A 514716-nucleotide genomic window follows, 5' to 3' on the forward strand; every position below is an offset into this window, starting at 1 on the left:
TGTGCAAGTCAGAAACAGAGATTTACCATCCCACAGCAGTGATATAGCTGGAGCTGGGAAAATCTGAAGTGATCTGCTAAAGTTTAAATTATAATTGGCCACAAACACTTCGTTAGACTCACAGCTTCTGTCAAACACAGCCTACTTCTGCACAGCAGCCACAGGGAGAGGGATTTCATCTGCCTCCTCCCTAGCAGCAAGCCTGAACTGAGTCCTCAGTGAAGGCAGTATGAGCCAGAGACTGCCCACCACATATGCAAATTTATTTTGAAATACACTTTTCTGCTTGGTTTAGTTGCAGGTCCCGCTGTAACTTAATTTCTGCATCCAAACAGGTTCATGCCCTTAAGGAATTAGCTACGTGACATGGGATCTGTCTATCATGGGCACTGCAGAGAGGAAATACTTGCTTTTGGGGAGGGGAAACCCCAAAATGACCAGAATTTCTAATGGTCTGACATTACAATCAAAGAAAGTAGCATGCTCCATGTGCAGTGGGCAAGAAGAGGAGCTGCCACAGGAGCTCCCAGCACTGCCCAGTATGCATCCCTTCAGGGGACTGAGACACTGGAGCAGAGGGAAGGCAAAAAGAGTGAAAAAGGGGAAGGAAACATTTCAGCTGAGGCCAGACCCAGCTATCTAAAATATGATTATCTGATACAAGCTTCATCAGCACAGAGAGGAGGCAGCCCCGCTTGTCTCCATGCCTGGAGTGCATTGCATGCCTGCAGCCTGGTGATGAAGGAGACAGATCCTGCCCAGTGCCACACATCCTTTTTAATTGGGGAAAAACTGGAACTGAACCTGGCGTGAGACACGGCAGTGGGTCTGCAGGAGGAGGTTGCCAGGGAGCCTGGGCCAGCTGGAGCTGCTGCTGGCAAGCACTGTCAGCAGCTGCTCTCCCTGTGCTGGCTCTGTGATGGTCACAGGGGTGGGCATGGGTGAGCTAGACACCCTGTTTTCTCCAGCATACCACCAAACTTCCAGTTCTGGTCCTACTTGAGGAAAATCCTTAAACCTGTGTTTTCATCTTCTTTTGCTCAGCCAAGAGTTTATGTTTCTTTTCTAGTCTGGGGCTACTTCAGGAGCTGCACTCTGTGCTCAGTAGGTAGGATGCTGGAGGAGCTCAAGGAGCTGCTGCTGACCCCAAGGAACAGGGAAAATTTGGGAATTCAACACTGGGCTCTGTCTCAGAGCTGCTTGTGGAGGCTTGTGAAGGTCATTCAGAAACTTCCTCTGGCCCACAAGAGGAGGATGTGTCTGAGTCACCATGTGGATTTGATAGGCTTCTGAGAGGGAAAGAGCAAGATCAGAAAACACAGAGAGATCACTGGTTTAAATTACCAAAACAATTGATTAAGAACTTGAAATTCTCCTTTACATAGGGTATTTCCTGTGCATAAGGATTACTGGGGCTTTGCTTGTCAGCCCTGCTATATTTTGAGTGCACAAAGAAATTGTGTGTAGAAAATCCATTCTTTGAGAAATCAAGGCAGAAACTTGCTGAACACTTTAGATTATCATCTAATGCCAACCCATTTCAAAACAGTGTCTATAATTACTCTGGATACATATCTCTGCAACTAATTTTGCGCTTGTGAAACTTGTTTTTTTTTTCCTCCCACACACATTACATGGTACAGTGTAGTGAGTAGCACCATCATCCTTGAGCAATCACTAGGGACTTTTGCACCATGGATATCTTGCTGGGTACTACAACACACTTACAGATGCTTGTGTGAGAAACCATCTGCTTTTAAACTTGTGAGAGGTGTTGGAAAAGAATACAAAACTAGAAATATGGGTTATTTTGTTGTCTCGGTGTTTTTTTTAAATTTAAAGCTGGTATGTATCTAAATAGTTGACTTAAAAGGTAATGACATAGCTCTTCACCAAAAAAAAATGACTAAGGAGACAGAGAAATGCTATTGAATAGGGTTATTTCTCTTGGTCTTGCTTGAACAAAGGCAGCACCATCTGTTGCTCTCTGTGCTGTCAATCACAGGAGCATTTCTCCCTGTCCAGAAGATGATTAGGAGAAATAAACCATATGCCAGAGAAATTAAACAAGAAGGAAAATGTTTATTTTCAATGGGGGCTTAGACTGGGATAATTTAACCCAATCCATTGGACACAGAGGGCTGAATCACAACTGTTTTTTCATTTCACAGAAACACTGCCCTATCTATGAGGCTTTTTTAAAAAAACTTGGTAAAAGCAGTGCTGATTTCACATTTCTCCAGCAGTCTTGCAGTGTAGGAATGACCCTCCAGAAGTTAAAACCACTGAGAATGGAAAACACATTCAAGGCTTATTCTGATCCCTCAACATCGGGTTGAGCATATTCCTCAGGATGCCTCTTATCCAAGCAGCACCACCCATCGTTGTGTGGTTTGTTGAGGATCTGCATTTCTCGGGACTGCTTTCCTGTCACTTGCTCACAGAAGGGTTAGATGACACTGTGCTGAAAGCCCTGCTTCCAGCTGGAAGCTGTCTGGCAGCCAGGCTCTCACATTGCTGTGGCTAACCCCTGATAGCAACGGTGGAAAATTCCTCTCTGTTTTCCTCAGAGCAGCGTGAGCCAATATATGAAAGAGTGTCTGGGCTATGGAGCAGACGTGGGCAAACCATGGAATGTGAACAGGGATCTCCTGGGCTATTAGGCTTGTGCTGTTCATCATCCTGTAGCTCACACTCATAGGAGGAGATCCTTGTCCATGGCTTAGGAGAGGAATGCTGCTGTTTATCGAGGTTTTGCCGCTCTCCCTTAGTGAGAGCTTCCTCTGGGGAGTCCAGACAGCACAGATGGCTGGAGCCAAGGCAAGCTGGGCAAACTCCATGTGCTCACAGACCCAGACTTGGGAGAGGGGATGTTTTATTTCAACTAGTCTGCTGTAAGGAGTGTCTTACAGTCTAAGTTACTCAGAAAAACATCTGGCAAATATGATCTTCAGGTCCGATTGTAACTTGCACAGCACGGAATGTGCTTTTTGCAGGCACTGGAGTAACCAGTTATTGCAATCCACATGTCTGCAGCAGCGGCACTCAGGAGGACACTCAGGGCAGAAGTATTACAACAGTGCTGTGTTCTTCAGGGCACAGTGCCTGGTGACGTGTATAGCCACAGGACCTCCAGGATCCATCCCAGAGCAGAGAAGAGCTACCAGGAGCTGCACACCTCCACCCCCCTGAGTCCCTGCCTATTGCTTAGTCCAGGACGAGTGCCAAAAGTTTCCTTTGTCTGAATTCTGAATATGAGGTGAAGAAAACAAATTACACTGTTCTGAGGAACTGAAGGAGGGTGCTGAAAGAGTCAGAGGAGACTGGCAGCTGCTGTTCTCCTTTATTTCAAAGTTGTCTTTGGAAAATTGGATATCAGTGTTACGGTTGAGATACCTTAAGGGTGCCTGATGGAAAATGTGATTCCTTCCAATCCGCTCCTCTTTCCCCACACTCAAGTGTTTGGTTTCCTAACATAAAATATCAGAATAAAACTGACATTTGTTTCACATCAAGTCTCAGTTTTCACTTGAAGTTTTAACATGTAAAGAGAAATTAAAAAAAAAATAATAATAATAAAGCTGGTTTTCTTCCAGCTATTTTGGAATGGTTCTCTCCTTTTGTCACCCCACTGTAAAGTTGTGACGATATTAAAAAAGGGGATAAGTGAAGATTTTAAAAGGCAGAAACCGAGTAAGCTAAAGTGCACAAATTAAACTTTCTTTCTTTGCTATCTGCTTTTCAGAACTACATTAGGTTACTTATTTACACTTTTTGGTCCAAAATCAAGGCTGTTTCACAGAAGTTTTCAATTTCAATGACATTACAGACTTTGATGGGAAAATACTCATCAAAATTGTTTGGACATTCCTTTCTATGCAGACAGAACATGTGAGGGCTTGAACTGGCAATACCCATTCAAGATGTCCTTGCCACTTGATGAGCACCAGCTAGCACAAGAAGTTGCCACATTTTGTAGCCGCACAGGAAACAGCCACAGCTGATTATCACACTCCTTATGCACCCCCATCTAGCTCAGGGAAGCAACTGCTGCTGGAGAAAGAAATAGTAAAATCAAAGTTAGGATATCACTGCCCTCCAGCCAGAAGTGCTTTATGTGGGAGCACTGATGTGTCCTCTGTGAAATCTGGGAAACTGCAGAAAGTAAATATATACATCAGTGCTTGACTTTTGTCTGCTCTGGTTTTTATGTTATGAGAAAAAAAAGGTAATATCTCAGAGGAAAAAAAAAGTTTAAAACAAATATTCCAGCCTCCAGTGGTGGGGTCTCAGCTCCACAGCATGGGAGGCTACAGCTGAAGATGCTCTGTCATGGAAACATTTCCCAGAGAGCAAGTTCAAAGGAGACTGACACACAGAAAAAGGCACCAGGCAGGGAAAGAGTACAGGAAGCTTCATGTTAGAGTCCTGGACACAGGAGTGTAGTGTTAAAACCAGAGTAATTTCTCATCAGAAAGGCCACCAAGGTTGGATTTTACCCACAGAATAGTCAGAGATCACATCACTGTTGGGGAGAGCAATTCTGAGAGTATACACTGGTGAAGATGCCCAGGGAGTATTGTGTGTGCAAGAGACAGAAATTCACTGAAATCTGAGTGCAACACCCCTGTCACACAGGCACCTTTCAGCTTTGGGCCTCAGACACCATGTGATACTTCACAACCCCAAATAAACATGTCATTTTAATCAAGTGTGGGCTTGTCCTTTTTTCAGTGTTAACACAGAAACCTGAATGTTGGCTTCAACAACTGCACTCTGCCTCAACACAGCCAGGGCTTTCACCTCAGGGAGCAGCCTCCATGTCCTCCTGACCTTCTGGGCCCAAGGGGAGGAGTGAGAGAAAGAGTCCAAGAGGGGTTTCCAATCTTGCCTCTTTGGTTTCTTTCTTGGGCACTCTCTGCCCAAGTGGGATGGTGATGCTCAGGCCAGCTTCACTCCACCATTTACCTTCCCCTTTCCCCAGCCCTGTGGAAAATGTTGGGTAGATCGCACAGAAGAAATCTGTCATCTCAAAATTACCTTCAATGCAAAGAAAGACAGGTAGACAGAGAGTTGTTTGCTTGTAGCTGCCAGGACACTTCCCAGCATTGTCTGCATGTTTCCAAGTCTTTTTCTGTATTGTATGAGCCAACAGCCCTTACTCTCCAGTCCCCCAGCACTATTCACCTCCACATCAGTACAACTTCCAGCAAGGAAAACCATAACCTGGCTCAGGGAGTGCACAGAGATCAGCCACAGCTGCAGGTTATCCACAGCCAGCATTGCTCCTCCAGCCAGCAAGAGGAGCAGCTTCAACCATGCTGGCCAGACACTGAAATCTCAAGATCCAGCACATTCTCTGAAGCACATGTACCTGTGAAAATAGCTAGGATTGCTGCTGTGGAGAGACACCTGCCATGCACATCCAAGTCCTTTTCAGTACATGCAAATTTGGGTGCATGCACTTTGCCCAGGGTTAACGTATTCTCTATGTCCAGAAAATTAATATGAAAATTATTCTAAAAAGCCACAAAAACATGTTCATAAGAGCAAAGGAAATATTGTCTTGAGTTTCACATTCAAGTGATTTTTTGTAGTGTTCAAACCTTGATATTTGCTTCTTACGTCTATGTTCAATGTCCTGGCGTGGTGAGGCCCACAGGCTGATACCAAAGTCTAAGGCCTTCATTCAAATAAACAGAAAGGAATAATACACTTCAGACACTGCAGTGCCTGAAGCAGTGTAGGAAGGAACTGAGACCAAAACGTGTCTGAAAGAGAAGCTTACAGCAAGTTTGTGTCAGCTGTATTTTTGATACTTTGGCTTTGCATCCATTTTAGGCTACAACAGTCTTTCATCCACATTCCTGAGGGGAAAGTTAGTTGTTAGAACTCTCCTTCCCCTTGCATGTGCCTATGATGGTACAGAGGCACTCCCCTGCAGCTTTCACACACATTCATAGCAGAAAATCAAAGGGATTTTATGAAATAGGCTTGAGAGGTTTGAGTAGCCTGGAGACTGACTGGTGGAAAATACATCTCTCTCCCTGTAGCAGTCTGGGCACTGAGGTGGTTACACCTCTCCTGATAGTTCAATCTTACCTTCAGAACCCTGCAACACTCACTCCCACCAGCTGTCAAACAGTAGCTCTGAATTCAGAGCTCTTTCTACAGCAGAGACAAGTTCGGGAGGAGCTACAAGCCTATGGAACAGGCACGTGAGAGTGCTAAACTTTCCAGTGCTAGAGTCAAAAACCAAAGTGCTGCAGAGAAGACTTCAGTGTTAACCTATCTTAAAATACAGACAGGGAGTGGGATTCCTGCTAATTGAACTGTCTGAGAACAGTATCAATGTCTGTTCTCCACATCTGTATGGACAAAAACTTCAGATGAAGTTGTTACTTCCAGGCTCGTCTCTGACCTTCTGTTTTGAGAAAATAGCCCCTCACAGCTGTGAAGAGAAGCTGGAAAACAGGACCCCAATGTAAGCAAGAATAGATGTCCTTCTTTGTAGGGCTGTCCTGGTTGCTCTGGGATATATCTGACACAGACTGACCTTGCCAGAGGTGCACCCACCTGAGCCAGGGGCACAGTGGGGCGATGATCTTGCATAACTGTGAGCATTGCAATTTATCGTTATTAATTTCAAGTGTTTCTCCTGCATGCATTTTCATCTCTGCAATGCATGGAGGGGGCCCTGTTCCTACATCTGCTTGTGTTGAAGGAGAGGGATCTTTCTTCACCTCCCTCTTCCCCCAGTCTGGGAAAACCACAGGGATGCTCCATGTTGCTGAGGCCATGGCATTGGCTGAGAATGACACCAGCACCCATCCTGAATCCCGGGATTCACTTCTGCAGCATAAATAAAATCAGCATAACCCCTTCACGTGGCCGACCTGTGTGTTTTGAGAGGTTTCTGGGGAAGCACATGAATGCTGGGAGTAGGTTTGCATGGGAAGGGTGAACTTTTGGGGAACAAGTCATAGGACTGGTTTGTCAGCCCTTTATATGGTGCTGTATCAGCTAAGTATCAGCAAAGTAATTAGCGTTGTATAAAATTAAGTATAATTTATACAAGGATTCTAGATCTGCTATGAAAACAACTGTGATGTAAGACAAGGATTTTCTTGTAAAAATTGAAGGAACAACTTTGCAAATAAAACAGGAATTTGACTGTCCTCAGCATCACCTACCCTGTGCCATCGTGAATTGCAGATGTGCTCCTCCATCACCACACACTCACACAACAAGGGGTGAATACTCAGCAGACATTGTGACCTCCTGTTCCCAAAAGGTCATGTGGGAATATGGAGACACACAGCCAGAAATTCCAATGTGCAGGAGAATAAACAGGAGGAGAGGCTGGGGAGGGGGAGTGGGGAAGGAACTGTGTCAAAAAGGTCAGAGGAGAGGAGTGCATAATCTAGGTGAGTATGCAGATAATTTATGAATTTGGGACAACACACACTTGATAAATCTCAACAGATTCCTTGCAGTCATGGGAGGCTGTGTATAAATATCTGCATTTCAGATGAGATGAGAGTCTCATGTGAGGAAAGGAGGTTTCACTACTTTGAAGCTGGTACCAATGGGGAATTTGTAGCTAGTGTTTAAAAGCACTCCTCCATGTTCCAGTTGGTACTTGGAAAAGAATTAGGTTATGAAAATACTGTAAAATAATATGCTGTTCTTACACAATAACGTTGAACAATGCTGTGCAGTGTTTCTCCCTTGCTATGGCAAAGGCTCTGAAAAATAATGACTTCCTAGATCAGAGATCTGTAGATAAAATACAACTATTTTATTATCAATAATGAGTTATGTTGGTTTAGAAACCTTTTCCTGTAGCCAATTTGTGCATCACAAGATGCAGTGTTCAAGATCAGTGTCTTTTTAAAATGGCAAGAATGCAGCAGAAGCCCAGTTCTGAATGAAGGCGATGAAAGAGCTTTTGTGCCCTGGAATCCTGATATTTTAAAGTTTATTCACAGTCATTACTAAACGTAATGACTGTGAATCCTAAAGCCTCCCTAATTAGAAGATATGGAGACAAGAGTGGATATTTGCATGTGTGTTGGAACTAACAGAAGCAAATGCAAGTATGGGGTACATGATATTCTCCCTGCAAGTTAACTGCTACCAGATTTCACTTTCACAAGCACAATTTATTCTCAGTGCTTGTCAGTATCTTGTCTTATTCACTGTTAGCCCATGGGTTAATCTGGGTGGGCAGGCCATGAGGGCTGCTACACTGGGGCATGGCTTGGATTTCTTCTGGGAGAAAAAAGCAGAAGCTGCTGTGGTCCATGAAAGCATCTAAAACATTGTGTGGTGGGGCACAGGAGTGCAGGAGACACAGCAGATAAAGGGTCATCCTGGCTGGGAGAACTGTGGGTGTCAGCAAGGATGGAAGAGACATCCCAGGGCTTTTGGAGAGCACTGGGAATCCATATGGATGACTCATTGCTCAAAGTGCAACAGGGAGGCTCACATGAAGCCTGGCCATTGCACAGTGTGAGACAGGTCCTGCTTCAGAGAAGACATCTGGAGAGGAGCCTTGACTGGGGCTTGGGATGGCCTGAGGAAAACCAGCTGCAGCTCTCTCATGTAATGGCAACATATCCACTGATGCTCCACATCCTCTGGCAAGTACTGGAATTTGCTCAGCCAGGTATTGCCAAAGAGAAGGTTTGTAAAGAAGTGCAATGACCTGCAGTCAAAGTCCCTCCATTTTGATTTTCAGGCTGAGCAGAGGTCATCTCCAGGCACTACAGATACCTCCAGACACTGTGACAGACACAAACTGGCTGCCGCTATGTGTAATGTATTGATCACGAGGATTGGGGCATTTACCTTTTTTTTTTTTTTTAATTTTGATGTAGATTTTTCTGCTTTGATTTTCTTTTTCTTCTTATTATTTTTCTTCTCGTATTCCTTTTTTTTTTTTTTTATTTTACTTTTTCTTTTCTTTCCCCCCCACTGCCTAGTGACCACTCTGTCAATTCCATAGCTGATCATTTGCTCGAGGTTGGAGACAGCACACAGAGCAACACCAGCTATGGAGGCTGTGGCACTGATGCAGCACTCTCACTCACCAGGGAAGGACAGCAGGCTCTGTTTAGCCAGGAGCTGGAATAAGGGAGACCTGTAGCACCTCAGCCTTTTGGATGGTCTGTGAGAAAGATGTGGAGTGGCTCCTCAGGTCACCGAGAGATTACTTCCAGTGATGAGAAGTTTGGTTTGAGAGCAGGAAGGACAGCCAGTCACACTGAGAGCTGGCACAGCCAGGCAGGGCAGGCAGACAAGCCATGCTGAGGGGCAGGTTGTGAGAAATCTGGTGGACCCACAGGGGCAGAAGTGACAGAGTTGTAGAAGAGCAGAGGGGCTTCTCTGGCCAGGCTAGACACCCCTGCAGCTAAAGGGAGACCACTCCATCACACTGGAGCCAGGCTGGAGCATCCTGGGTTGGTGCAATCCCTGGAGCAGAGGCAGCTGCCAGGCAATAGCACTCTTCATCCACTGCTGCTTCTTTGCAAAAAGACACTTTTTGCAAGTTGTTTTTTTAACCAGGACTGTGATGGTATCATGAGGACAATTGCATGCATTTTGCCTTGCCTTTTAATGCACATTTACAGCTGCAATTTGCAACACTGCAACTTGTTCCTTTCTAATCATAAGTCCCTGCTTATAAATGCACTTCCTGTCCATAGGTCTCAAATAATTTTACAAGTTATGGCACTATGGCACTGCAGTTGCCATTATTTAACAAGTGGATAAATCGAATAGAAGTAGGAAAATTGATTTCCCCACTGCTAAAATACAGTCACACAAAGTCCCCCAGTTCCCAGGCATTTCCTGCCTCCAGTCCTGGGACTGGTATATTCTTACAATCTTCAGTACAGAGTTTGAAGGAAATACCAGAATATCTCAAATAGAATTTGCAGCAATTTTTATGCATAAGATAGCATTACACCAGCAGTTGCATAAATTTAAAAATATAATGTGCCAGAGAAAAATAACTGCTGAGAACAGCATGATAGCTGGATTACATGCTGTTTGCTAACAATCTTATTGTGTAATGTGCCATACATATTTCAAAATACAAGCACTCCAACTTGCTTAAGTTTTGAATTGGGAATAGAATCCACATGACAAAGACTAGGAAACAAATGGTTGAGATATGCAGATGCATTTATATCTACACATCTCTCCTAAAAAAAGCAGGAGGAGAAGCAAATAAATTGCAGAAGAGAGGCAAATAAAATGCAGAAATAAAGGAGACATAGAAAGTGAAATAGGACACAAAATTAAAGTTTCTCAAAACTCCTTATTTCATGCAATAGGAAAAAATCTGGGGTAAAACTTTCAATACGACAGTATTTCTCTTAGGGGTGTCACATAAAAATGTATTTCTAACATAACCAAAAGAAATTTACACAGCTGTAGACAAAAATATGAGACATATGCTGTGAAGTCTGTCCAGGGAACCTCAGCAGTAAAACAACACAACAGTCACAGTGGTTCAACAGCTCAGCAAAAGCTCCCAGCGTGATGCGATAAAACTGAATTTGCACCCAAGGAAAAAACACATGTGATCAGGGAGGTAATCTCAATCCTGGGAGTAGTGCTGATGAGTCCAGCTCTGGAATCAGGCAGATTGTTCTGACGGCAATGTTGTTTTCACAGGGGAAGGTAGGAAGACTGAAAATACTCCAAACTCTTTCAAAATGTAAATTGAGAGTGCATTTGAATACAGTGATAAACTCATGTGGAGAAAACCCTAGGAGAGAAACATACTGCGAGGACTTGTTAATAGAACCTACACCCAGGCGGATTCAAACGAGAAACTAAAAAATCTGTGCAAGTAGGGCACTGCCCAGTCTTTGGTGTGCCTGGCAGGTGCCCTGCTGGAAAATGTGCTTGTTGATACTTGGTGGAGGTTGGTGTAGAGGTTGGGCAAAGATACAAGACAGATCCAATTAGAATCTTCGCTCAGCCTGTCCAGCACAAGGCAGCTCTTCTCGGGGAGGTGTGTAGGCTCCTTCTGCAGCCAAAGCAGACAGTAAACCGAGAGTGAATCACACCATCTGTGGGTGACAGACATCGGCCCCAAGAGACAGTGAGTTGCCTTATGTGGTGTCTTTCTCTGCTGTTTGGACTGGGAAATGAGACAGCTTCTAGCAACTTCATCTTCAGACAAAGTTCTGTGAAGTAAGCCCCGGTTCTGCCTGACGGTCCCCTCTGATCTGCTGTGACCAGGCAGGAGTGGCTGCCACCACCTGCTGTCCTCCCTCTGCTCCCCTCAGCTCCCAGCCACTGCTCTAACCAGGGCGTCTGGTGTGTGCGGGAAAAGTGGCTGGGCTGCATCTACGTGAACACTGTTCAACAAGAACAGATTTTGGTCTCCAAATCTGTTTTCTCCCCGCAATTCAGCCATGCTCAGCTCTTCACGTCCCCCACTCCCACTGTCACTTAACCCTTCTGCTCGGCGGCACCTCTTTCTGCTTTACCAGAGCCGGGCGTGTTCGTGCCCCAGCCCAGCGGGTCCCAGCAGAACCTGCCCGCAGTGCTCCGCCATGTCGCATGTCCCGCGAATAACCTCAAAGAGAAGGACAAGGTACGGGAAATGGTGCTGGAGGAGCTTGCTCCGGGCCGTGCCTCCAGACAGTGCTCCGTCTCCCTCTAGCGCTGTCTGGGAGCAGGGAGCAGTGCCCCAGCCCTGCTCGCACTGGCTTTTGCCTCTTCCTTCACAGGAAGCTTTCCTGACCTCTCTGCCTGCAGGACAGAGCTCTGGTTCAGGGTCTGAATTGTTAATTTCTGTGAGCACTCCTCCTGTGGAAGCGCTGCTGTCGCTGCGGTCTAGCGGAGGCCCTGTGAGCGCTCACACCAGCCTGCTGCTCCCAGACGGCCCTCTGTGTGCCTGGAGAAATCCATCCACATCAGCAGCTCGCAAACTGGGAACGCAGGAGCTCACAAAGTCGTCTTTGCCCTGTGGAGTGTATTCAGTCTCCTCGATGTATCCATTGGTCCTGTGTGCTGGCTTTGGCTAGGGTAGACTTTCATTGTCTCCACAGCAGCAGGTATGAAGATGTGGTTTGGATTTGTGCTGGAAACAGTGCTGATAACACAGGGATGATTTTATTATCGCTAAGCAGCACTTGCACAGAGACAAGGTCTTTTCTGCTCCTCACCCCACCCACCTGCAAAGGGGCTGTGTACCAGGAAGTTGGGAGGGGACACGGACAGGAGAACTGACCCCAGGTGACCAAAGGGACATTCCATACCATATGGCACCATGCTCAGTGTATAAAGCAGAGGGAGAAGAAGAAAGCAGGGGGGACACTGGAGTGGTTGTGTTTGTCTTCCCAAGTCACCACTGTGTGTGACTGAACCCAGCTCCTGGGGATGGCCAAACACCTGGCTGTCCATGGGGAGTGCTGGATGGATTCCTTGTTTGCTTTGCTTCTGTGCACAGATTTTGCTTTGCCTGTTGAACTGTTTTAACCTCAGCCCATGAGTTTTCTCATTTTTACAGTTCTTTCCCCTATCCCACTGGTGGGAGAAGGCTGGGTGGGCCAAGTTAATGGCTGGGGGTTAAATCACATGCCTGCTCAGAAAATGCCCTGGATTACTCTCTTTAAGGGGGAAAAAAAGCCCGAACCTGCTTTCTTTGGGTAGCCTCATGTAACAGGGATTAAACGCAGTGTCTTCGGTCACTGGCGATGAAAAGACACATTGGTCACCGGATCTGGCACAGGGCTCTGCTGGGCGGTGTCCTGGTGGTGCGGGTCTGCAAAGGGCGGTGGGACAGAGCGCAGCAGGGACACACAGGCAGGACAGGAGGCAGGGAAGGACACAGGACACTTCCAGCAGAGCCCGCTGGATGGCAGTGACAGGTCTGGATGGAGACGATCCCACACAGCTACCCTGGGTTAGCTCCTTGCAAAACGGAGTGAAACCCCTTCTAGCGCCTGTACCGTGAGCGCACAGGTACGTAGCGATCCTAAAACCTGCCGTGAGTTCTTCAGGCATAATTACCCAGCAAATGAGGAGCTGCATCTCCGCAAGAGGATGCTCCCATGTCTGCAAGGACTGCGCTTTTTGCTTTGTGAATGGCCCCCAGGCTGGATGCATCCTCTTGAGCTAAAAGCAAACAGGTCATCATCGCTGAAAGGAAGGGGAGTCCTCTGCCGCATCCCGGCCACTCCAAACACCGTGACCATCCTCAGCTGGCAGACCTGACCATTCTCAGCTGGCAGACCTGACCATCCTCAGCTGGCAGACCTGACGTGCCCTGAGCCTGCACCACCTACTGACAGCGCTCTGGGGCTGGGGGCCAAGGCAGCCCCAGGGAAGGGGCTGCCGCCAATGAACATGATGCAGAAGGCAACACATATCTAGGAGCAGAGATGCAAGCAAGAAGGGCAGGACTGCTGCTACTTTTCTTGTTAGGAAATTTTTTTGTTTGTTTTTGAGCAACATACGTGGGTTTCATCTAATCACATTCGTAGTATGATTAAAAATAATAGTTTTGGGATGGATACCCAAGGGGAGCTTGTGCAGTTCAATGCCGTGTCCCAGGTAGATGAGACCAGGCTGCTCAGACACTTTTCTGGCTGAGTATTGAAATTCTCAGAGTGGGGAGATTCCCTGCATCTCTGAGGCCTTCTTCAAGATTTGTTTATGCACATGATGAAAGAGGTTTTTTTTGCTCATTGTAATGCTCCAGGTGTGTCTGTTCCTCTTGTTCTACCACCATAACACTTCAGGTGACTTGCACTTGCCTGATTAGCTACATTTTCCCATGAGATAATTCTAGTGTTAACATTCCCTTCACCTTCTAAAGAACCCACTCGCAGTATTACACCTAGAGTTTTGCTATCACAAATTACTGCGTTTTGTTTCAAAATGGTATTTCTCTAACAAAAGACATTTTGCAAAGCACTGGGCAGGTACATACACAAACCCAGCCGAGACGAGTGTCCTGAAGCAAAGCTTTTCCTGCTGCCTCCCGAGCACTGGTGCCCGTGTGGCTCATGGAGGTGCAGGGAGGATTTTGCGGGGCTGGGGGCTGACATCCCCACTGGAGACACGCCAGGCTTTAGTGACTTCAGGGCTGTGACTCACTGATGGGAGAGCTGACCTGACCTCCTGCCCTTCTCTCTATCCCATCCTGTTTTGGAGGCTCCCTCCCCAGCTCAGGGGTGGCTGAAAGTCTCAAGCACTCCCGAGCTGCCCTAAACCCGGCATGCTAAGGTAAACCAGCGCCGATCTCGGCTCTCTTTCAAACCGCAGGACTGCAACTTGTAATTTAACTGCTTCTCCCTTTGATTATCGGGAACTTGACGGGCATGGGATGCTTCATTTCCAAATCCAGGGAGCTCTGGTATTCAGAGAGCTGAATCCTACAGGCTATATATATTGTGCTCACCAAGGATTTGAGCTACAAGGAAAAGGAGAGCTTATCTCTGCACTCGCAGGCAATGAATCAACAAAAAGACACCATTAAAGAGCTAAAGCTGAGGGAGGAGAGCAGCGTGAGTTCAAAGTCACATGAACTCACTGGCCATGTTTGAGCTAAGCAACCTGGGAGGTGGCAAATTCCCCACCACTTTGAATTAACCTTGGCAGCATAATATTCCTTGAAAAAACAGAACAAGAAGAACAGTATCATTCTAAAAGCCGTCGTGCCAAGTATCCCATGCAGGTATCTAAATATTCAAATCTCTATACGTAAGTGGAGCAGATCTGCAGAGACATCAGTCTGACTTTTAAACACTTTATTCCTGACTAATCAGATCACCCATTGAAATGTAAAGGTTTTACTGTCTGTAACCTGTGTTTAAATATTTCCACAGCCAGTTTGCAAAATAAATATGCTCCACACCAGGAAACAGACACAAAGGTCTCCCTTGACTCTGATGATTTTCTATAATTTATGTGATGACATCATGATTCCAGGCACTAACCCTTGCTCTCACTATCACATGCTGGATGAATGCTACACCGTCTCACCACCCCTTCCTGATCCCTTTGATCCAGGCAGACACACCAGCTGCAGCAGCTGCTGACATATGTCTGGAGGAAGAAAGTTCTGTTCCATTAAAGATTTAAAGATTTTCCTGGTTGATTCATTTGAAGCTAGAACAAACCTTCTGAATTTATTTTATTAAGAGAAACCTTGTCTCAAGCCTATGGTGATTTCATTTTGACAAAATGGGAGTGTTTGTATTTTGTGTTGTAATACAGAATTGAAAAATGTTTGAATATTAAAGAGCATCAAAGGGAAAGCAGTTTAGTATACAAACTAGAAACATGTGTTGAAATAGACTTTTTTTCCATCTCATGAGCTGAAACATCAGCAAATTCAATTCTGCTTCTCAGAGCATGTCAAATTCCTCAGATTTCCATATCCTAGCAGACTTTTCCACCACTGCTTGTTTCATTGCTTTCAATGCTTGTATCTACACTAGTTTCAGAGCTACTTGGCATTGATACTGGAGTTACAAGAGTCCTATCACAGTATTTTTACATGTGGGGCCACATTTTGGGGGGTTGTTTTGAGTACAGCTGTGCAAATTTGCTTGAAAAGGCAACCTAGCACAGGTCTGCTCGGGACACCAGCCAGCTCTGCCTGGCATGCAGTGGAACACAAATGGAGGTTTTTCTAGCTCTAATAATCACAGCCAGACCTGGTGCTGCTTAATTTAACAGCATAGCTCAGAGGCCAAGATTTTCTGTTTGCAGAATCACATGGGAATTGTAAAAGGCTCAGAATGTCTGAAAATCAGACAGCTTATCCAGATGGCTGAACAGTGGGCTTGGGGACACAACTTCAGGCAGACAGTCTCAAAAGTCTTGGCTGTATCAGCTGTAGGAAGGAAGGTGATATCCCATTTTTCTTTCATACTGTGCAGAGATGTAGGATTCAAAGAATTGAGTCATACTGCTTAGTTAAGAAATCTTGCCTCTAATCTAGAGCACGCTACCTTGTCCCCCTTTCACTGGGCGCTTGTAACTTAATTATGCAAAAGTTCGTGCTTGCTATGAATGGATGAGAAATCACATTTACCCTCATTATTTGTTATTTGTTTTGAAATGGGGAAACCATTTTTGCTGCTGTATTTTTCCACAGCAGAAACTAGATAGGACATCATGGAAAATTGTCCACATGGGAGAACCGGTGCTAAGAGAGGCCAGGACAGAGCAGCCAGCAGCCTCGAGGCAGACACAGGGAAGCAGATGCTGACATAAGCAGCAAGGGTAACCTCCTCTGGCCACTCAGAGATCACCTTTCCAGCTCTTTCACCAAGGACCCATTTGAACTGTACACCTCAGTCTCCCAGGTGTGCAACCCCTTTTCCTGAGATTGGCTGTCACATTGCTGATTTGACATTCAGCCCTGTGACTCAGCCTGGATACGATGGACACGCATCTATCTGTCCAAGGGGGCACACAACAGCCTGTGGTCATAGATGAGGCATCTTTGGCTTGTGAAAGTGCATCTTTTATGGACCACATCTGATGAGATGCTGCAGGAGAGGATATTGCGCGTATCCATCAGACACCTGCAGTGGCTATGTGTGGCTCATCGTAGCTCAGACACTGGCTGTTGCATCTTCTGAATCCCAGTCGATCCTCATTTCCTTCAGGGAGGGAATGTTGGTGTCCTGAGAGCAAAAAGCACAGAAAAGCTTGTGTTCAGTTACCGCCCACATTTTTGGCCTAGCAGAAACTGTCCCTGGTTCATGTTACCCGCTGGCCTTGCTGGTGCCCTTGAGTGTGTGAGATGCACTGGTGATCAAACAGCAGGGGGAGGTGAGCTTCTGCCCTGGCCCTTGTAGCTGGCACAGACAGATGTGTCCTGGATGCACAGTCCCCCCTGCAGATCTCTCCTGCCCGAAGCTGAGCAACAAATCCCTGGGGACTGCTTGTGGTGGCACTCTTTGTACCCTTAGACATGGTGAGAATGGGTACTCTGGGGTTGCTCCAAGCTGCCCTTGCTATAGGTTTCTTCTTCCTGGCCAGGCACTTTTTTCCCTTAAACAGTATCTAGGTTTCCTTATCAGTACTCATCCACCCCTCACCAGACATCAAACACCTGTCCAAGCACTAAAACAACATGGCCTTGCAGAGTTTCACTTAGTTAGCAAGCAGGTTGAAATTGCTGGTTACATGGCCAACACTGCTATGCAGTGACCGAGGAGCTTTAATGTTTCACTTGTGGCTAACAAAAGTTGGCTGCAAGCTTGCCTCTTGCCCCTCTGCCACATGAAATCGCTGCAGCCCTTTGAGCCTGATGGGCAGTACTGCCAATTAATCACAGCACAGCTGTGACCCAGCAGGCACCTGCGGGGAGAATGCAGCTGCAGAGGGGACAGGGAGCAGGGTGGTGCTGCTGAAGAGGGACTGTACCTCCTGGGTGAGGAGATGAGGGTGCCAGGAGATGTCTTCAAGCAACACATTTATCCCTACTGCAAATGGATACCTCTCAAGTTCACAGTCAGACCCAGAGTTGCTCAGGACACAAACTTCCTTTTCAGTAGAATATTGTAATTCAGTTTTCCCTGGAGAAAAAAAAGACAGCTTTTCACTGTTGCAGAGGTTGAACCTTGAAATACCTTCCTTAAAAAACAGAAGTTGAATTTCAGTTGTGTCCTAAATAGAAGCTTATCAAACTGCAAATATCACTGTCATCCATCATGATAAGCAGACAGTTATACTGCAGGAATCATATCACAGGAGATGTAGATCAGCTGAAAAGCTTCAGTACAGAAAAGTTCAGAGGTATAAAGAAACAAGATTGCACCATTTCCCTGAAAGATCAAATGTAATGTCCAAACTAGATCATTTCAGTGCATGAATTAAAGAGAAATTTTAAGAAACACCTTTTTTTTTTTCCTCAAAAAGAGCACATGCAGTGAAAACACATATTTTTCAGTGGTAAAACAATTTAAATAAAGCAGTCCAACAAATTTTATAAATTAACTTTGTTTCAGATAGTACCAAGAGGAAAAAACCAGTTAAGACAGCGTGAGAAGATGCACCACTCCCAGCAAACACATTCCAACAGGAAACAAAACAGCCTGTGGACTCCAGGTGGTTCAACTTTCCCCAGCACAACCTAATCAATAATCTCACACACAAACCTTGCCAACAGCCCTGCTCACAGGCAAACATGGGGCACAAACACTGATTTCCCAGAGGGAAGGTGTCACCTCTGAGTGCATGGGAACATCCACCCTGGACCTGTTGCTCCACACACACCTGGGGCTTCAGGCAGTGAACTCTGAACCCATACATAAGGACGTGGTGTTTGTCCCAGCTACAAACATTTCAGTACAAACCTGAATTTCACCATCATTCCTGCTGTTCTAAGTAGTCTGCTATGGAAGGTCTCCAGAGCTGTGGAAAGGGAAGGCCCACTTGGTAATATGCTATTAGAACTGAACAATGTATTCACACTCCATTCGCTCTCCTCTGAAGAAGGAACATGTGCTCTGGGAGTTTAGGCAGTCACTGCCATGTGCCAGCAGTGTCATACTGATGCAAAAATATAAACAGCACATTGATATGTGATAAATAAGATGCAGAAAGTAATAATTCACCTCAGATTGCCACTACTAGAGCTTCACCTGCAGAATCTGACTCTGTCTGGGGCAAATGTTCTTCAGAAATGTTGTAGACCCAAGAGGACTAAGGATGCTAAAATTAGCAGTCTAGAAAGCTTTTTAGAAAAATTGAACTAATGGAGCAGGTTGTCTTGGGAAGCTGAGGGGGTTTCTAAGAATAGGTTATAGAACATCTGTCAGAAACGGTTAAATTATATTTGATCTTATCTTGTAGGAGAGGAAGAGACTAGCTGGCCCTCTAACATCCCTTCCAGAGCTATTTTTATGTTTCCATGACAACTCTTTTGCAGATAGATTTTTCTTTGTATCAAGGCACTGGGATACTCTAAGGTGACTCATGAAAGCGGATTTTGGGAGTTGACACTTAACACCTACATGTGAATTGCTAATAACAGTTTTTCCACACACTGATCCTCTTAATAATTATCTGAGGAAACTTTTTAAAATAAATCTATTGTCGTGCCATTTTTATCCTATCCCCATCCTCCTATTGAAATTCAGCCAAGGATGGGATGACAACAGAGAGATTGCACCCAGTTTTGGGAGGATGGAGAGGGAAGAACAACATTTCCTGCAGTCATTACCAAAGGAAGTTCTTCTAAGTAAGATTTTCCAACTGGAATTTGCCCAGGTATACCAGAGTTCACATCACTGCTCTTTAAAAAGCAGTGTTAGAGCAAGTGGCTGGTGAGAATCTGTATTTGCATGGCTTGGCTGAGATGGGACTGTGCAGCTGCAGCCCGGGGAAGGCCCTGAGGAGGAACTGAACACTGTGCAGCACCAGTGCAGAAGTTGCTGCCAGTCTGGACATACTGAAAAGGAAGCCAAAGAAGACGCTGCAAACCAAGGGACCACAAATCAGCCGGGACTGATAAAGAAATACTTAATAAAAAAGTCTTCTTGGCCAGGGAATGTGCTCTTGCAAGAGGTCGCTCCGACAGCACAAGGACAGAAGATGGAAACAGCTGCTGAGTGTCTGTAGCTGTTCAGATACAACAGGTGAGACGTGGGAAATTCACTTTGCCTTTTAGAGACAAGCTTGAATTTTCCTCCCTAAGTGGTATTCTACACCGTCCCTATGTAGCTGTAGGAAAATGTTAGCTAAACAGTCTCTGGTCTGCTACCCTGAGCAAGCCCTTAACCAGCCTGGCAGGCAGCTTGGCAATTGCCTAGGATTCAAAAGCCCGGATGGAAAATTCTGAAACAGAAGCCCTTGCCACGTAGCACACTGGCATCCTGAGGAAAAGACCTTGGCCTGGAACCAGGTCCTTCTGAGTAACAAAATCAACCCCTGGGACAAGCTAGCGTGGATACTTTTGAATTGTAATTTACACACTGCTCAAACAATTTTAGACAGTGACAGAAGCATGAGAATAATAAGACCACCCAAGCACCTACTAAGACATAAAGACAGCAATTATGAACTGATGTTATACGGTGTTAAATAAACAACCACTTGCCTTTCCCTACCTCCTATCTGTTTTTCTTGAATTTTTTCCCTTTGCCGCACCCCACTTCAGCTTCGTGTGACATTCCCACAGGGCCAGCCCAGGCCACATGCCTATGGGGGATCTGCTGATCCCCCAGCTTATATCCAATCCCCCTTTACAGCCCTTCTTGTCTGGAGCTGCAGCCAGCCAGCCAGGTGAAAGCTGGGCTACCTGGGCTGGGGAAGGTGTCTCGCTCTGTGGCTGCTCTTGCTGAGCAAGACGGCAGCAGAAACACAGCGGGGAGCTGGGCCAGATTCACATCTCACTTGGGCTAGTATTTAACTTGTGATTGCACTGGTGTGCAGCTGTGGAGAGCGAGATCAAAGTGAGCTATTGTGCTCAAAAGGGAATACGAAGCGGAGGGAGCTCCAGGTCAAAGTCATAGGAAAGATGCTGTGATGCTTGGTTGCATTTATAGTTATTCCATACATTGTATCATGCATTGTGTTCTTCCTACCTCTGCAGTCAGCCAGCAATCCAGAACTGGAAGTTCCTGAGGAAATGGCCTTTAACTCTTCCACCTGTCCCTGGTGTGGCTTGTGGAGAGAATGCAGGACATGGGCTGGGACAGCTGGAACTGCTGCATTCAGACAACTTATTTAACTACCGAAAAACTTCCCTAGCATCCAAGGAAGGTACAGAGGTGAAAATGTAATAGGCTGAAAGGAATAATTGTGTCCTTCACAAGCAACGTGAGATGAAGTTGCGTTATTTTATTTGGGGTATCATTCAATCCTTTCTCCACACAGGAGAACATCCAGGCAGCAGAAAGGGCTCCTTCTGTGCTTCTCAGTACTACCAAGAGTGGGTGATTTCAGCTGTAACTCTGGCTACTTCAGATTAAGTATCTCTGGTCTAAGGGATTTGTTTTTATTCCTTCTGTAGTCAACAGATAGAGCAAGGCAGCTGCAAAGGGGTGAATCACCCCACCCTAAAATAGATGGAATGAGTCATGACCAGACAGGCTTATCTCCTTTCACTGATTATAGAGAGAGACCAGACAAATAGTTTAGGTGAGATGCCATGACTTATAGATGGCTAAAATTAAATGTGTGGTATTGGTATCCCACTCTGCAATCACAGAGGTCTGTAGGTTTCCTGGCCACAATTACTTTTTTTTTTTTTTTTGAGAAGTTTTTCCATCTTTCACTGCTGATAAAATGGTATCAAGTGTTCTTGTGTATTTCAAGAACTGTAACCCAAAGAGAAGTCTCAGCTCTCAGTACAATAACAGAAATTCCAGAGGAAGATAAATAGGGCTCTAGGCAGCGGGACATGAAGAAAATCCAGTCTAAGTTATATGTGCTCCATAGTGACTTAACAGAATGGAAAGTGTGTATTATTAGTAAAATGCATTTGTGGTCCCCCAGCACCACTTGCTCTTGCAGTTAAACAAACACACCATGGGACACTTTCTACAGACACTGAATAAGGAACAAACTGAATACTGCTAGAAAATTACAAGATGCCTAAATCCCAGCCTTTTACTGCAGGCATTTTATGTAAAATCTGCAGTCTCTATTCCTCTGTGTACGCTTTAAGAAATCTCTTTCCTCTTGACAAGAAGATGTGGAAGATTTTCCACAACAGAGTAGAAATATAAAGCCCTGTAGCTTCTCAAAGTTTCAGCATGTTTTACAGAAAAATAAATAATGGCCTGTGGCATAGCTCAGGTCAAAGCTGCTAAAAACAAGCAAAGTCAGTTTTGCTGCGTAAGGTATTGAGCAGGATGATTATGAGGGTGAAATATCCGAGCCCAGAAAAGACTGGGGCAGTGGGATGGAGATGGAGAGCAGAGCTTCTGGCAGAGAGCAGAGCGATGCCTTTGCACTGCCAAGCACATTTCCTGCAGTGTCAGTATTTGCTTTGATTGCATTTTCCACATGACATTTGCCAAGGTGGCAGGGTTGCAGAAGAATAAAGCCTATGGACAGTGGCAGTTTCTTTGGAACTTGTGATGCAGATTGAAACACCCCAGCATAAACAAAAGGCCCATGACTCATGCTGCAAGGGACACTGTGTGGGTATAGACTAAGACTTAAAGAAGCAAGGGTGAGCTGCTGCTTGGGAGTGTCTGGAACACAAACCAAAGCAAACATATTTCAGCACAGCTGTATTGAAATTGGGGTGACCGTTTAGCTGAAATCTCTAACAGCTGCTTGGGTCCAACCACTTCTAGAACACTTGAAGCAATTGGCAGTGTTGGCTCCTGCGTTGAGGGAGGTCTCCACCACTCCCAAGCTGAAGAAGAATTAAGTAACAGCATCCCAGGATCCCAGGGCTACCTGACCTGTAGACTCAGACTGCCTGGTAGATAGCTACATAAGGGAGAAATCCACTGGCCAGTTGCAGTAGTGTGGAGTTAAAATCCTTGCTTCCCCTTTCTTTAGACAAATAAATCTTTCTGTGGTTGCCTGGAAGGAAAAGTAGGCTGTGGTATGTGGACATCTGGGAGAGATTCAGGCCACCCTTTGTGGTGTGGGGGGAGACCAGAGTGGTGAGGCTGCTGTAGGCCACCTCCTGCCCCAGGCTTCTTGATGGTTTGGCAGCAGCCTTACAGCTCCTGCTTCTCCTGCAGCTGCACTGGGATGCTATGACCCCCAGCAGCCCACATCTGAAGGAGATGGGCTTGTCCACACCAGGTTGTTCTGCATGTACCTTCCTGTCCCTGGAGTATGTGGCTTGCCAAGAAAACAAGTATCTGAAAAACCTCACAGAACAATAATATAGGACCTGTCAAAGGAAAAGCAGAATAATGAAATGAGTGAGTTAATAGCTCTTGGAACTCCCTTTCCAGCAGTGCTGGGTGTGTCTTCCTATTTACCTTTGACAGTGTTTTTCTCACACCATGAGGACAAATGGCACAGAATTTGCTTTTCTGCATGGAGGCACAGAGGGCCTGGCAGAGTCAGACAGCATTGAACTTCTCAGAGAAGACTGTGCTTTCTGCTGAGATGTCCCCATCTGAACAGTCTTCTTGAATGTCTCCTACCGAGAGTCCAGAGGCACAGCAGCAGAAAAACACTCTGTGCTAACACTTCCATGCAGAGCTGTTTTGGAAACAGTCAAACATGCCAAGTGTAAAAAAAAAAAAAAAGGCATTTTACCTAAAGGAAATTACTTCTGCCAGACAATGAGCTATCAGATCCCTTCCAGATGGAATTTGTGTTTTGAATCAACAGTGTGCCCCCAGGAACCATGCTGCAGAGCAGGAGGCACTGACCTTGGAGGAAGGGGAAAGGTTTGCATGACTCCTCTGTGCCTGCTGCAGATCAGAGCTGATACTCCTTTTAATGGACATGCAAAGTTCAAGGCAATACAACGCTAGGTCTGAAAATAGACACGTAATGAAGGCACTGAAGGCCTCAGTGCTTTTGGGGGTGGTTTGGTTTCTCTCAAATTGAAACAGGAGCACTTAAATAGGTTATGAGCATGGGAAGGAGTCCCAGCTGCAGGAAGAACATATAATGGGGCAGTAATTGTGATCCCAAATGCGATGAAATCCGGTAACATCAGAGTGATGCTGATACCAGCTTTATGCACCCTGCTGTGGCATTACGGCCTGACACAGCTGTTTTCTGCATTGCCTCATTGCGCGGCCGCTCCCTCCGAGCTGGAGTCACGCCTGGCCAATGTGCTCCTCGGGCTGGCAGCCCTCACTCCTCCTCCCTGGAGCAAAGCAAGGGCTGCCTGCATATTATGGAGCCTCAAAGTGGGTTTATGCCCTGTTTTCAAGAGGCATATAGGAAGAAAGCCATCAAATGTGGTAAGCTGTGCTATGGAGTGATAGTCACAGGGATATTTCTTCATTTCCTAGGTAATCATATGACAGAGGGAGCAAAGGCTTGTGGCTGTCCAAGAGACTGATGCATAGCCAGCCCTGACCCTCACTGCCTCTTTGTCCAAAGACTGGTGGTGTCATGCTATGAGGTGAATCATAGTGCTGGTTTCCCCTGTTTTTATGAAAGATGCAAGTGGTATTGCCCATGGCTGTTACATGATCTGCTTCCTCTTCAGAATGTTCTTCCAAAAACAACATTCCTTTGGTATTATCTTCTCTTTTCTCTCCTTTCCCCTTCTTCCTAATCCCTTCTCAACAGACTGGTCATTTGTCACTGTCTTCTCAGACTAAATTCTCCATCAAACCCTCCGCCAGAAGTGGAGAAAAGGGGCTGCAAACACCTTGCTTACCTGTCCTCAAGGCTTCACAATGCCTTGCACAAACAAGCCGTCTTCTGAAGAAAATCTTCTCCAAAACTTTCCATAGTCACTCCTGTCCCAAAACAGATTATCTTTGTGGATGAGGTGAGCAGTAGAGTGACTTGTACATGCCAAGAAAGCTTATTGTCGGGTGTTTGAGGAGCAGCAAAGGATCTTGTTCTGCTCTCCTCCATCCATCACTTAATCAGGCTTGCCACTCAGTGAGCAGCTGGTAGATTTTTACTTAAAGCATCCACCTTACCACTTCTATTTGGTTCCAGTTTTACAGCATCAAAATTACCAGCAGAATGCTGTAAATAAACTCGTAATTTTTACAGGAGGTCAGGCACTAATTTCAACAATCTCAGCTCAAGCACTTTACTGCAGGTTTTTATATAGATGTTTTCAAACAGCAGGGGACCAGATCAGAGCTCAGAGTAGAGCAGCTTGTCAAAAGAAAGAGGGCCAGGGTGAGGAGAAAACCAGATTGTATACAGTCTAGCACTGCTGTGGTTTTAGTCTCTTAGGATTAAATAACTCGCTGAGAGCAGCCAGAAAACAGCTCCAAGTGTACACTGCAGCTGCAAGCAGCGTCGGCACAGCCAGGGGAGCAAGGCGGTGCCACAACGCCCAGGTAGTCGCATACCTGAAACCAGTTGCCATTGCTCACGGCTAATGTCTCAACTGCGCTTTCACTCATCTCCCTCTGAACAACCCCCACCAGCGGCTAAGAAATGTCCTCAGGCGGGTGTGGAGGAAAAAAGCCAAAGGCTCTTGCTTAAACCAGTCCTGTCCTTGCATTCGCTCCAGAGCAATCACCCCAGCCACGGCGCACAAACCAGAGAACAGAGTTTTAGACCCTCAGGACTGGATCTCGCTTTCTGGGAAGGCGGTGACTAATCCCCGAGGAATGGTTGCGGGTGGGAGATGGCTGCTGCACGGTGCCGCTGCCTCGCAGCTCGGCTCGCCCTCGGTGGGCTGAGCGCGGCTCCCAGGAGCTCCACAAGAAGCGCACACACTTCCCCGGGTTGCCCGGTAACTGCGGAAACATCGCTGTTTCTCACGCCGATCCTTCCCACCCCTGCCAGCCCGAGCGCTTCACCTCTGGCTGAACTGGTTATCACAGAGATGCTGGATGAAGAGTGATCAGACAGGCAACAGGGAAGGGGGTGGACTGAATTCTCCTGCTGATGAAGTACAAAATTCCCTCTCCAGGAGAACCCCATCTGTCTCTGTACTGGGGGAGAAGTGGCCATCAGGAGCTGCACACTTTCACTGATGGGGAGAGCTGGAAGGAGAAAAATGGGAAGACAAAACTTGCTTCATACTTGCTTTCATACCCTTCAAATCTGAAGACTAATCTAAGCCAGGGGATTTAAAGCTCGTATTTCACCTCTTGGGGCAGAGTCAGACTCAAAAATCCACTCCCTTTGGCCTTCCTTCTGAGTCTGTGTCAGAAGTAAGAGTCTGTTCGTCGGAAAGCCCCTTGTGCTCCAGCAGTGACAGCAAAAGCTGGGAAATCAACCCATTCCTGGAAATCCCCTGCAACTCCAGCAGCTCCAGGTAGAAGAGAGAAGCTAGAAATGATCGGTGTTGTGCTCCAAGAAAGCCCAACCAGCCTGGAAGGCCAGACGGTCTGCACAGAGCACCACAGTCACAGGGACATGCTGCCAAAGAGCAGCACTGGGAGCTGCAGCGTGGTGAAGGACAGGGGGAGAGGGTGGTGGAAAGGATCCTGGGCTTTTCCAGCAGGGAATAACCCAGGAGACTGAAAATGGCTGCGGGGATTTTCCTTCCCTCCCCCAGCCTCCTCTGTGGGACAGAAGTTACCAGGGGCCATCTGAGACTGAGCGGGACCAGCATCTGCTTCCTCTGCATTTTCATTTTGTTTATATGTGTGTATTACTGTCTGGAAAAAATGTCTTCTGCATTCCAGACAGGGATAATGAAATCCATTCAGGGCCAGCAGGATGGGGATGATGGGTAAGGCGTCCCAGACAGCCAAAGTCAAGGCCTTGGCTGTGCACAGGCAGCAGCCCAGCAGCTCCACATCATTGCCATCCACCCTCACACACAGGACCCGGCTTCCTTCAGCCTGCTCCCCCTTCCTTCCTGATCCCTTCCCCTCCAGCCAGTTCCCGAGGGAACCAAAGTGCACTTAAGAAGATGCAACTCATCATCCTGGGACTTGCTTAGAGTACTCAAAACCCCTTTCTCATCAGGGTTTTTCACATCAAATTGGTTTGATAAACGTTTTGACCTCTGCATACCACTGATAAACTCTGGGGGCAGCTCCCCTCCTCCCTCTGCCCTTACTGTAAATATCTTGCAGATGCTCTGCTCATTTTTGTTCTTTTGCAGCCAGCTGGCAAGTTTGTTGGCATGCCAAATAATTTCAGACCTTGGAGCAAAGCAACCTTTTAGTCTTCAGCTCTGAATCTTTTCTCACCAATATGAGAATCAGTTGATATTTTTAAGACTTCTATTTAATTTTGCCATTAGACCATTGGGCAAAAAGTGTAGTCTAGAAAATGCTGTTCATTAGAATTAGAATATTAAATGTATGCAGCTGAGAAATGTTATGGAAAGGGCCAAGTAAATTTCACAGAAGGTTAATGCCTTCAGACAAAATATTTAAACCAGTCTATAACATTTTATAATATGGATATAATTTTCTATTAAATTCCTTAGGTGAGGCTAAAAGTTCACCTGGAAGGATCTACTTCAGTATTGAATTTTCATTTGCAGAGTGCATCTCAGACATTTCCAATTCTGTTCCCATATAATGGCATTATTTTCATCCTTATGACATGCTACAGATTTTCCATAGAAGAAGCAGCAATGCAGCTGACAGGGTCTGCTAGGTATTACCACTGTAGGCATCAGCATGCACAAACTGCATTAAGACCATGAGGCTGACATCTGAGGAATGTGCACAAAATCACGGGAAAAATGTGCTGGACACAGTTGATTTGGAGCCCCTGTGGTGCTGTGTGCTGTGCAAGGAAGAAAGCCAGAGAGAGAGGAATTCAGTTCTGTCTCTGTCAGTGGTGAGAAGAACAGATGAAGCTCAGGGAAGGGTGGCTTGAGGCTGGTTCAGCATAACCTGTCTTTAATGGAGCTCATCTGTTTGGACTCTGGGCCACACAAGCCCAGTCACACAGCTCCAGGCAGCCTCGGGCACAGGCAGGGCGAGGCTGTCCTTCTCACCATGCACCACACAGGCAGATGCCCGGAGCAATGGGCTTGTCTGCAGGAAGCCAAGTTAAGCCTGTGGTTCCCAAGTGTTCCCAGCACTCGCTCCTCTCCCATCACCACCCCCATGTTCCTCCCAGGCAGCAGCTGGAGGGGCTCTGAAGGGAATTGCAAATGGGCACTGCCTTTTCCTCCTTCTCCACGCAGAGGGTTGGTGCAGTGACCCGCTCCAGCATGTAATATCACATGTGGCACCATAAACATGAGTAACTGGGAGGCGTGAGGGTGACGTAACCAGAAGCGTGGGTACAAACTGGTTAGGCAGGTGTGGCTGGGGGTAAAATATCTACAGATTTTGGCTCTGAAATTGAGGGGTTAATCTGTGAGTAAGTGGGGGGAAGTGTAATAACATGAGGATCAGCTGAATGTGGAGGGGTGGACAAAGACAGGAACAGGAGCAGAAAATCAGGGAGGTCTGAGAAGCACCAGGAGAAGACAGAGCAGTGAAACTGAGGGAGAGCAGCATTTTGAGGAGAGAGTTAGGCTGTCGAGTAGAGTGAAGGAACAGAAGCTGATTGAAGGAACATGCCAGATGACATATCAGACAGTTCTGGAAGAGGCAAATCTAAAATGAAGTTACAGGTTCTGTTTCTGAGGCAGAAGTGATTGATTTGTGTATCACTGTTACTTTTATCCAGCCTACCAAATGAATGGTTGTTTGCTGTCACAGCATGACTCTCTTTTCAAGAACCATTGCTGGAGGACACAGCTGAATACATCAAGCAGTTGTGTCTAACTGGAGTGAGTGCACCAGTAAAGAAGACACAGTTTAAAAATCTTTATGGATGGTCAAGCAAAAGTTCCTGTTCCCTGCACACACAGTATTTCCACTTTCCCCTTTCTTGTCCAAATGCCGTTCTTTCCTCTGCTTGTGAGAGGTAGTGGTGGATAAAGAGGCAATCACAGCCAGTCAGGAGACCAAGAGAGTTAGGAAGCCTGCCTGAACAGCTACTTTTGACTCCTGACAACCGAGAAGGTTACAGGAATGGATTCACAGGTCGTGTGTGCAGAGTCAGACAGAGACAAGAGACACAGCTGAATTACTTGCTTCCCCTGGCTCAGCATCACCTCTGAACCACAACCAAATTCATCAGCTCCTGACAACCGAAACACTGTCTCTGAGTGCCCCTGGGATGAATCCCTGCCTTGCTGCAATGTCAGCACACAGCCACCCTGCCAGTCCCCACTAATATCAGCCCTAACCCTTTGCAGTCCTTTGGAATTGTCCCATCCCAGCCTAATCAGCACGATCAGACTTTCCTCTTCCTGTCACAACTAGTGTCAAATCGAATCAAGGTCTGAGAACCTGAATTTCCCAGACTGTCATTACACCTTTATTTATTATCCCATCCAGACCTCAGTCTGGATGCCTTCCCCCCAGCTTATTCACACATCTTCTGACGTAGTCTTTTCCTGTTTTTTCCTTCCAGACCCAGTGCTAACTGGGTTATGAAGTCAACCAGCTTGAACCCAGGTCTTAGCAGTGACCTCTTCACCTGTGACGTGGGGAAGTCCTGCAGCTCACAGCAAGCTGGGGCAGAGGTGCCCAGTGGTCTGACCTGCCTTATGCCTGTGAGATTTCCAGCAGCAAACCAAAACCGCTAAACAAAATAAAAGTGTTTTGCAGAAAATGCATGGCATGGTATGAGCACAGTGGAACTGAGAAGGATTTTCCCATATATGTTATGCTGCCCAAAGAAGGAAGAGTTCAAGAAAAATGTGAGACAAAGAGCGTGGCCTTTCAAATGGAGGGACAGGCAAGATGGCAATCAGGATCACTACAGGACTTGAATATCACAGTCGGATTAAATTGTGCCACTTTTTCATGTGTGTGAAAATGCCAGTTTAGCTAAGAGGTTTGTGACTGAGGGGACAGAAGGAGTCTGGGTTACCTGGTTGCTGAGGCAGGGAATGCCAGGCACATCCTGGCATCTGCAGTACAGAGCAGGCCAGAGGAGCTACGGGTACTGGACAGGCCAGTGAAGCAGTAAAGATTTTCTATTCTGTTTACTTATTGTAACCTTGCTTCCAGCCTTGTAATACAAAGCCAGATTCTATTTCTTCCTGAGTAAACTCTTCTCTGTCTTTATCCTTACATTCCTCTGCAGCTGGATGGAGCCCAAGTGGGACTCAGTGTTGGGTTTTTTTTGTTGGGTTTTTTTTTTTTTTTGGTTGTTGTTGTTTTTGTTTCTGAAAACCATTGTAAATAAAGTGCTGTGTACCCTTCCCATCCTGGGTGTCCCTTGTCTCTTTCTAGCTGAATGAAATGGGAAGCAGACAACATGGAAAAGAAGTTAAAGTAAAGCAGGATATTGTATATACAGACATACTCTGTTAGAGGCCTTATACATTGGAGCTGGTTCTTATCAGCCCGTGGGCACAAAACCAGGCTGCCTGCAAAGTTGCTAGGACACAGGCACACAACTGCAGCACCTGCAAAAGCTATTTTGTGATTACATGATTATGTAATACAATGTGATGTAATGTGAAACTACACCTGAAAACCTGGCCAGTAAATGTGAGGTTCAGTTTGGCATAGATCTACAATGCCTGTGTAAAAAAGCCAACAACCTCCCTCATGCATGTGTAACTCAGGCTCTCAGGCCATGTATTTGAGTCTAACACAGTAATACAGGTTTTACTGTAGATGGCTTTCAGCTTTGGACACTGTGTTCCACTTGGTTATAGGTTTTACTCTAGATGGCTTCAGCTTTGGACACTGTGCTCCAGTTGGACCCAACAGTAATTTTATTCCCAAGAGAAGCAGCTTCGTGCAGACTAAAAGGGAAATGAATCACTTCAGTGAGTAAGGGTTTACACCTCTCTCTGTTTACCCTGCCTCCTACCCCATCAGGTCCTCAGAAGCCATCGCTGGCTTTAACCCATACTGGCCCCCAAGGATCTCCAGGCTGAGATATTTGTGTCCTGCTGATGCAGCTACCATCCAGATGTGCCCATTTCTTCCCAGTAAGGCGAAGTGTAACAGAAGTCCTGTGAAAGTTATTCTGTTCTCATTTAGACAACAATCTTCATAAAGAAATCTGTCTCTCTTCTAAATCCCTATAACTTACAAAAGGAAAAAGGAAGCATAAATCAAACCTAAGTTTAAATGACTTGGACATGGGCCTCACCAGGAAAATCTAAAACGGTTCTGTGGTCTCAGAACAATTTTCACTCCATGTTTCTGGACTTTGTAACACACCACCAAAAGCACTCGACATAGGGAAAATAAGATCTCTTAATGGAAATATTATAGAGTTGTAATTTGCTTAGGCAGCAGTTTCTGTAAAAAGATTTCTTACTATTCTAAGGAAATGAAAAACGTGTGCTTTGGGTTCATGTAAAAAGCACAGCCATTAGCAGAGAGAGGCCAGTAAACAGCAAGTGTGTTTCAGCAAAAGCCTTGGTGTAGTGCTATTTTAAGGACAGTTGGATGCAAGTATAGACTGCTGTGCTGAAAGACTTTAGCAGACTTGTATGTGCAAGATGATGGTTTGAAATGTAATGGATTATCAATATTAAACATACTGAAACTGACTTAGGATGGAATTCACACCAGGCTTGAGTTTCGTTGCCATTTACTCCTTGTCTTTGCCTGTGTTTAAATGTCATGATACCATTTGGCCAGCAAGCTCTGCAGAGGGACATTACCTTCACCTTAGCCTTTTTCCAGATGCTCTTGCAGGCTAAAGGAACATTTTACGCAAAATGGTGGATGGTTTGTTTTTCTCAGGGGGCCCTCTGGATTACAATCTGGAGGCTCAGGATGTATCTACTTGTGGTGGCAAAGTGCAGGGAAAGTTTCATGCTTATTTACGGGGTTTACTTAGTACATATTGAAGTGTGAAACCTCGGTGGACCTCTCTGAGTTATATGGATTGCATTGCTGGCACAGTGGTAAAGCAGAAGCATAGAACTGTACACATGGAATTACACTTCCAAATACTTTGAAGTGTGCCAGATGAGTCAATATATACAAAATCATCATTTTTCTGTTATTAAATCCATTAGTTATCTGTCAAACAAATAATTTTGAGTTGGTCTTGGCTGCCATTAAACAGTTCTATGGAGGAAGAAATACTTAAACAGAGTAAGTGACTTCAGATGTAAGCCTTTGTAAAATACCTGAATGTTCAAAATATTTCGAACATTCACATTAAAAAAAAATCAGATCTTAATGTGTTGGGGCATATCCAATGCCCCAAAAAGGAGTCACCTGATGCTACCATTTTGTAATGTCAAATTGGTGTCACATCTTTGCAAAATCTAGCTCTGATGTTCAATCTGAAACTGAATCCCTTGCATTTTCAGCATATCCAGATTAAGCACTTAGGTCTGGTTTGTTTTTTTAAGAGAGAGCATCCCAGCTGAAATACTTTGACAATAATTGAAACATGCCCAAGGTTAGAGTGTTGGTGAGGATCCAGGTTTCTAATTCTGGCTCCTCTCTAATTTAAACCCCCTATCTGATGAATTCACTTCGAATAATGAAGGCTGAAGGCTAAATGGGCTTGTGGTCCTTCCTGGAAAACAAGTTGGTTTGTTTGTTTTTTTTAACTCAGAAGAATTTATATTCACCATGCTAGGAATTTAGACTGACTTGTAGAATTTTTGAACGCTATTGTGTCAAGGAAATGGGAGGAACCAAGAATTGCACAGGATGTCTAATAAAGGAGATATGACAACTGAAAATCAGCTTAAAGGGGGATTGTCTAACTGCAATATTCCTGGTTAATAGTGAGCACATTCATGTCAGACAGCTAATGGTTTTCAATAGCAGCTCACTTGCACACCCACACAGCCCTAAGCAGTGTGCAGACACCCTTTCTGGCATGTCTGCAGTCCTGCCAGGGCCGCACTCACAATGGGTTTCCCAGTTATAAACCCATCGTGCCTGGCTGAAGCAATGCAGGACGAGCTGACCTGCCGTGTGAACTTTTCGCGGTTGTTTTTGTGATGTCTGGACCCTGTGGAATGTGTAAGTTTCCTGTTTCACCAGTGTACCATGACTTGCATTTTGGGCAGGGAAACATGCAGGCATAATTAGATGGCTGGCAACTACAGCTCCCTTTGAAAATGCTGTCAAGATTTGTGCCTTTCTATTTTATTGGGGTGGATTAATTTGATACTGCTCGAGGCTAACTTGTCTATTGAGTTAAGAATTTGGGAGTTTCCCAGCACACTGTTTATGGGTTGCATGTGAGTGTCTGTCCAGAATAAAGGTGATGCAGAAATTGTATGATTTTCACAAGTCAAGCACTCTTAATTTTAAACTAGTAAAAGATATGATGTGTCCTCTGGCTTCTTTCTAGTTTTCCTCCCAAGTATCAAGATACAGAACTTTCAAATACCCACTAGCAGCAGAGTCTAGTCTTTCATAACTCAAAAAACATGTGTGTTTTCCTGCTGAGCATGATGGGCTGAAAACAGTGATTCTGCTTCCAAAGCAGCCTCCTCCTCTGACGATGCTGCTGCTCTCCATGCCGAGGCTGAACTGAATCAATGTACGGCCAATACATCATCGATCACCCTCTGGGCAGGCATAACAAGAGTCAAAGCCTCAGGGGCTGTAGGAGAAGGACAAAGGGACTGACAAAGGGCAAGGTCTGCTGCTGGAGGGCAGCAGTTCCCTCCTCTAATTAGACTCACAAATACCTGATTTTTGTAGAAACTGCAAACTGGGAACACCCTTTTCACCCCCTCTCCACTGCATGGGCAGGAGATGCAGACCCCTGGTGTCATTGCCCTTTACATTTCTCAAAATAAGAGGATACCAGAACTTGTAAGGACTCTAACAGCAGGTCTTCACAGGAGTTTTCTGGAACCAGATAAGAATTTACTGCCCTGTCTGTGCTGGGGGAGACATATCACAGGCAGATTTATTTCAGTGCATCAAGATTTGTTCTCTATGCTGACTCTGACTGTACTGAATAGGTAGAGAAGCTTTGCTAAATTGCTTTTCCAGAATATCAAGGAAGAAATCTAGAAACTAATAGACACAATGAGGATATACTACTAACTTATCTCCAGTCTCTTGCAAAGTACTCATAGATTACCTCCTAAAGCCAGCCTATGAGAACTGCTCGATTGCTGGTGACAGGGACGTGCACTGACATCCACAAAGCTCAGGATGACTTTTCCTTATTTTTCTCTTTTCATGTCATGATACTGCTGTGTTCCATAGAGATGCTTATTTTATTTAATCTTTAAAATGTGTTTTCTCTTTTCCATTGGTCAGTTCTGGACACGTATTATCATAAAACGTCATAACAGTTTGAGTTGGAAGGGATGTTAAAGATCATTGTGTTCCAGCCACACTGCCATGGGCAAGATGCCTTTCAGTAGACCAGGTTGTGAAGACTTGTGAAAAATCCCCATCCAGATTTCTTGCAGGCTCCTTATAGGTACTGGAAGGTGCTTCAAGGCCTCCCCAGTGACTCCTCTTTCTCAAGGCTGTACAGCCCCATCTTAGATTTTCTTCACAGCAGAGGTGCTCCAGCCCTCTGATCACCTTTGTGGCACTTCTCAGGATTCACTCTATGCTGTTCCTGTGCAGGGAGCCCAGCTCTGCATACAGGGCTCCAGGTGGTCTCAGCAGAGCAGAGCAGAGCAGAGCAGAGCAGAGCAGAGCAGAGGGGCAGAATCCCATCCCTGCCCTGCTGCCCACAGGGCTCTGGATGCAGCCCAGGATGAGATTGGCTTTTTGGGCTGTGAGTGCACATGTTGCTGTTGTCATGTGATCCAACAGCCCCAAGTCCTTCCTCCCACATCTGCCCTGAATGAAGTCATGTTGGCTGCTGCCAATCATCTCCTTATTTTCCATACGACTTAGCATAATTTCCAGGAGGGTCTGCTCCATGATCTTGCCAAGCACCAAGGTGAGACTGAGCAATGTTTAGTTCCCTGGTTCTTCCTTATTTCCCATTTTAAAGTATGTGGGTTACCTTTCCTCTTTTCCAGTCAGTGGGAATTTCACAGGACTGCCATAACTTCCCAAAAATAATGGACAGTGACTTAGTCACTTAATCTGACTCTCAGGACCCATGGATGCATCTCAGCAGGCCCTATGGATTTGTGCATTTTCACATTCCTGAGATGTTCTTGAACCTCCTCTTGTCTTGATTCCCCCAGTCACTGTTTTTGCCTTCTGTGGCTCAGGCAGAGTGGCTGGAGCACTTGCTGGTGAAGATTGAGGCCAAAGTCGTTTGAGTACCTCAGCCTTCTCTGTATCTTGGGTAACCAGGTCTCCTGTCTTCTCCTGGAGAGGCCTCACACTTGCCCTGGTCTTCATCACTCATGTACCTGTTGAAGCTTCTCTTGTTGCACTTGATAACCCTGGCAAGATTTACAGTAATTTCACGACCATAAGGCGCACTGGACTATAAGGCGCACGCCCCCAGAGTTGGCAAAATTTGCAACTTTGTAGATCAGATAAGGCTCACCGGACTATAGGGCGCACTTTTTTTTTTGTAGTGAGGTTCCGCCCCCAGCTCTCCCCGCGCAGTTGCTGGCCAAGGCCCCGCCTCAACCCGGCAGCCATGGGCCCCCAGGCCCGCCTCCACCTGGCAGGGGCGGTGCCGCGAGCCACCGAGCCACCCTGGACCCGGCAGCCATGGGCCCCCGGGACTGCCGAGACCCGGGAACGGGGGTGCCGTGGGCCCCCTGGCCCGCCTTCATCTGGCAGCCATGGGCCCCCAGGACTGCCTGGATCCAGGAAGGGTGGTGCCGCCGGCCCCCTAGCCCGCATTAACCCAGCAGCCATGGGCTCCCAGGACTGCCTGGACCCGAGAGGGGCGGTGCCGCGGGCCCCCTGGCCCGCCTTCATCCAGCAGCCATGGGCTCCCGGGACTGCCTGGACCCGGGAAGGGGGGTGCCGCGGGCCCCCTGGCCCCCCTGGACCCGGCAGCCATGGGTTCCCGGGACTGCCTGGACCCAATAGGGGCGGTGCCGCGGGCCCCCTGGCCCGCCTCCACCCAGCAGGGGCGCTGCCGTGGGCCTCCGGGCCCACCCCGAGCCGGCTGCCGTGGCACTTCCGGCTCCCCTCATGGCTCACAGCTCACACTTCCGGTTTGGCAAATTCCGCAACTTTGTCCATCAGATAAGGCGCACCGGACTACAAGGCGCACTTCTGGGTTCGAGGGAAAATTTTAGTCAAAAGGGTGCGCCTTATAGTCGTGAAATTACTGTAATTCTGTCTGGGCTTTGGTTTCCCTAATCCAATCCCTGGCTGCTCAGGCCATCTCTCTTTATTACTGCCAGGGCTAAGGGAGTTTTCATTTCAGGTTCAGGTTATTCATGTTTACATAAACCAAATATATCCACAGCTCAAAAATGTACACACAGCACAACTTTTAGGGCAGAGTACAGATACTTCCTACTTTCCTGGTGGCAAGGCCAGCATGAGGAGTCCCTAAAACACTCTCTTCCAGGATGTGAGCTCACAGCTTCCCAGCTGAGCTGGTAGAATTATTTTTGCAGTATTGGAAGTTCAAGAAAAGTATTGGAGAGTATAGGAAAATACCTAATTATCTGGAAAATACTTAATTATATTTGGAAATTATCTAGGTAAAATCTTTCCCACTTTTCAAAGTCAGAACACTTCTTCATTCCAGTGTGGAAGTTTTGCTGGAAAATGATCTTTGTATTTTTATAGCTGATCCAGATCAGGGTTATCATTAGCTTAAGAGTTTCCAAACGTGCTCTCCCAACCCCTTCTCCTCCTCCCAGGCTACCAGCAGTCTGCAAAAACTTGTAACAGCCACAGAAGGATCTTTTACTTGAGGCTGTGCAGGAGAATATTCTGATGCAGTCTCTAGCTAGTAATCATGCCCATTCTGCTTATCTACCCAGATTGAATACTACAGGAAATCCCAGTCTAGATCTAAATTCCTAAGCAACTTCTTTTTGTTGACTTTAAAAAAGAAACTACATTTGAGGGACATCTTTGGAGCAATTAGAGAGGTTCTCCAGTGTTATCTGTTGTTACTTGCACATTTTTATTATTGCTTTAAAAACCATTTTCAGAACACTTGGACCTAATCACAGCCATCAAGTATTTGTCTCTCCCAGAGGCAGAGGATGGACTGATGGAGGCAGATCTCAGCCTGTGGAACGGACCAGGAATTATGCTTTACAGATCTAAGTTAATCACAGGACCCAAAATGCAATGATTTTTATCGGCAACTGGGTATGAACATGAGGTTTCCATCAAAAATCTTCTTTGGAAACATCAGGGTTTATAAACAGAAGACAAGTATATCATGATCAGATAGGCATTTCCTGATGTGATTTTTCCTCCTATTAAAAAGTTTATTTATAATTTTGTCAGTAAATTCTGTTCAAAGGTAAGAAGCAAACCAAGCAAAGAATGTTACTGTATTTTTATTCTCCTACCATTGCAAAAATGTTATAACTTCTGCAGCTGTTGGCAGATAAACAAACAAAAAGATAAAGATCTACAGGGAAAATAAAACCTGGGTGCATTTTTATAATTATAAGTGACCACTGTGAACATTCAACCTCATCACAGGTGTAGCCTGTATTTCAGAATTTTTTCTCAGTTAACCATTTACCCAGTCCAATAACTTGGAAGAACACACACTCGTGTTCTGGAATGATATCTGTCAGTCTTGAAAATTTCTTTCTGGAATTTATGGGAATTTATCTTCAGTTTTAACATTTTGTTCATATTCCTTTCACCTTCAGGGCTTCCTCAAATGCCCTTCTGCTTTCCAAGGGGGAAGTGAGGAGATCTGTGCTTCAGAAAAGTAGTATGCTCAGGGAAGGGAATATATTTTGAGGAGTGATAGACTGGAAAATTAGTCAGAAAGACATAAGCTTTCTTTTTTTCTGGTTGTCAGCTCTACAGTATAAAGGTTGAGGTACTCATACTCGTGTGTAACTCTAGATGTATTAATTAAAACATAGTCTTCAACAAGATCAGTTCATGATCAGCAGCCTAGAAAAGCTCATCATGAAGGCTGCCCTCTCTGCCACAGCTCCTGGGAAGAAACAACGGATGGAAGGACAGAGAGGGGAGGAGGAGAGAGAGGCAGTATCAAAACAAGAATGGGAGAAACAGAGGCAAACAGAAAGGAATAAACCCCACAGAGAAAACACAGATCATGGAAGAAGGCAAAGAGATGAAGAGGAGGTGTAAAGGAAAAAATTCAGACAAACAGAGAGCAAATGGGCTGGAAACGGAAAGACAAAAGGTGTGGGGGAGGGTGGTGGAGAGGAGGAACTAGAGTATCTTATTTAATCAATTATTGTCATTATTAATGGAAATCTTTTTAAAAACCCCTGATAGATGCGAGGTCATCTTAAAAATTTACACATGTAGCCTGGGAGGGCTTTGAATGTATTTAGATGCATGGCTATTGCACTCTGATCAGGGAAGCGTCAGCATAAATGCTGATTAATGGCTGGTCCTGAAACTAGTTAGAATATCCTGCATACCTGAGTTATAGCTCTGAGGAAACAGACCATGAAAGAGTTTTATACACTGAAATTCCAGTTTAATAGACACAGCCTATATATCCAACAGAAACACGGAATCTTCTTCTTATATTCTTTTGTCATGGATTTCAACTCATCTCACAGCAACAAAATCGTAAGATGTGTTTCTTTGGATGAAAATTTAAATTAAACATAAATTGGTCCTATTGATTAGCTATCTGTAGAGTCTCAACCTGCCACTACTTGGAGGTATGACGAGAAGCACTCTTAAGCACATCTTCAGAGAACTTCTGTAGCAGGGAAAGGAAAACCTTAGAATGTTGCATTTATATGAAATAAAAAGACTGAAGAATATGACTATGTGTTGGAGTGCTTTTGACTAGACATAATACACACCACCGCAAGTTTTAGGTATTTTTCTGTCATTTATGCATCACATTCTTATATTCATAATCTGTTCTATTTTAATATAACTATTTTCTTGAGATGAAACTACCTAAGTAAATGTTTCCAGGACTGGTCCTTCACTGATTTTAGTACCATTATCAGTTCTGGCCATCTGTTTTTTTCCATTCTAATTCTGTAAATGAATGTCTGTCCTTTGAGTATTTCAAGAACCAGGAAGTAACAATGAACCTCTTCTGCAGTTCCACACTGAATACTCTAACAATTATTAGTTGATGGAATATACAGTAAAAAGAATTCTTATTGACAGTATAATTTATAAGGATAATATACTTTTCCTAAAAAATATTGTAACATTTCAGTGCAAAGATGTGGCTGGCTTTGCTGCTTAGCCAGTTTTGAGCTGGTCTTTGGTGATGCAACCTAACCCAAAGAACAAGTACATAATCAGATAAGTAGCTCTGTGTTAATGGTACATCAAGATTTTGGATTATTAGGGTTTCCACTTAATTTATTTTGTTTTGAAAACCATAGATTCCAAGTTTGAAAGTAAAGAGAATTAAAAAACCACAACTAGTGAAAAGAAGCTTTCAAACCTGCCATCCATAGTGGTACAGCTGGAATGCTGGTGAAGGATATAGTCAGGAATTTAGGATTCAGTGCTTACTCAGCTTTTGTTAGCACTCCCTTAATTAGCTTTAATGATGAGATAATACCTAAGAATCCAGCCTTTACTGTTACTGGGAGCTGTAACCATGTAAATGGAAGCAGAGCTGGCTCCTCAACCAGAGACCTATGAAATATTAGCTAAAGGAAAGAACGGAGCACGTGGATAGATTCTTATTTACACCCAGGCCAGAAAAGCAGTGAAAATGTAATTGGACCAACTTTGAAGGAATTAAAATGTAGCAGACAATACAAGTCATGCCTATAAATGAGAAGATAATCTATTGTGTTAGATTAAGTTGGTACTAAATTAAGATTTTGTAATTTTTAAAAAATTTTTTCATGGCGTTCTTGATGAATAAATATCCTTAGAAAATAAAAGTGTTGAGGTTAAATGCAATTCCATATACAGCAAGAGGCCCACAAAGCAGAACTCTCTGCTAATCTCCTTACCCTGAGACTCATCACAAATGGACAGCGAATTGAAGGGAAGAGACTGGAAGAAGTGGGAAAAAAAAAAAAACCAAAACAGAATACAAAATACAAACACAAACAAACCAAAACCACAAAAAACCATCCCAAACCAAAACAAAAAAGACCCAAAAACAAACAAACAACAAAAAACCCCAAACCAAACAAAAGCATAAACAGTTATAAATTGTATAATATTTTTTACTGAGGTCAGGTAAAAATTGCAACATAATTTAGGATTGTTTTTAAACAAATTTTCTTAGTTCAGTTATGCCTTTCAAGAGAAACATCACATTGCTCACTAACCTGCTGGCCTAGTGAAGCACAAAACCATTCCCGATGGATAAATGCTTCTTTGGATACCAGGTGTATACAGAATTTTGTGCTACTCTGTGGATTACATTCCTCTAAATAGCGATGGCAATCTCACTCCATCATGAACTGAACTGGGACCTGAATGCCTATTGGCGTGGTATGGATACAATTTACTTTGGTACAGCTCCCATGAATGTGTACTGTGCAATCTTCCCTCCTCAGGCGCAGAGAGAGAATTTGGACAAGTATTTGCTGTAGTGTACAAGATAAAGGGAAGGTCCTAGTTCTGGTTCCTAAACTGAGTTAAAGTAAATCACATTTAGAATAAGTCAGGAAGCTTGTAATGTGTCTGCATTAACATTGTGGCTTAGTGTGACAACAGAGTTAATCTCCCATCATTTTGGTTTGACTTGAGTAACTTCAGTGCATATGAATCACAGAATCACAGAATCACAGAATCACAGAATCAGCTGAACTGGAAGGGTCCCTCAAGGATCACTGAGTCCAACTCCTGGCCCTGAACAGCACATCCCAAGAGTCACACCATGGGTCTGAAAGCATTGTCTAACTCCGTCAGGCTGGTACAGTAATTTCACGATTACAAGCTGCATCTGATTATAAACCCCACTTTCCGGGTGTCGGCAACTTTTCATTCTTCATCCATATATAAGCCGCACCGGATTATTAGCTGCACTTCCATTCACAGTGAGGATCCCTGTGCAACTTTCACAAAGTTGCCAATTAGTAACAGAATCGCGGGATCATGGGGTTTACTGGCTCGGCTCGGGGCCATGCGGGCTCGGCTCAGCGCTGGCCTGCCGCTGCCAGCCGAGATCCCCCTGGCACTGCTGCCCTTCCAGCTGGCGCCCCCGGCCCAGCTCCCCCGCTGCCACCAGCGGCGGCCCCAGCCCGGCTCAGGGCTGCTGCCGGCTCACACTTCTAGGTTGGCAAATTTCTGAACTTTGTTCATATATTGGCCGCTCCGGAGTATAAGCCACACTTCTGGGTTCGGACCAAAATTTTAGTCAAAAGGGTGCGGCTTACACTAGTGAAATTACTTGACCACTGCCCTGGGGAGCCTGTTCCAGTGCCCAAACACCCTCTGGGTGAAAACACTCTTTCCTGATATCCAACCTAAACCTCCCCTGACACAACTTCACATGCTGTCACTGGTCACCTCAGAGAAGAGATCAATTAGATTCAGAAGTTCCATCCCAAATGCCTTTTAAACATTCCAACTCATTGGAGGAATGGAAGGAGGAGACTGTAGGGGTCTAAACAAGCAATTTGTTCTTTGGATGTCTTTGAACCACCTGCTTTGGGGGCAGCAATGTTGTCTGAAGGAAAAACTCCCAACTGGTGTAGCAAAACTATGGCGGCCTAAGCCTAAAATGTCTTGCTAAAGCAGGCAATGGCAGTAATTGTCCTAGCTGGGAAAGCGTATCTCACTGGGCCCTGATATGCAGTGTATAATATTCATTCCTCATTGATGGAAAAAAGGTCTGATTTGACATAGTTTGAAGGACAGCATGTGGGACACTCAGACTCTTGAAACCAACAGCAAGTTAGGAAGGTGTGGTGCTGAGAAAGAGAGGTGAAGGGAAGTTCAAAAGCTGCATGAAAGCTCTGGCAGAAATAAAAGTGAACATAAAATTTAAAGGCAAGACTGCCATTCCAAAGGGAATTTCTCATTCCATGAATTAGATTAATAAAAACTCTCAGGGCAAAGGGACCTATTTGCTTTCTCCAGAAAAGACAGTACTTCAAACAAATCTCTCAAAGCACTGGCTGTGTTGAAGGTACCAGAGACCAAATCCTCACCAGTCTGCCTCTCATTCCAACCAGGTACTATCTCACTGCAGCCTTTGAATAATGCATCCTCCAGATATAATAATGGTGAATGTGATTCCAGTCTCATTCTGCATACTACTACATATACAAACTGACCTTAGAACATCAGATGCAGGATTCTGGAATAGCAAGGCTGAACTTAAGAATGATTTAATGTAATTGTGATGTTTTGACCCAAATTGAAACTTGTTGGATATCTAATGAGAGGAGAAGCTTATGAAACTTGATCCAAAAGACAGAACAGCAGAGGCACAGACTTTTGCCCAGCAGGAAATCAGTTCTAGGCAGAGATCAACTATGGGCCCAGCTAATGACAGAAAATACTAATATATCCAGAAACAGAGATTTTAGCATCTTAATTTAAAATACTTGCAAGTAATAACTTCAGTATACCATTTAGCAATCTAGCTTAAATATGGTTCCTCAGGGATAGCTGCCTAGAGAAAATTAAGTTTAATTAAGTGGAGTTTGGAAGGATCATTTGATAAAAGGGGGAAGGTAACCCAGACTTCTTTTAAAATAAAATGACAGAAAATAATGAGAAAAAGAACCATTTTGCAAGCTTCCATGTGGGCAAATATCCTCAAGACTCTTCCTTTCTTTGAATTTTCTGTAGAAAAAACTCTTGGTTTTGCATATAATTGCAAAATCAAATACTGAGGAAAGGCAATAAAATTATGTTAAGGTACAGTAATTTCACGATTACAAGTCACATCTGATTATAAGCCTCAGCTCCGGGTGTTGGCAACGTTTAGGTCTTTGTCCATATATAAGCCGCACCGGATTGTAAACCACACTTTTGCTTGCAGCGAGGATCTGTGTGCAACTTTCACAAAGTTGCCAATTAGTAACAGAATTGCGGAATCATGGGGTTTATTGGCTTGGCCCCGCTCCGGGCAACCGCCAGGGAGCAGCCCCAGCCTCGCTCCCCCGCTGCCGCTGGGAAGCAGGAGAGCGGCATGCTCAGCCGCTGCTACCGGGAAGCAGGGGTGTGGCGCCCCTGGCCAGGGAGCACCACCACGATGCCTGGGCCAGGCAGCGCTGCTGCGATTGCTGGGGCTGGGCAGTGCCGCTGCTGCCGTGGTCCCCGGTGCCAGGCAGCACCGCCATGATCCCCGAGGCTGGGCAGTGCCGCCATCATCCCCGGGGCCGGGCATCACGCTGCTGCCGCCACGCTCCCCAAGGCCGGGCAACGCCACTACTGCGCCGCCACTGCCCTGCCGCCTGGGGCCGGGCGGGCTCCAGCTCCGCTCGGGGCTGCTGCGGGCTCGGACTTCTGGGTTGGGAAATTTCTGAAATTTTTTCATATATCGGCCACTCCTCAGTGTAAGCTGCACTTCAGGGTTGGGAGCAAAATTTTAGTCAAAAATGGTGCGGCTTATAATAGTGAAATTACTGTACTTGTTTTTTATTTCATTCCAACAGTCACCAACTATTTAATGTTCATAGAAAAAAAAGTGTACTGTATCCATCAGTGTCCACTCTTCAGCATCCAATTGCAGCTATAATTTTGTTACTCAGCTACTTAAAATGCAATTTACAACATCCTTAATCCTAATGTGTATGCACTGTTTATCTGCTAAGATACACGTTTTCAAATTGCAGAGTAAAATAAAATTACAAGCAAGTACCCAAGCAAGCAATTATTTCTTAATTATTTTTGTGCTTTATTATTACATTTTATTGTAAATGGTTCAATTCCTTCCAGTAATAATTTCAACCTGAGGCTATGATTTCTTGTCTTTTATTTTTAAATGTACATAAAATTTGATTAATAAACTGTATCCATATCTCTCAGTAATCGTATTCTTACTTTCAGGGCATCAGAAGTAGGGCAGCTGATTAGCAACAAATGTTCCAAATGTCTTTAATGTATTTAATGACTCTTATTAATCCTGAATACTAAAGGAATTGAAAGCAGCACCAGACTGTCAGCTGGGCTCTCACTGTCACAACCTGCAAGAACAGACTTTGGTGACCAGGGCAAAAGCTAACAGGTTCCAGAGTCAGGCTCTGTATTTCCTTAGAGGCCAGGACCACCAGAACCTTCTGTAAAATCAGATTTCTCTGCATAAGTGGTACTCATGAAAAAAGGAAAAAATCAGCTTTTTTTCTCACTTCTTTGGCAGCAGTTCCAACTCAAAAAAAGTTCTTTCCTATAAAGAACTGGTAAGAGCAAATTGAAATCTGTACAGTTTGTTTCTTGAAAGACAACAGTAAGACACTCAAAGATTTTGCTGATCCCAGTTAGGAGATGAAGGTAAGAACCTTAACTTCTAGGAACTCTGCATACCATCCCAACTGCATAAATCCCATGGTTTCAAGGTAATTATAATGGATTTGAGCATAGCTAGGCATCTCTCAGCACAAGCAGGATCTGCCTTAAATTGCAGCGCTTCTAACCTGGCATCAGATCAGCACATCTACCACATGGTGTTTACACTGAAGCACACAAGGGACCTAATGATTCTTAGAAAATAAAGGTTTGTGGTATGTTTGGTGTGACTGGAAAGCAGCAGATGGGTTTGTGTTTCTCTGACTGGGAGACAAGGGTAATATTTGGCCTAGACTCAGTCACAGACCCTTGAATCTCCAACTGGTCATGAAGGGCAGCTGAGTGTATGGGAAGGAGAAGGGCAGAGCAGCTGGGCAATGACCACTGACAATTTGACTCAACCTTCACAGAGGATGTTGTGATCCTGTGGATTATTCCTTGGCAGGCAAGTTATTTCTTCCCTCAAGGCCAGAAGAGCCTACTGAACAGATGAACTGAAACTAGTAAACTAGTTTGGCATTAGGCAGTGAAGTGCCTGAGACTGACTGTTCAAGGAAAAGATTAGGCACACAGCGTAAAACTGAGAATTGAGGACATTTCAGCAATGCATTGTACAGATACATAATATTGCATGTGAGAAAAATTCTACTAGACAGAAGAAATCCCTTTGAAGAAATTATCTCAAGAAAGCATGAATGATTTCTATTGAGTAGAGTGAACTTATACTGGATAACCTGGTTTGGCATTTTTTTACTTTGATAATGCCCAAGCCACACCTTATCACTTCATGAAACTCTGTTTTCAGGTCCATATTTATAAACTTCTATGTACAATTGTATTCCTCTGTGATGTTATGGTTTGTCACAATATTTAAGAATTGCTACGCTATATTCATGATTTATTCTCACTCCTTTGTTTGCCATGTATTTGGTGGTAATTAGATGCTTCATTTGTAGAAGTCCTTAAGAAAAGCCTCTCTGCTGGAGCAGGATTACCTAAGATTTATATCTGTCCTTGTGCAAAGTGCAGAAATCTCCTATGTCTCCACACTAAATCACAGTCTTAAACTTGGATCCCATCCCACTTTCCAACCCTTTGATATTTTTTCTTGTAATCCAGGATAAATGCTGTGGCCATCACTGAGAAGTAAAAAGGAATGTCTGACATTCATTTACACCAACCCCAGCAGAGGCAGGGGCCTTTGCATGCAAATATGAATGACACTTAAAGTTTGATTATCATGATGTAGTAGAAAGAATACTTGATTTTTCTTTTCTCTTTTTATGCAAGTTTTAATATGGCCTGAAATCCTCTGCATTGGAGAAACGTTTTAAAAAACAAAACAGATGACAAAGTGAGATTCAGTTCCCCTGGAGATGTAAGGCATCTTCTTTCCCAAACTCTGGAAGAATGTCAACAAAGATAGAACACATATGGGATTTTGAACCTCCACAACAAAATCAGCACCAGAAATTTTGTCATGGGAATGCAGCACGGGACAGAACTGGAGTTTAGCTTGCTGATGCCAAGCGCATTAAGAAATCCTGTGAAGAGCAAAGACAAAAAATAGGCAGTTTGAAATGCCATTTGCAAGGTGCTTGGCTTCTCTGTAATGCAAATAGTCATATAAAATATGCAGGAATGTGGTTTTTTCAGGTTTGAATGGGAAGAGGAAATTGATTTACAAATTCTGACTGGAATAGGAACCTCAGAGCAAGACTAAAGACAAAGCAACTCCCTGCACTCCTGTGTGGAGTGTATACAGCATGTAGCCACCTCTCTCTGTGGGAACTGCTTTGACTTTTGTGCTATTACAACATAATCAAGGTCCTCAACGGTGTAATTAAATACTAAGAATTTTGCTCTTTAGTGATCCTCAGATTAGTATAATCTTCTTGGTTGTTCTTGGGCAACTGGCCTTTCAGGACTTTCTGTGGTGTGCCTTCAATGGGCCTTTGATATTCGTGGAGGGGTGGAAGTCGGCTCTGCTCAAGGTGAGCTCTCCCCGTTTGTGATAATCTGTGCTTCACACAGGTGTTCCCTTCTGTTTTTTGAGAAATCTCAGCCCTCAAGCTTTCAGGAAAGCCTCTAGGTGCAGGGTCTCACAATTTATCCTGGTTCCCATCTGCATCTGTGGGGCCAAGCAGAGAGAAAAATCTTCCTCTCACTTGTGGTAGGAAGGACAAAACTTGAGCCATATTCACAGAATTTCCATGGTGCTGAGCAAGAGAGGATGAACAGTCCTAACTCAAGGACAAAGCAGTAGATGCTACACATAAACAGTATTAAGGGTACCGAGATCTGAAATACACCCTGTTGATTCTGGGATAGGCTTTTAACAAAGCTTTGTTCTTAATCTTCACAAGTCTTGATGTTTGTTTGGTCAGTTGTTTTTCTACTTTTTCTACTTCCTATGAGAAGAAATTAAACACTTTTTCCTTTATAAATTGAAAAAAACATAGATACTCTGCCGTTTCAGGCATGTCTATTTGAGTAAGGAGTGTGCAATTTTCTTCTGTTGTTTCCATGAGCTTGTACTTTTAAAATACTTTCAGAATTAAATATGTTATGGAGTAATTCTGAGGCTCTGTGGGAAAGCCACATTAGATCATCAAACCTACTTCCAGGCAACAAAGCTGAGTTTGCCCCTACAGGGAAGATATACAAAATAAACTTGTTTTACACTGGATGTTGGTGAAAAGGCCAAAAATATTTTTTTCCTAGTTAAACCTATATAAATCACTTTCATATCAAAGACTCTAACATGCAAGCACACATTTTCATAATAATGTGAGAAAGAGAAGAGAAAAAGAAGACAATGTTTACTCTTTGTACTTAAGAAGGATTGCATTAATTCCTTTTGTATATTCCAGTAGCTACAAACTAGATGAAAAGTATAACCAGAGGCAGATAATGTCCTTTCTCTCACAGGGAAAGAACAGTAAACTATATTTCTGCTTTCTCCTAACTGGAACATCTATTTAGTCCCACTCAGGTAAGGCTGCTGTTTAGGGCTGACTCTCCAGGGCTCACGGCATCTCTGCTGCAAAGCTGCTGAAGGATTTAGCAACAGTAACACAGAAAGCGTGGCCTCCTCCCTTGGCTCGTGATTTCTGTTCCTATGGCAGAGAAGGAATATTCAGATTTAAGGGGCAGTGCAGCCTCACGGTGTCACTTGATGCCATGGCAAAGCAGGCTCTGTAGTACAGGAAGAATCAAAAAGACAAAATTTCACTGGAGCCTTCCAAGAAATGTCACCTGGGACTGTGAAGAGGTCAAGTTATAAAATGGGGCTCCTCGCAGAAAGGTGTACAAAGGTAAGTGCAGATGTAAAAACCATGAGAAAGAAGAATGGTTGTTGGAGGTGGAGGAAATAAATCTTGAAAGAGAAAGCTGAAATAATCTAGGTAATTCCCTGCAACCATTACTGGATTTTTCCTTCACTCTTTGAAAGTTCAGTTCAAAGTAAAAGAAGTCCCTAGGTAAACCTTCCTCTCTCTGAAGATTCTGTCTCATTTAAGAGCTGGTTTCAGCAGCTGCAGTTGTGAGTTTCTTCAATTTTTAGTGTTTTCCTGTGTTCACCCTGTGAGGCTCATTGCTGTTGCTATACAAAGAGCATGGAAACAGTAAAGGCAAAAAATTCCCAACCAAGTTTTCTAAACATACCATGTTCTGAAGAGGCATCAATCACCTCCTTTCTGTGCTAACAAGTTATTAAAAAAAGAAAGTGATCTGCTGGAAGCAGATAAAAATGACACTTTTTAACTGTCTCACTTGTTACCACAGTGATTTTTGCATTTATGGGGGACATCTGCTACAAAGAATGAAAAAAACATTTTACTGTAGGCGAAGAAGAGTCTGGAAACAAAATCATGTCTTAAAATCTAAACCTAAACTTCCTTTAAATTGTACTTCAGTGAAAAATAACAGCCAGGATTAGTAAATCAAACTGTATTCCAATTGAAAATAGTCAAACCAGAACAAGTCCAACAAGGGAACTGAAAATGCAGCACTTAGAGTTTATAGAGCAGGTTTAGGCTGATTGAAGGGATAGCAAGAAGTGATCAGCCAGCTCAGAAGTGTGATTTCCTTTGCAAATAATTTCTAGGTGGAGATGTGGCCCATGCTTTGTGTTCTCCTGAAGGGAGTAGCCAGAAGAAGGGGGAAAAAAATTAACTAGCCAGGAGCAGCATTAAAAAATTAACTATGACAAGGTCAGCTAATTAGCAGATGCTATCAAGACAGAATGATAAGATGTGATTAAAGACATCTTCAAGCCACTTCCAGGCCTCTGCCTTCTGGAGAAGTGGCTAGGAATGCATAGGTGGTTTCATTACATCCTTGCTGTGGGCAGCCAATTCCAAGTCAAAACTGAGTGCAACTTCTCCCATTTTCCAGGAGACTGAGCAGAGGAGGGTATTTTCTTGTTCCCCCATCCTCACATCATGCCTGCTGCACAAAGGAATGGAGGGGCACGGGAAGGGTGTCACACCACCAACCCGCTAATATTTAGGTTTTGAGAGAAGCTGCTTGTGTAGGAGGTACTTTACCTCACAGATTTAATCCTCTCTGTCTCGCTAACAATTGATGTTAGCTTATGCTGAGCATTTAATGAAACTTTCAAAGAGTTGTGTTTGCCCCAGAGTAGAAGCAAAGGTGTTAAAAACGTGACTATGGCAGAGTACTGTAGCAAAACGTGGGCAAAACTTGGAACAGAGCTGAGCTCATCCAGCTCCCAGCTTTGTCCTCTGCCTGCAGAGGCTCCAGCCACAAAATTACATAGGAGTGTTTTGAGCATAAGGCAATGCCCGACCCTTAGAAGGGGACCCAAAAGGGGGCTGAGGAAAGAAGAGATGAAAGGAATGAAAGGACAGCCTTCCACTCAAAGAGACTTACCTAGAGGGCAGTCAGGTTCTGAGACACAGATCAGTTTGGTTTAGTGCATTTAAGCTTCCTGCCGCAGAACACCCCAAAGCCTTTATCTTGATCCACAGCTTATATGATGAACCACACTTCTCTGGGAAGTAGTAAATATGGTAATTTCCACTTCTCAAGAACTGAACATTTTATGATACTTCAGGCAGAATGTACTATCACTTATTACTTGTTTTATATGTGAACATCCCATGCAAATATATACAAACTCCATATTTATTTTATACTGGCATTGAGAAGGGAAATAAAAATCATACTGGTCAAACTATGCAAATGCAAGAGATAATGACTAACATTTTCAGGTTAGTCACATGTGATTACATAGATTTTTGCTGGTTTTGACGTAGAGACTTTCCAACAATGCTGTACACATGTATTTGGCTTTAAAAAATAACAGAAATTAAAGATAACTCAATAGTAAATTGAAAATGTTTTGCATCTAATGAGCTAACATTGCAGGGAAATGTTGACTTTCCTGTTTTTATTGGTTTTGTGCAAATTAAGTTTTTACCATTAACTATATTTTAAATTAAAAAAAAGAAAAAAGGAAAAAAGAAAAAAAAAGAAAAAATAAAACTGTGCTGGCAGAATGATGGCTGTTCTAAGACATAAAACACATACAGAACAAATTGACCAAGGTAAGGAGTGCAGATTAGCAGAGGGAAGTATACTTCTGATGATAATCAAGTGTATTTGTTTAGTAACAATACTTGCCGCTATTACAATAATGACCTAAAGTTTTGAAGTACTCATTTCCTCCCTGTACTGTTTGCCACTTCAGAAGTTGTGGATACTGTTGAGAACAGAGAAGATAAGAGCGATCACAGAGATTCAAGGAGAACTTCTCAGTCAGGGAGCCCTGCTGTGGTCAGTGGGACCAGTAAATGGGAAGCAGCTCTGGCAGGACATGATGGGAAGCAGCTCTGGTAGGACTCTCGTGGTGGGATGGTGGGCAGATGCTCACTTAACAGATTAACTCGTAGACCAAGTGTGCAAGGTCTTGCATAGGTGATCTTTTTGGTGAGATATCACGGTGGTTTGCCGATGGCTTGACAGAAGACTAAAGGAAGGGTGCTCCAGAGGTTCAACTTTGAGCGGAAGGGTTTGGCCTACACGAGAAACAGAGTCCTAGTGCACATCCAGTGAATCAGAACCTTGGTACTGGGATAAAGTCCACTTGATTCTCCGACCTCTAAGCTCCTGTGTAGCCAAACACTACATTGGTCATTAATTCAGATACTGAACAAGAAGTGACCCACTTCTCTTTCTTCTCAAGCGATCCTTTCTACCTAGAGGTCTGACAAAGGGGCGTTTGACATACAGGGAAGCTTTGGGGAGAACCAAAATGCAGGACTTCTCTCATGTGCTGAAGCACTTGCGTTTCTTTAAGAACTTGACAAGGGTTTGGCCCCTGCCCCCTCTCTGCAGCTTTATCCTAAGGAGATCCGAGAGCATGCAGAGATGGCAGTGGACTGGCACCCACCTTCAGTCTGGTGGAGACTGAGGGGAGACCTCACTGCAGCTACGACTCCCGCAGGAGGGAGGGATCAGGGGCAGACACTGATCTCTGCTCTACGGTAACAGGGTCTGAGGGAACGGCCTGAAGTTGTGTCAAGAGAGGTTTAGGTTGGACATCAAGAAAACGTTCTTCACCCAGAGGACGTTTGGGCACTGGAACAGGCTCCCCAGGGCAGTGGTCGCAGCACCAGCCTGACAGAGCTCGAGAAGTTTCGGACAATGCTCTCAGGCCATGGTGTGGCTCTTGGGGTGTCCTGTGCAGGACCACGAGTTGGGCTCTGATGATCCTTGCGGGGCACTTCCAAGTCAGCATATTCAGTGATTCCGTGGCTCCCCGCACCCCTTCAGCGACACACACCCGGCCCTGAGCCAGCAGGGTGGTCTGGTCCCGCGTCCTCCCCCGCTGCCCTCAGCCGCGCCGAGCGGGGGGCGGGCCCGAGCCCCCTCCCCGCGGGCCGCAGCCCCCGCCATCACGTGCTCGCCGTGTCCCGCCCCCGAGTGTCCCGGGGCGCTCGGCGCCGCCGCTCCGCCCTTCGGCAGCACGGCGGATCGCTGGGTGCGCGGCTCCCCACAGCCGCACCGGCGTAGCGGGACGCGGGCACTGCGTGAGGTGAGGGCGCGGCGCGGGCGGCGGGCGCGGGTCCGTGCGCGCTCGGCGGCGGCGGGCGCTGTGAATGGGGCTTTGTGTGCGGCGCCCACCTGCTCCCGCCTCCGCCGCCCGGCGCGGGGGGCTCCGGGCGCTTTCCTGGAGCGGGGAAAACCTCTGAGGGGCGCAACAGGAGGCAACTTCTCCCTTCTCTTCGCCGGGCGCTGCCGGAGTGCCCCGTTTTCCCGGTGTGGGGGAGCGAGAAGCAGCGGGGGGACGCAGCCCGTGGGTCACCGCCGCTTGACTGTTTATTTTAATTCACTCAGTGTTTGGTTTGCTTTGTTTTGTTTTTCTCTCGAGATGCGTGGCGGGCAGTGACAGCTGCCCTTGGGGGTGAGGGCTGGCACCGCCGGCTCACTGCCGCGCACCTCTGCCCCGGGCTGTCCGCGGGTCCCTCGGGCCCGAGCGGAGCCGCCCCGGGCTCGGCGCTCGGGGGTCCCCGGGCGCGGGTCCGGCTGAGCCCCGGCAGCCGCGCTGCCGGTCGCGGGGCGCCCTGATGGAGTTAAATCCTCCCCCGGCGGACCCTCAGACTCGTCCTTCCGAGCAGAAGGGTGGCCCCGGCTGTCCCGGTGCTCGCCCCGGGGTTTGGTGGAGGGCACGGTCGCTGCCGGGCCCCGCGGGTCCCCCCGCCCCGCTGCCGGCCGCGGATCCCCGTACCCCGCGGGCGCTCGGGGAGCTGTGCTTTCTGTGACAGCGCAGGCTTAAAAGATCCACGTTTTCTGTTGCTGTTAAAAAAAATAAAAAAATTAAGTAGTCTGCTTTAGGAATAGCATCGAGTTTAGTCGGGAACCTGTGCTTCTAACTTCTCACAGGGCATGAGAAAGATTTATCTTTCTCTTGCACAGCGTTTGGTAGCACAAGCCTTTTGCAGTCTGCTGTTGCCACTTGTGACATTAACTTTCTCCTTGTGAAAAGAGTAGGCTTTAACAGTGTTGCAGGATCTCTAACGAATTCTCCTGCTTGCTTCTACAATGAGTATGAATGTGCTTACTACAGCACTGATATAAAGCACTTCCAGTCTACTGCTACTTTCATAGAAGCTGTAGTCTCCTTTTTCCTCTTTCTTTTCTTCTCATCCACCCTAGCAGGTTGTAGATTAGCTGTGTTATTAAAAAAAAAATCAAATGCAAAAACTTACGCATACATCATGTTAGAAAGGTTTTCTGGTGTCAAGGATTAACTAGGAGTAACTGAATTTAGTAAATATCTGTCAATGACCTGCTTGGCTCTTGTCTTGGGACACTCACAGAAAGCTGTCAATGAGATTTTATTTACTAATAGAAGAATTGAATAACAGCTATATGAACCAGAGTGAAAGAGCATTTTGAGTAAAACAACACATCATATGAGCTCAGGGTTCCCTTGATTTGAAGCCAAACTCAGTGCCAATAAGTCACTGTGCAGTAGCAGACACCCATCCTTCCAATCTCTAAAAATATTGGCCCTCTGCTATTCTCTTTCCCTTCCAAGAATGCATCTGCTAGCAAGACAATAAAATGCTACCTCCTCCCCTCTATTTCCCTGAACCAAGAGATGGATAACATCAAGTGAAGAGGAGACTAGATGGAAGGTTGCTCATCTCATGAAGTGATGTAAGCATTTCATCACTTGCTTGCCTCATCTCTTCCTTTTTTTTTTCTTTCTGTATGTTCAGTCTTCCTTCCCCTCTCTGAAGATTTCATGCCTTTTTTGAGGGAGAAGCAGTGATTGGAGAAACATGAAAGCTAGTTCTTGTGTAAGATATTAGTAATTTCTAAATCCTGCTGCAACAATACTCTAATCACATTCCTTTTGGGAGCTGATTGTGGTCTAGCTCTTTTTGCACAGGGACAATGCTTGAAATAAGTATGGAGAAAAAAACCAAGGGAAACTAGAACAAATAGATTCAATGCTTCAGTGCCTTGCTTAATGGCAGATTAGACTTACTAATTTTTAGTAGAGTACTAAAAATTCCAAGGTAGAAACAAGCAATCCATATCTTCTGGGTTTATAGATTTGAGCAGCTGGCTCCTGCTGTATGTGTACCTCTTGCATGTCTGAGAAACCTGCCTACTTGGCAGCATTTTTCAGAGCTGCTGTCTAGGTGCCTGTGGATGTATGCAGGTGATAGCTCTGTTTTTGAGGTAGCTTGGGCATTGCCTGCAGAATTGTCAATCCTGGCTGCTTCTTATGTTTAGAGTCATCTGATCATGGGCTTTAGGGTTCAGAGGAAGTAATGCAAACAAGTATAATTCTGGCACTATGTTAGACTAGAGCTTGTCACTGTCCAGCTGCCAGAAATAGTCCAGTCTGCTGAATTCTGGGAGCAGCTGAAGCTCTCGCTGGCACTTTGGAGTAGCTGACAGTCCAGGTACTTGCCAAGGACTACAGGAGTGGAAGCACACAGCAGTGAAAGACTGCATCCTTCCCTGGTGTTGAGTTCCTGAAGAAGATGGCCAGTAACACCCAGAGATGATGGTGGTGGTCAAATGTGCTGAACTTGAGATGGTCACATCTTAGGGAGAGCCTCATGGTTAGTGCATTTCCCTGAGAAGTTTTAGGTCTTGACAAGTTCTTCCTCTGCAGGCAGAACTTGCATTTTAGATGAATTCTAGTAACTTATGTACATTTTCTAAAGCTGTCATAGTCTTCTTTTGGTTTTCTGCCTGGAAGCCATTGCCAGTACTGAGAATACTGTAAAACAAGATGGATATTTTTTTTTCCCTCCCACACAAATCTGTTGGAGAATGGGTAGAGGAGAGAGAAAGCCAAATTTGTTCAGCATTACAACACGAAAAGAATTTGTATTCTGGTCTGCCTGTGGCTCTGTAACTTTAGTAGTTGAGGATGTTCCATTTCTTTGCTCATAACTTTTGAGAGTCAGGGCAGTGCTGTTAGTTCTTGCAGATGTCTGACTTCCAAAAGGTATGTTGGGACACCCTGAAATATCTCTGCACATTTTTGGCACTTGAGTACTTTCTAAGGACTTTGTTTACAGCTACCAACCTGAGACACCAGCATGTTTGCTCTAAGGGATAGGTGAAGATTCATAAGTCTTTGAAGGCTGGGAGGAGTATCTTAAACACTGTTCCAATATTTATACAGCACCTTGTGTTACTGCTATTGAATATGAATTTTAAAAACTGGAGCAAAAAAAAAAAAAATCACTATCATTAAAATCAAAGAATCACAGAATGGCTGAGGTTTGAAGGAACCTCTGGAGATCATCTAATCCAACCCCTCTGCCAAAGCAGGTTCAGCGAGAGCAGGTTGTACAAGTTGATGATCAGGAAAGTTTTGAATATTTCCAGAAAAGGAGATTCCACAACTGGAATCCCTGGGTAGCCTGTTCCAGTGCTGTCTCCCTCAAAGTAAAGAAGCTTTTCCTCAGATTCAGATGGAATTTCCCGTGTTTCAGTTAATGTTTGTTTCCCCTTGTCCTGTCTCTGGGCATGCCTGAAAAATGTCTGACCCCATCCTCCTGACACACATCTATCTTTAAGATATTTGTAAACATTGATAAGATCCCCCTCAATCATCTCTTCTCCAGGCCAAACAAACTGAGTTCCCTAACCATCTGTGTCCCTCCACTGAACCCTCTCCAGAAGTTCCTTGCCTTTCTTGAGCTAGGGAACCTGGAACTGGACACAGGACTCCAGATATGGCCTCACCAGGGCAGAATAAAAGAGCCTCCCTCCTTCAGCGTGCTGTCCACACTATTTCCAAAGCACCCCAAGATACTATTGGACTTCTTGGCCACAAGGACATACTGCTGGCTCATGTTTAACTTGTCCACCAGGACACCAGGACCTTCTGGACACAGCTGGATTTCAGCAGACTAACCCCTAACCTGTGCTGGTCCCCTGCAGCACCTCACACTTGCCTGTTTTAATGTCATGAGGTTCCTCTCTGCCCAGATCTCTAGCTGGTCCAGATCTCATTGAATGGCAGCATAGATACCATTCCAGAAATGTCATTTACCAAATGTAAGTGTTAATCTTGCTGATGTCCTGCTAGTTTATAGCATTGAAAGTCTTCCAGAATAGAAAAATATCTGAATTTTTAGTGTTTTTTCTTGAAGGTTAGAAACACATGAAACTCTCAATTTTTGAATAATGTTAACAAAGATGTTCGGTTTTCAACAGCTAAAGCAAAAACTTGATAGCTGAGTAGGGGAGCTGTGTTATCAGCACAGTCTCCAAAGATATTTCTAGATTAAAGTAGTTTCCAGTTGGATACCCTTCCAAGGTGTTTGTAGAGTGGGGCTTGTCAAGTGTCTTAGGTAAGTTGCTTTGATGTTCCTATCTTTCTAATTCCACCCCTAATAAGTGACTGCTCTGCCTTAGGCTGTTTGAGAATATTAATCCATAAAGTCATGGATTAGTATTCTGAAATCTCTTCATGGATTTAATGTTGCAACTGTACAGTTTGTTGTGTTTGATGATCCTGAATCAAATTGAATGGTTAATAGCAGAATACTAGGAAGGAAGTATAAACAAGTATTAGCTGTTATTATCTCTGTGGGTTTCTCATTTAAGAACTGACATTTCAGACATGGAACTCTAAGGCATTTTGCTCTGTTGCTAATTGCAGCGTGATGCTTTATTTCCAATAAAGCACTCAACTCATCCAGTTGAACTAAATATTGAATGTAGAAAAGTCTTCAGGACTGCAATGTGTCCTATGCATGATCAAACTAAAGAAGATTGTCTCAAAATTAACGGCTGTGCAAGGGTGGGTGTGCGCATTTGTTTTAGAGACAGGAAAATTGAAGGCAGAGAAAGAACGAAGTAAGAGAAAGAGAAAATATGTCCCAGTTCATGCAACAAGTCTTGTCTCTTTTGTTGTGCCTGGGTGGGGTGTGTGTTGATAAACGCTTCCAGACAAAAGAATGGGAGTGGGACTGAAATAAAATTGTATGTAAGGAGTGAACAACAAATTTACCTGGACTTAATTGGAGTTAGAATTCTGCCCAGAGTCTTGTCTAATATGCCAAGTAAACAAATCAGTGCAGTGTCACATTTTGATTTTTCTGTAATCTGCTTTTGTTTAATTGTGCTTAAGGCCTTCTTGGTGCTAGCTTTCCTCTGGCTGTCTAGAACTGCATTTTAATACACTGTTTAAACAAACTGCACGTATCCCTACATCAACCATCTTGCCTGGGTTTATACTGGCTGTATGGCATTCTGAGAGGCTGGTACTGCTTCAGCTGAATCCATTAAAATAAAGTTCAACATTTGCAAATTCTGAATATCAAAGAAGTGTAAGAGTAAAGAGTTGATACAAAGTGTCCTGGAGAGAGGAGCAATAACTGTAGATTTGTTAGAGTTGCAACATCTATGGTGCTCTAACTTCTGGGCTCAGGCGCTTAAATTTGTACAGTTCAGCACATCCTTGCCAGTGATTAGTGAGCAGATAGAGGGAATACGCTAGGTTACCCAAGGCCCCTGCTATCTCTGATGTCTGATTCTGTTTAGAGTGGGATTAACTGTATATAAATCACTCCCACTCTTGTAGCGCTTGGGCTTCTCAGTGCATTTTTCAGTGCGTTTTCATTAGTAAGTAATAGTAGATTAACCAAGCCAAGAATTATTTGTCTTTATAGGTAACACTGAGTTTATAAAATTCTGTTCCATTTGACTTTTCCTGTGATAGGAGGATGGGTTACTCAAGATGGAAAAACTGAGTTGTGCTGATAAAGAGTGGGGAAATGTTCCTGTAGCTTTTGGTCTCATCATACATGCTTCTCTGATTTGGCCTGAAAAATGGAAGAATATGCTCAGCTGGATGGAAATAGGAAGTAGTTAGGGGAGGCGGAGTGTTGGGTGGATTTCTTTTTTAGGACAGAGTGGGTTTGCTGCTTTAATGTGGGAGCAGCCAAAGAGGCTGAGCAATGGCTAATGTCTCCAGGCGTTATTGTGACTTTGGCAACATTAAAGAGCAGCTTGGGTTGGAGTACATTCTTGGTGTTGGAGGGCAGGTCAGCGAAGCAAAGCATTTATGAAGTTGGATACTGAAGGTGATCAGCAGAAGGGATGCATTAATTTTGATGCCTCTGGCTGCTTTGCAGTGCTGGCTGCTGTTAGGCTGTACTTCTGGGTCAGAGCTGGGCTTGTGGTTTAGAAAGTGATCATCCAGAGGGTAAATGATGGTGTGCTTTGGGGGAAGATGCTTCTGGGGCCCCTTATTTTCCCCGTGAGAGTAGATGTAGTCACACAAAGGAGATCATAAGTGTACAGCATCAGTACTCTTTCATACTCAGACCGTTTTTTCATTTCCCCCACACCTCCGTGTGTGTTGCCAGATCTTTCCTAGAGTCTGTAAATCTTTCCTGTAACCTTTCAAGGTTATAAATGTTTTCTTGAAGTGTTTTTGTGAGGGGAAGGGGAAATTGAAACATTAGTCATGCTTTGCTGCGAAAGAGCTCTGTGTGAGATGGAGACTTCTCAGGGTATTCTGAAAGAGGTGTAAGATTTTTGGCACTTAAATTAATTGAATTCAGCACTTATCAGTGAGGAGTGGCTCATTAGCATGAACACTGTGCATAATGTACGGTTTTACTGTAAACTTCCAGTTTTGTTTAGGGAAACGAAGTCTTTTTCTTGTATCACAGGATTTTGGTCCCTTCAAGGAGTTAATCATAACATTGTTTGAAAGGCCTTGCTCAGATTTTAATGCAATTTAATGAAAGGGAAAAAATATCAGTATTGTTGTTTACTGTGGTTTGCACAAATCTCACTATAAATCAGCAGGGAAGATTATCCTAATCTGTTCCCTACATTTAGACCTAAAGATTGTGTTGTGTATTAAAACACAGTTGCAATGAAATTATTGAGGCCAAAGATTACCACCACTTCAATGACTGTTGTTTTAGCTAGATAGGTTTACCACCTAGCTAAAGATGTGTTTTGTGGCTTGTATTCCTCAGGGCTGTTTCTTGACATTAAGCTAAAGATGAAATAGAGAACTAGATATTTAATTTTGGAGCTAATGGTTAAAAGCATGTGATCAGCATTAGCTGTTGAGAATCCCTGGAGTTTAGCACTTATCTGCTGCTAACTTGCTGCAGCTATAAAATGCAGCGCTCAGTGTTTATTACCACATTCGTTCTGAAAAAATGCTACTATTAGTAAAAATTGCTTCTTGTTACTACCTGTGATTCATTGCAGAAATATTGTTTTGAAGTGTCTTGATGTTCCCTGGTGAATTTCTAGTAGTCACTTCCTATCTTGTAAAACAGGAGAGTAATTTTAATGGAACTTCCTTTATCCCCCCTCTGGCAAATGAGCAGTTGTCATAAAGCTCTGCCGAATCAGGATGCTGACCTCTTTTTGCATCAATTCCAATAATTACACCCTCTGAGAAGGGACTTTCTCCTTTAAACAGTGACAAGGAAAGGCAGTCCTCACCTCTTCATGTGGTTTTATCTCTACAGTTGAAGGATTTTGGGTATTATGATGCACAGACTGTAATCTTAATGTCTGTGTTTTAACTACATCGTATGGAAAAAATACAGATGTGGAAAACACACTAAGCTTAGGAATGCTGGTTTTGTGTGCTTGAGCATGCTTTTTTAATTATGCTGAGGATCCGAGTTTCACATTCGGTGTATAAAATGTGCTTCCTCCTTTCTCACAAGAGAGAGAGTCATGTATTAGGAGTGCTTGCAAAATTTGCTAACTAGACTCTCCTACAGGTTCCTCAGAGAAGAGGGTCCAGCTCTGCGGCTGCTCCGTGTACCTACAAGGAGTTTTCATGTCCCCAACAGCCTTGTAGTTGAGCACTTTTTCTTTCTTGGGAGCTATAATAAATCTTTTGTCCATAGGAGCCAAAAATGCTGAGGGAGTGGGAAGGGGAAAGAGCCTACAGCAGACAATTCTTTGGCAATCTGTATGTGAGGAAAGATTTCTTGTTTTTAATTCCCTGTGCACGGGATTTATTTATACTTCATTAACCAGTCCAATTAAACAGTTTACTTTTTTTAGTCAAAATATATTTAAGTTATAAAATACAAAGTCCAGTTAAGTTTTGGGTTTTGTGGGATATTGTACAATGTTTCACAGCTTCAAAGTTTCTATATTGTTGTTTTTTTTCATGCAAGTTTGGGGGTTGTTTGGTTTGGTTTGATTTGGGTTTTTTTTGCTTGTGTGGTATGCAAAGAAAAGCAGGTGAGTAATGGTATTTGTCTTGTCTGTATCCTGGTATTTGCAGTTCTCATCATCCTTGATGTTACAAGAGGATAATTTAGGAGATTATTGGGCTCTTGCTGAGTTCAGGCTCCTTTCCAGTCCAGGTTATGACAGCTGATGTGCAGTTTAAACATTTCCTCAAAAGTTTGGGTAGATGTAGCAGAAATGAAGTGGTATCCTTCTCTCATAGTAATCAGAAATAATTTCTTCTTTTTGATTGTTCAGTTATTATTTTTTAACTTTTTTTTTTTTTTTACTGTTTTACAAATATTCCATTCCACCCAGGAAAAAGTGAGGATATTTTCACCCAGATCAGGGAGTGAAAAGGTTCTGCAAAATCTATTTTCCTTTTTATTTTTCTTTTGCATACTAAAGAATGAAGTAAAATGCCACAAACCCATTCTCCTTGTGATTAAACTCAAGAATTTTGAATGAGACCCCTGTTCATATACCTGGATGCAGTCAGGGATCTGACATGACTTGAAAATGACTGCTTAATTAGATTTAGAGTAATTTAATTCAATTTGATGATTTTTAACAACTTACAGAATTACCCCATCCAGATTACCTACTGTTACCTACTGGAGAGGTGTAGCCTGTGGAAAATGTGTTTGTGTGGGATTTTTTTGTTTGTTTTTTTTTTTAAGACATGTACTTGAGTTTGTCTTAAATGACTGTTGGATAAATATGGGGTTGAACTAAATAACATGTTTACTGCAGTGATTGCTATTCCTGAATGGTAGTTAGGGTTGTATTTTGTGGAAGCATTCATATACATATATATTCTACTAACAGTGTGCTGTGTAGTTGGGTTTTTGAACCTCATAGGAGAGGCATCATGTAGAACATAGCAACTTGCCTTTAATAATGAGATGTACTTTTATGAAGCAACTGAATCCCATTTTAATTATCAAATTGTAACTTACTGTTTCTGAAGAGTGATGTGAAATACAGTGACCCTGAATGACCTATTTGAATTTATGCTTCAGTCCCTATTTCAGTAATTTATTTATCTGACTAGACTTGTAAAACTTCTACTTTTTTTCCTAGGGTGGAGAGAGGAAGTTTATACAGCTGAACATCCTTAACTTTAAACTATTCCTTCAGAAAGAATTTGTATAGCAGCTAAAACTTTAGATGAAAGCAACTATTTTAGTAAGCATACTGTAAAACTAGAAACATGGACATTTTTACCTTGGAGCATTTGCCAATCCAGATGTTGCTCTCTCATTAAGATTTTCTGCTGTGCTCTTAGAAAAAGCACATTGCACTGCTACTTTAATGTGCTGCTCACCATTATGTTGTATGGCAAGGTGTGGTATCATTGAAGCTTTCTGTAGAAAACTTTGCTCTAGACACTCACTCTCCTCTGTGAGAGTTTGCAGCGTGTCTCTTAGGTTAGTTTTATGTGTTTGTTCAACTGCTGCTTTCCTTCATATGAAAGGGAGGAAGGGAGAACACGACTGTGATAGTGCACTGCCAAATTACCAGCAACTATGGATCTTAAAAACCCACATTCAGTTCCTTTTGGGGAAGAATCCAAAACAATTCTTCCAGCAATGACCTCTGTCTTGCTCAGGTGATTCTGTCTGCAGTGTTGTGTTGAGCTGTGTGTCCTGCACGGCTGAAGTACAATTTGGAGTTTGGTTAGGGGTTAGATTTTATATAGAATAATGGTGATACTTCTGCTACGCAGTGCAGACCCATAGTGATAGGATGGTGGAGTTTTAATGAATGACTGCATACTTAATTATGATTTTACCACCTTACAAATGGCTGTCCTGATGATAATATTAAAATAGGCAGTGGTTAGAGGAATCTCATGTGTGAATATGTTGGTGGTCTAGATATGTGGAGATGTAGCAAGCATAACATGATACACAGCTTAGTTTTTGGTAAACGTTCTGTTGTTCAGCGGTCAGATTTAGGCTTACTTCTAAGTTTAGAGAAACAATTAGAAAGTTTCCCTTAAGTGGCTGTTAATAATTTTTTAGAGCTTGAGGGCTAAATCCTTGAAGAGTGATAGAGGCATGCAAATTCCATTGTGACTTGCCTGCCAGTGAATTGAATGGTATCAAGCTGGAATCTTTCTTTCTTTTTTATTTAGATATTGAAGAAGAATAAAAAGCTCCTCAAAACTTTGGAAGGTTGAATGTGATCAGCATGAAGAGCTTAAAAGCAAAGTTCAGGAAGAGTGACGTAAGTACTTCTGCTCAGTTTGACTGCTGGTTTTCATGCTGGAAACAAGTTCTTCACTCCCACCTTGATAAGCTTGTAGGTTAATGAATTACAGAGAAGAAACACAAAGGCAACAGCTTGAGTACAGTATGGAGTAGGCTGTTTCTATTTGCAGAGCCATTATCTGTTATGCAAATTAACACTGTTTTACTACCTTGGTCCCCCTAGCTGAATCATACACATCTGTGGGGTCTGCAGAATTTCTGTTAGATTTTGCTGGTGTACAGATTGGAACTTTGTTCCAGGTTTAGGATTAAGTCCTCGTAAGGACTTTACTACGCAATCATATTTCTGTCTAAGCCTAGTACCGTTCTTATCAGTGTGGTGTTTGAACACTTAATGTAATGTCTCCTCAGTCTGTGGCAGGGTTTCTTTGTCAGCAAGAATACAGGAACCAGCTGAGCAATTAGGCAGCTGTGGTTTATCAGTTCTAGTACGACAGAAGGGGTGGATATGAGGCTTGAGCAGTGGGGAAGGGAGGTTCTCAGGAGAATCTCCAGAACAGCATTAAGAGACATTAGGCTGCACATAATCTTGCTTGTTGTAGAAGTATTGATGGAAACCCAAACTTTGACATGTGTAGTAAGCAATACTGCCTTTGAAGCAGTGGAACTGCTGTAGTCTAGTCCTGTTTTTGTCCTTCTGTTCCTACTACTACTCATTCCAGGTTTTTGTGTTGCTAGTAAGAAGTCTGTAAAATGGGTGAGTTTGTGTTTAGTTGACTTTCTAGATACCGTAAGAATTTGTGACAAATCTTCATCATCTATGAAGCATATAGTGTTTCATTCTTCATCCTAAATTTCTGTACCCTTTTGAGAGAAGTGATGTATTGTTTGTCATTGCCAAGTTTGCGTGGTGTCCTGGGGCAGCATGTTGGATGAAGATGCTTAGGTTTGAAAATGGAGTGTCTTAAGAAGTTTTGATGTTCATGAGTAAAGTTACACAGTGCACTCAGTGGCTATCTTGATGGAAAGATGGTTTCACAGCACGTTAGAGTAACTTGTCTTTAGCCAGCCTGTAGTGCACATCAGCTGCAGAAGGTAGAGTCACTGTGGTGGTGTAACCTGCAGATGTGCTGGCTGCTGCTCAGAAGGTCTTTTGAGCTGTAGGTTACCATTTTGTTAGCATTAGGTGCAGCTGCTGAATTGGCATCCTTGCAGCAGCGCTGGTGGATGCTTTGCTCCTTCAGTTCAGCAAGAGGTATTTCTTAAAAGACTGCCTCTATAAACAAGCTAAGTAAACCAACCTTTTCTTTCTAGAATATCTAGAATATTCCAGAAATGTTCTCATTTTAGGTGCAGAGGGAAACACTTTTCAGTATTTAGGCAGTATTTGGTTTTGTTGGTCACCAGACTGAATCAGCCAGTGGCACAGTGTCTTGTACCACTGCACAACTAATGAAAATAGTATCGCAGGTCTCTGGTGTCCTGTCTCACTGAACTTGGCTTTCAGTTTAGAACTGCTTGAGTTCCGTGGCCAAGCATTGCTCCTGTTGCAACAAGCAGCAGCAATTGCTATTTTGAGTTCACCCACACCACTCAAACTTCTAATAGGCATCTGTTTGGGTAATGAGATCGGTCCGTTGGCTAATACATGAACACACTTGGAAGTTAGGTGTGCCCATGTGTTAGGATGACTTCATTTGCGCTTTAATCCTGCTTGGCTGGGCTGCTGCTCTAGAGCAAAGGCTAAGTGACGTGTGTGATGAAACCAGACCTTGCTGTAGGAGTTCAGCCACTGTCATAAATCGCACTGTTTCTCTTATTCCTTACTTATCTAGCCCTGATAACTTGTGTGCGCCTCTCCCCAAAATCAAGGGCAGTCTGAACGTAATTGCTGTTTTGATACTGCTGCTGTCTACTGGCTGGAGACAAGGTTGACCGCAGAGGATTTTTCAGATACCTAAAATTTAGATGTGCGGCTCTAAGAGCACAGCAGTCTAAATCCATGACAGTCTGGTTTCCTCTGTTTTGAAGCCAAGCCTTAAGGGCATAATTCAAGGCAACCAAGAGGAGCTGTCCTATATTTTGTGCAAGATAAGCAAGGAAAATTATCCTTCTCTTGAGTTTCCAGAAGCTGCTCTTAATTACAGTTTTTGAAAGGATGTCTTTTTAATGGGAATTAGTTGGTTGTATTTATATCTCAATTCATCAGATGTGGTAACTTCTCTTGAATTAGAGATTAAGGTAAAATCAAAAGGGATGGACTGAGTATTTTGCTCATTCCTCCCTAAAAGAAAATTTTAATGTATTGTATTTTAGAACTGAAGATGTCTTGGGGTAAGGAAGACTACCCTTGTCTGTAATCTCATTGTTAGCATTAAAAAATAAGGAGTGGGAAGAGTAGGAGGTAAGTCTTCAAGATATGCATGAGAAACACTTCTCCAGCAGTAGGGCTGATAACATAAAACTCTGTGCTGGAATGAAGACCATGAAGGAAATTCCACTGATGTATTGAAGCTCTCTAGCTTTCCTGCAGTAGCTGAATTGAAAATGAATATAACTGCTGATATTCAAGTATATTTCTTGGTGTCCCTGCCGGAGGGTATTACATAGCCTTGATGCTTGTGAAAGACATGGCCCTGCTCCCTTTTTTTTCACATCTACTCTTTTAATTTTGAGGGTATCTGACCCTGCAATGAGACAGGTCAAGGACACAAAATGATGGAAAAATACTTTGTGGAGGGTGTCAGATGGGTAACTCTGCTCTGTGTTATTGTAGGGTCAGCCCTGGGAGGAATGGTGGAAGTAGGAGGAACATCAGGACATCCCTTTCTCCAGTTGCTACTTAGTTTAGTTCCACTGTCAGACCACACCCTGAGAATATTGGCACAAAAAGCACAAGTGTGGGCATGCCAGCAAAGGAACACAAAAGTAAATATTTAGCAGGATTGATACAGTCTACAGTAAGACTCTTAGATAGAGGAGAGATTCCTCACTTCATGCTTTTGCTGTATCCCTGTATTTCACCTGATTTACTGTGTGTGAAGCTAGCCCCATTAACTGGAGAATCCTTTGTCCTTGACACACTTAATCACTGTGAAATCCTTCCTGGGGGTGACTGTTGCCATGTGAACACGTGTATTTGGAGAGAAGGAATGAGATTTATCGCTCTGTCACAAATGACTATTGTCAAAGCATGATGTGTAGTCACAGGGGGATGCTTGTAGGCTGGGAATCTGTGAGCAGGGTGCCTGGGTGAGAGCAAATGCCAAGACTGGAAGCTAAGCAGTGGATGTGCATGCTTAAAGAATGTGTAGACAACAGAAACTGCAATCATGTCTTGACAAAGCAACAAGTCTCTTCTGTCTGAGAAGTCTCTACTCTCCTCATCTCTTGCTTCTTATTATCGACTCAAAACCTACCATTAAACACATAAAAGCTGACCACCTAAAAGGCTGACCATTTTAATTGTTACTAGAGGCTATTGCATGTAACAGTTGAAAATGCTGCTATGGTAATACCAGGAGTTATCACTTCAGAGCTGAATTTGTTTATATGCAGTCCACAGTTTATTCACACTATGGAGAATGAATGTCTCTACCCTGTAAGACTGAAGTTCTTCAGAGTTTTTGCTTAGAAAAGCAGATTTTGAAAAATTACAATTAAAAATATGGCTTATTATTATTAGGCCTCTAGTATTTGTGATTGGAGTGTTTTCTGGAGTAATGAGTCAGTTTGTGGCCTGACTTCAAAAGAGTCTAGAATCTTAAATGAAGTGGATTTTCAAATGTGTGAAGATTAGGCCTGTGTAAACACATTTTACTTGTTTCTTACATATGACAAGATGCTCATCAACATTTTCAGGCATCTACACATACTTAAGTATCTAGCTCTTTGATATTGGGATGATGTAAGTGGCTAAGTGGTTTGTTCAGGTAGATTGGCTTTAAACTGTGTTCTTGGTTACTCTAGAAAAAGAATATTGTGTGAAGGCTCTGATGGTTTGGATTGTTTTTATTGTCTTAAGTCTATAGGCAGAAGCTGGAAAGTTTTAGGACCCCTTTTGGTAAGTATTGAAGATCATCTGAAAAACGTGTACTGTTTTTCAGACCAGTTTTCTTCTAATTGGTATCTTGTGGAATGGACAAGAAGATTAGAATTGTTTTTTTTTTTCCAAATATCCTCAATATTGAATAATTAAAATAATAAAGCATCTTTTTAAATTGAAAATTGACTGTGCAGTTCAGCAGAAAAGGTACAGTAATTTCACGATTATAAGCTGCACCATTTTGACTAAAGTTTTGGTCCGAACCCAGAAGTGTGGCTTGCAATCCAGAGCAGCTAATGCATGAACAATGTTCTAAAAGTTGCCAACCCAGAAGTGAGAGCCCGCAGCAGCCCCAAGCTGAGCTGGAGCTCTGGGACCGGTGGCGCGGCAGGGGGCCAGTGGTGCGGGGAAGCCCGGTGGCGCAGGGCAGCGTGAGGAAGCCCAGCAGAGTCGGGGAAGCCCGGCGCTGCGGGGAAGCTGGGCAGAGCTGGAGCTGGCAGCACTGGGCCAGGGCGAGCAAATGCAGCGGCGGCAGTGCAGGCAGCGGGCGGGGACGAACGAGCCTGACCCCGTCGGCAGCCCCGAGCGGGCCGAGCCTACCCGACCCCAAGCCGAGCCAGTAAACCCCGTGATCCTTCAATTCTGTTACTAATTGGCAACTTTGTGAAAATTCCACATGGATCCTCGCTGTGAATGAAAGTGCGGCTTATAATCTGGTGCAGCTTATATATGGAGGAAGAACGAAACGTTGCCGACACCCCGTAAGTGCGGCTTATAATTGTGAAATTACTGTACCTATTGTCAGAAGCAGAGATGGACTGGGATTCCCCAATGCTACTTACCAGCTTTAACTTCTGTTGTTTCTGGAAATGCCTGTTTGTTGTACTGTCACATGGGCATTGAGAAGTTTGGAGTTCTAATGAAAATTTCTGCTTTTTTGTCTTCTCTGTAGTCATTGTTCCATAAATCTCAAAATGGTGAGGCAGTTAGGTATGTTGCAGTGTAAAATCTCAGTCTTAATCTAGACACTATACTAATTAAGGCTTGGCTTTTCTTTTTAATGCCAAATGTTTGAAGTAGTGGTTTTAGCAGTTTTTAAAGTCTAAAAAGCTGAGATACTTGAGGGTTTGGAATGGAATGATTGTTGGGATACATTAAATTAAAATCTGTATTCTTTTGTGTTCTGGGCTGAATGTGTGGGAGAGCAAAACTTGGGTGGGGCAATTTGAATGCTAATAAAGCAGGATCTCCTGCAAACAGCCCTTAAATTGCTCTGTCCACTGAAAGCTACAATTAACCTAAAAGGAGCATGAGATTGAAATTTGCAGTATCTGCTTTGTACATAGATACTTTCTTTCAGGGCAATTGTGACAAAAAACGACCACATAAAAATTCTCTCTGGCAAAAAAAGCAAAATGGCAGTGTTGTTTGACCATTGTACGCAATTATTTAAAAAAATGAGCTACTGAAGCTTACTTTTATTTCAGTATCCTACTTTTATTGTTGTATTGAATCAGCCTGAAATACATCATCATGACTGTAGCTTTTCCTCAGTTTACTGTGTTCTTCAGTAGTAATTACTACTGGAGTGTATAGATTGCCCTCAACCAGTTTTTCTTGGGAATGGAAAACTGAACCTTCTTTCCCTTTTGAAACAGTTGCTGTGGTTCCTGATTCTCCTTCCCTCTGTTAGGAGTCAAGGGTTTTGCCTTCCCCCCGTGTTCTGCTATTTGGCTTCATGCCCCCAGTTCTGGACAGCATAAGGCTCTGCTCTACTCACCTTGCTCTGCTTTGTCCAGGAAAGAAATTAAACACGTTCTGAGTATATTAGAATAAGGCCTGCCAGTGGTTCCAGTCAGTTCAGGGTGACCCTCTTGCCATCAGGTAGTGTATTTTCTTTTTTATTGACAATAGGCATGTCCTCAGAGTACATATAAAATTATTTTATTCAGGTGAACTGTAATTCTGGTGTGCAGGAGCCCTCTATGAGAGGGCCCAATATCAGCCGAAAAGTTATGTAGCATCTCTTTTAATGGTGAAAAGAAAATGTAATGGAGAAGACAAGCGAAGACTGACAAATAGGGGTATGGGAAAGCAGAAGGGAAGCAAGAGGGTTTGAAAGGGAGAAAAAAGAAGGGACAGTTGAAGGGTCAGAGTTACTATTTTGGTAACTGTTCTGTGAGAAGAAGCAACTGGGCTGCTGTGGGTTGCCTGTTCATCATCTGTCTCTGGATGGGAAAATATGGAAAGTGTTTAGGCAAAATAACTTTCAGATATTCTGTAAACAACCTGCAGAGACAATGTTTGAGACAGAAAGGAGAGGGAATTGGTTAAATGAGAGCTGTGCTGTGATGTTTGCAATTACAGTAGACAAACCTGAGTTGAAGTTAGTTTACTTTGAATAAACACATGGTTATTTCCTTAAACAGGATTATGAAATGGGAGTGAGTAGGAAAAAGAAAGGCAAATTGGTATATACAAGCCGGAGAAAACCAGTATTTTTGAATCTACTGGCAACAAGAAAGGAATCTTTTTGTGTAGAAACATTTCTTTTGTGTCCCTTTAAAGAAAGCACAAAAGTTCAAAGGCCTTCCAACTTTGGAAGCATTGAAAAAGAGCATTTGTAATTTTTTCATTTATTTGTTTGTCTTTACTAAGATTTAAATGTAAAGTAAAATCAATTAAAAATTATAAATGAGCAGTCTGTGGGTCCTTACTGTGGTACACTATATCCCCTCTTCCTTTTTGGCATGGCTTATGCTTGATCTGATCTGGTATGAAGTTGCCTGTTAAAACTCTGTGGAGGAGAGGATTTTAAGGAATGGACCAGTTTTTGTTTGAAGGCTTTTGTCTTTTGTTGCTAGTAAAGACAGTTTGCTGTGAATATCTGCTGTAATATTGTCTAGTGAATATAAAACCCATACACTTTATTTTAGTGGAGATTTGAGCCTTTTCATTCTGTGCTTATATTTCGGTAGGCTATGAATGATACAAGCAGACAACAAATGCTAAGGAATGAGTCGGAGTGAAAGAGGTATTAGGTATTAAATACCTTATTCCAGCAATGTGTTCTAGTGCTATTCTTCAAGAAGCTGTTCTGATTGCGTGTAGTCCAGGCAAATATCCAGCATTAGGGACGTGTCAAACCCTTTTTTGCTTCTGTGCACATTGGGACACTTGAGGTGTGCTGAATATATGTCTCATACATGTTCTGAATATCTGTGAAGCTAAAGCATAGAGTAGCATCACAATAGTGTGCCAATAGCCATTCTTCCCAGGAAATGGGAAGTGTGGATTTGTGTAGTTGTTCTGACACCTGAATACCTGTTTAATGAGCTATTTTGCCTGCTTCAAGACCTAAATGATCTGGACAAAGCTGCAGCCTGAAAGCTTTTAAAAGTACTGTTAACATTGAGCTAGCAAAAACCATCACAGTGGTGGTTTAACTGCAGCTTCAAAACGTCTTAATTTCTTAGACTCATAGTTTATGTCCGCATTTATTGTTACCACAGGTACTATCTTTTCCTGTATTTAGATTATGTGTACTTCATATTTATCTTGAAGTATTTTAAGGTAGAAGACTCTTTAAATAGTGCTCTTATTCTGCATGACACTAGTGCTGCCTTCTACTATTTGGATTTTGAGAGGTGGCATAGTATAATTAGCAAAACATAATCTGAAACCAGCATAATTTACTCCTGTATAGCTGTCTCAGGACTCTCATTCCCCAGATGAAATACACAGCTAACTGTCCAGAACACTTGCATTGACTTGATTGCAACGATAGGAGCAAAGGTATTTTAATAACTTTGCAAATGATGTGGTTGCCAATGCATATATATGTGCCTGACATACCTGTGTGGCTCAGTTCATGGGTGCATACCTCTTCTCTTTCATCTTTGCTTCTTTGCTGTGTGTGGTGGAAACTTCTTAGGAATCCTGCCAACTTGGGTAAACTGTCTGCTTATCCAGAGTCTGAAACAGGGCCCTTTGAAGTCAGAAGAAAGACTTTGGTCTGCTTGGATGAGCATTGAATCAAGAACAAAAACTAAAATGCTGGCTCCATGGGGGCATATGGTGGGCTCCAGTGAGGGATGGATTTCCCCTCAGTAGCATTGAAATACACTTGGATATTGAAGATGCTAATATTGACAGGTTTTCCAACAGTGGCTTCTTTTTGGGGTCTAGCGGAGGTTGAGTTTTTGTTCTGTTCTTCCATCGTTTTTTTCTTTGGGGGATGATGGCTTGTGAGGCACGATGTGATTCTGTTTGACAGGAGCAATGGCAACCCATTACATCAAGTTTCAGTCTACTGTCTTTTAGTTTAAAACCATTACCCTTTGTCTTATTGCCACAGGTCTGAAGAACAAGTCCCTCTCCATTGTTGTTTACTAGCTCCCTGAAAGTATGAAAAGGCCACAGTAAGCTATTCTGGAGCCCTCTCTTCTCCAGGCTGAGCAACCCCATCTCTCTCAGCTTGTCCTCAAAGGAGAGGTTCTCCCTTTGATCTCCAATGGGTCCCTGTGCAAGACCCCAGCTCTGGGTGCAGTGCTCCAGGTGGTCTCAGGAGGGCACAGAGGGGCAGAATCCCCTCCCTGCCCTGCTGCCCACGGGGCTCTGGATGCAGCCCAGGACACATTTGGCTCTCTGGGCTGTGAGTGCCATGGCTGGGGCATGTCCAGCCTCTCACCCACAGACTGCTCTGGGTCAGTTCATGCCCAGCCTGCGCTGATACCAGGAGCTGATCTGACCAGGTGCAGCATCAGCACTTGGCCTTGCTAAACCTCATAATGTTCCCAGTGGCCTTCTTTTTGAGCTTGTCCGGGTCCCTCTGAATGACATCAGGTCAAACACACCCCTTGGCGTGATGTCATCCATAAATTTGCTGAGAGTGCACTGGATGGCCCTGGCTGTGTCATACATGGAAACTTTGAGCAGTACTGGTCCCAGTGCAGACTTCTGAGGGACACCACTTGTCACTGGTCTCCATCTGGACATTGAGACGATGTCTGCCTCCTGGATGTGGCCATCCAGCCAATTCACTAGTTGACAAATAGTCCATCAGAGCCATGTATCTCCAGTTTAGAGAGGAGGAATTTGAGAGAAGCTATGTGTTGATGACATTATTTCTATGTGCTTATCAGGGGAAGAAGCAGGACACTTTTCTTTAATTCCTTAACTGTAGCTACAGAAACCTGAGCAGTATACCACGTCCTTATGCCTTACATTGTTCAGAAAGACTACAAGTTCAAACTGTCTTGGAGTGTATTACTGGCACAGTAACAGCACACTTAAGGATGGGATTCTTGTGGATTTCATTTTGACCACCCAGTTGTATTCCTGTCCCACTTGGTACAGACAGCCTGTTGCTGTCTAATTTTGCTGGATTTACCTTACAGCTGTCTCCAGTCCTGTGTCAAAGTGTGATAAATGCAGCAGGCAGCAGGTGTGCATCCCTGCAGCCCTGGTGTGGCAAATAGAGCTGTGCCTGTGAAGTGCAAGAGCACAGCAAGAGGTTGCTCTAGACTTCATGTTGGGCAGCAGTTTTTTTCCAGTAGTGAATACCACTTCTTAATGCATATGTTGTTTGCTTGTAAACTTGGAGTTGCTCAGTGTGTTTTGGTTTTGTTTCTCATAGTGTAGGTTCCTTGTGTGCAAGCCAGGTCTCGCTTCGGCTGGATTGCTGTGCTGGTTATTTAGCATGTTGTGCATTCAAGAGGAAGGTTGTGTTTCCATGTGTTTGTGAGGAACATTAGCTCAGATTAATGTCACAGCAAAAAGTTCTTGCAAGTTTCCAGCGGTGATGCACTGCAGCTATCTCCGTTTGCTCAGATAATGGTAAGATGCATGAGGTCAGATGTAGGCTGTTGGTTTTTTATGTTTGTGAGTATTTTTGCTTTCCTTAAAGGAAAAAAATACTATTTATGTTAATTTATATTTTTTTTCTAAACTGTGATATAGCTAATGGGACGGGACAAACATGAGCCGTGTGGGGGGAAAATGGCTGTAGGTAGGTTTCGTCTGTTAAAGGGTGACCACCAGTTTCTGTTAAATTACTTGGGGTTTTGGGATAATGTATAGTAGACTTTTTTCTCATTTTTATGTGTGGTGCTTGTTCAGTCATTACACATGATGTGGTAAACACCAAAGTTTCTTTATTATTTTCTTCTTTTAATTTAGTCTGACTGGAGGAGCATGGGACGCTCCTCTGACCATAGAACTTTGTGTCCAGACTCTTCTAATTCACTGTATTTTTGCATAGTTTTGGGCAAATGAGCAACTATGGCTGCTGTTTCTCCCTGTAAAATACATAGTATCTGTGTCATTTAGCTGTGCAGTGTTGCAGGGAAGACATCCAGTCCAATTTGAGAATTTCTGATGCAAAATGGAAGAACATGAATAAGTGTTCTTCGGAGACCAGGAAGGCAGGTTTAGCAAATTAACTTCTAGCTGAAATGTACTTGTCATTTTTAGTGTGTTTCATCTGCTAGCATAAGAATGTAATTATTATGCCTTGGAACTCCAATACAAGGGAGTTTCCATGCTTGGAATTTAGATTTATAATCTGCTTCCTCCCACTTCCAAACCCAAAGCATCATGATACTTTTAGATGAAGATCAAGTAATTTTTGATTTATTCTTAAAATGCTAAGTTAACTGTTTGCTGCAGTGGTGGCTGTGGTCATGCCTGCCTATAGGGGAACAAGAAAAAAGCCTGCTATCTAGAAATTGTACATAAATATTACTTAATAAAAAAATATTGTCTTGCTCTCTGCCACTAGCAATTCTTCTACTCATTTTATTCTCCTGTCTCCTGGGTAACTCCCATAGGTTTGATAACTGTGGCTGGGGCAGAATTTTGATTTTTCTAAATTTATGTTTCTGTTCGAAACACTAATAGTTTTCTGATGTTTGGTTCCCTTCCTCCTACCTTCCACTGGCCTGTAAATTACCTCAGCAGTGCTCAGTATCTTCAGTTTTATGAATGTAGGATTGCTTCGGCTCTGTACACCCGGCAAACACAATTAGAAAATTACATCCTTCAACATAAGAAAAACAATCTTGTATGTGGTACATGTACTGAAGGGTGCCTGTAAACAAACTTAGTACAATCTCATGGGGGGGAAGAAATGGATCATGAGGACTGCCAATGCAGTGCACTAAAAGAAGGAAAAGTCAGGAAATTGGAAAAAAGGGCTCGTTCCCTCATCTTTCAATCCAATTTTTTTGCAGCCTTGTGCAGGCGCTTATTATCCCACTTTCACACCTGAAAAATAAGGGAGAGGTGTGGAAAAATATTTAAATAGGGTAATTGTTGTGGATAGAGTAGAATTCTGCAGTGCTCAAATACTGTGGAAACATGGGGACTGTGTAAATTCTCTTTAAGGGGAGACAAGCAGCTTCTACCATACCCAGACTAACAACCTTCTGAGTTCTACTTGGGTACAACTTGGGTGTCGTCAGACTGTTCTGACTTTGGTATGTCAGCTGGCTATGGTGACCAAGAAAAAACAAACTCTGCCTCTTGAGACTCCCCCTGTTTAAATGTTAGTTAGTGTTGCACACTGCTGGAGATCCGACCTGCTTTTCAGTGCGCTTGAGGGTGTCCCAAATGTGTGTAATAGGACTGAATGAGGGTTCCATCAGTAAGATTCAGAGGGGTGACCTTAAGTATAGAAGCTGTAAATGTCCCTGATGATAGTTTCCTTTAATGATCTTTTCTTAGAAGTTGAGACCTATGTTTGTGGTGACAAGGTGCTAAGGACTTTGTAGGATCACATATTTTACATTTTAGTAGTTCAGCTGTAGGATTACTGAGTTTTTGTCAATGCATGATCGTGCTCTGACCTGACCTTCTACTTTCAGTGTGTGTGTGTGTGATTTTGGATGAATTGTCAGTTTTCACACACAGCTGAAATGCATCTTCTTTTCGAGTATGTTTGAGTAATCCGTAGTGATTAAGCAAAACAAGTAGGAAAGAATGCGGTCTTGCTATATGCCATGGTTGTAATGATCCCCTCTTTGAAATAAATCAGTTGTTTGTCAGAAGACTCATGTCTGCATAAGCACACGACATTGCTGCAGACAGGAAGTGCCCTAGTCTGTTGACCTCGTCTCCAAGGGAAAATCAAAAGTTCTCATTAAATTTAAAAAAAATAACAAAACCAAGAAAAACTCCCCCAACTTGTCTTAGTGGAAGATGAAGGCAATAATATGTATAACCTCTTTCTTTTCTGTTGTTTATGAATGTGCAATCTGATATTTTAATTGCTTTTAAAATCTTTTTAATGCAGCTGAAAGGAGTGAGGTCAGATATATTTTCTTAGGGTTATATTACACTCCACAAGGGTGAACAGGAAATGGTTTAAAGGAATGCCAAGAAGCCCCTATTCCCTAACCAATTCCCTTGTCTTTTCTTAACCAGCTTTATTTCACATTGCATGCTTCAGCTGCTATGAGCATTTCTGGGTTGAGTATAGGGGCAGGTTTAGTGTGTTCTTAAGTTACATCACCCAAGTTCCTTTGCCTGCATTTTAAAGAAGAAAACTGTCTGGATTCTAAATACAGCTGAATACAGACCAAGTGTGGTGAAACAGAGATCTTGCTATGTACACTTGTGATCTGTTAGAAGTGGTAGGTGTGCTATGTTATTGACACTGTTAATGTGAAAAGAATATTCATCACAATTTCCAATTATTATCACTGTTTTCAGCAATTTGCATGTGAATTTATGCAGTACTATCCCCATTTATTGGCTTTATTTCTTGATTTCTAATTCTTCTGTTTCTACATAGGTTTTCTTCAAAGCAGCCTTTTTTTTGTCTTCAAGTCTAAGTCTAGAAATTTGAAGAAACTGACATATTGCCAAATCCATCCTCTTACAAACTATTAACCTCCCATCTCCAAAAAAACCCAAAACAAAAAAACAAACAAACAAAAAAACCTAAAAAAACCCCCCAAAAATTCAAAACCCCAAATCCATATTTAAGTATTTCTATATCATACACTAACTGAAATATTTAAAGACTGTTTATATCTCCTCACTGATTTTGCTTGTTACCTGGAATATCCAGTTAAATAACACAAAGGAGGACCTTCTAGTAAAGAAATTTTGTAAGCAGGTCTTTTCAAGAGCTTTGAGGGTAGTTGCTTGTTTTGTGGAGATGCATTGATCTGTACACAGCATGAGCTTGGGCTTCCTGATATTCATAGGTGAGGTAAGTCCCTTCCTCTGTGTGGAGGGTTACTTGCTCTAGACTAAGTCACCACTTTCTGAGGCTTTGAACAGAATAAGTGAAGGCTCTCCTAACACCTCTTTTCTGGTCGAAAAGCTCACAGATCTTTTCACACCTGATCTGTCTGATTCTAGGGGTGCATTTGGTGGTTGGTTAATAGTGCAAATCTTGAAAACATTCACAATGTTTACCAGACTGCTGCTACAATGAACATGCAATGCTAGACCAGGAATGTACTGAATTCCTTCATAGAGTGTAATGTGGATTTTTTGAAGTATTGTCTCCTCACAAGTAATTTCAAACACATGTGTGTTAAGTGTAAGTTTCAAAACTTACCTGCTACTGATCTTAAAATGTCCTTAAATAGTCAAATTAGGCATTACCCTGAGCTCTTTCAAACATGGATATCAACCCAGGATGTCTAAAGTATGACAGAACTAGATAAGCTGACCAATAGGGTTGGTACATGGCCAGGAGTTTAAATTTAGTAATCTTCAGCTCCTGTCCTGTTAGGACTATGCGGTTGTAGCTTCTGGACACAGTGATTTGGCTTTTCAGGGTTCAACAGCTTTGCTGACCACCAGGATTAGGTGATCTCTTGTAACAGTCTTTACAGAAGTCAGAAATATTTGCACAACAGTAATTATTAAAAAAGGACTAGGAGCTGTGGTTGTGAAATCCATCACCCATAACAATAATTAACACTGAATCGTTGTGAAGAAGGCATGTAGTATGCTAAGAAACTAACTTGGACTGAGTGCCTGCTACATGAGATCAAAACCGTGGTTGTTGAGTACTGTAACCTATCAAACATGGGGACAGGACCTTATAATGTAATTAGAGGGTCTTCTCTAGCCTTTCTGACATTTGTAATTCTAGACTTAATTGGTTTTTCCATGCAATTAATCCTTATCAAATGTGTGATTTGTTGCAGCTTGGGGTTGTAAGGCAAGACTCAAAATTATAGATTTTTGGGTGTTACACCCCTTTCTCACCCTGCATTTCTGTTTTTTCCTGGGCTCCTTTGCTAGGGAGAGCACCAACAGAGGAGACAGCCTACCATTTTTCTTTCTACTTCAGGAGTACTCTGACAAAGCCAGCCTGAGACCTTGGTGGATCTTTAACACTGCTTGCTTCCTTCATGGGTGAAGAGGTCACTTCAGTCTCCCTTTTTGGGAAATGGGTCAAGAGGTTTGAGATTGCCTGCCATTGCTAAGCCCTGAAGAAAAGTTCTTGGTTGGAAGCAAAACAACCAGAAAAACTAGAGGGAAAGAGAATATGTCTATTGACATGGAGTGTTCTTTTCCTTTTCTCTTCAGCTGATAGTGGGTGGAGTTCAAAAGTATTTCAAGCTAAACTAACTTCAGAAGACACCAACTTGGGAGCGAGTTACCATTGGCCTGGGCCTCCATTGTCCTCCTGCAGCTTTGAGGATCTTTTTGGTGTTTCTTCATGTGGCTTTTTCACACTGCCCTTGAGGCACTGGGCTTACCAACAGATCTTAGTTGTTATTATTGCTATAATGAAAAGCACTGCTGCTAAGCCGTGCCTTTTTCCCTCTTTCCATATCCCTTTGCTGTTCCTTGCAAGCTTATTGTGTGTACCACTGAAAACTTGTACTGGGCCAGGATCTTGCTGTTATTTTTATCTTCCGTTCTTGCCTTTCCAGTCTGAGAGGTTCTTCTTTTATGAGGTTTCATTCTAAAATGAAAGCCGCATTTCCCACTTATTAAGTACCAAATGCAGATGATCATACCTTAAAAGAGACATTGTACTTGTTTGTGGATTAGTGGGTAAAACGTGATTTGTGCTATGCAGACATGCTGAACGTTAATAAATTCCAATCACCCAAGTTGATGAAAGACACACATTATGTGTTTCTGGCAAGAATTATATTGCATCTAATTAGGCCCAACTTTAGAACATAGCATTTCATGAGGAAAGTTAATTGCAAAGCCTTTAGTCTTTGTTACAAGAAAGCAGTGGTGGGGAAAATCAGCAGTTGACATTAATTTGTGTTCTCTTACTTAATGCTTAACTGTCTCAGTCTTTTAGTATGTAAGCTTGTCAGGGCTGCCATGCACAGCAGTTTTTGGGGAGCATGTAATTTCAGCTGACGAGAATAACAGAGAATCGTATTTCCAGCAATGGAAATCAGTGTAGTGTTGATGCAGTTCTCCCTCCTCAATGACTCAATACAGAGAGTACTTTTAAGGGAATTTATTAACTACTTTCTTTTGTATGCGAAATGAGGGTTGGAGCTGCTGCCATTGGTGTTAAAAAGTACAAAACATATTCTATTTGTGATCTCTCTTACCTTCCTTCTTGACTTCTTGACCCCTCAGTTTAAGCCTCCTTTCTGCGCAAAACAAGTCTGCCTGATCTATGTTGCAACTATGACACATACCCTGCAGAAGCTGTAAGAAAGTAAAGTAATCTATTTAGGAAATATCTTAAGAACGTTTACAGTTTTTCTTGGGCAGAATCAGTCTTAGATTCCTTAGATTTCACAAGGTCCTTTGTGAGAAGCGGGACTAGTGAAGTGTGGCCTCCCTGCATGGTTTTTTGTACACCTCCACTTTATCACAGTACTGGTGGTTTTCCCACTCTGGCCTTTCATGTCTGCCTTTTCTGCTCTTTCTCTGACACCTGTGTAGAGGCCACTCTCTCCCATCACTCTCTCCAGGGTCCCCCATGTACCTGCCAGGCGTCACACAATGTCTGCTGGGGCAGTTCCAAATTACTAAAGCAAGTAGTGCAATGATTGCATAAATCTCTGGGGGGTTGGGGAGGGGGAGGAAATTGCACCAAAATAATCTTTATTTCTAGCGGAGCAATTCTGGAACAAGAACAGGACCCTCAAACCTGTATTGCTGAGTTTGCTAAAACCAGCTTTATCAAGGGATGAAGGTTTCTCTTGGTCACAAAATAGTGCTAACAGAAAGCTTCCAGCTGGGATCTGTTTCTAAAGCTGACAATTTATATTCAAGTATAGGAATGTGATTTCTTCCTGTGCTAAATAAACTTGTTAGGTGATCTGTTTCAACTCGGTAAAATAGTTGGAATTATCAAAGTAGTCTTGTATTGAACTTGTTTAATTAAAGCTACCTAACATGGCTCTTCTGAAGGCTGTCTTTATTTCATCAAGCTTCTGGTTGTCCTTGCAATTTGAGAATAATTAAGATCTTTTTCTCTAGTGTTTTGTGCAATGGCATTTTCAACCCTGATGAAATGTTAGGATAAACTAAACTCTGACACTCATCTGCCTGCACTGTTTCTAACAAAATAAGTAGACGTCTGCCTCTTGCAACATTACAACGTTTTTTTCCTACCTGATATCATGTGTGTTATGTTGATAGGATCATATATGTTAAGCTGATAGGTGTAACCTCTTGTCAAAGAAGTCACGTTTTGTCACTATCAATATTTTGTTAACTTTAATGATAGAAATTGCATCCTGTTTCTTGCTACTTTTATACTGTTTATTCAGACAAGAAATGAAAGAGAATAAGGTATTTTGTCATTATCGTAATTGTGCTTTATTGTATAGTACAAATTTTCCATCTTCACCCTTCAGAGGCTGTTGGCTGTTCAGGAACACTGTCTGCCTGGTGCCTGCTCTGTCCAGGTTGCTGCCTCCTCCATTCTGTCAGGGTAACAGAGGTTTTAGCAGAGGAAGCTGTTGAGATGCCTTGTTTCAGGAGATGTTGCTTAAAAACTGACAGTCATTAAATGATTTTCATGCAAAATCTGCATCTTCTGTATGGGAGATACATAGGAGCTCCTCCCATGACCTGTTACCTGGGTAAGGTCCTGTAGCCTAGTGAACAGTCCAAATGTGTTGCTGTGATAGCAAATCTGATAGGTTTTTGCATCTCAGACAAAACACAAGTGAGGGGTGGACAAATTCTGCAACACAAGTTCTGTGGGCTTGGGAGCTGCTCCAGTGATGCTCTTTCTGTGAGAATGAGCTCTCTGTGGTCTTATTTGGCTTTTCTTGGCTTCCCCTCTGTCTTCTGAAACCAGCAAGCAAGATGGTCCACTGTAGGGTATTGACTCTGATAACACACCCGACATGACTTCCATAATCTTTCTCTCTTAAGCACACACGTGAATCTAAGTGCAAAAAAGGATTGTTTGGAGTAGATGTACTGAAACAGTGGGATAAGTTTATTGAGGCACTGAGATTTTGCCCTCTTCTGTGGGGAGTTGTTGGGACTTGTAACAAAATCCATCAAACCACAGTCTTCATAGTTTGAGGAATATAATGCATAGTTGTGATACCATCTTGTTTGAGCTGTGCTGTTTCTGCTTGTGGTGTTTCAACAGTGCAGTTGTTTTGTGAGCTTGGGATGCTCTCTGGAAGAATACAGAGCAAGTGATTGCCCATTGAGTCATCTGTGGTAAAGACTGCAGCAGGAAAGTATGTTCAAAAAAGCAGGTCTTGAAAACTTGCATTCAGTGGTAAAACAGGACTTTGCAATGCTGCGCTTTGTAAAACACAAGCAGTCAGTGGCCTCATGCAGGACCTTGCCAAGACCTGACTGCACAGATTTAGTTTGCCTTCAATGCTTGCAAGCTGGGTTGGGATTGTAAGAAAAAGCTCTGGTTCCCATTGTCATCTGAAATATGAACTCGGCTTTACATTCCTGACCTGTAACAGAGCTATTTCAAAATCATGTTTTTTCTCCTCCAAAACAGCATGTGTTGAATTATAATGGCCCATCCTGCATTGCAGACATTTTAATTGTCAACAGGCATGAACGTCTGCAAGGAGGTGAAAGTTCAGGGTAAGGGGGGGAAGGCTAACTCAGAAAATATGAACAGAAATATGTTCCATTCCCAACCCTCTGTTCTTTAGAGCATTCTCACCAAAAGAAATTAAAACCAGAAAGAACTTTAAAATGATTTTTATCTTGAGAAGAACTTACGCCTGTTTGAGGTTTGGAATGTAAGTCATGAATAAAAAGCCATCTCATTTTTGTATACAGCTTCAGAGTGTTTAGATGATGGAGGGAAAATACACCTTTCGAGTCTAAAAATAGGTCTGTAATTATATGTAATATCCAAAGATAGCTGACTGTCTTGCTTAGTCTTGATAGTTTGGCCTATGGGAAGGGGAACCTTCTGCAACCAGTGTTTTCCTTTGTAAACACTTGACATTCTTCATGCCTTGCAAAGCATGTTGTCTGCAAGTTGTGTGTGCTGTTAGATTGGTTAGCTTTGGCTCCTGATGCTGCTCCCTGCTCCCCTGGCTTTTCTTTGAGCAGACAAGGAGCACTTCCCTAGTGAGAGATAAGGTTTTTTTTGTGTGGTGTGGTTGCAGATTTTTTGTAACTCAGAGGCTGAGCAGCATGAGAAGTAGCTGTAGTGGTAAGTAAGGTATCAATTCTGCTGTACTTCTGATAAAACATAAGGGTTGAGAGTTGGAGAGTGAAACTGGGAGCAAGTAGCTAAAAAGCTTAAACTGTGGTGGTGGATTGACTTTTGTAGAGTTCTGGAAATGTCTGCTTGAATTCCTTAGAGAAGAGAAACGTCGAGTCAGTTTTTTGCAAAAGCATATCCACTGCCTGAATGCTGTGTGTCAGTAGGGCAGCAGAGATGGAGACAGCACAGATCACTCATAGCTCCTCAGGCAGTCTTAACGGAGCAGGAGGGTGTTACAAGTGCTAACATAATAGGGAACATACCTCTGCTGAAAGGATCTGAGGTCCTGTTTGACAACACTGTGTACAAAATTAAAGTGAGGCAGTGGAGCTGTCTGTTTTTGTAGAGCCTGATTTATGCAGGAATTCACTTCTGACAATTTGGTGATAAACATGCCTTTTCTAAAAAAAGGAAAAAAGTGCAAGTATCGCATTTTGATGTGAGTAGGGGAGCTGCATAGATGCAGTAAGAAAAGGCAGAAACTTAAGTGTGGGTGCATGTGTGTGTTCTGAAGAAATGCTAAAATAGGAGAAAATTGTAAAATCAATGCAATGAATTCTAAACATATATTTTCCTTGTTGTGACCAGCCTGTAGCTTTTGTTGACCATGTTATGTTAGCTTATGGATTATCCCTGAGATGTACGTGTGCATGAATAATGGGGCGAAATTGGGTTCAGATTCTCTGTGGCAGTTTCAAAACACAAACATGGAAGTGTATGCTTTTTTCTTTTTAATTGGGTGGTTATAAACTTTCACTTTCCCCCATCTGTGTTCATAGATTGACTGTGAAGTGAATAGTTTGCAGAGAGTTAATCTTTTTGCCATGTTGAACACCAGCTAACCCAGCTGTGTGGAACACAGGTAAATGCAGAGCTTACACCTCAGTCTAGCTTACTGTGGAAAAGGTCGCTGGATAATGCTCCCCATCCTCCCACCTAAACAGTTAAGGAAACCGGAATGTTTAACCATGCAAATCAGATACAACTGTACTATTTGAATGGATTCTTTGGCTTTTTTTTTTTCCCCCCCAGCTGTTGGTACAAGAAATGCCCTTTTATGCTGTCTTCAGAAACTGGACAAAAGTATTCTTGAATACTGCGCATCATCACAGATGTGTTAGTGTTGAGCTCTTGTTTTCATAGATCCTTCCAGTTCTCCTGTGACTGTTTATTGCAGTGCTCTAGAGTTTATTTCCCAGATACAAATGATTTTAGGCTCAGTTTAGAAGGGGCAACTTCAAGATGGGTCTGCTGTTTTGTTATTTTAAAAGTAAACACGAGTATTTGTTCCAGCATGTGTCCCAAAACACCAGTGCTTCATCCCAGAGATTATATTAAACCAATGAAATAATTGGTGTATTTTCTACATTTGGTGGGAAGAAAGCCTACTTAAATGAATAATTTTGGTATTATGCCTACTTGTTGTCTGTACAATCCCTGGCAAAAGCAAACAAACCTACAAAAGCCCCTGTGTGTACAGAAGCCTTCTAGCACACCGTGATGTTAATACTCACCTACAGAGTAGGATGGGGACACAATTATTTTCTCCTTGACTTCATGTTGAAATTCTAGCTATACTGGGAGAGTAGCTGAAGTATGAACTAATTTGGTGGTTCTTTTATTAAATGCCCTTTGTTTTGCTCAAACACATAGAAATTGACTGACTGTATGCAAAAGAGAGAAAAATTTTTCTACCATACATTTTGTGAGTTCTGCCAGAGCTGTCTAGGAGTGATCTCCAAGGTAACCAGGCTTTTTCTGACATAATTCAATAGCTGTATCTAAAATAAGTGCTGGTAGTGGTTGTTGTGGTAGCAAGAAACACCAGTTTTTAATGAGCTCAAGTAATTAGCTCTCTGTTTTTGGTCCAGTGTTTTCTGTAGAGATCATCTCTACGTCTATGGTGAGAGAGGCTCTGCCACCTCTCTGAACGTGTTCAGAATTCAGTCCCAAGCTGCCAAGGTCAGAAGAGACCATGTCTTGAAATGTGGTTAACTTCTTGGGTTGAGAATAAATATTTTTGGTGCTTGTCTCCACAGTGGTTGCTCTTTCAGCCTACTGGAGAGCAGTATCAACTTGGTTTGGTGAGAGGTGCACATGCAGACAGAGGCATACATAATGAAGCCTGGAGCTTTGCAGGCTAATAATATACTTCTTAAACATAATAATTTTTGGTGGCTTAAAAGTAATAAATATGTTGCACTACAGCACCTAAGTTTCTAGTTCTACTTACATGCAAGGATTATTTTTATTTCCTTTTTTATTGTGTGTTCCAATCTCAGGCAAACAGCATATGGATCGTAAACAACATTGTATGTTATTTTTAACTTTTCACTGAAATTCCATCATTTCTGTTTGCAAAATTGTGACGTCTCTTCAAATAGCAGTGCCATGACTGGCTATAGTGCTTGAGTTTACTTACAGTATGTATAGTGTGTCAGGATGTATGGACTGTGTTGATAAAGCTCAGTTAGACTGGCTGTCATCCACTTTCCACTTCAGTTTTCCTGTCTGACATTAAATGTTTGGAAAACTTTTTGCATAGGCATAGAAATAAAAGAATGACGCATTCTAAAATAAAACAAAGCTAAGGAAGTGGCTAGCTACCCATGAATCCCAATATTAATTTAAAACCTCTATTTCCAAATAATGTAATATTCTCAGAATGCTTCTCATTTGCCAGAATGTTTGCTGCTTTCATTAAAAAACAAAGCAAAACAAAGATCCCCCAAAATAACTCAAAAAACCCCGCACCAAAACAAACAAAAAAAATATACCAAAACAAAACTAAATTTATACCTGATGTTGATTCTTTCTTTTAATTTACAATGTGAAAAGCTATTGTGTAAAAGCTGTTTTTAATATTCCATAGAGGCTGCAGGTAACCATCAAGCAATCACGAAGGTCTGGCCCAAGGTTTGATGTCATGTTCAATCATGAGCATTTGCCTAAACGAAAGTGGCGCTGGAGATGGCCAGGCTTTAGTGAGCGTAAGGTTTTACAAGGGGGAGCACAATAAAACCAGTTCAGTGGCTGGGCAGGCATTCAGCAAGCAGCCTGAGGCAACGTGTTGTGTCAGGGACTGAGTACAAAGCCTTGGACAGCTGCAGCACAGAGGTTTAATTTATAGTGACGTTGCAGAGTGCGTGCCAAAACTTTCCTCATTCCTAAGGAAACACTTTCCAGTGCATAATCGTTCAGTCTTGTAGAGTTCTTTAGAGATGCTGAAGAGCGTTTTGAGCCTTTTTTTCTCAAGCAGATAGCAATGTTCTGTGGTGAGATTATGGAGGAATTGTCTGTTCACACTTTACTGTAATTTCCCTCGTCACTACAATAATATTACTCACAGATTTTGCTAATAGCAATATCTTCACTGCAACTTCTTCTGGAAGAGTAACAGGAGGTTAATTTCACTTTCTTAGCTTTGTCAGCCTCTTCCCATTCAAATAACATAGCAGGCCAAAATCTTTAAAATTTGATTTCTCAGAAGTAATTGCAGGCTGTTGTGGAATATTATGTGAAGCTTTCCAAATATAAGTCCTTGATTTTTTAATTTTTTTCCCCTTAGTGCAGTGAAGATTTTTAGAAGATGAAACAAAACTGGAATGTGGAGATAATTCCACAGTTACAAAAAAAACATTTTTACTAGTATGAAAGTTCTTGAGAGCTTCCTTTTCAAATCCATATTTGTAAATGGATTGGTACATAAATATTTAGCTTTCAGAATGGCTGGTTCAACAAATAAATTCAATGGGATGTGCATAGCATAAAATATATTTAACATAAGAGATGGTAGTCTAGTGAAGTTGTATCCTTCCATAGTAAAGATCCATGTCCTCGGCCCATGTCAGAATGACCTTTATTATCCACTCTGAGGCTTTTTATTCAAACCATGAATTACAGTGTGGCTGTAGCCTGTCCTTGGTTTAGGCTTCATCCCTTGACGCAAGTTACTATTAAAATCGCTTGCCAGAAGATTATCAGAATTGGTGGTTAGGATCTGAGGATACCATACAATCAAGAATATTCCAGCTTTTTGCCTGAGTGGTTAAGGCAACATAGCCAAATCTGGTGGCTTAAAACTATTTTTGCTCTGTTATCTTTTAAAAAATGTTGGTCTTGTGATACAGAGCTGACATGTGGAATTCAAGATTGCTGTCTCATTTTCCTTCATTATCTTGGGACACTCAAAAAAGAGGGGAGAGATCTGTACAGCCCTATTTTGTGGAGGTTGCTTCAGCACAGGGGTTCCTTGCTTAGGCCTGTGTTTGTTGATGAGGTGAAGCACACATGAATGGTAGCAATTCTGAGTTTTTTTCTTTCTACTTTCCATCTCTCACTACTGAAGAACAGCAGTTGTCATGTGTGCTTAGCACGGGTTTAGGGCAGCGCTTGTAGCCTGACTTGGTCCTGATGCTGATCAAGTTGTGCAGACCCCAATGTGTTGTTGGTTTTTGTTCTGCAGAGCAGGAGAGGGAATAGGAGCTGCAGCACAAAAAAAACAATGGAGCTGAACAAATTTCTGTTCTGTTACGAACAGAATACTCAGTTTGAGGGTCTCTAGTCTTTTGTTTCAGTAGTGCCTGTTGGGGCACACTTAGGAAAGAGCAAGCACTGAGCAAGTACAGTAATTTCACAAATACAAGCCGCACTGACTATAACCCGCGTCTCCGGGTGCTGGTAAACATTTCGTTCTTTGTCCATAAATAAGCCGCACCCAATTATAAGCTGCTCTGTCATTCGCAGCAAGGACCTGCGTGCAATAAAGTTGCCAAATAGTAACAGAATTGCGGCATGGCAGGGTTTACTGGCTCGGCTCAGGCTGTGCGGGCACGGGGCTGCTGACGGGGCCAGGTGGCCCAGCTCGGCGCTGCCGCTCGGCGGGGCCGCTCGGGGCCGGCCGCCACCACCGCTGGGCTCGCTCACCCCGGCCCGGCGCTGCAGCGCGGTGGCAGGGGGACATGGAGCCCACCAGCACCCACGGCGGGGGTGGGAGGCGGGGATGGAGTCTGCTGGCACCCACGGCAGCGGCGGCAGGAGGGGACGGGAGCCCCCTGCCTCCCCCCGAACAGCGGGGCCAGCAGGAGAGAGTCCCTGCCTCCCCTGGGCTGCGCTGACTGAAGGAGGGAGCTCCCCCACCTTCCCCCCCCACCACCCCCACACTGCCAGCATGGAGCCGGGCTCCACCCGCAGCGCAACAGAGTAACCAATGTGTAACAATCATGTAATGCCGGCTTTTACTGGCAGCTGCTCGACTCAGCACCTCGGTTTGCACTTCCGGGGTTGTAAATGTCAGAAAATTATTCACATATTAGCTGCTTCTGAGTGTAAGCCGCATTTCCAGTGTGGGAGCAAAATTTTAGTCAAAACAGTGCGGCTTGTAATAGTGAAATTACTGTATGTATGACACTTCACAGAATTCTCCTTAATATTCTCCTAGCTGCTGAGTAGTTTCCGCTCGGGCAGTTTCCCCACGCATTTGGAAACACTTCCAAACCTGTATTGAACGTTTCTGCCTAATGTTCGATCGGTCCCTCCCTGAACCCACATAAACCTCTTATCTGCAACATCCATGGAAAGGACTTCCACAAGTCTGGTATTGTCTATCTGTTGTTTTACTTTGACCTGGTTCCACTGTCATGTGGTGGTCCCTCATCTGTGCTGTAACAGTTGATCCCTGCCCATCTCCCCTATTTCAGTGGTTTTTGTCACCTTTGTGTCCCCCTTAGTTTAATGAGGCTGAGGCACCTTAGCCTGTTTGATCTCCATACAAGTGTTGTTTTGGATCATCTTTGCCCTGCTGAAACCTTTCCAGCTCTAATGTAATTTTAAAGAAAGGGACCAATGCTGCATGTTAGTGAATACTGTCCGTAGGTGTTCTGTTTTCTTTTTTATGCCTTTCATGATGATTTCTAGCATTTTGATTTCATAAGAATTGGACCGGGGCTCGGGAAGCATAGGTATATTTCCTGGTTCTCTAATGCATTCTCTTGACTTCTTAGTTTCTGCTGAAACTCAGTTTCTTTCTAAACTTCTTTGTTGTTGGGGTTACTTGTGAGCACTATTAGAAGAAAAAGGATACTCTGGCTGACAGGCTCCTGTCTGTTGCTGAGCAAGGTGTAATCACATGGGGTAATGGTAACGTGGTGTTTTCCAGAAAGGCTTGGGAGTAGTTACACCTGAGTCAGTCTCAAGAAAATTTTCCTTGCTAATTTTGTCTCTACAAGAAACAAAACTGGTCCTGCTTGTCATTTTTCTTTAGTTTTCATGCAAGAATAATTTTATTTTTCTGGGAGCCTGGCTTGAGTTGTGGGTGTATTTAAACCACCTATTAAAAAAAGTGGAGGGTTTTTAATGTAACACTTAGTCATTACATGCTTAATTGAGGCATCTCTGCATACCTTCTTAAATGGCACCCTGAACACAGTCAGGGCCAGAGTGATAACAATGTTCCGAATAGTTGCCATTAATTCCAAGGGACTGTGTGAAATATTTGAGTAACTGAGGTATTGATGGCTCCTGTAGCACAGGTTTCAGTAGTGAATTTGAAGAGTATGTCTTACATTTGATTACTCTGATTTCTTTCGCAACACCTTTTTTCAGTTCAGCATTTACATAATGCAGAAAATTACATCCTTTGCCACTTAGTGAGGTATATTCTGAATTAATGTGTATTCTTTTCTCCTTCCCAGATATTTTAAAAGGTAATCTTCTTTTGGTTTCCAAATAGTGTTTTAAACTCTTTTTTCCAAGAAGTTTCATGCTATGAAGTGTGAAGCAGTGATAAATCACATGTTGCTCTCAAAGTTTATAAAGGCAATTTTTTTAAAGCTACATTGCTGCAGAAAAGTGTAACAACTTGTTCATTATACCTATTTAGTTTGTAATGACAATGGCTGGTGCATTAATGTAGCTTTTAAGAGCAGTACCCATTTCTTTTCCAAGAGAAGGCTTAAGAATATTTATCTTGGAGTCTTCTAGAAAACCCTGCTCATTTGTGTAATACCTTTTTTAAATAGCTAGCCAGATGGATCCAGGCAACGCTTGTGCATGTCACATATGTCTAACGCCTTTCCTTCTCCTGGGACCAAACTGCATTACATCATATTTTATGATTACAAGACAGAATTTTGGTGGAACTTAGCCATATGGTTGAGTCATCTGTTCTCTTCAGTTTTGGAAGGATTATACTAGCATCTTCAAACGACTGTTGAATTTATTGGCTTTTTTAACCCATAAAATTTGGAAACCTTCTGCTGTCTCTGGCAATGAAAACTATCTCATTTTCAGCTTATTTATATAATCCTTTGCAGTTATTAACTGACTCTGTTAAGGATGCTGTTACAGAATGAAAAAAAAAGATACTTGTATGTTATTCTGGGTTTCCTATCTCATGAGATGGAAGGGAACCCCTAAGATATGTGACGTGGATTCCTAAAAGATACCAAAAAATCAACAAATGCACATTCTTTGCATTTTTGTCATGACTCATAAAGCTCTTCGGCTTTATCTCTTCTTCTGTGAAGACTTAAAACCTGTTACAAATCCTTGCTCTCCCTCTGCTCCTCCACCCCTTCACATGAATTATTGAAAAGCATGTTTGGCAAAAAGATGAGAATTACTTTGCCACTGACTAGCCGTTTGCTCCTGAGAACATCTGAATTCAGCAGTTACTCGAAGTTGTTGTGTTAGATGCACTCCTCCACAAAATCCAACATAGCCCTCATGTGCAGTCTCAGTCTTTGAAATGTGTTTAGAGTAAACTGATCCTGATGGGGAGCATGGCTAGGGATATTGGTCAGGTCAGTCTTGCTTGTAAGCATCAAAGGGAAAATGTTTTATAAGATTTATGATACTATTAGGGATTTCTCTCTCATGTCAGCCCCTGCAAGAACTGTGATGAAATGGTTATAGCTGTAGCAAGGATGTTTTTAATGATGGGGAAAAGGGCTGGTAGCACAGCCAGCCCACTCATTTTTCTTGGGGTTGTGTGCTCTTTCTCCAGAGATGCAGGAGTGGACTGCCCTTCAGAATATTGTGCTTCATACATAATTTTATTATCGGTTTTTAATTTGCAGTAGCTTTGTATTAGGGAAGTTGAAAATCTCTATATTGTTGAGCTTCTTGTGAAGAAATTTAAACTAGACAACCTGCAGTAGGGTAGGGTGTCTTGATATAGCAGCAACAGCATTCCTGAGAGGGGAGGAACAGACAAACCGCTGGCAGCACTTCTCTTGATAACAGGAGAGTATCTCAATGATTGTGACATGCAAATATAGTCCAGTCTGGGACTAATTAGTAGGAGCCAAGTGAATCTTTAATTAAAACAAAAACGCAGAGGCTTGTTTGTGGCTTTTGTCTTGTGTGAGCCATCCTAGTGCGTTTGGTGAGTTGCAGGGTGTCCAAATTAGCAAAAGCATTGTAGTGAAAGGACTGAGTGTTCTAGTAAATCACACACTATTGATAAGAATTGTCAAATGAAGACAGGTTATTGATGTGCAGATCAGTCCATTAATACTGAGCTGTGGTGGTTGTGCCAGGCAGCAGATAGCTCAATCACTGATCCAATAGACAAGGGTTAAACTCCCCAGCACTGACTTGGGGCAGCCAAAACTGGGTTTCCAGGGACTGCCTGGAGAAAGGTATGCAAACTGTGGCCCTGATCAGATGGAAGGCAAGGCCATCTATGCCTGCTGAACACAAAACTTGTGCATGTTGTTATTCATGCCTGTAGAGAAATGGATCTCCTTCTTCAGATTGAGTTTCTAAGGAAAGGAACCATGGTGAGTGCCTGCTTGTTCTTTCTCTTCTTTTGCTTCAGGCCTGCCATGTGTGGGCAGTTGATGTTCTGCATACAGAGAGTCTGACGCATAAAAGACTTGTCTGATTCTCAGTGCATGTGATGTGGAGGATAAACAACGTGGGAAGATGTGGTGGTGTGCAATCTCACATGTTCTTCACTGGCATCTGAAGTGGATTTTATTTTCATGCAGAACAATTGCTTGCTTTTCCCCATGACTCTTGGATTTATCCCTCATTGCAGTCATGGAAGTAAAAGTAGCTAAGCTTAGCTTGCTTCTTTAATATTTGGTTTTGGAAACTGACAAATATTAGGTCTAGAGGTCAATTCACAGTGCTAACAACTGTTAGTGGCCTCAGGAAGATCAGACAGATAGTGAAACTTTTTTACCTTCTTATATAGTCGTGGAGTACTTTTGGAGATTGAGTTGAGCCCTTGAAGACTCCAAGCAAAATAATTTCTCGGAATAGGGATTTGTCTCTATGCTTGCACTGTGTTTTGTTTGGCTTTGTCATGGGTTTCAGAATAGAAGGGTATAATCCCATAACAGTGGTTATGTCTTTTACAAGAATGACAAATTCAACTATAAATATACTATTTTTTTACTCTGAATAGTTTTGAAATGTTAATACATATTTTGTTATGAATTTGGGAATTGTATTGCTTCCTACAATGTCATTCTAGTAGGTATAAAAATATTGTGAAGTGTTTTTAAAAACATCTAAGATATTTTCTGGCACTTGTGGAGAATATTAAGATGGTGAAGTTTAGTCAAGTAATGTACTTTGCCTTGCTAACAGAGGGGAAAAAGGGTAGCAACTTTCACTGTGAGCTGAAATTTCACATAAGCATTTGTAATACAAACACAAAGTGCCATGGTGGCTTGTACCTTATGAACAGAGCTTACAGCATGTCCTTCTTACATCAGCTCTGGAGAGTATGCTGTTCTGTTGTTTAATTTTTTTCCCTTGTCTGCAGCCTTTGTGTCTGTATTCCCTTTTGCAGAAAAATGGCGAGGAAAAATGGGTAGCAGTTTTAAACATCATGAAAATCCGCTTACTGTGCAGAAGTGGCAATATAAGCAATGTTTTGAAATTTAGCAACAGACAGGAGGAAAACATGATGGATTTGTACATTTGGCATTGGAAATCAAGAAGATCCATCGAGTACCTGTATTATCTAAGTTTACTAGTCAACAGAAACTGGAGCATGCTGTTAAAAATCTAGGTAGACATAGACAGCTCAGATACCCAAACCAAGTTGTAGAATCACAGAATGTGCTGATTTGGCATGGACCCATCAGAATCATTGAGTTCAGCTCCAGCCCTTCACAGCACACCTCAAGAGTCATTCCATGGGCCTGAGAGCGTTGTCCAAAAGCTTCTTGAGCTCTGTCAGTCTGGTGCTGTGAACACTGCCCTGGGGAGCCCCTACCACCCTCTGGATGAGGAACCTTTTTCTGATATTCTAAACCCTGAAACACCTTCAGGCCATTCCCTCGAGTCCTGTCAGTGTCACCACAGAGCAGACATCAGTCTCTGCCCCTCCTCTTCCCATCATGAGGGAGCTGTAACTGCAATGAGGTGTCCCCTCAGTCTCCCCCATGCTGAGCAGACCCAGTGACCTCAGCCATTTCTCACACGGCTTCTCCTCCAGACCCTTCAGCTCCTTGGGAGCCCTCTAATGGCTTAATGTGCTGAGTTTACAAACCTTCCACTAAGGAAGTAATATGTCTGTGGCATTAAATATTGAAATCTAAGGCACTGTTCCTGTCCCTATCTAGAACCAAGGAGTTCAGATGTGTGCCCTGGTCCTTGGGCACACTCTGGTCTTCACAGACCACTGTGTCCAACATAGTATTGAGGATTGTCAAGATCATCAACACAATAGCTGAATGTTTAAACAAACTTTGTTTGCAGAGTTAGCATTCTCCCTTTATCTTACATCCTACTTACCACTGGAATATACTTACCAGATAAAAAGTCACGTTAGTTTATCCAGACAGTTTTATTTTGAACTTCTTGAAGATTTTCCCATTTTCCTAAGTGGCTATGAGGCAGTTGTGCAGCGGTAGTCCCAAAATTTGAAAAGCTTAATGTGAGTTGCTATCTGACATTTGTAAGTAACTAAATTCTGTTGATTAAGTAGTTCTTCAGTCTTAAAACTTTGTTAGAACCATTCTTTTTCATATGTCTTATGCCGATTATCCGTTTCTTGTTTATATATGTTTTTATATTTAAGGGTAAGGATAACTTGAGGATCCTTGGATAACCATTTGAGAAGTGTGGTCATTTTTAAGTCTGTGTTTTGACACCCCATGGATTTTTTGAAGGGAAGAGCCTTCCTACTGCTGGATTACTGTCCAGCAGTAATCAGTACTTTGTTAGATATATTTTAGTTTTAGTACAATTACTGAGTAATTTCAAGATGAGAACAGTCATCTGAGTTCTCTGTAGTTCAGATCTTTAGAACTTTGAGAAAAGACAGAACAATGGGAGATGATCACTTCAAAGAGAATAGATTGAACATCTTTATTTTTAGAAAGTCCCTTGTGTTTTTTCCTGCGTTAAGATAAACATTGTTTCATTTATACAAATATACACAATTAATTCTTGGCTTCACTTTCTTCTGTCTTACTGAGAGTGATTGTTTGCATGTGGTGTGGTTACTGCTGCGTCCTTTGCTATCTGAAAATAAAGATAAATCTTCAGTTGCTTTACTGATGATGTGTGAGATGATAAACAATGGACAGTAGCTGGACTTATTGCCAGTGCTCTGGCTGTATGTTACTAATGATTTAGATGTACTTTTTCTTGTTTTGTTCTGAGGCCTCGCATGTTGTGAGCTTTTTGCTCATTGCTTTTCCTTTATACTCAATGGAATTAAAATAACATATGTGGAAACATCACTACCTGCTTAAAAGAAAACAACTGATGCACCTAGATACAGTGTTAGCAGGGAATGCCACTGCTCCTCAAATGCAAAGATTGAATTATCTTTTCAAAAAAGGCTAAGCAGTAGTATCTGAATGAAAACAAAAAGCCATTGTGGTCTTCAGTATGAAGTGAAACAAGCAGCATGTGTGAGCTGTGTGCCTCCCAACCCACACAAAGGCACCATGTGCCTCTAAACTTGCTAGTGTGGGCCAGCTGTGATCCTTGGTCTGAGCGAACTGAGTGAACTGTGTCACACACTCTCGGCCACCCTTGCTGACTTTGGCTCTCAGGCTCTTTCTTGCTGTTACAGAAATGAAGTCTTGCAGTTGAATTACAAAGTGGCTGCTTTTCCACGCTTTAACTGTATATGTTCCCTTCCTGACCTTATGGCTACTCTGTGTTCAAAGCCTGACTGAAACTGTGAAATTAACCACAGGGGCTTTTCAGAATAACCCAAACAAACAACAAAGCAAACAAAAAAAAAACCCCACTCACAAAACCCAACCAAACCACCACCAAAACAGACAAAAAACACCCAAGAAACGTGCATGCAAGAAATAAAAATATCTCAGCAAAAGAGCAAATTTATTTCCACTTTCATTTCCCTTTTGAGCACTCTTGGATCACAGCTCTCAACCTGCTGCAAATTCCAGTCATCATTTAAGCAAAGACCATGCTTTTTTCTACAACTTCCCTCCCCCCACACCCTCAGTCCCCAGACTTGCAGTCTCAGATGACCATTTTAGTCAGGTCATCTTTCTCTCTTGGTGAAAGACCCTTTCTTTTCACAGCTTATGGTCCCCTTCTGCCAGGAAAGTTTCCGGGCAGTCTTGCTGGCTGATAGAAGTGCCCTGCTGAGTGACTTGCTGTTCAGTTGCATTATTCTGGGGTTCAGCATTAAAAAAATGGCTTGCTTGGATAATAATCGCTTCTTTATCTACAGAAGCTACCCAGTGAATGGGCAATTATCAAGGTTTACTGACAATTTGCCGTTGGTGTTTTGTTACCATTCCTTGTCCTGTTCTCTCCAACTGCTTCCTGCCTTCCCTGTCGTGCTTTTTATCTCCGATTCGAATGGAATTCATGGTCTGACACAAATATAGTCTTCAGTATCAAACAGACTTCATGCAATTCGCATGGCCAGTTACTCCAGCTAAGCACCATAGCTCAAGAGGCAGGAGAGGGCAATGTACTGATGATTCCGGTTGTAAAATGTGCCCAGGTTACTTGCATTGTTGCCATTTCCACTTTTAAAGAATGGCATGTGTAATCTTGTGAGCTGCAAATGTTTCATCTTCCTATGTAAATATAATTAATGTTATTAGCCATCACTCACCTAAAATAGGCAGCATGGATGGTCAAGTGAAGCTGGAAAAGACTGGGTTGTAGCAATTAGTGACATTTAGATAGTATCACTATGAATACTTTGAAAGCCATTGTCACGCTTTGCTTTTCTGACAATTTAATTAGAGGTCTAGACCTTACTTGTGATGGAGTTAATGACCACAGCATCTTTTGGCATGGCCTTTCAGGGCGCTGCCTCGGTCGATGCGGTGCAGCAGGGGTCAGCTTGCAGTGTCACTGAGCTGTATCTGTGCCGAGGGCAGGCTTTAGGAGTCACAGCGAGGACTGGAGCTACAGGAACGGGAAGGAGCCTGGGAGGCAGCAGCTGCTGGCATCTGCTGAGCTCTGAGTGTCCTGGGAGAAGCTGCTGCAGACTGGAATAAGCTGTTGCTGATAAGGTCAACAACATCCTGCCATTCTACAAGTGAGATTTCCACTCCCACCACCCAAGCTTGCTGCCGGCATACAATCCCTAAATTACACATGGGAAGGCTGGGAAAGGTGTAAGCTCCTTACCTACATACCCACTGTCTCCTAGGTTATCAGATAAGCTGTTCTTTTGAGAAAAAAGTGTCATCTGTTGTTTTAACTTCAAGGATGTTTTGTTTTATTTTGTTTAGGGAATGCATTCAGTACAATAAGGTTGTTCTTGTTTTTAAAACTCTCTTGGGAAGTCCAGCACATATGGACTTTTGTGGATGACCTTGTGATGCAGTGGTGTTCAGTGTCTTTGCCATGCATTTGTTTGTGACGCCAATCTTTAAGTATTCCTTTCCTCTTCAGACACTGAGTTGCTGAGTTTGAAATTATCAGGAATTTCAATTTGCTACTCAGCTTCCCTGCAGTTCTGATTTCGGTGGAGATAACATAACTCCGTCTCCAGTAGGTTTGCAACAATGCAAGGTCACTTAAATCATCTCCTGTAGGCTGCATGCCAAAGATAAAGAAACAAAGTTGTTGCCAGTTAATGTTTGCTCAGGTATTTGCTCATGGAAAACGTTGTACAAGTGCTAAGTAGAACTATCACCTCTTGTTATATGTTATTTCTTGCATGATATGTGCTGGTAATCTCAGACAATTGAGGCTTAATATCCTGATATGGTGGTGATGAAAAAAAGAATAGGTACCTTTTTTGAACATGTTTTGATTCCTCAGCTTCTCTTCTGGAAAGGAAATAGTTCACTTTGTGACAGAGAAAACAATTCATAAAAACAGCTGGTGCAAGCTTTAACTGGAAAGCTGGAAAATGGGCTTTGATATGAAGGTTTGTCTTTGGACTCAAAATCTGTCAGCTTGTCAGCATGCTACATGTGATCCCAAATATGAAGGATTTTTACTGGATGGTTTCAGCCCCACGAGTATGATAAGTACTTTATTCGTATCTTGCAATGATAAAATTGGAAATAAATTGTGCACAGAGGGCTTACAGGAGACTCACAGCAGCCAGTGCAGCTGCTGTTGGTAACTACTGCCGAAGTTAGTGACGGAGCCGTGGTGTTGAGAGGTCGTCCTGACGGTGGTCACTGACTGGAGGTGTGAGCACTCTGCATTGTCTTGAGCACTGCCTTGTTTAATCGCTAGTCACACACTGGTGGTGTAGATTCAAGTCAATCAAGTTCTCAGCCGTACTTCATTGACATCGACCAGTAGGAGTGGCTTTCCATCCTAAGCGTGGCTACCTCTGTGCTGCCAGCTGCTTTCTCAGTTTCGTAAGTGTTTCAGTATTAAAAACACTGAATTGTTACCAGGGAGGTGCTTCCGAGTAAGGCCCTTTTCCAACACACTTTTATATCTGAAAACTAAAGATCAAGAACAAAAAAACGTGCTTGAGAGGGATGTTCAATGCCACCTGATGTTTGAATTTTAGCATGCCATCGTTTCAGCTGTCAGTGTTGTATCTTAGAATTTATTGGGGATGACATATTATCTAATCCTCTGCAAATTAACAGGAAAATGTTTACTATTTTTAAGCATGGCTGAAAAACACCTGTTTTATTCAAAAACTTGCACGTCTTGAGCTTTGATCAGATTACTTTGTCTCTGCATATGTAATACTCATTATGGCTACCTATAGTGAACATTGTACCCGTTTAAAAAACCCAAACAAACAACAAACTAACTCTTCCCCTCCCCCAAACCTGAAGAAGTACTGAGTGGAGCACTGGCTGTGGTCTGTGAAGCTGAAATATGTGTTTCATCAATTTTGCATGTGTTCACAAGCCATTGTTATTGCAAAATGTTAATTGTTGGAAGGAAGGCTGTTGATAACTGTTTGGCATTTGGCCTACAGGGGTGGGGGTGTGTGTGTAGGGTGAGGGTGAAGGTGAAGAGAACTCATATGTGCAGTCTTTTCTAGTATCAGATTCTTCCAAGTTCATTACACTTATGTGTTTATGCTGAGATGCTCAGGTTTGGAGTATTTTTACTAGAATGCTACATACTCAGTTTACTAACTTGTGTGTTTACAGCAGTCTTAACGTAAAACAAGCAAAAAACATCTCCAAACAAAACCAAAGACCCCCCAGCTTTATTGGTGATGAAAAGTACCTGCTAGCTGTTGGGTTTGTTGTTCTTGTGCTATATTAAAGATTTTCCTGAAGACTGTGCTGCTATTTTGTGCTAACCTTGATTTTGAAGTGCTCTGCATGGGTTGGCTCACAATTCTACACGTGGAGATCTCTCTGACACAAAAGAAAACACTCCCCTATGTTCTCTGAACGGGTGGTATAACAGAACTGAAGCTTGCAAGGGCTATGTGGTGGATGGTGCCATGCTAGTTGGGTGAGCTGAAAGCAAGGCAAGTGAGGAATCTTTAGATAAAGCAGGGACCTTACAGAAATGTCTGGGCAGCTTGGAGAAGTGGAATGGGGTAGTTTGGGGACTGTGGTGGAGGAAGCTTGACGCAGTGGGTTTATGGAGTTAAGGTCTCCAGTTCTGCTGGCATCCTGTACTCCTGGCAGAAGAGAGCATCTCCCGTGTGTGTTTTCGAGGATAGGCAAATACTGGTGCTGCATGATGGTGTCAGTTCAAGGTGGCTTTTACAATGAGCAGTAACAGGGAGTACCCATGTTTTGCATCATCACAGCAGAAGTTACCCGAAGTCTTTGGTGTATACTTAATGATGTGTGACTTGTGGGGTCAAAACAAGGCTAATATTGCAAGAGATTGCAAAAATGTAACATAAAACAACAGTCACTGCCTCTGTTCAGAAATCTGGGCTTTCTGATCTGCTATGGGCAGCAGTGCCTGTGCAATATTTGATTGCATGAGGCACTTTAAGGGCCCTACTGACTTAAATACCTCCTACTTTCTTGCCAAATTCTGGGTAGAGTGTCTTTCTGGGTGTCATACGTATTCTCTGTCCTTCGAGATTTTTCTTCCCCTAAGAAGCATGGACAGTGGGGTTACAATGCCATATTGAGGTAGGTTTTTGAGAGTCTGTTGTGTGCCATTTATTTTATTGGCTGTACCTTTAACTTTTGGAATGTATTGTACAGTGCTGGTCTTTGAGCACAATGGGGAAGAAAGTTTGATCCTATCAGAGGAATAGTTGAACAACAGTTGATACCTGCATACTTGTTTCTTCAATGTGAGCACAGTTATGCATAATTTCATTTCAAAAATAAAACAAGGTAAATAAATTTTTGTATCTCACATAAAATCAATATTTCATCTACAATTACAATGATGACACATTGTTGATGCCTTAGAATGGAATCTTTATTGCTTTAATGAAAAAATTAATGACTTTATGTGAGCAATAGAGTGTGATGGCTTTTGAACATCTTGGGCAGGACACATGTATTTTAGTTTATAAATAAGCATAACTCTGTGCGCAATGATGAAGAGAAGCTGCATATATTCTTTTGTTTTCCCGGAGCAAAACAAAGTTTCAGGTACAGTAGTGTAATAGATGTTAAACATGCAATTGCAAGAACTAATATAAGTGGATTTAGTATGTGACAATCTCTAAAATTACTCATTCCTTTAGCATCTCTGAGTCACAATGCTTGAAAGAAGAAATACTAATTAGATATAGAGCAGAAAACAGGAATGTAAAATGACTGCCAAACACAGATCTTGTCTAGCCACCAGCCTCTACCATATTCCTCTAAGCAGGAAAAGGAATTATTTCTCCAACTGTGCATGAAAAATAAAGAAATGCACCCTGATAGCCTTTCCGTGGCACTGAGATACATCTGAGACTACTGGGTGTTTTCATGGTCACTTAATGGTTTGTCCAAGTTCAGTTCTATTTATTTCTCAGGTATGAGGGAATCTTTTTAGCTGCACAGATAAGTAGGCAGCAGTTCTTAGTGAGGCGTCATTAAGTCTTTCCTTAATTGTGTTTGTGTGTAAGTGTTCATTTTAGGATACCTGAAAGGATGAGGCTGAAAACTATAGTAAAGAGGACTTAAAGAATCTGTCCTTGTAAAAGAGTGATTCCATATGTCATAAAAAGTTTTAGTGTTAGCAGGAACATTGCTCTGCATCATCAGAATCACTTTCAGAATACTCTAGGGTTCTCCATTCAGTATTTGTTTATCTCCTCAGTGCAGCTTCCACACTCCATAAATACTGAGGAGTAGTTTGGGACACAACTGTATTCGTTCCTATTTAGTCTGGGATTTTAATGGCAGTGTAATTATAGGTGAATAGAGTTCCCACAGCAGCTTCTCAAAGGGGAATTTGACACTTTATGTCAGATATTTCTTAAATATGGGAGTCAGTATTTGTGTGCTTGCTTGCTTGCTTGTACCAGAACACTGAATATTGGATTACGTGTCAATAACAGTTCAATTTAATAACTGACTGTTGAAGGAATATTCATGAAAGTGCTTCTTGAAGATATCACCATTTTTATACTCTAAAGCTGAATGTTCTGAAAGCTGTTCTGCCAAGGATTTTCAGCAGGCCTTAATCTTAACATTTTCCTGTATTCTATTTCATGTTTCAAAAGTAATTGGTGATTTCAGGTCAAAATCTTCAATAGATTTCAGGAAAAAATATTGAATTAGGTGTTGTGTTTTTTTCTTCAAAGTATTGGATTGGATTGGATGTTTTGTGTTTGGTGAATGTAGATTAAGGCTGATTCATCAAATAATCTGTATTTAAATATCTTATATGACTGAATAAAAAAAAAAAAAAAGCTCAGAAGCAGGTCAAACTCCAAAACAAAATACATACTGTCAAGTAAAGAGTGTTAACTTTAAAGCTTTTTGTTTACAAGTAAGATACATTCTTTTAACATCTGCTTTTAATAATTGGCTGCCTTTAAAGCATTAAATTCCCCAAATGCAGAATAGGCAATGAGTCTCATTTTGGGTGGAGCCTGCTGCTTGGCTGGCACTCATTGTCATGTAGTCTAAATATTGCTCAGAGAAACTTTTTTTTTTGCTGATGTAATTAGAGTATATAGAGTCTATAAAAATTTATTGCAGTGCCGTAAGAATGAAGACTATATTCTGCTGGATGTGCACTGACCCACCAGTCATTCCACTGCTGTAACAGACTACATTGCTCTGTCTGCATGCTACTTCCTTTGATTGAGCTCCCCTTCATACTCTTGGTTCCAGGTGGTGTTATTTCAATTCTTGTCTGCTCTCCTGCCCATACTGTGCTCTCCCTAATGGTTCTTTTAATTTGTTTGTTAAGTAACTTTTAACCTGGAACACTTTCCTCCGGTTCCTCCTGTTTTTCAGGGTGTGAACAGCCTGTGGGGTTAGTTTGTATCGGTGTGCACATCACACGCTTTTCCTCACAAGCCCGGACAGAGAAATGTCCGAGTTTTTACATATCTGTATAGAGCATCAGGACAAGGTGTTGGGAGGTGGGTAGGATGTGTGTGGGGAGGTTTTTTTATTGTTTTTTATTGAGTATTTCTCAAGGTGTGTATTAACGTGGTTTTGGTAATTCCAGAAGTTGTGTACAATTCAAGTGCTCATGAATAGACAGTCATGCTGGAGATGAGCTGACTGATGTCAAAGAGAAAGCCATAGCTGTTGAAGTTACTTCTCCTGAGTGTAGCAGGGTGCTAACACTGGTTCTGATACAGCTTTTAACAGCACCAGATTGTTTTTCCTGGAGACTGAAACTGTTGCTGGTCCAGACTAGAATGCGTGTGTGCAGCTTTCAACTCCTTTTCCAGAGGTACTTTTGCTGTGATCACATGGAATACAGAAGGTTAACTGTCCTCTGTTTTCTTAGGATCTTGCTAGATTAAACTTGGAAGTCTTTTAGAGGAAATAGGCCATTGTCCTGATCGTTCAGAGGAGGAGGGAGAAGTTAGGAAGTCATGTCCTATTCCTGATTCAGCTGCTGAGAGGGATCAAAAAGATTTAGTGGATTAGATTGGAAAGATCTGAAAGTAGGGTGGTTTTCTTTTCTTTCAGTAGCACCGTGTGAGTGGTTTGTTAGTTTTAAAGACCAACACAGGGGATAAAAAACTCAATAAGGCTAGCTGCAGTCTGCAAAGAGCCGTCACTTAACCCATTAACCCCTACAAAATGTGAGCTGGGAAAAGCCTTTAATATGGAAAGTTTTGGCTGGTTTGGGTTGTTAGGGTGGGGTCTGGATAAGATGAGGCACCTCATTGCTTATCCATGTGATGTATATTGTGAAGGTCCAGTGGGGCCAGTGCAGCTCTGAAGTGGAAACCAGGACTAGAGAAATAAAGGAGACTTTTTGAAATACAGTAAGAAAATATGATATTTTTTTCCTGCACTACTCATCTACACAGTTTCCAAGTTACAGATCATCTTCAGTCATCACTGAGGCCCTTGGCTTAAACCATCAAATCCTTGGGAACCTCTGTTGCACAGCTTGCAGTTTACTTTTATGCGGCTTTGTCTCTGCCATTTCTTTGGGTTGGGCTTTTGTTTAAGCTTTCAGTGGTGATAAAAATGTATGCAGGATCATTCTGGAGAGCCTGTACACAGAACTGGTACTGATAATATTTCTCCTTTCTTTTCCTTAGACCAACGAGTGGAATAAGAATGACGATCGGCTGCTGCAGGCAGTGGAGAATGGAGACCCTGAGAAAGTGGCTTCATTGCTGGGCAAAAAGGGAACCAGTGCCACCAAACAAGATAGTGAGGGCAAAACTGCGTAAGTCCAACCAAAACCTGTGATTTAACTCATGGAAAACCCTAGCCCTAGATGCATGTGTCATTTCTGTGAATTAAAAATCCTGAAAATGAAAGTTTCTTTTTCTTCTGAAGCACAACATGTCATGCAAGTCTTGATTTGTAATTCTATGTTTGAAATGCCATTTCAAAATCATAAACACATTGAGGTAACTTGAAAGTTAACAAACTACTGGATGGACTGGGACCATTTTAAGGACAAGGTATCTTTGAATTTCACGGCACACTGCAGATTGCACACTCCTAAAGTTATTAATCTTCATGGATATTTTTTCCTGGGGACATTACTTTAATAAGACAGAAATTAAGATATATTTTCATCCTAGTGGGTTTGACTGTACTGAAACTATGGTGACAGAGTTTTAAAATCCTGTGGGTGTTAAGGATTCACTAAGTGTTTCTTGTTGTGATTGAAGTGGGCTAATTAATGTTTTATAAACGAGATTCCTTTTGCTGTATATTTCATATGTAGCATTTTCATCTTCTGTTCCTCCTCTTGTTCTCCTACAAACATTCTGAACTGTGGAAGATAAAAGATTCCACTAACAAAACTACAGCCAAAAGATTGCTATCCTTACACTTTCTTCCGTATGACACAGAAAGATGATTCAGTGGGTAAGTGAGAAATAGGCATCCTGTGACAAGGCCAAAACCTTGAGAAAATTCTGGGTAGATGTGGGCAAAGGAGGACTTGGAAGGGCACCACAAGGCAGTTTAGTCTTGGGAAGGGCACCACAGAGCAGTTTATACCAAACTCTAAGTTCTAATAAATTACCTCTGGGTTACATTTATTGAGTCATACTCTCCTTCTTTCTTGGTCTGGTTCAATTTCCTACATCTGCTCTATTTCTGCTCTGCATCTGAGGAAACTGAGTGATGGATTGACTCATAATGACCTACAATTTCTTACTGCAGACGTCCAAGTCATCAGTTACGTCAAGCAGGCTTTCTCCTCCATACTTTAATAGTTTTTTAATTTTCAAAAGTTGCATACATATGTTTTTCTTTTGGGCATTGAATCTTCATAATTACAGCTATATTTAGCATTTCATGTTTTTACAATCAACCTAACTTCAAACCTCAATTCTTAAGGTCTTCTTAAGCTGCACTCTGGATACAGTGTATCCAGTGTAACACCTACTTTGCAAGTTTCATGTATAAATTGATACTATGGATTTTTCTAGGGAGCCACCCTAGACTGAATTTATCAGTATCTCCTAACTCTAAGAATGTAGCTAGATATTGGTGCAACGATTTTTCAGCTTTACATACTTACAGTAAATAATCCTGTTTTCATTCTTTTTTTGCAGCTACTAAGAAGTCAGTAAGCATTTATTTATATTAATGATGCTGTTAGTAATGATACAGTTGCAAATGCTTCTTTCAATTGCTTGGAACAAATGTGAGTTAGTGCTGTGATGATCTCTGCTCCTTCTTGTTCTGTATGCTCATTTAACTGTCATTTGCTTTTAAAATTTTTTCTGTGTCATGGTTTAAGAGGCAGCTTAAGAGAGAAGAAAGAAAAGCAGTGTTACTGTGATGCAGAAATGCAGCATGTCAGGTCTCATTCTGTTTCCAGTGCTTTGGGAAATTTAGTAGACCTGCTCATGTTATTTCTGTCTATGTTTTGAAAGATAGAGACTGACAGGTGTAGAAGCAATGACACTAACCTGGAGAGACATAGCTACCAAAGGTGGCCCAGAAATGTCTCCAGCATGTCTTATTAATATTGGGCTGTGTCTTGTTTGTGTTTTTATCACTCCAGAGTATTTTTTTTGTGTGTACACAATGGAGTACAGCCATCATTTCTGTATAGACTTGTTTCTGCTACGTTTGCAATGTGATGCCAAACACTTCATTCCTGCTGTGTGTCTGGGTGCCTGACACAGCTGCTTTTGCCTGACCTCATAAGCTCTGCTTAGAGAAGTAGACCCTTCTGCAGCCAACACTGATGTCTGTTGCTGTGCTGCAAGAGCATGGTGCTGGTTTGCTAGCTACCCCATCTGTAACATCTGCAACTCCTGTGCTGGGAAATCACAGTCTGCACAGGGCTTTTTGGGAGTGCTCTCCACCCTTGTGCACAGATTTCACAAAATCATAGAGTGGTTTGGATTCAAAGAAATCTTAAAGATCATCTCAGTCTACAGGCAGTGACACTCACGCTGGGCCACATTGCTGAAAGCCCAATCCAGCCTTGAACACTTCAGGAATGGTTCTTTCACAGCCTCTCTGGATAGCCCTTTCCAGTGCCTCACATCTTTCACAGTAAAGGATTTCTTATTACTACCTCATTGAAATCCACCCCTTTTCAGTTTGACACCATTAGCTTTGCCCTGTCTCTATATACCCTTGTAAAAGGTCTCCCTCCAGCTTTCTCCCTCCAGCTTCTTGTAGTTTCCCTCTTAGTTACTGGAAGGTGCTGCAAGGTCTCTGCAGAGCCTCCTTCCATGAGCCTTGCACATGGAAAATAAGGCAGTGATTGGTGATAGCCAACATGGCTTCAATAAAGGCAAATAATGCCTGACAAATTCATTGTTGAGTCACAGCTGTGGTGCATGAGAGAAGAGCAACATCTGCCTGGACTAGTGGAACACTTGTCGTTGTCCCGCACAGCACTCCTGTCTGCACTCTGGAGAGACATGGATTTGTGGGATGAACCAGTGCTCCCTCTTATGAGAGCAGGGTAGAGAGGCAGAATCACCTTCCTTGACCTGCTGCCAGCAGAATTATTTGGATGCAGAGCAGGATATGACTTCTGGGCTGTGAGCTGACATGGTCAGCTCATGTCCAGCCTCTTGTCCGCTAGCACCCCCCAGTCCTTCTTGGCAGGGCTGCTTCTTGTTCTCTGCCCAGCCTGTGTTTGTGCTTGTGTTTGCCCTGACCCAGGTGCAGGACCATCACTTGGCCCTGTTAAACCTCAGGAGGCTCATGTGGTTTCACTGGGTACGTTTTAGGAAGTTTTCTGCAGTGCCATGTGGGAAGGGAGGGGAGCTCTTTGGATGAGTGTTCTATTGATCCCTGTGAGTATATATTGATGGATTTGTTTACTCAGTTAGAATGAAGCTGCCTAACCAGAAGAATGTGGTGGATTCAATTATGTAGCAGAGTGCATAATGTGATTAAAGACTTTGGAATGTTCTTGAAAGCAAAAAGGAGAAACAATTACACATTGCAGATACAAACACAGGTTTGTTAGCTCCATCATTGTCTGTACCCTTAAGGTGTGACACATTTCTTTTAAGACTTTTCTTTCTCAATTTTTTTGTTAGCAGCCCTACTAACAAAATTTTCAATACTGTCCAGATTTTGTGAGATGTAGTAATATCGTGCATTATTTTAAATAGAAGGTGGAGAGGATAATTTTTCATGCTTAGGTACTTTAATTTATAATTAGATGGCTTCCTATTATAAAACACTTGAACTGAAATGAACAGAGACCAGAACCAACAATATTATTTACAGTAATTTCACGACCATAAGGCGCACTGGACTATAAAGCGCACTTTTTTTTTTTGCAGCGAGGAGCAGCGCGGCGCGCAACAAAGTAATGAATTACTGGCAGGTGCTCAATTTGCAAACATTTTTCAAAGATCGGTGTAGCCTTTAAACGCAGCCCCAGACGCCCTCCCTGTGCAGCGTGACCCGGCACTCCCATCCGCCCCTGGCGCCGGCTGGCATGGCTCACGGCTCCCAACTCCCAGCTCCCACCGCACAGCCGTGCTGTGTCCCGGCTTCCCCCCGGCCGGTGGCGGTGGCGCTTCTCACTGCTTTCCCACAGCGGCCGTACCACTTCTCCCTGCTTCCCCCCGCGACTGAGCTGCTTGTCGCCGCTTCCCCGTGGCTGCACCACTTGTTGCCACTTCCCCACGGTCGGTGCCGCCGCTGCTTCCCCCCGCTTCTCCCGACGGCAACCGCGGCTCCCATGGTTCCCGACTCAGCTCGCAGCTCACACTTCCAGGTTTGCAAATTTCACAACTTTGTACATTATATAAGGCACACCGGACTATAAGGCGCACTTCCGGGTTCTGACCAAAATTTTAGTCAAAAGGGTGCACCTTATAGTTGTGAAATTACTGTATTGGTCCTGTTGAATACTGTATGTATCATGCCACTGAGTCCTGCTATGATGGGCTCTTGCTTTGGCTCAGTTTTGGGCATTACCACCTAAATTTCCTCTTTGTGTCCTCTTTGGTCCCTGTTGTTTAGGTCCTTTATTTTGTGACTTGTTAGCATGCAATAAAATGGAGGTGCTTAAAATAATGAAGTCTAGGTACTTCATTGATTTAAAGTATCAGTATTAAGGTAGGTATTTCTTAGAGATAATATTTATCAATTTTCACTTGGAGCTGTAACTCCTCAGCAGTATCTCTTTAAAAAAAGGTATTTTAAAAATACCTTGTCAGAGTAATGAAATTATAGTTTTTTAAGACTTGCTTGACTTTCCACACCGTCACCCTGCCTTTGACTAAGTTGTTTCTATAAGCAATAAATCACTTTTAAGGCCATGGAGCAAATCCACCTTTGGCATAAGTTGACACAGTCCCATTGTTACTCCCACTTACATAGTACAGACTATTGCCAAGCATAGTTGTAATAGAACCTGTCTGGAAATCTGACTCTGTCATTGTAGTCTTACTTTGCCAGATAGGTTGGTTGTTTTTTTCTTTTGGTCCAGCTTCCTTAAACAACAAAACGGGGCTTTCCAGCTTGGAATTTGATCATTTAAATCCACTTAAACTAACAAAAAACACTTTTCAAAAAGATCCCTTTTGGGAACTGATAGGATTGGATTCATTCACGTGCTGCACTTTCCACAAGATCAAATGTTCAAATGGGCTGTTATTTTAAGAAGCTACTGCCATTATTGAGGAGAAGCGGAGGGATGGGGGTGGGGGAATGATTTTGGAAAGGTTTTACAGAGTATAAATGGTAGCACTTCCTTGTCCCGAAGTTATTTTGTCAGTGTGCCAGTCCATTACTGCCATGTTTGCATGTTTCTGCAAGATACTAAACTAGAATTAAATGCTTTTGGCTATTAAGTGAAACAATAGATCTCTGTACATTTTTTTGAACTGCAATTGAATCAGCTGTTGTTTAATAAAATTACTCTTAACAATAGTACAAAAAAACTTTAGAAACCCCTGCAAATTTATTCTTTAAGGACTCTTTCACAAAACTACTGCCAATAGCCGTTAATAGAAAAGATATATTTTCATTTGAAAGAGACTGTTCATGCCTTGAAGGCTGAACTAAAAATAAATTTAAGAGCATATTCCAACTGCAAATGCTTGATATTTATTATGTACATAGTATTCTTTTTTTTTTCTCCTTTTGGATCTTACTGTATAAGGAGGTGGGGGTGAGTGGCGTGAAGAGCATCACTTTTCAAAATGCAGATGAAGTTTTAATTACCTTTGAGACAGAATGTTTCCTTGTATGTAATAATATTTATCTTAAAAGAAGCTATTGGAACAATACATAGAATGACAGAATAATCTAGGCTGTGTGGGAGCCACAAGGATCATCAAAGTCCAAGTCCTGGCCCTGCACCAGACACTCCAAGACCTTGTGCCATGTGTCTCACACCATGTACCTGACAGCACTGTCCAAACATTTTGAATTCTGTCAGGCTGGTACTGTGACCACTGCCCTGGGGAGCCTGTTCCAGTGCCCATCCACCCTTGGGTGAAAATACTTTTGCCTGATACCCAACCTAAGCCTCCCCTGGCCCAGCTTCAGGCCATTTCCTCAGATCCTGTCAGTGTCACCACAGAGAAGAGATCAGTGTCTGCCCCTTTACTTCCACTTGTGAGGAAACTGTAACTGCAATGAGGTGTCCCCTCAGTCTCACCCTCTCCTCACACAGCTTCTCCTCCAGACCCTTCACCATCCTCATTGCCCTCCTTTGGACACTCTCTAAGGGTTTAATGCCTTTCTTACACTGTGGCACCCAAAGCTGCCCCAGCCCTGGGGGTGAGGCTGCCCCAGCTCAGAGCAGAGCAGGACAATTCCCTCCCTTGCCCAGCTGGTGATGCTGTGCCTGATGCCCCAGGACAGGGTTGGCCCTGCTGGCTGCCAGGGCACTGCTGGCTCGTGTTCAACTTGCCATGGACCAGAACCCCAGGGCCCTTTCCATGGCACTGCTCTCCAGCATCTCCTTCCACAGTCTGTACACACAACCAGGGTTGCTCTGGCCCAGGTTCAGAATCCTACACTTCCCCTTTTTAAAGTTCATATGGTTGGTGATTCCCCAGCCCTCTGATTTGTCACTCTCTATCTGCAGGGCTTCTCTCGCTTTTAGGGAGTCAACAGCTCATCTCAGTGATCCCATACGTATTTACTATCCCTTTAAGTCTTGTATCCAAGTCATTTGGGAAGGTATTGAAGAGCAAAAGGCCAAGGATGGAGCCCTGCAGAACTCCAATAGTGGCAGGTCACCAGTCTGATGTCACCCCAGTCACTGTAACCCTTTGTGCCCCACCCATGAGCCAGCTGCTCATCCATCACATGGTGTGTTTGTCCAGCTGTGATCAGGGCCTTTTGTCCAGAAGGATCCTGTGAGAGAGAGCATCAAAAGCTTTACTGAAATGCAAAAAGGTAAAAATAACATCCAGTGGCTTCTCTTGATCAGTTAGGTGTGTTACCTTGTCATAAAAGGAGGTTTGACAAGAAGGACTTCCCTACATGAAGCTGGTTGTGATTGGCTGCATTGTCCTCCTGGTGTTTTTCAGTATCTCCTAGAGGCATCTTCTTCATAACCTTACCAGGCACTGTAGTGAGACTGACAGGCTCGTTTTCTAGGGCCCTTTTTGAAAGCTTTTAAAAGACAGCATTGGCCAACTTCCAGTCAGCTGGAACCTCTCTGGATTCCCAGGACTGTTCAAAAGTCTTTGAGAGAGGCCTTGTGTTGGTATCAGTCATATCTTTGGATATTCTCAAATGAATCCCATCAGGCCCCATAGATTTCTAGGGATCCAAGTGGAGCAGCTGATCCCACACCAGTTTATGGTCAACTGAGCATTGATCATTCTTGCAGCTGTGGTCCTTCAGCTTGGGCCACTGGGACCTCCTTAGTCTGTTGTCAGTGTTGAAGACAGGCCTTGCACATCTCTGCCTTGTCCCTGTCTCTGTTTGCAAGGTGTCCATCTTCATCCTGTAACAGGCTGATCTTTTTTCTGCCCTGTCTTTTGTTGTTAACATATTTAAAAATAACTCCTCCTGTTGTCCTGCATGGTACTGGGCAGCTTCAACTCTAGCTGAGCTTTGGCCCTGTGAATTTTGTCTGTACGCTGACAGTAGCATCTCTATATTCTTTCCATAGCACCTGACCTACACCACAAAGTGGACACAAACCTTCTTTTTTCGCCTTATTTCCCAGACAAGATCACTGCTTAGCCAAGCTGGCTCTCTGCCTTGTCTGCTTGACTTCCAGCAGTTAGGTATTACCTGCTCTTGTTCCCTTAGGAGGTCACTTAGAAAGTGACCAGCACTGATGGGGTGCATTCAGAAGCACTGTCTAAGGGGGGCCTACTCACTCGCTCCCTGAGCAACCTGAGCTCTGCTCTCCCCATGTCCAAGGCTGAAGGTTTCCTGGCACTTCTCCTCCTGTCAACAGAGATTCTAAACTTGATCACCGAGGCCCAAGACAGCCACCAGTCTCCACTTCACTCATGAGACTCACTCTCTGTTAACAAGCCACAAACCACCATTTAATAACCATATTAAATAGCACCATAAACCAGGCCATAAATCCAGTACAGATTGGACACTGGCAATGGACTGTCAAGGCCTGACCAAAGTCACACCATCACTGGGTGCTGCTGTATCCAACATACTGGCACTTCAGTATAAACTAGAGTACAAGGCACTGAACTGTCAGTGTCCACCACTGTCATTGCCAGGGCATTTTTTTCCATTGCACTGCAGCAGAGTGCAGGCCACAATTTGCTTTCAGCTGGAGAAGCATCCAATACATGTGGAACCAGCTGTGCCAGGATGGAAGCACAGTCCCACCATCTGCTATGGACTGATCCAGGCTGCATTGGAAAAGGACAGGGCTGCAGAACACTTACGGTATGGTCTGATGGCATCATCATATGGGCAAACACAGCAGGGAAGCCTTTTTGAATGGGGAGATTTTCCAGGTTCTCCTGAAGGCTGGTTTTGCCGTAAAGCTAAGTGAGGTCAAGGGATCTGTTCACAAAATCCAGTTTTAGAAGTAAAGACGGAGGATAGAAGATGTCAGATTCCACTGGGCATGGCTAACAAAATAGTGGCTGTGTCCCTGCCAACCAGGTAGAAGGAAGCACAGGCTTTCCCAGGCGCTGTGGGCTTTGGAGAATGCATGTTCCAGAGCACAGTCAGATTGTCAGCCCTCTCTATCCAGTGACATGGGAGAAGAATGATCTCAAATGGGACCCTGAACAACAAGAAGCTTTTGAACAAGTTAAGCAGGAGATTGCCCACGCAGGAGTCCTCAGGTCAGTCAGAATGGGGCAGGGTGTGAGGAATGTGCTGTACAGAACAGCCTGGGAAAATGGTCCTTCTGGAGTCTGTGGCAGAAGGGAACTGGAGAGACTCAAGGATGTTCTTTTGGGTTCTGGAGTCTGGGATACAGAGGATTTGAGGCCAGCTACACCCCAACTGAGAAAGAGATTCGGGCAGTTTATGAAGGGGTTTAAGCTGCCTCAGAAATGATGAGCACTGAAGCACTGGTTGCAGAGCTGAAAGCCATCCTGTTGGCTTTACGTATCACTGAATGAGAGAAATGGACAGTGCTCTACCTCTGCAGTGTCTTGTGGATGTTGGCAAACACTCTGTGACTGTGTCTAGACTGATAGAAAAGGACCAGTGCATAGGGAAACCCATCTGGGCTACTGAGCTGTGACAAGACGTTGCTGCCCAGGTAGAGAAGTTGCTGCAAAAGTGCATCATGTAAATGCACATGAATGCAAGAGTCAGGCTACTGAAGAGCTATACATAAATTTGATCTCTGAGAAAAAAAAAAAATAATTTTTATTACAGTATCTAATTACTGATGGTCCAGATGGTCACAATAATGTCTAGGTTTCTGAACATGGACAAAGTAAGAAAGACCACAGGGATCTCAAACTTTGTTTTATCTCTAGCCAACAGATGGATGAAATCTGGTTCTTATTCCAAAATTTCTTGTCAAGTTTATTTCCATGGGAGATCTGGGTGTAAAAGCTTTTGTCTCTATAAATCTTTTCTAAAGTTCGTTTTAGGTTCAAATAGTGATTGTTCATTTTTTGTCCCCTCCCCTGCCCTGCAGCATTGTTAGGGATATAATTTAATTAAGATGTTGATATTAAATTTCCTGAAAAATTGCTTTCCACTTTAGACAAATGCTCAGAAATGCTAATGAAACTCTAGGCCATGGTTGGATGAATATGTCCACTGCCAGGATACTAAATTGGGCTAATTAACTTTCTATTATGTTCAGTATGCACTGATTGTTAATGTATGGTGAGAGGGAATGCTTTTATCTCCACAACAGAGGAGCAATACTTAACTTTGATTTTATAATTTGGCGATACATGAAAAAATCCACACTGCCTACAAACACCGCTGTATTGACAATCATGCAGGCTTTTAAATGAGATCCATGCAGTGGAATTCATGATACTGGTTTGTTCCTGGATCTTTACAGAGACTATGTAGACCATTTCTGACTGTTTTGACCCCTCACTTGACCCTTCCAACTAGAGTTGGAAAATTTCATGATCCAGTTTTTAGTTCTTGCCTGCACTTCTAACAGGATTTGAAATCAATAGTATCCAGGCTCTACTATACACATTTTAAAAGCAATTTTTAGAAGACATTTTATTCATGTTATTAGGGGGAAAAAAGAAGAGAAGATGCCATCTTCTGAAGAGGCAGAAATTAATCATCTTCAGTTGTATTTCTGTTACAAAGAGCCTAAACTTTTTACTTTATCTATTAGTGATTTCCTGTATTGTAAATCAAACAAATTCTGTGTATTTAAAGAACAAACTCCCTATTCCATACAAAGTTCTCTGAGCTTTGAGAGGTCTCCCAATGAGTTGTGCATCTTACGTGCATGGGCTTCATGCAGATGATACTAAAAGTTCAAAGACGAAACAATCAGTCTGCAATTTCATGTAGGAGCCAGCTTGTGCCTTCTGCTCTGTATTTGTTTTTCACACAGCTGATGGGTATTCTTAAGAACTTTTGTATTTCATTGTCTTTAAGTGGGGCTGTCATCTCAGAGGAAGCAGATGCTCTTCTGAAGGGCCCTTGTGCTCATGTTTGGGTAGCCTGTGAACCTCCTGCCCACAGGCAGGATCAGCCAAACCTGTAATGCAGCATCAGCCACTGAAATTCCCTATTAACACAGCTCCATTTGCAGAGATGCCAAATACCCAGGTTTTGCCAGACCTGGCCAGCTTTCAACAAGTTTGTCAGTTGCTTGGATCAGAGTATCGCCTGGATGATTGGGAGTTTTTGTATGCCTGGATTGAAACAGCTGCAGTTTGGCTCATACGGAGGCAAAACCCAGCACCTCACTTTCCCGTGGGGAATGCTGTGGCTGCTCCCTGCACTTGTCCCATCTGAGCTGGCAGGAGAGCCATGAGGGAAGCGTGCCTCTCATGGATTGGGCCAGAATCAACCTCTTCAAGGCTGGAGGAGGCAGGGTTAAGGCTGCAGTTGTTTTTCAGATTTATATCTACATAATGGGCTGCAGTTGTTTTACATATTTTTCAAAGACTTATGCAACTAAATGAGCTGTATGTGTAGATTTTAATTATACTCACTGGCTGTTACTGGCTTAAAAATGTACTCTAATTTAGGAAGGGGAAGAGACGGCCAAAACAAAGCAATGTGCAAATGTTGAATTTATTTAGGATTTTTTTAAACTTCAAACTGAGGTCTCAGGCAGTAGATTGTGCTGGTGGCTGCTTATTTACTGGACATATGGTTCACTCTGTTTTCTGCTACCTTTTTTACAGTTGCATTCTGTGTTAGGAAGCTGCTGAAAAATAGCTGGAAAGTAACTGAAAAAATCAGAAAAGCTCTGAAATTGCATCTGCCTGTGGTGCAGCACCTAGTCCTCTTCCAAAATATGGAACCTTAAGTAGTATAGTTATTCTGAAATACAAAATAAAAATTATATAGCCATAATAATCCAAAGAGTTTCTTTAAAAAAATATATTAAGTGGTCATATCAATCAGTGGTCTTTGAAGAATATGTTGCAAGTAGATTTATTACTATGAATATATATTATTGCTTTTGGTTTGTATTTACCCCATGAGCTAAGAGAAGTTCACTTTGTACAGCTTAATAAAAAAATAAGTAAATCCAAACAGTTGCTTCAAAGAGATAAGAAGTATTATGAGCAAGAAAAGTACAGAAACATCAAGGATAACATGTACTGAGCTATCCCTTGTCAATATCTGTCAGGTTCATAAGGATATTTCTGTTCAGTGGTTCTTGCAGCACTAGGTGCAGTTCGTAAGTCTTGCTAGATTTTCATGCTACAAAAATTTGGTTTAGATTAACATTTACTCAATTGCTCTAACTCTTTCAAGCCTTTTCCTGGCCTCTTGTTATGCCAACATGGTTCGGGATTACATTACTCTAATGTTCATGGCTTTCCATATACTAAGGTGATTGTTAGCAATTGCTGACCCACAGGCAATATGCAAGTGAGTTGTGTTGGAGGATGTAGTCATTGCTCTCATTTTTGGGCTTAATTTATATTTTGAACTCTATTGGGCGTTGGAAGGCCTGAAGATAGGTGGTTTTACCCAGCTTCAGGAAAAAGTCATCTTTGCCTAGGCACATCTTCAGGGATTTCACCCTGTGCTAAAAAGATGATGTGCCAGAGGGCATGTATATCAAAAAGGTAACTGAGCACTTGTTTGGACTTTATACATGGGATGTGGTCCTAAAGAAACTATCAGAAGTACAGTAATATCATGAATATAAGCCGCACCCTTTTGACTAAAATTTTGGTCCCAACCCGGAAGTGCGGCTTATATTTCGGAGCGGCCGATATATGAACAATGTTCGGAAATTTCCCAGCCCGGAAGTGCAAGCCGCGGGCCGAGCCGAGCTTGGGAATTGAGCACATGCCAATAAAACCTGCGATCGTGCGATTGTTACAAATTGGTTACTCTGTTATGCGGCGAGGGAGTGGACTCTCGCTGGCACCGCGGGGCAGTGCGGGGCTGGGGCAAGCACGGCGGGGCGGTGCAGGTGACGGGCCAGGGCAAGTGAACCCGGTGGCTGTGGCAGGACCAGGCAGCTCTGCCGAGCCGCAGTGGCGGCGGCAGCACCGGGTGCCTCTGTGCCAAGCGGCCCCAGCCACAGCAACACAGGGCGCCTCCATGCCAAGCAGCCACGGCAGAACCAGGCACCTCTGTGCCGAGTGGTCATGGCAGTGCCAGACGCCCCTGTGCCGAGCAGCCCTGGCCGCAGCAGTGCCTCCCAGCCAGCCCCAAGCGACCCCACCGAGCAGCAACACCCAGCTGTGTCACCCAGCCCTGTCAGCAACCCCAAGCAGACCGAGCCCACCTGGCCCCAAGCCGAGCCAGTAAACCCCACGATCCCAGGATTCCATTACTAATTCATTACTTTGCTGCACACGAGTCCTCACTGCGAACGAAAGTACAGCTTATAGTAAGGTGCAGCTTATATATGGACAAAGAACGAAACGTTGCCGAAACCCGGACGTGCAGCTTACAATCAGGTGCAGCTTATAATAGTGAAATTACTGTAATCTTCCCTACTTGTCTGCCTGCCTTGTCCCTCAGTACTTGGCTTCGGAGGCCCAGGCCACACTGTGCAGATTTCTGGGCTCTTTAAGCATCTTGAGACTTCGTTGTTTGTCACACTTGGTTTATTTTTCTACCCTACAGCTCCAAATATAAAAAGGTACAGTAATTTCATGATTATAAGCTGCACCTGATTATAAGCCGCATGTCCGGATGTTGGCAACTGTCTTGGGTTACAATACAGGGTGTGATAAAAGGTATCTATTCTATCACCATCCGTTGAGGGTGGGGGCAGTGATCCTTATCTCAATGGCAGATATTCTGCTAATGGGCGATCCATTGAAACCAGGCAGGGCATTGTTCTTTATCTTTTCACAACCCATCCTTCCTCCAGCGAGTCATTTTCTGCTAATGGCCCATTGAGTCCCACTGTGGGACTGATAAAATTACTGCATCCCATTGGAAGTTGCTCCAGCCAGGGGGAAGAGCCCAACATTTCTTACCAAGATAAAACAGAGGTTTTGGGACACTAAGGAAGCCCCTTTCTCCACCAGACTCCAGAGGAAAAACCGGATTTCTCCACATCACCACTGGACCTCCAGAGGGAAACTGCACCTTCTACAGGAGCACTGCTCCAACTGAATCACATCTGTCACTGCAGGAGGATGCAGCCACCATTTAATGGGACTGCTACCAACACCCTGCCTGACGGGGTGTCAGGTTGTACTCTGACTTTGTCAGGGTTTGGAGTTTGTTTCGTTGTAGTACTGTATTTCTATTTTAATTTCCCTAGTAAAGGACTGCTATTCCTAATTCCCATATCTTTGCCTGAAAGCCCCTTGATTTCAAAATTGCAATAATTTGGAGGGAGGGGGTTTACATTCTCCATTTCAAAGAGAAACTCCTGCCTTTCTCAGCAGACACCTGTCCTCCAAACTAAAACAGCAACTTTTCATTCTTTGTCCATATATAAGCCGCACCTGATTATAAGGCATACTTTGGGTTCAGACCAAAATTTTAGTCAAAATGGTGTGGCTTATAATCGTGAAATTAGGAATATCTAAATTACAGACTTTTTGTCAACACGTACAAATGCCCTGAAGCTTCTCCTTGCAGAATCTCTCTTGCATTTCACTGACATTAGTTCCTGAGGAATTTCAAAATAGACACCGTGCAAGAAACTTTATGTGATAAATCTAAATTGTGAGCACTTGTGTTTACAATTAATGGTATATGGAAGGAAAGTCCATACATTTCAGACTTGAAGTGGGAGTCTGTGTTAATGTGATAATAGAGTTTGCCAAAGAAAACTGTATGGGAAAATGGAACTGCTGGAGCACAACCTGAGAATGAAAATATAAAGCTGCTGGGGATCCCAGAAATCTCTCTGAAGAGCAGCTGGGTGGATATTTTGCTGAGTTTGAAGGCTAAAACCTGTAGCTTGCCAGCTCCTGTGTTGCATGATGCAATTGCTTCTTTTCTGTAAGAAAACAGCCATTAAAGAGGCTTGCCTTCTATTAATGTCCTGTAGTTCAAGGTGTGTATGATTGAAACAAGACTTTTCATGCTATAATGCAAAGCTGGAAACTTTATGTGAAAACTGCATTTGTTTTCGTTTCTGTGGTGGGTTGTTTATTTATTTATTTATTTATTTGTTTGTTATTTATTTAGTATTTTTGAAAAGCGTCCCTGAATACATGCTAACACCAAAGGGGCATGCAGCTTTTTTATAAGAGGGTTCTGTGTGTATTGGGACAGGGCAGATGCCATCTCCTGTTAAAACAGGAAGACACAGGACTATGGCTGGTGCTAAAGGGAAGAGCTCCTGGTAAATCCATACCTGCCTCTGTCAGCTTAAAATCTTACACTGCAGTCTAGAAGTCGATTTTGCAGCTCATTGGTTGAATGTTTTAAAACTCTGTAAACATAATTTTCCCAGTTTGTACTGGTGCCAGCTCTGATTTGAAAACAAATTGTATTTCTTCTCTTTCTCCTAAGAGTATTTTTGATCTCTTTTGGCTGCATGTATGCAATTGACAGGATAATGATATGGAATGCCACATTAAAAAGCCACATTTTTTACAGTTACTCTTATAAGTAGGTAAAATGGGTGCAGTGTGAAGCTGTAATTTTTATTTGTTTAATAAAAATACAGTAATTTCATGATTATAAGCCACACCTGATTATAAGCCGCACGTCCAGGTGTTGGCAACATTTTGTTCTTTGTCCATAAATAAGCCACACTGGATTATAAGCTGCACTCTCGTTTGCAGCGAGGACTCGCGTGCGACTTTCACAAAGTTGCCAATTAGTAACAGAATCACGGGATTGCGGGGCTTACTGACTCAGCTCGGGGCCGCCCCACCCCACTGCCGCCGGGGCCGGCCCGCCACCGCTCAGCGCCACCCCACTGCCGCCAGGGCCGGGCGGGCTCCAACTCGGCTCAGGGCCGCTGTGGGCTCGCACTTCCGGGTTGGCAAATTTCTGAACTTCGTTCATATATTGGCCGCACTTCTGGGTTGGGACCAAAATTTTAGTCAAAATGATGCGGCTTATCGTCGTGAAATTACTGTAATAAAAAACCCCCCAAAGAACTGATAAGTATTGACAGTGTTATAAATAATAAAAAGGTCAAGTCAAATTCAGAATGATTAAAAGAGGCGTTAAAGATAATAAATGAATCAAGCTGAATTAAAAAGATTTAAGAAGCAATTTTTATTTTTGCGGCTGAAACACGGTCCTCAACAGCCACAATCAAAAAGGACAGCACTGGATGAACACACACGTTGATCTGACCTCTACTGCATCAGATCCTCCTGTGTTCACAAATGCTGTCCTGGGCAGTCTGTTTTTATACAGTTTTTCTGGCCTGGGGCAAAAGTCCGTTTGTTCCTGCTGTGGATTCCCAAGTTCATGTAGTTTCCTTTCTCCACCTTGGACTGGACAAAAACAGTTTCGGTGCAGTGATGAATTTTGATGTGTGCAGATTTTGGTTTACTGGAACTGGGTAGTGAAATGTAGGTTTTCCTGAGGACCTTGGTTGTCTTGATTGTTGGTAATTATCAAGTTCTCATGGCCGGGAAGTTTCCAGGACTGTCCCATAATGAGTTACCTCCATTTGGGCTGGTTCTATTAACTCATTAATAGCAGCACTGGGATCCAGTGAAGCAACCTTTCTCCTCTCTGTGACTCAGCGTACCTAAAGTTCCTTTATTAAATTCTTTATTTCTACAAACATGATTTACCTTTCACATAACACAAATTACTTTATAACATATATCACAGAGGCGATTTTTATTTCACGACTGAAATATGGTCCTTGATAGCCACAATCAAAAAGGACAGTGCCAAGCCTGGGATCGGCGCTGAGTGAACACACACTGATCTGAACTCTATCGCTTCACATCCCCCTATGTTCATAAATGTCATCTCAGTCGGTCCTGGTTTTATACAGTTTTTCCAGCCTGGAGCAGAGGTCCTCCTTTCTTTTTGCGGTTTCACATATTCATCTAGCCTTCTTTTTCTGCATTGGGCTGGACAAAACCATTTCTGAGAAGTGATAAATTTCAACAAATGCAGATTTTGGCTTAGGGGAACCAGGTATTGAGATGACTCTGGTTATCTTGATTAGTGATACTTACCAAGTGTTCATCGCTTGCGTGTGCCCTGGACTGTCTCCGAAAGCGCCATCTCCGCTGGAGCAAATTCTATTAACTTGCTAATTTAGGTTCTTCGGCTTTGTCGATACCTGCAGTGTTGCAATCCTCGTGAGGCAATTCTTTTTCTTCCCACTGCAGCTAATGTTCTAAAGTTTCCTTATTATTTTCTTTATTTATACAAACATGATGTATTTCACATAAATTTCAAATCAACACAAATTATTTTATAACATATATTACAATCTGGGAATGCTGTTTGGCTAACAGTTCGAGGGCATCTGAAGTGTGACACAATCTCCACTACTGCCTGTAGTCTTATTAGTCTATTCAATAGGTAAATTGGAGTTCTGTACCCCCAGCTTCCATCCTGGGCCCATGTAGCAGGGCTATAATATTCTGTTATCCTGTCGGCAGACCATTCTTCTCCCTCCTAAGTCTGGCTACCACCTACATTGGGGAGTTTCCTTTTTATTTCCCTTTTTTCTCTATTCAAAGTTTTGTATAGAGGTACTCCTAATAAACGACTTTCAGATCTAGGTAGGGTAAAGAAAACAGGTTGAATCATCCCCAGAGTGCATGACCCTTTCCATTTTTGTGGCAACTCACTGTATGCTTTCTTCACACACACACAGTATATTCCATCAGGGGCTTTCCATGTAATTTCTGTGTTTTCTGGTTCAGCCCTATAAGTACTCAGTTCTCCCAAAGATTGGTAAGGATTAGCTCCAGAATCTTTGTTCCAGCAAAGTCCAATTTTATCACTCCCTTCACAGTTGTCTTTCCTTTCGAGACTCCAATAACCAACGGGGGGTTCTGGTTGCCAGATCTTGCTTTTGTTGTTTGAATTTACCACTAGAGTGGATACACATGGAGTGTATCCCACTATCTCTATGTATTCTTTTCCCTCTCGACTGTAACAAATTGTTTCAATTGCCCTCTTATCCAGGACCCAACCCTCAGGTCTTCGGATTTTTCTTGAAATTTGGGTATCATCCCATTTTAGGAGCTACTCTGGAGTTAAACTCTCACTTTTCCAGCTGGCTTAAGTCCTCCACAAATCCAACAATTAGACAGTCCTAACTCAGTGAAAATCTTCTACATCAGATCTATAAACAAATTCTTGTCTGAAGCAGGCAATCCCCAATCATCATATTGCTTTTCTAGTTGATCATACTGTTCACTCAGGGTTTTTAATCTCTCCTATTCTAATCTCCTTTTCCTCATTTCTGATTCCTGTCTTCTTAATTCTTGAGCTACTTGTTTCATCTTACTTTCTGGATCCGTGCCCTCTCTGTCCCTTGAAAAACAGTGTTATTGAATTGTAAGGAGGTCCTGTCATCATCTTCCTCAAGGAGGTCAATGATAACAGATGCATTATTAGAGGGTAATCCATTCTCATATTTCAGATTTTTGCCCACCCAGTAAGTTTTTCCCCCCATAAGGTTAACTTGAAAGTAACTACGAAAACTGACTTCTTTTTCCCTCCCTATCCACACTGTGTGGTTACATTGATTGCATGTGGGAATCAGTACCTGTTTTGCATCTCTCTTCTGTATTTTGTGTACGAGTGTTTCTGGCTGCCCATACTTAGATCTCACCTTGAGGTCATAACATACTGTTTTCCTATCCAATTCACACATTGCATATCAAGTGCCATTAAAGGTACAATACCTATTTTCCTCACCATTGGTGCAGTCAGCTGGGGCAGGGTATGCTGGAGCGCTCGTTTTCCTTTGTTCTGTTGGGATGATTTGTAAGCATTCCCCACACTCATCACCGAGGCTCTGTTTCACAGGGCTTGGTGAATTCTTTGGGTGCATACTAATTGTTTGGCACACCGCTAGGCTCAGGCTCATTAGGATTCCCCACAGATATACTCCTCTGCCTTTGCCTATGCCCACTGGGTTGCCACCAGCAGCGAGGTAAGCCATCTTCTCGGCAGCAGGAGTATTCTTCTGGGGACCCATACCTGCATATCGCCTCTTAAAGGCGCCCCACCTTGATAATTTGACTGCATCTGCTCCGCAGGGTACTGTATTCGACCTTCAGCACTTGATTGCTAAAATTTCAGCCTTGGAAGCTAATTTTCCCCTTACCCCATTCTTGTACAAGAAATACCACTCCAGAGAGTCTAATTTGATTAGATTTAAGTTAGTGGTGAGTACTAAGATCTGGTTAGTCAGAGACTGCTCGTCTTCTAAACACCTTGTGCACAGACCTGTAGATCTATATTCCCTTCTACAATGCGTGACCCAAACCCCATGACAATATTCACATTTGAAATGGATAAATGGATAGCATTCACAACCAGATATCATACACCTTATTTGATCCCTGTCAGTCATTTGCTTGATCAGCACAACTTTATCCTTCGGTCTCCAGGGGGGGGAAGCAACTTTCCACTAAGATGTCTCTTCCCTCAGTTTGATCCTTTTTGCCCGGGAAGTATGTGTCCAGCCTTTTTCTGCTGTTCGAACTGCTGTGTCTGTGGTTAAAAGGACAAGAAAAGGATGACCTTCCCAATGAGGAGAGAGGGGGACCTCTCTCCAGGTTTATAAGAACTTTATCTCCTGGATGAATTTTATGTATGGCAAACCCTAAAAGAGTATTCTGCATTACAATTCCCTGTTTTCACAATTTGTGTAGGTTTTTATTTATTGATATCAGGTAGGGCTGTATTTGTCCATCTTCTATCCTAGGATGTCCCACTGGCATCCCATGATCATAAGGCATCCCATATAGCATCTCAAAAGATGATCATACTGTCTCAGAGTGAGGCATGGTTCTGATATTTAGTAAAGCCAGAGGGAGACATTTTGGCCAGGACATTTTAGTCTCTATCATTAACTTTGATAGCTGGGCTTTTAATGTCTGGTTCATTCTCTCAACTTGTCCTAAGCTTTGGGGATGCCATGGGGTATGGTATTCCCACTGAATTCCTAAGGCTTCTGCCAATTGTTTAATGATCTTTGAGGTGAAATGCATTCCTTGATCTGAGTCTATATAATTGATTATTCCATATCGGGGAATAATTTCTTCCAGAAGAAATTTTGATGCTGTCTGGACTGTAGCCCTAGCCAATGGCTTAGTTTGTCAACCAGTACCAAAAAAAATTTGTATCTTCCAACTCTGGGTAATTCGGTGAAGTCCACCTGGATCCTTTTGAATGGATGGATGCTATAGGGCGACTTCCCCAGACTGTCGTGTTCTGGCCCTATTAACCCTTTGGCAGACCAGGCATCCTTGCACCTCCTGTTTAATCAATTCGTAAATCCCTTTACACCCGAAAAATTTCAGAAATTGTTCTACCAGGACCTGGGCTCCTCAGTGAGTTTGCTGGTGTAGTATCCTTAAAATTTTTCTGGTATATCCTTTAGATATTAGTTCCCTCCCATCTGGTAATTTCCGTTTACCTTCTTCCAATCTTCCCCCCATCTTTTCATATCCTTCAATTTCCTTTTGGGAGAGACACGGGGGATATCCCTGGGTCTTGACCTCTCCATCTTCTGGGGTACTTACCGTTAATAACACTGCACTCTTAGCTTCTTTGTCTGCCAGATTGTTTCCTTGAGTCCAAAACTGTATTCCTGCTCGGTGTCCTTTTACGTGTGCGATTGTAATCGCCTCTGGCTCCCTGATAGCCTCTAAGATTTGTTCCACCTCCTCAGCACACTCATGAGTCAGTCCCTCTGAGGCTTCCCCCAACAGAAATTGAGCTGGATTTAGTGCAGTGGTTGTTCACGATCCCAGATCATGTGAGTGGATTAGTATGGTCTCATACTTCAAAAGCCTTGCATCCGTGAGCCATTTGTCTGCTTTTTGTTGTAGTATACTCCTCACGTTATGAAGGTTATACTACCAATGAGGCCCCAAACGTTATTTTCTTTGCTTCTTCTACCAATAATGCTACTGCCACAATTGCTTGTAGGCAAGTGGGCCACCCCCTGCTCATTGGGTCCAAAAGTTTTGACACATACCCCACTGGTTTCTTAGCTCCGGCCCAATCCTGTGTCAATACTCCATGGGCAGTGTGACTACTAACATCCACAAATAACTGGAATGACCTTTTTATATCAGGAAGACTCAACACTGGGACTGTCATAAGTGTTTCTTTTATCTCCTTGAATTCTTCCTCATCTTGTTCTGTCCATTTTAATCTATGAGTAGTGAGTTTTTCATTTAGGAATTCTACCTTTTCACTATATCCTTCAATCCACTGTCTGCAATATCCCAAAAGTCCCAGTAGCTGCCTTATTTCCCTTTTTGTTCGTGGGGAGGGTAGAGCAACAATCCCTGCTATTCTTTCAGGGTCTAACTTCTTTTTCCCCTTTGTTAGCCAATGTCCCAGATATTTAACTCAGGTTCAGTGAACTGTAGTTTGGACTTGGAAACCTTTAATCCTTTGTCTCCTAAGAAATTTAGTAATGCTATGGAACTTGTTCTTATGTCTTCCTCTTTTGGGCCTGCTACCAGTAGATAATCCACATATTTTAATAATTTGGTCCCTTCTACTGGCACAAATTGACTCAGCAACTGTTCAAGTGCTTGGCCGAACAGGTTTGGTGAGTCTACAAACCCCTGCGGCAAAGAAGTCCACCTGTATTGTTACTTTCTATTTGTATCTGGATCTTCCCATTGAAAGGCAAAGTAGACCCTACTGTCTTCAGCTAGGGGGCAGGCCCAAAACACATCTTTCAAATCTATCACACTATACCAGGTATCTTCAGGAGAAACATAATTTAATAAAGTGTATGAGTTTGAGACAGTAGGAAATAATGTTCTAGTTCTCTTGTTCACAGCTCTCAGGTCTTGTACTAACTTGTAGCTACCATCAGCCTTCCATACTGCCAAGATAGGAGTGTTATGTCTAGACGTGCAAGCTTCCAAGGTCCCCTTTCTCAATAGGTCTTCTATTACAGGTTTCAATCCTTTCCTTCCTTCCATAGGAATGGGGTATTGTTTAATTCTAATGGGATCCTCTGGCCTATCAGTTTCAATGTGAATCAGCTCCATCTCTAGTTTCCCAGCTTCCCTTTGGGTGAGCCAGACTTCGGGATCTATTCTTTTCTCATCCTCTATTGTTAATCTATATAGACTCACCATGAGCCGGGAATCCTTGTTCAATCAGACTTATTTCCGAAGCTATCATCAAATCTCTCCATAGCAAGTTGACTAATAGTAGATTTCCTAAACAAAACCTAGTCTCTGATTCTATTTCTACATCTTTAATTACCGGAACTTTGAAGGGTTCCCGTTTTGCCCCAATAACCACCATAGTATCCTTGCTTTTAGTACATCCTGGGGGCAACTGCTGAACAGTACTTCGCTCAGCTCCTGAATCCACTCAGAATAGTAATTCGAGTTTTTGGAGTCCTATTCTCAGCTTTACCAGGGGCTCTCTGGATGTTCTGGACCCTAAAAGAAAAAACCCCTGACACCTCTAATCATTCTGGAAAATCTTCTCATCTCTCATCTTCTTCTTATACTCTCTCTTGAAGTGGCCTTTTTTCTTACAATAGAAGCACTCTGGTGCATCCCTTTGATTGTCTGTCTGCTTCTTCTGAGAGGGGTTTAGTTTCTTCTGAGGTTGATGGTTTGGCATTGGTTTCACATTATCTTGGACCCGCTCCTGCCTTTGTGCTTCCCTCACAGCTGCTGCCAGCACCTTTGCCTGTGCTTTCTGCTGCTCTTCTTCCCTCTTCATATAAACCCGTTGCGCTTCTCTAAGCAGGTCCTGCAACCCTTTCTCCTGCCATCCTATTTTCTCCATATATCTAATTTCCTCCATATATCTTCCCATGATTTTGCAACAAACTGAGAGGACCTGCCCGACTGGGGAGTCAGGGTCTGTTCCTGAATACATTCGGAGACTTTTTCTCAATCTCTCCAACCGTTTGGTGGACGTTTCCTCTTTCCTCTGACATTCCCTGAGTGCCTTGCTCATGTTCTGCCCTTTTGGTACTGCCTTCCGCACGCCTTGTATCACCATACTCCTTAGCTCTATCATTCTCAGCCTGCCATCTTCTGTCTGTACGTCCCACGATGGTCTCTGGCTGGGCCACCTCTGGTCACCTCGCACTCCCTGGGGGTTTCTATGTTCCCAATCCCAAATTGTGGCTTGCCTTATGATTTCTCGTTCCTTGATGTTGAACAGTGACCTCAATATGGCATTGATATCATCATATGTATATATGCTAGTTCCTAGGATTTAGTCCAGTCTGTCTGCTACCCCTAATGGATCATCCATCAAGCTGCCCATTTCTTTGCTAAAAGCTCTTACATCCCCAGTGTTAATTGGTATATTTACAAATCCGATGGTTCCAGGGGTGGCTGGTACTTCTCTTAAAGGGAGGAGATTATGCTTATCTCCTCATCCTCACTTCGTCATTGTTTACCCTCCTCATTTTGTGCCATGTCCTACTAGCTGGGGAAGAACCAGTTTCCCTGCTGGGAAGGGTTTTTTCTTTGTGTCCTGCTGGTTTTGGAGGGTGTTGAGGTTGGGGTACCGCTGAAGCCTGCCCTTGTAAGAGTGGGGCGACTGGAGGCTGTATAAGCAGCAGGGGTGCCTGGGCTTGCGTGCATTGGTGTGGGAGACCTACGGATATGGGCAAAAGGACCTGAGATTGCATGGGTTGAGGTATGGGATTGAGGTACAGGGGCAGGAGGCTGTCTAATGGTTTCCATGTTTCACCCGGGGTTGCAGCACCCTTGCAAGTTTTGATTGGGAATAACCCTGTACTAGCTTATTTCCATAATTTGGCATAGTCTCTTTCCTCTTTATCTTGTGGGTACCTACTATTCACCCATTTCTCAAATGTAACAAAGATGGGCCAAACTAGATGTTCCCTTAGGTGCCTCCTGAGTGGAGGGGGGCCTTTCCCAGACCCCCAAATAAGAATCACGTCGGGGTCACCAAGATTGTTATAAATAACAAAAAGATCAAGCTGAATTAAGAATGATTAAAAGAGGCATTTTTATTTCATGACCGAAATACGGTCCTTGATAGCCACAATCCAAAAGGACAACGCCAAACCCGGGATCGGTGCCGGGTGAACACACGCTGATCCGAACTCTATTGCTTCGGATCCTCCTCCATTCACAAATGTCGTCTCAGTTGGTCCAGGTTTTATACAGTTTTTCTACCCTGGAGCAGAGGTCCTCCTTTCTTTTTGTGGTTTTGCATATTCATGTAACCTCCTTTCTCTGCATTGGGCTGGACAAAACCATTTCTGGGAAGTGATGAATTTTGACAAATGCAGATTTTGGCTTAGGGAACCAGGTATTGAGATGTAGTTCTCCCTGACAACTCTGGTTATCTTGATTAGCAATACTTATCAAGTGTTCATTGCATGTTCCCTGGACTGTCTCCGAAAGGGCCATCTCCGAAAGGGCCATCTCCACTGGAACCAATTCCATTAACTTGCTAATTTAGTTTCTTCGATAGCTGCGGTGTTGCAATCCTCGTGAGGCAATTCTTTTTCTTCCCACTGCAGCTAATGTTCTAAAATTTCCTTATTATTTTCTTTATTTATACAAACATGATGTATTTCACATAAATTTCAAACCAACACAAATTATTTTATAACATATATTACGATAGCGATTACCTGTAGATGTCTGATTTTCTTTTAAGACATTCTGATCTGCCAAACATCAGTACGGCTCCTCCATAACAAAATGACTGGCTCTCCCTACAACTTATATTGTCTCAAATGAATGACAGTATCTTGCTGATGCAGTCAGGAAAAGATTAAGATCTTTTTGACTTCCATAGCAAAACATTCATGGTTAAATTTTAGGTTTGAGGTGTAATTCTACATGCTGCTCCTTATTTTCCACTGACAGATTGTGTCTGTGCTGTGTGATGAAACAGTGGAAGGCAGCTTTGGTTTTCAACTGATTTTGTTTCCTGTGCCATCTCACCAGCCACACAGTAACCTACCTGCCTGTGCTGGTTCAAGGTGGAAACAGAACCCCGAGAGGATTTACAGAGGAAGGCAGTAGGCACCTCCAGTTACAGGACTGTTCTGGGGCTTTCCCAATCATTTAATCTGAGGGTGGTATTTTTTCTATTATTAGGTTTGGGGTGTGTCAAAAAGGGCTTACTTTCAAAATTGTTTTACATGCTGATAAAATCTCAAGTCTTTCACAGATCAGTAAACTGTATTCTTCTGCAGTGACTGGTCATGGTGCTGCATGTGAGAGGAGACCACACTGGACTTCCTCCTGTGTGTCACCAGATATTTTCTTCATGCATAGAATGTGCTGCTCTAGTGGTAAATCATGGCCCTTTCTCCTTCAGGTCAGGTTCTCAGGATCTTTGGTGCTTCTGCCACTCAGCCTGTGGTGGAGAGCAACCAAAAGCCAGCTATCATCTACTGTGTTTATTTTAGCTGTTGTTCTTGAAGGAGGAGTTGAGGCTTGAGGGATAGCACCGTAAGCTAGGTGCTGCTTCTAAAACACATTAACGCTCCAGTTAGTTCAGAAAGTCATCCAGATTATCAGTAAGTCACTTTGTGTCTGAAATAGCTGGTGAATTACTTGCCCATCTGATCTGGTAGTAGCAAAACTTAAATGTCTTCCACTTCTATTTATTTTTCTTTTATTTAATCAGCAATACAAGGTCTCTAGGCAGCTCTCTATCTTTATAATTCTTGTTTGTTTGTGTGAAGGTATTGGTTGGTGGGGAAACTATAAATGATCAAATTGTTGGAAAGCAAGTTAGACTTTTTAAAAGTCAACAAAGGGTTGACATCCATTAGAAAATGAAGAAGAATGATCTGCCTTAGGGAGGGATGTTTTTACTCAAAATAAACCTTGACAATGAGTATATATGAGTTCATAGTGTTTTTCAAACATTCTTGCACTTAAAATATTTTCAGAGCACTCAGATTGAAATTACAGAGAACAATAGTATTATATTCTTGCATATGAGTTTGACTGGGTTCCATGTTTGTCATAATAGGAAATAGCAAATACAATATTCACTTAGAATCCATAATTCAACCATATTCCTTATTGGCTTTGGATTTAGGTAAGTAGTATGTTGAACTACTTTCAGGCCGTGGAGAAAAATCTGTGTTACAGAGAATGCAAATTCTGCCCAGAACAAACTCTGGAGCATGACCTTGCCAAACAGAGATTGAACCCTCTGATTTGGATGTAATTCTTCTACTTTTTCCCCGTTTTTCTTTTCACAGATGAAAATTTCCTTGTTAGATGGTTAGTGTCTTAAATTAAGACTTGATTTTTTTTTCTGATTTTATCATGTTCCTCTTTACTATTATGGCACTTCCCCTAGATATATGGACCACCCAGTTGTTTTAAGCCAGCTGTCAAAATACCATTCTGTAAGAGGATTTGCAGGAAGTAGCTCTGCAAATGGTTAAGAGCGCCTGAATATAGCAGAGCTGTGTCTTACTGCTAATACCACCTTAGCAACTGCCATGAGCTACAGTTTTACAAGTCTAACCCCTAAATATGTGTTATTTCTGTTCTTCTACTTATGGTGTAATGATTTATAAAGAAGAATTATGTGAGCTGAGTAGCAAAAATTAAAATCCTTTTTTGTTTAAGTTAGACTGACATTTAAATAATTTCTGAAAACACTCGGTCTTCTGGCAAAGACTGACTCTATCTGAACTCTTGTGCTTTGTCTGTCAGATGCTGGTTAAAGAAATCTTCATTCCCTTTCTAGTTTAATGTTGTAACCAGAATGTGGAAAAGGTCATTTGTCCAGAATAAGGCAAGGGCTTGTTTAGGACAGATGTAAATGCTTCACCCATTGACATCTCGTACCTGTAAAAAATCTGCTACAGGGATGTCATACACAGCTGTACTTTCTGTTCAGGCAGCAACCATCATAGAAAGCATCTATCACTGTGGGGTTTTTATTTGAGTACCGTTTCAGGTCAGGAAATTTGGGGTCCTGACAAGTTTTTGAGGTGATAGCTTTTTAGCTGTTCTCCAGTTGAACCTGAACCTAATTAAATTATTTAACTCTTTCTCTAAAAGTGTGTTTATTCCAACTGGGCTTAGCATTCCTCACAACGAACATAATTTTCACCTTTTCTTGTTAAGTACTGAGTAATTATGAGCCCTGTACATTCCCATAGAAAAAGTAATGTCAACCTACTGATCTTTCGTCTGCTGCAGAGGTGGATCTTGAGCCACTGGGAATGGTAGTTGCTCCTCTGCTCACTGAAACGTCTGGATACAATAGAAAGAGACCATCCCACTCCTCAGGAAGAACAGAAATGTTTTACAGCAATAAAAGAAATCTATCTCAAACAGTTAAGTCTGGGCTATCAAGATGTGGCTCTAAGTGGCACTAACAGGCTTATCTATTGCGAAGGGAAAACGAGCTGTGTTGTAGTGGGATTTTCAGCTGAAGGGGAATCCAACCCTTAGTGTGACCCTTGGTCTAAATCAAGTCTTACATGTTTGTTTTTGTTTACCTAAGTCATTGCACAACCAGGAAATGGGAGGAAAAGTTGTTTGCTTTCATGTCAAGGAAAGTTTATTCACAGAAGATGCAAGTAAAATGCACCACTCCTTAAGGCGTCCAGATGGTGAGAACTCCAGTGTTTGGAAACCTGCAGTTTTTGCCTCAAATATTTTAGGAGATTATGTAGCTGTAAAGAATTACTCTGTACTGAAATGAATGGCTACCATCATCTTTGTTTCAATAGCCTGCCTTGCTATATAGGACTCCTCAGTATCTACTACCCAAGTGTTTGGGTTTGGGGTTTTTCTTTGTTTGTTTTGGATCAGCTGTTATGTTTGTTTGAGTTTTTTAACCAAAAAACCCCAAAAACACATACAAAAAAACCAAAACCAAAGCAGGGGCTACTAACTTTAAAATCAGAATTGCTTCTTAAGGGGGAGGATTTGTCCAACCTCTGTGAATAGTTTAGCTTAAATATGACTGTAATAGGTTCATCCTATTCTGGAGTTGTTCTCTCTATACAGCATGATTTCTGTTTACTAAACCAGCAGTTAAGTAACCATATCCCCCATTCCCCTCTAATTGCTTTGGGACTGTTAAGAAAAAATATCTCACAACAGGTTTATGTAAGAGATAGTGCCAGACAAAGGATGCAGAGAGGAGACACACAGCAAGCCATTCTTTGTGAAATAAAACATCTGTGTGTGTGATGACTTGTTGAGAACTGCCACGGGAATTGTTTTTGTTGGTGGGATTCATGTGTTCATAGGAGCATAGCCTGAAAAGAGTTATTTTTAATTTTCTCTGATACTTTTTTGCAGTCAGATTTTACCTAAATAAAACTTCTTTAGCACTTGCGTGTTCATGTTGCATTTGGCACCATCCTACAAAGTCTGTCCATAAAACCTCAGTGCCTCAGATTTAGCCAAGTTATTATTATTCAAGTATTTATTATTACTGTGAATATTGTCAAATGTAAGTTAGCCAAGTGTGTGCTTCACAATCTTCCTAATACAAAAGTGAATTTGATTGTATTTTGTGTTTACATAAATGTATCTGAAGATGTTTTGGTATTTTGCTGGTATGTTGTGCTGGCTAAATTAGAGGTGTTGGAATTTGTCAGACTCCTCTTGTGTCCCTCCCCCAGTCATTTTCCCAGAGCTTGAGAAACCACTTCTTCCAAAGAATGTTTACACAACTTTGCATTGGTCACCAAGTATATGAAGTTTTGATTTCAAATGACTGGAGAACAGACAGCAGCAGTGCTGCCTGTGCTCTTGGGAGTGTTAACTCTTCAGTTTGTTTATGGCAGTAGAACTCACAGGATGAACACAGAGAATGCTTTTATATTTGCAGATAAAGGTTTAAGGCTTAAGCACTGCCTGTCTGCCATTTGCAATCAGCAGCAGCCAGTGTAGAAAAAAGGACTCCTAGGAAGTGGGGTGGTTGCTGTACTTGATAGACAGCTCTGTTCCAGGATTTCTCCTGTTTTGATTAATTCTCCTCTCTTTGCCAGATGTTATCTGTAGGTCTCTTTCTGTGCTAAGTTTTCAATAAAGCTGCAAAGAAGGCTATGATTTAGAGAAACGTGGTGTTGCAATTCACAGACTCTGTGTCTGAAATGCCCATTTCATTCCTGCCTGTTGTTCCAAGTTTCCCTGGTTAGCAGGCTGAACTTTCAGTGTTAGCTTTAACACTTAAAGGAAGCAGTTGTTCAAAAAATAAACTCCTAAATACAGTAGCTGATGCATCTCCATAATTTATGGTGTTTCTTTTACATTCCAGGAGAAAATCCCTTTTACACAGAGGTGCATAATGTTAAAAATTAATACCTCCTTCAAAAGATATTAGAACCATCCCAGGAATACTGGCTCTTTCACTTTGGTGCATGTTTGATGATGGTCCTAACTTTCCACACACAAAGAAATAATAATTAGAAGTGTTTGGACTTGAATTTTTGTTTTACATTACTCCCGCTGAGAAACTGCTCTGTGCGTGTCAGGCTGATATTGGTAGGACTCACATGGTAGCAGGATGTCTGCCCATATCTTAAGACTTGACGACATTGGCATGCTATGCATCAGGAGAATATAAACTTTTCTGTTTTCAGAAGCTTTTCCTTCAGGGCAAAATGAGGTCAGCAACATCTCTGTGGCACTGCTTCTGTGAATCTTGGTGTGCCCAGCCTGAGGGTGTCACACATAAAATTTCAGCTGTAAAACGGTTTGAGTTGAGTATAATTTCTTTGGTTTGTTCTGTAATTACATCTTAGGTAATTGATGCTTGGAAGTGCCGTGGTGTGGCTGCAGTTTCACACTGTTTAAACAAGCAGGTGCTTGGGGTGAACAGCAAAACCACAAGTGGAAAAAATATATCTCTGACATAGTCTCTTAAATATTCAATAGCTTTGATTTTTCCAGGTACTCACAGTAAACTATTTTCCCCCCACCCATACACAACGGATAGATGTCCTCTATAAAGGACAGTGCAGAAGTACAATTTGATGTAGTTCAATTAAGGAAATAAAGAATCATGTTTTAGAGGAGCTAAATTTTGTTCACTGAAAGGGGAAAATCTAACTAAATCTGACTAAATCTAAGTAAATCTGACTACTCTGACTAAAATGTCTACAACAAAGTCAGTTATTGTGACTGTTTTCTTTATTAATTCCCCAAGCCCAGGCATTCTTTGGGGATATATTACATCACTAGGGACATAAGTTTAGAAATCGTGTGGGACTAGATGTACATAATGCATATGATATGAGTTGATGGGACAGCAGCCCATGTAAAATCAGAGTCATGGGATTGTTCAGGCTGGAAAAGACCTCTAAGATCATTGAATCCAACCATTAACCCAGCAACCCACATCTACCAGTTGCACATCTACCTGTCTCTTAAATATGTCCAAGAGCCTTCCGGGGATGGTAACACTACCAGGTCCCTGGGCAGCTTTTTCCAGTGCTTGACAGCCCTTTTGGTCAAGAAATTTTTTCCTCATGTCCAATCTAAACCTCCCCTGGTGCAGCTTGGGGCCATTTCCTCTCATCCTGTCCCTGGGAGTTCCCTGGGAGGAGAGACCAACCCCCACCTGGCTACACGCTCCTGTCAGGGAGTCGTAGAGAGTCATAAGGTCCCTCCTGAGCCTCCTTTTCTCCAGACTGAGCATCCCCAGCTCCTTCAGCTGCTCCTCATGGAACTTGTTCTCTGAACCTTTGCCGGCCTCGTTACCCTTCTCTGGATATGTTCCAGCGCATCAACATCTTTCTTGTAATGAAGGTCTCAAAATGAACACATTATTTGAGCTGTAGTATGAAAGTATGACTACAAAGTCTTTTTGATGTGCCGTCTCACTTCCAGAGTTGTTACCTTCCAGGGAGGCAATTACCTGGAAGAATGCCAAAAGATCTAAGGACAGGGAGGAAAGAACTTGCCAGTATGCAGTTAGTGAATGAAAGAGAAAAGATACTTTAATAATAATAAAATACATGTAAATGTTCTCTTCCAGTTTTCACCTGGCAGCCACGAAAGGGCATGCAGAATGCCTCAGGATCATGGTGACCCATGGTGCAGATGTAACAGCCCAAGATGGTGCAGGTATGCCTCTCTGAAGCTATACAAGTAGCATGATACACTCAATTTGCTTGTGTAGTTATTGATGTGCAGAGTGAAAATACAGATTTGACAACTTTGCCTTTCCCCACACACCCTGTAGGAAAAGCAGTTGTAACACTTGCAGGTTTGGGCATACTTTCCTGCACAGAAAATTCAGAATCTAAAGTCCTTAAAAACCGTTTTTTCTAATATTATAAATTTCAGCATTTGTAGTGGGTTCCAGATGTAAAATAGTTGCTCGATTTTTAAATTGTTATTTTTAAGTAAAGAAATTCTCCTCCCCCTCCTCTTTTTATTGTTACAGGTTGCGTCAAGATCTTCGGTTTTGCTTTCATGTTTATCCAAGCTATTAATCCCATTAACTTTAGAGGAGTTACAGTAAGACATTTCCTTAGGATTATGACATAGTGAAAACAGCTGATACAGGCCAAAACAGAGCTGAGAGCTATTAAGTATGATGTTTTGGTTCTCAGAAGTCCTGTGCTTAATTATTACTCCACTAGGAGAATGATGGGAGCTGAATTTGAAACTGGCAAGCTATTCTAAATAGAGTTTGGTTGACACATCTGTGGAATCTGTGCCCAGCATTTTCTCTGGCTGGCTGAGCCACCTGGTTGACCTGTCAGCATTCTGTCTCTCCAGTAGTGATCTGTAATTGCTGGGCTCATGGGTTGTGTTTTGCCACTTACTGCAGCCTGAGGGAATCTCTCTCATGTGTGGGAATGATTTGCCTCTATAAAGAAGTGTCTCTGATACTGGAAGAAGCGTTCATATTTTACATAATGATAAGGGATTATATGTACCTGATGCAGACTATAATTCCGAATTCATGTTTCACCTTGCCTGATGATTTATTCGTTGCTTGGGTAGTAAGGGGTTGCCCACCTACTTCCACCTGAGAGTGCCGGCCCAGTGCTCTTTAGGGAAATCTTTCTATGTGAAAGTCACATCACTTGCAACAAGACTTTCCTGTCACAAGTATCCTTGTCTCTTTTGAGTACTAAATCCTGGGTCCTTCTTGTCTTAGTTGCATGGATAATTTCTTCTTTTGCTGTCTTGTCATCTGTAATTTTTCAGATGCTCTCTAAGATAAAGCTGGAGGAAAGACTTCAGTGTTTCATCATAAATCCATAGTCACTAAATCATGGCATTGGATAGCTAAATATGAATTCTAAGGTGCTAAATAAATTAATTGAAATGCAAACCAATGTAGGTCTGTGTTTAATAGGGAATAGGGAATCTGGGAGGTGCAAACTAAAGCAGGTCTGTGTTTGAGTCTTTTATGTGCACTTCATGGGTGACATAAGTTTAATATAGTTGTAGGTGGTGAATTTGGCAGGTTTTACTCTTAATGCTGGTTACCTTTTCATTGTCAAATGCCAAAAATTGTGAAGACCAACAGAAATCTGTGTGTAAGGGAAACTGTAATATTGGAAAATTGTTTTCTGAGAAACAAGACATAATGTACAATCTTTGACTTCTGCCCATGTGCAGTCTGACATAACGTTTGTGTGATTCCTTTGTACAAGTTAAGACTAAGATTATTCTGTTACTTGTCTGAATAACAGGTAGTAAAGACATTCTGCTTGATGTAGGTTTTTACTTTATTTTCTCTACCCTTACTTTTTATGTGTCGTGATATGAACAAGACAGATAATTCAAGATTTTGCCTTTGTCATGGAAGGTTCTATTCCTGTACTTTGGCATGACTGAATAATTAATTTGCTTTGCTTTTATTCATTTAGGGCACAGTGCTTTACATCTTGCAGCAAAGAACAGCCACCCTGATTGCATTAAGAGGTTACTTCAGGTAAAAGAAAAATCAAATTAATTTTGTTTTTTGCCATTTTCGTTTGGTTCCATTAGATGTGAACTCATTTTGTACTTATAATCTGCACCAAACTTCTATATTGTTCTATCTCCTTGGCATCAAGAGAGTCACATCAAGAGTTTAAACATAAAGAGTTTAAGGATCTTTCAGGCACTGCGACTGAATGATGGAAAACAGTGTGTCTTCCATCAGTGGTCTGCAAATACAGTTTTCCATGTCCAGCTGCTCTGACACAGCTTGGTTGGGTTTCAAGTAGGTTGTAGCTTCAGTTTAACTTCCTGTGTTTTGTCTGTGTGGTTGGATGACTTGGAATTAGGTGGATTAAGAGTTACAGGGGGAAAGGTTTTTCACTTCTGGGGGGATTCTGATCATGTTCCACTGGAATGCTTTCTGTGGATTCTGTGTTTCACCATAGAAATGTTCTCAAGTTTAAAGCCAAAGGAGATGAAAGAAAAGTAGTTTAGATCCAGAAATAATATGGAAATAATCAAATCTTCAATGAAATGAGGTAAAGGACAGTGAGGGGTTAAAAAGGGAGTTGAAAGAATGCGGAGAGAAAATAAGAAAAACAAAAGTGAAGAAGCAGAAGAGTCTCACTGTACATCTCAGCTCTATTTCAGAAATACAGGTAAGTTTTCATGGTGGTGGTCAGAGAAACAGAACAGGTTTTTCTAAGTGCACTTATCAGTTAGTCTCAGAAAAATAATGAATACAGACTGAAAATACAGATGAAATAATGATTAACAACCCCCATTTGAACATGGTGCTGCAGAAAGAGAATGGATCCTATATCCCAACCTCCAGACTATTTTCTCCAATCTATTTTTCCCTGTTTGCCTCAGGGCTCTCCAGCTGTCCTGTGACTGACCTCTGTCAGTGTCTCTGGCAGCACAGGGTCCAGTTTCACTGGCTCGCCCTCCGTGCCCCTTGCATGGGATGGGTTATCCTCAGCCCATCCTTTGCCACGACGCACATCGCCATCAGGCCGTCGCTGCTGGCATGGCAGGCAGCAGCACCGAGCTCAGAGCTGTCCGTGCTCAACACCGAGGATCTGCTGCCCTTCCGCGTGCCTGCTGCACCACACACGGCTTTCCCCGATGTTTTCCTAGTTTTACTTCAACATGCAGATTTATAAACGTGTTCCCAAGTGCAAAGCCATTGCTAATATTCTCCAGTAATTAATGGTTTTAGGATTATCTTCTGTGGACCGAGATGTGTGCAAGGAATTTCTAGCTGGTGTTGAACTAAAACAGGCTGAATAATTATTTCACACAGACGGAATAATGACATTTTTATTACAGAATGTAATGGTCTATGTGATCCTGTTTCCCTAGGTTATCATAGGCATGTTGGACACAGTGCTGCATGTAAAAGTCAAATGTTTGATTTCTAGAAATGCATAATTTTACGGTTGTGTCCTCTCCTGTCCAACGAAAAACATTGAAACTTGTGGAGGGTTTAGAGAACCAGTCCTGTGAGGAGCAGCTGAGGTAGCTGGTGGTGTTTGGCCTGGAGAAAAGGAGGCTTAGGGTAGACCATATCACAGTGAGAAAAGAGGAAATGGCCTCAAGTTGCACCCTGGGACCTTTAAGTTGGATATTAGGAAAATTTCTTCACCTGGGGGGATTTAAGAGATGTATAGATGTGAAACATATTTTAGTGATGAACATGGCAGTACTGGGTCAACAGTAGGATTGTATGATCATGATGGTTATTTCTAACCCAAATGAATGTAAGTTTCTATGATACTCTTTACTGTAACTAAAACAAAAATCTTCTGTACCAAAACAAGCCTTGATAAGAATTTGAATTATTTTTTCATTACTATTTGTTGGTTTGAAGTCTAGATTGATCAGTAGCATCTGACAATTGTAATACAACAAGATATAACTGCATTGTTGGTGCTTATTTTAAAAAATGCTAATGAACCTGTATGGCAGGTTCAACAGTGGGCCATGAGAGCCTCTGAACTTTAATAAGGCCAAGTGCTGGTGCTGCTGTTGGATCAGCCCAGAGAGCCAAACGTGTCCTGGGCTGCATCCAGAGCCCTGTGGGCAGCAGGGCAGGGAGGGGATTCTGCCCCTCTGCTCTGCTCTGCTGAGACCCACCTGGAGCACTGCACCCAGAGCTGGGGTCCTGCACAGGAGGGACAGGGACCTGCTGGAGTGAGCCCAGAGCAGGGCCATGAAGGTGATCAGTTACACCCTGAGAGGCTACCTAGAACAGAGGCTAGATAGTGTTATAGGAATAAAGTAGGTATTTATTAAAAGGCCTTCAAAGGATACACCTTGGGCAGTACAAGAGCCCAGCCGTGGCTGTACCCAAGATGGACAATGGGTCACGAGTTTACACACTTTTATGTTTTGGTCCATTCACATACTGGGGTCAGTTGTCCAATTACAGCTCCAGATTATGAAGTCCCATCTTCCCAGCTTCCTCTCCTCAACTGGACCTGAAGCTGCAGCAGTGTCCTTGGTTCTCAGACTGGAAAAGGATTGTTTTGTCTAATAAACTGTGAAGAGAACTTGCTAACTTTATATGGAGTTCAGAGTTATATACTAATGCCGTAGAGAATCTGGATAATATGAAAGCTAAAACTTAAGGCATCAAGAGGAATGGAGCACCTCTGCTCTGAGGAAAGGCTGAGACTGTGGTGTCCAGCCTGGAGAAGAGAAGGCTCCCAGGAGACCACAGAGCTGCTTTTCAGTCTCTAAAGGGGCCACATAAGAAAACCAGCAGGAGAGTTTTTACATGGGTATGTCATGATAGGACAAGTGGCAATGGCTTCAAACGGAGGGAAGGTAGCTTTAAATTCAGTATTAGGAAGAAATTCTTTACTGTGAGAGTGGTGAGGCACTGGCACAGGTTGTCCAGAGCAACCTGGTCTAGTTGAAGGTGTCTCTCCCTCCATGGCAGGGAGTTGGAACAAGATGATCTATAAGGTCTGTTCTAATCCAAAGCATGCCACAGTTCTATGGAATAATGCTGGACAAATTGGCTTAGGACATGGTTGCTTTGGCTTTTACTTTAATGTTTAAAAGAAAAAAAAAATCTGAGGCAAAGGAGAGATTTTATTTACTGATTCATTTATTACATTATTATTATTATTATTATGTTTATGTTTCTTTTTATTTGCATTTTTATTTGCATTTTTATTTGCATTCTTATTTACTGACTTAATTTATTCTGAAACGATAGCATTTTTAGGGACAGTTCTCTTAACCTATGTCTTCAATATAAATCGGTATGAAAACAGAAAATACCAGATTGGTAGAGAGACAGGCTGTACCTTCCTTCAGTGTTCTTCTCTGAAGGAGCACATAAATCTTTTTCAAAGATGTTAAGCATTCTGTCTATATAAAGCATATGTTTTATTTTCTTTGTATTTCTTTAATTGCCTTTTTTCCTTTTCCTTATTGAATTGTGCAGAGTAAATGCCCAGTCGACAGCACTGACAATTCTGGGAAAACAGCTTTACATTATGCAGGTAACTTCCTTGATGAAAGTTTGCTCTGTTTTGTTGTGGTTGATAGTCCTAACTCATCAGCCTAGAATTTGTTTTTTGTACTCCACTGTAATTCTGTAGTATTGCAAGTCGAAGTGTGGGACACAAATTTTGAAATTGGGGTTTAATAGACTTTCACAACTGGTTTTTTTTTAACATTTCATTTTATTTTCTTTTAGCTGCATGTGGATGTCTTCAGGCAGTTCAACTCCTGTGTGAGCACAAATGTCCCATTAACATCAAAGATTTGGTACGTGCCTATTCTCCTGTTGTGTACTGCAGATAGTTCAGAGCTTTTATCACCCTCGTTGCATGCCCTTCTCCATCTTGGGTGCAGTAATTAAGAGCAATGCTGTGCTAATACCTCCTGGAATCTCTCTGCTGGAGAAAGTTCCTTCTGCAGCTTGGCATTGCAGAGGTGTGGAAGCACTTAATCTGATACCGTAGTGGCAGGGTTTGTTGATTGTTGGGACATTGGCACAGGTACCAGAATAAATTCTTACACGTTCAACACATAATTAAAAGTGTTTCCATTGTCCCCAGGAGGCTTTGGAAAAGGCCCATTATGTGGCCAAGGGCTTAAAAATGCTCACAGTGCCCAATCAGAACATGATAAGCCTGAGGGGAAAAGATGTACCTGACATATTCCAAAAGCTCAGAGACAACTACATTCACTACTGTGAAATGTCTACAACCAGCCAGGTCTGGCTTTGGGAATGATGCAACTGCTGATAGAAAACCTAATGATAAGGGAAAGGGATCTGTAAAGCACTGGTCAGGCAGGAAGTGATAAAGATTCTCCAGCTTGTTTGGTTTTGGCTTTGATCTATATCTGGTCTTTCTAGCAAAAACAAGTATGTCACAGACATCTGATCTAAGATTTCAGCAGATGCATTTTAAAGGCATAAAAGGTTTGTTCAATCTTAAGGCTGTAGGAGTATCTTAAAAATGTCCTCAGCTACATCATGGCTGGCTATATAGGAAAGAGAGAGAACCAGCCTCAGAGGTGCATGACAAAATTATAAGCAATGGTCAGAATTCGGGTAATAGACCTTACTGGGAAATTCCAGTTAGCTACTAGTAAAAAAATAACCTCACCCTGAAGGTGGCCAAACACTGGAACTGGTACCTAGAGCTGTGTCTTTATCTTTGGAGGTGCTTAAAACATGACTGGCATGTCTCTGAGCAATGTGCTGAAACCTGAAGTTTGCCTGGCTTTGGATTGAGAAGAAAGTTGGAGAACTCCTAGATATCTCTAAAGGTGTCTTCCAACTGTGTTATTCTATGACTTTATGAAATGTTGTATTTTTGCCTAGTACTTAGTTAAAATTACCATTTTTGTTGTGGAGCTACAGAAAGATATTTTCAAAAGTTTCCAAATAATTGTGTTTTAGCATTGGGCAAACAGCAAAGGAAGTACAAAAGCAAACAGCATTTCTACTCCCTGTGTTTTGCATCATCCCCAGCAGACAAGAAAGAAATTATAGCACACTCAGCTATGTTTATGGTACACAGGGAAAATGTGCTAATAGCACCTCATTTTGCTATGTAAAGGTGAAAATTGTAGCTGACCCTAAACATCAGTGTGTTTTTGTAAGTGGATGGAATATTGTTCACAGTTTCTTTGTATGCATTTCTAGGATGGGAACATACCTTTGCTGCTTGCAGTACAAAATGGTCATACAGAAGTCTGCAAATACCTTCTGGATCATGGAGCAGACATCAACACCAGGGATAAAAATGGAAGGTACAGCAGGTTAACGTGTTGATTCTTCACCAAAGCTGGCTCTCAAATGAAGATTTCTTCTCAAATCCTTCCCAAAATAGTTGATGTTAGGTGAAATAATGCTTTCTGTACTAGACAGCATATCCTGATTGCTAAGAAGCCTTACAGAGCTCTGATTGAAGAGGAAGATGAAGCACAAACTATGTGACTATAAAACTAATCTGCCTGTAAGATTTCCCTTGGGCTACCAGAGCAGTATAGCCCATTTTTTAAATTATTCCTTTGTGAATATGATTGATAGCTCTTACCCACACATCACTTTCTAAGTGTCCCAGTTTGAAATGCTGCTCTCTTCTTGGAATGAGTTAATACCTCCAACTTAAACCCTTAAAACTGCTACTTGTGAGCAAAATCTGTGGAGAGTTGCTTTTTTTTGCCATAATGCAGTCACAGCAATGAGAAAAAAACACAGTAAATCTCTGTAGTGGAGATGCTGTTGTTTTAGAAGGCTCCAATTAGAGATTTTTCTGCATTAAGAGATAGTGTTTCTCAGAAAACTTTTTAAAAAGCAACATTCTTGTTCTGATGATACTGAGAAAGATCAAGACTCTTAGAAAATTATGGACTGTTTTATAAACAGCTGGTTACAGTAATTTCACGAATACAAGCCGCAGCAATTTGACAAAAATTTTGGTGAAAACCCGGAAGTGCGGCTAATAGTCGTGGGAGGCTAATATGTGAATAATTTTCTGACATTTACAACCCCAGACGTGCCAGCCAGGGCGCCGAGCCAAGCACCTGCCAGTAAAAACCGGCATTTCGCAATTGTTACAGTGTTACTGTGTTGCCCTGGCTCCCTGCAGGCAGCACGGGGGGCGGGGAGAGAGGCAGGAGAGCTCTCTTCTTCCCTCCTCTGCCGTGGCCCGGGGAGGACGGGGGGGGGGGGGGGGGCGCGCCGCCATTGCTGCGGCTCCGGGAGCCGACGGGAGCCCCGCGCAGCCATTGCTGTGGCCCAGGGAGGCAGGTGGAAGCGTGCGCCGCCATTGCCGCGTCTCAGGGAGCTGACGGGAGCCCCGCACAGCCATTGCCGCGGCTCGGGGAGGAGGCGGGGTGCTTTGTCCGCGCCCGCCGCCGGCGCCACAGGCGCGGGAAAGCTCCATCCCCACTCACCGCCGCTGCCGTAGGAGCAGGGGAAGCTCCGTCCCTGCCTGCCACCGCTGGGCAGCGCCGACCCGGGGTGACCGAGCCCAGTGGCAGCGGCGGCCGGCCCCGAGCGGCAGCACCGTGCTGGACCACCTGGCCCCGTCAGCGGCCCCTAGCGGGCCGAGCCTGCACAGCCTTAGCTCAGCCAGTAAACCCCGCCCTGCCGCGGTTCTGTTACTAATTGCACGCGGGGTCCTCGCTGCGAACGACAGAGCGGCTTGTATTCGTGTGCGGCTTATCTATGGACAAAAACCGAAATGTTTGCCAACACCCAGAGATGAGGCTTATACTCAGTGCGGCTTGTGTTCGTGAATTTACTGTAAACTGTGGAGGTAAAAGTGGGATACTGAGAAGACTTGGCACATACATTTCATAGCAATTTTGATTATTCTGTGTGACACAATGCTATCTCTGTTCCCTGGTGGCACCTGTGAACATAACACTGGACTCTAACTTGTTTTTTATCAGTCCAAAGTTCATTAGAGCACTCTTTGTTTCTAGTTGTCTGAGAAAACCCCTTTGTTTTCTGTCAGTTTTCCTTGCCTCATTGATGCTTTGAACCTGAGTTGATGCACACTCTGGGGCCTCTGCCTTCCCCTTGCTCTCCTAGTGTTTAATCAGCAGACAGTGTTAAGACTTTCTGATTTAATTGGATGGAGGAGTTTCTGTCATAGATAGGACTCTCAGTTTTGTATTTTTTGTAAGATAATACTGTGTGTAGAAGCAACAAAACATTGTAACATGGAATATGCTGATTTACTTCTTGTTTTAATTGTGGTGAGGGAAGTGACTTCTGCTGCATCTCGTGTTCACAGAAGTAGGTGAGATTTTTACTGAAACGGGAGAAACCTCACTGGGAGAAGAGAAGGATAACCTTCGAAAATGGCATCTCCAGATTCCTATCATGTCCAGACTAAGTGAATTATTTTGGTAATCTAAAACCATCCCTGTGACTCTGGAGGTGTTATCCAAGTTATCACTCACCATTACTTTTATCACAGCGCTGCAACAGCAGTCACTTTTCCAAGTGACTCACTCATTACAAGAAGTATGTTTAATTCATTAGTAAAACTGTTGTCTTAATAGTTAGCAAATATTATCACTGTAGTAACCTTTCAGCATCTTATCTGCACTGAGGAATGTATTTGGCAGTAAACTTGGCCAACCTATTAGACATGTTTTCATGCTGACAAAGGAGAACTATGCCAGAGCAGGAAGGCAATATTAGAGCATGCTTGAAAGGTGAGGTTTTCTGTGTATTTGCAATTATTTTCTATGTCTCTTATGGCCCCTTCAGATAATTGAGAAAAGCAGATACAACGTGTTAGGAGAAGACTCCTTCTGTATGCTATGCTTACTCTAGGAGCTGACCCTGTGCAGCTGCCATATGTTGGGAAGGGAATTGTTTGTGCTCTCATGAATTTCCTTTTTTCTTTTTTTTAGGCTGACAGTAGCACAGGGTTTGAGGTCCAATTCATCTCTTGGACTCACTGAAGATGTAGATTTTTTGTCTTTTTAATTGAAATCTGTTTGTTTTGTCTCAAACAAAATGTGTGAAGGAGAGCAGGAATGAAATAAAGGTTTCCATGTTGTACCACCACTGTAATGCAAGTGTAGCAGAAAGGTTTGTTAGTCTGACTTTATCCTTCAGCCATTTCTATCTATGACTCTCCTCTCAGCCTCAGGAAGCCATTTTTAGAAATGTTTGCAAACCTGTATTTGCAGCTGGAGTGTATGAGGGAGAGGAGGAAGAACTGTCAAGTGTTTGTTTGTAAGGAGAAACAGTAGTTACATTTATGTACCAATAAATATGTGATAGAATCTTGGACCTTATTGCACAATAACAGTCACACTTCTTCTTTTCCCTGAAAAAAATGAGCTGCTAAAGAGAATGCCCTTGACACTTGCTGTTTCTGTCCTGTTTTGTTTTGTTTTATCTTATTCAGAACTGCTTTGATGATGGCTTGTGAAGCTAGCAGCCTTAATATGGTGGAAGCTTTCCTCAGGAGAGGTGCAGATGTCAGTTTAGTAGATGTCTTTGGACAGAATGCCCTGCATTACGCCAAGCTCTCTGAGAACACAGGGATCCAGAACCTCCTGTCGTCAAAGATATCGCAGGATGTGGGTATGTGAGAGAGGCTGACCTGCACTTTGTCACTTCTCAAACAGGCTACATGTATGTTCAGCACTGAACAAATTTACTTCAAAGTAGCCTGAAATGTTGCAAAAGGCATGTTCAAGATTATCTGGCTGAGACTTCCCAAAAACTCTTTGCCGTAGATGGTAACATTTAGCGTAGGATAAAGCCCTGAGCAGGCCAAAAAGAGGTGTTTTGGAAAAAGACAAGTTGATGCAGCACCACTGTGAAATTCTGCATACAGTTTGGAATGGGTTCTCTTTAATACATGGAACTCCTGGGAGCTGGAGAAGGAACTAACGCAGGCAGAGCATTTTATGGTCAAACTACAATGGATTTCTGAAGTAGGAGGCTTAATGCATAAGAACAGAGCAAGACTGTAATAGAATAAGAATTGTCATGTGTCTTCAGATTTTTTCTCAGAATTAAACCAAACAGCAGCAGAGAAAGGATGTGATTGAAATGGAATTTGCAAATTGTAATTTTCAAGTTTCAGACAGGAATTCAAAAACCATTTATCTGTGGTGTGGGAAGTAGAGCACAGAGGTGGGTTAAGAATGGAAAATAACTTTTCCTGTAATAACTTTTCTGTATTCCACTTGTTTTCTGCTCCACAGAGGCAAAGTCTCCAACAAAAGTGAAGCAGGTATTTGTCCTTTTGTTTTTGAAAATACTCTGACTCTCTAGACTTGTAACAAAAAGCAGTAACAGAAGCACTAGAAAATGTCACTGTGGGATGGGTTGCCATGACTACTATGTAATGTAAAAGGTTTGTCTTGCTTAGTTAAGAAATGTGTTTCAGGAACATTACTTTTAGACTTAGCTTCTCTGTGTAACAGCAGCCAGCACTCTTGGTGAGGGGAGGAAAGGAGGGCGAGTGTGTATGTGCATGTGTGCTGGGATGATTGCTGCTTTCCTCGTGTTTAGTGCAGGAGCTTGGCTTTTGGATACCCTGTCTCTTTAAACAGCAGAAAATAGGATCTAGAAAAATTCTCTCTTTCCAAAACATAAAATTTGTTGCCCCTGATTGTTGGAGACCCCTTCCTATGAGAATCACCGCAGATTCAGGCAACTAAATTAGATTGTTGAATTTTTTATTTACTGTCATTTCTTGGAATGCAAGTAGACCTTGTAGACCTGCTGGGAAGTAGACAAGGGTGCAATGCATTGGTTCCTTCTCTGTGTGCAGAAGTGGGTTTTTTGGAGGGCTTAGGCAGAAGCTGGTGGAGAGGAAAGATGGTATTTGTGAAGAATGGCATGATGGGGCTGTGTGTGAGTAGAAGTGTTTTAAGGTCACTGGTGCTAAACCTATTGTCAGCTTCTGCTTTTTCACTAAATCTTGTTTGTTTTCACTGAAGCATGGTTTACAAGGGAGCAGATTCTTATTGTCAGGCATGTTTAATATTTTTGTGTTAATAGAGATGTGGTCTTTATGTAGGGGGAAAAGGCGCTGCATGAGCTGCTAAAGTTGATATTAATGTGGGATTCATTTTTTATTTTTTATTTTTTTTATAAAACAACTTGCTCAGACTTTACTAACCAAACTAACAAACCTACCTTTTCTGGCTGGTGAAACTTTCAGCATGATCAAGGCTCTAAATTAAGTTCAGAAAGAAGTGGAACTCCAAAAAAACGCAAAGCCCCACCTCCTCCTATCAGTCCTATTCAGGTAAAGAAAAGACTGATTTTGAGATGCTTTTAGGAGATATAAAACATTTTGAACATTATTAAAATTATGTGGGTAGGATTTTTCTCTATCACTGTTACTTTATATGCCTGTCTTACTGTCAGTACTTTTCCTGACATTAGGATGACACCATGAAAGCATATATTGCTTTGATTAACTAAGCAAGATTGCTTAAAATACAGCATGGTCAAAGATACAACTGTACAAGTTTTACTGTACAATTGCTTCTTCCAACTAAAGATGAAGTTTTCCTTTTTGCTGATTTCAATAAGTAAATAGTAAGTTATTTTTATTTTAGTTATACATATGTATGGATATATATTATTATGAGCATATATTATATCAAAATAAAATACTTAACTGCATTTTGATACTATATAAATCAATTTAATAGTTACGTTTAATCTTAAACCAGAATGTAACCTGTGTAACAGCTACACTCCTTATGTAATACTGACTCAGAAGGGCACTAAATAACTAGGTCTGTTCTCTGAAAATTATCTGGAATTGTGACTTATGTTAGTGCAGGTGGAAGTACTCTTTATTGCATGTGCATGCATGTATATATATTTATGTGTGTGTGTATACAGATTATAGATATACAGGTATATACATATATACATATATATACATGTTAGAGGGGCAGCTGTATATGCATGTATGTATGTATACATAGCTATTTGTATAACATTTTTTACAGGTTAATGATCTGTCCTCTCCATACTCCTCAACTTCAACTCCCATGACTGGAAAAGGGCAGGCTTTCTTTGCTGATCAAGTGTGCAAGGTATCAGTGTTCCATTCTTAGGAGCTTAGGGAAGGAAAGTGCAGGACATGTTTTGCTTGATGTTCTATTTTGATGACTGTAGAGTCTCCTGTGACTTAATTAGCTGAATTTTAGGAGCAAAAAGGAATCCAAATCTATTTCAGCGCAACTCTAAAGATTATTTAAATGTGCAACAAACATGTACATATGCATAATCATAGGTGAGTTAGTGTTTAGGATTGTGGTTACGAAAGCATCAATATTCCAGGATTTCCATTTCTAATACTAGAAAAATGCATGGAATTGGGCAGTGCAAAAACAGACCTTTTTACCAAAAATGTCGGTGAAGGAGTTGAGTATGTTCTATCTGATCTTTACCTTGTGTTGCTGAAAATTTTTTTAAATACATGTCGGTATATTGCTATTACTTATCACAAGGTTTGCAGTTTTCTAAACTATTTACAGGATAGTTCCCTGTATTTCATTAGTATTTAATGGGAATTGGGCAATGGAACTTGGATGGCTTTAGCACATTTTGAAATACTGGCCACATGCTACACAATTAAACAAGACCTCAGAAATAAAATACTTCCACTTGGACAGACTTTATCCAGCAGAATGTATACTGTCTATAATTCTTCTTGGTGAACTGTCCAACTTTACATCTGCTTTCTGTGAAAATGTTTTCTTTTGATATCTTAGCAGGAAGAATTCAGCTCCTTGCACAGGGATAATAAAGAAAGACTGAGTGACAGCACAGCAGGTATGCAATTGATCTTTATCTCATTAGGCATTTTAGGTGGTGTGAAATGTTGAAAACCTCTGTACCTTTCCACTTAGAACATGAGACACACTAAGATTGAGGGTGATGTTTTGTAATTCCACAAGCGGCTTCCCATCAAAACACCCTGCTCCCATTGCATATAACACCTGCTTGGGGAGTTTGTAGGAACAGTTCTAGTGCTCACTGCATTTAGTGGTCATGGGAACAAACTGTTTGATTTGAAATGTTGGAATAACTAAGTCACTAGTATTTCAGTTTTTGAAAGCTTTTGAATCTTTTTTTTTGTCCAAAGGTGCTGATAGTTTATTGGATGTGAATTCTGAAGCTGACCAACAAGATCTACTTCTGCTGATGCAAGCAAAAATTGCCTCTCTGACATTGCACAACAAGGAGCTGCAGGACAAATTACAGGTGGCATATTTTTGTGCTTTTCTGATGCTCTCCTAATCTGATAGGCAGAAGAAAGAGCTGCTTACTGTTTTAAAGGGTTGTACTGTGATGATCTTTTAACAAGCTTGTTAGTAAGATCATGGAAACACTGCCCAAAGGATTAAATCAGTGTTTTGATCTTCTCACTTTTCCCATAAGTTACTGAGTAACTTTGTTTATTATGATAACCACATTCTAAAATATGTTGTTAACAGTTGTGCTAGCAGAATTTTAATTTGCATAGCTTTGATTGTTAGCTTATAGAGCTCAGTCCAGACTTTCAGAGTAGCTTGGCACTTACTGCCTTCTCTTACTGCAGGTGAGAAATGGGGGCAGCTGAGTTTTGAACTTTTTAGAACTTTCTTCAATAGCTCTTTAATCATCTGTCTCTGTAGGATGTGGCAATATTTCCTTGCTTACTCTATTCTAAAAAAATATAATCATGTTCTTGTTTTTATTGTGCAATTGTTTTTTGTACAGGAAAGATCACCTAAAGAAGGGGATTCAACTGTAGAATCTTATTCAACCCAAACCCAGTTTGAGCAAACAGCAGAGAGACAAAATGAGTTCTTGACACAGGAGCTGAAGCCTACATTAAATGCCATTCAAATTCAAGAAAAGTTGACAAGCCCCAGGGAAGTAAAAATGAAGTACCTCCAGGAAGACTTAAAGGATGTGCAGAGAAAATTAGAGAATTCTGAAGCCAAAAGAAAGCATGTGGAAGCTCAAGTCCACTCTAGAGTCCCTGAAACAGATTATTTAAATAGCCCAGACATTTCAGAAAATGGTTCTGATCTTAATTTGAACTTCCAAGAAACTCAAAACAGGCATGAAGAAGCTGTGAAAGAGGTTTTGAATATACAAAGGCAAAAGAAGCCAGGTCTTGTTTCCTCTGAAAGTGAAGAAACGAGTTCTGATCTGAGTATGTTGAAGGTTACATATGGAGAAGTTGAAGCACTTAAACAAGAATTGAAGAAAGCGTTGGAGGAAAGCGAAAGACAAAAAGAAAAAGTGAGAGAGCTACAGAAGAAGTTTGAAGACAGAGAGCAGAGTATGGCAGGCAAATTGTCTGTGGAAGAATGTGAGGAAATGAAGAATTCATATTGTTCAGTTATTGATAACATTAATCAAGAGAAAGCGTTGCTGATTGAGAGGTACAAGGAAGGGCAAGAGGAAATTAAAAGGCTACAGGACAAGCTGGCAAATCAGATGCAGTTGGAATCTGGTGCTGAAGCTGGAGAAAGGAAAGATGTGATGCACAGAACGATAGATGAGCTCAACAGGCAACTTAGTGAATTGTCTCAGCTGTACAAAGAAGCACAAACAGAGCTAGAAGACTATAGGAAGAAAAAAACCCTAGATGACATAGCTTCAGACTACATTCCTAGAGATGAACATGACAAACTGATGGAGGTAACAAATTCTTTGAAATACAAAGCAGAAAATGAGTTATCAGAAATGAAATCCCAGTACGCAAAAGTATTAGATGAAGCAGAAGAACTCAAGCAACTGTTAGACACTCAGAAACAAAACTCTTTGCCTATTACTGAACACCGTCAGGTAATCAATGCACTCAGAAATACCATAAAGGAGATGGAGGAAGAAATAAATGAGCTCAAACGACTGCTTAACAACAAGGAAAGTGAATTAAGAAACTTGGAAAAGGCATTACTGGAAGAAAAAGCTGCAATTAATGAAGCCATGGTACCAAAGGCCACATATGAAAAGCTCCAGTCCTCTCTGGAGGGTGAAATTAGTGCTTTGTCATGCAAACTGAAGGATGTAATCCGAGAGAAGGAAAATATATCCTTAGATGCCATGAAACTAAGAAATGAAATTTTGCACTTGAAAGAAGCAAAAGAAGGTATGCATACTCTTCTTGAAGCAAAGGAACGAGAGGTGACTGATCTTCAGCACAAGTACCACCAGGTTCAAGAAGCTCTTCTTGAAATGAAAAACTCATCAAAACTAGAAGAAGATAAAGACAAAAAGGTCAGTGAGTCAGTACAGTGGAGGGGTAATGCAAGTTCAGAGTGCAAAGCTGGTGCATGAGTGACATAACAGACAATGTTGGTTGAAGTAACTTCTGAGTGCATTTGTCCATCTGAAAATCCAGGTATTGTGTGTTTGGCCTTGCAGTTGGTTTCCCTCCCCTGTGGAGACACACATGATCTTTCAATTTACCTCTTAAATTCTGCTTTGGTTGGGTTCACACTATTCAGGCAGCTGAAGTCAAAGAAGTGAGATTTACCGCAGGAAGGTATTCCAGAGGAGACAAGAAGACAAAATATCAGGAAGGAGCAAAAATTCACTGTTGGGATATTACTACATCATCTCAACCACAGCATGATTTGACTAATTTTCCTTTGCAGCTATCATATCCGTCACTACAAATTCCTTTATAAAGAGTTGTGCATTTTGGTAGCTGTGACAGCTAGCCTGTGTTTGGTTCAGCAGCAGAATTTGTAAGGATGCTAAATGCAGCCCTTCTTGTTGAATATTGCTGATGTTCAGAACAAGGAGTGCAGTTTGAATAGGCTGGACTAGGATAGGGAATAGAGGAGCATTGTAACCCTTTGCTCATGTGACATTGCTGTTTGTCCATAGAGTTTATTTACAATTTGGTTTTCCTTACTTCTTAAATTTAAGTCACAAATAACTCAAAGATAAGACACACAGGAATACAATATGCATAGCATCTTTTAATGAAAACCTGTTTTGCCTCCCTAGATCAATGAAATGTCCAAGGAAATTAGCAAATTGAAAGAAGCACTGAACAGCCTTTCTCAGCTCTCCTACTCAACCAGTGCCCCCAAAAGACAAAGCCAGCAGCTGGAGGTGTTACAGCAACAAGTGAAGCAGTTGCAAAACCAACTGACTGTAAGTGTGATAATTTGTAGACCTAACATTAGTCCCAGTTCTCCAAAGAAACATGTACTATTCTTCATTCTGCTTTATTTAAAATAGAGTACAGTCAGTGAATACATGGAAAAGAATCTTCATCCAAAAAATCTGTAATTTCTGTTTCGCTGAAACATGTAGGAATTTCCAAGTCACAAATAGCGCTTTAGAAAGAGCATAACTAGAGAAAACTGGTTTTCTGCTTATTTTTCTCAGACCAGTTGAGAAGCAGATTTCTTGTAGTAAAATGGCGTGACCAAACCTGCTGCTCAGACCTTAATTTGTGGAAAAAGTATGATCAGTGCACAGAGGATTTTCAAGAACATTCATCAGCTGAAGTTGTTTTGAGTTTTAAAGCTTTTTTGGAAGAAAGCATGAGGTTTCAAGTCAAGTAAATGCATCTGTTTATGGGTAGCATAATTTATTCTCTGAAAGCCTTATGTTTTTTTTTTTTTTCTGATTTTGTTGTTTGTGCATGAAAGGTCCAGTCTTCTAAGCTTGGTTGAATCTAAGCTGAGTTGAATCATAACTGATATTTCCTGTAGTTTGCCTGCCCAAAGGAGCATTTCATTCATTGTTGAGGATGAAAAGAAAGTATTTCCACTGGAGGCCTTTGTTGAGGGCTCTGGAGTGCCTCTAAAAACAGAATTGCCAGACTGACACTCTAAGTGGTGTCTGCTTTCTACCTTTCACAGCAAAAGAGGGCTCAGTAAACCAGAAAAATAGTAGAGAAATAGTACGCAGGGGCACCCTGTCAGTGTGAAGGCCCAGACTTTCTTATTCCAATCCCCCTGTCTGAAAGAACCCTTCATCTCCCACTAGTTAGCACCAGCAAAGTAGTGTAAAGGTGGGATCATTGGTAGCATTTAAAACAGGACAGAAACACTCCTTCCTTCTGGTAGGTTAGCTTTCCTAACAGTTGCATGTATCTTTGGAAAGATGGTTTCTGAGTTGTGGCAGCCTATGATCACTGAAAAGGACTGGGTGGCTTTCATTAAGTCAGGATCTTGCAGGGCAAGACCTCCTTTCACCTGGACAGGCATCAGCTCTAACAGGGGGGTTGATGTCTTTTTCAGGCTCGCCTGAAAACAGAGACCAGACAGAATTAAGAGAATAAAAGCAGATATATTTAATTAAGGGTCTTCAGGTATTTAAGCGCAGACAAAACTTCCCCAAAGGGGCTACACCCAAAAAGACAATGATCAGGAGTTTTTCAGACAATTGTAAGTTTGGTCCATTTACGTATCAGGGATTAATCCTCCAATTACAGCTTCAGGTAATGAAGTCATATACCCCCAGCTTACTCCCCAATTCACTTTTGTTTATACTTTTTGGGGCCTGAGGCAGTAGGGTGCCCTTGAGTTACAGGCCTAGAGGGATTGTTTTGTCTGAATATAACAGGAGAACAGAAGCTGACAAGCTAGGGAGTTTTAGATTTGTACCCTAGACCAGTACAGGATTTGAAAAACATAAAAACTGAAATCCTAAGGCATCAGGGTCACTGCCTTCAGGGAAGAGCTGAGTTGCAGTTGAGAGCTAATTTGTCATTGGCTTTCCTCAATTCTGGTTGCTAATAAGCTTGGAAATGAGTATATGTTCATTCCACACCTTTGCAGCACAGCACTTCTTAAAACTGGTAATATCATCAGCTTTTTTACTGTGGCAGATAGAACTGCAGCATTTTCCTGGACCTGCTTCCAAGCAAATTTAGAGTGCCTGGTGACACAACACTGTCTGAGTTAGTTTTCAATGCATTACATAAGACTATGGTTTGAATTTTCCCCAGTCGGAATATAGCTAGGGAGTTTCCAGTCTGATAATTCTGAATGCTCTGTGCCTTTCTGCTTAACTGTTTTCTAGGAAACAAAGAAGCAACACCAGGAAATTGTCTCAGTTTACAGGATGCACCTTCTCTATGCTGTGCAGGTATGGTTGCATGCTGTCAGTCACTCAGTGTTAGTATTTTAACTGAAGATGTTTCTTCTGCAGATCTAGTAGGAATTTAGCATGTTTTCACTAAGACATCCCTCCCATAAGGTATGACAGCTCAAGAACAAATTTAACACTGCTTCCACTTGGGAAATTGATCCAATTACTATACCTGAAAAATAGTTTGTCAATATTCTTAAAGACTTGAGCTGCATTAATTCAATTATCTTTTTTTCCTCTCTCCCTTTGTCTAGGGTCAAATGGATGAAGATGTCCAGAAAGTGCTTAAACAAATTTTGTCAATGTGTAAAAGCCAATCACAGAAAAAGTAAACAAAAAAGCCAAGGAAAACTCCCTATTTTTATTAATCCTGTTATGGTTGTTTTATCTAGATTTGCCTTAACATAAGATTTCAAATTGGCAATTTGCTGCTTTTGTGTTATTGTGCTGTTTGTGAGGGGGATATATTTGTCTGTCTGTACCACTTCCATGTGCATTTCCATGTGCAGTAGCTAAACACATGCCTGCTTTTCATACCCAAAATGCAAGTATGTTCTTCAGACTTTTTACATAGGCCACTCCATGTCATGTTTACCTTGTGAGTACTTTTCCAGCTTCCTCCAACAGTGGCAGATTAACCTGGAGGAAAGCACTGGTGTTGCCTGGGTAAGGGTGAAATTCTCTGTGAGGTCTTCTGTACTGATTGTAAGCTGCATTTTTACTGGGTGTGTTTGATGCTGCAGCACTCAGATTGCTGACTGCATTTTGCCATGTGCAGTCTGGCAGAGCAGAAGTGAACCTTGCAGCAGTGAGCAGGAGCAGATATTTATGCTAAGCCAGAACGTCAAACAGCTACACTTCCTGGTGTAATATTATTTAAGATTAACACACTAAAGTGTAGCTGCCCCAATTCACCCAATGCACTGAGTACAAGAAACCCATACCATACTTCATAGTTTCCTTAACTACCTGGTAGAGGAATGAAACTATTTCAAAAGGTAAAAGCATTACTTTATTGAAGTTATGTACAAACAGAACTGTCTCTGTAAACAGCCCTTTATGATAGGTTTAGCTGTCTATGCAAGTGTTGGCCATGAAGCTCAGGAACAAAACCAGGTCATATACTTTTAGACAAGGGATTCTAGTGAACACAGATGTTTACAGTGAATGTCAATGCCTCATGCTTCCTAACCTCACTTTTGTAAAGATCTTCTCTTCGGTATATTTTTACTGGCCCTCTAATGAATTTTTTTGTAACTAAACCATTTTTTCTACATAATATTTGCATTAAGCTTATTAACAAATATTTTTAGGTAATTGTGTCTTAGAGAGTTTCTTTTTATACCCCCAAGTATTCAGTAATAGTGAAGCATAGTGAAGTGTTTTCTGTTTGTAAGAAATTTGTACGGAATAATAAACCTGTCTGTCAGTGTGGTCCAGAGCAGTGAAGTGTAAAATTCAGTCTGCTGTTCCAAAAAAATATAGAAATGATAAGTAGAGAACAGCAGGAGGTGTCGAAAAATTCTGTGTGTTGTTTCTAGAAGCTAGGAGCATCAATAAAGCCTTTATCAGCACTTCTGCATTTAAAGTCAAATAAAAATGCCTGATGTGGAATGGAATGAAACTATGGAAAAATGTTTTAAGCAGACACTGCACTTGAGGGTACAACCATTTTAACAAGCTTGCGGCTTCAATATGGTATTGTGTGTTTTTTATTCTATGGGGATATGTCTCTATTAATAGAGAAATCTTTCAGAGCTATATAATCTATGAAGTTTATATAGAGTCGTAATATGACAGGAGTCAGCAGTGCCTCAGGCTGACTGGACTCATAGTGCACTTATATCAGATAATTGTTAATTCTGGCAAAGCTAAAAGGATTTTAAAAGCAAAAAGAAAACCACCACCTTTGCATCAGTAAGACCTTGATGTTACTTTCCTTGAGTGGTTTAACTAATGCCGTCTAATTTTGAACAGTATTTTATAGTTAGCTTTGAAAATGCTCCAAAGAAATGTGAAAACAATTTTGCTGCGTCACTTCAAAAAGAACAAAATTTTAAGCATGCTAATGCTGCAAGTATAAAACTTGATGAACCATTTTGTAGGTTGCCTGATAGATTTAGTCTTCTACTTTGGTTTGGTTTGTATATTTATTACAATTATCTTTGTGGAATATTGGAAATTATATACTACAGCATAACAAGTTTCTTTATATGTAATTTACAAGAAGTTTCCTCATGCAGCAAATAAACTATTTCCAATTTTTTTTTCATTTTTGTCTTCATTTACTTTTTATATTGAGGGAAATCTCACTACACTGTTACAACATAGTACAGAGGTGTTCTATATCTCCTGTTTAAATGGATGACACAAGAACTAGGTTTTCCTCCCTGAATCTGCATCTTGATCTGTTGTGTGGAATAAATCGAGTCCAAACCCCACAAAGTGAGTTTTGCAGATGATGCCTTCTATCTCATTGGTAAGTTTGTAGCCATTTCTCACATGGGCATCCTGCTAGAGGTAATACAGATCTCCCATTTACCACTGGATTTATTCCAGCAAAGTTTAAAGTACCTTAGAGCTGTAGCACAGATCAGCAATGTCCCACAGTTCTTCAGCACTTCACACTCAGAACTACAATGGGAATGTGTGTAAGTGTATATGCATGTGGATATATGGATATACCTGCTTTTTAACAGCCAGCTCCATTGTCTTTTATCGTCTCTCCTCAGTTTTATTTGACAAACTGTTCCATCAATGACTAATTTGCTAGTATCTTCTTGCCTGAAAGAATTGCATCTCTTGTGATTGCATCCCAGGGCTTTTCTGCCTCTTGCAGCAAATTTCTGCAAGCTGCCCAGCACTGGGTTTCCTTTGAAGACAGACAAGCTGACATGCAGGGTTTGGCCTGTAGGATACATCTGCCTAAACTGCTGCTCTGAAACATCCACACCTGCTTCTGGCCTCCTGCATGGTCAGTCGTAACAGGATGGGCAGCATTTTTAGAGCTAAATCCTTTCCCTGTCTCCACTAAATATATGAAAATATATTATATATAAATATATGAGTAGTGAGAATAAACTCCTCTTGCCAAACACACTCACTGCAGTTTGCACGCAACAGATGCAATTTGATCAGAGAGCTTGAGCATACTGGCTCTTCACACCCACCCTATGTCCTGTCATAGTGACAAAGGATGATAGCAGGCGTCAGATGGAAGTTGGGAGGAAACAACATCCTAGACCTGCATTAAGATCCTGTTTTCTTTGATTTTTTTTTCTTTTTTCCCCTTTCTCTTGCTGTGTAAACTAATGACAAGTTCCTGAAGCAAGTGTTGCCCTGGTTATTTATCATCTGGCTCTCATAGGGCCCTTCTTTTGCCAACCCAAATTGACATAAGAAGATGGTGGAGGGTGAAAACTTGGAACATTTCAGCAGCAATCAGAGGACAAGTTTTTGCATTGTACCATGTGTCCCTGCTGGACAGATCTTTTGGCTGCAGTGGCACATAGTGGCACATAACCAACACCTGAGCACAGGGGTCATTATCCTCTGAGATGAGGCTGGGTTCCTGGGCACAGCAGACTTCCTGCTGGAGCTTCATGGGTGGAGGCACAGGTAGAGAGCCAATCTTGCCCCATGCTGGCTGAGCAGAGGGCTCAGGGATGGCAGAATAGCCTGCTGATTGCCTTCCCACCTCTCCTCAGGTCAGCTGCATGGTGATGTGATGTGCTGTGAGTCAACATAAGACAGCAAAAGCCCAGGGAAGACCACACTGCTCTGTGCTGCAGTGAACTACACACACGGCCCCAGGAGAAGCTGCCAAGAGAGGGCAGTGGAGAAGCTGGCAGGAAATCCTTTGGCAGATGCCATTTCACTATACAGAGCTGATAAAGCTTCATATTCTATGAGTTTGCCTGAGAGTAGTGGGCTGGGAAGAAATAGGTAGGTGGTGTGTGATTTCAGTGCTAGGTGCTTCAGAGCTACATAAATTACCGCTGCAGTACTTATATTGTGTTTAGGTCACAAATCTGGTCTCTGGAGGGGTCTAGCTGAGTGGGGTACCAGCCTGGAGTGTGCAGAAGAGGGAAGGGTAAGCCAAGAGGCTGGAGTACCACATGGACATAGCTGGCTCATGGCACTGGAGCAGGGGGTTCATGTCATGCTGTTTGCCTGTCTGACCTTTGCCAGGGAGGCTCTTGCTTGGGTCAGCCCCACCAAAGCATCCTGGAGCTTTCTTCACACTAGTGCCAGCCCTCATCTGAGCAAGAGACAGACACAGAAGGCAGAGGCAATCTGCTTCTCAAATGTGGCAGAGACCCAAGTGCTACAGGGAAGAATGGCTGTCTCAGGTGGTGTGGTCAGGCTTCCCAGTGCAGGGCAGGTCCTGGAGCAGAGGCTGTCTCCCGTGGCTGTGGCTGTCTGGGGGTCAGGGCCTCAGTGTGCTGCTTGGGACCCAGGCTGCACAGCAGCTGTGCCTGGGGAGTAACTGTGTGGAAAAGCTCTGGAGGAGTTAGTTATGGAGGTTTCAGAGTAGCATAGGCAGATGTGATGTACCCCAGCACATGATACACAGGCACAGCAGTAACGCAGCAAATTTTTTCAAGCAAATACTAAAAGTACTGAATTTAATGTCAAAGCACAGTACAAGAGTTTGAGTACCTTGAAATCTTCATCTATACCATCACTTCGTTCTGCAGCCATGGGTGACTCTGCATGCTCATGGGTGCTCACCAGTTCTCAGCAGAGCATTTCATAGATGTGAAGTTTCAAATGGTTTTCTTCATCCCTGCTTCCTCCTCAGTTTGGATCCTTCACGATCCTTTTGAACATAAGTAACAGAGACTGGACTAAGCACAGACTAGAACCATGTTTTGATTTCACATCTTTGTTCTTCTCAGGGCAGTAACAAATTCATTCTCCTCAAAATTTCCTCAAAACCCCTGTCTTAGAATTACAGTGGTAAATTGCAGCTAAATAAAAATCAGTGATTTAGTAAGTGTCTACTAATTTGAGGAAGCCTGAGTTAAAATTTTTGTAACTACAGAGCAGGTCTACCAGCCAAGTCTGCTGCTGGCAAAAGTCATGTGCTTTGCCCAATAGCTGTTAGCTAGATTTTGTAAGCTTCAGTACTGTGTGACAAAACATCTTCTGGGAGAAATGACAGTCTATATCACATCAGACACGATGGTGGCATCCTGCATGGACTGTCACTAACATATAGCTCCTCTGATGACTGTTTTTTGCCTTTGCACAAGCAGCAAAGGTTTGTGCCAGTCCCCAGTCCTATGGGTGGCTTCAGGAGGGTCTGTTTCATATTACCACCCGTAGTTCCTGGGGCATTTTATCACAATGCATTTGTAGGTATTTACAAACCTTTGGCTGCCCTGACAGACGATAATTGATTTGATGAGTTTAACACAGGTATTTATGCAATCATCGGGCTTCCAGTCTATTTTAAAAGCCTGCTTGCATGCTGATCCGTCCAGATTCACAGTGTTGGCCCTCTTTGTACATTTTCCAACAGCCTGAAATGCTCAGACAGTTGGTAATGGGGCCTCCTACTAGCAGCTGGAGATTGGAAGCAGGCACATCTCAGTGACATCATCTCCTGCGAGGAGCTCGGGGCTGGAGCCCGTCTGCCCCTGTCCCCGCGGGTGGCCGTCTGCTCCTGCCTGCCTGGCTGAGCCCTGCACGGTTACGGTGTGCTGGTGTTAACCCTGCCCGGGGGATGCTGCAGCTGGTACCCAGTGACCCCCAGGAGACTGGCATTGCCCGCATCGAAACACCAGTGTGCCTCTGTGGGAAGCTGTTGCTCCACTCTAGTTGCCTTTCCCTTCGGAATTAGCCAAAATGCTCCTTACTGATGGCTGGGCTTGGGTCCACAGAACTCCTTCTGCATTCCCTGTCGTAGAACAGCAACAGTCCTCACCTGCTGGCATTCAGCAGCCCTGTGCGAAAACGTTTGGATACATTTGCTTCTTTGTAAACACTCTACTGCCCAACAGGAGTCATCCCCCGGTGCTGGATTAACCTCCATTTTCCAGACAAAAAAGAAAAAAACCTCAAAATATTCCTGAGAAAGAAACCTGGCATTCCTTCCCATCGGAGCCTCCCTCGCAGCTGGAAAACTGTGGGGAGTGACAACTCAAAGCACAAAGGTCTGCACTGCCCCATTCCTAGAAATAGGTTGTCTGGATTCTTGCTGTCTGAAGTTCAGCTCCCAAAAATGCAGTGCTGCGTTCAGCAGTGGTGGGGCCGCAGCTGGGTGTGAGCAGAGCTGGACAGATGTTGCAGACCCAGTGCACACATACCTGCGCAAATATCTCAGAGCCAGGCACCTGCAGGAAGGTGCCGGTGGGGAGGGCAGGTGCTCCCTTGGTTCTGCTGCTTCTGCATTGTCCCCTGCCCATGTGCAGAGGGTCTGGGAGCAGCTCTGGCCCCAAGCCCTGAACTGTCTGAGGGTGGCTCTGTGGTTTTCAGAGGGTGTCTGAAATTCTGGCTTCCCACCCACAGCTCAACCTGAATCTCGAATTCAGCTTGCAAACACAACTGCCTGCACCAGATGTATCCCTCAGCATTAGCAAATAAAGACATTAATGTTCATGGGCTACAAGGGACGTAGTTCTCTTATTAATTAGTATTCTATCTTCTATCCGTTTATGATTCTCTCGGTTCATATGCTAATTAGTCTGCACCCTCAGTCTTCATCTTTTGGCATGGTGGGCCATGAGTCAGTCTGTCATGATTTCTCCCTGCTGGAATTCTTTTTACCCAGTCAGAGTCAGTTTCAGCACAGTTGCTGAGTTGGCTTTATTAGTTTCTTCCTTATCTTGGTAGTTCTGCCATATGTCCCAGTGGCCTTAAAGTTTGCATTCTTTGTGCCTACCTGTTATCAATAGTACATCCTTCTTCCCATACCTCCCCCTAGGTATGAGATCCTTGAAGGTTAACAAGGCAATTCTGCCAACAAGTAATTTATCTTTCCAACACCTGGACATAACTTAGGGCTTGTTAGCTGCTATCTGTCTCACAGATTAAGTTTCCTTTCTGGTTGATTAGGGGTGCAAGTGCCTAATTGGGTGGAGTGGTTCCATGCCTCCCTTATGTTGCAAACCCATTACTGTATTCCACTGGCATTTACGGGGTAAAATCCAAACCTATGTTCAGACAGATTTCTTATCTCAGACCTCCAGCTTTGTACTCGCTTTTTTTTGTTTAGCTCCATGGTCCCATCTGAACTGGAAGGGGGTAGGAGGCTGCTCAGTTTTCCACTGAGAGTTTAATCCACTAGAAACACAGGCCCACACCCACTACCCCACCTCAAACGCTGATGAGGTGGGGGTGAAAGTGGGAGTGAAATTCCCATTGTCTCTCTGCTCAGATTTTCAACGTTATTACAAAAGATTTTCCTGGGCAATGCTGCCCTTCCAAGACTCCCTTGGATGCATTCCTCCAAAATACTCACATGGATTGACGTTCACAGTCAGGGTGGACATTCAAGCCCACTTCTCACTTCTGTGGAAGTCTATTACTCCACGGAAATCAGAGCTGTGTGGGGACCCGCCTGCATCTCCCTCCAATCTCCCTCCAACACTCTGCCTGGAAGAGCCCTTGCAATCAGCTGTAACAATGCTAATGCACTGCCCTGTTGTCCTTAGACCCAGCTAAGGGCAGAAGCAGGGCAGAAAAAGGCTGAAACCCCCTGTAACCTCTTCCATTTATACCTAAACAGTCCTGGCCCCCTCAAACAGCGATTCACATAAAAATGAGGTTTTGTCTCAACAAGAGGGCATCAAGTAACTGAATAGCAGCATTTTAAAAATAATTCTAGTATTTGCTCAGTTTAATGTTAGTGTTCTTTAATGTTAATGCTCATCAAAAGCACTGCTTAGTGCTACTACACACAGTTTCTACATATTTATTTTGGTAAGACCCACCTACCTGCTGGACTCTTCAAGCTGTTACAAAATGAGGTTAAAAACTGACACCTACAGGAAACAGCATATGGCTTACCCCAGCTCTTCCAGCTGCTCCATAACCTCACTAAAGACTCATCTAGTCAAGTACACAAGAGTACTATTTCCTTGTAAATCCATGTGTAAATAAATAACAAAAACTAATTTAAATGAAAACTAAACATCTGATTCTTTTCCACCACAACTTTAAAACAAGAGTTGTAGAACTGAATTCCTGGGGAATTCTGTGCTTTATGGATCCAAATTGTTGTAGAAAGCCAAGGAGACACAAAAATTCAACATGTTGAGAGGCAGGAGATAACAGTAGTACCAGCACTGATGGCATTTTGTTGCATAAAGATTGTCAGGATCAGGAGCCAAAGGCATTATTTTGATTTCTGGAATCTTCAAAGACTGGTAGGGACCCAAGGCCTATTGGCAGTAGTTTTCTGGTAGAATCAAAGAAGGACCTTCTTGAAGACCTGAGGTCAGTTCCTACTCTGAAAATCACAAATCAAAATAATTGGAGGGAAAATCACTTGCCAGTTTTGTTGCCTCTGGATGTGAGATGCCCACAGCCCCCAGTGCTGCTCATCCGAGGTGCCAGGCAGCACCCACCACAGCTGAACCCAGGGGGAAGGCACTGCTTACAGCACCCACCAACATCACAGGACAAGTAATTCTGAGTATAGTAATTTCACGATTATAAGCCGCACCATTTTGACTAAAATTTTGGTCCGAACCCAAAATGCAGCTTGTAATCAGGTGTGGTTTATATACGGACAAAGAACAAAAAGTTGCTGTTTTAGTTTGGAGGACAGGTGTCTGCTGAGAAAGACAGGAACTTCTCTTTGAAATGGAGAATGTAAACCCCCTCCCTCCAAATTACCGCAATTTTGAAATCAAGGAGCTTTCAGGCAAAGATATGGGAATTAGGAATAACAGTTCTTTACTAGGGAAATTAAAATAGAAATACAGTACTACAAAGAAACAAACTCCAAACCCTGACAAAGTCAGAGTACAACCTGACACCCCGTCAGGCAGGGTGTTGGTAGCAGTCCCATTAAATGGTGGCTGCATCCTCTTGCAGTGACAGATGTGATTCAGTTGGAGCAGTGCTCCTGTAGAAGGTGCAGTTTCCCTCTGGAGGTCCAGTGGTGATGTGGAGAAATCCGGTTTTCCTCTGGAGTCCAGTGGAGAAAGGGGCTCCCTTAGTGTCCCAAAACCTCTGTTTTTATCTTGGTAAGAAATGTTGGGTTCTTTTCCTTGGCTGGAGCAACTTCCAATGGGATGCAGTAATTTTATCAGTCACAGTGGGACTCAATGGCCATTAGCAGAAAATTACTGGCTGGAGGAAGGATGGGTTGTGAAAAGATAAAGAACAATGCCCTGCCTGGTTTCAATGGATAGTCCATTAGCAGAATATCTGCCATTGAGATAAGGATCACTGCCCCCACCCTCAACAGATGGTGATAGAATAGATACCTTTTATCACACTCTGTATTGTAATGTGCGGCTTATAATCAGGTGAGGCTTATATATGTACAAAGAATGAAAAGTTGCCGACACCCGGAAGTGCGGCTTGTACTCAGTGCGGCTTATAATAATGAAATTACTGTACTTGCATGCACAGTTTTTAAATAAAGCAGGTGGGCAATATCTGAGTTATGACAAGCCTCCTCTTTGATCTACCAAAAGAAAAAAACACGAGCTGAACATTTCTTCTGCTGCAGGTTTCCCATAGTTTAAAGTCTTGTTAAATAGCAAACAAAATATAGTAAAGGTACAGTAATTTCACGAATACAAGCCGCACCATTTTGACTTAGATTTTGCTCTCAAACCGGAAATGCGGCTAATACTCAGGAGCGGCTAATATGTGAATAATTTTCTGACATTTACAACCCCAGAAGTGCCAGCCAGGGTGCTGAGCCAAGTGCCTGCCAGTAAAACCCAGGATTTCGCGATTGTTACAAACTGGATACTGTGTTGCGTAGCGGGTGGGGCCAGCACAGCGCCGGCAGCGTGGGGGGAGGGAGGGAGGCAGGGGAGTTTCCTACTTCAGGCTGCGGAGAGGCTGTGCTGACATCCCCATGGCTCAGGGAGGAGGCGGGGGCTCCGCCCCCGCTCTCCGCCACCGCGGCGGGAGCGGGGCCGGGGCGAGCAACCCCAGAGGCGGTGGCCAGCCCCGAGCGGCCCCGCCGAGCGGTCCCACCGAGCTGGGCCACCTGGCCCCGTCAGCAGCCCCGAGCGGGCCGAGCCTGCACAGCCCGAGCCGAGCCAGTAAACCCCACCCTGCTGCGGTTCCGTTACTATTTGGCAACTTTGTTGCACGTGGGTCCTCGCTGCGATCGACAGAGCAGCTTGTATTCGTGAAATCACTGTAACCTGAGTTCTGGATCCCATGCAAAGTGTAGCAGGATATCTAATGCAGCAATGGATATCTGCAGAATTTAGGTAACTTATTAGGTCAAAAAGACGCAGTGCCCTTCCAGTCATCATCCTCCTCTTCACCCTTTTTATTTTACTGTGTTTGAACGCAGAAATGTAACTGAATGCATCCCAGATGGATCCTGAATCAATTCACTGCCTTTCAGCACCAAATCTTTAACCCAGACTTCCCATGTTCTTGTCTCCCTAAAACCATATCCATGAAGTCAAAAGCGCACAAGCACTCCCCCACCTCTGGGAGCCTAGGCCAGGACTCAGCCTATTTGGGGTACAGACATTGGCTCCTGCACAAACCATATGGGTCTTTGATACATTTATTTTATAATTTATTAAATGCAAGTTATTTTTAAGTATTTTGTGGTGTTCTAACTTCTTAGGGTATTACTTCCATGATCACAATTGGTAGGCTAATAATTAAAAGCACTATTTCAAGAAGTAACACAATACATCTGTAGGCAATTACATAAAAATTCTAATGTTAAGCCACAATTCCTGAACACAATACAAGAAAGTCAGATATTCTAAAATAAATCACACCAAGAAAGTGGCGTGTTCTACTTCCTTTTTATCCTGTTGCCCAGGGATTATGTACATCATCCTGGATACTAGTAGTCAGGGATAGCATTAATAATTCCCAACGAGACCGTAACTCTTTTCTCATTGAAGAAATCAACACACTAAGCCAGAAGGACCTTCATTTATACTTGTCCTGAGTATACTTTAGTTTTAAAAAAACACCCAGCATATAAAAGTAATTTAGAATATTAGGTATCTATGTCAGCCTTGTAGTTTAAAAATTTGTTTCTAAATTTAATTTATAAATATAAATGTAAAAATTTATATATAAACTATTAACTTTACTGTAAACTTTATTGCAATAAATGGATGATTTGCACAAAAAATAACAAAAGTGAACTGTTAACACTGTATATTACAAAAGCATACTCTTGCATACAATAAGCAAGAGGTGAAAAATTATCCACAAAAGCATTTTAAACTTAAAATAAACCCAAAGGGTTCTGTTGACCTGTGGAGCAATCAGCTTGGTAACATATGAACACAGTTTTCCATAGAAAACAAAGCAAGACGTCATCTGACAAACAACAAAACTATACCAGAGTCTAAAGCTGCAGAAACCTCCTGCAGGTTGGTGACTCTTCAATCACATCCCACAGTAGAGAGGCAGGGAGGGCTCAGTCTCTGTGTGTGATCTGCAGACTCTGCATCTAGTCCAGTGCCTGGCTGTTCCCAGGTACTTCCCATTCTGAGCAGGTTGGTTGGTATGAAAGGACAAGTGCAGTTTTGACCTAAGCACAACCCATTTGCTGCTCTGGAGCTGGGACATTGCAGAGAACTGCCCAGGAACCACACCCCCTTTCAGCGAGCATGAGGTCAGCCCCATTTTTAGCAGTGATTTGAAAACACTGCTCCAATGGGACACAGGCAGATACCCCCCTGCTGCAGTTCAGGAGCAACTCCTGTTGCTGAAAAAGGCTACTGAGAAAGCAAACAAGTTTTATAAATAATTTTCAATCTCAACCTTTTCTCTCTCACTATTGTTAACACCACCAGTATAGAGCAGCAGAGTAGGAATAGGGACATGAATATTCAAAAACAGCTCAGCTGCAGCATTTTTGCAGATGTGTAATAAACCACTGATCCAAAACAATGATGTTGCCAGAACAGTTACGAGTAATGAGTCAGTAAATCCTGGCTTCTATATCAATTTACCAATTCAACATCAATTTGCAGACAAAATGGTAAATTGGTGTCAGATGGAATTCCAAGGAATTGAGTTATATTAAGAATTAATCAAGATGAGGAGAAGCTTAATGGCTTCACTGACACAACATATCAGCATTTGCCAGCAAGAAACCACCTGCTGCTATTAAGAGATCAGCTTGAAAATGTTGTTCTCTTTCAAGACAAATTTGGTTTTAAGTCACTGAAAGTTAACTGGCTAATATACAACCAGTATTCAGACTTTCCCTTGTGTAATTGCTTACTAAAAGCCAAAGACAAAAAACGTAACACAAACAAAAATTCTTGGAGAACATTGTAAAAAGCATAAATGTATTACACGAACAGTACTTTAACATCTGTGCTGGAAGCAATGTCTATAGGACATGAACTCCCCTTTCTGCTTTTTCAGCTTCAGTTTGAGTCAAGGCTAAAAATGTTTGCAGTGGAAGAAAATGAAAGTCTTCAGCTTTCTTATTCCAGAGTTTAAAAATAAAGACAATATTAACTCTATCAAACTTTACAGCTTTCATTTAGTTTTGTAAAAAAATATAGTATTTTATGTAACAAAAATATATTAGAGACACTAGCACACACACCTACAGTTCTGCCTCACTGATGTTCTCATCAGGGCAACAATAGTATTCCACAAAACAGATCTGTCCATCTTCATTCCTAATCATATACTGCAGTGAAAGAAATCCTTGAGCATCTGTTCGAATAGATACTTTACAAGACAAAGCCAGTGCCTTTGTGGATGGTTTAAGCAAAGAAATCTTGTACCTGCAGGAGAAAAAACAGTAATATGAAAAAATACATTGTGCAAAGAGGAGCTGAAACATTAGTAACGAATAAAGACCCAGAATAAACAAAAAACCAATTAAGAACATGCTTATTTGGTCTTTACCTGGTGGCAACATTAAACTGTCCCAGTCAGCACTTAGCTTTTGATTACAGACACAGACTTTTATCAGATGGGGAGTATTTTTGCTCCTCATACTAATAAAATAAATGTTACAGTAATGCAAAAACACTTTTTAAACTTCCCATCAAGAATGCATGACCTAGTATAGAGGGCATCAGTGACACACTTTCTAACCTGTTTGTCTGGGTCTGGGTACAGTGGAATGCTTCCATCAAATCAGAGTCCCTAGGGTAGTCTAGATGTGCACTTCCAGCATTTCCAAAAGTTGATAACCTGGAAGACAAAAAGCACCATCTCAAAATACCTGATGAGAGCTTAAAAACTCATCAAACTGAGTCATTGTTCATATCTCAATGAATGTTTCACAAAACACTGCTGCTTGTTTCACTTTATTTAATCAAAAAAGCTAAACTCCCCACACCAGCCTCACATTTACCAGGTTGTCAAAACACTCATTACCATGTTAATTAGAGTACCTACTGTGATTTGCTATACTCATTACAATTCTTCCTGAAATGAATCACTATTTTAAACAGTTCCCCTCTCTCCACTGTGAAAACTTCCAGTCCTCACCAAAGGAAGCTATGAACATTTGAGTTGAAAGCTGTTACTAGTACCTGAAGTAGGGTTTATCTGGAGACATGGTAATCTGCAGAACTTCACTGGTCATATCCAGTTCAGCAAATGCTTCTCGTAGTCCCTCTGACTGCAGGATAATTTTATTAACAACCTTTGTACTGCAGAAATCAAAATCTAACAACTCATCAGGTTCTTGAGTGTTGATTTTGCACACTGTTACTACTCCTCCTTCTTCCAAGAACAGCACCAGGGGATACCCATAACCACGGTAACACATTCTAAGGGCCGTTGATGTTCCTGAAAAAGAGAACATCCCATAGAGAGCATAGCTAGTACATTTGACCACTTTAGAAAACTCCCTTTTCTGGCACAAGGGGAACAGATAAATTTGATCGACCTTGTTTGGTCCAGCCTCCAATACGTTACTGAAGCACACTTAGTGCTGCCTCCTAGACACCCTCTGAAATGCTAATAGTTACGCAGTAAAATTAAATTACTTGTGTGTAGACTCAAATCCAATAATTTCACCCATCAGACAGGAAACACCAGCTGTGACAATGAAGACATGTCACAAACAGTTCAGAGAAATTGGAAAATGCTCAAGGTACTGTGGCTCTCACCATCTTTCCTTACTGTTCTGCAAATCCAAACTGAAGTTGATGCAGTTGAGCTTGTGCTGCCTTTCTGTTGCAGGTTATCACCACCCAAATCTCTGGTTTCCCAAAATCACAGTGCTCTTTAGTACACTCTATTTAGATCTTTAGGTCAGCCACAACCAAAACTGCAGAGGAATGAGGAGTTCAAGACAGAGCTGTGGGGGTAGAACTGCCCAGAAAGCTGTTGTGGTAGCACTCCACTCCACCTGAGTACATGGATTCATGGAAAATGTACCACACCTGGCAAGGAGCTGGTTCCAAAAATGGTGAGGCAGTCCAGAAGAACAGACAAACTGATCCGGAACATCACTGATTCCTCCTGAACAGAAAATTCCTGAAAAATTTCTGCCTGCAAGTTAAAGCAGAGACATGAAAAATCCACAGTTTCTGCAATTATTTTAGTTTGCACTTCAGAGTTTTCCTTTCAGAAATCAGTGCAATACAAAGTGATTTCTACATGCAATACGACATCGATTATAGAAAAAAGTGTCTTCATCTCAAACCTAGGAAAATACAATCATGCCACGCTTGAAATAAGGTAGGATGGCATAAACATGAAATCCTAAACACTTGTCTTTTACGGTTTAAGCACACGCCACAAACGTTAAAGCCTAGAGGCTCTTACTTCTGGAGCTGGAAACATTCAGGGAACTATACAATGTATCACCCTTCTCCAGTAACAACACTTGGTTTTTTTATGCTCAGAGAATGAATAAACATTCTGAACACTAGGTACATAACAACAGAACAGTGACTTCACCACTCTGAAATAGGTGCTGAACCCTGCCTTTGACTACCAAACTGCTCCATGCTATACTGTTTGTCACCAGCTCTCACTGCTCTGTGGCACCTACAAAGAGATAGAGTATCTCAGAAATAAAGCACGGTGGCATTTTGGAAAAACTGCTTTTGGAAAAGTAATTTCTTATTCTCCTGCAGCCAGGAGGGAAAACTGGGGTGCTTTGAGCACAGCACAAACATCTTCAATCAAGTGTCTGTGAATCTACTGTTTCCCAGTTAACACAAATCATCTCATCAGCTCATCTTTGGGATGAGCTATAAAAGCATTTAAAGAGGGGATACCATGAGCGCCTGTTTGCACAACTGAGCCCAGCACGGCCAGAAGGAGCTGTGAGTTCGGCAGGCACCAACACATCAGACGAGGGTACAAACCCACGACACTGTGAGCTGCGCAGGGGTGTACTGGGTGCGAGGTTTGGAACTCCAGCAGCATGGAGCTCCCATAAACAAGGGCAGCCTCACCTTCCTCCATGCCAGCTCAGGCACCTCTGCCGTGGTTCCAGCAAAGCCTCCCCTTCTCTGCAGGTGAGCACATGGAATTGTTATGGTTGGATGTAATCTCTGGAGATCATCCAGTCCAACCCCTCTGCCAAGGCAGGGTCACCTCAAGCAGATGACACAGGTACACACCCAGGCGGGGTTTGAATGCCTCCAGAGAGGGAAATTCCACAACCTCCCCGGCATTCTCCTCCAGTGCTCTCCAGCCTTAGTGTAAAGAAGTTCCTCCTCATGTCGAGGTGAAACTTCAGTGTTTTAGTTTATGCCCATTGCTCTCCTTCCTGCCACTGTTCACCATTTTCTTGGCACCCATCTTAGAGATATTTGTATGTGTGATAATTGATAAAAGATTTGTGTTAATCATAAAAGCATTGAGGTTTGTATAAACCAGAATACTAAGGTCTGAAGTGACACTTGGTAGAGGAAAAATGTGATTAAATCATTCTGTTTTAAATCCCCCTGTTATGAATATTATGTTTCTAAACAATTTGTATCTACTACCAGTTTGTAAAAGCAGACTTTCCAATAGTCCAATAGATTACGCCAAATCAGACTTCCTGCCATTGTTTTATCAATGACTGCCTATCTATGAAAACCAGAACCTCCCAACTTCTGCCGGTTTTATCTACCAAGACCAGATGGTTACCTGTGGGACTGACTCCCAGAGACTTTTACATGGATGTTTATTTCGGCCACCACTGCTTGCCTGGCAAAATTATGACACCAAGAAAACAAAAATTATTGATTGCCACACTTTAAGAAGAAGCTGCAAACCAAGATTCGACGGAGCATGGAGTGGGCAGTGACCCCTCATGCCTCCCCAGCGCTGCTTTGCTCTGTTCATACAAAATAAAGCAATCTAAATTTTGCTTAAAAATTGAGACTTCTTTCTCTTTTATAACATATGCATTTATGAGATTCTTTCTCAGTCTGCTCTTCTCCAGACTAAACAGGCCCAGCTCCCGCAGGCTCTCCTCACAACACAGATGCTATGGTCCTTTAGTCATCTTTGTGGCCTCCGCTGGACCTTGCCCAGTGGCTCCTCGTCCTCCCGATGCTGCGACAGGGGCGGTAACCTGAGCAAGGCGTGTAGCAGCCGTGCCCTCCCCCTCGCCGACGTCCCCGTACCTGGATGAAGGCGTTGGCCTGGATGCACTTGGCATCCTCCACGGTGACGCGCAGCCCGCTGGCCGTGGCCAGGCAGGTGGCGTGGTCCTGGAAGTGCACGGCCCGGAGAAGGCTAGACAGGTGCCGGGCATTGTCCAGGCTGGCGGACAGCGCGTAGCGCTCGCCGCTGGCGGGCGGCTGCGCCGAGAACGGCATGGCCGGAGCGGGAGCACAGCGGGCGGAGCGCAGGAAGCGCAGCGGGGCGCGGGGAAAGGGAGCACAGCCCCTGAGGGCGCAGGAAGTGAGATCAGAGTCTCGCCGGAACCGGAAACGCGGGCGCCGGAAACGTGACACCGGAAGTGGGGCTGGCGGGTAGCGAGCATGGCGTGGGGACGGATGGCGGCCAAGAGGAAGCGTGGAGCGCTGCCCGCGGGGAAGGCGAAGCGCGCCAGGAGCGCCCCGGGCGCGGGCGAGGCGGCGCCGGAGGGCGGCCCGCGGGAGCGCAGCATCCCGCCGCAGGAAAACAGCGGCCCGCCGCAGGAATATAGCATCCCGCCGCCCGTGTCCCAGGTACCACCACTCGGCCCGGGGCACCGGCCTCCCCTCCGCACGGGGCTCGGCTGTCTAAGGGAGCACGGCTGCTAAGCCGGGACAGAGAGGGTTATTCGAAATCACTTATGAACAAGTAAAAGTAGACATGGCGGTGCGTTGTTTACGTGGGAATGCGCAGAAAGCGCTGTTCTGGTCCATGTCGATGATTTGTGTTAGCTCAGTCTCAGAGGTATTTGAAAGAGTTAGGCAATTCTGTTGTATACAGAGGCTGTATGAAATTGAGCCTGTTTCTTTTAGGGATCATACGGAGAAGGTTTTGAAAAGAATTTGCTTGTAAGAAAAACGTAAAGTATTGCGTGTAAACTCAAAGACTTCGCAATATCCATAGGATAACCTGGGCTGTGCTCTGGGGCTGTTCCTGAGCCCATTTTGCAGGAAAATAAGCGATGCACGTGGCTGTTTAGTACTTCGGTGGCAGTGAAAGGCTGTGCCTGGAGTGGATCAGGATAAGGACAGTTCCTTCTGCAAAAGCAGTGCCCCTCTGCTCTGTCTCCACTCTTTCTGAGAGCGTGGTTCTGTCTGGGTGGGCAGATAAAAACAAAACTTCTTGCTGTGTCTTTCTGTATTTACTGTCCAAACTTTTATTTTTGCTGCGTTATAGCAGTATTGAGACTAGAAGCTTCCCACATAACCGTTGTGTATTTTTCCTAGGGCAAATGGAAAAACAAGGAGCGAGTGCTGATATTCTCCTCGCGTGGAATTAATTTCAGAACAAGACATCTAATGCAGGACTTAAGGACATTGATGCCTCACTCTAAAGCAGGTGGGGGTTGAACATCATTCCTAACTTAGACTATGAGAATACAGTAAATTCACGAATACAGGCCGCACTGAGTATAAGCCGCATCTCTGGGTGTTGGCAAATATTTCGTTCTTTGTCCATAAATAAGCCGCACCTGAATATAAGCCGCTCTGTCGTTCGCAGCGAGGACCCACGTGCAACAAAGTTGCCAAATAGTAACAGAACCATGGCAGGGCGGGGTTTACTGGCTGAGCTAAGGCTGTGCAGGCTCAGCCCGCTAGGGGCTGCTGACGGGGCCAGGTGGCCCAGCTCGGCGCTGCCACTCGGGGCTGGCCACCGTCTCTGGGTTCGCTTGCCCCGGCCCCGCTCCCACCGTGGCACCGGCCGGGCACGGAAAGCGCGCCTCGCTCATGCCGTGGCGCCGGCCGGGCACGGAGCACCTCCTGCTCCCGCCACGGTGGCGGAGGGCGGGGGCAGAGCCCCCCCTCCTCCCCGAGCCACGGCAATGGCGGCGCGGGGCCCCCGCCGGCTCCCCAGGCCACGGCAATGGCGGCGCGGGGCCCCCCCGTCCTCCCCTGGGCTGCAGCAGAGGAGGGAAGAAGAGAGCTCTCCTGCCTCTCTCCCCGCCCCCCGTGCTGCCTGCAGGGAGCCAGGGCAACAGAGTAAGACCTTGTAACAATCACGGAATGCTGGCTTTTACTGGCAGGTGCTTGGCTCGGCGCCCTGGCTGGCACGTCTGGGGTTGTAAATGTCAGAAAATTATTCACATATTAGCCGCCCCCGAGTATTAGCTGCACTTCTGGGTTTCCACCAAAATTTTTGTCTAATTGCTGAGGCGTGTATTCATGAAATTACTGTAATTTTACGCCAAGAGCTCCGAGCAACCAGTTTTTTATTTTAAATAAATGTGGTACAGAAGAGTTTTGAAGAAATTTTATCTTAAACAAGCACCTTTTGAGCCAACAAGTACAGCAATTGTTGCATCATGATATTTTCTGGTGAATTCTATGGCATCAGTCCCAAACCTGCACAGTTAGTTTTGTTGCTATGTTTATTTATTCCATAGCATGACAGAAACAATTTGATAATTACCCTTGCGTTTATAGACTACTAATATTTTTGCAAAAAATGTTACTGTTATTAGAATCTCTTGTATTAAATTCTAAATGTTGTTTTTGTCTTCCAGATACTAAAATGGACCGTAAAGATCAGTTATTTGTAATCAATGAGGTAATTCAGGATTTATCTTGGTGCTTCTTTAATTTATTTTATTTTCTATGGGAATTCAATGTGCAAGGGAAAGGGGCAGCCAAGGTCAAAGTGTGACTTCATAGATGAAAATTATGGTTATCCATAAAGCACTCATGTTTAAACACAAAGTTGACTTTTGATAAATAAAACCAGAATGAAACTTTTAATTAGATACAGATTTTCATTGTGAAGAAATACAACATAATGTGCTTTTCTGTGTAGGTAAGAGGTGTAGTACAGCTTATACTTGAACAGTGCAGGACACAAATACACAGCCAGCCCAAATTTAGTAGGACATTGCTGGTTCTGAGCCTTGAACCTAATGTCTCAGCTCCTGCTCTTGTGTTTGTATGCTGGAGAGCTTATCACGTTGTTTGTAGCTTTAATGAAGTTATTACTCCTTGTAGTAAGTACATGAGATTTTAAAAAAAAACATAACCAAAATTTGGTATCAGTAAGTGTCATTTACAAGATCTTGCTTTTTAAAGAGGGAAAAATAATAGAGAGGAATGTGGAAAGTTTAAAAAAATGTCTTCAGAATGTTTGTAGACAGCTAATTTGGTGTTGTTTTTGTAGGTATGTGAAATGAAGAACTGCAATAAGTGCATATTTTTTGAAGCCAAAAAGAAACAGGATCTCTACATGTGGTAAGGAAATGTTCTGTTACATTTCTGGTTATAGCTGCAGGTTCTTCAGTTCTAACTGAAGCTTCCTGCTGTAATAGTGAAGATGTATGAATAGTGCTGCTTAGTTAAACTTGTTCTAATATTGCACTTTTGTGGATAGTGCAAATTTACAGTGCATGAGCAGCTTTTGGAGACTGTTTGCAGAAGCATTTTACAAAATCATTTAGAAAAAAGTGTTTATGAGCGTGTTGAAGGAGCTCAGTACAGCTATAAAAGTGACAGAAACTACTTCAGTGCAGGAATAACTCTTGGGATGTAGTGTGGAAATCCAGCATGTCTTCTGGCTGCTGTTAACATTTTTCTTTCTCTCTTCCCCACCACCTGTCCTCTGCAGGATTTCAAACACACCACAGGGACCATCTGCTAAATTCCTGGTGCAGAATGGTAAGCTAGTGAACATTATTGTGTTTGTATTTTTGTTGTTTTGTTTGAAAGGTTTTTTATAAGTCATAACTTTTTTTTTTTTTTTAAATCACTTAGTTCACACACTGGCTGAATTGAAGATGACAGGAAATTGCCTAAGGGGTTCAAGACCCCTTTTGTCTTTTGATCCAGTAAGTACAGATTTTATTTCATTTTGGTATATTTTTATTCTTTTTGCATGACTATTGCATTTAGACTTGTATGTAAAATAACATTTTTATTCTTTGTAGATATTTGACCGGGAACCACACTATGCTCTGCTAAAAGAGTTGTTTATTCAGGTCAGTCTAGTTCTGGTGTTTCTTCATTGGAAGTGTTTTTTGGCAGTTTTTTTCAAGTAGCAGTTTTACACTTCTGAACTTCAAAAAGATCGTAAAGGATTTGGATCATTTTCTTATGATTAGACTCAGACACTTTTTCTTAAGTTTTGGGTAACTTGGGTTTGGGATCTTAGTAAATTAAAAGGAGTTGAAAATGAGCCATTTATGTTTGACCTCTTTGAAGCGCAGATGTTCAGAAACTCTGCCTTTTATTACAGATATTTGGTACACCACAGTACCACCCCAAAAGCCAACCATTTGTTGATCATGTTTTCACCTTCACCATCACTGATGAAAGGATCTGGTTTCGCAATTACCAGGTGAGTAGTCTGTCTTAGCTCTTCAGAAGGAGGTCAGTGGAGTAATTTCATAACAAATCCATTAATTAAGATAAGACAGTAATCATTATTATTGTTATTGGAACATACCAGCCCCTGGTGCTTGCAGATTCAGTGTCCTTAAATGATTTACCTAATCCCATATCTCTGGAGAGATCTGTTTCACTGAACTTGCATTCACTGAGTCGTGATTCTGTGAGGGATGTCTTGGTAGCAGGATGTACTACCCAAGGCCTAAACTGTGCCTTAACCTAAATTGCTGCTTTGACAAAGTTCTACCTTTCTGTAGAAGGAATTGACAAATACCAAGTACTGCAAAAGCTTGCTTGAATTTCAAAGAACTGGTTTATGTACAGAACTGGGTTTATAGACATCTAGTTAATCAGGTACCATATCTCAGGTTTTAATTAAGTGTTATTACAGGATGCCTGCAAGGTCATGTGCTTTGATTCAATCTGTGAGAAATGGAGAAAGTTTTCTTTTTATTGCAGATAATAGAAGAAGATGCATCTCTAGTTGAAATTGGGCCTCGTTTTGTCCTGAACCTTATAAAAATCTTCCAAGGTAGCTTTGGAGGACCAACTCTATATGAAAATCCTCATTACCAGTCCCCAAATATGGTAAGCAGCTCTGTCTTTGTTTTCTATTTATATAGCAACAACTTTGAAAACCACCCTTGCAGTCAGTCTGTGCCAGAGCATCAAGTATGCTTTTCCCCATGACTCTTTGTAGTGCCCTAAACTGATGACAGTTTGAGAGCAGAGTAGTTTGGTAATCATGTAATGAATGCAGGAGTCAGGTCAGCTGAAAAGATGGCATTACACTGAGGGTCTTGACAATTAAGCAGAGAAATTAGCATGTGTTTCTTTAATACCAGATTTCTTCCATATTCCTTGGAGCATGATGAAATTTCAATTCTTATTTTTATAGCATCGCCGGCTGTTAAGATTGTCAGTGGCAGCTAAGTTTAGAGAGAAGCAGCAAGTGAAAGAAGTGCAAAAGATTAAGAAAAAAGGGACTAAGGTCCTTGTTGAAGAAGATCCTACTGAAGTGGTCTTTGAGACTCCAGCTGAAGAGAAGCCAGTGGAAATACAGCTTGTGAAACCAGAGTCAAAGCCAATTGTTAAAGATAAGAAGAAGCTACGCAAAATTCAGAGGAAGAAGCAAAAAAAGCTATTCAGAACTGAAGGGTCTGCATAGGTGGTACAAGGGATGAAACTTTATACAATATCAACTGAATATTGTAAATATTTGAATTTGTGTGTCTGAACCTCAGTTTTTAATTAAACAAAACTTGTTTTTCTTTATAAAGATTGAGTTTGCATTCTTCTGTTGTCTTCTGGGATTCTGGGTTTTGAGAAATAACACAACATCCCATTCAACCTGGCATTAAACACTTCAGGGATGGGTCATCCACAGCCTCTCTGGACAACTTCTCTGGAGCTATTTCTTTATTACATGCCTTTAATCTAGTTCACAGTTCTTGACCTCATGACCTGGTTCTTCCACTGACTAGTTCTGTCTTGCTATGCACTCCCTCAAACTTCCTTGTGTTTTCGAAGTCTTGCTTGTGCCCTGTTTCTATCTGATTACTCCGTTTCAATTTCCATCATCTTAATGCTGAAAGGACACAACTGTCTCAAGAGGAAGCTGACCTGTGAGGGAAATCCCATATAACTTGAGCAGCAAAGTGTTCTGTTGCTAATGATTGGAAAGAAAGACTGATGAATATATGGGCAGGTGCTCAGTTCACATAGTCTATCACGTAGACACAGTTGCATTGGAAGGGACCCCCATCAGTGTCACTGAGCCCGACTTCACTCTTTGCAGAACTAATTAACACTGAGCCATATGACTGAGGTCATCATCCAGACCCTCCTTAACTGTTGACAGGCTTGATGCCATGACCACTTCCCTGGGAACTAACCACCCTGTGTGTAAAGAACCTTGGTGTCCAACTGGAATTTTCCCTGACACACTGTAGTGGTTTAACCCCAGCTGGCAACTCAGCTCAGGTTTTAGTGGGTTATAGGTGTGAGGTTTTGGTGGTTTTTAGCTTAGAATAGGTTTGACTAATTTTAAGAAAAAGGAAAAAGATAAATAGTTTAGGAAGTTTTCTTTAGTTAGTTAGAAATTAACTAAGAGTAAAAGATACTTTTTTATTGTTGTTTCTTGTAATAAAGTTTGTGTGAAGGATGTGGGGGAGTAAGCTGCCTGCTCACTCTCCCTTGGTAGGGTGCAGAAGAGATCAGAAGGGTAGAAGTGAAAACTTATGAGTTGAGATACAGACTGTTCAGCAAAATCAAAGCTTTTTGTAAAGCAAAAGCCATGCACAAAGCAAAACAAAACAAAGAATTTATCTACTATGATCTGCGGGTAGGCAGGTATTCACCTCCCAGGAAAGCTGGGCTCCAGTACATGTAGCAGTGACTCAGGAAGACAAATGTGTCACTATGAATGTTCCCTCCTTCTTCCTCCAGCTTTGTATGCTGAGCACGGTGCCATGTTGTGTGAGATACCCCTGCAGTCAGATGGGAGCTGCCCTGGCTGCGTCCCCTCAGTTTTTTGTGCACCCTTCTCTGGTGGGTGGGGTGAGAAGCAAAAAAGGCTTTGAGTCTGAGCACTGCTCAACAATAATGCAAGCATTTCTGTTACTATCAACACAATATCTGTGTTTTCAGCACAAATCCAAAACAGAGCTCCTTACCAGCTACTATGATGAAAATTTACTCTATTCCAGCCAAAACCTCCTTTGACAAAGGTGTGCATTGGAGTGAGGTCCTTCTCCAAGCTGAACAAGCCATGTGATCTCAGCTGTGCCCAAGTCTTGCGCTCCAGAGCTCTCCATATCTAAGCTGCCCTCCTGATACACACCAATAGTTTTATATCCTTCTTATATTGAGGTGGCCCAAAGCTGCCCCCAGCCCTGGAGGTGAAGCTGCCCCAGCTCAGAGCAGAGCAGGACAATCCCCTCCCTTGTCCAGCTGGTGATGCTGTGCCTGATGCCCCAGGACAGGGTTGGCCCTGCTGGCTGCCAGGGCACTGCTGGCTCGTGTTCAATTTGCCATGCCTCAGTTAAACACTGAGGTTAGGACCTCCAGATTTTACTGTGAGATCAGGGCCTCCAGATTTTCCCGTCTGATCCAAAGCTCTGTTCATGTAGTGCCCACTAATACACAGCTGATCTAGGTGTGTAAGAATGAAAGCAATGTGGACCAACCCTAAAATCTCTGAAGAACACAGATATTAAAAAAAGCTGCCTTGAGAATGTGTGCTGTGCTGGCTGTGCCTCTGAGCTCCTCAACACCCACAGAAGTGAGAAATATCTATTTCAGAAATAGTGTGGCCAGCAGGCCTAGGGAAGCTGTTCTTCCCCTGTGCTCAGCACTAGTGAGGTCACTAGTGAGTCCTGTGCTCAGGTCTGGGCTCCTAAGGGATGTTCAGGAAGGACTTTGAGGTGCTGGAGCAAGTTCAGGAGAGGGAAACCAAGCTGTGAAGCACAACAAAGCCCGGAGCACAGGTCTTAAGAGAAGCAGGGAAATGAGGAGGCTCAGGGAAGACCTCATCGCTCTCTTCAGCTCCACGAAGGAAGGTGTGGCCAGGCTGGGGTCAGACTTTTCTCCGAGGCAACTGGCAATAGGACAAGAGGACACAGCTTTAAGCCGTGCCAGGGGACGTTAACGCTGAACTTGAGGAGTAATTTCTTCACAGAAAGGTTGATTAGACATTAGAATGGGCCGCCCAAGGGAGGGTGGAGTCACTGTCCCTGGAGGTGTTTAAGAAAAGCCTGGGCGCAGCACTGAGTGCTATGGTCTGTGGACACGGTGGTGTTGGGTCACAGGTAGCACTCGATGATCTCGGAGATCTCTTCCACCCTCCTTGATTCCGTGAATTCCAGCACAAGGTACCGATCAACCGGACGCCGCGGGATTGCAGCGCCCGAACCGGGCGGCGGGCCGGGCAGAGGCGTCCCCAGCGCGTTGCCGCTGCCGGGTGACTCCGCTCCTCAGGGCCCGCCCCTCCCGCCTCGCTCCTCCCGCTGCCGGCCTCGCCCCTCCCGGCGCGGGGCGGCCGTGCCCGGTGTCCCGGTGTCCCCGCCCCGCCGGCCGCCGCCGCCATCGCCATGAAGTGCCACTACGAGGTGCTGGGCGTGAGGCGCGACGCCGCCGAGGAGGAGCTGAAGCGGGCGTACCGCCGGCTGGCGCTGCGCTGGCACCCGGGTACGGCCCGGGCCCGGGCCCGGCCCCTCTCGGCGCGGGGGCACCGCGCTGTCGCCTGGCTCGGTGCCGGGGGCGGCGGGGCGGCTGCTGCCGCCCAGCCTGACCGCCGCTGACGCGGTTTCGTTAAATTGTCGTGCAGATAAAAACCTCGAGAACGCGGAGGAGGCAGCGGAGCAGTTCAAGTTGATCCAGGCGGCGTACGACGTGCTCAGCGACCCACAGGAACGGGCCTGGTGAGCGGCGCTTGGCCTGGCAGAGGCTTTATTAGCCCTGTGCCAGGACTTGTCCTGTGCTGTTCCTGGGCCTCCTCGCTGCGAGTCCGCGCGGGCATCCGAGGGCAGGAGCAGCCGCCTGGGTTTGGCTGTGAAAGAGTTAGAGCCGTGCAGCCCCGCGGAGGGGCAGAGCTCCGCTCGCTCACCGCCCTCGTGGTGTGCCGGGAGCTGAGCCGTGCTGGGCCCCGAGCAGCCCTGCCAGCAGCCAGGCTTGGCCTGCTCCCTCCTCCCCGAGCACGGGGCAGCTCCTGCACGGGTCAGCCCTCAGGCCTTGGGCAGTGCATACAGGTGTTCAGTGCTAATTTGAAATACACACGTGCACATCTCTAAGGGGTTGCTACTCTGAATATTCTGTGTAGTTCGTTTTTCACGTGGTCTGAAGGATGTACTAGATTACACAGCCAAACCCACCTCTCCTGAGTTTGTCCTCCTTGAAAATACAGGACTTTTTTTTCAGTTTTTATGTACTTATGTATGATTTGGAGATTTAAATAACGTCCTACCCGTTTCTGGAAGTTTGGTGAGGCATCTTGCTCAAATGTGATCAGTTGGTAGCTGACTGTTGAGGAATTACTACTGTAGATATTGCAGATAAAGTATGTTAAGTAAAGCTCAAGAGGGAATATTTACTGGGTCTGTCATGTATTTTTTCTCAATGAAGACTTTGGATGTGAGAGACAAATTACGGATAGTGGGTTAAGGTATGCAATGATGTGATAAGTTACTTAGTTTATCAGCACTGACGAGTGTTCTATGTCTCTACATCCTTGATGCTGTGAATTTTTTCCAGGTATGATAATCACAGGGAGGCTCTGCTGAAAGGGGGAGTTGATGGAGACTATCAAGATGATAGCTTAGATCTGCTGCACTACTTCACTGTTAGCTGTTACTCTGGATATGGGGATGATGAAAAGGTAATGAATCAATTAATCTTTAATGAATCAGTTTAAATTCCATTATAATTGGTGGCATTTGTTTTAAGTTACATGTGTGGAATTGTTAGCACAGTTTACACAAATCTGAGACAAAACTTACTCTGGATGCATGAGAAAGCTTTAATTCTTGCATATTGTCCAACAATTACTTAATCATAATGTCCAACTATGCTGTACAGTTACAGATGTATGGATATTGTGTGCATATCTTACATAGTGAAGCATTCCACAGCTTTACAATACCATCTGTTTATTTAGAAATACCTTTATCAAGCTAGAACGCTTAAAACTACAGAAAAGCAGTGTAACAAAAGTCTTTGGGGATGAGTGGGCTTGCTATAATTGAATTCCCCATTGGATTTTAGAACACTCACCATATATTAAAAAGCTCCAGGTGATTAGAAAAACATCCATCAGAGAAAATACTTTCCTGTCCTTTTGTTACTGTACTAGTAGTCAGATAGTAACATATTAATTTAGAAAAATATAGGATTTTTAATAGTGAATCTTATGTTTGGAACTTCTACAAAACCTAATCCTGTGTAACTAGAAACTTACCACCATCTCCAGCATATGGATACTTTTTGTCTTTTAAAATTTGTATTTGATGACACATGTGAGAGGGACAGAGACTGCGTGAAGAAGGTGGAAATAAAAGGCATGAGAAATAGTGGAACTTTGATAAGAAGGGTCTTGTACCTCAAGCAAGTGCCTACCAGGCCTTTACCCTGGTTTTGAGTTGCTCTTGCAGTGTGGCAATGTTTCTCTAAAATACACTGTGCCTGAGCATTTGTGCATGTGTTCTTGAGCCATGCAAAAGGTTTATTTATTTATTTATTTATTTATTTCAGGGATTCTTTACAGTCTATCGACAAGTTTTTGAGAAGATTGCAAAGGAAGAATTGGAATATATGACACAGGAAGATACTGAAGAATTCCCTATGTTTGGATATTCTCATAGTGACTATGATACGGTAAGAGCAAGCATAAAACTGAGCTGTGGGTAACAGAGTTAAACCATTGCTTTGTCCCAAAGGAAAGGTGCCTGCTGATCTCTGAGGTGAATACCATCTGTCTGTGGTTATTTTCTACTGTTGTAGACCATTACTGCAAAGGAAGGGCTTGTGGTCTGATTTATATTTATATGAATTAAAATTGGTATTTCCTGTTGGGCTGTACTATTAGCCAGATACTTCACAGGGCCAGCCATCAGTTATGCCAATGGAATTTAAGTCTAGTGCCAGACCTATAAAGCAAAATAATGCAAATTTACTTTGCTTTCTGATGAGAGTAGTTTAGCAGTGTTTAACACAACTTAGATTACAGAAAGGGCAGTGAGCTAATTTTTTCTTCCTATAACATGTGCTATCTTGCCTCATACAGGAAAACTGCATAGCACTTAGTGTGTAGCACAGCCTTTCGAAAATAGATGCGATGTCGACTGGAGTGTGAGCTTTCATTATGATTACTTTGTCATCTGCAATGACAGAAAACACTGCATGCTCTTCTCTGTGAAGGAAACAAAGCAAGTGTATGGGTACTTGTATGACTTGAATTCTTGTAATCTGGTTTGCCAGTTATTTGTTATAATCTACCAGACTATCAGATTTAGGATTTTTTTTTAATGGTTACCAGTATTTCTGTGTTGAAATTAAATAATGAGGTGATAACACTTTCCCTAGGGAATAACTGCACAGTATGAAGTGCACTCAAATGTTGCTTCTAGTGTGGTACTTCTCCCTGTCACTTTCTCTGTATGGCTAATTATTTATGAAATTTAAATTGGTCCATACCTGAAAAGCTAGTAGCTTCAGTGGTACGAAACTTGTCTGGAGTTGGAAACAAAAGTTACAAGCAAACTTCTTAAGAGGTGCCAGAAAGGGTATTTGGAAGTGGGGAGAAGTTACAGTGTGGCTTACAAGTGGAAATCTTTCCCAGCGAGAATACATAGTATCTCTGAATTAGCTAAAATCTGTCTTTTAGTGGAGTAATCTTGAAACGTCTTTTGAAAACTGCTTGTTTTGAGGCTATGGGATAGATAAAATTATAGACTCAAAATAGCTTTAATGCCTGTGTCATTTAATAATTGCAGAAAGGACTGGAATTCTAACACCAACATGCTTTGACATCTGCCTAGTTCACACTGTTGTGGAAGCAGAGTGCTCACTTTTTTTTCCCCCTAGGGATTCATAGGGGTATTTTATAGGAAATAGCTTCTGTTAAGTAGAAAGGTAATTTTCCCTGTTGTCTTATATTCAGACAAAGAGATTACACTGTTGAGGATTCCAGCATTGCAGTGCTCACTTCTCTATGGTGTAGTAATTGAATGGGAAAAGAGTTTTAGAAGGGAGCTACAAAAACTGTACCAAGGCTTCACAATCTGTGATGTGAATGGTCTCTGGTTTGGTCTAGTCAGTGAATTCACTGACTAGAAGCTTGGGAGGCAGCTTGATCAGTGCCAGGCAGCCAGTAAAAATGTTCTTAAGGCTGTGAGTTCACAAGCCTTCATGGGAAGAGAAGACTTGCAGGTCGGCTAGATGCAGAAACAAAAGTGATCAGCTCCAGGTATGAGTGACTGGTAGGCAAAACAAAATCCACCTGGGAATTCAGCAAGGACTGCTGTACAGGCTACTGAATAATGCCAGACACATGCAGATTGTTAAGGCAGCTGCTGAGAATGGGGCAAGTGACCATATACGTGTGGGGAAGGAGAAGATGATCCCTGTCATCAGTTGATGGGTCTGCATCCTTTTGCACAGAAAAGTCGTCTTCTGAAGCAGAAATCTGAGCTAGGTAGTCTAATATTACTTAGGTTATTGGATGAAATATGAATGTTTGTTGGTTATTTTTTGTGATAGCAGAGAAAAAAACTCTGGTGACTTGCCTTCCAGAAGCCATAGCCATGAACTTTGCATATAGATAGGCTACTGGAAGTTATTGTTGACTTGTACTTGTGAATAACAATTGATAGTTGTAGTTGCTGTGAATAAAAATGGCAGAAGAAGAAGAGAACTCACTAGAAGAAAACATATTAAAACATTAGGTTAAATACTTCTATGAGGCATCTCAAAATATGGACAGTTGGACATGTAGAAGTGAGTAGTAAAAAGGAGGATTGATGGGGCAAATGGTCTAAGAAGGAAGTTTAGGCATATCTTGATTGCTGAATATAGAAATATACAAATGCAGAAGGACAATAATTATTTGGAGAGAAATAAAGAACAAACTCAAAGTGATTATGATGCCATGTTGTTAGTCCAGTGTTTACCCATGACTAGTAAAAGGAAGGGGGTTAAATAATGATCACTTACTTTGTCATTTAATGTGAAAGCTAGGGGGCATAATTTTAACCTACAGTCATGTAGTTTGCCAACAAAACAGGAGTAAATGTTCCTTCACATCGCCCTTTGTTAAACTGTGTAGGTCATGGCTCCTTGCTGTTTAATCGTCAAGGGCTATTCACTTCTGTCTTGCTCAGGAAGCAGAGAGAATATACAAGGAAGAATAGCATTATATATTTATTTTGCTGCTTTTTTATGCTGTGCAAGTATATGGCTGACCTCTGGTGTGGTTTAATGTGGAGGTTCATAGGTAAGTTACCAGCATGCAGGCAGCATGTGTGATCCTGATTGTGCTTTTAGTTTGACAAGAGAAATACAGCACAGCTGAGTAACTGGACACTAGTGTCAGCGTGATCCAGTCCTGCAGGACGATATTTATAGAAGATGTAGTTTGTAATAGTTAAGACAAGGTTGTTGAATTGACATGCTTTCAGACTTCAAGGATGATGTTAGAAATTTCTCTAAATCTTCATTTCTCTGAGGCAGAATTGTGGCCTGTATAGAAGTTCAGAAAAAAACTGTTATATAAGCCCTAAATTATTCATCTCGTTTTTCTGTCCTTCTTCAACAAGTTGACTTAATTTTGTTTTTTTCTACAGGTAGTCCACCCTTTCTATGCATATTGGCAGAGTTTCTGTACTCAGAAAAACTTTGCTTGGAAAGAAGAGTATGATACACGACAAGCCTCAAACCGCTGGGAGAAACGAGCTATGGAAAAAGAGAACAAGAAAACGAGAGAGAAAGCAAGGAAAGAGAGGAATGAACTGATCCGTCAGCTAGTAGCATTTATTCGTAAAAGGGATAAAAGAGTACAGGCTCACAGAAAACTTTTAGAAGAACAAAATGCAGAAAAAACTAGGAAAGCAGAGGAATTTCGGAGGCAACAGAAGCTAAAACAAGCCAAGTATGTACATATGGAACAATTTTTTTTTTTTAACTTGGAGAAGCTATCCAATACAGACATAGATTCTAAAAGTAGCTCCACTTGCTCTTTTAAGCATGCTTGAAAATTTTAGGTATTAATTTTGGTCACAAGTCTGAGGTTTTTAAAACTCAGGTTTCTGCATCGTATGGACTAGTAGTGATCTAAGATAACTGGGTAATCTGGGTGCTGTGGGTTGTAATAGCAGAGAACCCAGTGTGCTTTTATTTAGCTGAGCAAATAAGATTTAATAGTTATCTTTGTTCCTTTCAAGAAAAAAGAATGTAAGTGGTAGAATAAGGGAGAGCAGGACTGTAACAACCTGGACTTGGATCACCTTCACCTTGGAGCTGTACCTGCTAAAAAGAAAGAGGAGAAAATGAGCTTAGCTTTGTCTTCCTTTTAACTCTTTGGAAAGGACCCTTTCCTTAGACTAAATGCAGTGTCAAAAGTTTGGCTTTTTTGCCAAAATAGGAAGAGGTGGTCTCCTAACCATAGCCACAATTTGTTTTTTCAACTGGAAGAACTGTTTGCCTGAACATATGAGAGAGGAGCTTAACTTCTTACTGAGAGTACGCTTGCAAAATTACAACATATTGGTTAAAATTATGTAATAACATATATGAAGTCTATTATGTATTATGCACAAAAAAAAGTAGGGTTATGCATTTATTGACAAGTGGCTTGATAATTCTGAGGCCAGAAGCTACCTGGAGCAAAATTCAGCTGTCCTCTGATGGCCTGTTTGATAACTTGGGGTGCACTTGGTGGGAAAACTGAGTTGGTACATTCCCATAGTGCACAGTCAATGAGTATTGTGTGTGTGGATTCTGTTGTCCTGTATTTTTTGTGAGTTTGGACCTTGGCATAGGATTGAACTGACTCCCTTGCTATCAGCTTGATAACTGACCATGCTGCACAGCGTGTTCTGCCTGAAATTCAGTGAGGACCTACCTACATTAGTGTGTCTGTTTGCCATGTAAAGATGACCATTGACATCACAAATTAACACAGATTGCTCAGATTTTTGATTGTTTCCTCCGTAATAACAGAAGGAGAATTTTTCTTCTGAGATGCCCAAGATCTTTAAGTAGAAGTTATCTTTAAGTAACACTGTTCCTGTAGTTCCTATCTCAGGGACACAACTGTATTATGCTTACAGGCTTGCTGAGCAGTACAAAGAGCAGAGCTGGATAACTATGTCAGATCTGGAGAGAGAGCTGCAAGAGATGGAAGCACAATATGAAAAGGAATTTGGAGATGGATCAGGTGGTGAAGATGAGTTAGAAGAACAGGAGACAAAAGGCATTGAAGGTACGGTGTGTGGGGAGGTGATCTGTACTGAGTCACTGCGGTATGAGTGTTGCTCACTTACAACCTCTGATTCACAGTTCTGACTAATGAACTCACTGCCTCCCTCTGAGAGTGCTGGACTAGAGTCTGTCCCTCTCTGGTGGTTTGCTTTGAACAAGCTGCAGCAGTTAATTTATACCAGTATCTGATTTAGTGAGATGATCTTGAGCTGTCTGTGTGTCAGTAGTACTGGAGAAATTGAATGTCAGTGCTGTGACTATTTTCTGGGGCTTAAAGAGCAGCTCGATCAAAATTTGCTCATCTCTCTGATCCCTGCTTATGTCTTCAGACAAACTGAATGATGAAACTGAAGAAGCTGAATTTGTTGATGGTCTGTACTGCCCTGCTTGTGACAAATTGTTAAAAACTGAGAAAGCGTAAGTATTTGTGGCTGGGGAATATGGGAGTGGAGGTATTGGGTTATAAGTAATTTAAAACCTCATTTTTAAAGAATTGTTAACTCCAAATAATGTTAGTGTTGTCTTCCCAGTAAATACATTGTCAGTGCAGAAATTTCCATGCTTAGTAGTGCTGGATAGTGGACCTGTTATTAATTTATATGTAAATATAACAATGTTTGCTCAGAACAACCTGCAGTAACAATCTGGTCTTCACAGCATGAAGAATCATGAAAAATCAAAAAAGCATAGAGAGATGGTATCACTGTTACGACAGCAATTGGAAGAGGAGGAAGAGAAATTTTCTGTGTCTTTGGATGATGCAGATGAAGTACAGACCAAAGAGGAGGAAGAAACAGAAGACATACCCAAACAGAAGTACTTCAAATTATTTTTAATTTTATCATGACTCATGATTTACTAAGTCTTACTGGCCTTCAAAGGGAGCTCCTGATGATTTGCCACTGCATTTGCTCTCAGTATTGTGCAATTTGAAATACTTCTTAAAATCAGAGTTCCAGTAAAACACATGCATTTGCATGACTGCATTCAAGTGCTGTAGAACTACAGACTTATGTTTTCTCTGCTGCTTTAAGTTATATGTTAAGGAAAAGAAGGGTTTGTTATTTTTCAAGCAAGAGGGACTTGCACAGAGCCAGGGCTTATTGATTTGTGAGTTGACTGCTGGCATAAATGGAAAATGAGTGAGCTCAAAATCAGAATTGTTACACAAATTCATTTTTTAAACAGAACCAGAGCGTAATCCTAACTGTCTCACTAGTATCTTTGGGTGCAGTCTGAATAGTGTTTTACTAAATGCACTGAGTAGTTTGGGAGACATATTGTTTTAATTTCTGTAATGAGTGACATTCTTTTTGTGGCTATCTAATATCATGATAAGAAGATAAAGGAAAAGTATAGCTTGATACCTTTTTAGAAATCCTACTAGTTTTTGTGGGTTTTATGTAAAAAAAAGATCATTTTAAAATTATCTTTACAGACTCTCAAAGAAACAAAGGAAGAAACAGAAAACAATGAAGGTATGTAGTCATAGTGATACTCTGGGACCTTTACAACCCAGTTTTATTAACTCCTAACAAATTATTTTTCTGTCTTGCAAAATAGGAGAACTTGAAATTCCACAGAATTTGAAGACTATTTAAAATACTTTTAATTATTCTTTGCCACCAGAATAACTTTTATTAGACTTATTATATATAAGTATATATAATTGTTATAATAACATCATAGGCCTCACTTCGTTCTGTTAGAAGGTGACTTTAAAAAGGATGTAGTCTGAAGTGTGAGAAAAGCAGATGGAAACAGGCAGACAGGGAGAATGCGAGGAGTTGATCAGGAAGACCAGTAGTGGCATTGGTTGCACTAAGAGCTCAGTTTGGTGGTCACTTCTGGCTTTAGTTGCGGGAGTTTGCGTAATGCATTGTTTTTTAATCTCTGATTTAGAGGGAGTCAAAAAGGGTGCCACAGTATTGGTTTCCTGCTGGTACTGTAGCTGTTGGAATGAGCACATCCATTCCACCCTTCTCTTGGACTACAAACAAAAGTAACATCAATCTGTTGTACTCCAGGATATGAATCTATGTGTGCTATCACAGATCTGTGCTGACAGCAGCAGGTGGAATTCACCAGTTGCAAGCTGTTTGAGGCTTGAGTGGTCTGCCTTCCTCAAACTTTATCCTTTTCAAGTACAGTAATTTCACGATTACAAGCCGCACCTAATTATAAGCAGCATGTCCGAGTGTCGGCAACGTTTCGTTCTTCCTCCATATATAAGCCGCACCGGATTATTAGCTGTACTTTTGCTCACAGCGAGGATCCCCGTGCAACTTTCACAAAGTTGCCAATTAGTAACAGAATCGTGGGATTGCAGGGTTTACTGGCTCGGCTCGGGGCCATGCGGCCTCGGCCCACTTGGGGCTGCCGACGGGGCCGAGTGAGCGAGCTTGGCACTGCCACTCGGCGGGGCCACTCGGGGCTGGCCACTGCTGCCGGGCTCACTCAGCCCTTCCTGCACTGCCAGCACCGGGTGGGCTGGCCCTGGCCCAGCACTGCCGGTCCCGCCACCACTGCGTTCGCTCCGCCCGGCCCCCACCGCGTTCACTTCCCCAGGCCCAGGGCTGCCTGCCCGGCCCCCGCTGCATTCGCTTCCCCCACCTGGCCCAGGGCAGCCCACCCGGCCCCCACCACGTCCACTTCCCCAGGCCCGGGAATGCCTACCTGGCCCCCACCGCATTCGCTTCCCCTGGCCCGGCGCTGCCTGCCCAACCCCTGCTTCGTTTGCTTTCCCCAGCCTGGGGCCTGTTGCTGCCGGCCCCACCCCGCTGGCGGGGCTGGCCCTGGCCCGGCACTGCCGGTCCTGCCGCTGCTGCATTCGCTCCCCCCTGCCTGACGCTGCCCGCCCAGCCCCCGCTGTGTTCGCTCCCCCTGGCCCAGCGCTGCCCCGCTGGGGCCAGATGGGCTCAGCTCGGCTTGGGGCTGCTGCCAGTTCACATTTCTGGTTGGCAAATTTCAGAACTTTTTTTCACATATTGGCCACTCTGGATTACGAGCCGCACTTCCAGGTTCAGACCAAAACTTTAGTCAAAATGGTGCGACTTATAATCATGGAATTTACTTATTCCTCAGTCCTAGCCTTGTTCCAGTGAGCTGTCTGTACCAGGTCATGCCTCTTCCATGCTTTCCCCTCTAATTTCCTATTGTCTGTTCCCCTTTTCTACCCTCTCCCACTCCACCATTATCTCTTGCTCTTAAGAAACTTTTCTGAGACTTTCAAGCAGCTGAAATTTCCTGGCTTCATACTGGCTGGTCCAGTTGCGTAGTCTGAGTATTGACTTGACCTTCATGTTTCTGTTTTCCTCCTCTGTTTGAGACCAGAAGGTCTGTTCTCACTGCAGAGGTGGCACATAGTCACTGTGACTCTGTTCCATCAGTTTGCTACAACCTGGACAGTAGGTGCCACTGTTGCATTACACACGATGGAATCTTGTGCTGAGAAATCCTGACCTCCATCCTCTGCCAAGCATTGTGTAGTACAGGGAATCTCTGTGGGTTTTATTTTCTTTTCCTGAAGTTGGGATTAGTAAAGTTTTTTTCAGGTAGCTGAGACTATGCACTAGAGATGGTAAGAGTTGCGTTAATGTGGTGTTAGGTCAAATTTATTATTGTGCTTTTGGAAGCTTTGCTGTTCTGCTTCAGACAAGGAGTTGATATTTTGCTAAACTACATGTGTTGAGTCTACTCTGGCCCATGGAAAAGGCTACCAGTATCTGCTAAGAAAGGAAATTACAATGTGTCTACCTAATTTCAGTCAGCTCAGTTATTTTGGCTGAGTGTCCTAATGCAGTTGTCTGGCACATAAAACTTTAGTCTAAATAATTAACCTTTTACAAAGTTATAAGCCAAACCATCATCTGTGAAATAAGAAATGAGAGTCAGAACAGGATGAACCCAGTGTGTAGTTAAAAACCACCTTCATTCTCCTCTTCTGTAGTTTCAGAGGCTGTTTTATTGGTGTTTCTTCCCTTCACCACAGGTGGCCTCATCTTTCAAAACAGGAGAACTAAGGTTTTACATGTTACAGTCTCACTGAAAACACACAGTAAAATTGAGAGGGTCCATGGCTTTCTCTCCTCCCAACCCACCCATATTTGAGGTAAATAAGTATAATACTATAAACATAGTCACTAGCGAACTGAAAGTATTTAACTTGGATTTCTTCTGTTTGGACAGAGTTATGAGGACTCTTTTGATCAAAGTGCTGATGAAGAAACAGTTGAACAGAAGGAAGTACCCAGCATGGAGGACTGCGGCTCAACAGAGGAGATAGTAAATGATGGCCAAAGATGTGCTGAGTCAGAGGACACAGGCGTTACAGATGATGTCAGTCAAGAGAATGAAACAAAAAGTGAAGCAAAAAGGTGTGTTGTGTTGCAACATTACAGTCACTGTGTCATTCTGTGTCATGATTGATACTGTCAAACAAGGATAGATTTATTCTCAAATGTAGACTCTAGGAGGCTGCTCACCAAAACTGGTTTGAGTAAATATGATACTGAACAAAGAGTGTAGGAGCTTCTCTGAAAGGGGTATTTGACTGCAGGTTGCTGCCATATCACTTCCCAGGAGCAGATTCAACATCTTGAGATGAACAATTGGTTGTATAAATTTTTTTTTTCTGCGTGCACTTACATTGTGTTTTGTGAAACAAGAACAGGGAAAAGCAGCAGAGACATTGAAAACTGAAAAACATTAGAAACTTGTAAATGTTGGATGTTCCTGTGCACTGATCTTGCTCTGTCTATTAGCAGCACTAAGCCTAAAGGGAAGAAAGCCAAGGAAGCAAAAAAGTCTTCGAAGGCATCTTCAGAGAGCTCAACAACGGTATGTCAAATTTGTTATACTGTTTAAAATAAAATCATAGGTTGGAAGGGACCTTAAAGGTCATCTCATTCCAGTAGACCACATTGTTAAAGCCCCATCCAACCTGGTCTTGGACACTTCCCAGGGATGAGGCATCCACAGCTTCTCTGGGCCAATGACTTATTACCCTTACAGTAAAGAATTTCTTCCTAATGTGTAGTCTAGACCCACACTCTGTCATATTAAGACCATTGCCCATTGTCCTGTCACTCTGCCTGTATAAAAAGTCACTCTCCCTCCTTTATTTAAGCCCCCTTAAGGCACTGGAAGGCTGCAATGAGTCCTCTCTGGAACCTTCTCTTCATCTCTTTCAGCCTGTCTTTATAGAAAGGCTTAAAGGTGGGGGTTGTATAACTACAGAGAAAGCTGTTTTTTGGTCATCTCCAACCCACAAATTCTACCCCTGTGATTTTAATAGAACTAAAACTTCAGCTCATGTCCTCACAGAGAAATGCAGGACTAAGCTTCATTTCTAGGAGAGTTCTGTGTGCAAGGCCGTTCAAATAAATTAACAACTGGGGACAGAGCTATTGTCACCCAGCAGGTGACAGGCAGTACTGTTTGCATCTTTCTTGATATTGATGCTTGCCGGAGAGGGAAGCTTTGTAGTAAGACATACTAAATTCACTGCATCTCGGAGCCAAAAGTATTATCTCTGTGGTCAGGTGAGATCAAAACTATTCTTTACTTTGAATTAGATTTGCAAATCTCCAATTCTTGTTTTATTTAAAACACTTCAAAATTTCATGAAGGTATATTTGCGATTAGTTTTTAAAAATATGTGTTTAATCATTAATGAGGAATGGAATATTGATGATAGGAACAAACAGCTTATTTCTGCTTCACTGCTAAGGAGAAACTGTGTGCAAGAAATTGATGTATTGCACTGATGACATATTCAATATGAATGCGAAGCATTCTGAGGTTTTTTTTCTCATTGTAGAGTGAAGTTCCCATCCACTGTGTAACCTGCAATTCTGTATTTCCATCACGAAATAAATTGTTTGAACACCTGAAAGCCACAGGACATGCAAGAGCAACAGCAACAACACCGACAGTAAATGGAGCTGTGAATGCCAAAACCAAAAAAGAGAAACGTAAAAACAGATAGAAGTTTGCTATAGTGACAGTCTTCAGAATTGTACATTAACACTCTTACAGAAGTGAAACATGCACATTGCCTGTGTCTGGAGTTAAACAAAGAAGGCAAGTACCAATGTATGAAAAAAAATTGAAGGTGCACAAAAGGAATACTACCTTGTGGAGGATTCTGTGCTTTCTTCTGTTTGTAACAGCCTTCCTTTAATCGTAGAATGATTTGGTATCATGGCACAGGCAGGTGCTCCTTCCACCAAGCCACTTTGACTAAAGCCCCTTACCCTGCAGCAGCTTTCACACCATGAGTGGGGAAATAGTAACTTAAAGCTACTCGCCTTGTGTTCCTGTAGAAACCTGCATGGTCGAAGTACCCACACAGAGGAAATAATAAATTATTTTGACACGTATGCTGTTGCTTTTCTTTTGAGAGAGCTCAGCTCAGGGTGAGTGTAGCTGGTAGCAGGGCCTGTGCCCAGATGGTGAGAACATAGTGCTAGTAACACCCACATCATGGATTTGATTGTTCTGTGGGCCATTCAGTTAAGAGCTGGGCTTGATGATCCTTGTGAATCCCTTTCAACGGATAATATTCTTTGATCCTTTATCAAATATGAAGCACAGCCAAGACACGGACTTTTCTTCTGCCGTCCTCAAATTACTTAATTACATTAAGCAGTAGACAGAAGGGAAGGAGTTAGATGATAAAGCTGTTTAATCAGTTTTGACAATTCCTATTTGTCTTGTACATGTACCTTCATGGCAGGTGCTGGGGAAAAGTCCAGTGGAACAGCCTTGCTGGACTAAGTGAAGGAGAAATAAATGAGTCACATGAATGAATTAATTGGTTCTGCTTTCCAAGGAAAGACACAACACTTCTGTTTAAAGTCATAATCTGCCTGATCTTGGGTAGGAAAAAGTGGGATAACAAACACCTGATTTTGGAGTGGAATTGGGTTGTACACAGGAATTGTCAATGGAATTGGAGAAGGCAGTGCTTAGCAAAGGCTATACAATATTGTTTAGGACTCATGTAAGATTTGGAAAGGATGCTCTTACCAAAGTTTCTCTAAAGTACTGGAAGAATCCTCCCCTCCCCTCCCCTCCCCTCCCCGACATGGTACTTTATTGGGTGAAGGAATTTTTCAAATATTAAAATTGGAATAAAAGTAAAATGATAAATGTACAGTTCTTCCTGACTGTCCACAACATCATTTTTTATTGGAAACTGAAGGAAGCAATGACTTTACACATTAAGGAGTGATTATGTAAAAAAGAACATCTTATTCCAACTTCCAGAGTTTGCACCTTTACAGAATGATTAATGGGTGTGCTGTGCAATCCCAAAAGCAGCAGGAGAAAAAGAGAAATGTATTTTGGAGAGGGTGATGGCTGGTTTTTTATCCCCATGATAAAAATAATTACTGTAATTAGAAACATCTCAACTGTCTGAAAACTTTTTGTAATGCTCTAATTACAGTTGTGTCCTTGTAGACAGGGTAAACAGTTTTAACTGAAATTTCTTCCCCAACTCTTTCTGTCACACTTCCTAAAAATTACTGATTTTGATATGACTTTCATGGGGGGAAGAAGAACATATGCCTGCCTCTCCATTTGATACCCTGTTAATCCAGTCAAGGTTTTTTGGTAATAGGTGTGCAGTTAATATAAATCAGCACTGTGGAACTGAACTACATTTACAAAACAGACTACACCATGGCCTTTGTTAAACACTTTGTCTGTCAGAATGCTCTTATGATACTGAAGAAACATGTAATCGTCGCACTATGATTTTATTTTCCAGGGTAGATTAATGCCCAGCCTGGGTCACAAGTATCAGGGATTGTGTGTGCCTCTCATGTAAGGAAACAAATCAATCCTATTTTGCAGTTGCTCTTGCCACGTGTCTCTGTAAAGCAGTATGAAGTACTTCCACAGCGAAGTCGACATCTCTCTTAGTAATGCACATGGGAGGCTTAATTCTGAATGTCTGAGGAGAGAGAACAAAAAGAAAAAGAAAGGCTCAAATTGTATGGAAAGAATATGGTTTCAAGCATATCTGGGTCAGCACTCCCGCCCCAAAAAAGTGAGGAAAAAAGGAGAACAGCAGTGCAGCACTGAGGCTTATGATAAATGCACTCTGAAGTGGAGCAATTTTGAACTTGACTGCACTGAATTGCATCTGACTCATGACCCCCTCTTGATAACCTAACTGCCTCCACAAAAGACCTAAGTAGAGTAGGTCGTGTCTGCAGCTCTGTTACTGCAGACAGAGACAGAGTAAAATCTCAGATGGATTTGTACAAAGAAAGAACAGAGACAGACGTATTTTCCTTTCTTGCAGCTCTACCACCGGGAAAAGTAGTATCTGCTGAGAGTGGAGGCTCTTGCATTGTGTCAGCCGATTTGCTGTTTTTAAAGGCCTTTTAAGAGAATACATTATGAATGAATCACTAAATACTAGATTGTAGTTAGGGTGCTATAGCTGGAGAGCATGTAGATCAGGAAGGCTTATATGTACAGCTACAGCTGTCAAAAACATAGGCTCTTAAATTAGAATGTTTGATCTATGATCCAAGAGTATTTACCTTCTGTAAGAATCTTAAATTTTGGATTTTTCTGGCATCACGTCACAGGACTTAATACAGGAAGAACAGAATAATGGGCTTTCCCACCCACAGCCCCAGCAGAAGCAAACACTCACAGATAAACAGCCCTCTTACCAAACAGAATCAGATTTTACTGCACTGAGCTTCAGCTTGTTACCTGCCTCCTGGTCTGTGACTTGGGGAAGAACTGATGAGGTGACACAGTGTTTGATTTATTTTAGCTACCCTCCATCAATCTCACATGGAACCTGCTTCTTCTGTGTCAGAGGGCTTCACTGACTGGACCAGCCCTGAGGCAATTCTCTGCCATTAACTGAGTGCTGCAGAGAGCTGATGCAGTGTCCTGGCTACAGCATGTAATGTAATCCTCAGCTAGTGTGGGCTGATGGCCTTCACATCCAATTCTCTCTTTTGTGCTGATGCTGAACTTGCTGTCAACACCATTTTTTTCCCTTTAATTACCGTAGAATTAGAACATCACCAGCTCCCCAGACTCAAAGAACTACTAGTTTTGTACTAATGTGTCAGTGATAACCTAAACTGTGCAAAGACTTGGTCCTGAGTATTGCTTAATTATTCTAAATTGCATAGATTGTAGTACCTTGGTTTCCTAGGGGAAGTTGTTCCTCTGAAGGAAAACTGCAAACTTTGAGCTGGTTCAGAATATTTGAAAAGAATCAAATAGTTCCTGCCCAGGTTTAAAATAAGCAACATTGAACAGAGATAGCTGCTAAGAGTATACATTCTCTAGTCTATTTACTAAACTAAATTAATTTAACTTGAGAGAAATGGGGATGTAGTTCCCAAGGATAGAAAGTAAGCTTTATTTATAACCAGAGGTTCAGTACCTGACTGTAGAGCCCTCCTCTGCCAATCAGAACCCCCATGTCTTTACAGTCCTCCCAGATCTGATTGATTTCTTCAGCTGGAAGAGGGCGCCGACTGTCCTAAGGAAAGGAAATACTAAACTTCACTTAGGTATTCTAAATTAGTTCTGTGACAAAGATGTATATTCCAGTCTCCAATAAATCCCACCTCTAGCTGAAAACGTTAGCTGCATAACTTGTCTGCTGTCATGAGTCTGTGCAGTTAAGGTGGATGTCACTGTTTGCTCAAAACTTGTGAAATAGCTGAATGATGGAATGTTCTGCCTCAGTTTTAGCCAGAGACATGTTTTCCCTGTTTTCCCACTTCATTGTCTGCTTTTAACAGGAAATATTTCTGTTATTTCAACTGAAATTAAATGTGATAAAACTTTCAATGGCACTGTAAATTGAAAGGAATGAAGAAGTCACTAACCTTATCTGTCACCATTTCTACTCCAATCATAAGTCCCTTGCCACGGACATCTCCAACTATCTCAAATGGATCTCGTAGTTTAGCCAGCTCCAGTAGCATGTATGTTCCTACATCCTCACTGTTTTTTTGTAGACCATCTTCTTCAATAGCCTGGTTAAAATGAAGTACCATGACAGTGTTGCAGGAAAAGCTTTCAACACATTCTGTTAATCTCCATTGAACTTGACACTATACCTTCACTACCTCAGTGCTCACATTTTTCTTCTCTTAAAATCTTTGTAGCAGCATCAGAATACAATTGTACATAATACTTTGATGTTTCTGTGGCACTTTTCACATTTTTCTTATAACTTAAATTTAATCCAGTAATTCATACTCATATGTACTTGTAACTGGAAAATACCTGACCAGAAGGATTATTTTCACAATCTTACCAGAATATTCTAATTTTCTTCAGTATCATGAGAAAAAATATAATTTGACAAGGCTAAATTGTGTGTACTAGGCAGGGAACAGCTTGAGTACTATATTTAGTAACAACATGCTTTTTAATAGCAATCTTTTCTTCATTCTTTACACTGTCCTCCTTAATCAGAATTCTTATTTGAAGGCACATACTGGCACCTAAACACAAACCATTACATGAGCTTAACTTCTCCATTTAGGAAAATTGTATTCAAAAATAATTACAGAAGATAAAGTGTTTGTTTCTACTTTTCTTTTTTTTTTCCTTTTTCTTTCAACTCCATTTTATTCTTCCTTACTCTAATAATCTCCTTGGAATTGTTTCAGAGCCAGATTCCAAGTTATTTCAGAGTTGAAAAAGCCCAAAACATGGATTCTTTATACAATCATCCATCTTATTAATAGCTTAAACCCCACAAACCACTCAGGAAAGTAACATGAATAGAAATAGTATCTGCTGTAATGAAGTGAGCTTCAGGAATTAATATTCTGTGCATAATCAAGACAAATAGTGACCTACTACCCACTGACTGATTTTCTACTGGATCATAAGTGAAACATGTTGCACATTTTTCTGTTTTGTTCTTCATGAAGTATTTTCTTTTCCAAAAGGATTTCTGACCTTAGGTATTTGTAACTCTTCATTAAGGTATTTTAAAACATAACATAAAAGCCGTTAAGTTAAAAAAATTTTCCTAAGCATACATTCCAGAAAATAGATTTACTTTAGCTGTGGATTTGTGTAGTGCTATGAAAGAACTAGCTAAGGCTTTTGAGAAAGTATTCTCCTACAATTTTATTAACGAAGTAAAGAACCCAAGGGAGATAAAGATGGTTCTGAAGTCATAATTATAGGGCTCTGGCTCTTTCTAGAGATCTGAAAATTTTTGCAATTAAACTAATCAGGATTTTTTCCTGTGCGTGGGGCTTACTGGCCATGCATGTATACATGCATATGTTTATGTACTTTACTTAATTATCTATAAAATTGCCCACATAGGAATTTACATGTGCAATTTTCGTCTTTTCATACAAAGAACTTGTGGTATAGATAAACTTATGTAATGTTCTCCCTACGTCAAGAACTGCAGCTCCAACTACACAGGCCAAAGGATTTCCTCCAAATGTGTTAAAGTGAAGGTTTTGAGCCAAGGAACTTGCAATCTCTAAAAAAAAAAAAAAAAAAAGAGAACAACACTGGTTACTCCTTCAGTTCACAGAATCACAGAATCATAGAATCACAGGATGGTTTGGGTTGGAAGGGACTTTGGGGAGCACCAAGTTCCAACCACTCTGCCATGGGCAGGGACGACTTCCATTGGACCAGATTGCTCAGAGCTCCATCCTACCTGGCCTTGAGCACTGCCAGGGATGGGGCATCCACAGCTTCTTTGAACATCCTGTACCAGTGCCTCGTCACTCTCTCAGTAAAGATACTTTCCCCTCATATCTAATCTAAACCTAATCTCTTTCAGTTTAAAGCCATTCCTCCTTGTTACTCCGTGGTCTTGTAAAAAGTTTCTCTCCATTCTTCTCACACTAGAAGGCCACAAGAGGTCATCCCAAAGCCTTCTCCAGGCTTAACAATCCCAGTTCTCTCAGCCTTTCCTCTTAGGAGAAGTGCTCTGCCATTCTGATCATCTTGGTGGCCTCCTCTGCCTTGTTTTGTCACTTAATTGCTTTGGACATTTGTTACTGTAACAACAATTACATTTGCTGTGGTTCAACTCTGATTCTACTGGAGACAACACAGTAAGATTTCCTGAAAGCAGTCTGTGCAAAATATGAGTATTTCCAAAAACTATAATGCCTAACAGGTGCCGAAACAAAACTTTTGAAAGTCATGCTTCTAACATACACTCTCACCTGCCATCTACAGATTTTCTTTACTAGAACAAGACAGCCATTTGTAGGAATCAAGCATCTGGGTAACATCCTGCTGTCTTTACTCACAGGATATTTATCAGTAAACAGTGGATTCAGTGGGGATTTCCAGGCCCTTTTACCAGCCTTGCAAACCACTCACAAGTTCCTTCTTCAGTTGTACAACTAAACCCATTTAAATACAGCACTCTGTACACAAGGTGGAACAAGTGAAGCAATGAAGATTCAATTCATTTGTCAAAAGCTAGATTGAGATAAAGTTTATAAATAACATTCAGATTTTTAAACACACATCTCTCTGCAAGTAATTATTTTGTATTGTATTTTGCAATTACTCTGTTTTGCATCATGGTGGAACAGAACACTTATACCTTTCGTTGTAACGACAGCTGCCATTGGGAAGCCATTACCAATTCCTTTTGCCAAAGTAACGATGTCAGGGACTACACCATGTGTTTGAAATCCCCAGAAATGGCTGCCTGTCCGTCCAAATCCTGTCTGTACCTTTCAAAGGAAAAATTCAGAGAAACACTCATCACTTTCTCACACTTTATGATAATTTCTTGTCTTTCTATTGTTAGCGATTTGCATTAAACAGCAATTACATCTGGAGTTAACTTGTATTAGGACCCTTATTCAGATGGTTCTACACAAAATGCTACTTATTGTAATTGGATTTTTCTTTCATGTGATAACATGTCATCATGTCTTAAGCCTGGTGAGATGCACAAATAAGATGCAGCTTCCATTTCAAAGTGGATAGGAAATGTAAAGCATTTGAAGCATTTGATACCACTTTAATATTGTTTTAGCTAAAAAAAAAATCTACTTCTAAAATGTATTTGCAGAGGTAGAGCAATCAACTCACTTCTGTATTCTATATTTGTCAACTCATAAAAGGAAGGGTTATTTTGACAAATCTTCCATCACAAGTAGCATTTGCTGCGTATTTGTGTAAATTTACTGCTCCCAGAAGGCAAAGACTGAAGTCTGCTACAAATATTACCTTTGCCTGAAATCTGAGTAAAGGCAGTAAAAACTGGGAGGCCCCTATGCTTAGAAAAATGCAGTTTAACACCGTGTTAAACTCAAGCTATGAAGTACATTGCATTTCACTTAGATTATTTCCAGGCTTCACTTGGATTCTTTTATGATAACTTTCAGAGGCACCCTACTCTAGAATTCTTAGGTAAAAAAATCTGACTCACTTCATCTGAAATGCAAAGGCCCCCTCTTTCCCTTATAAGCTGATAAGCTTCCTTTAAGAAATTTCTTGGGTACTGAACAGCTCCATTAACACCCTGCCAAGAGAGAAACACAATGTTTTCAGGAACAAACAAGGAAAAAGGAGTTCTACTTGAAAAAAAAACAACTAGCAGCCCTCAGGTAACAGCAGGACTGCTGTTTCAAGCTTCTGGCTCCAGCAATGAAACCACTTCAGAAAGCTCCTGCTCAGGTCACGCATTCCCATTCCATCGTGCTGCCTGCTGTGCTGTTCTGTTCGTTGTGTTGGCATGAATGTTTGAGAGGCCATGACCACTGTAAGACCAAGTCAATTAACAATAAACTGGCAAAATGAGGACTGTGAAAATCTATACACAGCAAAACCCAGAAACTGCTGATGAAATTGACCAGAGAACTCATATTTCCTCTTTGGTTAATTTGTTTAGAAGGTTGCCTGCTTTGGAAATTCAATTCTACCCTACACCTGGACTAGAACAGCTTTTTAGACTCAAGAACTTCAGTGCTTAGAAAACACCAAAACCAGTTTTTCCTTGTAGACACAGTTCTCACATTGTTTCTCTTGCCCAGGATAAGTTCTCCATTTTTCCACATATAAAGCAATTGTGAATGTAGGGTGAAACATTAGGACAATGAATCCTGTGGCCACCAGTTGCTGGACAGCTGTTAAAAATACAGTGGACAACATGACTAAAAGAGGGAGAAGGAGGGCTGAGTTAAAAGTTTACAGAAATAGTAATGAAAATTGAAAGGAGATAATAGAAACCAAGCCATAGCATGCATCATACTATTTAAATGCAGAAAAAAAGTGTATGTTTAGTCATGATTCTGTGTTTAATTTAATGAGAAAAATTCTAGTTCATTGAAGTCAGTGACAAAAGCTGAAATTTGAAAGCAGTGCATCCAATCTTTCAAACATTTAAAGTGTTTAAAATATTAGAAAACCATAGTAAAAATCAGCAAACATCTATGTTCAGGTTGCAGCTAAAGAATATCAGATTTGAGTATTTCACACTACTTGTGCTATCACAACCAAGAAATGGCAAACTACCTACTTGAATTGGCTCGGCAATAAATCCAGCTACTGTCTTGGGCACTGAGGTATTCAGAGTATCTTTGAACTGTTCAATGTACTGGTCTTTTGCATGACATTCACCTGTTCACAGGGGGAAAAGTTTGAAGGGAATTTACTTAATATGACACAAAACTAGCTTCAAAACATGAAACTATGCATCTAAGCAACAAGTGTTATATGATGGTGTGGTAAATATCACCTCTCAAGTGAACAGTAGAAAGCTAAACATTAAAGGAGAGAGTCTCCTCTTAAACCATGTGTACTCCATGGTTAGTGCAGGTAGGAGGATTCTGGAGAATACAGTCTGTGCTTAAATAAAGAACAGAGCAATTAGTATGGCTAAAGCTGCTGTTCACTGGGGACAGTAAAGCTAAAATAAAACATTCTGTTATGTGTGCATATGAATTAAAATAATAAAAAGTGCTTATTGAAACAATAGAAAAACTGATGGGAATTGTTAGCTGCAGAGCAGCAGTAGAGAGAGTTCACAAGGTATTGTGTATGGAACATTTTGCCCCATGTACAACCTCTGCCTATTGCTGGATGCAGGCTGTCCTTACTTTGTCTTACTCCGATATAGAAGCTGGAAAGCTGTCAGAACTTCAGAAACAGCAAAAAAGACCATCAGCACTTCTGTTCTTCCAGATGTGCTGAAGTGAGTTCCACAGCTTCCAGAGTGACAAACACTGGGATTTCAAGAAAAAATCTGAGAACGTGGTGTCATCTGTCCCAATTTTTTCCCATTGGGATACATGATCCTGAGATTCTCTGCATTTTTTTTTTTTGGTCGGCCTTGCAAAACCTAACTGGAAATGTACTTTGCTTGAGGAGGTAACTATAACCTATTTTCACAGCACTTTAGTATTTTGAATCCGAAAACCAAATTTTTGTCATGGACCAACCTTCAGTACAGCTGCATTTTCGAACAGTTTGCACTGGAGAATCTCTACAATGGCTGCCTCCCCATGGACCACGAAAAACATCAGGTAACATTGTCTGTCAAATATAAGAGAAATATCTACAGATCTGACGACACCTTTCAATGACTAATGGCAAAACAGAAAAAGAGCTTTTAGAGTCAAGGGGCAAATACAGTTCAACAAACTTGTCTGAAGAACACTTGAGAGTAACATCAAATAACCAGGACAGTTTTGGAACCAACAAGTTTAGACTGTTCCAGCAATAGTCATTCAACTGATTTTTTTATTCCTTTTTTGTTCTTAGTCAAGATATTGGTTATCTAAAGGTAATGCCAGCATTTTTAGAGTTGCTGGTGTCATTTCTGAAGTATGAACACAATCTGCAAAATAGAGGGAGGCAGGCAGATATAATAGAGACAACTCCAGCTTTCTAATCCTTGCTGCTGATGAAATACCACATGAGTTCAGGCCACTCAGTTTGACAGGCTGGGAAGCTGCTGTAAATGAGCCTTCTTATGGTTAATAATGTGGCTGAGCTGTCACCTGTAACTATGGGAGTCACCAATAGCAGCTTCCAGACAGAAAGTTACTCCAATCTGCTCAAGGGCAGGGACATAACATATTGCCATTTAACCTCAGTTGATCTCCTTAACAGAGATGTTTCCTGTCTTGCTAAAATGGGATTCCTATTCATTATAGTGAAGGATCTGCTCCAGACCATCTGAAAGCAGCTTTGCACAGATCTACCAGAACCAACTTGAATAAAAGGGTTCATAACATCATTTTGGTCCTTATACAGACTCCCATGCAAGCATCAAGAATGACAAAAGAACTGCAAATCATGGATCACTCATGTTATGGCTGTCCTAACTCAAAATTGACCTAAGGAACTATACATAGAAGAAAAGGGGACTCTGGCTCTTGTTGAATTTACACAGCAGAAACTGCTACACTGCAGTTTTGATTGGTGACCATAAAGTGCTTGAGGACAAAGAACATAGCAATTGCTGAAATATTCAAACAAACTGTTAGTTACTCAGATTATTAAGAAAAAAAAATTAAAAAAAAAAAATCTCACAGTTGTACAGCCAAAGCCATTGGCAACACCGTGCTTATAAGGAGTCAGAGATGTCAAACCCAGCGTGTAAGGGCTGCCTCCATGGTATCCTCCTCTGTTCAAACAAAGCAGATCAACATCATTCATTTCCAAGAAGTGTCTGGAGCAATATCAGTTGTTCTGAGAAGGCCTGCTTCTGAGACATGAATAGTTGGGGAAAATGTGCATTGTTGCACTGAAATGAAGAAGATTCCTACTGCCATTTTTCACTCTGCCTTTTGATTCTGACTGCAATTTCAAATATAAAAACTGTGAAGAAATGTTTGCAAGGAGATGAGTACAATCATTTGAACCAACAGTAATTCAGACAGTGCCTCATGAAGTTCTGCTGTGGCACCTGATCCCTACAGAGCAAACATCTCTGTCATTTGAATCTTGGAAACAGCTGCTGTCTCCAATAGATGCTGCCAATCATTAAACTAGATGGTGGTTTGCTGTCAGTTTTGTACACAAATCAAAATTGGTTAGTGAGAATACCCAAGCAAGATAGGTACCCAATGTTCTATTGAATGCAGTAACAGAAAAATACGTCTCTTCATTAACATGGGCTTTTATTCTAATATTTGAAGCCCCCTGGGCTACACAGTAAAGCAACTGTTTATGCTGGTGTTTACAGCGCACTGGTGTTCAGCCCAGCTTTATTCCCTGTCATTAAGCCAGAACAGCTGTTTGTGTACCTGTGCAGTGAACTGTGGTTCAGGGCTCTGATAGAAAAACAAGGCAGCTAAGCAAACCAAACAAAAATCAGCTCTCAGGCGGAGCAGCTCCCTGCTGAGGTTCACTGCACCACTGCTCCAGAGGTACCTTTGCACTCCTCATAAAGGGGCACTGCTGAAGGGAAGTGGAGGAACAATGAAGCAGTTGCTCCCTCTTGATCTGGACATGAACAAAAGTCTACCAAAGCACACCCTGAACACAGACATCAGATAATTTTGTAGGTAACATGAACAAAATTTGCAAGTTTCATTTTTATTGCAAACTAGTCCTAACATACTGTATGAAAAATTCGGCTCCTGGTTTACTCGCTTTGTCAAATAAAGTAATTTTATAGGATTCTCCTCTGCAGACCTGGGGTGAAAGAGTTCTCAGTTATTTCTTGTTTTCAGGCATGTAGAGAGTGATTCCATACACAGAGGAATTTTCTGAAGCTCTGTTGGCATTACCTGAGACAGATGATGTCGAAGTTGCGAGTGTGTAGTCTTGCCATGAACATAGCTAAATCATTGGCTTCTGACCCGCTGTTGGTGAAATAAACCACCTGTGGGAGAACACTTGGGATCAGTACAGCACAAAAACACCTCCTTCTTCTTTGGTATCAGATCATGCCCCTTAATAACACGATGAACTCTAGCCCAGCACTGCCACAGGGTGACCTCAGCATGATAAAATTAGTGTTGCCCTTACACTATAGATGAGAACAAAGATCCAACTGATGTGCTCTGGGAGGGTACAGAAAAATCTCAAGAGTTTTCAGGTTATGTGTTTTCCTATGGTGGATTTCTGATTGAAAGAAATGAAAGTGTTGGGTCAAACTAAGCAGGACATTTAAAATTTTTTTTCGCTCTCCTTCCATTTTTAAGATTGCAATAGCTTCATTCTCTTCTGCTAGCCCAATTTCATTTTATCACCAATTTATTTTACCTGAAAACAAGAATTATTTTGTTTCACTGCATATGAAACATGACATTTTTGTGGTTTATCTATTTAAATGTTGGTAAACATTTACACATACTACACAAAATACTGTCAAACAATTTTCACTGTGGATTTTCATGAGATCAAGAAAATTAATGCCAGCTACATGTAAGAATAACAAACATCTTCTTTGTTCCTTCTAAGTAATTTTTAAGCCAGCAATTCCTTTTCACAGCGACAAGTGAAGGGAGAAAACAAACAGAACAGAAATTTGGGATATTGTGCTTGTCTACAGCTGGGTACAAAGAAAAGACCCTGAGGGCCCTTATGCTCTTGAACTGTATTCCCCATCCAGATTTTCTCTCTAGAGATATTGTGGCTCTTGATCATTTAATAAATACTTCTTATGAACAGACACCCACTTCAGCAGCCCCTGCTCCTGTCAGAAGCAATTTACCTTCAGTGGATCTGGAAAAAGAGAAGTTAGCTTTTCAGCATACTCGTGGATTGCTGGGTACATGTAAATATTGGTGGTATGCCACAGGCGAGCCAGCTGCTTCTGGGTAGCCATAGTTACCTTCCTGCATGTAGCAAGGGAGAGACAAAGGGACTGAATTCCACACAGACTGCACACTCATACATGCACATACCTCTGTGCTATTGATTCTGCAAACGCAGATGCTGCACCGTCTGCCAGATGGAGCAACAAGGAGCCCAAATTAATTAATTCCTCAAAATGTAGCAGAAATTGAACTAATCGTGACATATGACAATTCAGTAAATTATATTCTGGTTTTAGGCTCACAGTGCTGCAGATTAATGAAGCACAAAACAAACACAGGTGTCTCTTCCTGTATCTTACACCACAAATCAAAAAGCAACATGCTTACGGGTGACAGTGTCCAACACTGACAGTGACAATCCCAGCAAAGAGATCAAGGTATCTTCGTCCTTCATGATCGAACAACCACTGCATATGTCCCTGGTGCAGCAGCAATGGCTTCTTGTAATACGTTCGCAGTGAAGGGGCAATATTTTGTTCACGGATCTTCTGTATGCGCTCATACGGATAGGACTGGGTGGAATAAAACAGTCAGAATCCATCCATTCCTTCTATAGATCCAGACTCATGGAACTGTTGTGGAGCACATAGACTACACAGCAGGCCACAGGATTAAGATCATAACAGATTCTGGCACATAGAAGGCTGTTCTAAAAACCTTTGAAACTCAGCTTTTTGAAATAAGGCTGCTGTTCTGCACATACCTCTTTCTTAAATGTTTTAAAATTACAGATTTGTGATACAGATACATCTACAGGTTATATCCTGGTTGTAGCAGTTGGGTTGTGCCCAAAGAAGCAAATTTTATAATCATATTTTAGCAGATGAACCTGTCACACAAACCCAGTAATGAAGCTTTATTTAAATTCAGTGTAGTATGCATGACTTACTTCATATTTTTCAGGTACAAAATTGCAAGGAGGCATTTTTGCTTGTGTCGAGACAGAACTTTTCCATTTCTGCTGCCTAAAGGCAACTGTAAAATAGTAAGAGAATTGTGAAACACTTGGCGAACTACACACTTAAAAAATTTGCTCAATATGCAGGGAACACATGAGTTACAGTCACGGCAAGTTTTGGAGGGTTTTTTTGGTTTTTTTTTTTTTTCTTTGGGGAAAAGTAAGTAACAGGCAGAATATATGTAATTTAAAAAGAAAGGCATGTATGTCTCATCCATTAAAACTCAAGTTTTCAGATTCACATGGACTTCTATTTTGATGGAAGAATAATTTTTATTTAAAAAATGAAAACTGTTTGCAATACAAGTCCTTATCTGGAAGCAGTGGGTGAATGCTCTACAGCCAGGCACCCAGGGTGACCTCAGCGCTCCCAGGGAGCAGGACAGAGGCCCAGCAGAGCACAACGAGGTGGGGAAAGCAGGGTTCACAGACAATGCCCTGCATAAACGGAGCTGGGTCAGGTCCAGGGGCCACCCAGGGAGCCCAGGCGGGAGCACTGGCAGACAGGGTGGGACACACGGCTACAGCAGAAGTCCAAGGTCCATCCAGGACCAGAGCCAGGGGTGGGCAAGGCTCGTGCTGAGGCAGGGGCTGAAGGATCAGGGCTCCTGGGCAAAGGGTACAGCCCAGGGGTCGGGGCACACGAGCTGTGCTTAGGGCCCTGACAACTCCAGCTGTCATCTTCCACCCTTGCTCCAAAGTCCTGGGAATATCACACTGTCCTGCCTTTCATTTAACTGTAGATGGCAGGTATCAGAAAGAGATACATGATTGTCCAGGGAGGTTGTGAGGTCTCCCTCACCAGAGATATTCCAGAACTGTCAGGACACAATCCTGTGCCCTGTGCTCTGGGATGGCCCTGGTTGAGCAGGGAGGTTGGACCAGATGACCCAGATGGGCCCTTCCAGCCCAACCCATTCTGCCATTCTGCGAGGAGTTATTTCAAAAGACTGTTTCTGCACCCAGAACACTATCTCCTGAGAGTTACACATTTATTTTTAAAAGCCTAAAGTTTTAACAAATTTCCGAAATGCATGCGAAATGACTGAAGAATAAAGTTTCCTGAAATTACACACTGTGTCACTTTCCTTACAACCACTTACAACACTAATGAATATAGAATCTACTAGAGTCCAGTCTCAAAAAAGTAGTTGAAAACCCATGAGTTAGAGAAATTGGAAAGAGTTCCAAGGGATTTGCAGCTGCACTGAAAGCGCTGCTCCTCCGCACGGTGCTGCCATCCCTCCCGAACCCGCACGGACCGAGCGCAGGGACCGCGGCCAGCCCGATCCCGGCCATCCCAGCCCCGGCCATCCCAGCCCGCTGTCCCCGCGCTGTCCCCGCTGTCCCCGCGCTGTCCCCGCGCTGTCCCCGCTGTCCCCGCGCTGTCCCCGCTGTCCCCGCTGTCCCCGCTGTCCCCGCGCTGTCCCCGCTGTCCCCGCCGCTCCCTCACCGCCGCCGAGCCTCCGCAGCCGCCCCGCCATGTCCGCCCGCTCGGGACAGCGGCACCGCCCCCGCACGTGTGCTGCGGGCCGGCCGCACACAGCCCGGGCCCTGCTGGCATCCCCTGCTGTCCCCCGGTGTCACCCGGGGTTGTCCACCTGCTGCCATCCCGTGCTGTGCTCCTGCTTTCATGCCGCGTTGTCCCCCCGTGCCATCACACGACGCTCCCCTCATGCTACCCCGTGTTGCCCTCCAGTGTAATCCCGTGCTGCTCCTCTGGTGTCATAGCGTGCTCTCCCCTTAATGCCACCCTACGCTGTCCCATGCCGAGTCTTCTTCCGACACAGTTTGCCTGCGAGCCCTTCAGAGGGCCTTCGATAAGCTGGAGAGATGGTCAGAGAACTCTCTGAAATTCAACGCAAGCAAATGCCGAGTCCTGTACCTGGGGAAGAAGAACCCTGGGTGCCAGCACAGGCTGGCCCCAACCTGCTGGAAAGCATCTCTGTGCAGAAGGACCTGGGGGTCCTGGTGGTCAACAAGCTCTCCATGAGCCAGCAGTGCCCCTGTGGCCAGGAGGGCCACCAGAATCTGGGGAAGCCTTAGGAAGAGCACTGCCAGGAGTTAAGGGAGATGATCCTGCCCTGCTCCTCAGCTCTAAGGAGGTCTCACCTGGAGTCTGTGCTCAGTTCTGGTCTCTGGAGCACAACAGAGATGTGGAGCTCCTGGAATGAGTCCAGTAGAGCTACAAAGGTGATGAAGGTGCTGGAGCATCTCTGTTGTGAGAAAGGCTGAGACAATAGATCCTGTTCAGCCTTGAGAAGGGATAACTGAGATGGGACCTCATTGGTGTCTGCAGGGAGGGGTCAGAGGAGGAACCAGGCTCTGCTTGGTGGTGCTGGGCAGCTGGACATGAGACAACAGGCAGAAACTGATGCATGGAGAATCTCACGTGAACATGAGAAAAAACTCATGTGTGATCATGCAGTGGAAGAGATTTCCCTCTCTCCTTCACTGAATATACTCAAGAATTGTCTGGACGCAGTCATCAGCTGGGTGTTCTGGGATGATGCTGCTTGAGCAGGGATTTTGGACCAGATGACCCGCTGTGGTGCCTTCCAACCTGACCCAGTATGTGGTTCTGTGAATTGTGTTATGTTAAATATATCTGGGTGGATGAGGAGCAAGTGAGATATGCTAGAGGGATAACTGATGACCCAATTTATTCCCTTGTTTTGGCTCTGTTTTGTCAGTGAAGAGGTGTAGCACAACCACCTGCAAGGATGGGAGAAGTGGGAAGCTGTATTTCTTTCCTCCATTACCTACCATCAGCCAAGCCCCAGGCAGCCATGTGCTGAGGAGAGAAAAAGGGAAAAAGCTGGAGAACTCGTGGGTTGAGATAGAGAGAGTTTGATAGGAAAAGCAAAGACCACAAACACAAGCAAAGCAAAAGGAATCAATTCACCACGCCCCATGGTCAGGCAGTTCAGCCATCTCCAGGAGAGCAGGGCCTGTCACCTGTAATGGTGACTCGGGAAGGCAAACACCATTGCTCCAAATGTCCTGTCTTTACTCACTTCACACTGAGCATGATGTCACATGGTCAGGAATATCCCTTTGGTCAGTTGGGGTCACCTATCCCAGCTGTGTCTCCTCCCAGCCTTCCATGCACTCAGAAAAGACCTTGGCTCTGCATAAGCGCTGCTAAAAAAACCATCTCTATTATCATCACTGTGCTCAGCACAAAGCCAAAACACAGCCCCGTACCAATTGCTGTGGAGAAACAGTGCTTTGTTCTCTGCCCTGGCCAAAACCAGCACATCCTCACAATACTTAAGACTCAATGGTCAAGGTGGCATCTCCTGGGATGGAAATTGGCACACAGTTTAACTAGACACAGTTGCCAGTGAGAGGTATTTCGCCGTGCTTTTGATGACCGTGCCTGCTCCTAAGGAGAAACCTGTGGAGCAGCCCCAGCTTTGCAGGAGAACTGCTCAGTGTTGGCAAAGGGATGGCAAAGGGTCAGAGATCTGCACTCTCTAGTAATCAGGGTAGTGCTTACACACCTTAGGACTCTCCCAATCCCCAACCTTTCTTGATCCAACTTTACCTTTGCTGAACAAATCCCTGAATTTCAATGATAAACATAATTTAAATCAACATAAAGAGCCATAAAAAAGAAAATATAGGAATTGTGACCTGGTATGTGAGCCATCTGTGTTACGTGGTTCAATTGCTCAGTACACCAAAATTGGTTAATTAGCTATTGTGGAGATTTCTCCATGGAAGATAGCAGAATCCTGCCCTACAGAGTTTCTTGGATGCTAGGATTTTCCTTTTTCTTGCTATACATTATATAGTAGAAGTGTTGCACATCATGAAGAAATACAGAATTTGGGAATTTTATTCATGAACTTTTATTGAACTGAAATGCAAACACCATTGCAAAGAGATTTTACAATGACAAAAGATCAAATAATTCATCAGAAAGCTACAGACTTCATAACAATATTGATCTTACAAGTGAAAACACTAATGGATTTTAGTAAAGCCAGCATTTTCAATATCAAGAACTTAAAAAATGTATTTGAAAGCATTTTCCTTTAGATACACTTAGAAACAATGAGTAATTCCTGAGCAACTACTTTTATACCAGTATTCTCCAAACAATGTACATACAACATATGAAATCTAATTCTTACAATTTCTTGGATTTTAGAAATTTACAAAAAGAATTTGGATCTGGTTCATAGAATATTTGTGCTTAAAGTCATTCTGTTGCTACAGTAATGACAGTGCAATAACCTCTCATGTTCCACATTGAATACAAATTCTGAAAGTGTAGTGGATAAAATGCCTAGCTTGTATCGCAAATCTACCAATGAAATGGTTTATGCAAATGGAATGTAAGTTTGCTCTAAATATTGGGTCATCTCTTTCTCAGCTGAAAATATACTGTTTATTCTGGATATTACTCAGAGGGTGAAATTTTTGTTTCTTTGAGAGACTGCTGGCACAATTAAAGACAAGGGAGTTCCAGAGACTTTTACCCTCACTTAACAGCACATCAGAATTTTGATCAAATAAAATTAGTTAATGACTGCTAACATGTTTTTTTCTGGGCCATACTTTTTCATAATAGTGTTCTCAGTATTGCTATATCTCACACAATGACTAAAACATACACAAAAACAACAAAAATATTTCAGAAGCCAAGATAGTGCTGAGTATCTCTGAGCAATATTACACACATATAAAAACTGATGGTTGTATTATATCAGATGAACTGTTTCTGTAGTCAGAATAAAAAAAATTACTTTCCAAAATGAAAAACAGACAACACTAAAGCAGCCCAGGAGCTCTCTGTAAATACAGCTGAGCAGTAGTTTCCTCTCCCCTTTGGAATTAAAGCCAAAGGGATGAGAATGAAGAGTAGTCTACATCATTATGAATATTAAAAAATATGATATGACATCATTATAGTTCTGCCTCTAGAAAAATCTGCCTTTTTCTAGACATGTATAGTTTCCACCCTACTGAGGGGGTATTTTCTACAAGAGACTTGTACAATGATTTTCAGCATCCTCAAAAAGTTCTACTCAGTGTTACAAGTCTCTAAAACTAACAATAGCAGGAACTGAAATGAAATCTTTCAATGTTTATTGTTGTCAAAATGAGGTGAAAGTACTCAGCAGCCCACAAAAATAGATCCAAAAGTAGCATTGTTAAAAAAATAGTTAAATAATGTCAAGATCCAAGACAAGCAGCCTCATCGAGTAGAAAAGGACAATAAACCTTCCAAAAAGAGGAATATATATAAAAAGACTTTTTAATATCTAACTGTTCTATGCACCAACATCTTGAGTATAAGATCAGCTTTTAGCATATCAGCACTCTACGAGGCCACGCAACAAATACAGATATTTTTCTTTAGTACTTCCAACAGATATAATAGTACCTCTTAAAAATGTAACATTGAAGAGATGTATTTTAAACCTAACTTGGTAATTTTCAGAACTTATTACCAAGTTAGAGATTTTCCGACTAAGGAAAGTATTAACAGATACATTGTCACAGGTACAAACTGAAACAATGCCCAGAAATACCAAGAGACTGCTTAGAAATATCCCCAAAGTATTTTTTCTCTTGGAGCTTTTAGGTCATTGTATTACGTATACTAAATAAAAACAAAACTATGCTTAAGAATGGTAGGCATATGTGTAGGACAATGTAAATGGATAAATAAGTCTCACCTGTGTATCTGTGTGAAAAATGGAAGATTGTTTATAAAAGTAGTGTGGTGCACTTTATTTCTTTTAATTTTTCCCCTTAGGAATGTAGGAAATACCATGTCAGATCAGAGCCTGACTCTTCAAGTTTTGTTTTTGCCCAGGACCAATGTCAGATATGGGAAAGAAAAATCCTGTAAGTGATAGAAAATGAATGACCACTTCTCATGTATAGGACTTTTTCTGCTCATATGTAACAGCTGATCCACAGTAGCTGATTTCAGCATTTTGCCAACTCTTTAGCATTTCATAAGGCTTTACTGCTTTTGTGGACTATTTCAGGTAACTGCACATTCCCACTTTTGATATAAAAGTATTTTCTTCTCTTCCTTTTTTCCCCTTCACTAACTCATTTATCACTCCTCTCAGTTCTGCTAGTGTTTATTTTTTAACGTCTATTCTCACATTTGATTATTTTCCTTCCATCTTCTCTTCTTCCCCGCCACTTCTCAGCTGTAGTCAAAATGAATTTTTTCCCTCATCATCTACCATGTACCATCCCATAGTCACTGTACTCCTTTTCTGTTCTGTCACAGGCAGCAACCTTGTCCCTCTTCTGTCACTTAGTGGTGGACTTGGCAGGGCTAGGTTAATATTTGGGCTCTATGACCTTGCAGGTCTTTCCCAAGCCAAACTGTTCTATGCTTCTATGATACTTAAGTTCTTTATATCCCCATGTAGTGTGTATTTAGGCATCCATTTATCTTTATTTTTCTGCTTTACACCAGAAAAACGAAGAAAATCCCTGATTTGTTTCAAAATGGTTTTCAAAGCTGGGCCACGAGGTTATTCAAATTATTATAATTCAGTCCATCTTTCCACACCCACAGGAACTGGAGCCTCATTTTAGCATGACAGTTTGAGAAAGCTGAGAGCAGGGCTTTCCATTTTCGCTTATTTAGATACAGAATTGAAAGTTTGCTTCCTAAGAACTCAGTTGAAAACAGGTAATTCTAAGTAACAAGTATTGATAAATACAGTTCCATAGCTGAGATCCAGAATGAGAATCCTTCTGGAAAATTGGCTCAATCAGTCCTAGTGACCTGGGAATACAAATAGTGCCAAAAAATGTTTCAGGTCAGTAATGGGACTGATGCTTGACTGCCAATCTGGGCACCAAAGATATTCCTTCAAAATGGAAATTTTTTTTAGTATTTTTGCTTTTTTTTTTTTTTAAATCCATATTAAAAATATTTAATTTTACTACGCATCTCAAATATTCCATCCTCATACTACCACTGCAACACAAGTCATGATTCCATGACAAGGTCTTTGTTAACAAAAATGATTTGAATTTACAAATAAGATTTTTAAATTCTTCATAGAATATGCCACAAATTTACAGAATGCTTTTACTGCTTGCCTTTTAAAGGGAGAAAAAAATACCTGAGGTAGCAATTATTTGAGAATGTGATGCCTGATCTCATGACACTTTTTTCACTTCATTTGTCATTATGGCTTTGTAGAAGATGTCTGATGTCTATCAACCAGCTTACATGCCTTCAGTTTCCTTTCACAACACCTTCAAATGGTTTATAGTTACCATGAAATTACAAAATATACTTACAGGCTTCATGATGTAAACCCCACATATACAATGCTTCAGAGAGCACAAAAAAATTCTGCTTACTCATTTTTAACACCTGCTGCTAATATACTTTGGATACTTGAATGACATTTAAAGCAGCTATTTTTCAGCCATTTAAACATAGACACACAGATATACTACAAAATTCACGGTTTTGACATAACTCATCATTACATATTTGTTTTAAAGTTTGTTCCATAAATACATATTTCCTCTTACTAATATATCAGGTTAATTCACTGCATTTTGATTCAATAATCTTTGTAGTTACATAGTATCATAAAGATCAAACTCAAAGTCCTCATCATATGTGATACTGAGCTTTGTGAGCACGTGCCAATTCATTAGTTTGTATTTCTTCTAAAGTCTGAAATATTACATAGAATACTAAAATTGTACATCAAACATGTCTGTGCTAAAAAAAATAGGAAAAAAATTTATGATAATGAATCATATTAGCCAATACTGAAGAAAAAAGGTCAGTAAAATTAGTCTGAGTCAGAAGGAAAGGTAATTAAATAAAATTAAATTTTAGGAATTTTGTAAAACTAATTATGTAGAAGAGTCTTTATGTTAGCTTTTAGGGTTTTTATGCTATTACAAAGTAATTCACACTACAAATGACACACGGATAATTTTGACATTGAAAATATCATTCTCATTCTTGAAATAATTATTCCAAGTGAGAAATTTGACTAATGGTGCTAGAGGGCTGATCCCTTTTCCTGGGGTAAATTCTGTTCATCCCTCTGGAGGTCTCAAGAGTCTGTTTTTCCCCCTTGGTTTGTCATAATTTTACACTAATTGACTCTGTAGAACTGCTGAAAAAACTCATGTACTTCCTAATGAAAAGCTTAAAGAATTGCAAGCAAAAATACTGTTGCAAACAGAAAAAAATAAGTGTTTGAACATTCAAAAGGAACAAACACTTAGCTGAAGGTTATTTTCATTTTACAGAACACAAATTTTTTTTTTTCAATGTACTTTCAGATGTTTAAGGTCACTTTCAGAAGCTCTGCCACTGGGCCAAGAAGCTGTTTTGGAAAATACAAGCAAATGCAAGGGAAAATTAATCTATCTGCATATTTGTTCATCTTCAAGAACTACATATATTTATGAAAATGTGTTCAAATCACATTTAGCTAGCAAATCCCCAAAAACTTCAAAGCAACAAGCAAATGCCCCTTTTCCACTGTGGCTCTCTTCACAGAGAGCCATAATGATTTGGCATTTTGAGACATTAATCAGTAAAAATGGGAGATGCTCAACACCCACAGATAATTTAGGCTACAACTATTTTGCAGTTTCAGTTTCATCTATGACAAAGTAGAGAAAGTCCTTGACTCTCTCTGTGAATTATTGGAGGCACGCATGCCTACAGTTAGGCAGGATGAATCATACACTTAAAATCTGGTAACTGTTGTGTCTGTTTGCTGCAGGTGAAAAGCAACTTCAGGTAAAAAAATAGGGCGGGAACAGCTTGTTGCTGTCGTACATCTGGGTAGGCATCTCTGTTCTAACCTAAGAAATCTACTCTGTAAGGAACATCTTTAGGCTCTAGGTTTCATGAGATGCTACAGCTCCTGTGCACCACTAGATACATCCCAGAAGGCCTGTAGCAGTATATCTTTACACACATCATCAGGTGCAGGAAACAACACACATAGAGCTATCTGTATAAAGAAAGAATAATGTGTCTGATTGTATTAGCTTGTCAGATTCAGTCAGAAAACTGAAGGGTAAATAAAACACTGCCAGACACAGTGTGTTACCAGCTTACACACTTACACACACAGAGGTTTCCTCATAACTCAAGAGCTTCTTTCCAGTACTTCTAGCATCTCTAGAAGGCATACTACAAACAGAGTATCTATAGTAAAATTATTCTGTTAACTATAACTGAGTAGAGTTTTATGTTTGGCTGATAGTTGTAGTAGCCCCTTCATGTCTTCACATGTTAAATAAATGGTTGAATTAGGAATCTAATATACCTTCCCACATCTTCAGCAGAGCATCCACAGTGTTCTGATCAGCCCCTGAAAATGGGCAGTTGCCTGTATAGAGGACAGGCTCTAAATCTAATGCCACCCTAATGCTACAGTCTACACTAGCAGGTATGTTTACAGACACATAGATAATTAGTTAAGTTCTAATGTCCTGCCGGTGCAAAGGTTAGGCAGTTCTACTAATCTGTGCTTGAGCAGTTCCATGGCTTTGAAGGTAAAGGGTGAGACTCTGATTCTCCAAATCAGATGTGGCCTTCTGGGACCTTCAAAATCTGAAATTCTCTTTTGGCTGGCTCTGCAGCAGGGCTGATAGCACAGGAAGGCTCGTTCAGTGCATAAAATCATAAGAACACAGAGAAAAGTAAAGCTGTTGAGGAAAGAGACTAACAAAAGAGTCAATCTATCAAATACACTCTCCTTCTCAGGTTCAGGATCATTCCCTCACCTTAAGTTTCCAGTTTCCCTTGAAGCTAGAGATGCCAGCTAAATATTTGGCCTACTTTTAATCAGCCATCATAAGTCATACTTTTCTGGAGTAAATTAAACTTTTGTTTCAAGAAGCAAGGACGACAGCAACTTTGAAGGTTTTGGTTTTTTGTCTTTGTTTTTGTCTTCAGTTACTGTTGGGTATAATGGATCCTTACTGTTCCCACTGCTTTTCTGGGACCAGCCCAAGTACATGAACTCGTTTCCTCATTCCCACTCCTTTTTCAATGGAGGTCTGAGGGTTCCAAAACCAATATTCATAAATTCATTATGAAAAATCTGACTTTTAACTTTCCTTCCAGGCTCAGAGAAAAGTGCAGGATACAGGAGAACCCCATTTCATTTACAACTGATGTCAGAGTACAAATTCAACGGGAAAGAACCTCGGTTCTTGAAACTGAAATTCTATTTTAATTATATAATTACAGGTAATAAAAAACCTGTGAAACAAATAATTTACAATTCAAATAGTAATATATCTGTAATATATTAGAAATATAGTTTAAAAATGTCTCCATATTCTTAATTGTATAAAGTTTAATTTTATGTTTTGTATAGAAATTATAGCTTTACTTGTTACTGCCTCAGCAGAATGAAAGAGAAAAGTTCCTAGGTAGCTAAATAGCATTGGGAAATTAAAAAATATTTTATTTTGCTTTTTTTTGGTAATAGAAAAATAGTCTTTAAAAATAGATTGTTAAACATATGGGCTTATATTAAAATTGTATATTATGTACAGTAAGGCAGTATATCATATATTATCCTGCTTTCTCTTTCATTTTGGTTTGTCTGGACTAGGATATGAATGGGATGCAGTTTTCTGTCACATTGAAACAAAGCAAAAATATATTTAGAAGAATATATTATTTTACTGCAATGTGTAGAATACATTCTCTTTTATATATGATTTGTCATGTATAAGAGCTCCTTTTTCTGAAGAACTGAGAAAAGACAAAGACAATCTAGTGTCACAATGCATTCAGAAGAAAACACATTTTAGGTAAGAATACTGTTGTGCAATGATTTATGTAATGTAGGAACTGCTCAGATCACTATGGTTTGCTGACTGACCCATAACAACTTTCATCTTTGTTGAATCTGTGGTATTTCCTCAGGCTTCATCAATCAACAGAAGTTTTGCAGAACTGAATAATTATTTTACAGTGCATTTTTCATGACAGACAAGATCCATTTCCTCATTTCACTGTGTCGGAAATGTGTGTTAATGATCCAGGATTTACGCCCATGACTGTTACCTCAACTCACAGATTATTTTATCACCTGCAAAATGCACATTGGAGGCAAGGCTTTTGGAGGCTAGACTTTTTAAGAGAACTGTTTGCTATGTGATTTTATTTTGCTGTGTGTAACTACTAAGCATGTACTGTGCTAAAAGGTTATTTAAAGGAGGGCATAAAGGAAGATGGGTCCATGTAGTCTGATCCACTGGTGTCTCCTCTGGAGTCACTTGGAGCTGTCGTGCTGTAGTCCGTGCTCTTCTCACCTTGACTTTCCTGAGGGTTCTGGGATGTTTCTGCTACAGGTTCTTGAGCTACAGGTGTGTTCTGGGTGCGCTGATCTGGCAATAATACTAAAATATGATGGTCCACAACTGTTGAGACCTTGGTATATTCTTTGCTGGTTCCTGGAACAGGGTTTTTTTTGGTCTTTCCGCTATTTTCTTTATGTTTCAGTAATAGTGTTGGTTCGTCATCTTGTCTGACTTTGTGAACTTCTACATAGTCCATTAGTTTAGGATTCAGGAAAGGTGACTTGTCATTTTGTTGGTTTTGTCTGACCTGCACTGTAGTTTGGTCAGTTTTGGAGTACTCCATCTCGCTTATCTTTTCCTCATCATCATATACAGTTTCAGCAATAGGATATAGCGACTGACGATTTTCTTCATTTCCCACCAAAACTGGTGAAGTGTTCACGTTTGTGGTGTTCAGTGTTATCCTGAAAGCCTCCACAGTGCTGTGGTAGGCAAACATAGCAGCCTGATTACCGGGTAACTGAGCTGCCAGCCATGTGCACGACTTTATACTCTCACTGCTACAAGGGAGCATTTTCTGTTCTGAGGCCGTACACTGAGTTTCCCGGCTCCCTTTTCCTCCTTTCTTTTCTTTAGCTCTTACATCTTGTGTTTGAAGAGCAGATGGAAGGCCACGGGATTCTCTGCTCTTCACAGGGAGGAGAGAAGGGCTATCACAGCTCCCTCGGCCTGAGTCACTGTCTGTTTCCTTGAGAATAATTTTTGTGTTTTTACTGGGAGTGTCATGACTTGGCATGAGTTGCTGATCCTCACTGTCCTCTACCTCCAGATATTCTACCAGTAGTTCCTCACAGTCTGATGTTGGAGGGAAACCATGGCAACCAAGAGCACTCAGTAATTCTTCCGATTTTCCTGTCTAAAGGCATAATGAAGAGGATATAATTTTTCATTGTCAACCTTAGGGATTATATGAATAATCTACATATTTGATATACAAACACTTTGATAGTTATATTGCTAGAGTTAAACCTGATTTCTACTGCCTCAGAAAATATTGAAAGAAGAGAAGAAAATTCCTGAGTTTCCTCAGGGGGAAGACAATCCTAAAATTCATGTTTCTAAAGAGGGAGGAGCAGGGAGCTTTTGGCAAGTATAGGTCTCCTGAGTTTAACAAGAAGGAAATGGAGGAGAATTGCAGTGCAGACATGTCCTGCCTCTTCAACATGGCAAAAGACTGTGGAAAGCACCTTCGATAAGAATTACTGGGAAGTTCACAGGGGCATTTCCTCATGTCCCAGGAAACAGGGCAGTCACAAACCCTGTTCTTAAACACCCTTCTGTTACAAGTGCAAGGCAAAACTCCGACTCACACGTCTTCCACATGTTTAACCAGAAAGTGTTGCGTATTTCCAACACTGATTAATTGAATCAGTTTTACACTTTACCGTGGTAATTGTGTTTGCTAGTACATAAGTTGGAAAAGTGAGTTATGGTGAATTCATTTGTTGCCAGCTGTGGTACTCACCTCCAGCAGATGTGTATCGATGCCTTTTATCTTTGGTCCTGGAACTGGTGGCAGGATAAAGGCCATCATTCTAAAAAAAACCCGGAACAAACATACCAGGTGTAAATATAGATCGTATCTCACTATTTGTTCTCCCATTTCCTCAGAATATGATTGAGATTTTAAACATTTCTCCCATATCTTATATGTCCCTTTGTCGCCTATCTCTCTCTCAGGCTGGGTAATTCACAAATTCAGTTACAGCTCATAAAGTACCCTTAGATGTATTTATAAAAAACGAAAGTTATTCAACTGGAAAAGCAAAATTACTAATATCCTTTTAATAGCCATCTGTCCCTTAACCTCCAGTTCTCTAGTACCATTGTAAATTCATCACTGGACAAGACACAGTGAAGTGAGGCACAGTTCAGGAGGGGCTAGTAGGGCTGTCTGTGAATCTTTGACTGTCACCTGACTACTGCTAAACAGGATTTATTGTGAAGGACATGGCTTTTCCAACAACAGTTTCTATCCTTTTCTTCTACTCAGCCAGTATTTTTTGTAAGACTTACACAAAAGCAATAATCTTTGCAACACCTTTCTCTTTGAATTTGAATGAAATTAGCCAGGATTCTAAGAAATCATTTGGGAAATTGATACAGAGGCTGGCAGGAAGACGATTTCATAATACAACCTTGTTTACTTTAGGAAATTACGACAAAACCCAAAGACAGGTCTCCTACAGGAACAGAGATACTCCAAGTAATGTTTGATAATATTACATGACTAACCAAGATTAGTCAGATCTAACAGAGACAGATATTTACCAACTGAAAATTTAGCCTGGTTTCCATAAGGAGCAGAAATACTGCCTTATCAGCTGCAAATTAAGTTAAATACCTATAACTAATAGTTTATAAGATAAGGTAAATGGCATAGAAAATTGAATCAAATATTAGAAGTCTATTTTTAAAAAGTTTTCTCTGATCTTGGACTCCATGCAATTGTGAAATTGGTGGCTTACCTGTACCCTTTCATAATCATTATCCAGCTCATGATTAAACATATAAGAGATGATAGGACACCAACGATGATCCACACAACCATATCTTTTACTCTAAAGTCTAAGAAAAACCAGAATTATTTAAGGGCATGCATCCAGAATATGCACAGTCAGCATGCAAAAAAACCCCCCGCAAATTACTTTTATTTTAAAAATTCGCCTAAACTGCCAAATTTATTGTCAAATAGAGGCCCTCATCAGCACAGATGGATCGCAACAATCCCTGTAATATTGAATAATGAATATAATTTTTACTAATAGTACTGCACAGGAGATAAACGGTCTTGGAAAAATTATACAAAAATGCATGAAGAGGAAAATTTTGTTACAGCCAATTATACAGATTGGGTTCAAATCCTGTTGTACCAAAACTGTAGTCATTTCATTATTAAATACATATAATACAATTAATTAAATGCTGGCTAAAGTGACCTAGGTTTACATATTTTTAAGGATACTTAATGTAATGTAACACTTTTTATACTGAAGTGCTTATTCATATTAATTCCAGATAAAGAGTGAAGAGCTGTTGCTGTCTGAAGGCAGTCACCATTTGTTGTCTGTGTCAGAGTTTTAATGAGTTGCCAGTGTTCTTTTAATTTAAAAATATCATAAAGAGGAAAAAATGAGGCAATAGACAGAAAGGACATGGTTTAAATAAGCAAAGAGATTATTCACCTTCATAACTTGATCATAAAGTAATGAAGGGGAAAGGTAACCGGGTATGGTGCAGGGATGATAAGGATCTGGTTACCTTAGCAAGGAGGTTCTTGTCTGTCCTAGGGAAACTAAGGGATCTGTATGGGAGCCACACACAGCTAACAAAAAAATATAACATGAATTTGCATGCAATAACATTTACTGAATGGATGCCTGGCAACTCACCAGTAGGGATCTCAATATACATTTCTGGGCTCCACTCACTCCACAGTCCATGGTGGTCTGGTTTGCAGTGAATCTGTACAATGTACCTCTTTCCAGGGTTTAAACTAAACATTTTACATTGTGTTTGCTGTCCAACAAAAATAGTCTGAAAATAAAACAGAAGTCACAGCTAGGTTTTAGGTAATCAAGATGGGAATATAGAATGAGTCTGGATATCTGCTCCAAATAATTGTTGAGAAGGCATGGAATAATGGTACATTTGTTTTATTTCTATAGTATAGTTTTCTATCAGGTGGGAATGAGATCTGGCTCTGGTATACAGTGCAAATTGAACTGCTGTAAAAACATATCATGAATTTATGGCAAATAGAGGAGGAGCTGTGGTAAAGGTAGGAACAGCAATGGTTACAGGAAAAGGAGGAGGCAACAGAGATGTAGAAAGAAAATGCAGAGACGAAGAGGGATGATGCGGAGTGGTGGAAATGCACGGTGTAATAAAAAGTAGGTCTTGCAATGGCCAGAGGGATAGAGGAAAGGGAGAGAGGGGAGAGAGGGGGAAGGCAGGAGGAGATACAGAGGTGGTTTGGAAGCTGTGCAGGGGTCAAGTGAAATGCCAATAGCTGGAGTCTTTAATTTGCCACTCAGTTGTTTCAGTTTAGATCCTGGCAAAGAAAATTATCATTATTTTGCGGTCACTACAATTACCACTTAATGGTTATTTATATAAATTTGAATTATTTTATATAATGTCATTGAGTTTTCTGTTATCTAAGAAGTGCTTGTGGTTAAGAATAAATTATCACAAAAGAAACCTGACTAAATGAGAACGAACAATTTAAACTACAATGCCAATATTATTAATAAATAATGACCACAATTAAAAACAAGTACTTTATCACCTGCTATTGTACAGCAGCATCTGAGATACCAGTGATCTCAGCAGGAAACCAAGCACAAGCACTTTTGAAAAAATATGGACTATTTAGTGTGTCTGCATCATTACATTCAGGCATGGGATCTGGATGACAAAATCTAGCTGGTCAGAAAGCTTTATCTAGCAAAAAATTGTGACATTCTTACCTCCCATTCCTCTCCTTCTTCAGGCTTTAGTCGTAATTCATATTCAAGTGTAAGCCATCCAGATCTGACATCAGCTAGTGGGGGTGGAGACCATGTCAGGACCAGGTACGGTTTTCTCTTTATTGACTTTTTTAATTCCAGAGTTATATTCACAGGAGGATCTGGCTGTACTGTTGAAATAAAAGAACTGTCAATAAGAATCTAAGTGATTTATTTCCCTGCATTTCTTAGGAAGAAATATAAAATGATGTGAGTGAAGAGTTGTGATCTCCATTGTGTCTGGTAATTTAGAACTGCTACTGGAATATAGAAATCAGGATGAAGTATGGATTTATAAATTTTAACCCCCTCTCCAAAATCAGTAGTATGTTGAATTCATATTGAGATTTGCCTTAATCATTTATCATCAAAGATACCTTTTCTTACTTTACTCTATTGTTACTTTTCCCCACAACTATATTTCAAAGGTAGCATCTTTCGTGTTATATTATCGAAGCTATGCTCTAGTATAATCTTATCAAAGCTTGGCATAAATATTTAGGAACACTGAAAACATGGATGCAGCTAATGAAAATTGTCCCCTCCATCTTTTACATTCAGAAAACTCAACCACATGATCCCTACACTCATATGTACAGATACTTAAAAGTAAAACAAAAAAGCATATTAAAGCACTGTCTGTATATAAAAAACAAACCAAAATGGAACGCAGGTTTCTTCTACAGTCAGGCTTGCATCTTCCTCAGTTTAGAGGTACAGCTTCTGCATATTGTGCATATATTTTACCACTGACTGATTAAAAATTCATCAGGTCATTGCACTGAGGTAAAATATAAAGCCATTTCTCCAGCAGCCCTTTTCCAGTTGCCAGACTCCTGGCAGCCAGATCCTTGACAACAAAATGGTTATCAAGGATAATGTTCCGTTCCCTTAGATAAAACCCTAATTACTTGTCCACAGTCACTCTGTAGAAAAAGTCTGAGAAAGAGATTATCAGTACACTGCTATAAAAAGCACTAATGCAGCTTCTCTTGGGTCTGGAAACTACTTTTAGGTAATCAGATTTAAGTATTATTAGTTAAAAGATAAAATTTATTTCAGTTGCTTGTACAGTGGAAAAAAGATTTTAGTTGGATGATGTTTCTTAGGGTTTGACTACAAGAAATATGGAAAACCAATAACTGTTTATCTAAATGCAATTTCACAGCTTTTAGCATTTTTGGCTTCTTCTGAAAATAAGATTATAAAGAGACTAATATTGATTTGTTATTACACTAAGGAATATCTTATTTTTACAAGTTTTTAACTTGGATATAACACTATATACCAGGATACCTGGAATTAAAATTCTTGTGTCAAAACCCATGATTCTGAATTATTTGGTTCCACAGAAACTACTTTTTAACTCTTACCTATGTAAGTCACATCCACATAATGAGGATCAGAGACATTACTTCCCATTTCATTAGTTGCCCTCACAGTTATATTGTATATGGTCCAGAAAGAGGTGTGCTTTTTATCGAAGTAGCATGAATTGGGGCCTGCAGTTTTGTAATCTGGACATTCATAAACTTTTTCTTCTCTGAAATGAAAGAATCCCAGTGATTAGGTTACACAGACTGATTTTGGTAGCTAGTACTTCAGCATTATTTGGGGCTGGGGCTGATTTTTCATGCCTGGCAATGTGAAGAAAATCAGAAAACTGCTTCCAGACTAAAGCCATCACGATCCCAGAGATTATACTAAGCATTTTCCGCACAAAGTCTGAAGAGTTTAGGCTATAGCAGGTGCACTGTGGGCTAGTATAGCCACTGCTCTGAAAGTCACTGTCCACTGTACAGCCCAGAGCCCGTACTTGTTTCAGAGACTGAGTAGAAGTGATTGCTGAAATCTTCTAACCTACCCAATAAAAATTATGTTCCAATGTTCATTCTAGGAATTCTGTAGGTTACACTAATAAACTTACAGAATTTATTTGGTTTTTCATCTCTCAATTATAAAAAAAATATCTTTGTTCCTCTCCTTCACATCCATACCCAAGCTTCCCAAAGCCAGAGGAGGGGTAGGAGAGGAAATTGAGTGTGTTGTATTTGTTTTCATGCTCTTCCTGGACGCACAAAAACAAAAGAGAAAATTGTGGATGTGGACCTCTTACTCTACCATACCCAGCTGGACAAGTATCTGTCTTTTTACACTGAGTGGACTCTCAGCTGACAGGCACAGAGTTTAGCATCTATCTAGCTCATTGCGAGGTTGAGCAGTTCTAAGTGAACTAAAAACGACCCAAAAGGGTTTACAAGACCTAAAAAACTTCTTGACTCTTGCTTTAAAATGAATGTTGAGCACTTTATCTGAGTTCCAAGGAAAGATTACTACGGAAACCAGGAGGTATTCATGGCCTATGAATACTATTGTAAAACAAACCTTATCAGAAAATAAGAGTTTTAGTATCTGATCGTTTTGGAAAGTTTTATTTCTAAGACTGTGTGGTCGAAGAGTTTTAGGACTGTGCAGTTATATTGTTTACTAGTATACTATTGAGGAACAGTGAAAAGACAGAATTCACAGTAATTTCTGCCATTATAAATAGATCAAGATTTGCTATTTCAGTCTTAGACATGTTGCTGCTTGAGTGTGATGCCAGAACATGCCACTGGACAAAACCAGACTGTGGACTACGTGGACTACACGGACTGCAGAAGATTGCATCTCCTGAAACAAGAAACCAATGAGGATTGATTTTCCAGGTCCTTCCAACAAAACATTGAATGACTACACAGTGCTTATTACCCCTCTTTGCTGTAAAGCAAAGTGTGATTGGTCAGGAGTCCTCCATCCGAAGCAGGTTTCCACCAACAAGTAAATGTTTCTTTTTCAGGAGAGCGGCACTTTATTATTGTGGGCTTTTCAGGAGGTAACCGCTCTGTAAGAGTAAAAAAATTAGCTAATTACTAAGTTTAATCCATTAGGTCCATCTTGAATTCGTAAAACAATGTCAAGCAGAGAACAGGAAAATATGAAAAAAGAAGAAGTTTTGCTTCATAGTAGTGCATGAAAGGAGGGACCATTTGCTACTTAGGGCAAAAATTTAGGGTAGCTCATAAGGAATGTTGAAATACGGTCACAGCAGGCTCTACAAAATTATTTAAAATACACTCTACTATCCAACATACTTTCGATGGTGCTCTGGGAAGATATTATTTCTTCTCAAAAGCTGGTATAGAGCTGTGGATAGGATACAGTATGAGAATAATTTTCATAGTACAAGGATATTTTGTCACTAAGTCATGTTTATCCTGAGCCAAGGACCTTTTTGTGTCTCCTGCTCTGTCAGTGAAGAGGTACAAAACAAGAAAAAGTTGGGAGTGAGTATAGCCAGGACAGGTGACCTGACCAAAGGGACACTCCACTCCACAGAACATCATCTCCAGCATACAAATTTGGGAATTACCTGGAACCAGAGCCCATCAAGATTCAGAAATGGAGTCTGGCATTGATCAGCAGTGGGTGAGCAAATATAGTGTCCATAATATTTTGTTCTTTTTTTCCCCCCCTTTTTTATCATCAATCATCATCATCATCATCATCATCATCATTGTCATCGTCATCGTCATTGTCATCATCATCATCATCATCATCATCATCATCATCATCATCATCATCATCTAAAATTATTATTATTATCACATTTTTCTTTGTTTTAATTATTTAACTGTTCTTATCTCAACCCACAGATTTTACCTTTGATTCTTCCCCTCATTCCACCATGGTGACATATGAGTGAGCAGCCATGTAATGGTTTGTTGCCAGCTGGGCTTAAACCACTACGTACAAAACCATTTTTTTTTCCCAAAAGGGGTGTTTTAAGATGATTCTGTTTGTTTGAAAGGTATGTTGTCATTTTCTTTTGCTTTTAGGCAAAAAAGAAAAATGCAAATGTTTGTCTATTTGTTTTTGTTCTTGTCAGTAATTTTCTTCTGCAGTACTCAAAATATACAAAAAAGTAGCTCTCATATTTCACTGTAATGTTGTTATGTTCAGTACCCAGACTACTTGCATGATTGCTCCTGAGCATGTTTTTATAGTCTCAAGAACAGCACTTAAGAGTTGGGTGGAGAAAAATGCTTAAATTTGAAATAGGATGATGCTCGTTAAAACCCAGAAGTGATTGAAACTTTTGCAGTTATGTATTTGTGGCAAAAATATGGTCCTATTACATCAATAATAAATATTTTCTACTATTTACAGCAGAGACATTGATTTTTCAAATTTCTAATTGCCTAAGGCAAATATGAAAATGGGACATTTAAAAAATATTTTTCTATTAGCAGTACTTCAACAATCTCCATGGCAAATAATGAATAATAAAACTAGTAACTGAAAAAGTTTTGAGACAAGTTGGTTAAAATGTCTGGCAGCAAGATAGGATGTCATACATATTTAGTGTGTCTTCTCAAATTCAATAAAACATAGATAGTGACTTCCATGTGATAGTATGTGTAAGTGTGTCATGCTCTGCCATCAATGTTTTCAGTCTAGGCTTTTATACAAAAAAACATTACCTGATATTTATAGCTACAGATAAAATCAACATGATTTTTAAATAAAGAGAGAGGGACAATAAATTATTTAGGCACACCTGTGTAAGAAGTGACTTCCTAGTAAATCCCACCTTGTTTATCACAGCCAGTTTCAGCACAGGATCCTGACTGGATCAACAAGATCAAAAAAGCAATTACACGAGAAGCACGGTAAAATGCACTGAACACTACAAAGTATCCATGTGAGAGGCCAGGTTTTCAGGACTGGCATTCAGGCGTTCATAGCATTGAACCTGCTACGATTTCAAAGCAATTTACAGACCAGCAATCGTCCACTCACCTTTAGGGATCTGAATGCTTCTTTCTGAGCTCCACTCACTCCACTCTCCAAGGTCTAACATGCAACGCACCTGAACAACATATTTCACCCCAGCTTGCAGGCTGGTCACCTCGTAGTGTGTCTGCATTCCTACAGATACTGTCTGGGAAAATAATAAAGAATTGGACCATTTCAACGAGCAAACCATAAAGGAATAGGCGTGAGTTACTGACTTTTGAGAGTCAGGGATTTAAGTTGGGTATTTGTAATTACAAAGAAAGAAAAATATTGATTTAGCAGGGAAAAAAATCACTGCTGATTCTGGTATTCAAGAACTTATTGAACATATATATCTCGTACTCCACCATATCCATAATGTAAGGAGCATTACAAGTAGTCCAGCTCTCATATAACCCCCTCTATTGAAATTCTTCTCAGGTGCCTTGAGCGACTTTCGCAGACCCTCCTAATTTGTCCTCAGAACTTTTTCATAATGCACAGCATTCTCCATCATTAAGGCATCAACAAGCTTGGTAGCATTGAGGACATGTGACTATAACTTTAAGAATAATATTTTGTCCTAAAAAGTCAGCTGTAGTAATACCGAAGTTGATTCCTAGAAATATGGCAACAGGCGGGGAATGTCAATGGAAATGATTAAATGTGAGTAGGACACAACGGAATTTCTGAGGGGCAGGTTGCCTGCAACTGATCATGTTGAAGAGGAGTGTGTTATCATACCCAAATATATATACCCACATATAACACATGTATAAACCCACATATGGGTTTTATCATATGTAACATTAGGATGATTATGTAAACATGTCGAATTTCACGGTCTCTACAGACTACTCTAGTATTTTTCTTTCTTTAATCAGATTTGGTGTAATAATTTTTCTATTCTTACACAAACTAACATTTATATAGGACCAATTAAACTGAGACAAGAGAATTCACTGGATAGAGCATTTATAAACTAAATACGTTTTTCTCTTACCTCCCACTCTTCGTTTACCTCAGGCTTTAGTCGTAGCTCATAGTGATATACATGTAAATTAGAACTGGCATCAGCTAATGGGGGTGGAGACCATTTTGCCCAGAGGTATGACATGTTAGCAGATGTGTTTGTTTCTAGAGAGAGGTTCACAGGAGCATCCGGCTGAACTGTGTAAATGAATGAAAAGTTTAAGTGCCATTAAAGTGCTGTTTAATTTTCTCTCAGAAAAGACACCTCCTTTATGATTTTGTATGTCATCATATTAATTTCAGATAATTCAGCACTGTAAAAGAATAATGAAGAAGCCTTTTATTTTTCCTTTCTCCTTAATGAGTTTAATTAGCTCCTGATTTCTAATAGTATCAGCAAATCTTAAGCTTGACTCTGAATTTGTTGGGCTAAGGAAGTACAAATCAAAATTTCATAAGGCCATTCTTGCAAAATTAAAATGTCAGCTAGAAAAAGTAAGTATATTATAATCAAAATGGTATATTATGTGTGTGCAGAAAATAGAACTGAGTCAGTTATATAAAATATTACAAAAAGCCTGTATAACTCTCAGGCAGTTATATTTATCCTTCCAAGACTGCAATGTCAGTAGTCAAAAAGATTGTTACATTTGAAGCCTAATTTGAAATTTTTATAATCTACATTGAGTCTAATTAAAATACTGCAGACAACTAGAAATTGAAGAACATTTTTCAACTGAAGTTAAAATTTTTACATATTCACACATGAAATTCCTACAATCAAGTATGCAGTTACAAAATTTATAATTAAAACATAGTTTTCACATACATTTAACATGCATATTTTAGATTATCTGTAAATAAACACTTCTCAATAGCAAGTTTCACATCATGAAGAAAGAAGTCTTTCACCACTGCCTGTTCTGAGATTAAAAACTGCACACATCTCCAACTAGTTTGTTTTCCATTTCATTCTTTGATTTTACCTATGGAAGTTATATCCACATGCTGAGGATCTGAGCTGTTACTTCCAATCTCATTTGTTGCCATTACAGTGATAATATATGTTGTCCAGGGATTAGTGTGGTTTTTATCGAAGTAGCAGGAATTTGGACCTGATGTTAGGTAGTCTGGACATTCATAGATTTTTTCTTCACTGAAACAAAATGATTTTAAAATTTAGGAAGTGAAGCAAAGCAGGTAATATTCTAGTAATGGTCTAGGTTCAGCAGAGAAACCTGAAATGTTTGTGTGTATATATATATATACAATCACATATATTATTTATGTAGATATATTTAAAATATATTTATTTATAAATATAAAATATATAAATTGTATAATTTTAGGTTATATATATCTATAATCCCATCTCTTTGAAAACTTTTGGTATATGTCAAATACTGTTACCATAAATGCTTCATTGATACTTTTACTGCAGCTGTTTTAATGAGGGTTTCACCCCCTTTTCTATACATAGGAATAAATCAACAAAAGAATAAAAACAGAAATTTCCAGAGACACAGCAAAGAAACTTTAACAATACTTATAAGCAAGTAAGAGGGAAATGAAAAGTATTTGCTTCAATTAGATGAATTGCTAAATATCTTTGCACATTACCCCTAGAAAATATGGGCCCAATGGCAGAGAGCTCTTTTACTGCTTAATTTGTTTTCAGCAAGGTCAGAGAATCATTTAGGTTGGAAAAGACCTCTAAGATATCAAGTCAAGCTTTGACCACCTTTTCAATCAGACCATAGCACCCAGTGCCACGTCCAGCTGTTTCTTGAGCACCTCCAGGAGCAGTGACTCCACCACCTCCCTGGGCAGCTCATTCCAATGCTTACCCATCCTTTCAGTGAGGAAATTCTTCCTGAGGTCCAACCTGAACCTTCTCCAGTGCAGTTTGAGGGAGTTTCCTCTTGTCCTATCACTATGCCCTGAGAGCAGAGACTGACCTACACATGAGTATAGTTTCCCGAGTTGTGGGTGATAAGTGCTCCCTGAGCCTCTTCCAGGATAAACACCCCCAGCTCCCTCAGCTGCTCCTCACAGGACTTGTGCTCCCAACCCCTCCTCAGCTCTATTCCCCTTCTCCAGTCGTGATCCAGCACCTCAGGATCTTTCTCACATTGAGGGGCCCAGAACTGAACCCAGGATTTGGTTGTGGCCTCACCTGTGCCCATCACAGAGGGGCAGTCACTGCCCTGGTCCTGCTGGCCACACCATTGCTGATACACTCAGGATGTCCTTGGCCTTCTTGGCCACCACATGATGGCTTATCATCATCCTATCATCTCTGCTGAGCCACATTCCAGCCATTCTCCCCCAGCCTGGAGCAGGTTGTTGTGACCAGGGACAGGGCCTGGCACATGGCCTGGCTGCACCTCACACCATTGGCCCCAGCTCATCCATGCAGATCCCTCTGCAGAGCCCTCCTGCCCTCCAGCACTCACACCTAGCTTGGTGCCATCTGCAGACTGGCTGAGGGTGCTCTCAATCCTGTCATCCAGGTCATCAATAAAGATATTATGACTGACCCCAGCACTGATCCCTTAAGGACACCACTAGTGACCAGCTGCTGTTGGATGTAACTCCATCTACCACCACTCCCCAGGCCCAGCCATCCCAGTTCTTAGCCCAGCAAAGAGTGCTCCTGTCCAAGCTATGGGCTGCCAGCTTTTGCAAGAGAATGCAGTGGGAGACATTATCAAAAGCTTTGCTGAAGTTCAGGGCAGACTGTCTGGGTCACTTGTCCATAAAAGGAGATCAAGCAGGACATGCCTTTCCTAGGTCTGTGGTAGTTGGGCCTGATCCCTTGATTGTCCTGTGTGTGTGTGGCTGGACTCAAGTCAACCTGTTCTGTGACCTTCCTGATGTCAATTTATTTCGTTTTTGACCTGATCATCATCACAACTATAAAAAAACCCCAACTTCACGGTCAATTACTTATTGCCTTTAAATGGGTCTTTGGGTTCTTTAGGAGAGGGATTGTTTTGTGCTCAAAGCTAGCCTGGGTGATGTACTCATAGCCTATCCCAGGTGTGAAGAACTACACAAACCCAAAGCATCAGCTGATGTGGTGCAAGAATGAACTTTAGTTCCACTGTATGCTCTATGTATCATTAATGATAAGGTTTTTTAGTTTCCAGGTAGTTTTGTCACAGTTCATAAAGAAAAGATGGGAGAAAGAGGACTGTACCTAAGGGACAATGAGCCTAGAAAGGTTATTGTGGCCCAGATCTACAGTGTTTGTCAGAGCCTGGGTTCAGCAGATTTAATGAAATGGATAAGCACTCCTATTCTTCCCTAAGCAGAACGGCTCCAGGCAGTGACAGGTATGAATTAAAATGTTCATTAAACTTTTTGATCAAGACTGAAACATCTGGGTTTTTCATAAAATTAAAGTCCTCAAATCATCATTGTGTGCAGTACCTTCATTAAAGACTGCATCTTTTGTGCTCAATGATTTGGAATATTTAGTTGTAGCAGGGATGTCTAAGGCTTTATCTTACCTATTCTGAATCTTACTGGATTTATTTTTAAAAAATTAGTCTCTGAGCCTCCCTGCTTACTTGTTCCTGTTCAGAAACAAATAGTTTTCAGGAAGAAAGTGCAGTTTAATGAAGATGGACAGATTAAGAAAAGTTGCCAGACATGTACACACTTTATTCCTGAACAGGATGAAGGAATTGAGAATTTACCAAAATATTAACTTCGGAGATGCGATACCCATGTCTGCATTTTGGGAACCATTGACCAAAAAAACAGCAGGAGAAAAAATTACTATAGTCCAGATGGGTGTTTTGGTGTGCATGGCAATAGACAAGCTGCCTGGCAGGGCCCCAAGGGCCCCATCAGCCCTCACTGCCCCTGCCCAGCCCCCCCATGCACTACCTGGCTCCCAGATCCCCAGTTCAGCTAGTCTCCAGCTCCACACAGCCCTATCTTTCCCAGCCTAACCCATGAGCTGATGTCCCGGCACAGCCTGGCCCTAGCCTGTCTGCGTCCCCAAGGAGATGACCAAAGCCCAGGGCTGGGCTGGCTCCCTCCTGCCCTGCTCCAGGCTGGGGTGATGGTGCCCTGTGGTGCCCTCACGCTCCAGTGATCTTATGCAGCCCTTGTTGTCTATCTGAGGTCAAAATTGAATAATAAAAACAACTTTACAAATTAATCTTGTCATTCTCTTTGGTCTGTCATAACCACCACAGAGTACATATGCACCACTTGTTACCTGTCCTTGCTGTAGAACAGGGTGTAATTGTTAGGAAGTCCTCCATCTGAGCCAGGTTTCCACCAACATGAAAAGGTTTCTTTTTCTAGAGAACGACATCTTATTATCTTAGGTTTTCCAGGGTATGTTTGACCTAGGGAAGTACAAAAATCCAGCTAGTTAAATTAGAAGTGGGCAATGCTTTTGGATGCTATTGTTGAATGGTAAGACAATCAAGTAATCCTTTTTTGAAGACAATAAAACTATACGAAACTGTGGACTGAATTGGGTGAATAACTCTGCCTGGGGAAAGGATTAGTATTTTCAGAAAAGTAAATACATTTTACCCCAAACTTCTAAAATAGTTAGTAGAATAATTTTGATTTTTGGCATGAACACTTATTTTTAACCTAAACTCAAAATGGTATATTTATCTCCAAATTAAACCATGAAGATGGGAAATAAATATACGACCTTTAGGGTTCATCCCCATAATCATTAAAAATTTTTATCTTCAGATCATTTTAAGATTAAATTTCACCTTCAATTTGCAACGGAACGAAAATAGCATTCTTTGTGCATATTTGGGGTAAATTGTAAGTCAGACAATTATGAAAAGAAGGAAATCAATGGGCTAGGTGGAATTTTTGGGTACTGGCAACCTAAACGTATTCATTATTCATTCAAATATTCCCTGTTAATCCAAACACTTTTTAGAATATTTCTTGTTAAGACTACTTCTCATTAACTTATACCAAGAACACAGATCATACATTTGCATTCATTCTAAAACAACAAGCATGTGACCTTTTAACATATCTTTATTTCATTAAAATCCTGCGTAATTATCTCAAATAGTGTAACTATTCATATGCTAACTCCTGAGAATGTGACACGCATAAAGTGAATATACGGGTAGAGCAAGTGCCTTTCAATATTGCCACCAAACAATCCTTAAATTAACAGTATAAAAAGAAAGGACAATCCAGCCATTTTCAAAATCGCCATACCGAACTTCAGAAGGAAGTAATTTAAATAGGTACATGCTGCAGTGGTGGTCAGGACAGATTGGTAAAGCCTCAGACTTTCCTAAAGAAAGTGTCTTAAGGAAAAAACAAATGTTTCAGGAAGTGTACCTACCAGTCAGACCTACTGTAGTCAGAGCCAGCTGCAAAATGATTTGAACTGATGAAATGAATCTCTGTTTCATGATGCCTGTCTCTCCTCGGGAGGAAGTATCAGATCAAGGGCTCACTGAAAAACACGCCATCGTGCAACAGTCAGTAACAATGTTCAGCATGCAGTGCGTATCGCTTGACTTGATCAAAGTCCTTTTTGAATTGCAGCTAATTGATTCTTGTTCTCTCTCAAAATGGTGAGGCAACAACAACAGTTCCACCTTGGAAACTGAAAACTGAATCTCAGAGAAGCAGGTAGGTCTTCCCAGAGCTCTTTGAATGGTTAGCAGTGCTAGGGTTACAATTTCTTAGTATTAGCAAATCGTGCATATTTCTTTGGCATCTTGGGATACTGGGTTCTTATCTCAGAGTTCTAACCTCTAGATTAATTAATTAACATAAGAAACCAGACTTCTAGCAACAAAAATGTACTTCTATCTCTACTGATGCAAAAAAGAGGTAAACATATTTGAACTCTGAAAGTTCTGGGAACAGAAGGCAAATACAAAAGGTCCAACATTTACTTATAAGTTTGTGATTTTTGATCCAATCTTAAAACTTCTCAATATTTGGGACTGTCAATGTTGAATTTAGGACACTTGAGCTGTAGAACGCTACTATTTCAGTGCATTCAACCAGTTGCTTTTACTGCATTTGATTTTGTAGTAAATTTTAGCTGAAATACAGAAATGAGTGGTCACCAGCTGGGACTAAGACCCAGTCCCTGCAGTGGGCTCGCACCACTAGATGTCCTCAGAATTCAGGTTACTCTGAATGCTCTGGAGTGTTCTGGAGTGCCTGTTGCTTTCTGTTTAGTCTGAAGAAAAGACATAACGACTTAAAGCAAACCTCCTGCTTCTCCCACCAGTACGCCCTGTGCTTGGAGATGACTGCAACCAGCTATTGGTGTCTCGGCAGCCAACCTTACTCTTCAAAACTTAAGAAGAACAATTTACTATCTAAGTACGGAGCTCCTTATCTCAGCTTTCCGCTCCTACCCCTAGCACATTCACAGGTACTTCTATGCTTGCAGCCCATTCCATGTGGCACAGCATGGGAACAACTGTGTCCTTGGTGAGGAAATATCCTTCGTGGTTTATCAGATGACTCAATTTTCAGTATGCAATTAATTTTCCACATCAAGAAACTATAATACATCATCACACAAATGTTTTTCAAGTGCAAAGCCAAGTGAACTATCAGTTAATGCAGCTAAGTCTAAAACATGTTTACTTTGGACAATGTGGAAGAGAACAACAGTTGGCTACATTCCCATATGCCACTTCTGAATATCCAAGCATATTTCAGGCATGTGACTGAGTTACAGGCTGGAATATTGCATCTGGGTTAGTTTCAAACTCACTCAGAGCATTTTGTGCATATACTGTGATGAGAGAACAACTGAAACATAAATTCCAGTTTGATGTACACATGTGCAGTCTTTATTACTGTAAACAAATGACAGGCCCAAATACCAGTGATTGACTTCAGAAATTAGCCAGAAACTTGGGGCTATATAATGTGGAACATAGATGATTGCACTCATAAAAGGCACATTTTTCTCAGGTGAAGGTGAAATACCGAAACTACAAACAGTAACTACTTCATGTATATATTATAGTATTTCCAATATTTTATTGCTTCTAAAAATAGTTGGAACATTTGCAAGACACTGTGCTTTCAATATAAGACTCATATGGATAAAGAACTAATGCCATGATTATTTTTTCTCTTTACTTTTCTATGTGAAGAATTGATAGAAAGAGAAACTTCACTGGCTGAAAAAATGAAATTTTTTAGTACAACCAAAGAGATGCATCATCAAGAAGGATCTTTATTAGAGCATTCTTCAAGGAAAATGAGGTTATTTTGTAAACTGATGACATAAAGAACCAAATTAATAGCAAGAAGAAGAAATTAATAGAATTAGACAAAAGTGGTTTTTCTCTGGAGCTTTTGAAAATGAGATGATTGTGAACCACTTCTGTAATGTGGCTGTGCAAATGAACAAGAGGGATATATGGAAGGAATATGGACCTATCAGTGCCACAGACTAAGCTCTGTCCACGGTTCTAGTAACCTACACTTGAAAAAAACCCAAACAAACAGATTTTAGAACACAGCTACAATCATGACACAGAGACTGTCTCATGATGGTGATTTAAAGAATTCACTTTGTATTCTATGCAAGTGTGGTTGTCATCTGCAAACATAAGAGATATTCAAAAGAGGGAAAATAAGAATGTGTAAGATAAGAATGTTTCCACGGTTGCATGCAATTTGGTATTTGTGACCCAAATAGGGCTTAAAAGGCTTGTAGAGAAGTATCTTGTTTTTTTGAAAAGACTTGCTTAATAAAAAGGCAACACTCACTTTTTCATGACTGTATCTAAAGTGCATCTTCCCTATCTATGACATGAAAATGTTTTCATAAAAGGGTGATTAGCATTATTGAAGATGCTCTGAGGTAATGTCTCTCTTTTAGTACTGAATGCATCCTTTTATAAGGGATACAGTGGACATTGATTTGCCACAAAGTCATCCAAAACCAAGGGTTGAGTTACTCATAATTAAAAGATCATATGCCTGCTTTTGAAAATCTTGATTTAATTCCAACCAAGTTATTGCATTCTGACATTCTATGTGAATTTTTCCCTTTTAACACAGCTGTTAGATAGTATTCAGCAGCTGCACATCACATGCCAGAATACAGTGCTCCTTGATGGAAATGGAAACGATTGCTGGTGTTTTAGAATGCACAGAAGAGTTAGATATTCCCATAATATAATTCTGCTCCGGAATTAATAATATAATGAACTTTAGGTTTGAAAACTGTGCTGGCAATGCTACTAGATGAAGATGAAAGCTAAACACCAATACTTAAATCAGGTGCTGTGAAGAAGAGTTGGGTGAAATATATCCTTGTCCTAATTGACTTTTAGTCCCTGCATTCTTTTCTTGCTTTCTTTCTTGGCTCTGCTGATGGATAAATTTCTTGAGACTGACAGAGAAGTCTTTACTCAGTTCTGCACAGATGGAAAAATTGTCTATCTGCAATGTTTTCAGGCTTGCAGGAAGAGGAACAACTGTGTATCAGCCACTGGCAATGACATGTGCAACACAAGTTCTGCTTCTGTGGCTAAAGAAATCAAAAGCCAAAAGTACTTTACCAATCTCTACTGAAAAAGTTTGACATTTCCATTAGTCATGATCATAAACAATGTTCATCTTTCAGGCCTGGGGAAAGGCATTTTAAGAAGCTCTGAGCTCTCAAAACACTATAGTTCATGACCATCTGAAAAACTGAACTACAGCTGTATGAAACTAAATACAAAATAGGAACTCAGTAAAGCAAGAATGTGGCAGTCTGTTAGACCATCCAGAACATTCAGCTGTACTGTGGACATGGCAGGAATCTGCACTCCCACACAGAGATGACAAATGCCAACAGGGATGCATGTTGCTAGCCATGGCCTGACCATCATGGCCAGATGTGTTTCTGACTGACAGTGATGGCTGGGATTATACTGCAAATTAAAAGCTGTAGATGTGCCATGTGACCAGAGTTCTGCCTTCCTCCTCTGAATGAGCCCTGATTGGATGTCTCTGAATCTCTTAGGCATCTAGTACTGCTTTCATGGTGATATACAGGCTCCAGAGACCATAAGGAGCATGTCTATGATCTGAATTTCTTATGACTGATTGGAGCTTGAAGCACTTAAGTTCTGTGATGCATTTTGCGAGGAAGCCGAGTATCTGCTGCTGGCTGTGAACCTAGATATTCAGTTAATTTATTGGGACAAAGCACTACATATTTCTGTGTTTCATAAAATGGGAGCAGTGGCAAGAACTTTTAGATTTCACCTGAAAAGCCTGTATATGGGCTTATAATATATTTTTCCAAAGTTTCCCACTTGAGTCACCTCCTAACAATCCTTGGGCAGTTCTTCCTTTGATTAGCAATCAAGATGTGATGATGAACTAAACAAATTTCCTCACTCGTGGAGATATCTTCCTCAGTCTGAAAGACTTGAGCCAATTTTGAAAAAGGAAAATCACAAACTCCCAGACTCTTGAAAATAGTTGAGACCCTTACATCTCCATCATAGTATTTATAGTCTTAATTCCTATTGATTTTACAGAACTGAACCTGATTTTTTCTTAAGAACTCTCACTACCTAAACTGGGAAAAAAAACCAAAAAAGCGCCAAGAAAAGGAGACTTTACAGTCCCTTACTTTACAGATGGGGACGCAGGGTAAAGAATACCCAAAAGATTCATAGCAGAAGTGTAACAAAAGCTAAAACCTGATCATTTTCTACCGTTTTTCTTTTCTTTTCTAAATTGTACCTCTACTGTCTTTGTTTTCCCACAAAAACAAAACTAATGCTTTAGCTAACAGTAGTAATCTTTCTCTACCAATCTCACATCTCCTGAATATTTTATTTTCTTCCCTGGTGGTTTGTATGTCTAGCCATAATTTCAGGATTTATTTTTACAGCAATCTCTTACAGAAAAGAAAATCATAAGCTCTAAAGAGTAAAATTTTAGAGACTGAAAGCTAGAATTTACATTAGAACTTGAAATATGATGTATATTCATCTCTACCAACTACCAAGCCCAACTCCACAATCACTATCTTCTTATAGTAATTTGAAGTACTTTTTATATATAGCAATCTTGGGTTACAATACAGGGTGTGATAAAAGGTATCTATTCTATCGCCATCTGTTGAGACCGGGTGGGGCAGTGATCCTTATCTCCGTGGGAGATGTTCTGCTAATGGGCCATCCATTGAAACCAGGCAGGGTATTGTTTTTTATCTTCACAAACCATCCTTCCTCCAGCCAGTCATTTTCTGCTAATGGCCATTGAGTCCCACTGTGGGACTGATAAAATTACTGCATCCCATTGGAAGTTGCTCCAGCCAGGGGGAAGTGCCAAGCTTTCCTACCAAGATAAAAACTGAGATTTTTGGGACACCAAAGAGCTCTTTTTCCACTGGACTCCAGAGGAAAACTGGACTTTTCCATATTATCACTGAACCTTCGGAGGGAAACTGCACCTTCTACAGGACCACTACTTCAACTGAACCACATCTGTCACTACAAGAGGACTGCAGCCACCATTTAATGGGACTGCTACCAACACCCTGCCTGGTTGTACTCTGACTTTGTCAGGGTTTGGAGTTTGTTCTTTGTAGTACTGTATTTCTCTTTTAATTTTCTTGGTAAAGAAATGTTACTCCTAATTCCCTTATCTTTGCCTGAAAGCCCCTTGATTTCAAAATTATAATAATTTGGAGTGGGGGGCGTTTACATTGTCCATTTCAAAGAGGAGCTCCTGCCTTTCTCAGCAGACACCCGTCCTCCAAACTAGGACAATAGCATAGTCATAATGTATAAAGAAGAATATTCTACCTAGGGGATTCATGTATGTGAGTAAGCTTTTCATTTCTCTCTTTCATGAATGTCAGATTACTTGGTAAATTGAATACAAAAATTCCAAGGATAGTATATTACTGAAAGTATCACTGCTTTATTCCTAAAACATAAAAAGGGCACTCTTTGTATTAGTTGTTGTAGATACTGAGATTCTAAGTAAATACACTTAAACATTGAGAGCGATAGAGTCAGTGGTAAAATACTGTACATGCTTTCCCTTATCTATTTTAAACAAGATTTTGCAGCAGTGAGCCTTTGGATGCAGTTTAAATTTACTCATGGACTGTGCTAGGCTACTTGATGAAAGGCTAATCAACATCTGCACATGCTGGGATAAAAACTGAGAGGGCTGGGGAAGGAACTCTAGCAGTCTCATCAGTGAAAACTGGGTGCAGAGAACGAGCTACACCTGACTACCAAAGCACAGCCAGACCACTGTCCTCTGTGTAGCCCACCAAACAAACCCCCACTGACTCATTGACTGAAGGAGGTAGAACACTCATCAAGGGAGGCAGTGGAAGAAAGGTTCTAGGAAGAAGAAAGGAAAGGTTCAAAGTGGACTGGGGAGAAACAAGAATGGGAAATAAGGGGAATAAGCAGCTCAGTTCAGTGTAGACTGGTGGCTTGAAATGTGGGCCTGATCACTGTAGTCTACTCTATAATGTCATTAAACCCTATTTCTAGCTCCTTATTGGGTGGACTGTTCTGAGTGGTACCTTTGGATGCCTGTGAACTCTCAGCTGGATTAGCCAGTGAAGAAAGAGTCAGATTGCAAACCTCCAGGTTCAAACGCAGATCCCACACAGCGAAGGAGAGCAAGAGGATCTGGCAGCCAGCTGCTTGGTCAGCTAAACATCTAAAAGTTGCTACTGGAGCAATCAATTTCTTCGTGTGCAAATGCACACATATATATGTAGATCTACATGCTAGGGCATTGTTGATGTGCATGGCCTCTGTGTAGGTTTTGTGTCCCTGTACCCACCCACTGGGAGCAGCTGCTCAGCTTTGGTACAGGCAGAAACTGAGGTTAGGGACCTAGAGCAGCCCCACATTTACGGGCCTGACTGACAGAGTTGACTCTAGCACACTGAAATGCAGTTTACCAAAACAACCTAATATGTTTAACTACCTGCTCTCTGCCATTCACTCCAAATACAATATTCTGTGAAGAAGGAATTTAGATGGGCAACTTATCTGCTAGAGTAATAAAAACTACTTATACATTAAGTAACTAACTTTAAAAACACTAATTTCATCACTGTATTTCTAACAAAATCAATCGGTAAATAATTTGAAACAAAATAGATTATTTTCTAATTAACAATAAGAACCGTCTGTATCTCCCAGAGACCAGGTGGGAAGATATATTACTCAGTTACAAGGGTATTCTTTTGTTTGGCTCCCTTTCAGTAAAGCTAATGAGAGCAATAAAAATACCATGAAGTTATTTGGCAGCTAGATATTATGCCATTACAGAGGAACAGATTTAACTGAGGGCGATAAATGGGGGGGCGGGGTATGTGCATATTTAAAAGGGTATCAATAACGTGCAGCTGAATATGGCAGAAATAATGTTTGCAGTTACTCGACCATGGCATAAGGTAAAATGTAGTTTAAAGGTAGAGCTCAATAAACGGTTCCTGCTTTAGAGAGGACAGAAATCTGTTTGAGAGTGCGCATGCTGGGAACACTGTTTGACTCAAGATTGGCTAAATAGAACCTTCTACTACTTGGTACTACATCAAAACATACAATTCCATCCATCCATCAAATTTTATTCTACTTTCATTACTCCCTTTGTCAGAAAGTGATATTATGAACTAGAGGCATGTGCCCACATGATGTGACTGACACAAAATGTGTTTTTTACCAAGACTGCAACAGTGCCCTAAGCATCAGCTTCATCATATCACTGATTGGAAGGATCACGATAGAGCAAACCTTAACTTCTGCTGTGACCAGACCAATGACTCTCATCCAAGTATTTCTACGTCAAACAATCATTATTCAAACCATATTTATTGTGATAGTCCTGAGAACAAAGACAGAATCCTGCTGTCTTAGGTATTGTACAAAGAAGAGTTCTTGCTCTTAAGAACTGAAAATATAAGTAGCCAATTAATAATAAAGTGTGGATATAAGGGATCTAAAAAGCACGTCAAGTTAGCATATTTTTGGGTTGACACTAAGGATTTTTCTATTGGTAAAATATTTTCAAAATATCCCATAAACTGGAAACTGCCTATGAAGTATCAGTTCTAGAAAATTCATTTCGGAATGTCACAAATTTATTTTCAATCAAGTCAATAAAGGAAAATTTTCAAAATTCCAAAATGAACAAGTATCACCAAATAACATAAAGCATTTTGTTTTGCAGTTTTCCAGTAGAATATTTTCTGAAATCTAATAAAATATTTGTAGGTTTTCCAATTTTCCAATAAAATTGTGCTATGATTAAAATTTTCTGATAAATTTTAATTATACACAGAATTTCAATGAGTAATGCAATGGCATGAAAATCTTATTATTTTGACATTTCTGGGGGAATATGCTGGTGCAGAGGTGAGGAGGTTTATTGCAGAGAGACAAAAATTATGAAAACTTTAGAGAGAGCAAAGGAACAGGATTTTTAATGTAGTGAAGGGAACACAGTAATGGAAATAAGTTTGAGAGGTTCGTGGGAATAAGACAATGAGGGATGACACAGAAGTAGCAAAGAATAAATATTCTGTTGGGACCAGGCAGTAGAAGGTCAGATGAAGCTGTAATTTTGAATGTATTCCATGGTGCCATATGAGTTGCAAAGCTCCACCCACTGGATGCTGACCCCCATTGGCCTTTTCTCAGTGAACTCAGGCTATGGGGTTGGATAGAGGAGAAACATCTCCTGCATCCTAGTACCTGCAAGCATCAGTGGGGCAATGCTGAAAAAAGCTGTGACCTAGCTCTGTTTATTCCCTCCTAGTGAAACAGCCCATCTTGGCTGAGTCTGGGTCTGGAGTCTCTCTTCAGAGCTTTATGACTCTGGTAAGACTCTAAAAAAAAGAACCTGGCTGCGGGGAAGTGAATTTTCTTCTTCAATCACAAATGTGCTTAGCAATTAACAGTATTAACAGTGGGAGCAGAGAATAACAATTGTTTTCTGTTCCAGTGTTCTCTTTTCCAGGAGGTCCTCAGTATGAGGTTGTAAAAATAACTGTTTCTTTGTGTTTTTCTGAGACTTATTGTATACTTACACTTGAATTGTTTAAGTGACTGTAGAGTTATTCTGTGAAAGAATGCAATTACCAAAAATTACTACTACAATCAAACTGATAAAACCACTCAATGTCCTATTATTTGTGAGCATGAACATTTCTCAAACATTCTCTAAGCTTCAAACTTATTGGTGAAAGAGCTTTGCAGTTGCAGGCTGAAGGCCACCATTGATGCCATGTACACATAAGTGGCACACTGGCTAGCTAAAGGAATGAAATAATGTTACCCTGATAAATCTAAAACCAATTATTTGAGAGGAATTACTGACAGTAATGGGAACAATAGCAAGCTTTCAGCCTTCAGCGTGCTGAGCTTAAAATAATTATCTTTCCTTTAATACTGAAATATGTGGCTATAGAGAGAGGTATCTTTATCATGCCAAGATCTAATCTTGGTGGCATTTAATGGATTTATTTGGGTACCTAATTCCTGAGTAGACTTGTGTCTAACACATTTTATAAACAGATTATTCTCTACAGGAGTTTAGATAGGTGGCATTTATCCCTAATGTCAGTAGAAAATACACAACATCCTCATGAGGAGAGTCTTTATACAGAAAGTTGAATGTTCAAGCTACTGTGAACTCTCCTACATGCTAAACCAGTAAAAACAAGTAGTGCTATCAACACGATTCTATCACAACTCTGTTAAGTCCTACATAGATTGTCATCTTCCAGGGGAGAAAAAAAGTTTAGCAGTGGAAGAACACTGACATTCCTAAAAGCTGCAATATGCATTATGAGGGAATTGTATTCAGCCTTTGATCAGGAGTACAAATTTCCCTTATGATTTCTTCACAACGAATATATAAACTGAGTGAAGTATAGCACTAACCTGCTCTACTCCCCGTCTTCAACTCAGGTTGCTAAGCTTTGGAGATTCTCAGCTATGGTGAATTGTGATTTAGATTTTTTCCTTTGTTTTGAAGTATAAGGAAATAACCCTGAGGCTGCAGACTGTGAGATTTTAATGCACTTGTTTACAGAATAATGACTAACACTGCAATCTCTGGAGGTTAAAGGTAAATTCATTAGTGAATTTATTCATTAACCCATTCATTCATTAACTCATTTCTAGCAGAGCTCCTTAGGAACTGGAATGACACCACTGTCTCCTATTGATGAATGGTAATATTTGCGTCTCTAACCATAAAATTAGCATGTGTCAAGAATCTATTTAAAGAAATTAATTTTGTTATGAAAGAGGAAGCTTCATGGTGGAGCAAAAGCAAAACATAACTTCACAAATAGATCAACCAATTAATGGGATGTTAGATTTCAGACTTTGGATAGTGTTTAGTTTTAGACAAAAAAATGCTTCTCTCTCCCTTCTGCTGTATCAAAAAATGTGCCCAACTAGATTAACGTGAATGTAGCAGCTTGCCCAGCTCCTCTTTGGAGTTTCCACACTTGGTTAAATAATGAAGAAAAAGTTACTTAACCATTTGGAGAAGAAAATATTTTAAAGATTAAAAAATATATTCTACACTAGACCAAAATCTATTTTCTCCAGTACACTTCTGCTGTTCAGTGAAAAAAAAGAATAAAATGAAGAAATTTTGGCTACAGCATGCATCAAGCTACACTTGTTTTTTTCAGCAAATATTCTTGATTCACTGTGTATTATTTAGCTTCAGTGGCTGTGAAATTTCTTATTTGCAGTCTCAGATTGGACCTAGAGTGTGTACAATAATTACCAAGTTTTATGGGCCTTATTACGAAGTGTAATGACTTAACCTTGGAACATGGAGTCAATGCTGGCACCCTCTGTCTTTGAAATGGCATGTTTCTTCAAAATTATAAATCCACATTCAGTCTAGGGACCAAAGAGGGAGGTGGGAAGTGGGTGTTGGAGTGATCCTTTCAGAGCTAATTGCAAACAAAACCATCTGATTACCTGAAAGAAAGTGAAACCAAAATTTAAAAGCTTTAATAACTGCAGGTATACAAAGATTAACCCAAGCATCTGAAATGTCAGGTCTGCATCTTTTAATCCTACAAAGGCTATCTCACAAAGTCATAATGCCTCCTCCTCCCAAATTTGAAGTTAATAAGTCTGAAATAGCAATGACATTTATTTTAGAACTATTTCATATCTACAAGGAATCAAAGAAAAGGCATAACCATAAGAAACATAAATGTTTGCCTTCTGTAGTGTGGAGTTAATGGTACATTGCAGCAGACCAGGAAATTTTAGTAAGAACTGAAATGATTTTAAGTATGGTAATTTAGATCACTAGAAATCATTTATCAGCCTCTATAATTACCATCAACCCATTTTGTTTCATATCCCAACACAATCAACTTTTAGTTTTTTTTGTAGACACCTAGTTACCCAATCATATTTCAAATGGTAAAAACATTAATTTTGTGTAATCCACTATATTTCTTCCACAAACTCTGGAATAAAAACCTTATGCTGACATTTATGAAATGGCAGGAGGAAAAATGCTGTAACTGTGGGTATTACTTTAGGTAATAACAGCAAGGCTTTAAAATCCTGCTTGCCTAAAGGCTGACCTTCTCTGTTGATATAAAAGTAATTTCTATTGAAACTTGGATCCACCCTTCAGCTCATTATTGTTACCTGGATCTTTTCAAGTTACCTTTCCAGTGATGCCTTTATGTTCGTATGTCTGAATTTGCTTGGCATCAGGCCCTATACTATATAAAATTTGAAGGGAAAAATCACTGAAGACTAACACAGTCATGTTTTAAATTCCTCTTTTAATATAATCTTTGATTTGACCCAGGGACAGTATGTTAAATATATGATCTGACACTGTTAAAATCCTAGCACCAGACTTTCAAGCTTTTAAAAATTTATTTATTTTTTAAACTGGGCATAGTAGAAACCTTGAGCCATAATAATTCTGGTTTCTATCTTCCTTAAGATCTGCTTTTACTTGAAATCTGGGCTTCCTACACATGGTTACACTTCCTACAAGGCTATCAATAAACCAGTCTTGGGTGAGGAACACCAGTACACAAAACGAAACAGATGTGAAGCAGCTCAGGAAAGAACTCTGAGATCATCAGGTCCATTCTGTGACTGATGTCCACCTTGTCAACCAGCCCATGGTCCTGAGTGCTGTGTCCAGTCATTTCTTGAGCAAATTCAGCAGCTCCCTGAGCAGCCTATTCCAGTACTTGACAGCCCTTCCCATGGAGAAATTCTTCCTGATGTCCATCCTGGACCTCCACTGGCACAACTTGAGACAAGTTCACCTTGTCCTGTCACTTGCTGCCTGAGAGAAGAGGCTGTCCCCCACCTGGCTACCCTCACCTTTCAGGAAGTTGTAGAGACTGATAAGGCACCTCTTGGGTCTCCTCTTCTCCAAGATAAACACCCCCAGACACTCCTCACAAGATTTACTCTCTAGACCCTTCACTGACTCGGTTGCTCTTCTCTGGACTTGAGCTCACAGAAAATACTAAGGGCCTAAGAACCACCCACAAAAGTGCATAGAAGAGGTAATTTTCCTTGTGCCCTACAGAGTTTTGTTCCTCAGATGCAGCTGAGAGAGAGAGTAGGGAACTCAGTTTGCAAAGTTGCTGTCTGAATGAAGAACAGCTTTTGAGGTTACCTTGAGATGGTCTTTCAAGACACAAATAGCAATAGAACCTTAAGAGGGCAAATCTGTTACAGACAGTGTGGATGGGTAATTGAGACATTTTGAAATCTTTTGATGTAAACATGTATTTCAAAAATAAGTAGACCAAGTAAGTAATGGAATTCCACTGGGTTGGAATTCCATTTTTCTGACTTTCAAATTCAGCTTTCCTAAAGCTGATTTTTATTTCACTTTTAGAATCCCATCTACCTTTAAACATTTGGATAGCTATATTCTATATAGTATGTTGTTTGGTACAAAAATTATTAACTCTTCAACAATACAGATCAATTATTGTTCAAAGAAAAATGCTGCTGAGTAACTAACACAATAAGAATATTTTCAGTTCAACAGTCACCTCTCTGATATTCTTAAACTGCTTCAGCAGCCTACAAGCCTACCTCAATTCTCTATTCTGGACCACAGTGTGAATTCCTCTGGATGCACAGACATCCAAAATCATGCAGATTGAGAGTCAGCCACAGGCGTACAGATCTGAACACTCAGGACTAATCCCACATAAAGATAGGTTGCTGCCCTTTGAGGAAGCTGAAAGTGCAGTCAGAACGATACATTACCCTATCCAGATAAGAGCTGGAAACTTTGGAAGGTTAAATAAACACAGCAACATTTAGCCATTGCTCACAGACCATTTAATCTTTGATATGAAAAAGAAATCAAGGGGACAGTGCTTTTAACAGAGATTTCTGTAACATTCCTCCTCCACAGGTGAAAAATGACAGTGGTTCTGCAAACTGTTGATGCATCCTGGACTTCAAAATCTGCTCCACTATTTCAGTTTCCCACTCTTACTGATCAGCTCTTTAATCACATAAACAAAATTCATTCTTTGAGAAGTGAAGCAGGTGCTTGAGAACACTGACGTATGTACAGATGTATAGGAAAGGAAAAGGTCACTGACTCTTTTCTAGGTCTCAAAACCTCTAACATGAACAAGAGTCCTCACTTTCTTAACCTGTGCATACCTAGAAGAGTTTCACAATTATGCTTATACAACAGTATAGACAAACAGAAAATCTCCAAGTCAACAAGTACACAAAAACAACCACACTGCTCTACAAAGTGCTTTATTCTTCAGGAATGTGAAGGCTTAGTAGCAGGTTCTCAGTGTCTCTTTTGCTATGGAATTAAATTCACCAGTATACACTTGAACATGAAATCAGTTTTATGTGACTGAATTAATGAATTTTTGCCACTCAGTACATTAAATATATACAATCAACTCTTTACTAGAAACTACAAAGGATGGAAAATAATTTGTTCTTTTGGTATCATGACAGGGCAAATACTACAGATTATGCATCAAATGTAGATGTACACCACCAGCAGAATGCACTGCTGCACCAATAATATCAATAACTGTGTTAAAAACCAGTGCAGAAATGCAGACAGCAAATGTTAAAATGAGATGCAATTCTCCACAAGTTGTCTGCAAGTGACATTGGTAGGAACCTCCATTGGTTCAAAATCTTAGAAACTCACTTTCAAAGTCTCAGTTAGGCATGTGCTGCTGCTGCTGCTGCTGCATATGACCTTGCATTATTTGTAGTTTCCACTGTGGAAGTTCGAGTTTTAGAACACAGAACTCCACATAAAAAGAGGGAAAAAATTTGAGAACAGACCATTGTGGTGGTTACCAAGTCTTCCAGATAAAATCCTAGAATCTGAAATGACAGAAGTGAGTATCAGAAAGCACATGTATATTCTGCTGATGAAAAGGGAGAATTAGAACTCAGTACCAGGGTTTTACTTCCAAATCTTCCAATAGCTGAGTCTCTGATATCTTGCTTATCTGCAAAACAGATGGGTTTCTCACTGAGATGTGTCTTTTTAACTACTCTTATAGCTACCAGGTTGATTGAAATCAATGTTTCCAAGATACTTTGAGGACTTTAGATCGAAGGATTGAAGATTATTCATGACATGAATTATTGGTGGTAGTGATTATGTTATACATAGCTAAAAAAAATCCAAGTGGCAGAAATGGTAGCGAACATTTCAAGGAATCACAGAATGGATGAAGTGAGACGAGCTTTGGAGATGTCTAGTCCCCTGCAGTGCTCAAAGCGGGGTCAGCTACAGCAATTCAATTGACCAGTTCATATCAGTCATGTCCAGTTGAATTTTGAATATCTCCAAGGACAGAAATTCCACAATTTCTCTGGACAGACCTTGCTGCTGTTTGACTGCCCTCACAGTAGATAAGTTTTTTCTTATGTTTATGTGCATTTTCTTGTACTACTGTTCATGCTGTTTCTTGTCCGTTCCCTGGATGCCACTTGTAAAAGTCTGGCTTAATCTACTTCACTTCCCCATTCAACCACTGATGAAGCTCCCCTGAAAGTTCTGTTTTCCTGGTAGAACTATTCCATCTCTTTATTATCTCAGATATCTTTTTCTGGAATTACTGTGGTATGCCTGTGGGTTTTTTTCCACAAGGGAGCTCCAGATGGAGCTCCAGATAGATCTCCAGGTACTTTAGCCTGAGGCTGTCTAACCCTTCAGGACAACACTTGAAAAATAAAGCTGAAATATACAACTAATTCCATTTAGTGAGAAAAGGAGAGATAATGAGGCCAGCTTTGAGAAGAACTTTGCTTTAGAGCTCTGCAATGCTCATTTTCCACTGGGGTACATGTATAAGAACTGGCATGGAGGATCAGAAAATTCTGGTTCTAATCCTGAATCTCTTATTTTATTTTATGTGATCTTTTTCCATTAGTCAAAATCTGATTCCTGTTTTAGAGGAAATCTGTTCATAACAAAGGCATCAGCCAATGGCTGAATTCCTTTATAAACCACTTTATTTTTGACTTTACAGCCAAACCATTAAATAAGTCATATAAATTCTCAACCTGGGAACAAACTGTCATTCTTCAGAAAGTTCATCTGTTTGGCTAACTGCATGGAAAATAAAAGCTTTGTCATTTCTTGGTATTTTTTTCCTCCCTCCATTAGCATTCAGGTTGCTAACCCCTAACAAGAGCCAAAGGCTTGGCATTTCTATTTGAATGTAATTTTCACTGATTGCAATGAAACTATATCTCAGAACATCTTAACAATAACCATTTCTTAAAAATGTTAGATTGACAGCACACATCTTATTGCTGAGGAGCATGAGTCTTTGTCCTTTATAGCACCTACAAAACATGCAGGTCTGTTTTTCCTGCAGCTTAAGTTACACCATTAGGTTTGACACTAAAACCCAGTAAAGCCCCCTATGATCAAAAGGGTCCTAGGTTGCATCTGGGTGGAACATCTGACTGTGGTGGGTTGGCCAGGGCTGAATGCCAGGAGCCCACTAAAGCTGCTCTGTCACTCCACTGCTCAGCTGGTCAGGGGAGAGAAAACACAAGGAAAGGCTCCTGGGTCCAGATAAGTCAGGAAGAGATCGCTCACCAATTACTGTCACAGGAAATAGACTCGACTTAGGGAAATGAGTTGAATATATTACCAATCAATTAAGAGTAAGATAATGAGAAATAAAAGTAGATCTTAAAGCACTTTCCCCCAGCCCCTCCCTTCTACCTAGGTTCAGTTTCACTCTCAATTTCTCTACTTCCCCCCCTGCCCCACCAGGGTAGGCAGATGGGGAGGAGGTTGTGGTCAGTTCATTGCACAGGAAAGACTCCTCACACTCTTCCCCTTCCCCCCATGGATCTGTCCCATGGGAGACAGTCTCCACAAAATTCTCCTACTCAACATGACTCTTTCCCATGGGTGTGATCTTTCATTAACTATTTCAGCACAGGTACCCTGCATAAGGTGAAGTCCTTCAGGAGAGGCTGCTCCACTGTGGGTCCCCAGTGGGGTCACAGATCCTGCCAGCAAACCTGCTCCAGCATGGGCTGCTCTCCACAGGTCCTGCCAGGAGGGCTTCCCATGGACTCACAGCCTCCTTCAGGCACCCACCCGCTCTGCTGTGGGCTCCTCCAGGGGCTGCAGGTGATCTCTGCTCCCCCAGACCTCCCTGGGCTGTGGGGGCACAGTTCCTCACCAGGGGCTGCACCAGGGGCTGCACCAGGGGCTGCAGGGGAATCTCTGCTCTGGCAGCTGGAGCAGCTCCTGCTCCTGCACTGACCTGCTGTCTGCAGAGCTGCTCCTCTCACACATTCTCACTCCTCTCTCCCTCCTGTGGGTGTGCAGCAGTTTTCATCCCAGAAGTGCTGCCACTGTTGCTGGTGGGCTCAGCCTTCGCCAGGGGTGAATCCATCTTGGATCTGTCCAGCACTAGCTCTGTTGGGTGTCGGAGAAGCCTCTGCCAGCTTCTCTTAGAAGCTAGCCCTGTCATTCCCTGCTACAAAGCCCTTCTCACACAAAACCAATACACTGACTAAAAACATTGTGAATTGAGGAAATGGGCTCTCTGCCAGCTCTACCATGGCAGCACAGAGGAAGAAAATACTCATACTGGTTGTTGTAATGATTAATGTACCAACCCTCTTCTCAAGCCAGGAGATGAGGTTTGAATCATGGACAGCTAGTTTGAAACAAAATTGTTTTCAAATAACTCCATTCTACACAGTGGTATTGACCTTTGTTGATGGTGTCAGGGTATGATGAGTGGCTTGGGACATTGCTTATCCCTTACACCCTCAGCTGCACTGAATACTGCCTGGCCACTGATAATACTTTGTGCCCTTGAATATAGTAAGTCTGTAATTTTGTGAGAACAAAAGCTGTCTTAGTAACAGTTTTGCAATACTGACTCAACAGAAGTTAAGCTCTGAAATGCGTCAATAACACCTGATTAAAGCTGAGACCAGCTTGGAAGAAAAAAAATCATCTTTTTCCATGCAGTGGAACTAAAAAAGCCTGATTTTCTAAGAAGTTATTTTACCTTATTTCACTTTAACACTAGTTTCCTTCTTCCTGATATCCCCTGTTATACTTCACTGGCCATGAGACTGAAAGGCTGTGGCTGGGCTGGAGATAACCTCATGTCAATGGGTACCATCTACACAAGTTGGCTTGAATGGCCAGCACACAAATGCTGACAGTCTAACAGGCTTTTGCCAAAAGAGCCCCATGTTAAATAAATTCTGCACAATCTTTCTTTCACATCAGCAGAAACACTAATTGGCACCTCTGGACCACTAATGGACCTCTGTTCCATTTGACAATTTTCAGGGAAAAAAAGTACTTGTATTAGCCTTGGGAACTTTATCTACTTTTATGATTTAGACAATAGTATAATAAAATATTTGAAGGAATGGGCCTATAAATTGTGAGATCAGTTAACTTCCTTAGTAAATCAATAGCAGTTTCATGTTCCAAATAGTCAAGAACTATTTAAAAGTTTAATTTTATTTTTTTCTGGTAAGTCTGTAACAGTGTTCCTGTTCACTCTGATAATGCAGCTCTCTTTTTATGGGTTGCCATCTGAGCAAAGAGGGCACAGGCTTTTAAAAAATATGTGGACTACAAATTATTGTCTCACTTGGATGAGAATGGACTTGTTTGGTCATTTGCCTAGAAACCAGGAGGTATAAGTTAAATTATCATCTCATTCTAGGGAAATCAGTCCCAAATATCTTATTGGTTATGGTATGTAGTAATCTAGGTTAGAATTGTTCTCTAGTCCTCTTTTTTTTTTCCATTCTGGCTGAGGATGCAAGAGTTAAAGTGATAGAAAAAAGTATATCCAGGACAGACTCTAACTATAGGTTCATCTTCAATGTACTTGGATGGGAAGTAACAAGGTTTGCTTGATCTTTGCTCAAATCTTCCCTTTATTTTAGAGGCAGCTTAATGTAAAATACATAAAGAGATCGAGGGAAGGAAACACAATACTTCAGAATAGTAAAGCAAAAGAATGTGCAATATAGCCTGGATCTGAATTCAGATATGAAAAATTACTTGCTGCTAATTATCAGGGTGGTTGAGACTGCTACAGAAGCTAAGGAAGAACATGAAAAACAAAGAGGTTTGAGTGACTGATTAGGAACTGTCTTTGAGTCTTGTCTAGCTTGCTCTGCTGGTGACAAACTCACAAAGAGACACGCCAGTAGTTTTGTTTGGACAAAAGTCAGAAGGAAAGTTGTAGATTCTTTCGGCCATCACTACAGAGAAGATAGATGGAGTTGTCTATTCAGATGAATAAGATGTGGAGGGAGAATTAAAGAGGATCAAGCAAAGACCCCTGAAGAGAAAGAAGAGAGAGGACATGTAGTAGAATTGTAGAAGATAAAGGTAAAAGGAAAACTATCTCCTGCTGTGTGTGTCTGTACATGTGAGCATGCAGAAGGGAGAGGAGGTTGAGAAAGAAAAGACTGTGGTAGGGGAAAAGGGACCAAATTAGTTACATCTGCAATTTTTTTTTTTTTTGAGAGAAATCAAATACAGTAAATTCACGAATACAAGCTGCACTGAGTATAAGCCGCATCTCTGGGTGTTGGCAAATATTTTGGTTTTTGTCCATAGATAAGCCGCACACGAATATAAGCCGCTCTGTCGTTCGCAGCGAGGACCCGCGTGCAATTAGTAACAGAACCGCGGGAGGGCGGGGTTTACTGGCTGAGCTAAGGCTGTGCAGGCTCAGCCCGCTAGGGGCCGCTGACGGGGCCAGGTGGCCCAGCCCGGTGCTGCCGCTCGGGGCCGGCCGCCGCTGCCACTGGGCTCGGTCACCCCGGGTCGACGCTGCCACGCGGTGGCAGGCAGGGACGGAGCTTCCCCCGCTCCTACGGCAGCGGCGGCGGGCGGGGACGGAGCTTTGCCGCGCCCGTGGCGCCGGCGGCGGGCGCGGACAAAGCACCCCGCCTCCTCCCTGAGCCGCGGCAATGGCGGCGCACGCTTCCCGCCCCCCCCCGAGCCGCGGCAATGGCGGCGTGGGGCTCCCGCCGGCTCCCCGAGACGCGGCAATGGCGGCGCGCACTTCCCCCCCCCCTCCCCGGGCCGCGGCAATGGCTGCGCAGGGCTCCCGTCGGCTCCCCGGGCCGCGGCAATGGCGGCGTGGCCCCCCCTGCGTCCTCCCGGATCCGCGGCAATGGCGGCGCCCCCCCCCCCCGTCGGCTCCCTGAACCGCGGCAATGGCGGCGCGCGCTTCCCCCCCCCTCCCCGGGCCGCGGCAATGGCGGCGCCCCCCCCCCCCTCCTCCCCTGGGCTGCAGCAGAGGAGGAAAGAGAGCTCTCCCGCCTCTCTCCCCGCCCCCCGTGCTGCCTGCAGGGAGCCAGGGCGACACGGTAACACTGTAACAATTGCGAAATGCCGGCTTTTACTGGCCGGTGCTTGGCTCGGCACTCTGGCTGGCACGTCTGGGGTTGTAAATGTCAGAAAATTATTAATATATTAGCCGCACCCGACTATTAGCCGCACTTCCGGGTTTCCACCAAAATTTTTGTCAAATTGCTGCGGCTTGTATTCGTGAAATTACTGTACTTGACAATTAATTGATATTTCACAAGCTGCATATTAAACATTGAAAGTTTGCATACAAGGACTTGTGGTGTTGCCATCCTGAAATTAGCCAACTATTTCTGTTTGTCAAATTAGACTTGTAGAAGCATGTATTTCAAAAGAAATGTCCTAAAAACATGTTCTAAAAATGTTCTTGAAGAGCAATCAATACTGATTAGTATTACATTATAGACAATAGTTCGTCTGAACACAGGTAAGAAAGCAAAGAAAGCCAGGTGACCATAACTCCAGACTTACAACAGCTGTTTAATGTGGAATGTGGAAAACCAAGTACATCTGTATTTAGAACTCCATTAAGTCCTGTGAACATTTGCAGCTTATATGTTTGAGTAAACAAACCTGCAAGGTTAAGAAGTATAACATCCATATGTTCTCCCGCATGTGTTGAATTACACTAAGTTAGATATGACAGGTAAATCTCATTGCCAAGACTGAAAAGGCCAGCTAAGTACAAGAAGTACTTCTTACTGAGAGCCCTGCTAATGAAGGATTAGAAAAGCAGAGGTAACCGTATGGGACATGCGCACAGGAATCATTTAATTTGGGAAATGCTAAACACAGAAAAATACTGTGTCTGTATGGAAGTAGATTGTAAAAAAATGCACTAAAAATGAAAACAAAAGCAGCAGAAAGACTCAGCAGTGTCACCTAAATTTCAAGGGACCTATTAAGGTTTAGCAGAACAGCACAAACCCATAGAACTAAAGAATAATTAATGCTGAGGATCTCTAACCCATGCTTTGCTGAAGGCACTTACTCATGAGACCAGAACATGTTGCTCTGGGTTTATCCACTCACAGCATGAAAATCTCAAAGGATGGGTACTGCACAACGTCTCTGAGGCAGCATGTTCCACTGCCTGACTGTCTTTAGGGTGAATAAGCAGCACCTGATGCTCAGTGAGAACCTCTTTTATTTCAACAGATGCCTGTTGTCCTCCTACCATGCAGAGCCTACCCTCATCCTCCCAGTGACTTCCCTGTAGGTACTGGAATGCTGCCATCAAAATGGAAGCCTGTATTTTTCCTTTCTGTTCATAGCTCTACTGTCCCATTGTCACTGTGTAGTTATGATCCAAACTCTTTACTTTCTTGGACCACTTTTCTGAATTTTAGGCTGCCTTTTTGATGCAGTAATTGAGTGTTAATTCTATGATGTTTGTTCTATGATACCTTTTCTCCATCTTGGAAGCAAATGAAAAGTGTGAAATGAAAAGGACAGTTCCTTCAGTCACATTTGGCTAAGTGAGAACAATCTAGGAAAAAAAGAAAAAAAAGCACTTAACCTACATGAAAAAGGGTATGCAAGCACCAACTTAATATGAATGTCTATATTTCCATAAAAGGAAACAACATTTAAATTGATTACAAAAATTAATTCTAATGAACTACTTCTGTTTCTTCAAAACAGTCAACTTGAAATTATAATTTTGTTTAATTTTTCTGGAATAACTTTTATTAAATAAAAAAAATTCATCAGCTTCCATAGAACTGTCAGCTGGGACAACAAACAGATCTAAACCCCCACAAAAATACTAAAAACAGTTATGTGTGTGACAATTACCAAGCCATATATTATGACTGAATTATTTGCCTCATTACACTGTGTATTCTGACTTCCCTCTGTTCGTATTGTCTGTATATGGATGCAGTTAAAAACAAACTATGTTGGAAATAAACTAGGTGGTCGCAGTAGGGAGGATAAACAGTACCAGGGGTTCAGGAGAGACTGTGAGCCAGGTTGTGGGCTCTCACACACTCAGGACAAATGGCTGAAAATGAAACAGCCTTTGAATCAGGGATTTTATTGTAGGCTCAGGAAAGGATTACACATTTTGACTGGTGTAATATTATCGGCCTTCCCTAGCCAGTTTGGGATGAACATTCCAAAAACTGCACAAGAACAAGAAGCAAAAAAACCACAGCAACTCACTGCTAAAACAAAACCTATTCAAACTTTGTGTGCAGAAGAAATAGTTCAAGAACATTTTGTGCTTTGGGAAAAAGTAATTCTGAAATCTGCAAGACTAGAAAGAGCTTGGCCTGATGCAGCTGCCCGTTGTTACAGAATAAAAAGATAGCATAGGTGGCAATGTGTTTTTTCTCTGTCATTTTCATTAGAGCTGCATGTTCCCAGCTCTAGTGTGCTCCTCTTAATGTCACTGTCTCCTGTTGGAAGTGCCACACAGCCTCCTGGCCTGTCTTAAAAAGGCTGTTTGCCTGTTCAATAACACCACTGACAACAACTGTTAATGTTTGCAGCTATTGAAATTAATGTAGTTATTTCAGCAGCAAATTATCAGTTCATTGTTCTTAGCCCCTAAGGCTAGAGATACCTCCCCAAGGCCCTGGGAGCACATCCATAATTCTCTTCATGGTGCTGAGAGGCTGATGTTACTTCCTCAAGGATGGATACAATTAAGGATGATGAGTAGAGAAAAGGCATCACCCTGCCCTTACTCAGCAACAGCAAATACAGCAAGGTTTTGCAATTCTCCTATGCTTTCCCCTCTTCTCTCCCCCTTTTGTTTCTCGTAGTGCAAGGCATAAGCCTAGCAAGTTCCACTGACGTCGTTTTTGCGCTTGTATGGGAGTGCAATGCCCTCTTCCTCACACAACATGAATATATAAGTACCTTGAGAATACTTGGGAATAACTAAAGTTCCACTCTGACTCAGAAAGTATTCTAGATCTTGGGAAAAGGAAGATCTTTATTTTAAATAAAACCATGCTATTTATATGCAATAACTCTGGAAATAGGCTTAGAAAGTTTCTAATATTATAATGCAACAGAGCTCCAGTAATACCTTCAATGACTACACTGATCTAAGATAAAAATCACCCTGTTTTTGTGTATAAACAACTGAAATGAAAACCTGACTTAGAGTGTCCCCTTCATCACAATAAGTAGACCAATAAGATCTCTTGGGATTCCTCTCTTGAAATATCTACCTTCCCTAGTTTTGAACGTCAGCAGCTATGTACTTATTCTTTCCATTCTCTGGTTGCATTTTCCTTTGCTGTATTTTCTGAAAAGGCACTTATTGCATCAGATGGTCTAATTTTTCAGATGCTTCCCCTCATTCAGATTAAAAAAAGGAATTTTTTTTACAAATACGTGGAGAAATTGTACATCCCTTTTAGTAAACAGCTGATTTCAACTCTACTGGGGTAATTCCAATACGAAAATAAAATAAGTCAATAGCTTACAATTTTCCCTGCCAAATTTCACAGAAGCTTCACAACTTCTCTCACACCTCGTCAACTGTACAGAAATTACAATTATTTCCATCTTCTATGATGGCACAGTGAGTAAAATACATTGACTACAGCTGAAAATATAACTTGGAAGGTTATTTCACTATCAAAGCTTTTATGACTATATGCATTTTTTTTATTTTAATACTGCATGTATTTTTTCCTGTTCAAAAAAAGAAGGATGAAGTAAAAGTATAACTTTTCCTTTAATAAACATTTTTTACTATATTTTGCAGTGTGTTTTAGGATGATATACAGTTAAGCTTCTAAGGATTAGAGTGAACCCATGCAAACTGTTTTTGCAAAGCATACTGTTCTTAAACAAGCTGCTAACAAAAATAATTGGTGCAAGATTGCATTTTTACACTTTATCTTTCAAACTTCAGGTCGAGGTGCATTCCTACAGCTAACATCTGACAAACTGAGAAGGGTCAAGCAGAAAATTGTGAACTAAGAAGGGCTTTGGAAGAACTTGTAGAAGAAACAACTGTTGATGAAACTATTGTTGGAAGCCAAAAACAGTGACACTGTGTGTTTCACAAAAACCTCTACAATAGTAATAAACCTGGATATCACAAAACTCAAATTATAAATTTACGCCTTCACTGCCTGTTCCAGCAAGATGAAGTATTAACTTGTCCCTTAAATGTTTTTCATGCTGTGTAAAGAAGAGAAAGACAAAGTTTATGTTGACTTAAATTAAATTGATTGAAAGAGCAGTAACAATGATCTTGACACAGAATAGCACAAAAAAGTAGAGCCACAGGTTAGGAATGGGGTTTGCAAGTAACTACAGCAGGGCTGAACAGCCCCCAGGGGTGAGGACAAGGTGTTTTCAAAGAAATAAAGGGCCTGAGTGCACTGACTGCAGGAAAAAGGAGGGAAGCAGGAAAACAAGCTCAGTTTAAGCAGATTCTGTGCAGTAGCTGTTTTCAGCAGCTGGGTTTTTCTGTAAGGAAAAGGAGTCTTTATATTTGGAACCATTACAGTGTGTATAAAATACAAAATTCCAGGTGTCATATTTGCAACTAGAGAGGAGGCATTGCTGAATTCGAACCTTCAACAGTTTTATGGTTTGCTGTGCCCTAGATAAAAGTAAAGCAGTACAGTAATTTCACGATTATAACCCACGCTGAGTATAAGCTGCACTTCCGTGTTTCAGCAACTTTTCATTCTTTGTCCATATATAAGATGCACCTGATTAAGCTGCAAGTTACAATACAGAGTGTGATAAAAGGTATCTATTCTATCACCATCTGTTGAGGGTGGGGGCAGTGATCCTTATCTCAACAGCAGATATTCTGCTAATGGACTATCCATTGAAACCAGGCAGGGCATTGTTCTTTATCTTTTCACAACCCATCCTTCCTCCAGTGAGTCATTTTCTGCTAATGGCCATTGAGTCCCACTGTGGGACTGATAAAATTACTGCATCCCACTGGAAGTTGCTCCAGCCAGGGGGAAGAGCCCAACATTTCTTACCAAGATAAAAACAGAGGTTTTGGCACACTAAGGTAGCCCTTTCTCCACTGGACTCCAGAGGAAAACCAGATTTCTCCACATCACCACTGGACCTCCGGAGGGAAACTGCACCTTCTGCAGGAGCACTGCTCCAACTGAACCACATCTGTCACTGCAGGAGGATGCAGCCACCATTTAATGGGACTGCTGCCAACACCCTGCCTGACGGGGTGTCAGGTTGTGCTCTGACTTTGTCATGGTTTGAAGTTTGTTTCTTTGTAGTACTGTATTTCTATTTTAATTTCCCTAGAAAAGAACTGTTATTCCTAATTCCCATATCTTCGCCTGAAAGCCCCTTGATTTCAAAATTATAATAATTTGGAGGGAGGGGGTTTCCATTCTCCATTTCAAAGAGAAGTTCCTGTCTTTCTCAGCAGACACCTGTCCTCCAAAATAAAACAGCAACTTTTCGTTCTTTGTCCATATATAAGCTGCATCTGATTATAAGCCGCACTTTGGGTTCGGACCAAAATTTTAGTCAAAATGGTGCGGCTTATAATCGTGAAATTACTGTATTTACTTAAACCATAAACTGACTACTGACCATATGCAGAGTTCTGTTAATGATTTACACATCCAGGAAGCCCTCAGATACATGGACATTGGCATTGTAAAGTAAAATTTGAAATAAATTCTGCAGCTCTGAGCTAATAAAGAAAGTATTTTCTTTAACTCTGTGAGTCTACGGAAGCACCTGCTTCCTGCAAAAAACTTGTGCTCAGTTACAAAACATTTGGCTGCCTGGTCTCACCAATCTGAACTGCTTTATAAAAACAAGCAGCCCTGCTCCATCACAGGATAATGTGCATCAAAGACATAAGAATGAGAAGAAACCACCAACTTGTCTTGGTTAGCCAATGCCCTATTGGCTAAAACAGACCATGTAGACAAACACAATTCTGAAAGCAAAACAGCAGATCAAATTAAGGAAGCTATGGGGGAAAATAACAAGAAAAGACATGTATAAAGGAGATGTAGATAAAAAAGTATACCTGACACTAAGATCTGAGGTTGATTGTAGCCTAAAAAAATGACATGAAAAAGTAAATCTCAGCTGCAGGGAATTCTGTGCTGTAGATGCAAACTTCAGCCCTTCACACAGAAAAGAAGACTGTTGCCTGAGGCACAGAGCTGAAAAATGTTCTATCTAAAAATTACATGTAGAGGTAATAATTGTTATGGGTTTTAAAGTTTCAAAAGATTTGCTTTTAGTTTTATGTAACCAATATGGGGCTAGGTCACAAATACACTGATCCATTCAGCTTAATCTATTTTTTCTCAAAAAAACCACTGAAGATTATGGGGAGGAATACTGTTGTAATGCAGAAGCTCTTTCAGCTCTGAATCCAGATGTTTACCGAACAGGTGACCATGAAACTACATAAAATACATATGAACAAACAAACTTGACATTTCATAGTGTATTTCATTTGTATTACCATAACATGACATTTCAAGCATTCTTTGTTCCTATAGAAAGGCAGCATACAGAAGATAGGAGCAAAAAACATGGGCAAGCTGCTAAAAGAGATTGCTTTTAAATAAAGGTGGCATCATAGGAGAGAATGTACTCAAGTCACTGGATGCCTCACCTTCTTAAAATCCTTGGAAATACCAGGATCCTGTTAACCATGGCTTTAAAACAGCACTATAAATAAGGGATGAGCTAGGACTCACCCAATATGTGTGTATTGATATGTACATACATATGAAATGCCTGATTCTAGACATTCCAGGTCATTATTTTAAGAGTTATCCACTTCTATTCTGGTTTAATATGCTGATACTCTTATCAATGAGACTATCACAAAAAATAAGGATCTTATATAAAATATCTATTATTAAGATTACTGTGATGCAAGATCAGGATAGCTGATCTTAGATGAAGATACACTTATCTATATACATACGTAGAGAGATAAGTAACTGAACTTCAATTAAAATAACAACTACTTCCTAGAACACCTACTTCATCATATATAATGATGAAACAAAGAGCTTTTGTTGCTGATAAAGCATATCTTACACAGTCCTGAAGAGGAAGATATATTAATTAGGTTTGTTTCCACTTGTTCAAAAGTTTCATTGACTTTAGATCCCAAGTATTGATTTTATTCCACCATGTTACAGGTTTTACATGTGGGAGGAAAAGCTGCAGCAAAGGCAGGGAACAAAGGCACAGCAGGTGGGTACAGGCACAGATTAAGTCCCTCATGCAGCTCCTGCTGCTAATGCTTAGAGAAGGAGGTCTCCAGCTTGTGAGGCAGCTGGGGCTCCCAAAGAAAGAGCTGGAGACTGGTACCTGAGGGGGAGATTTGTGCTCTATTATTGTTACACTATTACATATGGTTGGAGCTGGTGATGCTGGAGATCTTTCCCATCCTCAGGGATTCTGTGAGTCTATGATAGATGTCCCAGTGTTTGATCTGCAAAGGTCAAGGACATGATAAGAAATTTTATTTGGATCAGGAGCACTCCTAAATAGTGAACATATTTTGTAACTGGGAAAAGAAGAGTTATACTGTTGGTATGAACAAGCCATGTTTTCAGTATGCTAAATAGAGCCAGTCTTTCTAGACACTCCAGGTCATTATTTAAAAAGTCATACTCTTCTATTCTGCTTGATTATACTGATACCTAATAATGAGACTACCAGGAAAAATATGGATCTTATCTAAACTACTTACAATTAAGATTGGTGTGATGCAAGATCAGTATATCTGAGCTTAGATTAATATTTGAAGGAAAAAAAATAATTTTGATAAGGCTTGGCTTAAATACATGTCTTTAAAATGTCTTAAAGTTTGTATAATTTTTTTTTTGAGAGAGAGAGCAACAGCTATTTATTAATAGTACATTTAAACAGTGAATAACATTTGTTTCCTGGTTCTGTATTAAAACCAAAAATTCTCCTTCTTATCCACTCTTTTCACAATTAAGCTAGATATGACAACACCATGTGACAAAAGAAGCACTGGATTTGAAGTACTCTTTCATAAGAAGAGTGGGCGCACCAACTGGAGCTTAGACACACTCTAACAATGACACTGCAAGAAGCTCAAGTGGCCTGTAAGACTATGTATATAACCTGCAAAAGTGTCTGCAGCAACTATTGCTTTAAAAATCAGCATTACTGACAATGAAAAATGGCAACCCTAAATGGAATAGGAAAAAAAATTGCTGGGAATACATACAGAGAACACATATATTCAATTTCTTCAGCAACTCTATTAATTACAGATTTACTCCTTCCATGACATTGCCAGAATCCACTCTTAGTGGTGAACACCAAATTCAGTACTAAAATTTTCCATGAATCCAGAAAAAGATCTCCAGCTTCGAATCATAAAATAAAATTAATTCCAAAACAAATGACATTGGTGCCTTAATTTTTCCCCCTGTATAGTGTAAAGCCTTCATTCGAGTTATTTCTGTTTTAGTTCAATCTTTCAGTGCCTGTGAATGAAAGCCCATAATTTTTCCATTGAAAGGATACAGGAATGACCCTGGTGGTTGGCAACCACAGGCAATTAAGTCAGCTAAACTTTGTAATTATCACGTAAAGAATCAGCAATAATGAACTTTAGTTTTAATCCCTTAACACTACTACATAGCAGGAAAAAAAATCATATGCATCCCTCTTTTGTAAATCACCCTTTCTCTAATCATTATCTTATCTCTAACCATGGTCAATAATAAAATTATGGCAAGTAGTCAGCTAAGTTAAATATTGAGTTACCTTCTATATCATCCCCATGGGTACAATAATCTCTTTTGTTCTGCATTGTCCATATTCAATATATACAGACAAATCTCACTGGATTTAGCAGAAGATACACATCTGACACAGTAGTTTTCTGCTTCATTGGGCAAATTAAAAAACCCCACAAAAGTCAAATTAACAGTTTTCAATGAAACAGAATGCCTGAAAACCACACACAATTAAAGAAAACCAAAATTACAGTTTGATAGAAGATCAAGGATATTCCCCTGATCTCACTGTGACTTATGCCAACATTGATTGGAATGATTGTAGTGTAATAAGTAGCAAAACATCTTCAAACAAGAGCAAAACTGTGATGCAAGAAAATGCCTCAGAAATTATGAAAGAAACCATGTAAAAACTGCACACATAATAACACATTCAATATCATCCTTGAAAACAAAACTGTTAAGTATTTGCTAATTAGAATGGCATTTCAAGCAAGATTTTAAGCTAACAAAGTTCTTCTCAAGCCATCAACCTCTTTCTCACGCTGAAGAATGGTAACTCACAAGAGTTAACTATGGAGCAATTATTTGTGTAATGGTTTACCAAGGGAACAAGAGCTTCAATACTTTTCTTTCAAGATTGGCCGCACTTTGAATAATTGCCATAGCTGTCTTGCATTTACTTGACAAATAAACTGAACAATTCATGCCAGTTCAAATTATCAGTAGTTTGCTTCCACATACTGATTTAATGTTAGGGTTCCTATTTCTTTATTTGTGTTTACAGATATTCTACATTACAGCACCTGTGGTCTAGGATCAAATTGCAGCTCCAATTCCATTTTTCTCTAATGGTATAGCTGTCTTGTACTGTGGCCCTGTAAACATACTATATCCATTGGTGACAATGGGCAACATACTGTCCTGACTTTCTAAGTCTGCAGCACTGAGGCTTCTAAAGCTCACTTTGAAATTTTCTTGGTCTACCTGCATGTTTTGCACGGCTTGTTTAGGTGAAAAATTATTTTTAAAAATTTTATTTAAATTTTTGGTTTTCTTTTTCTGTATAACTGTAATTTTACATAGAATAGTAACACGTAGTTATTTGATATGATTAAGTATTTAATGATGGCACAGTGACCCAATCCAGAAGAATACAAACCTGGTCTGATGCATGAATAAGGACACAGAATAAGGTCAGGGGGCGCAAAGCAAAGTCAGGCATGAGAAGGAATTAAAGAAATGGAGGGCAAGCTGACCCAATCCAAGGTGTGTAAACTACTTACCAACATCCTGTTAATGAATCCCCATAATGAGCTGAGCAAACAAATATCCAAAACAGATAAAATGTTACATAAAATGTAAACTTTAAACCATCGAACCAATGAGTAAATAGCAAGGTGCAGAAGATTAGCAAACACAGAAAAATGGCTCAAAGTTTATGCTAGGGAAGGAAACGAAGAAAGCAATAACCTAATCCTCTTAGGGGAAAACAGCAAGTGACCACAGCATCAATATTCACTCCTTTGAAAGATCTGAAGTATTGATTTGTCTGGTGCACTGCTCCCCTTTCACCTCTGCTAGAGGCAGACCTGATCATGCCATCATAGTGTATTCAGGAAGAGAAATCCCATGGTAAACACAGCGATATCACGTAACTGCGTGTTCAGTTACAGGACAGAGATACACAGGTCATCACAAAGAACTTCTGGTTCTTGGGCTTTATTTGCCTGCCTTTGAAGCACAGTATATATTGCATGTACTTAGAACTGCTGTATGGACATGCATGAAAAGAGGAGGCGAGGGATATTTTTAAGATTTATATATGGAGCTTAGCATATAGATTCAGTTCTAAACCTGTTCAGTGTAAATGCCTTCTCGTGTGCTCATTCTTCTGCTGGAATTGCTTATACAGTCAATTATCTGTTTCAGCATTCATTTCTAATAGTTTTCATAATGTGTAAGACGCCCTTCAGAAACAAGACATTTGCTGGTCTGGACTACTGACTATGCATAGTTTAGCGTGATGTTGCTACAGCAACTAAAAAGATGAAATTACATGTCATATATCATTTACACGTTACTTAGAACATACAGCTTTCTAAAAGCCATTAATCAGACAGAGGTGCTGTGATGGAGAAGACAAGGATATTTTAAAGCATTACTTTTAAAGCAATACTTTCCATTGTTCTGAAGGACAAGGGAAGTAAATCAAAGTAATAAACATCACAAATAAGAGTGAAGAATTTGAAAATAGGAGAACCTTCATGTTTAACAGGATACCAGCATTTCTCAGGGTCCAGTTGCCAGAATAGAACATTTCTAGATCATAGACAAACATTAGACTTTCTACTTCAGATTTCTAAGTGAGTGTTTGTGGACCACATCACAATATGGAGATATTTTCGCAGACCATGTGCTGCCCATAGGAAAGCAACTACTCTCTGAATGAAAGCTTGAGAGAATTTAAAAATGGGGGCTTGGTCTTCCTCCAGTGGATCTCCTTAGCAAACACCTGAATGTTCATTAAAGTAGTCTTGGTCCTCCAAGACAAGCTAATTACCTCTCATCCTCCCTGCAGAGACACAAACTAATATGAAAATGAAACCAGTATGTGTTTGTGTGGTATTAGTGGTGGTGATGGATAAATTTAGCAGACAAATTGGGACAATTCAAATTGGCAAATTTCATTATTTAGTGAAGCTATTTATGCATTGAGTTTGAAAGTGATCTCAAAAACATGCAGTTTGTAATGTCACTGCTAATAGAAAGTACCCATGATTGGGTTAAAGTGTTAGATTCACCAAATGGGTGCACATTTTGGATAAAAAAGTGAACAAAACATCTGGGAATGAGTCTGGGGATATTTTCCAGACCACAGCAGGAAGATTAATGACCTAAGTCTGTCAGGCTAAAATGGAAGCCTACTGAGGGACTGGATAAGGTTTTGATTTAAGAAAAAAGGAGAAGAAAGAAAAGCAGTAAAACAATCTATAGAGTGGATAGGCCTGCTACTCATTGTCAAAAAGGGTGTAATTCTTTGCTTATGTATAAACACCAGAGAGTTTCATAATTATGTAAAAAGGGAACATTTTGTACTGCCAACAACAGAAGAAATTCTGTAAGCAATGGAGGATGCCCAGTCTTTTTCTGCATCTGAATTACCAGAGGGTTTCTGGCACTCATATTTAGAAAAGAGGCAAGTTTCTGCACGTTCAACACACTCTCTGAGAGCACCAAACAGTAAAAGCTCTTGAGTGCCCAATGCTAACCATACTTCCTACAGCATCCTCCTGCACAATGGAGAGAGAACATGGTAGAATACATCATTTTGGGGCCAGAGACAAAGACAACATGAATCCAGCTGGACTACAGCACCTGCTTTACTTTATTTAAGACAACTGTGCAGATAGGTTCAAGATTTGAAAATGCCACCTACTGTGCAGACTTCAGTGCATACAGTCCATAAATGGACTGGGTAAAAGTGCAAAACCAAAGTAAAGAGACTGTGAGTGTAACAAATGCCAGTACATGGACCAGTGGAAGAGGAGTGGAAAGAACTCTATTTAAAAGTCCTTGAGCCCATAGCTGTGCATGAATTCATCACCATAATGTGATGGAGAAGAATACAAGAAGGTCTGTAAATACCTCCCCAGCAGGCAGAGGCAAAGCTACTATTCACTCAGCTCCTGGTATCCTTTTACTGTGTTTCAAATAAATCTTCCACAGACATCAACTCATCTAGGTTTGTAATTCAAAAACAGTGAGGTAAAATTACCAGCTAAATCCATCCAGCTGGGACACTCCTTCCTCCCCTGGCAAGGCATATTAACACTACTGAGCTTATTGGCTCCTACCCATCCTTTGCCTCTCACACAAAGAAGTCCCCTTACCTCTGGAACGATCAGTCTGACAAACTTCAGCCAACCGTGAAAAGAGGCAGAGCTGCAGGGAGTCTCTTTCATTATCACCTGATACAGAGGACAAAGATTCAAGACAGAGATAGATTATAGCTCTGGAAGGAAGCTTAAGGATGCTTCACACCCTTAAGGATGCCACAAAGGATGGGGCACCCTCCTGAGTCAGTGGTTCCCGAGCACCTGATCAGTGCTAGCACCATGCCTAGTCATGCTCTTACAGTGAAATCTCCACTGCAAGGCTGCCTGAATGTGTTTTGAGTCACTGTGGAAAAACACGTGTGCTAGCAAGCAGACACATGCAAAGCTGTCAGAGATGCTCTGGCTAAGAAGAGGAGGTTGATTAGAACAACAAGGGCTGGCAGCTTTGCCCCATGCTTTCTCCAAGGAATTATTTCAGATGGAGGCCAGGGACTCTGCCATATCATGCCATCTTTTCTTGTAAGGCATTCCATGCTGCAAACATAAACTCTTCACTAAAACACTGCTATTTCATACTGCCTGGGATAGGGAGTCCTGGCTTTGAGTCAGTGCATCACGAGCTGCATTAAAGGCAGGCCAGCAAGGTCCTATAGAAGACAGGGAAGCACCAGTTGTTTATGCTAGAAAAAGCAGAGGAAGATGCAAGACAGTAGAACTGGATTACATAGCATAAGGACTAGAAAGGGGAAATATGGATGTCATTGCTGTGTCTCTAATGACTTGCCAGCTATTATAGAAACTGTTCATTTGGTCTTGACAGAAAAAGAAAAAAACAAACCCACTAATAGGAAAAGTCTGGACAGCAATAAAAAAAGCAGAAAAAAGAAAATGATAAAAAAACCCCAAACCCTGCTGCCACAAGCTATTAGAGTACAATCTCGTTCAGATACAGCCAAACGTCCTGTGTGCCCCATTAGACTGCATCTTGGGCAGAGAATTTTCTCTCATGCAGAAATGAAGGCTATCTCAGCATTATTGTCAAATCCAAGGAAGTCCTCTTGCTTATAATAAAAAGACTGAAATCAAACCAATGAAAAAGCCTTTTTTAAAAATGGGAAGAGTGAGCTTGGTTGGTTGCCAAACAACCAGACATCCACTCCTGTGCCCCTCTTCAACAAGACAGGAGGCAAGTTTAAAACACTGGTAAATTGAGAAAAAGAGAGGAACATCACCCACCAATTACCATCTCAGGCAAAATAGATTAAATATGGGTAAATTAATTTAATTTAATTTATTGCTGGTTTAATAGATTTGGATGATGAGAAAAAACAAAGGCAAAATTAAAATAATACCTTCTTCCTCATATCTTTTTTCCCAGCCTCAACTTCAGTCCTTCATTTGTGGAGTCCTTTACTCCCCACCACTAAGTTGGACCAGGAGGAATTGGGGAATGGGGAGCTGTGGTCAATACACACTTCATCTCTGTTATTCCTTCCTTGCTGTGCTCTTCCCCTGTACTGTTCCCCTGCTCCAACACAGGTCCTTCCCTAGGGCTGCAGTCCCAAGGACTGCTCCAGCACGGATCCTCCAGGAAAAGCCAAGCTGTGCCAGCTCAGGTCTCTGCTCTGGCTGCTGTGTGGGTATCTGTCCCAACAAGGTCTCTCCCACGGGATGCAAACGAGCACCTGCTCTGATGCCCAGAGCACCTCCTCCCTCCTTCACACGTGCTGGTGCTCACACTGCTGTTTCCTCACTTTTTTTCCCATTACTCCTCGTGCTGCCATGTAATGTTTTACCCTCTCTTGGAAATGCTTTCACAGAGGTGCCACCAGCTTGGCTTTGGGGGTCAGTGGTGTCCTAGGGTGGGTCTGCTGTGCAGCCAGTTGTGTTTGGCACAGGGCAGTCCCTGACCTTTCCTCACAGAGGCCACCCCTGATGCTGACACTCTGAGACCTACATCTATTATATCCTCTGGCTTTTGGGATATGAAGGCAGTAAAGTTTGTCCTTGCTGTCTGGCTCTATCTCTTTTCTGTCTGTAGCTATGAAAATATGGGTAGGAAGAGGCAAAAAAATTGCAAGGAGTGAAGAGAGCAGATTTAGAGTCTCGAGACCAGGTAAAAGACAAGGCAAGAACAGTCATGGTGCTGCAAAACTTAAGCACAATCTTTTCCTCATAGTACCCTGTTTTGTAAGCAAAGTTAGGCTTGGCATGTGGGACAGGAGACAAAAACATCCAGGGCCATTGTACTTTGCTGTCCTTTCACAGACTGCAAAGCTAATTTCCAGTATTTTATCCAGGCTTGTATCGATTTGATTTTATGGACAATATCAATAGGCCTTAAAATGATGTGCAACCAGGTAACTGATAAGAAGCTGTCAGTCAGAATATGGAGTCATTCCATATGAGAGCAGAGCTGAGCACAAGCAGTGAGGCTCAAGGTCAGAACATTCATTTCTTGACTCTAAACATCTGCATGGGAATTAGCTAGCATCAAAGCCCACAGGAAGACTCTGAAGCTTGAAATATGTAGATCTCACTGCTTCATGGAGTATATGACAAAGCTGAACTAACTGCTCAGAGTAGCTGGTAAGTTACCAGAATATGATGCAATATTGCCAGGACTTCTCCAGACAACAGCTATAGTTACATATTTCTTAACAAAACTTCTGGCCCAGCTGGTAATGCTGCCTCTGTGGAAAGAGGAGTAATATTAAGACAGCAATGCAGAGTTAGTGGATGAACTTGATCATGATTGCTACAGGAAAAGTTACAGGATCAGAGCTTGCCCATGGTAAAATAGCTTAAAACCTGTAATGAGTACCTTGTAGTCAAATGAGGCTGACTGACTTCTGGGTCAGTAGGAACACCCAGCCTAAAAAGGCAGAATAGCTAATACAGAATGCATGAATTAAGACCCAGAAGGACCTTTCACACCCCCAAATTAATACTCCATTACTAATACTCCAGTACGTGGAAAACAATGTGGTCTATCAGCAGATACTCTTAAGTTCACAAAAACAGTAGCTCAAGTATAGGAGGAGTCTGAATTCAAGGAAATGTTCTTTCCCTGAATTAAGTCTTTCCAAGGTTTTCCATGGTTTTCCATGGCTTCAGTTTTTCCTCTTAAGCGCTGGGACAGCATCTGCATGCTCTGAAAGCAATGGTTCATGGATTGCCTCATCCTAAAAAGTCCATTTACACATGCCCTTTCTCTAAGCCCCATCATCCTCTGAGACCTAAGTGAGCACCTCAGCTTCTTTCAGATAATTCTTCAGGACCTGAAACTGTTCCAATGAGAACACCATCTGACAAGAACACCCTCCCCTTTCCTTAATCCATAAAAGGTTTTTTTCTTTAGTGCTCTTTTTTTTTTTCTTATTTAATTCCAAGACCTGACTACACAAGTGTGTCATTCTGGCAGAATCTTTGAAGTACATTGTTATAGAGAAAGCACAAGCCTCAAATATTTTGTTGAAAGATGTTGAGACACTTGATTTTCTTCAGGTTAGTTCTTCTCACAGGTCCTTTAAAGCTTGATGAATGCACACAGTAAATTCACAAAAGCCAATCTGTAATAATTGCACTTCACGGATGCAAGTATATGCAATTTTCATAAAGTCATTACATTCTTCTCAGATCATTGTTCAGCAGCCCTCTATGCACAACCCTCTTTTCCTGACCCAATGACATTTAAAACTGGAACAACTCATACTTACACAGATAAAAGAGGAACAGCTGCAGACATGGTTGCTGCTCATAAATTATGCTGTTCCAAGCCTCTGCCATGGGCAGGGACACCTTCCACCAGACCAGGTTACTCAAAGCCCCACCCAACCTGACCTTGAGTACTGCCAGGGATTGTGGGCAACCTGTGCCTCTCTGGGCAACCTCTTCCAGTGTTTCACTGTCCTCACAGTAATTTCTTCCCATATGTAATCTCTCAGCTGGAAGCCATTCTTCTTTATTGTGTCACTACAAACCCTACCTCTCCAGTTTTCTTATAGCCCCTTTAGGTACTGAGCGGTGCTTTCAGGTCCCTTTGGAGCTTTCTTTTCTCCCAGCTGAAAAACTGCAACTCTTTCAGCTTGTCTTTATAAGAGTGGATCTCCATCCCCATCTTTGTGTCTCCCCTCTGGGCTCACTCCAGCAGGTCCCTGTCCCTCCTGTGCAGGACCCCAGCTCTGGGTGCAGTGCTCCAGGTGGGTCTCAGCAGAGCAGAGCAGAGGGGCAGAATCCCCTCCCTGCCCTGCTGCCCACAGGGCTCTGGATGCAGCCCAGGACACGTTTGGCTCTCTGGGCTGTGAGTACCATGGCTGGGGTGTGTCCAGCCTCTCACCCACAGCATCCCCAAGTCCTTCTGGATGCTGGGTCTGCTCTGGGTCTGTTCATGCCCAGCCTGTATTTGTGCTTGGCATTTCCCCCGTCCAGGTGCACTTGGCCTTGTTGAACTTCATGAGGTTCTCACAGGCCCATCTCTCCAGTCTCTCTGGATGTCTCCCTTCCCTCCAGAGAGGTGACCAGACCAGACCAGACCAGACCAGACCAGACCACACCACACCACACCACACCATGCCACACCACTCAGCTCGATGCCATCAGTGAACTTGCTGAGGGTGCCCTCCATCCCCCTGTCCCTGTCACCAACCAAGATGATGAACAGTGCTGGTCCCAGCACTGAGCCCTGAGGGACACCACTTGTCGTTGGTCTCCATTTGGATTTTGAGCTGTTGATCCTGCCAGATCTTTATCCACGAATGGTCCTTCCACCAAAAAGACGAGGGTGTTGAGGGGAACAGTGCCAAAGGCTTTGCACTACTCCAGGTAGAGGATGTTGTGCCAGTCACTCTTCCCTTATCCAGCAGCATTATAACCCCATAGTAGAAGGGTACAAGCTTTGTCTGGTGTGATTTGTCCTTATTCAAGCCTTGCTGGCTGTCACAAATCCCCTCTCTATTTTCCATGTACTTAAGCACAGCTTCCAGAAGGATCAGCTCCCTGAGGTGAGACTGGCCAGCCTATAGTTTCCAGACTCTTCCCTTTTTCCCCCGCTTTGGGTTATGTTTCTCTTTTTTACGGTCAGTGGTAACTTTACTGAACTGCCACTACTTCTTAAATGTGGTGGTTAATGGCTTAGACATTTCATCTGCCAGTTCCCCCAGGACCCATATACATCTCATCAGGCCCCATGGACCTGTTCACCTTCAGGTTCCTTAGATCTCCTTGAAACTGATCTTCTACAGCACTACAGGAGTGGTTTCTTCATTCTCCCTATCCCCGCCTTTGCCTTTGGAACCTAGGTAGTGTGGCTGGAACACTTGCTCATGACTCAGGCAATAAAAGGTGGTGAGTACCATCATAAGGTCATTTCAAATCTGATTGCCAATTTAGAGGAACAATTTAGAGGCAGCGATCAACAGGTATTTGCAATTGGTTTAGAAAGCATATTTAAAGATTATGAAAGATGCTTTGATCCTGACAAAAGCAAAATCAAAGACTTTGTACTTCAAAATGAGAAGTTATTTCACCACTGTAGAATGGGGTGAGTTGGCCTAGACATTGAGAGATGATGATCAAAACCCTTTGATTCTTACTTACATGAGGGACAAAGAGAAAATTGCAGAAAAACACTTGGAGATTAGTATAACCCTAATTAGAGATATTTGTATGGAAATGGAAGCAGACATCTTCACCACATTCAGGAGGTCTTCTAAATTTAAGTCTTACAAGAATCTTACAAAATCCAGAATATAAAAAGTTATCTTTGCTCATAAATTTAAATCTTATGCACAGGGGCAGTGAATTTGAAGAAGTAAGTACATTGTCATCGTTAGAAGCATTACAAAAATGTTTTAAATTTCATTTAAAATGTCTGATAGATTTAAATCAGCCACTACCAATCTAGTCTCACTGCTCTACATCTAGAAGTTGACATAATGTTAAACTGGATCTGAGTGAGAAGGGAATTCTTTTGAACTACACACATTTACTTATTAATTATTATATAGGATTTGAGACCGATAGTTTTAAAACTTAAAATAAATATATAACCTCCAAAATAAATCTTCCTTAGAGATATATTTTGATTTTATTCCTGACTAGCAGAAAAAAATAGGTGTTTTCAGATTGTAGTGGAGAAGGATTGATCAATCTATACATGTAGACTGAAAAGAATGACTCAAGTACAACCTTTCTGTTCTCCCATCACTATCTAGCCTTGGCTGACTTGCAGGATATTGGAACAGAATGTTGTTCTGGAATCAATCATACTGACTCAGTGTTGTAATGTAGGATGGCAGGCAGCATGAAGAATTACATCAAGGATATTCTCAGGGATAAGACTACGTCAAGAGAGATGATGGAGAGTCACATAACTATTTAATATGTGACAACAGTGGGATTTTAAAATGTTGCCCTTTTTTAATGTGGACCAAATACAGTTTTAATATGTTAAAAGAAAATAAATATTAGAAAATCTACTGTAAAAATTAAGTCAACAGAAAGCTCTGATCACCCAAAGACACTTCTAAAGGCCAAGTATACTATTTCAATTTGCTTAAGAGAATAATTCCACTATGTTATGATGACAAGTACATTATTTTGAAAGGCCAGAACATTTTAAATGTAAGCTGGTTTTAGACCACATTTTTCTTTAAATATCATTATGAATTATTCTTCATTCATTAACAATATCATAGTCATGTACAGTAATTTCACAATTATAAGCTGCACCATTTTGACTAAAATTTTGCTCCCACACCGGAAATGCGGCTTACACTCAGGAGCAGCTAATATATGAAAAAAGTTCGGAAATTTCCAACCCCAGAAGTGCCAGCCAGGGTGCCGAGCTGAGCACCTGCCAGTAAAACACAGGATTGCGCGATTGTTACAAATCGGTTACTCTCTTGCATGGCGGGTGGAGGCAGGCTCTGTGCCAGCAGTGTGGGAGGGGGGAGGTGAGGGCTCCCTCCTTCAGGCAGCGCAGCCTGAGGGAGAGGCAGGCAGCTCCGTGCTGCCATCCCCGCAGCTCGGGGGGGAGGCGGGAACTCCGTCCTGCTGGCCCTGCGGCCCAGGGGGAAGGCGGGAGGCTCCCGCCCCCACCTGCTGCTGCAGGATCAGACAGGCTCCATCCCCGCCTCCTGCCACAGCGTAGCGCCGGGCCGGGGTGAGCGAGCCCAGCGGCAGCGGCGGCCGGCCCCGAGCGGCCCCGCCGAGTTGGGCCACCTGGCCCTGTTGGCAGCCCCAAGCAGGCCAAGCCTGCACGGCCTGAGCTGAGCCAGTAAACCCCTCGATCCCGCAGTTCTGTTACTATTTGGCAACTTTGTTGTTGCACGCGGGTCCTTGCTGCCTTGCTGAGGCTTATAATCAGGTGTGGCTTATTTATGGACAAAGAACGAAATGTTGCCGACACCTGGAGATGCAGCTTATAATCAGTGTGGCTTGTAATTGTGAAATTACTGTATATGCTAATTGAGTGAAAGAGAGAATCAGAATTTTTCAAATTTATTTCAATTTATGTGTTTGTGAGAGACTGAAACCATTAATGGTTTAAACATTGCTAAAATCATTGAAGGACTTTTGCCCCCTTTGCAAAGAAGGAGCTTTCATCTGCAGCCACTGAAGCCATCCTTCCCCAAGTACACCTACTAATTGGAACTTGGACTTGTAAGATAAAGGGGGTATACTACTGTCCAATGAACCCAGGTCTGAGGAGAAGAATGTGTCCAGAACTGACAGTGGGAGGGAGACTGGGATTCTGATGGTTGCTGATGTGCAAAGTGACCAGCCTGGAGCAGAGGGCAGCACAGCCCACCTCAGGCTACACCTGGGCCTTGAATGAGACACAGGAAGGCAAATCCCTGAGGTGAGCCCTACCTCTTTGTCCTTACTCAAGGGAACTCAACTGTGATAACTCCCCTGCCAGAAAGTGCTGGACACTGAAGCCTGAAGACATTAATCTGTGCTGATGGGCCATGATGGACTCAGCTGTGTTGATATCATAGGTGCTGTAACATCTTAGAAGGTGCCAAAGACTCCCAGAGTGTCCCCTGATCCACAACATCACATCACTCTGTGTGAAACTCCTTGCCCCAGAGGAGATACCTGTGCTCTCACCTGAACCTAAGCTGATACAAACCCAGCAGATTTTGTGTTCTGTGGATTTTTCCTGGCATTACACCCACCACCCAACAAATCCAGTCTGCAATAATTTTTTCAAGACTGTGACCAACAGATGTGGAAATTCCAACAACCAAGACTTGTTGTGAGGCCTTCAGGTGGTGAGATCTTCTACTCTTATCCTTTCCTTTTCTTTCTTTTCCATATATGTTTGTTAAGTGACATTTTATGCTTTTACATTATTATATTACTATAGGTAATGATTATCAAAAGGTTACCTCCCTACTTTCAATTGAACCAGATTGTTCTAAAATAAGCCCTACCTATGTAAATTTACAAACACCAATCATTCACTCTAATCAGCCCCAAGGGATCTGTTAAAAAGAACCTAGGTTATTCTCCTTTTTGGGGGTGGGCCATAAGAGTTTTCTCTTGTTTTATACATGTGGATTTCTTTTAAAGGTTTTTTGAATCTGAAGGAGAACCACAGTCCCTTATGAACTCCTGTAAATACTGTGGTGGTTTTTATCCCTGGTGAAAGGGATATCCTGGATCCTATGGTCTAGCTTTCCCACTCTTGGCTGATGCATAGCAGAGAAGACTGCCTACTGTGAATGCACAGCACTGTTTGTCTGTGGGAGTTTTCTATTAACTGTGTGTGAAAGGAGCTACCACAGAAGATGCTGGGCGTAAATTCTGCTGTAGATGACTATTTTTCTCCAAACAGACCATCCTCTAATTTCTGGAGAAAGCAACATTGTTTAGAGTTAGTATTTGCTTCCCTACACTATCGAGAAAAGTCAGACACTGTAGGTAATGGAGGATAAAAATGTACTGCGGTCTCTGTCCCCTGACCCATCAAAACTTCTCTTACTACACTGCAGTTCCAGCTCTGAGTTAAAACATGTTCTTTGAAAGTTTCCAGAGTTCTGAGCACACCCTTTCTACCTCCCCCCTTGCTGGGGTGTTGGGTGCCTGAGCTCAGGCTCAGCTTAAGTAATGGGGTAAGAACCCAGCTTTGAAAACAGCCCTTCCAGAAAGGTCTGCTGAGAAATGTCCAGAGGTAGGCTCTCCCATTTCTCTCTGCAGTGGGTTATAAACCAAGGCCTCATTCTGGCCTCAGCTGAGCTGTGCTGCAGCCATGCCTGTGCTGGGACAGGTGCCCCACTAATCTTCAACCTGAGTTCTTGGCTTGATCCCTGACATGCCTCATTTCTAAGGCTTGTCTGTCTGCCTGGACTCATGGCTGAACCTGGCTACTGTCACTAGGCTTATTTGGGCACTGTGGGCTGTGCCCAGACAAAAATGATGAACGTAGATATCTCTGACACTGTGACAAACTTTTGTCTCCATCTAGTTCTTTGATGGGCAGCATATTTTGTGTTTGAGACTACAGCTGGGGCATCTCAATGATATGGAAGAGTAGATCAGTGAAGTGGGAGTTTCACTTTCCTCACATGCCTTGCTCCTGGACATGTGCTCCTGCTTCTCCATATGCCAGCTGAGATCCACACTGACAAATTAACTTGGCAAAGACCTTCTGTCAGGCTAACAAGTTAAATCAGCTCCATAAATGGTACAGTGAGCACCAAAGATGGTGCAAAAGTGGTAGTGTTCACAGGTAGGTAGAGGTAAAGGAGAGGAGGGAGGAGTGGGTGATCAGGACCTCCCCTTTCACAGAAGCACTTGCTAGCTGCACTCATAGTGTCAAACCCAGCCAGTTATATGACTGATCACTTTAAATTCAAGCTGTGCATTTCTCTGGGGGTTTATGAATGGAAACAGCAGAGAGTACAGAAAAAGTTCCTCAGCTTCTTTAATAGAAACGTAAATGTATTTGTTCTCACCAGGCTGCCTACTTAAGTAAGCCACTAGCTTTGGTAGTTTAGTAAAGCAAAAAAAACCAGTCTACACAGAGAAGCACGGGAAAACACACAGATTCATTCTTATCTTGCCATCAGAAGGTTATATACAGCTACATTCTAAGAAGCAGGTCCTCACTACACATAGAAGGTACTCTGGAAGATAAATGCCCTAATAATTATTGTTCCCTCCTCTTCTCCTTTCCCTTAGTTTTATTTCCAAGCAGACAACATTGTATAGACTATCTCCTTGGTTAGCTTGGTTCAGCTGTAATGTCTGTCTGTGTCCTCTCCAAGCCCTTGGCCATGCCCAGAGCACTGGCCTGTGGAGGGGGAATATTGGAGACACAGCCTGGATGCTGTGAGGGGCTGCCTGGTGGCTGCCAAAACACCAGTGTGTTACCAGCACCTTTCCAGCTACCAATATGCAGCACAGCACTCTGAGGGCTGCTCTGGGGAAAGTCACCCAACCCAACCCTTCCTGAAATTGCCAATGCCAAAAAAATGAACGGTACTCTGCAGAAGCCAGGCAAGCTGCCTGTCCTGTTAAACTATAGGATATTGTTATGTCAGATGATTAACACTTATACAGTTTTCTTTATTGGAAAAGACTATTAAACAAGGGATCCAAGAGTTCTGTGGCAAGCATGTAAATCCCAGAAGTGTTTATGTAATCACTATTCCCCCTTGAGTGTACACTGCAAATTTCCACAGTTTAGGACATAGTCAGGAATGTTACTGGATACCTGATTAAAAAATTGGGTAAGAAACTAAGAGAATGATATGAAAAGCCTATTTCTATTGTTCAGCTTTGGGCTATAGAAAGATATGTAACATTTCTTCTTCATAACCTTCTATTTATTTTGGCAGTTAGGCACATTCTCTAAGCAAAGCTCCCAAAACAATTAGCAGGGTTTAACACATGGAAGAAAAGCAGTAGTGCATAGAAAGGAAAGTGCAAGTTCAAGGCAATTTCCCCACTTACCAGTGTGATAACCTGTACTGACCTGAGCAAGAGGCTGACAAAACAGGGCCTTAGAAACCTACTAACAGTTATCACTAACATGGGTGATGGTGACTATGAAGAGGTATTTGAAAGGTGTAATTATACCCCTGTGCCCTTCCCCTTTCCTCAGTTTTTATCCCAAGGACTTCCCCCTCACTTGCACACGTTGGTAAATGCAGTCAAGAAGGCATTAGGAACACTGGCCAGACCTGTCCTGCAGGTGTTGCCCAGCCACTGTAGCAGCAGGCAGTGCTTGAGGCCATCACAGCCTCCCCAGCTGCCATAAAGTTATTTTCTTCCCACGACAGGCAGCACCTTAGCTTCACAAAGTCATAGTTCAGCCTTTTATACTCTTCCCTAGTATGTCAAAGGCTCTAAAAGGAGAAAATTTAATACTCCTGCATTAAAGAATCAACTCTGATCACTGCCTAGACCTGCACTGAAAGTATGTGCTCAAGAAACCAAAATAAATTCTGAAACACACAATTCCAAAGAGCTGACACTGGCATCATGGTCCAAAAAATAATTTTTGAGTTAAGGTAGATTGTAATATCTGTGATTTGTCATCCACAGACTACTCTGTAGATCCACCCTCACAGAGACAACAACTGGGAGCAGTTGTTGGACAAAACCACCCAAATCAGCCAACTCACCTGTTGTTATGAATAATGACACAGCCTACGCCTCTTAATTAGCTACTCAAGATTATTTTTAAAGTAGCTACTTCTTTGGCTCTGACTGTGTTGTTATTGGAAAGTGATCTGATCTCTAATTGCTTTAAGGGAAAAGAGAAATCTTCCAATTTCCTCCTAAAGTTTATTCTCTGTCTTACATCTGCTTGTTCATGGTTCAGATCAGAGTACTATATTTTCATTTCTTCTACATCCTTAGTGTTACAGTCTCCACCTGGCATTCTTTCTGCAGTCCACAACATCTTATGGAGAGATACAATGCCTTCTTCACAGATTCACAGATGGCAGACAATTGAATGGATGGGGCTTTGATATCCCTGCCTGTGGTAAGAGAATTAGGACTTGGTGATTTTTAAAGGTCCTTTCCCACACCGACCATTCTATGATTTTATTCCTTCTTGGTTTTTTTTTTTTTTTTTTTTTTTGTGGGGGGGGTTTGGCTAGGCTAAAAAGATTATTTTTGTGATATCTTCTTGTAAGAAAAGCTACTACAATAGCAAGAATAGAAGTTTTCTTTGCACCTGATCAAATTTTAATCCATGTTCCTTGAATGAGAACGAGTAGAACTTCACAAATTACTTTGATGTCTTCACCAGAACTTTGAATAACATCATTTAGACTCCTCTAATATCACTAGAAGTAATTCAGCTACATCAGGCCAACACTCCTAGACTTATGCTTGTCAAAGTAATTTATTTGTGTTTCCAACTAATGAGTTGCTGGCTGAAACAGTAATTTCTGTTATTAGTCCAATCTCAGTCATTGATTTAAACAAGAATTAAAGATTCAGATCCAGCACTCATCCTGAGGAATTTTAGAACTAACCCTCTCCTACACAAGAGATTTCCTTTCATTGATAGTGTTATGTATTGAGGTACAGTCCTACAAATTATTTTCTAAATCCCACTTCCCAATCTTGTAATTTGCTATCTGTAAAGAAAAAGTGTTTTACTGAAGCTGGACAAGATTTACTGCATTTCTACATAGACAGGTATCAGCCAGTCTAGCTCAAATAGATTCAACATTTTATTCTGCTCAGTGCTCTTTTGAAGTTCCCCATATATTCTAAATTACTTTAGCCAGTGCAAAGCCATCTGCATAATTTTCTTCCAACATCTCCCTCAATACAGATTTTATATACACAATATTCTTGAGTCATCTTATAATATCTGAGAAAATACTTTATGATTACATGCTCTGTTTTCTAACACCACTTCCAAACAATTATGTGATGAAGATTCCCCATTACCCAACACTAGTAGGTGACTTGGGAGCTCACTAAATCATCTGTGGAAAGACCTCTCGTGCAAAAACCCTGAAAAAAACAAACTCCAAGTGATTTTTAACTGTGCAAACCCATGCTGGAGAAAATTTAAACATCAACTGAAATCTGTGTGCTTTTATGAAATGAAAGACAATGTGAAACCTGACTCAGTGTTGCTGTGTGTTAACAATTTGCAGCTCTGTTCTAAAATCTGTAGGCAGTAAAATTTTGTATTAGCAGCCTGGATTTTTGTCACTGTGGCTAAAACACTCTTGGTTTTGTGGTTCTCAGATTTGGTATTGTCTTATAAAAGCTAGCTTTAGCCCAATCAATTCATCATTTCAGCTCTGTAAAAAATCTGCAATTTTAAAAGCAAATGTTTAGGGTTTGGTTTTTTTTAAACTGAAGTATCTGATTTCTCAAATATAGTTTCAAGTTATATACTCAGATTTGTTCTGCTGAAGGAACAAAATTCTCACAAAACCCATAAAGTTATACACATTTGCATCAAAATGAAAATGCCAAGCAAAAACACCCTGCTTTTTTGAGAACAGATTATTGTAAAAAAGTTTTTTGTCTGGGATAGTAATTTATAAAGAAATACAAAGTTTTCAGATAGTCTTTCAGGCTTTGCTTGTCCAACATAAACCTGAGAAAAATACTTAAAAAGAAACTGCCTACATATATGGATTTTGTACTGTGTTTACATGAAAGAAAAAAACAAACAATAAAAATACAAATATACAAAATAATACAAAAATAGCAAAATAACACACCCAGTTCAAAGCCACAGGGAGTTTTACTATATTGAATAAAATTTAGTTGCAAATAATTTCTAAGTGAACTTGATCTTAAATATGCTTCTTAACAAAGTCCAAAGTGCTTTTGCAAGAGTTTCCATTTAAATATTTCCTTTCAACTCTACGTTTATTTTCATTAATCACAAAACAGAGTGGACACTTACTAACATCTAGGTTGTTTATTTTAATACTTAAATAATGTACTGCCTCATAGTTTAAACACTGGACATTAATTTTCTTGGGATAATGCTGCATTTAAAACTCTGTTCTAAAATTATATAAATTTTTGGTAATAGCATGATATAGAAATATTTTGTAACTTTAGACTAATATGAATTTTATGTCTACAGTAGTTTGCCCACAGCTTAAGCTTCTGATGGGGAACTCACGGTAGGGCTCTATCCAACAACTCCACATACCCTAGTTCTTATTATGTAAGCAAATCCCAAGTTATTGGCAGTCACAGAGTTCAAGGACAAAAAGAAAAAAAACAGAACATGCAGTACCATTTGCACATTTGAGGCTAATACATTTCATGCTCTTAATCAAGTAATTCAAGATAATATGTTTCATCCAGAGAAAGGGCAGAAGTAACTGATTTTACCACAGTCTGCTCTCATGCAGTCTCCACTGATTTCAGAAACCTTGTTTGGCTCCAAATCTCCTGGCTGAAGTGCAGTGTTGTGGCATTCCCCCTGTCAATGGGCACAAAGAACATGCCATGTCAGTTGCCAGCCCATGGCCTGCTGCTCCCCATGGGTGCCTACCAGGCAGTCCCAGCCATCACCCCTGGTAACTCATCTGGGGGCAGAATCATGTTCAGCACTGAAAGGGTGTTGCTATCCTGGAAGCTGCTCCTTGTCTCAGCAGTTCTGAGTCAGCGACAGTCTCCTCTTTGTAAATATTATTTTCATTACTCACCACTTGCTACCTGCTGGTTTGTACCTAACCAGGCTTTATGTCCTGTACAAAGAGCTCTATGCCACGGTGTGACCCAAACTACCACACGTGATTACCTGTTTCCCATCTTCATTTACCTTCATGACAATGGGTGGCCAGTTAACTCTGTGTGATTTTGTTTTCTCTTTCATCTTCAAGATTCAACCAGACAGAAGCAAATCCTGTCAAAGCAGCCAGTATTGCTCTCTCCAGAGATCTTCTGAGAACACCTCAAAGAAACCCTATAGTCTTTGGAGATTTAGTGTGTATTTTTCTGAACATCATTAATGTAACTCAAAGCTTCAGGAACTGTTACAAATAGATAATGCTTTGGGATTTAAAGTGGTCCCTATAGCTTAAGAAGTGCTTTAGTATTCTTTTCCAATTTGGATTTGTTATAGCTTAACAAAATCAAAGTAAGAAACAACTGATGTAATCTAAATTTCAGCTATTCTGCATTAGATCCTGTAACCTATTCTGATCCAACAAAGCCTGATTCTGCCAAAAAAAAAAAAAAATATTGGCTCATCTGTGTTCTTACACTGAACTCGAAAGAACTACACCTACTTCTAATGCTTCTGCCTGCTAGATCATGTCCAGTATTTGTGGGAGCTGAGAGGATTAGAGAATGTAATACAGAAACAGCAGTGCATATTTGAAAACCACTCAAGGACGTGGACAAGATGAAACTTTACTAGTACTGAGCCTCCATAAAAGCTTGTGAAAAGCCATTTTTTCTACTAAAAAAAGTCTTAGATACATCTAAATTAAGAAGAAAATTAGTTATTTTTTATAAAAATATCCAGTGGAGAATTTTAAGAGCATCTAAAAATCTTAAAGATAGAATGAGTTTTCATTTTATTTTTCTCTGTAACTAAAACAACAGGATCAGTGCTCAGAAGTAGCCTGTAAGATTCACCATGGTATATCTTTTTTCAAAGAACAATGCAGTTGTTTAAATACACATTCTTCTCATCAAATCAATTTTTTAATTCTGGTCAGTTGTAAAAGTGTCAGGGTATTTTTAAACTTTAGAGATTTAAGAATATGTAAGTTTTCTAGCAGAATTCATACTTGTAAATCAGTATTATTTTGGAGTATCTCCAGGGGGTCTCCATGTTCAGCTTTGACTGAGCTTTTGAACAAATTGCACTTCCTCTGCACCTGCAATGCCATTTTTTGCTGGCATGGTGGTTTATTGTATCATGTACCTTGCTAGTGGTATTCTTCAACTAGCTACACGAGGATAAAGCTTGTGTATCTTTGTTTAACTTGTTTTACTCTGCTGCAAAATTGGCACCGAGAAACACAACCTATGTATTTTTAACTCTGGCTTTCTCTTTTATGCAGCTCAGAAAAGAGCTTCAGTGCAAGTCACGCCACTTGATTTCAGTTGATGCATTGCAGGGTGAGATATCTGCTTTGTAAAATGCCCCAGAATGTTTGCATTAACACGTTCCCTGAAGAAAAAAAAAAAAAAAAACCAAAAAAACAAAAAGGCAAATCAAAACAAAAAAACAACAAAAAAACCAACAACCAAAAAAAATTAAAAGCAAACCCAAAACATGACCAACTTCTGGAGGCGAATCCCTTGGGCACAGCTGGGGACCAAGGCGAACCGGGGAAACAAAAGCGGAGAGGAGCCCGCACGGTTTGTGCATTGTGCATTCTGCATTGTGATGGTGTCCCAGCCCCTGGGACTCGCTCCTGCGGGATCTGGGCCCCCAGCCCTGAGTCCCGGGGCTCGGGAACAGCCCTCACGCTGCTCTGCAGCTGAGCAGCACCGCGCCGACACAGCAGCAGCCCGGGCTTGGCTCTCGGGGCGCGGCACAGCCTCCCACCAGGCTAAACACGGGAGGCTTCCCCGGGGCAGAGCAGCAGAACCCAGGAGACCACAGGGAGTTTTTATCCTCCAGTGCTTTATCAAACCTGATGAAACTATTCTTAGCATGGCTCTGAGCTTCACCCACACTAGTGCCAATAGTATGAGGATGTGAATTGCAAGGAAAAGTAAATAAATAACTCGTTAAAATTATGCAGCTGAAATAAAGAAATGAATAAATGGCAACAAACTCCTTAATTTGTTGATTTAGTCTCTTTCAATTTTTCCCATGGGGAAGCTAATAGGGGAGTTAATGAGCTGCCAGTCATCAGTCATTGGACACTGACTGCTCCACATTCAAGAGGCTGATTAAATAAAATAGGTGCTTATTTAATTCTGGCAGCACAACAGGATTGAGATTATTAGTTAGGAAAGAGATCAGACATTTTGAGCAAAGGAGAGGCAATCTTTCTAGTTATACCAGTCTGAAGGTATTCTCATAAAACTTAATATAATATTAACATTTTCCTTATTTGGATTAGAACAGAGGAAAACACCTAAAGCATGGTATGAGATATAAACCAAAATAGGACACAGAATTCCAACATGCAGAATTAGTCCAGCTCTAAAACAGCAGGGTGCCACAGCTAATGGACATCCACCTTCAAAAGACACTTCTCTCTACAGACAGTGACAGTTAGAATAAGCTTCAACCTACTCATAAACTACAGATGTCAACCCCTGAGGAAAAAAGTTAATATTTTGTAGTAGAGGGTAATTTTCTTCTAGTCTTTTTTGGTGATGCTGAACAGTTAAGTCAGTTTATAAGGTCCAGCTCTTTGTCTAATTTCAGCAGTCCTGACCAATAAACTCCAGGTATTTCTACTTCTTTTAGCATCATTTCCAGTACTTCCATAAATCCGAAATGAATCAGTTCAAGGAACTAAAACTAATAATTTTTCTTTTTGTGGAGTTAATTATTTTTTGTTGCTTTTTTATTTCCTTGAAGAAATCAGATTAATATCAGTCAAGAACAAGGGAGGAAGTGGAAATTATTTGAACACTTATGCAATAACACTTAAACCCAATCTGTTTAAAGTACTTTGTTTCAGGCAAACACCAAGGATAATACCTGTGAAGTTTTGGTTTGGCTCTGAGGATGTAGCTATAAGGTACAATGTTAAAGCCAATGAAAAATTATGTTTTTACTGTCTGCTATCAAAATACTATAAAAATATGTCTGTTCAAGTAAAAACCAGATTGTTTATATCCATTAAGGCTGTCCTTACATAATCAGTGACCTATTGAACCTAGAAAGCAGCAATCTCTTGACAGCAGTGAGCTGAAAAGCAAAACAAGAGTGGAAATATGATAAAGACACTTTTTCAGGTACTCATGACTATTGGTTATTACTTGCAACAACAATCCCTCATGCCTCTTTGAACGAAAATAGCTAATGCTGTAAATCCTAATACAACTGTGATGACATGACTAGCCTTTCATGGATTTACTAGGCAAGAGTTGTAAAAAGAGTCCATCACAAAACCAAAGACCTTCTAAACCTGGCTCAGCTATCTGAATCATAAAAAATAGCCATGCATGAGCTGGGAAAACTTAGATGTTATTTGAGGGAATCATAGAGAGATTTTGCAGGGAGGATTAAAATCAGCTAAAGACGCAAAGAGCAACTTTTCTTAGGTAGCAGTAAGGATCCCCATGCAATGGGATAACAAGACCAAAGCTGGAGAAGAAAAGAATTTGGGAACATGGTGTTGATTCTTAAGCTGTGGCTATTGGTCTTCCTGTAGTCAGAAAAAGAAAGTTCTAATGTTAGGTGAAAAAAATTATCTGGGGGTTCAAAGACACTGTAGAAATAATCTTTTATTTGTAGAATATAGCCTATACACTCTAGACTTTGGATGCATAGTCCACATAAGTTGTGATTCCTAATATATAAAAAGGTATAAATTTCATATTTGCGTTAAGGCCTATCCACAATCACTGGTCAGAACCACGGCAGCAGCTCCACAGCAAAAGAGTAACAGTTTACACAAGGAGTGTAGGTTACAGTGACCTTTCTTTCAAATGTTAGGGGTTTAATTCTACAACATAATGATGAACACTGATACAGCTGCTTAGCTGAGCCCTCACTGCAGCGACAGGAAAAGAGAGGAAAAAGAGCTATTTTCCTCCTCCTTCTGGAGCATTCCAGAGTTCTAGTCTGAACTTATAAATTAATTTTTACATGAGTCAGGAAACAGCAAGCAGGTGCTCAACATTCCTTTGCTTCCAGGATCTGCTCAGCAGTGACAGAGAAGGGCAGTGGAACTGGGGAAGGGTCTGGAGCACAAGTCCTATCAGAACCAGCTGTGGGAGCTGGGGATCTTTTTCCTGGAGGAGGCTCAGGGGAGACCTTATCACTCTCTACAGCTCCCTGAAAAGAGTCTGTAACCAGGTCGGGGTTGGCATCTTCAACGAGGTAACTGGTGACAGATCAAGAGGGTATAGTCTAAAGTTGTTCCAGATGAGGTTTAGGTTGAATGTTACAAATAAATTCTTCACAGAAATGTGATTAGGTATTAGAATGGACTGCCCAGGAATGTGGTGGTGCCACCATCCCTGCAGGTGTTTAAGGACAGACTGAATGTGGCACTCAGTGCCAAGGTCTGGTTGACATGGTGGTTTTGGGTCATGGGCTGGATTCTGTCACAGGATGAGAGGGAGCTTCAGACAAGCCCTGCCTTAGCCTCAGATTTCTGGCAACTGCTTAAATTTAAGAAATCATTCTGGCATGCAAGTTCTAAGGATGGTAAATCAGATTCTATTTGCAAAATAATTATTTATTAAACAGACTGTAGATAACAGACAAAAGATCTTAATCAGAGTTACTTACTGCAAAGCATAAAATTAAAAAGAACATAGATTACAACACAACATAAAAGAGTGCAGAACATTAAGGCTGCACCTATATTAGAGCTAGAAAAAGAAATAGTATTGATTAGGGGCTGAATATAACTTACCACCAAAATGTCAATAATCTACACAGATTCCTTCCCCCAGAGGAGTAAGTGCCAAGCAGGCGTCCTTGCTCAGGTGAGAAACTCCACACATTTCCGGGCAATGTGTAGAATATTTCTGCTTTGTGAAAGTTTTAGTGTAGCTTTTATGGTTTGTAAAGTGAGGTGTCTGTCAGTCAGAAGTCCAGTTTGTCTTCCAGACCTCCCTCCGACAGTAAGATGTTTATTGGCAGTTGGGAGATGCCAGATCACCATTAACCCCATGGTGCCAGAACACCTCACTGCAAGACAGTTCATCCTATTTGAGTTATCTGACCACTTAACAAACAAGAGATAAGCTCTTGCTGTGGGGGTGAGACGCCCTGCTACAGACTCGATGATCTCAGAGGTATTTTCCAATCTAAATAATTCTGTGATTCTCTGACAGTGAATGGTGTACTTTGGTCTACACTGATCTGTCAGGTTTTATACTGTAAAAGACCACATTTCAAGACCTTGGCACTGGATCACTTAGAGTTGTATTTTGGGGTACTGTGGAATGGAACTCAAACCCGTGTTCAGACATGGGAGGAATAGCTGTTAACTGATGTAGAGAAATGAAATTCTTTGGCTGGGCTGCAGCTTGAAGCAGAGCTTTCACTGCTCTTTTATAGACTCAGCTTTGAAGAAGGAAAACAAAGATGATTACAAGTTTGCTTCATTTAGGAAAGAACATTTTCCCAAATATTCAAATAGCATAATAGTAGATTATAGAAAATACAGTCTCAAGACCTTCTGTTTCTTGATTCATATCAAGAGCCTGAATGCAAGTCTTCTTTGCCTCAACTACAGAGCTCCTGACTTTGCTGAAATAGTTGTCTCTCACTTTTTATAAGAAAATCGATCTTATTCTGATGATGCCTTCATCTATATTATATGTGACCACTTGAATGGGAGGTCCTCTGGAATATCCTGACCCTGCTTCTTTGAAAACAATCTAGGCAAGTTGCTTCATCAAAGTTTTGCCTTCAACAGTTCTCTATTGCCCTGACAAAATACTTTTGTACTGTCTATTTCACAAAAAGACCCCCAAAAACCAACCAAACAAAAAAACCCCACAAACAAACAAACAAACAAAAAACCCCCACAAACAAACAAAAAAAAAAAACCCAAACAAAAACAACAACAACCAAACAAACAAACAAAAAACCCAACCCTACTCCTCATTATGCATTAGCAATCTTTAAAAACCCTTCTGGTAGTGCCTTGTTGCTTCCATCCTTCAGACTTAGACTTCCCAATTTTTATCAGGCATAAAAATCTCTGAGCCATGGTCATTTCTATGTCCCAGGCTTTCTGGAGTGCTTTCCTTTGTGGCAATTTCTCAAAGTCACTTGCATGTAATTGAAAAAAAAATCTTTTTTGTATTTCCTTCCTTGTTTCTCCCAAATGTGTACAACAATGCTTGTCCTACTTTCATAATATGCTATGATTTTAACGCATCTCTGGGCCCCATCTCGAACCTCACTCCTAGCAACCTTACACACGAATACAGCTCTACTTGAGATTCAAAGAGTGCATTACAGTTAATTTTCTTCAATACAGCAGCAAAATAACCTGCCCTTTCTAAATTAGGTAAATTTTCCTCCTTACACTACTCCTTGCCTGTCACAGAATGCACTGCAGAAATGAAGTCAGACACAGCTAATTATGTATGTCCACTCTTGGTTTACCTCTCTTTACAGAACCTGCCTCATGGCCTCCAGCAAGAATACGCATGACTAGATTAAAAAGTCCAGGGACCCTCTGATCATCTCTCAAACCCCATCCAATGCCATTAGCACTCAGTATGGACATGCCTCAACTTCTGTATCTCAATTTAGTCTGTTCAAACTATTCCTCCTTGAAGCGTTATTACACATTAAATGAACCAGAGAGCAAAATGCTGAACTTAGTACAGCAGCAGAAACCTTAGTCTGTAACACTGGACAACCAGGATCCTTGCTACTGTTAACATTATTATTTATGAGGAGTGAAACTAGTGACAGAAGAAATAAAACTATTTCATTTTCATCAATATTAGATATTAATACCTGTTAACTGCTTGGCGATGTGAAGTGAAAGGATTCCAGAGTAGCTATTCAGATTTCTTTCAAATTGGGAAAAAATGACATCATTGTACTTTTATTCTAGTGGATAAGATAAATCAACTGAAAGATAGATTATTAAAGATACAGGTTAAATTTGAAAGAAAGCAAGGACCTGGAGCTGAATCTCTAAAAATCCATGAGAATGAATGTTCCTAGTCTCTCAACTACTTTGGCTAAAATTTCTGGTTAAAAATTATATTAAGAACCACAAGGATGAGACAAGGAAACATGGAAGTTCATTTTAAAAAGAAAAGAGCTCAATCTTAGAAGAATTATAAAATCATTTAAATAGACTACTATGCATTTTTTTTTTTTTAATGAAAATAACCTGTAACGGAGTTCAGAATTTGTTTATCAAACCAGATACTAAACCTACTAATTCAATAGCTACATCAGGCCCTTCATGCTTTTTATGTGGTCAGGTGATGCTTTCAAAAGACCTGAGTGTCATAAAACACCATCTGCTTTAAAAGCACTCTTCAGCTCATCCGCTTCACCCCTGGGTTACACTGTTGCTGTGAAATAATATTCAGATTTCTTGTGTCTGAAACAAAAAATATTTCTGGCCTGTCTACCTGTCAGTATCAGTGCCACTCACATATAAACCAGTTAGTTCTGAATCAATTAGTTTGAGCATTTAAATCAGTATTACTCCATGAATATAACTCTCCACAGGGGCTAATATATGCTGATTTTTACCACTGTGTAATATAGCCAACTCCTCTTACAGTTTTAGTTAATGAAAGACTCTTTTCCATATTTTCTTCCAAAAACTGTTGTGTAACATCACTGTGTACTGTAAATAGCTTCCCACTTCCATCTGCTGTCTGCTCTAAACTGCTCTGGTTTGCAAAGTTTTTGTTTTACAGTTCTTCAGCATAAAGCCTTGTTGTAATTTCTTCTGGACTTTGGCTACCAGTAGCAGTGGCACATAAAGGTTATATATACTGTCAATACATTCTTGCTAGTAAGACAGAGTCTAAAAGAGTGCCTAAAAATTCATTTTAATGAAAATATTTCATAACAGATTGGACATTACGAGACTCCTGAGTTCAATGGGATACACCTTACTCATCAGCTGAGCTGAATACCTCCTTCTCAGCACTCTGATAGGAAACACCAAAAGTCCCTCCCACAAATATGACATGGATAACAAGCATTCTAGACTTAAATTTCGTTTGTTACTACAATGACAAGAACATATCAAAATAATAAACTAGAGGTTATCATGGTTGATTCTTAGTACAGATAATGTACTAACACACACAAGATTTTTACCTATACCAGTCACTGCCACAGTTTCCAACAAAGTTCAGAAAGCCAAGATAATTTGAATGATGCCACATAATTTTGAAATATGGTTCTATTGGTTTTGTGTGGCAAGAGTTTGGTAGCAGAGTGGCTGCAGGAGCTGCTCCGTGAGCAGCTGCCAGTAACTTTCCCTGTGTCCAAGAGAGCCGATGCCAAATGGACCCAGGATGGGCCCTCTCCTGGCCATGGCTGAGTGCCAGGATCAGTGATGGCAGTAGCACCACTAGGAATGTACTTATAAAAAGGTAACAAAAACTGCGGCACCTCCACCCAGAGAGAGGAATGAGAATGTGTGAGAGCAGCAGCTCTGCAAGCACTGAGGTCAGTGAAGGAGGCGGATGTTGAGACAGCTGTCCCTGCAGCCCCTGGAGGAGCCCACAGCAGAGCAGGTGAGTGCCTGAAGGAGGCTGTGAGCTCATGGGGAGCCCTCCTGGCAGGACCTGTGACCCCTCTGTGGAGAGAGCAGCCCATGCTGGAGCAGCTTTGCTGGCAGGACCTGTGACCCCACTGGGGACCCACAGTGGAGTAGCCTCTCCTGAGGGACTGCACCCTGTGGAGGACCCAGACTGGAGCAGTTTGTGAAGAGCTGCAACCCATGGGAAGTACTCACATGAGAAGTACGTGGAGGACTGTCTCCCATGGGAGGAACACCTTGCTGGAGCAGGCAAAGAGCATAAGGAAGAAGGAGCAGCAGAAAAGATATGTGATGAGCTGACCACAACCTCCACCCCTTGTTCCCCTTGTACTGTTCAGGGGAAGACAGAGAAATAAAGAGTGGCGTTAAGTTTAACAAGCAGAATGGAATAGGGAATTTTTTTCTTTTAGATTTGTTTTCTCATTATTATTCTCATTTCTCTACTCTTGTGTTATTAAGTAATAAATTAATTTACCATAACTGCTCATGATGGTAGTAGATGAATGATTCTCTCCCTGTTTTCATCTTGACCCATGAGTGGGCTGTTTTTTTCTCTCCCCTGCCCAGCAAAGGAGGGGTGTGACAGCATGGCTTAGGTGGGCACCTGGCAGCGAGCCAAGGTCAACCCACCACACAACTGGTAGCAGAGGGAATGACAGATTTGCAGTTATATTTCCCCACAACATGCTGATTAGATATTATTACTGTATAGTTTCTATGATGACCAGAGTCTCTAGATTTAATTGCTCTGCTGGGTGCAGTACAAACATCAAAGATATATTTCTCTTTTCAAAGAATGCGATACCTAACAATTTGGTGCATAAAAGCTTAACAGTAATTCAGTCTAGAAGAGGTTTCAGGAGGTCGTCTAGACCCCAAGAGTGCCAAGGAGTGATCGACAATACCGATATAATTCCCTAGATATGCTTAATACATCCAGTTAGGGGAATTTTGACACCTCCTTAGACAATGTAGACTACTGATACTGTGTTTATATTGATAAAATGTTCTTAACCTCTATTCTATATCTTGCCTGCTACAACCCTAACCCTAATCCAAGTACTTCTTCTGCAGCCTAAAAGCAACAGAACAACAGACTCCTCCCGTCTCTTTGCCCAGCCTAGAGACACCACTTTGAACACTTCAAATATATCTGCACAACTGAAACCACACTCCCATTTGTAAATGGTATAGTATTTACTTTTAGCACAACAGGATGATGCTATTGACTCACTCTTCTTTTGTAGTGTTAAACCCCTCATTTATACTTGTTAAGATCCAATTATTAAAATTATTAGAGAGGTTCCTCTGCCCAAATTAATATGCAAATGAGACCATATTCTGAAGTCAACAGTACAGCTTTTATTAAACAGTAGATGTGAGGGAGAGAGAGAGTTTGGGGGGCAGGGGGGAAAGGAGGAGGAGAAAGTAACAGAGAAACAGATTAAGTAGAAAAAAATATCACCGCTCCATAGACTCCAACGATATCCCATTTGCCCTCTTCTTCTGGTCTTCTCAGTAGTTGCAGTCTTGTTGAGGTTGTGGTTGCAGACTGTATCCATCAAGAAGAGGGGAGTTTTAACAGCAGAGCCATTATTAAAGGGAGGACATCAGCATGATAAGAAGGACTTATGCTCCCTTTCAGGATTTGTCTTTTCCCAGCCTCTTGCATTATCTGGAAACCCAGCTTGTAGCACCAAGCATGCACACCCTTCTGCACTCTGTGAATCACTAGCAAAGCACTCAGCCAGTTGTTTGAACTGTCAGCACCAATAGTCCAGTCTCTCACAGCACTTGCATGGTCTGAGTCATTAATCACTAGCAATCCATTCTCACAATACGAGCTACCTTCCTGAACCCTTGTTACCTCTGTCCTATCTTTGTGCAGTTGTGTACCTGTATTTCAGAGTAGCACCTTAGTCTTATTTCCACTAAGCACGTTTTTATTTGTCAGAAACCATACAGCAGTATAATATAAAAATAACATTTTTCTCTTCTTCTCCAATAAGCTAAAGTCCCTCTCCTTTCACCTATGTCTAATAACATGGTATAATGCTATCCATATAATTAATGACATATAGATTAGTTGCCACACCAAGGAGGTTTCTGCTCCTTTGCTCAGACAGTGACCCACTGACAACTAATTGCAAATCATTTTCCAGTGACTGGCCATCCTGCACAGTTGTTTCATATAGACTATGGGTTTCTAGCTAATTTACAACAATTTCATTAAATTGTCTTGAAAGCCTGACCACAGTGCAGAGATATGACATCACTACTATTCTTCTGTCCTTGAATCTTGCTACCTTCTTTAGAAGGAAACCAGAGCATTTTGGAGAATATTTCATCTCAGTGGGAACCTGTGTTGCTGTTACTTATCTCCATGCCACATGTAATGGATTTACTTCAGCATCTTACAGTAGTTTATAATCAATACAGAAAAGGTACAGCCAAAAGGACAGATCTGTTAAAAATCTGCACAGGAGATACTAATTGCTAACAGGATATACAAACTGCTGACCATGTCTTCTGTTGTCTAAAGAAAACATTTTGCCTCCATTTTCCCCTGGCATTTTTTAAATTCTAGGGTCAGGACAGTTTTACAGAAGGTAGGACAGGGTAGGTGCTGTGCCCACTTTCTTCTAATGGAGGTCCAGCTCCTTACGGCGACATGTAAATATTTCCAGGTGTGCATAAATACCTATAAATGCATGGACTTTATAACTGAATTTATACTGCAAAAGTTTATGTATTGCTTAGTTAGAGGTATCAATAATAAAGGTTAAATATTAATAGAAAAAAAAAAAAGAGAGAAGAAAACCAGATACACAACCACCTGTTAACATGACTGATGAAACCCCAATCAGATTACTGACAGTGTTACTTGGTCAGTCTTTGGATTCTGTACTGCGCTGAAAGACACAGAAAAGGTTGCCTACTAAAACAGAAAACCAGAACAAAAATTCAACTTTACAGGAACATGTGCAGGGGCACTAAGAAAGGTTTGCAATGGGTTTTCCCCAAAAGAAAAAATCCATTGGTTAAACGATAGATATGATGAAATTTCTGAAACAAACCCAAATTACCCAGCGTGACAATATCAAGGGCAGGGGATTGCACTTACCCATGGCCCCTGTTAGGACAAAAGATGAATTCCTGAAGGCAGCTTTGAGGTCTACACCTTACATAGCAGACTCGATTTACAAATTCAGGAAGTCTCCTAACATGTCATCCTTGGCTGGAAGTGCTCAACACATAATTCGTCAGGTTCATTCTTCAACAATTTTGCAGCAAATATCCAGCACAATTGTTCAGACCTACACAATTTTTCCCACTCTACTCCAGGCTGTAAATTGTGTTACAGCTGGCAGTAATGGCATCTCAAAGAGCAGGCTCTTTGGGATGCCTGCTTGCATTGGGGCAACTTCAGACAAATCCGGGATAGGTTTAGTACATTATTTGGAGCAGCCATGAACAAAAAGCAGGCTTGTTAAAATATATCTCCTTTTCTGTCTTCCTCTGTATTTCTTGTTTTTTTCCTAGTGTTCAGTAGAGTTTACTATTATTCTGCTTCTTCTGGTGACTGGAATACAGAGCACTACCCATCCTTTTCCTTTTAAGGGGTTGAGAAAGGACAGCCCTTCAGGGCTGTGATGTGTCTCTCCACAGCCCTAGAGACCTCCTGCTTTGCCAGATTTCAGCTTGGCCACAGTTGCTTGGGAGACATATCTGATCACATCTCTGGCCATGTTTTTAGTCATGCTTTTAACATGTGGCTTAATAATTTCCAAACTCTTTGAGAAAAACTATATAGCTTTTGAAAAGAGGCTGTAGAATACAGCTCCTAGTCCACTTGGGATGCCTGTTAATTTATGTAAAAGCACAGGTCCTTTAAATTTACTACTTATTCTTTACTATATGGTGGCTTTGTTAAAACACCAGAACCTTCCAGGTCATCAGATAAAATTCACAACCTCCTTTCCACTGTGAAATAAGACATGTTTGCTTTCATTTCTATTTATTTCACTGCTTCCTTTATTAAAATGAGGTTGGTTTACTGGCACATAATGCAATTTGTACTGTGTTGATGCAATGAGCTCACTGCTATTGCCATTTTCCAGAACTCACCATAAGAATGGGACTAATAAATCTCAAACTAGCTGGTTTTCAACAGTGTTTTGTGTAGAGGTAGATGGAGATGAAAACCTTCAGGCATGTCAGTGAAAAGGGAAACTGTCACTGGCAACTCCAGAAGAAGTTTCTAAAAACCATGTTAACTTCCCAACTGTAAATAGATATAAGAATTTTCATCCATTTAAGCTTTGCTTTTGTAATTGCAGGACTGAAGATCAGATCCACAGCTGATCAACAGTTAAAGCTCTGCTGTTGGAAAGTTGTTGACGGAGTTAGTAAGTGTTTATATGTTCCAGCAATATGCATATGGATGAATAATGGACTTGCTGCAAAGAATGCCATGTCTTACCCAGCAGCACTATTAATATTATTCCAGCTGTCTGGGTATTGTATTTCTGCTAACCTCACCTCCCACTGGCCTGATGGCTTCCAGGGGCTTTGAATAGTTGTTTGGCAAAGTTCAAACTGGTGTTTTGTGGGGATATTTTGGTGGAAGCTTTGTTGGGAAGCATGATGTGAAAACTGCGGTTTACCATCCTTCTTTTTGTCCCATTCTGGCTCCAATTGCTAAACATCATGGAGTGGAGAGGCTTTTATCCAGCTGTTAAATTTCTAGGGCAAGCAATACCCCTTTACAAATAGTTATTTATTCCCTCATATTTTTACTGCTAGCAACTTCTTAATTTTGCCCTCAATAGTGTTGACTTTTTAAAACTCATTGGAATAGAATGTCCCTCGATACCTTAGTGACTGTAGTCTATTAGGCAGTACATCTGACCCTTTCTCACAGTTTCAACTACTACCTGTGAACATCTGTTCATAACCACTGTCAAATCTTTCTTTTGTCCTAAACATCCTCATGGTCTTCTCTTCTGAGTGGAGGTATATTTACTGTAATTTTGCACCAATTACCAGACATGGTTTTCCAATTCCTTGCACAGCTTGGATATTTCACACACGTCTGACTCTGGTAGCAATGAAGAAACTGTGGGTATAGTCCTTTATTATAAACTCCAATAACATACCAATGTAGCAAATGGTTAACTGTGTGCTCTAAACCATCCCCATGTCTTGGTTTTGAGCACCCTCTTTAAGCAATCTGTGACAAAGGCATCTACCTCATTACTAGTAACAAAGACGTGAAAATTCTTTTAATGTAACAGCTTGTGTGAGGGCTGATTTAACAACATCCATTCCCTCCTTGGTCTGTAATTACTGAGGCAGGAAAAATGGTTTTTAAAGCTTCAGCTACTTGAGGACCCATTCTGCCTTTCAGACACACAGTTCAGACACACTTGGATAATATATTCACCACCATTAAAATGAATTTAACGCAGTTATTATTGTGCTTAGAATAGTCCACAAATACCTGTTACTTCTAAAGGACTTTTTCACAGATGTATGTATATTGTGAGTCTTGATTTATATGACACAAAAATGCACAGTGTGAGATCACATGGAGTGTGGCCATGACCATGAGAAAATGGTGACTCCTGAGGACAATAGGAGGACTTCCAAGGCCTCGTGGATCTGATTTCTAGGCTACGTGGGTTGTACGGCTGGAATGGAGGGGAAGAGCTTCTAGTGACAGTGGTTATGAGACTTTTGAGGGTCAGGTCTCCCAGCGAGAGTCAGAGGAATGGAGCACGCACCAGTTGGCACCAAAGTTGTTCTTTAATTGAGACCAATGACATCTCCCTCGGCTGTAGCCTTATCTTGTCCTCTCCTCATTTGTGTAAATCACAATAGAAATCTACATTGCTACCACTCAGACAAGTAATGAAGAGAGGTGCTACACATAAAATAACTAGGAAACAGTATATAATAATAATTAGGGAGTGAACTTACATATGAATACTATTTTAACATACCACAGTAATAATTACAGGGAGTTTGGGGTAATTTGGCATTACTTAAGCTAAGCAGATATATGATGATTAGGGCACATAGATGATACAAGGAACATGAGGTGGGGCTCTTCCTGAAGAGAAGATTAGAAGACATAACTTGAGTGACAAATAGACAGGAAACTAGTTTTTTGTCTTCCTTATATTAGGACAAAATAGTATGATCATACCCAATTACCTTATCTAGACAAAAAAAAACCCTTTATATTGTTACCTAAAACAAAGGGGCCACTGGAGGATTCTAATTTTAGATACCCAGACTTTACCACTGAAAATAGTTACTTAGTAGTCTAGTTAAGCAAGGCAGTTTAGTCAACACTTCCATCTAAATAAATAATTTATATGTTAATGTTTTAAAGACTAATCTTTATTCTTTATGAAATATATACCTTCTTTCATACATTTTTTTTCTGTATTCACAAAATCATGATCCACGTACCTTTCATAAGGTAGGTAGAATTTGCCCTATAATCACTGAAGTGAGTTGCTCTTTATTCTCTTCGCATCATAATTAAGTAAAAGGAATGTTTTGAAAGAAAAGCCTATTCTTTTGGATTGGCTTTCTCAACTCTTATGATTTACCAGCTAATGTTTAGGGGTGAAGAAACAGCAACAGAAGCAATCCAATTTTTGGATGAGGCTGAGAGCAGATGTAGATTTGGCTACAAGTCATCTTTGCTTTTCCAAAGACCATCTCCTCTTTCGTCCAAGAAAGAAGGGTCACACCATACAGCAGCATCCAAAATGTGCTATTCATCAAACAGATGATCTGTTGTGAATTCTAAACCCTCCATTTTTTTATATCATGATTGCTCCTGATTGTTCTTGCTCCAGTTAGAGGTCTGAAAGTTTTCAGAAATTATTGGTGCCAAGTTTATTGACTGTTTTGACGAACCAGTACATACTTGCTCACAGGGAATGTTATGTATCACATGTTCACCAGAAATGGAAATGTGACAATTTAAAAGCACTGTTAATATGGAATGACTTTGCCCTGAGGGAACAATGAATTTGGAATGAAAATTGTCATGCCAAAAACCTCGGGTTACCTCAGGTTGTAAGGGGTTTGAAATTCAGAAGATTAGAAAATTTCTCAAGACAAGAAAACTAATGATATCAGATGTAACAAATACACTGAGATCTCTTCAGAGATCATTATCTGTAAATCTAGAGGGATCATAATGATAATCTAACCTGTGTACAATGGTAATAGGACTCAACCTAAATGCAATCCTGAGCAGCAGAGATATTGTAACATTTATTTTGAACATTCATTCTTTCTTATTTTTAATTTGCTAATTTAGAGTGGAGCAGGAAAAGAGAACAACTCTGCCTGCTTGGTCATACCTAGCTGCTGCTAGGTACGGGGAACATGCAGCAAAGGAGGGTCAGACAGAGCCACAGCTGCACTTGGCAGGTACATGCTGCAAGAACGGGAATTACCAGTGGCTCTACTGAAGTGATAAAGCTTTAGAGCTGAAAAGTGTTTGTAATAGCCTGCTGAATATGAAAGTTTTTTAACAAGTAAGTTTTTATAAGGATTAAAGATCATGTTAAATAGAACCATTACCAACCTGTATCTATCTATGATAGATAAAGCAAGGTCTCAGAGTAAGGTCATCACCTCTTCAGTGAGACCAGGCAATATAAAAGTAGGAAGGTCAACAGTTAGAAACCTTCCTTCTCTCATTATTTAGCTTGTGAAAAACCCTGCACCCTTGACTTCATAATGTTTAATTAAATTGATGCAAAGTGATAACTTAGGGTGAGAATGAGGATTGCAGAACAGGTAAAGCTACAGCTGACCAATGAATAAATTATATTAAAATAATGTGGGCTGGCTCTTTAAAAGAATTAAGATCAACCTCAAGGTTGATCAACTAAGTTTACTTAAGTAACTGCCCATGCAGCCTAAGTACAGACTCACATGACAGATTTTTAATTCAGAGCTAGGCTAAGGAGAAATGTGATAGCAATCACAGATAAACAAGAGACCAAACAAGGCACCCCCCCACTGTATGAGAACAGTCAGAAAAAATTCAGTGAGGAAGTCTTTGTAAGTGAAGTTGTTACAGCATTAGATTAGTCCAATTTATGAGTACCACAAAAAACTTGGGGTATCAGCTGAGCTACCCCGTGATCTTACTTTGTGAAGCAACCCTACAACCTTTCTGAAAGGCAGCTGTACTGAAGAAATAAATGGGAAGCAAAAGTGGTTCTGAAGCCACAGAAAATGGAGCTTTTCTGGGAGGAATAGAACTTTGAAGGAAGGGTATTACATTGTAAGATTTTGTGATGAAACTCTAAAATATGCTGCCTGAAGAATAAAAAGTATTTTGATATGTACATGTGAGTACATAAATATATAGAAAATACAGAGTTTGTAAATTTGAGTGTCTGGAAACACCAGAATATTAGTTTGAAACAAGACAAATGGAAGTGGTAGTAAGAACAAAAGCATTTCTAGTGTTCTTTGAGTCTGTAATTACTCTGTGTCTGATTCTGGAGAAGAAAACCACCTGGGAGGATAGAGGTTTCAACTCAAATAGTGATACAGCTGAATGAAGTGGCTGAACTCCATTTGCTTCATTGCCAAAAGGATTGTGTGGAAGTCAAACTTCCACAATCTCTAAATGAAGGCCAGAGCTTTTGTCCCCTGTTTCTGATAGCTGAACTTTACTTGCTATGGGTGGTAATTGCAGATGGAGCCATGAAGAGTTGACACCTTAAAAAGGTATATTTTGCTGAGCAACAAAAAATGATTATATTACAATGTAAATAGCTGAAAAACTTTAAACCCTTTCTGACAAATAAAGATGAAAATCCTGAGACTGAACTATCCTATCAGCTCAGCCCACTGGAAAACCTGCCCTTTCAAAGCATCACACCTTTAACATAAAAATTTAGTCTGGCAGATTCCCACATCAATTTAACAGCAACAACAACAACAACAACAACAACAACAACAATAAAATACTAGGATTACCGATCAGGTTTTTTTTGCTCCTTGCTGGCTTTATGCTAACTGCATTTCTCCAGATTTTGTTTCCCTACACGGTCTGCGTGCTCAGTGCCATAGTGGGGATTTAGGTTAGTCCTTGTGCAGACTCGCCGGGGATGCTCGGAGCTGCGGAACGTGCACGTGGTAAATGGCTGCTTCTACACAGGCGTTCAAGCATTACTTGTTGCTAAACTTGCTCGCTGCCTGGGCAATCCATCTGCCTGCCTTGGGAGAGTGCCTAGCGCAGCTCGACAAAAGCAAGCCAACTCTGAAAAGAAGACTGATAGCTGCCGCAGAGCATTTCTGCAGCAGGGATCTCAGGCTGGGAACACGGACATAGAATCCACACAACTGTCTCGCAGGCTGCTGCGCTCTCTAGAGGGAACTCTTAGCAAGGGAAACTGTATTCATTCCCAGGGTACTAATGAATTCCCAGGTGACTGTTGGAATAGTGAAAATATCACAGATGTTGACGGTACAGCGTTCCAACAAAATGCAGGGAAAACTGGTTAAAAAGATGCTCTTTGGATCAAAGCACATCGTTTTCTTCACTACTTGCCAGCTCATTTACCAGCCTTTCTCTCCATTCTCTCTGAGACCCATTTCCCTTCAGCCTTTCACTGCTAGTCTATGCCAATACCAACACATTCGGAAGATAATAACACAAAACAGAACCTGATAACTAGTGAACGTGTGTGCAGACACAGGAGAGCGTAACACAGAAAGAATAAAATAATAGTTAGGGAACATCAGCTGGTGGAAGATATAATGTCAGTTATAGGAGTTCCAGAAGGATGTTTTCATTAATGAATAACAAAAATAAGGTATATTTAGTGAACATAAATTATATAAATTAATATAATATAATATGCTGATACATTATGAAATATAATGAGATTAGTACTACCAAGTGGATTTTAAATGCTTTGAAATAATACATACAGTCCAACTGTCACTTAAAAAAAAGCATACAGAAGGAGTGGCATTTCTGTGTCCACAGCTTATTTCAGTGTTTTAAAAGAGAGATCACCGACCTACAAGTAAAAATTCTTTTTTTCTTTCTCAAAACCTGAGCCACATGATATTTACCAGACCATATTAAGCTGAACTGATTTACCTATTTCTGTAAGTTTCTAATGTCTGCTAACAGAAATACAGTCTACTCTGTCCTTCATGCAACACCAAACCCTTTACAGGAAGGTAAACATACAGTAGGAACAGATTTAACTGCAGTACTTACTTTTGCCTGGTAATGAAATGTATGTTGACCCATGACAGCTCATGAATGCTTCCTGAAAAAGGACTTGAAAATCCAGCGTTTCAAAGTGTTTCTCATATATTTAAAATAGGAAAAAATCCGGAAAGAAGGAGGGAGAAAGACCCAAAAGAAAGATAAACAAAGAAAACCCTGTAAGCATTAGAGCTCTGACTGCAAAATATTCAGCCTGGCAGCTCTGGGAGAAATACAACTCTGTGTACTTGTACATGCTCACCCCATTAGAGGAGGAGTCAGTTTTGCAACACTTATGTTCCTTGCTTCAGGCAAAACAGTGATTCTCTTCAGTGCAAGCAATGTTTGTAGTGTGATGGCTGTAAAGGTGAGAGGTGTACTCTGGAGTGTAGGAATGCAGTAGCAGAAAAAGAATAATTGGGAGCATCAGCTACATACTCTACAGGTTGTTGTGATTCCTTTTGAATGCTTATTGCCCATGATTTTTTTTTTCCTGAGGGAAACCTAATACCCCTTCAACATAAACTGCATCCATAATAGCTTCTGTGTACTAGTAGTCCATGTTTTATATTTTAGAATAGCTGGAAAAAAATTTACAACAGAGTGAAAAATGTTGGCTTTACATCAAAAAGCTGATTAAATTGATGGAAAAAAGTTCTTTTTTTCTTGTAGTTTTGAGAGGTATTTCCTGTGACTTGAAGAGAACTTCACATTATGCAATAAGGCTGTGAATTTTACTAAACTATTCAGTAGTCATCTATCTCTACTTAACTAAAAACATTTTTACATATTCTTATAAATGCTTTCACTGAATATTTTTTATATTCTCTGTATTCAAGTCAGTGAACTGAATGTAAAATGAAATGTATGTATGTATAGTGAAGAATCTTTTAAAAAAAGAGACTGAGCAAGAAGTCTCTTTTTCATAGTGAAAGGAGATTTCAGGGGGGTGGATGCTAAGTTGTTACAAGAATCAAGTCTCTCCAGTCAAGGTCAGCGTTGCTCACATGTTTTGACCAAATGGACATTGTGCAGACTATTCAAAACGATCAGTAATCACAGGAGCAGTATCTATCTTGTCCAACATATGTGTTTCTTGAAAAATATTTTCAGGTAAGGAGTATGTGCCTTGCGATCTATTCACACAAATTATAAAACTTCAGGTGTGCTCCTTAAGTGTGGTTTGGCTGTGCTAAGCACCAGCTGCTGCTGAGATCAGTGTCAGACTGCACCTCTGCTTGCATTGCTCCCATCATGTGTGCTGTGTTATCCATTTGACTCCATGCTCAGACAGTATAGGAAGTTCAGCTGGTACTGGGAAGAGAATTTTTTTTTTTCTTCTTATTTGTAAACTTCTGAACAGGTTCACTCTGAGATTGAGCAAATGCTAGGAATAGAATGTATAGCTGGCAGAAAAGATTCAGTTGATGGTATCCCTAAAATTTATCACATGCCCATAGCACTCAGCTAGCTCTGAACAAATTCTACCAACAACTCTGTGTTGAAAGGGATAAAATTTCTCCTGATAAATAAGGAATAGATGCTTGAACAGATACTATCACCTTAAAAATAAGACAAGGAATGCAAGGTAGAACCTAATACATATCTAACCAGTCATGTAGCAGGCTGTGCCCAGTTGTCTTATTTCTGCATCTGCTTGACTGCTGAACACAAGGAGATCTAAACAAGGAAGAGGGAATGGGAAAGCGAAGATTTTCCTAGGGAGGAAACTTCCAAAATGAAGGTGAACCAAGAAGTACTGTTTGTACCATCACTACCTTAATTTCTGTAAGAGATGTATAGATTGTTAAGGTCTGCATGTACAGTTTTGTTGGTAATTAAAACAGACTTTATAGCCCTAGAGGCTGGATAATGGGGAAAAGAGAACCAAAAAAAAAGTAAATAATTAATGGATTACTAGTGAAAGATGAGGCGTAATAGTGAAGAACTATCACTGGGATCAGTAAAACAGATAATTTTAGACATTTATACCTGTGCTATCCAGTTCATAGCCAGCTGACATAATGCAGCCCTGGTAACTGTGGCAGCAGGCAGAGCAGTGTGAGATAGCTCTTAAATATTTCCCCATGATTTTGAGTTGGCTTTTTCAGCTTTTAATGAACACTGTGTCCCTGTGGCTACACTACTAGCACTATTTAAGCCAGTCAGGCAAGTCAATACAAGCACACTCAGCCTCTGGTGGAATACTGCCAAGAAAAGGCAACTCTGATCCTAGGAGCACTGGATTAAGGAGAATATTTTAAGGTAGTAATAAAATCTCACACACACAGAAGACAGGTCACCTACATTCAAAAAAGTCTTTCAAATTAGGACAGAAGAAAAAAATGGTCACCAAGATGGTGTAAAGCTCTAAAGCCTATCTATTAAAAGGTGACTGACAGAACTTGGCTGGGTTAGTGTGGCAAAGTAAAGGTTGAGGCAGAAAATGGAACAGGCACTTACTTGTCCCTATAAAGGCAATGCATGTCTATAAATACAAAAAGCACTGTGCAACAGCACAGGCTAAAGCTAAATAGTTTAGGCTAAAGTGCAATAGCAGTTTAGGCTAATGCGGGAGCAAAAACAACAGGTAGAAACAGAACACACATAAAAACAGACAATAAGCTAAAAGGATACTAACCACTGCAGCATAAAAAATTGAAGCAGACTTTCAGTAGGGCACAAAAAAGCACAACTACTTCTGGAATAGATCTTGGCCAGTCTCTGAGGATATTATCAGTTTGACTCATCCCATCTCATATAACTGGTGTATCAACTTCAGAAATCTGGTTTAGGTCAGATTTTAAGCTGCCCTATCATCAACAGAGATTCCTCTGTGGCTGATCTAGAAGCATAATACATTTCTAGAGACTGATTCATTGAGAAGAGTTTGTAGGCTTGGAATTTTAAAATAACCTAAAAATTTCTTAAAAACAGTCCTTAACACCAACAGATCATTTAAGAAAAGCAAGATTTATAAATTAAGAGTGCAAGGGTCTAACTTTATTTTCAATATAATGACATTTGTATCAATATAACTGCAATAACCTGAATTACTCTGCATAGCAGCTCCCTCAGAGTTCTGACATTTAGGTAGAACCAGAAGTACATAGAATTGGAAGAAAGGCAGGAAAGAAGATAACAGTTGGATGAACCAGTCAAAGGAATCAATAAGGTTTCAAGAAAGGGCTTTACAGGTGAAAAAAATGTGAAAAGGAGCATGTCAGGTAGTGAGGGGTTTTTACTTCAGAGGAGTACAGAGAGAAGACTGCAGTCTGTTTTTACCTCTCACACAGCCCTTATCTATCAAAAAACCCTCAGCCTTCCTTTGAGAGTCACTGTTGAGGGGTTGTGGCAGTTTGCCCCTGCCATTCCTCACCCTCCCAGCAATTCAAGAAAGAAAAAAAAAGGCAGCAGAGAAAACAAACAGGGAAACAAGGCAACCCTCTGTTTATAAATGTAGAAATACTCCAAGAAACAAAATAAGAAGCTATGGAACTACAGAGGGAACAATATTTTTCATGTTGCTGTCTGCTTTCTCAACAATGACCTCGTCTGAAGAAACAGCTGCCAAAACCATCTGATGTCTCTAAAGACAAAATGTACTTTTGAGACATCTGTTATATAAGGGAAGATATAGCAGGTGCCATGGCTGCTCAATTCCTCTCACATGAGCAGTATGCCTCTAAATTCCTGGCTTTCTCAGCACATAGAAAGCTCACCTGAGAAGCACAGCCAGGACCCAGAGGACCAAGTTGCACAATGATGATCATCCTTTTGTCACCTCTGTAGTGAATACTACCTGAGAAAGGCATAATAATGGTTCTTGTTTACCCAGAAGTGCTCCTAAACCAGCAAGTTCAGGACACTGCATGTATTTCACGTCATCGAAAATACATTCCTTCCTTGTTCCTGGAGTTTTGGTCATAGCCACAATGCACTTATGCTGGTTTATTTTCAAGTTCTGTTTTTAACACGTACCACATTTCCAGTCATTACGTTTATGAGTCTTCTCCACTTACCCTTTGTGCCTCTCACAGAAAAAACACAACCACTGTAGCATCCAGGGCTGTGTGACACTGTATAACACATCTCCAACCCTCCACAGCAGTTTCCACTTAGGGTACTTTATTCTTGTACTCCTTTGCTTGGGATGTGCAAGACTGCCATTTGCTTTGGAAATCCCTAGTCCTTTTACCCTCAGACTGGCTGGCGGATGCTCCTAGAGGGATCTCAGTCATTCTGATCTCCGTGTGTATGGACCACACTGGCAAGCAGGCACGGCTCCAGGAGCCAGGCAGCCATGACAAGCATCAAGATCACATTGTGTGACTGACAGTGGCAAGGTGGAGGCTGACAGCAGCAAAAGAAGGGAGACTGCTTGGTCCTGAAGGACCCGGCACTTTCTGGGTGAACCTGCCATGCAACTGTGGCATGCAGGACTTCTGGCAGGAGTGAGCACACATCTTGTGTAAAAGTTGGCCATCAACTAGAGAAAAATATTTCATCTACTAGCACACGTGCTCAAGCCTGCAGCCAGTGCAACTTGTGATCTCTGTTAGTATAATAGAGATAATGGGGCTCCTAGTAGGTGAAGGACAATTGAAAGACCCAACTATCTGTAACAGTGCTGAAGAAAACTGGAAATTTTACAAGGCCTGAATGAATTAATGAAAAAATGAATAAACCAAGTGTTTTAGTTTTACAGAAGTTGTCTCTAACTTCTAAAATGATTGCATTTTTTTTGGTTTGTTTTGAAATAAAATGAAATGTGACCAGCACATCTCCAGAATTTACAAAACTATTAGGAATATGGCTGTCTCACTGAGAACTGCTTTTCAGGAATCATCCTTGTCTTATCATGTCCAATATATATACAAAACACTTTGATACATTTTAATACAGACCGTGTACTACATGTTACATATGCTAATTCAGGCTTGCCTGCATATCCCTTGCCCTGAATGTCAGTAAATTCTCCTGTACAAGACCGGCATGTTCAGTTGAGTTTATATGTTAATACAGATAACTCGTTGTTCTAGGCTGGGATCACAGTATGATGTGACAACTTCCCACTCTATTAAGCCACGTGTGAATACTTGACTACCTCCTAAAGAAATTCATGAAATGTTCCTATTTCTTTTAATGTTGTATTTGTAACAAACCCATAGCTTTCATGGATGCCTTCACTGAGTGTCTCATTCTCTCGCAGCTGGCACATAGTTTAATTATGGTTATTATCAAAAGAAAATTGGAACGTAATGGAAGAAATGCAGATTGCATCCCCTCCTTGTATTTAAATTTATTATTTCTTATAGTTCTGTGCCAAAAGTTCTCACTGACCAATTTAATAACTTAAATTGCAGAGGAGAGAAACCATGGACTCTATCTATTTTCTCGAAATATGTTTTCTTCTTCTAAGAACATTCATGAAAGATTCATAACATTCATTCTGACAGAATTTTTTTGCTTAGATTATAACCAAAACATTTTTTGTATCACAACAGAAGTAACAACAAGAAATGATTGACGTGAGATATATATATATATAAATATCGAGTTAACAACCCAAGGTGTAACTGATAAACATTCATGCCATGAAGACAAAGTAGTATTTATCCAATAACATGGTCTCTCTGTATTGGCAGTTAAATGAGAAACGAGCCAACCTTTTCAGAGTTTAAATGTTTTCCTTTCTCTGATCTGTATGTGAAGTTACACTATCATACAACAAATAATTACTTACTGGATATTTGTACCATTACAGAAAGCCTATTTGCATTTCTAAACCAGAATGCATTTCCACCAAACCCTACATCTAATTAACACAGTATGTCCAACAGAATCTCACATTGTCTGAAAAGACAAATAGAAAAAGAGGTGGTTACAAAAACAGGCTTTCAAAGAACATGTCTCCTAGTTATTTATATCTCAAACTGATTCATCTCTTAATATATTCTAGGAAATGGTCTCAACCATTTCGGTAGGGCAGATAGAGTTTTTTTTAAAGACACTGAACACAAAAAACACCGTATTTCTAACTTACATGACTGCCTAATGAGCATTAGCTGTAAAAGTGTATTTTATTAACTGCCTTGTATTCCTGTGTTTTATCCTTTTCAAACACAGAAATATTAGAATTCAGTTGAGCTGGTTGCTCCCTAAATCAATCAGAAATTGTAGTAGATGTGGACATGTATGGTAAATCAATAAAGTAATATGCAGGAGGCAGAACTATGCAATGATGATACTCCTTTTGATTCCATTCAGATACAAACGCTGCCTAATGTACATGGCATGCCATTCTACCGATGGCCGTTGATGGCACCGCCTCTGAGTGATGTTTAATCATAAACATCACTGCAGTAGAATGGCTGGCTACTCAATTATGAGATGTATCTATATTAGAAGAAAACTTTTGCCTAAGAATTTTTTTCCAGTAAGTACATTAATACTATTATGAAATAGAAATCAATACTCCCTTCCAAAAATATATTGCCATTCAAAATCATGCTATATGATCATTAAGAATCATACTTCTGTATGGATTTACATGGAGAGGTGCTGGGGGCTTCAGTGGTGGCTTCTGTGAGCAGTTTGCCAGGACCTTTCCCCATGTCCAACAGAGACAATGCCAGACAGATCCAAGATGGACCCACTGCAGGCCAAGGCCAAATCCACCAGTGACAGTGGCAGCACCTCTGGGATAATCTCTTTAAGAAGGTGGAAAATTTACTGCTACCGCAGCCTGAAGAAAGGAGTGAGAATGTGTGAGAGGAGCAGCTCTGCAGGCAGCAGGTCAGTGCAGGAGCAGGGGCAGGAGCTGCTCCAGCTACTAGAGCAGAGATTCCCCTGCAACCCCTGGTGCAGCCCCTGATGCAGCCCCTGATGCAGCCCCTGGTGAGGAGCTGTGTCCCCACAGCCAGGGAGGTCTGGGGGAGCAGAGATCACCTGCAGCCCCTGGAGGAGCCCACAGCAGAGCAGGTGGGTGCCTGAAGGAGGCTGTGAGCCCATGGGGAGCCCTCCTGGCAGAACCTGTGGCCTGTGGAGAGAGCTGCTTGTGCTGGAGCAGCTTTGATGAGAGCACTTGTGACCCCGTGGGGAGGATTTATGTTGGAGAATTTTGTAGAGGACTCTCTCCCCTGGGAGAGACCCTATGCTGGAGCATGGGAAGAGTGTGATGACTCCTTCCCGTGAAGAGTAGCAGAGACAACATGTGGTGGAACTGACTACTATCCCCATTCCCCGTGCCCCTGCTCTGCTGTGGGGGGAAGAAATAGAGAAATTAGTAGTGAAGTGGAACCTGGATAAATGGGAGGGGTCAGGGGAAAGTGTTTTACCTTTATTTCCCTTTATTCTCCTCTCGTTTGATTGGCAATGAACTAATTTGCCCCAATCTAAGTCTATTCTGTTCATGACTATAATAACTGAGTGATCTCTCCCCATCCTTATCTTGACCCACGAGTTTTCCATCACATTATCTAGTCCCTGTCCAGCTGAAGAGGGGAATGACAGAGCAACTTTGGCGCTCACCATTCAGCCACAGTCAATCCACTACATGGTGTCTTACTTAATATTTGAATAATCACTGTTTTAGATGAGCTGTATTTCACTATTTATTTAGTATTCTATACATTAACCAGAAAGCTGCTAAATTTTGGCAAGTTCTCTTCCTCAAGCACAGCAATTTCACGATTACAAGCCGCACTGACTATAAGCCGCATCACCAGGTGTTGGCAAACATTTCGTTCTTTGTCCATGAATTAGCTGCACCCAATTATAAGCCGCTCTGTCGTTCGCAGTGAGGACCCACGTGCCACAAAGTTGCCAAATATTAACAGAATCGTGGGATCGGGGGGCAGGGGGGTTTACTGGCTCAGCTCGGGCCACGAGGGCTCGGCCTGCTTGGGGCGGCCCAGCTCAGTGCTGCTGCTCGGCGGGGCCACTCGGGGCCGGCTGCCGCCTCTGGGCTCACTCACCCTGGCCCGGCGCTGCCCCACGGTGGCAGGGGGACATGGAGCCCGCCGGCACCCATGGCAGCGGCGGCAGGAGGGGAAGGAGTCCCCCCACTCCCACAGCGGTGGCAGCAGGAGGAAGCCCCCTGCCTCCCTCCCGAGCTGCGGGGTTGGCAGCACAGAGCCCCTGCCTCCCCCGGGCTGTGGGAGAGGAGGGAAGGAGGAAGCTCCCCTGTCTCCCTCCCCGTCCTGCACTGCCAGCAGCGATCCCAGCTCCACCCGCTGCGCAACAGCCTAACCAATTTGTAACAATCACGTAAACCCGAGTTCTACTGGCCAGTGCTCGGCTCAGCACCTCGGTTTGCACTTCCAGGGTTGGAAATGTCAGAAAATTATTCACATATTAGCCACCCCTGAGTGTAAACCGCATTTCCGGTGTGGGAGCAAAATTTTAGTCAAAATGGTGCGGCTTGTATTCGTGAAATTACTGTAACTCTTACTTGCTATAGCCGGAGAAGAGATAGTGATGGACCTTTAATATGAGCCAGCATGAATGTTTTTCTAATAGTATTTATTGAGCACAGTTTAAATCAAGAAATTACAAAACATCAGGAGGTATGATGCATCTTTTCCTCAAACACATGAACATTCTTAAGCCTACTCCATGGAGATAACCTGAAGGAAGACATCTTTGCCATAATTAACTACCTGATCTTTCAGAAGCCAGACAAAAAATATAGATGAATCCTAAACAAGAAATTTTGAAATAGTTTCCTACCATCAAGACTGCAATTTTCCACTTAATTATTTTCTACCAAGATAATTTAATTGCTACTCAGAATTATCTGGGGGCACTGATTCACCTTTTAATCAGAATCATATCTTTTAGTTGGAAGAAATCACACAAAACCATTAGTACATTAAAAGCATTCTAGGCTATCAGTTTAATACTGACATAATTACTAATAATTAATCTTTACTTATCTCTCCTTTTCTCTGTTGTGTTTCAGGCTTGTTTTTTTTTCCTTTGCACTGTGAGTCATGGGCAGAAGTGCAAGAGAAAACAACTTTTCTCTCTAGGATACAATCCAGCTCTGCATGTAATAGTTTGTTAACAAGAAACAAATAGTTACAAGGAATAAGTCATGTTTTTAACTGATGTTGGTCCATTATAGTCTTTAAAAACCAGAAGAGTGTTTAGCGCTGGGGTATCCCTACTTTGATTTTGAGCTTTTTTATCTGTATAAACACAAAGAACTAAAACTTCTCTTTTTCTGTAAAGAGAAAAAAGACAGCCATGCAGTAGAAAGCTAGAAATTGAAATGTTTGTGACAATTTCTTACAAACCACAGATTGAAAAGAAGGAATCAACACATGGAACTCTACAATGGTACCACCTGAAGAGAGAAATTTTGGAGACTAGAAAAACAGAAATGTCACATAATTTCTTCAGGTCATCTGTTAGATACAGCACATAGCACACTAATCAGAAAAACTTCCATGGAGGGCAAAATTAAAAGTAAAACATATATAGATGAACAGTATAATGTACACTCAAAGAACAATGGCAAACAGAACTTCAGTTGGTTTTTTTTTGGTACTTGAGCTTTAATAGCCCAGTAAGACTGCCTATCTGCAAGGACAGCAGCTGTTTTTTATTTATTTATCTATTTTTGTTTTCTTTAACCTAAAATAAGAATGCCTTGTTTTTTCTGCTTAACAATAAATGGCCTTTTCATTAGAACCATGTATTTGAAAAAATCCTCCATAAAGAATTGAAAAAAATCTGGACAAAATCATTAAAAATACAAACCCTTGTAAGATTATTTATAAATGATCCTCAGTTAGAAACAAATAGAAAAATAATGCTAATTTTGTTCATGCTGTTTCTCACGGAAGTATTCCTAGCAACTACCATCACAAAATTAAAGAAAATGTGCATAGAAAATAAACTGTAAAGGCAGAAAAAGCAATTTCTTCAAATCAAATTATTGTTACACTTCCCTAAGGCCAAACACGCTCTGCTTAATTTAAGAATCCATTTGAACTACTGCTTCTCTAACAAATAAAGTCTGAAATCAAACTTCTGACCTTAGGAAAAGATTGATAGAGGACAAGTTTCAATTTTCATAATCCAATGGGGAGTGGTGCCTTTGGGGATTTCAAAGATGGAGATTTCAACAGCCCCTTTAGCTAAACCAATCCAGAGTTTAATCACTGTCTCTTAAATACTATTTTCTCATTTCAACCCAAATCTCCCTTGTTGCAATTTCTGACCACAGTGTTCTCTCACTGTTCTCTTTATAAAAGAATCTGGCTCTGCAGAACAAATTCTCCTAAAGATGTCTGGGTGTGCACAACGTGTGCTGGGACAATGCCTAGTGCAGAAGGTAAGCACTCAACATGAGAATGCTGAAGAGCAGATGGGAACACTTCTTGTTGGGATCTGGATGAGCTACAGGAACTGATGTCCTAGTTTAGAATCCAGTTGTCAGAATTCCACAAATTGGCATGAAGATATAGAAGAACAATTCCCAGGTGCTCAGACACAATAAGTGGCAGTATATAAGAACAACTCACATGACTTGGACGGGACTTAGGTGCTCAACAAATGGTAAGAGTTTGAAGCAGTGTTTTACCATTATGCACAACCTTCAAGTGTCTAGAATTGCAGTTTATTGTTACAAAATAAGATTTTTTTTTAGTAATGATTCTTGTTTTGAGAACAACTCTCGTTTCTTAAAACTCTCTTTATAGCTTCCCCCTTCAGAATGATAAAGCTAACATGGCCTCCATTTCAGTACGTTGTTACATAGACACGAGAGGAGATTTTCATCCTGTGTTGATCAAAATGCCAGGGGAAAACAAATTTTAATTATGCAGAGAAACACTCTTATTTTTGCATGTCAAATTCCACACTTCAGTATCTGTTTACTATTATAGTAGATCATGCTGTTTCTTCAGGTCTATATCATCTTTTATTATTGCAAGATCAGAAGCTTTCTTAAAAAGCTAAGTGAGGTCCCTTGTGAAAACCTTGTCTGCTTCAAAAGGTGCTTTAGTTGAGAAGAATTAAAATAATGGTTTCTTAGCAAAATTCTGTTGTTATTATTAATTTGCTGATATTCACAGATCGTTAATCGGAGGCAAGGACACAAAGGTGGTTTTGTGGTTGGTTTGCTCCTTTGTTACAAACCACAGCTTTATGTTCATAGTCTTGTAGTAATTTCACGATTATAAGCCGCACCATTTTGACTAAAATTTTGGTCCGGAGTGCGGCTTATAATCAGACGCGGCTTATATATGGACAAAGAACAAAAGCTTGCTGTTTTAGTTTGGAGGACAGGTGTCTGCTGAGAAAGACAGGAACTTCTCTTTGAAATGGAGAATGTAAACCCCCTCCCTCCAAATTATTAAAATTTTGAAATCAAGGGGCTTTTAGGCAAAGATATGGGAATTAGGAATAACAGTTCTTTTCTAGGGAAATTAAAATAGAAATACAGTACTACAAAGAAATAAACTCCAAACCCTGACAAAGTCAGAGTACAACCTGACACCCCGTCAGGCAGGGTGTTGGTAGCAGTCCCATTAAATGGTGGCTGCATCCTCCTGCAGTGACAGATGTGATTCAGTTGAAGCAGTGCTCCTGTACAAGGTGCAGTTTCCCTTGGGAGGTCCAGTGGTGATGTGGAGAAATCTGGTTTTCCTCTGGAGTCCAGTGGAGAAAAGGGCTACCTCAGTGTCCCAAAATCTCTGTTTTTATTTTGGTAAGAAATGTTGGGCTCTTCCCCCTGGCTGGAGCAACTTCCAGTGGGATGCAGTAATTTTATCAGTCCCACAGTGGGACTCAATGGGCCATTAGCAGAAAATGACTTGCTGGAGGAAGGATGGGTTGTGAAAAGATAAAGAACAATGCCCTGCCTGGTTTCAATGGATGGCCCATTAGTAGAATATCTCCCGTGGAGATAAGGATCACTGCCCCCACCCTCAATAGATGGTGATAGAATAGATACCTTTTATCACACTCTGTATTGTAATGTGCGGCTTATAACCAGGTGAGGCTTATATATGGACAAAGAACAAAAAGTTGCTGAAACCCAGAAGTGCACCTTATACTCAGTGCGGCTTATAATTGTGAATATAACTGCAATAAATTCTGTTTTCAGTACCCTTCATAATTTGATACACAGCAGTCGACATATACACACTACTTCATTAGCAGAGAATGATTAAGTGAAGGTATTGAAGTTATTGATGTATGAAATTGGCTGCCTTCTCCTCTTACCCACATATACAAAAGGCAAGAAATGCTTTTGAAGTGGATGGTTGAAGGCACAGGACAAATCACCTTGTGGGAGGAAATTAGAATCTACCAAACTTTCTGTGAATGCTCAGTTTTTATCATGCTTCTTAAAGCAAAAAGCCAATCTGTGTAATGAAGTAAAGTTTTCAATTTTGCACAATTAGGCACAGAGCACAGGTCGTATTCCAAGGTTCTTTTAAATCACTCTTCAGTTCTAAGGTACAGTCCAGTGTACCAAAGTAATTTATAAAAAGTATTTCTCTAAGCTGTTCTCAAAGACATCTAGTAATAGAGATTCTATGTTTCCAAGAAATATTGAAGACAGTTTTCCCTATTCTTGAAAAATCTACCACCTCCTACATTTTTCAGGCACCTGATGCAGACAATGAAATTGAAACTGTTTACCTTAAATTATTATCCCAAAATACTTAGATTACATTTCTGTGTACCTGATCCATAGGCATAGGAAAAAAATTATATATGTATGTCAATTTGTTAAGTCTGCTTTTGCAAGTGTAATGAAAAATACACACTTTTAATGGATACAGAATTGCTCTTGCTCGCTGTTTATGGACTGAATATAGGAATTCATTCTCTGAAGTCATCTATTCAAAATATGTCTTAGAAATAAACATCGTGGTTATTCATTTTCCTGTTAATAGAGTAGACTGCAGTACCTCTTGAAATACTAGAAAGTACTTCATTATAGATGTTTAAAAAACATACAAAGACATACAGCTGTTTCACTGGCCCCTCTCCTCTCTTCTGTATTTGCCTTCAAAAATATAGCATATCTTTCTTCTAACAGGACACTTCTGTGGTTCTAACATCTATGGGAGATTTTGATAGAAGTTGTATTTCCTCCTGTAAATTCTCCTCATTGTTTTCTCATTTCCTGTGGATTGTCTAAAGTGATTATTAAATATACTTGTCTTCAGTAAATAGCTCAGAATAATTTAGAGATCTCCATGTAGAACACCAGTATTTTTTAAATGTGTAATTTTTACTACAAGAAAAATATTTGTGAAACACATCAGAACATACTAACCAAAAACGCCTAAAAACACCACCCCTCAAATAATTTTCCCTCTCAGGATATTAGACTCATATTTTTACTTTTTTTTGACATATACTGGCTGAGAATTATTTGATACTTCTAATCCAATTTTCAAGGAAAAAAAGCCACATTTTAAAAGGAGGTTCTATATTAATAGAAATAATCTGGTTAATAATTGTCTTCTCAGACAATGAATCAGAGAAAATAAAAACTGTCTATCATTCCACACCTCGTTATGTTGGATGTGATCTCTCTATGCATATGCTATTAATTTTCTATTTATCCTTTGACCTATTTACCATCTTTCATGGGACCTTCTTTCTCAGGTCACTTGTCAGGTTCTTCATTTCATTGAAGAACTCACGATTTAGCCAGTTTGGGCTTTCATTGAGCTACTTCTCTTTCTTTTGCTCAAGAGTAATTTGCGTGGGTGCCTTCATCGTGTTCCTTTAAAAGACTGCCAACTTTCTTAAGCTGCAGTTATAAAAGAGTACTTCTGTCTGAATGTGAAAACAAATTAACAGCTTGTCTCATCCCTCAGGTTTCTGCATGGACAAAAATTGGTGGGAGCTCTCATTCAAATGCTGGTAGCGCTGGGCTGTAATTCTTCCTTTCCAGACTTTCCCAGCATATTGTGTGAGGTCTGTGAAGCCCAGCTTGTTTCTGTGCAACTGCGTGTTTGAGCGTCACTTGGGCATGAATTTCAAAGAAGGATGGTGCTGCTTGTACATTGGTGGTACTACCAAAGCCTACAGCAAACTCCTGATACTGTGGCTCTATTTTAAAAGGCGGTTCTTGCACATATTTACTTTTGTGTATCTTTGTTTCCTTGCTTAATCCTTGCCTGCTTAATAGCAGACCTTCCAATTAGCAAGTTGAGTAAAAGTGATGCAATGTTAACCTTTTTGCTTCAATCTGTGTTTAGTAGTTTGCAACTTTTGCATGTCAATACAGCCATTACTGAAAAAAAACCCTTAAACATACACTGCATAGAATTTTGACTAAAACAACTGAACAATGAGTAAACACAGAGAAAATTAAAACTTGAAATAAACCAAAGCTATAGAGTACAATAATTTCACAATTATAAGCCACACCTGTTTATAAGCTGCACTTCTGGGTGTCGGCAACATTTCGTTCTTCGTCCATATATAAACCGCACCTGATTATAAACTGCAAGTTACAATACAGGATGTGATAAAAGGTATCTATTCTATCACCATCTGCTGAGGGTGGGGGCAGTGATCCTTATCTCAACGGCAGATATTCTGCTAATGGGCCATCCATTGAAACCAGGCAGGGCATTGTTCTTTATCTTTTCACAACCCATCCTTCCTCCAGCAAGTCATTTTCTGCTAATGGCCCATTGAGTCCCACTGTGGGACTGATAAAATTACTGCATCCCATTGGAAATTGCTCCAGCCAGGGGGAAGAGCCCAACATTTCTTACCAAAATAAAAACAGAGGTTTTGGGTCACTAAGGGGGCCCCTTTCTCCACTGGACTGCAGAGGAAAACTGGATTTCTCCACATCGCCACTGGACCTCCCAAGGGAAACTGCACCTTCTGCAGGAGCACTGCTCCAACTGAATCACATCTGTCACTGCAGGAGAACTGCAACCACCATGGAATGGGACTGCTACCAACACCCTGCCTGACGGGGTGTCAGGTTGTACTCTGACTTTGTCAGGGTTTGGAGTTTGTTTCCTTGTAGTAGTGTATTTCTATTTTAATTTCCCTAGAAAAGAACTGTTATTCCTAATTCCCATATCTTTGCCTAAAAGCCCCTTGATTTCAAAATTTTAATAATTTGGAGGGAGGGGGTTTACATTCTCCATTTCAAAGACAAACTCCTGCCTTTCTCAGCAGACACCTGTCCTCCAAACTAAAACAGCAAGTTTTTGTTCTTTGTCCATATATAAGCCGCGTCTGATTATAAGCCGCACTCCGGACCAAAATTTTAGTCAAAATGGTGTGGCTTATAATTGTGAAATTACTGTGCTGAAATTCAAAGAGATGCTAGAAAATAGAAAAAGTACAGGCACGTGATATTTGTGGTCTTTTATAGTCTAAGGTCTAACTAAAAATGTTCAGAATACTGCAGGTGTAACTCACTGCACTTCTTGCTGCATTTTATTTTAAATTTCTCTAATTTTCTGCTTCAAGTCAAGACATTTTATATAGTTGACAAGAATTTTTTTAAGTTTTGTTTTTTGATAAAAGTCTGGAGTGTCCCTAAGCCTGGGCTGGATACTGGAGAGACCACAGAGATCTGCAGTTGGCATTGCAGAGGCCTTAAGTTTCAAACCAGCTCATGAAGAAACCCTGGAGTTTTTCCATGGAAACAAAGCAACTATCAGTTAGGTACATTTGGAGGAAATCACCTGAGTGGTAGCTTGAAGACACATTCTTAAGAAATAAGAATTTTACACACAAAGAGCAGTGAAACAGGAGCACACTAGTTTGGAGTGCACCAACAGACACAAATATAGTTTCTGAAGAGACAGAAAGGAAGGCTGCCTCAGCACACAAGAACTAATTAATTCTGTTTATTCAGAATCCAACTTACTGAGAGTTCCCAACAGCTTGTGATAGAATATTATTTTGCCCTGAAGCTCACTGTAACAGAAGGCTGTGAGACAGAGGTCGCAATCACAGATGAAAGGAAGCTAAACTCAAATTTAAAAACTGTGGCATAGGTGCTAAAGAGAAATTATCTAAATGCTATAGAGCAAGGAAGGTAGGGGTCACAGGAGTCTCCATCATGGTAAATCTACCAGGTTTAACTGAGTAACGCAGCAAATGGATGGTTTAAAATGCTTCAGCATAAAAGAAATAGCCTGTTCTGTGAATTGGAACTATTACTCTATGCACCACAGGTAGGGAACCGATCAACCTGCTCCTTTATGCAGTAGTTTTAAAATTCGTGAAAATTTTTAGCAAATGCCTCCACTCTCATCCTCCAGTCTTATCTTCTCAAGACCAAATATTTAAAGTTATTCCCTTGTATAGGTATCTCTGAATTTCATGCAAAGTTTGTTGTTTTCCCATAGTTTCTCTGAAATTATTCTACCTGTTCTTCAAGTGAAACACTCCAAAAATGGGTTAAGTACTTCAACTTAATTATTAGCATTGCTGAAGAGTAAAAAGAAAAATACCCATCTCATGAACTGTACTTGTCCTCATATCTGACATAATATTTGTCCTTCTCACAAATGGTAGGGGTTTTTTCCTGGTAAACCAGGAAGCAGACATATGTCTAACTCTGATAAAATATGCTTATCTACAAAGAATAACTGAAACATATGGCAAAACAAAATGTCCTTCTTTTGCAAACAAAGTATGGTTTCAATGTGCAGATGAATTTCATACCCATGAAGGGATAAACACCAAACTGTATTTAACAGGCTTAACACTCTCTCATCTTGCGAGCTGCTGTAGTCTATAGCTCCTTTTATTCTTTGAACTTGTTGTTTCTCATCTTATTATTGTGTGGCTATTTTTTCCTACCTAAATTTGTAAGTCTCCATCCTTTCTTCTTATGTTATGCCCTATTTTTTTATAATTTCAAGCATAATTTCAATTTTAAAATTGAAATACTATTTTGTATTATCGATCATTGCAGCTCCACCACACCAATTTTCTTCAATTTCTTTAATTTCAAGTCAATGTTTAAGGATATTAAAGCACTGGATACAGGGCCTATGCATACAGAATTCCAATTGTTACAAACTTTTGATCATGAACTGTTGATATCCACCAGTGGTCTGACTTTCCTACTAGTTTTGGTTTTATTCTAACATAAATTAATCCTGACCATGTATCCCTGGTCATCTATGAAAATGGCATGCAATACAGCACAAAAGGATACAATTTATTCCCCACAGGCTTTATTAAATCAAGGTATTTAATTATTACTGGTCTCTATCTCAAAGGCCTGCTGTCCTCTTAGAGAAAAAAATCAAATTCAGATGACGTAATTTGTTTACGACAATGTCGTTAAGTTACTCATCTCCTCATTGCCCTTTGTGATGTTTATAGTCAAGTAGTTGATTATGTTGTTTTATTTCTCTGCTTCAGAATTTAACAGTGCCATTAGCTCTTCAGCTTGGTATTAACAGCATTCAGTAGCTCATAGAAATCGACTTCTTTAACGAAAGATAATTTGTATCTTTGGCCTTTTCACTTTCTAGACAACAAAAATTTTGTTGTTTCTCTTACTGCTCTTATTGTACCAGAAAGACATTTTATAATTTCAAAATTGTCCTGCTTTAACCACATCTCATGTCATGTCTTGTGCTTGGGAAAGCCTGATTTATAAGAAAAAAAACCTTGATGCTGTTAAGTGGAGGAAGATTTGTTCTTATTCAAAGGATTTAAATAGGGTCTAAACCCAGGAAGACAAAGGTGCTGTATTAAAACGGTCCTTGAGAGACAGGATAGCAAAGCACGTCAGGGTGTCCCAAAGGAAAACAAATACACTTGACACAAATGTGAACAGGACTCACTGGCAATATTTACTGTGGTGACCAAAATAAAGTCATGGCACAAGCTCAGGCTCAAGCATTCACCTATTTAACAGTTAGCACAATCCTGGTCCACTTTTAGCCTGTTAAAAACAGCATTTTTCCAGGGATGCACAGGAGTGTTTGGGAAGAAGCATGAATCATTTATTGCTCCTTATAGACAGACTGGGACAAGGCCATAGCGTTTCAGAGAAAAATATGGATATTGAATACGTGGCACCACATTCTCGGAACTTTGAGCTCTTGGGTCTACGGAATTGTCCCTGGTTCATTTTATATACCAATATACACTCAGTACTGTCTATCCATTGTCACTAACTTCTGTCTAATTAATCAGTGGTTTCTTTTATTTTGATTGCTTCAAGTATTCTGGATTGGTTTAAGGTTTTTTGCAATTCTCTTTCATTCAATGTTTGCATTTGACCCTGCTTCTGCTTTCTGACCTCTTCTGTTTACTTCTTATATTTGAGGTCAAACAAGAACTTACAGTTTATTTGGGCCTTTGATTTATACACTATATACCCCCTGCAATGGAGGAGTGTGTAGTTACTATAATACTGTAGTGTATTTAAGGAGATACATATTTTTTTTAGTTTTAGCCTAGGCTCCCCTTCTGTGAAACAATACATATTGATTTTCAGAGATGAAGTCTCCTAATACGGAATCTGGTAGTTTTATTTTGTTACATTCCTTTCATCAAAAGATATCTGAGAAGTCAAAATTGTTCACTATCACTAGTGATAGTAGATTATTCTACTAGCTGCTTATGAAAAGTTTCATTTTTCTTAACCTTTGTATCTTAATTGTGTTCACTAGACCCTCACCATTATAATTGTTCACATTCTTCTCTGCCACTGTCTCCTCATGTCCAAAAAATACGTCATCTCTATTTATATGTTATACTTCCATGGTTTTGAAGTGGCTGTCAATGCTGTGATGGAATCCTGCAGTTTGTGGACTGGAAAAGTTACTATTTTTAAAGTTGTAGTTAATTTTCATTAAAGATCTGCCAAACAAGATTGTGCAAGGATTAAATTATTTTACAGGAATATTCCCTGTAGGATGACAGATATCTATCCTTCACTAAGTCCTGTCTGGCACTAGTTAGAAAATTGCTTGGTATTCACTTTGTTAATGTACAAATCTTCTAAAATAGGTACTGCCAAAACTGAGAGGTTAAACTTTGTTTCTCATTCAAGATTAAGCAGAGATTGTGTTACAGTGCTTAACTACTGAGATGATGATGAAATGAAAACATTTCACAATAAATTTGTTAATATATCTTAGAGCATTCACACCCATTGAAATGTAAAAAAAAACCCAAAAATTTCAGGTGCTGTATTTTTTTTTCAAAATGTGTAAGTAAAAGTAGTCAGTTTGATTCATGTTGAAGGTAGTAAATGGAATGGATGAAATTATTTTTCCTCAGAATCTCAAATTATCAGAGAATTCTATAGAGACAGCAACAGTTGTATGACTACATACTTGTCTTTAAATCTAGAAACATTCCCAGGCATTGTCTATACTGCTAATTTTTTTGAATAGTTCCTGATAGAGATTTGGTCCAAACAATCTGCTAATCTCCTGAAGAACTGCAGACCTGAATAAAAATGTGGAAACATGCACAGGGAACTACTTCCAGTGGGTTGCCTGCATGCAGCTACAGTATTTTCGAGGGCAGGACAAGTTAAAAATACAAACATAATATTTCATACCAGTTGGCCTCCATGACAATATTCCCGGGCACATTTATTTTACTAAAAAAATTGCATCCACAATGACTGCTTGGCAGAAAGGCTGAAGTTTTTTAATACGGATAGGAAGTAGTCTACCAATATAGTATGTAAAATACATATATAATGACTTACATAAAAATAGTGTGGTCAGCAGGACCAGGGCAGGGATCAGCTTGTGTTTGGCACTGGTGAGGCTGCACCTCAAATTCTGAATCTGGTTCTGGGGCCCTCACTGCAAGAGCTGGAGTGTATCCAAAGACGGGCAATGGAGATGATGAAGGGTCTGTAATATAAATGACATGAAAAGCAGTTCAGAGAGCTGGGGGTGTTTAGCCTAGAGAAAAGAAGGCTTGGGGAGACCTTACCACTCTCCTACAACTACCTCAAAGGAGGGTGTAACCAGGTGGGGGCCAGACCCTTCTCCCAGGCAACAAATTACAAGTCAAGGGGAAATTACCTCAAATTGTGCCAAAGGAGACTTGGGAAGGGTAAAACACAAAATTTCTCCACTGAAGGAGTGGTTAAGCATTTGATCAGGCTCCTCAGTGAAGTGGTGGAATAACCATTCTTGGAGGCATTCATAAAATGAGTATGGTGACATGGTTTGGAGGGCATGGTGGTATTTGATCAAAGGTTCAATTTGATGATCTTGGAGGTTTTTTCCAACCTTCACGATTCTATGATTCCATGAATGTAACCTTCCTATGGGTCCAAATGGTTATTTGGTGAAATGGCTCACAACAGTTACGAGGGCAGGACAGAAAACTGTGACTTTAAGTGTCAGTATTTGGCTTTGGTTTCTTCCTCCTGTATACTCAAGCAAAGTCTTTTGGATTCCATAGCTGCAAAAATGGGAGCGGAGAGCAAGGTAATATTTCTTGAGCCTAATGTCTCTTACTGCTATTTGCCTTTTTTCTGCCTACCAAAGGAATGGGATTAAGGGAATACCCTCAGAGTATTCCCTTAGTACTCTAATACGATTGAACTAATAATCTGATTACAGAATAAGCTGTGCACTGCTCAAGACACACTTGGTGAACACAGTATGCACGCACATCTACATCACAAAAACTCTGTCAGTACTTATGATATCACTTATTAGCAGCCTAGTCTACTATTAAAAGATTCTTATTTTCCCCTAAAAACCCTTGTAAAGAGCAAAAGATTTATGATTAGATTTTATTTTGGCTCTTTATGATTTTTTGAGGAATTAAGATACTTTCTTTCAGCTTAACATTAAAGACAAAATTGCATGCAGTCTCAAATGACACTTGGAAAACATGGTATCATGAGACAAGACAATGAAAGTCAGGGAACTGAAAGAAAATGTTTGTCCAATGGCATTAGGTGAGTTGGTGATTTTTTAAAAATCCCAACCTAAAGCATCAGCTGACATATGCCAGACAACACGTCATTTAACACGTATTAAGTAATTGAGATAAACATCAGGGAGCTTTGGTTTCAATCAGATTACTTAAAAGGTTAAACTCTTTCTCCGTGAAGTCAAAACTTCCAATAATGTCGTCTTTGTTTGGATTAAAAAACCTCCCTCGATTCAAATGCCTAGACAATATAAGGGGTGGTTGTCTGACACTGACTCTAACAATTTTGTTAAAGCAACTTCTTACTTCAGCTGGGCAATGTGACATAGAAAAATGCCTTTAAAATAATTCAGAGTATAACTCAAATTCTGTATTAGAAATCTTAACAGCTTAGCTTGCTGAAATAGAAAAGCATGCAGAAAGATTACAAACCCAAGACCTTGAGATACATTCAAACCAAATGCCAAACAATGAAATTAAAAGGAAAGTTTTGGGTTTGGCTATTCATGGTCATTTCTTCATTTGTAGTCTACTTTTATACTTTATGTGGGTGTTCAACTGTATTTTAATATAGCCAAAATAAGAATAGTTGTGCACATGAAATGCACACCTGGTTTCTTGCAGGTCAAGCAGCTGACAGTTAGTATTAAGTAACCAAAGAAAATCCAGAATATAACAAGACAATGAACAGCTGCCACTGAGACTTATGACTTCTTAAGTAAGATTGGAGATAGAAAAATGACAGAAAGGGATCAGAACAGCAAACCTGGGAACAAACAGAGAAAAGCTAAGTTACATGATTTCCAAGTTCTCCAGACTCTAAGGATATTTAGGGAACAGAGGCAAGAACTTGTTAACAGGGATTATACACCACTGGTGAGCAGATGGTCTTCTTGCCTCTGGCCACTCAATTATCCACACCCCAGAGTGACAGCCTGGACAATAGAGTCAACATCCTTGTGTGCATTCAAAGTTGAGTCAACCAAAGTAAGCTTTTAGCTTTGGAAGACTGAGGAATTCCACCTGTCACAACCCCTTTAATTAAAGGGGTGTATAAACTAATTCTGGATGGTTAAAATGCTACCTCCTTCAAAAATAACCCATTTGCCTTGGAAAGAATGACCCAGAAACACCAATTTACATGAATCCTTACTTAGATGAGTAAGTATAGAATAATTTTGATTCACACTTCATTATTAGAATTAGGTAGAAAGCTTTTTGAAACAGAAATCGAGTTATGATCTTCCTACTTAAAAAAAGACAGCTACTAGTACTCAATCCTTCTCAGACATATTTAATCATAGCACTGTCAATATCTTAAGAATATTTACATGTAATCACCTTCTCATCAACATACACAGCAGGACTGAATTTTAATTCCAATCAATCATGAATCATTTAAGGAAAATTAAATGTTGAACTCTTGTGTTTTCCTTAACCTTCAAGTCTCTTCTTAGTGACTTCAATTTCCCCATTTTTAGCTTACTTGTCTAAGCAAAACTCCGCTTACATGTACACCATCTACGTCCCAGACTGTGTAGTGATGCATTTCCAAGCTTGTTTCTTTCTCTCTTCCTGCTGCTATTTATCCCTCCTTATTTTTTCTTTTTTTGTTTCTCATTAAGCTATTCACCCTATTTCTCTCACAGTTAGCTAGAACAAATATGTTTTCCATGACTTAGGAATCATTCATGCAGTTTCTGGATAGATAAGAAGTTAAATCAATTGGAAACAGGTCTAACTTTCTAGTGTCATTGCAGCCAAATTTCCTGTTTGAGTCACAAAGCAAGACCACTGTCGAATAGGAAATGATAGCGCAAAAGACTACAGCAACATGTCCAATGTTTTTTTTTCCTTTTCCAACCAAAGCGTCTATAGTAGAAAACTTTGTTACTGTGAAAATAAACTGCTTTCATGCAACATCGATGACTATCAATAGGGTCCCAAGAGAGTACCAGAAAAAGACAGATATGTACTCTTTAAAACCTGAAGATGATTCTGTACAATTATTGTTTACATAGAGTCACTGTTATATAACTTTACAGTACACTTTATCTTGCTAGTATGGTGGTGAAACTGGAATTAGAAATTAAAAATGTACAGCTTTAAGAAGATCAGATGCACTAAAAAAGCCTGCTCAACCAAGAGCCTATGCACAGACCTAGCAACAAATATGAATCCTTTATTTTCCCCCAGATGCAGAAGAAAAAGTATTTCTTTGCAATGGAAACAAACATTTCTGAATTTCTGCTAACCTACCAAAGTCATGTCAAAGAAATAACAGCCAGACCAGTCTATAAAAGAACACCTGCATATTTATGGATTCCATTGAGTAAGGAATTTTCCACTGAGTAGTGTGCGGGAGACACGTATTTTTATTTTACCATAGTTATGATCAGAAATACTGTTTTCTCTGTCGATATATACAGAGTTTAACATGCAAACATAAACATCCTGAAAAAAGCAAATGGGAACACTTTTGCAACCATATCCAACCAGAAACAAAATGCACTATAAATCATCATAATCACAGAAAAAAATATTTCCATTGAGCTTTATTTATCTCATGTTTTTTTAAATTTCTGTCATCAGGTTCCATGCATCCATGTATCCATACATAATTAATACATTAAAAGCTGGCATCATTGAAGGAAGATCTTTTACCTCTGTGTCTTCTTTGTGTGTAATTCTATGCCTATTCATTAATTTCTCATAGAAGTCTTCAGCTAATTTGTGGCAAAATTTAACAAGAGGTGAACAAAAGCCAATGAATGAGATAATTCTTAATGATAGCTAATTTCTCATTATGTTTGCATAACTGAAAACTACTGAATTAAATTAATGGTACTGATAAAGCTCAACATAAATATTATTATGTCAATTATACCTTGTCAGTATTCTTTAAGACCTAACTAGAAGATCACTTCATTTAAATTACCTAATAACATAGAATGAACATGTAGTAATTTGGAATAGTTATAGAACCTCATGAATCGTGCCTGAAATAGGAACTTCAGGGGCTAAGACAAAGGTACACATCCTGACATCTGAGTAAGGGACTACAGATTATGGCAAGTTGAACTTCAGTTATTCAATTCAGCAAAAAGCAGCTGTATTAAATCTGGAAATGACTTTATGAGTAGACAGTACAGTTTGACAGTGCTGAAAGAGAGGTCTTGTATCCTCACTTTTCCCTGTTCCTGATATTTTTCGTTTAGTTTCATCCTTCTCACCCTCGGTAATGGAGTTTCCACACCATATCTCAGCGCCCAGGATAAAGCATCCCTACAATCTCAAGACTAAACATTTAATGAGTTAAACATTTTCTTGTTTTCCTAAGATAGTTATCTGATATTTTAGTGTGCTTGGGAAATAGAAACAAGTTAGGGGATTCCCATTCCTGCCCTGAAAAAATTTTACTGTTGTGAAAGTTGTTAACTTGTCTGCATCTATTTCACACAATGCCTAAGTAGTGTATTTTAAAAAAATACACTCTTTATTAATTAACTTATAGCTTGTATCAAAGTTCCAGGATTTATTAATATTTTCAGGGATATTAATGAAGGCAAACAATTTTTGTTTAGTAAGTGTAAGAAAAGAAACCTAGAGATTTAGAGAAATCTGTAATTTGATGAAGCAATCCTGAAAGTACAGTAATTTCATGACTATAAGGTGCACCGTTTTGACTAAAATTTTCCCCCCAAACCCGGAAGTGCACCTTATAGTCCGGTGCGCCTTATCTGATGGACAAAGTTCAGAAATTTGCCTACCCAGAAGTGAGAGCTGCGAGCCGTGGGGGGAGCCGGCAGGGCCATGGCTGCCAGGTGGAGGTGGGGTGGAGCAGCAGCAGGCAGGCCCCGGCCCTGTGGAGGCGGGACGGCCCCTCTACAGGCACGCTCCGGCCCCATGGAGGGGACACAGAGGGGCGGTAGCCATAGCCTGGCCCCGGTGAGGTGGCACGGAGGAGCGGCGGGCATGCCCCGGCCCCACCGGGTACAGGCGGGCCTGGGGGCCCGTGGCTGCCGGGTTGAGGCGGGGCCTCGGCCGGAAACCACACGGGGGGAGCTGGGGGCGGAGCCTCGCTGCAAAAACAAAGTGTGCCCTATAGTCTGGTGCGCCTTATCTGATCTACAAAGTTGCACATTTTGCCGACTCCCCGGGGGTGCACCTTATAGTCTGGTGGGCCTTATGGTTGTGAAATTACTGTACTATTGGGAACTAGATAACAGCAAAACATTTCAACTCTGCCAAGTAAAATTCACACTTGAAAAGTCTCTGTAATGTGGCCATTTTGAGACAAGGAATGCTCCCTCCTTAATGGGTCCAATGTGCTGAACTTTGAGGTGATTGCGTATTCCCCATCAGACGACAATTTCAGATGATAATTTTCACCTCACAGATACATATAGCTGAGTTTGTAGCTGAGCTCAGTGGGGGTCTCTGCATTGTCAATGAAGAGAATCAGGCTGTTAAGGGTGACTCACCTGCTTTAAATAAAGGAATTCCACTAACAAGGGCCTATTTCTTACTGACTATGAACAAAGAGCCTAGGCAGCCTGTTGTAAGTACCCATACTTTGAAGAACTGCAATCACAGGAATAAGTGAGAAGGCATTGAGAGTCAAACAATAAAAAAATCAGAAGGACAGAAAAAAAAGGAACAAAAGGTAGTAACCAAGTCTCATAACAGGCAATTGCAAATACCCCACTGCCATTGCCATGCACACCTTTCACTATACCAGGTGGTCAGAGTTCCATCCAACTGGACCTTAAACACTTCCAGGGATGGGCATCCAAACTTCTCTGGGCAACCCAATCCAGTGCCTTACCAATCTCACAGTAAATAATTTTTTCCTAATATCTAGTCTAAACCTACTCTCTATTAGTCTGAAACCATATCCCCTTGTCCTGTCACTCTCTGCTCTTGTAAATAGCTGCTCTCCTTGTTTCTCGTAGGCTTCCTTTAGGTACTGGAAGACCACAATTAAGTAGCCCTGAAGCCTTTTGCTCTCCAGGCTGAACAACCCCAGAGCCCACAGGGCTCTGGATGCAGCCCAGGACATGTTTGGCTCTCTGGGCTGTGAGTGCCATGGCTGGGCCATGTCCAGCCTCTCACCCACAGCACCCCAAGTCTTTCTAGGCAGGGCTGCTGTGAGATTTCTTCATTTCCCTCTCTTTTCTTAACAATTCAGTATCCAAATATTGCCCGTCAGTCACATGGTTATGTACTGCAGAGACATTTCCTGTCATAGACTTCTCAAACTTTTCCATTTTCTGTTTCCTTTCTCTTCACAAAGCAACATAAAGAAGGTTCAACAGATTAAGTACTAGGGAATTACTTTTATGTCATATTAGTACAACAGAAATGCTTACACTGAAAGTGTTTTAAGCATCTGTTACACCAAGAATAAAGGCCAGATGATTTCCATCTTACACCTTTCCCTTCCTTCCCCTCTTCCCCTTTCCTAGCTACACATACTTCCACCACTCAGAAAATCCTAGAATTTTGCAGCTGCTCTTTCTGCAGGGTAATTCTTATTTTGCATAGGGTTCTAGCAGAGTATACGAGAGATCCTCACTCTGCAAAACAGATAATATCTGTTAGCCAGAAAACATCTTGAAACAAGACATTCTGGACTATGATCTGCTTATTATAGGTAGAGTGAATGTATCCCTGATAGTTAATCAAGCAACTCTGTTAGTATGCTCTCTATTTTAGTGCATCTGCCACTGTTCACCTGTAAAAATTAGTAGAGCAGACATTTTCATAGTGTGTTACAGAAGAGTTCAAATATTATGGTGCAAAACTTCAGCATGAACAAATCGGGAAGCAACATCTATGTTTTTATTTCACATATTGTACTCAGTAGACTAGAAGCTAAAATAGTTTCAGCGATGAAATTAGACCTATTTATGATATTTATTCAATAAGAACTTCCTACCTCAAAGCAATTTTAATTAAAAACCAAATGCAGAATCATAATCTTATAAATATTCAGCCCAATCTTTTCTGCTTAACAGAAGCTTTTGGATGGTGCAAGTACAGTATTTGTAGATTAAATGTTCCCAGAAATAATGTTTTTTTGAGTTAATATAATTAACATTAAAAGAATATACAGTAATTTCACGATTATAAGCTGCACTGAGTATAAGCTGCATTTCCGGGTGCCAGCAACTTTTTGTTCTTTGTCCATGTATAAGCCGCACCTGATTATAAGTCACCCATTACAATACAGAGTGTGATAAAAGGTATCTGTTCTATCACCATCTGTTGAGGGTGGGGGCAGTGATCCTTATCTCAACGGCCGATATTCTGCTAATAGGTCATCCATTGAAACCAGGCAGGGCATTGTTCTTTATCTTTTCACAACCCATCCTTCCTCTAGCGAGTCATTTTCTGCTAATGGCCCATTGAGTCCCACTGTGGGACTGATAAAATTACTGCATCCCATTGGAAGTTGCTCCAGCCAGGGGGAAGAGCCCAACATTTCTTACCAAAATAAAAACAGAATTTTTGGGACACTAAGGGAGCCCCTTTCTCCACTGGACTCCAGACGAAAACCGAATTTCTCCACATCACCACTGGACCTCCCAAGGGAAACTGCACCTTCTACAGGAGCACTGCTTCAACTGAATCACATCTGTCACTGCAGGAGGATGCAGCCACCATTTAATGGACTGCTAACAACACCCTGCCTGACAGGGTGTCAGGTTGTACTCTGACTTTGTCAGGGTTTGGAGTTTGTTTCTTTGTAGTACTGTATTTCTGTTTTAATTTCCCTAGTAAAGAACTGTTATTCCTAATTCCCGTATCTTTGCCTAAAAGCCCCTTGATTTCAAAATTCTAATAATTTGGAGGGAGGGAGTTTACATTCTCCATTTCAAAGAGAAGTTCCTGCCTTTCTCAGCAGACACCTGTCCTCCAAACTAAAACAAGTTTTTGTTCTTTGTCCATATATAAGCCGCACCTGATTATAAGCCACACTTCCGGGTTCAGACCAAAATTTTAGTCAAAATGGTGTGGCTTATAATCGTGAAATTACTGTAGATGAAAATTGCCTTTGCTTCTCTCTTCTTGTTCAAGAATTTTTTGGCTCCACTAGCTTTTATGTGGGTCCTGTTGGTGGCTTCGTAACCTGTATAATGGCTGTTTGAATTTTGGTTATTGTTTTATTTTGTCTTCTTCTTCCTAAGCAATGTTGAATATTCAGTATCTTGTGTTCAAATACGTAGGTTGAAACAAAAGACAACATTTGGCCCTAATACAATGCCCAATAACTCTGAAGTAATGCTCTACCTACATAGGAAGCAAATATAATTAAACAAGAAGGAGAACAACCTTCCAGGAAGAAGGTAGAAGAAAGAGATTATCAGGCTCCAGACCTGGAAAATTACTTTCTTTCTTTTATTTTTTCTTCTTTATTTTTTCTTTTTCCTTTCTTCTTTTTTAAAGTGGATCACTAAAAAGTTGTGAAAGTGAAAAAAATCTCTACCTTTTGTCCACAGCTAAACCTTGACCAAAAACATTCTCAGCCACTTTACTAAAAAATCACAATTTTTATATCAAGAAATAGATGATGTAAAATTTATTTAATATAGCATTATAAATTCTAAATAATTTGACACCTTATCAATATCCTAGTTGATTTTCAATATTTGAGGATTAACATGTATCTTTCAGTTACCATTATCAGAAAATTGTACATCTTTACATACTTTATCTGCATTAATAAATAATATGGTGCAATACAAGCACATCTTAAAAGAAAAAAAATGTTTTTGCTTAGTGCCTTATACGCATTTAAGGGTTTTCATCGAATTCTAGTTCTAGTATGGTGCCTGTTTCAGGTCTCAATGCAGCAGAGAAACTGGGACTACGACTAGATAACATTACTGCTGAATAGTGAGTCTCAGATCACTGAGAGTAACAAACATACAAATTGCACTCATTTGAAGTGTACTACAGATACATGCAGGTAAATGTGGAGTGGAGTAGGAAAGTGTTTTTCATACATAAAGTCAAAAACGGTTAAAATACATATCTTTAAATTTTTTAGTATTTTGCTATTGCTTGCATTTTCTTGTCTGGATACACGAGAGGCATTTCTTTGCCATTCTTGCTCATGTAATGGCAATAGAACAGTTAAATAAACAAAACAAGACCTTCTTCCTTCATTAGCCACATAAAATACATATCAGTTTAGTCAACGACTTCGTTAACACCCTGATATCTGGCCATTTCCTCTATATGAAATATAAACTCTGCTTTGGATGAGGGTTACCATGTCTAAAGAAATTTGTTCCTCCTTTTTTACTTCATCAGAATAACTACACAGATGTACAAGATGTTCTGAGGCCATACCCACTATAGATGCCCTTCCACTGTCAATTTCCTGCTTTTGTATGACGCTCCATCTTCACAAAAGAAGAATGACACAAAACTCTTTTACAAGGACATCTCAAATGCATACAAGTTGTCGTACATACACTTTGTCTTCAAATCTATAAATATTTTCCATGCTTGACAATATGCAAATTCTTCAAACTTAACATGAAGTGATTTTTATATAGGAACGTTTTTAAGGTCTTGTAAGAGTATACTGGTTTTATTTCCATGCACACTGCTTTTCTTTGTTCTTGTATAACATGAGTGTGTAGGACAGAATCAGAAAGCCTTCACCCTGGCTTTAACTAACTCATTAAGCACATAATCTTCAGAAAATATTTCTTCAGACATCTATAAAAATAAGCAGTCACCTTTTCAGTGTCTTGGGCTCTCTGCTCTTCTTGGAGGCTCTGAGCTCTCAGCTGCTCTGCAACATGCACACAAGCTCTTTTATCTGTTATCATCTTGGATTTTATTTCAGAAGGCTCTGAAATCTGCTGTAGTTGCAAGTCATTCTGATGTGGCACTAAATTTTCAAATGCTAAAATTAAACATTAAGCAATGAAGAGTTGTCAGAAATAGTAACAAACATATTAAAATATGATAATTTTAAGAACATTGTTTCAAACTGTTTTTCTGTGTTAATGTACTCAGAAAAACCTATAAAAATGTTCAAACTGAAAATCAGGACTAGCTCCATTGAAAAGAACTGAGAGATTTAAACTTGAATAATGCCAAACTTTGTTTAGTTGAGAGAATCTAATTGCTCTGTATGGTTTCCTCTGCAGGGGAAGTGCAGAGGGAGGTGATATGCTCTTGTCACTGGTATCTAATGAGAGGACAATGTGGGAATAGAAGCTACAACAGAATTAGAGAAGGCTTATAGAATTGTAGAAGGCTTACGTTGGAAGAGACCTTAGAGATCACCTAGTTTCAAGCCTCCTGCCCTGGCCACGGATACTTTTAACTAGACCGGGTTGTTTAAAATCCCACTGAGCCAAGACCTGAGCACTCACAGTGATGGTGCATCCACAACTTCTCAGGGCAACTTGTTCAGGCAGGTACTGGCCTCACAGTAAAGAATATATTCTAAATATCTATACACTCTAAATATATACTCTTACTATATAGTTCTAAATACTCTACATCAGTTTGAAGCTGCTGCCACTTGTCCTGTCTTGTCCAAATCCATGTTGTTTTGGGTAACCCAAAACATTATTGTATTCCATATCTATCTGTCCACCAAAAAAACCTTTCTGCCTCTTTATGATCCAGCACCACAGCCAGAATGAGAATCCTGAAGTGGGGATTGTGGGGAGGGAAGAGGGGTGCTGCTTATATCCCTTTTTAATTTGCAGGCTGGAAGCAGGGAGCACTCTCTCTCACTGAAGCATTTGCAGAAGGTGAAGGCTCTGCTTTGGAGAGGGTTGCTTCAGGTGGTTGGGTTTTTTTCTGGGCTTTCAACACCACCCACTCAGGAAAAGTGTATTTCACAAGCAGAAACTGTTTTGGAGTGAAGTTTGCAAACCCTATCAGCAGCGTGGAGCTTGAGCCAGTCTCAGGGGACAGGTTAGTACCAACAGGCCTTTCCCCTGGACACACCAGCATCAACACTGGTGGAGTCCTGCACATGGCAGGAGGAGGCAGTGGGTGGCAGAGCTGACCCAGTATGAGCCAGCAAGTCTTCGTCTGCCATTAGAATAGCTCCATATCTCCTACCTTCTCATCAGGGTTTGCTGCCATCATTTCCCGTTGTCTCCTGGACTGTCTTGCTGCCTGCAAAGGCCGCCATCTTGGGGACAGAGTTTGCCGCCATCTTTTCTCTTTGTCTCCCCTCACACAGTTGCCTGCAGTGGGCACCATCCCAAAAAAGGAATTTCCAGCACTTTCAGTTTCTCTTGGTTCTCAGGGAGTATGTTTTTAAAATTTTGTATCTATCTGTTAGGTTTTGCTGTTGCAGTTTCATTTGTTAGCACGCTGTCATTTTTTTTCACTTACACCTGCTTGTATTTGTTTTCTCCTTTTTTGTGGAAAAAGATTGGTTAAACCTATAAACATGGGGAATTCATTTTATAGTGTTCCTCTTTAGACTGTCTTAAACCAAGACACATGCTCTTGTAAATAGCTGATCTCCATCTTTCTTGTAGGCTTTCCTCAGGTACTGGAAGCCACAATTAGGTAGCCCTTAGGCCTTTTGTCCTCCAGGCTGAACAGCCCCAATTCTCTCAATCTTTCCATTCAGCAGAAGTGCTCCAGCCCTCTGATCATCTTTATGTCTCTCCTCTGGGCTCACTCCAGCAGGTCCCTGTCCCTCCTGTGCAGGACCCCAGCTCTGGATGCAGTGCTCCAGGTGGGTCTCAGCAGAGCAGAGCAGAGGGGCAGAATCCCCTCCCTGCCCTGCTGCCCACGGGGCTCTGGATGCAGCCCAGGACACGTTTGGCTCTCTGGGCTGTGAGTGCCATGGCTGGGGCATGTCCAGCCTCTCACCCACAGCACCCCCAAGTCCTTCTGGGCAAGGCTGCTCTGGGTCTGTTCATGCCTGTGGGAACCCAGGACATCCCTCTGGCTGTCCTGGATGGTTTGAGACCCTGGCAGGGGGTTCAGAAGCCTTGGCACAGAGCCCAAGACCCCTGCGCCTTTGATTTTAGCCCCTGGGAAAAATTACCACCTTTGCATGAAGAGTTACAAGCCACAAAAAATAAGTAGAGTATAAGTTAGTTTATCTCAAGGTGAAAAAGTAGCTTTTTAAGATTTTTTAGAATAGGGGTCTAGGATCAAGATGGAGGAATTTGGGCGTGTTCTGTCCTTCTTTCTCCTTCTTCTGGGTGATGTTGGCACTTTTAGATTGGTTTAGAGTAGAACTAGACTGTACAATAAAAGTGATAGGTATTGGAAGATAATTGTAAATAATGTTTATGTAGTTTATAGTATAAAAAGATAATACTGCCCTGAAGGTGGGCAGTGTGCCTTGGACTGACCTGCTGAGCAGATCTTGGCTGGTCATGGAACGAACTTCATAGATTAGATAAAATAAAGAACCTCTGGAAACCACAGAAGACAACTCCTGACTCCTTCTCTGGTGCTCAGGTTAGACTACAGAGACTTTTAATATACACAGGTGGTTGTCTCGAGCTCCTGAGACACCACCGACACATGCCCAGCCTGTGCTGATACTGGGGCTGTCCCCACCCAGGTGCAGCACCAGCCCCTGGTTTCGTTAAACCTCATGAGATTCCCTGGGGCCACTTCTCCAGCTTGTCCAGGTTCCTCTGGATGGCATCCTGTCTCCTTCAGGTGTGTCAAACCACCTCAGTTTGGTGTCATCTGCAAATTTTCTGAGAGTTCACTCGATCCCTGTGACTGTGACATTAATGAAGATACTAAATTACACTTGCCCCAGTATGGAGCCCTGAGGGACACCACTTGTCACTGATGTCCATCAGCTGACCACTGGCTGTGACGGTCAAACCCATTCCATACCTACCAAACAGTCCACCCATCAAACCCCTGTCTCTCCAACTTCAAGAGAAGGATGTGTGGAAGATCATGTCAAAGGCTCTACAGAAGTCTAGATAAACAAAATCTGTAACCCATCCCTCAACCACTGATGAGGTGACTCCATCATGGAAAATCAATAGTTTGATAAGGCAGGACTTACCCTTGGTGAAGCTGTGCTGGTTGTCCCAAATCACTTCCCTGTTCTCCAAGCACCTCAGAACAATTGCTAGGAGAATCTGTTCCATGATCTTTCCAGGCATAGAGGTGAGATGACAGGTTAGTAGTTTCCAGGGTTGGTCTTTTTTCTCTTCTTAAAAATGTATATGTTTCCCTTTTTGCAGTTGCCTGGAACATCAACTGACTGCTGTAACCTTTCAAATATCATGGAGAGCAGCTTGGGAACTTAATCAGTCAATACCTTCAGGACTCTGGAATGCCTCTCATCAGCTCCAATGGACTATGATGACTTCACTGATGTCCAGTAGGATACCCCGCCTTCTTTTCATCTTTTCATCTCTTTTCAATCTTCCCCATGACCAGCATAAAAATAATGTGAGAACCTTATTCATCTTGATGAACTTTAGTCTTGGAACTAAACTCTGAAAGACTCCTGGTTATACTTTCTTCAAATAAAATAATGAAATGAAAGTAATGAAAGACTGAGGATAGGAAAAATGATATATTGTAGTAGGGAGGAAATACAAGCTTTAAGATCAAGACACTTTTTATGGTTTATATGTGAGAGTCTTCAAAGAACACAGAAGCTAAAAAGAGAAGCTCAAATAAGAATTAAAGAAATCACTCCTAGGCAATATGGTCTGATTATTTAACTTTTCTTTAGTCTGCTTCTTAGAACATATTTTATTGTGCAATCTGGGATCTTAGTATGAATATTAAGGTCTCTAAGAAAATAAAAACTGTGAATGTATCTATAGAACACTTAATTCCCAACTTGAAAGCAATCTTACTTTTGCTGACAATTTTTATTAATAATTTTTGACAACTTCCACATTCTGTTCAATTTCATTTCTCTAATAAAATTCATAACCTGGTATGTGGAATGCACAATATTGTCAATGAAACAGCAGCCCTCTTGTTATTATCTGGAGGCTGGAAAAAGATGAGACAGTGTAAAATTGTATTTCAAAAGAACAGTTCAGGGAACATGGAGGGCATAACCAGTCTATAGGTTCATATTTACTAATATTTGCTAATTGTAACCAAATAAAATAAACACCAGTAGCAAGCACACAATATACTGACACGTGTTTATCATATGTTTAAAAAAATGCTTTTTTTTCTAATAATAGTATTTCAGATTTTCATTAACATTAAAAAATCATATTAAGTAAACTGTTTACTATAAAATGGCATACTTCTTATCTTCCATAATTTAAATATTATTTAAACTGTGTTCATCCACTTAATATTCCTAACACCATTTCACTGATGCATGGAAAGGAATAGTAAGTGCTTGCAGTTTTAACTTCCCTTGTCAATCAGGGCAAGGTCAGGGACCTAAATACTCATGAAATAAAACAGATGAGGGAGCAAGCGGGAAGAGAAATATTTACAATTTTAATTCCAAGGAATTATGAGAGAAATGCTCGTTTTTCTGAGAAATTCTTGTAATTACTTCGCTTTCAACAGGAGGCCAATTTCCTTACTGAAGATAGGGTACAATTTTTTGTGAGAGATGGACAAATTAAATATGCTGGCAGACTGTCTGAATTTTGCTTTCTGAAGTGCTTTTGAAGAGAAATTATGGCTTTTTCATTACGGCAATGACATAGAGGTTTTTTGAGTATGTGTAATTACATACATTCAAGGGCTTGTAATTATATATCTATTTATACTGAAAATTCTTCTAATTTTATTTTTTTTCTATTTCTGTCATGATCTAATGGCTTGTTTTGATGTTTTCTCCTGTTTTTAAACAGACCAAAAAGACAATCAAAACTCCTTCTCTGAATGCCCTTACCTTTGAACTGAATAAAAAAAGCAAATCAAAATTATTTCCAGGAGGCTACAGCCAAAGAGTCCAACAGAAAACTTCCTGCTTGAAGGTGATGGAAAAGGACATTTTAATGCATCCAGATCTGGGCTAAAATCTAAGTTGTCTTTCTAAGACATTCTAAGTTTGAAACAACGAAACAATAACTGTGTGGTTCATTGTTATTTCAAATCAAGTACTGTCAAGCATGCAAAAGAAGACTGAGAATGTAAACTACTGTAGCATTTAATGCAAATAATCTCAAAGTCTCAATGAAAATGGCTTCTACAATACCTAGAAAACTAGAGAAGATTTAAAGTAGGTTATAAGTATTTACAAAATAAAACAATCTTGCCATTTCCTCTAATGTTTTGTACAGATGTTTTTATTTAATACTGTAAATCCTGTTATTTCATAATCTTCACAGTCTCTTGAAAGTGTAGAACAGTCACTCAAGACACCAAGAAAAAAATGTAGAATCATATATGATGCATTGCATATGTGCATTTCTCAGTGCACCTACAAAAGAAATTTTTCCCTACTACTATGTATGATGAAAATTGCAGCCTCCTCCAACAAAACATGTATCAATCCATAAACATTTCATATTCATACCTGTGTGGCTTTCCACTCATTCATACCTATGTGGCTTTCCACTCAGACTCTGGAATTCAGATTTAATTGTTTCTCTTTATCTTTTGTATTTCCTTTTTTTAAATCTCATAGTGAACAAAGTATGGGGTATATACTTTTTAGTCATACTCGATTTTAAGACAATAATACCATAAAGTTTATGTTGTACTGGTGGAAATGACGGGCAAGTAAAGAAGTTAAGAACAAATGAAATTACTTACTTGTACTGTTTTGCAGATATAGGAGGATTCAGTTTATTGATTAATTAAGAATAGAATTGCACTTAAATATGGCATGGTAACTCAAAAAATACTACCAAAGGTATGAAAACATATACAAAGCACAATATAAGAAATACAAAGCACAGTACAAGAAATACCAATCAAAATGGCGGGGTTTAAATTACAGTAAATTCACGAATACAAGCCGCACTGAGTATAAGCCGCATCTCTGGGTGTTGGCAAATATTTCGGTTTTTGTCCATAAATGAGCCGCACCCGAATATAAGCCATTCTGTCGTTCGCAGTGAGGACCCCGCGTGCAATTAGTAACAGAACCGCGGGAGGGCGGGGTTTACTGGCTGAGCTAAGGCTGTGCAGGCTCGGCCCACGAGGGGCTGCTGACGGGGCCAGGTGGCCCAGCCCAGTGCTGCTGCTGGGCTCGGGGCCACCCGCCGCTGCCACTGGGCTCGGTCACCCCGGGTCGGCGCTGCCCCGCGGTGGCAGGCAGGGATGGAGCTTCCCCTGCTCCTACGGCAGCGGCGGCGGGCGGGGACGGAGTTTTCCCGTGCCCGTGGCGCCGGCGGCGGGCAGGGATGGAGCTTTCCCGCGCCTGTGGTGCCGGCGGCGGGCGCGGACAAAGCACCCCGCCTCCTCCCCAAGCCGCGGCAATGGCTGCGCGGGGCTCCCCCGTCCTCCCCTGGGCTGCGGTAGAGGAGGGAAGAAGAGAGCTCTCCTGCCTCTCTCCCCGCCCCCCGTGCTGCCTGCAGGGAGCCAGGGCAACACAGTAACACTGTAACAATCACGGAATGCCGGCTTTTACTGGCAGGTGCTTGGCTCGGCGCCCTGGTTGGCACGTCTGGGGTTGTAAATATCAGAAAATTATTCACAGATTAGCCGCCCCCGACTATTAGCCGCACTTCCGGGTTTCCACCAAAATTTTTGTCAAATTGCTGCGGCTTGTATTCGTGAAATTACTGTACTTTAATAACATTGTAAACATATAAAAGCATGGTGAAAGAAAACAATAAATTAAAAGCTTATTGGTCAGTACACAAAACATAGGAAAAAATGTTTGCTGCAACAGAGGAGTAGTGTTTAAAACGCCTGAATCAAATCAGATAAATGAGTTCACTGGATTAATAAGGAAAATAGGATCAGTATGGACTGGGATTTCTCACCTAAGTAGGAAAGCACAGGACTCTTAAGACTGTAATACTGACAGGGGGACTAGCATGGTGACAGTGCCTGACATACTGTAGGAGACCAGGAAACCTAAGAGCAAGAAGCAAAAAATGGTGTAAATCAGGTAAATTACACAGGGGTGCATTGCTGAGGTAAAAGTTTACAATATTAAAATGGATTATTTCAGTGACTCCAGTCAGGAAGCCCACGAGAGGAGAAAAAATCCTGAATTACTCCTTAGCAAAGTACAAGACATGATCCAAATTTATATTATTAATGAACTAATCTGCAACTGTGTCCATCATATTCTTTACTTCATGTCCAACACAAAAAAAATTTATATATTCACCAATCTAGGGTTGAATTTCAAGAAAAAAAAAATTAATCTAGTGAGTGACCTTGTTAAAAAGTATTGACTTGTTGAGTGTCATGAAGATTTTCAGTGGCACCAGAAAAAAACACCTGGCTGTCAGAAAAAAAAAACAAACAGAAGGAGCTCTCCTTACAGAAGATATATTGGAAAACCTGTTTAAAATGCATGTAACAGTAGAAGATCTGGAATAGAATAACAAAATGCACTATTGCAAATCACCAAAATTAAATGAAAAAGCCTCACTAGTTTTGAAGGGACACACCTACAAAGTCACTAAACTATTAGTGTTGATGTGCAACCATCTTAATTGCAGCATTTTCCAAAACAGGTGCACATGTCTAGGCTCCCCTCCTTTGGCCCAAAATGTAAGATAAGTACTAGCTCTTTTTCCTAGTCATTTGCAGTCTGACAACATTGCAAATTAGTTCAGTTCACCGTGGGAAAAGCTGCAGGACAGAACAGCCAGAGCAATACAAGATAAGTGAATATTAAATGCCTACTAAATAGACAATTCATTATAATGATTTCTGCAGTATCTTAAAAAAGTAACAAATCATACAAAAAGAAGAAATGCTGACTTAATGGCATCCTGAGATTTAGTTCTCCCATTCTCTGTTACTGGTTACAGTTACTGGTTTTGCTACTGGGTCAGACAACTTAATGGACTCCGTGAACTTAAAGGTTATTTCCAATGAAAATGAGGCTGTGAATCTATAACTCTAATACTGAGCCTCTTGCTTAACTATTAGAATCAATTCAATAGCTTTGCATTCTGTTTTGGCATCAAGAAAAACATTTGAATTGTATCACTCATCCCTAGATTTCTGAGAGAGACAGTTTAACAAGTAACTTATACATGTGAAATAATCTACAAAATGGAACACAAGGAATTTAAGACAGATAAGGAAGATAAAGAACACAAGAAAACACAAGTCTTTTTTAATTATGGAAAATAATTGAAGAAATCTTGGACAAAGAATACATAATTATTGTTTAAAGAAGCTATCAAGAAGCCATAATAATAAATAACTAATAACTTATTTGCAAAAAGTTATTATTCTACTAAATAGAGGTTTTTCATACCAGAGAAAGCTGGTTATTTAACATTTAAATATCTTCCAAAAATAGACATACTTTTTGTAAGGTTTATTCTTCTTTTTTTAAACCCAACAGGGTAAGTGGTTGCATTGCTTTAAAGTGACTTATGATGATTTTCAACAGACGAAAATTCAGACTTATAAATTTAGACTATCTTCTAATAGTACTCCCAGTTAGGAAAAAAGGAATGGAAGTCAATACCCTTGCTCAGAAGGAGCTGAACTTATATACAAATTCTGCACTCAGTGATCCTGGTATATTCATTCTTCCGTTAATAATAAAGCTTTTAATCACACCCTTTCAAGACTCAAAGAGTTGTTCAAAAAACAAGACCACAAACCTGAAGTCTTACTAATTCTGTTTCTTCAGAAAAAGTAAAATTCACTGCATATTTAAATAATACTTGGTACAAATTGGTTATATAAGACCCTATGCAAACGTAGACTTATCAGTAAAAAAGCAATTATAAAGAGAAAGCAAATCAGTGTGATCAGTAGATGGTTTATGCTTAGGAAAATCCTGAAATCCAAAGAAACAGATTTCATGGTGGCGCAGGACCCATTGGAGAATCTTAAGAACAGGAATCAGTCTTGAACACTTTGATGGGCTGGATGGTTGAACTCAAAGAGTTGTAATCAATGGCTTGATGCCCAAGTGGAGAACAGTGACAAGTGGTGTCCCTCAGGGCTCAGTGCTGGGACCAGCACTGTTCAACATCTTTGTTGGTGACAGGGACAGGGGGATGGAGGGCACCCTCAGCAAGTTCACTGATGACACTGAACCGTGTGGTGTGGTGTGGTGTGGTGTGGTGTGGTGTGGTGTGGTGTGGTGTGGTGCGGTGCGGTGTGGTGTGGTGACCATTCTGGAGGGAAGAGAGACATCCAGAAGGACTGGACATGTACCAGAGAGTCTTGAGAGGTGGGTCCGTTTGAACCTTGTGAAGTTCAACAAGGCCAAGTGCAAGATCCTGCACCTGGGTCATGGCGATCCCAAGCACAAACACAGGCTGGGAGGAGAATGGATTGAGGTAGACCTGTGGAGAAGGACTTGGGGCTGTAAGTGGATGAGGAGTCCAACATAACCCAGTGACATGTGCCTGCAAACCCAGAAAGCCAGCTGTGTTGTGGGCTGCATCTGAAGAATGATGTGGCCAGAAGATCAAAGAAAGTGGTTCTCTTCTTCTACTCTGATCTCGTGAGACTCCACCAGGAATAGTGCATCCAGCTCTGGGGCCTCCAACATAAGGACACAGACCAGTTGGTATCCAGTTGAGAGAGTTGGAGATAGTCACCCTGGAGAAGAAAGGGCTCTGGGGACACCTTAGAGCAGGCTTCCATTACAAAAAAGATGGGAAGATGGAGAGGGACTTTTTACGTGGGCATATAGTGACAGGATGAGGGGGAATGTCATTAAACTGAAAGAGTGTAAGTTTGCATTACACATTAGGGAAACATTCTTCAGTGCTTCTGGGAGGCATTGGAACAGGTTGTCCAGAGAAGCTGTGGATGCCCTGACCTAAGCTATTCCAGGCTGGTTTGGAAGAGGCTTTGAGAAATCTGGTATAGTGAAAAGTATACCTGCCCATGACAGGAGGGGTGGAACTAGGTGATATTTAAGGTTCCTTCCAAAACAAATGATTCTATGATTCTGTGATAATAAGGTGGATCAGATGATCATTGTAGGTCCCTTTTCTATTCAATCAAAGAATTGCAGAACTTAAAACAGAATTCTGTTTACATTTTTGACCATGGATTGCAAAATTTTTGCAGGGCATTACATCCTACCCAATTCCTTTCATCAAGGTAGTGCATTGGAGACATCTACTGCAGACATGTCAAGGAAAAGAAATTTAGAGGGAATTTTTACCTGAAATGAAGTAATCAAAGACATTAACATTTCTGCATGGGAAAGCTGAGTTGAACACTGCTATGGAAAAAAATTTTGCAGCATTATAAAATAGATTAGAATATTTATCTTTAAAAATCCTGCCAGACCTGTTTCTGGAATTGTCAAAATGCCAGTGAATAGACAGGAAATTTAAACAGAACCTTGTTAGAGAAAATGTAATGCAGCACAGTCATGTACATATGCCAGATTATATTAAAGGTTTACATGTGGCTCACATAATCAGTAAAACAGGAACTTATGTATTTAATACCTGTCATTCCTGCAGACCTAACACTTATTATAAACAGTCTAAGTTTCTTTGTCAAAATTGAAGTCTGATATTTGAAACGAGTTTCTGGTGAAAAGCATATGTTTAACTTGCAGAATTAGGTATAACTTATGTCTAGTACAGTGAAAAATATGCATATAATTAGTTTTTTCTTCTCGGATTTGCTTACATATTATATTTTTAGAAGATTCAAAAGTTACATAATTCAAAAATTCTTGGATGAAGTTCTAGGGCAACATTTATCCTGTGCATAATGAATGTGTCCTGCTAGACAGTGTAGGACCTGTAAAACACATCTAATATCACAGGTTAATGAATTTAGTAGGCTTGAAATCCACAATCCTGAGCACTTAAGAACACATCAGACACCTAACTGAAGGGACAACTGGGTTGAAAGTATCTGCTTGCCTAACTGTGATTCTGACTCTCCAAATACCACATCACTCTGTTAAATAGGGTGACCTCAATTCTTAGGAGTTCTATTATGTCAAACAAAGAGGAATCTCTTGGGAGAAACAAGTAATGCTGAGATAACAGCAAGAACCTCTAGTCGAATCTCACAAGCACCAGGGTATAAGACATGCAAGTTCACTGGGCTTTGTATCTGAGCTCTGCTCTGTAACCAAGAGAACACTCAGAGATTTCATTTCCACTTTCAAAATCACATTAGCAAATACAATTTTCGTGGTAACTACACACTCAGTGGACACTGAAACGAAAAAACCCAACTATTTTTACCTATAATGAAGATTAAATCAAATGCATGTACTAAGAAAGAAATCTACTAACAAAAAATCCCCCTCTATAATACAAATGCTCTAAGAATTAAAATGGAGAACAGTTATATCAGTGTTCATACAGACTACAGAAATCAAAGACATATCTATATAAGTATCACTGATTTCAGTTCTAAAAATACTCTATTAAAAAAACCCAAAAAACCAAACCAAAAAATAAACAAATACACAAAAAACCCAAACCCTGGGAAGATTACAGAAATAATAGAGGGAATTCATATAGGAATTTTAATACAATGTTACAAATACAAGGAAAGATGTAGAAAAAATGCCATACAATAGAGAAAAAAAAATCCTGGACTCTGTAACTTACAAAAGAAATAACAATGGGGCTTATAAAACAACAAATGATGCAGTGACAATATACTGGGCTGCTATGACTCAGAAACTGTAAATTCCAAAGTGCAAAAAGAAATGCTTAAAGTCGGCATTGCAGTGTTTGTCCTGTTTACTATCAGAGGCTGAACACGGAGCTTTTCAGATACCTCATATCAGAACTGTTACGACTGAGACCTAACCTGTGTACCAGGACATGCAATTAACATCACTCAATATCCCAAAAGTCTTGTGCTCCCCCTTACAATATATAAAAGGTTTTCATGTTCCGACAGACATGATCATATCCTCTACCTAAAATTTTATTCTGAATTTTACCCAATTTCTTTTTTGTGCTTGCTCAGGTAATATGCATCAAATACTGACTATTCAGAAGACACTGTCAGCTAGTGGTGTCACTGTCAATTTGTAAGCCCCTCTTTATTTTTTTCTTCTATTGGTCATTGTGTTCTTTACTCAAGAGAACAAAAATAATTTTCACCATTTCTTCATTTTCTCCATTGCCCTCAACTGTGCAGAGTCTTTGCATGTAAATCAGGTCTCACAAAAAGAAAGAACCTAACATGAAATTTTTATATTAAGATGATTATTCTGTAAATGCAATATTTTTGCCTTTTTCTCTGTAGAAAGGGTTATGAACTCCAGCCACAGGTTGAATATAGGAAAAATGAACAGCTTTGATCCAGTGCAGCCATTTCTGTGTTTTTGTGCCTTAAAGCACTTAAATATCTTTTCCTCAGGAAGCAAAAAAGTTTTACGTTAACAACCATGTGCCTTAATATAAATCCTAAGCAACAAGCACTGAAATAATCACCTTCTTGGATGTAGGCCTATTAATACCGTTAAAAAACAGAACTCATAATCCAAATGAGCCTCTATGTGCTTTTCTCAGGCTGAGGCAGGCTGAATATTACTACTTCTGAAGAATGTAATATCTCTCAGAGGAAGCATCACCAGTATTTAATCAGTTTTACCTAAACTGCAGACTCAAAATGGGGACAGCAAAGAATGTTAGCAAATCAGTTGAATTTTTCTCTATTTTTCTATTAATAATTTTCTGGACTTGATTCTATCACTTCTGAAGCATTAAACTGAAACACCAGTGCTTCAAATAAAAGTAATAGAGGAAAACTTGCATGTTTCATATTGTTTCAATCCATAATCTTCAAAAGCACACAACACTTACCCAGAGATTAAAAAGCCCAACAGGTATTGAGTCTTCCCCAAACATCTCCTTTTTAAACTGTCTGAAAATGAAATTGTAAAGGTAGCACGTCATGCATTGCTGGCAAGTATTACCAGCTTTCACAGGTAATTAAGTCAAACTACTTTGATTGTGAAATTATCACCTTCCCTATTCATAGACAGAGGACAGTTGTGAGAGCCACACTTTCCTTCAGTGCAGAGCTACAACTTCACTGTTCTGTACATCTGCAGCAGCCTCCTTGCTCCCTGAGCTGGATGTGGACAGGCATGGGAGGAGACATTTAGCTACTACTCCGTACTTGAATCACTTCTTGTGTCCTGAAAGACGAAGTGAGCCATAAGGGAGCACCCTTAAGCACTGTCTAGCATGCATGCTGCTTGTCAGATCACAGTAAGCCTCAGGGCAACATGATTAATACTGCTGCTGTCAAACAGTGTGATTTTAAGGAGGACATGAACTAAAAGATAAGTGTTAATAGTCTTAGAATTGAAGTTTTAGGTTGATTCTACATCTAAACTTAAACTGGGTTGTAAACTGAAAATCAATATATACATACACAAAAAACACACAGACAGTGAGCTGATTTAAAAAAAAAATCCATAGATGTTAAAACCTATGGCTATTTTTCTGTTTGTTTGATTATTTATTTATACAAAACACAAGTGAAATAAATACTAATGGAGCAAATTATAAAAGATGCAGTCAAGTATGCAGAGGAATACAAATAGTTGATATAAACATTTTGCACCATTTTCAGTAGAAAAAAATGGAGGAAGCAATTAGCAAAATAATGAGATACTCTTGGTTAGTAGTCACTGTCTTTGTTAGGATGATCTATCTGTTACTACTTATTGCAGTGACACAAAGTAGAGGCTGTGGCTGACAGTCTTTGACCTAAAACTGATGGGCAACAGCCTATTGCTATGTCTCTCATTATTTAGAAAGTGATTTATGGCTACTATGTTACCCCTATGAGAAATATAACTCTTAAACACATAGATCAGAAGTCTAAAGGTAAATTACAAGAAAAAAAAAAAATTAAAAAAGCATAGAAAAAGAAAGCATCCAACTTACAGGTTTAAATATTTGTCTTATGTACAGTGCTCCAAATCCAAAATATTACAATGCAGTACAGAAATAATCAATACTGACTATTCCAATAAACACATAATCTCATAACAGCAACGGAATTAATGTTCCATAATCTGTGGGAATACAATTCAGAAGAATTCATTTTGAGAAGATCACTGGACTAAATTAGTGCTTGGACATTATTATTATTATTTATTTATATATATTATATTATTTATTATATATAAATATTATTATATTTATTATATATATAAATATAATATATTATATATATATATATATATATATATTATTTATTTCAACTAAAACTATAGTTCTCTGTTCAGTCTTTTGACAACAGCAACCTAAACAGATGAAGTCTTTCATAACCTTTTTTTTTTTCTGGGGTTTTGTTGTCAATATATAACAAATGCGAACATTTTGATTTTGTACACTGTTTTTGTATTTTACAGCACTGTCAATAGCTATATAAGATGAAAGAAGAAGAAAAATCAGACATGACTAGAGTACTGTAAGTCTAGTTCTGGTTTCCCTCATATTGATATTACAGAATTAAAGTGACTTCACACTAATATTTTTCTAATGACTACTCCTAAATTCATGTCTGAATTTGATCAAACAAATTAGATGTTCATAGTGTATTGTATTTAGAATATACAGTAATTACACCAGTAATTTAAAATGGAATGAGAAAACTGTATTTGCAATCATTTGACATGGAAGGAAAGATATCTACCAAACAAGTTGGAACACCTGGACATGTGGCTTTGGGCCATGCACAGATGGCCTGCTGTAAATCGATAGCTTCAGAAATATCTTAGACTTGTTATGCACTCATGGATCAGTTGCACAGCACATGCACAGGGAGGATGACATATCCTGGATTCACCTAATGCACTCCACGAGCTGGGAAAGGATGATCTCCTCTTTGTCCACAAACAAAACAACTGGGGAGGCTGCTGTGATGCTGCTATCACTATTGTTCAGGATTGCAGATTACCCAAGAACGCAGCAGGGTAGTGGATAACTTGCAGTAATTTACAGGAACACTGTTAATTAGTTTAAAGTTAGTTAGTTGGTTAAAGAAAGGAAAAAATATTGGATTTTACTTACTGTTTTCTAAATTAGTCAATTACTGTTCAAGGTCATTCATATTACTGAGCTCTACTAGAGGATGGACCAAATGAAAACAAGGACAGATTTATTTGTACAAAATTAGGAAAAATGTAAGAAAGGGAAAAAGTTTGAGATGTAGATAATATATTAAGAAAAGTATTCAGCTCTGTAGCTGACATGAAAACCAAAAGTAACAAATTAATAATGAAAGAAGAAACAGAAATGAGAAAGGTACATGTTTCCTAGTCCTTTAAATTTGCAAATTAATGTTCTGTTCTTCATCACAGAGCATTTTTCTCCCAGAACTTAAGTCAACTTCTGCATGTATTCTAAAAACTTTGATGTTGTTCTGTTCTTAAATATGTAAGTATTAAATATTTAAAGTCTTGAATATGCTCTCATCTCTTACTTCTATTGCGCATTTTACATAGTTAAGAAGAATGACATCATTTTGAACTCACAGAAGTGGCCAAGTATTCACTGTCCTGTTACTTCATTTATTTCCCTGTTCTGATAGAAATATCTTATTAGGAAAGTGGCTAATGTCATAAATGAAGCAGTGAAATTGGGTCCATTTCAAGGTTTCTATAATGGCTTTAAACATGCTGCAAAAAGCCTGAACTCACTTTGATAAGAGGTATCTTATAAAAAAATTACAGAAAAAAAGTTACAGAAATTTTCTGTTACTTTGATGAAATAGCAAAGACAATAATTTTGAGAAAAACACACAGTTATTTTAAATAATCATATAAAAATAAGGAAATGCAGGAGTACTGATAAAAAGGACTGGGACAGCAGGAAAGAATAATCAAAATTAACAAAATCCGCTGGCTTGGCCAGTGGTTTAGATTAACCTAAAGGAAAAAAACAAAGCACTAAGAAAGAACATATATAAAAAGGTATTGTTAGAAGTCAAGCCATTATCATAATCAGACATCTCATTTCACACTTTGCCTCAGATGCTCCTTCTCAACACAAGACATGGGAAGAGTATCAGTATTGAAAAAGGTTCATTTGGCATTGTCTGTACATGAACTAACACTTATTTTAATTATCTTTTTTTATTTAAAGGACATGTAATGCAAGAGATACTTAAAAAATATCATGGTTGATATATACAGATTAATAATAAAAACTTAAGGCTAATTAAGAAAGACATTAAATCACGTTTGATGTTACACAACAAGAACAAAAAGAAAAATGAACTCGAGGAACTCTGCCAAACCATGTCAAATGTAGTCGCTCCTTCATTCTTATATTTTATGAAAATTCAACTAATGTGTAATATTCTATTTTGAGTTAGAAAAAGTAGAATTAATTTAATGCTTAACCTGAAAAAGATAAACTTCTTTTAATACAAAAAACTGGAATAAAATAATACGTGCATATTGGAGGTTAACTTTAGTAACACATACATCAATATTTACTGCTAAAGAACACTGTGCTGAAAACTATTGGCAACTACTCCACACCCCAGAGTGCTATACACTTTTGCTTATCCCTGTGACTTTAATGTACTTTTATATTGGTATATTCTTGTGGGAATTTTCAACAAAGAAAAAGAGACTCCAGCATTCATCATAATTTAATTGTCTCTTACACATTCATAGCTCACATGAAAACTTTTCTATCATTTAGTTTATAAAGATTTTACTTACACAAACCAGAGTCTTTTAATCCATCTAACTGAGAAATGCATTCACTTCTTAGAATACTCCAAGTCTGATACTTATACCAGGCACACTGCAGGTACGCTTTTACTTGTGCATATCTCTCTCACTGGTGAGGGACACTTGCAAAGGGAAGAACTGACAGGTCTTGATCCTGCTAAGGTCACAAGGACTTAGCTATATTATAGCTTTGCTTAATCCTCACTGGTTTTTCCTACCGAGCACAAGGCTGTTTCCCTGACAACACAACAGCAGTTACCACAGTATCTAGAAACACATATGATGTCCAGGCTTAAGGTATATCCCACCTGAAATATATTATTTATTGCTATTTTGTATAGGTCATTGTAGGGAAAAAAATAAAAGCTGTGAAGATCTTCCATACACTCTTGTGTTAAGCTTGTTACTATCCCTTCAAGGACATTCCCTAACTAGGTTGAACATTTCTGAAACTCAGTTCTTGAATTAGTGAGTACATGGAGCAAAAGTCACAGCAAGAAGCCACGGAGTGTAAGGGAATTACTGAATGTTTATATAAATTCCTGTCAAGTGAGAAATACAACATGAGAGAAAGCAAAAAAATACCACTTGAAAATTTAACAAGAGGGGAATAATTGCTAGCACAGAAAGGAAGGGACCACCCGGGATTTAAAGTGGGAAGTTTGGGAAAAGTTTAAAGGTGGGTATAGAAATGAGATGGTGAGAAACTACATCCTGCATCAATATTTTGCATAAAAACATATGGACGATGGCTACTATTTTCAGTTCAAAAGAAAGATTTTACAATAATTAAGATAAAGTGTGAAACAAGAGAAAACAAACACATCAAATCTGTAGCTGAATATGGAAGCTGTGATTCTAGAAATAATCTTCAGTAACTAACAGAAAAAAAATCAAAAAACACTGAGACAGTAAATCTGGCCAGATTTTTAATTTCTTGCACTTCACCAAAAGCATGCAGTACTACAACACATAGAATAGATCCTATAAAAAATTACTTCATTAGTTTAAATTTGTTTAAACAATGCTGACAGGGTAAGTTTCTGGTGGCAGATTACTTACCTGGCCACACATTAACTAATTTGATATGAAAGCAAAATGCTGTCAAAAATCTTTTCTTGTGTGCACTGGCTAATGCAACAGAAATGCATGCGTTCATGTGTGCTCTAACTCCATTTGCACCAGGTAAATTCTGTACTAATAACTGAAACTTTATGCAAGAAATGCTCACTGACAGGTGTCTGAGTGATTTTAGCTGAGATGAAGTCAGAATGAAGAAAGGAAAGGAGCACACAGTAGCTTGACCTCATGGTTAATGGAGGAATGTCCAAGCCTGAATCAGGCATTGCAATGGACTTTCCAGTAAAAAAAAATTAGAAGACAAGGATTTAATCAATTGACAGAACAGCAGTTTGTTTCTAAGCAACACAGGTCACCAAGAAGATTTCACTCCACTCATATAATTGTTTTCCTATTGAATATATTTGTACATCAGCTTTCAATTTTCTTTTTAAAATACCTCGTGTATAAGCTTAAGTGACAAAAAAGATCGGGCTAGCACAACTATGAAGAAAATTTCCCATGGCACTGACCTCTGTCATGAGGAACAGTGGCTTAAAATGCAAAGAAAATTATTGTGGGGTTTCAGGGAGTCTCTTTGGGTTTGCTTGATTAGTTTTGTTTTTAAACTCCCAACAAACAATGATGAAGAGTTCATCTGACCAGCCCACATTTGTCCATTTAGCCCTGGGAAGTGGAAAAACAATGAATTCCATTGCTTTCAGAAAAAAGTAGAATGTATAATTTCACTTATTTTCCTACAGACTACATATAAAATATATAAATAAATAATAAAGTAAACCAGAACCATCAAGAGAATACAGTAAGAGAGACAATAATAATTTTCTCAGTTGCTAAGATAGTACTGTGATCCACAAGAGGTAGTTGGTATGGCAGCATAGCCATAGTTAGTCAAAGGGCATTGGTTGAGTACCATTTTTATTTTAGTCTCCTCATGGTTCGTGTTTTTGAGCAAAATTGTGAAAGGTTATTTTGAATAAAATAATGCTTATACAAAATTGTTAGCAATTATTTGCTCATTACAGTTCTGAGAAAGCTTTTACTTTTACACAGGTGACAGAACTACACAAAATGTGGACATTGAAAACACAATGAAAAGAAACAATGGGGCTTTTAGAAAATGACAGACCATTTAAATTATTTTTTTAAAGAGTGTTCAGTCTGTAAAGACTATGAGCAGCTTGCACTACCAATGCTGTGTGAAATTACTATAATAAAATATTTAAAAAATATTAATTAACATTTAACATTTGTAAAATAATTTTAACATGCCATTAAACCATTAAATAACCCTAATTAATGCCCTAAAACCCCAATGATGAAAGAGTTTCATCTAAGAGTTAGACTTTTATAAGAAATACAACTACATGTAGAAAGACAGCTAATTAAACAAAGTACTTACGGCAAAACCCCAGAGTTAATTCTTAGAAATTTTGAAACAGGTAACAGTTGCAAACACAGTTGTGCTGACATCATGTACTTTATGTCTGTACAAAAGAAAAGAAAGGAATTATAGATAGGAAAGGAAGCTTATTTTCAGAACTACCTTAAAATTTAATTAATTACTTAATTATTGTAAGTACTTTTTCTGCACAGCACAGAAAAAAATAACTACAGATGCCTTAAAAAGACTAATGACTGATGTGACAAATCTAAACTTAAAATTATTTAACAATAATTACTGGTGAATAAACAACAAAGATTTCAAGTTCATTCCTTTTGGAGGAATACTGGGCAGGATAAAAGCAAAGCTAAAAGGATATAGGGTTTCTACAACAGAAGAAGGAATAAGAAATAGGAAAAGACAGTGATCAAACAGAACACAAGCACTCTCAAGGTTAGTCCATGACTAAAAGCAAGATTCTCACATGGTAGTTCATGCTCACACCCACCCTAGAGGAGCCCTGAGTCTTATGTTCCTACAATATTCATGTAAGTATGAAGATAGAAATTATGTTGAAACATATTTGTACTAATACTAACATATGGAAAACAATCAAAGTTGCACCAAAAACCAAGTTCCAAATAACGTATTGGTCACAATTGATACTTTATTACAATGAGGACTTCAGTGAATGGCTTTTCTAGCATACATGGAGGTAATACCTGTCTTGCCAGTTAACTGAGATTCATTAGAACTATGAACACTTCCTTCAAACACAGGCTACTCAGGATTCCAAATCCTGTCCTTAAGCAACTTATTTCCTCTTTTTTGCAGAGGGGGTTCTACCAATCTAGGTAGCCAAGAAATTCCTCTAAAAATTCTGTTATCTATTCCTTAAGTTTCTATGGAACTTAATCATAGTGTAACAAAATCTGTTAATCATAGTGTAACACAGATCAGTTGAAAGATTGCATTTGTGAGATAGATTCTGTGTTTATACTGTGTTAATATGGATACTGAACTGAAACTTGTCAGACTTTTCTGATTCATACACAGAATTAAATGTTTCTTTTCTTTTAAGGACTCTGAAAATCTTCCCACATTCTCTATAACTTATACATGAGAATTTGTTGATTTCTTTCCTATGAGATCACTTCTTTTCCTGGATCCACTAGTGATTAGATCCTTCCAGACTACTGAGACTTCAACACTGAAATATGAATTTGACAACTCCAGAAGGATTAAATTATTTAACCAACACAACAAGGTTATAGAACTTCAGCCAACAAGAACATTTACTTTCTAAATGCTCAAAATACTGTAAAAGCACAAACTAACAATGCAAAGAAAGTAACAATAAGTAGGCACACATACCTCAAGGTTAGGTCAGATGGAATAATTTGTCAAAGTACTACAAGCCTAATTAACAGTTTTAGCTGAAAAAGTAATGAAGTAAGATTTCAACTGATTTTTTTTTTTCAAAACACCTTGTCTTTTAACATCTTTTGTATCTACTAAACTAACTTCAATTTTAAAATTAAATTAAAATTTTCACCACAATTGTTAAAAAATTTAACCAAAACAAAGCATTATTAAATATACAGAAAATAGTATGTTTTCATTGTCTACAAAGGGAAAAAAGAGATAAAATGGTTAAATAACTTACGTCATGTTGTGCAGTCTCAGGAGCTGAGCAAGAGAAGGATTTGTTTCACACTGCTTGTTTCAAAATCTCTAAGTATTCTTCCAGGGTCCTTTTCCTGAAAGGAAAGTTAACCACAGGTTTAAAAGGGACCACGAGACACAAACACTAAAATCAGACATAAAATTATCTATTTTCTAAAAACTGATGAAGCTTTCAGCCTTAGAGAACGTGATCTTTAATGCGATGATGACAGATTTTTCATTTTGTCATAGTTAATGATGCCTTTTCAAGTATGCTGAGGTAATTATCAGAAGTAATAATGAAATGAAACAATCCAAGTTACCTGCATCTCCATATTGCTGTCATAGAGTTTTCAATCACTGCAGTTTCAATTTCTATTTTTCTACTATAATTACTGTTCCTTACAGCAACTACTTTAAGACATGCAAGAAATCTCTACTAATTTTAACAGTTTTACAGTAGTAATTAATGTCCAACTACCTGCTTGTCTATATATTCATTGTGGGTACTGCTCCTACATAAGCGATTTTTTGGATTGCAGAGCTAGAAAGGCTAGGCATAATTTACCCCTTTTCAACAGAGGAATGAAGGCAATTTTGTGGTCAGTACATCATACAAGGAAGCATGGACACACAATGACGTTTTTGACCTCATAAAAACCGTCTTAGCAGAGTCTCAAACTCTACATCCAAGGTATATGCCATTTAGATATTTTAAAATTTCATCATCCTTCTAGATGCAAGTGGAGAAATATAATCTACACAGAGTCTTACACAGCCTGTAAAATGTGACAGATCAAGTGATTGTCTCTGGTTGCTAAAATTAATAATTTCAGAGAACATTAAAAACTCCTTATTAGCAACTGATTAAAACAAAACAATCTAAAACTTCATGTAGACTTCATTTCTCTATTTGCATTGAGAAGGTTGCTAAAATTTTACAAATTTTAAATGGTATATTTCATTGCTGAAGAGTTTGAGACTCTTCCCAGAGAGTCAACTCTGAGAGTTTTATAAACAACTCAGAGTTGTTTGTAAAACAAAATATTGTTTATACAATGAACATGTTTCAACACAGTGCAACAAATCTATTACATTTTCATATTAAGAGAAAGTTTAAACAGTACTAAACATCTTGCATATTTTTTCACTTTCAGAATCAAATAACACTATGAGCTCTATGCCAGGAAATTTATATTCATAGCAGTTTATATTGAGATTAGCAGGTTATATTGAGATTATTGATTATGCTGTAGTCAATGTCTGGAAAGTTCAGGAATGTAGTGTTCAATGATCAGAAATTATTAAAGACCTCCTAATGAAAAATAAATGCCCATATGAATGACTTAAAAAACCCCAAAACAACCAGCCCACAAACAGTTTTTTCTATTTTGCTGTGTACCAATAGATTTTTTTACAATCTTGATGATCTTACTGTCTGTAAAATAGTGCCAGAATCAGAAAGACTTGGGCTAATATATCTTCCAACAATGTATTGTTTCCTATGTTAGTCTTCCGAATGTTATTAGATAGAGAGGTCATCCCTTCCTAAGCAGAGGTATAAATATATTTACAATTGGTCAGTAGCCATCTCACCTGTACAATACCGGGTGCACATAAAGTCAAGACACACAGTGATAAAGTATACGACTTAATAAGAAATACAGGATTCTCAAAATGAGAGGAAAAAAAGAATTTTTGTGATAGGTAAGAAACTCTTTTACTTGCACAAGTTAATCACAAGAACTATCACAAGGAAATACATTATTTTCAAGTTTGCTTTGCCTAGGTTGTTCTATTTCAATCTCCAGAACGATACAGATCTGTCTCTTACGTTCCTTTCTGTTATCACACCTCAGTTATTGTTGCCTACTCCTTTCACTCAGTCTAGCAAGTACATTATTCTAACTTCTGTCAGTACTGTTGCCCCCTCAAACCAAGTGACTCTCTATCATCCACTGGCGTCCTTGTTTTTTGCCTCTTGAATGGCTCCCAGCCTTATGCTCCTCAGTCACTCCCTTCTTAAACTTATCATCTCAGTTGCATGGAACCTGTTTTTGAGACAGAAATGCTATACTTGTAATGGAAAGCAGCTTAACTTTTACTTTTTTAATATGAAGTTGCAGACATCTCCTGCCTTGTATATTAGCTTTCATATATGCAATACATATACTATACTCTTGCAGTACAAGTCCTATTCATATTATTTCTTCTTTATTTAACAGAAAGAAGAGGTTTAGTTCAAAGGTGTGTAGCAAAGTCCAACTCAACAAAACTGCGCTTCCAGAAGAGGTGGCTTCCCTTTCATGAGGATTGTTTTACTGGAATTAGCACTCACTATCTTGAAGAAGATGGAAATGGAAAAACCCAAAGAAGGAAAAAATGAACAAGCTGCTCCTCAGATGTCATTCCATGAAAGGTACAAAACAGCATATTTGCTATTCCTGGTTGGCACAAAAAAAATTTAATAATTCCTCATATCAGCTGCCTAGAACATACCTTGCCACTGCTGTTCCCTAGGGAAAGAAAATTTTAATTCAATCTGCTTCAAGACTGATCACATTAGTTAAGTCTTGTCATTATGATGGCTAACAGCCAAATTTCTGTCCCAATCATACACATGGAGGTGTAATGATGATGAATCTGCTGTGTCACTCACCCACAATCTATTTATCTATTGTGATAATTATGAATGCAAATAATACTATCTGCAGAGATGCATAGTTTTTCTCACTGCTGTCTCAAAGATTGGAGAAGATCACTCAATGGCCAACAAATGATGAAAGATTCTATGATTATATGTACAAAACTTTTGATAACTCTGCCCAGTGCAGAAAGCTTCTGCTGCATATTTCAAATGGCAGACTAATACAGCTGAGGAAAAGATGCAGTAGTTTTTTTTCACAAACAAATCTATAATTACAGTAATTTCATGAATACAAGCCGCATCATTTTGACTAAAATTTTGCTCCCACACCGGAAATGCGGCTTACACTCAGGAGCGGCTAATATGTGAATAATTTTCTGACATTTACAACCCTGGAAGCGCCAGCCAGGATGACGAGCCGAGCACCTGCCAGTAAAATCCAGGATTTCGCGATTGTTACAAATTGGTTAATGTGTCGCGCGGCGGGTGGGGCCAGCTCAGTTCCGGCAGCACAAGGAGGGGGAGGGAGGCAGGGGAGCTCCCTCCTTCAGGCGGGGGAGAGGCAAGGGGCTCTGTGCTGACGTCCCCATGGCTCGGGGAGGAGGCGGGGGCTCCGTGCTGCCATCCCCGCGGCCCGTGGGGTAAGCAGGGGGCTTCTTCCCCCACCTGCCGCGGCAGGATCAGGCAGGCTCCGCCCCCGCCTGCTGCCGCTGCGCCGGGAGCGGGGATGCTCCTTCCCTGCCCACCGCTGCAGGTGCCGGTGGGCTCTGCCCCTGCCTGCCGCTGCCACGGCGGGAGCAAGGGTGCTCCTTCCCCGCCCGCTGCCATGGGCGCCAGTGGGCTCCGTCCCTGCCTGCCACCACACGGCAGCACCGGGCCGGGGCGAGCGAGCCCAGAGGCAGCAGCCGGCCCCACCGAGCGGCACCACCGAGCTGGGCCACCTGGCCTCGTCGGCAGCCCCGAGTGGGCCGAGCCTGCACAGCCTTAGCCGAGCCAGTAAACCCCGCTATCCCATGATTCTGTTACTATTTGGCAACTTTGTTGCATGCGGGTCCTCGTTGCGAACGACAGAGCAGCTTATAACCAGGTGCGGCTTATTTATGGACAAAGAACAAAATGTTTGCCACCACCCAGCAATGCGGCTTATAGTCTGTGCGGCTTGTATTAATGAAATTACTGTAAATGCATTTGAGGACTAAAGCTAACATGAATAATTTCTAATATTAACTGCCACAAAGCCTTATCCCAATTGATGTCTGAAGAGCAACTGGCATTATCTACAGATCACTATTGATATGATTAACATATCAATAACTTGAACTAATATTGCTGGAGAGGATTAATTGAATTATATGATTGTTTCATGTTCCCTTTTTGGTTCTGATCTTGCTCCAAGTAAACTTAAATAAAGCAAAAAGAAAAAGATTAATTTAGGAAAAAAGCTATGGTTATAGAAAGTAAACCTCACATATAAAGTAAAAAGTGCATCCTATATATGAAAATCACTGTTGATTTTACATACACCTCTTCAGCTTTCAATGTTTACAAAATAACTCTTTCTGAGTAGATCCAGTTCATCATATCAAACATACTCCGAAAATGCTCCTCAATGTCAAGAGGAAGTTGCCTAGGACATAATCCACTCATACATTGATACATCTCTTCAAAATGAAGACCAAATACTTCATGGATTGAGATTTGTCATCATTATGCTATCCAATTTGGTTTTGACTCCAGAGTTGCAAACATTTCTTCAGATTCCAAGAACAAATTCTGACTCATCACATACGGGGACATTCTGAGGTACAGCAGAAAAATTCTTACAGTGTCTACTTTATTCATGCACCCAGACCTGGCTACTGATGTATTCTCACCAGCTATAAAAAAGTCAGTCTTAATTCTGACCACAATTTGCACAATTTACCTTATGGGCAACCAAGTGCTCTATAAATAAAACACTACTCAAAGCCATTTAGACTCGACCATTAGAATATAAAATCACCATCCACCTTGTTCATGCAAATAAGGAGTAAAGGGAGTCAATGGAAATTAACTTGTGTTGACTTATATTTCTGTATCCAATTATTTATCTAATCATTCTGAGACTGCATGGCTGTGTTTGCCTGACACAAATATTACTGCCAGTCATTGGGGGACAGTGTGCATGGAGGGCAGGAAATACATTTTGCATAGTATTTCAAACAAACTACTTCTGCTTTTCATGCTCCTCAAAGGCTAACCAAAGTAATCTTACAGGTAAATAATTCCTTTTTAGTTTAGAAAATAATAACTTTCTATGGCTGTGCCTGCATCAAGTTTTTCCTTAATTTAAAAATCATGTACCTCACTTCAGGAAGAAGTAATTAATAGACAGTCCATCATCTCTTAGAGCAGGTTATTCTCCTCATGCACAGTTAAATTACACAGTACAAAGTCATTCTTGTACCAGTTTAATAACTTAACATATTTAAAGGACAGTAGAAGCCATTATTTCTTTCCCAACATCAATAAAGTATTGTGAAAAAAACTCTTCAACAAGTTTGAAAATAAGCAGATTTTATGCCAGTTCAAAATTAATTTTCCCTTTCCAATATTATTGGTCTTTCCTCTTTTGACAGTGACTACTGTTAAAGTGAAGATAAAGGTTTTCTCTCAGGGCCAGGAAAAGCCATTGCAAGTTGTATGTCATTCCCGTTTTCATTTTTTAAATGTACATTTTTAAATATGTCTCATGCAGTAAGCAAAAAAAACATTGAGTAAGTGTGGTGGTGCACTCCCCCTGGCTGCACTGTGATCTCAGAAATGCTCAGTAGGCCTCAGTCTTGACAAACAGCACCTGGAATAACTTCTTGAGTTACAGTAATTTCACGATATAAGGCGCACCAGATTATACGGTGCACTTCTGGGTGTCGGCAAATTCCCAAACTTCTTCCATACATAAGGTACACCGGACTATAAGGCGCACTTTTTTTTGCAGCGAGGATCTGCATGCAACAAAGTAACAAATTAGTAATGGAATCGCGGAATTGTGCGATTATGGGGTTTACTGGCAGGTGCTCAATTTGCAAATATTTTTCACAGATTGGTGTAGCCTTTAAACGCAGCCCCAGGCACCCTCCCTGTGCCGCGGGCCCCAGCACTCCCGCCTGCCATTCTCCCGCACCCTGCAGCTGCCCCTGGTGCCAGGCTGCTCACGGCTCACGCACTCATGCGGCTCTCGCTGCTCACGGTCATTTGATTGCGAACTTCGTGTTTGTTGCTGCACAATGTGAAACAGAAATCATTTTGAGATCCCTTCAACACTCAAACTTTTTTCATATATAAGGCGCACCAGATTATACGGCGTACTTCCGGGTTTTGATCAAAATTTTAGGCTTTAAGGTGCACCTTATAGTTGTGAAATTACTGTAATTAGAAATGGCTGCACCCAATAACTTGTGCTGTCTAGCACAAACCACTTTGGAAACTTATTTTCTTTGTCTGAATAACAACTTCAGCGGAATAAGATTTTTGTAACTGAAGTTACTAATCTGAACTATGGCCAAGACTGAAGATTTTTATGGTTTAAGCCAATTCTCTTGTGACCCTAGAAGCAGTGATCCTAAGTAGGTTCTTCCTTTCAGAAGTAATTTCTTAGAACAGACTGTCAGACTGGAATTCATTGGAATGAACTGTCCAAAGAGTTTGTGGAGTCACCATCCCTGAAGGTGTTAAAAAAAAAAACTGGATGTGGCACTAAGTGCCATGGTCTAGCGACCAGATGGTGACCAGTCAGAGGTTGAAGTTGATGATCTCAGAGGTCTTTTGCAACCTCATAAACAATTCTCAGCTCTTTTGGCCTGCAGTGGTCTGTCATCAGCAAATTGCTCCCAGTGGGGCAACTCTCAGCAAGTCTGCTGTACTCAGAGGACCAGTGAACAGTGGCAATGGGTCCTGGGTTGATAATCCCACTCCTCAAAGCCCAGCCCAGTGAGAAGATGCAAAAACATCCAATGTGAGTATTTCCCTGACCTTCAGGGAAATTTTTCTCAAGTGATTACCTTATCCATACACCTTCAGGTCTACACAAGCGCAAGCATGAATAAGCTAAAGCAAATGTACTGAAAATCTTACTCTCTTAGATTGTTGAATAATTTAGGTTTGTAGGTTTAGGTGAATTACTGTTGTGCTTACAGTAAATTATATAGAATCATTTGATAGATTACTTAAATATGAATTAAATGTGCTATTAGGTTTAAGCACTGTTAAAATCTTTAGGCCTCAATCATTAGACAAGTCTGGGCCAAGTGCTCTAGTCCAAACCCTGTGGCCCTACACAAATGTCTCTCTTACTTGTTTTTACCCCTAATCCTTTCCTATCCTTGCCCTTCCTTCATCTCCAGCCTACACATAGATACATTTTGGTTGGTTTTAGTTTTAGGTTGATTGATTTCAGGCTCTAGTACAATGCTTTAACCATTGAGCAAGTAGAAACCTTGCTGACAAACATTGTTACACCTTCACTTATATATTAAACCTGCCTTGGCACCACCTTTGCTGGTGATTCTTTGAGAGACCTAAAACACTTATGTGCAATAGTAAACCGGTAATGGGGAGTATTTTCTCACAATACCATGCTACACATTTATAACACAACATAAAAGGTATAATACAATGTATGTATACACGACTTACACATGCTGCTTGCATAGACACAGATACATATACACATAAAAATAGACATATTCACTAAAATTGATTCTGAACATCTACACAAATGATCTAGTCAATATTAAAAAAAAAAATCCCACCATGATGCAAATACGCATCCGCCTTGATAATCACATCATCTGCTTCCAAAATTTATTAGTATGAGTGCAAAAAAACCCCATATTCTTGAAAAAAACAGGGAGTTGCTGAACTTTCCATTACAGAAAAGTAAACGAAAAGCAACCAAGAAAAAACATACCAAAAATATGTAAAACCATGTCTGTTTGTTATAATATTAAATTTAGCACTCCATCAAGTAAATTAAGAAACTAAGGTACATACAAAAAGTAATTTAAAAGCACATGCATAGGTAACATTTTAAAGAATTTAGAAGGTAAAAATACTCCTTCAGACTGACCAAAGTAGGATCAAAGCAAGAAATAAGCAAAGCACAGTAAGTGATAGGAAAGCACTAGACTCATGATTCTTTTACAGTGTAACTTCTTTTATGAAAACATTTTACAGTCTAACTTAAAGAAAAAGATTGTAACACCATTTCCACTTCCAATGATGCAAAACAATTCAGTTGCAGGGTGCTGGAACTAGATGGTCTTTAAAGTCCCTTCCACCCCAAACCATTGTATGGTGCTATGAAATTGTAACAAACATATTAAATTTAAAACCAATGAAAAGGTTGCTGGGTAAGATCACCAAAGAAGGACAGTTAAGGCAACAACAAATATATGGTCTCCGTCTGCTACAACTGCTAGTTTAAGATGTTGTGATTTCAGAGATTGCCCTTCAGTTAAAAAAATGACTACACCCTATTTTTGTAGGGACAATAAAACAAATGGTTAACTCAGTATCCAGCTGTGCATAGCACACTGACAATTAGTCCCAAGTTACATAAATTATTGAGCTGCAACCAAATAAAACATGCTAAAAAGTCAAATGCTAAATTAAGAAAGAAAAAACAAATTATAAAAAATGGTTTAACCTTCACCTCACACATGTTCTCAGGCATCAGCATCTTTTGTATTTAACTCCTATCATAAATGGATTTCTAAGTCATGGTAATAGAATAAACAGTGATAACCAGCAATAACTATAAATTACAATGTATAATTTTCTACTTAATTTAAACATATAATCTGCCTATACAAACAACAGAAAGGACCACACCTGTCACAAATGAGATCCAGCATATTGATCATAATGTCAAGTCAGACTGGTTCCTAGTGATTTAGCTGCCGTCATTTTGTTGCAAGGACTAATTTTTTTGTGTCACAGCATTTGATTCTATTTTGTTTTTCTCAAAAAACCATGAAATTAATTAAACAATGAACAAGCTCCCAAATTAGGGAAAAGAAGTCCCCTAATCCAAAAAGGACAGAATTTCATATTACACCCAAATTTAAATTGTGAATAAAAAAATACTAAGTTGTGTAAGAACAGAAACAAAACTGTTCATATATGTTCACATATATGAAAAAACTCCCAAGTTTACAACTTGATTGAAAGCAAATCTTCACATACACAGTACTGTAACCAAAATATTAGAAGAAAATAGAAACTCTTTTAAGTAGATTATATTGGTTCTCAACAATAATTACTATATATCTGTTCTGTGCAGGAGCCATAACAGTATAAGCAGGTATATTAATGGAGTATGAAAAACAAGGTAACTTTTACGCTCTAAGTCTGTGTGACTGGGATACGGATATGGTAAATTTGGCAATTTTTCCATTAAAATAATTCATTGTAAAATCCTTTTTTAGATTTTTAGGTTACTGACATTTTAAGGACTGAGTAAGGTAATATATTAATGTTCTCCAGCTAAACAAATAGACCTCACTTCCTTTCTCTCTCAAAACAGTTTTATTTTTTTATTGGTTATGAATGGACTGAACTAAAAGGTCTGTGCTTCATCTACTTTATTATTTACTGATTGTTTTCCACATGGCTTCACACCTAAGATTCTAGAAAAAATGATGATTTTTTCCCCCACAAGAGATTTAATCAGAACCTCTTGCTCCAATTTGCTCATGTTCAGGGTTAACGGTCATTGGTGACATTCTCTGGGAAAGTGGATTCCTACTCTGTGAGGTACGTCTTATCCAGAAAAACTGCTTTAATGAGAATTGCTTCATTAGTGGTTGTGTAATCTCTATCCTGAACTTGATTATTAATGATTTTATCTTACTGCTTTACATACTTGCTGGCTTGAAGGTGTTGAATTGTTTCCAAGTTTTTAATGTGCCAACAGTGCAGAACGCATGTGTTTCATATTACATAATGAAAGTGCTTATCATACATCAGTTTTTGAGAACACTGTGATAAACCCAGGTCCACTAAGCAGTTTGCTAGCAAATTTCTGTTTATCTTAACAAAATTTTAACTGTGATTTACCTTCATTTTTAATCTGTCAGTAACGACAACACTTCACAAAATCGTAAGCATGGCATTTTAGGACCTCAGACTTTATTTGTTTGATTACACATAATTTTTCATTGTAAATATTTTTTTCTGGCTGCTGTAGATCAGCACATTTGCTAGACTCTATAATTGTAGGGTAGAATTATTTCTCCTAAACTCACACTTTCTTTTGTGGAGGTATTCAATATATTTAGATTAGGACTTTTACTTACATTGCTAAGACCTGATGTAAAACTCATACATCACAGAATCATCAGGGTTGGAAAAGACCTTCAAGATCATCCAGTCCAACTGTCAACAGAGCACCACCATTATCACCCCAAGTGCCACATCCAGGCACCTCTAATACAAAACTGTTGTGGAAAATGAATTAGTTTTACAGATTGATTAACATATGTAAGAATTTTTGGTCTTCTAGTATTTCTGAGATATGAAATACATATGAAAATAATTGGAATCTCAACTGAGTAAAGCAGAAAAAAAAAGTCCTCTCTTCAGTGAGGAAATAGACAACTTAGAAATATGAGGGATAGCAGAAAGAAAAATAAGCAGGTCTTGCATAAGAGAAAAGAAAAACTGGTAGAAATAAAGCTAGTATGCTTCTTGAGTACTTACAATCTCACAAGAACAGTTGTCAGTAAAAATTATAGTAGAATTAGTTGAGTAATGAGGAGGAAGACAGGATCATAACAGAAAGCAGAGGTTGGAGAGATATTAGTAAGATTCAGCTAGGGTCTGAAATGGAACTTCCATTAGAATGACATTGGGTTTTCCACTGTTTTTTGTGTTTAGCAGTTTTTCTCTTTCACACCACAGGGTTTGAATTAATACTCCATTTATTTCTGGAACACTATTCCAGAGGACTACAATTACAGCATTATAAATATAAATGGACTATCTGTGGAATACACACTACACCTGATTATCTACACATAAGGATAAATAAGGCTTGCAAAAGGAATAATATGGCATAGAATCTACAGTTGTCTTAAGAACTTCTTGACCAATACAAGGACAATGCACACAAAAGAAGAAATTAAATAATTCTTGCTCTCTCCCTCTCTCTCTCTCCAGTTGTCATGCTTTATGTTTCAACTCTATGAGCTTAGAAACTGAGACAAATCTTTCAACCACAAGAAAACAGTCCAAATATTGACAAGACACCAATCAGACAAGGTCAGCATTACATTGCGGATAAAGAGAACAACTGTAACTTTCTCATCAGGGTAATTGGGAAGCAGCAGTGTCTTATGATGGGATTAACTTTTGAAAAAGTAAAATATGGATAACCATGATAAAGTCAACATAAATTTCTAAATGGCATGCTTAAAGGTTATGGCCACTACACCTTATCCCAGACTGTTACAAGGTAAGTGGAGAAGTGAACTCTCAACAGATTAACAGAATTCTGCAATAATTTTTCTTAAGCATTATCATTCATATTCATCTTATGTCTCTATCATATTTATTTTTCTGATTATCACTCAATTTGGATTAAAACCAAAACGTCCCTCAACTTCAAACTGTTTTCTCCTTTAAGTAACATAAATATCTCCAGAGATCTCTTGCTAAACCAAACTTTAATTACAATTAACTAACTCCTTATATAGATTTGACATTTCCATTAGTTAGTAATTACATCATTTATTCTTCCATTATTTGTCCTGTAGTTTATCACATTGCAAAACACCCGTTTTTTCCTCCTTGTTAAATTCCATATTACAATTTATGGCATCATAAACCATGGCTGAACCACACCTGCATACTCTGAACAGTTTAAGGGATCCTCCCTGAAAATGAATGATCAACAATGTCTTCTTCACTGGTGAGGATATATTCATTGTGGAGAAAACAAATGCTATAAAGATGAATGGAAAAAAACGAACCATATTTAAAAGTTTCTGTTGTGTAATTCAGCCATAGAGTATAATAAATTTCAAGGTTCAACAAAACAAGAGGTTACAATTACTGAAAAACTATACTCCTAGGAGATGCTGTTCTACATGCTGACGTGTTATACACAGGATGGAAGTACATACTTTAATCTTACAAAAAGACTGGAAGTAGTAGCTCACAAAACAGAAATGAAAGGGACAATAGAAACAAATTATTTAAGTGTCAAAACCTCTCACAAAGAAAGCAATATTACTTCCTCTGTTTCAAGGGAAGTAAGCTAGAGATAGTCAATAAAAACGTTATAGCCTCTCTTCCTTTTGCACAAACAAATCTAAATCATACATAGTATTGGACAACAGAAGAGAGCCTTTCAGTTAGAAGTGACCCAGAAAATGTTTAAAGAAGTTGTATTTCTGTAGTTATTTAAATTTCAACAATGTCATGATGAAAGAAAAACATAATTAAAACAGTGAATTGCATTTAAAATTCAGGGGAAAAATATAATTACTTTATTTTATTTTCTATTGTAATAAGTAGCTTTATGGGAAAGAAACTATGCTGCAGCAGTAAGAAAGCAATCACTATTTTTTTGTTTATTTGTCATTTGAAACATTGAACACTGTGTTTGCAAAAGAGCTTTCAAAATCGCTGTATGTTTTAAAAAAAATTTAAAAGCATATACACATGTGCTTGCACAGCCACACCTAATTTTTGTTATGAATCTTCATTTATTTGTATTTTAGTTATATTTGACATTCTATATCTGGTTCTTCTCTTACTATGGAACCCAAACTGTTAAAAACATCATTAAAAAGGATTATTGAACAGAGGTTCCCTAGGCAGCCAATTACAAGCAGCAGCTGTGTAACTTCACAAACAGAATTATGTGCATCTTAGGTTCTATGTCTCATATAATGCAGTATGCTATTCAATTTCATTTACATAACCTATACACAAATATGGGATTAATTTGATGCTGCATCAGATGCAAAATCTCTCAGCTACACTTATTTCTTGTTTCAAAATTAGAATAATTTTTCTGTGCTTTACTTGGCCGATTTAATCAATATCATGCATTAATCCATTTTTAAAAAGTAATTCAAACCAAAGCACAGAATTTAATTGATTTAAAATAAGTTTATTTGTGCTTGCCTTTTGTAGCTTTGTGCCTTTTCTTATTCCAAATAGCATGATAAAGAATTACATACTCATAGAAAACAAAAATGGACACCTAAATCTTGGAAAGACGCCTTTCTCAAAGTGGAGGATCAGGGCTATTCTGTTCCAGTAAGATTCTTCTGATTTGTGTAGCATGTATTGATCATGTATCTGCAGCAAATATCAGATTAATGAAAGAAATTTATGCTGCTATCCAGTGGTAAATTGATCAAAAGATAGATTAAATCCACTTCACTTACATATCTTATTTATTACCATGCAAGACAATTTTTGCCACAGAAAATGTGAAAAAATTAGTTTTTAAAATGGAAAAGAAGAATGTATTAAATTGTTATGAATAGCAAGAATTTTACTAAAGGCTATAGTAAATTTTCAAATCCTCTACTGAACAGAATTACAAAGACAGAAGAAATTCTACTACCATCCTATTAGCGTTTGTATAAGAAAACATCTAATACCCACTATTGTAACTGCAGCTGAAATAGCTGTTTTGAATAATGCAGCCTGGGCATCTGTATCTGTTATTGCCAAAGTGAAGCAACAACATAGTGAGAGGTATAAAAAGACCAAGGGCAGAATAAGCATTACTGTAACTACCACTGAAAGAACAAAGAGTCACCTCTTTACTGACGATGAAGACTGGTCTACCTGAGTATGTGCCCAGATTAAGGATACTTCAAATTCAGTAAAGTTTCCAGAAGAGGCAGGAAGAGTGCATTCCAGCTATTGTTAATGATTCATTCTGACAAATGCTGCTCCTCTGCTGCTGAAAAAGAACTTGTAATTGATATAATTTCTTTGGGAGTGCTCATTCTGCATAAGAAGATAAACACACTGACTAGCTGATCCTAAGGTGAAAAAACAGGTTCTGAAACTCAAGGGCAAAACAAGACTGCTAGACTTCAAATATAAACTGCGTAAAATTAATTAGAACTTACTGCATATGTTCAGAGTAAGGCAAAACCTACATATGAACGTAGGCATAACTATGCAAATTTGAAGGTAAATTATCAATGGTTTTCTAAAGTATTTAGCAAACAGACATTCTTTCCAGTCATAAGATTTTTTTAAAAGCTGGTGTATTCACCAACTGCTTCTGTGTATGCTTGGCAGCCCAACTATGATTTTCCACAGTTTTAATTTCAAATCTCATTCATACAACATTTCTCTGGGATAAAGCAAGGCATCCATCATCCTTGGGGAGAAAGAATTTCAAAACTGTAATCTGCAAAGACACTGATCTGTCCACATGGCAGGTGCCAAACATCCATATGACAAAGAGCCTACAAAGAACCTGCAGGAAAGGTACTGAAGGGGTTTTGGGCCTACCACTCTCCACATTATTCAAATGGAAAAAAGGGATAAATTCTTGCCATTGAATCTAAAGAACAATTCTAACAATTTCTACCATCCTTCTGGAGAATGAGAAGAGAATGGTTAGTGTTGCTACTTTAGAAATCTGACATAACACATAATTCAGAATGTGTGTAAATTACTTTTGAAGCAAAATGCATGTATAAGCCTTGGTAGGACAGAAGGGTTGGGGTAGCAGATGAAAAGGAGAAGACACATCATCAGATGTGAAGACCTAAGGAATATGTAGTAGGAAATAAACAGAAATATATAGGTAAGAATAATTCCCATTGCAGAAGAGAATAAGAATCAACAAAGCAAAAAGAGCTGGAAATGTGAATAAGTGAGACGGAGAAAATCAGAGGCCCTGTTTTAGAGGCTTGCTACTGGTTTAATCGCAGAATTTTCTACACTGCTTCATGATTTGAAGTGATCCATCAGTAAGTCAGTCAATGCTTCAGCACACAAGTTGCTAAAATTCTGTAATTTGTTTAAAATGCTTATCTATGGCACAACTCAAAACATGAACAATTGGATGGGGTTTTTTTCATCTTTCACAAGGCCTGTATTCAATCATTCTATATTAAATTAAACTTTTTTTCCAGATTTTTACTTATTTTAAGGCAGGCTGTTTATTCCTGTTTAAATCTTCTAGTCAGAGAACATGCAATCAAATAAGAAACTGCTTATGAATAATTCAAAGTTTTGTTAAAATTGTATTTCCATAGCCATTAGGAAGAAGCACAATACCATCCCTGTCATTATCAGCAACTCCTACACTCAAGAAGAAAACATCTATTGGAATCAGCCTGAGAGCAAAATTATACTGGCATAAGAGGAGAGAAATAAGCAACTTGAAAGATAAATCATTATTGTAGAAAAGAAGCTATATTCTGTGTACTAGCACTCCTGTGCCGTGATGTACCATTAATTTTTTATTAAAAGAAGTAACGGGGTATATTAGCCCACAGTCTCTTCTTTGTCTAACTACATCAAAATCACTTTGATTTGAACTATTTACATTATCAGCTTTACTCTAATTACCTAAGTACTGTGGATTAAAGAACAATGTCGAAAACCTGATGTTTTACCAGAAATACTTCCAACATAGAGCATGCTTGACCAATGCTCCCTTTCAACATAACAAGAAAGAATTATCCAAGGCTTTTAAGTGCTGGTATTTGTTCCTAGAATGCTAGCCAAATTCCAGATCACTTGGTTACATGATGCTTACTTGATTTCCTTCTGTACTTCAGACACAGTATTCTTAGTTTTACATTCTAAAAACATAACCAAACAGAATTGTCAGTACACAATAGCCATACTATTTCTGAAAGAAAAAGCAGTTGCATTCCAGAAACCCTCAAGAGGATTCTAGTCACATTACACACATTCTTTAATAATGGTAGACAAAAACCACAGTAAAAGAATGTAGGACAAATGTGCAGTTAATGCGCATTTATTGAATAACAAAGATAAAATACTAGCTGATGAGGCCTTGAGAGTATTCTAAGTACTACTCAAAATATTTCAGACCATTGCTTACAAAGCAATTAATAAAATTATATACTTACAATTTGTAGCTGCCCAGAAAAATCTGATTTATTAACTGGATTTTTATCTTGCAGAAACACTATGCCAGAAAATAAATTAAACTGTGCATGACAAAAATGAACCATCTGAATTTTACTTACTACTTCACTGCCTTCTTTTTTTTCTAGAAAAAAAGCCAACTGGAGAGAGCTTTCATTCATCTACACCAAGCACACATTCTATACATGTAAGAATGACTACAAGAAAAATGTTCACATAATTTTATTTCAGACTGTATTGTGACATAGATACAAGTGGATATATGTAATTGCTGGGGTTGACTAAAACCATCTTCTGACAGTGTGTTTTACATACAATTTCACGAGGCAGAGAAATAGTGACTCAGAATTTCAAGACTGCTTAAGCCATAAAACTAAGGCAAATTGTGTTGTCTTGATCCTCTTTGTTCCATCCCTAATGGAACTCTCTTCTTGGCTAGCTCCATGTACCAGTCACATTTCTCAATGAATCTTTATTCAATTCCAGTCTCTAATCTTCAACTATTTTTTATCCCTTGTCTACTGCTTTCCCAACTAAACTCCTATTATCCCACTAAGGAAGCATGGAATCCTCAACCCAAAACACCCAACTTTTTGATAGAAAAAAATAACCATAAAGGAAAGAAAGTAGTAATAAACCCAAAAATAAGCTATTAAGAAGAAGGGGATGCCTAAAAATGGGTAACGAAATTCAGTGAAATCATGGTAACATCTTCAAAACAATGTCCTTAATCCCTCATTTCTTTTGTTTTGCACACTTGTTTAAAGCTGTATCAACATGTCAGTCTCTATATTTCTTCTGCAATTTACTCTGTCCTTAAGACATGTATGTAGTCTTTATTCAGAGAGGTTCTAAATGAGCTCACTACTTCCTTTCATTTTACTTATGTGAACTTTTAATCTGCCAGGCAGATGTTTGGTTCTTTGTTTCCATCACTCAGCTTTTACTGTTCTGATGATTTATTTTACTGTTTTGATGCTTGAAATAGTTAAGAAGCACTGTCTACCTTAAAGATGCAAAATCTCTCCAAAACCTTTCAATCAAATTCAGTAGTGGCTTTTTCAAAAAACAACCAAATTAACAGACAAAAAACAAACCAAACCCCCATCTCCTTTAGTAAGTCTCTAAGTAGTCTCATCAAGCCAAATGGCATTGGTATTTGAAATGTTATTCCATATCATATTCCTTTCTCCACCACAGTGGATTGTAATTCCTGCCAAGCACATCACACTGGAGATAACGAATTCTCACTTGAAGTTGAAAAATCTTTCAGTCCTTAATTTAAATGTGCAATTGTTATAACTGAATGGAACTAAATGGAACCATACTGTCTCAGATACAGACAGCAAATCATGGATTTTGCTTAAGAAGATTAAATCAGCTTCTTCCTTACATGGTTATTAGTACAAAAGAGAATCATAACATCAGCCACAGTACTCCACTTGTTCCTCACACTGGAAGCACTTTGCCCTGTCTCCTAAAAGCACCAGAACGTCTCTGCACTTCTCTTGCCTTAATCTTGCCTAGCAATTTACTGAGATTTACTCAAACTGAACCTACATACTAATAAATCCATTTTGCAGTACAGTAAACAATGCACTCAATCACAATATATTCCTGCACACAGCACACCTGTAACTTTCCAAACCTCATTAAAAATTCTTATCTGTATTGAACACACTTTTTAAATATAAAGTGATTATTTAATCAGTAAATGCAGATCTTGCATATGTATTGAATGCAGCCCCATTAGTATTGCCAAGTGCTAGTTCTGCAGGATTGGTACAGCAGACTCACACCCTAGTGCTCTTCATGCAGATAATAAAGAGATCAGAATATGTCATAGGAACCACAATTCTCCAGAGACACAACTCCCCAACCAAGATTGAGGGAAAATAAAGATGGACAGGAAATGTTGATATAAAATTCACTTATACAACTATTGGAAGTAAGATAGCACTTGAAGTATCAGTTCAACCTGAAAGTCAGAGGCCCAACATTCTTGTTTAAAAATAACAGAACAGTTAGAGAGCTGAAAAAAAAAAAGACCAGAGGATGTAATCTCAAAATGCACAAGACAATGCAATTCTTTGCATAATGAAGGGTAATCTAATTTTTTCACACAAAGCCAGGTTAAGTTGTGGAATTCCTTACCACAAACCACTGTCAATATAAAATATTTACCTAGATTCAGAACTGTCTGGATGTGTTCACGGAAGAAAAAGTTAATTGTATTAGCTTATGTCAATGCATAAAGTCCTTCACCACATTCAGTTGTGGGAGGGAGAGTGTTCTGTACGGCAATGGAATACACGCTAGCAGATCTTAATATATGATTTCTTCCCATTTCTTCCCAAAATCTTTTCTTGATCATCGTTAGAGACATGACACCAGACTAGACCTACATGAGGTTCAACATAACTGTTGTCTTGCAGCAGAAGAAAACCAAGTAGAAGTCAGGACAAACTTCTGTAGCGCAGTTCTAAGAGCCAGTAGGCGCCATGGAGGTGAGAAATGCACCAAGCAACCACCTGTGGAAACATCTGGCAAACACAAACCTCAAGATTATGATTTTTTTGTTTAGAGCTTGATCCTTTTCTTTCCTCAGTACAGACATGAGGACTCAGAAGAGAGTATATGTGAAGGATGAATAAATTCAAAACTAAGTTTTAAAGAGGACTTGATCATTTGATCATTGTCAGAGGGGATAAATACCCTGAGATTAGCTCACAAGGTTAGAGCATAGTCCCAATAATTCAAAATTGCAGATTTAAACCCAGTATCACCTATTTGCTTAAGAGCTGGACTTCATGACCCTTGTGGATCCAACTACCAACAAAGACTATTATGTAATTCTGTAATTCAAATAACATGAAGTAAAATGAATAATAAACTGGAAGGGAACAGTGAAAAGAAGCCCTAGGAGAAGTGGAGGTTATTTAGCCTCTTTGTAACTTCCCAGAAAAGAGAAAAAACAAGCAAATAATATAAACCACAACATTACAAGTTAAATAAATAAATAAATAAATAGGTAAATAAAATAATTTAAAAGAGCATGTTTGTAAACAATCTTGTTTATAAATCTTGTTGATACACAGGAAAAAGGAAATTTTGGTGCACAAAAGGAAACTCCTGAACCCAGACACTCTTTAATTACTCTGTATCATTTTACTGCTATTACTGTCAGCACAGTTTCTCTCTAAATGCAGTTTAGTTTCAGAATTCAGGTACTGCTTCATTTGACTTTTCTTATTCTCAGTTTTATTAAATTGCAGTAATTTCTTCTAATTAATTCCCCCTTCAGTTTATTTTCTTGAACATTTTAAAGTGTTTTAATTATCCTTTTGTTATAAAGTTTATAGATATTAATTTCTAAAACTGGATTTTGCCATTTTATTCTATATGCATACTGTTGTTATGTCCATTTTATTCAAAGTTAATATCCAAAAATGCTATAGGCCTGGTGGCACAATTTTTTGTTCTGCATATGTGCAGTTTCTTTCAGACAGGCAAAAGGAATGAAATATAACAGATGATTCCTGACACTTCAATTTCTGCTCAACAGGTTGCTGCTGCCGGACATCTTCTAGTCCTTCGACTGTTATAAATTCAGCCTGTAAACAATCCTCTCCTCTTTCAAAGCAAGTCCACAATAAGATGCATGAAGTTTGAAATAAAGACAGAGTCTCAGGTGAAAAATTAATATGCATTTCACAAGCCTGTATTACAGACTAAAATCTACATAATTCAAAGTACAGAGTCCTGTGAAAATTCGGTTTGGAATGCCCTGTGGCATTCCTAGCAGAGATGTAAAAAACTGAGAGCACAGAAGTAAACAATGCTATTATTTAAAAACACTGGTGTTTTCAGCAAGGATAGAATGAGGGAAATACTTACTTTATTTGTTTTCTGCAATTATTTTCCTTCAAATTGTCTCTGGACTCAGCTTTCACAGTGCAGAACACAGACATCTTTCTAAGTTCTTAAATTCAGGGAAAGAATGAAGTAAAATTCGATTAATACATTATGCCATCACTTATCAGAATAAAAAAAGCTAAATTAATTTGTTAAAACAGATTCAGATGAAATAGCAAGTCACTACTGAATTTAAATTTGAAAATCCACATCTTTCTCATAGTTCTAGCTTATCTGAGTAAGATTTTATTATGTCATCTCAAGAAAACTTTATGCTAATTTTAAACAAAATCAGGTGTTTAGAAATTCACTGAATATGATCATGAACTTGAAAGAGTACATTGCATTAAAAAAATAAGTCTAAAGACACAGGAAGTACCACCCTTTTAAAGTCAGAGGTGATAGGGAAAGAAGTTCTATACTTAATCTAAACCAGTTCTGGTTTGCATGTTTTAAATTAACATAAGCCTCTGTTAATGACTACTTGCAACAACACTTAATTGTGTATCAACATAAATACATATACATTGATTTCTGGAGCCATGGGAAAAATTCCATGATGAAGCTAAAATATGTTTGCTCTTTCCTCCCTGACATACCAGAAAAACATTCTGATGATAGAATCACCCACTACATACACAATCATAAAAATATTTTAAATTTGAACTTTTTTCTTCCCCTAAAGCGTGTGTATTTTTACAAGTCCAGATATATGCAAAACCTCGAAAAATTAAAATAATATAAAAAGTAATTTAAACATCTGTCTTAAAAGTACTTCCTCTCTTTTGAAGAGTCTTCTTACTTCACTCATTCATGTGCTCCTGACTCTACACTGACCTTTTCAAGATTTATAAATACGTGGTCAGTTATACATCCATATTCTTATTCTCAAGGATTCAATTTGATTTAAAGCACACCCTCTGTCAAAGTACACAGATTTAATCTGAGGAATTCTGTTTGTTTTCAAATAACAGAATCTGTAACATTCCAAGTTAACTGTCACTGCTAAAAATTATCATTAGCTTGCTGTCATTAGCCACTAGATCACCTTGTCCCTGCCTTTTGTAGCAAATATAATGCCTCGCAATTACGTATTGTGCCGAAAGGTAGTTGAAAACTTGAGTAGTTAGAACATCTTTTCCAAGGGAAAAAAAAAATTAAATACCCACTGTGTGCAGTGCATTTTCCAGATGCAGCTCTCTTCCCTATGCTCTAGCATTTTATTACACATGCTCCAAATAGGAGCACTGGAACCACCCATGGTTGTTTCGGTGTGACTCTAAACCAAAGATGACTTAATGCAAACAAAAGCTGAGCACAGGCGGTCTCGGCGGGGCTCGCCCCGAAGCTCCCGCAGATGTCTGGCACAGGGACGCTGCGAGCCCGGAGCGGCGGCTGCAGACCCGGCTCCGCATGTGCCGAGCCTGGGCTGACCGGGCTCCGATCGCGCTGCCGCCCATCCCTCCCCCGCTCCGCACGGCGCCAGCCCGGTAATAAATGTGTGCTCTTGGAGAACGGCTGTGGGAAAACCACCCTGGATCCATTCCCTTTCTCCTGCCAGGCTGTGCTTTGCAGAATCACAGGAATCAATCGGGTTGGAAAAGATCTTTGAGGTGACCGAGTCCAACCTGTGAGCCAGCACCACCGGGGTCAACCAGACCACGGCACTGAGTGCCGCATCCACTCTTTCTTTCCTTTAACACCTCCGGCGACAATGACTCCACCACCTCCGCGGGCAGCCCATTCCACTGTCTAATCACTCCTTCTGCCAAGAAATTCCTCCTGATTTTCGGTCTCTGCCCTGCACCACCCCCACCAGCTCAGAGCAAACACGGACCGCGCCGGGCTCGGGGCGGAACCGGGAAGTGGTTGTTTAAACAAACACACGTGGAACGCGCAGCCGGGGCAGCCAGCGCTCCCGGGCAGGTAGCCCCGCGGGGCTCCGTGGCAGCGGGCGCAGCGGGCACAGCGGGCACCGACCCGCGGCTCCCCGCCGCGTCCCCCCTGCGCCGGGCTCGGCCGGGCCCGGCCCCGCCGCGCCGACCCCGCCTCAGCCCCCGCCCGCCCAGCGCCTCCCCCGGGGCCGCCCCGCCCCGCCGCGCGCTCACCTTGCTCCGCGCCCGGGGCCACCCGCGCGCCCGCCCGCCCGCCGCGCCTGCGCGTCCGCGCCGCCGCGCGCCCCGCCCCCCCCGCGCAGGCACCGCCCGCGGTCGCCGCGGCAACGGGACGCGGAGCCGGGCGGCGGCGGCGGCGGGCGCCTCCGGCCATGTCCCGGATCCTGTGCGACTGGCTCAACCGGGACGTGAAGCTCTCCCGGTGCATCGGTGAGTGCGGCCCCGCTGCGCGGGGACGGACAGGGCCTGGCCGCGGGGACAGTGGGGTCAGCGGGGTCAGGGTCGGGCCGTCGTGACAGGGCCACTCCCCTGGCGGGCCCGCCCCCTCCCCGCCACCACGTGCCTCCTGCAGGTACATTTTTGATCCTGATGTGCAAGGCAGGGACTGCATAATCGTAGGTCTGCCAGAGTTGGAGGAGACCTTCGGGGCCATCCAGTCCAACCATGCTCCCAGCAGTGCCCCTGTAACCCCTGAACCACTAAACCGTATCACCCAGCTCAGATCCAGATACCTCTTGAACACCTCCAGGGATGGTGACTCCTTCAGCTTCCTGGACAATTAATTCCAATGCTTGAAAATTTTCAAGCTGAAATTAATTCTCCTCAAGGGGCAGGTGCTCTCAGGAGATGAAAGGTGCTCAAACTTAAAACTCCTAATAAGGACTCTAGAGAATAAAAAGTAGTTTAATATGTTTGGAAAGTAGTGCTTTGTTTTGAATGGTAGGTGTTGTGCTGGACTTGGAAAAACATTTGTTCTGCAAGGAGGGAGCAAAACCCTCAGGAAAATTAGAGAGATGAGCAATCATCAACTATATGAAGTCTAACAAGGTGCGAAATTCTGGTATCCAGGATGGAGCAACCCTTGTTGTGTCTATAGACTGAAGAAGGAGATGCTGGTCTGCCACAGAAAAGGGCCAGGGGCTCCTGGTTAGTGGTGAGTGGAGCACTAGTCAGCAGTACCCTGGCAGCCAGGAGGGCCAACCCTGTCCTGGGGGCATCAGGCACAGCATCACCAGCTGGGCAAGGGAGGGGATTGTCCTGCTCTGCTCTGAGCTGGGGCAGCCTCACCTCCAGGGCTGGGGCAGCTTTGGGTGCCACAGTGTAAGAAAGGCATTAAACCCTTAGAGAGTGTCCAAAGGAGGGCAGTGAGGATGGTGAAGGGTCTGGAGGAGAAGCCGTGTGAGGAGAGGGTGAGACTGAGGGGACACCTCATTGCAGTTACAGCTCCCTCACAAGTGGAAGTAAAAGGGCAGACACTGATCTCTGCTCTGTGGTGACACTGACAGGATGCAAGAGAATGGCCTGAAGTTGTGTCAGGGGAGGTGTAGGTTGGATATCAGGAGAAGGTTCTTCCCCAGATGATGGCTGGGCACTGGAACAGGCTCCCCAGGGCAGTGCTCACAACACCAGCCTGACAGAGCTCAATAAGCCTTTGGAAAATGCTCTCGGCACGTGGTGTGACTCTTGGGTGTGCTGTGTAGGGCCAAGAGTTGACTCAATTCTGATGGGTCCCTTCCAACTCAGCATCATATTCTGTGATTCTGTGATTGTGTGAAGAAGAGCTCATCAGAGCTAGCTTTTATTTTTTTTAATTTGCATTTTATATGGAAAATTTATTAATTATAATTTATAGATATTTTCACAATCTCAATGTCAATTATGACAATGTTTGCATTTTAACACTGAAAATCAGAAATTACTATGTAAAGCTGATGTTGCAAATGACTTCACAGAAAGTATATTTATTTGTGATTTGAAAACTATTACTACTAAATCAATCTCCTAAAATTTCTTTGAATTATTTACTAAACTTTGGATTTAGTTTTGTTATAAACACAATAACAAGTTTAATTAAATTTAACATTTGGATTTTTAAATTTATTTTGTTTAAAAATGCCTAAACAATCACGAAACCCCCAAACTTAGCTCCAGGATCATTTCCAGAAGAATTTTCTACTGGCTACCTCCTAGGAGAACTTCTACACAAATATGGTCTTCAGGATGACTTTAAACAATTTTCAAAGAACAGGTGAGTATATATGGATAACATTTGGTCGCCTATATAAAGTAGCAATTCTCTTACCTAAAGTAGACAAAATATGTATTTTCTCAGCTAGGATTTGCTAATGCAGTGTAGAATTTATTGAGATTTAAAGTATTTTTAAGTACAGTAATTTCATGACCATAAGGCACACCGGACTATAAGGCGCACCCCCCGGGAGTTGGCAAATTTTGCAACTTTGCAGATCAGATAAGGTGCACCGGACTATAAGGCGCACTTTTTTTTTAGCGAGGCTCCGCCCCCAGCTCCCCCTGCGCGGTTGCTGGCCAAGGCCCCGCCTCAACCCGGGCCTGCCTGTATCCGCCATTCTGTGCGGCGTCCCCGGCACCGGAAAAGGCCCGCCGCCGCTCCATGCGGCGTCCCCGGCACCGGGGAACGCCTGCTGCCGCTCCGTGCGGCATCCCCGGGGCCGGGGAATGCCCACCGCCGCTCCGTGCAGCGTCCCCGGCGCCGGAAAAGGCCTGCGGCCACTCTGTGCAGTGTCCCCGGGGCCGGGGAACGCCTGCCGCCGCTCCGTGAGGCATCCCCAGGGCTGGAAAATGCCCGCCGCCGCTCCGTGCGGCGTCCCCGGGGCCCCGCTGCTCCGGGAGTTCCCTGGTGCTCCAGGTGCCCCCATGCCAGCGGGCTTGCCCCGCGCCGCCACTGCCCTGATTCTAGCGGCTTTCCCATCCTGCGCGGCGGCCGCGCTGATGCTAGCAGGCCCCCCCACGCGGAGCGCCTCTCCCCTCACATCCTGACGCTGCTACGGGACACCTCTCCCCTCACAGCCAGGCACAGCCCCATGGGGCTGTTCCCTCCTCACAGCCCTGGGGCCGTTCCCTCCTCAAAGCCCGGCACGGCCCCGCCAGGCCACTCCCCCTCACAGCCCTGCACGGCCCCACGGGGCCACTCCCCCTCACAGCCCAGCACGGCCCCGCGGGGCCCTTCCCTCATCACAGCCCGGCACGGCCCCGCGGGGCCCTTCCCCCCTCACAGCCCAGCCCTGCTGCGGAGCCACTCCCCTTGCGGCTTGCACTTCCGGTTCGGCAAATTTTGCCACTTTGTCCATCAGATAAGGCGCACCGGACTATAAGGCACACTTCCGGTTTTGGGGGAAAATTTTAGTCAAAAGGGTGCGCCTTATAGTCGTGAAATTACTGTAATTCAAAAGCTAAATATGTTTGATTCATTAATTGATTACGTATTTCCAGAGAGATTGATCTTACTTCTTTAAGGAAATCATACATTTTAATTGTAACTACAAAAGTACCAGGTTAGACTGAAGGTTTAAAAAGCCTTTCAAGGATGTGATTTGGAATCTTAGTGGAACACTGCCCATGATCTGTGTAGAGTAAGGAGCATAGAGCTGTGTTGTGGTGGTACCATAACATGTTCACTAAAATGAAAATGTTGAAGAAAATGAGTCTCTGAATGGAGCTCTGGCAGAAGATCATATAAGAATTTTTAAGTTTACAGGTGTAGTATCTATAATGAAGAAGAACTGTAAAATGGGAAGTCGAAACATCTTATGCAGATCTGTGAGCTTTTATACATTGATGATGCAATTCATCAGCTTATGCTGTCTTTTGTCAGACCATGGTGCACATGAAGAGCTCCAGGTTGTACAAAATCCTCCTGTTTCTTCTGAAATTCTCCTTATGTTCTTTGAACTCTAATGTATTCACACCCTTTCCTATCCCAAGTCCCACCAAACTGTGGGAGGGCGAGTTGGGCACAGCCAACAGAGGCAGCTAACAAAAAGCAGTTTTACAAGCAGTTTTTGAACTCTGTTTCTAGAGCTTCTAGATATTTTAGGAATTTCTGGGATCATTGGAAAACCCCAGGTAATTCTTAGAGTTCCTGCTGTTGCTGGGAAAAATAGCTTCAGGAGGTTTTTATTTCTTCCAGCAAGCTCCAGGACCTTCTGACAGGTTTTCTCAATTCTTCCCAGTAAAAGGGTGCTTTGAGCTCTTGTCCCCAAGTGATTAGAGGTATATTTAATGAAGATGCACTTCAGTAGGTGCAAGAAGTGATTGGAAACTGCTGAGACAGTTTATGTGTGCTCACTAAAGATGGGGATGTATGACAGGGCATGATATCCAGTACCTACTGGAACAACTAGTCAGAATATCAGAGGCCTCAAAGCAAATTTGTGTCCAGTGAAAGAAGAGAATTCACTTTGTCTCAGACTGATAGGAGTGCCTTCAGCAAAGGGAGGTGGTGGCTTTGCCTGCAGAGGTGTGTGTTTGTGGAGGAGCTGTGTTATCACACAAGCTGCTGCAGAATGAGGTGAGGGGTTACACTGGATCTTCTCTGAGACACCGCAGATACAGGAGCCTGGACCCACAACTGTGCTGAGAGGCAGGCAGAATTGTTGTGTTAGGAAAAGGAGGTGGCTGGCAGCTGGTGACTCCTCTGAGGAAAAGGAAGATGTCTGCTCCTCCTGCTGAACCACAGCTGCAGAACAGGTTCATTGCAGTGGTAGCAGATTAGTGCTGGTGGCATTGTGTAACAAAATGTCTGAGCAGGTGAAGTGTAAACCACTCCGGAACACCAGCAGGAACAGGTGGGGATAGCAGTGGGAGACTTTCCTGCAGGAGATGGAAGTGCCATTGGCTGACCTCACACACTAGCTAGGGAGGTTTGCTGCATGCTGGAGGTTCAGTCCAGAGCTGCAGAGATTTGTCCAACCTTTGCACTAACATCCTGGCTATTCTGCCCTGTGGACACCAAGGACACTGCCAGAGACCTGGAGCCAAAAGCATGAGGGCTCAGGTATTTATTTTCCTCGCTTCTACTGGTGGATAGGCTTGATGGGGAGTGGATAGGTTCTACAGGTCAACAAGTGGTTGTGCAGCTGCTGTCCCCCACAGGGATTTGCTTTCCCTAGTCATGGGGTCGTCTTTGGAGAGGGAAAACAACCGGGAAAAGATGGGATCCACCTGGCCAAGTTGGACAAGGCAACCTGGTGAGGACAGCTTTAAACTAGGAATGAGTATTGATGGAGAGGATTAGTCTCAAACAAGAGAGGGAGTGATGGCCTAGACTGGTGAGCAAGAGGAAGGTGATGTGAATAAGAGCAATAAAACAGTGCAAAAGGCTGCCCACCCTGAATGTATGCATGCAATTAAGGAAGTGCTAAGAAGACAGGATTATGGGAGAAGCATTCACGCATTTTCTAAATTATTCTAAATTTTTTTTAATATCACGCAATTGGCTGCTTCTCTGAAGTGCTTCTATGGTAGTACATGCAGTGTGGGGATCAAATAGAAGAAATTAGAGGCCCATGAGCAGTTGCTGGGTGATCATTGCAATCACTGAGGGACTGTGGGATAGCTCCCAGGACTTGTGTGCTGCCATGGGTTGATACAAGCTCTTGAGGATGGACAGACTGGGAAGGTGGGGTTGAAAAGGAGCTGCCCTCTATGTGAGAGAGCAGGGACAATCCAAGACCTGCCTCTGTAGTGGTGGCCATTCTTAGTTGTCTTCCTGCATCAGAAAGATGGCAGAGTATGGCTCTATCAGCATCGTCTCAGATTCTCAAATGAGTGTTTGCCCTGCTGAGGCTGAGATGCTTAATGCCTTCTTTATCTTAGTCTACTAAATAAAACTCACACTCAGAAATCCCAAGTGCCAGAAACTAACAGGAAAGCCTGCACCAGTTGTTCGCCCTGTGTGATCTGGAAAACCTCCAAGGATGGAGACTACACTACCTCTCCAGGCAATTTATTTTAATATTAAATTTGTATGTATTTTATACATGATTGCCCTCATGGAAAAAAGGTCTTGTCTTATGTCTAGGCAGAAGGGCATCAAGGGCTTTTACAGGTATCTCCTCAGCAAAAGGAAGGCTGAGGAAAATGTGGGCCTGCTGGGACATGCAAAAGACTAAGGTATACAGGGCAGTCTACAGCATACAGGAAAGTCTGTAGCAAGAAAGGTTTACCCATGGAGAAGGAGCAGTTTAAGGAACATGTAAATAAATTGGAAATGTGCAAGTCCATGGGACATAGTAGCACATACTGTGTGACCAGGCTGTGTGGCCTGGCTGATGTTGTTGCTGAGCCACTCTCAGTCTCTGAAAGTTTGGGGTGATGGGAAGGAGTCCCTAGGATCAGGAGACTGCAACTGCTGCTCTTCTCTTCAAGGAGGGAGAAATAGAGCTGTACAAGCCAGTCAGCCTCACAGAATAAAAAGTTAAGAGCTTCTCAATGTATGTCATCATTTCTGGCAAGAAGGCTCATCTTAACCTTGAACCAATGTTAGAAAAATGCTCAATATTTGTAAGCTTCAATTCAGTATAAATGTGTAAGAAATAAAACATGGACTGTTATAGTGAGAATAATAAGTTACTGGACAGGTTAATCTAGAAATAGGAGTAATACTAAGTTATCAGAAGGTCTTATTAGGCATTTCTGTAGAATTATGCTGGATCTTGGCTGACCTCAAAAGCTTGTTGCTCCCTGTGAAGGAATTATTGTGAACTCAAGCAATAGAGCAGTATAGAAAGCTTGATATTCAGACTCAGGCTGAAGTTATGGGTATGTCTGCTGAGATTTGATGTGCTGATTGTTATAAACTGATAATTTGTTGTTATTTGGTTTTGCCCTATATATCTATTGATCTTGACTGCTTCTTCATGAAAACCTACATATCAAGCCACTATTTTAGCTTCAAATGTAAATTGCTCATTTAGAACATAGACTTTGTTTTCAACACTGCTTTAATGTGTTTGTCCATTTCTTTTTCTTGGAGAAAAAATGTGTTGAATTGTAAGGGTTAATAGATAGTACAGACTTTTTTGTAATTTCTCATGTTTTAACTGGTGAGAGTTTGAGTGATTGATACAGATAATATAAAAACTTCATTAAATCTCCTTGTGTATTTGGTGGGTGGTATAATATTAGCTGCAATTACAGATTAGCTTTTAGATGCACTTTGTCTGCATGTGTATCAGAATTTATATAATCCAATGTGGTCTTTGTCTTTTCAAAACATTATGCGTTGTAATCAATGCAGTTACCTTTACAGCAGCATAGAACTTAAGCCAAAGTGTGTATCACATTATTTAAGGAAGTCTTCTGTGGGTCGTTTTTTTCCTCCTCCTATCTTGGTATAAGTGTCATAACCATGCTTAAATGCAGCAAGTTAGATTTGAAAATATGCTTATGTTCTGGGTTCTTTTGTTGTTTTTTTTAATCATATAGAAGTGCAGATGCAAAAATTAACAATTTTTCCCGCCTGGAACCCACCCTTCACCTGCTTGGTGTGCAGTTCAATGAGAATATGGCCCAAGACATCATGACAAAACAGCATGGGGCTGCAAAAAATCTTTTATATGAACTGTATATTGCTTTAGAAAAAAAGAGGAAGGCAAAGCTCACTGGAGTAGCTGTGGAAACAATGAGACCTGCAGCAACTGCAAAGCTTGAGTCTACTGAAAGTGGAAATCAAGAGGTAACTATGTCTGTTTTGTATAAATGCAAAAAAAGGTAGCATATTTACATATACTTCTCAAGCATGTTATGCACTTTCCGTCTACTTTGTAAATCTTCTTTTCAAAACCCAGTACTTACAAGGAAAAGAAGCAGTTCTTTGGTATGTCTTGTACAGTGGTTTGCACAGCTTATCAGAAACTCAATAGAATATTGATCTTCGTGTTCTGTGTTTCTTTGTTTTGGTTCATTCTCTGTTACCTGCTCTGTTTTCAAGCTTTCTCCAGGCTTCAAATATTATAACAACAAAAGCTAGTAGTTGTTCATCAGCAGCCTTTTTCCTCCTTTGATGAGTACAGATTGCTGACTGCATTGTGGTCTAGGTATCAACTCAGACTAATTTCCCCGCCAGGAAACCTATTTATAACCATGTCAAGCTCTGTGTCACAGTGGTTTGGTTCATTCTGTTGCACGTCTCTCCATATTTTTGTACTGCACTCCATTCTGCAGTAACCATATGCTGAGAAATACAAAGAGAGAAAAATACAGTAATTTCATGACTATAAGGCGCACCCTTTTGACTAAAATTTTGGCCCGAAGCTGGAAATGCGCCTTATAGTCCGGTGCGCCTTATATAATGGACAAAGTTGCGAAATTTGCCGACTCCCAGAGGTGCGCCTTATAAGCCGGTGTGCCTTATGGTCGTGAAATTACTGTAGAGGGAAAAGAGACCATCTAAGAGGAAGTCAGTGTTGATGTGTTAGGTTCTGTTAAACACTTCCTTCTTGTTTTCAGTAGTGATATTCAGTATGTCCAGACCATTACTTGTTATGAGGATGAGGAGTTTTTAAGAAGGTATGTGTCATAAATTAAATTCAGCTGGGAGAAATTTCACTTTTTTTTTTACTTTTTTTTTTTTTTTTTCTGTCACTGCTTCTGAAAAATAACCTTCAAGCAGAAAATTTACCAACAAGTACAAAAATAGTACCAAAAAGTCAATATGTCCCTTCACCTGTAGAGGGATAGCCTAAGGAAATTGAGCTACTGAGAGTAGGACCTGTCTTTAGATGAATGGCATTTGAATCATGGAATAGTTGAAGTTGGAAAGAGCCTGTGGAACTCATTTTATTCCTCGTGCTCCTAGCAAATACAGCTGTAGCAGGTTCCTCAGGACCTTGTTCAGTGGGGTTTTGAATATCTGCAAAGTTGGAGACTTTCAGTAAAGAAATGCTTCCTTACCTCCCCTGGTGCATCATGGGATGAATCCTGTGACTGGAGTGTGGCTAAGGATGGCTACAGGCTGTTCAGAAAGTACAGGAGGGGAATGAGATCTAAGGATTTGCCCTCTATATCAAGAGGTAGATTGGATGTGAAGAGTTGTCTCTGAGGGATAGACATTAGCAGGCTGAAAGGCTGTGGATAAAAATCAGAGGTCAAAGCAAAAAATGGTGGCTGGTGTTTACCACAGTCTTCCTGACTAAGACGAGCCTATTTGACAAAGTCTTGCTCCAGCTAGAGGAGGCATCATACTCGCAGGCTCTTCTCCTTCTGGAATTCTTCAACCTCCCCAACATCTGCTGGGAAAGTAGCACAGGGAGCTGTAGTCACTCCAGGAAACTCCTGGAATGGAGGATAACTTCTTGAGCCAGGTAATAGACAGCCCTACCAGAGGGGATGTGATACTGGTTCTGATGGTCAGCAATGCATACAAAATAATTGGGGACATCAAGACTGGAAGCAGCCTGGGCTGCAGTGACCATCAGTTGATGGCGTTTTAGTCCTGAGGTATCGGGTAAAGGAGTAAAGGCAGATCCCTGAATTTCAGGAAAGCAAACTTCTAACTCTTTAGGGAGATAAATCACCTGGGAGACTGCCCTCAGGGACAAGAGAGGAACACAGAGGTGGCAGATCTTTAAGGAATTCTTCCATAGTGAGCAAGAGCTAGCAATCCTCAGGAGCAAGAAACTGGGCAAGGAGGACAAGAGACTGGCATGGCTGAGTTAGGGAGCTGCTGGGAAAGCAAACACACAGGAAGCTGAAGCTGAGACAGTGAGCTGGTAAGAGTATAGAAATGAAGTATAGTTGTAGGGATGGAGTGATGAAGGCCAGGGCAAAGCTGGAACTGAACTTAGCAAGGGACACAAAAAATAAAAGGAAGAGCTTCTACAGGTATGTTAAGCAGAAGAGGAAGATCGATAAACAATGCTGGAAAACTGGGAACAACAGAGGAGGAGAAGGCTGAGATATTCAACTTTTTTTGCCGCTTTCTTCACTTCTCAGTCCACAACCTCTTGAGTGGGTGGACAGCAGGATGGGAACTGGGGGACAGGCTCATGAAATGGCCCCAGGGAATCTCATGAGGTTTAACAAGGCCCAGTGCTGGTGCTGCACTGTGTAGGAACAACCCTCAGTATCAGCACAGGCTGGGCATGAACAGACCCAGAGCAGCCCTGCCCAGAAGGACTTGGGGGTGCTGTGGGTGAGAGGCTGGACATGCCCCAGCCATGGCACTCCCAGCCCAGAGAGCCAAACTGTCCTGGGCTGCATCCAGAGCCCCGTGGGCAGCAGGGCAGGGAGGGGATTCTGCCCCTCTGCTCTGCTCTGCTGAGACCCACCTGGAGCACTGCACCCAGAGCTGGGGTCCCTGCACAGGTGGGACAGGGACCTGCTGGAGTGAGCCCAGAGGAGGCCACCAAGATTATTAGAGGGATGGAGCACTTCTGCTATGAGGAAAAGCTGAGACCATCGGTATTGTTCAGCCTGGAAAAGAGAAGGCTTCAGAGTGACCTATTTGCAGCCTTCCAGTACCTGATAGAACTGAAGGGAGCCTACAAGAAACATGCAGAAAGACTTTTTATGAGTGCATCAAGCAACACAAAATGGGGCACTGCCTTCATACTGGAAGAAAATAGGTGGTAGTAGTAGTGGTAGTTACAGTAGTAGTATCTAGTAGACTAGATATTAGGAAAAAATTCTTTACAGTGAGGGTGGTGAGGCACTGGCACAGGTTGCCCAGAAAAGTTGTGGATGATGTATCCCTGCAAGTGTTGAAGGTCAGACACGGTGGGACTAGTTGAAGCTGTAACTGCCCAGAGCAGGAGGCTTGGAACTAGGTGATCTTTAAAGTTTCTTCTGACCCAAACCATTCTGTGATTCTATTCCACATGTTTTGGAATGTGTTACCAACTGGATACCAAGGACAAGAGAACAGCACCTCCCCTTGCACTTCCCCTCCAGAGAACCAGGACAGAGCAATGAGGTGTCCTTTTCTGTCAACTAACGATGTTTGGCATCATTCAAGCTCAAATCTCCAAGTTCTTTTCTGTAGAGTTAGTCCTGATTTTCATTTGAACAGGTTTATAGGTTTTTCAGTGTACATTAACACAGAAAAACACAGTTTGAAGGAGTGGTCTCAAAATTATCATATTCTAATAAGTTTATTGCTCTTTCTGACTCTTCATTGCTAGATGTTTAATATTTAAAAACTGTAGTGCCACATCAGAATGTAACATCTGAGATGATAACAGATAAGAGACCTTGTGTGCATGTTGCAGAGCAGCTTAGAGGTCAGAACATCCAAGAAGGCAAAGAGCCCAAAACACTGAAAAATTACTACTTAGTTTTATAAATTTCTGAAGAAATATTTTCTGAAGATTATGTGCTTAATGAGTTAGTTAAAGCCAGGGTGAAGGCTTTCTGATTCTGTCCTACACGCTTATGTTATACAAGAACAAAGAAAAGCAGTGTGCATGGAAATAAAGCCAGTATACTCTTACAAGACCTTAAAATCGTTCCTATTTAAAAATCACTTCATGTTAAGTTTGAAGTATTTTGCATATTGTCAAGCATGGAAAATATTTATAGATTGGAAGACAAAGTGTATGTACGACAACTTGTATGCATTTGAGATGTCCTTGTAAAAGAGTTTTGTGTCATTCTTCTTTTGTGAAGATGGAGCATCATACAAAAGCAGGAAATTGACAGTGGAAGGGCATCTATAGTGGGTGTGGCCTCAGAACATCTTGTACATCTGTGTAGTTATTCTGATAAAGTAAAAAAGGAGGAACAAATTTCTTTAGACATGGGAATGCTTATCAAAGCAGAGTTTATATTTCATATAGAGAAAACGACCAGATATCAGGGTGTTGAACCCCATGACAAAATTATTGACTAATTTGATATGTATTTTATGTGGCTAATGAAGGAAGAGGGTCTTGTGTTTATTTAGCTGTTCTATTGCCACTATATGAGCAAGAAGGAAAAAGTCCCTTCATTTATCTAGACAAGAAAATGCAAGCAATAAACAATGTATTCAAACTTCTAAAATTAAATTTTCTAATATATTTTCTGATGTGTTATATTTTTTTAAGTATCTTTGACTTCTTTGTGTAAAAACTATTTTTCTTCTTTATTCTGTCTTTATCTGCCTGCGTGTCTGGTGCACTTTAAATGAGTGTAATTTATATGTTTGTTGTTTCTTGATCTTGATCTGTGCTAGTGTTATCTAATGTGTTTCCTAATGGTATTCTCAGTTTCTGTACCAGGAAACTGGTGTTCTCATTTTCTGGCTGCATTTAGACCTGAAACAGGTACCACACTAGAACTAGAATTCAATGAAGGCCCTTAAAAGCCTATAAAGCACTGCTCATCTGCTCAAGTCTGGAGCCTGATAATCTCTTCTAGTTTCTTCCTGGAAGACAATTTTCAGCTTAATTATATTTGCTTCGTATCAGCATTACATTGGAAGGACACAAAATGGAGTAATGGCCAGGATTCCAACAACTGTTGCACAGGATAAAAAGCAACCATCAAGACCCACCATAAAATCTTTTGAAGCCAAAAGCTTCTTAAAGAAGAAAAGGGAAGCAGAGGTAAGTATCATCTATATTGTTTGAATTCTAATTGCATTAACTCAAAGCCCATGATTTCTGGGAAAATTTATGATTACAAATACTGTACTTGCACCATCCAAAAGCTGCTGTCAAAATGATATCAATTCAACCAGTGAAAACTGGCCTGAATATTTGCATGATTATGATTGTGCATGTTTTTTAAAAATTAGAATTGTTTTGGTGTAAGAGAAATTTCATATTGAATGAATACCAAAGATAGGTAGTAATTTGATTGCTGAGAGTATCTATGAGTCTACTAGAAAGAATACATTAAATAAAATCATTAATGTTTCTTTTTGATTTCCACATGATATCATTTTTTACCATAATGTTTGAACTGTTCTATGGAACTACCTGCTTATTAAATTCTGGTTACAGCTGAAATTGACAATAACCTTAAATCAAATCAAGAGATGTAGCAATTAAAAAAAAATCTCCATTATCTAGTACCAAAAAAGTCTTGGATTGCAATTCCAGTTCATGGATTGTATTGTCATTAGCAGTGCAACTATTACTACTTTTTACAACTGGGCAACAATAGCAGAGGTATTTAAATCCAGAATTTAGTAACCTATAGTACAACAGTTACTTGAATAAGTATCTGGGATACATTCAAGCTACTAAATCTAAAGCTGATCATATTCCAGAGTATCTTGTTTCAAATCTCCATGTGATGATAATTATATATTCTGCTAGATCCCTATGCAAAATCAGAAATACCCTGCAGAAAGAACATCTGCAAAATTCTAGGATTTTCTGGCTGGTGAAAAGGGGAAGAGGGGAAGGAGGAGAAAGGTGTAAGAAGGAAATCATCTGTTCTTTATTCTTGGTGTAGCTGATGCTTAAAATATTTTCAGTATAATCATGTATAAACATGTACAAGTAAACATGTAAAAGTAATTCCCTAGTACTTGCTCTGTTGAACCTTCTTTGTGTTGCTTTGTGAAGAGAAAGGATATAAAAAATTCTGTGTTACTTCTTCAGAATGTATACAAGGAGATAGAAGAGTTTGAGAAGTCTTTGACAGGAAATGTCTCTGCAGTACACAGCCATGTGACTGACAGGTAATATTTGGATACTAAATTATTAAGAATAGGCAGGATCCCACCTCAGGTGTCTGCTATGTAGGCAGCTACTTGAAGAAAGAATAATGTCTCATTTAGATTGAGTGTGTGATTATTCTTTGAATGAATGTGACACTAGCTCTGATTTCAGGTCCAACACAGTTGGGTTTACCTTGAAGTTAAAGTCTTTAAGTTACCTTTACTTTTAGTAGGGATGGCTGAAGCTTCCTTCACTACTTTTTGCCACATATGCAGCAAAGAAAGGCTCAAAGTACATATTTTCTTTGTTCATTGTAGTTACTGCATCTGTTAGTTCAGTTAGCCTTGCAACAAGATAGGAATGGTGAATATGTATACACAGTAACACATTTCAAAGGGAAAAGAAGTAACTTTTTATCCTGGAACTTGTCTGTATGTTGATTTATTTTTGAATAATTGAAGCAATTTTTATTCTGTCACTCTTAGTGATATGCATACTCTACTCAGAAGATAGGACACTCATGTGTGCTGCTGTGGATATTTCTGTGATGAATAGCTGCAAAACTACTCAGAGTGTATGGCTATATTGAGGAGTAACCCATCTTTATTTGACATTTTATAAGCCGTTCTACTTTCCTGTTTCTGTGCAATTTGGCTTTGCATTGACAAAGAAACTAATGATCAGTTGGCTCAAGTCTGCTGAAACCTTCCTCTGGACCCAGTGGGCATTGTGGAGCACTAGAGTGTCAAGAAGTAGCCACAGAGCCCATAGAGTGATGTTCTACATTTTTTAGACTTGCACATAACTATATAGGCATCTGTATGAAAAGACCCTTAAGAGTGGTAATTCCTATATTCCTTTTTTTAATCAGTGATATGCAAGAATTATTGCAAACACAGATGTTTCAAGAAACAAGTCTAGAAGCTATATCAGAGACAAAAGCTGAGCTGTTAAATATTTATTCGGATGATGAATATATAAGGAAAATTAAAAAACGTATAGAGGAAGATACATTTGCTAGAGAGCAACGAGCAAAGAGAAGACAAAGAATGCTAATGGATCAGTTAACAGCACACGAGGCTCAAGAGGTGGGAAATTGTATGCTGAAGTACATTTAATTAGTAATGTAAAATGTGCTTACAAATATGAAATAAGTACTTCTGGGATGCTGAATAAAATTTGAAGGGGATAAAGGGACTTATACATCTTATACATACACTTATACATCTGAATATCTCTTTTATGTTCAACCCTTAAAAAATACGGAATGTTGGCTGTTCTTCATCACCACCCTTATGTCATGCACCATACTTATAAACTTAAAAGGATAAAATTAAGGCAGCAAAACAAGGATTATTAAAAGTCTGTTGCAGACCTGCCTTCTATTCCTTGCCTCCCTCCCCCAAAGGTGAAACATGCCATGGTATCAAAATGTATACTGGTTCTAAAGAAGATTCTTATTTAAAAACAACAAAACATTTCTTTCCTTGTTTGAAAACCTGTTATTTACAAATGTGTCATATGAAGGTTTTGATCTGGACCAATGAATTCTGAAATGGTTGTGCTGTGTGATAAAAATAATTGAAATTTTATTTGCAGGTCAGAGATTTGGTGTCTGATGTGTTATGAAATAGAAGATATGTCTCTGGAGAACATCTTTTGTGTCTAAGAATGAATGTTGCATATTATTACATTTGAATCCTGTCCCCTAAAGCACAAGGCTTTTAAGTTTCTTCTTCATATATACCTCCTTTAAGAAACAGCTTTTAGATTACTAATTGACTCTTTTGTAATGATTCTATCATAACACAGCCTTGTAATTTACGGAGGTTTTTTGATTTCTCATAATTTTTTATTTTAGTATTTCCATGTGAGTCCTTGGTTTAGATCATATGTGTTGAACATATATAGCTGAGCCTATCTCTACTGGTAATTCTAATATTACTAATGAGAATAATAATCATATTGCATAATAATGAGCTATTGCATATATATATGTAAAGACTTGGCATCTAATGTCTGGAGATTTTTTGGAAATTTTAAGAAAAAGTTTAATTTGTTGGGGTAAACATCTAGAAGTTAGATGCTTCTCAATGTCTATCTCAGACCTATATTCTTGAAGAACATCTGTAGTGGCTTAGACCAAGAGTCTGTCTCTCCATGTATCCTGTCTCTAGACAGGATAAAATCTCTCTTGAGATTTATAGTATGTTCTTGTTGATACGCATGAAGAAGTTCTGTGACCCACTTGCCTGAAATCACTGTAGTCCCAAAACTTGCTCTTTAAGCGCTGTCAGCTCTTGCAGCCCCAGCAGTGTGGACCATTGATTCTAAAAGCCATGGCTACCAGTCTCCAGAGTACGTGGTGGATACAGCAGCTCAGACTGGCTCCAGAGAGGCTCCAATCAAGTGAAAAATAGCAATGGTGTTGCTAGCTTCCCAGGAAGAAAAATCAGCTTTGATATACGAACAATTGAAATCACAGCCTTCAGGGACTAGAAGAGACAAATTAGCATTTGACTGAAACAGTAATCTGACCATATCAGAGAATCTATTTAGTGGTAATTTGGTTCTAAATTAGCAGAGAAAAAACTAGTTTTTTGGAACTCTGTGAGATTTCAGACATTAGATGTTACTTGACTTAAGAGAAGTGGGAAGCAAACTGAGGTATTTTCTTTAAAAAAATGAATGAATATAGAAAATAGTTCAAGATTGCTTTTTCCCTTTATTAAATATTGAACCAGAAAGGATTTGTTGACTGAAATTACAGCTGTTTATATGCACTCAGGTCTGAGTTTTACCTCCACTGCATAAATCTTGAACACGCCATGGAATCATTCAGAGTTAAAGGACTTTCATTCCTTCAGATTGCTGTAACGTGTTTCATATCCATATTTATAAAAGTTTATTAAACAAATTTTGAATCTTACTCAGGTTTTTTTTTTTTTTGTTTTTGGCTCACTGCAAGCTGGAACCTGGGAGAGGAAATACTTTACAATTACATGACAGTACTCTAGGTGGAGCACAGCATGATGCCAGTCAGATTTTCATAGGCAGGTGTTGAAAGTATTTGACAGTTGTATGGCTTCATCCCAACTGAACCTTTACTTCCACCATTTCATCAAATTATTGGTGATTTGTACTTGTTATTTTTAATGCTCTGTTCAGACTTTGTATCTCTGAGTTGAAAAGTTATCAGACATAAATTACTATCAGCAGTAAATTGAAAATGTGAAAATGGGAGGAGAAACGAATCGTTACTTGCTTATTATTTGTCAATTAACTTGATTTATTTATGTTAAGCTCTAAGTTTTGGTCATAAAATTTATGACCACACAACTACACAGAATTCTCTCACTTGTATTAAATCAAACAAGGAAATAGAAAAATAGAAGAACATGGTATAGTAACTATGTATGAACAGCACGAAACATAAACACATTAATGTTTGGCCACTGGATGCCACTGTTGTCTTGAGTAGGTAAACTGAAAAAAGTGTCTATTATGCTTTCTTAATAGTAATTTTTCAAAATATTACCAAGTTGTCTCATTTGTGATATTTAACATTTATTCAAGCACTTCACAGTTCTCTGTGAAGATGTTGATGCAAAATGTTAGGTCAAAAACTTTTTCTACAATTTTTATTTTGGGTCCTTGTATGTTCAGAAGTTTCAAAACTCCCCAGCTTTTGGCTTGAGTACTTTGTGCATTCTTTTGTATGAAAGGTAGCTATTAATGCTACACTCCCCCACCCAGTGAGGATACTCTGAAACTATGAGTTGGAGTTCGGTGTTCTGAATCCTTATTTATCTGTTGTGTGGTTTTGAGTTAATTGCCTTTGCTGTTTTTCTTGTTTCTCAGGAATTTACTGCTGGCTCTTTTTAGGCCTAGTGAGCAAGCCAAAGTATTTGGTCACTTAGAATACTGAAGTTCTCTACTATTTTAAAAAGAGAAGATCTGTTTTGGCTGCTATGAAGTGTTCTAAAGGAGCATCTTCCAATTTCCTTTATGAAATGGAAATTCACCTAGAGCAAGTGTTTTAATTTCTCACCGTACCAACTGTTTGCACCATTCAATTGATGGTTTGAGTGTGACAGATGACCACTCTGTTAGAGTGGCTCCTTCAATTCTCTCCAAATAAGGATTTTAACAAAAGTTTTCCACTGATGAAGGTTTATTACTGCTGTAATAATTTGTGATTGAGGGTGAGCAGCAATTTAAGGGTATTTACTTGCTATAGGAAGTAAATGGTGTAACCTCTTCTCTTCTTTGAAGTCTTAATTGAAATACTAAGTTCCATGAAGCAGTGGATAAAACTGAGGCAGCAAAGGGCAGAAAAAAATTATCACCTGACCTATATCAAATGACACATCTAACAAAGTTGTTATGACTGCGCCGTTTTCCATTTCAGTTGTGTGTATGATGTCAATTCCCTCCATAGACAAACAACTTATAAATAGTACACTACAGATACAGGAAAAAACAGGACACATTCAAAATGAGATCCTCATTTAGTGAAAATCTTTGTAGAGTGATAATATAGCATCCAGGTGAAGGACTCTATGATTAAGGCTTGAGATGAATGCACATTTGTCACTGGGACTGTCATGAGACTCAGTACTAGGAAAAACCCCTCAGTAAGAGGGCAAAGCCCACATTTTGGCTAAAATAAGGAAAATGTTAAAATATTTTTATATTAGTTTAATATTTTCAAGTCACCAGAATTTGACTGGAATGTACTTTATTTCTAGCACTTGTGAAGGGAAAGGAACTTTAAAAATATGGAAAGAGATTTGTTTCTTGTTTGTTTGTTTGGCTTCTCTCCAACATCAACATAAAATATCTAAATTACTTAGAAAGGTCTTGCTCTTATTATTGCAATTGCAGCAGTCGTGTTTTGCATTAGAATTCTATTGCAAGTGTCCTGGCTGCATCTCGACCTCTTAATAGAATTTTTTCATAAATAAAATCATATGCAATCAAGTTAGATTTTTCATTTATAAGTGAAGTTAAATAAGGTATTTTGCCCTCTCTGTCACAGACAGCTGATGAAAAAAGAAACTATATTGAAAGAAAATAGAAGTGATACTTTATTTTGGTGTGGTTTTTGTTTTGGTTTGGGGTGGGGTTTTTGTCTGTTTGGTTTTTTGGTTTTTTTCTGGTTTTGTTTGTTTGTTTGTTTTTTGCTTTTTTTTTTTTAATTACTATTAACTGACTTTGCTTGTGCCTCCATTTTTAGGAAAATGAATTTGAGATCTTCAAATCAAATCCCAATTTAAATCTTTAAATTTGAATACGTTAAATAGCAGCTTTGATGCAGATCAGAAATTTCCTTTAGAATTCTGCTGTAGCATTGGCAGTTGGCAGCGATGCTTGTAAGGCAAGCTGATGTTTTTGTTTAGGTCTCAGAAGGAGTTTTGGACTGTGATAGTAAGGCAAAGCTTTAAGTTAGATAAAGCATTAGTTTAGATACCAAGAACAGTCTGGAGAAGTGTAACAGTGAGAAGATACTATTATGTTTCAAGAATACTTTGAAAAACAACAATTCACAGCCTTCAAAGTGTCTGTGCACATAGACCATGTCTCAAGCATTGGTTCAGAATGATTTTCCTTTATTACTGTATAGTGTACTATATTAATGTCCCAATGAGGACGCTGGAGCTATTACCCAGAAGTCTTGTATTAGTCTCATAGTCCCAGTCTGATGAATAGGGAAGAATGGAGAAGATAATTACCCAATTCCCCCAAAAGAAGAAAAAAATTCGAATCTGTAGAAAATAGATTGCTCAAGGATGCTATAGATTATTGCTGAGAATGGGGATTGATGAATAACAGGATTAAATTAATGATTTGAGGAAAGGGTATATCTTCAGATAAGAAGCTGCTATTTGAAATATGCTGCAGTTTCCATCCACATGAGAAATAATCACATTAAAATGGAGTTGGTCTGACCTGATGTATTTTTACTGGGTATCTCAGTTCAGACATATTTTGAATTCTTACATAGTTTGTGAAAATTGTACTAATAAATAGATATGAAGGTTATTCTGAATTTATGCCCCATATAAGCAGGTGAATGCTGTCACATGATGGTATTCCTATTTCTCATATTAGACACTGATGAGTTTTCTAGGAAACAGTTAATCAACTGTGCTTAGTACTATTATTTTTTTCTCTTTTAGAAGGCTTACCAGGAGGAGCAGCTCATTTACAGACTAATGAAACAATCTCAGCATGAGCGTAGGATTGCTACTCAACTCATGCATGTTCGGCATGAAAAAGAGGTGCTAAGGCAAAACAGAATTTTCAGGGAAAAGCAATATGAAGAAAGACGACAGAAGGACTTCCAGGAAGCTCTTGACAGAGAAGCGGTAAAAGATTGATCTCTGAATTGCTTCAGGAGTGCTAGAATACCTTCATGTTAAAAAATGGAACTTGTATTGTCAACTGTTAGACTTCAGGACTTTTCTAGACTACATTTATAATGATAAATATATTCTTTTTCCTTTGTTCAAAGTCACAGCTATAAGCCATAAGGATGTAACTGTAACCATGGGACTGAGTGCATTTTTTACCATGTTAAAGGTTTAGGAAAATTTTGCAGGGAGAAGGAACAGCTAATCGACCTGCTCTAGTGAAAAGTGTGCCTGCCCATGGCAGCAGGTTTATACTAGGTGGCTTTTAAAGGTCCCTTCCAACCCAAACCATTCTACTGTTCCATGATGCTGTAATAAAGGATAAAGCTGAGCAATTGAAAGTCTGATTTTGATCTTTTCTTCCATACTGATTTTAACTTTGTAGGAAAACATCTCCCTGTGCTGAGTTTAAAAGACAGTTTCACAGAGGCAACAGGACAATAACCTAAAGTCCTGTTTAAGGAATCACGTTCTGAATTTCTTTTAGATATTATCAAAGTCAGTTTTTGACAAATGCTAGAGTAGTTTCACTCATGAGTGCTAATTTCTACTTTGAAGCTTTAAGTTGATTAAAAGGACTTACAATTCTGTGGAAAACTGCGAAGTGCTATGCTCGTAGTAGGCCATAATGCAATATTAGAAATTTTATTATTCCCCTGTCAAAAACTATTAGCAACTCCAAATCCACTAATACAACTGGAGTCCTGTGTAATCAGCAGCTATAGCTATTGATTACATCACCTCTTTAAGTATGCTTTCAGCCACCATCACAGGAGGTAGTGATGGAGCATACCAACAGGAACTACTACAGGAACTACTGGTAGTTTTATACCATGACCAGAAATCTTTCAAAGATTGAGCAACATCAATAATATGAAATCATTTGAAGATCAGAATCTAGTAAGATAAATTACATGTTCTAAATGGGTTGTTACACTGAAAGCTGCAATTTCACTGCCCTCAAGGACTGAATATGTCTTAATCTGTTTGTCATAATAAAGCAATGGGTTTCTCCTTTGTTCTATTTTAGAAAGCAAACAAATGGGAATTTATAGATTAGATTTGTTTATGCGATAGTCTGCTTGCTGGCTGTGCAACTGTGGAGAGAATTGAGCTGATTTTGTTTCTTAAGTTAAATGATCAAGTTAATTTTCATTTTCAGGACTGTGTACCTCTGTACTTCCATTTTTATTGCAGTCTCAAATTTACTCCTTAATAACACTTCTAGGCTCTCGCAAAACAAGAAACTATTGATAATGAAGAACAAATAACCAGAGAAAGAGAGCACCATAAGAAAATTGCTGCTGAGAGAGCTCAGACACGCTATAAAAAACATTATTCTATGTGCTGGGAAATGATAGGCCAAATCATTGATTTGTCAACAAAAGTTGGAGAATATCGTCAGCTGACAAACAAGTAAGTATTGTAGCTGCTAGGCAAAAATAAAAGCTCTTAGGTAGCTGTTAGGATGCATTATTCAGACTACTTTAAGCATTATAGCAAATTATGTAGTTTCTCAGATATTTTATATGGCAGCTGCAATTAGTTTTTATGTGAGAATGGTGATATTATTTTCGTGTGAGGATATTTTCGTGAACTAATGTTACAGCCTTAGCATAATTTCTTGAACACTCAACTTACTTGAACTCCTAGGAGACCAAAATCCACTAGTGCCACAGAAAGATTTCCTTTCTTATTAGTAAATGCCTTAGTTAAAAGTCAAAAACTCCGTGGTGCACATCCAATCCTAGTTTGCTTCACTAGGCGAACGCTTCCTCAGAGTAATACAAACACGATGAATTCCCCAAAATACATGAACTTCCTGGAGTGTCCAGAGCGCAGAAACTAAGTCCAAATTCTTCTGAGTCCTCTATGCTGTGATTCCCTTTTCTGAAATGTCATAATTGCACAGGGTTTCTGAGAAGGTCCTATGCAGGCAGTAATCTCCAAGTGCCTGTGCTGTCAAAGCGTTTTGAAAACCATGGAATGGGGCTTTGTTGCTGTGGTTCTTTCATTACTATTCAGTGATTTGATTGAATCTAAGTGGGTTTAGACTTTCAGTATTAGAAAGTATGCCTAGTTCTTGCTGCTTTCTAGTGTAATTATATGTTAAAACAGTGAAAGTGTAACCATATTAAATACACATGATTATATTTCATGAAAATTATATAAATTTAGGCTTATTTAGTATGTGATAATATAGTCAGCCTGGATACGCAATTTAATGAAATTACTAACTAAAGAAAAAGTTTAATTTATATAATTCTGAATTAATTTTGACTTTGAGGAAAAAATATTCTACAGATTTTTGGCAAGAGGAAAGAATATTTTGTGGCAGGGAAAAGTAGCGATAGCAACTACACAGCTCTGCCAGCCAAATATTGTGTGATGACACATTTGTGAAAACACTGAAGCCTACAGCTGTCATAAAAGCAAACAAACATAACAGGTTGTAATAATTACAGAATGCAATTATAACTAGTTTTGCATATGCTTGTTTCATTATTGGGATTCTCATAGATTTGGATATGCTGTTGACAAATATCCAACCATCTAATTTTTGGTTTAAAATTATTTTTGGGTTTTTTTCTTTCTTATTTTCTTTTTTTCTTTTTTCTGCAGCCGTGTTCCACTAAAACTGCTGCTGGATTGGAAGGAACTTTTTTTAAATGGAAAACCAATATATGAACAAGCCTCAATTCAACCTTTACCAGATGCACCCAGCCCAGAACAACTTGTAGAGCTGAATAAATTGAGTCTATTAGATGCAAAAGATTATCATGAATACAAGGTATACCAAACTGATAAGGCATAATGGAAGATAATACACCTTGCTTTTTCATAATCATAAACTTCATGTTGTGGTCCTGCATTTTGTTCTATTACTGGTTTCTAGTGTAAAATTTAAACAAACATTTTCTTTTCATTGCTTGATGTTTTATACGAAAACTTAATTTGATGTTACTAGCAGTTGTAATTCCATTCTTATATATAACTTTGATTACATTTCTTGAGTTATAGAACCAGCATGTTTTTCATCTAATTGGAATTTAAAGATATAATTAATATTACCAGATTGGAAAATGCAACAGAAAGTAACCAGTAAAAGCAGTAAAATGAAATACTGGACATGTTACAAAACCTGAACTCTTAATTTCAGAAATTTTGAGTGAGAGCTCTATAACAAGATTTATTGGTTTGAATGAACTATTTGTTTTAACGTAGGAACATTTCTTGAAAATATTAAAAATGGCTTTCATTCTTCTTAATCTTCAGCTAGAAAACAAGCAAATATTTTTTAGGTTATATTAACTTCATCAACTTTTCAATACGTTGTTATTTCAAAACTGAAAGATTAAGGATTCATGTTTCCCTTTTAAAATGTATTGTACAGTTTTTTCAAATTATATTTATGATTATATTCATTAAATCCCACAACATATTTAGAGTTTTCAAATAACCTGGTGAGTAAATGTCACAAAATCGTGGCAAATACCCAGTCTTTGTCTTGTTGGGGATTTATAACTACAATATATTCGCTTTTTATCCACATCCTGAGCCACTTGGTACATTTTCCTTTGCAGTGAGTATACACTACATGTTCATTATGAGTTTCTGCGATGAATGCCTGAAAGCTCGATTTACTGTAGGTTCATTTTTAACATATGCTTTTCTGATTTATCTCTTTATAAGGTTCTGATTCACAGCATACCATTTCATGTATGAATTTTGTGATTATTTTCTTAGGTGAAAAAAGGGCTATATGCAACATCAACAAGAGGAAATAAAAGACAGGCAGGAAACAGAGGAGAGCACTAATGAAAAATTATGTTTTTCAGTCATATTTTTGTTTACATTATGAAGTCTCAGTAGTCTTTTCTAACTGTAACATCACTGAATGTCACAAAAATTTATTGACGCATTTAAAGTCTCTTTTTTCTTGCCAGGCTGTGTAAAATTATTTAATAATTAATTTATTCCCAGATGTTGTTAGTCTTATGCCTTTCTGAATCATTATTCATCAAAACCTGGCATCATATGATGTGAAATTGTTGGTACTAATTCATACTTAATGTCTTCTAAAAACCTAAGTGAATGGCAAATTCTTTTAAAGTCTGGCATCTAGATAAAAATTTGCTGGCAGGTCATTCTGACAATGTTTTAATTGATTTTCCTAATGTTTGTGAAGAAAGCCCAGGACAGGCAGTTTGGCATCTCTCAAGAATACCTTGTTTACATTAGGCATACCAGTTAAAAGTGTAAAATATATTTGATAAAATACAAGAAAATGCAGTGCCATCAGTCCATTGTGCTTTACATATTCCATATTATTTTGAGAATATTTTTTGAAACTGCTATATTATAAGTTGTGACTAATCACTTAATACAATAACCGAAAACCAAGCATAGCATTAGGTACTGCTCAGATAATTTCTGGTTTCATTCAAAAGTATTGACCAGGAGTTATAAAACTCCTACCTGGATGCCTGAAAACTTGTTTCTGACAAGTAAACTATTTTACTTCATGACAGGTACAGTCTAGAAAGCTTCTGGTTAAAAGGGCAAGATAACTGAGGAATGGTGGACCGCATTTGACTTGGAATGAATTTTTCCTAGATCTTACAGAATTTAAAGCTGTTGATCCATCTCTACCTATATGATTAAAGAAAAATTATTCAGATAGTGCAAGTATTTTGGTTTTTTTAAGGATGTCTTTTCTATTACACATGAAGAAGTATGTTTTGAGAGATAATAGAGAGGGGATATTGTGCAACTCAAAGACCTCCTTTATTTGTTTTTATTGATTAAAAATAAGTGACTTCTGATTTTAATTTAAAGTTATTTTAGACTGATAATTAAATTGTGGTTTTCTATCTAATAGACACGTGTTCAAAGTCAACATTGATCCCATTCTACTAGCAGAATGTATACTATGGCAATACATGACTCAGATAGTAAATTCAGGAAAAAGTTGCATATTCTACTCAGAAAATGAGTTCAAAACCTTATCTTTGAGCAGAACTTTAGCATTGTTCACTTCTCTTGATGGTGACAAAATATCTAATTTATAGAATGACCCAGTTGTTTGAATTAAAGGTTTGAGAAGGTTTGTTAATTTATTTAAAGCAGGGCCAGCTTCTAAGTCAGGTAAAGTTACTTAGCATCGTTTTATCAGCTTTCAAGGATAGAGATTCCACAGACTCTGTGCAATCTTTTCCTGTGCTTTACTAATCTCATTGTGAGCCAGTTTTTTCTTCCTTTTTTTCTGCTTGGAATGTTCCTTGCTGAAACATTTGATTTTGCCTTCAATGCTTTCTTGTGCACCCAAAATGAAGGGACAAACTAGAATCTGGTTTGAAATATTATTAGTCTGCACATCTTCCAATAACTGTTTAATATCCTCCAACCAACCAATAAATATTAATACAGGAATAGTATATTCTGCATAATAAAATGTTTTTTAGCTTCTCACAGCATAAACTTCAGTACATCAGGGCTTTCCTAGTGGTATAAGATGCAAAACTGGTTGAGTAAAAGTACAATTCTGTGTTTCATTTTTGGACTACATTCCTTCATTCTTCCAGTGTGATTATCAGTAAAATGATCTTTACTAGTAAAACCTAGTAAATCAACTGATACATTTCTATTGATGTGAGGGTAGATTACCTGGAAGTTTCTACTCAGTATTTCCTTCCCTTAATGATGGATGAAGTGGTTTGAGTTTTTGGCTGTGGTTTGATTTTTATTTCATTCCATTGAATGTGTATCAGGCAAATCCGTATATCTGAAATTTTGGTTCAGGAAATTTTCAGAGATTTAAAAGTGATATTGGCCAATAATGTTGCCCAATTTTAGAATGCAGAATATTAGGATAGTGGATTTCTAATACAAAAATCTGCTAATGATTAATTCTATTATATTGATGAAAATGTTTTTCATGTTTATGGAATTTAAAATGTGATTATAGGATTCTGTAGTAAATTTGCGCAGCAAAGTTCTGGTAGCAAGGGGCTGCAGGGGTGGCTTCTCTGAGAATCTTCTGTAAGATTCCCCCATGTCTGACTGAGTCAGTTACCAGTGCTGACTCCCAAGGGGGACCCATCACTGGTCCAGGCTGAGCGAACCAGGGACAGCAGTGATACCTCTGTGATAACGTATTTAAGAAGGAAAAATAAGTTTTTGTGCAGATGTCAGAGAAGAGAGGAGTGAGAAGTTGTGAGAGGAACAACTCTGCAGACACTGAGGTCAGTGGTGAACGGTGAAGAGGAGGTGCTCCATGTGCTGCTGTTAAGATTCTCCTGCAACCCATGGAAGCTCATGGTGATGCAGAGATCCACCTGCAGCCCCTGGAGACCCCCACACCAGAGCAGGTGGATGTGCCTGAAGGAACTGTGACTCCATGGGAAGCCCTTGCTGGAGCAGGCTCCTGGCAGAACCTGTGGCCTGTGGAGAGAGCAGCCCACCCATCCATCTCTGGACCAGATTTGCTGGCAGGACTTGTGACTCTTTGTTGAAGCAACCTGTTCATGGAGGACTGTACCCCATGGAAACCATTTGTGAACTGTAACCCATGAGAAAGACTCAGGTTGGATATATTGGTGGAGGACCAGCTTCTGTGGGAAGGACTGCATGCTGGAGAAGGCGAAGATTCCACTCATTAAGTAGAAAGCAGCAGCAAAAACAACATGATGAATTGACCATACCCCCATTCCCTGTTCTCCTGCTCTGCTGGGCAGGAGGAGCTACAGAATTTGGAATAAAGTTTAGCCTGGGAAGGAGGGAGGGCTGGGTGGGGGACAGTGTTTGTAGGATTTGTTTTGGTTATTACTATCCAGCTGTGATTTTGATTCATAGTAAATTCAAACAGTTTCCTGAAGCTGAGTCTATTTTGCCCATAATGGCAACTGGTGAGTGATCTCTTCCCATCCTTAACTCATGAACGTTTTGTTACATTTTCTCTATGGCAAACCATCACAGAATCCATGAAAATGTTTATATAAGTACTTTTTTCTCAACTAGTTATTAGTGAATATCAATAAATGCTTAATGATTATGGCATAATTAATGAGGTTCTATCTAAAAATTATGTTATTATTTAATACTTTTCAAATCTCATTAATTTATGTATTATATTTGTGAATGAGTACATATATTTAGAAAGATGGAAGACAAAACATATTGAGATTTGCTAATTTGTCATTTATACAGAGTATGACAGGGGAATGGAGCCCAACTGAAGAGAACAGTGAAAACAAACCTCCTCTTAATAATAACATATTGGGTCATGTGCTTCGTAGACTGATGGAGATGTTCTATCCTCCAAAACCCAAATCTTCACCTGAATTTCCTTCATTTCCTGTCAAGGGATGTATTTTGGGAAAAATTTTTAGTGGAAAAACTACCTGTGCAAAGTTTATTGAAAAAGGTAGAGGTTGTTTGTTTGTTTGCCTAAAATTCTTTAACATTTTTGTCTTAAAATCTCACTCTTACATGAAAATTGTTTGAGCAAATCCTTGTATTAATTCTTGAACCTCAGATGCGTCTGTATTTTGCTGGGCTTGAATGCCTGTCATTCCTTTTTTATATTCCAAAATAAGCTTGGAAACACTGGAACTTGAAAGTAATATCATATTGTAACATTAATGCTTCTTTCTTGAGAATTTGAAAATGCTTTTGGTAAATGTCTTTGGAGATACTTGTTTTAGAGTAGACTAGCAAGACAGCTATGTGATTGTCAAAACATACTGTGAAGTAGTTACAGAGAAGAGTGAAAGCAACACACTGGCAGCCCAGATTAAATAATCAATTTAACTGCTTGTAATAGTTTCTCTAATATGTATACTCAAATCAAATTGTAGCTATCTAATATTTTTGTGTATTAGTTTGCAATATTCAGGTACTGTCTGTTGGTACTCTGGTTCAGGAGGCCATTGAAGCTTTTCTTAAAAATGAAATGAAAAGTGAACACAGCATGATTTCACAGGAAGCAGAAAGTCCTGGAGAACAAGATGAGGTAAGCGTATTCCCTAGTTTTGGTCTTGGCTCTAACAGGTAGATGGAAATTAAATGTGTAAGGAAAAAAGGCATGTTTCAATCTTTTTACACTATTACAAACTTAGAATTAAGTTTAACAGGTAAGACTGGAAGAGTCAGCTTGAATTTACAGGTTTGGTTTTTTTCTGTGAGATGTAATTTTCATTCTAATCTACTTCCTGTCATATTTGATACAAGGCCCAGGAGAACTTACCAAATTCACCACCAAATCTTCCAGAGGTGCTCCTAACAGAAACCACTACAGGTAAATATTTTTTGCTGCAGATTTTCCTGTGTGTCTCAGGGCCTTGGGATACCTCAGTATTTTGCATGTCCCAGCAGACATTTTCCCCGACTTCCTTTGTGAAGATACCTGTAAAAGCCCTTGTTGCTCTTGTGCCTAGACGTAAGACAAGACCTTTTCCCCATGAGGCCAACCAAGTACTAACATATTTCCTGGAGAGGTAATGTAGTCTCCACCTCTGTAGGTTTTCAAGGGGTAAACAACTGAAAACCCTGGTCTGGCCTTATAACTGATGCCACTTTGAGCAGAATATTGCATTTGAACTAGATGACCTCCAGAAGTTGCCTCCAACCTGAATTACTCAATGCTCCTATGATTCTAAAAATTTTATGTACCTTCTGTATTGATTTGTTCAAAGAACAATAACAAGCCATGTGCTTTATTCTTTATCTATAATAATGAATTTTATAGTAATAACTTAATCAAACTTTATTTTAGAACCTATGTTAGACAATTGTCCTATTGAAAAGGGTCCATCCGAGGAAGAATTTGAATTGGATAACAGTCAGGATGGCCTATCCAAGGTTAGTAGTACAATTTTAGTTTCTAAAAAGACATTAGTTAAACAAATACATTAGTTAAAATGATTAAATGAATTAAATGGTGACACCTTTTCATTATTCTGAATTACTATGCAAGTATTTTCTGTATTTTCTGAAATATGAAATGAGCTTATTGTGAAAATCTGTTGTTTGGAGTTGTATATCTTGTTAAAATTCTGTATTTTCTTTTGAAATCTCACCATTACATAAGATATGATATTTTCTATGACATTTCTGAGTTAGCAAAAATGTACTTGTGCTTGCTGCTGCCAAGAAGATAATTCATCCCTTGACAAGATTTCTTTTATGTTAAAAATGCTTAATTCCACAGTGATTTCTTTGACTTACTGCTCATTGAAAATTACTTCCAAATCTAAGATATAAAAGAATCCCTGTAAAACTAATGAATTTATGTGCTGCTGTATGAAATCATCAGTGGTACTGGAAGTTAGAATAAGCTGAGAACCAGAACACTTATTTTTTAATTTCTTAGCCGTTATATCCTTAGTTGCTCAGTCTTGTTTCTTTTTGGCATTTTTATGAGTACAATCATGGAAATCAGCTGGAGATTTCAATTTAACTAGGAATTTTTTACAATTAAAACTATTCTCCTTAATAGACCCCCCCAGCTATTGAATATTGATAAATAACAGCCACCACCCCAGTATAACTAAATAAATAGTATGTGATGTAAAATATGGAGTCATACTCTTTTCAATGACTCTTTTTAATGACTCTTATTCTGAGCATACCTTGCACTCTTCCACAGCTATCTGTACGTGCCCAGCTTGGTGCTGCATCACAGGAATGTCTGAAGAATGGAAAAGGTGTTCCCGATGAATTACTGATTGACATCCTGTTGGAAGCCATTACGTATGAAATTGTATAGATACTTGGTTTTGTCTACTCTTGTTTGACAGAGCATTGTCTCAACTACCCTGAAGTGCTGTTAGCACTTAAGTTCCTACATGAATATCATTTAGGTTGTATTACTCCCGTTAGTATACTGTAAGTTATAAAATAGATTTTCCTATTTATTACTTTAGCAAAAAAGTTATTTGAGAAAACTGAAATTATACCTCTGAGCAGTCTCTGTAGAGTGGTTTTGAAAACCTTATTTATCAAGACAGCAAAAATTGTTTTGTTTGTGTGGGTTTTTTCACTTTAATTAGACTCGATGTTATTTTTTTCTGATTTAGAATCCATTACTTTGCAGTTTAATAATATCTGTCATATTCTGTATTCATCAAGAAACTCAATATACTGAATTAAGAATGAATGGTGGCTAGAGCAAGCTGCTCTTTCAGTTTTGTTATTATGCTATCATTTCACTGTGTAATTCTGGTTCTTCATTTCCTTTTAGCCAAATACCGCCAGAGAAGGGGTGGATTGTGGACGGGTTTCCAGTGACAATTAATCAGGCAAAGCTGTTTCAAAAATCCTATACAGGGATTGATGTAGAAGCAAAAGATCCAATTTCTGAAAAGCTGTCCCTTGCTATAGATCCCAGAGCCCCTGACAAGCCTCCTCCTACCTCACCTGCATTTGATGTTTCTATATTATTGGATATTTCAGACAGTCTGGTACTGAAACGTGCAGCTGATGTGAAGAGTAAGTTTCCAGCTACTGTTAACAAAGTAAAATGACAAGCAGATATCTGTCAGTTGTAGATATTAATGCAAGATAGCATTACTGGACAATTTCTGTATATCTCACAATATCACTTACATTAGTTGTGCTTTAAGTACTTCCAGGTTTTTTCTGATACTATTGTTTCTTTCAGTCAAAGGCAGATCAGGAGTGTGCAAGTGCATATGTATTTGTATTTGTATTCTTTTGTATTTGAACTGAGATAGCACAGTGGGTGGTGTTAGATATCACATAAAACAGCAGCTGGAAAAAATAGAAGTTATAACAGTATATAACAGAATATACTACATTACAAATGAGTGTCTGTAAGTAGTATTTTTCTTCAGGAGGCACACTTAGAAAGGGGAAAAGGGAAATGGGGATGTGCCAATATTCATTCCCTGAGAGTGCCAGAATAAATTCCCTATTGATTACTGCCTTTGTCTTGTATTCAGTGAATGATCAGAAATCAAAGTCAATTTCTGGCCAACAAGGCAGAGGCATCAAAGGTTTATTGAGAGCCATTTCACTTCCAGACCACACATTTTAAGACCTTAGTGAAACAGAAGGTTTTTTTTTAATAAGAGTGTTGCATATTTTCCAAATTTTGCGGAGATTCTTCTTTGTTGTTTTCATTGCAGTGCACAGATGGCAAATAGCTCAAGTTAAAGCACCATTAACAATTTAGCTTTTATGTATAGGTAGGAGTGAGGATGGGACAAAATCTTCAGAGCCTTTGCTAAAAATCTGGTGAGGATAAATATATAGACACTCTAATCTTGCTAATTTTAAGACCTTGTGCTGCTGAAACACTAGGAACATGTGATTATATTTAATATAATCTCAGAAATGCTAATTAATTTATTTCATAAGATGCAAATATGATGATAGAGTAAAAGGAGTAATAAAATAAAAATTATTTTAAAATAGCATATTTCTAATGAATGAAAGGCTTTTTAAAAAAGAAGACTCAGGTAGAGAAAACACCTTGGTCTTTTCATGAAGTGAAATGTCTGCTCATTGTGAAAAGTAGATATTTGGATGAAATTGGAAAAATATCTTCTAACTGGTAGAGTAGATAAGTCTGAAATAGTCTGCTCACAGGAATGCTCCATCTCTTCAATGGGAGATTTCTACGGCTGAAAAGCATCCATTTGGAAATGTTAGAGCTATAATTGGCTATGCAGTTGAACAGAGGAAGAGGCAGGACAGTGTCCTTTGCAGCTTAAATTTTACATTTCTGTGATGTTCTCTGACCTTTACTTTCTTTTAGGAAGTTTGGTACCCAACTTTTAAGTGAAGAAATGTAAGATCAAGGAATACTGAATTTGTTCTTGTAATTATTATCTTAGTTTGGTGAATAACTGTCTGAATAAATAATTGCCTTTCTCAATATATGCTTGTAAATGTGGTTTTCCACACAGTCGACCAAAGAAAGGCATCTCAGGCTGAACAGAGCAGCAATCAAAATTCAGATGCTGAAATCATAGAAGAGAAGATTGACTTGGCCAGGGAGCAGGTGCTACATAGGTAAAGTATATGAAGCACAAATAAATTGCTTCAACCAGATGTTTAGACACGTAGCTGATCTGAATCTCATATGTGATCCAGGACAATTCTGACACACTTAATGTTAAGAATTTACTTAGACCTTTCTATAATGTGGAGCCTAAAGGGTATCTTCATTTTCTGAGCCATATCAATCCTCCTGGAAAATAAGAATTCTTGTGTTTTGATTTTCCAGGGTATTGTTCCAAGAAGAATTTCGTTTTCTGGTATATCTTGCAGGAATTATATGTACACATTCCATGTACAGTAATTTCACGAATACAAGCCGCACCAATTTGACTAAGATTTTGCTCCTAAACCGGAAATGCGGCTAATAATCAGGAGCGGCTAATACAACCTCAGAAGTGCCTGCCAGAGTGCTGAGCCGAGCAGCTGCAAAGTCGGCATTTTGCGATTGTTACAAATCGCTACTTTGTTGCACCGCGGGTGGAGCCTGGCTCCCTGCAGGCAGCACGGGGGTCGGGGAGAGAGGTGGGAGAGCTCTCTTTCCTCCTCTGCCACAGCCCAGGGGAGAGACGGGGGGGGCCCGGCGCCGCCATTGCCGCGGCCCGGGGAGGAGAGGGGGGACCCGGGCCGCCCCTACCGCGGCCTGGGGAGGGGGGGGGAAGCCCGCGCCGCCATTGCTGCGGCCCGGGGAGAGGGGGGGAAGCCGGCGCCGCCATTGCTGTGGCCCGGGGAGGGTGGGGGAAGCCGGCGCCGCCATTGCTGCGGCCCGGGGGGGGGGGGGAAGCCGGCGCCGCCATTGCTGCGGCCCAGGGAGGGGGGGGGAAGCCGGCGCCGCCATTGCTGCGGCCCAGGGAGGGGGGGGGAAACTCCGTCCCTGCCCGCCGCCGGCGCCACGGGCGCGGGAAAGCTCCCTCCCCGCCCGCCGCCGCTGCCGTAGGAGCAGGGGAAGCTCCGTCCCTGCCTGCCACCGCGGGGCAGCGCCGACCCGGGGTGACCAAGCCCAGTGGCAGCGCCGGCCGGCCCCGAGCTGCAGCACCGTGCTGGACCACCTGGCCCCGTCAGCGGCCCCTAGCGGGCCGAGCCTGCACAGCCTTAGCTCAACCAGTAAACCCCGCCCTGCCGCGGTTCTGTTACTAATTGCACGCGGGTCCTCGCTGCGAACGACAGAGCGGCTTATATTCGTGTGCGGCTTATCTATGGACAAAAACCAAAATATTTGCCAACACCCAGAGATGCGGCTTATAGTCAGTGCGGCTTGTATTCGTGAATTTACTGTATATGTGTATCTATATGTGAACTTATATGTGAGGTACGTCACACATGTGGCTGCCCTTGAGTGAAATACACTTGATTGGAGTTAGAGATTTTGTGAAATGTTATTTTCCCCTTCTACATTTACAAAACCTACTTAGTTTTCTAATTTTATTTGGATCACAGGATTTTAACTTTACACAAAGAGAAAAATCAAGAATAATTCTTTCTTCTGAATATTTGATACTTTTAACTGTTTCAGACTATTATATTACTTATTACTATTGGTCTAATTGTGATATTAGAAAGTAAATAAAGTAAATACATTATTAGTTATCAATAGAATTTTGGAAATTTTCTTAAAATGAAGGAGTTGATGTGGGTGGAGCTGTTTTTTGTGTTAAATTGGATACTCTGCTTTTCCTTTTATGTATCAATTTTAGAAAATGTTTGATTTTCCATTAGTGAGGTTTTAATTTCATACATTGGTATGATTTTTTGTAGAATTTCAGGCTTCCTAAAGACATGGCCAAAATTAGAGAAATGGTTTTCAGTCCATCAGAACACTCTAGTGAAAGTAAATGCAGAGACAGAAGAAAGTCTTGTGTGCGAAACAGTGAAGGATATTTTAATAGAAGAAATTGTGAAAAATCAGAATAGAAGTAAGTTTTCATATTCTTACTTTCTAGAATTAAGTATCAAATGACTTTATTTTTTATAATTAACACTAATAAGTACTCTATAAAATGATATGGCAACCTACATTTTTTGCTGCCCCCAGAAAAATCTGAGCATGTGCCAGTTAGTGATAACTGCACGAGAACTCTGAACTTTTCCGTTGTGCTTTCACCTTTTTGGAGTATATGGACCAATTTCACATAAAAATTAAAGCATTAAATTCCATTTTTTCTTCCTGGTTTAAAAATTACAGCCAGCGTCTTCATCTATGGGATAGCATAATTGTATAAGAAAGTCTAACTTGCCATTATGAATGTATAGTCATTTATTAGTAGAAGTGTTTTTGATATTTAATTTTGGTACATGTTTATTTCACTTTTTCTCCTTATTATCCAGAAAGAAAGAATAATTTAAAATAATAATTTTAAAAAATAAAGATGAAGCATCCAGGAGGAAAATGCATTAAGTAAACCAGCAATAGTGACCTCTAAGTAACTGTTACAAGAAAATTTCATGTGTCTTCTACCACCAAAAAAAGGCAAAAAAACAAACTTGAAAAGCACTTGTAACAGTAAAAGATTATCCCATTACTCCTGTGCAAGGTTTCTAGTTCATAGGGTTTTTTAATGTGCTTAGTATATAATTCATGGCCCTGATAGTCAATAGCAAAGTTCCTATTGTTGCAAATGAAGATTTTCTAGTTAGAATCCAGCTGTTGTATAGAAGTATTTAAGGGCTATATTTACTCCTAAGGAGAAATAACACCTGTGGTCAATTAATAAAGTCTAATTTCTTATATATGTTGATAGCTTCCAAGCTGTTCTTCACTATTAGTTTCATATAAGCAGAGTAGAGAATCAGGTTGGTCAAACATGTTTTTGCTTTAGTGAATCCATGCTGACTACTCCTGATCAACTTCTTTTCTTCCAAGTAGATAAAGATGGTCTCCAGAATGATGTGCTTCATCACCTTTCCAGGGACTGAAGTGAAGCTGACTGACCTGTAGTTCCCTTCCTGCCTATTTTGGAGGACAGTGTCATATTTGCTTTCTTCTCATCCTAAGGCTCCTCTCCTGATCTCCATGGCCTTTCAAACATGATTATGAGCTCTCTGGCTCTTATGTCTGCCAGCTCCCTCAGCACTTGGGGATGCATCCTGTGAGGGCCCTTGGATTTCTGGATGTTTAGTTTGTTTAGGTGCTAACTGATCCAATCTTCCTTGAGCATTGCTGATTTCATGAGTTTATTTTTGATGAACAACATCTAAGTAATGAAACAATTAATCTGTTCCATTATTTTGAAACCATGAGAGTAGCAGGGATGTCTGATTCTGTTTATTGATACTTAAAATACATTTGGAGTACTAATTGTACATTTATATCAAGGGTCTGCTGAAGAAAAAGTACCAGAAGAAGAAAAGGTTTTACCAGTTACAGATGAAGAGGAGGTTTTAGCAGTCACAGATGAAGAAGAAAAGGTTTTATCAGCTGCAGATGAGCCCACTCCCTCTCTTGAGACACCACTGCCAATTGAACCAGGATCAGATGAATGGATTTATGTAGATGAACCACTTCCCCAGGTACACTATTTCCCAACTGATAATCTTAAATATTGAAGTATTTATTTTTCATAGTATTTTATGTATGTCCTACCTAAACCTTTTGCATAATTGCATGTTGTTTTTTTCACTATTTTTCAATTAAAGGTATGCTATTACTTTGTGATAAATATGCAAAGGACAGTTACTACTAAAATACATAAAATAAGGAATCATACTTCCAAATTTAGATTTTTTTTTTTACTTTGCAAATATGATGAAAAACACCGCTGTAAAAACAATAATACTTTTTACTATTATGAAATACTAAAACAAACTTACTAGATCACTTTTCTTTCTCTGGCAAGGGTAAGTTGTGGGGCTTATATAAAGTGTAAGAATGGGGAGAATGTGCACTACTCTTTCTCCTAGTATATTTTTTTCCTAATATTTTCTCCCCAAGGACATCATCTCAGTGATCTGAAATTCAGGGGTTTTCTGGATCTGCATCTTGTGTTTAGTAGCTCTCAGTGGACTTTTCTTCCATGATTATGTGTTTTAGTTGGTTTAGTAGCTTTTTTGAAGCCATTTACTTTTTGTTCTCTGTGACATAGCTTGTAAAATTATGTTCATTCTGAAAAAAACATTTCTGTTTCTCCACTTTAAATGATCTTTGCTTGGATCTTTTGGTGACCCTAATTCATGATGACCCCAATTCATATATTGAGAGATACAATGAATAATAATTCTATAATCAACCTCTGAGAGCTTTAAAGATGTGACAAGCATCTCTTCATTTTGCTTAATGTTGTTTTTGTCCCCCATTCCAGTTATAATCTGTTGTAGTTCTTCTGTAAATTTTTTGAGATGAGAGGCTGGGACTGCATGCAGTTTTTGAGATGCAGATTTTTCAAGAGTGGAGAATGATGATTTGAAATTTGTTCTGTAATTGCTTTCCTAATGTTTACCAGTTTTTCCTGTTAACTGCAATCAGCTCACATATGCTGGGTTCCTCTGGCCATGGCCTTTTACACTTCATGACAGTCTTTCAGTCATACATCACTTTTGCAACACTAGGCAGACAGCTTAGATTTTTCTAAACTGAAACAGTTATGAATGACAAAATTTCCTTCCTTCAGTGCTCATTCAGTATCATCATTTATTTTCTGAGCATATCCAAAGCAATAGATACTGGAATGTTCTACTGGAATTTCCCATTCCTTTAGACACTTACTACTTTTTCTCAAAGAAATTCACAGGACAGAAGTATATGTCATTAGAGTGTCTGTAATCAGCTGTAAAACAAAAGAAATACATAGTGAAAAAAAACCCAGTAATATTATTTCCTGAAAAAATATTATTGTGTATTTGCTAATGCTACAGATAAATTAATTACCAATAAATAAATCAATTAATTTTGATGGTTTTTTAAAAATTCACAGGAGATAATTGATTTTTTAGTACCTTACTGGGAAATGGTAGAAAATACATATATGAATACAATCAAAACTGTACTGAGATGTCTAAGGGATGAACAGTACTCTATAATTCATTACACAGCAGATATTAGGTAAGTAGAAATAGTATTTTATTACACTAATATTAGAGTTATGTATTTTTCATGGAGTGTTCTCTAACCCAAAAGTTATTTTACCATACTTTACAGAAAAAATTTTCAAGATTATTTAAAACGTCCACATCACATGCAGGAGTTTGTATCTCAGTGGCAAACAGATTTTAATTCAATTGCTGATGACCTACAAGATGATGAAGAAACAAAAGCTGAACTACACCAAAGGGTTACTGTAAGTAAATGACAGAAATTACAATATACCCTAAACTATTATTTCTTTGTATGTAACATTAATTATATTATTATTTACTTCTTTCTTCTTCTTTATAGTTCTTCTTAAACTGTGTCATTTCCTCTTGTTCATAATGTGTCCTTTAAAGTTATTCCTCTGTTGTTTGGCCATAATTTTCTTACATCTTGTTTTGGTTTTTAGGTTACACTGTGGTATTGTGGTGCACTGTAAAATATTTACAGTAATTTCACGACTATAAGACGCAATCTTTTGACTAAAATTTTCCCCCCAAACCCGGAAGTGCGCCTTATAGTCCGGTGCGCCTTATCTGAGGGACAAAGTTCGGAAATTTGCAAACCCGGAAGTGAGAGCTGCGAGCCGCGGGGCGAGCCGGCAGGGCCATGGCTGCTGGGGGGAGGCGGGGCCACGGGGCTGCTGCTGCCGGGTGGAGGCGGGGCCGAAGGGCCGGGACTGCCGACTGCCTGCGGGGCCAGGGCTGTTGACTGGAGGCAGGGCTGCGGGGCTGGGGATGTGGGGTGCCTGCAGGACTGGGGCTGCCGGGTGCCCGCGGGACTGGGGCCGCTGGGTGGAGGCGAGGCCGGGGCTGCTGGGTGCCTGCAGGACCGGGGCTTCCAGGTGCCTGCGGCACCTGGACTGCTGGGTGCCTGCGAGGCCGCGGGACCGGGTCTTCCAGGTGTCTGCGGAGCCACGGGACCGGGGCTTCAAGATGCCTGCCGGGCTGCGGGACCGGGGCTGCTGGGTGCCTTCGGGACCGGGGCTGCTGGGTGCCTGCCTGACCAGGGCTTCCAGGTGCCCGCGGGGCCGCGGGACCGGGGCTGCTGGGTGCCTTCGGGACCGGGGCTTCCGGGTACCTGCGGGGCCGCGGGACTGGGGCTTCCAGGTGCCTGCGGGGCTGCGGGACCGGGGCTTCAAGGTGCCTGCGGGGCCGTGGGACCGGGGCTGCTGGGTGCCCACGGGGCCGCGGGACCGGGGCTTCCAGGTTCCTGTGGGACCGGGGCTTCCAGGTGCTTGTGGGACCGGGGCTGCTGTGTGCCCGCGGGGCCGGGGCTGCTGGGTGCCCGTGGGACTGGGGCTTCCAGGTGCCTGCGGGGCTGCAGGACTGGGGTTTCCAGGTACCTGCAGGACTGGGGCTTCCAGGTGCCCACGGGACCAGGGCTGCTGCGTGCCCGTGGGGCCGCGGGACCAGGGCTGCTGGATGGAGGCAAGGCCGGGGCTTCTGGGTGCCTGCGGGACCGGGGCTGCTGGGTGCCTGCAGGACCCGGGCCGCTGGATGCCTGCGGGGCTGTGAGGCTGGGGCTCCTGGCTGGAGGCGGGGTTGGGGCTGCCAGGCAGAGGCAGGGCCACAGTGCCGCGGCAGCCAGATGGAGGCGGGGCCTTGGCCAGCAAACATGCGGGGGGAGCTGGGGGCGGAGCCTCGCTGCAAAAAAAAAAGTGCACCTTATAGTCCGGTGCACCTTATCTGATCTACTCCTGGGGGTGTGCCTTATAGTCCGGTGCGCCTTATGGTCGTGAAATTACTGTATTTCTCTGTTTTCTTTTTCTTTACATTTTGTGGTTTTCTGAAATTGTAAAAGTTGGATACTTCTATCACAATCTAAAAAATCTTGGCAGTATTTTATTTTTTCTGTAAATTATATATGATAGTGTATGCCTTCTAAAACTGATTATTGCAAAGTATATAGAATTTCTTGGGATGTTTTGATTCAGGTAAATCTTTTTTAGGTCATGTCCTGAGAGTTTTCACAAAAATCCATAACACTAAATGTCATAACAAGATTAGAACCAGATTTAGCATAAGCCAAAAGTAGAGCTATCATTGAATTGATCAGTTTCCATTTCAGAACAGACATGATTTTTAGTTGACTGATATCAGGAATGGTCCCCCAAAAGGAGAAAAGAATACTGACAACATTTTTAATTGAAGGGAACATTTGAGGAATAATGGATTAATTCATCTGAGATGGAAAAAGTGTTGGACCTGCTTTTCCATAGAACTATTCAAAGAGAATGAGGTAGAGGATTGAAAAATCATCATCGATATTCCTAATTTCTACAGAATGGAATTGTAAAAAGACTGGAATCGCTTTGTCCTATATTTTAGAACGATAAAATTAAAATATTTGGCCTTTTGCTCATAACAAAAATCCATGTTTGACATTGTCCAGTTCCAATTATGTGAAGAGGAGGTTATACTCCCATATCACACAGTGTAACACAGATACTGTGATAAGCCTAAGCACTTCAGAGTGAATATATGATTTTCAGAATTATTTTTTTAAACAACCCATTCACCCCTTTTCACTCCCAAACCTGTGGGTAACTGTGAAGATGGTCTTTTTATGCTTTGTAAGCCATGCTCATTGTATCTCCCTGAATGAATTCTGTCAGCCATCCTTCCTTGCTGTTAGAAAGAAAGAGGAAATTAAAAGAGTGACAACCTTCATAATGTTTTTCCTCAAATTCACAGATTCCTCAACACTGTTATCTAAACTGGACCCTTTATAAAACACTGAAAGGTGCCAGCTGTAATAACAAATTTCTCTGATATCAACTGGGAAATGTAAAAACCACCCCACTTTGTGATATATATAAAATTCCTTAAAGATCCAAAGCCCAGAGGGCAGCCAAGACTTTGGCCTGATGCTGTGTTTTAACCCCAGCCTGCGCTTAAGCCTCATGCAGCCACTGACTCCCACTAGTAGGACGGGGGAAAGAACTGTAAAAGTGAGAAAACTCATGGGCTGAGGTTAAAATAGTTCAACAGGCAAAGCAAAATCTGTGCGCAGAAGCAAAGCAAACAAGGAATCCATCCAGCACTCCCCATGGACAGCCAGGTGTTTGGCCATCCCCAGGAGCTGGGTTCAGTCACACACGGTGGTGACTTGGGAAGACAAACACAACCACTCCAGTGTCCCCCCTGCTTTCTTCTTCTCCCTCTGCTTTATACACTGAGCATGGTGCCATATGGTATGGAATGTCCCTTTGGTCACCTGGGGTCAGTTCTCCTGTCCGTGTCCCCTCCCAGCTTCCTGGTACACAGCCCCTTTGCAGGTGGGTGGGGTGAGGAGCAGAAAAGACCTTGTCTCTGTGCAAGTGCTGCTTAGCGATAATAAAATCATCCCTGTGTTATCAGCACTGTTTCCAGCACAAATCCAAACCATAACCCATACTCACTGCTCTGAAGAAAATTAACTCTTCCCCAGCAAAAATCAGGACACATCCTAAATACCCAAACACAGAATTACTGTGGATAAAACACACTTTAGCAGCATATCTTTATCTGTCTTCCAGCAATTTCTCCAAATTCCCTCTCCCTGCATTGCTATCATTAAACATGATCAGTTGCTTGCAATCACTACTTCTCTTGTTCCAAATAGGAGAGGACTGAGCAAATGCAACAATTTTTAGATTTTTTTCACCACTTTACTATAAGAAAAGGAGAGAGAAGCTGCCTCACTGTGAAAAGAAGAGCAGTGAGAGAGAAAAAAAGAAACTCATAAAACACACTTTTAGCTTCTGCCAGAGGAATATACCTCACTCTGCAGATTTCTCCAGTGCTTACAATAAATCAATCTTGTGGCTTAGATAATATGAGAACAAAGAGTAGAATCTTTCTTTTTACATGTTTAAGAAAGATACTGGAATGAGCTGTACATCACTTTGTACAAAACATGAGTGTCTTTTTTGTGTGGTGTTCCATTTATGTGAAAGTTTTTTGTGGCAAAGGTTCTGCAGAGGTGGCTGCTGTAAGAAAGCAAGGCGGCTGTGAGACAGGAGTGAGAAAATGTGAGAAACAGCTCTATGATCACTAAGGAAGGTGAAGAAGGAGGAAGAAGAGGTGCTCCAGGCACCAGAACAGAGACTCCCTTGTGTCCTGTGGAGAAGGCCATGGTGTTACAGGTTGTTCCACCGAAGCCCATGGAGGACCACAGGGAAGCAGATCTCTACCCTGAAGTCCATGTGGTCCACCCAGCTGTATCAGGTGGACATGCTGTGAAGGAGTAGCAACCCATGGGGAGCACAACTAGAGCAAGTTCCTGGCAGGAGCTGTGGCCCATGGAGTACACACACTGGAGCAGTACAGTCCTAAACAGCTATGCACACAGAAAGAAACCACACTGGAATAGTTGTTGAAGAACTGAAGCCTGTGGGAAGCACTTACATCAGAAAAATCTATGGAGGACTGTATTCCATGGGAAGAACCTCACTCTGGAGCAGGGAAAGAGTCTGAGGGAAAGGAGTGGCGGATAAAAATGTTTTATGAACTCACCATAATTACTCATTCCCCATTTTCTCTGTACCATTTAGGAGGTAGAAAAATCAGGACTGAAGTTAAGCCTGGGAAGAATGGATGGGGAAAAGTGTTTTTAATGTTGTTTAATTTCTCATTATTCTGCTGTGTTATGAATTGGCATTAAGTTAAATTACAGTAATTTCACGATTATAAGTCGCACCATTTTGACTAAAATTTTGGTCTGAACCCGAAGCGCGGCTTATAATCAGGTGCGGCTTATATATGGACAAAGAACGAAAAGTTGCTGTTTTAGTTTGGAGGACAGGTGTCTGCTGAGAAAGGCAGGAATTTCTCTTTGAAATGGAGAATGTAAACCCCCTCCCTCCAAATTATTAAAATTTGAAATCAAGGGGCTCACAGGCAAAGATATGGAAATTAGGAATAACAGTTCTTTTCTAGGGAAATTAAAATAGAAATACAGTACTACAAAGAAACAAACTCCAAACCCTGACAAAGTCAGAGTACAACCTGACACCCCGTCAGGCAGGGTGTTGGTAGCAGTCCCATTAAATGGTGGTTGCAATTCTCCTGCAGTGACAGATGTGATTCAGTTGAAGCAGTGCTCCTGTAGAAGGTGCAGTTTCCCTCTGGAGGTCCAGTGGTGATGTGGAGAAATCCAGCTTTCCTCTGGAGTCCAGTGGAGAAAGGGGCTACCTTAGTGTCCCAAAACCTGTGTTTTTGTCTTGGTAAGAAATGTTGGGCTCTTCCCCCTGGCTGGAGCAACTTCCAATGGGATGCAGTAATTTTATCAGTCCCACAGTGGGACTCAATGGCCATTAGCAGAAAATGACTCGCTGGAGGAAGGATGAGGGGGTGCAAAGATAAAGAACAATGCCCTGCCTGGTTTCAATGGATGGCCCGTTAGCAGAATATCTCCCGTGGAGATAAGGATCACTGCCTCCACCCTCAACAGATGGTGATAGAACACATACCTTTTATCACACTCTGTATTGTAATTTGTGGCTTATAATCAGGTGCGGCTTATGTATGGACAAAGAATGAAAAGTTGCCGACACCCGGAAGTGCGGGTTATAATCATGAAATTACTGTCGTTGCCCCAAATCAAGTCTGTTTTGCATATGATGGTGAGTGATCTCCTCATCATTATCTTGATGCAGGAACTTTTCCATGATATTTTCTCCCCCTTTCTTGTGAGGAGGAGTGATAGAGCAGTTTGGTGAACAGCTGGCAGCCAGCCAAGGTCAACTCACTGCTGCCAATAGATAAGTCATATGCTTATATATTTTTCATTCAGCAACATATCCTTATGTGCATATTCTACAATGTCAACAGCCATGAATATCTGGTTGCCTCCCCCTTGTCTAACTTCTACCTTCATGTGTTAGGTAACCCAGGGACTTCCCTGTGTCTTTTGTCCAACAAAGGACAGGTGGATTTATCTGAAGGGAAGGGGAGGGAAACAGAATCTGACATAATAGATTGCAACCAAGACCTGGTGAATATGGAATGACCGTGGAATCTTTTAAAAGAAGCCTAAGCTCCTCTCCTATTCTTCTGTCCCAGAACAGGTCAGGTAGAGTAGAAATGCCTGGAGCCAGAGACATCTCATCTTGCCCTGCTTGGCACTGTATTTAGCATCACTTTTCTCCTCCTGTGGCCTCTCACACATAGTGGCCTGTCATGCTATTTCCATGCAGAGATGGCAATAGGAGCAAACGGGTTGCATAATATTTTATGCTTAGTAGGCCCTCAGTTCTGTCAGTGAGCCACATAGTCCTATTTGACATAGTCATCAGCTGAAGAGCCCTTAATTAAAAGAACATTGGAGAAAAGTGGTGTGGGAGCTACTCAAATTTGAAAAACACTTGAAATCTGACACAATTTTCTCAGTATTTTTCATATTGTCCATCCCCTGAGAATACTATTCTTAGCATATTAATTAGCAAACCATTCAAGTGGAAAGTTGTTGGTGCAGTTGCGAACTTAGCTATTCATAGTCTCATATTTGTCTAGCTTAGGTAGATCATGTCTGTGTGGGAAAGCAAGGCAGCCTGCCCACTGAACTTGTAAGAAAACTTTGTGTCAGCTCTCTGTGGGCATGTGACCTGACGAGGTATCGATATTTATAATAGTAAAGAAAAAGCCCCAGATAGGAAGTTGCCCTGCACACAGGAAAAAAAAATTAAAAAAGGTTTTCTTTCATAATTATTTTCTATATTTGATTTTGTGCTTTAGGACCTAAGAGATCTTCTCTGGGATATCTGTGACAGCAGAAGGGAAGAAGCAGAGCAGGAACGTACTGGTATCATGAATGAAGAATGGTTACCAGATCGGAGGGGGATTGCAATGAACCATTTCTTTACACTTATGCAGGTATGGACTACTACAGTACACCTCAGAGAAATTTCATATGGTTGGCTCCAAAAATGTGAAGGACTAAAAATTAGTTAAGCAAATGTTCACGTGTTTTCTGAAACAAGAAACTTTATAGACACAGTTAAGAGACAAAAAGTAGATGACATTCCATACATTTAACTTTGGAACACAGGAAAGATTAACAAAAATACCATTATTGTTCAACCCCAAAAACTTTCAATCTCTATTATATACTTCTACTTTTTGCAATATTAAAAGTCCAATGAATCATCTTGAGTTTTGTGACAAAAATACTACAGCTCTTTATCCGTCTGTGATCACATTGACATCTCCTTTTAATTTATGAATTACATCATTCACTGCTTGATGTTATAGTATTTCCCATATCTCAAATTTATTCCACTTGTAATTTCATATATGTGGCTTTAAATTTTATCTGCTGACCAACAAAAAAAACCACCCAAAACATTAAGTTATGTTTGAAGACTGAGATGTCATTTGCTGCTGTTGTTCAAATATGGCCAAGCTTTCAGATATGTAACTTTAAAGTTTTCAAGAGTCCATTCACTCCTGCAGTAAATTAAGATTTCTCTGTTATTGCTGTTCTAGGTACATAAATTTAGTTTAGAACTGGACTGGAGTAGTCTAGACTACAATAGACTAAACAGGCTTTTCTGCAAATTGAAGTGACCATTCTGTGAAGGTTTTGGCAAATTTAAGGAAGACAATGAAAACACACACCTTGTGATGCTAATTTATGTGAAAAAGTCAGACCTAAGCAGTTTAGGGTAGCTCTCAAACCTTTAAATTCTCTGGGCTGTTTTATATGTTTACAAAAAAAGGGAACCACTCTCTTATCTCATCTGAGTATTCTGGTTATTCAGGAAAAGTTTGTGAGAATATAGCAAGGAAATTGTTGATTTTTTTTTAAAGAATCTACATAATGCCCTAAATGAAGACTTTGGGCCACTCAAAATATCAAATAACTGCTGACTATCTGAACCTAATTGGTCCTGTAACTAGGATATTTATAGACCTGAGTACTTAAAAAATCCATCTTGAATTATATGCATAAAGGAGAAAAAGTTATAATACAGAGCTTAAATATTTCGTTATTCTCTTTTTATATTTAGTTATATCTTTGCAATTCTAGTTCTAACAGAATTTCATGGGCATATATGATGGAGTTCAGAGGAGATTCACTATGAATCTAATTTGATCTGTCTTGTGTGGGTATGCACAATGACTCTTTAGAATTACTACCCTGTATTAACCATATGTAAGCTTTCATTTTAATAAAGGAAAATTTTAATAGAAGACATGACTTCTTGCTTTACTTAGTACATAATAAATTAATTAGTAATCCTAAAACTATAGGACTAAAAATATAATGACTCTAACTTTGTGCAATGAGTATGCTTTTTAGAAGCAGCTGAAAATAGGCTTGTTATTCAGTTCTCCATTTGTGGGTTTTTCTGTTGGAAGTTACATATATTCCCCAGGTGGCTCTGTAACTGTGTAAACACATAGATTTGTATAAATGCCATTTATCAGATTTCATTCCTTCTTTCTATGTATACAGTTATACTAGAAGATATTTCCTCCTTAACTTATGGATAAGTGCTGGTTTACACCACAAGGTTTTATCCTTTGTTTTGTGAATGTGGTTTTGTGTATTTTCCCATGAATATTTAGTACTGTTTTGTCAGTTAGAAACTAACACCATGCTGTATCAATAAATCAAAACATGACAGGTGTTAAATGTTTCTTGAATCTTACTTGATTTCTTCAAAAGATCTTCACGACTCTTAGGTGTTCAAAGACTGTTGATTACTTAGGTCCAGAAAAACTTTTAAAATGTTCTCCATCACATACCCTTTTTATTTTATGCTTTTAAGACTTTATTTCTTCTGAACAAGAAGACCTATCTAATTTGTCAGCACTAGTATACTTGCCACTAGGAAATATGTATACATCAAAATACATAGCAATTAAATTTAATGCATTGAATATTATTTTCCTATTTTAACAATTAAGATTCTTACTACTGCCTAGAAATGACAGTGTGAATACATTATAGATGCAATTAGAAGTATGCAATCAGTAAGCTATAAATTTTAAAACAAATAATGACTGTGTTTCTTGCTGTCCCTCAAACTCTTAAGATTTAGAATTGCTTCTGTTAACATGTGATAACAAAAATTGGTTCTGTGGTATGTTGAGTTGCAGTCTCTTCGTCTTTTCTTCTTGAGGTTGAACTGGATCGTTTCCAAGATACAAAGAGACTTCTTCATGACTATTATAGGGCAATGGAAGGAAAAAACCCAACAGAAGACACTCAAGATTTTACTAGAATCCCATTGTTAGATATTATTAATGGAGAGCAGAAGGAAGATCAAGATGAATCAAAGAGGTAGAAATGGAGTGTAAAATTATACAAATATGAACAAATAGAATGTACGATAAATTTTTGAAGTAAATGGAATTATATGTGTGTATATTTCAAAGGATGGAGAAATGAGATTTTTTTTTACCAAGTCAAATGATGAATCTTAAATCATTTTAAAGGTTACATTTATCCCTCATTTTTTACATATCTACCCGTATCATATTCACCAATGGATCGCTGATTTGCAAAACATTTTAAAAGCTGCCTCAGGAGGAAATCTACTATTATAGAAATGTTTCCTTTTTTCCTTTATGCTGCTGATCGTTTGCAGCACAATCCTCCCATATGTAAGGTAAAGTATTGTTGTGGAACATAAGTATGTTTAAAATTTGTGCTATAAATAAAATTTTTATAAATTTCATGTAAATATAAATATAATTAATTTTTGTGTAATTACAGATGGAAATCAAAACATCTACAAAGATGCACCAAACTGAATGCCATATTAAAAGATGAAGGATACCACTTTATACTTTCACAATATAGAAAATGACATCAGTAATCACACATTATTTTTAAAATTAATTAGAGTGAATTTAGAAATTATTTGAGTAATGAAACTGTGTCTAATGCATGTGGTGTTCATCAGCAGATCACACAGTCACTTAATGTAGTTTTATCCATCTGTTACTATTTTTTAGCTGTTACACTTAAACTGGACACTTTTCTTGCCATACACACACCTCATCACTTTTGATCATTAGGAAAGTTCCTCCATTTTTTTGCTATTGCAAGTTTTGAAAGTAGCATTTTCATTCTTTCAGCATATTCTCCAGTGTTGATATTAACACTTTTTATAAAGCGGTATGTATTCCTTACATTTTATTTTTGAGGATTCCTCTGGTTCCTTGGAGAGTGCCTTCAGCAGGTAATACCGAGTCGGAAAACAGAAGTCGGCAGCAGAAACTTAAGGATAAGAGTTCTGAAAATGAAGTGACTGCTTGCAGGAAGGATGAAAATCTTATTATTGATACATGGCAAACAGCAGTAACAGCAGTATCAGATATGGTATGGAATGTTTTACTTACTTAAAGATTTCTGGATTGTACTGTCAGAGCCCCCCCCATTCAGTAGGCAGTCTAAACACATCATCTTTGCACTGTGTATCTCAGTTTCATATGTCTTGCTCTACCACTGATATTTCCATTGAATGTGTTTGTAGTTCTGTGAGGAAAATGTTGGAGTCTCTGTTTTCAGCACCTCCATATTTATAACTGAGCCTTTCATTCCATTACTGAGAAATATTTCAAATACAACTTCTTCAATGATAAACTCTTCTCTTATTCCTCAGTAGAAGTGTGAAAAGGTGGATGAGTTTAATCCTGTGATTAAATCTTTCACATATTCAGACCCTGTGGTTACATTTTTTTTCTATATAGCTCTAAGTAAGTTAGGTGAGCTTTTCAAATGGTCCATTTCTTGGTGAGAATTTTGTTTTCTCTTTGAGAATTTAAAATAAATTAATTTCTGCCCCCTTACCATGTTAGTCTAGGCTTGCTTTGTGTAGGGTTGATTCTTGCTTTTCTAACGTTTTTCTCAAGCATAGGCAATGACTGCAGGAATTAATATGTCTCCATCTTGCATTTTTGCTGCATAATTTTATTTTTGATAAATAATAAAAATTTAACCAATTGGTTAAAATATCTCCTTTATTTTTTTAATCTGTCTACTTCTCAACTGAGTACTTTCAGCAAGTATAGGCTATTTGAAACAGTAGTTGCACTGAGCTGATACTGTGTACTGTATTATGTGTGACTGTGGTGTCAAGGTAACAGCTGAAATAGAGTTTAGAGAAATGGAGGAGGAAAAAGAACTTCAGCTAAACCAGAAATCTTCGAAAGCTGCACAGAAGCAATCAGGCAAAGCGACTGGGAAAGATTCGAAAAGTGCTAAAAAGGCACCTACCAAATCACCTGGTAAAAAAAAAGGTATTTAAAATGCAGGCTCTGTTTTAGCAGTGCTTGAATTTACAAAAATGTAAATATGTGAATAATACAGAAATTAGTAATCTGTGACATTTAATTTGGATTTAATTTCTCTTTTAGAATGTCAAATGTGCCATCAGTATGAAAAGCTGGTAGTGATAAAGGAGGGGAAAGGCTTTTGAATGGCAATTGCACTTATTTATATAAACATGTAGTCATTATATTTTGAAATAAATATTCTAAATTAAAAGTGAATATTATTTTTTCTTCATGTTCTGTATTGGAATGGAACAGTTAAAGCTAGTTTATCAAGTTAAATAAAATTCTATTAAATTCTGCCTACTTGACAGCTGAAGTCCTAAAAAAGAGCAGATTCCTATTGAGGTAGGTCTTGCACATAGGCCTGGCAAGAACCTGTCCCACCAGGTGAAAACACAAAATTTATTTGCAAGAGAGAAAACAGTCAGTGTGCTGGAAGAGATTGTGGCACACAAGACTGTTTATACTTTTACAACTGTTTCTTTGTGCAGGTAGTAGTTTATATGACATTCACCCTTTGCAATATGTCATAACTTCATTAGGAAGCGAGGCCTGTAGCTTAAACTTTTGTGTCTTTTGTTAAGACATTCTGCATAGCAAGAGAGAGGTTTGAGTCCTGTGGGTGTAGGGTAGGCTGAAATTTGGGTACTCTGTTTCCAAGTGAGAAAGCTGTAACTGCAGTGTTATTGTGCATAACACAGTTGACTTTTTTTCTTTGACAGAAATTTCATTTGCACTGTGCTCAATTTTCTCTCTCTCTCTGGTTATTTCTGTCCATAACGAACAAAAGCATAGCCTTGTAAATACTTAGCCAGTTGTCAGCCCCAGGGAGCCTTAGGCTTAGTTTAGCATCCTTTAGCCAGAAGAGCAGCAGATTTTCAGAATTCTAGAAAAGTTTTGTGATAAAACTTGGCAGCTGTTACTTGTTAAGTGGCTAATTTGGAGTTTGTGGATTGCTTCTTGGAATTAAATTTTTGTTTAGACCTGGTACAAGATCATCTGAAATCACAAAACCATAACTGCAGCTAAAAATCTGTGCATTCTTCCTAGTGGAAGATGAACTATGAATTGATGGATTCGTAACTGAAGTATTGACTTTGATTTAATTTCAAATACAGTGATACTGTAGTGTTCTTGTAATATGAGAACCCCCTAGGATGGAGCTGTGGGCTGGTAATGGGGTGATAAAACTTACCACATGTAGTTTTATCACTTCTAGAATTGACCATTTGTTTTATGTTGACCTAATGTATCATGCACATATCATTATATTTTTCTGTAACATCTCCATCTGCTCTTCTTCTAGGATAAAGCAATTAAAAATATTTTAATATTCTTCAGTAATAGTCAAAGTCATGTGGCTGTAGAATTACCTGCAGTCTCTAAAAACATGATAAAATACCTTTACAATAACTGTTCATAGATAAGTAAGTCAAAACAAGGTGGAAATGTAGGTTTGAAAGGGCATGAAATAACAGATCTCTTTTCTATTTTTTAATAGCATAGCTCTTTTCACTGCTTTGATGATAACAACTACCATAACATTTTTACTTTAGTTTGTTAAACTTGAATTTATTCTAGAAGAAACAAGTATTATTCAAAAGACATTTATTTATGTTCTAGTTGTGATAAATTGGTAGATACTAGAGTTAAAGAGGACATTCTGACCATCTAGGATCAAACAAGAGGCACACTTATTCAGCCATGATTTTTCATTCAGAAATACATTTTAGGATGTTATTTAACCAAAGTTGTATATCCTGGGGTATTTTTATGCAGTGTTAACCTTAGCATGACTTGCAGATGTAAATCACATTTGGCAGCTGAGTATCCACCTTTGCTTTCTCGTAAATGTTCACATTAAGTAAGCTGGAAAATATTATTTTTCATGATACACAAATTCACAAGCAAAGTCCAAAGACTGAGAGGTCTGTTTTCCTGCAGGAGCAAAAGCCACTCCAGCTCCTACAGATCCAGAAGAAATAAGGAAACAAGAACTGGCACTTAAAATAAAACAAGAATATTTCAGTGCCTTGAAACATGAGGGTATGTTACTATTTGGTACTTATATTAGTAGGTGACTGTTACTCCTAATTACATTAGTGTGCTAGTCAATACTAACCAGAGACGGTAGGCAAAATGGATGGATAAGAAAGAAAAAGAAGAGACAGTTGTGTCTGGAGAAGTCAGGAAAATCACATTTTTAATGTGGTAATCATCAATCATTCTGTGGTAAATATACTGCAGGTAGTAATATGATTTTTCATTCCTTTTGTCTTCTGTTTCATTTAATCTAATTTAATTTGTCATGACTAAGCAAATATTCATCCTGAGAGAAAATGTTGTGGATAAGTTGGTACTCACAGTTCAATATTCAATTTAATTGGATTCAGTATTTGAAATGTTTTGTTCTGGAAAAGAATTTGTTGGCAGTTGCATATTTCATTGATGTTTTTCTCTGATTCTTTCGTCTTCAAGCAACTTGGGATTCAAGCAGCAGGATATAGATTTTTTTTGTTCTTCCAAACTGCTTTATGGACAGACTCTTCCAAAACTTAAATATTGTTCAGTCATCCTCTCTGTCTGTCCTACCCAGTAGCTTTCAAGCAAAATGGTTCATTTCAGCCAAAAGTAGATGTCTGAAGAAAGGAAGTCCCAAATTGAAAATGGTTTGAGAATTTAAGATAGGTTTACACTAGAAGAAAAAATTTTGTCGTTAAAGGGAAGACAGAATCCAGCTTTTATTGATTCTATTTGGCAATAGTTGGCAAGCCCATCATCACATGGAACCTCTTTGGTGGGAGAACTGTTGCATAGCATTTTGTTATGAAAGAGGGCAAACAGCAGTTACTGAACAAAACACAAACTTATAACACTTCTTTAGATCCAGTCAAATCAAATGCTTACTCACATATACCTTTCAATGTAGTTTAATAAAAAAGCAGTTCAAGAATAAATATTCTCAGATTTTAGGGTAATAAGAAGATTAGTAATAACTTTGAAAATCCTAATTGCATGAAGATGAACTTTAGTGATTCATTAACATGAATTTTTTTCTTGATGTTGCTTCATTTTCATCTTATATTTAAGAAAAAAGCTAAGAACCTAAGGAATGCTGAACACGTTGAGCTGCATTTCCTATTTGCACAGGCACATAGCTGGTATTTGAGAATCATAGTTTTGCTTGCAGCTTTGTTATCCAATTACCTTTTGGTAACTTGTGGTTTCCATTATACAGATACATAAGTCTAGCAAAGGCACTAGTTGTGTATAGTCGCTAAGTTTTTAACATTGATTTCATATTTAGTTTCTCTATTGCATCAATGTACCTTGCTTTTTATTCTGCTAATATTAAGAGAGCAGCTTTACCTAGTCATCTGTGCAGTACCTACCTCTGAAAATACAAGGAGACAAATATTGTCATGCACTTACCTCTGTAAATAGCGATAGCAGCTGCTCAAAGAACATGCAAAGAATCCACAGTTACAGCAGGCTTAACTGTACTACAGAAAGGTGACTAGCCAGGCAGCAAGTATCCTCTAAGGTACTTTTAGCTAAAAACAATTAAATATGCTGAACTTCAGGTGCTTAGACTGAGAACATTCCTCACACTTTACAAATATTATTCATTATGACTTTACCATTTAAACAGAGGCAGCCACAAAATCTCGGCTAGAACTTATAAAAGAAAAAGCTTTTGCATTTCTTGAGGATCTAAAGTTTAAAGCAGAAGAGGCTTATAAAGATATGGAAATGTGGCTTGGATCCACCTTCTTGGAGGAAAAATCCAGGTAATGTATCAATTTGAAACAGGATTATTTCTTTTCTTTTTTTTAAAAATCTAGATTATGCTAGTAAATATAGCTGTTTCTTGAGACAGAGGTAATTTGGAAAAAAAGTCGAAAATAATAATTTCATTTAGTGTTATCTTAGAAACCTGAATGCTAATAAACCATTACTTGGCTGATTAAAAGGTTCTGGTTGTAGCTGTAAAGGTAATTATCATGGTAGGATATCTTTGACTTAGACTACAGGTTTAGCAGATTAGTGAGCATACAATCAGTTATTCTATTTAGCAGAAAGCTCTGTATCATTTCAGTAGCTTCTGTTGCTTTGGAATGTGGGATTTTTTTTTTCCTGTTTTTTATAGGCACTGGAAAATTCCACCTATTGCTCTTATCACCGCATATTATATTTCTCAAAATTATTTCAAGGACCATTAAAAAAGACAGTTCTTCACAATTTTTCTGTCCTAGTAAATAAAATGCTTGGGATCACTAGAGCACATTAGACTAATGCATAGAATGACCAATGTCTATATCATTAAAGAGCTTTTTCTCTCTAAAGGAAAGGAGTGACTTTGCCCTTTGCAAAGTATTTCTAGACTATAATAACTTTAGAATCATACTTGGGACAGTGCTGCTTGATTGACATCAGGGTAAGATCAAGAAGGCAAAACCTCTTCCTTCTAGCCAGTTTTATTTGCTCTTCTGCTAACAACGACACAGTATTTACAGAATATCATACTGACACTTGAAGCCAAATCTGTATTCGAATTATAGACAGCTGATGTCTTTCCCTGTATAAATTGTATTCATTGCACTTGCAACAGGAGATCATATACCTCTTCAGTATTGCTGTCGTGTTTTTCCATCAGGTCTCTTCTGTGCCTTATATCTGACTTCATATAAATTTCTGACTACAGTCAAAAGATTTCTTGCAGTCAGAGGAGGAGTAGACTTCTTAATGATTTTGGTAGTTACAGAATTAACACGGTTTGATATTCTTACTTTAGGAAAACTTTAAAAGCACAAGCACATGAAAATTCAAAGCTACATTGCTAACATTGTGTATTATACTCATAAGTTTCTGCATTTATGCTTTCAGTGTTGAAAAACTGGTAGAGGTTGCACGACATCATATTGAGAGTTCTAGCAAAATCCAATATGAAATGACTTTAGAAGGAACAGATTTCTTCATCAATAATGATGTAAAAATGGTTCCTGACCCTGTTCCTGACCCTGTTCCTCCACCAGAATTTCAACGCATAGAAACCCCTAGCAGTAGTACTCTAACCATTTCACAACTTACTACGCTTCATAAACAGTTTCTACAGCTGGCACCTAAAGGTAAGAAATTTTTTCCTTTTAGCTCTCAAAGGACTGTTGGTTGCCTACTTAAAAACTAGAGTAATCGGGAGCTTAGTTAGTTATCTATATTGTTAAAGATTGTACTACAGTTAAAGATCCTGCTACATAGAAAAGCAAAGTCGTAGTGGGAGATATTGAAAATGTGAAATAACAGACCACTTGAAAGCTTTTAATGGCTTTCCAATGGGTTTTTTATTGTCAAGACCATATGTTTAGTATTCTTCTAACAGGTGTCTCTGTAAAAGATTTTCAGTGTGTATCATGCTTGCTTTGCTTAAATATGCAAGTTTTAAAATTGTTTACTTAATGAGAGTCAGTGAACTCAAACTGTATTATTTTAAAATACAATTTTAAAATAATCTGTATTTTCATGGAACTATTATATAAGGTCTATTATAAATACTAACCATTATATTCTTCAAGTCAATGTATGCCTGTTGTTTGGGTGATTTGCAAGCATTAGCTCAGATATGTATTTTTTTTTAACCTTTAAACATGCATTTATTGTATATCTCATTTATTGTGTATTTACCCTCTAATTATGGGAACTTAAGGCTTAGGATGCCTAAAAAGGACTTACTTGCAATAGCTCCTGAGACTGTATTAATGTTACAAAGCAATTTAGGTAAGGCAGTTTTAAACTGAGATGGAAAATAGTTACACATGTATTTGCAGAGTGTTTCTTTACAGTGTTCCATATTACAATTATAATTTTAGTATTATTGCCACTAAGATTGTGAAATACAATGTGTAAACAAGTGATTACAATTCAAGATCTAACTCTTCCAGTGTAATAAGGCCACAAAGGCGCAGTGAAGTTGAGTTTAATTCCTTATTGGGAAATTCTTTCCATGTATATTTATAGGCAATTCCAACTTCCTTTTGTATATAAAACTGTTTTAGGCAGAAAGATAATTACAGTTTTCCCTTAGAGAGATGCACGTCGTCTTACCTCTGTAGGAATGTAGATGTGTGTGTAAGCATTTCAAAATCTTCTGTTGAGACCTATTCTGCAGATAATATTGCATATATAATGCCACGTGGAACTAAAAAGCTAAATATCATTTATGGTGCCATAGAAGTGAAACACAGATACCAGTTTGATTGGTACTTCCCCTTAAAATGGTTTTTTTGGGGGTTTTTTTTGGGTTTTTTGTTTTTTGTTTTTTGGGGGTTTTTTTGTTTTTTTGTTTTTTTGTTTTGTTTTTTTGTTTTGTTTTTTTGTTTTGGTTTTAGATCATTTATGACTAAAGTACTTAAAACTAAAAAATTATGTCCTTTACAAACTCTAATATTTTTGACATATTTAGGACAGAACAACTATTTTCTTTGTAAATTTGTAATAATTAGCAAGAAAAAAACAGAAGTCTTTATTATTATATAATATTTCCCTTTTATTTTTTCCCTAGTTTTATATTCAGTAAAATGACCCAACATTATTTACATGACTATTTGAAAAAGGAAATTTCTTGCCTTAGCAGTCATGAGACAGTAAAATAATGCTATTGCTTGTTCTCTGAGACAATGGGAAAGAATAATTGTTTAAAATAAGGTCCTATACCCCATGTATTTACCTTCTGTTTGGTGATTCTTAAGATACTTACTTTTTTTAGGATAGCTGAATAAGGATGCTTGCACAAGCTGTGCAAGTCATCTTTAAAATACTTCCTCCCAGTCTCTTACACATTTTAAGATAGCATAAATCACATCCTAGGTTTCCTAAGGCAACCATTTCGCTACTCTAAAGCCTTCCATCTCCCCTTGTTCTATAGATTGGTCAACAGAAAATACACAGTGGTTAGTCTCTGACTGAACAAAAGAGGGAAAAACACTAAAGCACCCAGCACAGCAACAATGAAATTTTTGAACAGCATTTCTAAAGGAGATACCAAAAAGTAACAAACCCCTACCTTGGAGAACCTCCAAACAAATCTAGTTTTGCTGCCAAACATCTTAATTTTTCTTATTCTTCCCTACCTAGCATATCTCTCAGCATTGATAGTGGAAATCCACCTAAAAAAGCACATGGGGCGTAGGCTATTGGACAAGTCTAAATAGAGTAAATCTACCAGTCTCCTTGTAGTAGATTTCCTAAAGTTGTTCTGAAAATTGGAAATTAGGCTTATCTAAAGCATCATGGAGATTACATACAGCATATTTTTACTTAGAAATGCAAGCAAACAAAGAGTAACAAAGAAGGGGTGGTTATGTTAGAAGAAATTAACGTGTAAACGGATTTCTCACAAGATATTTGGTAAATGTGAAAAGGAAGTATTTTCAAGATATATTTAACAAATTGCCAAAATTAAAGCTAAAAGTGCAAGTGCCAGTATACTTTAAAAATGTTTGATATTCATGGAAGAATTCTTACGAACCAGTTTTGTGTTTCCTAGGAATCTAAAGTTTTAAAGAACTGCCGATTCTTCACAGACAACTTTGTGCTGTCCTGCACACTTGACTCTCCATGGAAGCACGTTATACTCCACTCTAAGCACCAACGGACAAAAAAAACCAGCTTGTGCTGGACCTTCCTACCTATTGACAGCCTTTCATTAGAGAAAGAAATTTAGTTTTTGTTTTATTATTATCCCAAGTGCTATTGGCCAAAGTTGATACGAGTCTGCATTTATTAATTTGTCACAGGAAGAGCTGTGAAAAGTCTTAAATGGAGCTAATAACATTCACTTTTTCTATTTTCTCTCTTACAGTCTTTTTGAACACGTGCTTTTCTTAACAACAAAACTAAAATATCTATTAGATCTTGTCTCCTTTGATTCCCTTCAGCACTGTGGTCTTCTATAACCACATCTCATCATTTCAATTAGCACACATGTGGAAGGTCTCCATTTTCTTCTAAAGCTGTTTCAGAGAATGCAATTTGGATGTAGTTTTGCATTACCAAGAAGATCAAAGTAGATTCTATCTCAGATTTGTTCCATCATTCATCTTATGACTGAATCACACAAAAGCATTTTAATTTTTTTTCTTTTTCACAGGCATGATCTTTATAAACTATTCCAGTTTAATCACAGAAATTATTCTGTAATTGGATAGAATACAGAGACACCAGCCTTATTGCATTGCCATTTGTTTTCAAATTGTGAACTTATGAACTGGATTTTACTGTGTTGATAGATTTGGAACAGACAGTTATTTTAAAACGTGTGTGTAGTTCAGCTGGAATGTTACCTTTTCAATGGAATATTTATTGAGTCTGAATTATATGATGACCCTGGATAATGTCTACAGATTTATGCTTTCTTCCCCCAAGCACTCTTGTAGAAATAGTTCAAGAATAGTAATTGACTGACTTTTATGGAAATAGAGATTGAAGTCCATATGAGAGGAATAGTTTCATTATCTCTTACTTACATCTTTTAAAGACTATTTATCTTCAATGTGTTTTTTTTAAACTTGAAAATATGAATGTCTTAAGTTTGTAGACAGAGGAAGTATCTCTTTCTAGGTGAAAGCTTAGTAATTGTACCAATAGTTTAATTTACATCTCCTGTAATGTCTCTTACTAAGTCATGTATAATATTTAATTTCAGAAATTTGTGGAACATATATAACATGTTTGTATATGTTTCTGTTCATTTTAATATACATATATGTAGAAAAATTAAGATTTCAGTCAGCATGACAGAGGACCTCACCCCTCACTACTACATCTATGTAGCAACAAAAATATCTTCTCAGTGCTTCTAAGTTTAAAATCCCAATTCTTGCTCCTTAATGAAGATTGGACATATAGCAGCATCAGTAATAACTAGTGAATAAATGGTGCAAATATTTTCAGTGAAATTGACCTGTAGGTAGTGATAAGTCTATAAAAACTTAGAAGAAAAGTATTATATTTTTGAGAGTATTATGTTTTTGAGAGTTCCATCTTTTTCATCTGAGGATAGAAGTATCCCATATTACTCCCTTTTAAAGTCCTAAAGTTAAAAGACTATAATTTGGCCCTCAGGGTTTATTTCACTCATTCATCCTTACAGAATTGCTATGAAGTCTGGTGTGTAATTTTCAAGGGTTTATTATCCAAAGCTCTAGTCAGAAATTGCTATGGAAACATTTTTCTCAGTGAAAATAGAAGGGAATATTAATCTGTTCAAATGTTTTGGTAAAATTTGATGATAAGGGAATAAACAGCACCATAATTCTCATCTCTCATGAAAGTTTACAATCTCTTAATATTTTGTTGCCTGTGTAAAGTAATAATCTGAATGTTTAATAGAGATTTACTTATGGACATATTTTTATACAGTGCCTATAGAAAATGCTCTACTCGCTGGTGTATCATTAAGAAACGGTTTCTTTTGTATATCAGTTATAACTGAAGCACTATGATTGTTCTTTATTTAAATGTCACAGGTTCTATTTAAAATGTCACAGTCCTAGTAGGGTAAACTATGCCTGCTGTCATTCATAATGTTCCTTTTTAAATGTTTGTTTTTTCTGTTTTCACTTTCACTAGTGTTCATAATCTTAATATCTTCACTAATTAATTTTTTTGCATTTTTGAAGTTTTTGCACTGTTTATTGAAACATGTAAAGGCTTGCCAGTCACTGTGAGTATCAGGGAATGATACTGCCTCTTAAAAAGATTTTAATGAAAAAAATTCTACCTAGTGTAGCTTTTCCCACATTAGTTTTCTTCTTGATTTCATTTGATATCAAACTTTATCTGAAGAAGTTGCTTCATATGTTGCTTCATAAGTAGTACAGGCTAGCTTCTTTTTGTATCCTTTGTTCTATCCATGGTCCCACCTTTTCCTACATTCCCAGTTTCTCCATGTGAATTGAAAAAACTTTGGAAACACTGCAGACCTATGTTACAGGGAATATTTTGCCTGATAGTGGATCACAAGTCTACTCTGATCCCTATTTCCCTAACCACCAGCAAATTTCCACAGGTTTCCATACGCCCAAAGAGGTGGCAGGCACTACAGAGGTGTTAAAATGTTTTTGTCCCTTACACCCTTTTTACTTCTCAAGTTACAGGTCCAGTTCTCTACCTCTTTTTCACCTTACCTTGTGGTTTTGCGTCTGCCTAATGAAGTTTTTTGATCTTTACTGTGTGATAAGAATATTTTTCTTCCACTTTTCATTTCTGTATATGGTACCTCGGCACATGTCAGAAAAACCTTCTGAGACAGTAATTTTGCTGTCCCTGTGGACCACAGCTGCTACCTCATATTTTAAGTTCTTTACAGGAATCATTCATACTGGAAATGTATTTAAACTGCATGTTCCTAACTTTTTAAACTAATATAATGGCCTTTCAGAATGCTTAGAATAGAATGGAACAAACTGTCACTTTTTTCAACAATGGGAACAAACAGTTTTCACAAATTGTATAGTGTATATATATAAAAATTTGCCCCTACTTCTAAAATAGAAAAGAATGGCATACAAAAACTCTTTTTCTCAAGACCTGTTAATGCACCAGAAAGAGCATTTTTCTCTATGATTAGGTTAATGTACTCATTAATTTTGCTTCTTGACATACACATCACAATAAGGAGGAAGAGCCAGATTTTAGGTCATCTGCAGGGTGTTACTTTTGTTATTTCCCAGTGAACAAACAGATTTCTCATTTTATTGCTTCCATTCTGCGTGCCATTTCTCTTGCTTATTTGACTGCTTTCTTTTCAGAGTCCTGAAATTATGGTAATGGTGTACTAAAAGAATCATTAAATTACTGTCCAAAGGTAGGAGATAAATGGGATCTAGAAATAAAATCCTTAAAATGTCAGCTTATGGGATTTGTTCCTACAAAATACAAAGGTGACCATCTTCAGAACAATTTGGGAAAAGTTCAGAACAATCTCAGAGCATTAAGAATTCATATACAGTTATAATAGCAGTAATAATATGATTTTCAAGTAAATACATTTTAAGAAGGTCTTGTCAGCTACTACATAAGCACCTTAGGCATTTGGTGTCAGGTTTTTGATTATGTATTTACAGACTTACTCCAAGTTAACATTTCTGCTAATGCCAGGTATGATGGACCTTGCAGTAAGTTTTTGACTTCAGCAGTATTTTCTGAAGATGTTTTGCCTAACAACCATTCTGAATTCTGCTTCATAACTTTGCCCTTCCCTGTTTCAAAAATAGCATTGATGCTGCTGCACTTCATGGGTTGCATACTCAGACAAACTTCTAATAGTCAAATTCAAAACTGACCATTTCTTACAAGAATCCTTGGTAGCCTTCCAGTGATTTAAGAGTAGATTTGCTTTCCTTGTTCTCCTTCATGGCTGTTCATTTCAAGTCACACTCTAGTCCTAAATTAACAAAATTAAAATGGACAAAAAAAGAAAAGATGCAGCTGGTATTTTATCAATTAAAAGTTATTTTATATTTAGTTGTTTCTTTTTAAATTATAGCCATAAGAGCACTGAAGCAATTTAAAAGCAAGACTAATTCTTCTAGCAACAGAGAAGTTGGTGACAGAGGGAAAGAGAAGAAAAACTTGGATTATCAGAAAACAAAGAGGAATCAACAGTTTCCAAAAATATGGCTAACTAAATACTCCTGGTTAAAATATGATGATGAAAAGGGAATAATGTTTTGTGTACCATGTCGTAAACATAATGTGGATTTGGGGGAAAATATTCATAATTTTTGTTCTGGCACTGATGACTTCAAACTTGAATTTATAAACACACACCAGAGTAGTGAAGCTCATGCTTGGGCTACCTGCATGGAAGCTGCCAGTTCTGCTTCACCAGATACAACTTCTGCTGAACAGATGTTGAAGAGCATGAACTCCTTAACATTGGGTAGAGTAGAAAATATTTTTAGAAGATACCATGCTATTGCTAAATCTGGCTCTCCCTATACAGACCCTGACGGAATGTGTAAACCAGATAAACTTTAACAGGACCTTTCTCAGACATGTCCTTCTGAAGACTTCCCTACAGAGGCAGAACAGATCCTCTTCCCATTTCTGATTAATAATTGCATGAATTAGTCTTCTCATAACAAGTACTCTCACGACAAGATGTGACTAATATGCTTCACAGCTTGAACTACTTTTTATTTCCCTGTAAGAATATTTGTAAGGGTTGCAAATAAGAATAATGTATCTTAATTTTTATCTAAGAGCTGAGAATGAGTATAGTTTAGAGAATATGTGTTTTCATAATTCTACATGTTTTGAATGCATCTTTCTACTTGATAATTTCAAAAGGTAAAGCATAGCAGCAGAATATATTTCTACCATCAAGGAAATAGCAATGATTTATATCAACAGATAGCTAAAATTAAATCATTAAAGACCCTTCTTGGTTCCTCCAACAGCATATGAAGTTGTACTACAGGTAATTTGGGAGAAATGAATATAAGGTCATTCACCTTTGAATCAACCCTCTGCTAAATCTAGATAACTCTGTACTTTTAATATAAAATATATGTAGTAGTAGCAGAAGATACCCAATACTCCACATCCTACTGTACTACTCAGCTCTGCTCTGCTCTGTGCTGTGCTGTACCACACACACATATGTATGTATATACACATGCAGTCTCTTTTTGGTGTTCTGCATAGATGTTCATGCTACTTCTGGGTATAACAATGTGTCAGAAATGGAATGCCTCATTAAAGCATGTTAGTCTACTCCAGGAGAGTTAATCTGTAGGGGTCAGAAATAGAGATCAGTTCTGTGATTTGTAAAAAATATCTAAACTAGTGAATTCACAGACAAAAAAAAATTTAGATATACTTTGCCTAATAAACAAGAGAATATATATTTCATGGATTGCCTTATTAGATATGTGGCTTGCTATATATTAGAATTGTGAATTCTAAAGGTTTTTTTTAAATCACGCAATACCAAGAGGGTTCTTTTCCCTCAAAGTTTTCAAATGGAGACTTTTCTCTCTATGTTGAGAATAGGGAAGGTTTGAAAATGCATCCCAAGGTTGTCCAACAGGTGAAAACAAAGTAAAAAAGGAAAACCAAAAAATGGTACTTCTATATGTACTGTAACACTGAAGTAATTTCCATGATGCAGGACAGGTGCATGTTTTCTCAATCTTCTTTTCATTCATGAAGCTAGCACGATTCCTTCAACCTCATGTCTCAGGAGGTATATTCTAAGCCTGTGATGATTCTTGCTGCTTTCTTTTGGGCAGTCTTTAGTTTACATCCATCCTTCTTGATCTAGAGTTTCTGAAATTGTATTATAGCAAAAGCCTTAACATCTGGAGAAAAAAAAAAAAAGAAATTTCCAATGACTTCTCATGTATCTTCTTGTAGTATGGTGATCTGCTATAATCCTTAGAGACTTTTCTGTAGAAATTTTATTTTGGCAGTAAGATTCCCTTTGGGACATTCATTCAGTCCATTATGTCAGCCTAGTGGGGCACTTGACATTTATCTTTATTGGACAGTGCCCTTTTATTCTAGACTTTAAATTTTAAAGTTCACTTTGAATTCTAATTCTAATTCTGATCCTGTTGCTTAAATGTGCTCCAAGTCTGTTCCTGAATTGTTTTATCTGCAATGTAATAAATGTATCAATTTGTGCAGTCCATTTCCAAAGAATACTTTGGTTTGTTTCTTGTGAAACTTACTGACCCATCTCTCCAGTTTTTCAAGATTCTTTTTACAAGATGCCTACTACTCCTTCTAATTAAAAATGTTTAATATGCTATTGAGTCTCCTGCATTATTCAACTAAAACTTACTAGGTTTGGTTTCTTTTATTTTGTACTTATAAAAGGATTTTATAAAGAGCATACCTGTTTTGAAATGAGTCTTTCTCAGAGAAAAAAGCCAATTCTAGGAATTGTTTTCCTTTTTCCTTCCTAGAGGACATTATTTTCTTTCACCCCTTGCAGACACCAGTATTATTTTCTGGGTACCATCTGTGTAGCTGCCCTCTCTTAGCATCTCCCTGTGATTATGAAGCGCTGACAGCCCTTGAGCTGCAATGATGAGTCACCCCTTGTTTGGTATTATAATCAGATACTCAAAAACACTTCTGTGCTCTGAGATACATACCAAAATCCACTAAGTCTAGACAAAATATCTAAAAACACAGTATTTCACAGTATTTCATCCCTCCTGTTTCTGATGGATTTCCTCTGTTTCTCTGAGACTCCCTCCTTCCTCCTGCATATGTCAGTAGGAGGAATTAAGTCACAGCCCATTTGAAGACTTTGATTTTACTGCAACTTTGGAAATGTCCCTCATCAGATGTTTCAGGAGTAGTAAAGTAAAAGAAATTGCCCTACAACACATCACCAATTCTATAGTTTTAAAAATTATATAGTTTATGTAAATTGTGTTTCAGATTGCAATCCTTTAATCCCCTCTCAGACATTAGTTTTGATGCAAGTTCTTAAAAATTGCTTGTCCCTTAGATACTTTCAGTGTATGTTTCTGAAGTCATGCTTCACAAAAAGTGATACAAGGGTATTAGTATCCTTTTAGAATTCAGTGAAGAAAATAAAAATTAAATTTCATTTCAGAAAGTCAGAAACTCTTAAGACATACAGGAACTACATCTGTTATTGTCATGTAGGGAAATCGTAGTAGGAGTTGAACAGTTTAAAACATAAGATGGTGTGACAGCTAAGTTAGATTGCTAGTGATCAAATGGAAAGAGAAATGTTTAGCAAAATCAAAATGAAAATTATTAGCTGGCTCTTTATGGCAAAGCACTAGAAAATCTGAGACTGCGAAGACGATGTAAAAATTTTCCATTGTTTTTTGTTGTTCACTGACTCCCTCATGGACCATCTCTAGTTTACCCTATGAACCACTACAATATTATCTGGTTTATTGACTCATCAATGAAGTGTCACAGTGATAATATCCTGTGATGCAGGCTTCATTGTGCTACATGGAAATTATCTGATTCTTGAGGCTTGAAGTTTTCATGAAAAAACAAATTTCAGTTTACCTTGAAATTATTATTTTAGCAATCCAAGGTGCTCTGGGAAACAGCACATAATTTATCACCAGTTTTAGAAGATGTTCTTTCTCAGTGTCGGTATGACGTCAGAACACTGATACCAGTCTGACAGTATGTCTTCCCCCAGCTTTTACCTTCATGCTGAAATCTGTGGGAGGATACGAAGGCTTCAAGTCCAAGTGTTTCTCCTTCCTTCTTCCTGCCCCAACAGACTGAACTTCCCAAATCTGTTTTTGTCCTCTTCTCTCCAAGCTTATATATGTGTAGGATTTCCCTGCTGTATTAAGATGTGCAGAGAGTATTAATCCTGGTTTTCCTGATTGGAGATAAACAGGTGTACAGGGAGGCAGACTATTAATACAAATTGGCAACTCAATTTTGAATGATGACACAATTAAATTAATATTCAAACACATTCTTTATATCCCTATAACATTTATTTTTCACAAACCTAAATTTCACTTCACTGTTTCCCTTCAAACAAAGTCTCTTAGCTATAGAATGTATACAGCTATGCCTTTTCAAACGGACAAGGAGTTTGACTGGAAAAAGGAAAAAAGTAAGTCTTTCCAGTATTTCACTGATTGTGTTTGCTTTTAATGGTAATCTGAAGCTCCTGTTTTGATGCTGTAGAATTCATCACAACCTGATCAAATCAACTTTATCTCTCAAAATTTAAATAACCTGAAACTTATTTTACTTTTTTTGTTGTTACTGCAGATGTTTTGCAGTGAACTCTCACTGACCCAGCAAAGTCCATTTCTGAAAGAAAAGACTCGTATCTGTCTGTTAAAAAAATTTATACATAATTTTGTGTTTTAATACCTTACAAGAAGTTTGACATTTCTGTTTGCTCGTAAACAAATCTATTCCTGCTTAAAAAACAAATTGGGTTTGCTGCACTTTACTGATTTTTTTCATAGGATTTCTTTAAAATAAAATTAATGGAGCTATATTTAACTCCCACATGTGAGTTCTGAGAAGCTTTTCAAACAGTGGAATTTTGTTTCAGACTTCATCAGACAGCAGTGCATGTTTTTCACCCCATTCTCTAGCATACACCCACTTTAAAGAGTGAAGATAGATTTATTATTGGTTAAAATAGAGCAGAATAGAAGAAAATATTGGTAGGTATTCAATACACAGAACTCTGTGAGATTGGTGTCTGTGAATGTTCATTAACTGCCAGCGTAGCCCTGAGGATGGATTAGTGATCTTAATGCGGATCAGGACAAGTAGCAGAAGAATTACAATGCAGCGAAATATTATAAATTTTGCTATTGGATAGGTGGCATATTATTAATTTTAAATGAGGAGATTTTATGTTTGGTTCAGAAAATATTAGCATTATCAATAGTGCATAATAGGAAAGTAAATAACTTTCTCATACGGTCATTAAAATTTGGAAATATTTTTTTATTTTTAACAGAAGAAGTCTATTTAAAAGGCTAAACATATTTCTATATTGATTTTTTTATTAGGTTTTATACCAAAGAAAGTATTTATTGAAAGTGTTAGTGGCTTGATTAAATTGAATCTTGGAATAAATTGCTTTTCTGATGCATGGAGGAACTTAACACTTGCAGATGTAAGTTAACCCCTATGTTCTCTTGAACTGAAGTATGGGTTTGTGTAGAAGATGCAGCATTGTCCTTACTATGATAAAATGAAGATTATAATATTATAGGATATTATCAGTTTCTCTTTAAAATTCTGTTTCACTAGGGAAGGATCATGGAAGTCACTGTGCCAGACATTTTGTCAGCACTTTATTTATTTATTTACAATTTACACATTATATCTGTTCTTAAGACACCATCCGAGGTTTTCAGATTTAGAAACATAAAAACTTCCAGATTTTCCATACTGAATTAATTTATCATTCAGATGTTGATGGTAGATGTTGCTATAGAATGAAAATATTTACTTGTTTCAGTATGTTTTGATAACTATTTCAGACAGTAAACTATGATTCTCATTGAGATTTTAATTGAATTTCACATGATTTCACCACTTTGTTCAGATATTCTTCATGCAGATGAACTGCATGAGTAAAACATTTTAATGCTAGGATGGTGTAGTCACATCTGTCATCTTGACTATATAAAAACTTACTCTCAGCACAGGAAATTAATTATCTAAGGGAAGCTATCAGTCAAATATTGTCTATTAATAGATCAAATGTGCATGGATCCTATGTCTGGTATTATTTGAGAACTTTTAGTGCTTGTAAATCCTATCTTTATTTTAACAATAGAATTTTCTTTCCTTTAAAGAACCATTTTAAAATGAGACTTTAAAATTTATCGTGGAAGCAAAAACTTGGTAACAAAAGGATGTTCTCAAAGCATAAGCTAAAGTATATATAGATGCCTATTTGGGCACTCAGTGTTTATTTAGACAGATATCAGCTGTTGATGCACAATGGCCTGTGGCCTATTTTGTTTTGCCCTTTATGGAAGTATGAAACCTCACTGCAGAGCCTTGTACTTCCTGTCCAGGAAAATACCTAAGGATACAGAGGATATTAAAAGACTATGTTTATGTACATTTTTGATATTTGCTATTTTGATTTTATAGTTAGAAAATCTGGCATCTGAATTCACAGTGAACTCAGAACTTACTGACTGGCGCAGATTCTTGCTGGCAGCAGCACAGCCTTGGCCAGTGCCATCTGTGACACAACTCCTCAAAACACTGCATGTCTTCAAGTCTGTTGATGTCACTGGATCAGGCTTCGTTACACAGGAACACTATGTGCAGGTTTTAAACCTTTCTGTTTTTCAATCAAATTTCATTTTGCTAAATGCCCTGAACTGAATGATATGTTGTTTGGTTTATTCATCTTGAGAAACTCAATCTGCATTTTAAATGCTTTAGATCTGAGGGAGCTTTCTAGCGAAAAGTGTTTTCAGGAAATTGATGGCCTAATATGTATCTTGTCCATAGTTCCACAAATCAAGATAATTAAACGTACTTTTAACTTCATTTTCCTACTTTTCCCACAAATTAATCTCAAGTGAAAATCCTTTCTGCTTTAAAGAAACCATTCTGTGTGTACCTTGATGACTATTAACTTACTTGACACTGAATCATATCATTTGCTCCAAGCAAAAATAAGGATTTCAGTTTTATCTAATTAGCTGCATTTTAATTAAATGTTTCTAGATTTTTTCGAATAATAATTTTCTCAAGTTGAGATCATTCCTCAAACCTTGAATACATGGAAAATTTTAAAATTCTTTGATCATTTTTCTGGCGACAACTTCTATTTGAATTGTCATAAAGTTCAGAAAGGTTTTTCAGAAGGAGTATTATGAGTACATTTTTGTTATTTCAGCAAAATTTGGCTCATTTTCACTTACTTTTAATTTACATTTTTAATAATACTCAGAATGATACTTGCTGGTTCACTCTCTTAGGCTGTACTAGCTGTAAGTATCATATATATGCACATATAGGTGTCTATAGATACTCCAGTCTTGCCAGTTTCTGTAATTGTTTGATGATATTAAATATAATTTTACAACCGTTTTGAATAAATTTCTTAGAACCATATTGTAATTTGTTTCCCAATAACCTATCATTGGTTTTAAAAGAAAAATAAATAAAGGCTGTGTTAGTCCAGAGGTCTGTCATTTTCAGAACTTCTTTGATTAATTTGAAACTTCCATGAGCACTTGCCAATCCCTGCCCACCACAGACTTTCTAAGAAACAAACTCTGAAAAGCCAGAAAACACAAAAAATGCATGTCTATGTGCATTTCTTTTTCTATTAGGTTTTCTTTTAGATTTTATTTAAACGTTTACAAATAAGCTAAAAGTTACAAGATATGCAGACTGAGAATGTACATTTTTAGCTCAGGATTCTATTTAAAATATAATATTAACTGAGCAATTATTTTAATCACTTCAGTCTTACAAGGTAGTAAATATGCAATAAACAACTGATTTGAATAACCTTCCACTGGGAATTTGAGCTGCTTCACCTGTCCTCTCTCTCTGCACCTATATTGGTAAACTGCACAATGCTGAGGCCCATCTCCAGGTAATGGTGCTGGGCTGTCCCACTGTGATGTTGTTCGTACAAACTGCTGTGGTTTCACACAAGTGAGTTTTTCTGTAGGAACTTTGTTCATGCCTATTCAGATCTAGCTGATCCTTCCTGTGTCTAGAGTCTAGTACTACAGAATTGGTTCTGAACACTTTTGATTTACAGCTGTAGCTCTGGCTCTGTAGGACATCTTGTTGGGAGCAGGCAAGCATGGGGACAGCCATGCCTCCATCCTTCATCAAACTGAATTGTATGGACAGTTTCTTCTAAAAGTACAGTCTGGACAAAAGCTGAAGGGGATATCCTATAAGGATATCCTAAAAGGAAGAAACCAGTTCTTGCTTGGAAACTCCATATCATATTCTGCTTCAGCAGCATAGATTTAGAGCTAAGTACAGTAATTTCACGATTACAAGCCGCACCGTTTTGACTAAAATTTTGCTCCTACACCGGAAATGCGGCTTACACTCAGGAGCAGTGAATAGGTGAATAATTTTCTGACATTTCCAACCCCAGAAGTGCAAACCAAGGTGCCGAGTCCAGCAACCTGCCAGTAAAACTCGGCTTTACACGATTTTGGTTACTGTGTTGCGTGGCAGGTGGACCCAGGCTCTGTGCAGGCAGCGCGGGGAGGGGGGAAGGCAGGGGACTCCCTCCTTCAGGCAGTGCAGCCTGGGGGAGGTGGGGGCTCCCTCCTACTGGCCCCGCGGCCCGGTGAGAGGCGGGGAAGCTCCCTCCTGCTGGCCCTGTGGCTCGGGGGGAGACGAGGGGCTCCCGTCCCCTCCTGCTGCCGCCACCGTGGGTGCCAGCAGGCTCCATCCCCGCCTCCCACCACCGCCGCGGGTACCGGTGGGCTCTGTGCCCCCCTGCCACTGCGGCGCAGCGCCGAGCTGGGCCACCCAGCCCTGTTGGCAGCCCTGAGCCCTCATGGCGCGAGCCGAGCCAGTAAACCCCACCCTGCTGCGATTCTGTTACTATTTTGTAACTTTGTTGCACACGGGTCCTCGCTGCAAACAACAGAGCGGCTTATAATTAGGTGCGGCTTGTGTATGGACAAAGAATGAAGTGTTTGCCAACACCCAGCGATGCAGCTTATAGTCAGTGCGGCTTGTATTCGTGAATTTACTGTAGTTAATTTCCACATTTTTCAAAAGCATACATTCACTTCCATTCAATTCCATCCACTATCCCAAGTGATTTTCAGTAATTTCTCAAGTATCTGTTACAACATACAAACAGCTACTTAATCATTCTCATGTCATTGTATATTAATAACAAATTATAATAACAACAAATTCCATTTGATTAAGTCCAGAAATTAGGCTCTTAGTAACCTGTGTGTTGAACAGCTAGAGTATAAAGATCACCTTATTTCAACATGTGAAAATAAACAAATTTATTTACTTATTTTTTTTTAAACTCAGGTTGGCTTATGGTTTAATGTAAATGAAGATATGAGCATAACAGAAAGTTGCGAAGAACCTGTGTCTTTAGAAAGGCTAAGACACCTCATAAAGGTAACTGAAAACATAGGTATTTTGAAGAGATCACTATTCAAACATGAGAGGTCTCATTTCAGAGATTTTGGGTCTTATTTTTCTTTAATAAGTGCTGCATTTTTCTGGTTTTTTTTTTTTTTCCGGTCAAGTGGTGCTTCAGAATAATGTAGAGAGGAATCCAAGAGTCAGCCCTGAGTATTCTAAATCATATTCTGCTCAGAAAAACTTAATTACTCCTGTTCTTGGTTGAATGACATTAATTCTGCTACAGAGCAACCAGCTTTGTAAAGAATGGGAAGCAAATGATCACTGCATCTGAGCTCATAAAATTTTCCATGAAAGAGGAGGGTAATAATAGCCTGAATACAAAAAATGCTTTGAACATATTTATCATGATACAAGGTTTTATTGATTTCTCCCTTTTCTGAGAAACTCAGTTTCTGTTTCCTTGAATTTCTTAACACACATTTATGATTTATAACAACCTTGATTTGTACAGTCTCAACATGTTCTTAAGTATAGTAGCTCTTAGCAGTAATTGCTGTATTTCATCCTTTTCTCTATAGTCCTTGATTTGTATTTCATTTAATTCCACTTATAGAAATTAATTTGCCTGGTTTTGCCCTTTTATAGTTTTTTTTCAGTTTGTTTGTGGATACCAAAAAAGACCCTGCTCTGCTGGACTATACTGAGATGCTGCTTTATTTTGCCTCCCACTCTGATCCAGTTGAAGGTGTATACAGAGCACTTAGCATTGTTGCTGGAACATATATTCACAGAAAGAAGGAAACTTCCCTCCCATGTGTGGTAAAACATTACAGAAAAATCCTAGAGAATAGCAGTGGTAGTTTCAAATTATAAATTAACTAGATTTCTCTATATTTGCTTATCCTGGGTAGCTCCAGTCCTTATAAGTAGTCTCATTGAATTCATGGGAACATTGCATTGGTAATAATAGAAGGATTCTTTCAAAAGTCTGGAAATTTGCTTGCCAATAATGAAATTTTAAGATATTTACTGGTGACTACTCCTTGTGTATATGAATGGAAGTAATTATTTTGCCAAATTGACCATCTGCCAGTTCCCTGGAATTGGACTGAAGTGTGGTTTATAGTAATGTTATCTGAAGATGCAAGACCTGGTATTATTGCTGGTCCTACTTTATTTTCCACTAAGTTTCTTTGGGGTATTCTGACACATCTCTGTTGTGTTATTTCCAAGTGTTTATCTGCAAACGAGAAGGTTTAATAATAATTAGTTTCATACAAAATAATTTTAAAATTATTTTTTCAGATGAATGCATTGTTGCATCAAATGAAACTCGTCTTCTATTAGTATTTCTGGAGTACGTTTTTATTGTTAAAGTCTTAAAACTGGAATTAGTCCACTGCATCCATCAGTTACTTATTAGTGAATACTTATATTTATTGAAGTATGTCATTTTTTGAGACATGAATTATTTATCTGTGCACACTTTGTAAAGAGATTGCTGCTCAAGATAATAATATGATTCATTGCCCTGTCACAACCGCAGTAACTCCAACAATTCCCTCAGGATTTAAACTACAATTCAGATCTCTAGAAACAGTATAGAAAAGGCGTTCTTTTACTACATGAGGTAATCATATACATATGAAAAATAGCATTTTATAATTTCAAATGACAGAAGTTATTATACTTCCCTGTGTTTTATTTGGCACAACATAGTTTTTGTACACTGGAGAGACTGAATAAGACAATAAGACAGTACGGCTTTCCACATTTCATAGGAAGAAGGAGAGCACAGAATACTCCCTATTAGATATTGTGGTATTAATTTCCCGGATTTTGGTAGAAAGTTCTAAATTTCATCTCCTTGGATATAAAGCTACACAACCTATTCTGATCTTTATCATTTTCTGCTTGGTTTGATCTGTTTGGTTGGAGGTTTGGTAGTATGTAAGTAAGAGCACTGGCACATGACCTTGTGTGTCAGCTTCTTAAGGCTGTGAGTCACAAGTGCGGGGGAGTATTTGCCTTCAGCCCAGAATTAACTGGATCTCTGAGAAGAAAGAGATGAACCATCTAACTTGAGCACTTCCTCGCACCTGCTTTCTCACTCAAGGCATTGGCTCTGTGAATCTGTGCTATGTCTGATGTATGTTACACAGTATTAAACAGACAGATTGAATGCCTACTTCCTTGGAGAGTCTCTCAGAAACTTAGGAATAACCAAGAGAATTAGATGTTAAATGAATCTTGTTTGTGTGGATTCTCTTTGACTTTATAGTTGTCTAGGCTGGGGCACAGAATCACTGGACTGATTTTAAAACATCATTTTAATATTCTTTTTATGCCTTGTGTTCCATGCCTATGCACTTAAACAATAATATTGAACATGGAAAAAAGACAACAAAAGAAATCCCACACCACTGAATGAGTTTTCTCTGTAGGCTTTAGTAGAGCCAGAATTTCATTAAGGTTATTCCATAAACACAAGAGGGCAAAAAGGAAATGGTGCATTGATACTGTGTCATGTTTGAGCTAAGTTCCATCAGAGCCCTGAAGTCCTGAAGACATCCAAATTGGTTTTCAGCATCGAATTAAGAACCTAAATCTTTGTTTCCCTGTGGCTGTTAACATGTGAATTAATTATCCCTCCAGGTACTGGAAATTCGGTAAATATTGTCCATGCAACATTCATCAGTGAAATATAAAAAGCTATTCAGCTCATCTCGAAGCAGTTTTACACCTTAGGCAGCTGGCTCATACGTAGTTACTTACAGAGCTTCACCTAATTTGCCTCTTTTGCTTGTTCTGTGCTGATTATTTTAATGACTTCTCATTTGTATTTGCTTGCAGAAATACATCTGAAGCCTTTGTGTTGTTAAGAGAAGCTCAGACAAACATATCCTTGAGACTTCTTTCACTAAGTTTAAGTCTATCTGTAACATTACTATTGATTGTGTAGGTCTCACAGTTCAGTGTAAGCAATGCAATGAAAGACCAAAGAACTTCAGTGCTGATATTTCTGATATCTTGATTACTGTGTGTTCAAAAGACTGTTAAATTACTCCACTCCTTCTGTGCTCAAAATGAAAGGTATTAAGGCCCAAGGCATGTAGCACAAGTGTGACTGAACCTCAGCAGTCTCTCCCTCCTAATGAGGAAATAAATGGTTTTTAGAAAGGAATTACATGCCATTTCCTGTTGCTAGTGGTTAGTCTATACTGTGACATAATCTAGTTAAAGCACTGTTCACCTGTGTGAGGTCCTTTCTCATCTTTGTGCTCACAAATCTCCACAGAAGGTTTTTTGCCTAGTTTTTGGTTGTTTTTGTTTCTCTTTGACCAGCTCTAATACAGCCACAAAATTACCTAATTGCTTAAAGTAAACTTAATTTTTCTGCAGAAACTAGAAAATACCTATTTCTGTGGAGAGCTGGTTAACTGTTGGCCAAAGCAGAGTTCTTGCAGTGACTAGATTTGGACTAGAAAATCCATACTGTTTTTTCCATGTGAACATCCAGAGTTACCAAGTTTACTCCTTAAATAAACACAAAGTTCTTGGTATTGCAGTTTGTAACTATTAAATATTTTCATGTTTTGTTGCTCTGAGAAATACTGATTTTTCTGTGCAATGTTAGCCACATTCCTGGAAAAAGCTCTCTATTAAATTCTGGTAATGCCAACATTATGGATATTTCTGAACTGTCAGGATTTATTCCTCCATCCTATGGTGCAGTAGATAATTTTGTGTGATTTGATGACTTTAGTTTTGCAAGAACTGAAGTTTGGAATTGTAATTCGTTGGTTCTTAATGAATGTTTAACTGAAACAGATCATCTACTGACAGACTGTTTTCCCCAAGTATGATACTTGTGCCTAAATTTTTAGGATTCTTCAAGCCCCAAAATACTGTCAAATGAAAAGACTTTAACAGAGGATGAAAAAGAAGTCTTGAATGACACAGGTGAAGGAATTATTTCAGTGGCATCTCTACTCAAAGTATTTCATACTGGAGGATGTAAAGATGAAGATTATCATAGATTTAGGTGTCTGGAGAAGGTAGACAGCTATGATAAGGTAGGCAGATTGATTCAAGGATGCTTTTGTAGTTTGCATCATACATTAAAAAAAAAGTTGTGATCTTTGCTTTTGCACGATTTTTTTTTAAACAATAAATTAACCACATATTATTTTTGCTTAAAGAATTTCATCAAGATGTACCAAGAATTAGGTGCTGAAGATCTGACACCCATTTCAATTGAACTCCTTTTGAAGCATCCTTTCATGAAACATTTGATCAATACGTGCCAAGAATACAAACTTCCTGTAAGTATTCATGTCTGGGACACAAAGACTTTGTAAGCTCACATGCTTAAGTTTGCATTATCCCAGAAATGTACATGTAATTAATGTAAATACTGCCAATTTTCAATGTAGATCAGCTATACAGCCCAGCACCTGTAGGGTAAATCAGGTTTTTTTATTTTCTGTGACGATTCCATCCATCAAAGACTGGGCTGCTTTCTGACCTGGTTTTTGTACAAGTCTTGCTGGCCTGGAATTGCCTACAGGTTTTCCACTGCCTTGCCTGATGAAGCTTTGCCTTTCTCCCCATACATAGAAAGGAGTCTGGTTGAATTATCCTCCCAACAGGACCATCCTGCAGGACACTGTAGGATATATGGTAGATCCCATTCCATCCCAGGCCAACCAGGTAGCAGGAAAGGGTATACAGAGGTAGTACAGGTTCAAGTGCTTTTCCCTGCCATTCTCTAGAGCTCCCCTGCTGCCTGCACCTATGTTTAAACATGCATTAAAACAGTTGCACAAAAGGCAAGTTTGGGCCAGAGAATCACCCTCGTGAAAGTATCAAACTATGGCAAAAGTGCTTGATATACAGGGTGTAAGAAAATAGCATGAGAGGATGCTTGCATGTGCATGTCCTACAGCAAATATTAACAGTCTTCACAAGTTTTAGATGATCATCCCCATAGTGTCCCACAAAATGTAAATCTGAATATGATACATGATAGTTTAGGAGTAACTTGCTATTTATTAATTACATTCCTCACTTGTAGGATATAAATTGCCCAGAATTTATTATATTATTCATAATCATTGTTAGTAAAAGATAAAATACAATAATAATAAAAGAATACTCAGTAAAAATGAGGGTTAAAATCCATTTGGTACAGTAGAAAGTGATAGAAAAATGTAAGACAAAGACAAGACAATACAACTGAAGATCATAATTATCCATGTGTGTCCATCCTGCCTGTATTGATGTCTCAGCCAATTTGGGAAGACAGATGCCATTATATATTGTCATTCTCCCTTCCCCATTCTTTCTTCCTGACTCTTTTAATTTAATTGAATACTGTATTTTCTAATTTGATTTTTTTCCAGTCTCACTGAATTTCTTGTAGACCAAAGCATTTTTTAAATCAGCTCTCTAGATGTGCTCCACCTCAAGAACTGTTGTTTACACAAATGCTCACTGACTTTGTAGCATTGAATATAACACAGCCTCTTCATGAAGACCAAATGTGATGAAACAAAACCAAAAAAAACTTAACTAGGGTGTAAATTGAATAAAGCCATATCTATGTGCTAGGTAATTTACAGGGACTCTTTTTAAAAATGTTTTTACACTGGCCAATAGCTGAAAATCAAATGCACCCTATCTATTCTTTATTAAAATTTCTAATTTTCCTTTACCATTTTTAGGGGGAGCTTTGTTACGTAGCTTAAAGAATAGATTGTAGTGCATGTTTAAATTGTATTAGCTACCATCAATTACCTCTGTTATTTCTGGATGGTAAGATATATTCAGGGCAGTACAGGTATAAAAATTGTCATTCTATAAAAAAAGCTGTAGGATGGTGTATATGAATCTTGGCAGTAACTGAGGGTTTCAGTTCTAGCCCGGACATATTCTAGCCCAGAAAAGTTCCCACATATAGTTTTTATATTGGTATCATTCAATTTAAATGAGACATTTTTCCACTTATTTGGCAGGTTCTGTTGATGCCTGTATCTCCTGACTCAACAGCTGGGTGATGCAGAGCTTCGGTTCTCATTTGTAACACTTAAAATTTCATCTTGGAAAGGCTTATACTGACTGTATCTCAAATATGGTGCTCTGTGGTTTCTGTACTTAAACCCTGTCTATTTCATTCCTTGACTGTACTGTTAAACACAGACTTTTATTTCATAGAGACCCAGGAACCATTGTTTTAAGTATATTACAATTCTGGTCTATTACATACAGACTCCAGGATGATTTTTCCTGCGTCAATTCCCTATTTGGGGAACAGGTGAACTTTTTTTCTTTCCAAGACAATATTTTTAGCATCAATTATTTTTGCAGAAATTCTCCTCAGAGATGTCTATAAAAATGAAAGTCAACCACAGTGCTGTTATTTTGAGATCTTTTACAAGATAAATATAGCAAGTCAGGGTGTGGTTTCTAAAAGTTAAAATGTTTTTACTAATGCAGTCATAAACAGCAGAAAGTAAAATGTTTTGCTGAAAACTATAAAGGGAATGTCTGGCTTACAAATTTTCAAATTTGTTAGGATACCTGAGTGTTTTGGGTCTTGATGAGCTGTTCAATTTCAATCATTATTTTCTGTCATATCTCAAAAAATATTTTTTCCATGTTAGATATATTGTCTTCTGCAGGGATTTTGTTTTCTCTGCTAGTGAGCTGACAACATCCTTTAAGATGGTGACCTTTCTGTCAGCCTTAGTACAAATATGTACAAATCAATATGCCCAGAAATTCTATTACTATTTTATCTTGCCCTTTCTCTCCTGATTACAAGATTTTCTGGTCCTAACTGGAATTTTCAAGTGTTTGCCATTGTCAACACATTTTTTCACTTATCAAATTAAATTATTCCTTGAGAATAAGCAGATAACACATGTGTATGTTTATGAAGACACTTCATTACATACTCAATTAAATTTTCTTTAAATAACTTTAATAATAAATGAGAGGATTTTTAAGACCAGCTGATTCAGACGAGAGATGCAAGCAGTCTGCTTTTTTCACTATTTGTGTTCATCTATTTGATTTGTTAAAGGGTTTTCTTTAGCTCTCATTATTTATTGTTAAACATTTAGCTATCTTGTTCTGAGACTGTCACAGATATGGTAATACAGAAACAACCACATATTTTAATAATTCTTCATTTTGATTGTGATAAATTTAAAGAGTCTGGGATATATTCTGCTTCTATAATTCTTAGCACTTACTGCAGTATTTTTAATTTTATAATTAAGTAGTTTGATAATTATCATTCAGTTTAACAATATTAAAAATATTATGCATTGGATAAATGGTGTTACATTTCTCATTCTGCTCGCAAATCCTGAATAACTCTTTCAAAAAAGCCCTGTTTTTGATGAGAAGGATATCACATAATATTTCTGTGTGTTTATGTTTTGAATACATTTAGCACAGGCCCTTGCATTATGCTTGTTCCATCCAAAGTAATTGTCATATGGTTAGTGCTGTTGCTGTTGTTCATTCTGTTGATCATTTCAATAACATAATTCAGATATTCTTTCAGATAGGAGTTCCACTGAAGCAGGATTTCTATCAATGTATAGTTCACATGCCTTAATGGGTAACATTTATTAGTGTGTTGAAGGACTATTACAGAATCTGTTTATACCCACAGCAGCCATTTAATATTACACAACAAATGTATCTCCATATATCATTTCACAAAGTAAAAGAGCTTCTTGTCATAGGGAGAGTTCATACAGATTATATTAAATGTGTGTTATGAACCCATGTATCAAGGTTTTGACAGAAAAAAAGCACTGCTGAATCACTGTCTAGACATAACCAGTAACTGTAATCTTATGAAACTTGAGAAGTTTTTTTCATGTGGTGTTTTAAATGTCCCAGCATGCAAGAAAAGGAAAATCTAACTCAGTGTTTAAGTACCTCATTTTAAAAAGAGACCTATCATATGCTTCTCTTGATCATGTATCCCATCCCTAAATAATCTTAGAAAATTTGATGTACATAAAAGATGTTACTTCTTATATTAAAGAAATATAAATAATATGTGTTAATGTAAAAAAAACCAAACATTCCTTCATTAAAGATGGACGTAGTAAAACTGTTGGAGCACTCTATCTCCAGTTTTTTGACAGCATTTATTATTGCATTTATTTTTATTGAAGCAGTATTTAAACTATTTTGTCTGACTCAATTTGCTGAAAAATGCCTTCTGATAGTGAAATGTTTCCTAGAGTCAAGGATAAATATTAGTGCAACCTTCTAAAACCAAGGGCTGGTAATACCTTTTTTAGCATAATTCTGTATTCACTGAAATGCTTCTGATATTTTGCAACTTTGTGAGGTATCATTACATATAGGCAGTTCCTACTTTTGAAAAGAGGTTGTATTTTCAAAACATGCACAAAATATATTATGGACTACATGTATGTAAAAATACCATGTATATGTAAAAAATCTGATGGTTGATTATTCTCCTAAAGGAAAAAATGTGTATTCTGACATTATCAGGAAATGCTAGAAAGTTAGATATTTATCTTTGTATTGAATGCTCAGCATGCTATTTTTTTAAAACAGAAATTCCTTACTCGTCCTACGTATACATACTATAATGGATAGTATTAATGAAATGGGAAATGGAGAAGACTCTGCTAATGCAAAATTATTGAAAATTAACAAATCAGACAATATGTAATAAAGAACTAAGCAGAAAATTAACCTACTGAGGGTATATAGTATTCAAAATATTAGTTACTGATTTTCTTTTATACTATTTCCTGGAATTGTTGGTAAAGTTCAGTCCAGAAATATGACATAATAAATTAAACCCCTTAATTGAAGAATTTAAGTTCTGAATAACATTTACTGGTTTAAACAACAGCTTTTATACTTCTCTTTACCAATGTTATTGAGCTGATGTTTAAGATCTCTGTTTAAGAGCTGCATTTTAACAGTGTTGTTTTGTAAAACCACCAAAGGCAATGAAGTCCTGTGGATAACACAAAAACATAATCTCTGTGATATTATAGTACCTCAGCTGAATGAATTCCAGTGCCCTACTGGAAGACATTGCCTGTAACGTGGGGAATGTGTAATTTACCTCCACTAAAGTTAGTTTTTCACCATAATCTAGTCAGTGGAAAGCTCACCCCATGGATAGATAGGTGTTATTACTGCAAGTTTTAAGGTGTTATTACTGCAGTTTTCTGGCTGCAAAATGAAATTACTTTTAATATTTCTTTTTTCCTTTTCATAGGATATTAAAGTCTTTCTCCAAAGATTCAAAGAAGCACAATCAACTGATGGGGAACAAAACACATGTGAAGACATCAATGTATGAAAAAATTACTGTTCATGAACATTAATAAATCTTTTTTCTCAAAATCTCTAAGAAATGGGTCTTACATGTCCAGTCCTCTATTACATGAGAAAAGTTTTTTTGTTTACTGTTGCAAGAGCGAAATCCCATTCCAACTACACATTTTCTTTTACTTTAAATTAAAATAAAACCAACAAAACCACCAACAGGGAAAGTTATAGTTTGCTCATCTTAATAGTCTGATGATATTCCTAAATAAAATTAAACCAATTTCTGAATTTAAATAGAGATCATATTGTCTTGATTAATGTTTTGTTAAAAAAAGAATATGTCCAATTCTTCTAAATGCACTAAGATAGCTATTCAGCTTTTCTATATGTACAGTTTATTAATTAATTTTTTAATGAATTAAATGGTGTAATCAATGAATCTTTTAAAACATGTTGCAATTTCCAGCTAATAAAATAAATGCAAACAGTATTTTCTCTAAGACCAGCATAAACTGGGCATCATGTTCATGAAAACGGAGTGTTTGTTGACAGTGGAGATGATGAATTTTAGCCATTGAACCTTTCTATTTCTAACCTTGCAGTACATCTCAACTCTGCCACCTGCTAAAGACCTGCCTGTCCTTTTTTTATCAACACAGTGCATTCAAGGGCTCCATATACCCCAGACACATGCTGCACATTTTCATGTGATAGATGCTTGTCTAGAAATATTTATGGCACACCATGATACCTAGAAAATATTGACTTCTGTGGCAGATTAAGCAGAGTCTTGGTCAAACACTCTCCTTCCTTATAGCTGAAGTGGATATTTCTTTCTCTGTATGAATCTGAGTCTTACTGTTTTTCTTGGATAATGGGATCTTGGTGTTCTAATGCAGTCTTATCCGATTTCTACATTTTCCTGTGTCTAGTGATGGCTGACTGTAAGTTGATAGGAACTACTTTTTCATGGACCTTAGTGACATACATTTCAGAACACTCTGTAAATAATTCCCTTGAATTTGAAAATTAAGATGCATAAAAAAATCTGTTTACAGTGGTATTCTGGTATTCCTCTGATCTACAGTGTCAAGTTTTTTGAAGACTAACATAGGAAACTGGTAACTGTGATTATCAGAACTCAGTATAGGGTATACAAAGACTTAGGAAATTTCCTCATTTTTATCAATTTTTATTCTGTCAGCTGTCCAAGATATTAGCAAACCTTTGGCATTCTACACTGTCTTAGTAGCTTGTATCTGAACACTGCTCCTTCATTCTGGATTATATTTTTTCTGCATTCATAATTATTTTCATCATAACTGCACAAAATGTTGGAAGGTTCTTTTCCCTGGTGTGATTCAGCAAAGTAATTGAACATATGATGTTCTTTAAGAATAAAAATAATCCCATCAAAGTCCTATAACCCATAGGGAACCACAAACCTTTACTCGTTGCTGAGAATGCTATCTGCATATGATATCTGAATATTTTTTTTTTCATTTTAATATATCTTGATTATTTTTTAGCCAAGTATACATGAGATGGTATAATACCCATGTATGAGGATGTTACTTGCGAGGTTTCCAGATTGCCTTTTTGAGTTATAAAGCAAGTCTGTATCAAGAAAGCAACAGCAGCATATAAAAAAAAATGTGGAATGGTTAGACAACAAAAGACCAGATAAATAAATCTACCTGTTAGTAAATATTTTTTCAGATTTTTAGAACCTTATGTCAATAATTGCAGGTTTATTTCTTTGTTGTTTAAAGACAGTCACATTTTGAATGGAAAGTCTAGGGGTAGCAGATCAACGCTATGTGATATATGAATCTATATGTGATATATGAATCTCAGAATAGAACCCAGTCAGCTTATCACTTCAGGTAAAAAATGTTAATGTCTCTTCAACCTACATATTTTGTGCTAACCACACCAGCACAGAAACAGATGTAACTTTGTTGTGTCTCCACAAACCATGCTAAAACCTCAACATCCTTGTTTTACATGTGACAACAGACTTTATGATACGCATACAAATTATTTTTTTAACCAGAGTAATTTCTTCATATAACATATACAATTTTGTCAGTTCCATCCCCAATATTTTTAAACATAACATGTATATATTCACACAAGAATTTGGTTTTTAATTCCTTATTAAAATATTACATGAATAGAAAAGAATTGCAATTTAGTTCTCTGCCTTTTGCGAGTTTCACAGTCTTTAAATTGGTTCTTTTGTTCCATTTAGTTTTTAATTAAAAACCAGCTTTAAATACTAAGTGTTTAATTCTGACTTTGCATACTGGAGATCTCCATGAGAAAATAAAAAAGAAACTGTTTTCAAAAAGCCTTCCTTACAGTTCATAAACTTGAATGAAGAAAAAAGCTTCAGCTACTGGAAATTATAAATTGCTATTTAGGTAAGATTCTTCAAGTATTCCTCCTTTCTCATACACTGTTCATATATTTTACCTGTGGCCCAGAATGGGACATAAAATCATTACTGATAATGTTTGAAATGTGCAGAATGCAGAGCAGTGTAAAATAGTAGCAAGTGAAGTAGGTTGTGTGAAGTGCCAGGCTTCATGCAGTGAGCACGTACTCCTCTGTGGGGAAGTAAAGGTATAATTTACAAAGCAAAGAATGTATGCCCTGACAATTGCAATCTATTTTTTCAACAGTTACTACTTGAGTACAGCTAAGTATCATAAGAGTTATTCAAGAGATTTCGAGTTTGCAGCCCAGCTGTGACCCAGACATGAAAGAGGTCCTTGTTTTTATGAAGGGGGAATGCTGAGTAGTTTTGCATTCAGATGGAGCAGGAGACTTACAGTTAAATCATGTTCAGGTTTTATAACTACACTTCAAGCAGGATAGTTGAAACTAGAAAATATTCAGAGAAAAATGTCAAGAATGGTAGGAAATCATGTTTTGTATAAGAAAGTACGAGGAACTTGGTCTCTTTACTTCACCAAAGGAAAATGTAATGGGGTTTCAAATATCATTTTTACAAGAACCCATTTTCATTCTGGTAGACCCCATCTAGATTCAATGGCTGGAGCCCTTGGCTTCACATTTTTAATAGGAAGTATATGAACTGTTGAAGCAATTAGCTAAACAAGCCAATTTCCTCATCAGAGAGTTGTAAAATCCAGATAGGTAATTCCTTTAGACACAATTTGTGACAGGAACTAAAAGAAGAAATAACTGCCCATGTGATATTAACATATAGAGTTAAAAACGGAACCTGAAAGGCTAGTTTGGCTTTCAGTTAATTGTATGCAACATGCTCAATCCTGTTTTCACAGCCTGCTGTCTTTAAATGTTTTACTTACTCCTTAAATTTCACTTATGTCAGATATTCTTGTCAGTGCTGCATAGACAATGCCTTGGATTATTTGCTTTAGAAAAGATGAAATGAAGCTTGTTAACAATACTCTCATAATAATTTAAATTACTTGTATTCCATCCCTGCAAAAATCTTCTTTCAAAAAAATCTACAAACCAAAAGGTGCTACTGAATTAGGATGTTTTCTATACTTTTATTAATTTGCATAATATCTCCCAGCATAAATCAATCTCAGCATTTCATTCGGTACAGAACTCCAGCTCCATATTAGTCTGTTTCAGGGCTATGATCCATTCCTTCATATAGGTAAAATACTTCCAGATTTCTTCCTCAAAAAGCAAAGTCTGATACAAGAAGATTCAAAATTTTGCAAGTAACCAAAACACTTTAAAAGACAGTTCCCTTCCCTTCCCTTCCCTTCCCTTCCCTTCCCTTCCCTTCCCTTCCCTTCCCTTCCCTTCCCTTCCCTTCCCTTCCCTTCCCTTCCCTTCCCTTCCCTTCCCTTCCCTTCCCTTCCCTTCCCTTCCCTTCCCTTCCCTTCCCTTCCCTTCCCTTCCCTTCCCTTCCCTTCCCTTCCCGAAACTTCCCTTCCCTTCCCTTCCCTTCCCTTCCCTTCCCTTCCCTTCCCTTCCCTTCCCTTCCCTTCCCTTCCCTTCCCTTCCCTTCCCTTCCCTTCCCTTCCCTTCCCTTCCCTTCCCTTCCCTTCCCTTCCCTTCCCTTCCCTTCCCTTCCCTTCCCAAGACTTCCCTTCCCTTCCCTTCCCTTCCCTTCCCTTCCCTTCCCTTCCCTTCCCTTCCCTTCCCTTCCCTTCCCTTCCCTTCCCTTCCCTTCCCTTCCCTTCCCTTCCCTTCCCTTCCCTTCCCTTCCCTTCCCTTCCCTTCCCTTCCCTTCCCTTCCCTTCCCTTCCCTTCCCGAAACTTCCCTTCCCTTCCCGAAACTTCCCTTCCCTTCCCTTCCCGAAACTTCCCTTCCCGAAACTTCCCTTCCCGAAACTTCCCTTCCTGGAACTTCCCTTTTTTTGCTTTAAAACAGCTGAGTGATTCACATTGTCACCACAATATCAAGGAAAGTTCCTCAATCTGCTCTTGATCCTTACCTCAAAATTTCCACTGAGCATGAGGTTCAGGCATGCTCTTTTTCATTCTTCATAAGTGAAGCCAGCTGTTTTGTGAAAAGCCTCTTGGCTCTGCTGAAATTTCTAAGTGTGTAAAGACAGTTCAAGAGAAGCTCTCCACACCATTGAAAGAACAGAGTGATAAATGCAATCTGAAAATCAAGCACAAACTTTGCATTGTTATGGTTATGAAACTAAAGCCACATCAATCAGACAATTTCAGAAGCTGTTTTATTGTTCACTTTATCAGTAAAAATTAATTGGATTGTTACTGCTTTTATGACCTTTAATAGATTCTATAAAAATATGTATTTGTAAGTTGAAAAGTAATTGAATTTAATTCCCAGTTTTACAAAATACTCTCGGCAGTGGGAAAAAAATTACTTCCTTTAAAGTTTATTTTAAATAAAATGTGCAATGAAAACTCTGCAGTTCCACATCTCAACATAGAACATCCTTGCAAATTCAAAAATGAAGGTGCAAAAGGTTGCCCCTCTGCAAAAGATAGCCTCTCATAATGATAATTGCTGAGGAGCAGCTGTGCTGAAAAAAACTTGTGGATATTAGTGGACAGCAAGCTGAACATGAGCCAGCAGTGTGCCCTGGCAGCAAGAGCAATCTTGGCATGTGTTAGCAGGAATACATCTTGCAGTAGATGGAGAAAAGTCATTACCCTCAAGCAATTAGCACTCATCATGTTTACAGTGATGACAAGAGTTCTGGACCTCCCAATACCAGGAAGACATCAACAGTTACATTGCTTCTCACTCGCATCCAAGACTTCATCCTCAAGAGCTCTCAAATTCTTGGCCTCAGGGGCAATGCTTTGGACATCCTTACACTTCATACGAGCAGGGCTTTGACTTAGCAGCATAAAGGCTTGACAAGCTTCTAGCTCATGACCATGCTACTTTAATGTAACTAAAGTGGTTGTACTTTCTGAAAAACTTGTACTTATCTTGCACTGTGACTGCTGTACCTGTTAATTAAAAACTAGCAGCAGTACCTGTCAGGAAGAAAGTGTGCCCACACACAATTAATGGTTTAAATTAGGCAAAACGTTCACTTTTCCTCACTTTTCTTGTGACAGAAACCTTTTATTTGTTTCCAATGTATTTGTATATGCATATGCATATGCATATGCATATGTATATGTATATGTATATGTATATGTATATGTATATGTATATGTATACATGTACACATCTATAAATATATATGTCTATTTGTATGTACACACATACATACCTACATAAAGAAAGCTAAAGTTTTACTTGCTTAATTACAGATAGGATGACATTTTCATGTGAGGAAGTTTAATTTCATCATGGTTAACCATGAGTTGCTGATTTTCCAGCAAATGGCATCCAGTGTTCAAGATGACTTTTAAAATTATTTTTTTAATGTGCAAAGTTATAACTGTTGAACTGAAAATCTGATCCACTGCAGAACTTCACATGCACTTTAGCTCTGATAAAGTAAGTTTAGAAGAAGGTGTTAATCATAGTTCATCCTTGTTACTACTTTTACATAAAAGTTACTGCTTTTAGATAAATAATATTTAGTTATGTCAGTGTAGGATTTTCATTGAGCATTGTTAATTTTTTAATGGAAATAACAGCATGTACAAAAATCAATTCACTATTTCCAGTATTTTAAAAACTGCATGTGCTGAAATCTCTTGAAACTCAAGGTTCAATATACTCAGGCCCAGATTAAACATAAAACAAAACCTTACAATACCATAACAGCTGACACCCAGATAGAATATGTTGCAATTGATTTAGCATCATGTTTTCCTGATAATGGCTACTAGTGGCACAATGAAACCAGAATGTTTTTAACTGGACATGTCATTTACATTGTCTTTGGGAGGAAGCCTAAATGAGAAGTAAGATCTTGTGGTTAGAGCTCTGCAGTAAGGTTATGTCTAACAGAATCACAGAATATCCTAAATTGGAAGGGATCCATAGCAATCATCAAAGTCCAGCTCCTGACCCTGCACAGCACACCCCAAGAGTCACACCATGTGCCTGAGAGCATTTTCCAAACGCTTATTGAGCTCTGTCAGGCTGGTACTGTGAGCACTGTCCTGGGGAGCCTGTTCCAGTGCCACCATCTGGGGAAGAACCTTTTCCTAATATCCAACCTAAACCTCCCCTGACACAGCTTCAGGCCATTCATCCCTTGCATCATGTTAGTGGTCACCAGAAAGCAGAGATCAGTGTCTGCCCTTTTGCTTCCACTTGTGAGGAAGCTGTAACTGCAATGAGGTGTCCCCTCAGCCTCTCCTCACACAACTTCTCCTCCAGACCCTTCACCATCCTCACTGCCCTCCTTTGGACACTCTCTAAGGGTTTAATGCCTTTCTTACACTGTGGCACCCAAAGCTGCCCCAGCCCTGGAGGTGAGGCTGCCCCAGCTCAGAGCAGAGCAGGACAATCCCCTCCCTTGCCCAGTTGGTGATGCTGTGCCTGATGCCCCAGGACAGGGTTGGCCCTCCTGGCTGCCAGGGCACTGCTGGCTCGTGTTCAACTTGCCATGGACCAGGAGCCCCAGATCTCTTTCAGCAGTGCTGCTTTTCAGCCTCTCATTCCCCAGTCTGTCTGTACATCCAGATGCGGAATCCGAATTCCCCTTGCTGAATTCCATGTGGCTGGTGGTTGCACATCTCTCTGGTTTGTTGAAGTTTCTCTGCTGGGCCTCTCTGCCTTGGAGGGAGTCAACAGCTCTTCCCAGTTTTGTATCATTTGCAAACTTAACATCCCTTTGAGTCCTGTATCCAAGTCATTTATGGAGATGTTGAAGAGAAGTGGGACTAAGATGAAGCCTGGTCAAGTGAAATGAAATACAGGGGTGTCACATCTGGCTGCAGCTTAATTGACCTAGTTTAGACACTGTAATCTTACTAAAACAATCAAAGGCTGGCAATTTTTCTCCAGCATACATACATCCTTAGGAGACAAAATACAGTTTTCAGAAAAAATGCCCTTTTCCTTCTCTGCTGTTGACAAATGGGGCATAAGATAGGTTTCAGTTTCTTTTCCAATGGATCTCAAGGAACCTGTAGAGGCTTATTTTCCTGATTTTCAGAGATTAACATTAACTTTTTTGTGTTTTCTGCTTAACACTTTTAGCAACAATTGGCATTTTCTTTAAAAGAAATATATCTGCAGTTCCTCAGTCTATTTGTTTTTTTTCTCCCCTACCACTTCCTTTAAAATTGGTTGAATTTAATGAGCACTCTGAAGCTGAGCCCATGGCATATTTTCACCTCTGATTATCTGAATTATATAGGCTACTGAACAATCAGCACAGCTTTATTTTTTTCCCTAAGCAAACTACTCTAGTTTTAATTGATCTTTCTCCAATCTTGTTCTAAAGAAAAGAAGAAAAATCTCTCTTACTTGGTCCTTCTTGTGCTTGATTGTAAACCCAAATGGTTAAAATGCAAGACTCCATAAAAGATCCAAAACTCAGCAAAGGAAGGGCTAGGGTGGCTTCTCAGAAACAGATGAATTAGAAGCAAGAAACAGGTTTCCTCTTCTCTACCACTACCCACATCTGAACATACAAACAACAAAAACAATGGTAAGGTAAGGAACAAAATGAGGACAAACTCAAAAAGGAGAAAAAAAAAGAGAGCTGGTACACAGATAAAATCAAAGACTGTTTCCTATCAAGAGTTTGTTTTGGAGTATTTATACTCATAAGGTGAATTTTTCTCTCAACTGAAATCAGTGGACTGTTTTATTCTTATTCAAACCAAACCAAGTTTACATCTGGAGACTAACCCTTGACTGCAAGAAATTTCATCCCAAAACTCTCAACAAAAAGCCTAGTAATTACTCTTGGCAGTTTTTAGTAGAGTGTTCTTTTATAATTGTAATAGAATATGAGAAAGAGCACTTAGAACATTCAGTTAGATTGAACTCTAACTCCATGGTCCAGTGACTTCGTTGTGCTTTTTGTTCTAAGCTGAAAAGTTTTCTTTCTTTTAGAAGCTAGATAAAATGTTACATGTTTTTTTAATCTTTGTTTCATAGAGGGAAAAAATAGTTCTGATGCTTCTCCCCATATATCTGTATGGATTTTTCTCTGCATTAATGACTTCACATTCTGGAATCAGACATTCCAGGTATCTGATCAGACTTGCAGTATCAGTTCTGTTAAGCCCACCTAGAAATCAGCTATTAGCAATTCTTCTCCCATCTTTTATTCTGTCTCCCCAGTATGTTGCTAACAAAGATATTGGATGTGCTTTTAAAGTAAAAAAGGCCAATTTCAAACAAATACGTTACAAAGGTTTAAAAATGCCTTTAGAAAATTAGTAATTCCAGAATACGGATGCAATTTGCTTTACAATGTTCTACTGACAGCAGTTATGCTCTGCTTGGACTGGGGGAGATTCAGGAGAAGTGCCATTTTAGGTATTTATGTTATACCATATGTTCCTGCATTGATTAAAACCTGTCTAATAATACAACTAGAATAGGATTGATTAAGTATCTTGCAGCTGCAGCTTAACTTCACTGATTCCCAATGTTGACTTTTGATGCTGACACATACATGTCCAGTTTATAAATACAGGAGTGTGGTTTGAGATCATTATTCTTAGCACTTCACTACAGAAGTGCTGCATTCGAAGGCAAACTATTTATTGCTTAATTCTTTTCTGGTGAGTTTTGCAGCTGATCTTGGTAGCATTAAGGCTCTTGGAGGCTTAGTTATGAAACACTGAGCTCACATCTAAGTTACATTTATATATGTTTATAACTGGTGTAAGCACTCTCAGAGAGGGAGAACAGGCTAAGTGATTAAATGGAATTAGGCATTGTAAATTGGGTTTTCAGATCGATTCACTTGTCCTTTTTAATCTACAGGTAAGTGCTGATACCAGTTCTGAACAGTTACCTGCTCTACATTTAGAACTGCAAACTCAACTCCCATAACAAAGATTTACAAATACATATATTAAATCAAGAAGAATTTTTTTGGCAGTAGTTGCACAGTATTTTAGAAATATTTTGTCAGAGATTTTCAAGATAACATTCCTGCATTGACATTTTAATGGAGCTGGCTCTGTCAAACTACTGATCTTGAAAAGGCTATTAAGCACAACTGAGAGTAGCATACACATTACAGAGACCAGGCAGTTTTTGGGCTAAAAAAACAGCTAAAAGTTTTGTCAATTTCTATTGCCATAAAAGGTTTTGCACATCAGATACTTTGCCTTCCTGCAAGAAGTGCCACATTTTCTGTAGGGAAGCGAATTCCTCTGTTTATAAGCTATAGATGTAATGTGTCAGCATTATTGATAGGAAATTTACATGTCAAGCAGCAGCTCTAAGATGATAAAACAATCTTATTCTAGTAGAGCTGTATCATCAAAGAGGTATTAATCAATGAAGGAATATAAATACCCAATAAGGACAGATTCCAACGCATGATTTAAGGAAACAAAAGCATGTTTAAGGGCTTAGTGAGGGAAGAATATATAATTACCAAGAAAATATCAATATATGTTATCTTATTGCTTCTCCCTAGCCAAAGAATGCATGAACATGGGGAAAAAAAAAAAAAGAACAAACACTTAGAAAGTGAATACTTCTGTGGAATTAATTCAGAAAAAAATACAAGTTTTTTTATTGCTGGGGTTTCTTTCTGTGCAGAGAATATATTGTAGAATTTCCTGGATGATATTCACCTGTCTGATAAAGTAATTGCATTCAGACAATTGAAATAAACAAGTAATGGTATTGGAAGAGGAGATACATAATCACATTTCTGAGGAAAGACATTTGGTGTATTTTTTCTCACTTCTGTTTATAAGAACCAAATGTGGTATGCTGATCTGAAAGAGGAGATGTACTCCCAGGTTGCTCTGGCTTTCTCAGTTATTGTTTTGAAAGGTTTTGCATCTCCTGCTCTAGAGCCACATTTCACTAAGCAGGACACTGTGAGCTGACCTAATTTGACTGGGTAAGCTGCACGTCTGACAAACTCATAAACACAAGCTGACCTAATTTAGGTTCTCATGCATTACTGCGGTTAAAAGGTCCCTGCATTAAATTGATTGTCATGTTTATTTAAAAGTGAAAGGCTTTGCAAACTTTTCAGATAGACAAAACAAATAAAATTACTGTCTCAGTAATTCCTGTAGCAGCAGTAACTCAGATATAATCATTTGCATATATGAGTTTAACCCATGTTTAAACACTGAAACTGTGAATATCATCAGGAAGCTCCATATCAGGTCAGTTTTCTTCCTCCTATCTGAAAAGATGGCAAAGATACACATTGTCAGACCAGTGCAGCACTGAAGGACCTCTTCATCCTCCTTGTCAAAGTCTTGTGTGGTTTTTAAATAAAGAATCAATAGCATTAATTAGTAACTTTTCTCCTTTTTTTCACACGGATTCTTGTCTTTGTGTAGACAAAAAGGGCAAGTATCTCTCTGCCTTTTCAGAGGGTCTGTGACTGTAGAGGAATAGAGAGGCATGAAGTTGGTCCAGTTAACCTCTTCTGTTCAAAACGGTTTTTCAAAAGTGGTTGTGGGAAGTGTATCACATTGTAGTGGGAAGCTATGATTTTTTGTTTTTTTCTCTTCAGCTCTGGAGAAGGGAAAGGAAGTGTTAAGGAAGGTAAGGAAAGGGTTAAGGAAAGGAATGTTTAAGGAAAGGCAGGGAAGGGTTAAGGAAGGGACAGGAATAGAAGGGTTAAGCAAGGGACAGGAAGAGTTAAGGACGGGGAAGGGAGAAGGACTGTGCATCTTGCCCAGCATTAGATTTTTCCATTATCACCTGTGAGAAGCGAAACTTCTTCAAAAGACAGAGATTTTCTTATGCAATTAAGTAACTGTAGAGTGCTGATCTATGAGAAACATGCAGACCACAATCATTCATTCCCAACACGTACAGCCAGCAGCAGGTTGCTTGCACGCTAGCGGCTCATTAGATAAAACAGTTCTAGCACTTAGACCACAGGCAAAAGTGTCACGTCGCACCCACACCTATATGAACCACTTCTGCTTCTTTAGGGTAAATAAAAAAAACTACCTAGGTAAACTTTTTTTTTCAGAAATACTTTTGTTCATTTTTACACAACAAAACAATCTATTAGGTAATGCTTTTAAATGAAGACATGGAACAAAACATGCTAACATGAGTTTCTGTATCCTTTTTAGGGTGGTAAACTTAGTAAGAGAGTTGGGTTTTAATTAGGGTAAGAATCTGGAGCTCCCTGTCTAAAATAGCAGTCATAGACTGTTCTTTTAAATGTAGTAAAATCTTGCAGCAGATTTGAAGGCACTAGATTTCTGTGGTTTTTTTGTAGATGGAAGGCTTTCAGAGTAAATTGCATGACAAGCATCATTAGCAGAGCTATCAAATTCTGTTTGTAGTTATTGACTGTAGTTATTGAAATTACTATTTTCAAAAATTTTTTGGAAAAAAACCCAACAGTTAGCTTCTTTAATCTTTGCCAGACATTAATAAACTGATCCAGAGATGTGGAAATGTACTCATGACTCATAAACTTAATTTAGGCTTTTGAGGATGAATTTTAAGTTTGTATGTATCAGTCCTACATTTTTTCAGTAATTTCCATGGATAATGCAGTTGTTTGTAGCAACTAAGTTGGACATCAATTTTAAAGTCATTATACAAAAATAATATTCCTCCTATTTGTTAATAATAAATGAAGACAGGTAGAAAGCTACATGGATTATGTGCTGAAAGCTATCTTTGCCTCACTGGTGTCTATGACAAAATCCCTTGCACAGGAAGTCACCCCCTTGCTGCAGTGTCCCACTGCCTCAGAGCACAGGAAGGAATAATTGTGGACCTGGATCAACAACAAACCAGTTACTAAGTCAGTTTCTCTTTCCAAAATCTCTGTTATGAAGACTTCCAGCCCAACTAAACAATGAGCTCAAACCAGATGAAATTGTCTAGCTTTCCACAGTTGTCAGTGCTGGTATCTTTCAGTTTCTAGCTGATGTTGAACCTTTTGTTTCACCAGCTACCTATTCTTACCTTGGAACAGAAAAATTCAGTGGACATGAAGGGTAAGAATATTATAATAGTATTCAGAACTATAATAAACTTTTCAAGCTCTAAGTATTGGCCCCACGACATAAACAGGAAAGCATAGTTTTTTGATAACTTCCTATCTGAACACCATTTTCTCGTTGGTATGTGTATATGAGTCAATTGTCAGGAAACTTCTAGATTCTGTATGCGTTTGTTAAAATACCACTTCTGTGACAGCATAAACCTCTGTTAGATAGCAAAGGTGCCTTGGGCAGATAGAGTACACCTATACAGGACCCAAAGCTGCATATTTGTGGCAGAGACAGAATATACCAGCTATGTGCTGTTCTGATTCACAGTACATTTTCTATACCATATCCCCTGTTGCTGGGCTTGGATACACACTGAAATCCAGAGTTCCCATCATGATCTTACTTGCGTGAGCAGTTTCAGAGAAAATAAAGTGAAACTGATATAAAAGTGCAAATTAGATGTTGTCACAATCAAGAAAGCACTTTTTTTTTTTTTCAGTATATGCTTTTTCTGTGGTTTCAGAAATGAGCAGAAATGAAAGGGTTTATTATTGTTATTACTTTTGAAGTAATAGACTTTCCCAAATGTTGTCTGACAGCTACCATGACTTCACTGGAAATGTATATTCATTCATGTAGTGCCTCTGGCTAGTAAATACTGTTAACAAAATTATCTTCATTAAGTCTCCATAGCGCAGGAGTACAAAGTATCCCAAACTATGTGGTTCTGTCTAAGCGTTGGTGCCCTTTCCAATCTGCTTGGCTAACCAACAATGCTCAATTTCTCTTTCAAGTTTCTCATCCTTTTTAGGTACTGGAATTTGATGACAAGTGGACAAAAACAAAAAACGAAAAAAAGGTTGCCAGAGGATCAGGATGCTGGCAGGATTCATAGTTCACAGTGTAGAGTGTGTTTCCTCTCTGTGAAATGAAGTTTGTTTTTACTTATCTTAAAAAGTAAGATTTTGTGGGGTTTGTTATCAATAGCTACAAATCAGTGTGCTGTAAATAGCTTGATTCCATTCTGTTTTTTCAAAGTGTGCTTGTGATGGTGTCTACATCCTCTTTGCTCTGAGGCTGAAGGTGACTGCATCAGACTGCAGACAGAAATCAGTACTCCTTGTGCATAGTCTGAGCCATGAGTGAGTCAACATAAAATCACTCCCAACTCTGGGCGTTTCTCAAAAATATTTTATGTACATTTTCCCTTAACTGTTGAATGATAATCCACAGTAATCATAAAAACTTCCCTATGTAGCCCCACAGTTAGACAAAGGAGCTTTGAAATAGGAAGAATGTTATTCTGTGTAAGAAACCAAGAACAGTCCTTCTCAAAATAGTTCCTAAAATTTAGGGTTAGAAATCAATTTCCATTTACTCAAATATATGGTCAACTACTTCGAGGTAGTTATCAACATGTAACAGATAAATGTAAGGTGTTGATCAGCTGTGAAAATCAAGATAAACATTTATCATGGGAGTTTTGAAAGCTTCCCAGTAAAAGCACAAATCCCACTGAAATTGCTTTTCTCCCTCTTTTACTTTATTACTTTAAAAATATATTTTCTTTGAGTAGGAGTTAAACTGGATAACACCACTTTGAACTTTTTTCCCTGTAATAATCAGAAAGTTGAGGATTATAAATGTAACAGCTGAGAAAGTGTGAAGCTGTGATTCCAGTCCATTTGCCATGCAACTCCCTTTTCCTTGCAACGTTCGCTTCACATGAGCATTCACAAATGATGAGTGTTTTAGTATGCAAAAAAAGGTGTTGACAGGAGAAGCCAATTAGTGAATCACTAGCAAGCACTAAAAATGTTCACTGGTAAGTGAAATGGTGTTTCTATAGAGAATTATAACATTACCCTGTAGACATTAACAAATTATGTAACTGCAGTGTTGGAGGATCTCACTATATGCTCCTGATTCTCAGTGGCTAGAGGAGCCAGCACTTAAAATTTCTGGTTTTCCTCTAAGTGTGGTTGAGTCTATGGAAGATGGTTTATTAAAATTTACTGGATCCGAAACATTCAAGGAAGGGAATGCAAATGCTGAAGTTGACCTCAGTTTGCCCAAGTGAAGGTGCTGTCACCCTGCACAGTTTATGGGGAGAAAGGATGGCATTTGTCATGATGTATGCCTGGAAGTATTTAAGAGACATAAATGTGGCTTGTAGGAATATTGTTTTGTGGTGGGCTTGGCAGTGCTGCACTAGTGGTTGCATTTGATCTTGGAGGCCTTTTCCAAACTTCTGGAAATTCTGTATTCTCTCTGGAGATTCTGGGATTTTGTAATTCTGAGGTTCTATGATTCTGTGACATCGGGAAATGTTTGAACACTGATATTGCACTCTAATTAGTGAGTTTAGTGTATGGCTACTGGAGCAGGTTGCAAGCCATGAGGCACTCTAGCACCCCGCCTTCTGGCTTGCCTTGGGCCAGGCAGAAATGCTGGGTGAAAGGGCCCTTTGTCTCAGTGTCTGTCCCTGTGTCTCATCTGGCCTTTCCTACTCCTCACAGGAGCAGGAACCTGCTCTCTTCTATGCCCAGATGCAGACGGCTTCTTTCACTGTGGCAGCTTGGCTCCTCCATCCAGCTGTGGAGAGTGGAGAGCTGAGACCCCAGACCATCAACTCCTCAACACTTCCACAGTTTTCACCACTGTCTCCTAGAGAAAAGAGGTATGCATGTCATTATTTCCGTTTCTACTTCATCACAGGAAGAAACAGAGGATATTGACAGTATCGCTGCTGCAATCCTAAGTCCATGGTCAGGGCCATCATTCCCTACTGTACTTGCACTTAATACCTCACTGATCACTTCTATCTTGGGTTCTAACAAGTGTGAATTTCAGTAGCTGTTGTCTGTTGTGGCTTGGTTTTTCTTTTTGGCTGCTCAGTATTCAAAATTTTACTTCACTCCCTGGTTTTTTTCCTTTTTTTTTTTCCCTCCTTTACAAGGTGAGCTGATTTGGTACAGGCTTAGTTTAGCAGAAGAACATTTTGACCTGATTGCTTCCATGGCAGTCATGCTTCAGCTGCTCTGAGGCTGGACTTGTGTTTGCCTTCAAAAGTGAAAGCAGAGGAGGTAGGTGTGTTTCCATGTTCAGACAAACAAACCTCAGGCCAAGGTCACTGAAAGGTGGGGCAACCTGCATAACCTGAAAGCAATCCATGCTTACTGCTTTTAACAACACTTCCTCCTTTTCATATGAGGGACTAGGCTCATACGACTGATCAATTTGTTACTTGATTTTGACATTTTCCTTGAGTTTTAGGGCATTTAAACCACTGTGGAGTGAAAACTAAGTTAGAAACTGTGTCACATACAAAACTCAGTGTCATTCATGCAAGTCAGACAGCACTATATGATTTTAATCAGACAGGGAGAACCAGCACATATTTATCTTCACTGTATGCATTATATTGGAGAGAAATCAGCTTTGTGTGGTGATAAAAAACCTCTGGCTAATACTGTGAGAGTACATGCTAGGATGGAAGGGTAACTGCCCAGCCCCGCTGAGGGTCTGCATGTGGCTGGCTCCTCCTGCACCATATTTACCTCTGCTGACTGCAAAGAGATCTTGCCAGCAAAGTTAATATTTGCATCCAGTTGTTGGGCAGTCACTAGTGGGGTTTCCCAAAGCTCAGTACTGGGCCCAGCCCTGTTCAGTACCTTTATCAAAGATCCACTTTGCAGATGGCACCAAGCTGAGTGGAAGTGCTGATCTACTGGAGGGCAGGGAGGCTCTGCAGAGGGACCTGCATAGGCTGGATCCATGGGCTAGGGCCAGTTTTGTGAGGTTCAACAAGGCCAAGTGCTGGATCCTGTCCCTGGGTGAAAACAACCTCCTGCAGCTCCAGGCTGGGACAGAGTGCCTGGAAAGCTGCTGAGAGGGAAAGGACCTGGGGGTGCTGATCAACAGTGGGTGAACAAGAGCCAGGGTGTGCCCAGCTGGCCAAGAAGGCCAAGGACATCCTGAATGTATCAGCAATGGTGTGGCCAGCAGGACCAGGGCAGTGACTGCCCCCGTTCTGCATACTGGTGTCACACAGTGTCCATTTGAGCCCCTCACAGCAAGGAAGACACTGAGGTGCTGAGGAAAGGTCTGGAGCACAAATCCTATGAGGAAGAGATGAGGGAGCTGGGGGTGTTAATCTTGGAGAAAAGGAAGCTCAGGGGCGACCTTATCACTCTCTAAAGCTCCCTGAAAGGAGTGTGTAGCCAGCTGGGGATCAGCCCCAAGCCACTAGAGGAAATGTGCTGTGCCAGGGGATGCTCATGTATCAGGAAGAATTTTTTTCATGGAAAGGGTGGTTAAACATTGTGATGGGCTGTCCAGGGAAGTCGTGGAGTCAACATCACTGGAGGTGTCGAAGAAAAAAGTGGACATGGTACCTGATGCTATGGTTTAGTTGGCACGAAGGTGGTTCAGACAAAGATTGGACTCAGTGATCTTGGAGGCCTTTTCCAACTTTAATGATTCTGCGATTCTGTAATATGCGTAGTAAGATGAACAGCAAATAAAAAGCTCCTTCTTTGCCTACACTCTACCCACACGAAGGAACAAGCCCTGCAACGGTGCAGGTGGGATCATACCTTAATTTAGAAGGAGCCAAAGCTTCAGGGCCAGTGTGTTCTGCATCATGCCTGTGTGCAGAGACCCAAAAACTGGGCATGGCTTTTGTCTTCCTTCTCTCTGGAACACACACTCCCATTCCTGTGGTGCTGACACTGCACAGTTCCTGACAGACCTCTCCACAAGCACCATGATGGTCACTCAGAAGTTGTAAGATGGGTAGGATGCCCCATTTCAGGTCATCTTCACCTGCTTTTTCTGCCCCTGCAGGCACTGAGAGCTGTTTTACTACAATTTTTAACTCTCCTTTCAATTTTGTTCTTCTACTCTCTCTGTACAGACAACATTATCTCTTAAATTACATTGCTGAAATGATAAAGAATAATGACCCTTTCTTTGCTCATCAGAACCCCTCTGGATAATGTGTTCCCTAATTACACATTTTTAACTGTGGTGATATCTGTTCAGCCCATGCTGGACAACCCGGATAGGCAGACCAAGCAGCTGGAAGGTTGACTGTAGTTTGTAGGGAAAGTATGTGAGCAAGGCAATAACAGCCCCGTGAAATTAAGCAATTAGTGTCCCGAATGGACCTGACTAAAATAGGTGTGCTAAGCAGCAGCCTCACATTCCCAGAAGTCAGATTTTGCATGTCATGTGGTCAGTGTCTGCACTCTCTCAACCCCTTTATTAGATAAAGCTCTGAGTTCATGGGGCTAATGGTTCCAAAATTAAGTTAGGAAACGCTGTGGCCATGTAATTCAGCAGGTGTTACCAGTAAATGCAGAATGAGTGTGTAAGCACTAGAACGTGGAGAACTGCACTGGTGACAATATCCCTCCACACAAAGATTAGTGAGACTCTTATTGAGAGTATTGTGTCTGGCTCTGGGCACTTCAGCAAAAAGCTAAAGGAAAATTTGGTGTCAGGAAGACCTGCTTTACAGAGGGAGAAGTTTAAAGCCTTAGAATTTAGTTTACACACTCAAAAACATGATAAAATGATAATTTCACTGCTGACTGCAATTAGCTGTGTGAGTAGGGATTTCTGAAAATTTATTTTTATAAACCAAAGTAGGCAAGGTCTGCTGTCTGAAAGTTGTTTAGACAAATTATAGGTGTGCATTAATTCCTCTTTCAGATTTTGAGAAGAAGCAATGTAATAACTCGGATATCACAATTAGAACTGATATAGAGAGGGTGACATTCTTTGGACAGTGCTGTACTGCAGGACAGTTTGTTCTACCTTGAAGAGCCTCAGGTTACATTCACAGCACCCAGTGGAGCAGATCTTGTCTGGATCCAGGGAGCAAACAGCAGTGGTGATGCAGCTGTACTGACACAGAGTGTTCTGAGCCCACCTCTTAGCACAGTAAATTAGGGGGATCAGAGCTGTGTGCTAATAAAGCTCTTTAGCAAATAGCTCTCATACCTACAGGTGTACAGAATCCAAGATGGTGTCTGTACCACCAGCCTTCCCTGGACTAAGAATATTGCTGGCCCAGTTTACATATTGCATTGAAATCGCAGCATATTTTGGGAGCAGGTTTTTTGGTTTCACTGTTCAGCCAGTTCTCCCATTCAGATAAGATGAAATACTCATTGAATCAGATTATATTCCTTCTCACATTTTCTATATTGCTGTGGTGGAATTCCTTGCATATCATTTGAACATTTTTCTGATATACTTTAGTGTGAAGCAAAGGAGAGCTGGAAAGGCTTGTTAGTCCAGTATTAGTCCAACAGTATAGACTCACTGTCACAGGAATCACTCACAAAGAATTGCCATGTAGATAATGATAATAATAATAATATGTCAAACAGTGTTCTGCAGTTCTGTGTAGACCTGCTGGACTCCACAGCTGAAGACCTCTGTTGAGCAGATGCTGTGCTCTAGATTTCAGTCCTGGGTCACTTTTCATTTTTTTACATCATTAACACAAACCAATTTAATCCCCTAGAGAAAGAAAGACTAATCATTCTTGGTTTGGGGGTTTTGCCTGCTTTGATCTGCATGGGGGAAGAGACAGTTAAAAATGAAACAAGAAATATGAAATAAGTAAGTATGTGTTCCTTGGGATCAGGGAGGTACCCAGCAGGTCTACATTTTCTCTGTGGTTCATCACTGTTTTTTGGTGGTTAAATAAAATTCTTTGTTCCCTGCCCTGGCAGAAGCAGGACAAAACACTGCCTGTTAGCCTTGTGGTGGTTGTGACATCCTGCCTTGGGGGACTGGGAAGAGCAGTTCTGTCCCTGAGCTTGACTGAAGAGAAATGCAGAGCATGAGGAGCAGGGAGCGATGGGAGGAGTGGGAGTGAGACAGCAAATGGACATTTTGCAGTAGGAATGTAGACAGCCAAAAGCAGCCAGGAGCAGGCTTTAACAGAGGTTAAAAGAAAGAGGCTTCCCAAAGGGCACAGACAGAAAAGTAAAGCCTGTTGCTGGTAGCTGGGCTGAGAGCCAGCCTGGAGAATGCATCCTGCATTATCCTGGACAGCAATGGAATCTGATGGGGTTTCTGAATTTCCAATTGTGAAGCCATTTCTATGTGATTTTGAATGCTCTCTATTATGACAAGATGACAACAGATCCCCATGCCAAGCTCTGCCAGATGGGGTCCTGTCACAGCCCTATGAAATCAATGCCTTTTTGGCATACTTAATTTTTCTCCTTGCTAATTTGGTATCTTGAAAGGGGAGAAAATGTGTAATTATATTTCTCTATTATGGAGATTTCCCTACCCCCACATTCACACTTTAAAAGGAGGATAATCTTTCAGGCAGATCACATATATTTTCCCATTGTTTACAGACATCAATCTAATGATATCTCAAACATTACTTCTATATAAGTGGTACAACATAGATATAATTAACTTTGAACATCTAAACATGTCAGTGCATGAAACCTGGGCCAAACCAAGTCACATTAAATACATACCTTTTTGTTACTTTTGATAATACCTGTTTACGATCAGTTGGGATTTCATTTTCTTGTCTGATTTTCTCAGTTCCTCTACTTTAAGTTTTATACCAGGGAAGAGATTTTTAAACATATTTAAATGTAAAAGCATTTAAATTATTGCTCTCCTTTGTGACTTTTTGTTATCAAATATATGTCTAGTGCTCATTTGCTTAAAGTAAATGTTTTATAAAAAAAACATTCTTTGAAATATTTTAGTGACTCTAGACTTACCAACAAGGCTACATTCAATCATGGTATATTTAACTAGTAAATTCTGTTATCCCTGTGGCAAACACTGAGCATGTCTGTAGCTGCCTCTTCAGTGCTGCTTGCTTAGCCACTGGAAGGCTGTGTTGTGCTGAGAAGGGCAAGGAGAAGCAAAGGGAATCTATGTAGGTATTCAAGGTTGCCTTTGGCAGCATGATCCACCCAAGCTGCTAGCCAAGTCCACTTCGCATTCACCTAAACAGCACAAACCTTCGTTTAGAAACCCATTATCCTCCTCAGCCCGTCCCTGAAGGACTTGCCTCTCCCTGAGGGCTCTCCGGGAGCAGGGATGAGGACCAGGACACGGTGCGGCTGGCGCCTGAGGGCTGCCCATGGAAATGGTGTGAGAGAACAAATGCCAGCAGGGTCAGCCTCTCGTCAGGGCACCCAGCTCAGCAGCCATGGTCCTTCCCATCCTACCTGCCCCAGCTCCCCGGGGGCCATGGCATCCCGCCTCTGCCACAACACCTGCACTTAACACCAGCTGCTAGTCCTGAAGTTTCAGCTCCATAACTGCAGGAGCCATTGCTGGCAGTACTTGCACACTGGACTGCGCCAGGCACGTCCTGCACCTGCCCAGCTGGGGAAGGGCGGCCTTAAGGAAGTGCTGCCACTCCCACTGAGTGCACACTGTACCCACCTACCTCCCTGTCACCTGGTGGTGGGGAAGCCCACATCCAGAGCACTGTAAACATAAATACTACAAACACTATTTCAGGTTCCTCTTGCTCTTTCACAAACACTATTCAGGTTCCTCTTGCTCTTTCACACATGCCACCAGCCTCAGCTTCCTCAAGATTATTTCTCTCCATCTGTTCTCTTTTACAGGAACGTGCAATCATGCTGCCTCTGTTTGCTCCTTCCCTTTTTCCTCTTTGCTGAGGTCTACGCCTGTTTTTCATCTGAAGCTTACAAAAGAGTTCAGCTCTGAGTCATGTACTACTCATATATTGGAATTTTGCCTCCTACATTCCCTTGGCGTTTATTTCTGGCATGGGGTCTGCAGGCAGGAAGGCTATGGTAAGATACTAAATATCCAAAAGCAACCACAGCTGGTGGTTTCTTAAAGATGAAACCAAATCAGTTTTTAGTAATTCACATTTTGAAACTAAAGGCAATACTAAAACCAAATTAATTAAAAAGAATGAAAATCTAAAACTTTAATTTACAAGTTGCAGAGGTCAGAATGAAGTATTTTACAGAATTAAAACAGATTCACAAAATGCCTCATTGTCACCAAAATGACAGGGCTTTGGTCCAACATTGTGTCTGAAAAATGTATATGAGCAAGTACAGGTGCTCCCCTACCAGATCTCAAAAGTGATTAATACATCTTGCAGATGTTCTTCTAGACCTAAAACAAATCACATGAAAACAATTTAAGTTTTCATGTTTTATGCTTTTACTCTGGCTATTGTAGAGGACAATACTCCAAGCACCCTGAAAACTTAGAAACTAGAAAGCAAATAAAAGAAGTGCAGACCTATTAACATGACTGTTCTTGTTTCTGCTGTTGCTGTATGTGCTAGATAGGAGAGTTCACTTTTTTCAGCCTATCCTGTTTTTCAGTTTGATGTCAGAATATTTGAATGCCTGACCAAAGTGCACATCAGTTCCTCCTGCTTTGCACTTCAACCAGCAGTGTTTTTTCCAGCTTATCTGTTATTTTTCCCTCAGTATAACAGTCCTCCTTGTTATTATGGTGCCAATTTATGAGTTCTGGGGAAGTTCAAAGCAATTTTAAGTGGCAAAACCTCAAAGACAAAGACAGTGCAAGAAAAATTTCAAAATGTTCTCTTTGTCACACAAAGCTCCATTCCTGAGGACCATATGGTGACAAACTATGTATCTTCCACCCTGTATTGCTCTCACACTCTGCAGACCAAAGTAATTTGGTGATAAGTGAAAACAATGTCTTGCAGAGTAAATCCATTTAATTTCAGCATTTTGTTCTTCAGCCAAGACTTCAATTATGATCATGAACTATGTTGCCTTAGCAAGACTGGCTCCCACATGCTCCTGCTCTTGGCCCAGCAGAACATTTCTTAGAGCAGCACGAGACTAACCTACGGACCTTCAGCTAAGGAACTGTCAAGAGATGCCTCTGCCAGGGAGAAGATAGAGGCAACAAGGTTTATGAAGCAGGTAAGGGCAAGAAATGTCAGGAAGCAACAAAAACAAAGAAGATCCTAGACTTTTGTTTTGTTTTTCAATGTCCTCATCATATCTTAAACTGGCTTGGAAGATTTCTGGTTCCTGTTGTATCTGGTTAAAAAAATAAAAGTATGAAATCTGTTTGAGCATTTATATAATACAAGTTCTGATGAGATTCTGTGATATAATCAGATAATCTATTAACAGCCCAGGGAACAGAGGAAGCCCCACACCTTAGAGAGGGCCAAAAAGCCCAACAGCTCCCACCAGCTATGACCAACTCGAGAAAAGTTTTCCCCACAACCAGTCCCAAGTTCGACCATGGGTATCTAAACAAGACACACCACCGAGCTCCTCAAACACAAGGATGTCTGTATCTTCTATCCATAAATGTACACATGTCCTGTCTCCAGTGCTGCATACAGAGAATGTGTCTGGAGGACACATTCCACTCATCTCTCACAAAGGTTCTGAGAATTCCCTGAACTGAAGCCTTTGAAAAAAATTGCTGATAGAAGGAAGGGATTTATTCATCTTCATCTTTCTAAACAGATACTGATAGCAGATTTAAATTTAGCATGTTTGCAGAAACCTTCTGCAAATTTTGGAGCCAAAGCAGAATCAAAAAATACTTTTGTGTCTTAGGGAGAAAAAATAAAAAACAAACATGATTGGACAAAGAGTATAAGAAGCCAAAATGGATGCTAACTTGTAGATGACACCTGGTTAGTCGACAGCTGCAACAAAAGTGATAATCCAAGAAAGCACTGGAGGATGTGTAGGGGTCAGCAGAAAATTGATTGTATGGACAGCCCACATTTATGCGTCACAGGAGGTTTTAACCTGGACTTCATTAATGGCTAAAAATGTAAGAGGGCATATAATGACTCAGAAGCTTGAAAACAGAGTGTTGGGACCCAAAGAGAGCTGGTATAACAATGAGGCACAGGTACATTTTTGCTGGACCTTCAAAAGTTGTTGTGGGTTGGTTTTGTTGGTGGTGGTTTGTTGGGTTTTTTTGTGGAATTTTCAGTGAGGAGGCAGAAGCAGTGTAAATTTATTGCAAGTGAAAAGTAATCCATCAGCTGTCCTAAGATTTACACTTAGAGATTTAATTTCCTATGTCCCAGACATTACAGAAAGGCAACAAGGTGAGATGGATAGACTCAAATATCTCCTAGAAATGAAACAGCTTCTGAAGCAGAGGTGCAGAAGTAAAACAAAATGTACTTTTGCTTCAGGGTATTCTCAATACTACGTTTTTTTTTCTTTTCATTGTGGTCCCTCATTTCCTCACCCAGACAAAATGCAGCCATGACAACATGGAAATCCCCTGAGCAGCACAGCTCTGATAATAAGATTATTCATGTTCAACAAAAATATTATGTCTGAAAAGAATTTTTCTTTTAGTTTGCTCCTACTGAAACAGGAAAAAAGAAAAAAAAAAGATCAAAGTGATAGCCCACTCAATTATAAACAAGACAAATTTAAAGTGAGAAGGTATCATTTCTGGATAGTGACCAATTTGCACAGGAGAGCCTTTCTTCAATGACATTTCTGGCAGAAAATGAGGTAGAAATTACCTTGAGTTTTTTTAGAATGATATGATAAAAAAGATTAATAAGAAAAATGTTAAAATTCTGAACTAGTCTAAAGCAAGCAAGGGGAAGCCTTAGGTATTAGAAATCACCAGGACTCAATCTCACTAATTCCAGTTTGGCTGCAATGTACTTTGGTCAAGCACAGAAAACGTGAGTATGAGAGGTGAGAACCAGTAACTGCTGAAGTTCCCTCAGCTGACTCAGAGAGAGGGAATCTCCTGAAGGGATACCGTGTGAATTTAGCAGTGACACACACAGTTTTGTAAAAGAAGTCAAGCTGTCGAGTGAGGGTCAGTCACAGCCCATGGTGGTGCCACCTCCAGTGGCACTGTGGCCCCTGCACCATGTCCAGCTCCTGTTTAGTGTGGGTGGCCAGGCAGGTCCCTCTCCTGTGGGTGGGTAGGAGGTATTGTAGAGGTCTGCTGAGCAGACATCTAGCCTGCCTCACCCTGGGCTCTCAATTCAATGGAGGGAAGTCAACGCATTAAGGGGTTTCTATTTCATCTTTTTAATGTCTGTGTTAGGATGAGATGAATCATGGTCTTTCCTGGCCAGATAGAAGCGAAGCAAGGAGAGTCCTGACACAGCAAAACACAGTAAATGCAGACATGCTGGCCAAAGATCCCAACCCACCCTTCTGCACATACCCAGGCTTAGAGCAACTGCAGGAAATGCTTTGTGGGGACCCCCACGGAGGGTCCATAAGGTGGGGCTGGATACAGATTTTGGAGATCTTCCAGTCAGCCTCGCTGAACTCTCATGGAAAGCAGGCCATTTCTTCCTATTAAAACTAGGCAAGGGAGTCCAGAAACAGTGCCTTGGCTACCCAGTGACCCTTGCCTAGGGCAGCAAGAGACATTGCAGGATAGTCCCTGATGTCCCGGAAAGAAAGAAGCTTTTCTAGCTATGAGACCTGAGCTTTCTTCATTTTGGTGAGCATTTTCAATTATTTCCTTGCAAACAAAAAAAGCTTCCATCTTGAGCCTCCTTATTATAGTGTCATCATTTTTCTGTTCACTTGGGCATTTTTACAAACTTTGCCCCCAGTTTCTTTTACACCTTCAACCTGAAGCTTTTTTTGGTGCAGCCAGGGCTGTGCCAGAGCTTGCTCTTCTCTTTCAGAAGATCATCTGTAGTTAGCCACATCAGTCAGCCCTGCCTTACGCTCTAGTGCATGTTGGCGTATCCAGCCACAGACACGGTGCAAAAGAAATATCTAACACCTCTTTGTCTTTCACTTTCCACCTTTGCTTTGTCCAAAGCCTGAAAAAAGAGTGAGATGTGCCACTTTGCTCTTAGGAGCCAGGTTTTGCAGGATTCATCTTTTAAATCACAGGTTTTTCTGAGTCAGCATTACCCTATGCCAGACTTCATAGAATCACAGAAGGTTTGGGGTTGAAGGGCACCTTTGAAGATTCCCTTGTTCCAAGGCCCTTGCCATGTACAGGGACACCTTCTATTAGACCACATTACTCAAAGCTGCACTTGAACATTTCCAGTGATGGGGCAGACATATCTCTGGACAACCCATGCCAGAGCCTCACCACCCTCACATGGAAGAATTTCTTCCATATGCCCAATCTAAATCTACCCTCTTTTATTTTAAAAACATTGCTCCTTGTCCTGTAAGCACAGTCCCCGGTAAAGAATTTCTCCTCATCTTTGTTATAAGCATCCTTTACATACTGAAATGCCATGATAAAATCTCCCAGAGCCGTGTCTTCTGTGGGATAACAGCCCCAGCTCTCTCAGCCTGTCTGCGCATGAGGTGTGTTCCAGCCTCTCCTCATCTCACTGGCTTCCTCTGGACTTGATTCAACATGCTGTGTCTTTCTTACACTGAGGCTGAACAGAGTGCTCCAGCCAGGATCTCACAAGAGTAAAGAATCACCTGCTGGCGGTCTGCTTTTGATCTCGGTAGTTAGAGAATAAACAAAAGCAATCATACCTAATGTTTCATACCTGGCAGATTTTTCTCCCTTGGACCTGTGCACCTCTCTTGGGAGCAAAGTGGATGCCAGGGCTAAACCAAGCTCTTAGGGAAACCACCACCAGGAATCCCCCACAGGAGTCAGGAAGAAGCAGTGTCCGTGCCGCCTTTCCCAGGTTTCCCAGATGAGCTGGCAGGCCTGCTCCAGAACGTGCTCAGCCCGGGAAGCTGTTTCACAGCAAAAGCCGAGCAGCTCTTTGCTTTGGCTTCCTGCCCGCTGCCACCAGCCCTGCGGCGCGTAGGCATGTTTACATTTCCCGTGCCGAGGTGCGGCTGCAGGCCGCGGCGCTGGGGGCTGAGGGCCGCTATAAAGGCGCGGCCCTGGCACGCAGCCCCGCTCGCTGCACACATGCGGCGGCCTCAGCATGGCACAGCCCGGCACTGTGCTCAGCGTCTTCGCCATGGTCCTGCACACCGCCCTGGGGGAAAGCGGTTGCACCTCAGCCGACGGTGATGGTGAGTCATTTCATCTTCGTCCTTCCACTCACATATGGTCTGAGAAACCTCAGTTAGGAGCTCCAGAATGCGACTGTGTGATTAAATACATTCGTGTTTTAACTTCCAGTCTGTCTTTAGTGCCAGTGCCTGAGGTGGAGCTGAGAGACACCTATTTAATCCCCAAATCTGCTGTCCTTATAACATTCAAATCCACATGAAATAAGGGAGACCATAGCTGTATGCAGGGTGCGTGCAGTGTCAACCCTGTTAATCCTTGTTGTAGATAGAGTTCCTGTGGAGCCATATGCCTGGGAACAGGGATAACTTCACCCTTCTGCAGCCCATGGTCACTCTGAGCTGCCAGGAGAGAGGAGTGAAGCTCTGGCTTCTTTGCTCTTGGCAGTCTCCTCCAAATAAAATGTTTCAATGTAACTCAAACTTGGCCCAAGCTGTTCCACTTCAAAAGCCAAGCTTTTACGTTTTTTTTAAGCAGATCCATCAGCTGTGTCTGGGATATAGCCCCAGTGTCCCTTGTAGAAGGGCTGATGCAGCAACTAGACAGGGGGTTCTCGCAGCACATCACTAACAGCATTCATCCCCTACTCAGCAAATAATTATAAATAAACAAGATTTTAAATTCAGCCTTATTGTAGGCTTTATGATCACACTTAGAGCAGTGAAAATTATTTAGCAGTATCAAGATCAAAACCATAAATAAGCAGAGTATAAAAACATAATAAGCAGAAATAAAACCACTGTTTCAGGCTGCTATCCATTTTCTCAACACAGACATGAAAAATTTGATTTAGAGATTCAGTCCCAGATCTGCTAAACTCTTATTTGTCTGATACTAAACGAACTGCAATGGCAGGAGTTTGTGCGCTATGCCTGAGGGACACAAAGTAGCACTGGTAGATTAGAGCTCCACTCTTCAGTTTTTAGGAGAAAGGTTGTGTTCTTATGCTGTCTCTCAGTTAGGGAATCTCATTTTTCCCTGGGTGTTACATATTTTAACACATGTATCTAGACAGTTGTACATACATATGTATGTACATAGGATATGCAAGGTAAATTTTTTGATTAAATGAAAATAGGGACTGGCTCAGAACGGAATCTACCACCCTGGGATTTTTATTTGCCATTTATTAATATAACTGTCAGCTGTTTAAAGCCAGCTTTGGAAAGCAGCTATGGTGATGAATGTTCAATGCTAGTGATTTATTATTGGTGTCACTGAAATCTACAGGGCTTCCCGAAATCAGATATGATCAAACCTTTGCTTGTTTTGTCAGTAACATGAATGAATAATTATTTCCTTATACTTGAGAGCAGACTTAGAAAACACCCATTGAGCAATTAGCAGCTTTTATTACTTCCTTATGAATCTCCTGTGTTTGGCAAACACTAAATAACCTGAGGTAAAATCACCCATGACAGATATTTGATTTTCACTCTTTGCTTCTCTGACTTGCCCTGCCTCCATACAAAGTGCCACTAGCCAAGTCAGCCATGAGGTTGCCCTTATGGGCACTCTTATGGGCAGAGGAGGGAAGAGCTAATTGCAACACTTTCCTCCATCTCCTCCTCTCTTCTGAGCATCAGACTAACTCCCTCCCAGCTGATGTCCCCCAGCCAGGAAGAACTGGTGGAGATCCCCAAAAGGCCTCAGAGTGCTACAGGCAGGGCTAAGGAGGTGCAGGCAGGCAGGTGCAGGTGGCACAAGGGGCTTATGGTCAAGGCACCCTCAGAGGTCCTCCTACCACACTTGTCTAATGCACATCTAAACTGTAACAGTTTATAGTTGTGACTGGATCACATCAGTGCTGGAGGTCTCACATTCCCCTGTGCATGGAGACAGTCAGTGCTTAGCTGTGCCCTTGGTGTCGCACACGGCTGTCAGTCCTGGTAGCTCTAGAGCATAAAGCTGAAGCAAGTCCTTAGCCTCTGCTAACACCCTTCTCTTCCTAAAGGCTCCTGAGATTCCTGCTGTGGTTTGAACCATCCTGATGGATGCTGTCCAAACCCAAGAGAGAACCATTTCTGTGGAGGACCTGCCATGACTTTAGCTTTCAGAGCAGTTTATATCTCAGTTCAGAACCATTCCTTCCCAAGCCCTGCCTTGATTTCAGCAGAGCCAGGTTCACAGCTCTGCCTGGTCTAGCCTTCTCAAGGCAAACATTACAATAGTCTTTTAAATTTTTAATTGAGTGAAGTGTCCTTAGCAGAATGAGTCATGTCAGACTCACCAAAACCATTCACTTAGCAAACACATTTGTGCGTGGTGGTTCTGAGGTTTAGGGCAGAAGTGAGGCTGAAACTATGTGCATACTTACGTCAGACAAAAAAATTAATCAGCCCATGGAAAACCATAGCAGAAATAGCATTTCAAATTGCTTACTTAACACTGTTTCTGAGGTTTAATTCTATGGCTATTATGTTATTTCCATGAATAAGGAACTGTATAATCACAGTGGGAATGTTCAGGGTATAAGTGGTAAAGTCAGCTTTTCTTCCAGTGTGGCACCATAGTTGCACTACATTGGTTAAACCTTGTTTGAATGCAAGATTAAACCTTTTCTTCTTTTCATTTTGCTACCAAACTGATAGAGAATTAACTCAAATTTCTGTAACTTTTCAGCAAATCAGTAGTGAATAGTTGAATTTTTTTATAAGCCATTTATTAATAGGATGATTGTCAAACTTTTGAGTTGATGCAAAATGTGACATACATAGTTTGCATATACAGAGATCACCAAGTAGTCATATAGAAGGGCAGATTAGTCATCCTAACCTTTAAGTTTTGATACTGCCTTGAGCATAAAGCAAGTGTCCTGGCAGTTGCAAGTAAAATCTTAGAATGTGAAATACCTTTGCATGTCAGCTTTGGGTGTATATATCTGTATAAAATATGGTGGGTTGTTTTCCATTTTAAACAGATTCATTTCAGTTTACTTGGTATCCCCCAGATTTTGAATACACGTATTTTTTATGTACACACTTTTACCCACAAATATGCAACTGTATATGGTAGATATTTCTGTACAAGCATGTCTGCCCTTGTGGCACAGGGCTGCACTGGACAAGACTGTCACCTCTGAAACTGCTGCAGGAATTGTTCCAGAGTTGGGCTGATGTCTGTGTCTCTATTGTGAATGTGATGGTTAAATACAGCAGCTTTGTACAGGATCTGCTTTTTCTGCACCTCTCTGTGCCTGTGTGTGTCTGTGTTTGTGCCTCTGTCTCTGACTCTGTTCTGCACAGATTCTCCCCTCTAAGTTGCAACCCTGGTAGAGGACACTGCATTTGTGGTCCTTAAGGGAGATCTGGGCTCCCTGTGCTGTGCTGAGAAGACCAGTAATAATTTCTTAGCACCAGATGCTCATGGTGACAATAGCCACTAAGTATTAGCTCATGGGGGAGAGAGCTCCCTGTGGGTTCTGAATTAATGTGGTATCAGATGCTCCCATCTCATCATGGGTGCTGGTAACAGCAGTTCCCTTCCTAGCCTCTGCCTGAACTGCTTTTGTGTGTTTCTCTGCATTTCTGACTGACTTCTGGACTTCTTCTCTTACTCAAATCTGACTGCAGATGCAAGAGTTGACCATCATTTTGTCTGGGAGGGATTTTCCATTGGAAATTTTTCAACAGGTCCACTCCATTTGTGAGTTACTGATACCCCACAGCAGATAGCAATGGGACAAGGAGGAACAGTTTCAAACCGTCAGAAGAGAAATTTAGATTAGATGTTGGGAAGAAACTCTATCCTTAGAGGGCAGCGAAGCTCTGAATCAAGCTGCCCCAAGAAGTTGTGGATGCCTCATCCCTGGAAGGGTTCAAGGCCAGTTTGGATGGAACCCTGAGCAAACTGATCTAGTGGGTGTCATTCCTGCCCATGGTGGATGAAACTGATCGATCTTTAAGCTCCCTTCCCACCCAAACCTTTCTTTGATTCTGTGATTCTTCTTCTCAGACATCAGGGCCCCACATGGCAAGGACCTGTCTGAGGAATGGGTAGCAGAGGACTGAGTGGGGGATCAAGCATAATCACTTGACTCAGGAAAGAGGTTTATGGATCATGACAGCTACCCTTAAACATTTGTGAAAGGAGTGAGAGGCTTTCTTGTCCCTAGGATCCATTCAAGGGGTCATGACAATAACCCTTTCCTCACCCACTTGGCTATAGTGGGTGAGATTTTATGAAACGAGGTTGAACTGGCTTCATTTTCTGCCACAGATGCTTTCTCTCAGAAGCGTCATTTTTTGCATCACTGGGCTCATACATTCCAAGTGTAGGACTTTAGAATTATGCTTATAGTCAAATCATGACTGTGTTATTAGTCATTGAAGCAAACTTGCAGGAAGCATGCATTCTGGCACGAAGTCTAAGATTTCCCTCCTGAGCTCAAATTTGTGACATTTCAGAAAGCTTTCCAGTACAACAAAAATATGGCTTAGGTGTCTCATGGCACCAAAATATTCTTGCGAGTGGGTGGATTTCACTGGCGTGTAGGGAGAGCAAACTTGGAAGGTGCAAATGGCTTTTAACTTCATTTGGGACAAGGCTTCTCTGCCTTCTCTGCAGGTGGGTTGATCCTCTTTCTTTCAGGCAACCTCATGAAGAAACAACCTCCTATAATGGATCTGCAAATTAAATTCACTCTTAGGTTTACTTCAGTAACATCTTGTGAATACTTCCTTAGGGACTCTTGGGGATGATGAACCAGACAATTTTGACATTGACTGCTTCAGCCAGCTGGAAATTAAGGACTCCTTTAGCAGCCTGACCTGCAATTTCACCGAGCTGCCTCCTTACAACACTAACTACACCCTATCGCTGTGGTAAGTGCTGTCTGTCCCTCGGTAAATGCCTGGGAAATGAAATGCTGAGCACTAGTGAGTCACGTTGCCACATGCAGGGAAACACGGGCAGCAAAGCTAGACAAAATCCTGCTTCAGAATGTTTTCCCGAGTTCGAGTACTGTATTCAGCAAAGAAGAAGAGTTTAGTGAAGCAGAACATGACTCCCTAATGAGAAAAAGAATGAGCTGGAAGGGTCTCTAAAGGGGATTATAATGCCTCCAGTAGTTCTGACCTTGCTTCTGTTGCTCTGAAATGCCTGCAATATGGTTGAAGCCCAGCATGAACTGAAAACTTTTTACTTTAATTTAAATGGTATTTAAAAAAATGTTTTTGAAGACACAAATCCTTGCCACAGAAAATTCTTTACCAGAAGGTTCATTTTCCACATCCGAGAAAATGCCTTCATCTAGGTTAAGACAAAAAACTCAGCCATTGTCTTTGAACACAGAGATATACAAGAAATACACTAGAACAAGCACACAAACCTCCAACACTTATCAAACACATCAGTCATCTCCACTTCCTATCGAGGCCTTGAAACTCTTTACACCCGTATTTTCACTGCTGTGCCAAGCTGAAGATCAAATTTTGTTTCTTGAGCATAACAGATCCTTTTCCCTTTTTCTGTTTTTCCTGAAACTGAAAGTTCTGTGGCAACCAAAAAAAGTGATGGAATTTTTTGTAGATCTTTATATACTAGTCACTAATTATTTCCATTTTTTTCTCGTAGTTTATTAGAATTTTTCTATTTTCATGGGACTTATTACGGGTTTTGACTGAAGTTTTATGGCAGTTCTCAAACATGGGAGCCAAAGAAATGGAAAAAAGAGTTCTAAAACTGTCATGTGATTCCTTCATGGCCAAGCTGACTGTTGACCCTCTATTTACTGCTGACTAAGTAAATAAGAAATTAATCTTTATCTTTAGAGAGCATCAAAACACATTGCCCTATATTTAAAAATAGTAGTGGGAAGGTAATTTTTTAAAATGCAAATGTTTTAGCACATACACCTCCAATTAAATAATTGCACTTTTTTCTTGAGAGCTCTGTGATGCTTAATGTGATTCACATCACTTCACTGTTTTGCTCAAGGACCACAAGGAAAAACACTATCTCTCAAACTCCTGATTTGTATTGCATCATTTCTTATTTCACGTAGAGTCTCACTTTAGTGAGATGAGTGAAATGAGCAAGCAGGATCCATCCCTTAGGGTAAGTAGTCAAGTCATATTAACACTGAGAAGAAATTAATGTCGTGTCACTTTGGCCAACAGTACCAAGGAAGATAACAATTACGCCTGCTCCAACATGAAGAAAAAGGAGGATGTATTCTTCTTACAGTTCATTGATATACTCTCAAACAGAGATGTTTGCATGTACTCTGAGATGAAGAGAAGGGTCTGCAGGAGTCTGGTTGTAACTGACATTGGTGAGACACTTAACATTTTGGATTTTTTAAAGTTATGGGGATTACTGGGAAAAAAATAGCCCAGCACAATGCCTAATGGTCTAGATGACATAAAGACAGCATAAAACAGCATCTTAGCAGGGCATGTGGCCTGGACTGGGGTGTTAGCAGAGTGTGGTGTTTCTGTGTTTCCTCTGCTTCAAAGCCAGACATGATTAACCTACATTCAAAATGCGTAGCTGAATTCAGGCTGATTGTGACACTGCCCAGACCTGGACGTAGATTGAATCCCATCCATGGCTGAAGCAGCTGTTCCTGAGAGTGGATGAACTGCCAAGCAGGGACATTTTGTTCATCTCTGGCTAGGGATTATGCAGTTTAGGGACTGGCCCTAAATGGATAGCATGAGCCCAGTAGCACATAGAACACAAGGCTGCAAGATCTCGCTTCACATCATGGTGTATCCTGTATCCTGGACAAGGTGCATCCTGCACTGGTAACTATGAACAGGCTAACACACAACAGGGACCTGCCTGAGCCAAGAAATAAGAAACTCAAGGGGAGGAGGGGATACACAGAATTTACTGTTCTTGGTAACCGGTGTCGTTCAAGGGCGGCAGAGAAGCCTTTGTAGGACAGATTCTTCTCTGTTCTTCTCTGGTGCCACATTGCTTTGTCTCCATTTGGCAATAGGCACTGGAACATCCCTCTCTTGTGAAATATTTCTTCCACAGTCCAATAGTTTTGTAATAATCTTACATTACCTCTTAGTTTACAGGCCAGCCTGGACCATCTCTGGCAGTCCCTACTCTAAAGACTGTGGAAGATCTAAGTATCAGGGGATTGTAGAAGGAGTGAGAACAATTTATGGTTATATGTGTTTTCCTGAGAGGAGAGAGGTGTGGCCTCTGTGTTGCTGTGAGGGCTGATGTACTTATCAAGGTGAATTTGGGAAGCCTCAGTGCCACAGTCACAAGTCCCTGCAGGTCTCAAGCTCATCCAGCTCAGGTTCGGCTTGGGGAGAGCCCTGAGGGCTGCATTTCAGACTTGATGTACTTGCACAGATGGTCTTTGGCACAGTCTCCTGCAGACCAGGTTGGATGTTGATTCACAGCAAGGGTCTGGAGCCGTAGCTCCTCTGGTCTATCTAAAACTGTCAGACTTTGTAGCTCCCTCTGCCCCAATGCCCTGATAGACAGCCACAGTGGTACCTGAGCACAGGCTGCTCCCCAGTGCCTCCCCCCAGGTGGGTTTTGCCAGGCGGCCTCCATCTTGGAGCACTAGGGACTAGTGCTAGAGGGATTGAATTTCAGGCCTTCAAGCTGCCACAGGGGTGGGCGTGCTCCAGAATAGCTTTCCAAGACTAAATGTCATATTCCTCAAAAGCACCTCCCCTGCTGGTCAAACTACTTCTCTAGCAGGTCAAAACCAAGTATCCTTCTCAGGATCAGGGCATAAGGAGGAGCTGGGGCTCAGCATGGGGATTCCTCAAGATAGGTCACCCTGCAGGGCTGGAACTTGAAGTGCACTTTTTTTGCATTTCAAATCCTGTTTATTTTCTACTAACATTATTCTGCTGCTGTTATGTCCTGGTTTGTTGTCATTTGCAGTTAAACCCGAAGTTCCATTTGCTATAAATATCACATATGAAAGGGAGGCAAATGAATATCTTATTCGTTACTGTACACCACACTCCAGGAAGAAATACTTAAAGGACAAATTAGTACACCAAGTAGCCTATCGGCAGAAAGAAGGTACTTGGAAGGTAAGTGGTGATGTATTGGTGTGCTTACATTAGTTTACAAAATTAAACATTATCAAAATTACCTATACCATGTAAAAATTATCAAATCTGCATTTCTGCAAATCTGCATCTGAAAACTTTGAAAGGTGCAATATTTGGCATTTGGAAATTTCATCAGTCTAAAGATTTTAATTTATTTGGGCTTTGCAGTGGGAATAGAAGACATATGTTCAACACTTCTAAGTTTGCTCTTTGCTGTGGTGATTTTGCTGTTATTTTCTCTGCTCATCAGTCAGTAAAATGTGTGACCTCTTTACTTATTTTTCAAGTTTCTTCACATCTCCTTTTTCATTGAATCCTTCCAGGCTTCCAGTGCCTGCCTTCCTTCCTGTCTGAGACTGCAGCTGCCTGTGAGCTGGGTCTGACTGGGGCTGCCGAGTTGCAGGGATCTCTATGTCCCTTTTCACCAGGGCAGCCATGCAAAAGATAGTCACAGTGTTTGAAAGCCCAGACTACACCTGGGTTTTACAGAGGGAGCACAGTGTTGTCCACAAAAATCAGATTTGTTACCTGGAGTTCAACATGCCAGTAATTACACCCTGGAGAGAGATGTGGATTGTTCCAGTTGCACAAGTCTGGATGCTCAGTGGTATTCTACAAAGCACATCAACTATCAAAACGTATTACTATTTATACATTTTAGCAAACAAGCTAATTAAGTGTTCCTTGCCACAAGTTACATTGCTCTCTTTTTAATTAGTGTTCCATCTTTTGTTGATTAACGATTCTCTCACATCTCATGCCAATTAGTCCTGAGGCTCAGTCTTTGTCTTCTCTTGAGTTGGTGGCTCTGGTGTCCTGGTGGGCCGTGAGTCAGCAGCTATGATCTGCTCCTGCCAGAATTGCCTTCTACCCAGATCAGAGCTGATTCAGCACAGTCACTGAGTTGTCTTTATTGCCCTGATCTTGGGGGCTCTGAAAAATATCCTTTATTATGGCCTATGAATTCTGCACTCTTTGTGTCCATTACCATCACTGCATCCTTCTTCCCAAGCTTTGTTAACCTCCCCCTAGGTCTCACATCATCGATGCACGTCAAGACCCAAACCTTAACAAGGCAATTCTATCTACAAATAATTTGTTTTTCCAACACCAGGACATCACTTAGATCTTGCTTATTAACTGCTCTCTGTTTCACAGATTAAATCTCCCTCCTTGTTGATTAGACTTGAAAATATACAAAGATCAAACGTCAGAGAACTTAAGGGAAAAAGAAAATGGATTCAGGAGGGAGCAAAATACATTGAAATGGAGAGCACCAGAGCTGCACTGCAGGATTTCAGCTTCTTCCCTGTAACAGCCATCGCAGACATTGTCTTTTTATGTTGCAAAAATGTATTTTTACCCAGTCTCTCCTCTGAGCCTTTTCAGGAAAGTATATACTTCCTACTGCAGTGTCAGCTACCACAAAGCACAGTTAATACTCTCAGCTGTTTTCCAGAAAGCTTTTACCCAGCATTTGTCTCTCTTCTCAATACTATCTGGGCTATGCTGCTGTTTAACTAGACTGATGCCCTGATAACCACCTGTGTAATAGCTAGAGACATGGAGTAAACAGCACAGTATTTCAGGGATGCACCTGATCTCACATATTTTGCTGAACTCGAGGATAATTCTTCACTGTCTGCTCGAAAAATAATTGTATTTTTTTTTTGTGTGTGTGTGTTTAGACAATAGAGTCACCATATCTTCAGATAAAATTGCTGGGGCAAAACCTTGAAAATGAAGCATCATATGAGGTGAAGGTACGCTCTCAGCCCAATGGAGATTATTTTAAGGGCACATGGAGTGAATGGAGCACTTCCAAGAGCTTCAGGACAGTGAGAGAGCAGCACTCCACAGAAAACTGTAAGGGCTGAAAACACTTTGGTCCTCCTGGAGGGAAGCAGAGCTAGGGGTCTGGGTTCCCTGGCCAGCCTTAGAAGCAGCAGGGATGAGAGAATGGGGAGGGAAGAGCCCACAGCCACAGCAAGGTCAGCCCTCTCAGACACAGCACTCCAAGGAGGTGACTCACAGAGCAGCTGGGTTGCTCTGGTCTGGGGCTGGCTCTCCATGAAGATTTAAATCTCACTCAAGAGCAATAAGGTCAGAGGAAATGCTGCCATAGAGCATGAGAGTGTGAGTGCAGAGGGAGATGAAGGCTGACTCACTGCTTGCTGCTGGCTGGCTTGCCAGGAGAAGGAAGACCTTCAACCAGGCATTTTGGGTAAGGCACAAAGAGCAGTGAAACATGACCCATTTCAGGGCCATGGGCTTGGGTGTGAACATGGCACTTGAATCGCAAATGCAACAGAGGATAAAATCTCATCACTGCACGTGAATTATCTTTGTGGTCCTTGGGTCCCTTCAGTCCCCCTCGGCATTACAGGTGTTAGAAGTCATCTCTGTGCTGCTGTGAGGACATAGTGAGTGCTTCAAGCTGCTTTGATCCAGTCTGTAAACCCAGCTTGAAGCTCAGCCAGGTGCTGATGCTCTGGCAGCCTATAATTTACCTCCTTCACAGAGGCAGGAGAAAATGAGCCATTGCACCAACCCAGTGATAGGCAAGTGCAATGCTTGGTGTTAATTCCTCATTTATTAATCTGAAAAAACATCACTGTTATGGTGGCTTAACAGTGAGACATTTACTTGCATTGGCTGATGTTCTCTGTTTTCCTTTAGATAGCAGTGTGGTCATGGTTATACTCTCCATCCTGGGATTCATGCTGTCTGTTGCTATGATTGCACTGATCGTAGTTTTTTGGGAAAACAGGTAATCTATTTGTATCAGAAAAGGCGTTGGAACCAATCCTGTTCTGACAGTCTTCTTGCTTTCCCTGTTATACTTGTGAACTATTCTCTCTCTCTCTCTGGAACTCTGTATCAAGCTGATGATAAGCAAAGAGTAGAAATGAGCAATGCAAGAAACAGTGTTAGCAGGCAGAAGATGACCTGTGACTTAGACCAGATTTCAGTCTTGCACTCAAAACACTGGGACCTTTGGTGCCAAAGTCACCACAAAACAGTTACAGACTCAGTGTCCCCACTGGTGGCAAATTTGACTCACAAACTTCAAGCAAAATCCAGAAAAGAAAGGAACCTGCGGGTTTAGGAGTAAACTCCTAAGAAATGTGGAAACAGCGTGCCAGGGTGATGACCTCTTTCCCTTTGACAGACTGAGTCAGTGGGATGTTTGCTCTGCAGTGCTTTCAGAAGCAGCATGGCAGAGCCCTCTGCAACAGGGGCTTGATGATGTCAGACACCAGCCTGCCCAAATCGTCTTCCAGCCAGCCATGAGGCAAGATCAGGAAGAAGTGGGACTAAGGATATGTTCCTTACCCAAGCAGTCCTTGATCTGCATTAGGGTTTTTTTTTTTTCAAATATCTGCTACACAGCAGTAGATGGATAACTGTAAATATGTAAATATGTTTTTAATGACATGGCTCACTAGAGCTGACAAGCTTAAGAAAATTAACAGATATGTAGATAATGTTATGAAACTAGAATCTGGAGGGAAAAAATCCAAGTTTAACTGTAGATTAAGAACTCCTTGCAAGACAGAAAGCCCATGACTCTTCAACAACATTCAAAGCAGTCTGTCTATGACATCCAGCTCAAGAGTGGTAACTCTGTTTGAGCTGCGTTTTGGGACAACACTTGGGCTGTGCTAATTCCAGGGTAACACATGGGGTTTACCTGGCAGTGTTAAACATGGGGGTTACCTTGCCAATGCTAGTTGGTCTCAGCCATACCATGCCAATTCTAATACTTAAATATTTTAGAACACTGGAGTTATCTACCCTGGTGCTACTTTATTCACAGAGTATAGAGGTAGCTTGAGGTTTCTCATTCTTGGGTTTTACTGTTGCTGGGATCCTGCAGTTCCCTAACTGCTGCAAATTTTGCTTATATAAAACTGCAGCAAAAACAGGTGAGATTTTGATCCCGGATATTTCCGTTTTAAAAAGAAAAGGGTTTTATACATGTGCATATATACAACAACACAGACACACAAATTAAATTAAATATATATTCATATACATGTATAATTATAACACTGCAGTGATTGAATATCAGTTGGACAACATTCTCTACATGCATCACAGCTGTGAGTATCAAGCAGCACAACATGAGAACTTTGCTAATCAAGGCAGTTCAAATGAGACTTGTTGAACAAGGCTACAGGACAGATGTCTGTAGCTCAAATTGGATAATGCCAACTAGCCCTAGGGTTTTGTGAGATCTAGTACAAACAATGCAATATGAACCTCTGATACCTCAACATAGCCCCCTTATGCTGCGTTTTGTCTACTGTTGCTGTTTCAGGATCAAGCCTGCTGTATGGCCAAACCTTCCTGACCATAAAAAAACACTGGAGCAACTGTGCAAGAAGCCAAAAAACGTATGTTCTTCCACTGTTCTTTCCACCTGAGTGTAGACTCTTGGGAACAAAACTAATGCTCATGAGAGACAGTAGGTGCATTTTCTGCATGAACTAGAACATCTTTCAGAAATTACTTCTACATTTCACTGAAGAGAGCTCACATTTGCTCATTCAGATATCAGTGAAGAGTATGGAAGTAACACACAATTGACCTCGTGCCTGAGGTTTGACTTGTGCAAAGTAACTACAGAGATCTTGGGAAGTGGATCTATGAAGAAAGGCAGAAGGAATTGAGTTTGTTTATAGAAGAAAAGGAAGGTTGGGGTAGGAAATACTACTTACAACCTTCCAATACCTAAGGTATATGTATAGAGATGGGTGATGACAGGACCAGAGGCAACAAGCATGTTTCACTTCAGGGTAAACTTCTTCCAGAAATAAGGAAAAAATCTTTCATGTGAAAATAATTTAAAACTGTGTAGCCTGCCCAAAGGCAAGGTGGGTTCTCCTTTGGAAATATGTTTAAGGCTTGGTTTGATAGGACTCTGAATAGTCCAGGTCCTGCTTCTGGCAGAAGGTTGGACACCATAGCTCCTTATCAACCAAGATGCTTTTCTACAAAACTGTGATCATGGGGCTGGATGGGGACCTTTTGCAAACATTTTTGGTTGGTGATGTCCATGTACCCTGATTTGTCGATCAGCATCGTTCATACATTGTGCAGTGTCTGAACTGCTTTGGCTGTTAAAAGCCAGATGGACAAGTAAGTCATTAGTGCTGGTAACTCCAGGTACATTATTAGCATGTTCTTAATTTCATAGGAGGCCTAACACAGCTCTCCCAGCCCCTGTGCTCCCCAGTTCTGATTTTCCTAACGTGTTTCAGGAAGTTGTGGCAAACTTTTACTTCCCTCGCTGCTAAATTAGGAAGGTAAAACTGAAAGAAACCACCAGGGTGGACACACTTTTCCTGTGAAATGGCAGGCATGCGATTAATGTCTCAGAAACATGTCTGAAACACTGTATAGAGCATGAAACACTCTCCAAGGGTACTGCCCAGAGGAGGACACAGGATACGTGAAGTTAACAGGGAAAGGGGTTTTCAGCATGTGATAGTTTATTCTGTGCTAACCTATTGTCAGACTACTCAGGGTTACACCTAGAGTTAAAGAAATAATAAATACCTTTCTAAAATCAAGTAAGTTATCAAAGTATCTTTTCATCTACCACCCACTGTTGACTAACTGTGATGTTCCCTTTGCCACACAGAATTTTGATATAAGCTTTAACCCAGAGAGTTTTGGTTATGTTCATATCCATAAAGTGGATGGGCTTTGGGCAAAAGCTGAACTGGAAAATTTTCTACAGCCATCAACTGCTCCAGAGACAAGCCTTCCAGAAAAATTCAGGAATGGATCAGACCTGAAGATGATCCCTGCAATGGCAGACAGAACCAACCTAAACCTGCCAGTGTCTTATGAAGCCCTGCACAGGCTCCTGGGCACCAGCCAGCGTGCAGTCACCGAGGGCAGCTGCAGCTCCAGCACGTACGAGCTTTGCCATGGCAACAGGGTGCCCCAGCACAACGATGGTTTCAGCCTTGCCTCCACTTGTCCCCTGGATCCTTCTGGCCAGCCCCATCCAGAGCCCCTAAATGACGACACCATATCCCAGATGCTGCCTAACAGTGGCATGAGATCACCAAACAATGAGGAAGCCTATGTCACAATGTCCAACTTCTACAAAATTCAGTAAATCTCACAAGAATTACAGCATGCATTTTTTTTCTCTAACATAAGCAGGATACTGAAGCTTTGTAGCTTTGTTTTCCTATATCCTGTGAGTTCCCTCATGCACTCTGCTCACGGTGCAATGCTATAACTGCAGGGAAGTGTGTTCTGCTGCATTCCAGTGGGGAGTAGCATATCTCAGCATTCAGTATGCTGCTAGCAGTCTTCACTGCAGCACAAATTAAATTTAATTCAACCTCATTTTGATCTTCAAATCTGATTAATCCAGAGCAGTGACAATGCAGTCCCAGCTGAGGATCACAGCATGTCTCGTAGAAATGAAAGAACTCTTTTGTTACTCTCTTGGTTACAGAGTTAAGCTCTTATTAATGCCTTAGCAAGAAATATGGCAATAAATTCCTTTTAAATAGAAGTCCATCTCTTTTAAACACTGGTGGGTCAAGACTAACTCCCCCCCAGTCAGTCAAAAGACAGTAAAAAGACAAAAAACAGTAAATTAGATTCGCTATCAAGTATTAGGTGCCTGAGGATTCAGGAGCTTGAGCACCACAATGAGATTTAACTGCCCAGTAAAAATGTTACATAGGCCCACCTGAGGGAGGTGTTTCCTGAGATGGATTTAGGTTTTGGCTTTTTTTTTTTTGTTTGTTTGTTTTTTTTGTGGGGTTTTGGGGTTTTTTTTTTGGTTTTTTTTGAGATGCAAATTAAAACAAAGTGAACCCTAAATGCCACTACTTTCTACTATTAGCAAAGATCTGCCCTTAAGCCAGTTACAGGATCCACAGGTACTTCTGCTAATACTTTTGAAATCTTCAACATTTTATGTACCAACTATGTGAAGCAAAGTCTTTTCTCTTCCCAGAAGCTGAATTAGATCTGTAAATTGCATGATGATGTCTTTCTCTGTAGCTCTTATGCAATTATTAGTGTAGCATAAGTACTTTCCATTCCAGAGGCTGGGTTGACCATGTTTGTTTACTAGCATTACTCCCAATGGCAGTGACTGCACACAAATACTATGAATTCGGACAGGCGGTGTTCTCATGAGACATCCAACAGAGGAAGATGGATAGAATATCATGGATCCTTGCCAGTGGTCACAAGACCTAATTTTTTTTTTTGTTTTTAAATGACTTATAATTTTCCAGGAGTTGTTTTTTGTTTGTTGGTATTATTTTTTTTTTTTTTTTTTTTGGGAGTGGGGAGCTTTTTAGTTTTTAGAAATTTTTTTGTATTGTGACTTTTTTCTTTATAGTATTACTTTTTTTTTTCCATTATGGCTGAGCCACTTCACAGTCCTTTCATGCTGCACAGTCTGGAGCACACACTTAGAGATAAAGCTGCTACAGCCACACAGTTGCATGACAGCAAAATGGTGTGGCCATGGGACATCCAAGCTGCTTTCTTCCACTCTGGACTTGAGGGGTTCACATCATTGTGCAGTCTCAGTTCCTCTAGCTCTTTGAAATTTTCCTTTACCTAGTTACATTCATATTCCCAGAGTCTAAGGGTGAAAAGAGTCTTCTGTTACCTTCAGAGGATGAGATGCTCAGATTTGTTCTGACTGCTAATGGCCACAGAGATGGTGCAAAACCTCAGCTGCTTCGATTTGCCTCTGCTGAGACAGCTTTGTGCCAGGAGAACAGCAGAATGAATCAGATCACTGGAAATCTCTTGCAGCCTTGTTTCAAGAATATATGGCAGAGAGTGGGGCTTGCATTAAATTCAGTTGCTTGAATCAGAATTTAATGCTGCAGGACACAGAACAAACCAAACAGCAATTCTGGACTACATCAAGCCAATACAGCCTTCCCAAGACAGCACTCCACCTCCTACACCTCAACCCAGCGCCAGGGAAACTTTCAAGTGGGGAGAACCTAACAGTTGCTGTGTGCAAAGGGGCCTCAGATTTGGCTCAAGGCATTCCAGTGACATTATACAGAATGGTTTTTATTGCTGTTCACCGCCAAATGAAGCATTAATTGATGCAGAAGAAAAAGATCAAAGCCCTGAGCATTCATTTGCTTTATAGTGCTTGTATTTCCTTTCCAAAAGAGCTGCTGATAATGCTTATACTGTGAGAACTTGCACAGTGTGACTGTAGATACAGACAGACATACTGGAACAATACCTTCCAGTGACACACAAAAAGGGGATAGAGGAAGGAGCAAAAGCACGTCAGGAAAATCCTCTGCTGTATGTGCTATGCTTCCTTCAGTTTTTGTAATTCTGTAACACATTTGTTCGATGTATGCAGATATAACCACTTTCAGCTTTGTTTCGGGAAGAAAAAAATAAAGCCAAATATGCACCAAAGCCAGAAACACCACAAGCATTTCCTGTCTATGGCCAAGTTATATTTAGTCCATATATGAGGATACAGCCCTGGCTATATCTGGACAATCTGCCAAGTAGTTTCCTTATTCTAAGTGACAATTTCTCCAGAATTGTCTACAAATTCCCATCTGCCTCAGTAACCACACAGGAGTATTTCTCAGCTTTCACATACTCCATGCACTTCCTTTAGTTCAGCATAACTTTCCCTCTCCCCCTTCTGCCTCCAGTGCTCTTACTCAGCTGCACACCGAGACCCAGCTTGCTGACACTGGTTTCTCTGTAGCTGCTTTATGACACAGTGCCTGGAGCTGCCATGTGCCCTCTGGGCTCCAGCCCCTCTCCTGCAGTCGTGGTGCCACACACATGCCCTCCCTCCCATCTTTGCACTCTTCTGCACTATGCAAACGTCTCTTAGCTGTACACAAATATACTTAAGAGTATTGTCAATTATAACAGTGAGCCACGTTCTAATTCTGAGGATGCTGAAAAATGCTAATTATGTCTCAAGGCAATAGTCATCCCTGGATTTAAGTGTTAGTTTGTTTACCACATCTCCTCCCCTTGTGCACATCCATTAGAAAGTCTGAAATAACACAAAAAAATGCTGTTGTGTGCCAGTGGGGCAGCAGATGACCAGCTAAGTGTGGGAAGTCAGGAGGACTGCTTCTGCCAGGGTGGAGGGATGGCTAAATGCCTGCGATGTGAAGTCTGGGCTATGAAATAAACCTTGAAAGGGTGGTCTGACAAGCTCTGCTGCAGGGACGTGTGGCTGATTCCAGGGCACTTTTTGGCAGTCAGAAGCTGAATATGAAACCATCTCTTCTGGCAGCAAGAGACATAGTGGCTCTGCAGAGCAGGAGTACAGCCCCATCTCAGCTTCTTAGCAGTTGTGTTTATTGATTTGAAGGCCTGTATTTGTACAGCAATACAGCAGTGCTGCAGCCTGGGGGGAGAAGCAGTTGGATTTCAGTCAATACACTTTTAAATCAAGCTAGTTAGCTCTGTGGTTGAGGGGTTTCTGAAGCTATCATTTAAAAACTGATAAAATGTGATATAAAGAAGACTTACCACCTCTGTGAAGAATTATTGTACAGTCAAACACCTCCTTATTACTGTGATCATGAGGCCACCCAAATTAGCACTCCTGTGTGTCACAGAGCATTGGCAAAACAAATCTGAAGTACAGACACACAAGAAAACAACTGATAATGCCAGAAAATGCAATTGCTAAATTATACCAACTGTTTCATCCCTTGCTCACGCGGCAGCTCCATGTTTCAGTCAGGATGGCTTTTCCTTGGCTTCTAAGCGCCACCTGCTGAAACACAAAGCCATGTGTCAAAGCCCAGCACTTGCACATTTGCTGGTGCCATCACATCCTGCTGTTCCAAAAGCGTTGTTCAGATGGGACCTGCGGGAAAAATCAAACCCACAACAAACTAAGCAGTATTTCACTTATTTGTCGTCTATGGCCCTAAAGAAATTTGGGACAAATAAAAGCAAAAGACAGAGTTTCCAGGATTTATTCATCCTTAAAATGAAGTAGGCATCAGTATCCACAGAAGCACTAACTCCATAGCAGCAATTCAGAAATTCATCTTTTGCAACCTAAGAATGATAAAAAACAGTGTTTATAAGTTTGATGGCTATATACTGTGGCTCAACAGACTCTATATTTTGCAAATACTTCTTTTGCATTTTCCAGGGAAATCTAATTTTTATATCAGACTCTCCTAATCTGATATTAGGATGTAGGATGTATTGCTGCAGCAAACTCCAATACAGAATTTTGTTGAATGACACTAAGAGCGATGGGTTGAGATTCTTTCATTGGAAACAGAGCTGCTGCGGTGGGTTCAAAGAATAAAAATTCTGGTTATTGTTAAAGATTGACAGCATAACTTACATGTCACAGTGAAATTAGATTAATCCAACATCAGGATAGTCACCAAATGAATGTAAAAGGCCCCAAAGGCTTGTCAAACAACAGAAAAATTGAGACACAAAGTAGAAATGCACTGATTAAAATGTCTAAAGGAATAAATCTATGCCACAAAGTTGGAGCTTCTCTGTCAGACACAGTCTGACAATTGTTTTTAATTGTTTTTCCAGAAAATGTACATAAGCTAAAAAAAAACCCCAAAAAAAGACAAACCACTCCATTTTTTGAGAGTGTAAAAAAACCCAAAAAAACAACCCTGCAGCTTTTGGAAAAAGTATCTTATTTTCAATGAAAAAAAGGAACAGATTTATCTAAGGAAAATAAACACCTCTCATATTTTACCACCATCTCTGCTCTTTTCCACAGAAAAGCACTTGATTTCACTTCCACAAAACCTTGGACTAAGGGGGATCCTATCCCAAATTTTCAGCTGCAGCTCCTGCTGGGATCATCAGCAGTGCTGTGGGCTGGGGGGAAGCCTGGGTCCAGGTTTTTGTGGAGGTGGGGCTGCTGTACCAGGGGTGGCTGCAAAGCTCCAGGCATGAGAGTGGAAGAGGTGCTAGAGCCAAAACCAAGCTCTCTTTGAAACCACAGGGCTTTCAGACTCTGCTGAGGCACACCAGTACCTCCTGTGAATAGAGAAGCAGCTTGCAGACACCTGAGGACTTGGTGTTAAGCACAGGCTACTGGGAATCCTGCTTTCTGCTCACCCTTGTGAGAGAGGAAAGCTGAAGAAACAAGGTGAGCTGTAATCACAGTGACATAGACAGTAGGCAGCTACTGGCAATGCCAGGTTGCTTTTGGCATTATTTATTTTACTGGGAAACCTCAGTATGCTGCTGCTGCTCCCAGTGTGGAGGATAGGAGCTGCAAGCCAAAAATCAGCAAAATCACTGGTCTTGCTCCTTCTGTGCAGTGACAGCTCTGGGATGGCAAAGCTGTGCTCTGCCCACACAGCTGCAGAGTTCTGAGGCAGCACTGTGTGCAAGGAATTACATAAAGGCAAGTTGGCTTTTATGCAGTAATGTGCACAGGTGGTTTCATCTGCAAGACTTCTGCTGCTGCCATCTGCCTCTGCCAAGACAGCTTTGTGTCACGAAAGCAACAGAATGAATCAGATCACTGAAAATCTCTTGTGGTCTAGTTTCAAGAATATATGGCAGAGGGGCTTGCAATAAACTCAGGTGCTTGAATCAGAATTCTGTTCTGCAGGAGACAATATAAAACAAAAAACATTTCTTTATCCATCAAGCCAAAAATTTCCTCTCCCAAACAGAAACATGAAGCCACAAAGAGCATAGGGAGGCCAGAATGAAAATGTAGTGAAGGAAGTTGCAGAAGTGCCACCTTTCCCAGAGGAACACACCAGAAGAAAAGGCTGTCTCACAGTTCTTTTTCCCCATACCTTGTGCTCTTTTGGGGTAGGGGGTGGTGTCACTGAGGTGCTGTGATTGCTCATGCAGAGGCAGAAGAGGGGCAGAGTTCTGGAAGAATTATAAGGGAGTCTTTTCCCTCTTTCCTGCAGGGCTCTACCAACATTTTTGGAGCAAACTTCAGTGCTGGTCATTGGGAAGGGCAGACCTTATTCCTGACAAAACGCTGTGACACACATCAGGCTGGATTTCAAGGTGCAGGCAAAACCTCCACCTCTGGGACTGTCCCCCAGCCATGCAGACTCAGATGTTCCTGTGGTTTATGCCATCCTGTTCAGCATCTGTTGCACAATCAGAATGAAGAAATAGTGCTTCGAACATGAAGCACCAACCAAGATCTTCCATCTTGATGCTACCATCAGATACAATGGTGTGCATTGCCACTTATCTCCCAAAATCTGCTGCGTGTGCTGTGGAGCCACAGGCTGGCAGGACAGCACCACCAGTTATCTCCTACATCTGCTGGGTCTGTAACCAGCACACTGCAGCTGCAGCTGAATGGGGCCTTTCAGCTCCATTTTTGGGTCTCCCAGATCACAGAGAGGGAGAGTGAAGTCCTGAAGGGAGGCTCTGGGCACTTGCTGTTAGTTTTGAAAATCCCTCTTGTCTGGTTCAAATCCCTCTAACTTTCCTTTAGTCCCTGGTAAGTGCTTCTATATGTCCAGTGTGTGTGTGTCCAGTCTGCATGTTCTCCAGCAGCTAATGACTGTTTTCTTTCTATTACTTTGCACACATATTAATCAAATTACATTTCATGCAGATTCCAATTTGTACCTACAGCATCTGATAACTAGTGAAAAATCCTGGTTTTTGTTTCCCAGATTATTTATATTTTCCTGAAAGCACCTTTTCTGAAGTTACCAGTTGTTATTCAGACTGCTCCAAGAACAACTCTGTTCCCACAGAAGGAAACTTCAAAAGCACCTGAAACCAGCCCTTGGAAACATGGTTCTGTACAAACGTTGAAATTACTCAGTTGGGAACCATGTTCTCAGGAAACACATCCAGTGAGCAATGAGGTCCACACACGGGCGAGCCTGAGCTGGTGACTTTCTAAGAGCACCAGGGATACACCACCAGGGTGAGGGGGTTTAAGCTCTCCTGGATCACATCCTTCAAGTCCCCACATAAATCCCATTACTCCAGCTCAGCCTAAAGCACAGGATTTTCCCCATCTCCCACAGGCTCAGCTAAGGCTCCCAGAAGCCAGTGACAAAACTTCTGCTGGTTTCAAAAATGCATAGTTGCTTTCAGTACCAATCCTCCCTTCTGAAAATGTATATTGGTTTGGGATTAAATAAAATTGGAAGGTTATTAGTACCAAAGACAAACTAGCTTCAGATTAAAACTTCCACTTCACTTGAACAAATATCAGCCTGTCAGATCACTGTAGAGCGTGAAGACATGAGATAGCAAGTCAAAAGGAAATGTTTCTTTCATTTTGTGATTCCCACAGTCCATCCACATTACTTTCTTTCTGTTTGAAAGAGAAGACAGATAGCATGACACCATGTTGTGAAATCAATTAATGAAAGATAAGTGCATGGATTCTATTCAAGCTGCTAGACCACGTACAGTCCCTATTTGATAGTAAGTTTGTTTTTCATTCATACTGGCACTTCAGTAATATTGCAGTAAGTAAAGCCGCCTCTTATGATGGCTGGCAATCATAAAGAGAGTTTCTGCACTAGTTTCCAGTGTCAGCCAGGATGCAGAGTTTCCAGAGTCTCACTGATCAAGAAAATAATAGAGTTTGCACAGCCTTCACTAAGGAATTGCAAGCAGCTGTTGCTCATACTGAGATCATTGCTGGACAAAAGAAAAACAAGGTTTGCAGAGGATCAGTGCAGCAAGCTCTCAAAACTTCAGTGTTTGAACTGCTAGCAACCCAGGCTAAGAGCTGCGACTTCATCAGAAAATCTGTTTTGAAGTCCATTCTACAACCCTGCACTGCTTTTAGCTGACTGCCAGCCTGAAATGGAGCAGATGCTGCCATGCACAAGCCATTTGCTCTTTGCTGTAGCAGCAGCTTCTCAGTCTGGGAGAGCAGCAAAATGATGACAGAGGAGCAGAAAGTAGAAGAAAAAAGAAAAAGGTATCAAAGCAGTAAAAATTAGGTACCACACACTCACACACTAGGATTTTTCTGGAATTTTTTTTATCGTTTCTTTTGTGTACCATTTCTCATCTGCATGGACAAAGGACAAAATATGAGCAGAGACAGACTAGTTGGTGCAATAAGAAGGGTAGGTTCCCAATCTTTATTAAGCATCAGAAACAGAAGACAAGAAGATAAGAAAGTTACTAGTTCTTCACTTCCAAGAAAGCTCCCTGAAGTAATTTCTTTTCATAAACACTGCAAATGCAAACAAGTAGTAAACAACTTCCAGTGTAGGTATGTACAGGCAACAGCTACCAGGTCAGCAAACATTCCAGGAACAGAGAGTAAAAGAATACTGTAATGCATTTATCCCCTTTGAAGAAAAATACAATTAAAATGATCTCACAGTACAGAAATGAAGGAATCAAAGCAGGAGGAGGGGAGTGAAAAATCTCTAAGAAGCTGCACAGGGGGTTCAAACATGGTATGCACAGGAAAGTTGTCTGTATGTTTAGTTGTGAACCAAGGTGTTGGTATTACTGAGTTGGGGGTTTTTTGAATTTTTTAGAGAGAAATTAGAGTACAAGGATTGAATTAGAACTTTTAGATGGTTTAAAGTACAGTAATTTCACGAATACAAGCCGCAGCAATTTGACAAAAATTTTGGTGGAAACCCGGAAGTGCGGCTAATACTCGGGGGCGGCTAATATGTGAATAATTTTCTGACATTTACAACCCCAGACGTGCCAGCCAGGGCGCCAAGCCAAGCACCTGCCAGTAAAAGCCGGCATTTCGCAATTGTTACAAATTGTTACTCTGTTGCCCTGGCTCCCTGCAGGCAGCACGGGGGGCGGGGAGAGAGGCAGGAGAGCTCTCTTCCTCCCTCCTCTGCCGCAGCACGGGGGAGAGACGGGGGGACCCCGCGCCGCCATTGCTGCGGCTCGGGGAGGGGGGGCTCTGCCCCCGCCCTCCGCCGCTGTGGCGGGAGCAGGGGGTGCTCCGTGCCCGGCCGGCGCCACGGCGTGAGCGGAGCCGGGGCAAGTGAACCCAGAGGCGGTGACCAGCCCCGAGCGGCACCACCGAGCTGGGCCACCTGGCCCCGTCAGCAGCCCCTAGCGGGCCAAGCCTGCACAGCCTTAGTTGAGCCAGTAAACCCCGCCCTGCCACGGTTCTGTTAGTATTTGGCAACTTTGTTGCACGTGGGTCCTCGCTGTGAACGACAGAGCGGCTTATATTTAGGTGCGGCTTATTTATGGACAAAAAACTAAATATTTGCCAACACCCAGAGATGCAGCTTATACTCAGTGCGGCTTGTATTCATGAATTTACTGTATGTTAGGAAGATAACCTGATGAAGTTAGTGCCTCAAAGCACCAGAGGTCTAACTTCACACAGGGGGAAAAAACAGGGCTTTAAAAAGCATTTTGCATTTATGCTGGTCCATGTCTCCCCTTCTTCGATTACCCCTCCAGCCTCCCAGTACTGGGAACTCACATCTTCCCTGCAGCAAGATCAGCAGGTGCTCCATCACACTAGCGAAACCCATGAAACCAAGAGATACTGTAGTGCTACAGGCGACACGTCTATATGACAGACTTTCTTCCATTTATAACAGCCTGTCCAACATCGCCACACTTTCAGAATATTTTGGTTTCCATCTCTTACATTCTCTGCCAAACAGAGCTGTAGCTAACATTGCAAGGAGCCACAGCGACCTACTGTAGATGTCAGAAAAGAATAGAGAAGCTCATCTTGGAAAAGACCAGGAATGCAAAGAGAAAAAGGACAGATGTGTGGGGCAGCCAAATGCCAGATCTATTCTCTGATCCCCTGGGGTCTGCAGATTGAATGTAATTGGCATAGTTGCTTGGAACTGTTGTTATGGAACAAGAGGGTGTTGTTGTGCATAGATTTAATCAGAGGAATCTATAAAGAGTGAAAGAAAAGTCTTGCTTCTTTAACTGTGTGATCAGAGTTTCCATGCATTCTTCATCATGAGGATAAAGTACACATCTGTATCAATTGAAGCGCTGACTCCGGCATAGTAATTAAGAAATTCTTCTGTTGTGACCTGAGACAGAGAAATTAAAAATAAGAAAATTAATGTTTGGTTTTATTTAATGCTGTAAGTCAAAGCCACACATTGAGAAGAACTCTTAATGAAACTGAACATCTGCTATTTCATGTTGTTGCTAACAGAAAGGAATGCAACAGGAGGAATTAAGACACTTAAAATTTGCTTAATTTCACTTTGCTAGAAACAAGACCTCTTGTCCTCCACAACACTTGGGTGGAGATGAAACATGTCAAGTTTAACTAATTTTAGCAGGAAATGAAGTTAAAATCACTGCTGCCTAAGAAGACAAACTTTTTAACATACTTTTCTCCAGGGATGCTGGTTCTTTGCATAATTATTGATAAGCGGATGGTGTTTCTGATGCAATTCAGAGACAGCTTGGTACTTTATATCCACCCATTGCTCTAAACAAGTCTCCCTTAATGAAGGTTTGAGATTTAAAAATGACCATTAAAAAATAAATAATCAAATTAGCAAAGAAATAAACTGTGCATGTCTCTTGTGATGCCTTAACTCTTGAATTGTGTAGATCATTCTTTGAATAAACATCACATAGAAAATACATAACAATATTTAAAAGACATTCAGCTATGACAGAATGTCCAAAGGAGGGCAATGAGGATGGTGAAGGGTCTGGAGGAGAAGCCATGTGAGGAGAGGCTGAGGTCACTGGGTCTGTTCAGCCTGGAGGAGACTGAGGGGACACCTCATTGCAGTTACAGCTCCCTCACGAGGGGAAGATGTGGGGCAGACACTGATCTCTGCTCTGTAGTGACACAGACAGGATGTAAGAGAATGGCCTGAAGTTGTGTCAGGGGAAGTTTAGGTTGGATATCAGGAGAAAGTTCTTCCCCAGAGGGTGTTTGGCACTGGAACAGGCTCCCCAGGGCAGTGCTCACAGCACCAGCCTGACAAAGTTTAAAAAGCATTTGGATAATGCTCTCAGGCATATGGTGTGATTTCTGGGTGTGCTGTGCAGGGCCAGGAGTTGGACCTGATGATTCTGGTGGTGCCTTCTAACTTAGCATATTCTGTGATTCCATGATATCTGCTCTGATTGCACTGTGTGTTTGAGAACTTAGAAAAACATGATATTAGGGAGAGGGGACCACTTCAGTCCTACCATCACAAGCCTCACTAAAACTGCCTATTTCAGAGGCACCCAGCAAGACCACAGTGAAGAGGGCCTTTCTAACAAATGCTCAGCCTTGAGGCATTTCTGCTAAAAACATTGTAGGTATCATTAGTGTCTTCTGATTCAGGAAAGCCACAAACTGTTCTCAGAAGAAGCAGTAATCAGGTGAGCTAACATCAAGATTGCTGAACAAGAGGTGGATGCTCAGAGTAACCAGGCACTGAACTCATCAAGGATCAGTTTGGGAACTCATTTAATGTGTTCAGGTATGAATACAGCACACAAAGCAGGAACTTTTTTTTTTTTTAAATTTGCTAGATACCACTTTTGCTGCTGAAGGAGATAGCTGGCTGGCTTTGAACTAGTATCTCTGAGGATGACACTGCAGCAGAACGGATGAAATTCAGCTCTACAAAGGGCAAAGTCATGCCACAGTAGATAAAGCCCATCACCTCTCTACAGCTGAGAGCTTGAGTGATGGGAACAAAGTAAGTGAAGGATTTGGGTGAGGAATTAGACAGGTAGGAGTCACCAGTTCAATGCTACCCTGAAACCCAGGTCCAGCCTGGGGTGTGGAAAGTGTTAAAAAGATTCCACAAAGTACTGGTAAAAACTTAAAGCCTAGTTTGTTATTATTGATTGCTGAGATTGAGAATATCACCACATGAACCACGGAGATACAGGATTGCTCTGAAATGCTCAACAAATTTAAGTTCAGACTGTTCAAAGAAGTTTGCAAACACATAACAAGGGGAAAGCAAGTGTGCTTGTCTCAGAGATGGCTGCAAAGCTATTATATAAGAAATCCATCACAAAAGGTGCCCAGGCTTTGCAGCTGAACCAGAGAGTTGTGTCAGAGTGCAGGAAGGGCTTCCAGCTCTGTCCCAGCTCATGTCTTGTGAGGGTACACAGCCGTGGCAGCAGTCCCAGCCCCATTCTCCCTCCAGCTTTCTGTAAATAGATCTGTCTCTATTGTGAACTAATTTCCAAGTCAAGTGTCTCAGTAACACTGGAGAAGAACTGACTTAAAGTATTTAACAAAGCAGGGAACCTGCTTTTGAACTGGATCCTAATATTTACTCTCCTAAGAAGTGAAAAATCCCCCATTTATGTGGATCTTGAAAGTAAGCAATTTTGTGGGGTAGTGTGAAGATGTATTTAGGGTAATCTGTGAAATTCAATTATTAAGGCTACAAGCCTTAATGCAATCTCACAACCACCCTTGTACCCCCTGCAGAGCCCCTTTGCCTCAGAATGTGCAAGCTAGGAATGCTGTGCCCAGGTTGTGCATCTGCTTTGCTTTTTCCGTATAAATGGGATGCAAATGGATGTTTGGTACTGCAACTACTCCCACAGTTAGTAACCTAAGTCAAATTCTGAGTCAGATGGTGATTTCATGGCTTGCAATTAGGTACTTCACTCACCTTCCCATCTTTATCATAGGGTGAATCAAAATTATCAAGAAAGGCTCTAAAAACTTGATCTTCTGTCCAGTCTCCATTTAAGTATTTGGGATGATATTTTCCATTATACACCCCACGTAAGTCGTCAATTGTTATGACACCATCTCCAGTCTTGTCTAACTTCTGAAATGCCTGCAGGATAACCTCTTTTCTTGCATTGGACATGGGAGGCTGTAAAGAAATATTAACAGAATCATTTTATTTTTGCCAACTTCTTGTCCAGTTCCAAATTCAAGTACTTGCTGCTGCTAGCAGCAAAACTTTCAAGGTAGATGGGACAATATACTGATGATGGTCTACAATGTCCATGAGCTAGAAAGGGCAATGTATCCTCAAAAGTGCAATATGATGAAGACTTCAGTGTCTACCCATACAATAGGAAATGGACAATAAGAGAGAAAATGTTACCTAGAACACTTTTCTGATCTGCTAATTTTAAATATTTCCAACAAGAAATTACTAATTACCCAAAGTACTAATATTTTCTATCTAAATTGTTTAGGCTTCAGCAGAGCAAAGATATTTCAGACAAAATCAATCACTGTGGTGGATTAGAGAAAGTCTCCCCTGTCATAAAGAGATGCAACAAAGAAGTGAGATTGATGGGCTGAACCACACAGGTACCCAGATTACAACACAGGAATTTTGGTATCTAAGTCAAGGCCATAATTAATGGGGAAAAAATCACAACCGTTTATTTGTAAATATTCTATTCTACTTTGTTCTGTTCAGATATATTATAATCCCTTTAATGCAATAACAACATAGATTCCCAGACTCACTCTCAGTGTAACAATAAATTCATCAAAATCCATTGTTCCACTGCCGTCTTTATCAAATGTCTGAAAAAGTTGTTTTGCTTCTTCCTTATCGATCATCACAGCGTAATATTGTAGTCCTCTCAGAAACTCATTGAAATCAAGGGTTCCGCTGTTGTCCCTATCAATAATCCTAAATATTCTGTGGAAAACATGAAACATGAGGAAAATGCATAGGAAAACATGGAAAGTGCTGCAGTGGTTTAAAACAGTACTGGAACAGAGATTCACCTTACTGAGATAACATTTCCTCCTGTTCTGTATTCTGAGGGGGAAAAAAAGAAAAGAAAAGGGAAAAACATCCAGGCAGAAATCCCCTACACTAATACAGTAGAGATTACTTGTTTAGATTGGGTGCATTAATTGTATAAATCTGAAGTTAAACAAGGCAAAGGCTGATAGTATTCCTGTTCATTATAGCCCTCTGACCTCCGCAGGTTGCACATTTAGATGAAGTTCCACATTTAGATGAAGTTCCAGTTGGTCACCATCTGGACTAATCTGTGGTTTATGGGGCCTGGGAGGGATGTAACAACCCTTTTGTAGGGATGGGATGCTTCAAAAAGATTTTAGGTGCTTCCTATAAACTAGACAGTTAAGACACCATTGCAACAAGGGCACCATACCCTAAAGGGAAGGAAGCTTAAAATCTCCAATGCTGAAATACTTAAGATAATTTTAGAAAACACCAAGGAGAGATATATGGTTAATGTTCCCTTTCTTTCTCTGGCAGGAGTTGTTCAGGGTCTCACAGAAGCACTTTCTCATGAGGGATTGACAGTTTTCAATCCTTAAAAGGTGAGCAGGTCTGTCCTGTGTCCTAAAAATACATGAGCCCCAGTGTCAGGCTTTGTGGGTTGTGGCATTTGCACTGAAATGAGGAAACTCAAGTCTTGGTCCCTGTTCAGGGTGTGAGTCTCTTGCAGCTAGAACTATTAGGCTGAATAATGGGTTTGATGTCCTACATACTCACCTGGCAAGTCCTTTGATGCCTGCAGATCCCCTCGCTAAACACTGGAGGCGAAGTTTTTCTAAAGGGTCAGTGGTTTTGGACAGCTCTATTTTTGCTTTGATTACCATCTCTTGATCATGCCTTGCTGTTCCTGACATCTGGAAGACAAAAGCACTGATATGGCATGGATTCACATTCAGACATAGTGCTGAAACCCACCTTAGCATACAAAGCATTCCAAATTCCTAACTTGCAAGCTGCTTGTAGCAGCTCTTTCATGATGACCCATTTTGACCCTCTATTTCCTTTTCCCTATATCCTTTTATCAGGAAGGGAAATTGCCAGTATAGGCCACCGACCATGAAAGAAGGGCTCAGCCAAACCACTGTGTGATTAATCCAGATGGAGACAGGAAACTGTGGTAAGAATTTTCTGCCTACAGTATGAGAACATTGTGACAACTGGTGGGTGCACTCAGGAACGTGTGGCTGGTTCCCCCTGTGTCCACAGCATCCTTGCCAAGCCTCTTTCACCTGGCCAGGTTTGAAGCTATCATTTGACCACAGGAACACAAAAATTGCCCTGGCTGAGGACCTTTGCCTTTGATTCACTTTTGTTCCACTGAGGTTCTGATTCTGCAGAGCAGAGATTTCTCCCATTGTATGTCTGAGCAACAGCAGTCACCTACACATGACACCTACTGCTTTTTAAACACAACTGCAGAACAAATTAACACTTCAAACTTTCACAGTATTTAGCACCCCAGGGTTTCACATGCTGGGTTTCACAACAAAGGCCTTCCAGCTTCCTACAGAGGAAGACAGTGAAATAAAAATAGGGAAAACCAGTGTGAAACTCTGCAGTGCTGCAACAGCACCACCAAGAGCAGTGTGCCCAAGCTGGCAGAGACCCACTCCCTCTCCCACAGGGATTTTGTTTGTAGTGCTAAGAAAAGCGGGGCTGCACATACCCATACTGATATTTTAGGGCCACAATGAATCCTGGGCACATGCTCAGGGCCAAGAATGCTGTTCCACAGCCTGGTTGTAGGGTCTGCAGCAGGCCATGAAGATTCCCAAAATATTTTATGGCCTTTCAAGCGCCATGGGATCAGGGCACACAAGAGTCACAGAAGTTACAGCAGAGCTCTAGACTCAGAGGGCCACTGGTGCTCTGCTGAGGCAGTGCTAGGATGAGGAGATGAGGCTGAGCCACCCTGGAGGGGCTGTCAGTGCACGTGGCACTTCCAATCCCTGTTTCATCTTAACATTCTGCTCCTGTTTACAGAGCATTAGCTATGGCTGCTGGTAATGCCACATATGCTGAATTTTATAACCACTTCAGATGACTTCAGCTGGGCTTGGAAAAATAGAAAAATAAAATGGTTTTGTACTCCCCAAATGTTTTCAGTACTAGCAGAAGTCTAGAGAGGTTAAAATATAGAGCATGTTGGCCTTTGCTTCAGACAGAGCAAGCGAAGTTCTTCTGGGAACTCATTAACCAGGAAGATCTCACAGCTGTGTGAGATCAGCAGCCAAAACTATTTTCTGCAAAAAACGACCTGTCCTTAAGGGGAAATGTTTCGCTGGAAAGACTTTAAAATACAGTGAGATTGCATAAACACAGTGCAAACTATATTTACATTATATAATAATGTACTGTTGCTTATATATAATATATACCAACTATACATCTATATACCATTATGTCTTTAAGGAATTCTATAAAGAGTGGGACCAATGAGGACATAATTCATCTGCACTGCACACTGCAAAAATCAACACAAACACACACATCTCCTTGCCTCAGGTTCAGAGGAGTAATTTCCAGAATACTGCAATGTGCATCAAGTAATCATTGCTGTAAGACTCATGAGTTGAAGCTAGGGAGGAATAATCTGATTTATTATCTGTTGTGATCTCTTGAAACTCAATAAAAGCCACTGAAACTGGCCAATGCTGGTAATTTCTGCAGTAAGAATAAAGTTTGCTTCCACATCTATAAGCATTTCTGCCCCAGAACTCACCATCTCTAGGCTAAGTTGTTCCAGTATTGAATAATTTTTCTTTTAATATATGTTGTTTCTAGTCTGAATTTCCACCATATTAGATGCTGCTTTACTCTCTTTTAGAAGATTAAAGAGCTACCTATTAAAAATGTGTCCAGGTGTAAGTACTTGAAGGACCCTTTTAAATTCACTTTGGTAATTAGGCATAGCTGAGGATATATAGCTCAGAAACACAGCTCCTGGTACAACATGAATTTCCAGATGTCAGATAATTGTGCTGTTGCCCTTGAACTTCTCAATTTTTCCCCAGTATTCCTTCTGAAATGGGTCAACTCCAGAGCACTCCCATAATCTCACCAATATACTAGGTAAAGATATTCCCACTGTTTTTCCCCTCTGGTATAATAAATATTTCTGGTGCTTTTTGCAAATCTGCATTCTCTATAATGTTTACTAACTAAATCACCAATATGTTTCTACACAAAATTCAGCAATTAAAGTCTGTTTGTAAATTGCACTTTCACATCACATTAAAGCCTCTTAAATAGGACCTGACTCCTGTGCCACATGGCAGTAAGCATTTGAGAACCCTTTTTATACAACCAAAAAATACAGAAAACCAGTTAAATATAAAACCTGCTACATGCAAGCCTGGTCCATAGTGATACTTTTACCACTTTCCTATTTCTGTTGGCTGCAGGCTTAAGTTAGAAGTAAACCCTTCCTAGGCTGTATTGTAAGAAATGAGATTCCAAATCAGCGCAAGGAAGGAGGAATCCCAGTAATTCACATGCTCTTTCCTCCCTATCATTTTGCTCTTGCTCCTTTTTGGATAACGTGAAGTAATTAAAGATACAATCAGAGTTTGTTGAATATAACATTTCACTGCATAATGTGAATACAAATGTACTACTTCTTAATACCATTATTAAAACTAGAACAGGTCATAACAGTAATTCCACAAGGTTTTAATTTGTTTATCTCAGCCAAAAATATCAGATGTCTCCCTCAGTGAAATTAGCCAGCAGTGTTTATTTTAACTTTGAATTCTAGAGGGTTTTGTTTTAACAGCCTAGATTATGGACAATTACAATACCCCACACTGTCAGCATTGTTTGTTTCTATAGGTGATGTTGTGTTGTGCAGGCCAAACAGAAATGATTGCACTTATTGCTAACAAATACAAAGCCTTTAATTTTAGGTTGGATTTTTCCAGAAGAATCTTGGCTGTTCAGTAACCAGATCCCTTTACATTCCTCTGTGTCTGGGGATTAAACCTGGAAAGAGTCAGATTCAGTCTAAGCTCTGCAGCATTTGTTTAGATATTATCCTTCAGCTGAGCCCAAAAGTCTCCAATGAAAAATCCTAAAAACCACTACAGTATGATGGGCAGAGTCCTATACTTAACCTCTGGATTGCCCAGGCCCCTGACCTAGTCAAGGACTCAGGCAGCACACACCGACCCCAGAGCAGAAGATCTCACGATTGAAGAATAGATTAAATGGCCTAAACCAATGGCACATATTTAGTTTACTTCTTATAATTTCATCAAATTATTAAAGCATGAAAACTTCAGGAGTGTTTGGCAACCATCTAAACACTTCCTTAAAAATCTAGGTTCCCAGCCCCACAAACCCTGCAGCAGCCTCCCATCTCTCTATCTCTCCATCGTGATCAGCATCATCCAGCTCCAACCTTCTGACAGGTGGACATTACCATGGCTGCTCTTTTGCATATACACATACATATTTATTTATATATATAAATGAAAAATTTTATCTATTTATTAAAATAAATTTTTAAAATTCGATTTAAAAATTAGATCTAATTAAAATTAGATCTTAGTTGATCAGAGAAACTCACTGTGAAGTAGCAAACAGGAAACAAAAAAAATTTTTTTACCAGTAGTTTTCTGAACCTGCAGGACTGGGAGATACTCAGGAGACTTCTGTGTCTTAGAGCTCAAGCAAACTCAGGTGAGAATGGGCTGCGGCCTCACTGAAAAGCTTTCTTATCCACCTCGTTGTGCTTGTTTACACACCCGGCTGCCTTGCCCCCCCCTTTTTTGGGAGGCCTGGAGCTTGCCAGCAGGTCTCCAAGGTGACACTGGAGACTGTGCCTGGCCCAACCCGCAATCACACTGCTTCCCTGGACAATTGCTGTGGAGTTCCGAGAGCCTTTCCATTAAATCTCTTTTAAAGATAATGCCTCTTCTGGTCTCTGCCCACAGGGCTGGAGAGCAGGAGAGAGGCTCATACTGCCATTGCTGAGAGATAAGATTGAGGGAAAGTGGCTGTGGAAAAGCGCTGCTTTCCCAAAGGGTTGTGTTTTTACAACAGGTTTTGCTGCTTTCATAGTTGATAGGGTTGAAAAAATTCTCTGGTTCAATCGTTTACTCAAAACATAATAGAAGCATGTAAGTAAAAGACTGTCAGTTGTGGCTCACAAAGAAAAAACCCCTCACCAGTGTATATTTTTTTCCTGATGATTAATTGCCACTTTGAAGATCCACTGGTGGTTAGAACCTCTGGGGAGATGCTGAGCTTGTGTTCATTTGCAGCAAGAAGAAAGCTGAAAAGATTAAACATCCATATGATGAGGAAAAATTGCTCTCTGCCTAGACACAGCTATTAGCAACTCGGTCTGCAGAAGGTGACAAACATTGTCAGTAAGATAATGTACCACTTTTGGTAGGGAATCAGGATGCTGATAGACTCCTTAGGGGTAGGAAATAGCCTGTGTGTGCTCCCTGGCCCTCTGGGGCAGTAGCAAGGTGAACACATAAGATCAAGGCTGATGGCAAAGGCAGCATGTAGAAATCAGTGTAGGAGCAAGTGGGAAATGAAGGGAGAGCCCTGTTCTGGCCAAGGATGAAACACTGAGCAAGAACGAAAAACTGCGTCATTTCCTGGCAAAAGCAGAGAATTATTTTAGGCAATTGCTAGCTAGACTAATACCACTTGCATCCTGGCAGTCTGCTTATCTCTCATCAACAGGTACTTCCTGGTACTAAACTGAAGCTTGTGCAAGACTTAGAATATTCTTTTATATTTCTCATGTGGCAGCTGATTGCACATTAAGGCACAAGCAGGGGACAATACTTATTTACTAGTATCATTTACTGATTCAGAAATACTGCCTTTGTGAAAATGTAACATCCTTCCATCCACTGTCTTTGTTTTGTGAATTGATCTACAGGGACCTCCTGGGAACGCAGAAGAGATAAAGGGCTACGAACATTATCTAGGCTGCTGCCTGTCCACACTCGGCAAAGACAAAAAAGAGGCACTGAGGGATAGAGAAATGGTTTTCACTGAACAACAAGTTGGTCCTTGGAATTCAGCCTCACACCCCAATAAAGAAATTCTTCATGCACAGAATTTCCATTGACATTAAGACAATTGCAGCAGATTGAAACATGGGCTCTTGAAAGCAAAAAAATAAGTTATTTTCTGGACACTCAGCTGCATTCTGCTGCCTTTCCTTCCCTCTGCCAGTAAGCCCAGGCACATACAGACACACATGGATGTTAACTCTACATTCCTCTGGAAAACGGACAGTGACATTTCTGAGATGGTTAATGAGTTACCAATCTGAAAAATTATTAACAGGCTATCAGGTGTCTCAGATTACATCAGGGTGTGATGCAATTTATTTGGTAGTACCTGCTCTATTACTGTGCACAAAGCTGTAAGCAGAGTTCAGTGAATTCATAATTTAACACAAAGGATATAGAGGTTTCATCAGAACTCCAAAATTTTTCTTCATTATTTTCTAACTATCACTGAATACATGCATACCTATTTGATTGTTGGTTTTGTCTGAAAAGCCTGAACTATCTCGTCATTTTGTAGTTCAGTACTGGACTGAATTAACTAAGAAAAATATACTATGAGGCCTAACATGATCTATAAACTAATGACAAAGTCCATTTAAGTCAATTGAAGTTTCTAAAAATTCAGAATTTGTGTTGAATTTAGGTAGGAGGGATGGTATAAGAAATGCCTTATAGACTTTATAAGAAGTGTCTCAAAAAAGTGGCCCTGGTTGTTTTGCAGTTTAGTTAACAGGTTCTATCGCTGTTTCTTAATGTGCCACCTGTCACCATTGTTGTGGTGAAGCTCTTCAGCTATGACAAGGACAGATACGAGAGTATCTTCTTCTTCTTGGCAGAGAAATCAGTAGGGTTGTTTGTGTGGACTACAGGTTTAAAAAAAATAGCAAGCATGAAGTCCCAGAACACTGTGTAGCAAAGAAGATTAATTTTACAGGATAAGCCTCTAAGCCTTTGTGTTTTTTTCCTGACATTAAAATTAAGAAAGTTTCACATACACTAAAAAAGAAACCATCATAATAAGTACACTGTCAAGGGAAAAGTATTCTGATTTTAAACCAAGCTGTAATCCAATTAAATTACAGAATCACCGAGTGGTTTGCATTGGAAGAAAATCTTACAGATCATCTAGTTCCAAACACAACTGAACTCTGACTCTAAATAAAATGGTTTTATATCCAAAAATGCTGTCTCCCTGTGTGGTTTGTCGTTATCCAGCTGAAATTAATTGTCTGCTCTCCAGAGCAGAGACCAGCTGGCCCATCCAGACTGTGCTCATGCTACTGAGGTAATTCCTAAGTGACTGGTCACCACCAACCTGCCTGCTGGGTGCTGGCCCCAGACCTGCTTTGTAACAGAGTCCCAGTCCAGTCTTCACTAAGGTCTGACCCCACACCAGTGACCCTCATCTCGCCCCTCTGGGCTCAGGAGAGTTTCCAGCCCAAAGGGTGCACATGCCAGCAGCACCTGTGAGACAGAGTGCTCTGCCTGGCCACACAACTACAGCACTCCTAACCTTTACGTTTACTCGCCTTTTTCCCTCACTCTCAGGAAGCACAAACAGATTTTGGGTGTTTTAAAGGCAATGTCAGCTGCTAAATGCACTTGACAACTTTTTTTGAAGGTGATTTGAGGAGCATTCCAGAAAAAGAGGTAGTTACCTTTGTAATTTTTCTTTTCTTGAAAATCTACCACAAATCTGTTTTCAGTTGGAGAATGGAAAATGAAAACACTAAATATTTAAATTTTTAAGAAGTTAAGCAACTAATGTTTACTGGAAATTGATTATTTTTATCCTGTGCCTTTAAATGATGACTATTTAAGTTTTTGAATATTTCAGGGCAAATAGAAAAAAGTGTTGTGGGTGTTATGGGTTTTTTTTTTATTCTACTACATTTCTCAAAAATATTGGCTACTTTCTGTCAACCACAGTGAAACAATACGATGGAGATCTAACATGCATGAGAAAATTCTGTGCTCAACCCTCTCTCTTTTGTCCACAGAAGAAAACAGTTAAATGGGCCCAGCATTTAGTAGGATCAAATACCTTTTGATGCTGAAAAGCTGTCCTTAATCATTGCAAAGTGGGGGAAGCAGCAAAGAATAGAACAAGAACAGTCTGCAGCTTGCTTCAACAACCAGAACAATCTGTCCTCAGTGAAGGGGGCAAAGAGCACGGAGCCAAAACCAGAGAGGAGAAGGTTTCAGCAAGCTGCTCCTCAGAGAGGCCTCCCTAAAGACAATCACAAAGGACTGGAATGTCCTGGGGAAGGAAGAGTGGTTGTAAAGTTTCTGCTCTTGGCACAGACATATGCCAAGAGGGGGAGTCTTGGTAATTTTTTTACAATCCTCTGAAATCTGGATTTTTACAGGTATCTGGGGTCATGCAAGCACTATTAGGCAGGGGAGGAAAAGGTGGTGGGAAGCAACGTCAGTAGTCCTGCAGGAGAGAGCAGAGCCAGGCCAGGCACTGCTGCAGGAGTATCTGGAAGGGGCGGTAAGGGGGGAGCTCTATTGGCTGCCAGGGCAGGGAACTCCGTGCTTGCCAGCCCATGGAGCCAAACTGACTGCAGCTATGACTTCAACCTCTGTGATATCATTTCTTAAATAACCACAAATGGGATGTATTCTTTTCTTGTTATTCACTGGAGCTTCCTCTCCAAATTAGCAGGAACTGTTTTGGTTCCTGACTCCAGAAATGTACTGGTGGTATGTGAGCTGGATGCTTTTCCCAACCAGGGCACGTTTGATATGGCAGCACAGTTCAGCACTCAGCATGCAAGGAATACTCATCAGCATGGCTAGTGATACACAATCACTCTAGAGGGCTTTGTGATGTCCCAGAGCCCCTTCTCTCCTTTGCCTCTGCATTTCAGAAGTAACTTCTGTCACCTAGAGCATCAGCTATTGCCAGGCTCCTCTGCACAGCTCCTGGCACAGGAGTTGCTGCTGCCTCAGTGATGGTCTCTTTTCTCTGGCTGTGAATAAGAGATGCAGAGATGAGTCAGCAGACAGAAGACACAGTCTTGTCTCAAAACAGATGAATACGTCTTCACTGAGATGCATTCAAATAAGGGCTGGAAGGAAGGAGGTGATGTTGTTGTAAAAGTCCTGCAGGAGTGTCTCAGCCAACAGGCTTGCCAACCTTGCAACAGGGGCTTTAATGCAGATTTACTGGGACTCATGAGCAAAGCCTGAGATGGAGGAGAGGTATGGGTGTGGTATTTTCCAGCACTGGAAACAGCCCTGCTGGCAACCACATCAAGTGCCTGCATAGCACAGATGCATATGCACAAGAAGAAAAGGAGACAAAGTTCTAAGCATGGTCCTCAGAGTGACAGAATCACAGAATCATCAAGGTTGGAGGAGGCTTTCAAGATCATTGAGTCCAAATGTCAACCCAGCACCACAATAATCATCCCTACACATATTCCCAAATGCCACATCCAGACAGATTTCTGTAAACACTTCCAGAGAGGGTGACTCCACCACATCTCTGGACAATTTTTTCCAATTCCTGACCACCCTTTCAGACAAAAGTACAGTAATTTCACGAATACAAGCCGCACCAATTTGACTAAGATTTTGCTCCTAAACCGGAAATGCGGCTAATAATCAGGAGCGGCTAATACAACCTCAGAAGTGCCTGCCAGAGTGCTGAGCCGAGCAGCTGCAAAGTCGGCATTTTGCGATTGTTACAAATCGCTACTTTGTTGCACCGCGGGTGGAGCCTGGCTCCCTGTAGGCAGCACGGGGGGCGGGGAGAGAGGCGGGAGAGCTCTCTTTCCTCCTCTGCCACAGCCCAGGGGAGAGACGGGGGGGGCCCGGCGCCGCCATTGCTGCGGCCCGGGGAGGAGAGGGGGGACCCGGGCCGGCCCTACCGCGGCCGGGGGAGGGGGGGGGGGACCCGGGCCGCCCCTACCGCGGCCCGGGGAGGAGAGGGGGGACCCGGGCCGGCCCTACCGCGGCCGGGGGAGGGGGGGGGGGGACCCGGGCCGCCCCTACCGCGGCCCGGGGAGGAGAGGGGGGACCCGGGCCGCCCCTACCGCGGCCCGGGGAGGGGGGGGAAGCCGGCGCCGCCATTGCTGTGGCCCGGGGAGGGGGGGGAAGCCGGCGCCGCCATTGCTGCGGCCCGGGGAGGGGGGGGGAAGCCGGCGCCGCCATTGCTGCGGCCCAGGGAGGGGGGGGGAAGCGCGCGCCGCCATTGCTGTGGCCCGGGGAGCCGACGGGAGCCCCGCGCAGCCATTGCCGCGGCTCGGGGAGCCGACGGGGTGCTTTGTCCCCGCCCGCCGCCGCCGCGGCAGGAGCGGGGAAACTCCGTCCCCGCCCGCCGCCGCTGCCGTAGGAGCAGGGGAAGCTCCGTCCCTGCCTGCCACCGCAGGGCAGCGCCGACCCGGGGTGACCGAGCCCAGGGGCAGCGGCGGCCGGCCCCGAGCTGCAGCACCGGGCTGGGCCATCTGGCCCCGTCAGCGGCCCCTAGCGGGCCGAGCCTGCACAGCCTTAGCTCAGCCAGTAAACCCCGCCCTCCCGCGGTTCTGTTAATATTTGCACGCGGGTCCTCGCTGCGAACGACAAAGCGGCTTATATTCGTGTGCGGCTTATCTATGGACAAAAACCAAAATATTTGCCAACACCCAGAGATGCGGCTTATAGTCAGTGCGGCTTGTATTCGTGAATTTACTGTAGTTTTCCTAATATCTAGTGTGAAGTTCCCTGGCATAACTTAACACTATTTCTTCTCACCCTTTGCTTGAGACATGGCAAAAGAGACTGACTCCACCTGGATAAGTCTTTCTTTCAGGAAGTTGTAGAGAGTGATAAGGTCTCCCCTGAGCCTCCTTTCCTACAGGCTAAACACACTCGGATCCCTCTGCTGCTCCTCATCAGACTTGTGCTCCAGACACTTCTCCAGTTCTGTTTCCCTCCCCTGAACTCTCTCCAGCACCTCAATGTCATTTTTGAAGTGAGTGGCCCAGAACTGAAGCCAGGATGCAAGGTATCGAGCCCAGCACAGAGGGGCAGTCGCTACCCTCGTCCTGCTGGCCACACTATTGTTGATGCACGCCAGGATGCCATTTGTCTTCTTGGCCACCTGGGCACACACTGGTAAACTCCTCATCTCTTCCCATTTGCCCTGGCAGAGAAGTCAGATTTAAAGATCTGTAATCCCAGGCTAGGTCATTAGGCTTTCTGAGCATGCTAATTTTCAGCCTTGGTGGAATTAAAATTGCTTAGCGCCCCTTCCAGTTTCATAAGTCTCTAAAATTTAGATCTCTGGGAAAATGTCTCTCTTAAAATTAGTGCATGCATTCCCTACCTGAGCAGTGGACATGTGTAGATGTCTTTGGCACATTCTAGGCAAGCCCAAGGGAGTTTGGGGTCAACCTTCCCCAAAGCTTCCAAGGGAGTAGATGTCTCCCATGGACATTCACAATGCCCAGCAGAGGACTGAGGGACTTGCCATCACAGCATGGGTGCTGACCTGAGCCCACAGCACTCACAGGGCATGCATGTGCAACAAAGATGAAGACAGACCCCTTCTCCACTATCTGTGGCTCCATATAATCTTGCTTGTGGGTTGCTTTTTCCAGTATCAACCTCCAGCATCCAGTCTGGGCATGCTCTTCATAGGTGAAGCAGACCACTGAGCCAGGAAACTCCAGCTAGAACTTGTGAACTGTGGCTTTGTCAATGTTAACTAGGAAAAACTGGCAAATCCCCACACTGCCATTTTAGAAATCCAATTAGAGATGTCTTTCTATACTATTCTGTCTCTTTCTATTACAATGACTTTAAAGACTTCAGCAAAACAGATCTCACTATAAAAATCCTTTTTAAAAAAGAGTTCACATGAATGGGCTAATGTAAACTAGTTCCATCTGCTTACTACCCCCTGTGTATTACAAACCACTGAAATGGTCTGCAGGCTGAAGATTCTGACTTGTTTAATGCACTCTTTGTCTGTGTCTTCAGGATGGACCAAGGGGTCTCCATGCCCTGAGCTGGAGGACTACGGACTGTGAGAATAGTCACCTCCCTGTTGACCCTGAATTTGTGTGGGATCTGTGGGATCATAGGGTTCCAGCTGGATCCCTACACATCTGTGGGGCTGATGGGATTCATTTGAGAGTACTAAAAGAGCTGGCTGATGTCATCACAAGATCTCTCTTGATTTATGACCATCTTGGAAATCCAGAGAGATCCTGGCCCACTGCAAACGTTATTGCAGTTTTCATAAAGAGCACGAAGGAGGACACTGGAAACTACAGGCTGGTCAGTCTCTTCAGTGTCTGGCAAATTATGGAAAAGTTTATTCTGGGATGTATTGGAAGAACAATGCATGTACCAGCCACAGCCAACATGGCTTCATGAGGTGAAAGTCCTGCTTGTGGAACCTCTTTTCATTTTACAACAGGGTAGATCACCTAGCTGATCAAGGGAAGCCAAGTGATATAACCTTTTTGGATTTTAGCAGAGCTTTTGGTACTGTCTCTCACAGGATCCTTCTGGACAAAAGGCCCTGTTCACAGCTGGACAAACACATCATGTGATGGATGAGCAGCTGGCTCATGGGTGGGGCACAAAGGGTTACAGTGACTGGGGTGACATCAGACTGGTGACCTGCCACTGCTGGGGTTCTGGAGGGTTTCATGTTCTCTGTTCTGTGTTCTTCAACATCCTTATAAATGTCACCCATGGAAACAGGACTGGAACGGATGGTAAGGAAGTTCACAGATGATACAAAACTGGGAGAAGCTGTTGCCTCCCATGAAGTGATCTTAACAAATGAGGGGACTGGGCAATCACCAACCGCATGAAGCTCAAAAAAGGGAAGAGCTGGACTCTGAACCAGGGATGGGACAACCCTGGATGAACAGACAGACTGTGGAAGGAGATGCTGGAGAGCAGTGCCATGGAAAGGGCCCTGGGGTTCTGGTCCATGGCAAACTGAACACAAGCCAGCAGTGCCCTGGCAGCCAGGAGGGCCAACCCTGTCCTGGGGCATCAGGCACAGCATCACCAGCTGGACAAGGGAGGGGATTGTCCTGCTCTGCTCTGAGCTGGGGCAGCCTCACCTCCAGGGCTGGGGCAGCTTTGGGTGCCACAGTGTAAGAAAGGCATTAAACCCTTAGAGAGTGTCCAAAGGAGGGCAGTGAGGATGGTGAAGGGTCTGGAGGAGGAGCTGTGTGAGGAGAGGCTGAGGTCACTGGGTCTGTTCAGCCTGGAGGAGACTGAGGGGACACCTCATTGCAGTTACAGCTCCCTCACGAGGGGAAGAGGAGGGGCAGAGACTGATCTCTGCTCTGTGGTGACAGTGACAGGATCTGAGGAAATAGAAGTTGTGTCAAGGGGAAGTTTAGTTGAGATATCAGGAAAGAGTGTTTTCACCTGGAGGGTGGCTGGCACTGGAACAGGCTCCCCAGGGCAGTGCTCACAGTACCAGCCTGACAGAGCTCAATAAGCTTTTGGAAAATGCTCTCAGGTACATGGTGTGACTCTTGGGGTGTGCTGTGCAGGGTCAGGAGCTGGACTTGATGATCCTGGTGGTCCCTTCATTGTATTCTGTTGTATGACTGCATGACTTTAAGACATAGAAGAGCAATAGAAGGGTGAGCATAATCCTAAAAAAGATGACAAAAAGTGTATTGTAATTGCATTATTAATATTATTATTGACACTTTTAACCATATTGGAGTTTTAGCTGCCTTGTTACACTTTATTTTTCTCTATCAGATCTGGATTTGAGATAACATACTCTGCAGATCTCAATTAACAATAAAATCTTGGGTTTACTTATATATAAGGTTCTTTTTTTTTGCTCATAAACAAAACCTCGAACATAACACAGTGGAGGAGAGAGGAGTATGAGGACCTCTTCAAACTCAGCTCCTAGCAGGGAGCCAAAAGAGACTAATATTTCTCCTGCTCTTTCTGAGGTGCATGACACATTTTGCCAGCTTGAACTGCTTTAATGGGAAGTTAGACTGTTACGTTGTGTGTCATTATTTTCGCACCCACAGAGTTGAGGTCTGTCTCAGCAATGAGATTGCTTTGCCCCTCCCTGTTACCATTTCCCTTGAAATGGGATGGTGGTTTTCTTCTTTGCTGGGAAGTTAGGCAGGTGCTATCTCTCTCTCTCTGAGTTGCAGGGTAATGATGTCTTTGTGTTGGCCCCCTGCTTGGCCCTGTTTAGGAGATAACCAAAGAACAATTTTAAATAGAGATGATAATATATCTTGGTGATGCCCAGCAGATTTTGACATTGGTTATTCTACCACCCACCACAGACCCTCCTGTCAACTTGTGAGGGAGCATGCCCTGTCTGTGACTTGTTCTTTCTTGCACACCAGCCAGAAAGCTTCTGTCTGACCTCTAGTTTATCAAGTGCTGGGAACAACAAAATCTATGTTAAATTCCCCAAATGCACCCAAGGCTTTATTTCATAAACCAGATGCTCTTGTCTAGCAGCAGGTTGGGTGGGAGTGCCACCAGGAGCAGGAGAGCATTGCTCCCAGGCCATCATGACCTCACCTTGCATAGTGCAGTAGAAACCTGCTTGGGAAGGGACCAAGGAGCATTGGACAGTGGCACAGATCTACAGGGACATGCTGCAGAGGGCATCAAACAGGGAAATGCTGAGAAGTAGGTACACCCCGTGTTGCAGAAATTGGTAGCGGGAATCCCCAAATGTTTCAAACTCCATTTGGCCAGTTACAACATGTTAAAGACCCTGCTGTGGTTCAAGATCTTTTCCATCAGTCAAGTCATTTGCCCTAGCAAAGTTCCTGCTGATTTTAGAAGAGTATGTTTAGGCCTGAGACAACAGAAATGAAGTGCCTGGTATCTGTACTGCTCCCTAATGGTCCCTAGTCACCCAATCCCCAGCCCTTCACACAGATAAATGCTCTTGCTCTTGTCGTGTTGTGCATCTCCATTACAGACACTGATGTTGTTGGAGATACTGCCACAGCACAAACCACTAGCAGCACAAACCACCAGGACACAATTATTATAGGATACTGCCACAAGTCAGCATTTAAGTGTTTGTAAACTACTTTCTCTGAAGGCTTATCCTTTTAAAAAACGAATTAGTCATATTGTCTCAAACGGATTCATGCTAGATGTGTGAACAAGAAACCAGACTACAACTACTGCCATGTTTCTCCATTCCTGCATTTGAGGCCAGATAATGCTAACAAGAATTTGCTAACATTATCTGCCCAGAAATTGCATAATAT

General features: G+C 40.5%; 9 protein-coding genes and 1 long non-coding RNA gene across 34 annotated transcripts; 6 read left to right on the forward strand and 4 right to left on the reverse strand.

Annotated features, from left to right (window-relative positions):
• The first annotated feature begins 50993 nt into the window (after window positions 1–50993).
• Window positions 50994–152049, forward strand: RAI14 (retinoic acid induced 14). 2 transcript variants are annotated; one of them, XM_033085816.2, is made up of 18 exons: window positions 50994–51081; window positions 61393–61484; window positions 100232–100362; window positions 130773–130861; window positions 132625–132689; window positions 136140–136197; window positions 136395–136465; window positions 137856–137962; window positions 141091–141269; window positions 141899–141927; window positions 142864–142950; window positions 143669–143755; window positions 144437–144497; window positions 144811–144929; window positions 145428–146939; window positions 147678–147827; window positions 149709–149774; window positions 150032–152049. In XM_033085816.2, exons 2-18 carry the CDS (start codon window positions 61449–61451, stop codon window positions 150107–150109), a joined length of 2925 nt encoding a protein of 974 aa, XP_032941707.1. In that variant the 5' UTR covers window positions 50994–51081; window positions 61393–61448; the 3' UTR covers window positions 150110–152049. The 2 variants fall into 2 exon arrangements, with proteins under 2 accessions (XP_032941707.1, XP_032941708.1); XM_033085817.2 differs by lacking the exon at window positions 142864–142950.
• An 8985-nt stretch (window positions 152050–161034) lies between these two features.
• Window positions 161035–166776, reverse strand: RAD1 (RAD1 checkpoint DNA exonuclease). Its single transcript, XM_033086156.1, has 5 exons — window positions 166511–166776; window positions 164324–164432; window positions 163466–163724; window positions 163023–163121; window positions 161035–162706 (listed from the first exon to the last, which is right to left on the reverse strand). Exons 1-5 carry the CDS (start codon window positions 166703–166705, stop codon window positions 162523–162525), a joined length of 846 nt encoding a protein of 281 aa, XP_032942047.1. The 5' UTR covers window positions 166706–166776; the 3' UTR covers window positions 161035–162522.
• A 73-nt stretch (window positions 166777–166849) lies between these two features.
• Window positions 166850–172190, forward strand: BRIX1 (biogenesis of ribosomes BRX1). Its single transcript, XM_033085049.1, has 10 exons — window positions 166850–167059; window positions 167753–167864; window positions 169030–169073; window positions 169671–169741; window positions 170115–170164; window positions 170261–170334; window positions 170434–170484; window positions 170742–170843; window positions 171353–171481; window positions 171792–172190. Exons 1-10 carry the CDS (start codon window positions 166871–166873, stop codon window positions 172059–172061), a joined length of 1092 nt encoding a protein of 363 aa, XP_032940940.1. The 5' UTR covers window positions 166850–166870; the 3' UTR covers window positions 172062–172190.
• A 2740-nt stretch (window positions 172191–174930) lies between these two features.
• Window positions 174931–189276, forward strand: DNAJC21 (DnaJ heat shock protein family (Hsp40) member C21). Of its 2 annotated transcripts, none has more exons than XM_033085555.1 (12): window positions 174931–175081; window positions 175221–175314; window positions 176144–176267; window positions 177140–177262; window positions 180229–180533; window positions 181714–181865; window positions 182194–182281; window positions 182522–182680; window positions 183303–183342; window positions 186053–186240; window positions 186628–186703; window positions 187686–189276. In XM_033085555.1, exons 1-12 carry the CDS (start codon window positions 174985–174987, stop codon window positions 187851–187853), a joined length of 1614 nt encoding a protein of 537 aa, XP_032941446.1. In that variant the 5' UTR covers window positions 174931–174984; the 3' UTR covers window positions 187854–189276. The 2 variants fall into 2 exon arrangements, with proteins under 2 accessions (XP_032941446.1, XP_032941447.1); XM_033085556.1 differs by having other exon boundaries at window positions 174932–175081; window positions 186631–186703.
• Window positions 189277–189614: 338 nt separating this feature from the next.
• On the reverse strand, window positions 189615–203387 carry AGXT2 (alanine--glyoxylate aminotransferase 2). 7 transcript variants are annotated; one of them, XM_033085559.1, is made up of 14 exons: window positions 203363–203387; window positions 201536–201621; window positions 200974–201158; window positions 200541–200664; window positions 199612–199706; window positions 198410–198503; window positions 197314–197407; window positions 196392–196492; window positions 195303–195395; window positions 194466–194598; window positions 193288–193376; window positions 191746–191895; window positions 191295–191393; window positions 189615–189827 (listed from the first exon to the last, which is right to left on the reverse strand). In XM_033085559.1, the coding sequence occupies exons 1-14, from the start codon at window positions 203370–203372 to the stop codon at window positions 189717–189719; spliced, it is 1464 nt and encodes a 487-aa protein (XP_032941450.1). In that variant the 5' UTR covers window positions 203373–203387; the 3' UTR covers window positions 189615–189716. The 7 variants fall into 7 exon arrangements, 5 of the variants coding, with proteins under 5 accessions (XP_032941450.1, XP_032941448.1, XP_032941451.1 ...); XM_033085557.1 differs by lacking the exon at window positions 203363–203387 and adding an exon at window positions 203058–203136; XR_004420743.1 differs by lacking the exons at window positions 189615–189827; window positions 203363–203387 and adding exons at window positions 191482–191645; window positions 203058–203136 and having other exon boundaries at window positions 191307–191393.
• A 2056-nt stretch (window positions 203388–205443) lies between these two features.
• On the reverse strand, window positions 205444–367046 carry PRLR (prolactin receptor). Of its 8 annotated transcripts, XM_033085434.2 has the most exons (22): window positions 367006–367046; window positions 364880–364964; window positions 345191–345284; window positions 343543–343627; window positions 338257–338387; window positions 337162–337222; window positions 331192–331285; window positions 327327–327691; window positions 324040–324209; window positions 275084–275174; window positions 228620–228733; window positions 227501–227633; window positions 224253–224422; window positions 223298–223464; window positions 222319–222460; window positions 220228–220360; window positions 218850–219019; window positions 217438–217607; window positions 216358–216502; window positions 215434–215533; window positions 214431–214500; window positions 205444–213821 (listed from the first exon to the last, which is right to left on the reverse strand). In XM_033085434.2, exons 11-22 carry the CDS (start codon window positions 228687–228689, stop codon window positions 212811–212813), a joined length of 2481 nt encoding a protein of 826 aa, XP_032941325.1. In that variant the 5' UTR covers window positions 228690–228733; window positions 275084–275174; window positions 324040–324209; window positions 327327–327691; window positions 331192–331285; window positions 337162–337222; window positions 338257–338387; window positions 343543–343627; window positions 345191–345284; window positions 364880–364964; window positions 367006–367046; the 3' UTR covers window positions 205444–212810. The 8 variants fall into 8 exon arrangements, with proteins under 8 accessions (XP_032941325.1, XP_032941326.1, XP_032941328.1 ...); XM_033085435.2 differs by lacking the exons at window positions 324040–324209; window positions 327327–327691; window positions 331192–331285; window positions 337162–337222; window positions 338257–338387; XM_033085437.2 differs by lacking the exons at window positions 331192–331285; window positions 337162–337222; window positions 338257–338387; ... (2 more) ...; window positions 364880–364964; window positions 367006–367046 and having other exon boundaries at window positions 327327–328153.
• Window positions 367047–367126: 80 nt separating this feature from the next.
• On the forward strand, window positions 367127–445481 carry SPEF2 (sperm flagellar 2). Of its 9 annotated transcripts, XM_033085330.2 has the most exons (34): window positions 367127–367221; window positions 368938–369040; window positions 374260–374509; window positions 379221–379358; window positions 380364–380443; window positions 381295–381511; window positions 386606–386794; window positions 388068–388255; window positions 389462–389630; window positions 394049–394265; window positions 394723–394853; window positions 395072–395138; window positions 395616–395701; window positions 396489–396592; window positions 397083–397330; window positions 398773–398878; window positions 400619–400776; window positions 402177–402370; window positions 403771–403898; window positions 403995–404133; window positions 410645–410782; window positions 413038–413198; window positions 414068–414242; window positions 415003–415162; window positions 417143–417244; window positions 418851–418989; window positions 420086–420327; window positions 431761–431867; window positions 432860–433042; window positions 435758–435850; window positions 436466–436639; window positions 439708–439896; window positions 440023–440145; window positions 445113–445481. In XM_033085330.2, the coding sequence occupies exons 1-34, from the start codon at window positions 367164–367166 to the stop codon at window positions 445194–445196; spliced, it is 5040 nt and encodes a 1679-aa protein (XP_032941221.1). In that variant the 5' UTR covers window positions 367127–367163; the 3' UTR covers window positions 445197–445481. The 9 variants fall into 9 exon arrangements, with proteins under 9 accessions (XP_032941221.1, XP_032941222.1, XP_032941224.1 ...); XM_033085331.2 differs by lacking the exon at window positions 436466–436639; XM_033085333.1 differs by lacking the exons at window positions 435758–435850; window positions 436466–436639; window positions 439708–439896; window positions 440023–440145; window positions 445113–445481 and having other exon boundaries at window positions 432888–432965.
• A 14532-nt stretch (window positions 445482–460013) lies between these two features.
• On the forward strand, window positions 460014–467694 carry LOC117010890. Its single transcript, XR_004420784.1, has 3 exons — window positions 460014–460379; window positions 466336–466527; window positions 467466–467694. It is a non-coding gene; the product is annotated as an uncharacterized LOC117010890 (long non-coding RNA).
• A 3861-nt stretch (window positions 467695–471555) lies between these two features.
• On the forward strand, window positions 471556–487032 carry IL7R (interleukin 7 receptor). 2 transcript variants are annotated; one of them, XM_033085053.1, is made up of 8 exons: window positions 471556–471708; window positions 476391–476529; window positions 477826–477980; window positions 479570–479724; window positions 481434–481611; window positions 482425–482515; window positions 484070–484145; window positions 485396–487032. In XM_033085053.1, exons 1-8 carry the CDS (start codon window positions 471618–471620, stop codon window positions 485879–485881), a joined length of 1371 nt encoding a protein of 456 aa, XP_032940944.1. In that variant the 5' UTR covers window positions 471556–471617; the 3' UTR covers window positions 485882–487032. The 2 variants fall into 2 exon arrangements, with proteins under 2 accessions (XP_032940944.1, XP_032940945.1); XM_033085054.1 differs by having other exon boundaries at window positions 485495–487032.
• Window positions 487033–494957: 7925 nt separating this feature from the next.
• Window positions 494958–504192, reverse strand: CAPSL (calcyphosine like). Its single transcript, XM_033085799.1, has 5 exons — window positions 504046–504192; window positions 500157–500293; window positions 499148–499325; window positions 498327–498536; window positions 494958–495761 (listed from the first exon to the last, which is right to left on the reverse strand). Exons 2-5 carry the CDS (start codon window positions 500291–500293, stop codon window positions 495660–495662), a joined length of 627 nt encoding a protein of 208 aa, XP_032941690.1. The 5' UTR covers window positions 504046–504192; the 3' UTR covers window positions 494958–495659.
• Window positions 504193–514716: the final 10524 nt, after the last annotated feature.

The sequence above is a fragment of the Catharus ustulatus genome, chromosome Z (assembly GCF_009819885.2).
Source record: "Catharus ustulatus isolate bCatUst1 chromosome Z, bCatUst1.pri.v2, whole genome shotgun sequence".
In the NCBI taxonomy this organism is placed as follows: Eukaryota; Metazoa; Chordata; class Aves; order Passeriformes; family Turdidae; genus Catharus; species Catharus ustulatus.

Coding starts and splice junctions, on each gene's coding strand:
- AGXT2 (XM_033085557.1), bottom strand. CDS start 203,088: ATGGCGGGGCGGCTGCGGAGGCTCGGCGGCG. Junction 199,707..200,540: donor TTTTTCCAGATCCACTGAAG/GTAAATTGCTTC, acceptor GTTCTCCCACAG/GTGGTTTATTTCACCAACAG. Junction 198,504..199,611: donor TTCGACATCATCTGTCTCAG/GTAATGCCAACA, acceptor TTGTTTGAACAG/AGGAGGATACCATGGAGGCA.
- SPEF2 (XM_033085330.2), top strand. CDS start 367,164: ATGTCCCGGATCCTGTGCGACTGGCTCAACCGGGACGTGAAGCTCTCC. Junction 379,359..380,363: donor AGAAGAAAAGGGAAGCAGAG/GTAAGTATCATC, acceptor TTACTTCTTCAG/AATGTATACAAGGAGATAGA. Junction 439,897..440,022: donor AGGTAGACAGCTATGATAAG/GTAGGCAGATTG, acceptor TTTTGCTTAAAG/AATTTCATCAAGATGTACCA.
- RAI14 (XM_033085816.2), top strand. CDS start 61,449: ATGAAGAGCTTAAAAGCAAAGTTCAGGAAGAGTGAC. Junction 141,928..142,863: donor CTCCAACAAAAGTGAAGCAG/GTATTTGTCCTT, acceptor TGAAACTTTCAG/CATGATCAAGGCTCTAAATT. Junction 143,756..144,436: donor TTGCTGATCAAGTGTGCAAG/GTATCAGTGTTC, acceptor TTGATATCTTAG/CAGGAAGAATTCAGCTCCTT.
- BRIX1 (XM_033085049.1), top strand. CDS start 166,871: ATGGCGTGGGGACGGATGGCGGCCAAGAGGAAGCGTGGAGCGCTGCCC. Junction 167,060..167,752: donor TCCCGCCGCCCGTGTCCCAG/GTACCACCACTC, acceptor TATTTTTCCTAG/GGCAAATGGAAAAACAAGGA. Junction 170,485..170,741: donor TAAAAGAGTTGTTTATTCAG/GTCAGTCTAGTT, acceptor CTTTTATTACAG/ATATTTGGTACACCACAGTA.
- RAD1 (XM_033086156.1), bottom strand. CDS start 166,705: ATGCCGTTCTCGGCGCAGCCGCCCGCCAGCGGCGAGCGCTACGCGCTG. Junction 163,725..164,323: donor TGGAACCAGCTCCTTGCCAG/GTGTGGTACATT, acceptor TCTCTTTTTCAG/GAACATCAACGGCCCTTAGA. Junction 163,122..163,465: donor CCAGATAAACCCTACTTCAG/GTACTAGTAACA, acceptor TTTGTCTTCCAG/GTTATCAACTTTTGGAAATG.
- IL7R (XM_033085053.1), top strand. CDS start 471,618: ATGGCACAGCCCGGCACTGTGCTCAGCGTCTTCGCCATGGTCCTGCAC. Junction 481,612..482,424: donor GCAGCACTCCACAGAAAACT/GTAAGGGCTGAA, acceptor GTTTTCCTTTAG/ATAGCAGTGTGGTCATGGTT. Junction 484,146..485,395: donor TGTGCAAGAAGCCAAAAAAC/GTATGTTCTTCC, acceptor TTTGCCACACAG/AATTTTGATATAAGCTTTAA.
- PRLR (XM_033085435.2), bottom strand. CDS start 228,689: ATGAAACAGAGATTCATTTCATCAGTTCAAATCATTTTGCAGCTGGCT. Junction 223,465..224,252: donor TGTGGATATAACTTCCATAG/GTAAAATCAAAG, acceptor TCATTTACACAG/TTCAGCCGGATGCTCCTGTG. Junction 217,608..218,849: donor TGTGGATGTGACTTACATAG/GTAAGAGTTAAA, acceptor TTATTTCAACAG/TACAGCCAGATCCTCCTGTG.
- CAPSL (XM_033085799.1), bottom strand. CDS start 500,293: ATGTCAGGAACAGCAAGGCATGATCAAGAGATGGTAATCAAAGCAAAA. Junction 499,326..500,156: donor GGCATCAAAGGACTTGCCAG/GTGAGTATGTAG, acceptor TGTTTTCCACAG/AATATTTAGGATTATTGATA. Junction 498,537..499,147: donor AATTTATTGTTACACTGAGA/GTGAGTCTGGGA, acceptor ATTTCTTTACAG/CCTCCCATGTCCAATGCAAG.
- DNAJC21 (XM_033085555.1), top strand. CDS start 174,985: ATGAAGTGCCACTACGAGGTGCTGGGCGTGAGGCGCGACGCCGCCGAG. Junction 180,534..181,713: donor CAGAAGCTAAAACAAGCCAA/GTATGTACATAT, acceptor TTATGCTTACAG/GCTTGCTGAGCAGTACAAAG. Junction 182,282..182,521: donor TTGTTAAAAACTGAGAAAGC/GTAAGTATTTGT, acceptor TGGTCTTCACAG/CATGAAGAATCATGAAAAAT.